Consider the following 469435-nt stretch of genomic DNA (forward strand, 5'->3'; position numbering starts at 1 on the left):
AATTAAAGTAAATCTAAACCTAAAATGAATATTACACTTCCTAATGTTTTGCAAAATGGGCAGTGGATATTCCGAGGGATGTGTTCACTGAGTAGCCTGTAGTTTTTGTAAAAAAAAAATTTTTTTTTGTAACTTTATGTGATATTTTAGAATTTATGCGGAATAATCAAAACTTCATACCATTTACATTATTTGATGGTACTAGTAAAGTTGGCCCATGCCTCTCAAGAAATCAGTGAAAGTTATTAGAACATCAAGGAAATGCAACCTGTGCAATATTTCCATTAGAAAACCTATATGTTTTTTTCTCTTACCATTTTCTGTATACTTCCTTACCAGTTTTTCAAAATATTTTGAAAACATCTTTGCTTTCAAATTAAAAAAATCAAATTGTAATATGCTTTATTGAGAGTTGGAAACTCCTGTGTTATAACACACTTAGACGAAATGGCAGCACACAAAGACCAGACCTGAATGAGCAATTGGTGGTGAACACAAACTAGTAAGAATTCATGGCTGATGGCTGGAATACTAGCACCACCCAAAAAAGAATAGTTTGTTTCATACTCCCACTACCTTTTGTGTAAGGAAATGCCTCCTCATCACAGTTTTAAATGCACTTCCATATAGTTTCCACTTGTGCTCTCTTTTTGTTTCACTGCCTCTGGGATGGCCTTGTCTGTGCCTTTGATGACTTTGAATATTTGGATGAGGTCCCCTCTGTTCAAGACAAAAAGGTTCAGTTCTCAAGTTGAAGTTCCCTCATGTCACTCAATGTAGGATGTTGAGTAAGGTAAATTCACAGAATATATCTAAGTGCTGTTCTGTAGTAATTCCAGAGCTGTTATATCTTTTTAATATAATAAATTAAGGACAACATGATAGCGTAGGGTTTAGCAATATTGCCTCACTCTGCTGGGGCTCTGGGTTCAATTCCAGACCTGGAGTGCTGTCTGTGTGGAGTTTGTATGTTCTCCCCATATTTGCATGGGTTTTATCCAGGTGCTTTTGGTTTCTTTCCATAGTCTGAAGATCTGCTGGTAGGTTAATTAGCTTCAGGGAAAATTGACCATGGTGCAAGTGCATGTACGTGTGTGTGTGTGTGTGTGTGTGTGTGTGTGTGTGTGTGTGTGTGTCTGCACCGCCATGGACTTGTGTCCCATCCAGGGTTATCCTGCCTTGCGCCTTTGCTTCCTGGGATAGTCTCCGTCTCCAATGCAACCCTTAATTGGAAGAAGTGATCAGAAAATGGGTAGATGTTAAAAATCGAGTGCACATTATTGGTACTTTTTTACAGTTAAATACCGAAACAAATTAACAAATTGTGCACCATTTTCTGACACACCAGACCCTCTGTTAGGGTTCTTGAATTTATCTTTTATTTTTTGTTAAATCAGAGTGATTAAACATAAGGAGATATGGATATAAGGCATTTGAAATCTATTAATAAAAGGCCCTGACTCAGCAATTTTAGAACTTATTTGAAAAGCAAGTCTAAAAAAATGACATTTTAAAATAACTCACTGCATAATTTGCATGGCATTAACAGTTTTATTATAAAACTATTTGGATTATTTGAAGTGTCTGACTGTAATCATGATATTTAAAAGCTAACTATAACATTGTGTTGAAATTATTATCATAAATATCTGTCATTTTGTGTTTCATGGCTGAATTTCTTTAATGCCCTTGAGTTACACCTTAACAATATTTCATGTCACCATTATTATATTACTACCTTGTTTAACCAGACTGGATGGGGACTCGGATAAAACTTCACTGTACTTGCAAGGGTGGATTTTTAATCATTTGCCTTTGGCTGTCCCCTTGTGCCTGCGATTTGAAACCAGGAGCAGGTGTCCCCTTGGCTGGAGAGACCATCTGCTGAGCCAACACTCTGGACAGGAGGCCTCTGCACGAGAAGTGTCTGCAGAGGAATCTGCCAGGCCGTGGGCAGAGAGGTGCAAAATGGAGTCCAAAGCTAAACCCATATACAGTTAAACAATAACCGGGTTGCCACTAGCAATACAATTAATTACCTGGCTCTATTATATCTGGAAATATTTTAAAAATTAAAGCCAAACATAGCAGCAATCTAAAGATGCATTTTTTCCAGATACAGGCAATGCCTCCACTACATAACCAATCTTTAAACCAGTACTTAAAATACACCTGAAGAAGGCTCCACAGCTGAAATGTTGTGTTTTCTTTCTTCTCTTTTCAGCATGGAATAAACCTATTACTTGTTCCTTAAAATGTTCTACTTAGCTTTGCTGAGGTTGTCCCCTGTGTAGTAGTGTGTCTTGGCTAGTCAGAGTGAAGTTTGTTCATGCCTAATGTGTAGACTCCACACCTCTGACAAGGCACACCACTCGATACGACCTACTCTGTAGATAGACTTGAGCTGTAGACTACCCCTGGGTTTTAAGTATACTGGGTGGACAGGACCTCAGACCTGTTATGTGTTTGTCAGGTTTACTTGAAGAATTCACGCTTCATTTTGTACTGTACAGTTCTGCAATTTCCCTCACGGGATCAATAAAGTATCTATCCATCTATCTATCTTAAAATGAAACTATCATAAATAGAAGGTAATAGCAGGCCCTTTACCATCAAGACTTTCAGTTTCTTTTCCAGTAAGCAAGCAGGAAATCTCCTGAATTTTTAAAAAAGCTTCCTATCCAACTGCTCTTCATTCCTTTTTACTTACACATATTTAATTCATTTCAATTAAGGATTTGCATCAGTGTAGGCTGGCTGCAAAGCTGAATGTCTTCTTTCCAATGGTACCAAACTACTTGTTCCTTCACAGGATTAATTTGTCCACCAATTTTGGATGCATTTGTCCTGGAACCGACTGTTACTGATAAGAAAAAAATCACATTATTATTAGAAATACCTTCTATTAATGAGAAATGTAAACAGTTTTCTAGTCTTGGTTTTGGCTGTGAAATGTTTGTTTTTCAGGTTAAAACCTTTAATTGTTAGAACAATGAGAACAGATAAATAAGAATCCGTTATTATAATGATAATAATATTATTTGTGACAGGAAGCTTATTTTAAGAAACCGGACACGTTAAACCTTGAGTCCAGAAAGATGACCGACAATAGACAAAATCTCATTGGGAATACCATTTCGAGTTTTCTTAGTGCATTGAATGTTTTTTTCCCTGATATACATTTGGCACGTGTGCCGTTAGAACAAATCAATAACCAAATAAACATTTGAATCGCTGCTTTTAAAATATTGGGATGTGTTGTATTTCTTGTTTTTTAATGTTCAGGACTGAGTTGTGGACTCCTACCCCAGTCGCGGTGTCGCTTTTTGGCCAGGCGCGGCCAGGACAGCCCTGCCCTGCTCTATATTGCGGGTCCTCACGCTCCTGCCTGCTTTCTCCTGCACAGACTGCAATGGCGGATTACGATAACTACGATGACCGGGATCGGGCTTACGGCAGCTTCGGAGGTGGAAGGGGGTAAGAAAACAGCCATGGGAACAGGATGTTTATTTAGTGCCAGCGCCAGCACCAGGAAAGTGGTGCTGTGTGGGGGCGAGATGCCCCGATGGGTTTCGGGGTCCAACTTGAGTAGGCCTGTCAGGGGGAGACGGGGGACGGTGTGGGAGACGTGCTGGGATGAATGGGGAGCCGGTGTGGTGGATTAGGAAATCGCTGGGATTTGTGATGCATCCGAGACCCCCAACTGTAAATTATGGAAGCGCGATAATGTGCTCCTGACTTTTAACTTCGGAGTAGTAGCGATTTTACAGCTGGATCGGCGGCGTGCAGCTGTGCGGCTGGTGAGCCGGGCTGTAGCGTGGTGCCAGCGGGGCAGTTGGCGCCAGGGAGCCCGGGAGAGCAGCGCCACATGTGGGTGCCGGGGCTGGGGGGCGCGGTGCACCCCGGAGTGAAGGAGACTCGCCCTTGCGCGCAGCCCGCTGCTCTCTCCGGAGCTATACAAACTCGGCTAGATGTCCCGTTTCTCCACCCAAAAATCAGTATCCGTTACATTCTGTGCTGTCCATGTTGCTAGACGGATACGTTTTAACAAATATGAAATGATTCTTCTGCAATATGAGGTGTCTGAACACTAAATATCCCCCCCCTTTTTCGTCCGATGCTAAATAAATCAGATTTTTTTTTACTTTAAATCTAGAAAACTGCCCTTTCACAAAGGGGGTTCCTGTTCCGTGGGCGGCCCTGTTTCCACAATACCTAAACAAATATTACCATGCGATTATTCATTTTGTTATATAAACCAGTAGTGTCCCTCAGGAAATACTAACATAAAGTAGCTGGTAAAAGTAATTTCGCAGAAACGAGGCTGGTTAGCAATAGAGTGGTTTGTGGAAGTCCTGAGTTTCCATTAGTAGAACGAGGTTGTAACTGAGATGGAATTTAAATTAACTCGTTGTCATTCGTATTGTGTGTGAAAAGTGTTTTTATACTCTTCTTGCAAGCATATTGCAGTACACTTTTGTAAATTTACATTTTTTAACCAGATCTTAGAATTCTTAGTTATGATCAGAAATATTAAGTGAAATTGCATTAGGAGTTTTGGTGGTAACTTCATAGGAATATCTTTTGTGAAAGAAATTGCTTAAGTACTCATAAATAATTATTTATAATTGTTCATTGACACAATGTTTCTTGCTTTTTACAAGCTGTTTGGTGGGGTTTGCTAAATGTACTAAAATGTGGTGGGTAGCTTCATTTGTAGATGAGCAGTCTTTCACCTGAAATCTGACTTTCTTTGGACGAGGGGTTTTATTAGCTGCTGATGACTCAGGGGCGCAGGAATGATGCCAGAGACCAGGAGGCTTGCACTCGTCATTGCCATTCGGATGGTTCGGGCCTGAGCTTGGCACATTTACTAACCACCTCTTCACTTTCAGTTAGACTTGCAAGTGGAGGGTGGGAATCGGATCACAATGGTTTCACACTGGGAATCTCCGATTCAGCCCAGGATTTAAATCAGGTAGAGTGGGATGGAGCAGGAGAGAGGCAAGGTGAGATTTGAAATCTCTGGTCACAGTTCTTTCTGATCTTGGCACACTGTCTGATCTTCAGCCATCCGTCTGCACTACACTGCGTCAATGTCACATGGCTTGGCCAGCACAATGGTGTGTAGGCTGCCATGCTTTCCCATTATTGGCACTTTTACTGCAGTTTTCTTTTCAAGACTTAAGATCCCTTCGGTTTTATTCAGCCCATCTTTACCTGAGACTTCTTTATTTTCTGGGAAGGTTTGTGCAGGAAGCTGCGTCAGTAAGCAAGTTGCAAAGGAACAAGTAGAAGTTAATCCTGAAAAGTTTATTTTACTTCTGCACATGTTTAGCAAGGCTATTGAAAATCTCTATTTTAAATTTCACTGGGAATAACAACAGTCAGGAATTAGACATATTAAAAGATTTGATTGTTTAAGGTTACAGTAATTTGTCTTAACCCACTGTGTGGAGGGCTGGCCACAGGACGAGGAGGCCGGGACCCCCTGCGGAGTGAGGAGTGACCAAGGGGCAGAGGTGGAGATGAGGGATACAGGAGACGGATGCAAGGGAGAGAAGGAGTATGAATACATACAGTATTTATAATGCTTAAGGGAAGAAATGATGTCATGATTGATTACAAATTACCGTAAGATGAGGCTCGGTGAACTTGGCTGTTTTCATCCTTTCCAAATGTTCTTTTAAACCCAGTTCAAAGTCAGTATATCGCATTGAGATGGTTTCTTTGTAGGGCTAACAGGGGCTGTACCAGAGACCAGTGAAGAGACTTAATTGTGGAAGAATTGATAAATAAGGGGTCTGGAGCTCACAATAGGCTTTTGATACCCCTCACAGACTGACTAGCTCCATGCAGGGCAGCTGCAAACACTAGTTAGCTTGTTTGAGTGTTGTGTAGACTATGTGGTGTGCAGTGGTTCTGAAGTACTGTTAGGGTGGTTTCCTCAGTGCATCTCTGCTGTGCAAGATGTGTCCCCTTGAGAAAAGCACAAAGGAGACAGTGGGTAGTGTGTTTTAAATCTCTAGCTCTGGAAGATGAGCTGTCTTTTCTTGCTGTGATCATGCTGTGCAGATTTAAGTACACCTTCCTTTGAGCTGCATGAGTTGAATAATGTAGTTGTTAAAGATTTCTACTTCTGTTTGAAGGTGTTACTATTGTATATTTGAGTGGCTGGCTGGTAAGGTATGATAGAACACATGGGATTGGAACTGATCTTTTTTTGATAAATATCACAGTTGAATATGTAGATCATTGACAAAATAGTGGAAGCATGTAAGTAAATAAGATATAATATTATGGCATTATATTAAGATTATAATAATATAATGCCAATTATACTGAAAGCATTGGCTTCCACACAGGTGTCGATCATGTGTTAATAAGCACATAAACCCTACTATGTTTAAGGTCATAAAAATACTGGAATTCAGAGTTTCACAGGCTGATGAATACTGGAATTCATCAGCACAGGCAACAGTAGGCGGAAGTGCACAGATCCACAGAGCCCAGTGGATTGATGAGCAGGACACTGATGTAATCCTTATGTCACGGCCTTCTCGCTCACCAGGTTTGAACCTGGTATAGCATTTATGGGATATTGTGGTGTGATGCCCGAGACAGCATTTTCCACCTCCGTCAAACAGGTGTGAGTTGACTGACTTTCTTGTGGAAGAGTGGTGCCGCCGCCTCCCACTGTGTTTATGGGCTGTATGTGGTGACCCAACACTGTTAAGTAGTTTTACATTGCAGTTTCGACTGTTTTGTCCCCTGCCTGCAGGTGCACAATGCAAGTCTTGTAAAGGCAGAATTTTTTAAGGCTGAAAAGCAGTTAAAGTGGATCAATTAAGCTACTAATTAGTAAAATTAGTTTACTAAGTGCAGAGTTGGATTGAAAATTCAGGGGGCTCTGTAGGCCTTTAAGAAATTCATTGTAAGGGATTCCAGTCTGTTTTAGATGTCTTAGAGGCCATCCGGATGTATATACTGCATGAGTTAATGCTTAATGGTTTTGGACTTGTAAATGTTTTCTGTGCAAACATTGATGCAATTTGTTTTGTCATTAATTTGGCAGGTGGTGTACCTTAATCTGAGGTACAAGGTGTACAGTTTATACTATAAACACTAATTATATGCACTTTATTGATTGCTATATATGTACCAATAGAAGTAGCAAGTTATATATTGGTACCACAATATTCAGTTGAGTTTAAATTCTATAGTTTCTACTCTGTGCAGAACATTTTAGGGTATAGTCTTTAGTTCTCACAACTGGTGCTTAATTAAAATAATTAAGCATCCAATTAATGGCAGTTAATTTATTGAACTTGAGTTTATACAAACTGTCACCTTCTTTCTCACTACACTGGCTGAGGTATTGAGCTGGTGACTCGCACGCACCTGAGAGCTTGCCAGTTGATCAAGATGTGAACTGTCGATCTCTTATACAGAGGTGGATGCAACCTTTTCTAATTGTTGAACAGTATTCATAATGCATTTGCAATATTTATGAAGTTGATTTTAAAAGCAAGTGCTTGAAGTTCACTTATAAAATAAAATGTAATTGGCTGCAGTTTGTTTTTAAATGCAAGTACATTTAACTTCAGCACTGGCTGCCGTTTAGTCAGAAACAAGGGTCAGCAAGTTTTATTTACAGCAAGCATTATGTTTGAAGTTGAATAATTATGAAACAGAAAGCGAGTAAACCAGAAATCTAAACAAATAAGCAAAGCAAATTAAAGGCATCAGCTAGGACTGAGAAGGTGGAGCTCTGTTGAAATTAAAACCTGCAGACTCAGTAGACACTGGCATAGCATGCTGAAGAAAAGGTCAACTCTGCTACTGCTTTTCAGTTCTGGGAGGACCCATGTACTCGCTTATTCCCATGGAATATTCCACTCTCTTATTGTGAGGGCAGTGTGGACACAATATACACAACATATGCAATATATACACTGTAAGGTGGGAAGTTGTGACCTTGTGTTATCATATGACTTTTAACTCTCTGAAGCTGAGCTCTACAATTAGCTTTTATAAATTTAGAAAAGTAGACTAAGAATGAGACAGAGCTCACAAGCTTTGAACTGGGAATGGATGAATATTAATTTAAAGTCTATTGAAAGTGAATGATTGTACTTTAAATAAGTGAAGAGATTTCTCTCTAGACAGCAGAAAAAGAGCCCAGGATTCAAAGATGGTGAAGTGTACAGAGTTGCAGGCACAGCTAAAAATGTTAGAATTGCTAAAAGGAAGATGGGAAAAGGACATTGCAACAGAGGCAAGATGTAATGCAAACTATTATTTATTATTTATTATCAGCTTCTTCCTGCACCTACTACCTAACCTGAATTTGACAAATGTCAGATTTTTGCAGTGCATTATACATACGGGATTTTCAATGCATAGTGAGCCTAGCTTCTATGGTAAACCTAGGTATTGGAGAAATGATTGTGTGTTTATACTGTACTCAAAGTTACAGTATTATTCAATAAAAATATCTACAACAAAATAAACGTATAATTAAATGTTGCATTTTATAGGTAGTTGATACTGTGTAACACCACAATAAAGGTTCAGTCTATATTTTGTTTCTCCATTGTTCAGCGGAAATAACATTGTGTAGGCATTTTACCTGTTGTCTACTAGTTGTACTGAAGGCTCAGTTCAAGTAAAGTTAACTTTATTACTGTACATTGTATATACTACTTTATTTTTGTATTATTGTATTGTACTTACTATGTATTATAATACATATTATATATAATAGAGTATGATATTATTGTGCATTATTAAAAACCTTTAACTGAAAAATAAAAATTATTAAGCAATAATAGAATACTTGTATTATTTAATAGCACATACATAGATGAGTGGCAGTGCTTTGAGGCATGTGTCTTGGCATCCGATCTTCTGTCCACAAAATTAAGCCTTTTCATTTCCTTGAAACAAAGGGTAAACAAATGTCTGCTCTTCCTTTTTAAAGCAGTTTCCACAGATTGCCCATGTGGCTTGAAGTTTCTTATTTTCCCCACATGAGCTCTGGCCTTGCTGTGTCTGCACCAGTGTGTGAGTGTAGAGGGACCCGGGGCCGCAGGTCCTGGTGTAGAAGGGCCGCCGCTGTTCACCCTTTCATCTGTTGCTAACGGGGTTTTTCTGAACAGAAGATCCCGAGGAGGTAGCGGCTCAGGAGGACCCCGCAAACAGAAGGAGCTGCCCGCAGAGCCTCCCTACACAGCCTATGTAGGAAATCTGCCCTTCAACACGGTGCAAGGAGACATAGACGCCATTTTCAAGGATCTCAGTGTCCGGAGCGTCCGACTAGTCAGAGACAAAGAAACAGACAAGTTCAAAGGTGAGGACCTCCATTCCTGGGCTGGGTTTGTTTTTCTGATAACGGAGTAGCCAGGGCTGGGCTGCTGGAGCTGGCTCTGCTTATTCTGAAGTGTGGCATCCAAGCGCAGACCAGTCCTACAGCTCTAGTTTTGATTGCATTCTAATGCTGTTGTAGATTGAACATAATTATGGTTTAAAGTAATTTAAGCCTCTGTGAAATGAAGTAGGCTTCGATAATAAGGGTCTGTTATCAATTCTTAATTTTGAAGGAGAGGGCTCATGGCAGAAAGGTTAGATAAAAGCAGACCACACACACCCCAATCACAAGCTCCTTTCTATACGCAGTCTTCTGTGCTTTTAGAGGAAATTGCTTGAACTCCCCACCCATTTTGTGCCCCTGTGGGTTGTCCATGGATGTGTACTTTGTCACGTTGGATACAGCTGGCTTTGCTTCTCTTATTTGTAGAAAATGTGGAAAAAGAATGTTTCCCCATGTCATAGCCACTCATGATCTCCAAATATAAAGTGACACCCCAAACTCTGCACAAGGAGCCCCCCCCCCAGCTTTGCACAAGCTTTATGTGTAGGCAGCAACGTTTAAATTTCATTCATACTCAGGATTAGATTCATCTTGATGGCATGCTGAAGTTATTAAAAGGTTTTTAAACAAAAATAGGGAATTCGGGGTCTGGTTGACTTCCCAGGTTGGTGTTGTCAGGTGTTTACAGGTCGGCACACGGGCAGAAGAAGAGCACAACTGCTGGTGTCCCGATGTTGCACCGTGTTAAAAGCGGAGAGAAGCTTTGCTGGCTGAAGCCCCCTGACCCTTGAACATGCAGGGCTGCTGGGAAATCTTTCCTTCCAAACGGTCGAGGTGGTTTTGCACCCCTTCCTGTGAGCTGCATGTGGCTTACAGGTCCTGTTTGACAGGGGTGGGGCAGGGACCCGTGGAGCACTCAGCACAGTAACCTTTCTACCCCTTTCTTCCAGGGTTTTGTTACGTAGAGTTTGATGACTTGGAATCCCTAAAGGAAGCCTTGACATACGACGGGGCTGTAAGTAGTTCGCTTGCTTGCTGTAATTGGACCTGGGCAGCAACGCTGACCAAGCAAAGCTTGCAGAGCTGTTTTGATTGTAGCAGGTGTTGACTTATTGCTCACATGCATTGACTAAATTCTCCAAAATCCTAGTTAGATGGTAGTTGATTTCTGGACCTTGAATGGGAAAGCATTTAAATGTAAAGATACATTTTGATTGGTCATTTGCTGTCATTAGGACTTTAACATTTATTTCTAATTAATCCCTTACCTATCAGTGTTTTTAGTTTGAAACTCTGCAAGACCCAAGTGAACTTCTTCACACGGGATGAGCAGTTTGGTTCATTCTACTTGAACCATTAAAATCTAATTTGATTTTTTTAACAGTAGACCAGCTGTCAACCAGACAGAATGTAGGTATTGTGTGAAATATTAACTCACCCTTTACAGGGGTTAAGTTCCTAAAACCTCCATGTTTTGCGAAGCAGCCAGTGGGAAATAAGGGGTTAGCTTCTTGCTGCCACATTAATGGCTGTAATTTATTAATTTAACAAATTAAATTAAGATATTGTAATTAAATTCTTACAACTCAGTTGATTTAAAAAGTGCATTCTTGAAAACAGTGTGGTCCTGTGAGCTTGCTCCTGTGACGAACGCGTGCGTCTGGACGCCCAGCTGGGCGCAGAGCCGCTGGCATGTGAGGGAGGTGTGCGGTCCGGAGCTGGAGGAGGAGCCGGGCACGTCCGCTTGCAGAACCGCGCAGGTTCCAGGGTTGCGACACCCTCCACCATGAGTGGAAAGGCAATCTCTTTCAGAGGCCGATGTAGTGTAACTGCAATGCTTTCAGCATTTATTTCAAGTAGGAAAGACAAAATAAGTCATCTTGAAGCTTTGCATTATTTTCAGTATTGGCTGTTCCTAACAGAGCATCTGGCGTAGTGGTTCAGAAGCCATGTCTGTGTGAATACACCAGTGAGCACGGCAACAAGTCCGCGGTGTTGAGGTTTTCACAAGGTCGTGTCCCCTGCACGGTTCCTGTTCGTGATTGTTGTAACTTGAAGTGCCGGTTTTGACTTTTCTTTGAAGAAGGTAAACCCACATTCTTGCAACAACCAAAAAATGTGGTTTCCTGGATTACTAATCCCCCTGGGTTAGTGAATGAGCCACAATAAATGCCAAGTGCAGCCGGCTCTGTAAGTCCCACACAAGCCAAGGCCTGAAGTTAGCCAGTCAGATGTGATCTGAAGTGCCTCACTTCTTCTCCCACTGTCCTCAGCTCCTTGGAGATCGGTCACTGCGAGTGGACATAGCAGAGGGCCGCCGGCAAGAAAAAGGTGGAGGAGGGTTCGGTTTCCGAAAAACGGATGAGAGAGGTACCCGCTTGCTTTTCCTTGGCACTGTCAGAACTGCTGGGGCAGCTTGAGGGTACAAGTAGCTGCTTGTACCCCAGTCAGTAGCTCCAGAGCGGTAATTGTGGTTTGTTTTTACTTCATATACTTCTTTTATAATCTGGTCTCATATAGAACACAGGCTAGAACCCATGCCATTTGAACTTCTAAAAAAGGTTTATACCAGAGAGCATTAAATTAATTGTCATTTTTAATTTTTCAAAGTACAGTAATTGGAATGTTTAATTTCTTAGAAATCAATTAAGAAATTAATAATGGGTTTACAGTGTAGAGAAAACCGGTTCAGGGACGCCAAATAACGTAGATTATAGTGGCTCTCTGAAGGCACCAGTTCTGTAGGGTTTGGGCATTTACTGAGACAATTATTAATTGTAGCAGTAAATCACAAAGTTGATTCTTTTGGTGGCTTTAGAATCCAACCATGCGATATAACTCAAACAACGCACACACACAGGTACTAATACACGAGGATACATTTATTAATACATAGAATATGCATATAAACCTAACAGATCTTATCGAGAGGGTTATCAGAATACAAAAGATATATATTCAATCAGTTACAAAGAGTTATACATATCAAGAGGACATACGTTCAGTATATCATTCATTAAGACCGTTTCGTAAAGTGGACTTGGTTACAACTTCTACATTAGATACTCAAACAAGTACATAACTCTTAGGAATTAAATTGATATCAACTGGTTGGGATAACAATTGAATTCTCGAGCTGTAATGCATTGAAGTTGAATACTCATCCAATCTTTGGGGATTCAGATCTCCTGCGGGCACAAAGAAACAGTTGCAGGCTGTTGCTGTCCAATCCGCGCTCTCTGGCTCCGTGCCAGGCTGTGATGTGCGGCTTGCGACGGTGCGCTGCTGATGCTCACTGTTGGCATTAACTAGCAAAGTTTGTGCACAGGAGAAAAGATGACTGTGGGTCCCAGCAAGTCAGGAAGAGGACCAGTTCGTTTATGATGAAGAGCTAGTTCTGAATAGTGATTCAGCTGTCCACAGTTCCGACCAGTTCACGAGGCCTGCTGCTGGTTACTCTCTGGCAACCTCCACTCTAGACTCTTAGAACAAAGGAAAGTTCTGGCACTCGGACACACTGGCCGTTCCGTGGTTGTCCGGGCTGAGTCTCAGGATGGTCAGGAGGCGCGCTGCGAGAATGTCCTGCCCTTGGGAGCCTTCTGCTCCTGGGCCGTCCTGCCCTGGAATTCTCCTTTGAATTCTGTTGAATCTGAATCTGAATCTTGTTGAATCTCTCAGGCTCTCTGTGTTGCCTGTTTTTACCTGGAGGAACTTTAGCTCATTGATTGGCTGAAAGTTCCATGGGCATCAGAGTCCCACGTGGGTTACTCGGCCCTACCGGTCCCTGATTGGTTGATCAAGGTGAGATATGAGTCACTTAGTCCTGACACTTAGTAATGCAGTCCAGATGTCCAACTCGCACTCCCTAGACAGATAGGCACCAATGGATGACCATTGATCATGATAGCCAGGCTTAGCTAAATGCATCCCCCTTTGGGAGCTGTCCTTGGACCTTAAATCACCTTGCATGAATGGTTTCTCTGTGGCGGCACCACAGAGATGAACAGAGAAATGAGGCCTCATTTGGGAAGCTCAGAAACACTTAATTCTGCCTTATTATTAAGCCTCGCCGCTACATATCCCCCCTTTTTGAAGGTCACGAGGTCCTGAGGCGTTGTTGCCTTCAAAACAAAACAGAGTTAAGTGATGTCCCTTGCCATTAGAACATTAATCTTAAATGTCTACATTACTCCTCGAGAATTCATACCGGAACCAGCATTGGATACAAACAGGATGAATAACATCTGGAGTATGTATAAACACGGTAGGAGACATTATCTCAGTCTAGGAATTACACATCAGGAAGTTCACTGTCAATATCTGATACCTCTGTGGTAGATATTTGGGGAGAAGTCACTTCCTTTCTTTTGACATGCTACCTTTGACTCATTCATGCTACCCAGAGTACATCTTGATGTGAGAGTACATCATTCAGAGTACACTGTCAGTCATGATCCAGCTACCCGGCAGCAGTGTTACAATAACACCAGTTCCTGTTCCCAGCCCCCCCATAAACCACAACACCTGTGTTGGGTATCTGCTAGGGTGGTTTGGAGGTTTGTTCCATTAAAGCAAACTAACTACCTGTACCTCTTCAGGGCTTACTGTTTCTTGGATTTCTATCTAATTGAATAGTGTGGCACCTGAAGGCATCTTAGACCTCAAGTTTGGTCTTATATTGTCTGGTTCCAGACCGTACAGTGTTAAGTTACCATGCTGTACTATGGCCTCCTCGGGAACTTACAGGAAAACTATTGGTTAGATAGCTGCATTGTGGTAGCTGTATCATACTTGTCACAAGTCACAGTGTCAGTTAAATGTGGTGTGCTGACCAGCCATTTACTTCCCACCTGCTCTTCATGGGGTTCATTAACCTCCCTCTGCTCATTAGTAGCTTTACACCCTTCATGGGTGAATCGTTTAGACACAGCCAATGGATAGCTTTGGTAGCCATACCCATCTCAAGATTTGGAACCGAATTCAATCTTGGATTGCCTTCTGGGTGACCTATGAGCGATGGGGTTAATGTCACATGCTCCTCTACTGAGAAGAGTGGAATCAAGTGGGTTGGGATTTGTGCCGTGGTTAGACTGGCTACAGTGGCACTAAACTCCCTTAACAGGTCTTGTGTCAACATTCTGGCCTGTTGCACACAAGCATAAACCCACTGTATAACACCAACAATCATGTCCACTGTTTGGGGAATAAGGTTTAACCCTGTTGCATAGGAAGTTGCCTGTAGGGTTTTCCCTAAGCTTTCCAACTTTTGCTGCTGTTGATACAGTCTGTCACTACCCTCTGGCATCTCTGACACCTGCCTTCTTGGGGCAGTCAGGGTGAGAGTGCCAGTAGCACACAAACCTACCAGAAAAAGCAAACGTGCAACAGTGGCGGCAGCAATCAGTCCTCCCAAAAGTCTTTTCGGGTGGCTGATCCCAGTCATCTCCTTCTGAGTGACTGTTGCCTTTCTAAGCTGGCGCGGCGTGTACATGGTGTCTTTCTCAGTATGCCCTGTGGCATCTTGGGCACCAACATCCTGGAAATCTGGGGAGATCTGACGCAGCGGTTGATGCTGCTCCTCCGTTTCCAGGGCATCTGCTTTTTCGATTTGTTCATGCCTGTGCTCTAGTAACCCTGCAGGGGGCGGTGCAGCGGTGGAGCATGCCTGACCCTCGGCTGAGTGGTCATCTGGAGCACCTGAGTGATCTGGGATTGTTATCCTATTCTCACTGTTCAGGTCCACCCTGCACACTTCCTGATTGAGGAATCCCTCTATCGGCATGTTTACAATCGTTCGCTGGGCGTGGGTGTAGGACACCTGCTCACTCCCCCCTTCCCTCGCTAGGGGTTCAGGGAGCTGCCCCAGCACTGGGATAGCTAGTTCACTGTCTTTGAACTCACTATCACTCACCAGGCCCATGTCAGTGCAGGCGGGGATTCTGACACCTCTCTTTGCGATGTCCTGCACTGGCAGGCGGGTGACTTTACCATCCAGCTCCAGTCTGGCTGAACCACTGTTGGTCAGACTCAGACTGACAAACTGAGCTGGTGGCTGTAAGAAAACCGGCTCGGCTTTCATTCCCTGTCCCTTCTGGGGGACTGGGTGTGTTGGCAACCCTGCCGTTGAGGCAGGAACAATCAGGTCAGTCTCACTCACTACCTGGTAGTTGTGAGAAATAATGTTACCTGACTGCAGGTTCCCTGGGTCAAAGCAGAGGGAATCGGCATCTGGGATCAGGTGTGTCCACAGCGCAGTAGTCTCAGCGTCGAGCTGGACCTCCTGTCTAACCTGTGAATGTTGCACCAGGGGCACCTGGCGGTGGCCCTGCGACAGCTGCTCAAGCAGATCCTCACTAATAGAGGACCTCTCAGGGCTAAGGGTGAGGGCTTCATCACCAACCTGCTCTCCTGCCATCTGGATCCCTTCCACCACTGCAGGGTGGTGGTCCTGACCCCTCTTAGGTGCCAGGGTGCACAGGGAAAGCTCCTTTTCATCGCCAGGTGGGGAGATCTGCTCCTCTTTAGGGACGTAAAAGGTGTGTGCTTTACCTGGTGGATCAGGCGGCTGCTTGGAGCACCGCTCCTGTGGCATGGAGGCTGTTGTGACCTCAGCCGGGACACGACTTCCCTGTATATCTGGGGAACAAGGAAATATTTTTATTTCTTGTCCAGAGGGAACAGAAGGAATCTCCGCATGGGCTTCTGTGTTCGGTGGGCACTGTGTGAGCACAGTCTGCCTCTTGGCCCCCCTTTCCTTCTGTACAGAAGGCTTAGGAGCCTTGACCTGTTTCCACACCTTGCCTTTCTGGTGATCCACCAAAGGTTCCTCTCTGAGTCGCATGCCCTTTTCTTTTTCTACCCGTTTGAGCTTGCCGTGTGACATCAAACACCTTTCAACCTCAGTGTCAATCAGTGTCTCACTGGGTAAGACATCTCCCATGGCAGCCTTGAGGTAAAAGCTTCTTGCTTTTCCTCTGCGTTTTACTGCCTGCTCTGTGACTTCAGGGGTGGAGTCAGCACTCACTTGGGAGTGGCTGACCTTATCCAGGCAGGAACCATTCCGCTCAATCAGATAGACTGAGGAAGGGAGAGGGGGCGGGTCTCCGCCTCCTCCAGTGGAGAGTATCAGCTCATTCACGCTTCCGGCAGCCTTCGGGAGCGGTTGTCCCTGTCCTAATAAAGCTTGTTCAAGCCTGGCCAGGCGGGCGGCTACTGAATCCTTTTGTTCAGTTTTTTCTAGCCCTTTCCCTCCCCTGGTGTTCTCATGGCACTTAGGACGCTGGGTGCGGTCCAGTGTGCCTGCTTTGGAACGGGGCTTAGCCAGCTCAGGAGCCTGTGCTCCTTCGAGCAGGGGGGAATTAACCCTGCTGGCTCTGACGGCGAACGCAGTCGCTTTAACAGCTTTTTGCTCAGAGCGACTTTGGACATCATACTCCCAGGCTTTCGGCACGAATCTCTTGATATCAGTCATTTTCATGGTCTGTGCATCTGTATGCATTAAGATCATCTTTCTGACTGACGGGTGGAGATTCGCAATGAATAAACCCTTGAAATGTGTGTTCTCTTCGCAACCCTCATCATTTCGCCCTCCAAAATAAGTTCGTCTAAGTCTCTCGTAATATTCGCGAGGGGACTCTGCTCTCTCGTGCTTAATGTTAAGAGCGGCGGCTATCGCAGCAGTCGGGTCAATACGCACTGTATTCTTCGATAAGTGCTTGACAAAGCTGCTCAAAGTCATTACAGACTTCTTTCATCTGCCTAGCCATCCACTCATGTACAGCTCTGCTGGTAGTTTTTCTAACCAGAAACACTTTCTCCTGTTCTGTGGCGTTTGGCAGGTACTGCAGGTTATACCTGAGGTCTTGAATATAACTCTCGATATTATTCTCTGACACTGCGGGGTCAAATCTCTCTATGTCCTTCGCTAGCTCTCTCAGAGAATGGAGATTTATCCTTCTAGCTTCTCCGCTGACGGAGATATGGAAGAGATCGTGGTCAGACCTGTCGCTGCTAGAGAGAGTGCTTAATAGCGACTCGAATTCAGACCTTTTAGCAACCATCGTAAAACTTAAAGAGTATTACTTTTAAGTACGAAATTACAGTTTTACCACAGAAAACCACAAGATCAAGTATGCAATCAACCCGGTAGATCGCAAAAGATCACAAAACAATCAAGCACTGCTTAAAGAGCAAGGGGAACTTTTTCTTTCGGCTTTCAGCACACTGTATTGTCGTGTATGAAACCCGCGGCGTTTTATATTGAATTATTCCGCTTGGTTGACTCATTTCAGTCTTGCCACGCCCACCCAGGGACGCCAAATAAATGTAGAGAAAACCGGTTCAGGGACGCCAAATAACGTAGATTATAGTGGCTCTCTGAAGGCACCAGTTCTGTAGGGTTTGGGCATTTACTGAGACAATTATTAATTGTAGCAGTAAATCACAAAGTTGATTCTTTTGGTGGCTTTAGAATCCAACCATGCGATATAACTCAAACAACGCACACACACAGGTACTAATACACGAGGATACATTTATTAATACATAGAATATGCATATAAACCTAACAGATCTTATCGAGAGGGTTATCAGAATACAAAAGATATATATTCAATCAGTTACAAAGAGTTATACATATCAAGAGGACATACGTTCAGTATATCATTCATTAAGACCGTTTCGTAAAGTGGACTTGGTTACAACTTCTACATTAGATACTCAAACAAGTACATAACTCTTAGGAATTAAATTGATATCAACTGGTTGGGATAACAATTGAATTCTCGAGCTGTAATGCATTGAAGTTGAATACTCATCCAATCTTTGGGGATTCAGATCTCCTGCGGGCACAAAGAAACAGTTGCAGGCTGTTGCTGTCCAATCCGCGCTCTCTGGCTCCGTGCCAGGCTGTGATGTGCGGCTTGCGACGGTGCGCTGCTGATGCTCACTGTTGGCATTAACTAGCAAAGTTTGTGCACAGGAGAAAAGATGACTGTGGGTCCCAGCAAGTCAGGAAGAGGACCAGTTCGTTTATGATGAAGAGCTAGTTCTGAATAGTGATTCAGCTGTCCACAGTTCCGACCAGTTCACGAGGCCTGCTGCTGGTTACTCTCTGGCAACCTCCACTCTAGACTCTTAGAACAAAGGAAAGTTCTGGCACTCGGACACACTGGCCGTTCCGTGGTTGTCCGGGCTGAGTCTCAGGATGGTCAGGAGGCGCGCTGCGAGAATGTCCTGCCCTTGGGAGCCTTCTGCTCCTGGGCCGTCCTGCCCTGGAATTCTCCTTTGAATTCTGTTGAATCTGAATCTGAATCTTGTTGAATCTCTCAGGCTCTCTGTGTTGCCTGTTTTTACCTGGAGGAACTTTAGCTCATTGATTGGCTGAAAGTTCCATGGGCATCAGAGTCCCACGTGGGTTACTCGGCCCTACCGGTCCCTGATTGGTTGATCAAGGTGAGATATGAGTCACTTAGTCCTGACACTTAGTAATGCAGTCCAGATGTCCAACTCGCACTCCCTAGACAGATAGGCACCAATGGATGACCATTGATCATGATAGCCAGGCTTAGCTAAATGCATCCCCCTTTGGGAGCTGTCCTTGGACCTTAAATCACCTTGCATGAATGGTTTCTCTGTGGCGGCACCACAGAGATGAACAGAGAAATGAGGCCTCATTTGGGAAGCTCAGAAACACTTAATTCTGCCTTATTATTAAGCCTCGCCGCTACAACAGCATTGATGCAGTTTTAAGTATTGTGTTCTGAACTTAAATCTGCGCCTGAGTGACACTTTTAATATTTTGATTTGGCATAATAAAAGGATGTTGGCTTTCACCAATATGCATCTGTCTGTTTTAACAAACATTTTTGTAGTGTGTCTGATACTTAGTTAACGGAGATAACAATACAACAAGGTTTTTTTATGGACTTTTCATCATGCTTTCATTCTTCATTCCTCATCCATCTGCACCTCCATCCTTCAGTTTTCCTTTCTTAGTCACTATACAGTTTTCCCAGTCAGTAAGCCAGCAGTGCTAACACTGCTGTGAACTGTCACTTTCTACTCTCCAGTAATCCGGCTGTCCACCTCACACACTTCTTACTGATGCCAGTGTAATTGAAGTGCCACAGTCAATCTGTGATGAGCTCCACAGCATATTTCAGACTATCCTGCTCTTTCCCAGCTTTGCCTAAAATAGGGATTTAGGGACTTCTCTCTCCACCCTACTAACCCACAATGAGCAATCAGTGGCTGGCGAGCTCTTCGTCACAGTGTGCCTGGAGCAGAGGCCTGCTGCCCCTTCTGCAGGCTGTACCCCATCTTTAACAAGGGCCCCTGTCCATTGCAGGGAGGGGTGCCCCCAGAGGTCCCAGAGGAGGGGGAAGGGACCCCAGAGATTCCAGAGAGGACTTCAGCCAATCTGGAGGAGGTGCGCAATGTTTCACCCTTCGTTTACTTCCAAATCCCCAATTTTCCGTGCATTGGACTGAACACCTACAGTCCCGCTGTTGCTGTTTGGGCACGTGTAGGACCTCAATGCGTCACTAAAGCACAACGGTCATCCTGTTCAGCACTGCAGCCAGTATGTTGCTGAAAGTGCATTCAAGTCCCTGACAACTTTTATAGCAACTTGTCTGTGCTTCAGGGTAGTGAATTCAAAATTCACAGATTTTGATCTTTCCAAGTGAAAATACAGAGCCTTTTCTTTCATTTTTGAAACATGTATTCCAGATTTGATTTAAAATTCCATTAATCTACAGTGCCTGCATTTCATGCACATTATCATTTTTCTCCATGTTTGACGTTCCAGCTGAAAATGGATGGAAGCTGTCAACTTTTTTTCTCCTTCCTGTTCATCTCTTAACAGGCTTTAGAGATGATGACTTCCTGGGTGGGAGGAGTCGAGGGGGTGGGCGCCCAGGCGACAGGAGGGGGGCGAGTGCTGGTGGGATTGGTCGTTACAGGGAGGGACCCCCTCGTGGCGGCTCCATGGACTTCAGAGAGCCCTCCGAAGGTACGGCCCACCTCTGTCTCTCTGCTCCACCACAGAGCACAAACCACACTCCTTCTTCTGCTGGCATAAGGCGCGGCACAAGTACATTTTGTGTCTGAGAGCAGGGGAAGGGGGTGTTTGAGGTCCTCGGCCTTCAGCATTTGTCCGTAGGGTGTTTGTATGGGATTTCAACAGGTGCTGTGGTTTCCTCGTGTGTGCTGAAGACCAGTAAGGTCCAGGTTTGCTTGGCTATTTGAAATTGGCCCCAAGGTGGACTGGCATACCGTGCCCATGCCAGGAACATGGTGAGGGTTATGGCAATCCCAGGTGGGTTCGCTGGGAGGCAGGGAGAGAGAAGGCAGGTCTTTCATGGGTAGTGATATGTTCTTTAGTCTGTCATACATTCAGGATCATGGAGTAAAATGCAGATGTTCTTTTGTGTCTGATGTCGCTCGTGTGCTTTTTCCAGAGGAAAGAGCACAGAGACCAAGACTACAGCTGAAGCCTCGCACAGTCGACGCTCCTCTTAACCAAGTCGCCAACCCCAACTCGGCCATATTCGGCGGGGCCAAGCCCAGGGAGGAGGTAATTCCCAAAGAGAAAGACTAAGACACGGCGGACAGCCGCAGCTCGCCAGAACACGGAGGAGGGCACGGAACTGTAGAAACAGATCGCGCCAGTGGGCAACTTTGACACTGCGTTTATCATTCCTACCGTTAGATGAGCTTTGACCCTCCTCCTCTTCTGAGCTCAGTTTGAGAAAACAAACAATATTATTAAAACACACAATACACAAAAAAGCAGCTCGTGAATGCATGTCAGCTGTTAACAAGTGGTTTTTACGTACACCTCTGCTTCCCTGTATTTAGCGCCTGCTTTGTACTGTAGTTACTTTGGTGGGGGTGGGGGGGTGGATGTTTGGTTCATGTTGACTTGAAAAAGGCAAAAGAAGTTAGCTGCTCTCAATAGAAAAAAAATCTCATCCTATTCTCACGGGACTAAAGAAAAACGAATGACCGCTGTATGTTTAGAGCCTGTGTTTTAATGCAGAGGTGGCTACAGGTGAGCTTTGCTTTCTTTGGCTTCCTCTGTCAAGGACCCATTCTGAACAGGAGTGATGCTTTCTGTTCGTCAGAAGTGTACAGCTGACCTGGATTTGTTTTGGGTAGAAAGGGGATTTGAGCAAGGGTCTGCCAATTTTCCTGACTAGAATTTGGCACGCCTGTAGATGCAGGGCCTGACCTTGAGTGATGCCCTCGGAAGGCAGATGAAGAAAGAGCTGGAGGTATTGTGACCCCACTCAGCCGATTATCAAAGCTTTCTAGGCGTCTTTGATGCACAGGATCGGCCAAAAATAAGATGATTTTTAGTCCCGGGGGAAACAGTATACATTAAAAAAAAAAATTATCTTACAGTTCGCAAGGTGTATAGTTTTAAATTCACAAATCTTCATCTTCATATTTGGAACTTATAGCAGGCACAGACTAGTGTGTATCTGTTGGATCTCTGGGTTATAGCTATATATTTTCTTTTTGTTGTTTTTTGCCACTTTGCATCTAATTTTGTTTTCTTTTGTTTTTAAAGAATTAATAAATCCATGTGGCTGCATTATTCCGGAAGGCTAAACTGGATCGCGACTGGCTTTGTTGACCAAAAATCTTTCAAAGACTTCTCCCAAAGAAAGCCCAGTGTGTTTAAGGCACTGGGTTCTCATCCCTTCTGCAGGTGCACAGGGTGTGCCCTCGTCCAGCTGGTACAGTGCCAGTGGAGTCTTGGGCGGTGGGTACGACCCTGGCATGTGTCAACTCTTTGGTGTACCGACACCAAAGGCAAGCAGCTCAGACAGTGGCTTCAGTTTGATTCTGTTGCCTTTGGGTAAGGACGTCATGACATTTACCTTTTCTTTTCCCCTTCCAAAGGCATCTTTTATGTTGCATACTGATGAAATAGACACAACAGACAAGGCTGATATGCGTTGTCTTTTTTTGAGTTTCTAAAATACTTAATTCAGTGAATCAAAGTTCCACTGTCCTATACATTAAATGATGATACCACAACAGAACCACACTCACCTTTTTTGTCTTAATGTTTTACTTTTGCATTCTGTTATTCTTTGTATTTGAAAGATTTTTGATCGCAGTGCAGCGCAGAGTAGTAGAGTTGCTTTCGGCAGTAATGAAGCAATACAGAAACCCAACTGCTGTAGAAGAGCAGCATGAACACACAGTAGTTAGAAATGGAAAATGGTGAAAAACGCTACAGTCCTAGTCGCGCCGATATGTATTTATCTTCCACAGCTAGCAATAGCACCAATAAGAAATTCTCTTGATTCAAAAGCAAACCACAGGGTGCTTATTGAAGAAAAGCAAACCATTTCCTTGTATCTCCATTCCAGATAGCGCCAAAATTAAAAAAAAAACTGATCAAACATGCAAAGCTTGGGAATCTGTGTTGTGGCCAGTTTTGTTCACATCTCTTTTAAGCCCTAGATAAGACGTGATATAGTGATGAATATTCTTACTGTAGAAAAGTCAGTAGTCTAACTTTTTTTCCTCACTGTTTATGGCAATAAAACATATCTCATCTTACAGACACTCTTAATGTGTTGAAGTATCGGATAAGAATCTGTTCCTAGGCGGTTTGCTGGAAGTCCCAGCGGCTGGGTGTTCCGGAGCTGATGCTGCTGATGTGTCCAGGAGAGCTGTTTCCCTCTCTGGCTCACAGGTCTCCTTTGTCCTCAGCAATGTTAGCTGCCAGTAAACCTGCTGGTGCTGCTAGAGGACAGTTGGAATCTGAAGGCTTCTTGGTATAGTCCTCCCTTCACATGCTGGTCTTGAAGCCTCTTTACTCACCGGTGATGGGGGAGGGGGGATCTTTGATTTCACTTGTAAGGGGAATCCAAGTTTGCTTCCATTGCCCTCAGTGCAGAGTGCTTCCTTAAGGGGGGGTGTTGCAGCTTTCACAATATTCAGTAAACAGTAAGAAGTCAGAACAGGCACTTGCCTTTTTTTTAAAGAATTTCTCTCCAGAGCTTTGAAGTGTTTCTCTTGTCAGGAAATATGTTTTTTTTTTATTGGCTGTGCTTTGCTAACAATTTAAAGTGTAGCACACCCAGAATTGTTTAGGAATTGTTACCAGATTAATGACAGAATTTAGGAGAACTTCTAAAATTGACAGTCCTATATCACACTAGGTAATGGTAACATCAAGAGGCCCTGAGGTAATGTGAAAATCTGAAATTTCTCTCATGCAGTTTCAGCCAATAACTGGCAGGTTTCCCAAGTGATTTATATATATATTTATTTTTCCTCAAATACTTGGAGTATTATGTGGGCCCTCTGTTTGAGCAAATGGGTAACCTTGAAAGGGGTCTGAAGTTTCAGGCAAGAGTTCTCTTGGTTTTAAAAGCCATCATTCTGACTGAATTGAGTTGAGTAGGTTAAAACGTGCAGGTTAATGAATGCCAAGAATCTCAAGTCTCAATGGATTTTAGTTTCTATTCAAAATGGTTCTAGATAATCTTGAAGTACCCCTGAGCACATTATATTTTAAAATTAATATTCTGTTCTGCTTGTTTGCCTCGTCAAATTTTGGCTAGTCTTTTTTTTTTAAAGAAAATTTTAGTGAAATTAAAATTAAATTGTTTGCTTAGGGCCGTAGAAAAGAAAGCAACACAGAATATTAATACAACTATGGAAATGAAGTGGTTATGATACAATGTAGGAGTCCTTAAACTGAGCTAGTGTAAGCTTGTGTACTCAAGATCAGTGGCTGGAAACGTCTGGGCTGTAGACGGCTGTGTTGTCCCTTGTTCAGTTTGAACTGGCGCTGGCCCTCACTGGTCTTTTCCCAGACAGCTGGGTCTACAGATCTGGTTAGTTCACACATTACTGGTCTGGACTTGTCCTGGCATCAGCCTGCACATTGGACATTCACTGCAACCCTGATGAGAGAGACGCACTTCAGTCTCGGGAAAGAAATCTCAAAAGTAAAGGCTCTTGTGCTCAGCGTAAGTGAGGCGCTGTCATGAAGGTGTGGGTGTTTGACTCCCTCGGCACGTTGGAGGCAGGCTTGGTTTCCGTGACTTCTTGGATTTGGCATCTGCTGTAAACTTGCCACCTCCCTGTAGTAACCCTAGCAACCAACAGAGCTTCGCTTTCATGCAACTTGTGCATTTTAAGCTGTCATTTCAAAAATAAGAACCATTTGTGTAACACTTCTTCAAACTGGCAAGACATGCATTGTTTGGTTTATCTTCAGTGTGGATTATTCTGATGTCAGACTGAAACTAAGTCTTGAATGTGTGGGGAGGGGGGAGGGGAGGCAGATTTATATTTTTATTTTTTTTAATTAAACCATCCCATGTTAATGATTGTTTCACTCTTCAGTCAACTGAGTTGACTTTTAAATGTAACAAAGTAAACTCCCAACACTTCACACATTCTGCTTCGTAAGGAAAAAATAAATATGAAAAAGACAAAAAACAGTGAATTTAAGGATTTGGTATTTTGTGAATGATCTTTTAAATAAAAGAAAAGTTAAGTAACCTTCCTGTGTGATTGTGTTGCTGTTGTTCCAAGCAAAAGTGCTTGTTGTATGTCTTACTTAGTCTCTTGATCACCTAGAAACAAAAGGTTAAATATGATAGTTTATACACCGGTGTTCGAGTATTTAAATGAAGTAATATTAATAAAAGAACATAGTTGCAAATGACAGACCATCATGCCCACTATGGAAAAGCTAGTCAGCTTGTTTTATACTCCCAGAACTCTTTGTGAAGACACACACATGTATGATCTGCACAAGATTGCAAAACTGCCCCACACATTATCTGGACCCCTACTCTTTCTTACATTCATCTTCTTCAATCTTAAAAGAATATGCTGCATTGGTGAGACCTCTGTGCATTCACTGACTGGCCACCTGGAACAAGTTTCAGCAAACAATGACCAGACTATTTCCTGGTCTGAGATGCATGTCTGACAGGTTAAAGAATGTGGATCTACGTTTTTTAAAACTTTGTAATCTTCAGTGGTATCAACAAAGTCAATCTGAAGAGTTGTGAAAACAAGGCTTACAGTGAAAATGAAGCACAGGTACTGTTAAGACTGAAAATTGGAGGCACTTCCTTTGTGTTTTTTGGTATCTGGACCAGACTTTCCAGTCAAGCTGTTAATGTCTCTGGAGTCTTGGAAGATGTCATTTTCCACACATGTCCTCCACCCATAAGTGTGTTTGTAGGCTGTCAAACAGCTTCTCATGTTTGTTATCTTTCTTTAAAACTGTCCCTGATGTTCCATTAAAAGACACAGGGGGGCGACTGTAAACCACTTTTCTTCTTCCAGATATCAATATTGCTGTCCTAATATCATTTCCTGGCAGCCCTGGTGAAGAGAAGGTTTATCTCTGTTCTCGCATCTGACATTCTGCATGACCCATTCAAAGAGAACATTTTGAGGTACAGACCACTTCCTCACTCATGGGAAACCTATATGGCCCCACGCAGGGGCTGTTGTTCTCGGCCGTGTTTCCCTGCAGTCAGTCTTGCTGAGCAGCTGTGGGGTATCTTCCCCACCATTAAAGAACCAAGACCTACATTAATGTAAATGAAGGTGCACTGCCTGCTGATATGGGTAACCACCAGTCTTCTTAAACTAGTGCTCTGTGATCATCTGTGCTGTGCATCTGTGCGACCACTTCCTGTTGTACTTTTGAGTATCATGGAATGTCGAGTCTTTGTATTTTTTTAATCTGGGGGCTACTTTTTTCAGTCTTGTCAACTCCTAACCTGATCTACAGCCTGATGAGCTACTGTGGGCGGAATTTAGCATTGCCCATGTAGGTTTCTCAAAAGCGGTCTCTAAAATGAGCATCTCTAAAAAAGACCTTATTGCTTGCCAGCTTTACAGTTTGAGGAGCTCACTGGTGCTTAACGCTTTAATGCTTTAATGCAAATGTGAATGTGGGGTCTGTGTGTGAGTGTGGAAAAGGGGGTGGTGCCTATGTGTGAGTGTAGAGCAGGGGGTGGGGTTTGTGTGAGTGTGAAGCAGGGAGCAGAGTCTGAGCGTACATGTGTGGGGGCAGGGGGCGGGGTCTGTGTGTGCATGTGTAGGGCAGGGGGCAGGGGAGCTGCAAGGCTGCAGAGCATCGTTCAGGGACCAAGAACAGTGCTGCTGCCCTCAGGAGTGAGAGTGATGTGCACAGATGAAATGTGGGGCAGTGCACTTGCGATGGTCCTCCCTGATGTCCAGCTAAAACACGGATGTGGTGGGGCTGAGCGGTTTGAAACAGGAAATCTTCACATGCAGAACAGATGCTTTTATTAAGCTTATCTAATACATCTCCCTGGGACTGATGAGTAGCCGTAGTAATGGTTCTGTTAGCTTTGACTGTTTCTACCCGTAACTAGTTTAGTAGATGGGGTTCAGTTTCTCGTGGAAATCGCGTCTGGAGGATCTTGGACCACGGCGTGCTGGTCACTCACTCAAGGTGAGCTTTTCATCAGTTTTCTGTTTTTGTTAATGGATTTTGTGTTATCTGCTCTATTGAAAGGAAGTTTTTAAAGGACTTTTCAAAATGAATAAATCCGAAGGACCTTACGTTCTGATGATCCCTTCATACAGCTTTAATATTACAGAAAGAAACTGCTTGACCAGGTTTCTAGATGACTAGGATGAATCTTGGGGTGGATTGGGCTTCATCTATTATTTTCTTGGCTTCCAACTATCTTTTCATTAAAAATATTTGTTAACACTTGCTGTATGACCTTTAGTATCATTTTACTTTGAACTTTGAAATCTTTTTTAAAGTACAAGTGAGAAAACATTTAAAGCTGTGTGCAGATGAGGAAGTTTTGGAAACATATTTTAGAGAAGTTGCCACACAGCTCACCACCTGATATGTGTGTAGTGAACCTGAAACCTGTCTTTGAAGTCGAGTCTTAGAAGCACCAGCGTCTCCACCATTACTTTCTTACCCAAAAAATTAGCTATTTAGAAGCTGTGAAAGTTTACTGTCTGGTTTGTTTTTTCTCAAACAACCACATTTTCTCAAATGTTAAGACTTAAGAATTACCTTTTCCATTGCATTATACATTCAAATGAACAATTCGAATTTTGTAATTGTTTTATTGATGGCGGCCCAGTAACGAAGTTGAAAGTTGGGAAGACCACCACGCAGCCTCAGTCTGTGACGATAATCTGCAGATTCGAGAACTTGTTGCATTCCAAATAAATGATGCCATAATACAATCTAAAGAAAATAAAAATGCTTTGTGGATGAAGACTGGGATACAGTGAAAAGGGTAAATTAATTTAAGGTGCACTTTCGCCTTGAATAAACATAAATGAAACCCATCAGTGAGAACGTTCACCTATAGCATGTTGATTGTGTTTGAATAATTTTGAATGAAGAGATGTTTTGGCTTGTCAAAACTAAGTTTACATATAAATGTATCTAAAAAGATGAGCACTTACAGTCCTTATGCATGGCTAATCTGAAACATAGTCCAGCCTCACCCAATTTATTCACTTTGAAATGGTTAAATTATACTGTATTGTTGCAACATGTACATACACCATGACAGGCGCTGTGAGTTAGTTACACTGGCCACTTATATAGTCTTTAGTTCCCTACAGATGCCATCCAATGCATATCTCCATTGAGTAGGAACTTACCTGTTCTCTGTAAATAAATCAGCTATTAACTCAGCTTCCGCCCTGTTACCTTTTACCCAGGGTATTGGAGACACAGATATAGCCCGCACTTGACGTACGTCATTAAAAAAGTAATTTTCTCTCCTCCAACTTTACCTCATTGTATTGAAGCTGAGTGGGAACAACTGACGACTCTCAATTTGGTGACCATTTCTTCTGTTGGAAAGAAGCTATGTCATAATTTCAAGGAAAACAAAAATAATCTGGACAGCCGCAAACTTAATTTTTAAAACCTTAGAAACTCCCCAATGTTTTTTACATCTTATTGTCTAAATTGTTTTCTCCAGTTAGGAAAGAACAAACGTTCCCAGCTGTAGTGATGAGTCCAATGATGAAAGCACCGACCTCCGTTGTGCCGCCTTTGAGCCTTTTTAAAAGAAGCTTTTTTTAAGAATGTGTTCAGCACACCTGTTGCTGTCTTTAACGTATCGTGGAGTAAAGGTACTTGAAAAATAATCTGAAAGTCCTCATGGAGTCTGACAGAGATGAACTTCTCTCCATCTTGAGGACGTGATGCTGTTTCCTCTCTACATGCGCTGCAGCTGTCAGACATTTTGCTTTGTTTGGCTCTTTTCGCTCCATAGTTTTTATTTATTCAATGTTCTGAAATTTTAGCTGTTTTCTAAACAGTTTCTCCCAAAAGATCTGTAGTTTACAGTAAAAAAGTGACATTTTAGTTGTATGGCTGTGTAGAGTGGAAGGGATTATTCTTGTGTTGAAGATTGCCGGGGCGTGAGTCAGTGAGGTTGGAGTGGTGAAAGTGCAGGACTGATGGTGGCTGTCCATGCACAGTTGACGTGAATTGTGTTCAGGTTTTTGAAGGTCCTGATCATCAGTCCACTTGCCCTAGTCAGGGTCGTGGTCAATTCCGATCAATGAGAATTAAGGATTGATAAATGACAAGTTTGGTCTGCTTCCCCATACTATTATTATACTTAATTTCCTTATTTTATATACTGTCTGTAAAAGCAGCATTTTAAAGTGCTTTGCAGTACATAAAAAGCATATTGTGCACTAAAAAAATGAAATAAAATGAAAAAGTAAAAAAGAAACAAAGTAGATACAGAAAGTTAAATCTTGCGGAAAATAACCAGATATCCCCGATTTGATTTAATGTCTGATTTCTTTTGGGATGGCAACCAGAGCTCAGGACCCTGAGGTCCTGTCACCTCTACAGGGGGACACAGTAAACCAGAATCAGACGCAAGAGTCAGGCCGGTGCTCTTGTCAGCTTCAATCGCAGTGGTTTAGCCTATTGAGCTACAGCATACTCAAGCGCTGCAGGAAAAAATACTTTTATACTGAATGGAGGCCACACTTTAGAGAGGTCACAAAGAGGGGAGTGAACATATAACATACAAGCTAGATACGGGGGAGATGGGTGACGAGATCACCTGTATGTACCTGTTCAGGATTCCAGCTGACACATTCTGAGCTTATTCATTATTCATTAAGTTTAGCTTAATACGCCTGCAAGTAGAGCCTTACAACAATTAATCCTTGAAAAAACAAATGCATTAGTCAGTTTTCCAGCTACAGAAACAGATGGCACAGGACAGTGGCTGGCAATATTTCTCCAATTCAGACCTCAGGACTAAAGATCACCACTAGATTCTTCATTACAAAGGACACTGTTGAATTATTACAATTAAATAACAAAACGTTGTGTAATCCTAGCTTTTTTATCAGAAATACAATCAGACAGCAGTGAAACAACTAATTCAGTATAAGGTTTAGAGAAGAGAGATTTGAGTATTATCTGTGAAAAAGCTAATTCAGATCATGTATTTGTAATATCTGACTGAGAGTAAGTTTAAATATGGAATAGTAGCATTGATCCCTGTTGAATTTTATATGTAAGCAGTCTTAAGACAGACCTTAAACCACCAAAAAAATCAAACTTGATTCTTATCAAGGTTACATTTAAACCGGAGAAGAGCAGTACAAGAGATGCCAAACTACTCAGTGTCTCATGATCACAGCACTGAGATTTAAGAGAACTGAAGATTAGTACTACACCCAAATCAGCTGCCGTAAGGAGAATTATCATCAGCAACTTTGACAAGAGCAACTTCACTGCTCTGTAATTATCTAAAGCCAGATTGAAAGGGTTTGAGAAATATCTTTTCGACATTGAGGAGTTGAACTTCAACAGCACATTTGAATATCTTTGCAATAAAGATCAAGTCAGAAAAATAAAAATATCCAGGTAATCGAAAAACATTATTTTTCAGGCAAGGAAATAACTGAAGCTGTTTCAAAAGCCTCTGGCACCTCGTCAGAATTCAGGGAATAATTGAATTCAATTAACATTTCATAATTACTAACAGTGAAATTAGCAGAATCCTCTAGAGGAGGTTTGAGAGACAATTACTTAAGCTCATAACATATATTGTAACTGTCTCTGAATTTACACAGTAAAATACAACATATCTGATGGAAAGCTACAGGTATTCGGGGAAGTGTTACAAAGGTATGGTACTGTATAATAAAGAGGACCACACTCGCTGGCTGATGAGTGATTAGTTTTGTAGTATGCCAGTAGTACTTGCTCTGTCAAGACACCTGAAGTGTCTTACGTCCCTGAATCCCTTGTTCTCTGTCCCTTGTTCTCTGTCACAAATCTCAGGGACGTCTTCTCTGCAAGTGGTGTTTATTGTGTCAGTTTGTTACTGCACTGGCTCTACTTGTTTTAGGCAGATGATTATTTCCACCTGGTTTTGTTAAACAGTGAGCTGAATAGCTAGATTACTATACCCAGAGCTATTGTTTGCTTAAATAGGAGTATCCTATGCTTGTAAAATATTTTTAAATATATCTTGAAATTAGCATCAAACCATAATAAGAAAAATCTGCAGAGAAATATTTATTACAGTTGAGTCAGGGTGCATAGGGCAAATATATCAGATTTTTAAGCAAATAATTCACAGTTTCTTGTTGTCTACAATGTTTGGGAAATTGATTATTTTAGTAAATGAACACTTTACGGCCATGGGTTTGGTTTATTTATTTCTGGCCAGGCACTCAATATACCTAATATATAAAATATACCTATGCTTTTATTGATTCCCTTGACTAAAATGAAAAAAAATAATTATTTTAGGACATTTTCTGAACTTCTCTTGATATAGTCTACATGTATTCTTATTACCTGCTTTCTTAAAGGTTTTTGGCTGTTCTTTTACGCTCTTTTTATTGAATTGTTATTTCAGAGTATAACAGATTATACAAAGTATTCTCATTAACCACTCCAAAAGACGCACAGATTCCTCATGGGAGTGGGGGGACCAAGCAGGTGAGGGTGTCAGTGTTAGTCTCTCTTCAATACACCAGCACTCTACCACGATTGCTCTGAACAATTGCATACAAATAGATTTGGCTGACTCAGTCAAAGAGCTGTGCAGGTAACCTTGTCACAAATAATAATAGGAGAGCACAACAGCACCCACAAATCACTCTGCATGCAGAGAAAGGTGAGACATAAGTAAGCTCTTCTTCACTACATTAAATCACTGCATTTTAAAAATGTAAGAATGGTTACGAAGTTAGTAGTTAATGACTCCCTGGATTCTATGCAGCTGTATCTTCAAAAAAGCAAGGATAATGGCTTCAACAACATGGCCTGTTCCACTCTCACACAACCCTTTTGGTAAAGCAATGTCTCCTATTCTACAGCACATAACTTCCTTTTCATGATTAGGAGTGGGATAAACTATACAAACCCAGACAGAAGGGAGGTAATGATGAGGTGATGCAAAGGGATGGGGAGAAAAGGAGTTTGGAAAAGCAGAAGGCACTTCTCCAAATTGAAACTCTTGAGTCATTGAGAGACTGTTAAATAAAAGGAAACTGTGCTTCACATTGTTCAGGAAGTTGTGAGCGCTGATGCACACAGCGTGGTCTGGGTGTTCCACAGTGGTGACAAGAAGAGAGACTGAATAAATCGATTTTTAACAGGCTCACGTGTTTCCCTGAAGCCTAGTCTGTATCACCTGGTTTCATTTGTAAATAGGCAAAAGTCAGACTAGCATAATGCTGAGGGGAATGATAGAAAACCAGATGACTGAGCAGCTCCTTGGGAATTAGATTTGAAAGTGAAGAGTCAGTGTTCTGTATTTGTAATGCTCCACTAGCAACATCAAGAACACGGGTTTTAAAGTGAGTGGCCAGTTTAATAAAATTTAATAAAAAGGTTTAGGTCATACATGAACCCTGCAGGTTGTTGGTGTCTTGTGAAAGGAATGTTTTGCACTTACGAGTTGCAAAATATTTTTGTAAGAGGCAGAGAGTTACCCTGTATCTACAAAAAACACAACGTGCAACATACTTTGATAGATAAAAGAAAGTGATTAATTAACTAACATCTACTTTCAAGAAGTTATTCGTTTTGGGAAGAAATACAGCATATTGTAAAATCTAAAATATGAATACAGAAAACAGACAAATTAACTGTTCTGAAAGTTCAGGAGAGAGAGGCTGTTAATATATAGCAGAGTGGATAGCCGGACCAAACTGAATTTCTGTACTGACCCTTTTAAACTGTGCAACTAGTAAAGTCTACTTAACCTTTTGAAATCACAGCTGTGGTATGACTTCCTTGACCTGTTACTGGGGAGATAATAGGGCTACAGGTTTCCCATTAAATTGGATAATGAGCTAACCAAGAAAAAGTGTGATTGCCTGCTTCTCAGTGGCTCCATCAGGAACTATACAAAACAGAGCGGCGAAGGGATTTCAAAAAGACATCTACTTAAGATGCTCGAGGTAACGGAGTAACTGTAGCTGTTAGAGGGCTCAGAATCAAAAGAGTGAATGTTGAATGTGAATAAGTCAAGTTACAGAAATCATCAGTTACTATATGCACAGAGTTTCTGGAGAGTTTCCTCTAAGACATTGAAGAATAGGTAAATGAAGTATATATCTAAAGAAATAATGGAGTGACAGACATTTTTATCATAGAGTAATTAGATGCTAGTAAAAAAAAACTCAATCCGCAGCACAGCCTGAAGAATCTTAACCCTAAGATAAGTTTTAGAATGTTTCTATTATTAACAGCATGTTAAAATAACGTTTTGAGACAGGTATAACAGAGACAGACTTTTCCACCTCTTGTTACTACTGCAGAGCTTGTGCGATGCTGTTGATTAACGAAACAAAGTGCTACCTGGTAAAGACATTTATGTTTGGGTTATAAGAAAGAGACACAAATTTGCATGTTGAATAATTCATATCCATTATTAAATAAGTAAAGACTAAAAACTAAAATTGTCAAAAATGTTTTGTTGCCAACTTGGATTTCTTTAAAAAGTCGTATTAAACAAAACAGACAACAGACAAGTGAGCGAATTGGTGGTACATTATCACATTCATGGAAATACGTGCGCTTGGAAAAAATAATGTGAAAATGTCAGATGCTTCTGTGCTGGACAGCCAGTCTTAGTCATAGCAGATGAGTGGAATTTTTTCTGAAACACTTGTGTCTCCTTTTCTGTCTTATGCTACACATAAGACAAGTAGCTATGACTCATAGCGTCATTCTAAACATAATGTTTGGCTGGTAACAATTGTTTTGCTGTTTGTTTTGTGTTGAAGGTTGTGTTATAGAAGTAGTAAAGGGTTTTGAATTGAATTGAAATGAAACAGGTCCACTCAATGTGTACCAGTAAAAGCATCACTGAAGGGAGTGAAAGAACATTCCTTAATGGAGTTTTACGGACACATTAACAGCCGTTTCTAAAAGTACTGTACTGAAATTAAATTGCAGTTAAAAATGCTCTAGTGATTCCATGACGGAATACCCTGTTACTTTTATTGGAATAAAACAGAGACTTCATGAAGTAAAATATGAAGAAATCAGTGAAATATGAGTTTCAACAGTGAATATAGGTCAAATAGCACCACGCTGGCAGAACAGCCAGTATTTCTTGTGATTCCTTCATCTAACAAATCACCCCTGAGTCATGAGCCCAGCCATGTGTGTACAAGTCATTTTCCACCAACTGAGATGATTCTGTCTCATTAACACAGAGAGAACTCAAGTACTGTAGTGAGTTCACTTACTGTAAGTGTTCATTGTGTTGCCTGTCAGCAGCTCTCTTTCCAGAACAACACAGCTGCCCACCTCCGTTCTCCATTTTCTTCTTGCAGCCAGAAGAAGCGCACAGTTGCAATTATATACCAAACTGAAATAATAAAACTAAATGTAGAAAGACATATGATGATCATGAGATCAAAGCAATAGTTTTTTTGAGAAGGAAAAGTTCTGAAATTCACATTGATTAAGAACTTCTAGAAAAGCAGAACAAAGTTGATTTTAATTAACAAGCAAATTTGTTCTGTAATAACTGTACAAAAATCAAAAAGGCATTTAAAGCAGACAATGTAGTCTGAATCAAGTAGCATTTCAACAAGAAAACAGATTTTAAAAAATGTTTCCATCTATTTCTCCATTGGCAAGTTTCAGTTCTGCAATGACTAACTTGCCTGTAATTATTGGTACTGTGAATATGGACTGGAACCTCACCAGGGGTCAGAGTGTGCTTGATAACCCAGAGATCACCTGTAGATAGGACAGATGAAAGCTTCCGTACAAAAAGTTGAAGCACTAAGTATGAAATAAACAACATGGTTGGTTAAAACTGAGTAGAAAACTGACCTTTTAAACTTCCCTGTTAGATTCATTGTCAGATGATAAATAACTATATGTTTTACCTCCCCTGGACATGTTGTTATTAAGGTGCTCATTATTAAGATGTGTTATATTATTAAGACAATGATAATGATTGTGATTGTGCTGCTTTCACAGATATTCATTGATAGTGTTGGACTTCCATCCATTCATTATCAGGCAGCAGAGTCTCCGTGGTAAGAGAACAGAGATCCTACTATATATATAAATATCCTTCACTGTCCTCCATCAGCGTGGATTGTGTGGCAAAATATATTTATAATATTCCACATTGAGTCACAAATGCATTCAGACTACTAGTACTCCAGACTGAGACTTTTTTGTAATCAGTATATATTATGTTGGTGAAATAAATCAGAAAATTACTGCTAACTACTGTACTTGAAATCTGACACTCATGCCAAGAAAAAGATCTTCAAATAGCAGCTCTGCCTGCAGTCCACACGAGAGAAAGATTTACAGTAATCAATAACCTGTCAAGACTGAAAACCACAGTGCACACTTTGGTTGTACAACATATAATGTGACCTGCTAGTCCTGTGAACTGGCCAGCAGATCTGCAACAATCTTTTAAAGCCTTTCCTGAACCACAAACACCCCTGGGTGTCATGAACAGTAAACTACTTCCCCCGTGACAGTACTGTACCCATAAGGAATAGAACAGAAAGTAAACAGCATGTCGCAATCACAACGAATTCCCAGCAATGGCATGGGTGACACTCAGCAGTTTCATGGCAAATTGTAACAGTGTTTTCAAGATTCCCCTGATCACATGACCAAGGCTCGAACCCGTGATCATAGAACCCAACCTGCACTCAAACGAGCATCTTTGTCAGGTGATCCTTCCCAATTCAATGCCCTTACTGCGAACACTGAATTCTTATGGACATTTCTTTTCCTAATAAAATGTAACGGAAAACATTATCAAAACTTTGCTACAAAATTGTCTTGAGTTTCACATTGTTTGTGTTTAGACTAGTCTGGCTGCTGAGCTGCTATGAGTCATTCTGTTGAAAAAGAAACCTTTCAACCACAGGTTTCCTCCTTGAGAGTGTGCCGAGACTCTGAAGAATGAAATGATGTTGTATCTTTGAAAGTACCCCTCCCTCACCAAACCTGGTAAAAGTGTAACACCAGCACTAATCTGCACTATGCAGATTGGAAAGGAGTTTCCATGGAGATTTAATGAAGTGGTGAAATAAGCATAATCACCATTTGTAAAGTGCTGGTGTGTTTAGATATCTCAGGCACAAGTGAGCTGAGCCGTTCATGTCTGACTGCTAAAGCTCTGTGCACTGACCACACACATCCTGTGGCTTGCTGGTCGATTGCAGGAAAGCTTGAAGCCTCATAGAGTCCAGCCAGGGTCTCTGATGTCTTACTGTTTTACCTCTTTCTCATAGAGAACTCAGCCACCAGCCCTTCACCTTAGTCATCACGGCCACTGCTTTTCGTTATGAGGGGTACTGTATCTTTTTTCATAGCTGAATACTCTCTTACAGTAAAAGGCTCCTTGAGGATTGCTGGGGAAAACTCATGGCCAGCTGCAGTAACACAAAAGGTCAGAACAGGATCTCTTTAGATAGTTTGCCTGTTTTCATTTTTAGGAAAGAATATGGATTTGTGATCCTCTTAAAGCACTCGGCCATTCTTTTTGTCTTACAGGGATGAGTGCAGAATTTAACCCCCACGGGGCACTGCTGGCCCTTCTGTCTGCCGCCCCACTCCTGGTCATCCTGCTGATGTGTCTGCGCTGTCACAGGAGATCCAGTATGTAGCCCAGCACCCACTCTCCAGAGCCTGTAGGCAAAGAGGTGCCACAGGCTACATCTCTAAGCACCACTTTGGCCAACATTGAAAACGTCTGATGGTCCACATCTCTTCTAAAATTGAGCATCTAAAATCCTGGTTCTGAAGTTTGTTAATGTTTCGGAGGTATCAGAACCCCCAAAAGTCTTAATTGCACTTTTCTAGACTATGTTGGGGTGGGGTGTTGGTAATAACCTGCCACTGGATTCTTCACAACCGACAGTTAATTCAGCTGAATTCCCTCAGAGTAACACTCACCCTGTGGAGCTGCAGTCTGAAATTTGTAAACTAGTCACCGCTGGAGATGATAAAACATCAGGAGTTTAATCAAATTCTCTAGAAGTAGCAAATAAAATTCAGACATATGTAGATGCAATTCAAGACTGAGCAGACACACAGCAGATGATACTTGAAGTAGACAAGTTTTTTGTAGTGTAGTAAAAACATATGCTGCAATGTAGTAAAACATGTTTTAAAACATCTAAATACAAAATGGGAAACACTGAGATGGGAGGGAGTATTTGGGGAAAAGGTTCAAGTGTTTATACTTACATTTGTACACCTTGTAGAGAATGTGGGGAAAGCAATAGAAAGGCAAACAAAATGCTAAGGTGTACAGTTAAAAGCTTAGAGTTTAAATCAAGGGATCTAATGTTTAGATTGAGTAACGCCCTTGGTCACAATAACAACAGTTATTCTTGTTAGGGAATCCATCAAGAAGAGCAACCAGATGCATTGACAAGCTGAAGAAACTGAACCATGTTAGTTTAGAACATAGACGACTGCGAGTCTAAATACAAGTATTATAAAATCCTTTAAAAATCCTTTTTCTGATGACACAATCTGTCCTCATCAGCAGCTGACTACGTCAGAAAGCAGCAGGTTGCAGGAGTTCATGCTACTGTTTTGCTCAGTTAGCATATTTTAATCTCTATGTAAAATCTTGCTCAGGTGCCCTAATTCTGAATTTGTATTCTCAGCTTCGAACCTCTGTAACAGATTTTACTCTGAAGGAGTGTGTGTTGGACTGGCGTCTGATTCAGGGTCAATCTGCCTTGTGCCTGTTGCTTGCTAGGATGAACTCCAGCTCCCAGAGCTGCTCGATGAAGCAGTTAAAAAATAGATGGATGTCTGTTTAATGTGAATGAGGCCACACATTAAAGTGGGAATTATGTGTTCTATGGCATACTGAATCTGATGAGCAGACATGTTATCCAAAACCTCCACTAAATCAAATGCATTTTTATGTTCTTTTGTTTCGCAGTGAAAATACGAGAAGAAAACCAAATTTACGACCCACAGCTATTGTAAGTAAAGCAGAATTTAAAATAAAGCTAACAGGTTCGTGTGTGGGACAAACTCTGGAAACAGCAAAGGCACACAGGCACAATGAAAGCTCCAGTTTATTTCCACAGTCCAAAGACATAATGATAGATTAATTGGCTTTTGGGAAAATTGGCCCTGGTGCAAGTGTGTGAGTGTGTGTGTCTGTGTGTGCCCTGTGATGGACTGGCATCCTGTCCAGGGTACATCCCACTTTGAGCATATTGCTGGCCAGGAAAGGCTCTGGCTCCCTGTGACCCTATGCTGGATAAGCAGTTGAAAATGGGTGGATGTATGTCTTTACTAAGATGATCCTGTTTCCACATCAGGTCAGGAAGATGTGATTGCTGTAACCCTTTCTTTACACAGCATGGGACAGAGATTAAACTCTTGGATTGCAACACCTCCGGTTGAGCAGTCACCTCACTTGACCACAATGATGATCTTATCTCTTGTGCAACATGTTATTTAATAAATACCCTAATATTCCAACTTCTTAATTTTACTTTCTCTTCTAACTACAGTGAAGATAGGGGATTCACTGTCATTCGATCTAAAACAGGTGAGTGGTTTTATTTTGGCCCACTTTAATTTGTACTGTGATGACAAATAACTGAGCTAACACCAACAGCAGCTGAGCATAGCCTGATATTTCATTGTTTCATATAAAATGCGCAAGAAGGATTTAACAGTCATGATTCTTTTTTTCTTATTTTTCAACTCAGTTCTCCTATTTCTTTGTAATACTGGGCCAAACCCTTACAATGATGCTAAAGGTATTTGAGATGCAGTAGCAGCTTTTCAAACAGGAGCAGCCTTGTACTGATGAGGTTTCCTTACTTGTTTGTTCTCTCTCCAGTGACACGGCCCAATCAGATTGTCAGAGCGCCGCCCCCTTTACCCCCAGAGTAAGTACAGATCTGTGTCCAAAAGTGAGTTTTGGAGTTTGTTCTTGCTGACTCACAGTATAGTAAACTGTATAGCATTCTGTACCATTTAAAAACGATTTAAAATGCTAAAACAATATCTGCTTACTGAATAAACCACCTGATACTTTTAGGTGGCAACAGTACTTGTGTCCTTTCCTTATTGCCCATAGTTGAGATCCAGACCTACAGAACAGCTGATTTTATTCTGAAACATCAGAATCACTACAGGGTGGACACAGGTGGAGGCTAATAAGCTTGATGTCTGATTTGTCTGTTACACCAGAGCTAATTTACAATTGCTGTTACAGTACATGTATCTAACCCATTTTTCTAGGTTTTCCAATGTAATTACTTTTCAGAATGTTTGAGCTTTTATTTTCCACTTGGAGGAGGTGTGTTACAATATGTAAATAAAGGTGAAATACATTCTGATGTAATGTGTCTTGATTTCAGGATGTTAGGCCACAAAATGTGTTTCTTTACAACAAGGGTGTGTAGACTTTGTATAGGTATAGTATATATGCTTTGTGTGTAAAACATGATATTTGTTTTTGTAGGGAATCTCAACTGGAGATTGAGCAGGATGCCCAAGGTAAGCACTGCTGACCTGTCTAAAACATTCACTGTGAAATGACATGCTTGAAATCTGCCTTATTTAAAACTGCCATTAAACAATTGCAGATGTTTTATACATTTTCTCAAATAAAGTTTTTTCAGATTCTCAAATTAGGGGCCAAAGATGCATCTCTGCTGTTCCAGTAAAGTATACTGTATGTACAAACATATATTTAGAAAATGTAAATGGAACCTATTATTAATAAGAAAAACTGTTTTTCTCTTTATGAATAAATGCACATTCTGTCTGATTGATAACATCAATAGAGCATAACAAAATCTGGATTATGCACTACTTATTACACGCTTAAGTAGGCTTATTACGCAAGGTTTGTATTCACGTCTGTTCAAGTGTCTAATGGGTTATTTAATATTTAGACTGGGGATCTATTATGCATTTTGCATTATATACTGTATATATGTCTTGTTTTCTTTTTATGCATAAACCATCATTAAAAAGGCTTTCATAAAACTGTTGACAATCCCTGTTGTAATATTCATTAAGCCTTTCAATAGAAGGCCAAATGTTTCTTAACGAGTTCATTCTGAAACGAGCACAAGCAATTTAAATAGAAACTTTGCCGTTTCGATCTACGACTGAACTCAGTGCTTCAGGAAGTTTGAGACTCCTGCCCATGAGACTTGTTCAGCCCTTTCAGTTTTAATGTAATTTCCTTTCTTACTTATGTAATTTTGATCTTCTTTATTTCAGCAGTAGTCAATGGAGAACACTCAAAATATCAAAATGTCCCCATCTGTAAGTCAAATTTTCTTATGTTGGCAAACATAAGACAGGTTGAAAATAAGCATAGGACACAAACATGTAGCTTCTTTGAGCTTATGTTTGTTTTTTAAGAATTCTGATTGTTTCAGTGCTCCTTTTTCATTTTGGGAGCAAACGAACTTTGCTTCTGTACAAGATCCTCTTGTGCAAAGTATCTGATGTCCACACCAAACAGGAACAGCAGTCACTCCACAATCATGTCTTTGTTACAGCTTGCGTTGTCACCGTGTGAGTTTGGGAATGGAGAATCTCCTGGGGACTCACATGTGACAAGGCATAGCCTAAACCTAGATCAAACACTAAAAAACTCTGTTTTTACTTTACTTTCAGTGGCAAAAGAGGGCTGTGAACCAATGTATGTGTAAGTATTTCAGGTTTTCTTGATAAAACCCCTTTCACCTTGCCAACAGCTTGCAGAGTCCTGCCCTGAGGACCCGAGCTGGTTTAGTGTGCTGTACAGAAGTGCCCCGGGACACTGGACTTCAGCTCACTCTGACGCTGGCTCCAATGCCTGATTTTCAGAATTGCAATAAGAGAGCTGAAGTCCAAAATGTTTGACAAGACGGAGACCTGTTGAAGGGGCGGAAATGTGTAGGCTGAGCTATTTGCCCTTTAGAGAGAAAGCAGATCGAGATGACATTTAGGGCGTAGTCACGCCTCATGCTCTGCTCGCGTTTGCAATACCTGCTATTGAGTCATGTTCAGATTTACCTTATCTCCGCTCCATGCATGGCTGTTGTAGAGGCTAATGCACTGCACCGTGAATGGCTATGCATGATATTTCCATTGTCACATAAGAATATGCCTCAACTGATTAAAGCAAAAACCTAACTGACCCTTTGTGCACCTAAAGTCTGGAATTCGCAAGGATAAATGCAGGGTGGAAGTTACACCCTGCAACATTTTGCTATGGAGATTTTTGCAGTTATTACACCATCTTAAATATACTCTGTAATCTCTTAATGCTAACTGACAGTGAGGTATTTTATAAAGGTACTTCAGGAACATGCATTATGATTTCTATGAAGATTTCATTGAAACACCCATATTATAAGACAGGTTGATTAAAAGGTGTTAATTTAAAAGTTCAAAGGGAGGTCAAATTCTGATTTCACTCTTCAATGTATAAATGGTCCCTGGCTGCACAGAACTATGTGCACATCTCTTCTAGAAATCCACCTTCCACCCCAACTTCATCCCTGCAGCTGCCTCCCTAGTTCATTCCTCAGGGGTGAGGGGAGGTTGTGGCAGCACTGGTCTTTGGCCAGAGCTGTCACTTCCTCAGCCAGGCGAGTTAAAGTTAAAGTAGTTAGATATGCACTACTTTTATATTTATCTTCTCATTTCATCGTTACTAGAATATGACCAAACAACTGAATTTGATGTTGTATCAAAGCCAAGAGCATTGACCACAATCTGGTGTATAAACTATTGTTCAGCCACCAGAAGGCAGGACTGCACCCTAAGTGGGACACCAGCCACTCAGAGGACACACAAAAACAATTTAGAGACACCAGTCAGGCTGCCAGCATGTCTTTGGGAGGAGGGAGAAAGCCTGGGGAGAACAAGCAAACACCAAACAGACAGAGGCACAGTCTAGACTCAAACCCTGGACCCAAGAAAGGCAGGGCAGCAGAATTAATCACCTCACCACTATGTGACTCTTGCTACTTAGTTAAGTGTAATACTTCAATGCTGTTTTACAGGGATCCAATTGCAGGATCACCATATCAAAACTGCATACTAAAGACCTCGGAGAAAGGTAAGTAACACTTGGATGAGAGAAACTGAACTTCCCCAGAATTCTGTGATTCTTCTGAGAATGAAACATTCAGAGTGATGCGATATCATTCAGCATAACAAATGTATGGCTTCATCGATACATCCACTGTACCACTAACCGATGAATGTTCTTGTATAACTGACTGGATGGATGCCTTCGGTCTAATGGATTCAGAGCTGTATCAAAGTCATTTTTCTTATAAACAGTCTAAAAGTAAAATAGATCTGATATAAATAAAAAAAGACAGAAAATGTATCCAGAGATATTTCACAAAGACAAAAAAATATTCCATTAAAACACTCCAATGCCTAAGTCCAAATCAAATCACTGGCACTTTTCCAAAGCCAAATTCAGCTAAACTGACAGCTGTAATGTTCTTTGCTTCTATGACATTCTGAAATATTCTGAGTATTGCTTAGTAACTAATAATGGTGTACATACACAAACACAGCAGGGAGGGTATGAAAAGGACACTGGATAGGATAAGACATTTGTCCTGTCATCAAGAGTCATCTGTGTACTTACTGATTTGCTTGAAATACTTCCAGAATCATTTTCTTGGGGCCTCTCCAGTGGCTCAGCTGGTAAAGGTGATCTGTGGCCGTGTGTTGTGAGTTCAAGTCTGGGTCATGTGATTCCCCCAGCGGGAGCCCGCGGTTGGCGGAGTGCCGCCGAGGGGAGGGGTGAGATTAAGTGGGTCAGGGCTCTCTTGGCTCTCAGACACAGCGCCCCCTGCAGGGTGCTGGCACGCAGTGTCTGAGCGGCCTGTGACGTGTTAATAGACGATAGGCAGGTCAGGGGAGCCGCCTGCATTGCCTCTTTCTCACCTGTGTGAGTATGTATCTGAGCCAACTCAAGAGAACCAGCCCTGGGGACTCCACACTGGCTGGTGGGAGGCAGTGAACCACCTGCTAATGGAAATGGATCTGTATGAGACACTCCTGCTCTGACTGAGTCATTACCACTCAGAGGGAGAGGAGGGAAAGGGGCATCGGGATAGGCTCCACATGGAATTTCATTCTCTGAGTGCTAATTACTCAGACCAGTGCCTTCTTCTACAGGGTTTTCCATATGACTATCTCAAAGGAGAGCAGAACAAGAAATAATTAGTGATTCCACGTTTTCTGAAAGGGGGCTTTCCTGCACCTTCCAGAGGGAACCCTGTGACCCAGGGCTCTGAAGAGCCCTCAGAACTCAGCATGCCCTACCACCCAGCTGCAACAAAGAAAACATCTGGAGAAATGCAATAGGGTGCACGCCGTTCTGGACTGTTGCACAAGTCAAATTAATTTTGAATAAAAAGTTTAATTTACAACAAATTCTTTAAGATTCCTGTTTGCAGAGGCTGATTTGTATAATTCTGCTTGCCTATACTGAGTATAAGCCTCCCTACCTCCTCATCTTGTCTAACATTGCAACCTAATGCTCAAGAAAACAATTAGGACAGATCAGATGACATCCTTTTGGTTTCTTCAGTCCAGGCAAAGGTGAGAAATATCACTCCCCCAGACCAGAGCTCTAACTCTCCAAAAGCCACAGGTGATAATGAAAGTGGCAGAAAGGCTATGAGCCTGAGCTGCAGCTCAGCACTGAAAACCCACATGAAAGCTACACACACTGCACATCGCTAAACAGCAGTTTGGTCTTTCTGATTTTTTTGACATTACAAAAAAAAGAGATCGGACTGGTAGGGTGTGAAACTCTTAACGTATTTAATGGTACAGTTTTGCTTAATGTCATTTCTCTTTAATATGCACATACAGTACACAGCGTGCACACGGACGCGTGTCCACAGACAAGCAGCGTTGATCAGCTCCTTTGTCACTGAATTCAACTGAAGCCAAAAGAATATGTGAAGATTTGGTCAAATTGACCCAGTGTTTAGGATCCATATGAAAAGCACAGAACATGACAAGGAAAAATATTTTATCAGCAGCAGCAGCTATGTCTTAAAACAAGACTGTATATAGCTGTGGGTAGTGTGGTAGCACAATATTCAGCAAAGCTGCCTCACAGCGCTCAGTCCTGGGTTCAGTTCTGGACCTGGGGTGCTGTCTGTGTGGAGCCTGTATGTTCTACCCATGATCACATGGGTCTCCTCCCACAGTCCAAAGACATGCTGGTAAGTTAACTGGCTTCTGGGAAAACTGGCCCTGGTGTGAGTGTGTGTCTATGTGTTCCCTGTGAGAGAAAGAGTGTTGAAAGACAGTTTGGCCAACTTGATATGGGATTACAATTCTTGATATCTGCCAGTGTTCTGCCTTGACATCAAGCTATACATGAAAATATTTTTCTAATATTGCTAAAAATGCCAACTCAAATCCAACAGGGTTGTTTTACAGCTTGGGATCTTAAAGTCCACCTTCGTCTCCGGTTTATTTTTGGTTATTTTCCTTGCAGATGCTGATAGCAATTCATATGAAAACGTGTTTCCCACCACAGAGAAAACCACCAGTCAGGACTCAGGTGAGTTACTTCCATTAAAGTTTCCTTCTCTGGGGCTGGGGTTATACACACAGAGAAGACAGCAGCAGGGAGAACCGGCCTGTTCTTGAACCTGTCTGAATTGCACCTAACCTTGGAGAAGCACCAATAAGTACTGGAAAACATAGACATATTCACATATAAACATATTCTGCCCTGGCAGAATAAAATAAACACCAGTGTCCTTGCCAGTGCTGAAGAATGTTCCTTTGAGTAACTTCAAGTGATCTATTGCAGTTACAAGTTACGTGTGTAAGGGAATATTCGTTTAAAAAAATAGTTTTAACAAACATCAGCTGTGATATACAGTATATCCATGTTACTCTATAGTTACTCTGTTAGCTACTTATTAAAAGCATTTTCCTTAAATTTGTATTAATCGGCAAATGTTATCCTCTTGGAGGTTAGAAGATGGATGGATGAATGTTTTTACAACCACAGACCACCTAACTAACAGGAAAAAAACAGCAAATACTTGCGGAGGAAAACTGTACAGCAAGACTATCTTTCACACTTACATTTAAGAAAACCACAAACATATTGATTTCATACAGAAGGCAAAGAACCTAAAGAATCCTGCCGCTGCAGTGAGATTTGTCCCTCTCTGAAACTATTAAAAGGCTCTTTCTCATGCATTGATACAAGATGTAACAGCTGAACATACATCAGACCCTGCAGGGATCAGATTATTCTAAATCAGTAGTTGCAGTTCACCAGACATGCATGTCTATAGTAGCAGTTCACTATGTTACCTGTAAAAAATGAAACCAAATGAAGTTTATAACAAAAGTTCAGGGGGATGACAACAGGCAAGTTCAATCAGACTCTCCTGTCAGTAATTGGCAGTGACTGTAATTCGCAGTCACTGTTGACGTCACTTTCTCACCTACAACATTAGTAATAATGTACATGATCACCTAGTCTTCCTCACAAACATCTCCTGTATCCTACAGTACCTCCACCCCTGCAGTAACCATCACAATGCAAACCAACTCATTTTACACTTCAGCTGAACTCTTTTTCAAATCGTGTCTTCTTGTGTCTCTGGTGCTCACAATGAATCAGAAACATTTGTAACTTTGCACATACTTGTCTTGAAATTGCAAAGGCTGTTTTTAAGGATTTCTGCATGTTTAAGGGTTCTTAAAATTAAAACGTTTGTGTTTTTTTTAAGCTGATTTAGCAATTTCTGGAAAAAAGGTGGCGGGACAATAATGTATTTTTAGTTGCACGTATAGTATGTTACGTGCTGAGTCTTGTTTCAAGGACAAGCGAAACAGGGAGTTACTAAGATCGAGCCTTCTTACAAATACACATCTGCAGTTACTCACAAAGTGTCAGCTTTGGGGATTTCAAACATGGCATTCTTTTCAATCTCAGATGGCTCAGACTACGAAAACAGCACATTCCTGCAAACTGTAAAAAGGAGAGGGTGTTCAGCAGCACCCAGCGCTGATGAAGAAGGAGGTAGGCTGTTTTCCTTATAGCTTTGCCCAGCTCTTTCACTGAATGTTTTACAGAGCTAGTACCATATATATTATATACAATCTATATATCATTGATCTTTCATCATTTACTGTGGACTAATAGACACAAACTCCTATGGCACCACAAGGTGTTTAAGAACCATGTGCAAAAACTGATTTGCCGTTCTGTGTACCTCTTCGTGCACCACAGATGAACCCGACTATGTCAATGCCCTAGTAGTAAAACCCTGAAGGACAAGCAGCCCGAGTTCTGACACCACGGAAGCCGCACAGGGATCCTAAGTTCATGGAAACAGGGAAGGACTCGGAGAACGGACAAGCACCGGTCCACACGGAGCTCACCATGTAACTAAACTGAAATGTGAAGGGGATGGGGATTGTGTTACTTATAGACTTGCATAGTAACATACAAGGAGATATGGAGGCCCTAAATTAAAAACCAATAACTATCCAGCTAAGGAGCTATAACTTGCTAGTGAAAACAGGCAGCTTGTCTTTATGCCATGTGTAGACCCCCTAGTGGCATAGACCTGTAAATACAAGGGCCTCCCTGAAGCACTCAGTTCTCTATTGATCAACCAATACTTGTCCTGTTATTTAGTGCTTTTGAATTAATCTTATTTTCCATGCTGCTTAATTTATATTTTTGCTTGGATTTTTTTTAAATAGACAAAACTGAGAATCACTGCAAACCTGTTAATCATTCAAGCCCTTTTCAGTACCAGTGAGAGGAATAGCCCTAATATATTAATATATTGAGAAGAGTGAGCCACAGCCCATCCTCGTAAAAAAAAATCCCTTGATTCCTAACTTACCTACTGCACTGTACTCATGCTGTACCAATCAGTGTGTTGCACATCTCTGTGTTGAATACGCAAGGGAGTGACTTCAGTGCTGCTCTGTAAAACTCAAGACAGCATCTACTGTATACTGAAGACTAAGAAGATCCACCCTTGGCCTGAGCTGCTTATTCTGGTGTCGGCCACAGCAAGTGGCTACTGAACAGCAGGGGGCGCAAGGGAGGACCAAGAGCACATAGCTGCTCTCCCACTAGACAGCATGGGCCATGGGGAACAGAACAGCCAATCCATCCTCCCCAGGATGCCCTTGCAAGAGGAGAGGTAACTGGAACGCACAGAAATTGGGGAGGCAATGCAAACGTCACAGACACCAGTGACCAGAATCACATGCAGGACGAGGAAACGGAACTAAGTTACCACACCACTGGGCTTCCAGTGCAGTATGAGAACATTTTTTTAACAAAATCTGGGACAGGCTTGTGCATGAACTTTTTTTAAAGCCTTGTCTTAACCTAGAAAAATAATTAAACATCTGTTCCTCATATTTCTCTTCAATTCTTTTTACTTGCTGAACATTTTTAAAGTAATTCACTGGGATCTATAGAAATGAGTGTGTGGATGTGGGTGAAGAGCACCGACAGGGACCAGGAGCTCGTTCTTACTGAAATATACAGCTACTGCCATGTGAACATCTGAAGCCGCCAGTGTGATGTAATCAGTACCACTAGCAACAATTATAATTCTTACAATTTAATAGTCAATATATACATAATATTTAATAAATGATAGTTAAAAAAACACCACCTAAACCAAGCCATTCCATTCCATTAAAAAGGCTGAAATTTACAAAATGTAAATAAAATGTGTTTACTCTGGGAAGTATCAATCAGCATTAAGAACATTGAATTTTACTTTCTTAAAAGTAAATTACAAAGGATAGATACCCTCTAGATCACTTGGTTGCTAGCAGCAAAGATCTTATAGTCTCATCTGGCCTTGTCTTAAATCTGCTCCCGTTATCAGCTTTGACAACATGCTTGTGCAGCTTTTTTCAGACTCCCACAAGCCTCATACCAGCAGGCTGAAGGAACATTTTCAGTTTTCAATAGAGAAGAGTATGGTGGGACCCGAGATCTAAAAACCTCAAAGGTCCTATAAAGGCAACCTTGTGGCTGTTTTAAGTATGAACAGTGAAACACAAACCAGTGGACATAAGTGGAAACTATGAGGAAGTGCATTTAAAACCAGGAACAGCAGGTACTTCTTTGTGCAAAAGGCTGTAGGAGTCTGGAACTCCCAGCCATGTGGTTGAAGCCAATGCTCTTGACTTCTTTCAAGAAACAAGGGGATGAGATCCTAAGATCAATTAGCCACTCTCAACCAAACAGGCTAGATGGACTGGATAACCTCCTGCCTGTAACCTAAAGAAGTGCCTCCTGTTCAAAGTTTTAGATGCACTTCCACAATCTCCTCTTGTCCATTTGGTTTGCACTTGACTGTTGATTCTGAAGAAATCCACTGGCCTGACTGTCCGTGCCTTTGAGGATTTGGGATATTTGAATCTGGCTCTCCTGTATCCTCTGTTCAAAATGAGAAAGGCCTGCATCTTTTGGCCTGTAAGAACAGGGTATTCCTTAAAGTTAAAAAATGTCTGTATACTTCCAACTCCATTATTACGTTTCCATGCTATATTGCTCACTCACATTGAAACTGAAGTATCAATATCAACACCAAACTGACTCTATGTAGCTTTTTTAAGCTCATTGTTTCCCATGTAATAACGTTTTACTAACATGCATGCATTGTATGAACGATGTAAATGTTATTTAAAATTAAAGAGTTTTTTTATGTTTAAAAAAACATTACATGCTCTTTCAGCAAATACTGTGTGATAAACTTTCAACTAGCAGACATAGTATATTTTTATATCATAGCAGCTCGGAATCACTTATCTGATTAAGGCTTAATTTTTTATCTCAACAGTATCTTACAGTTGCTCCATTCTGTTCCCCAGCAATTTTCACAATGGGGTATCAGGCTACATAAAACTTCTCATATAACAGGGATTTATGTCTTTTAAAACAATAAGCTCTGAAATGGGTCAGAGCGACCTGTTTTTTTAAAGAATACATTGCACACATTTTAATTGAGCCCGCCCTTTGTAGTCATTTCCTTTTTAGTCACAGGGAAAAGGTCCAGCAGATGCAGACTGCACTCCCCCATGATGTCAGATGCTCAGTCTTCATACAAACTCACTTTAACACTGCTCTGGAACAGGTGGTCAATTTCCAACTGCTTTCATATGGCTTTTTTTAATGTAACAAAATGCATTAATAAGACATTTATTACAATACAAGGATGATGGAAAAACAATGGAATATATACAAAATCTCAAGTCCTAAAAAAATGTATCCAGAAATATTTATAGCTTCAAAAAGAGCTAAGGGAGTTAACTACATATGGCCATTGCTATGACGGTCTTTTTCTGCAGGCAGAGTGTATGAGAAGCAGTCTGATTATCACGGTCAATGTGTCTGGTCAAGAGCAAAGGGAGAGCCCAGCGAGAGACACCAGGTCTTGCTGGTGACCTGTTAGTGACCTGGGAAACCATTCCTGTTCCAGGAAGGGCAGGGGTGGGCTCAGCTGACATCGGGGGCAGCAGTCTTGGCACACAGTCGGCCCAAGAGCCCAGCCAGCTGAAGCAGAGAGTTGACTCCTTCGGCCACCTTCATGTGGGTGTAGCCGATCTCCTGGAAGAGAAGATGGGACATTGTAGTTTCCTACATACACCTGCGTCATTTCCATCTGCCTTTTCCAAATTAACTCCAAAAACAGAGGAGCTGGTGATTTCGGTCTCTGCTAACAAAAGGGTGGTAATAACAAGCAGTACTGTTCTGAGATGCTTTATCCTAAACTGTTCAGAAGCACTGACCGCCTGTGACAAGTTATATTTACTAGTATCTTTTTTACCCGTTTCTTTTAATTAAACTGTCTCTTTAAAACAAATGTATAGTTAGGTCCGTCAGTTCATACTTTGTTCTCTTCTTATGCCTGAATACAGAGGAACCTATAACTTCTGTGAGCAGTGGACGTGAGCATTGGTTTGAATAAATGTACACATTGAGGTCTTTTTGTTATTCACTTATAAGCTGTGTGAATAAAGGAAAGAAAGAGTTGGTTAGCACTTATTATTGTCACTTCAAAGGCATCTCTTCCAGGCTTGAGCAGGATTTTGAAGAATTCTGCAGCTCAAGCTGGGCCTGTTATCTCTTACAGCTGCACTAGAACCCACAGACTCCACGGTCAGGCTTTGACAGGTCTTGACTAGCCCTCACCTACGTGAGCCAAGTTCTAATGTAGAACGAAGTCCTAGAAGAACATGACAGCTGGTCACACGGTGGCCATTGCAACTGCTCACCTTGATGAACTCCAGCTTGAGATACTCTGGCATCTGGAAGGTTTTACAGACTCGGAATATGTTTCCAATGATGTCTTCAGGGGAGTAGCCCAGCGCCCACAGCTGCTCAACAATCTATTGGCGGAACACACGACTTTTCAAAGTCACAACAAAAGCATGACTTTTCTGAATACAGCTGATATTTTTTAATAAGCAGTGGACATTCTTGAGACAGCTTTCAGGTAGCAATATCCACCCAGTCTGTTATCTGCAATTACAAAACTGGTACACAGGTCCTCATTCTCGCCGTGTGGTACAAGTGCCTCTGACATGCCCGCCCGCCAGAGCCATGCATCAGTCAACATGCTGCTTGTCCCACAGCACCGAGTGGAAGACCAGCGTCTCTCATGGACATCAGGTCCCAGGCATGCCCGCCGCAGCAAAGACCTGTCTGACTGGCTGGGTGGCACACCCACTTCCAGCTGCCACAGTGGGTAATGCACAGACTATGCTCAACCCAGAAACACCTGGGCCACAGATCAGCACGTGCCCTGAGCTAAACCCATTACTACCTAAGTTGTACAGGAGCCCGTATAGCTAAGTTTTAAGGAGAAACAAGATGAGTTAAACCACTCCTCACAATTCCACACATACGGCCACCTCATGCTAAAAAGCAGCAGGGAAAGTGTGAGAACAACTACTCTGATGTACCTTGTAGGCTTCATCAATTTTGGCATTAACACAGTGCTCAAGCATGGCTTTCACCAGGAGAGGGTGGGGCTCATCACACACCTTCAAGAAGCAGAAACAGAACAGCAGTAAATTTAAGACAAAGGGTTACTGCATGCACAGCATCGATCCCTGCACATCTCACTTCACACACGGTTCTCTGACACAGCTACAGCCCTGCAATACTGAAAAAGATCCTGAGGAGTTATAAAATAAAGAGGGTGAAAGACATTCTACAGGTATCTTGGTTTATGCTGTATGCGAAAGGAAGAGGAGCATAAAACAGCATAAAAAAACTGAGGCCAAAACAAATTAAATTACCTTAAAAACATTTTCGCTGTTGACAAACCCAAACCCTGAATTTGTAGACTGCAAGTTGTTCAGCGCCTGTTAAGAAAATAAAGAAGGGCAACAGTGTTTATAACACCATGTACTCACAGACATTTTTGATGCTGCTGCAACACGGCAAACAAACAAGATTAGGGAACAAGACAGAGTTCATCTTCAAGGTGAAGCGTCTTTAAAAAAGTGCTGGAGAATCTCTTAACTCGTGTCAATTGGAATTTAGGTGTTCATGAGAAAATATTTTAATTTGAACCCAACATTTATTTAAATTTATGATGTAACATCACCCAGAATGAGACTCATTTTCTTTGTCCATTGATAAATATAAAAAAACAATGTGACAATATGAGGTCAGGCCTGAAATGGCAGGAACTCAAGCCCCCTGCATCAATCAATCACAATCAATCAATCAAATGCAACAATACAGCATGCAGCAGTAGTTGCTGGCAATGAAATTCGGGGGGGGGGGGGGGGAATTAAAATCACAAAATTAAGGTTACAAAATAATAGATAATAATGTAATAGAAATTGAATAAAATAAACTCAGACAAAACTCAAAAACGCAACTGCATTGTGTTTGGCTGGGAGCACAGAACGGCACCTGTCTCATGTCGCCCTGCGCGGTGAAGATAATGGCCTCCAGGCCGTCGTTAGTGGTCTGGACCCCCTCCTGCTCCACCACCTCCATCAGCCGCATCATGATCTGCTCGTCCCTCAGCTTGGTGTAGCGCAGCACAGCGCAGCGGGACTGGATGGGCTCTGGGGCGCACAGGAACAGGAAACACATCTCCCTCAGCCCATCACACATGGGACTAACAGTGCAGAGGAATTAGGGGCGGGCAGGAGAGCTCAGTGCAGGCTGGCGAACCCCAGATCAATCAGATAATTCCATCCTCAGCCAATTCCCCAAATCCTCAGCCTTTGATTTTGATTGATTTTGCATCTGTATTTGCATTGGGAGAAGCTGTCCCAGTGTACGCATTGGGCACCTTTCACGCGCTGCTGACTGTCAAAGTCTGAACCACTTTGGCCCCCAGTGAGTCTATATGGGAGGTCAGAAGTGCCTGCACAGCTGACACTGAAACAGGGCTTTGGAGCCGACTCATATCACCCCAAAGAGACTATGTTGTAAATTATATGCCATAGTCACTGAAATGTAAAACACAAAAGCTGACTAATTATATCACATTTAAGCTCACCTTTCTCATTCAGCTGATCACTCACACCTGTTATTTACAGTAACCACTTCTCCCAATGTCAACTGTACTTGATAAAATAGAAAAACTGCACCGTCACCAAACTGAACCTGCACTCCTAGAAAGTGTTTTTACTGGCGATTACTCGGCCCTTAGAAGTGTCCCATGTTCAGCAGGGTGAGTCTTCTTTTAGTTTTTTCTGCAGAGGCCAGGTGCTGCTCTCAGGTTCTCACCGATGATCTTGTCAGACGCGTTACAGGCTAAAGCGAAACGTGTGGTTTTGGAGTAGATCTCCATGGTCCTCCTCAAGGCCTGCTGGGCTCCGTCTGTCATGCTGGGAGACACACAAAGTCTTCTCTCACTCTTGTCATGTGAAAATGAAAAACATTAAGTGCAACTGCAACTGATTTTTTTCAAATTAAAAGGATAAAAATTAATCTGAAGTCCTAGTACAAGGCTTGAAGATCTAGTAGCTTCTGTGGGATTCCTCCTTTTTCTGTATGTGGACAGGCTGCCCATACACAGCAAACAAACACAAACCTTCTTCTTTCTCTTCTGGAGACACTCAGGCCATCTCACGATGACTAACATGAGCCAAAAAGGATTACAGCTGAAAAAGTACCTCCCATTAGACTACACAGCCCACCAGGGGTTTGGGCTCTGAGCTCCTCATCAAAAAGTTGCAGGTTCAAATCCAGGTGCGACAGTGCTGCTCCATTACCTGTCAGCTTCATCCAAGATGATGATCTTGTGTCGCCCTTTTGGGAGAGTCACCTTCTGCTGGGCAAACAACTTGATCTTATTCCGTACGACATCAATGCCTCTGTGGATAAACATTTAGCCAACAATGTTTTCATTTACTCAGTTCTAAGGAGGAAAACAAGTATAATATTGTTTTATATCTACAGAATAAGTCTACCACCTTAGTGATTTATACATTTGTCCCTTTACTGGTGCTTGGAAATTTATCAGTTTTTAAACTGTACCAAATCTGTTGAAAGTACAGAATGCTTGACAGCTGTTGCATTTACCTTTTCACACTTCTGTGCTTTATTTACTGTTAACAAAATTGTCAATGAACCACGAACCGAACCATGAACCTCAGGACATAAGTGGAAACTGCGAGGAGGAGCATTTGTAAATATGACCAGGAGGCTCACGATTACACAAAGGGTTGTAGCAGTCTGGAATAAGATGCCCAGGTATGTTACTGAAGCCAATACCTTGGCTTCTTTAAAAAAGAGCTGGATGAGATCTTGGATCAATCAACTACTGTACTAATTTGGCTAAATAGGCCAAATGGCCTCTTCTTATTTTGACTATCAACCTAAGTTAAAATGCAAATTCGAGACTCCAGTAACTGCAATTATGAAGTACATATGAGAACTGTGATTGCTCTTTATTTCTTAGGTGAGTGTATTACAACAAATCCTTTGCTCTGCTATGTTTCTCTACAAATTGCTTAGTTTCAGACATATTTGAAATCAAGTCATAAACCGATCTGTTTAAGGAGTTGCCAAAGGTTAATATATTTGTTGAATAAATCTCAATAATTATAACCTCGCCCCGGTCTGGATGACTCTGCAGCTGTGTCTCTTCACCTGTCGTTGGAAGCGTTGAGCTCCAGCACTGCGTCCTTCATGGCCGGCCCCAGCAGCGCTCGCGCCAGGCACAGGATACTGGTGGTCTTCCCGGTTCCCGGGGGACCCTGAGAGCAGACAGGGGCGTCACCCTCCCTGATTCCCGGGAAGAGCCTGTCCTGGAAACGTGGGGGACTGCTTCCAGGACAGGATCCCAGCCCATCACAGGTGTGACTGTTGGACACTGTACCAACCTGGGGTTGCTTCACTCAGGTCTAAATGATCACTTATTTGATTAATTAGAAATGTTTATACTATTATAACTATATTATAAAGCAAAGCTAACTTTTTTAGTTTTCCTTTATAGGAAAACAGCACAAGTCATGTGGGTTAAAGAAGCTGTTGCACTTATTTAAAAGTTACACTTATAAAAGTGTTAGACTGCTTAAATGGAATTCCTGCTCAAATACAGGCTGATGGAAACCCATGATTGCATTATTCACCACATATAAACAGAGCTACAGCCTGCACACTCTGTCTGGCCTTTCAAGCCACTTGTCCTGAAAAATTCTGTTGTTTTCCAGGGCTTTGCAAAATGGACACCGAGGTCTCATATAAAACTGTCTCAAGTAAACTTTACTATGCAAATTTAATTTCAATATCTTTAAAAAACATCAAGTCTAATCCATGAGCTGCTGAAATTGTCTGACTGTCCAGCACATGCTTACTGCAATGATGATGTTGGGCACATTCCCTTCTCTCGCGAATACCTAGAAAATAAAAGATTCAGTTTTGGGTCAGTTTCTGAAATCGTCAACAACATCTCAGCATGCAAATGCAGGTGTATTGAAATTATTTATCCTTCCTTGCATGCATCTCTTGCACTATTAATGGCTAGACACTGATTCTTCTGGACTAAGCTTAAGTGCTATTTTCAAAATTGTGCATTCCAAAAGATCACGCATTCAAACAAAACATCATCTGGCACCTCTAACTGTAATTTATTTACTTGTGAAGATAACTAAGCTTTGAAACTGTGACAGCAGCACTAAAAGCTTGCAGCCAGATCTCAGAAGCTAAGCAAGACTTTAGACTAGGTTTTTGGACCAGTGGGTGCTATTCTGGACTAGAATTTGCAAATCAACAGTATGGTGACCAGGGATAATATGCTGTGGGAGGTCAGCCATCAGATACGAGACGGTACGCTGAGGTCCTGACTCCTTGGTCATTACAGATCTCACAGCTCTGTTTGTAAGATCACAGCTTAAGACCGAAAGTGAAGTGAATTTGAAACTGAGAACAGGATGGACTTCTTTACTCAAAGGCTTTTGGGAGTGTGGATCAAACTTCCCAGCAATGCTATTAAGCTCCACTACTTCCAAAAATGTCCAAATTAGATCCCTAGATCAACTAGCTATTATGACCAAAGAGATCAGAAAGGTCAAACGAAGGTCCACTCTGGGCTCACACAGCCTCCTTAACGCCCCCCTTCTCCCCTGATCTGCTGTGCAGTGGGGCTGCACCTGGGGGTCATGCACTTTCGGTCTGGGGTGAGACTGTAGACCCTAGAGGCCACGAGCGCTGCTCCACACGCACCTCCAGTCGGCTCACAGTCTCTTCATTCCCCACTATTTCATTCAGTTTCAGAGGCCGGTACTTCTCCACCCTGTGGAAACACAATCACATTTTTAAAATTCACTGCAGTTCAGGTCACAGCAAGCAGTCTGCACGATTCACCCTGGACAGGCACACAAAGTAACAGACATCACAGCCCCCACACCCCATTACACAGCCGGCTTTGTCATTCTGTTGTGCTCAGAGAACTGTGTGACTCGACTTCCCTCAGCTCCCACTACAGGGTGACCAGTTCATGAGCAGCAGCCGACATCCCCAGAGCCTGTCTGCAGCACAACAGCGCCACCGGCCCACACGCTCCCACCTGCCTGTATCCCTTTTGACGACAAGCTGCTCAAAAACCTCCACACAAAAAACGAATCTGGAGAGGTTTGGGAATCACAGGTCTGAAACGACTCCGGGAGAAAACGTGCTTCTCTAAAATAACGGATCTGTGCTACAGGCTGAGGGACAGGTCCGCAGAGCCCTGCTCTGTAGCCTACACTAACCCCCACCCAGGGCACAGGACCCGACATCACCGCTCGGCTGTCCTACCACGGCAGCTCGTACGCGATGCCCGACCCTCTCCCCGCAGCCGGGTCCCTCTTCGACTGCGTATCCTCCGTGCCGATCCGCTCGGCTCCAGTCATATCCACCTCCATTGCAGCAAACCGACGCCAACCCGGACCCGGACCTTCCCGCCACTGACAGGAGCCAAGCAGCGCGCGGCGGCGGTGACGTCACGGGGCGCGGGGGGGGGGCGGGGACGAGCGTGGCGCGCGCGCTGTTTGAAAACTGCGGCGCTTCGCTTCCGGTCATTTAAACAGATCGTAACAGACGTAAGAAACGCGCTGTACGATTCTACGGTTGTTTCAATAAATGGGTGCAAAGCAAATTAGATTCGCCCGGGTAATACAAGTGATATCCTGCCAAAAATAATTCCAAAATCGAGAAAATTCCAAGCGTTAAACCGACAGATACCAACTGCAAATTCGTTCAGAAACCCAAGACAAAGTAAGATAATTAGAAGAAAATGTTTTTATTATTAAAAAGACAATGACTCTTTCAAGCATTTATTTTTTATGAGGTGTTTTACAGTGTTTCTGGAAGTCCGAAGCAGGGCTGGAGCCGTGCCCTCGGTCAGCTCCAACACAGACCCGCCTGTCTCCTTCCACAGGGGCACCCGCTACGCTTCTCTTCGTGTTTTTACAGTATTTCCACTTTTTTTCGACCAGGGTACGAAACATTAAAGAAATACTGAATAAAACGTAGTTTTCCCTTTGTTTCCGTGGTAACCGAAACTGCACGAAAACAACTGCCAAAGCCGGTCAGGATCCAGGCACGTATGCAATCCCCACAGCACAGATCGTCGGCGAGTTTACTTCTGGGCCCTACAATTAATCGTATCAAGCGTTCAGGATGGTACATATTCATGTAGCAGTGAGGGATGATGAGAGTTGCCGGTGAACAGTAAATGCAGTCGGTCGTAGCGCGTGCGCGCCCCCGCCTCCTGTGGATCGGCCGTGCGTGCGCGCTCCCGTGCCCAGCGGGGGGAGGCGGCGGTGCCGGGGGAGAGTGTCGCTGTCATTTTCTTCCTGGGTTTCGGTTTAACTTCAGCAGAGCTCCGGGTTCTCGTATGACTCCGTCTCAGCCCCTCTGATACCCCGTTCGGACCCCAGATCGTGCGTGTGGGGAGCCAGTCTGCGGAGCCGAAGGTACGAGTTGTACGGGCGACTGTCAAACTTGTGTTGTTGTTCAAGTGGGTTTGTTGGTATCAACTGTTGGCTGTTGCTGGGAGTTTCCGTTAAGGTGATTAATAAAGCCTGGCTGCAGTTAAAGTATCTGAACTTTGGCCGGGCTGGGAGACCAACTTGGAATGGTCATGCTTCTGTGAAGTTTGTAACTTTTATTTTACTTATTTTTACCAACAACGAACTTGTTATATCCTGAAGTATTCGCCTTGTACAACAAAGGAGAAGTCGTTCCCCCTTCCCCGCGGTCGGTGTGCAGCTGGGTTATCCGCTCCAAGCGTGAAACGGCCCCACGGGATGTTGCGAGATATTTGCGGGTGTTGCCTGTGTTTCGAAGTTGCCTGTTGGTGCGTGACGTGACGCGCCGCCGCGCAGGTGGGCCAGGTGAGTGGGAGCGTCGTGCGTGATGAATCCAGCTGGGCTCCGGGAGCTCATCTTCAGCGGGTGTCCTGCTTCAGCCTGCCCGCTGTGCGTGGTCACGGACGCCAGTGCGGGAGAGCAGCCGCTGGTCGCGCTGGTCCACCGGCTCCCTGTTAGTTTCAGGTGTTTCCACACCCGCGCTGTCTCTCTCTCCCTCTCGTGTAGCTGACCCGCACACGAACCGGCGAGAAAGACCTGCCAGGCAGCGAGAGAGGTGCTCTGGGTACGTAGGCTTGTAATTGTCTCCCACAAACTGTAGCCCGAGCGGGGGGTGTGTGATTTTGTTTGGGCTGTCGGTTTCTCAACCATGGCTATTCTATTTGCACTCTGAGTATTTCGATGTAATCCGCGTGTCATTGCTGGACTTCTTTTCTACTTAACTATTTAATACCGATTTGGGGGGGCATCGTTTTTATTATTGCTATGATATGCACCTAGTGTTTTTTCACTTGCAGTCGGCAGCAGAAAAAGGTTTTGTATTAATCAAAGCAGAGGCCCGCAGCTAGGCAGAAAAAGTGCAAGACTAATTCAAGAGGACACTTAATTGTTTCAACAAACTATTTGTCTTTGACTGTCAGCTTTTACAAGGAGTGGTTTTGTGAGTTTTGTTACTCTTGTTGAGGTTTGGTGTCTTGGCGTTCAGTCTGGGAAGGCCTGAGTTGAGCTACCCTGCGGTCTGATCCTGTCAGGTCCCAGAGGCCCAGCCAGCAGAGCCAGCTGCTGAGACTGGCACTGGTGGACCAGCAGGTGGTGCTCTTCCCTCTGGGTGGAGTTTCTGAGCCAGTGGCCCTAGTTTGCTGACAGGAAACAGTGTTGAAGTGCTGTCCTTCATGCGCAACATTAACTGTGTTGTCTCGACTGTTTGCTTGATTTTTAAAGATAATGTGATGGTATTCGTAAAAGTAAGTAAAACTAAATTCTACATCAGATTTGCTTAATCTGTTTTAAATTCCCTTTTAATTCACTTGATGGAGCAAATTCTTGCTCTTCTGCCCTGACTTGCAGTGTCGCAGGACTCTTCAGTTCTGAATGAAATGGGTTCCCTACTATTAGTTAAAAGTTTAGTAAGGGCTGAAAAGCTTCTGCATGATTCTTATATACAGGCACCCTCATGAGAGAACAGGCTGACCTCTCCTCATGGGCCAGGCCCTGCCTGCAGGTACAGGATCAACAACTCCAGCTTTCAATTTATTCTTAACAAATTTGTACAATATTGACAGGATACAATTGGTTTTTGTAGGAAGAAAGTGGCTTTCATTTCTGTTTTCTCTAGCTGTTTTGGGCATTTTGGCACTGACATCCTAAAAGTAAAAATTATTTCTTGTGGTGAGCTGAGTGGAGTGACTGGCAGTATTGCTCACTTGCACATGTTCAGTATTGCAATGGAGTGTCCTGCCTTTGCATTGCTAAAGACTCAAGCGTGTGAGTCAGTTAGAAGGGACAGGGCATGCTGAAATGGACTGCACAGCACCATTCAGCTATTTTTGTTCATTTTAAAAATGCATTCTTTAATATTTTTAGGGCACACTTTCCAAAGAGCATTTTGGTACGTGGGTGACTCATAAGCAGAAGCATTCACCCCTGTTAGCCTCTGTTAGACCAGTAAGGCCCCTTTTGCATTTAAAGTTCTTTTGTTCTTTTGATTTGTGTTCTTATTTGCTCATAGTGGTGCTTCAGAAGATGTGATATATTAATGGTTTAACATCTTTTGATAACGAGGCTGGATTTTTTCACTCCTCTTCTTGACCCGTTTTTCTCTTTGCAGCTGAGCGTCTTGATGAGTGCATGTTTCACATAGTTTTGGTCTCCGCCAGGCAAACTACATTCTTTCCGTACACTCTGCAAAAAAAGTGAGCGCACACAGTCTTCATTTATATCCTGCTCCTGTCGTTTATACTAGAAATTAGTTTTCTCTGAATTTCCTTTAATGGAGTCCTGAGAACATTTGGCCTGTTTTGTTAATGACGCTGCAAGCTGTCTGTGTTCACCAAGTTGCTCTGAAAGGGCACAAAATCAAGTTTTGTATTTTGGCAAAAAAAAAATTCTGGAAAATTTGCCATTCAAAAGTGAGAGGAGAATCCTTCATCGAAGCCCCTGGTTTCTGGAGTCTACATTTTAAGTTTACAAGGCGGTCCAAGATGAACAATACATTGTAACAGCTCGGTTAGTTTCTAGAACAGGCCACGAAATGCAGCATTGAAGCGCCTCTTTCTCCGTGGTTGTTGCTCTGATTCACATTAATGATGCCATTGTTTTACAAACTGAACATTCAGGCTGTAACACAAACCTGGCCTGTTCACAGTTACTAGATGAGACTGAAGCTGAGCAGCCCAGTCTCCCTTGGTCACAAATGTTTAAGCCATTCTTATAACTGAGTTGAAAGACATAAGTAATAGTATTCACCTTTGCCACATTTTAGTTGTAGAGTCCCTTCTTTGCTTTGCACTTATTGCGTTTCCCATTTGGGATATATTCAAATATAGTTCGATCACAGTCTTTCTGGGGTAGCTGTCTTTAGTAGTCCTTGGGCCTCTGTACATGTAGCTGATAAAGGTTGTGGGCTCAAATCCTCAATGAGGTGCTGCTCTTCTACTTTTAAGTGCGCTGTTTGCTCTGGGAAACTGCCCAGCAGTATAAAAGGGCAGTGTGTGTAAGTCACGTTGAATAAAGGTGTCAGCAGACGTCATGTGTGTGTATCGAACCTTAAATGAATTGAGGTGCCTTAAGATTTGATAGATTTCCTTTGACTGAATGTCTGTGGATTGTCCAAGGTGTAAATCTGTGTCTTTTTGGTTGGTGTCTGTCCTTCCCTTCATTATCTGGAGTTTGTTTATCCCTGTCCATATTTGTTTCTGAATGTAATTTACTCTGTAAAGTTTTTTTTTAAAGAATAATTATGATGTTTGGAAAAGCACTGTATTTATGGTTAATGTGTGGGGGTGACACAGTTGTTGATAATGATAAGAGTACCACTGAGAAGAATTTGGTAGTAGTTGGCAATTTGCCTTTCAAGATTTTAAATATCTGTACTAAGTTCTTATATAACCCTCTCAGTGTCCTTAACCTCCCTGACATTTCCTTCAAACCAGGAATTTAATCAACTAACTTTTTTTTTACTACCTGAAGAGCTGCATCTGTTTTGTATCATAGTGCTTATTCCAAAAGGTTTAATTAAAAAAACAGCTTATAATACGCTGGAGGTGCACAGCAATGTATTATTGTGCCTTTGTTCACAAGCATCTTCTCGAAATATCTGGCGCTCATTCATACCTATTATTAATCACTCTTGTAAAGCTGTTTTGTGAGCAGACGGAAGCTCTTTGAACAGCAGGCCTCCCTAGCAAAAACAGGCTTTGTATCGCGGGGCAGTGTGACGATTCGCAGTGCCAGTTACTCACCGCGGGCGCCAGGTCAGTGTTGGGCGTGAAAGTCCAGTCAGCTGACGGGCTCCTGTCTGCGGTGATTCGTGCTGACGTGACGCTGCTGAATTTTGGTGCTAAATTTATCAGCTTCAGAATGAGTAAAAGTAGTAGGTTGGAATGGCAGTCCAGTGGGGTTTAGCCATCCCATGTCAGAGTGGGTGGTAGTGAGTGTCCAGGTCCTGGAATGTTAATTTCAAAAGGCCCCCTGCTCTCTGTTTGCCACCTCCACGTTACAGTGACCCGTTCTATTAATTTTAATTTTCACAAATCTTATACAGTATGTGTTTCATAGACTGGCTTCATAAGACAATTAAACCTGATTAATTGAGTTTAAACTCATTGTCTCCTTTGAGAGCATGGTTTAATCCATGACCAAAATTCTAGTCCACTTTAATATACTGTACCATTGACCCCAAAACATTGAAAACGTTCTGAAACGGTGTGTGTGGCTCCTCAGTAAATGTCAAGGAATGTTATATGCAGCAATTGCAATTAGCTTCAATTTCTCTTTTTTTCATGAAGACTTGTGCATGGTGTATATTGTACTAATTTAAACAAGTGTTGGTGCCAAGTTTATAGAAGTCTTATAAAAAATAAAACGACTCAAAAGATCCAGGATTTATCTTAGTGGGTAACTGAAGAGCTGGAAACTAATGCAATAAAACCTGGAAAAACTGTTTGAAGGTTAGAAAGAGATTAAATATTGTTTAAAAGAGCACTGTAGGAATTGGATATTCAATATGTGCTATCATTTAATACTTTGAATCTAATCAGGATGAAGATAAAGCAGTAAAATGAAGCACTTACTGTTATCCCTGTAGAGAACGCAAACCAGTTTGTGTAAAGTCCTGGCGGAGTCTCTTGGAGCTGGGCCCCAGAGTTACTGCTCCTGCAGTTTTCCCCATTGTTTCCAGTCCTGCTTTTCACAGCACAGCAGTGCAGTGACCTCAGGGGTCAGGCACACACCGTAATGCTTCTGGAAGGTCTTTTCAATCTACCAATGAAGGCAAGAGCTCCTGCAAACATTGATCACTGTTGTAGAATGCTTGGCCATCGCACATCTTCATTTCCAGTTTTTCCTTGTGGATCATTAATGGATCCAAACCTCCTCTGGTGGCCGCAGAGTCTGCAAGGTTGCACTCAACCTCTTCTCTTAATGACCCAGTGGGCCCAGGACACAGCCCAGAACAGGCTGGTCATCCGATAACTGCACCAGTTTTCCACTTTTCTAAGGTCTCCAGCTTTTAACTTGAATGAAGAGAACCTGCTGAATTCTGGTTCTTGAGCACTGGATTTGTGGACTGTCTAATTATGATGGTTTCAAACACTTACATATTTCCAAAATGATTTGAATGTCATTTCACCTTTCAATTATTTTAACGTAATGAATTAATAGTAAATTTACTCTTTAGTTGACTTATGATTTGTTAGTCGCAATTATCTGGAGTAACAATTAACTTTTATACCTTAAGGTTCTCTTCAGAATCATCAGGATGTGCAGTACTCAACCAGACCCTTCAGGGTCTCTGAAGAAATAAACATCTTCGTATTGTACTACTGCTAATCTATCCGAAACTGTTGCTGATGTTTTTTCTTCTATGTACATCTGCTGAATTGGTAATTTAGCCAAACTTGAAATTATAATGTCTTGATCATATTTTGACTTGTGTACTTTTTTTCTTAAGTAATCACACAATGCTTTGAAAAATCATTTTATATCCAGTATAGTATTGTTTTCTAAACCACTTTCACCTAAACGGATGAAAAGCCCTGAACACTGTGCTGGTGGAAGTAGCTACTGCTTCAGTGTGGCCTCTTGTACATAATTATTAGGAGGGACTTTAAACAGAATCTGGACATTTTGCCTCTCAGGTGGTACTGGTCTTGTGTGGCTCCCAGTGCGAGTCTCTCCTGTCTCTGGGGACAGGAAGCGGTCGATGGCACCCAGCTGTGTGATTTCTCCTGATCTGCATGAGTTACAATGGGGGCCTGACTCTGAGCTCTGACTTAAGAGCCAGCCTCACTGTTGTTGTGGACTTTGCACAGAGGATTATGCACAGACGCCACTAAGATTCAGTCAACATGCGTGTTTTTTCCCGTGGCCTGGTTCAGCAGATTCCTTTTGAACTGGTTTTTCCTGTGCTGCAAGTATTATGTAGTCCATGTCCTAGTGTATTTTGACATTTTTAAAAAGAGTCCATTGCTCTTCATTGGGGCCTCACTTTTAAAAGTATGAATGTAAACCCCTCATTCTATTTCTAAATAGCCCCATTTTCCGTTTGTATAGTTAGTACTCTCACCTGACATGGGGTAGACATGATTCTCGCAAATGGGACCTACTTTCTGCACAGGGTGTCACCTCATTGTCTCGCAGAGAGTGCATAGATTCTGCATCTTGTGTTCAGTGGCATACTGTAGGATTGTGATGAGTTGTCTAGGTTTATTAACTTGACACCTAAATGGGATTGTAGCATGTAATCCCCTGGAGGGCATAGATGTCAACTGTGTATTAGTCTTATCTTTGTAGTGCAGTATTATGTACGCCATACATGGGGTCCTGCGGTGTAAAAGGCCTTTATTATTCTGTTAACCCAACAGCAGATGGGCTGTATTCAAGAATGAAAGTTAATATTTAAACATTAAGAAATTAGTTTAAATGCTTAATATTAAATGACTAAGTGCTACTTGTACAAGAAAATAAGGAAGGTTCCTGATCCCAGACAAGGCAGTTTCATCCCAATTAAAATAAATTAATGTTGTAGAATGAATTGGTTGAAAATAACTGCTTTATTCCGAGTCCCTTTTGGAAGGAAGTGCATATTCATCCGTCTTCTAATAATCCTGTACAGCAGGGTCTTGACAGTTGTGAGAGTTTAAATTAAATTTGATCTCTTCCTGTTTTAAAAGACTGCACTACCTCAAGTAGCAGTACACAAACATCACAGAAAAGTTTCTGCTTCCTACTCTCTAGCTGCTCTGCTGTCCTGGTAGTGTTTCTTCTAGCATCAGGTGTAATAAAGATGAATCCTGGAATACTCCTGTCTGTACACCCAGTGTCCCAGTGGTGAAAGTGTTTGGAAGTTGTATTCAAGATGAGATGCATTGAGGCATCTTTAAGCAGCTTACAGTGCTGGTCATTATTAAGAGATGTACAGTCCAGGTCAGACATTGTACCGGGTGGCAGTATAATCTGGTCGCAAGGTCGTTTTCCTTTTAGAAACATACTTGTGTATTAAAGATCTGACTGTGCCTGTGCCACATTCACTGCTAAGCTTAATTGGCTGATGGTAGCTCCATGTAAATTCTTATATAATAATAGCCGCAGCAATGATGTAAAATGCTAGCTTTTGTCTGCCAAACATCCTTAAGATTCCTTACCAGTCGTGCTTAGCTTCCGTTTAGCATATATTTCTTTTTTAAATAAAGCTGACTGCTTCAGGACAAAATAGCTGTGGTTACCTGTCTTGAACGCCTGAACTATCCCTCTGGTGTGGAAGTTCATGAACTTGTTGTCTTTCCTGTCTTGAGGTGATTCAGGACTGCCATTGTCACGAGGGAATTCCCTTTTGTGTTTTGTAGACAATGCACTTGAGTTGCTGTGTTTCGTTCAAATAATAATTTGATACTCCTGATTATTCTCTGCAATGAGGAAAAAAAATCAGTTTTTCTTTTGAGCAGGTGAGGAAAAATTAAGATCAATGCGAGTGTAAATCTGAATGATGAGTCCTAGTATTATCATAGAGGATAAATGCTTTTCATGCTTGTGTATTTAGTCCTGTGTCAATCTGCTGTGTGCCACAGATTATTTCAACTTCTCTAAAGCTAATCTCATCATCCTGAGGTAGAGACTGTTTTTATAAGAATGCTACTAAATATGTCAAGAAATGTGTTGGCTTCCAACCTGTTCTCTCCTGTCCATGGAGATCCTCTGTTGAAGTAGCTTTTTAGCTTGTTTACATGTTCATCTGGAAAAGACTAGTGTTTACTGGGACTGAGCTGGCTGTAGTGCCCTGCTCTTTGAGCACGGGCTGGTAGAAGGTGAATGGGTACCGTTAATCAGGCATTGGAGCATACAGTAGGCTGCTCCCTGTCAGAGGTGGAACTTGATGGTCGCGGAGCCCTGGCATTTTCAAAGGCCTCTTCTCTGACATCAGCGCCATCATGAAATATCCATCTCCCTTATTTGAAATTCATCCTCTGACCTTTACACTGCTCAAAGTCTCCTATCACTTTAGAGAGCCGTTTGATAGGGGTATGCCACTCAACTTGTCTATCTGTTATACTTCATGTAAAATGTCTTCTGTCGGCTGGATGATCATCACCTGATTTTGTTACGCTGCTTCACGTTCGTATTAAAATATTTTATGCATCTTGTGTGAATGAAAAGCAGGTGTTCAGGGTGAAAATGGGAGACCTTCTTAAACACAGGGTCATTCTGCCGAGCCACGGTGTTGAAACCAGTGCTCTTTCCTTTAGGAGGCTGCTTCAGCTCTGAAGTTGCCCCCTGAAAGCAAGGTGGGGTGCAAGGTCTCCCCTTGTCTGAAGCCGTTGTGCTGCTCTCGTGTGTCTTCTGACAGCCCCTCTGTGTTGACAGGCTGGAGCATGTGGGCCTCCTGCTGTAACTGGATGTGTCTGGATACTACTACAGTGGAGGAAACCAGCAGCACGAGGCGCCAGGCCTACACTAACTCGGGGTACAGCAGTTACCCCTCCCCACCCGCCCCGGAGCAAACCTGCAAGGCCTGCGGGGGGCGCTTCGACACCTCATCCAGGAAGGTAAGGAGGGGGAACCCCAGCACTCCAGTGTGCTCAGTAACACATTGCAAAATAAAAACATGAGGCCAGTGCTTATCATTAACCCGCAGTATGTAATTGATTCCCATTTTTAAGTCTGCATTTTGAGAGGCTTAATTATGAAGAATATGCATGTCTTAAAATACACTTAACTGGCTTACTGAAAGTGTCTGAGGGATATTCGATCCCCTATTAATTGTCCCCTGGAAAAAATACACACAACTCCAGGGAGCTGGGATCAGTTTACAGCATGCTCATCCATATTGTTTCTCAGATGAAGCACAGGAGCTCAGGATAGCGGATACCTGAAACGACTTTAAGGGAAAGACCGAATCATTTTTTTAATGTCTTTCATTAACTTGAGTCACTCTTTATTTTGATGTTGTATTTATGACAGTTCATTCTTGAATTTCCGGTCTGACCAGGTTCCTAATGAAATGGCTTACTGCTCTGGCTCTGGAGGAGAAGGGTGTATCTTTCAGCTCGTGTGTCAGTACAGCATCTTGTTTCAATGTCCCTTCTAAACGCGTTACATCACCAATGGGTTGTGCTGTCATGAGAGCTCAGTAGCCTGTGTTTAAAAAAATCTGAAATAATACCTTTGATAAAGATACAATGGTACGTACATACATACAGTATATTACCACAGTTACACTGAGCTGTTCCCCTGCTAGCACATTTCACGAGGAAGGAAGCAGATTTTTCTTGAGAATAATGTACTTCTACGTAATGTTCAACCCAACAAGTGAAGGGATCTTAAGACGGTTTAGTTATATTAGTTATGTTTCCTGTGTACCGCTTCAGTTTTTCAAATTAATGTTCTTGCAAGAGAAGTGGATGGTTCTGCAGCCAGGTGGAATAGGAGCTTGTGTCGCTGCCTCACTGCTCTTCAGCCCAGGGCTGGGCTCTGGAATGGAGAGCTTTCTGCCGAGTTTGTGTGGGTTTTCTCTAGCCTGCTGAAGATGCGCTGTTTCGAAATCCTCTGTTTCTATGTATGTCCTCCAGTGGACTGGTGGTCGTGTCCCAGGCCTAGTCCCACCTTTCACCCTGTGCTTCCAGGCTTGGCTCTGTGTTGCAGTGACTCTTAACAGGAATAAGCAGTTTTGATGATGACAGATTATATTGATAATGGAACTATCCCTTTCCTCAAAAACAGCCTTATGAATCTTTGGGTCTTAGTGTATTAACTAATCTAATCTTTCATAAAGAACTGCAAAATAGCTAATTACATGGTGTCAAAAAGCATTCTGTCTCTGCAAAATTCACAGATCAGCTTTAGTGCTCTGAATGACACAGTTTAAGTCACTCTGATTCAGCTGATCTTAATGCTAATTAAGTAACATCTCATCAGATACTGGTTAGTTATAAACTTCTAAAAGATAAAAACATCTTCACTTATGCAATATTACATTTATATGATTATAGAAACTTATTTTCATGGCGCAGTTTGGAAGTATTCAAGCCCTTCCTTTGGCGTCTTATTTTGTAAGATTACAAAATGATATATACACATTTATTAAACTTTTATGAAGATTTGGTGGGAGCATCTTTAGCAGTGATTATAGCAGGAAAAGTCCTTTTGGTAAATTGCTTATGCACAGTCATTTTCAAGTCTTTCCATGGATTCTCAGTAAGATTCGAGTTAGAACTGTGACTGGCACACTCAAGGACATTCACTTCCTTATTCTTAAGACACTCCAGTGTAGGCTTGGGTCAATGTCCTGCCAGAGATTAGTGTTTGTCCCAGTCTTAGGTGTGAAGTGGGCCTTCCTCTAAGATTTGCCTTTTCTTTGCTTCATCTGTGTTTTCCATCAGTCTTGACAAGTTTTCCAGCCCTCGCTTGTGAGAAGTAGAAATATAACATTGGGGTCAGCACCATGCTGAACAGCAGAGCAGAGCAATGCACTATGTGTTTTTTGTTGATATAACACTTTACGTTATGAAGCGACCCAAACATTATTGACCTATGAGCATTTTCTCCCATCTCAGGAGAAACTAAAAAAATATATAATTTCCCATTAGCACATAAGCTTCAAACAAGTAAACGTTTGAAATAGAAACTTGTTGGTGGTTATGAATACATACACACAATTTTTCTCCCCTGACGGTCGTGTTTCTGCTCTGTGTGCAGCATGTGTGCACGGACTGCAAGAAGAGCTTCTGCAGCAGGTGCTCGGAGCAGCCGGAGTTCGGCCTGCGGGTGTGTCACACGTGCCGCCGCTTCCACGGCATTCTCTCGGAGAGGGCGGAGCTGATGAAGCTGAAGGTGAAGGACCTGCGGGACTACCTGCACCTGCACGAGGTCTCCACACAGATGTGCCGAGAGAAGGAGGAGCTGGTGGAGCTGGTCATGGGCCGGCAGACTCCCAGCAGCAGCAGCAGCCATGGAGACGCCCAATCCCACACACCCCAGCCCGGCCCCACTCCCGGTCCAGCCTCCCCCTCCACATCCCAAGGTCCAGCTCCTGGCTGCCTCCCGCGCGGCGACCAGCAGGTAGGCCCAGTGTTCTCGTGTACCGTCGCAGAAACGCTCATGCGCAGGAGCACAGGAGCAGCTCAGCTACGCGTGGATATCTTTATATCCGACCTGGAGAAGTGAGCACGTGGACGTTCTCGCTATTATCAGGTGGTTTTGCTTCAGGCTGTGAACTCCTGCATGAGCTTCCTGGGTAGCTAGGTGCTTTTCCTTTCCTTTCTGAGACGGAAAGCAAGGCCAGTTAACTAAATGCAGATGTTGAATTTTGCTGCAGATCCCGGTGCCTTCCTGTCCAGGCGAGACACCAGCCAGTGAGACCGAGCCGGCACCCCAGGAGGAGCAGGAGTCACAGGTATGGCAGGGCCAGAGTGAGCGCTGGGTACCTGGCGCGCTGCCTGCGAGTTCGCACCTCGGCAGCACAAGTGCCCCTAAAATCTGAGACACCCCCTCTCACCCTTCTTTGACATTTAAGTTTGACATTTAATATTCTGACATTACTGGATATTATCTGTGAGTCCAATTGGATTTTCCAGCAGGAAAGTGGAACAGGTTTGTTTTAAGATCTTCATGCCCTGTGCAGCAGAAGCTTCTGTTGTGAGGGAGAAAAGGCTGTATCAGTTTGCGTTCCTTCAACCTGTACTGTGCTTAGGTGGAAGTCACTAATCCATGTAAACTACTCAGTTCTTTCAGGGGACGTCTGGCAATTGAAACAGTTTATAACTAGATGCTTTGTTGCAGAGCCTAACTGAGCTATGTGCCGAAAAACATTATCGGGCAAGTATAGTTGAATGATTCAGTGCTTTAAATAAAAACCAGATAAGACTGAGGATCTGTAAGGCTAGCATTGACGGACCCTGGTCTAAGGTCAGAGTTAGGCGGGGCTTCCTTGGCCGGTATAAAAATGTCTCCGGTCTTCTGAGCGGCTCGAGCAGTAAAGGCACTTGCCCTGACTGCAGGGGGAGCTCTAGGGCTGGACATTCCGGGTCGTGTCGCTTGCCGGCAGAGGCCACCTGGTGCTGTGACATCCCTTCCGCTTGGACTGCGTTTGGCCAGTCGCTCACCCCTTGAAGGTCAGGAGCTGTTGCCTTAAGCCTAGATATAAAAAAGCACAATTTACATTTTTAATTTGCTTGGGTATAACATGAAAAATGCAAACCGTTTTAAACTGACAAGTGTTTCTGATTCCTCCTGTCTTTCTGTTAAGTAAATTAACTGTGGATGGGAAAGTCTGCTCCTGTTTTGTTGTAATCCTGCTTCTTGAAAGCTGAATAGGCTTCATTTGGCATGTGAGTTCCCCTCTGGGAGATCCAAGCCAAGTTCCACATCGCTCGTCAGCGTCTGATAATGGGGCTCCTCTTGTACATGTGGGAGTTTGAAAAAAGTCCACAGCCCTATGGACAAAAGATCTGTGTAAATAGAATTTAGACCCACATTCTACCCACCCATTGCAAACAAATATTTTGTAATGCTGAATAAAAACTTTTAGAAAGGCTTATTTTGCTTTGTAGTTGAAGTCTGAAGTAAGGCTTTTAAATTGGCCATGTCAGTGGTATGTAACCCGTCTGGTACAGAACATTCACAACATCACAGCATCAGCATGGAGCCCTTGCAGAGGGTTCATGTGGCTCCTGATTGCAGCCAATGTTCATGTCTGGGTGTCGAGCATAATGACCGCTTTAGCATGTTGTGTTCTTGGTGCTGAGCAGCCCCCTTTCCTCAGTCCTCAGACGCGGAAGAGACTCCGGCCCCAGGCCGCAGGGCCTCCCTGTCCGACTTGACCAACGCTGAAGACATCGAGGCCTTGAGTGTCCGGCAGCTGAAGGAGATCCTGGCCCGCAACTTTGTTGACTACAAAGGCTGTTGTGAGAAGTGGGAGCTGATGGAGAGAGTCACCCGACTCTACCATGATCAGCAAGAGCTGCAGAATCTGGGTAAGCTGAGAAATCAGTCTTCTCTTATTTAATACTTTCCTCTATATCCTTTTATTCTAAATTTGCAGTTGCCGTTTCTTTAAGACTGAGCTTGACTCATGACTACGTATTTGGGTGGCGATAAGATGGGTGGCCATGCCCACCTGCAGAACCAGTTGTCATGGGACAGGTTGTGAATTCTGCAGCACCTCAACAAGACAGTTAGATTAGTGGAGAGCTGTGACTGCTGGCACGCAGGAAGTCACAGGAAGTGCAGTTTTACAGCTTGCCCTCCGCAGTGAGGGGTGCAGTGGTTGAACTACCCTTATTTAAATTCCTCACAATTATCGAGATCTGTTTTACTGAATTTTATTTTTGGGCAACTGTGATTTTTTTTTTGTGCACATCAGTTTCACAAATGGAGAACTCCAAGAGATCTTATAAAGCAAAATATAGAAGCAAGAGGGAGCAACTATCTGTTTTCTCTGACTGTTGGTTCCCTGAAGAGCCCCAGTGTCAGTGTAATCAGTCAGTGTCCAGTAAGTCTGGGTAGGCCCAAATTATTTTGTACTTAATTTGCCCTTTGAGTCCAGTTCTTTGTGTTGTGGCAAGGAGATACAGATGATTGAGTCTGTTTTGTCTAGCATCCAGGATAAAGTCAGAGCTGTTGTCAGATTTCCCTAAATCAGAAATAAATTGATACCCCATAGGCTTACTTACACAGGTAGTAGAGATCATGATACTATTTTCTTTCTTGCTTTTTACAGTTTCAAACAATGGAAACTCTACTGGTAAGTTGAGGTTACTGTTGTTAAATTGGCCAAACAGGTATTATACAAATGGAAACATTTTATACTTAGAAATAGTCCCACAGCATCAGCAACCCCGAACCATCTTTTTTTCTCAAAAATACTGTGTTTTTTAAACACTGAAAAAACAGTAATAGAGATGTAGATTGCCAGATGACTAAAACTTTGTGTTCATGTTCCTGCATCATAAATTAATTAGATAGGTCAATCAGATTGTGGATACTGTCCACAGACAGGACAAAGGGAAAGTAGTTCTATAAAACATCACAAATGTGCTTAAACTACTTATAAACCATTTTCACAACATGTTGCATTATCACACTGGAGAATAATTCAATTTGTTTTTTAAAAATGTTTCATGTGTACTCAAGTTAGCAGACAAACTTTAGTTGATTTTTTCTGCAGATTCGAATACAAGCCCATGAGACTGTACAGTGCCGATGTAATACCTGTGATTCCCTTGTTCTTCTCCCAGATCCTTCTGGCCCACCGGGCATGGAGGAGAACCTGTGTAAGATCTGCATGGACTCCCCCATTGACTGCGTGCTGCTGGAGTGCGGCCACATGGTCACCTGTACCAAGTGTGGCAAGCTCATGAGCGAGTGTCCCATCTGCAGGCAGTACGTGGTGAGAGCCGTGCATGTGTTCAGATCCTGAGGAGGAACTGCACGGCTGCAGACGTGTGGCCTTCTGGGAACCTCAGGCTTCCAGACCAAAGAGTGCATCTGCAGGTTCTCTCTGGATGTTGGATCAGTACAGGTGGGCTGTGTTGAAGAGTCCTTCTCTGATTGGGTGACACAAGGGGGCCCTTGCTCCATTCAGAAGGTGGTGTCTCCCGGTGTGTTGAAACAGCAGGGCTTTAAGGTACTTAAAGGTATTCTGCCAGGCAAACATCCTCTTGCATCCTGGATTCTGTCATTTTTCTTTGGCTCCAGCAGTTCAGATCTTCCTATTTGTAGCATCTAGCAACATAAAGGGTTTTATTTTCCCCACAAAGGAATAAAGCAAAGGCTGGGCAATTAAGTTGGAATAATATTGACAAATAGTTACATTTCTAAGCAATTATGAAATCATTGATTTCTTAAATACAATTCAACTTCAAAATTTGCTGGGAAATACCATATGCAAGGAATTTTCAGAGTTGGTGATTGTTCCGGGAGTATTGTTGATGTTGAACACCGATGGAATTAAATGGAAGTTAAATTCTCTGAAGGGACACCCGTGTGGTTTTACCCAGCAATACTGAGCATTGTATCAACAACAGTCAAGACTGAGATCTGCTGCTGCTGGTCACTTCACTGCACAATATACAGCCTCCTTGTTGGTTTTGTGCTGTGGTATTGCCAAGGTCCAGAGATAGTGACAGTCTGACCTGTGGTGTCTGGTATTAATAAAGATCCAGAATCTGACTGTTGTCCTCTTTCTGTACATATCAGCTGAGTTGACTTAACCTATAGAGGTCCTGTGCCTGGCAGCAGGAAGTACCTTAGGTTTTGGTATGGAGACACAATACTTGACCTTTAATGCACTCTATGGATTTGTGCTGCACTTTAGGAGACAATTAGGGAATGAGTCAGTTTAGGTGTTCGGTGTAACTGGCCTTCTGGGCCTTTCACTTGCTCTGGTGAAGTGATCTGCACCTGTTGACCCTGCCTGTCCTTCAGAGCTGCATTGCAGGTCCACTGAGTGGCTTATTTTCTATGAGTAAAAGGCAGCACGTGTTTGTGCCTCTAGTTGACTTTGAGACTGGACTGTCCAGGCCTACTGTGATGCCTGAATGCCTAGCTGTCCTTTAGAGACGTTGTATTTTTCAAATGTAACAACAAAACTGGTGAAGGAACAGTAATTTTCCAAAATTCTTTGTAAAACTTCAGCATTTTGTAATTTTTTCTTACTCGGAAACTAGACATTTTACATCCTTAATTTCAAGATATGTTGGAATCACCATCCCAGCCAGCAGATGCTCTCCCCTTTAAACTGGCTGTCTGATGTTACATAAAAACAGGAAGGTGTGAAAAATTAATTGTAAGATAAGATTAACTTTATTTCTACTTGATAGGAGTTGACAGTAAACACAGTCTAGAAAGAAATGGACTATAGAAATTCTCATCATTGTTAATAGTAACTGCTGCTAGACTTCTTTAGAATCTTAGCAAGAGCAAACGACAGCGCTGCCCCCTTGCATTTGAAGGTTTTTATTAAGTCAGGATGATAGCCCACCTAAGCTACAATTATCAATAACGTTGTTAAACAGATTTCCCTCTTGGCAGTTGTAAAGACATTAACAAGCTTCTCATTGTTTAAAACAATGTAGGAATATTCTATGATATGACAGACTGCTGTTCTTCTCCTCTTGCCACGCTGTGCCCAGGTCAGACTCTGCTCTAGCTGCTTGCAATCAACCATCTTAATGAAGAATGTATTGAAGTCAGTGAAGTGCACCAAGGCCTTTATTTTCACTGAGCTGGTTTCTCCATCAAGATCTTTTTTCTTTTCTCACAACCTTTTGCCTTTTCAGCAAGTGACCTGAAACTCTATACCAGGAGCTCCCTACTCCTGTGTCCCCAGGGGCCTGAATCCAGCAGGTGTCCCACCTTTTCCCATGTTACAACCTGCTCAATTTGCGATTGATTGGGCTAATTAATCCCTTCTTCACAGCCTTCAGTTATTGAGGATCCTAACCTCGTTAGGAGGGACAGGAGAATCCTTAGGAATCCTCAGGATTGAGACTCCAGGCGACTGGTTTGGAGCTCTTGGAATACAACATGCAAACAGAGCATGTAAGACGACATGGCAACATGATCCAGTTCATGACCGAAGTGCAGGCTCTTACACCACAAAATACTCGCATACACCCTAATATTGGGCCTGTATGACGGCAGCTTCACTAACAACTTCAACACTACAGCATCGATTCCATCGATTCTCAGACTCCCACAGAAATATGTCTGCCCCATGACATTCAGATGAATGGGATGGTGCTGATGTGCTGTTTTCACTGCTCAGTTCCAAAGAGTGTGTCTACACTCGTAAAGGGAACGGCATCACAGGTTTTCCATTTATAGAGTTTATTTGTGCTGGATACAGAAATGTGTCCGTCTCGTTCCCCCGATGGATCTTTTGCTCAGACCTGTTTGTTCAGAAGTAACTGTGAAACATTAGGGGCCACGCTGGACTCTTGGTAGCAATGCTGTAATTCTTGAGCTGCTCTCCAAAAATCAAGTTTGTTTCAAACCTGATGAGATTGTTTTTTATTCTGGAAAGTGTGTTCAAAATCCTGATGTCATAAGGCTGTATCTGCAAATGTAATTGAAGTTTTCTCCTTTAAAGCTATCAGCAAAGTTAAGATTAATATGCATCCAGTAAAGAAATTGCATATCAATATTCTATAGTGAGGTACTGTATGTAATAAATCATATAAAAAGGCAATAAAGTACTTCTACGTGTGTTTTGCTAAAGGCAGGGTTGAGGTTATTGAATAGCCCCCAGTGTGTCTGAATGAGAATAATAACCAAGAACACATCACATTTCCTGTGTTGTAAAAGCCTTAGACTGCCCAACTGTGCTGCACGATGGGTTTATCACCCTTTAGTTTACAGGAAACTGACTGCTCAACATATGACTTTGAAGGCTCAGAACATGTATAGTAATGGACACAGTTTTTAAATCCACTTCTGTTCCGAAGTGCTTGGCATAGGTGAAGAAAGACGTGATGAGCTACATTGCCATCCCAGCCCTCAGCAATGTCTCACGCGTGTTTATGTAAGGTTACCCAGGCTGCCCTTGTTCTCCGAGTGAAGAATCTGCAGTGTCCCTGATCACTTGGTCCATGTGAACTTCACATGAGGGCAGATTCGGAGTGTCCCATCTTTTTTTTTTCAGTGCCCCTTTAAATAATGTGGCCATATGATCCTGAAGCGCTGCGTTATCAGCCTTGTCCTTCAGGAGGTTATTAGCTTTGATAGCCTTCTCTTCAGCAGGTTTATTAAAAGTTTATTAAAGCACATAACAGCTGGCTGTGGGTCAGACTGTCGTCTGTGTCCAGCTCATAAGGGTTCATGACTGTCAGTTGTATTGGAAAATTAGGTCTTTTGGTTTTCAGGTACTTAATACGTGAAGAAAGTAAACATCTTTAAATGTGGTTTTCATGTATTTCTCAGAATTTCTCACAGCCTTCAGATGAGTTTAATTGTTACCTTAATAACCTCTGGATAGGAAGGGAGCTGGGAGCAATAACATTTTTTTTTCAGGTTTACTGTAGGGAAATTCCTAAGAAAAGCACAACAAAATCAAAATGCTTTAAACTATTCTACACATTTATTTTAGACTGTAGGTATAATGTTTTTTATTTAGTGTTTTGTGTGTACATTCTGATTTTTTTTTCTTCTGGGAATTCACTTGATCCATCACTGCCAGAGTCTGATTCTGTCATAGAGATACAATTATTTAAATGACTGTTGCGCCAGGTGTGCCTAATACTGTTTAGTGGATTACACAATCTCCAAAACGTCTTTGTGAACTTAATTCCATGGGCAAAGTCTTTGTAATTAAAGGACAGGTTAAAATAATAAAAATATTTTATTTTGTATTTCCTGTACAGGCCTTTTCATTGTACAAATATTTTAGTTGACTTTTTTATAATAAAAAATTCCATTAAACAGTCTTTTTTTATTTATCCTGTGGCCAAGCAGTGGTATTAAAGATGTATATTCAGTATGAAATGGAAATATATAAGACTTGTACCTTTGACCCTTCATTACTTCATTGTTTGCTGTAAGTCTAAAAATAGATCTTGAATCAGGCTGTATGCTTGAACTCACAACTGGGGCAAAATTCTGACTGTGTCTTGTTAAAAGAAACTGTCATAAAAATGGTAGTAATCGGGTTTATAAATTCTTCTGGTGTTTTTGAATTGTCATGCAGTGGGATGATGGGCATCAGATGGGCACCGATATATGAAAATAAAACTGATAAAAGAAATCCTAGCTCTTAGTTTGAGCTCCAGATTAACCAATATTAACCTGTCTAAATGCCATAGGCTGCTAACCTGCCACCAGTGTATTTCATTTAAAAAAACATTTGTCCAAATTGGTGGGGGGAGAAGACTCTCATTCCATATGTCCTTGTCAGGTTTGAGTTCTGGTCGCTGTTCTCCTCCGGTCCTTGAGGTCTTTTCTTACACCTCTTTTCTCTTCCCTCGAGTCCTCCGGTTACATTGCTCTTTCCAGCCTCAGGTCTTGCCATGATGTTTCTTTCGATTTGATCCACGACAATATAATTACACAGCCGCTTTCTCACTGCATGCGGCTTTTCAAAATTGCAACTGTGGCTAATGCTGGATTCTTGAAATAATCTTTTAAGTGCTTCAGAAACATTGCAGACACCCTTATAACCACCTGATACACAAAGAAAATCAATAGCAGAAAGATCAACTTTTGCCTCCAGGCTAGGATGTTCTGAGTGAAATAAACAAGACAGTTCATGTACCCTCAAGATGCCAGCCTTGGACCCTGGCCACTCGCCAGCCACTGTGCGCTGCCCAAGCACGGGCGGAACGAGAGGATCAGTCTCGGTGACGACTCCTGTCAGCAGGGTGTGAATAGAGCTGTGTGATGAGGCACGTGACGAAGGAAGCCCACACACAAGCCTCTGTGTGCTTTTGAGGGCCAGCCAAGGAGGGTTTTGACAGAATCTATTCACAGATTCTGCTATTGCTTTGCTGTTCTTTTCAGGATGATCTTGCCATCTTACTAGTGATATTAGTGGTGTTCACTCCATCTAAAGTGGAGGTTTTGACCTAATTTCCTGGCTTTCATGCAGAGTCTTGCCAGAGTTATGTGAATGTAGGGAGCATCCTAAAAATGGTAGGCAGGCAATCAACACAGTCATTCAGATTTGAAAGAAAGCAATATTCAGCCTGAAGGAGAGATCTTTTCACACTGGGCACAAGATTAATCTAAATATAAGCCAAAGGTTCAGTTAGGGAGCCATGGCAGATGTGGATTTGTCTTTGTGTTCAGTTGTTGCAGTTGTTCAGTCCTTATGAATTAGGGCTAACTACTTTCACAGCTGGGGAACATGAGTCAATCCTTTTTCCTCCTCTGTATTTATGGAAATGTATTGAAACTGAATGTATTGTATTGAGACTGAATGTATTGAGTCCTCAGTACATGCTGCATGAATTGGAGCAGCTGCTCCTGACTGAAGATAAGAAGCACCTCATACAAAATAATTCCTGCACTTAGCATCTTAAACACAATACAGTTCCTTTTTCACCCATAATGTATAGACTACTTCATTCTGCACAGCTAGCAAGAAAATAAAGGTTTGTTGAGATTAATCAAAACAGCCAAATACACTAATTCTGGCAAGAAGTGAAATAAAGTCCAGCTTTTACAGATAAACATTTACAGATAAAACCTCTCCTGTTTTCCACATTTACAGAGTATGTTTGGAAAGTCCTACACTGCCCGAGAAAGCAGTTTACCTGATACAGACCATTTGAGATGATTTTGGGATTAAGAAAGTATGAAGAAAATTCAAGCAAACATTTAGTGGTGTTTATGACTAGCAACTACGCCCTTTTAGACTCCATTTTGCACTCCATTTTGAAGAAACATGGTTGAGGAGTTTGATATTGATAATGGAACCTGATATTTATTGGAATAGACCTTTTCATTACGTTTTTATAATACAGTATAAACATGACCTCAAAAGTTTTTGGTTCTAATTTTATTTTTACAGCACAGAAAAACAAGCAAAGCTTTCATTGAGTAAAAAGGTACATTGTTATATAAAAACATTTTCATTTACAGCAAGATACATTTATGGAAGTACACACAGTACAAAACATTTACAACCCTTAATATTTAGAGATTCACCACTGGTTTTTTCCTTAAATTGTACTGGCCTTTTGCAGGTGGGAAACCTGTAACAATGAAAGATAGATGTGTTCTCTCAAGTGCTAAACCCACTTCAATCATTCACGTCACAGGCTGCTGCGCAAATATTAACAGAAGCCATAGTCTATGTACTGGTGTAGAATGCATATAAGTGGAAAATACAGAGATATTTAAATCCAGGGGTTCCAGTTCTACTTATAGTTCTTCTCGGGTGCTTCTGCACATAATATACAGTATATACAAGGACTGATATGAAACCGAGAGCACAAGAGACGTTTGGAAGAGAGAGACACTGCAGCTTTCTGGTTAGCCTTGTTTAGCTGTTGAAGAATCTGCTCAAACTGTGTCGTGGACTTCCCAAGCACCAAGTTTTCAACCTCATGTTAAAAATTGGCCATGATGGAAACCATTTCAATCAACAGTGGTGGTGCCTTTCAGGATTTCTGATGCTCAGATCCAGTCTCCATGCAGTCCTTTAAGGATTAGAAAACTCAGTCTATTCCTGGATGACCAGATTGATGTTTTTAAGACAATTGTTTTAAAGATCAATCAGTCTGACTTCTGCAACAGGTGAATTATGGGAAATGATCTTTGGTGCTAGAGCAGGAGACTACTTAGAAAACAACTGCATCAAGACAATATTGTAAAACAACAAATAAGCAAAATGCTTGGGTATAGAGCAAGAAGAGTGGAATTAAAATTCAGAAAGTTATGCTTAAGCTTTACAAAGATCTAGTAAAACCTCACTTATGCGTGTTCAGTTTTTGTCACGACACCATCAAAATATTGAACCGTTATATTCAAAATGAATGAAAAGAATGATCTTGGTATCACACAGACAAGTTAAAGTATTTTAAGCTTCAGTAGATAAGATGGATATTTCTAGCTGGTTATACATTAGTTATACTAGGGGTGTAGATGAAGACAGGTCTGCCCTGGGGGCTTTTCACATGTCATGAAATCAGGACAGGTCACAACTGCAAACTGAAACAGAATTCAAACAGGATGGAGAGCAGGAAAGGTCTTCACACAAAGAGGTGTATATCTGGAACAGGCTTCCCAATCAGGTGGTTGAAACACAAACTTTGGGCACTTTTACAAAACAACTAGACAAATATGATGAACTAAGTGTGACTTCCAAATGAACAAGATGGGCAGAATGACTGACTCCCTGTTGTTTGAATCCTTGTCCACGATCTGGAAGAGGAACAGGAGCCTGTGTTGCTTCCAGCAGGACCACACACACCGCCTGAGACTGTCCCTAGACTCCACATTGACCAGTCCTGCCTAACCATGATCCAAAAACTAAGAATCGGTGCCTTTGTCTTGAAATGTTTCTTCTTGCAACCAGTTACATTTAATAAAATCTATAATACAATTCATACAACCATCTTCATTAATCTTAGTGATTAAGCTAATGATCCAGATTAAAGCGTGAGGTCAAGCTTTTTTAGTGCACTAGTAAGGTGTTATTACCAATTAAACCACTAGTTGCGTAACTGAAGACAATGCCGCCACCTAGCGGATATCCATGGTAGTTTAATTGGCTTCTGGGAAAACTGGCCCTGGTGTGTTTGTCTGTGTGATTGCTGGGGTGGACTGGTGTCCCGTCTAGAGTGAACCCCTCCTTGCTGGGATGAGCTCCAGCTCTGCTTCTCCAGGCCCCTTGTGCTGGCTAAAGCGGTGAGGAAATGGAAGGATGGATGATCCTCTTAAACTGTTCATTTTATACACCTCAGATCTTATAGAGAAACAGGATTCTTCTTTAAAAGCCGTCATAGTGGAAAATAAAACTAATCTACACTTATATAACCTTGAGGTTAAACCAAAAAAAATGCAGGTGATCTTCCAGGAATCCTGAGCCTCTTTCAATCAATTTCTTAGTCTGTGAGTCTTGGCCTAGACCCTCCAGCCACACAAAAACAGAGCAGCTCAGCCCGGAATCCAGTCCCTTTCCCCCACAGAGCTGCAGGCTTTCAATTCCACCCCCAGCTCTAAATTACTGTAATTACTAATGAGCTATTATTGGCTTAATAGGTCGAAATTACCCTCTTGGAATTTAGCTGGTAATTAAAAACTGCAGAATCCAGCATTCGGAGACAGGAGGGTGGCCAGTTCCCAAGCTCCAGGGACGGGCACCAGGCTACTTCCCCGCAGGGGGCTGAGGAAGGATGAGGGGGTGCTTGTTGGCACCCCTCTCGTGCCAGCACACGTCAAACAGCGGGTACACCTTCCCCTGCAGCTCGGCCTGGAAGCTGTAGATGAAGCCCAGCTCCTGGTTGCTGTCCGCATTGTAGAAGGTCAGCTCTCCCTTCTCGTAGTCCAGGAAGATGCCAATCCTGGCGGGCCGGGCGGACAGGGGCAGGGGCACGCGGGGGTTGGCGAAGGCCTCGTACAGACGCCCCTCCCGCAGGCCGATGAGCCAGACGCCGCTCTCCGGGCTCTTGACCAGCTTGCCCCTGCGGCTGGTGGTGCCCTTGATGAGCCCCAGGCGCCACCTGGGCTTGTCCTCCACCACCACCTCCCAGTAGTGCTTCCCCGAGGAGAAGCCCCGGCTGGCCAGCACGCAGTGGCTGTAGCAGAAGCGCTCGGGGTTGGGGGGCAGGCGGCAGGGCTCCGTGCCGCACTCCACCACTGTCTCCCCACAGCGCAGCTGCAGCATGGGGTGGGCGGTCAGGGGGTCCAGCTTCAGACACTCCGGGGCTGAGGGAACCGGTCACACACACTGCAGTGAGGCACCTTGTCATGGAAAGACACACACACACACACACACACACACACACACACACACACACACACAGTTACCTGGCAGGACTCTCCTGTGCAGCCTCTTCCACACTGAGATCTTGATGTCGTTGTGATGAAAGCCGGGTGTGAAGGTGATGGCGCTGTACGTCCGCTCACCTCTCTGCTGCTTCTGCTGTGACTCTCTGAGCCTGGGACACACATGGGCTATCAAACACACAGCTTCTCTCCAACACACCCCTCCCCACCCAGTGCGAGGGGAAATACACTGGCAGCAGGCCCTCACTCCTGGGCCTCGGCAGACAGCTCCACCAGGTTTTAAAGTAGAAATGGGACTAACAAGCAAAATCTAATGAAACAAAAACATTTCACTAAACATACTACACACATAGTGTAACACACAAAATACCATAAAATCTCTACATTTTTTAATTTGATTGCTTGATTTAAAAGAAATTAAATGCCTTTTTATTGCTGTATGTGTTGGACCAGAGTTCGGGGACATTCCCTACCTAAAGTGGAAACTGCCTATTAATCCATTAGCTGTTTGTTGTTCTCTGAATGAATCCTAAACTGAAAGCCACATCACATCACTCAGTGTAATCACATTAGTGGGGAGTTCACTGGTCTAAAGACAGAGGGGGTGTGAACTGACCACGTACATATTCTGAAATGACTGAATCTGCAAGTTAACACAAACCCTATTAGATGAAAAAAGGGCAAGACCAGTTCTAACACCACAAATAATATATCACCTGGTCACAGATAAGCCAGTTAGGAGGATCAGGGGTGAAGCCTGATACTTACCTAGGGGCAATAGATCCATATTTCTGCAAGATAAATAGAAACCCCATCAATTCACATCATTAAGTGAGAAATTCCTTTAAACTTAAACAGTCTAACTTAAAATCCTAGCTCTCCTCAATTAATTTAGTGGAGCCCAGCTCTGGTGATCACCTAGACAGGCCTTAATCATTCCAGAGCAACACCCAGAGGTGATTCCCTGCTGCTTCAGTTCTGAACGTCACCTTACACTCTCTTCATACAGGCTGGGTGAGCATGTCGGCTCCGGCAGCAATCAATCCCAAACTTGTAGGTGAAACCAAAGCAACACTCTTTCATTCCTCTGTGGTCTCACTGGCCGGGTCTCTGGCCCTTCCTTCAGAAGGTGCTCTATTGGAAACATCCCCGTTTTCCATGGCTACCCGCTGCCAAGCTGGACTGACCGTGATGAAGCCCAGGTGGCTCTCGTTGTTCAGCCTCTCCAGGGTGCCCTCTGCCTCCTGGAGCCCAGCCAGGACCTGGGTCATGTCGTCCACCTGGCTCTGGATGGAGGCGATGAGGCTGGCCGCCTTGCTCTCCACCGCCTGCATGAAGTCGGCTTCCTCCAGCTCAATGTAGCGCCGCAGCTCCCCGAACTCCTTCCGGATCACCCACTTGAACACATCCGACTCGTTCTGCCAGGGAGACAGCACCCTCAGTCAGCACGCCCTGTAACGTGGGCACTCGCCAAACACAATTAACCTCATGCCCTCTTCTGACACCCCACAAGCTACCCAGTCATGCTTGCCACGCTGACACCCTGGAGGCCTGGATGAGATCCTTGGTTTAGTCTTGGAAGCAGCCAAAGAGATAAAAGGCCCCTTACTGGTGGAGGTGTCCGAGAGGAGGCAGCAGCTGCTCCTTACGATCCTGATACCTGAGAGCTGCACTCCCCTGTTTGAGGTGTGCTCCTGCTGCCCCCTGGGAGAGGCAGAAAGCCCCAGCAGCTGAGAGGGAGCCACTGTCAGTGAACCTTTAAAGCAAGTGCACCCTCTGCCTTACTACAGAACAGTAACAGCTCTAACAGCTGCCATAAATCTTCCCAGGGTGTCAGGGAGTCAGTGATGGGTTATTAGCACACAGTGTTTCCAGAGTCCGGAGGCATCAAAGAAAGAACAAGACAGCAGAATGGCCCATCTGGGCAGTGGGACTCACAGTGATGCGAGACTTGTTGTAAGCCATTTTACAGATCTGCTCCTCCAGCTTCCTCCGCTGTGTCTGCAGCTCCGTCATCAGGCAGGAGACGTCCTCCTGCGGGGAAAGGACAGGCCTTCAGCTTCGCTCCCGTTTGTTGACTACCTCTTGTGGAGCCTCAGCCAGGACCTGACTGGGAAAGATGAGCTTGCTGTGGAGCTCATCCAGGAGGGCAGAGACCTTCAGAGTGAATCCATTACAGCTGTGCTCATCAAAAGCTTGCAAGGGCCACCATGAGGGGAAAAAAATCATTTCAAAGGCTGCCCTGTGAGTCACAGTGTCTACTGTTTCAAAAGCGCTGGGCACACATTAACATTTAATAGCACAGCTTATCAGGGCCACAGCAAACAGAACAGCCCATAAAAAATCAACAGCATTACAGCCTGTAAAAACCAGGTGATGATCTGTATCTGTAACATGGAAGTTTCCACACTCATTCAGAGAAGGACATTTGAAAGCTTGCAATTCACCTCTGGACAGACTTGGCGATGTTTAAAAAATTAAGAAGGCTAGTCCCAATTTACTGGATTACTCCACTGCCTTTGCTTCGTGTTTCAGATTATCTGGGATTTCTTACGAACTGGCTGGATGAGATTGAGTTATAAAAAAGACATTGTTGCTCTGGAACCCATGCAGAGAAGAGCTATCAGATATATCCCAGGGTTTATAGGAAGGTCCTACACAGACAGGCTGCCTTTTGCACGGCAAGAAACGGGCACAAGGCGGGATTCTCCACAGGCACACGCACACGCACACGCACACGCACACTCACGCCAGTTAACCTACTGTACCACTGCACCACTCTGCCTCCCTCATGTCATTTATAATGGATTTTTCCACACTGCCATTGCTTGTTGCTCGGTTTGCAATCCACTTTCCTGACAACGTACATTCCTCTCTGGAGCTAAAACTTTCGCTAAATGTTTCTGCTGGGAGTCTTCCCTCTCCTGATGAGCGGTACCTTCATGCGGCTGTAGACGCTGCCCAGTGGGGTGATCCTGTGGCCCCGGTGGGCCCCGATGCTGCCGCACAGCCCACAGATGACGGTCTGGTCCTCCTCGCAGTACAGGCTCAGGGGGTTGTGGTGCTGCGGGCAGACCTCGGCCTCGGGCTGTGAGCCGCTCAGCTCCCGCAGCGCGTCCACGATCTTCGCCAGCGTGACATTGGGCGGGGGGCTGTCTCCGTCCACCTCGCAGCGGCACACTGGGCACTGCAGCTGGCCGAACTGGTCAATGGCCATGGAGCGCACGCAGCACTTGCAGTACGAGTGGCCGCACTGCAGCATCAGGGGCTCGGCGAACAACTCCAGGCACACCGGGCACAGGAGCTGGTCCTCCAGGGACTCCAGGCTGGGCCGCCGGGCCATCGCAGGCTCCCGCTGCTGGCGACTTGAGTCCAGGGAACCCAGCCCTGCTGGACCGAGCTGAGGAGAGCTCTGCGCCGGCCCGAGAGCACGCACTAAACACTGGAGTGGGGGGCGGGGAAAGAAGAGAGGAGGCCTGCAGTCAATTCGTCCCTAAAAGCCTCCCTGAAATGACCACTTTTTCGGGGTCTCTCTTCTTCGGGCTGGCCAGGCAGTTGGCGTTGGTTCCAGAAGACAGCGGCGTGGTGGAATGAGCCTGGATCTCTCCTCTGTCCGGGAGAGAAGGGTATCTGAGGCCCAGGTGTCGAGGGTGACCTTCAGAGGAGAAGTTTTTATCAGGTTTCTTGCTCAAGTGGTGCCAGGAACTGGCACCTTGTGATCGTTTGTAAACGCCCTTATTTTTATAGTAAGCTCTGCACACAGGGGCTCGTTCGAGAAGAAAAATAAAAAGGTTGTGAAAAAGCAGACGATGCCACATCAACACTGAGGTCTTGATTAAACCTGTTTTTACAATAATGTCTGAAGGACAGAAAGAGTCTGTCTGTGGGGGTCCATTGACAGGGAGGCCATACTTCCACTACACAACAGGTGGCGGGAGTGTGGAACAAGCTACCTGTCATGTTCCTGAAACTGATTTCCTGGCTTCATTCAAGAAATAGCTGGGAGAGATCCTCAGATCTAGTAGCTTCTAGAAACAAAACAAGCTCTCTCACAGATGTATGAAGCAAAACACAGACAATACAGGTGGAATCAAATAAGCTCTAAACCTAAAACAGAAAACAATTACAGCACATACAGGTCCTAAGACACAGAACTGAAAGGGCTTTGCTTACTAAACATTGAACATTGTCAAGTACCCATCTACATCAGCGAATAATAAGTCAAGCGATTTTCAAAGGAAGAGGCAGATTGGTGTACAAAGGTCAGCAGCCCTGGTCAGGCAGGTAGGGGCAGCTACAGGTGACCAGCAGACTACACCACTCACGTGTGTCCTGCCCGCATTTCTGTGAATTTCTTATTTTTTATTTTTGGTATTACATAACCAAAACGAGACTTAAGGCAATTTCGCAAATTACTTATCTAAAGTACTCAAGTGCAATGTTGCTTTTTTTCTAGCTTCAAGTGAAATAAAATACTACAGTACGTTTTGAAAGGGAACAACGGACATATTTGCAATAAGACTAAGGAGTTTCTTGCCGTTCGCCCACCACAACACCAAACGTAAATATACTGGCGACGCTCTGCGTTTGTAAAGGTCACAGAGTAATTTATTGGTATAGGACACATTACTCCGGTAATATGCAGCATTGGAAGTTCGATTATCTGGCAAGTTGTGTTCTCAAATAATTGACAAAAAAAAACACTAACGTAAAATTTTAAAGATTGGTATTAAATACTTTATTGTAACTAGATATCTTGAAAGAAGTTGCGTTTTGGGATTTGCATTTGTTTCGAGATTTCCTATTGGACACAAATCCGGACGGAAGGCCACACTCCTGCCTGCCCCCAGGCTAAGGTTTCAAAGCGTCTGTTCGTACCGTGTTCCTGGACAGGCACAGTCCAGCAGCTCTCCCTTAAATCAGCAATTTGCAAAGTCTTGAACACATCGTGGTGTCGTGGTCAGTCAGGTAGGACTGTCCAGCTGTGTCCTGCGAGCTCCAGACAGGTGTTGGTGTTTTCATTTCAAATGATCCATCAGCTCCCTAATTGAACAAATCACGTACTTCAGTGGCCAAAACAATTTTTTTCAAAGTCTTCAGAAATCCGATGACTGAGGGTGACCGATAATTTAAGTCGCAGGTTGTACATACTTGTTTTACACCGAGTCGCACATTTAATTTAGGACTGAGGGTATCACCAAAGCACTCATCTAACAAGCGTGATTAATGATATGATATTGATGTTCTGAATCTGAATTCTGACAGTCTTTGGGATTGTTGTTGTGGTCATTATTGAGGCCGGCCCTCTCTCCTCTCGGCTCGGCTCAGCCTCAGGCCTGTGGGCGGGAAGCTGCGGAGCGGACCGGCGGTTTTTAGTGCCCAAGAAGATAAAATATTAGAATCGCATTTTTAACGGTGGGGTGATTAATTTGATGGATATGTCGACCAACGGGCTGTCAGCCAGGGTCCAGCAGTTTTTAAACCCGGAGGAGCAGCAAAGAAATTCGGAGTCGCAGGTGAGTCTTTTATTGACTTTCCTGCAAACCCCGCTTTCTGTTAGTATTTACGTATATTGGTAACGCTTTTTAATTTCGAAATGCTGTCTTGTCCCAGTCTGCCTTTAACCTGCCCGTGACTGAGTCTGTTGTGCTCGATGTGTTCAGTTTGTAGTATTATTATTTTTTTATTATTATCGCAATTTAATGTACCTTGGCTAAACTGACAAGAGGTTTTTGTTTCGCTAAACTTTGAGGCCAGGCGCTTTTCTTGATTCAATCCCTAGATCATACTTTATTTCATTTCTTCGGAGGGCAGTATACTACAGTATTCACGCCACTGCGGTGTTGCCATCGCCGTCCAGACGTCTTATCCCAACCGCTTACATAATCATGCAGATTAAAACCGATGGATGTGGATACTGACCATTGAAGAGTATCCTGGCCGAGGGGGTACTAATAAGTAGAGGTCCCGTGTGCATGGGCTGGGCTGGGCAGCAGGCTGTTTGCGCTTGACCAGGTGTGGCAGAGACCTGTCGCTTCCTGTCTGTGCTCCTGTTCAGCAGTCCCACATTTGACCACTGGTGTACCTTGGCTTCAGAACGTCCACAAGTGGTTTTTAAGGTCTCCACTGGGATAGCAGCCAGAAGACCCCCTGACCCCTGCTCTAACCCCCCCCCCGGGTCCGATTAAGCACTGGGAGGGGTTTGCTGGTGTATCTGGTGACCGTACACCTGGCTGGGCTCCTGTGTGCCCTGCTGATGACATGCAGCCTGTCTGTGTGTGCAGAGCCCGTATCGGCGCCTGGCGCGGCGCATGCAGGCCCTGGTGGGTGATGGAGGGATCCTGAAGGAAGTGATCCACCCTGGAGTTGGCCAGCTGGTCCCAGAGAACGCGTCCGTCTCGTGTAAGTGAAGAGAGCAAAGAGTGGGCAAGAGTGCACCAGTCTTGATGCTTTTAAATGGAGCTCTGGCTGGACTGTGGGGATCCCTGACGCTGGGGTGTTGCTAGCGATGCGGGCTTGATTCCCCGGCGCTCCAGTGTGGGCGTCGGACTGTATTTGGGAGTCGTGAGGATCAGACGCTTGATGGGAATACTGCTGCGCTCGGGTCCGGTTCATGTGAGGAAAGGTTGTGTCCCATTAGGATTGGATAGTGGGGTGGGGAATAAAAATCCAGTGTAGAAGCATCCTGAACAGCACTTCCTCAGTTGTTTTGATAAAGAACAGATTGCTTCTTAGGGTGGGTATTCTTAATACTGATTTCTTGATTGCCTTTAACAAAGGAGAAATCACAGATCAGATTGGAGAAAGCTGCATGAAGGCTACAGCCCAGTGCTGGTGGTTAGAAACGGCAGCATGGAAATCCTCACGTGGAATATCAGCAACAGACTCCCAGCTTGCAGAGCCAGTCGCGTTCTCCTTGGTCTCACTAGCAAACATCTTTATCTTAACGGTCTGGGATGACTTTTTATTTACCTCAGGCTTTTTTAGTGTATTTCCAAGAAATGTCAGTCTGCCAGTCCCCTTTTTTAAAGTAGTGAGCTTGTGGTTCCGCTGCCTTCTAAGGAATTCAGAGCTGATTAGCTGTGGCGAGCTTAGCTTGGTACTCCTCCAAGATAAAATAGAAGTTTTATTTGCCTATTTATGACGGCCCGGTCTAGAACAGCCGGCCGTTTCTTTGCATCTCGGCTCAGTGCCACGTCCTGTGCTGTGCAGGGAAGGTGGGCCCTGTGAAATGGCAAGCGGATGCTTTTCTGCTTTACAGAACCAAGAAATAATTAGCGTGTTTTTGCAGTTGGACAAAGTAAAAAAAAGTCTGTTTTTAGTGTCCAATTTTACATCATACCTTACGTTAATCTGTAAAGAAAAAAAACATGTATTGCTTCCATTACAATATATTGAAGACATTTTATAATTTTTATATTTTCATAACAATGTTTCACACACAAGTGTGGTGGTCAGTGCCACTGAGCTTTGACTGGACACTGAAGCCAGGCGGGGGTTCTGGTGATCTCCCCCTGAATGACACACTCTCTATGTAGCTTTGTTTTATTCTTTTTTTGAGAATAAACACTTAATTCAGCGGCTTGATTTTGCACAGCAGATAACTGTATGCACTTCTGAGACGATGTATTTTTCCAGTTCGTTACGCAGGCTTTCTGGAATACTCCGACTCTCCGTTTGAAAGCAACTCCTATTTGAAGCACCCTCGCCTGATGAGGCTGGGAAGAGGTGGGTTCTGCGCCAGGTGTCGGGAATACAGCGTCATGAAGGCCTTACAGGCTTGTGCGACTATTGATAAAGGAGAATGGGGTTACGGGGTGCAGTAGATCTTTTTGCACAGTACTGGCTCTGGGAGGAGCTTGGAGTCCAGTTGTTACCAGGTTGAGGTGGTTCAGGCACCTGGTGAGGTGCCCCCTGCTGGAGGTGTATGGGGTGTACTGGGCACGGCCCACTGGAGGAGACCTGGGGCAGAACCAGGGCATGCTGGGGGATTATACCTCCACGCTGGCCTGGGGGAGCTGGAGACTGTTGCAGAGATTAGGGTTCGAAAGGGAAGTGTGGTCTGTCCTGCTCAGCCTGTTACCACTCCCCAGGAGTAAGTAGTTAGTAAAGGGCACACCCCTTCGGTCATTCATCATCATCATCACTCTCTGTCTAGTTCCACAGCAAGTTGAGGTTGCACATGATTTTAAGTTATTTAGTTGGCAATGCAATAACAAGCCCTCTGAATACATTTTGGTAAAAGCAACTGCACCACTGCCTCCCTCTCCCCCTGCCTTACTCTTTAAGGCTTCTTCTCCCTGTTCCCCAGAGGTGACGCTGGTGGGCCTGGAGGTGGGCTTGCTGACCATGCGCAAGGGCGAGTTTGCGCGTTTCCTGTTCCTGCCCGACTACGCGTACGGGGCGATGGGCTGCCCTCCGCTCATCCCTCCCGCTGCCACCGTCCTGTTCGAGGTGCACCTCCTCGACTTCCTGGACACGGCTGAAGTCGACAGCTTTTTCGACCTGACTCTGGTAACGGCCTGTGAGAAGGGCTGTGCGTTTTCCCGCTGCCTTGGGTGTGGCCTGGGGGCACCGTGGTCATGTTTGTACTGGGTGAAAACATAACGCACTTGGGTCAGATCCTGTATGTCTGAAGTGAAAGGTCTTGTTAAGAGGAGATGCTGCCTTTTGAAAAGCGCTATGAAAAATAGTTTATTATTATTACCAGAGGCAGCAGAGCTGTTGACGGGGAGTGAGATTTGGCTGCAAAGCAGTTTTCCTCTTTTCCCCATCATGCTGTTCTGCTTGTCTTCCCAGGAGCAGCAGCGCACAGTCCCGCTGTCCACGGCGCTCGGCGTGGTTGACACGGAGCGCACCTTCGGCAACCGCTGCTTCGGGCAAGGCCGCTACGAGGAGGCCAAGGAGCACTACAAAAAGGCAAGGAGCGTCTCGGCGGCCGTCTGCAAGCTCTCGAGATCTTTGTGGCAGGCCAGCTTTCTGATAAACTCTTATTAGTGATTCTTTATATTAATTGCATCGCAGCTGCCTTTATCCAGGGCGAGTTGCATTGCGGTGCAAGTATGAAGGAAACCCTCGATAAGATTAAATGAAAGTCGCATTCACAAAAGTACAGTGAGACCAGCATGATGGTGATGCAGAGGGAGAGGCTCTCAAAGCCTAATTGAAGAAGGGAGTAGTAGTTACTGGGTGTTAATCAAGAGCTTCACACAATACTTTATACACATGCCCGTGTGCGCAGTTGATTACTTCAGAAGAAAAGATAAAAAATGCATGCATTATGTGAGCTAAATAGCCAATTGGTTTTTCAATTAGTGACCAATGTATTGTGGAATGATTGCAATTAGGATATATGATTTTTAATGCTATCTGGGGAAACTCCCACCCTCGGCGATCGTTTTGGTAACTGTTTCTCATTCAGCTACACAGGACTTTTTCTACAAGGTTTCGTTTCCAATTTCAGAAGCTCCTTAAAATAAAAATGTCATTTTGGAAAAACTGACCCCATCCCATAAGTGTCTACAGGTCTGTTGAAGGCAGACCAGACACATTTGTGAAACCGAGCACAGGCTTCAGTCAGTGTCCAACAATCTCAGTCTGCTCCTCTGGAGTGGGCAGTGCTGTTGAGCATATACAGTGAAAGGCAGAGAGCTTTGTGATAATTTAGTTTTTTTAAACATTTAGCATTTTGATATGGAACCCCCCTAAAACACAGGTTGATGTGTGTGATAAATGTCTTATAGTTGCTGTTCTTCTGCTTTAATTTCCAACTCCCAGAAATCCAGTGTAAATCAGGCCACGCAGCTCTAGCTGATTGCATGAGATTGTGTGGCTGCCCATTGATCTTATTCTCTGGCCCTGCCTGTGCCCTCCAGGGGATCGCTGTGCTGGGGGACCGCCAGCCAATGGGCGATGAAGAGAAGCGCAGCATGGAAGCCCTGCAGCTGCCCATCCTCCTCAACCTGTCCCTCACGCAGCTGCGCCTGGAGCGCCCAGCCAAGGCCCTGGATTACGGGCAGAAGGCCTTGGAGATCAGCCCCCACAACGCCAAGGCTCTCTTCCGCTGCGGGCAGGTGAGGGTCCCTCCCGACCCCCCTCTGCCTGAGCAGTGCTGCCACCCCAGGGGGGTGCTGGTACTGCGCCCACACAAGCCCCTTTCCTCCCCTCCCTCCGGATACATCTTTCGTCACTAAGAGTACCAGAATCCTTTGCACAGTTGACCCATTGTGCAAAGTGCAATAGTCTTTTTTGCACCAGCAACCTTGCTCCCCAGCCAGTTGGTGTCGGTGGTGGGGGGGGCAAATACATCTGGCCAAATGTAAAATCAGGCCGAATATCGCAAGCAATGCCGTCAAAACAGAAAACAGAACATCTGTCAGAATTATGTTCACCATAAGTGGGCTATTGGTTTAAAAACTCTGGTCCAGAGGGAAGAGCACCATCTATTAGGTTACCAGTAATTCTTACACCAGCAGCCTGGTTTTCCCTATATGTCTCCCATCCGGGCGGTGCGGTGGCTCCGGTGATATTTGATGATAATGCCACAACCATCGGAATTATGCTGTGGTAGATTGAGATAGTTGTGGCTTGTGTGGCAAATCTTTTTTTTGTGTGTGTGTGTTTATCTAGGCCTACATGGAGATGGGAGAATACAGAAAGGCCAGAAACTGCCTCATGATGGCACAGGAGAAAAAACCCTTGGACACAGACATCAAAGACCTCTTGAAGAAGCTGGAAAGGTTGGCTTTTGCTTTTTCTATCTCAGGGTTTGTTTGTATGGACACGCATCAAGAAGAGATTGATGTTCATATATCTGTAAACTCTTTTGTAGTTGCCACAAGGGTTATGTGGCAGAGTGCAAGGAGATGTGTGCCAGGATGTTTGCAAGCTTAAATGCTGCATCAAAGAAATAAAGGTGAGTTTTTTTTCTTATTGCTAAATCTTATTGGTAATCTAGAACATTCACATTTCAGTTTTTAATGTGTACTTGTGACGTGTTGTTCTGCAAGGTGTATTGATCTGTAGGATGTCCTTCCAGAAGAGCCCACAGGAGGGCAGTGCGTAACTAAATATCGGGCTGGAGATCAGGACAATGTGTAATTCTTTTAGCGTTAGTATTATTAATCCTTGAACATTTCATTAATCAAAACCTCTGAAATCTTACTGAGTGCTGTGGTTGTAAGTTGCAGAATAACACAATGGTATTTGGTCAGTACTTTAGTTCCTTGATCTGTCTGCAGTGGTAGCCTGCTGTTCCTTTCAGTACAGCTCCCAGTGCCATGACGGATACTCTAATGACCTTTTTCTTCAGTTGGTAATTTTTAAATATTTAATCTATGCACAGTTCTCTGTAATTTACATTTTAAGCTTAAAGGCCATGTCAGTGAAACTATCTGTGCAGAAGAGAAAAATAATTTTCATTTCTCTGCATACTCTTTTCTATGTGAAAATTAAGACTTAAAAAGACTGTAAAAGCATTACACGCACCATAATTTGTGCATCATGGTAACTGAAAGCAGTACAAGGCCCAGCTTCCAACACCTTGCCAAGACATGTGCAGCGATTTCCAAATGAGATCGTGTGGAATTTAACATGATGTACTCAGAAGATCAAAGGGTTCGTTCTGAATGTGCCGTTGACTGACATACACTGAAGTTCTGATCGGAAATTCAATGGGCTGCTATTTTTAAAAGAGGTAAAATTTTCAAACAAAAACATGAAAGACATTAATTTTCTTTTATTCACAGTATTAAGAAAATCTGAAAGGCAAGCTTGATGAGCTAAGAACACCTCCTCCTGCACAAGGTGCTAGTTAGGGGGCGGTTGTAGCTCTTGTAAGCAGAGGCTGTAGTGTGTCAGAGAGCCGGGGTGACGTGCTGGCGCAGTTACAGGCAGCATTTTGAAACTTCCTTCACCCCCTAGTGCAGGTGGGTATGCAGAGGTCTGTCTCTCTTGCTCTCAGGTGAAACTGAGCCCGTTCCCGGTGATTAAACTGCTGTGAAAGAGCTTAATGCGGCTTAAGACTTAATGTTCGCAATAATTTGTTATGAGCCGGGAGGGTGCTCGTGTGTAAATGTAAGACGCAACATGATAGTCATCGTGCAGCCAGTGTAGCGCGATAAGGGAGTCGCCAATAACGGACGCGATGACAGAAGGGGTCGAGTGCGATTTGCTGCAACATGTCTCCCCTGCGGTTTGTGAATGCAGTTCCTTGTTGATCATCCCAGGGGCTGCTCTGCAGAGCCCCTGCCGCTGCCACATGCCCCCTGCACTCTGGTACCTTTAAGTGACAGCGGTTTGCAGATCAAAGCCTGCAGAAAGTAATTTAGGAATCGTATTAATGACACGCTCTGGCTGCACTTCAAAGGGCTCTGGCACACTCCAGCACAGCAGAAGCATCTTCTTTTTTTCCCTTTTCAGAATCAACGGGAGTTTATTTTATGTAGGAGGTTTGAAAACCATAAGAGTGACAAACGATGTAGGCAGAGACTATCTGTGAAAGTATGGAGATGGCTACAGGGTTGCAGGGGAGTGTGGTGTTGAAAGAAGCTTTTTTTTATTAAACACCAGCTTCTGTTGACTGTGGCACTGGATTAGTGTTAGGGCTTTTTAGCTTATTGCTTTAATCTCCTTTGTCAGCAGGGCCAAAATGTGTGATTTAAAGGGATCTACTGGTAGTTAAACAGCCCTTAAACCCAAACCACCCTGCTTCTCAGTTCAGTAAACTAAGTCCCTCTGCTTCTCAGACTGTCTCCAAGCCAGACTGCCTGTTAGTTCCTCAGCTCCGCATGCCTCTTCCCAGCTCCCTGCGGCCTTCCAACCCTTGTGCTCAAAGGCCACACGGCCTTCGGGACCTGATCGCGAAGGAGAAGCATCTTAAAATATCCCGTTCGTTTTTTAGGGATTTCAAGGCTGCGCAAATGTTAAATGTCAGCTCTTCTCATCATTGTGAAGTAGAATTCACCAAGAGATGGATTGTTCACCGACTCGCAGGGAATGCGAGCTGGGCTTAGACCGTCGTGACACGGGCTAGTTTCCCTCCTGCTGGCGTGTTGTTGTTGTAGTAGAACCCCAGCTCGGTTCAAGAGGAAAGGTTCTGACACTTGGCGTCTGTGCTTGGCTGGGGAGCCAATGGTGCGAAGCTGCCATCTTTGGGAATCGGAACACCTCTCAGTGAGAACCCTCTGAGAGGCTGAACACGCTTGATAATGAGGGAGTTTTTATACAACCAGTCCTCTGGTGATGTTTAACACTTCTCTGACTCTGTTGCTCAACCAGCACATCCCCGCTCTGAGTTTCTTTTGGCACAGAGGCTCCAGGATTTGTTTTTGCTTTAGCCAGATTATTGTTTTCATTTTAAATTTGGCTGCATTTTTATGGCTGGTTCTAAAATGATATCCAGTGCTATTAGCAGTTATTCCGTCAGACTGAAGGACTACAATAGCGAAGTTGTAGAGCTGGATCCGCAAGCTGCTCTGAACTGTGCAGTTTCCCAGTTCCTCCACTCTGTCCGGGCTGCTTGTGTGGGAGTCTGGAACAAGCTGTTACACCATGTTGTCAAAGCTGATACCCTGGAGCCTTTCAAGGAACGTCTTCGCTATTCACGAACAAGCTAGTGAGCCGAATGGCCGCCTCTTGTTTTTTTTTTTTTTACAGCTTCAGCGGCGTGTGGAGTCTGTGGCCTCTGAGCAAGGGACTTGGAAAGTTACGGAAAAGAGACAACACCTCCAGTCGACTCTTTGATTTGGACTCTTTTTGAAAATACAGATGTTAACATAGCTGACTAGATTCGGTAAGATGTTATTGATAAACAGGTCTGCTTGTTAACCAAGTATTTTTAGACAGGATATATGTTGTTTAAATTGAAATGTTCCGTTTTTTCTCTTAGTCGTTAGAATGCTTCTGTTGAGAATGAAGGTGTTCTCCCAGCTCTGGGGTAAACCGCCAGGATAGTTTTGCTGGATGAGCACAGGGGTTTGGCCTGCAGTGGAAAACCAAGTGTGCGGAGCCCATGGGCGTGTCCAGGCCATTGGGATGGGCCTCCTCTTGCAGATCTACAAGCGGAGGGATGGAAATTGGATCTATCTGTGTCTCTGCAAATTGCTGTGTTTTAGCAATTAGTGCTAACAAAACACCAGCCACATTGATCTCAATGTGTTTTTTGACCTCTTCCACAAAAACCTATTCATCCCTACCAGAAGCACGGAGTCAAAGAAAAAATCTCTAGGCAGCAAGTTAGAATTTATTTGTAAAAAGAGAGATGTCTTTAATAGAAGCTGCAAAACCTGGGTTTTTCCAGGGCCCCAGGAATGACATGGTTTTCCATGAGTGAGTTATTGATTTACGGTTTAGTTTTGATTATGTTTGCTCCATTAGGTTTTGAATCTGTTCTAGCACCAAGTGAGGTCTTTTGGAACAGCAGTTCCAAAACTATCCCAGAGCTTGAGCTGGTGGGTTAGTTCATTTTTTTTCTAGATTTTTCGGTTGCTGCCAATAAACTGCTCTTCAGATTGATTGATTGTATTTTGTATTCTGTAGAACTAGTATCCAACAGTACAGAGGTATTCTAGAATCTGCTAGCTGGGGAGCGTCTCTGGAAATGGTTAACATTTTTGGAGTCGGAGCATAAGGGGGTTTGAACTGGGACTTGCTCCCTAGTGGAGTGTTTGTTTTTTCTAGTTGGAAAATATTGGGCTACCCCAGTCTACTCGGAATAAACCTTAAATCTGTTTGGATATGAAATGTTTTTGGTTGCAATGCGTCTTTGCTAGTCATCAATAAGGTACTTTATATCTGAGAATTCAAGTGATGTTATGTTCCTCTGAAAACAGACTGCTCTTGCTTCTGTACAGATAATTTAAAAAAGCTTTTCTCTTTTTTTTGGTGTCATTTCAGGCTTCTCTTGTGAGGCTAGTTAAAATTCTTATCGGGACTAGTAAAGAATATTGATAATAGGGTTTTTGTTCAAAGTAATATTAGGCAGATTTTTAAATAACAGAATTTCTTATATGCCTCTGCAAAATGTTCCTCCGAGCCTATATTGCTATAGTCCATGATGTGTGGTTCTTGACATAAACGATCCTGAATGTCTAGTGTAACTGCTGCCTTGTAGTAGGTGTAAAGGCTGCTGGAACTGCAAACAAAGAGTTTCAGGGGCACCCAGAGCTGCAGCACACTGCCCAGCTGTGCATCTGTTTATCGGTAAACCATGATGGCATTATCTGAAGCCAGAGCTTAATAGCACAGGGTACAAGGCAGAGCGGAGATGTGTATACAGTACTGCTGTGCAATAAAATATGGAGCAGGAACAATGCAAAATATGCAGCTTTCCCTCTGTGAGAATTATTGGGAAGATGCTGTGGAGTAACTGTTACAGTGATTCCCTTTGTCTTTTCATCTGTATTTTACTTTCAGGAGCTCTGATTAAAAAGAATGTGAAGTTTCAAATGAATATTAATTCTGTATTGATATATTTTAAGTTTGGTTTCTTTTCGTGCAATCTAAGTTGTATGAGTAGTAAAAGTTCAAGTTATAATAGAAAACATTAGTGGAGGCTTTGAGTAAATGATGTTCATAACATACATATTTGACAACTCCTGACTGGCTCCAGTCTGATTTTTGCACAGCAGCGTATATAATTTAAACATTTACTTCATGAGTGCCTGTAATGTGTAGTCAGAAACACAGTATAAACTGTTGATAAAGTTGTAGAGCTCGCCATAACCAAACTCGGATGATAAGACTGTACGACAGAGGTCTCAGCTGTTCACTGTTGGGTTCACGAGTGTTGGGTGCATTAAGAAATTTAGATTTCATTTACAGATTTTAGCTTTTCACACCTCTCCACTAATCCCCCCCTCCTGTGGACACTTTCTCACCTGTGTGCCCATTCTCTGCCTCGTTCTCTTGTGCTTTATATTCTGGTCAACTTCCCTCTCCCTCAGACATGAAGAAGACATTCATTCTGTTTTTCAGTGTGGAATTAATCTTGGCTTGTTCATCTGCGGTTTTTCAGTATGTGTGGATCTAAGCAAGATGTACACAAGTTTTGCTGAGGCTTCTGAGAGCAACAATAGACAACGCATCACAGTGTGCCGGCGCTGTGCCTGCAGGCTGCTCCAGCCTTTTTGGGCTTAATCGCTTTGAGATGCAGAGATGTTTTGAGGTCTGCTGAGCACAGTGCAGCAGTCTGCCGCTCCCCAGCGCAGAGACGAACCCCAGTCTGGGGAGAAAGGGGGAGGCACTGCTTATGGGGGAAGCAGCCAGAACCGGTGGCGAGTACCTCAGCAGGTCCTGACCGTTTGCTTTCAGCAGCTTTTTAATGATCGTTTGGAGACTCCGGCTAAAACCCCAGACGGATTTTCACAATAGAGAGAAGGAGCCTGCCTGCCACAGGGCCTGGCTGAGCCACTCCGAGGCAGGCGGGGAGTGAAATGTGAGGAAGGGAAGGTGGTTAAGATTTGCAGTGGTGCCCCCTGTTCCATCCCGCAGCCCCCAGATCTGACACCTCTACAAGAAGCCCTTTGACTGCAGTCTCTTCCTCCCCTAGCAGTTTGCGTTGGCAGTGCCTTCCCTCTCCCAGCCAGTTCCAGGCCCCTGGTGCCCAGCACTGAAAGATTAATGGAGCCTCACAGAGTCAAACTGCTTTCACCTGTTGTGTCTGGCAGCCAGCGGGCAGATAATTAGCTCCCTGCAGACAAGGTGGCTTTGTCTTTGACCGGCATCCACGTGCTTTTTTTGGTTATGCATTTCAGAGCGTAGCAGTTTGACAATCTTAATAACAGCCTGAGTTAGTCCCCAGGACTGGTAAACGACTCATTTGATTCTTATTCTGTGATTGGCAGAGAGTAAGCCAGAAGCACTCAGCCATTCCTTTTTCCTCTTTTTTTGCTCTGGATTCTTCTTCTGGTCCTGCAGTGTCTGATGTAGGAATTATTTCAAGATCTTTAGTTATGGTTCCCAGCTTGCTAGGGGAAACTCAAAATGTGATCTATTTTCAAAACTGTGTGCAGCTGAGTGTGATAAGAACATAAGTTACAAATGTGAGCAGACTGGCCCATCTGTCCAATTATTTCTATTAATGGCGGAATCTAGAAAAGTATAAGGCTTTTTCATGAGGACGAGATTCTTTCGTTTTAAAGAAGTTTTTGTGCCTGTGTAACAAACCCGTTGTCTCTGTTTTGAGCCTAAAGTAACTGTTTTGGTTGACTTAGTCATTATGCATTTTCTAAACTTTGATCAAGTCTTTACAGAGTGTTTGCTTAAGAGTAGGAGATGTAAACAATTCTCTTAAAATGAATGGGAAAATTATGAGTCCTGAGTCTATTCTCGTAAATGTTTCTCATGTTCTTTTCATGCCAAGTAACTTTGTACTTGGTTAGTGGCCTCCAGTGATCCATAGCTGTGTGGTTACGAGGAGTTCTCTTCTGGTTTGGCACGAGCAGCCCTTTCCTGCTGGTGTACAGGCTGAGAGCACCCATGTGCAGTCTGTCACTGGCACCGCTGGCACTCCAGAGGGATATTTAAACTGACTGCACAGTCGTGTGGTGAAGGTTAGCGGAGGGAAAATGAATCATGTTCTGCACAATAGTAAGCTACCACCAGTATGGCTGTTTCTTTGAAACTTAAAAGTCAAAGGATTTGATGTGCGGTGCTGTGAATGAACTGAAGCAGAAGTCTGAGAAGCAGTAAGCTTGAAAGTGGAAACAAACTGATAACTGAAAAAGTTCTTGTGGAAATGTGCGTTTAAAGAAATAGCAATACTGCTTCACTCTTCCTAACCCTTTTCAGGAACCTTTTTTTTGTCAAATTGGAAACCAGTATGTACTTTTCCTTGTTGAGCAACTTGAACCTTTTTCCATTCATAAATAGCATTCTAATTGAATATCATTTAATGTTTATCAGTTAAATGAATGTTTATAGTAGTATATGCATTTTTCTCCATTGCCATTTCAGGTCAGGCTGTCTGTTGTGTCATGAACATTTACAGGTGTAAAATGTCACATGAAAATATACAGGTGTATTTAGCCCCATAGATTGATTAATACAACAGCATCACAGTAATGTGACGTATTTGTTTCAATATTATTTTTCTGCATTTCCTAATATAGCCTTTGTCTCTTTCATCAGTATTATTATTTAAGAGTTTTAAATTGTAAACGTGACACCCAGATAAAATGTTTCTTTTTATAGAAACAAAAGTAGAAATAAATTGAATGAAATTATCCAAGCGGAGAAAGTAAGTGATATGAAAAATTAAAGACTGGTAGCCTACTTTTATACAGCACACGGGTATCTGAACATGTTCTTTTCATGTTTGGGGTTCCTGTGGTTATAACCGTGTGGTAAATACAGTGACTAATAAGCACTCTAGATCTCTGAGGTGTTTTACAGTGGAATTGAGCTGAGCATCTCATTGTGTTTTTGAACTACGTTCTTGAAACTTCACTTCATGCCCAGTTTTTCAGGAGAGCTTTTGGAGTCGGCGTGGGGGTTCACAGCTCCTGTGAAGGAGGCCCCTTAACGCATTAAAGCCTGAGATGCTGCAATCTAAAATCTGTCATCCTTAAAGATCTCAACACATTTATCAAGTAGCAGCTTTTGAGCTTCACCCTGAAGTTTGCAGGTCAGGGTCTTGTTTTCCGCGGGTCAGAGAAAGCCAGTGCAGGATTTGTCCTGAAGCATGTCCGATTTGCATTTCATTCCTCGCCGCACAGACAGCATGGAGCTGCTCCTGGCCGGGTGCTGGAGAAACGAGCATGGTGCACAACCACACGCTAGCAGCACTGGGCTGCATGCAGGCTCCCCTGAGCTCTTGGAAGAGGTTTATTTTCAAGCCTTCTGCACTCACAGGGAGGAGCCTGCAAGCTGGAGACGGGTCCAGATGGACTGAAGCTTGCAGAGCTGTGAGCTCGGCTTCTCCTTGGGACTGGGGGTGGGATGTGGCAAGTTCCCATGCTTCACTCTGTTCCATTTCAGTACGGTCTACCTGCCTTGCTACACGTTTAACATTGTTGATGAAGTTATCATCAAAACATGGGATACAGCTAGTAATTGCTCTTAATACATTGGTAAAATGAGATCAAAGATGAACAGGAAAAAGCATTGCGTTCAGGGTATGAGAAGTGTGAAGCCACAGGTGAGGCTTCCTCCCTTGTTGTAATTTTTGGAACCGCCATCTGGGATCTCCACATCATTTTTCGCAATGTAGCAAATAGGCTTCAGACAGAGTCAAGTATTTCACATTCTGTGGTACAATAATGCTGATCCATTCCCGGTGAATAGCTCTCTGAAATCCATGATGGCTGATTACACTTTCACAGCCCATTGACAGGCAAAAGATGCACACTGAAACTGAAAAACTCCCTGTTTGTTTTTTTGGCTGCCCTCCTAAGACGCGTTTTGGCTTATCGGATTTTTAATGTTTGATAGCAAAATTCTAATCATTTTAGCCCTTGAGCTTTTCAACATTTTGAGCAACAAGTTCTTGCAATGCTTGGCAGACTCATGGCCTTTGTATAAGCCTGTCAGAGGGGGCTGTTGCAGTCTGAAATAGTTACAGAAAAGGGTGGGTTTTGTCCTTGAAACTTGGGCGATTATAAGGGATTTGGCCTAGGTTTTGACTGCTGAGCAAGTTCTCCTTCTGGCAAAATATTTGCATCTGTTTGTCGAACTGGGAATTTACAAATTATTTGAAATCAGAGTAGGTGTTTTCAAGCGTTTGTGTGTATAGAATACTTGGATTGTTTGCAGGCGCCTGAGTAGGCGTTCTCACTGAAAGGCCACGGCCCTGTGCTGTATAATGTTGGCTTTATTAGCTGTGTGTAGCACCCCTAAAACATGGAGAAACTGAAACAAGGTTTTCTTTAACTTTTCCAACTGCTGAGAGTTTTTCTGTGGCTACATGAAGGAAGGGCTTGTCTAGTTTCAGTCTGGAAATTAGTTTTAGCAAATGTCTTTCGCAATAATTACATCTGATAAAATGCTGACTGTGTTTGCATTTTTATTACTGTTGTAATTTTCTTTCCAGCAAACCGGTAAAAGCTTTCATTTTCCAGAGGGTATTTTTGCGTGCAACCTGGAGCTCTTGTGTTGTTTGGGCTTCTGATGAGCTCAGATGATAAAGGCCTTTTGTTGGAGGAAGAAATTGGCAGCTCAGATCAGAGCCTTGATTTTAGCTGAAGGTGTTGGAGAAGGTTGAGTTATGTTTTGATGTAGTGATTAGGGCTCCCATTCCACGTTTGGGATAACAACATCACAATCTTACAATACACTCGCTGTGTAGTGAACTGTACTGAGTATCGTAAAGTAGTCCTACTTACAACAGCATCACATTTCCAAAGTTATCATTTGGGCATGAGATCTTGGTTTGTTCTACAGCAACTAGACATGCTGCTCAGGCCATCACATGTGGCTCTTCCTGGAGATGCTGCATCCATATGCAGTAATGGATGGCACTCTTCACTCCACAGTACTGTATTGATGCTTTCCTTGTAACTCCCAATTCTTCCTGATGTGACAAAAGTGCATGTCTCCATGTAGCTCGTGCAACAACTGCTTTCTCAGGAGATTAACATAACTGTTGCGTTCTATTGACAATTAAAGCATCAAATGGCATGTCTGTACCACATTCTTTTACATCCACCAGTTTATTTGCAGTAGGTCTACAAAACCTTTCATTGCTAAAGACCACTTGGCTCCTCTAGTACTTTTAACAGTCATGGCCTTACTACATAGTGAGTCTGCTGTAGCTGTCAGACAGGAGCACCACTGAAGATGGGGGGGGGTGACAGTGTTATCTACCTTTTTTCTGATTTTGTGTTCCCTAAGTTAACATTTAAAAGACCTTGGTCACAAAACTTAAAGCTACAGTAAAACAGGCCAAACCCCATGGTGCTGAGGCTGTGTGGTTGTTGGCCTGCATCATGGCGCAGAGAGGTCTGGGTCTCGCAGTAATGCCATGTGACCCAGGAGGATGACGTCGCATGCCCAGTTTGCCCCCTGTGGATACCAGGTTGTCTTGTCTTGAAACTAGGTGATTTTCAGGAGAGCTTTGTTTCAGAATGGCCTGTTTCAGGGACCCCAATCGAAACTGGCTTGTCCACAGTGGGTAAAAAAACCAGGGCAGAAACTACAGCACAGTCAGACTTGACTGGTGAAGCCTCAGCAGGCTGCTCTGTGATCCTACCTCCTTCCCACTGTCAGGTCTGCAGCCTTCACTGGAAGCTAAATCTTCACAAATTCATGTGAAATGAGGCTGTGTAATTCTGGCTGTTTAGCACATGCTCATATCCACAATTGCGGAGTACAGATTGAGGCTTGCAGTGGATACACTTTCCAGCCACAAAGCCCCTATAAACCCAATTTGTGTGCTTCCGGATATTAAGCAACAGACCTTTTTTACAGCGGTGTGGATGAGCCACGACAGATTTAAAGTCCCTTTCAGGAACTTGATTTCAGGCTTTTCACATGTGGCAGACATTTATTGGGATCAGGGTCTCCCCCACAGGACCTGTGTTTCCCAGAGAGTTTGGTCCAGACTGATCTCTTATTGGCTGCAACTACTAGTCTGTGGCCTAAAGAAATCCTATAGCTGGTGAAACGGATATTGTGCTGTAAATCAGCTTTCTCTACACTTCCTTGTGCCTTTGATTGCCTGCTGAGTGCTAAATACCCATACTAAGAGGATGTACATCAGAGAAATTTCAGGCTTTTTAACCTGAACTTAACTTATTAGCCTATTAAACCACATCTACATCAGGTTTATTTTCATTCCAGATATCTGATGTCAGATATTGCATGTACAAAAGATTTAATCAGAAAGACAGTGTGGACTGGTTTAAATGCATTTTGTAACTTCTTATTAATTGTAGATTGGGGAAAAAATAAGGTTACAAGCACTAAAAGGCCAGTCTGTCCGTCTAGGTCATTTGGGACTAATAATAAAGCTTTGATCAGAGGACTTCATCCAGCCTTTGAAAGATCATCACTGAAAGCTGCACAAGGCAGTCCTTTTAAAAATAAACCCCAGAGTTCAAAGCTTAAGCTGACACAGAGTTTCATTACTGCTCCATGCAGTGATTGCTGCTGATGTGCAGCACAGGCTGTCTGAGCCGTCAGTAGTGAAGAGCACAGGGCCGCCCCAACAGGACAGATGAGATGGCTCAGTAGCAGTACTACATAACCCAGTGTAATTGACCTTTACTGGAAAATTACATTTGACACCCATCCAGGACCTGGCTGGGAGACCTCTGCCCTAGTTTAGAGGCGATGAGTGAGTCACGCTGGGTTGGCTGGTTCTGCTCTCCCTCTAGACCCTGCTGTACCTTCAGAACAAACATGGGTGTTTCTGTAAGTAAACAAAAGTTTTCAATACAATTTCTAATTACATGGTCATGTCCTGAAGCTTATTTTTCATGTTCCTGCAGAGAAGTCCTTAGTGTGATACTGAAGGAACTGTGGAGTAAAAACTGTCAAAACCAGAGTGTCATCTTCGTGACTTTAGGCTGTAAAACAATCAGGTTTGAACTAATTTGTCTCAGTTGAATTTAGAGGTTTTAATTTCATGTTTTAGTTATTTGCTGCCTGACGTATAGCCCCAAACTTAATCACTATAAAAAGCCACAACCCTTATATTGAAATGATTGGACACATCAACACAGGCTGTACAAAGTGGAACAGAGATCTTTTAACTTCATCAGGGTTTAAAACACCCAAGTAACAAGCTAACTGCATGTAAAAAAAATATAAAATTAAGTTAGACATTCTGTTCACATTGGCTCTTAGATTTTTTTTAAACTGGAAAAGTTTGACAGGAAAAGCTCATGGCAAACAACAAGTGCTGACGTCACTCACTCATGTCCACACAGTGAAGGTGGCAGCATGGGTGATTGTATATCAACACGTTCATGTGAGGCAGAACTAAATAGCAGTTGTAGCACTTTCAATGTGAAAATAGCAATTTCAATGGGTCTCCTCTGCTGGGTGAACAGAGACCGCTGTTTTCCCGCACGTGAAGCCAGCCCTAAAGAAAAACACAATGGTGTCTGATGGAGACTCTAGGGGGGCAGGTTCATTAGATCAGTGATGGAACCTACAGATAGGCAATGCAAAGGTGAGCTTTGGATTCACACACCTTAGCATTTCTGATCATATCACAACCTACATTCCTTTGCTATATGAAAAAACACTTTAGCCGAGTTGATACATAGATCTGAGTACCTTCTGTACATATCACATGGTTTGCAGAGGAGTGGGCAGAACTAGAGACGCATCTGTCACAGGAAGACAATGCCATCCAGAAGATTGCCTTCAGCTGCTTTGACCAAATTTCTCTTCTTGCCATTGATGACAATGAAAGAGACTTTCACAGTCATTTTTGCAACAGTTTGGTGCTTCGTTAAGCATGAAAACTATAGAAAAAATAGGCTTTGGTCAAGAGAAAGAAGAAAAAAATGCTTAGGTAGCAGACTCACCTGATACTGCTGATTGATGTGTGTGCACACAGTTGCTCCAAGGTTGTGATCAAATTATTTAGGCTCTAATGCATGAAGAGAGATGCAAGTCTGCCTCCTCTCCAAGCCAATGTGATCAGTTTGGCAGAAAGCTTGAGAAACAACACTTTACAAATTGAAACTTTTTGGTATTTAAGATGGATCATAAATCTCAGAGGAGAGAAGGAAAAAATTAGGCCTTGTTTATAAAAAAAATCTGCTGTATGGCATCTGCTGTGATTCAGTAGAACAGTCCTGAAAATAAGAGCCCCCCCCCATTTCTGGTTGTGGCAAATATCCTATATTGATCGATATCCTGTTCACGGCGGTTCAGCAGGGTCTGGGTTCTTTGGGATTCCAATTAGATTTCCTGTTTTGAGAGGTTTTTCATGTTTCTCTCTTGTTATTTCTGTTGTCACAACCTGGTTAAAATGCACTTATTCAAACAGTCATCTAAATATAGAGCAGAGACTGTAAAAAAGTGAAGCACTAGATGGACATTTATGCCCAAATACAACCGCTGCTTTGTCAGGGTTGATTGCTTATCACCTTATCTGGGAGATCCAGTTCCTCGCGCTCCTGAGAGTGGATGGGGTCTCTTTCGTCTGGGGGAAGGAGGCGTGGAGGGGGGGGTGAAACAGGCATGTTTTTGTTTCTTTTTTTTCCTCTGCATATAAAGCATAAAGCCCGTTCTTTGAGCCACTGTATAATTGCTAACAGATTTAACAGCACGGGCTTTCCAAGGTTCTTTTTAAAATATTTCTAGGCAGTTTTGCCCAAAACAAGACACTTCTTAATTTTTTGGACTGTTAATTTTTCAGGTTTCTGAACAGAGCAGTTCGGAGGGGGTACCTCACAGGGCACAGAGCTTTCTTTGTTGACAGAAGTGATGCCGCCCCTTCTCTTGCGATTTGTTAACACTGGCATTTTGGAAGGAGGTGGTTGGGTGCTCAGTGCCAGGCGACTGATGTCCTGGCACCCGAGGTTGTTGTGGAAAGGAGCGAGGGAAGGTGAAGGAGAAGGGGGGGAGAAGCAGGAAATGCCACGCAAGAGCAAGCGGCTCGATCTCGAAACCATCTTTCCCATCCCGTGTCTTCCTGCCGTCTTCCTGGTCTGTTTCCATTGTCGTTTTGTTTCAAATTTGACATCCTACGTTTCGACCTGTTTTCTGTTGCAAAGAAAACAGTGCTGATTTTGTCTCTTCTTTATTTACTCTAGTTTTGGGATCTCTGGTTTGTTATCTTGCCTCCTTGCAAAACAACCCTCACTTGACCAGATTCGTGCCCCCGCCCATGAGGTCCCAGTGATGATTGACCAACGCCGTCACCCCAGTTTGAATCGGCCGAACCCAGTGTGCTCTTCGTCGATGGGGCCGCTGGAGAGCCACGCTGCCATCGATGACTTCTGAAAACACTGAGCAAATTATTCACACTAGAGCAGTTCATTAGATTATTCGCTGATCATTAGCTGAAGCAGTAGTTTCACACTCGGTACTTTAAAGGTTCAGTGGGATTCTGGTTGTATGTCCCAGTTTACGCTCACTGTTCAATTGAACATACTATTGTTTTGTTTACAAATGTTGGGTTAAAATATGGCTGCACAGTGGTTTCAACTCCAGACCTGCAGTGCTACATGCACGGAGTTTGTGTGGGTTTCCTCTGGGGCGTCCGGTTTCCTCTCAGTGTCCAAAGACACGGTTGGAGGAAAATTGGCCCTGGTCTGCGTGTGTGTCTATCTGCGTGCCCTGCGATGGCATCCTGTCCAGGATGTAGCCCACCTTGTGACAGGTTAGGCTCCAGCTCCCCTGCAACCCTGTGCTTTATAAGCAGATTACAAAATGGATGGATGGTTTAGAACCTTATCTTTATTCAAATCAAGGGCCTGAGTGTTTAAAAAATCATTATAGTCTAGTCAGTTATGCCTGTTTAGGAATTCAGTGCTTGATGTCAACAAAATCAAATGTTCTCAATGGTTGGCCAGGACGGTAGTCTGACTCAAGTGTAGGTTGTCTAGATGTTTTTTAATCAATGGCTGAATGGCAGTGGAGAATGTTACATCAGTCCAGTGCTGCCTTAATTGAACTGTTCAACAGGTTTTCTTTAGTCTTGTGGTTTGGAAATTGTAGTCTTAATTTATTTACCTTTTTCATGAATGTGCTTGTGTAGGAAACTGCATTAATTCCTGCAGCATTAGACACCTAGTTTTCAGATATACAAGGAGGTGGGTGAAAGAAAATGAACCATTTATTTTAAATTGAAGCGGACTGACATTTTAAATGTTCGTTTCAGTTTAGAGCTTGGAAAATGCAAAGGTCTGTCCTGTGTCAAAGGCTCAGGAAGAGCTGGGAGCAGCTCACAGGTACACTTCCTGGGAGATGCCGTTTTGTCAGGTATAGTTTCCTAGAATTGTTAGGAACATCCTAATGCACACCCCTTGTGCCATCTGCATTTTTCAACCATATAATTTAGTTAAAAGTTAACATGTAACCTCTAGTTTTGTTAAGAACAGAAAACTATTTACAGCTCCAGTCTAAAAGATTCTTAGCTGAGTTAATCAAAGCTGCAATGAAAATGATCTCTCTTGTCAGCCTTCCACATGGCAGTGCTGTGTTCAGTCTGAAGTCTGGGACAGCGAAAACAAGAAAAGGCACGCACCAGTTTTACACATTTCAACTAACATTGCAGGAGCGCTGTCTGAGTTAGCTGCCTATGAATGCGTCCTTTGTCTTCTGGCATATATAATGAATGGCTCTGTTAATTAACTTGGGCATCTGTGCCAAGTGGAAGGGTCCTAGCATTGTAATGAAACACAAGAGTGTAAGTGATGCACAGCTATTTTACATTTCTAAGCATCAGTGCTAATTTGAGCCCAGGAAATCAAACTATATTAAGATATGAATAAAACAGAAGAACTTGTTCAAGCATCAAGTGGAAACCTGTTCACTGATTTCATTTGGCTCAACAAGATGCCTGGAATCCCCTTAATTAAAACATCCACCCATTTCATGCCTGTGTAGAGCCTGCCTGTCTACCCTGTGTGCCGTATTACTGCTCCTACCTGCAGGGCTTTGGACAAGACTGCTGCTTCTCACTTTCTAAGCTCTCCAGAGGTTTTACTGGCACTGCGATGCTGGCGCCAACCAGGCAGTAAGGCGATCTGTGTGACAGCAGCTCCCTCCTTTGCAATCAGATAGCAAGGAGCTATCGGTGACATCTTGGGCATGTACTGACAGAGCAGTCTGCTCTGCCTGCTCACCATCTGAGCTGTCCAAAGTGAGGAAGCAGGAGACTCGCGTTCGTTAGCCAGTGCTATCCGAGGCCAAACTGAAAGTCTCCTTCATTCTGAGAGATCTCCCATATTCTGAAGTGTCTTTTATATATTTCTCTGGAAAAAAAGTATTCTTTGGTAGAATGAAAAATACAGTAAGAAAACATAGTAATGGTTGTCTCCCCACAGCTGCGTGCATCCTGCAGTTTAAAAGATATTCCATATGAAGTGGTTGGTGGGATTCATCAGCAGAATTTGTCCTACGGTGCATTAGTTTTAATCCTGAACTAATTGGGAAAGAGGTGTGCCTTGGTAGTTTATCTGCTACATTTATACAAAAGAAAGGTAATTATCTAGCACTTTGATCATCTTAATATATTTATTTTAGATGGATCTTAATCAATGTGTCCTACTAGCATTCAACAAGTGGAAAAAGGTTTATAAATTGGCAAGCATTCAAATGTAATGATAGTTTTAAATAAACAACAGAAGCTCTTTGGTGTAAAAGGCAGTTACCTTATTATGTTACTTAAATGTATAGGGCTGAGAAGTTCACTTTTTTTTTGCTAGTTGAATGCTGACAGATGTGATTGTACTGTGTAATAAACACTAGCATGAGCTTCTTGAGCTGATGCATGCAATCGAGAGGCTGTTCTCCCACCCTCTCTGTAGATAAGACTGTCGACACGTCCTATCCACTCATCCGTGATGTATTATGATGACAAATCAATCAATTAATCAGTTTAGGTTAGGCTTAGAGTTACAGTTAGACGGAAGAACACAATCACAAGCCTTATCCGCGCAGACACTGGGCAGACAGCCCTCATGAGAGGGATCACAGTGTTCAACATCTGTGTTCAAGCTTTTCACTCCGGACTCTTCCCTGACTCCAAGACCTCCCTGTTGGCAGATATGATAAGAACGTAACTGATCTTCAATCCATTAAGTCAGTTGTTAATTTTTTTTCACTGAGTCTCAGTTTAAGTTGCCCTCCCATCTTTAGTTAACAAAGAACCAAATTTGACTGACTCGCATCACCGACTTGAGATAACTGGGGCCAGTTGGTAGCTTTGGTGAAGACTCTCCCCCTTCTGCCTTCACTTCCACAGGATTTCCCAGGAGTCTGAGCTGAGAACAAGTAGAGCACTACGTCACTCTTCTATTGAACGCCCTGTAAGCTGGCAGTTCACAACAGCATAACATTAGAACGTGGTAGAAGAAAGGCTGGAAACAAGATGGAATCATTTTGCTCATCTGGCTCATATTGTTGCTAGTGACTAATTAATCCAATGATCTCATTTCTTGAAAGAACCCTCGACAACATGACTGGATAGCTAGTTTCATGCTCCCACTATTTTTCATGTAAAGAAGTGTCTCCTGTTCTTAGTTTTCAGTGCACCCCCACCCCCCTTAGATTCAGCCCTCTAGTTCATGTCATTATGGATTCTGAAGTGGATTGTGTTGACTTAGAGCCGTCTTGCAGGGTGTGTCTGTGACATTTGGTAGATCTATTTGTTTCTGCAGAAAATATAAACAAAATGCTTATATTCTTTTATAACCGTGTTTCCATGATTTATTTTATAACCTCTGTCCATGCTGACATTTGGAATTAATTGGCTGGTGCTACAGCTTCATTTCTAGACTGCCCTTTATAAGCTGCTTGTGCTGTTTTACTCTAGTGTCTTAAGAGCACCTGTCCAGCAAGTGTTCAGTAAGTGTTCTGTCTCATGGCGCCAAAGCAGAGCGCTTCACTCGCTGAACTCTGATCTCCAGCGTCATCCTGCATGTGTCTGGCCCACAGTCCTACCTGTTCCAGCCACAGTGAGATTTCATTCTTTTGCTGGGTGGCGGCAGCTGAACATATGTTTCCAGGCAAAGCTACCGTCATTATAGCTGGAAGATCGAGCATTTGAAATGACATACAGTATAAAGGCTGGCGCCGATTCCCACTTCACCGAGTGACTGTGTAGGAAATGCCTTGCTGAAAGACCTCTCTGCATGGGTTAGCTGCCATGCAAAGGTGGCAGTACAAGGGCAGAACAGGCTTGAAGATCCATTCTGCTATTCTGCCCACAAAAAGTGGGGAGTATCTGATTTCAAGATGAAACAGCCAGATGACAGCTTAGTGAAAGTAGGAAGCAATTGTGTGTTGAAAGAAGTCATGGTGATTTGTGTCTTTCCTTCATGCTGGGTGACAAATATTACAGATGCCAAAACGTGATCAGAGTAGCTCTTGCATTGTCACATGGCCGTGAAGTATAGCAGGCTATACAGCCCCAGGACACAGGCTACAAAAGAATGAGTGCAAGGTAAGCTCATTATGTATGGGGAAATGATCATCTTGAACATAAATAACTGTGCAAATCAACATCTTCTGCCCTGGTAACTGGTGATTGAACACAAATATGACAGCTGGGAAAACTGCAAAATCAGGCCCCTCCAGGGGCTCATAATACAGAAGAATGGGCTCTTTGCTGCAAATCTGGTAGCTCGATGACAGTAGATTGCTTTATCCATGACAGCCAGACCCATGCAACTTTAGACTGGTGTAGATAGCATCATGAGAGACTTCAGTCCAGTGGACACGTATCTTTTTCTGCTGGATCAAGATTCCTGGTGGGTTTCCAAGGTGGTCCTGCGGGAGTGTGGGCTCCTGTGCTGTTATTTAGCTGCTCCTCCCAGATCTTCAGGTGCTGCAGCTTTGAAAGACCTTGAAACCCCTGGTCTACTGTAAATGGTACAACACGTTTTTCTGAGTTCTTTCAAGATCTAAGTATGTGTTCAGAGACTTGTTAGTTTTCAGGGAGGAATCAAAGCAGGTCGATTTTGGGAATCTGTGGCTGCAGAACTCTTGTTCACAGTAGCTGTGAGAGGAGGGTCATCGTTTCTTTGCTTGCGTCACACATCGCTTCCCACCTTTCGTCCGCATTAGCTGCAAACAAACCTCTTCCACTGAGTGGCATGGTGCTGTGGTCTGGTGCAACACTGCTTATTGTACCAAGCTTTTCTCATTTGTAGCAAAACTAATTTTTATATTTGAACGCAATGTAACTGGCAGTATGGTTGCATCACAATAACATCCTTCAGTACTCAGCATCCACATCGTACTGTGACAACATCCCGTCAAGTCCTTAGCTCGCTGGCGTGGTTGTGAGTTAATCTTCCGTGCGAGCAGTGTCCACGGTGGCCCGTATGTACAGGTGAGTGGCCACACTAACCCTCAGTGCAGCTGGGTCAACTCCTTTTCTGCTCTCTATGGACATAACCCGTCACTTCTGTCTTGCTGAACCTAGGTCTGTCCCCGATGTCACTCCAGGATGCTCCAAAATGAAACCTAATCCCACTGCCGGAATTAACTAAATTCATTCAAGCGAATGCTCCTGGGTTCCTGGGCTTCGCAGTATTGTACCTTGTGAGCATTTTCTCACCCTCGCAGCTGCCTCCACCTTGAAACTGAGCAGCGTGCCCCCAGCGTGAACTCGTCTGCAGGAGCACAAGGTGGCCTGAAGGTGGGCTCTCAGCCCTGGCCTTCCGCGCAGAGCGCCACATGATGGATGGGCTTTTTTCAAAAGGCGCGCAATTTGGTGAACAAAAGAGGAGCTGTAACATAATATTCCGCTCCAGCTCATAAGGAAACAGCGGGCAATGTGGGCCTTATTTCACACAAAAAAATATTCTCAGAAAGGCAAACTAGCAATTTCAAGGAACAAGGGACAACATTGTCTGCCCCTGACATTCTTTGCCAAAAATTACCATATATGTTTTTCTTTTCCTTTTTTTTTTAACACGGAGAAGAAGAATTGCTGCTTTATCCGAGGGGAAGGCCCCTGTGTTTGTGTTACGGCACCGGCGGAGGAGAGGCGCGGGGCAGTGTTGAGCCGGAGAAGGGGAAGAAGTGGTGGAGGGGGCAGAGAAAGGGCTCTTTGAGTGACAGTCCGTCCAGAACCTGGAGCTGCTTATGCACTTCCTGCTCCAAGGAAAACACATGGAGAGCAGGAGAGCGGCGCCGGGGAGAAATCAAAAGGGTCTTTCAGCAGGGCCTGTGGGGTGGGAAGTGGAGCTGGCCCGTCTCTCGCCTCCCGGGAAAGGATGCTGGGTACAGCAGCGCTATGGGCTTGGAGTTCGCTGTTCATCTGCACTCCGATAGTCCGATATCCAGGTCTGACCTTGTGAAAAGTATTTCTGCTCGTGCGTATATGTATGAGAGGCTACACACGAGTGTCGAGTTACTGGGGAGCTTCACCTAGATGTTTCTTGCAAGACGCCGGAGTATCGGCTGCAGCAGCATGGTTTGTTCCATCTCATTTTCAGTTAGAAATGCACTTCCTTGTAGTTCCCAATTGTGTCCTCTATATATAGTAAAACACTGTAGAAATGTATTTTTCCATCCTAATAATAAAAACTATAATGTTAGGCAGTTGAACTGATGTAATTGGGGTTGCAATTGTGGCGTGTGTATGAGGATGATGGAACTCGCATCTCCTTTTCTCACCCCCTGTCAAAGTGTGACACTAGCAGTGTGCGCTGGCGTCATGAGTTTGCAGTCACCTGTGATGTGTGCACACAGCAGTTACACTGGATTGCTAGGAGCACTTGTACTGCCCACAGAGCCACGTGCTGTGGCTACTGCTGGCAGGAATATCTCCACCTACCGTTGCTAGTGCGTCGTGGTCCATCTGTCCTCCAGGGCAGAGGAGTGGTCAAGGCTTTGGGCTTCTAACCAGAGGATCCCCAGATACTGCTGCTGTTCCCTGAATGCTCCTGTCCGCCCAGCACATTAATAGGTAACTCTGTAATGGGTTGGTACCCTCCCACTAGAGGAGTCAAGTCTTCTCAGTCTGTATAACTACAGAAACGAGATCTGTCGTGAGTATGGACTCTAGTTGTACCCCCTGTCCACCAGCTGCCTGGAAACACCTGTGTTTGTCACTGGTCCCTGACTGTGCTTGGCGGGCTCTCCGAGGGCGTTAGGCACGGCTGTGCTCCAGGAAGACGGCCCAGAGAGCTGCGCTTCTAGTAGTTGTGTGTCTAGGGGCTTCCTCGTGCGTGTTTGTGTCCTCCTGAGCCTGCCTGCACCAGGGCTGCCGACGCGGTGTGCTCAAAGCTGCTCCATTAATCCTGCCGTCGCCTCAGATCCCTCAGATCCCTCCATATGGTCCTGGTAAAGTGGAGGTTTAGCGGCACACTGGCCCCTTTCTTCTCTACAGAAAGGGTTCTTGTGAAAGGAGACACTAAATAAATTCTCTGCCGTCCTGACGGCTGCCTTTCTCTGGTTCCTAGAATTAATAATGAAAATAAAACAAACGCTTTCAAGCAAATGTTTCGCTGGAGCTGCAGCTCAGGTAGGCCAGCTAAAGCCAGCCAGGAAAGCTTGGCCGCGCGGCCTGAGCTGATGGGGAATGGTGTGGACAAGGGCTCAGAGGGAAGGAGGCTGGGTGACGAGACAGACTCGGGAGCACAGCTGGAGAAGTGGCCTGTTGATTAGCGCTAACCGTTCCAAGCCGCATAACTCCTTAACAAGACTGTGACGGAGCAGAGTTTTAAAGGTATAGTAATCTAAATTTTGTATTGCTTTATAATGAAACTTTTATGCTTTACAGTGTCATGAATGTTTAAGGTTGGTTTCAAGTTTGTTTTCTAAATTGCAAACAGACATCATCATAACCTGTTAATTTTCAATATCTACTTTTTCTAATACACGCTCATGGTGAGGTACAACCTACTCCAACAGAAAATACTTACAGGACAGGATACAGAATGGTTGAGATGCCATATGGGGAACAATTTAAAGATGCCAATAAACCTAATTACTGTAAACCAGAGCACCCAGAGAAAGCCCACATGACCACAGGTAGAAAATGCAAATTCCCCCCCAAAAGGAACCAAAAGCTGTAAAACAGTTACTCTAATCTCCAACCACCACGTTACCTAGAATATTGAACAGATGAGGACATTTAAATTCCTTTCAAGTATTTTATTTATTAGAAGGTTAATTACTGTATTAGCCTGATCGGCATAGGTCCTCCTAGGTCAGAGAATCGCCCTTTTTGCAGGAGCAATGATAAGTAGTGCTTACATGACTTGGGTACCAAGTTAGCCGATTTTGTGCAAATTACAGCAGAGTACTCTATTTTAATGGCCAGAGAGTGAATTAAACACAAAATACATATGTGCAACTATGAAAAGCAATTGTCATTCTGAACTGCGGCAGTGAATTTAACAGTTTACATGCTACTTTCTTGTAGTTCAGTACCATATCTTATGTGTACATTTTCTAATCCAAGTCCTGAGTGCTGGAGTGTCTCCACGTCTCTGTGAAGAATCTGCACATGAAGAGGTTTCAGTTTGGTCCACCTGAACCAGTAATGAGCTGATTTAGGATTCTTGTCTGGTTAGGAAAATGAGTCGGGACATCCCTGTGTTCAGCTCTGTTCTCAGTTTTGTAATCACCATCCATTCCATGCTTAATGCACGTTAAGCAATAATTGTCTAAATTATTCTTTCCAATATTGTTTTAGCTTCTAAACATATGGTGATTTCAATTAACATATACAACTTAGAAAATACACAATTTATCTTGAAATCATCATCTTTTGAGTAAGCTAAAAGATCACGTTAATCAGATTATCTGCTCAGTTGCTCTGGAAAACCCAACAGACTCATTTCTATAGCTCAGTTTCTTGAAGGAGAGGAACTGAGGCAGTGAGGGCTTGAAATAGGAGAGAAGCAGCGACTTGATAGGTGGATAGTTAGGGCTTGAATCTGGGACTTCATTTGACACAATGGGAAACCTGCCTCCCAGATTCCTGTGATGTACCTGTAGATCCAAACAGATGCAAGCTTCAGGCTAAGAGTGTGAGATAAGGCTCCCCTTCGCACCACGTCAGCGAAACGCACCTGCCTGCTTCCCGCCACTCGCTCGCTGCGAACACGTTGTGAACGCGGGCCAGAAACATACCACCCGAGTCTTCCATCCATCCGCACTTTATTAATAGGACTTGTTTGGCTCTCTGGAAGTGCTAGGAACTCAAGCCAGGGAACAATTTATTTTAATCTTGCAGTAAAAGATAGCTCCTGTCAGGCCGGCCTCCTCACTCGGCAGCTCCGTGTGCTCCTGTTGTCTCTGCGGCTCCGAGCCCACTGTTCCTGGCCCCGAGTCAGACAGCTCTGTTGTACACTGCCCAGCCATTCCAGACAACAGCACACCACTCACCCATAAAGCCCTGTCTAATAGTACTGTACACCTGGGGCATTAACAGTCACAGTATCTTAAAGGTAACTTACAGCATTATTGATTTATTTCACACATTTTACCACGGTAATTTGCAAAGTTTGCAGTTATCATAACCATGATCATGCTGTGATCTGCATTGAAATACATTTTAAAACTGTTTACTAACAGAGTCCAAAGCAAGCAGTGGTGCAGTCAAATTCAGAGATTATACCAAAATTATAAAGATTATCAAACTGTAGACAAAGCTACATTCAACAAGACAGACAAAGCTCACAACTCACAAACACCTGGCTGATGTAAACAAGTGCAGGGTTGCAAGAACAAAAAACTATAAATATGGGTACCTCTTGAGATGCATTCACACTTACAGCTGATACCGTTCTCATTGCTCCTACATTGCTGTAATAATACACGATTACACTATCTGGATATTGGTCTTTGAGTATACTGTACAGTACTGTAGCGTTCTGCCCTTCTCTCTGAAATACTTTTCACTTGGTCTTTTCTCTGTGGATGTTCAGCAGTGTTGGGCTCAGGCTGCAGCCCGGTCTCGCCCCGCGACCCCGAGTCAAGAATTCTCTTCCGTTGTTTCTCATTTTCACCGTGCACCTGCTCCCCGAGTACACTGATTGAATTGCGTCCTAAAAGTTTAGCCCCTACACCACTCTGAAGAAGTCTGTAAAGCAGTCGTTCGTGCCGAGCTGAATCTCATTCTGTGTTAAAATCGACACAGCAGGCGAGTCGTGTTCCCTCGCTCTCCCGGTGGACCTGTTTCGAGGTGTCGCAGGGTGTGAACGCGAGCCGACGTGCTTGAGGTCGGTAGGAAGCCGGTCTGCCCGTTACTGGGGACACAGCTCCGTACAGAACACCAGTTAGTGTCTTTCTCGTAGGAGGACCTTGCAGATGCTTTGCGTTCTTTCAGTAATTAGCTTGCACCTGTTCATTATTGAGGACATAAAACCCTGTGAACTTGCAGTTCCACTTTCCTGCTTCTGCTTCTCCATTCACCGATACAGTTCTGAAGGAAAGCAGGGACGACCTCTACAGTACTTTAACAATAAGTCTGTAATTCAAGCAAAGAGAACTGCAAAAAATTCTGTAACGCAGAACTTCACATACCTTAATTCCCAGTGTTGGCTTGCTTCTCAGTCATGACTTAAGGGTAACAGTGCTAACACACATAGGAAATTATTCCTAACAACGCACATGAACGGGCCGCTACGCCAACGAGACCCCACAGAACAAGACTGGGATCTCCCACAACTTTTTATGGGGCTGAATTTTCGCATTACAAGTCGGGGAGTCTCTGTGTAAAATGACCAGCACTGAACTTGAAGAAGCTACATATGAGAAAACTTCTCCTGTTTGAGTTGACACCAGATTTTATTTTCATTTATTAATGTAGGGAAAATAAAATTCAGTAACTGGTAGGTTCCTGTTGATTAGCAATGACTATACACTTTTCCTGCAACCACTGATCACTCTTTCACATTGAAGTTCAGGAATTTTGACTGATTCCTCCTTACAGAACTGTTTCACCTCTGTGACATTTGAAGGCTGTGTTGTGTGGACAGCTTCCTCCAGGTTCCGTTATGACATTTTGAAGGAAGTCATCTCTGGACATTGACTAGGCCAGTGGAAATATGCAGATACTCTTTTGTAGTTCTGCTTATATGTTTAGGATCATTTTCTTGCTGCATGTGTGGTTCAGCTTCAGGTGTCAGACAGGTGGCCTGAAATTCTCCTCAAGAAGCTCATGGTATAAAGCAGGATTCATGTTTGTGACGATGGCGGGCTGCCCAGGTCCTGAGGCAGCAAAGCAGCCCCAAACCATCTCTCTCCCACCAGAGTTTGACAGCTGAGATTAGGTTCTTGTGTTTGACAGAAGTGTTTGGTTTTTCCAAAAAGTTCTGCCTTTGACTCATTAGTCCAGAGAACATTGTTCCAGAAGTGTGGATCATCTGCGTGAACGTCAGAGGGCAGGGAATGTCTTCTTGCTGTCCTTCTGTGAACACTGTTCTTCAGTCATGTTGTGACGGCTGGGTCATGAACAGTCACATTAGCCAGGGCGAGAGTGGTCTGCAGCTCCTTGGATGTTTCTCTGGGGTTTTTTGAAACCTCATTCATGGTTTTCCAGTTTGTTCTTGGAGAGATTTTGGTTCTATAAAGATTCTCCATTTATAGACTGTCTCTCTGACAGTGGATTGGTGGAGCCCCAGATCCTTAGAAATGGTTTTGTAACCTTTTCTAGATTGATGAACATCATAACTCTTTTTCTGAGTTCCTCAGCCACTTCCTAGATTGTGGCATGAGATGTTTACACACACTAGTATGGTGAACCAAACATACTGTGTTTATATAGGGTGTGGCCTTCCAAATTCCCCCCCAGGTCTACTTAGTTATTTAAACACCCAATAATTATACCCTTAATTGATCAAATGAAACTAGGGGTTTCATTTACTTTTTCACATCCCTTGCACCTTAATAACTAATTGTGTTTAATTCATACATTAAATTCATTTATTTTATTTCAAGAGACAGGGAATGGGTTACTGTAAATCCTATTGTATATTTACAAGAAGGCTGGTTTTGATTCAAGAAGGCTATCAGGGTGAGATCTTCTCTGTCACTGCTAGAGGCCTAGAGGTGCCTTAGAGACAACCAGGTGCAAATATTCAAACTCTTCATAGGTACAGACACAGAGTGGAAATCTTGAGAGAATCCACAGTTAAAGATGGAGAGAGGACACAAGTGGGAACTAAACAGCAGTGTATGTAAACCTTTTACTCAAAGGGTTGTGGGAGTCTGGAATTAGCTATCCAGCCATGTCAGTCAGATCAGATCAATTTACTCTTAACAGCCAAACAAGTTACATATGCCAAATGGACCCCTGTCATCTGTAACATTTCTTACAAAATATGGACTCTTGCTGCTCGGGTGAATATTCCTGTGTGGCGTAGTCCAAAGCCCATTAGCTGGGTTTCCTACTCAATGAAAAGAAGACCTTTGTTTAAATGCACTTGCCAGAGCTATGGCCAGCAGCTGGGAGTGATTAAGAAGTGTCACAAAAAACATGGCTGGGCCCTATGACTGTGTGCAGTTTTCCTCACGGACACAAAGTGGATTCATCCTTTATTTTCTAACTGCTTTCTGCAGTGCAGAGTTGCAGGGGAGCTGGAGCCTGTGATCACATACTTTATCATACAGTAGCAGTGTGTTTGTGTTTGTTTCCAATTATCTGCAGTTTGTTCAATTTAATGTATCACCAGTTTAAGCTGTTTACAATTTAGATAGATAAGACTTTATTGATCCCGTAGGGAAATTGATGATTTAGTGGTCAACTAGAAATCCTGTCGACTGGGGCTTTCCAGAAGTAAATATGGGTTTCATCATATAGAAAGATTACATGAAATGTATTGATTCTTCACAGGGATTCTGTGTTGGTTGTATGTTAGCTCTTGGTATAAGATCTTCTGGTTGTGTGTGAGCTCTGTCAGAACATGGCATAGTGCCCAAATCAAGTCTTCTCTCCCTTCACTGTCGAAGGTCACACAAGATCAAATAGGCATGGGAATATCCTTGCCCTTTCTGCATTCTTCAAGGTCATGTCTAGTCTGGTGCACTGGTATCACTTAATAAAAAGATAAAATAATTAAAGGAAACGTTTAAACATTTGAGGTAGAAAAAAAACACATTCCTGGTCTTTAAAAACAAGATTCAAATCTCCTTCCTTTCCTGGCTCAGTATTACTATACAAACACAGAGCACATTTATTAAATAACATTTTTCAGAAATTCACTGAAAAAGTACAAATATACCCAGAGAAATTCAAAGATCAAAGACATACAACAGGCTTAAAGAAAAAAATGTCATGTCCAGTATTGAAATAAAAGGAAATTCAGTAAAAGTGTCACATAGTGCAAGATAACAGTAGACACATTCATAACCACATCACAGAGCAAAGCTTGCCCAGGGAGCTGGGCATGGGTTGTTAGTTAAAAAGAAAGGTGGTGCCGTGCTGCTGGTAACCGTTCACAGCACAGTGTCTCCAGCCCTGCTCCTGCAGGGTTTGCAGGCAGCCTTGAAACCCCCTGGTACAATTTAACTACAATCAATTAAACAGGTAGGTGCTTTGATTAATTAAGTCATTTGGAGATGATTTGAAACAAAATGAGAATATCCTTCAAGCCTCTAGGACCAGTGTTCCCTACTTTGAAACACAGAAATTTATTGCATAACATGTCAATAAATGTGACGAGTTTCCTTGTATTAATAATAACAGTGTCCTACAAGCATACCTGGATTGCGGCTCTCCAAGACCAGGGCTAGAAGTAGCCTTAAAATAATTAATGAACAGATATCTAAAAGGTATGTTCTATCTTCTTAATTAAGCAACTTATTGATCTAATTAAGTTATTCACAGCCCAGACCATCTCCAGGACCATAGCTGAGCCCCTTCACACCACACGAAATGTACAGCCCATTGTGTTTCTTCTGTTGCTCTTTGTCTGGTTGAAGACCTGCCTCCTGTCCTCTGTTCTAAATATACTTCTTCATAATTTGACTTGTGCTCTTGGGTTCCTGTTTCATTGCCAAGCATAAAGTAATCCATTGGGTTGACACTGCCAGTATCTTTCACATGTATCAACGTTTGTGTCACATTCTTCTGTAATCTGCTCTGTTTGTGACTGCAGAGCTTCAGGTCCTTTATGCTATTACTGGATGAGAGTCCTCGTACGACTCGTTGCTCTTTTTTTATTTTTTTCTTGGTCAACAATGTTTTTAATTTGTAAATTAGTACAAAATGCCACTGATGACAAACTGATGACAACCTGGTATCTATGTGAGATGTGACAGGTGCAGTCTTTATTTAGCCCTACTGTCGACAAAAAGGGAGTTCTTAATTCAGCGCCATGTTTCCCATGGCTTCTTCTCTGTCGCTCCACACGAGAGACACGCAGAGCCTTTTGGTTGCTTTCTGTTTGACCTCTAGCTGCCAAAATCCAAGATTTATTGCTCAAACGTATCTCACAGATTGTTGTCACAGAAGTCCTCTAATATCTTTTATTTTCCCTGTGGAGGAATCTCTGCACAGATCTACCACATGGAATTCCTGACCAAAAAAACTCCAGGATATTTGCAGGAATCCACAGTTCTGCAGGACTCTTTTTGAAAAAATCCTCGGGGATCGTTTTCGTGTGGGAGTGCAGTGCAACGGTAGGCCTGATGTCGGCTAACACAGGATCCCTACCAAGAATATACAATCTGGGAATTTCTCTTCTCAAGTTCAAAGGGTGCTGTAAGTGGGAGCCCTCTTTTCTATAAAAATGGATCAGAATACGAGGTCTCCAAAGACTGGAAAGCATCTTGGCTATGTGGTGTGTACTCCACATTCATTCAAACCCCTCCCCCTGCTCACACACTGCTGCCATTGAGTACAGTAGTATTGCTTTCCATCACTTAGGTCCCATAGGAGATGAACGTGAGTGCACGTTGGCCCAGAAGGTTCACTTTTCATAAACAGGAGGAAAGCTAACTCGCTGCAAATTGAGCTGTAATAACACTGTCAGCTTATTACTGCTATGGGAGGGGAGCGGGGGGGCAGGAAGGAGGATGGGGGATTAATTGTACTGTTTGTACAGAACTCAGAAACTGCAGCATCGTTCAGATTTTTTTCTCGGTCTTAAGTCTGATACCTTAACAGAAGGGGAATTCAGAAGAACCTGCGCTCAGAACTGAAACCATTTTCCATTTATTTTTCAAATTCCTAAAATAAAAAGAGAGTTTGCTTTCCTTGGCCTCTCACATTTGGTGCATATTTCAGAAGAGCTGCCAGGATTGTTCTCCCTGGCCAGGCGGCTGCAGTGCGTCTCTGTGCTGGCCCTGGAGTGCCCCAGTGTCTGCTGGGTTTTCCTCTGGCTGCGCCCTCCATCGCCAGCGCTCGCTGCTGTCAGGAGCTTGGTCCTGCTGCTTGCTTGTTTAGGCTTTTTGTCAGACCTTGGATTCAAAATTACCCTAGTACAGTGGTACTCAGTCTTGGGTAACCCTATATCTTCCAGTTTTTACTCCAGTTTAGTTCTTAATCTCAGGAGAATTTCTTTCAGTTTTCTAATTAACGCTTTTTAATTTACTCTCCACTCTGAAAAAACTGAATGAGATTTGTAATGTGTGTGAATCTTGCAGGGTGACATGGTGGCGCAGTGCTGGAGACCTGGGTTGGATCCCACACCTGGGGTGCTGTCTGAGTGGAGTCTGCATGTTCCCCCCAAGTCTGTGCGGGTTTCCTCTGGATTTCCTCCCACAGTCCAAAGATGTACAGGTAGGTGAAAAGGCTTCTGGGAAAGTGCAAGTAAATGGGCTGTGCTTGTATCCGTCTGCTCTGCGATGGGCTGGCGTCCCATTTGTAGTCTTGTGCCCATTGCTTGCTGGGATAGGCTCCAGCTCCCCCCCACCACGTACTGGGAGAAGTGGTTAGAAAATGGATGGATGACCCCGTACTAATTAGTGAATTTCATGTGTGAGTTGAAATAATACCAACTGGACTTTAACAGAAGGACAAACACTGACTGCAGGAATTTTCTGATACAGTGTAATTACCACATGTGACCAATCTTGGTCACTAGATCAACTGTTAAGAGCTGTTTACCCAGAAATAGGGCAGCGTATTCTTAATTAGCATAATGTTCTATGTGTTCTATGTTGTTTGAAATAATGCACTTTAGCTGGGGTATTTCTGAAGCAAAGGACTGAGTGCAGAGACAGTCCAAACCAGCAAGCAGAGCATTCTCAGTCAGGTACCAATTAGCCTGGGTGATTAAGTGCCCAGCTGGAATGAGCCCAGCAGACAAAGTGTACTCATCTATGTGCCTCATGTGTGGGTTTGATCAGACTACCTGCCTCACAGCCCAAACAGGCACTTTCAATTTCACTTTTAAACTTTGATAAAATCTTTCACCAATGGACCCTTCAGCCACACTACTTAAAGTACAACTGATCCAGTAGGCACAACTTTCCTCTGGCAGAACCTACCTCTCACAATTTACAAGCATCCTGAGATATAGCTGCTGCCAGATACAGTTCAAATGGAGCATTTCCAAAGAGAAAATTAAAGACTCCAGAGCTTTGATAGGTATAGGAATAGGTACAGTTTGCACAGATTACAGTCGAAGAGCAATGAACAATATGTATATGGATTGTGAAAATGATTGTAAAAGGATCATCGCCATAATCTGTTGTGACTGCCCTTAAAACACACCATAACTCTGAAAAAGATATTAATTGTGAGCAATCTGTCTGTGTGAACAGGGTCCAGGGTCCAGGAGGCAGTGTACAAGTTTCTTCTGTTTTGTTTCAAATCCTATTTTAAGAAATCGATCAGTCTACACGCCTGAGCTGCCTTCCACACCCACATTCCAAAGACCCACTGCGAGAGGCACGGTATGAAAATGGAAGGCGATAGACTTCAAACCTCTACTGGTAAATCACTGTCTGCATGCCAACTATGAAAGTAAAAATCACCAGTATGTTATTTTAGCAGCTGTAGCAGCACACATGGAAGTACAGTGCCAGGGTTTTCACAGTTCTGCTACTTGTTCTTTGCTTTCTTAGAGACATGAGAAAGTCTGCAAACGAGAGGAGCCTATCCAGCTTATTTGGCTGCTAGAAAACAATTGATCTGAGAATCTCACCAGCCGTTTCTGAATGAAGTGAGAGCATTAGTTTCGACAGCATGGCTGGGCTGACTCTCCTGCTCTAACCGTTTTGCCATGGAAATGACTGTGGTTGTGTTGGGGGGGGAATTTCCCTAGAGATTAGCAGCTTCTTAAATAGCTTAGTGGTGTGTCTGCTACCCAGGGCTGAGCCTCAACACATTTCACAAATGAAACTCTTATTCATTGAGTCCACTTCCCCCCGGCCTGCAAAAGCAGGAGCTCTGCAGCCAGTGTGTCAGAGGGTGTCTGTGTGTGTAGAGTCGTTCTGTGTCACTGTGTGTCCTCCAGGAGACTGCTGTTATGTCAGCACAACCTCAAAAGCCTGCAGCAAAGAGAAGTTAGCGAGCTACAGTACATCTCCTCTCTGAAGTTAACAGTACATGTTAACTTCAGGCAGGGTTTGGTGTATTTTTCTGTACCAGCCACTTCTACACCCCTGTATCTTCCTCACCATGGCTTTCACAGAGTAGATTTCCTCCTGCCCAAAGAGCCAGGAGGACAGGACTGGGTTTTGAAAAGTTAATGAATTGCTGAAGTCTAGAAAAACAATTAACTTTCTAAAATTTGTTTATTCACTGAAGCTGACCTGATGAAATAATTTGGATTCCTGGCTTTCCTGTTTTCAGACAGTCAGAGCCAGTGAACTGTTTAGTTTGACTGGCTCAGTAATTCCTCTGTTTGCTGTGTGACCAGCTCCAATGATGGCTTCAATTTAGTATGGAATGAAGTGAGTCCCCTTTTATCTGCACTGTGGTTCTTGGCAATATAAACTATAAAAATACTAGGTAATAAACTCTATAAACATCCAAGGTACTGTTAGTGCTATTCTTATTTTCAGTACTTCGGTTAGGTCCGAATGAGTGCGACAGAGGGATGATGCACGTGAAGAGTATCTGGCGTGACTCCCCTGGCTGAGGGAACAGCAGCCCAGCTGTGAGGTTGGAGCTGCTGAAACCCCCCTCACTGCTGTGAGGAATGAGCTAGGGAGCTGCTGCAAGGGTAGGAGGGATCTGCACAGGGACGTCCTCCTGGACGGCACGGGGAGAGAGAACCAGTAAGTGCAGACAGGTTTGTCCAGGCCGTCCTCTCCTCCAGTCACCTGGCCTTTCACACACTGCAAGCGCTGACCAGAGGAGTGGCGCATCTGCTGCTGATTCTCACCGCCTTCGCTGAAAGTACTGAAGATGCTTAAGACATTGATGTAGCTGACGTCACTGAAGTCCCTGATATCACTGAAAACACCGATGGCACTGAAGACACTGATGGAACTGCAAGGCTACTGGTGCACATGAAGTCTCAGAGGTCACTGTTTTGCTAAGACCAAAAAGAAGCACTAATCTCTGCCTCACCATTGACAGGGCTCAGAGCCTTGGGAATCCAGGTCACAGTCAGCCTGGCTAACAAAGCATTTCAAACTGCAATTACAGGAGATTCTCGAAATGTAAAGAAAATACAGCGATGGCTGTGCTGGAGCTTCTCAAGAAAGGGGGACTGTGACAAAGACGAAACATTCTGGTGGTTGATTTTGAAAGAGATAACAAGACACTGTTGCATGGCAGAGTGCAGTGTACTAATTCAAACACAAAGCCACAGAAATGTGAACCTTCTCTAACCCTTTTCAGTGCTATCAGCGAAACCGCACATGGTTTCAGCACAACTTTGGAGTGCTTTCAGAAATTAGTGTTTTTGTAGGTCACCCCCCCCCCACCAAAAGCATACCCCTTTCATTCACAAAGAAAAAAACAGCCTTCTCCTCTGTTAATTATACCTTTAAGCTTTTTATAAGAGAACAGCCTTTGTTGCATGAAATGTTCTCATGCACAAGGGTCTGGCAGTGGAGGCTATACCTGATGGGGCAGGGGGTTAGTTGCCAGAAATCAGGCTGTGATATAGTGGCACCAACGTCTGTCAACAATGTGTATAACTCCTCCTGTCAGGCATGGGAAGACACATGGTTTCCATGCATCATTCTCTGCTTCCTGTTCACACTGCAAGCCCACAGGGCAGAAGACAGAGCTCAAGGAGCAGGACAGAGGACTGGTGCAGTTCTCTCTAATAACACTGTGAGCTAACAGCTACCCAAACAGCCACTGAGGGGCGCTGTTGTATGGCAGAGCAATGAGACCTGGACTGGAAAAAGCAATCTCTGGCCTACAGGCCCTCATCTGTGCTCAGAGTGTAGACCGGCTCACCTGCTCAGGAATCCATTTCTGATTTTGTGGTATTTGGTACAAAAGAACAGGTCTGGATTTCTGTCCTGATCCCATATTCCTGAAACTGCAAGAGGAGTGTATTAGTAAATGTTCCCTTTTAGGCATGATGACAAAAGGCGTGGAATCAGTTAAACAGCCCTGGAAGACTGTTTGTATTTTTGTGCGCTCTTGACAATTAAAAGCTCGGGTTACCTGGGCAGATCTGCAGTCGCCAGCCCTCTCCCTGCTCCAGTTAACAACATTTCAATGGGGCTGGAGAGGCAGAGCCAGGCCGTTGAAAACACAAAGGGTGCAAAGAGCGCTGAAGTGGTCCTGGATGACGTAACCGGAGGCCCCACAATGCGCTGCTCTCTTCCCCTCCACCGCACAGCTAAGCCCGAGTGAACACCAGCTGGGCCGAGCCTGCAGAGGCAGGGGAGTCGGCGGCTCGGCTCTGCCGGTCTCCCCCTGCAGCACGTGTAACCTCCCAGTGCGAGTGGCGACTCGGCTCCAGCTCTGCGCAAATTAGATGTAAGTTCTGCATGGTGACGTCATCCCACACTGCACCAAGCTGAAGTCATTGTCTTTTCTACTGTAAAAAAATAGTTATTTCCCTCCGAGTTTGAAAGGTCCCTTATATCATCATAACTATTAATAGTTACTTTAGTGCATTTCACATGGGTTTTCCTAACTTTGCATGACTACATGATTATTCCTGATTCATTACAAATCAGTTTATATTGCTGTATTATATAATATTGATTCAACATGATGGAAGAAAAATTACACATTCATAATTTCTTAAGTATCCAAATCATTTGCCGCAAAAACATAATTAGGTGCACAAAATTACCGAAAAGAGCCACACGATTAGTTGAGTGGCCCCCTATCTGTGTGCAATAATAGTGGTCTATCACTGTGCCTCCTGCTGCAATAGTAACATAAAGATCTAAATAATGATGTAAGTAAAAACACACTGGGGACTGGCCTCCTGGGACTCAGCTGTCGAGTTTTTAACTGCTCATATTTTAGCATTTGTGCATAGTTCGTCAGCTACACTGGTCTGAACGCTTCCTGCAGGCCGCCGCCAAGATCCTAGATCCCCAAGCAGCAGGTCCAGGTGGATCAATCCAGCAGGCAAACGTTGAAGTGCTGTCAGGCGGAGGGGCCACAGTCCTGCCTCTCACACACAGTGACAAACCACCGTGTCTCTCAGGCTCTAGTGCTGTATTGTGGAGCGCAGGATCATTGACAAGCGGGATAAGAGGATTAGGAGCTGGAGTGAGAGTGGATTAAAGATTCAAAGCCATTCAAACGCCAAGCCAGCTCTGCCTACTGACAAACCCCACAGCCCCAACATCAGAGCACAGATTAGGGGGCCTGACATGAGGCCGCTGAGGGTCTCCCAGACAATATTCCGGCAGGCCCCAGGGGAAGCGGCTCTGAAAGGTGCTTGGGAAAGGGCTGGTGCTGGAGGGGGGGTTCGCATACAGAGGAATGGAAGACACAGCTTTGCCTGTCTTGCTTGTCCTGTTGGTAATTTATCTGTCCAAGGATTTTGAAAGTGCTTTTGTAAGGAGCAGTGCAATGTCTCACATAGATATTATTTGACTGTTCCAAACTACCAGTTCTTTATATAAATTAACAAAAATATTCATTGTCGTATGCATATTTTCCTCTGAAAGTTTCCCAAAGAACTTCACATGTACTGCAGGAGGGGGACTCCCTTCATCACCACTGAAGCACCCAAGCACACCTGAAATTGTGCCTTTTAATGACAAGGTGGTGAGGACCTACATTTAATGTGTGATCTGAGAGATGGCATCTTCAGGAACTGAGGGATGGAAGTAAGAGCGCCACCTACTGCTCCACCAGCCACTCACAGCAAACCGGTCTCTTCCTCAGAGGTCAACTAGAGGCCCAGTTTTTCTGTTAAAGTTCTGAACTAAAAACATCTACACTTAATTTTTCTGTCATCCTACTTTTCTTTTCAAATTTGAAGACTCTTCAGAATTCTTCTGGGGTAACTGGCCCTGTTATGAGTGAGTGTGTCTGTGTTTGTGCCCTGTGGTCGACTGGCGTCCTGCTCAAGGAGCATCCCATCCCACAACCCCATCGCTTGCTGGGACAGGCTGTGGGCCACTGTGACTTTGAACTGGGAGAAGTTGTTGGAAGATGGATGGATAGTATTGGCCAGTTATTGGCTGATAACTGATGTGTGGTGAGCATTCTGGCGCACTATGGCCGCTGTCACATCATCCAGGTAGGCTGCATATTGGTGGTGGTGGTGAAGGGGAGTCCCCATTACTTGTACGCTTTGAGTGGAGTGTCCAGCGAAGTGCTATATAAGTGTAAGGAATTATTATTATTAGTATAGTATTGGTGCAGGACACAGCTTTCCACCTGGACAGTGTCAGCTCTTTGTAGATGCTCATGGTTAACAGAGATCTGTCCACGTGTAGCTTTACCATTCCCAGGCTCTGTGATGGCAGCTTGATTCGTTGTCATCGCAGCTGTGCTCTGCACTAGCTGACTGCCAGGGTTGGGCACAAAACATGCCAGAAAGACTCCTGTTGCTTCTTTAACCAGGAAATTGACTCTTTGGCTTCTTTTTAGGGGGAGCAGGTCAAGGCCCTCAACAGCAGGACTCCGGGCAGGAGCCTGGAGCGTTTTCCCCTGAGTGGAGCGTTTCCTTGGCAACGCAGTGCGAGGTGCGAGCAGCGAAGGGCAGGCGTGACCGCGCTTCCACGCCAATCACGCCAGACCGCCCGGACACGGGGGCTCAGCCCGAGGGGTGGGGGGCACGCAGAAGAGCTCTTGCAGGGGTTTGTTTTCTTTCTCGCCGGTCTCCGTTTCAGATGGGAAGCACGGGGCCGGAGGAGAGGAGCGCTGTTCTGAAAGGAGAAGGCACTGCGGGCGAGGGGTGTGACGAAAACAAAAGGCAGAACGATCTCATGTCTGTGGCCCCCCCGAGGGGTCCAGTCTCTCTCTCGCACAGGAGAGGAGGGGGCTTAATCCCTCCACCCCCTTACTGGCTTTGTTCCGGGTTTGTTTTGGACTGAGTGTACAGGGGGTTCTTGTGTTCCTGCTATTGGAATGTGGGGCGAGTGGTTCACTCAAAGCTCCGCTCTTTACAATTCTGTTTTTTGCCGAGACCTGGAGCTGGAGAGCCTCAATTCCACCACCCCCCTCCAAAACTCTCTAATCCCTGCTCCACAGAGTGGGGGATTGGCTCTCTGTTTGAGGATCCTCAAGAAAAAGCCAGCTGCCAGACTCCCGTCCTGTGAGCCCCCACCTGGTGAGGCAAGAGTGAGAGAGAACTATCTGTGAGGACGTGAATAAAACACGTCTCTCTTAATCTCCGGCTTCTCGCTAATTTTTTCATCAGCTTGTACTTGGCGCTGTGATACTGGAGTGACTTCGCAGAGTGCGAGTGTTATCTGTTCAGTGAGCAGTGACCTTTCCATGTATCTGCCAGTCCAGCTCAAAGCAGCCGGAGTGTGTGAGAGGAGCAGGGTGGAGGACTAGTCTCGGACACCTGTTGGTCTTCCATACCTTGTCCAGTCACACAAGGCAACACATTTAATCCCAGGTTTGATATTAAGTCAAAAACAAGTGAGTGACCTCTTGGTCTGTAGTACTATAGTGTAAAAGTATTCAAAATTACTTTCCTAAAAAGTACAAATTAATTCTTGTTTTAAGATGGTGACTCCATCCTTACCTGACTCTTGGCTATATCTCACCTTCTTATCTGCCACACTGGTTGGAAGCATTTTACTATACAACATCTTTCTTGCTCTTCCTGAGCTGCTCAGCCAGCAAAGAAGCCAATTAACAGCCCAATTATTTGCAGTTCAATCAAGATTGAACCAGTTAACAGCCCAATTACTGCTGGTTCAAGGCTGAGCTGTGTCATAATCTGTGTATGAAGTTCTCCAGGTGTTGATGCACAATTTGCTTGCAAGACAAGCTCTTCTTTACTCAAAGAGCTGTGGGTGTCTCTTGCAGCAGAGTGTCTGGACCACATAGCCAGAACATACAAAAGAGTAGTGAGTTATCCCGGTGTACTGGCCAAATTTCCCCACTCAGCCTTTATTGTAGCCTCCAAATTGTCCCCCTGTATGATGGGCTTGCACTTGCCCTGCGCTGGACTGGCGTCCTGTCCAGGGTGTACCCTGCCTTGCGCTCGCTGCTTGGCGGGGAGGCTCCGGCTTCCCACGACACCGTATGGTAAAAAACGGTTTGGCAAATGACATGACAATCTACTGGCACACTGTAGGAACTATACACTGCTGTACACAGTACCACATATGAGCGAGGAGCTTCTCCATGACCCTGTATTGGATAAAGTGGTTTGAAAATGAATGAATGAATGGATGGAGAAATTGCCAAAATGATGGTGGAAGCTCTTCTCTGCTCATGTGAAATACCAACTCAAGGTCACATCCTCCTTCTGAAGAGTCTGGATAATCCCTAGAAATGAGAGAATTCCTCATTCTTACACTTGGAGCAAATCATTAAACTGTGCCGTGGAGTTTAAATTTGAAAGGCAAATCCACTGATTCTAGGTGTTGGGTAGAAGAGACCGGAGAGATTCCTAATGTTTATTTGAACAGCAATAATGCAGCGAGACTAATTCTCTGCATGGGGAGGTAAATACAAGCCAATGGTCTGAGGAACTTGGCTGCTAACACGTCTAAGAGCTGACAGCATGTCTTAGAAATTGCTCTGTTTCAAAACACTGGAAAATAGTATAAATAACACAGTTCCACATAATGCTACTTCAGAACTTGGCTGTAATTTTCCCCAGCACCACTAACAAATGCATCCAACGACACTGCCTGATAACATCGCGTTGCTGGAACGCATTTCCTCCTCCTAGCAGATCTGTATCAGACCTTTTGATTAGTATGGAGCTGTGTTTATGCATGTGCATATATAACAGTTCGTTTCATCCATCACTTCCATTCAAACAAATTGAAATGTATTTATGGTTTGTTTCCAAGAACTGCCTAGAGGCCGATCGCATTGAGCGCGCCTGTTCAAAGGGCCTGTGCGCTGTGAAAGCGAGGCACCGTCTCAGTCCGACTCCTAGCGCCCCCTGCTTTTTCAAGACGCCACGGATTGCGCTGCCGCTGGAGGGAAGAAAGTGTCTCCACAAGGGAAAGAACACGAGACCCTCCTGCCTTTCACGGGGAAAAAGTCACGACAGCAGCCTAACTGATCGGTGTCGAGTGGCCACCTAGCGCTCCTGATCAGTTACCTGAGGAGTAGCTGACAGGTTCAACGGGAGCTTGAAAAGATAGGAAGCTACACTAAAGACTGAATAATAAAACCGGCGATCACAACGCTGGCCCACCTGTCAGCTCCGGTGTGCGGAGGAGACGGACAGTTTCACGCACATGGTTTGACGAGCGGGGGGGCTTGACGTTGTCGTGTCTAATGAGCGACAGCCTAGTTTTCCTCCTCTAGACTTTACAGAGACTTTTTACTTACAAAAGCCTCTAGCTTTTACACCACACTGCTTTTCGACTCGCTTTGCTGTTGAATGTGACCGCTTTAAAACTCTTCGAAAACTAGAAAGTCCGTTTGGTTTCAAAGTAATGGGCTGTTTTGGCGAAGTGTGACTGTTGTACTTGCTGCGTGGCTGAGCGGAGTGAACCCGCAGGGTGATTTGCTCTGGTGCTTCTGCAGGACCTGTCTCTTGAGACACCCGGAGCCGATTACCTCACCCTTCAGCAAAAAAACAGCATCAAAGAGCTGACGGGCGGACTTGTGTTGCTGTAAAACAGCAAGCAAGAGTCACAGCTTTCTAGAAATCTGCTAAATCTGCTTGTCAGGTGCCTGCCTTGCCCGAGTCATAGAGCACTCGAGGGGTTCGGAACGCCAGTGTGCTCGTGCACTGTCGGGGGGCTCCCCAGTTCATCACGTGCAGCAGGAGCGTCATGAACCTGGGCTTCTGGTCAACCCTGGAGATTCCTCCCAGACCAGCCTTTTCTTGCGAGAATCAGAGCAGCACGGGAGCAATGTGCCCAAATAAAGCACATTCTCAACACTGTTAGAAAATGTGTTCAGAATATATGTTTGTGACTGTTTTATTTTGGGTTTAGAGTTACCAGATATAAAGTTTATATTAAGGGATGAGTTGCATAGTTTAATTTGCTCTTAAAGAATAATTACAAATTCGAGTAAATATGATCATACTAGTAGGAATAATAAAATAAAAGCCAGACTACTTGACTACCTTAAGATGAAGAATACATTGTTCTTTTTTCCAGTGTGTTTACCGCAGAAACGTTTCAAATGTTGTACTTCGGGATGCAAAGGCAATTTTAAGTTCAACTACATTAGGGGCACTTGTCAGCGGCTGTGATTTGCCCGCCGGAGTAACTTCTATAAATTTTTTACCGTTCTGCTCCGGCGCCAGGTGAGCGACACTGGGCTCGATGATCCCTCACGTTCGCTGACCGACCACGCTGGACAAATGCAGACGGTCCCCCGGCGTGGCCCCGCCCATGCGCGCTCGTCAGGGGGGCGGGGCAGAGACATGTCGGGGGGACCGCCCAGGCCGAGGAGCAGGCCCCGCCCCCGCCCGGGAAGAGCTGCAGAGCGGAGCTCAGTCCGCACAGGCTGCCGCGCCGAGCTGGGCTCCGGTCACGCCTGCACCCGAGCGGGACACCTCCACGGCACGCAGGACCGCGCTCACAGCCGCAGCACCGCGCCGGGGCTCCCACCGACCGCACTCGCTCACGGACAGGACCACGACGCGCTTCACTCGACAACTAACGGGTTTTTTGCGGTGCTGTTGGTTCGTTTGTTTTTTTTAAGTACCGCTGCCCGGACTTTATTTTAAAATCAACCTTGTTTTTCTTGTTCTTTTTTTAAAAGAGGAAAATATAAATATTTTGTTCCGTGCTTCAGATTATTTCGGGCTGCTCTGCTGTAACAACGTGGAAGGTTTTTTGTTTTTCCTTTTTTTAGCTGTCATTTGGGATTTGCTGTCCAAGAAAAATAACCTTTTTTCATACTTTTCTGTTTTTTTTTCTTTGCGGAGGAGTTTAAAAGACTTACTCCAGGGGAGGATTATTTAAGGAGCTCCTGGTGAACGTTTATGTTTTATTTTTTAAAAATGGTTTCTGGACTAACGGATGTATCGCTTTGTATATTTTGAAGGGACACACTTGTGTGCACAGTTCCAGCACATCACTGTGGAATAAGTATTATTGCCATTTTTGCTTTCAGATAAATACTAACTTAAACAGAAATTTAATTTAAACTGTCTGATGTTCTGTTGTCCATTTCTCATGGGATACTCAGTTCCAAACGGCCCCTTTTGAAACAACGATTCGCAGTTTTGACTTCAGGTCAGGATGGAAGCCCACCATGTGAAGATCGCGCTCTGTCTGTGGTGTCAGCTCATGGTCGCTGGCTCCAGCTTGGAGATTGGCGCCTATGACATCGAGCGCGGCCGCCAGGCAAAATGCGAGCCCATCGAAATACCCATGTGTCAGGGCATCGGCTACAACATGACCCGGATGCCCAACTACATGAACCACGAGTCGCAGAGCGAGGCAGCCCTCAAGCTGCAAGAGTTCGCCCCGCTAGTGGAGTACGGCTGCCACGTGCACCTGCGCTTCTTCCTCTGCTCCCTCTACACCCCCATGTGCACCGACAAGGTGTCCAGCTCCATCCCAGCCTGCCGGCCCATGTGTGAGCAGGCCAGGCAGAAATGTTCCCCCATCATGGAGAAGTTCAGCTACAAGTGGCCCGACTCCCTGGACTGCTCCAAGCTGCCGACCAAGAACGACCCCCACGCGCTCTGCATGGAGGCGCCCGAGAACGACACCAGGACGGAGCCCAAGAAGGGAGAGGGCATGTTGCCTGTGCCTCCGCGGCCGAGGCAGCCCGGCTCCGGGAACGGGCGCTCGCAGGGCAGCCTGGGGTCCTGCGAGAACCCCGACAAGTTCCAGTACGTGGAGAAGAGCCAGTCCTGCGCTCCCAGGTGCTCCTCCGCGGTGGACGTCTTCTGGTCCCGAGAGGACAAGGACTTCGCCTTCATCTGGATGGCCGTGTGGTCCACCCTGTGCTTCGTCTCCACAGCCTTCACCGTCCTGACCTTCCTCCTGGACCCCCACCGCTTCCAGTACCCCGAGAGGCCCATCATCTTCCTCTCCATGTGCTACAACGTCTACTCCGTGGCCTTCATCATCCGCTCGGTGGCGGGAGCCGAAAACATCGCCTGCGACCGGGAGAACGGAGAGCTGTACATCATCCAGGAGGGGCTGGAGAGCACGGGCTGCACCATCGTCTTCCTCATCCTCTACTACTTCGGCATGGCCAGCTCCATCTGGTGGGTCATTCTCACGCTCACCTGGTTCCTGGCGGCCGGCAAGAAGTGGGGTCACGAGGCCATCGAGGCGCACAGCAGCTACTTCCACATGGCAGCGTGGGGCATCCCCGCCATGAAGACCATCGTCATCCTCACCATGAGGAAGGTGGCGGGCGACGAGCTGACAGGGCTGTGCTACGTGGGCAGCATGGACGTCAACGCCCTCACTGGCTTCGTCCTGGTGCCACTCTCCTGCTACCTGGTCATCGGCACCTCCTTCATTCTCACGGGCTTCGTGGCGCTCTTCCACATCCGCAAGATCATGAAGACGGGCGGCACCAACACGGAGAAGCTGGAGAAGCTCATGGTCAAGATCGGGGTCTTTTCCATCCTCTACACCGTCCCGGCCACCTGCGTCATCATCTGCTACTTTTACGAGCGGCTCAACATGGAGTACTGGAAGTTCCGGGCCCTGGAGAGCAAGTGCACGGGCTTCCCCGGGCGCAGGAGCGAGGACTGCTCCCTGGAGGCCTCTGTGCCCACTGTGGCCGTCTTCATGCTCAAGATCTTCATGTCCCTGGTGGTGGGCATCACCAGCGGCGTGTGGGTGTGGAGCTCCAAGACGCTGCAGACCTGGCAGGGCCTGTGCCACAGGAAGCTGGCGGTCAGGACTAGCAGGAAGCCCTGCAGTGGGGTGAGCTGCAGCAGCACGCACTGCCACTACAAGGCCCCCGCCATGGTGCTGCACATGACCAAGACCGACCCCTACCTAGACAGCCCCACGCACGTCTGAATCTCCTCACGGGCGCTGCTGGCGGGGGCAGTCAGGAAGGGTGCCTTTGATTCGCGTGGAGGGGAGCAGGAGACTGAGAGCCCTGCTGGCGGGACAGAGCGCTCGTGAGGGGCTCTTTCAAGAACGCTTGCCGACTGTACGCCAGCTTTCCACAAGCCAGAAGCAGACACTTTCCAGACCAGCTGAGATGTTTTTAACACGGGGTCTAACACCGCAGGGAAAGGAAGGGATACCTGGGCTGCCTCAGACAGGGACTGGACTTGCACAGAGGTGTAAATAAGATGCTTTTCCACTTTTCCCCCAGTATTTGCATAGAAAATGTAAAATATATATATTAATTAATTGTCGATCTATTTATTGTACGGATATTTAATTGGAATCTGCTTTGGTGATTACTATCTGTATGTATTGCATTATAAACTGTGTGTGTGTGTCCACACACAGGCCTTGGCTGAAGGTTGTAGAGGCAGATGAGATAAGTGCCTTCATCAAACCCGTATTCTTTTTAAAATAAAAACGAGTTTTTTTATATATTTTAACCACTTGTACTATATTCTAAGTTTATTTCCTCCCACTTAAATCCGCCTCGCGTGTGTCCTTGCTATAATAGGAATGATAAATTCAGGGTGTAATTCCTGTATTTGTCATGTAGCTGCGCGATGGGCCAGCTTGGCTCGTCGGCGGTGCCGGTTTTGCACGTTAAAAGTTTCGAAGCGATTCACCCCCCCAGTCAAAGCAACTGGGTTGTAACTATTTTTACGGCGCTGAAGGTTACGACTTTCAGAATTTTGTACGTGTATATAGGGTTTGCTTGTAATAACGTGTTGACTTCATGTTTCTCCTACAAAAAAATCATTTTCTTTGGTGAATATTGCCGGCAAAAATAAGCCATGCGACTCTTGTGTAGACGAGAGACTGCCCCGGCCAGAACTGCCTGGTTGTGTTATTTATTTTTACTCCAGGCACGTCCACTCTATCTGTGCCCCCGCACTGCCTGTTCTGAGGGAGGGCACGGTAGACCAGTGAACTGTATATAGTTACAACTGGCCACTTTCCCTTTTTAACTCGTCACTGTAATTTCAGACCGGGTCTGGGTGACGTGCCGGCTCCGCAGCTCGGTTTCCCTCGGGGGGTCTGGATCTCCGTGGTTACCGTGGTTACCAGATCCCAGAGCGCCGCTTCTCCCGAGACCCCGCCGTGGGCGCAAGCCGGGGTCACCGGGAAGATCCGTGACTTCATTTGGTTATATTTCTATATTCCATCACAGCGACAAACCTTTAAAAGCAGGTCTCTTACTTCCGGACACCAGCATTTAAAGATAACTAAGGCGGTTTTTTTTTCATTCTGAAATTAGAGCACAAATTGAGCAATGTCTTCCGATTCACTCAAGGCAGAACACATTTATTGAGACGGAGTTTGTTTTACTATGTTAAGTTCGATCCAAGTCCTCTGTTAAATAATGTTACATTTTAACGCGTTACACACCCAAACGCCAAACACAAGCAGGGGCCCCTCTGCTGACTCCGGCACCCGGACACCCCAGAAGAGGCGAGGCGTCCTCGAGAGACACGGGGACCCCGACTCCCGCACCCGCCGGCCGTGCTGCAGGCGCGTGCCGTGGGTGTGCGCTCGGGAGCGGCGGGGAGACACGCGCTGCTTATTCCCGTCCACCCGGGGCAACAGCAGCTCCAGCAGCAGCAAGTGCACAACAGCTCTCTGGCCTCGTCACCCGCAAAAACATGTGCATCCCATAACACATGTCGGAAAACGGCTTGGGGTTATACGGTGTACCCTGGCGTTCAATGAATAAAACGTGTAGTGACAAGACGCGACGCCTTTGCACAGTGCACGGGGCAGCCCGCTCAGGCCGGTGGGGTACAGTCTCAGTCTGCCCCGAGACTGGTGAATGTGTGTGTTTAATAGTCCTGCTGAACTTCACCCCCTTCTCAGCGCCACTGCACGCCAACTGTTGAATAAGTACAAAGCCGGGCGACAAACGCAGTCTGTGGTGCCGGAGCGGTACAGACTCCTCTCTCCCAGCTGCGCGCTAGCTGCGTCGCGATCGGAGAGCTTTCTCTTGCGACATCTATTATCAATGTTTCCTAATCCCCACTGATCTGCTTTTGTTCTCCCCCATCAAGCGCCCCCTCCAGCCCTTTGAAGTGCTGATGCCGAGAAAGATGCATGAAAAGGGTGAATATTCCCCGCAGCTCGTTAACTTACCTCCGCTGATCCAACCCAAGCGCCTCTCAGCGCGCTGGCCGTGACTGCTCGCCTCCGACATCGCTCGTTCCACTTTAAAGACTCTTCTGTCTTACAGTTTCATTTATTTGATATAGCCGTGGAGTTTAAAGTCCTTCGTTTGCAGATACTCCTAACTACAACTTTACCTTCAAACGTGAAGTATGCTTGATTTGCGTAAAATAAATAAGCAATTTAGAAAAGAGGACCGTGATCAAAACAGAGATCAATCCATGAAGCAAACAATTAAATAATTTATCGGGCGATATTTTACTTTATTCCCCACCTTTTCAGTAACCCTAAACAGACTGTATATACAGTTTAGGTATAGTCTTAGCCAGAAACGAAATAAATAAACGACACTTCCGCTTTTACCCTCCTGCCCCCGTGACCTCCACTGCTCGTGCCGCATTTCAGTAGGCCAGCTCAACATCAGGGCCGAATTTGAAAATGCGAACTTTATTTGTTTACTCCACAATATGTTAAAATGTTCTCCAAGCTTGATCAAGGCAGTAAATGCAGAAATGTTTGATCACGGTATCAATCTAATCAATAAAATTTATCAATCATCTCCGCCCAGACGAGGGAAACGCCAGCAGCTCGTCAATCAGTACTGTCATCTTTACTGGTGTTCTAGGTCCTTTTCAAATTCTCAAACTAATTTGACTTGCAAAATGTAAAGACAAAGAAAAAAAAATGAGCTCCGGCCTGAGACCCCGGGGGGCAATTCTCTGTCCGTCTGTCTGTCCGCACGCTGCACCGGCGGCTGAACCCGGAATTTCAGATGGCGACTTTATTCCGAGTCGTTTTTCTCAAGCCGCAGCTGTCTATACAGCTGTCTATCACACGACACCGTGAAAATGCTTTTCAAAAAGTAAAATACATTTATATTTTAGGTGTTTTTTTTTGTTCATTTTTATGTTAAGCCATTTTGCATTTACCCGCATTTTCAGGTCGCTGCTCATTATTTTAATTAATATATTACTCGAGGTGTGTGGGAGTCTCTCTCTGATCAAAGCGGTAAAGCTCTCTGGCAGCAGGAACAGAGCAAGCTATTTCTTTCCTGGTGGGACGTTCTAGCCCAAACCGGAGTAAAGCTTCTTTATCTTGGATTTCAGAAATGTATTTTGAATGATCAGGATGCTTCCTGGTTGTTTAGCGGAGACAGAAATCTTGCAGAGGTTTCAGATGAATGTTTTAGCAAACCTGTGTTGTCTGGGTGTGTGGTGGGGCAGTAGCCCAGGCAGAAACCTGGGTACAAATATTTCACTAAAACGCCAGCAAGGCATGTCACTGCTGTGTGCTCCAAGTGATGGCAAGCTGAAGCTGTTATTGATTAATTTAATGGTGGGCAGCGCAGTAGTTTACAGTGCTTGGATCCTGGGTTAAATTCTGGACTGAGTCACCCTCCGTGTGGAGTGTGCACGTTCTTCTTATGCTTGTGTGTATTTTCACTGTGTGCTCTGGTCTCCTCCTACCTTCTTAAAGGATGCCCTCTGGGTTAATGGGTGTCTTTGTGTGTGAACTGTGCTAAACTGATGTCCTGGTTAGAGTGTGGTCTCACCTTGCACTCTGATTTGCACTGAGAGACTCCAGGCCACTGTGACCTCTGAGGCTCACCTGGAAGAAGAATGTAAGAGGTTACAAGTGCCCATCCTGCCCATTGCTCAGTTAATTCAAGGATCTCACCTGGTCGATTCTTGTGAGAAGCCAAGGTATTACCTGCATCAACGTGGCTGGGCAACTTGTTCCATTCTCTTACAACCCTTTGTGTAAAGAAGCACCTCCTGTTCTCAGATTTAAATACACATCCATTTAGTTTCTACATGTGGCCTCTTAATAAAAATATAAATAATCAGATATATGGGTGAATAATGGAAAAATGGAAAAGTATAATAAGTCAGTAAATTGCTGCGTATTGAAAATGGCCTGCTTTCCTTTAGGGCAGTGTCACACGAGCAGCGGTCAGTGGCTGTGGGTTCAAAGCCCAGGTGGGCACTGCAGTTTCACCCTTGAGCAAGGTGATCCACACAGGCTGCTGCAGTATGGGCCCAGCTGGGTCAAGTGAACAAAGTCTGGGGTTTTGTGAAAACATCTGCAGTTTTTTGGAAAGTAAAGGTTCAATATTTTGAGTTCTCTGTGTGTCAGCATGTTTGGCCTCTATTTTCCAGCAGTGACATTTAGTTCCCTGCAGTGACAATGGATTGGATATCTCCACAGTCAACAGGGACAAAATCAAATTAGCTCAATTCCTAGGATGAAACCCTATAACTGCGAAACATATCCAGCTAATTTGTTGAATTTGTCTTTATTTCTGGCCTTTGTGACTTTTTTTAACTTCACTACAATTGCCATAATTCTGCTGCATTTGAGTCTGGTCTTCAGATAAGTCAGCCAGAAGTTTTCCCCAAATGTCACATTTAATGTCTGCTAAGACAAAGAAAAGAATACTTCATCCAAAAATTTGCCTGCTGAAATCCATTCCTTTAGTATTCCACTCTCAAACACACACATACTTTCTGCCTGTGCAGACATTGTCCATGGCTTGGCAGAGACACTGTTCCTGCATTGGAAAGTAACACTACATTTAACTAGAAAAAAAATGAACTGTTTGTTTTGGAGCCTGCAGCTGGGACACTGTGGTTCGCAGTCCACATGTACCAGTCACAATAAAGTTTAATTAATACAAGCTTATGCACCAGTGACTTGCCTTGCAGGACTTGAAACCAAACCCCAGAAACCAAAAGAGTGCCTGTTTTCTATCAGCGAGTTAATTGATAATGTCTTCATTGAACTGTAAACGACTACCCAGTCTAAACAGCTTCCATGAGAAAACCGCAGCAATGATGTCAGAGAAGAACTGCAAGCTGCAGTAATTCTGTTACCTGGCTCACTGCTTTGTAGTTTACTGTGCTGCGCTGCTTTGGTTATTGAGGAGCCAGGGTGCTGTAGTGCGAGCACAGTTATCCATCCAGCCAGCGTCTCACCACTGCATCCAATACAGGGCCCATGTGGAGCTGGAGCCCACCCTGGCAAGCAACAGGTGCAAAGCAGGACACAACCTGCATGGAAAGCCAAAACACTGCAGGACAGATAGCGAGACAAACATGCTCACACTCATACTGTACCAGAGCCAATTAACCTGCCAGCATGTTAGCACCCAGAAGAAACCTACTCACACTCTGTGAGAACATGCAAACTCCACACAGACTGCGGCATCCCAGGAATTGAACCCGGGGCCCTAGAGTTGTGAGGCAGCAATGCTACCCTCTGCATTTCCTCTACATATTTGGTGGCTTTTCTTTGAATTGCTGAGACTATCTAAACATTTATTGCAGTTAATAAGTGTGAGGAGCTGGATGCGCAGCTGCTGTTTAGAAAGTAAAACTAGACCCTGTGTTGCTGTTCATTTGTGAAGGGTGGCGGATGGATTTTGGACCCACGGCAGAGCCTTGGTACGGTGTGTTTTTCTGTCCAGCTGCAGTGATTATTCGAGTATTTGTTCTCACTTCTGGATGCAGAGCTTCTTTACTTGCCTCTTCGCTCACTGTTCATTGATCCTCAGCAAAGGGTCTTAAAAAATAACATACATGTTTGGAGAAATTTAAATCATCAATAACTTTTGAAAACATTTAAACAGAACTAAATTTACGTGTTTCTGGAATTTCTGAAAGTTATTCTCTGCACAAAAATTACCTAAAAAAACACTATTCATGCAGCTCAGATCCAGAGTCATTCAATCACACAGAAATTCTTGAATTTATTATACTTCTTGAATGTTCAACATAAAACAAAGACTTTTTATTTCTACATTTTTTATGTTAACAAAAAATATTCATCTGTGTTATTATTAGGCTGTTCTTCCAAATCGGGTAGGAACGTGGCGGAAGATCACTGAGAGAAAATAATAATTCTGTAAAACAAAGACTGTAAAGTTCTGAGAGAGGTTCCAAAATCCATTCACCATCCTTCACAGACTCAAGAAGGAATTAGCAGTGACACAGGTTTTAGTCTGACTGGCAGCTGTACAACCAACTCCTCACACTCATTTACTGCAACAATGTTTATACAGTCTCAGGAATTCAAAGAAAAACCACAAAATATGTTGCGGAAATGTTCTTTCTAGGACTCATCAGGATATTGAGGTCCTTATTTCAAATACCTGTCAGTCGTCTCCATAATGATAATTGTGAAGAAAACGGTACGGCTTACGAAATTGAGTTTGTAAAAACATTTCTGAGTGAAAATTGTAATTTTTCCAAATCTTATTTCATGTTTTATTTCACTTGTCGTCTGCTCTTGCAGCACAGCTATTTGTCGTGCTTTCAATGCGCACTGCCTCGTTCTCAGCTGACTCGACACAGGGCCACACGCGGGCCGAGACTCCCCCAAAGCGAGGATCTGGGGGAGCCTCCCCGTCTGTGCCTGCAAGACGCTCAAAGACACTTTCCTTCAGGCTGCTTCCAAACTTTTGAAATGCAATTAAGCTAGCACCTCCACTGTAAAGTGCCTTGAAGTGTCTTGGCAGGAAAGGCACTATATAGTATATATAGTATACTTGTCCTATTAGCTGGTTCAATCCCATCATGATTAGAGCTCTGCTCATGAATGGAAACCCTTCACCTGAGACCAGACTGTTATCAAAGCACAGCCCCCATCCCTGGGAGAGAGGCTCTGACAGTGAGGCCGAGAGCAGACAAGATACAGTATCTGTGTAATTGTCAGCTGAGCTGAAAGAAGGGCCTGTGTCTGCCAGGCCTCTGATTAAAGGAGATCATTACAGCGTCGGGGCTCTTTTTGCTCCCTTTTTTAAAAAGCTAAAAAAAAAGAGGGGGGGGGGCTCATTACTATCCATCCCTGGGCGCTTTTCCTTTTCCCGGGGTTTTTTGATGTGGAAATGAGCGCTTTGAAAACACCCATTGAAAAACCTGCAGGCTCAAAGAGGGGCTTTTCCATTAAACACACTCACACACACACACCCACCCCCTCCTGCTGGGTTCCAGTCTGCCGTTCTCACACACTCAGCCCTGCGTCTCTCAGTGACACACACACACACACACACACACACACACACAGCAAGGCGCAATACGCGCTCCAGGTCTCAAGCATCGCCCCACGCAAACACACAGCTGCCCCCAGCACACACACACTCCCAGAATCGCAGAATCGCTGCAGCCTGTGAAAACAGTGGCAGACCAGGAGCTTCCCTGTGAAAATTGTTCCTTCGTGGAACACAGTGTCCTGAAATAACAGCCTTAAACCTCAGATTCCACTGCCATTTAATACAGTTCTGCATTAGCCTGAACATACAGACACTTCCAGACATAGTTTCTTCCCAGACAGATCACTGCTCTTTCTGTTCCCACTCTCAGAGCTGAGAACGGGTCAACAAACACTCCTGCTGCTCTCGGCCGCCTCCTGAGCGACAGTTTCACTCAGGCCTGACAGTGAGGGGTCCTGGGCCGTCTGGGTGGCCAACCAGTCTCGCACCCGTGCTGATATGCTCCCTCCAAAGGCCCGTATCAGGGCCCAGGCGCTCACAGACCTTCACTGCTGTGTGTGTCACGTGCTGGACTGTCTCTGCCAGCCTGTGCCAACCTCGCCAGTCCTGTGCTGCCTGGAGTTCTGCCTGTGTCCTGTTTCTCCAGCCAATCTCCCAGTTACTGAATTGAACTCCCAGTTGAGCTCATAACCCAATAAGATAAATAGCTGCACGGTTATCTCAGCCCTTTGGCTGGGTAAGGTTACACACACACAGGTTTTTAACCTGAACTTGAAAAGGTGATTTCAAATACTTCGAGGGCTTGAAAACAATTTCCAAAATACTTCTGGGGTGACAGCAACTAGGTTTGCTATAAATACATATGAGAGCTATAAACATCGTAGTGAAGCCCCCTCTCTTTCTTGCAGACATCTTTCTGAATCCCTCCTCCATCGCTCTGAATGATGCCTGACTGACCCTGTGCCAAGTGGGCAGTCCCCAGACTTCCACAGCAAACATTCCTCAACACGTTGTCTTATCCAGTGATGCTACTCCCTCTGACATAAACACTGGACATTTCTAAATGAACTTCCATCACATTGCCGTTCTGTGAGAAAGTTCAGCGCAAGATTCTGTTGTCCTCTGGCATGCTGGGACTGTGTATACATCACACAGCAGCCATCTAATCAGCACTCCCAACACTGCGGGACTTTGGCTGGGAAGATTTTCCTTGGGAAGTTAAAAACCATTGAACTAAAGGCTGTTTTACTCAAGAACAGTGACTACAGAGAGATCAGTCACAGCTAGCAACAAACCTGCCCCCCACCTCCGGAAACTCCCGCTGCCTGAGCTGTCAAAGTCTCCGACTATGTAGGTCAGGTACATGGCAGCCCCCCCCACTCTTTAAGTGACAGCTGACATTTTTGATTCTGTCGCTAAGCAGCTCCGCTCCTGCTCAGATAACAGAGCCCTCAGGGGAAAAATAATGATCGACACAAGAAAGAAAGCAGAACGCTGAGTTTTCATGGCCTCAGCTTTTCAAAGCATTCAAGAGGCAGATCAGGACATCGCAGCTATTAAAGTCATGCCCCCGCCCCAGTCTCCCCAGCCAGACACCCCGTCCTGTAGGAGCCCCCACAGCCCGCTGGTGTCCCCGCCTAGCTCTCTCTCGAGTCCAGGTGACACTTCCCCCCACACCCCACTTTCCTCAGCTCTGTCTCCCAATCTGGGGCAAACCCCCTTTCTAAAGAAAAGCCTCACTGTGCTCTGCTTTCTTTTTTTCCACTGCGCTGTTTGAAGTCGGCATCTTTGCAAGACTGATTTTTGTTGCTTTTATTAGTATAGCCTCTTCATGAAACTTCTGGAGTCTGCACCCTGCCTGTGTTTATCCAATTCAGAGTCACAGGCAAGCAGCAGACACAAGGCGGGGTACACCCTGGACAGGATGCCAGTCCATCACAGGGCAGAAACACACACACCAGGGCCAGTTTTCCCACAAGCAAGTTATCCTGTAGTATGCCTTTGCACTGTGGGAGTAAATCCACAAAAACACAGGAAGAACATACAGACTCCACACAGACAGCTACCCCAGGAATTGAACCTGGGGCCCCAGCACTGTGAGGCTACAATGCTGAGCACAGCATCGCCGTGCCACCCCAACACACCTGTGGATTGGGCAGCTTGATTGGGTTTCGGATCTACACTCTATAATACACATGCAGTGCAATGACTGTGAGTGTAACATGCCTGTAGCATGTCTTTCCTGACACCTGGATTTTCACATGTGTACATGTTTTCATAAAAGGAGCACACAGAGTGAAGGGCTGGTAACAGCGAAGTCAGAGTTCAGTTAGAACAAAAAACAAAAGTGGCTTCAGAATGCACTGTTGCACTGTTTTCTGTCAAAGGACAAGTGATATGTTTAGAGGAACCTCTGCTTTACTGTGTCATCTCAAGCTTTAATTTGAGTGCACACTGGTTAAAAAGTAATGTTGTACACTGAGAACATGAATCAGTTTGAATCCCTTAGGTTTGGAGCACAGAGCACATTGTGGTGGTTTGAGTCATGCATTCAAATACCCTGTAAGCAAATGGCAAAGGTAACCCACAGAACATAATCAAGCTCAGGGAAAACACTGGGATCGGAAGACAAAGAAGCAAAGATTAGGACATGAAAGTGCTTCTTTAAACAAAAGAGCTGTAGGTGTTTGGAACTAGCTATCTAACCCTGAATCTGGAATCTGATTAAACAGAATTCTTCAACACACACCCTGACAGGGTAAGAAACTCTTAGCAAAAGAAGCTACATTATCACCTATTGCTGTGTTCCTCTGTCTCGCCACTGCTGTTTTGATCATTAAAATATCCTGTTTCCTTGAACCCCCGGTGCGAGACAGTGTGTAAGTATGTGGGGGGTGATTTGTTTGTGCTCAATATTTGGCAATGCTTTGAAGACAAAAAGGCATCTCTGCTATGTCCCAACCTACTGCTATTCAATTCTAAAAGTACTCAAAGGTTTTTAACATGTTTTTTTTTATTTCTGTATATGTTAATAAAACACATAAATGTTCTAATCTAGAGTATCTTAGCAGGAGCTCGTGTAATTTCTCCAGTCAGGCGGTAGTTTGTTTTAGTGCCGAGAGGAGGATGTAAGCTGCTGTCTCTGATTGTTGCGATAAAGATGTACAGGAGGTGATTCTGTTACCAGTAAACCTTCCTCATCAATGATTTATGGGCTCGAGAGAGAACAAAGAACAACAGCCTTGCCAGGGATGGCAGCCCTTTAATTTTTAACCCTTCTCTTATGTTGTTGAGGTCCGCCCTTTGTGACTTTCGCAGCTCCTTCTCCCTCTCTCTGTTTTCCGTCACTCATCCTCTCTCTTCCTCTCCCTCGGGGGCTGCTGTGCGTCTCTGAAACATCGAGCTGCCAGAAGCAGCTGTCAAAACCTTGCAGAGAACATGATCCTAGGGGAGGATCCACGCCAGCTGGGACTGAGGCTGTGAAGCGGAGAGCAGGCAGGAGCACTGTTCGACTCCTCACTGGCTGATCTAAGGGCCTTGCTGCGAACCTTTTAGTTCTGGGTCCTTGTGTAAACACCCACAGTTCTCTGCTCTAAAAACGTGCTGCCACTTCTCTTTCCGGAGCTGCTCCTGGGACCCGCCGGCTGTGTCCTGAGCCTGGCCGCTGGCCTCTCCGGGGAGCTGGCTCGCGATCAGAGCTCCGACCGGCGCAGAGGATGACACATCCTGTTTGCCTCCAATGACTGCCTTTTGCAGGATGGGAGTCTTGGCACTGCGGCTCTCTAGGAGTCCAGACAAAGAGGCTTTCCTTGGCCTGTGTCTGGGGCGGCGGGGGAGGGGGGACAGAGGGCACTTTGTACTGCAGGACAGCCTCCAGGTGGAGGTGGGGAGGGGTGTGTGTAAGGGGGGCTAACATCACTGGCCACAGAGCTGCACTGTAACAGCCAACAAGCCGTCATGTCTCTCCCTGTCCACTCCTCTTCTCCCTTAGCCGAGTCTTTAATTACTGAACACAGGGCCCTTGTTAGCAGCCCAGGCCAAATGGTTAGGAAAGCAATACCCTCCTGCTCACATGTTGACCCCTGGCCCCCTCCCCCATCGCCCTCGCACCACGCAGGACCCTCACTCCACTCGTCAATGGACTGGCTTTGTCTACATCTGGGACGCCACCTGTAGCTTTCTGACAAGCCCTCTTCACAGCATGAGCTTGGTCCGACTAAATGCATCCTGCATTGCATCTGTCGAGCCCCACTCTCAAGTCAAAAAGTCAAGGACAATAGTGCGAGGGAACGTTTCATTAGAAAGGGATGAAATTCTTTCTGTTGTTTACACCATCCGTTAAAATCCAAATCTTCCCCCTTTATCCACCAAAGACGTTGATGTTGCTCATCAGAAAGGAATCAACCACATACTGGGTGTAGCAGTGTTCTAGTTTGCGAGAAAGCAAAGCTAGAACACGGTCCCTAAGACCCCAGGAATGAAGCACAGCTCGGTGTGCTGCAGGATAGGGGTGGCTGTGAAATCCCTGTGATTTTGCAGAAGAGAACATCTCTGCAGCCACCTTGTGCTTCTCTGTGGGTGAGAAGGCAGGAGCCTGAGCTGTCCGGACAGGGGCAGGGAAGTAAGGGGCTCTCGGTGTGTTACGAGACTGGAACTGCGGTCCTTTCACAAACATTTGCCAAGTTATTTTAGACTTCCGAAGGCAAAAAAAAAGTGTGCTGGAGGGAACTATTTCACAATAACAGCATGAGACACACAGATTTGCTGCTTCACAAGAGAAAGCCTCATTATTTTTTCCAGCGTGTTTACAGCAACACAGGCCCCATAAACAAGACACCCTGCAGAGGGTGTGTCAGTCCACTCCACATAAATGAGACAAAGCACACAGGCCCCTGTGTGCCCAGCCTGGAACGGCCCAGGTGCAACTCATTAGTGCCCCTTCACTAATGGACTTGTTCTGCAAAAACAGAACCAGACAGCACAGCATCTCAGCCTGGGACTGCTGTGCCCAGCTGGTGGCTACCCTCTGAGTGAGGCGGCACAAAAGCCAGATATGATGCCCGCAGGGTACACTGGGGCAAAATCCTGATCTGGCCAAATGGCTGCTTCTTATTTATTTGTTGCTTAGTTTAAATTTTTTGTTCAGTAAAAATCCTACTGGGGAAGAAGTGTCAGGGATCTGGAAAATGACAGGCTTGGACAAGCCTCTGCCTGAATGGCTTGTTCCCATCATGTGACTGACTTTCATTTTTCGATGCCAGTCTGCCACATCGCATCCTCTTAGCACAGTGCTCACCGGGTCCGATCGCATGAGTGTCAGAAAGACAGAGTTTGAGTTTGGGGCTCAGTATCAGTTTGACAAACATGGTCTTGAGCTTTCAATTAGGGAAAATTGCACAAATAAAAAAAGTAAGCAATTTAGGTAAGAAAATGACATGCTGTACAGCAACGAGTGCTTTAATATCTGTCATTTCTATCCAGATTTCAGGTCCTTTTTTAAAACACGTGAAGCACTGCAGCCTCCTGACAGAGCTGAGGTCCTGGGGGTCAGTGGGCTGGAGCCTGAGTCTGGGGTCCTGGGGGTCAGTGGGCTGGAGCCTGAGTCTGGGGTCCTGGGGGTCAGTGGGCTGGAGCCTGAGTCTGGGGTCCTGGGGGTCAGTGGGCTAGAGCCCGAGTCTGGGGTCCTGGGGGTCAGTGGGCTGGAGCCTGAGTCTGGGGTCCTGGGGGTCAGTGGGCTGGAGCCTGAGTCTGGGGTCCTGGGGGTCAGTGGGCTGGAGCTTGAGTCTGGGGTCCTGGGGGTCAGTGGGCTGGAGCCTGAGTCTGGGGTCCTGGGGGTCAGTGGGCTGGAGTCTGAGTCTGTCCCTATTCTAGCCACAGCTCTGCTCAGGCACAGAGAGGCTTCTCAGGGACAAGAAAGCCAGCAGAGAGCTCTGGCTGAGGGAATCAAGAGAGCGAAGGGAGCAGCAGCATGGCAAGAAGAAAGCTGAGCGTGACCCGCGTGTTTGTGTTCCCCTGCTAATCCGCCACACATCTGAGAGAGCAGATCCTCTTACAGAGAAACCCCTGGAATATTTATCTTGTAAAAGGAAACATCTGGCTGAGCAGCACTTGTGAGGGGGGTTTGCTTTGTGCCAGATTAGTTTTTGATCTGATGTTTTAATGAAATGTGAAATGAGTGTGGGACAGCGCGGTGCCTCTGGGTGTGTGGCTGTCCGCTGGCGGAGGAGGAGGGGCGGACGGCGAGGGCTGTGACACCGATGGTGTGAAGCTCTGTTTATTTGCAGGGAGGGTGTCTGGAATGCCTCAGGATATGAACAGCCTTTTTTATTGTTTCTTTTGTGCCTTCTTTCAGTGTCTATGCCACCCCTCCGCCACACACAGTAGAAAGGCTGACACAACTCATATTAGAAGCTACAGCACTCTTTTCTCACAAGAGCCGAGCGGTTTCTCGTGGGCTGAGTTAAAAGCAGCCATGCAGCGTGCCGGTGTGTTCCTGCCATGCCTCCTTTGAAGGTCACACTCGGCTTTCCTCTCCCTCACGGAGCTGTCACTTTTACATGACGCTGTGCAGCACAGCACAAAGGCCAACGCCTTCACAGAGCAGAGAGCCAAGCGGATAGCACTTGGAAATGGATCTGGTGAATGCACAATCTACATGCACTGTGACCCTGAAATGCCCTTTGAAATTAAAGACATTTAGAACCGAGAATACGTCTTTACACAAAGGGTTGTGGGAGTATGGAACAAGCTATTTATTCCTGGTGAGTAACTGGAGTGTCTGGTTTAGCCGGTGTTATGGTACACTGGGACCACTGTAAAATTCAATGAGACCTAAAAATTAGGCACTAATGTATTAAATTACTTTTATTTGTTTTGGAAAACAAAATTATAAAAATGTTTCGCACCAAAAAAAATAGTCTTCAGTATGTGCTATATGGGCACCTCATCCTGAAGCGGGATTCACTCACAGCCTCATGGGAACAAAAGCTAGAGAGGGCTGTTGCCCACCTCTCGCCCATTCGACTGACCAGCCACTGCCTGTGGGAGAGCTGCAGCGTCAGGTTCAATGTGGCTGGGCAGCCTGTTCCACACTCCCACAACCCTGTGTGTAAAGATGTTTCCTGCTCTTAGTTTTAAACATATTTCCACACAGTTTCCACTCGTGTCCTTTGTTTTGCATTTCACTGTTGCTTCTGGAGAAGTGCGCAGGGTCAGTGTAGGGCGTTCCTCTGAGCTCCAGAATGATTCTAGTTGCTCTTTTCTTGATAGATTTGAGAGCAGCAATATCTTTGTTATCACATGGCAGCCAAAACTGTGCACAATTTTCCAAACGTGGCCAGCCAGAAGGGAAGGAGGGTGTCCTGTCAGCGCCATACCTGCTCCCGGGATGCAGCCCAGCTCCTGCAGGCCTGCAGGGAAACCCCCAGAGCAGCAGTGGGGCCAAGCAGCACCGCCGGAACACTATCCAGACCCCGGAGATGAGCGCCACCAGGCTGCCCGCGTCTGCCCTTCCTCCCCAGGCTGGCGGCCGCGGGGCCCGGGAGGGGCTTGCCTGCACATCTGCAGCTCATTATGGCCCTGCCGCCGTTCAAAGGGCACTTTGTGCTGCCGCCAGCAGCGGCCCGACTGCTACCTATTGGAATCCACAGGCCGAGAGGGGCTCCGGTGACGGGCTGGCACCTCCGAGACCCCGCCTGCCGCCCCACTGAGAGGATGCTGCTGCCCTTTCTTCTGGATCTGGCGCCTGTGGAGGGTGAAGGCAGCTTGTGTTGTGAGTGTTGTGCAGTGTGAGTGTGTAGTGAGTGTGAGTGTGCTTGTGGGCAGTGTGTAGCGAGTGTGAGTGCGTGTGTGGGCAGTGGTGTAGTGAGTGTGAGTGTGGGTGTGGGCAGGGGTGTGGGTGTGGGTGTGGGTGTGGGTGTGGGTGTGGGTGTGGGCAGGGGTGTAGGTGTGGGTGTGGGTGTGGGTGTGGGTGTGGGTGTCAGTGTGGGCAGGGGTGTGGCCAGGGGTGTGGGTGTGCGTGTGGGTGTGGGTGTGGGCAGTGGTGTGGGCGTGGGTGTGGGTGTGGGTGTGCGTGTGGGTGTGGGCAGGGGTGTGGGTGTGGGTGTGGGTGTGGGTGTGGGCAGGGGTGTAGGTGTGGGTGTGGGTATGGGTGTAGGTGTGGGTGTGGGTGTGGGTGTCAGTGTGGGCAGGGGTGTGGCCAGGGGTGTGGGTGTGCGTGTGGGTGTGGGTGTGGGCAGTGGTGTGGGCGTGGGTGTGGGTGTGGGTGTGCGTGTGGGTGTGGGCAGGGGTGTGGGTGTGGGTGTGAGTGTGAGTGTGGGTGTGGGTGTGGGCAGGGGTGTGGGTGTGGGCAGGGGTGTGGGTGTGGGCAGGGGTGTGGGTGTGGGTGTGGGTGTGCACGCAGTCCTTGCTCCCAGGTGGCTGACCCCAGGCTCCTGGGCCAGCACGATGTGGTTTCCCCTCTCGCTCCACCTGCCTCAGAGAAACTGCTGAGTTACTGGGAAACAGAAAGAATTTTCATATTGAAGGTAAAGGAACACGAGGCTGGGACCCAGGTCTGTCTTCTCCGTGGGCAGGATCTCAGTGCTGGTCCAGCTCTCTCTCCCACCTGCTCGGCATGTCCTGCTGCTGGAGAGCCAGGGACGTCTAGTCTTTCAGGAATCGTTTTTTGGAATATTATGGATGGGCTCAAAACACCCAGAGGCCTACAGCTCTTCAGTCTCCTCGTTTGTTTTGGAAAAACGGTGACGTAGCCCCTGAGAAAATGTGCATGTTTGTACTTTTGACATCCATGTGTTTTTTCTCCTGGAGCTGCTGTGCTGTCAGAGAGCTGGAGCTCCTTCAGGGCAGGCTCCAGGCTGCCTTACAGAGCGATGCTAACGAGCTCGCTCCTTTATTTCCTGCGTTCAAACCATTGTTCTTCCTCAAAGGGAGGAGGAGTGTCAACCCAAATCCGGTGTGAATTTGCATCCCACATGATATCGCTTACAAGGGCTTAAGCACAAAGCCCCTCCTCATGTCAGTCTCCCAGGTCTGCCCAGGACTCCTCTGGAAGGGCAGCAGTCACCAGCAAGCGTGTCGGCTCGGTGTGCAGGCTGCAGCCCCAGAGCTGTGGAGAGACAGACGACGCCCCTCTCTGCACAGGGGCCTTGGCGCTGGTCAGTAAAAGGAGAGGTGCCTAGTGGCGGCGGGGGGCAGGGGCTAGGCTGTGGCTCGTGTGTGACCAGGGTTTGTAAATATAATCCACAGATAGCAACGACCCCCCTCACCCAGAACTGCAGAGCTGGGCTGTGCAAGAGCAGGAGCAAAGACCATAGAAACTGTCCATGACTACAAGCACTTGGGATTGGTCGCAGACAGAAACCGGAGCTGGGACAAACGCTGCGATACCATTCATAAAAAAGGACAACTTTCATAAAAAAGGACAACAGCGGCTCCCGCTTCCTATAGCTCGGACCCCGCATGCTGGCGGGAAATAGGTGAACAGAGGAGACTCTTTTTTTCTTAGGAAACCAAGCTATTTCAAGCTTGACAGAACCATCCCATACTTTTCTACAAGTCTTTATCGAAAGCGTTTTAACACACTGTCTCACTTTCTGATTTGGTAACATTAGTAACATTGATTGTAATAGGCTGGGATATAAATAACAAACAAATTAATTGGGGCAAATCAAATTGCTTTAAATATCCTCTACAAACAGTCGGAGCAAAAGAAAGCGAAGTGAATGATGATTCGTGTCTCCACTGCGAGTTCACACTTCTCACGTCTGGGAGACGCCTCTGTCTGCCCAGGTGTGATACTAATAGACACAGGAAATCCTTCATCCCCAACTGCAATATCTCTTTCAAACAGTGTTTTGGAACTATTGTCTCCCTTATCTTGCTGTGACACTTGCACTGGTGAAATCGGTCTGTCCTTGTGTCGGTATGTCGGGAGTGTGCTGTCAAGTGAATTTCCCCAGATGGGACAATAAAGCTTGAATTGAGTAGAAGGACACTGAGCAGGTGCGTCAGTGGGCTGGAGTCAGAGAGAATCCTCACCAAGCTGCAAGATAGAGAGAAGTGGACCAGATGTTTAATGTGAGATGAATAGTGTGGTAGAAAGAAAGGGCAGAACATTTCCAGAAAAAATCTAAAAAATATTTTAAATCAAACATGAGTTAGGAGCATTTTGACATAGTTCATATGCATAGAAGGCTTATATGTGTATGGTAAGGCTCTCCTGAAATATTTCCTTATATTAGAGGAAGATCTGGTTGGATGGGCAAGATCCAAATAAATAAATTGTCTCTTGGAACAGTCTCGTGTTCTTGTGCCTGAAGGACCAAGGGCAGCCGTGTCGTGGACAGGAGTGGAGGACATGGACCAAACCAGTTAGGCTCTGCTGTCTGTAGGCAGGCCAGCAGCAGTGAGGAGACCGTGGGGATGGAGAAACAGGTGCCAGCCCGGACTGAGAACCAACAGGAAGTGAGAGCGGCGCTACTGGTGCTGTGGGTAGTGAAAGCGGACACACACCCCCCAGATCCCCTCCCTGCACTGCCATCTGCAGAAGTGCCAGATTAGCAGAATACCGCAGGGCAAATTCGCCTCTCTGTTCCAGTGCCAGGATGTGCCATTTGCTCTTTATTGGAAATGCAGAAGTGTGTGTGTGGAGGGGTCTCCTGCAGGCAGGGAGGAGAAGGCACTAGGGACTGACTGGGGCTCAGGGAGCAGGCTCCTCTGTGTCTTTGAAATACCTTTCGTCTGCCTCATGGGAGTCGGAGCCTGTGGGTTTGGGGCTGTCTGGGCTGGCATCCCACCCACAGCCTGTGTGGCACAGTAACTAGAGCTGGAGAGCTGAGAGCCAACCTGGCTAACAGAGGAGACTGGAGCTAGTCCCAGAATTTGGGTTTAAGGTCAAATGCCAGTGAAGAAGGACAAGTACACTCATAATCAGAGGCTGTTGTCCTGCGTCACTCAGCCTGCACTATATATCCAAGTTCTCAGTTTGTATAACCTCGGGCGTTATCTGAAGGACACTGCGCATCTCTGTCCATATCTCTGTGTCTATAACAGCAGCCAGCTGCTTTGCTCCTACACTATTAATCTTCCAGTACACGTCCAGGACACATCTCTCTAGACCAGTGGTTCTTAACCTTTTCTGCAGCCTCCAGTTCATCTGTCTTTAGTGATTATGCATTTCTAATGGCACACTGACTCAGACAGTTTCACACAAATGGAAGAACAAATTAAAAACAAAGTACATTTTGTCTTAAATTTGCCATGCCACAAAAACATCTTTTTCATTTGCTTGGACAAAGGAGGTCTCCTTGACAAGTCAAAACAGTTGAACAAGCAGGACCTTCGTACCTCAAGTCAATAACAGAACATCCACCTTTTAGACCCTATCCTGATTTTAGTGCACAGCTGCCAAACAACAGCTATTAATGTGGAAATATCATGATAAAACCCCAGGATTTCATGTTCACATATTAATAAATAAAAACATAATCAACCTTAAAAACTATAATAAAAACTCTCTCTCACCTGCAAGGTGCAATGATGAGGCACAGCATGGTGTTTTCAATCCCGATGCAGAAATAGGGAAGGAGGTACAGTACCTCCGAGACAGGAGCAGCTCATTCCACACCACTGCAGCCGCTGGGGTCTGGTCTGCATGGGTCCCCTCCTCAGGACCGGCCGAGACGTTCTCTCCCTTGGTTCAAACCTTCAGTCCTGCATCTTGGTTGACCTCATTCTTGCGTCTCTGATGTACAAAATCAAAGAGAGGGCCTGTCGCTCAAGGCTCATTGAAGTTATTTATTAATAGAAACATCACGCAGCCCAAGAGGGGGGAGAACTCTCGCTTTGCAAATGGAATCGGCACATTTCTCTTAACAAGCTTCCGTTGCGTCTGACAGGGAAACAGGAGGAGTGCTGCCTGTCTTCACAGGTCTATGCAAGCCAACAGACAAGGCAGCTGTGATGGCGGCACCATCCGTCTTTCTCTGTGCAGTCCGTGCAACATGAAACAGAAGCCTCTCCCAGTGAATACTCCAAGAGGGAAGTAGACAAGGCCTGTACTCCCTCCCTGGGCATCAGCAGGAACGGATTAACGAACAGGCTGGCATAGGCTGTAGCCTAGGGGCCCCAGATTGGCCGGGGGTATTTTTTTAAACAGACCTGTGGGGCCCCCATTGGTCCATTAAAACGTTGAATAAGGTGTGAGCCAATTATTTTGGCGGATGCATTGGGTGATCTCCGGTGTGAGTTTAAGGTAGCCAGCCTCACAATGTGTGATAGAAAATGTGATAGTGGGGCGCAAAAACGAAAAACACAGCATTTAAAAGAGCAGTGTGCGCAAGATCTGCTTAAAAAGATCCCCAGATTGGCTGATTATTTCAAGTTTGCTGAGCCGGCCCCTAATCCTGAGTTTATGGCTAACGGTGCAGCCAGTGCTACAACAACCGCGGTTGAAAAGTCAGCTGCAGCTCCAGTAGCTCCGGCCTGGGCGCGGTCTGCAGCCACGCCGCTCATGAGGACGAGCAGCTCCCGCGACGGGGTCACAGCAACACGAGTCCGAGGCAGAGCCGTCCGAAACGCCACCAGTGTCCGCCGCCGTGCTGGTGCACCTGCTGCCGTGGAGCCAACTGAGGCCGCAACAGCGGCTCCCGCTTCCTATAGCTCGGACCCCGCATGCTGGCGGGAAATAGGTGAACAGAGGCGGCCATGCTGGGCTAAACTGGGCCCGAAATCGTGTCAAAACCAAGACGCGGATGTTGCCAACATCGGAAAGACAACTTAAGCGCCAAAAGGGGTATTTCTCTAAAACCCTCTTCAAAAGAAAACTCGGAAACGGCGAGTGTGCGTCAAGAGAACGGCGGCCGTATTCCCCTTCGAGAGGTGCAGTGTTTTGTTTCGCATGTGAATTATTTGGGGGCGGTGATGATCAGTCCGGACTGACCGCGGGCGACTGGGTAAACACGCCTAGCTGAACACGGAGTGTCGGAGAGCCGTGGAAAGGCTGTGGTCGCATACGTTGTGCACTGTGGTGATAATGGTCTTATGTATTCAGAACTAAAAAGACAGTTTGACAATGAATATGAGTATTGGACTAACGTCCTGAAAAGGGTGGTTGCGGGGGTGACGTTTGTAGCAGAGCGAGGGCTGCCTTTTAGGGGCGCAGCGACACGTTCGGGCGCCCCCGACAACGGGAACTTCACGGGTGTCCTCGAAGTTAGCAGCGAGTTTGATCCCTTCTTGAAAGCCCATATAGAAAAACATCTAATGGACTTGACGAGTGGGGAGTGTCCTGCTGCTCTTGAAATAATGCGCTCTAACAGGGAGCTCACTGGTCTCTGCTGCGCTGATCTTGTTGTGTTTGGTCGGTTTCAAAGCAAGCGTGCGCATGGCTTCTGTTGTCAGCTCGCAGATGGGCCGTGAATCTGATTGATTGGTTGCATTGCTGTACTTGCATTAGAGGCTGTTGTAGTGTACGTGCGTGTTCCCTGCGAGTGCCGCGTTACATTCTGTTTGAACCGGCGGTAGCAGCTCTTACCCGAACGCGTCTCTGAATTATTACAGTATTTTCTCTCGCTTTTTTTCTGGTAATGCGATGGGGGGGCTCTGATCACCTTAATCCACCACTGGGTATTAGATATGGAGGACAGCTTTAGCAAATACATTCCGCAGTACAGTGAAGTGCATTGTACAGGGACAACACCTGACTGCAGCAGCTGGGATAGAGGCCGATGTACACTGCCCTACCAAAATATCAGAGAATGCTTAACCAGTCTGCTCAACATAGTGGGTCCGACCCATCATGTGGTGCCCTTGATTTTTGTGGACTGTGAAGTAGTAGCAGACCAGACCTTCAGCTGACGTAATCGACCTCACAAAGACAAGATGACAGATGGGATGATGCACGTGGATCTCGGGGGCATCACTGAAAGCAACAGAAGACCTGGCTAATGTCAGTTCGGACAGCCTCCAGCACTGGCAGGAGATGGCTGGGGGGCTGGGAAGACCACCGGACAATCGCACGTCTCTGCAGATTGTTCTGAAGAACACCTTTGCACGTCCCGAGGGGAGACTGGGGACGTGTTGCTGAGCTGGAGCGGCGAGAGTGCTGGTGCACACGCGACCCGCGACCCGAGTCCTTCCGCGGTGCGGATGGAGGCCTAGTGTGACCGAGCAGAGCGGAGGGGACGAGGGCAGAGTGTGGCCTGAGTGGAGATTAAATACGTGCCCGGTGGGTAATAAAAGTTCTTGGCGCCAGGGCCGGCTTGCAGTGTCACGTTATCGCATCTGTCAGCAGGAAATGGGCTTGGATTAAGAGGATAGTGGGAATGTCTTGTTCATTTCCCTGTCAGAGCCCCTCAGCTGTCACAGGACTGGCCTTGGCCAAGCCCTTGGAGGAGGAGGAGGAGAGAGCTGGAGTGCGGGGTCAATAAATCAATGTGTGTGTAGCAGACCACCATCTTCACACAGATCTTGTTCTGTTGTTCCCCCTGTAGGCACTCAAGGGCATTACACCTCTGTGGCAGGGCCCCTTCAGAGCAGCGTGTGCAGACAGGCACCGCATCACTGCCGCCAGACGGGCTAGCAGAGCACCCTCTTAGCCTCAATCAGCAGGAAATGGGGAGTAATAATACACGTGTGAGAAGAAGAGCCTTCAGGAAGTGCCACAGCTTAGAGAGCAGGTCCTGCTCTTCTAAAATGCCTGAGCCTTTATGTTGACCGCTTGTGCAAAGTTAATTTTCTCTAACACGGTCCCTTTTTTCACACTCAGTTAGGTCTGTCAGTTGTTTTTTATAGTGTTTTACTCTTTTTATCTGGTAATGTGAGTGAATCTCCTGTTTGAATAATGCAAGTGAGCATTTGTTCATTGTGCTGTTTTTTTTCCCGCTGGTGAAAAAAGTGAACATGGGTATGTTTAGGAGGCAGCTGTAGAGGCGGAGGTGTTGTAGGAGGGGACAGAAAGGAATGTTACCCAGGTTTTCATCTGACTGATGGAACAACCAACTGTTTAACTGCAGGGTGCGGAATTGAGGAGGAGGTCTGTGGCTGTGAGATCTTAGATGGTCATTAATAGTTGATCCAAACTCTTCAAAAGCAGCCTGATGAGGCCCCTGGATCAATAAACCACTTACAACCAACAAGGAAGACTGAGCTGTCTGTTCTCAGACTTCAGGCAGAAAGTCAGAAGGACATGCAACAGTGATGTGAAATGCTTCTTTAAGAAGTAATCTTTTCTGGAATCTATGTGACCCTCCCACCCCTCAGCAGAGTTTCTTGCTGGAGAAGCAGACGGTGAGATAGTCTTTGCTGAGGTCGTGTCACATCCACACCAGTCAGAGTCCCCTGTGCTCAGCTCAGCGGAGTCGCAGACCCCCCAGCTCAACGGTCTGCTGATGGAAGCCTTGTGTTGCGCATACAGAGGCCTGATCACACTGGGGCTGCAATTCTAATCAGCTCTTTTCACAGAGATTAGCTTTCCTGTTCAAATGAGTCCCCCCAGGAGCTCCCCCTCCCTCCCTGACACACACGGCCACATCCCCCAGCTCTCATTCCAAGCGCTGTCACAGGGAGAGACGTCACCTCCTACAGAGCTCAGCTCCTCTGGGCTTCCTCTCTGCAGGCACCAAACCCTGATCTTTGTCCACACTGGTAAAATATCAAATTGGGTCAAATAGTGAACTTCTGGACACTGACAGCAGCTCTCCCTTCTCAACACCTCTTTAGATTTTATCTCAAAATTAAGAATTCAGAATGTAAAAAAAGACGGTTCTCTGGTTTAACCTTAGTTTGGGCTCTTTCAGGCTTCTTCGTGATCTTGTTTTAAAACCACACCCTGAGGCACATTCATTGATTCCCTGAAGCTTCGGAAAACCTTGACTTCCTCACAGCTGCTGCACATCGAGAACCTGTTTCTCCTGGCTGCCTGCTGCAGCCGCCGGGAGAGTCCGGAGTGAAGCTTCTCAATGGAGGGAAAAGCATGGATCAAACAGATTCATACCTGAATGCGGTTTTAAACATAATGCTTTTTTAAAAGATATTTTCAGCGTAGGGAGGCATGACAGCAGAAGGGTTACCATTACTGCCTGGCAAGGCCCCGGGTTCGGTTGCAGGCCTGGGTGCTGTCTGTATGTCTGTGAGGGACGGGCGTTGTGTCCAGCGTGTCCCCGCCGCGCGCCTGCACTGGCTGGAGCAGACTCCACCTCCCTCAGCGCCATGCTTGGAGGGAGCAGGTAGAGAACGGATGGAGCTCGAGCTTGGTTTGCAAATACAGCACAATTATAAGATTTAGAAAAAATCTGTGATAGAGAAGCGGCTTTGTTTCTCTTTGTGTTAAAAAGAGTTTCTCACTGTCACCCATAACCACAGCAACACTGCTTTTGTTACTGAACGGATGTTTCTCAGCCATTTTCAAAACCTGCAGCACAGCTGGGAAGATCCTTTGTTGGCCGTTTATTCTAAAAGCACTGCAGTAAACATTCCCTGTCTGAGTTATGAGAAAGAATTCTGAACTGCGAGCAGCATTTTTAAGACATGAGTTATCAGTGTTTCTGACAACCATAATAATTCCTTACATCGGACACTCCACTCAAAGCACTTTACAGGTAATGGGGATCCCCTCCAGCACCACCAGTGTGCAGCCCCACCTGGATGATGCGACGGCAGCCATAGTGCACCAGAACACTCCCCACACACCAGCTATCAGTGGGGAGGAGAGCAGAGTGATGAAGCCAGTTCAGAGATGGGGGTTATTAGGAGGCCATGATTGATGAAGGCCAGGGAGGAATTTGGCCAGGCTGCCAAAGTAACACTGCTACTCTTTTTGAGAAACACCCTGGGATTTTTAATGACCACACAGAGTAAGGAGCTCGGTTTTACCTCTCATCCCAAAAACAGTGCCTTTATACAGTATTGTGTCCCCCGTCACTCTAAAGGAGCATTAGGACCCACATAGACTGCAGGGTGAGCACTCCTGCTGACTCCACTAACACCTCTTCTAGCACCAACCATAGGATTCCCAGGGTCTCCCATCCAGGTACTGGCCAGGCTCACACCTGCTGAGCTCTAGCAGGCTGCCAGCTGTGAGTCGCAGGGTGAGATAGCTGCTGGCATAACAAGTTTTAACTGAGCATAATTAAACTGTTTGCTTTGCATTTCAGCTGAGGAGTATGACTGACCTGTAGAAAAGCATCTGCGAGTAGCAATGGGATAAAACAGTAATGCAAAAAAGTCCCTGAAATGAAGCTGAAAATGAATTGCTTGCTGTGATGTTTGTGGAGTTTCTCCTCCTGGTAGTTTGCAGTTATGGCTGAGGTTCTGCACTTGAAACTGAAGGGCTGTGGGTTCAACCCCCAGTGTAATACTGTTGTACCCTTGAGGAAGAGATATGAGACAGTACATGGGTAATTCTCTGGGATTAAATTATAAATAATTATAATAATTATAAATAAGCCATGATTCTGTTTAGAGGTGACTTTTATAATCACTTCTATCTTAACATTTCAGACAATCTAGGACCAGGAATTCCATAAGCATTTTTCTCCAGAGCAACATGCAGAGGAAGTTTAAAGCTTTACAGCTCCCTGCCTGCTGTTACTTTTTTAGAACCTCTTCCTGCCCCGTCTTCGGCGTGATGCTGCGAAGAGATTCAGCAAGCAGAGGCCCCTGCACGGTGGCTGTTGTATTCCTGTCTAGAGCAGCTCCGCAGTGAGGGACCCGTTCATGGTGTCCCAGCCCAGCTGTCGCGTGCAAGTGGCCCGCATGTCGTGGACACAAAGGCCAGAGACGCCAACTGTAACGAGCACTTGCTGATGGGTGGCAGGATGATGACCCAGGCTGTTTACTGCATGCGATAAAGGGGCTTTGAAAAGTTTTGAAACTCCAGTGGCAGCAGGTCTCGGTCAATATTTGCTGGGTAGCCCCACTGGTGAAGACTGTTGACAGGATTCCAGCACACTGAGTTCATTGGCTGGAGATTGAGGGGTCAGAGGTCACTCAGCACGTGGCAGGCGCCCTGTCTGGCCTTGTTCCCACAGTGCTCTCACTCTGTTTACAAAGTGCTGGCAGTCGGTGTGCTAAGCCTTAGAGTCCAGCAAGGTGAAAGATCATTACCATCTGGGGCTGTGCTGGCTGTATGATACCTGACAAAAAATCATCCCAGGTTGACATGGCTAGAGAAAATATTTAGGTTAACTGTTTATGCTTCACAGCAGGGCTCCCTCCTTACAGCCTGATCTTTTCAGGTCTCAAAAGACTGGTCATTAGTGGGGATAAGAGACCTGTTAGCAAAAGAAGTTACTGATGAAGGTGATGGTGGTGGACCAGTAGGAGTTGTTCGTCTAAGCCAGTGCCCAGCTGTGCTGTAGGAGGTACAATCCTTCAGATGTGTCTTTAAAACAAGGCCCTGATTACTTGATCATTAAAGATCCCAGAGTACGAGTGCTATCCCAGTATTCTGGCTATATTCCAATCTTGGCTTGTACAATTCAAGCCTAAATTTCCTTCCACCTTAATTCATTCAGTGAAGCAGATTCTCTCTCCCAGCCCTGAGGGGCTGCTGTCATCACACATCACTGGCGAATGAAATTAGCTCCCTACTATACTCGAAGGACTCAAGGATGCTGTGGGATGAAAAGCGCTACATAAATGCAAGGAATTATTCATCATTAGTATATCAATCTGTGGATTGTGACTCTACTTCACTGTCAAGTACAATCACACTGCCCTAACGGTCTGGTTTCAGTCCCATTGATTTACCGAGCTGCTGGGTCAGGGTCAGGCTGTCCTGGGGTCTTGCAGTGCCGTCAGCGAGAGCCACACCCCTCCAGCAGCTCTGGCAGGTGCGGTGGCGATCCCAGTGCGGCGACCGAGTGGCTCCGGCGAGGGCCATGGTGGAGGAGCAGGTCTGCTGCTTCCTGAGCCGATACAGGCACCGCTGCCATGAAACTCCAAGTAACTGGCGACCTCAAATCGCGTGGGCGTGTGATAAAAATAATAACTGACGATTCCAAAAACGGAGACAAGGAAAACAATTGCGCAAACCTTGCACTTTGCTGCTAGCTAGTTTTTATACCCCCGGCTCAGAAAGAGAGAGCTGAGAGAGAGAGAACGGGGGAATGAGAGAGTGAGCTGACATCCCTGGGGAGGAATGGGGGAGATGGCTGGGAGGTTTTACATTCCTCTCAAGTGCCATCTCTCACAGGCTGGGCCTTGTTCAGAGTTCGCAGTTGTTGTGCAGGAGGGATCGTGCCATTTCCTTACCTCTCCACCAAATGGTGCCCAACAGCTGCTCTGCAATTCCTCAGTCCTCCAGGAGGGGCGTCAGTGAGCGCAACATCCACCAGGCTTAGAAAAGCAGTACTGTGCTCCATGTACATTTGAAAGAAACAAACCTGTTCGATTTTTAGATTTATAACCTGTAGCGTGGCAGATCCCTTTGACTATGGTATCTTAGATCTGTGAGGTACCTGCTGTGGAGCAGTGCTGGTGCTTCTGGAGAAGGCCGCTGGGGTATCTAACGCAGGGGGCAAGAGATAAGGGTCCAGCAGGCCATCTCACTGACAGAGACACAGAGCAGAAGCCCGCCGGACACAGTGGAGGGGGGGCTGTTCTGGCCGTGAGCCAGAACAACTTTCAATCCACTTTCCTGAGAACGTGCCGAGCCTGCTAGTGTCCCGCGTGCTGCCTCTCACTGGGGCTGGCTCAGCTGCCGGGGGCTCTCGCTGGCTCTGTGGCTGTGTGAGAGAGGGATGATGGCAGCCGTGGTCAGGCGGTGTACAGCACGCAGCAGAGACACCGCTGACACTGAAGCACAGGGCTTGTGCGATACAAGCTATTGCAGAGGACCCGGGTCTGACTGGACTGGCCAGAGAGCCGCCTGCCCCCTGTTTTCCCCAGGAGCTTTCAGATCTCCCCTTGTGACACTTTGAAAACCCGGAAAGTGAAACAACAGGAGTTTGAACAAGAGCATAAACTGGTATTGCTGCTGTATTTCCAGGTGGTTTTCCAACAATATTTTAAAGCAACTCAGACAAATTGTATGCATTTAGATTCAAGTTTGTCTGAATCAGACATCACCTCTCCGGTGTCCCTGAACCAGGAGGCAACACACATCATTGGTTCCAATCAGTTGCAGGGCTTTAATTCTGCCTTATTACTTTAAATAGGGCCGATCATCTAGCCATCTGGCAACCAAGTCAGTTTCACTTCATTTACATTCAAAAACCTAAAAGATTTGAAAAAAGTAAACCTAATTAATCGTTACCAAAAACAGGAGGGACATCTTTACTCATGTTGTTGAAGCTGATATCCTATGGTCTTTCAGGGAACTGCAGGCTGGATCCATAAATGACTAGCTAGGACATTGGAATTCTCTGTTGCACCTTCTTACATTCCCTTGTATAGAGTGCACTGAGCTCAGAGGCACCTTTAAGCCCTGCACTGCCTCACAGTGTGTTAGGATGGGATGTTGTTTGTGTCAGCGAAGTCAGAGGACAGGAATGATAGGTCAGGACAGTCCGTCAGCCCTTCAGGCAGAAAAGACTGTGTTCCCACAAACACTCCGACAGGACTGCAGGGAAGCAGGTCTCCACTCCAGGCATTTTGCGCCTCTGGAGCTCCCAGTGCCTGATAACACAGGGAATGTTTAGAATGCCGACACCTTCCAGGGCCTGGGTGAGCAGAACAGAGTCTGGGAGGAGTCAGCTGAGGACAGAAGAAAGACTTGGGTTTATTGAGGGTGTTAAAGGTAAAGCAGTTTTGGCTGCATGTTAAACTTTACAACTGCATAACAAAAAAAACACACCAGTTCAGAGTGGCGGGAGAACCAGACACTGTCCCAGCAAGCGATGGATGGTAGGTGGGACACACCCTGGACGGGACGCCTGTCCATTGCAGGGCACATCCAGACACACACTCACAACAGGGCCAGTTTTACTAGAAGACTGTTAACCTACCAGCATATCTCTGGACTGGGGGAGGAAACTGGAGCACCCAGAAGAAACCTAGACGCACACAGATAGCACCCCAGGAATTGAACCCAACGCCCCAGCGTTGCGAGTGTGTGCCAACTACTGCGCTGCCTTGCACATGATTAGTTCATGCACATTATTAATACTTTTAATGTATTGCAGAACATGTTTAAACTGAATTTGTCATCTGTAAAATGTTGCATACATCTAAAGTATGCAACATTTGGGGTGAGGGGTGTAACCCCGGCGTCCTGGCCACATTTCCCATTGACCCTTATCAATCAGGGCCTCCTAATAATCCCCGTCTATGAATTGGCTTCATTACTCTGCTCTCCTCCCCACTGAGAGCTGGTGTGTGGGGAGCGTTCTGGCGCACTATGGCTGTCGTCACATCATCCAGGTGGGGCTGCACACTGGTGGTGTTGGAGGGGATCCCCATTACCTGTAAAGCGCTTTGAGTGGAGTGTCCAGAAAAGCACTATATAAGTGTAAGCAATTATTATTATTATAAAGTAAAAAGAGCTTGATCTTAAAATACATGAACTGCTTAAAGGGAGTCTTAAACTAGAAGGTGTAAAGGAGTATAAAGGATTAATGATGGAGTTATGCATTGTGAGTTTTGCGCGGTAATGCAAACATTCGGTCGTTTACTTTCATAGTCTAATTTCGCACCTACGGGAAAAAAACATGAGCTGTTTATCTAAAGATAATGTGAAAAACAATCATATACTGATTCATATGCTCTAGCTGGGGGACAGTGACCAACGCACAGCCAAACAGCAAGGCAACTGAATTAGTCAGTATAGTCTTGGATAAAGCAAACAACTTGGAAAACTGCAGTTGAAACAAGGGTGAAGAAGTGATCAGGTAATGGTCAAAAAAATGGCAGAGTGACTGGACTACTGTTGCATAGCCATTCAAACAGGATGCAGAAGAACCCGAATGTTAACCCACTCGCTCAGTTCAAATTGCAAACATGCTCTTCGTGTGAAGCAAGTGGGCGGGTGGCTTGGATTGAAGCAGGGCTGAGAGCTGCATTTGGCTGCATGGCGATCACAGCGGAGAGCTCATCTGAGCGCTTCACACTGCAGGAACAGCGCCCGCAAAGTGAGAGGGCTCTGGCACAGCTCCCACTCAAACCCCTTGAGGCGAAACTGAACAGAAACACAGGTGCTTCTCCTGGGAAAATTAAACTGCACATGAAAGAGAACTGCCTTCACAGCAGCCAGAGCTGCAGTTAAAAATGGGGCATAAAGGCAATTTTGTGTGCAAGTCCCAGGTAATAAAACAAGGACAACAGTGATGCCTCAGGGACTCGCCAGCTGCTGTCTGTCTGAGCCGCTGCCAGGTGGAAACAGATCAATGCCAGGGGCTGCAATAAAGGTGAGAGCTCACCTGGTGACGGCCATGACCTCCTGCCTGTCGAACAGCAGACAGGTGCCCTGAGCACATGGGGGGGCGGGGGGTGGGGAAGGGTCCAAAAGGGCAGCAACGGCCACTTCAGGTGCGTTTTTTCCCAGAAATCCCTCCCCTGTACTTTAGCCTGCTGGGGGAGGACATACACACCTGCAAAACTCACACGGATCTTTTTCAGCTTTTACTAATTACAGACAGGAAAAAAAATGCTGTAACAGTTCATTTCTTTGAAAGGAAAAAACTGAAAAGCTTGTTTTGCAATTCTATCAGTGCCTCATTGTAGCGCACTACAGGGCTCCGATATATTTTGTGTCAACAGGAACTGGCACCGGGGGCTGCGTCTATAATGAAGAGCACATCGCATCGGCGTCATTAAGAAATACCACCGGCTTTGCTCTGCACAGATGCTTGAAGTCTGCATGCAGTGTGGTTACACTAAGAGTCCTCTGGGGAAAGGTAGTTCCTGCGTCCAGCTGCTGTACGGTCATGCTGACTGCTATATTTGTGGTCATTCCTTTTCATTCATTTTAATGAAAGAGAAGATGAGATTACAGAATCCAATAAAAAAATGACAGCTCCTGGAAAACCAGGAACACAAACTACCCATAGTTAGCAATGGGGAAACATCTTTAAAGTAACTGCAGCAGGGTAGGGTGGCTGGGTTGGCTATGGGTTCAAGGAAAGGCAACTGGTCAGCTCTGTAGGCTAATATGCATACTTGCAAACTGAAACCAGTGTTCCCAGTTCTCCCACCATGGGGCTGAGAGCCTGGGGGATTAGCCCTTGCAGGTGGGCCCATGCCTGATCAAAATTGGCTCCACTAAATCAACAGAGCTAATGAGGTGAAAGGAATTAAATGGTAACGTGGTTTGGACAACTTGGACAGTAGTTTAGCTTACAGTGCAATTCAAAGACTATCAGGAGGTCCTATCCTCAAATCGCGAGAGTGATTCGTCACACAGGAAGCCGGTGGCCGCGGGCTTGTCAGAGCGCCACCACCTTGCGGAGGACGCTGAGAAAGGAGCCACAACAGAACAGAACACAACAACAATCTACACTTCAAATGCATAATCTTTATTAGGAATTTATTACAAGAAAGCCCCTCGCCCCACCCCCTCGCCTCCTTAAACCCATAAAAAAAATCACACCACCACAAGACTGCCGCATCCTGAGGACAAGAACAGAAACGAGGGCAGACAACAGCTGACACCCAGGTGGTAAAACTAAAGTCTGATCATCTTTTTTTTGCCTTTTAGATATTTTTTTACAAAATAAAAAAACCCATCTGGATCTGGCTTTAGGTAGCGAACAATCACAGACTTGTCAGGACAAGGCTCTGACAGGATCTCAGAAAAGCACAATTGTTTAAAAAAAAAAGGCTTTCGGATACAGAATCCAAGGGGTGCTGGTGTGTGGAGGGGGGGAGGCGGGACAGGAGCCCGACAGGAAGGTAGGATAAAAACTCAAGAGACGGTTTGGTTTTGGGGGGGGATGCTGACCGCTGGAAAAGAGGCAAATGAGGGAGCGAGGGTCGTGGATCGGCCTGAAATAGCACATTAGAGCAGCCTCTTCAGGTGAGGTTCTGTACAACACTGGAAAAGAGACCAACTGCTTTGATTTAAAACAAAAACACGTTCTCTGTACACCACTGTCCACTTCATTTGAAAAATAACCCAACACAGGAAGATATTTGCATACCTTAAAGCAGAGTATGCCACAAGAAATCCTTTTCTGGGGGGGGGGAATATATATATTTTAAAAACACATACCGAGTTGCAATACGTAAAAAAACAGCGGCCAGTGCGTATCTTTCTCCTGTCTCGGTGTGCTGGTGTCAGGCCTGGGCTGGTGATTCTGCAGACTCGAGCAAGGACAGGAGGAGGACCGATTCCAGAATGAGACCAGAGTCCCTTTGCAGATGACAGCACTCCAAGGTGAAGCACAGTAGACCACCAGCGACACCCACTGGTTACATAAAGACTTGCAAGAACCTCACACTGGGCAATCACACTAGAAGGGTAAACAGAACCTGGGCAAGGTAGAAATCAGTGAATAGCAAACGGCTCTGATCTTGGACAAGTCTTTATGACGCTGTTGGGACTGAACTAAAGGAATATCCAGTGTGCCCAACCTGCAGACCTGAACAGCAAGTCACTGCATTTTCCATTGCAAGAACACTAAGAAAACTACAGTCTGAATCCAGTATATGTGTAAAATCAGTTTGGATTCATTTTTGCGTAATACAGTTGGATAAATCAGAGTAGGTTTATTTATAGACATGAAAAAAATTGTCTGGTACTTTCATTTGTGAACAAAACTGGCAAAATGCACCATGGTCCCTGTGCCAACTTCTACAGCCAAGGGTTGAGAAGGAAGACTGCCAACTGTGCAGGAATTAACCCTGCTGATCTTCAGATTGGAACACTTATAGGTCAATTTCCACAGGTCGACTCCTGCTGCCCAGGTCTGAAAGAGTTTGCTGGTTTCACATAGCTTGAGAGGATAGCCAAAGGCAAAAACATCCAAGTTTCACCATGTTGTTCTGAAAGGTACTTGGCATGAATATACAACCCCAAAGTAAGAGATGCTGCCAATACACCGGTATGGCTTTCTCTTATTAACCAGTTTACCAAACTTGAATCATTGCTGGAATATGAAATAAAATCAACCCCCCAGGGAACACTGTTAACAATCTTTCTTCAAAAAGGTCATGATTGCACTACTTATCAACAAGTGTTCAATTTCAGCAATATCGCAGCCCTTTAAAAAAACCTGATCTCCGGTTTCTAGACTATACCTCGGCACTGTTAACACACCACAGTGCGGGAAAAGGCTGTGGGCAATTAAGAGGTTGGCTAGGTTTACAAACATCACTGGGTGTTGAAGTAGCTACATTCCTTCTACCCATCTAGACGACACCATCTGCACATCAAACATATCTGCAGTTAGAGATCAGGGCCCAGCCAAAAAGAAAACGGGACCTGTCTGCCTTCTGCAAAGTCCAAACATCATGTTTCTACTCCGATGGGGCAGATCACTGTTTTGTTTGAATACTGGGCCAGAGATCAAAATTGCAAGTTTCGCAAACAAGCACAGCTTTGCAAGGCCCAGACTTCAGGGGAGGTTCAGCAAGCATTTTTCAGAGAAATAAGCGACTTATTTCAATAGGGGAAAAATGTTTATTTCAACAGTTTGGCTTGACTGCATAAACTAAGTTTTCAACATAATAATAAAAAAACTTGTGCTTTTCACACCTCTTAGTAAATTCAAGTGCTGCTCTCTCCAGATAAGTAGCTCAAAAGATCCTTTCAGGGCAGTCTGGAAACTTGCTGGGGGACAATGAATAGAAATCTACATATGAAAGAATAAAATAGCAATACACATATACACAGATCATTCAACCTTAAGAAAGACTTGCCAAAGAGCGTATATAGAAGACCCTATTAGACATTGCACTCCAAAACTATACTCCTCCCCACCTTTTTAAACAAATGCATATTTTTCTACCGGTGCTGCTGTTAACACTGAGTAGCTAGTGGAGTCCAGAGGGTGGTGTTTTCTCCTTGCAGCAGGGCAGCTCCAGCAGCAAATTAACCTCGACTCTCCTGTTTCAGAGCTCCATGCTCATGTCTCGCCACATTCCTGTAGCCGCTGTGACAGCTCAGAAACTCTGCACCTCACGCATGATAGGAGGAGGAAGGCTGTTCTTAATTCTGCGTGGCATCCCTGGATAAACGGAGGACAGTCGTTTCTTCTGTCGAATCCTGCTCTGTTGCTTTCAGCACAGCATCTGTGTTCAGAAGATCTGCGGTCCAGAAGCAGTCACCTGTCATCCTTTTTTTTTGCTTCGGTTGTACCTCTTGCTAAATACGGCTTCATTTACAAAACTGAAGTTAAAACGCCTGCCTCCATCACGCTGCACGGAAAGATGATGAAGCATCACATGAAGAGACTGGGGCTGTGCTGGAACTCTCATCCCCGCGGGCGGCACTTTCTTTTAGGGTGGCACCCTTCAATCATCGGGGTTCAGCACGAGATAATCCAAAGATTATCCCCCCCCCCCGACATGAAGGGAGAGCTTTAGGAGTAGAGGGGTAAAACCTCAATAAGGGAAAATAAAATCTACATTTATCACCCCACCTGCTCCTGTACTGCACTTGAGCCCAGAAGAGCAATCACAGCTGGAGCCAGGAGACTGGCCGCCGACGCTGGGAGTCTCGCGTGGCAAATAAAAATAAAGAGTACCATAGTTCCTCACAGCTGCTAATATCACTCTTTCCTCGCAGCTGTTTAACCCGGCACCCCCTCCAGCAGCTCCCTCCCACCCCTCTCCGTGCTCCGCAACAAAGACATCAACCCCAGGAACCGGCCGACCGACACAGAGAAGCCAAATCACAAGCAGTTCAGCTTTAATCTTTATGTCACTGAATCTCAGGTGGGGGAAAGACCTGTACGAGTCCTTTTACGAGACCTTAGGTGTCCTTTTTGAAGAGTTCTCTTTTCCTTCTGGTCGAAAAACAAGTCACCCATAAACAGGCTATGAATATAAATCTTTTCCAAAATATGAACATAAGAAAACGAAAAAACAACTGACAATCCAGTCAGGTAGCCATGGGTGTAAATTCTGAATCAATAAGGGAAGAATTTGGAAAAACAAAATGTAAATATAAGATGTCAAAATAACGAGAACAGACCCTCCCCTCCCCCTGGGCACTGACTTTCACACAGTGCGTTTCTGCCGTTTGGAATGTCGCTGACTGCCTCTGTCCTCATCGCTGCTGTCTCCCTGAGCGCCCCGTTTGCCATACCGAGTTCTCCGGCTCTCCTGCTCCTCCTCCTCCTCCCCGCTGCCCTCCTCCTCCTCCTCCTCGTCGTCCTGCTCCAGCTTGCTGCTCCTCCTGGCCGCCGCCCTGCGCCACCTGCTGCCCTCCTGTTCGCTGTCACTATCCTGCTCCCTGTAATCCTTCCTGCCGGAGGTGGCGGCTGCACGCTGGCTCTTCCTCCTCCCCACACAGGCCTCCTCCTCCTCCTCGCTCTCCTCCTCGCTGGCCTTGCGCCTGCTCTGCCTCGCCTTCCTCCCGCTCTCCTCGCCTTCCCCTCTGTCGGCTCTGCTGTGCTTGCTGTGGCGCGCCCGGCGCCCGAGCTCCGCCTCGGCCTCCGCCTCGCTCTCCTGCTCCTCGCCCTGGGCGGGGTCGCGGCCGCCCCTCTTGCGCGGCCGGCGGCGCAGGTAGCTGAGCCCCGGGAGGAGCTTGTGCAGCAGGTCTGTGAAGCACTGCTCCGTCTTGGCCAGGCAGGACAGGACCGTGCTGCCAGGCTGGTTGTACTCCTCGGCGTTCGAGAAGACCAGCTTCATGTCCTCCAGGAAGTCGCTGCCATTGCGGTACTGCCCAGCGGCACACTTGCGCAGCATGGTCTGGAAGTCCATGGGCTGAGAGATCACATCCAGATAGTCCTCCGCCTCCTCGGGAGACACTGGCTCTCTGGGGGCGCAAGGAGAGAAGGACAGCACCCATCACTCTCACTGCCACACCTGGCCAACCGGCTTTTGGAACATGAGTGGAAACCACACCTCTCAGAAATTGGCCCATCTGGGATGCTTACTACAAATCATTTTTTAAATGCTATTTCTATAAATAAAATGCAAAAACAAACCAGCAAACGTGCTGGAGGCTTGATTAGGTTATTGGGGTGAAGGAATGCCAGTCAGATGGGTTGATCAATACTGTGCGTGTAAAGCAAAGCATTAAGTTCAATCAAAACAAAATTAAGAGCAACTAACCTAGTGAGGCATCACCTGGTCAAAAATAAAAATCAGAAGTCCTAAAAATAACACACCTGAAGGGCCAGCTGTAGCGAAACTTGACCAGTTTACAGAGGATCTCCTCACACTTCTCCAGCTCCAGGGCCTGTCTGCTGATGCCCTGCCTGGAGCTCTGGCGCACCTGGAGGGGGAGAGAGGGGACACACATCAGCAGGGACCAGCTATCAGCATGGAGCAGCTGCTATAAGAGTGCTGTAGCAACTCGCCATCAAGAAACTGACACGCCCTCTGTAACGGAGAATCATTCATACTGATACACATGAAGAACAGCAGGCACTATTGTTTTATCCAGAAATGTCTCCATCATTTCTATTCCTATCCTCCTATTTCAAAGTCATGCTGTAACAAGCCGCACATCATACACATCCAGGAAAACCACCTTTTCTCAGCCTTTTCCAGGCTGTGTCCCGTTACTTTGTGCAGACTCCATTTTTTGTAGAATTTGGAATTTGTTATTCCAGTTGGAGCATTCAGAAATATTCCAACCATGTTCACCAGTGCATTAAGGTCAGAAGTCATTAACGAAACGATTTTAAAATCAGTGTACCAGTGTGTTGGCTCATCTTAATTGACCATTTCTGCAAATTGTGCTGGCTCCTTTAAACCTGGCTTTATAAATGGACAAGAGAAACCGCCAAGAACACATCAGCTAAGATTCCTACACATAAAGAGCCTCTCGTCTCCTGTTCGCTCTGGGTCTCGGTCCCAGGGAGAAGGTCACTGCACAGAGACTCTCCGATACACCCCGTCCCTGCTCTCTCTCCCCGGCGGACTGCAAGGGGTGTCGGATGCCAGCTCAGCCCAGGAGGCAGCAGGCAGGCACATAGCTGGCATTCTGACGCTTAATGAGACCAGAGCTGTGCCAGCGCCACACCGACTCCACTCCACACGCGCCCGCTCCGAACAAGCCCTGGGTCATCTGGTAATCAGGAGACAAAGTGCGCGGGGCCTCTAATGAAGATGCCGCAGATACTTGGCAAGCGGCTGCACCCTGGGCCTGCGGGAGAGAAGGGGGAGCCAGCGGGCACCGCCAGCAGGACCTCCGCCTGGCGACGCGTGTGCAGCAGGCGAGCCGCTCTGATGAAAGCAGGACAGGCGCCACCTGCTCGCGGACGAGGGAGGGAGGGAGGGGGGGCCGCTAAGCCAGGCCCTTTCCCCCGTGAAGCTCAGCGCTGACTCGTCTGGGCAGTGGCAGCGTGCCTGGCGTGAGGTTCGAGGGGGGGAAGAGTGAAAAACAAGCCATGCCGGCCCCAGGAGGCAGGTGCTCACCAGCTCGTCGATGTCGGCCGGGCTGCTGAGCCCCTTCTGCCGGCCGCTGCGGGGGGACGGCTTCTTCGTGGCCGCGGCCTTGCCGCCCTGCTTCAGGCGCGGACACTGCTTGCCCTTGGCGGCCTTCCGAGACCTCACTGCAAAACACACAGGCAGGCGTCAGGCCAGCACGCACCTGCGCACACACGGCCCGTCTTCACTTCCTTGAAAACACAAACTGCTATTTGCCTCCGCCTTTTCTCCTTCTTTTTCTTCCAGCTGTTCAGAAGTTCAGGGTTAGAAATAATGGTCAATTTAAAAAAAAGCTAGAACGCACGGAGGTTAAGTGTTCGGTTGAGGTCCTAACACACTGAAATTCCCAAGGCACTCTTCAGAAGAGCAGGGATTCGAAAACCGGTACCCTGGCAAGCTCAGCTACTGTTTCTAAATGTCATCCCTCTATTTCAAGCGGCTCAGTAATTTCTAAATTCTTAACTTCATGTGTACACATAGGGTGGAATAACAGAGCTTGATCCTACCTCTAAATCACAAGAGAGTAAACCCCCAGGGTATCACCCATCTGACACTTTCTTTCAAAAGCCTTTCATGTCTGCAAGTCCCAGGTCTCCAGTCAGGCAAGCCCAAGGCTGTGGCACCAAACATGCATCAACACTTCTTATAGCTCGTCAAGTAAAAATGCCAATTTAGGATATGGTGTGGGCCAGTGGATAAAGAACAGAGCAGATGGGTAGAAGGCTCATTAATCTGAGGGGTAGGCAGCAGAACACAGTCTATCACAGTGGGATGAGCAGTAGTGTGAAAAAAGAGGGCAGCATGACTCAGTGTTCCTGGAAAACGCCCACGTTTGGCAACAAGAACTTCACTTGACCGCGTGGTAAAGCTTGGGCATTCAGAGATCCGAGAAGCGGTGTGACGCACACTCATCTGATGAGAAAAGACATGGTTTGAATTTGACGATGTAAGATGGAAAAAAGGGGCGAACTTCCGAACACACACTGCAACCATTCCCTATCCCCCTGCACAAGACATTTGCAGTCAACTGTTTCAGTCTTCATGGCTCGCACCTCTGCACGCTTTTAAGGCCACTCCCCTTACATGACATCATCCCCCTCCTGTATCAGGCCCCTCCCCCTGAAGCACCACTGACCTAGTGAGGGGCGGGGCCTGTCACAGATCAGTCCCAGCGCGACAGCAGACTTTTGTCCACATGTCAAGACTGCTCGTCATTGCTTTACGAGGAGCTCAGCCTGCTCGGCAGTCATGGAGGCCTCTTTTGTTTCATTAGCGCCCCAGATCTTCTGGCGAGCTGAGAGGGGGGCTGGGGGAAAACTGCTCTCCCCCAGCAGCAGTCCGTTTATCAGCCTCCTAATTCGGCTGTCACTCCAGTGACACCAGAGAGGCCGCAGAACTGAAAATAACCCTCAAAAAGCTTGTGGGGGAGGGGAGGAGAACTGAATTTTCACAAAGCATGGACAAAAACCTCTCTCTGTTGAACTTGTATGAAACTATTAGGCTAAGTGCTCAATTCTGAGGAAAAACGGAGGGGTTGCACTCTGGCTAAGGATCTGCGCCTGTGGCTAGAAGGTTGCCGGTTCAAATCCCACAGCCGGCAGAGGAATCCTACTCCGTTGGGCTCCTGAGCAAGGCCCTTAACCCCAACTGCTCCAGGGGCGCCGTACAATGGCTGACCCTGCGCTCTGACCCCAAGCTTCTCTCCCCGTCTGTGTGTCTGTTGGGGTATGCGAAAAGACAAACTCCTAATGCAAGAAATTGTATATGGCTAATAAAGTGATCTTATCTTATCTAAACTGTTTGAAAAGAAAGAGTACGTACAGCTCAGTCCAATGGGCCGGTCTTCATCATCTGACACCTCCTCTTCCTCGTCCTCTTCCTCCTCATTATCCTCCTCCTCCTCTTCATCTTCCTCCTCGGTCTCTTCATTGTAATTTCTAACACATGGCAGAAGCAAGAAAGAAAGAAAACAGGAAGGAAAAGCATCAGTGGCCTGAAAACAAGGTGGCGACCAGCAGAGCAGGAGCCTGCGGAGGCGGCAGCAGAGCCAGTGCCGTAGCCTCCCAAGGAAAACACTCCGTCAATCTCAACAACACGCAGAGCCCTGCAGCTCCTCAGAACGTCACGGGCTCTGATCGAATAAGGATGAGGAAAACTAATCTGTACATCTGGTCCTGAAATGAGGGGTCTGAGACACACATTCTGCCTGTCAGTAAACAGATCACCAGTGTCCTGCAGGTTAACAGAGGGAAGTCGGTGTCTTTCTCGATTCCTTACTAGTGAGACTACGCTGCCTGGTGCTCAGCCAGCACTGCCCTGAAGCCCAAGATCAACAGTGCAGTGCAGAGGTGCCTACCTGCCCCGGGAGCAGCGCCGCGCCATGGCGGGCTGGCAGGCTGGGCACAGCCACTCTCCATCGGGGATGGAGTACAGGGCGGGCCGGAGGCAGAACAGGTGGAAGGCCTTGTTGCACTCGTCACACAGGATCAGCTTATCATCCTCACCTGGGGGAGAGAACAGGCTGGGTGAGCTCTTGTCACAGCAGTTAGAGCAAGCACTCCCTGGCACCCAAAGTTCCCCCTCTCCCAGCCTCCACCGTGCCCAGCAGCCCAGTGCTGCCAGCAGGGGGAACATGGCGATGGCCGACACAGCGGCCACAGGAACACAGTCAAACAGACCCTCCCTGGCGCTGGATCGTTTAGTGAGAGCAAATTTCCTGGTTCTGAGAACATCTAATAACGAATGTAAATACCATCATACAAACGATAAATGATGGAATTACAAGTGGCGCTGAATAAGAAAACTCCAACGGACTGAATAACCTGACACATGGTAATAAGGTTTGCTCCCAGACGCAACGAGTATTCCTTTTTAAGAACAATTCCACCGATGGGGCAGTATTCCAGGGATGGATCCTCTGCTTTCCCTGCAGGCTCCTCAGAGTGGAGTTAAGTGGTCTCGAGATCTGCAGTCCCTGGCTTGCTGTCTAAAATACCTTGTTTCTTTGCTCCTTTCTCAGGACGCCCTCTTCCTCCTACTCTAACTGCAGCGGGCCGGTCTAGTACACAGGGCTCCAGGTGCACTACAGCCTCCCTGACACTAAACCTCAGTCTATGGATACTGCGCGGCGCTGAGCTCCTGGCGAGCGAGGGCTGGGCTGGAGACTTCCGACACCCTGAAGAAAAGGCACTGAAAGGGGTAAAGGCAGCAAAACCTCTGGAAGCATCACAGATCAAACACCTACAGCAGCACATACAAGTTACTGGGAAACACTGGTCATACAGGACAGCAAGACTTTACAACTGAGCCCATGGAGGCTGATGCACTGTTTTAATAAGATAGAAGTCAACTGAAAAAGCACCCGCTGTTCTCTGTGCTCCATTACACAAGGAACTGCCATTCCTTTGCCAATTTAGAAATACTGCACTCTCACAGCTTCAAAGGCCTTGTGGTTTCTCTCCATCAATACTGTTGAGTCGTAGTGTATTGCTCAAGTGACCAGGTTACTAACGAGGCTGGGTAAAGTCCAGCACACGGGAGACATGCCGGTAGGGCTATCACAACAAGCATACAAAGAGAGCGTCTCGATATGAATCTGGCACACAGGACAGAATCAATCACTGGGATTCAGACAACTTTCACCTGGCAGAAAGCAATCCCCTTCTCTGGGTGTGCGAAACAGAGAAACGAGCTCCTCAGACAACCCTCTTACCTTTCCGGCGGCAGACCTTGCAGCGAGCGTTCTCCGCCGACATGTCCCACTTGATGCAGGCGTCCAGCATGCCCAGGAGCACGTGCACCCGAGAGAAGGTCTGGGCCTCGCGGATCATGGTCTTCCACTTCTCCACAGCGGTGGCCACCTGCAGCGCGGACAGAGACAGGAGCGCACTCGCTTAGAGACACAGCACTGCTCCGGCCAGCAGGAGGCGCTCCGCACTGGAGCAAGCTTGTTCAAGGTGGCAGAACAGAAACAGCCCCACAGAATTCAAGACTATTTCAAATGCGAAAACACAAGTCTGAAATGAAGCATGCAAAATGATTGACATTTTGCTCTATGTAGTCTCTAAGAACGCAACCACATTAAATTACATACAACTGAAACTTTTAAAGAATGTACTTGCTTTGGATTCCCCGTTGTCTGACGTGCAAGATCTGTACACTATTCTTGGGCTCAACACTGGCTCTCCTGCTCTGGAGCGGGACCGTGCTGCTGAAGCTGAAGCCCTCGGGCCAGCTGGGCGGGCACCCCTGTGCCTGCTGTGCGCTGAGCCGCGAGGCGACGGGTCACTCACCCTGGCCTCCTCGGCCAGCCTCTTCTCCTCGTCCACCTCCTCCGCCTTGCTGCTCTCCTCCCCGCCCTGCTTCCTCTTCTTCTTCTGCTTGGGGGCCATGAAGCCCTGCAGGAACTTCTTGATGACACTCGCCTGCAGGGTGATGATGCACTCCCCGAAGTCCTTGAGGTTTTCCAAGGAACGCACCTGGAGTTGGGGGGTCGAGGGAATGTCAGCGACACACGGCAGTCAGACCTCAGTCCACCCCAGGACCGCCTGAACATTCAATCCATGCAATCTGTAAGACGGCATCTGGATGGCATATCTTAGCAGAAATATGTAAAAGTTTATTCCACACCGAAAAGAGAAGAAAGGAAACAACGTTTCGGCTGTGGAGACTTCTTCGGGAGTGAACCACTCTCAGGCTGTTTCTAACGAAACTGTCCCCCCAGGGGGAGTATCCCCGAATACTCCCGGGCAGCCCCCCACCGCCCCCGGCTCACCCTCTCCTCGAACTCGCTGGTGTCGTCCATGTACCCCAGGCCGCCCTTCTGCAGTCGCGAGGCCACCTCGATGATGTCGCTGCGCAGGAACTTGAGCAGCTCGTGGTGCCCGTCGCACGTCTTCAGGCCCAGGTTGGGCCGGCGCGCCAGGTAGATGGAGTGCACGACCTCCTGGTACCTGGCGGACGGGAGGCGCGGGCAGAGACGGGTATTCGGTCAGTCGCACACCCCTGTGCCCTGACCACTCCCCCGGCGGCAGCACCTCAACAGAGATGTGCTGTTCAACTGCCCGACAGCTTGAAATCAAATCAAACCGGACTCGAACACACGCGGGGTTTCAGTTTTTATCATTTGCTTTATAATTCACAAAGAAGCCCACCACACATGCCAACCACAATGCTTGTGAACACAACCGATACATAACAATTAAATTCTCTTTATCCCCATAATCAAAATGTTTACTGTTAATTTCAAACTCGGCATTTATTAATACTTTCTTTGCAGCAAGTTATGGTCTTTGAAAACATCATATTATATCCATCGCTAAAGAAAAACCAGAAAAAATTGCATTTTTTTAAAATAAAACTGACCAGAAAGTGAACCGACCTAAATTATAAAGAACTGCACATCCCTAGCGAGCCAGCCCAGAACCGGCAGCACGACACGCTATCCTGTCGGGGAAAGAGACCGCCGCCCGGGCACACCTGCGGGACTCACCTGGCCTGCAGCTGGCTCTTGAGCTCACTCTCCCTCACGCCCTGAGGATGCAGGCTGTCGATTAACTCGTCCAGCTCCCGCTGCGTGTCGCACAGGAACCTGGGAGAGAGGGAGACCATCTCAACACTGACCACACGAGCACAACGCCCACCGGCACTCAGGCAGTACAGAACAGGGACATGGCTTGAGGACATTCTAGCACATTCCTGGTTTGACCACATCTGGAATCTAGGAAATTCATTGCCAGTCATGCTTCTCTCCTGCATGGTCCCTGGCCTAGCCAAATGCTGAAAACAACAGGAAAATCTTGACTTCCAAACAAATTAACGAGTACCGAGGCATGGCATTTATTTTCATCACGCCCAGCATGCCAGCTGTCACAGAGGAGATGGACTCCTCTTATGGCACCTCGTCACCTAGCAACCTCAAGCAGACCGTCAAGGAAATTCGTTCTCAACTAGCACCTCCCCGAAGCGCTAAGTGCTCTTAAAGGAGCAACGTTAACCATATCCTTAACAGTTACGCATGAGATCGGACTTTCTGAATGTGTCACATTTCTTTATACTTAATTTTTTCTGTTTTTTCATTACAGGTATAAAAATAAGAATCTCTAGAGAGCTGAAAATGGATAATAGTTTTTACATTTTTAGCATTTCATATATTTAAAGGCATTTATAATATTGCCCTGATAATGCCTTCAACTACAGCAGGAGAACTTTGTAACACATCAAGTAGGTGGTAAATCTGGTAAACTCAAGAAGGTGTAAACTGTAAGAGGATCCTCCCTGTATGTTCCTTTCCCAGTGTGTGCTTTCCTTCAACACTAGCTGAAACCAGGAAAGGAAAGCTAGGCCATCTTGTTGTCTGAGCAACTCAAATGGTAAGCGCCGTACCAGAGGTTCTGCCCCTGCTTGGGAACGGTCGTCTCTATGCAGGTTTCAGGATTCGCCAGCGCCCCCTGCTGGCCAGCTTCGCTCAAGGTGCTCTCCGTGCCGTCTTCCTCCTCTTTTTCAACTGCAACGATTAACAAAGCAGGTTAAACTCACATGGCGGTCCAGAGGCTGAAATCAAGTTCCGTTTTGAGCTGTTCCTCTGAGTAGGTCTGACAGCATCTTGAAAGCTCAGAATTCAAAACTGCATGAAACAAAAGAATACTGGCCTGCAAGGTGAGCTGGGGTTTAATGTGAAGACCACAGCAGGAGCCAGACACAGAACTCATTTAGAGGAAGATTGGCCCTTCTATATAAGTGGCAGTTAGAACGCTGCGCATGAGGATCACCGCTCACCCTCGCCCTCGGTGTCCAGCTCCTCCTTCTTCACCTCCTCGGGGGGAAGTGTGAAGCTGTACTCGATGCTGTCGTGCACCCAGCCCTTCTCGATGTACAGACCTGGCACCACATCGGAGAACAGCCAATACCTGCCGCACAGCAGAACACAAGCATTGTGTACACCGCAGCGCTCGAGAGACGGGGTCCAACACACCTGACATCCTCGCTCCCTGCCAGGCGCACTAAGGCCACAGCTGAGCACTCGCTCCTGATCTCAGCGCTACCTGCTGCATTTGAAAACTTTCAAATTCGGGAAAGCAGACTTTGAATGAGTTTAAAAAATACAAAGGCCTTAACAGTAGCTTAATTTAGCTTAAGACAGATGTTTAATTTCAGAAATTGCAAATGTAGCGCACTGATCCCAGGTGTTTTATTTCCCCATTTAAAAACAATTACCAGAGCTTTTTCAATTTGACAAGCTCTGATGAGCAGAACTCCCTGTTGTCATCATGATACGTTTTAACAACATTCAGAGCTGAAACTGGACAGGTATTAGTTGTAAAAGTACTGCGCACACTTGGCAATAGTGAACAGCACTCCAGCTTCAAGCAGAGATGAGCAGTGACAGAAGCACAAGACGGAAGGTGGAGGGGCCCACTGACCTGTTGTGGTTGCGGTCAGTGCCCAGCGGGAGGCGCCGCATCACAAGCTTGGCTTTGGTGATGCCCTCCTGGAAGGCTCTCTCCGCTGCGGCCTTCTGCTTTCGGATCCTCTCCTCCTCGGCCTCCTTCTCCATTCTCTCTGTGTAGACAAGGCAGTCAGCCGAGCGCCTGCTCGCTCTCATGAACCCCTAGAGCCCAGACATCCTCCTGTCAGCCTGGAACAGGGACTGCAGAGCCCTGCGTGTCCACAGCCTGCTCTTGATCTCAAACAAGTGGACTACAAAACACAAACTAGCCAGTGCCGGCTCAGGCTCTTTGTTAACTGCTGGACACCACACAGGTCAGATCCCCCTGTACACAAGCCAGCGAAGCTCAGCAGGACTCCCCATCCAGCCCTGCACCCCTCCCCCCAGAGCCCGTCTCCTTACCCCGGTTCTGCCTCTCCTGCTCCTCCTTCTCCTTTTTAGCCTGGATGGCCATCAGCCGCCGGCTCTTCACCGTGCTGATCATGTCCTCCGGCTCGGGCTCGGCAGGCGGAGGCTCGGCTTTCCCTTTGCCAGCCTCTTTCTTTTCGGAGGTCTGGCTTTTCTTCTTCTCCGGCTTCGCCGCGGAGGAGACCGGGGTGGCGCTGCCTCCGCCCTCGACCTTCACCCAGCCCTCGGCCGCCCCCTTGGCCTCCATCTGTTCCTTGCGCCGCTGCTTCTCGGCCCTCTTGCGGTCGTTCACCTCCTTGAGCGTCGCCAGCCGCTCCTTCCACAGCTCCGCCGAGTGCTGCTGCATGGCCTCCATGTGGTCCTCCACCGAGTAGGTCATGAGGATGCGGTGGCACAGCGCCACCAGCAGGCTGACCTTCTCCTGGGACGTCAGCTCGAAGACCTCCGCCGTCTCCAGCTTCTCCAGGAACTCGTTGCTCACCACGTCGTCGAAGCCCCCCAGGGCCCACTCCTCCGAGCCCTGAGCGCTTTCTTCTTGGGCGTCCCAGGGGCGCAGGCAGAGGCGGACCAGCTCGGACACGGAGTGCAGGGTGAGGGGGATCTCTGAGAGGACCATGTCCAGCTCGCTGTAGCCCTCAGCCAGCTCGTCCTGCAGCAGCGTCTGCAGCAGGATCACCAGCACGCGGTTCAGGTATAGGAAGCCTCCTTTGTCTGCTACCAGGGCCTCCATGAGGGCCATGGCGGTAATGGGGTACTGATCGTCGGGCATCAGCAGGCCGGAGTAGCAGCTGAGGAAGTCGGCCACCATGGCCACGTCTCCGAAGAGGGCGTTGGGCAGGCCCTCAGGCATGTCCACCAGCTTGAAGTTGGGGAGGCTTTTCCCGGTGAGCTCCTGGTCCTCGTAGCGCCGCAGCTTCTCCCTCCGCTCCAGCATCTCCTTCTCGCGCCGCTCCTTGGCCCTTTCCCGCAGCTTCTCCTTGATCTCCTCCCGCTTCTTGCGCAGCACGTCCTGCTTCTCCTCCTCGCTCATGGCGGCCCAGCGCCTCTTGTGCTCCAGGAGCTCCCAGCGCTTCTGGACGAGGTCCCTCAGCTCCTCGGGCAGCCGGCCGCGGTCCTCGGGGGACAGGACTTTGGCTGCCTTGGAGATGAGGCTGGACAGCGCGCTCTTCTTGTCCTCCTTGCCCTTGTTTTCCTTGTAGTACCGCAGGAGGTGGAGGGCCATAGGCGGCAGGGGCTTCCCCAGCTTGGGCGTCCCCCCTGCAGAGCTTTTGGGCCTTTTCTGCGGGCTGCGTGACGGACTGCTCTTTGTCATGTCCAGAAGGGTCATCTGCTTCATCTTGGGCTTCTTGGCTCCCTTCCCTTCTTTCTTGGATGCCTTCTGGCCATTAAGGACCTTGGCTCCACTCTTCTTGCTCTTCGCCTGCTTGCCATCCTTCGGCTTCTTCTCTCGGGGCTTCTTGTTCGTCTTGGAGCCTTTCTTGCCACCCATGCTCAAGCTGGAGCCCAACTTGTTCACGATGATCACCTCGTCCAGGTTCTCCTCCTCCCCATCCGAGCTCGGTTTCTTGGGGGTCCCTGAGTTCTTCACCTTCAGAGGAGAGCCATTCACCTTCTTCATCTGGAGGCAGGGGAGAAAGAGCAAGAAACAAACACAAGCTCTTGTAATTCAGTCTCAAGGTGAAGTCTATTCTGTCTATATTCTGTAGAGGAATGGCTATATGGCCATGGACTCGTGTTACTTGTAACAAGAACTACATTTTAGTTTTCAATAAAATTAATTCCACACCTGGACTTACTTAAACAGTAGTTCTTAATCAGCTGAAGAGGTGACCTACAAAACCACTGCAGAGTGGCCATTAAACAAGGGCATTAAAATTTAAGTAATTGTTTGTTGATGTTTTCACACTCCGCCTCTCAACAGAAGCCGGAGGAACAGTCAGCCTCACCTGCACATGACTCCACAGTGTGGGGCTTAGGGGGGGAGCGAGTGGGTTTTTTTTCCTCTTCTTCTTCTCTTTGTCTCCTTTCTCCTTCAGCACGTCCGAGTCTCCTCCTGACTCGGCTGTTTTGAGCTTCTTGGAGGGCTTCCTGTCTGGGGAGCTCAAACTCTTACGCTTGGTTGAGGGATTGTGGGTCATATACTGCCAGGGGAAAAAGGAAGACAAAGTCAAGGACGTTGCAGAACAGACAAGGGTCAATGAATCTGGCATTTTCCAAAACACAAACACTGCTTGTGACCGACGGTACTGTGCTCCGTAAACCTGCGGTACAGTCATTTAGCGTGGGTAAACACCTTGTATGGATCCAGCAGGAAGTCGCTGAACTTGCTGGGCAGAGAGTATTTCTTCACCAGCTCGTCCTCCACCACCCAGGGGGCGCTCTCCCCTGTGCCCAGGCGCAGGGCGTTGTGTCGGATGAAGTATCGCATGATCTCCTTGTTGGGGGGTCGCTCCGTGCGGAAAAGGCTGTCAGCAGGGACATTGCTGATGACCTGCAGAACGACAAGGATCTCAAGATCACGGGTCTCCAGAAGAGCCTTGAAAGGTCTTCACATGCAGGGGCGAAAGTATCACGGAGCGTCACAGGGACGGGACAGCTTTGGCACTTCTTACATCCTTTGTTTTTTGTAGGAAATCAGCCTGCAAAACTACTGCAACTGAATTTGATACCTCTGATTTGTTTACTTTCATCTACTTACCAGATATTGTTATAAAAACAGCTAAGCACCAGGTGGATCAGAGACTCACAAAACAACACGTCCACAAATGAGAATCTGTAAAAATGGAGCTGCACTGGTAAAGAGTGGTAAAATGTATTGCACTGACAAGCACAATAATTAAACCTGTCTTACAGTTTAGTTTCAATTCTACAGGCGAAGACTATCATGACTATGGTGGTCCGCCCCAGCCAGCCAGCCTCATCCCTCACCTTGTCTTCAGTGATCAGCCTGACATCGTACTTGTGTGGCAGGAACTTTGGCATGACCCACTTCTTCTTCTCCTCCTTCAGGCTGGTGGGAAGCTTTCTGGGGGAGCGACGGGCCCGGTCACCTAACGGGGACAGAGGACACACAACACTCGAGCTGACACGATATCCTGCTTCTTTCAAGAAATGCTTGGATGAAAACCTTAGATCAACAAGCGACTAATCACAAAATGGTCCGGAAGACCTCTTTTGAAACTTATGTTCCTTTGGAACACGTACAGAGGCTCTCTCTCCTGTTCTCCTCCTCCTTGCCCGGCGGCTCCTTCGTCTGGTTCTCCTGGCTGGAGTTCTCCTTGTCACTAGAGGGCGAGTCGCAGGCACCCTCCAGCTTCTTCTCCGCGGAGTCCTCCTCCGGCTTCTCCAGAGGGTGCACCTTCACCACCTTCACCCGCAGGCTCCTGTCCTTCCCCACCTGGGGGCACAGAGACCGCGAGGCATCAAACACCCAGCCGGCTGAGCGTTACAGGGACACATGTGGCAAAAGGGGTGGATCTTCTCGCTTCACTAAGGACTTTGCCTCCCAGAACGAGAGGGGATCACTGGGACACCTGCTGCCAGCTTGGTGGTCAGACTCAAGCTTACCAGGAAGTCGCACTCCTCGTCCACTGCGTACTTGGTGAGGATTTCCACCCAGGCCTGGTCAACCAGCTTGTCCAGAGAGATGGTGTTGTGATGGACCATCTCCAGAACCGGTTTCTCGAACCAGGGGGGGTACTCCTCCTTGAGCCTGCCGAGCACAGACAGCAAAGCAAGAGATGAGCGTCGGAGCCTCTCGGACCTGAAGGCAGCTGACTGCCCTCGGAAATGTTTAAAAACACAACAGTCAACATGGCTAGTCGGTGACGAAGAAACATTTAAAATAGGAAATGGCTCGGGTGTGACAAATCCCTGCCCTTAATCCCGGTCCCACTGGGCAAGACGCTGAGTCAACGTCTGGCTGGAACACGCTTTGGACACACAGACACACCCCGGCTGGGACCTGAGCTCCCGACAGGTGTGTCACCCCCTGCCCCCGCCCAAGGGCCAGCGGTGTCAGCACAGAGCCACGCTCTCCCTGCCAGCCAGAGGATCTCGCAAAGTCACCCGGCTGCAGACTCCAGCCCAACAAGGAGCAGAGCAACACAAGAGTCAGGCCTGCCTGGAAACCAGCCATCAAGGGGACTTGATAAAGGTAATGTTTTATTTCAGATTCACTTCTCTACTTGAGTTGCCTTATTTTGGGGCTGTCATTACATAATGGCTGCTGCACATTACCCAGGTAGGAGCTGACAATCTGGATAATTTTGGTCCCCCACCTAAAAATGAAGCGCACTGGGATTCTTTAGAAAGAAAATATAGAAGCAATTGTTTAATTATTCTTTTAGAACTAAACTTTACCAGGCCATATGTGTACGAGTGCCTCTGGCCCTGTTAAGTCTCTACCACGTTAGACTGTCAGATATGGTGCTCTTGATATAAAACATGTAAAGAAACAAGACTGGATTTGATACTTGTATAAAAAGGATGCTGTTTAAGTTGAAGTTACTGGAGAATAACCACTAATATAGCCAAGACACTAGGTAAAGCAAATTAATCTTTAGAAACCCCACGAGGTTCCCCTACATATGATCCAGTAACCCCACTTTCTTACTATAACCACCCATTCTGTTTCCAGTTTAACAGATTTAATACACAAGATCCCAGGCTATAGCCAGACTGCACAGCTCTGCCCGCAGTGCTCTTCTTTGTGCTGAGGGACAGTGACCTGAGAGCACAGCTCCGTGCAGCGGAGGCTGAAGGAAAGGTTACTCACAGCTCGGTCACCTCCTGCTCCTCCTCCCAGGCCTCCTTGTGAGTGAGCTGGTTGCTGCCAGTGCTCTTGCACGTCCAGATGCGCTCGCTGTACCTCTGCAGGCGCGCCTCGTACTCCCTGTGCGCACAAGAGCTCAGGAAAACAGCTGGAGAGCACGACACCTTCAGATCAGACCCACTGCACTCCAGAGTCCGTCCTCATGGCAGCGATTGTGTGGGTCACATTCGACCGCAGAAATGTCCGCAGCAGAACGGATTTCAAGCCTCAAGTTTACACAAACCCCGAGCTCAGTTTCTAACTGCTTTATCCAATTCAGGTCACGGCGAGCCAGAGCCTAACCCGGCAAGCAACAGGTGCAAGGCAGGTCACACCTCGGACTGGACGCCAGTCCATCACAGCCGGTGCTTAGATGCTCCCCAGAAACGTATACTGTACAATATAAAACAGAACTGCTACCACTATGCATTTCTAACTATAAAACATAACCCCATGGATAACATTTGCAAAAGATAGAAATCTCGAGTAATCCTACACCCTCCTCCCCCATACTGGAGGAAGTGCACGGTTTCAGAGGGACGGGTGACAACACAGGCCAAGCAGCGTGGGGGAGTGGACTCCAGACCAGGAGGTTGCGGGTTCAAATCCCAGGAGAGGTGTCACTCTTTCTCTAGTTAAAACCCTGCTGCTTAGAAAGGTAACTGCCCAGGCCATCTAGGAAAATGAGAATTAACGTATCTGGCTCAATGATTTAGAAAAGAGGAACAAAAAGGACAGACGTCAAAGATTTTTTCCCCTGTTTGAAAATGAGTACTTTTAAGTACTGGAACAATACATGGGTGTGGACGCAACTCAGGACAACAGCGCAGCGTGACTTCACAGCGGCAGGCGCTACATGAGCAGGAGAGAATGCTGCATTTAAAGCTTATTCCAGATATTCAATAGTGAAAGATTAATGAATTCAAAACAATAAGCGTACATTAATTTTTATATCTGATAGGTAGAACTTCTACCATAAGAACCTAGAGCTCATGAAATCAAACACTGGTGTCAGCTATGAATAATGAAACTATTACAAGGTGTCAGATTCAGTTCCTGAGTTTACAGCGAGTTTACCCGAAATCACAATTCCACAGTCCAGAGCGTTATTTTGCAGCATTAGTGCAACACATATAACCAAGCCTGAGGTGTTTTACTGGTGACTGTACTAGTAGGTCAATTTTCTGAGTAATCAGGCTTAAAAGCCTAAAAAAGAAACATTCTATGTCTAAGAAAATAAGATTTTTCCGCCGGCCGCGATCACCCTCCAGAGAGCAGATCCCACCGACGAGCCGCTTCGCACAAGGTCACGGGGCCAGGCCCAGCACAGCAATGACACCCGGGCCTGGGGCCAGCGGAGCTCTGCACCCCTCCATCACCCACACAATCGCCACACAGCGCAGCTTTCCACCCGGCAAGAGACACAGGGTGCAGCACCCCCCCAGCCGGCGGGGCACCAGGCTGAGGCGCAACAGGGGGCACAGCTCCAGCCCGGGAGAACAACTGCCCACCCAGGCTCTGGAGTCGCCACCCTGCCCACGGTCACCCCTCTCTCCCCCAGCGCCAGCGGGCAGGGTCAGCACAGCCACTGAGCAGCTGGCGTGCCAGTCAGTGCCCCCGGTGACACCACGCCGCTCACCCCGGGACTGGGGCACATGCACACCGACACGAAAGGGAAACCAGCCGGTGGCTCCTGATCGCTGGAGCTGCGAGACATGATCAATGACTCCCGGGGGTCGGGATTTTGTGAAACACTCCAAACACCGTGTCACGGAGTGGGGCTGAGGATAGGCTGGCTGCTGTCCGCCCCCGCCTGTGAACACCATCACGGATGTGATCGGAGGAGTCTGCGAGCCGGACTCCCCCACCTGCCCGGACAGCCGACCGTGTGAAACCTCTTCCGACTCCAGCAGCGAGGCGCACACGTCAGTGCCAAGAGGAGACTGCAATCGCCGGACGCATCAGAGCGACTCTGCCACCGCCTGCGATCCCAGAATAAAACGCCGCCAATCTGCCAATAACGCCCGCAGCCGAGCTTCACGCCTCAGCTGTGCGCCGAGGAAACGGCCGGGCGGCCCCGCCGCGGCGCCTGTCAGCGCTGTCAGCCCGCCGCCCTGCGCGCCTCACCGGGCAACTTCCTTTGTCTCAGCCGAGACGCGCACATGTGCAACCCCGCCGCAAACGAGCACATGTTGAGCCACACAGTCAAAACCCGGACCCCCCCCCACCCCCGGCCAGCCAGCGAGACCCCGATCGGAACAAAAGCCGGCGCGAAGAGCGGAGGCGGCGGGGGAGCCCTGTTGTTGTCGGCGGACAAAGAGGCTCAGCGGCCGGGGAGGAGCTCCCGGACCCCGGGCACGGATCAAGCACACCCGGCGCCGGCCGCTGCGGACAGGCCCGGGGCGGGCAAGGGAAGGATACTCTTTGTTCCTGAAGGCCTCCTTCGTGTGCTCGATGGTGTAGACCAGCTCCTCGGGGCCTGGCGGCTCCGCCAGCGGCTTCACCAGCGGGTAGGGCTTCCGGCCCAGCAGCGGTGCCATCGGGCCGGCGACAGGAGCGCGGACGGGCGACGAAAGAAGCTCCTCGGCTCAGGCAGCTGTCCGAAATCCCGCACAGAGAGCGGGGAGGCCCTTCGCATGAAGTCCAGACTGCAGGATCACACAGCGGCTCCGGGGACCCCGCGCGTAGGGCATGCAGGAGGCTCGGCTCGCCCGGCGCCACGGTCACACACCGGCTCCCCCGCCGGCTCGCCGGCCCGTCTGCGGCTGGCTGGCTGGCTCAGGCAGCCGGCGCCGGCATCCTCCTGGTCTGCGCGGGGATGGGGAGCGGCGATGGAGCCCGGGCCGGGAAATGTGATTGGCCTCCTGGCCGCGGAGATCCCGCTGTGTGCGGCTGAGGATGGAGACGGGCTCTCCCGGAGACAGGGACGCAGACGGGGGTCTGTCGCGCCTTCTCCCGGCTCGCTTCTCGCCGCAGGACAACACCGCTCTCTGGCGCTCCCGGCTCGCCGTTCACCTGACGTGCAGGGGGAAGGTGAGCGACAATAAAGCAGGTGCGAAAACAAACAACAGGGTGAAATCCTTATTGAAAAATGGCGGGAGATCCGACTCCGCCGGCAACCCCAAAAAAACTCCGTTACCCCGGCAGCAGGCTCGGCTTGATCCCGCCCCCGTGTCCCTTCCTGCTCATTGGCTGCCCACGCCGTCTCGAGCACGGCCGCGCCGGCCCATTGGCGCTCCTGCTGTCCATTAAGTGCAGCCACGCCCCCCCGCAGCCCTCCCCCGTCCCCGAGGAGGATGTGGTGTTAGGTTGAAGCGCAGGGTTAAAGGTCAAGCGGTGGCATAAAATAAATAAATCAATAAATTGCCTCGCTCTGTTTTGTTTAATTGTGCCGAGCGGCAATTCTATTCGCTCCCCTCCGTTATGAGTGATTTTTGGTGGTTGTTTTCGTGAATATTCCGCGACGGTGTCCGGGCGGTTTCGAAAGTAGGTCTGGCTGCGCCATTATGCGCGGATCCGCAGGCTGGCGCTCGGTAACAAAGCGCAGCGCTGCGAGCGCTTAGAGACGGACGGGGGCAGAGAAATGGTCACATCCCAGCCTGCAGCTGCAGCGTATTTGGACTAAGGGAGAGAAAACGATTATTATCATCCATTGTTGTTTATTAAACACCGCTGTTAGATACTTTTGTGTATTCGAGACACTTCTATTTAACAGTAGTTTCTGCGTATGTAACAGCTTTGCTGGATCTTCGGTTACTTACTTTCAGTTTATTTTTTGACGATAGGCCTGCATTTTATTATTGTAAAGTGGAAAGATAGAATTAAGTCCAAGTTTAATGCATCGTCCCGCGCCATGCAGACGGCTATTAAAAGTAATTATTTGACTGACACTAGTCTAATCCAAAGCAAATGGCGTGTGTAACATCTTTTACGCAGCCTGAGAGCCGAGCCTACAGCCTTGCCGTTTCCAGTCCAGACCCCTGACTTCCCAGTGCTATCTCAGTGCCGAGGGTGTGGTGATTTGGATGGATAGCCCTGGAATGAGATTCCCCTAGTCCTAGGAGTCTAAGAAAACCCCATCCAAGCGTCAGATAAGTGTTCAGCATCTGATGTGGCTGAAACCTGGACCCTGAGAGTAAAACGCTCACAAATAATTCCCCTCGAGCACCGGGTTCTACAGGTCGTCATATTGCCTCTCTGCAAGGACCTTGCTTTTGTTGAACCTTGTCCCAGTGAAAGTAGTGTTCTTGGAATAGGTGTCATTGTGATGTTTCACTCACAGTACATTCACACATTTTTATATAATAATTGCTTACACTTATATACCGCTTTTCTGGACACTCCACTCAAAGCGCTTTACAGGTAATGTGGATCCCCTCCACCACCACCAGTGTGCAGCCCCACCTGGATGATGTGATGGCAGCCATGGTGCACCAGAACGCTCACCACACATAAGCAATCAGCAGGGAAGAGAGCAGAGTAATGAAGTCAATTCATAGATGGGGATTATTAGGAGGCCATGATTTGCACAGGCCAATAGGAAAAAGTCCTACCAGTTAAAAAGTCATTGAGACTCAATGCCTCAACACGGACCCAGATCCTCAAGATATCCCTGAGGATATCATGTGACCAGTTGTAACACTGATGCTGTGATGAGCATTTCAGAAAAATAGTGCAATAAAATATAAAAAAGAGAAAGTGAACTCTGGTTTCAATCTTATAAAATATGGCTTAAATAAAACAGCAAATAAACTTTATTTACAATTTTCCATATAAAACAATTACAATACAAACAGTATAAAAATACTCTCCAATCCAAATTCATTTAATACCAGTACATAATACCATACACAGATTAATTACAGAGTAGATATCAATTACTATAAAATATTTCAAATTCAATATCAAAGTGTCTCGTAAAAATAATTTCATGGCATTTCAATGCTCTCTTTGCCTTTTTCTGTAGATTTACTAATTGAGCATATCTCTCAAGGTGATCTGTAGGAGGACTGAAAGCATGTTTCCCGGGCCTTCTGTGAGAGCTGCATACATGTTCCCCGTGCTGATTCTATGCAGTGGACTCAGAGGCAGGGGGCGCTGTGGTGTTAATGAGGTCACTGGGAAGGCTCTCCCTAGCCTCCTGCATTCGTCTCCGGGCCCTCTGAAACGCCTCTGGGAAGAGCAGAGAAAGTGATTAAGATTGTACTCTTAATTACACCGGTCACTTTTATTGCTCAGGAGCACACCAAGGTTTTTCTGACAGAAATCACAGTAGCTGAAATGGTCATTAATGAAACTAGCACCCAGGTCGAAGAGTCCAGGCCCCACCCCAAAGAAAGGGCGTGTCTGAAGTCTAGTACTTTGCAGGCCGGTATCCAAGGAATCTGGAATTCAACCTCTCGTTTCTCCCTCTGAGCATAATGGACTATGGACGTGTTATGGTTAGGAAAGATCATTCACCCTATCAGCTTGCATTTTCACAAAGAAACCCAGGTAGATTGCTCAAAAAACAGCAGACTGTACCTGCCTGTAAAGCAAAAAATCTGTCATCATAAGGAAGGGGTGTCATACTCAGTTCCTGGTGGGCTATCAGTATTATTGCTTTGTATTCCACTTCAAGGTCATGATTGACTGAATAGATCTAATTATGGACAGCAGGGTGAAGTGGTTAGCCTTGCTGCCTCGCAGTGCTAGGGCCCTGGGTTTAATTATTGAACGGGTGCGGTCTGTGTGGAGTTTGCATGTTCTCCCCAATGTTCATGTGGGTTTCCTTCCATAGTCTGAAGACATAAGAGAGAAAAGATCACTTTATTGTCCATAAACAATTTCTTGCATTAGGAATTTGTCTTTTCGCATACCCCAGCTTGCTCTCCATGAGACACACACAGAAAGGGAGAGAAGCTTGGGGTCAGAGCGCAGCCATTGTACAGCACCCCTGGAGCTCCAACAGCATGGCTGGGTAACTTGTTACCTATTCCCACAAGCCTTAGGGTAAAGAAGCGCCTTCTGTTTTAGCTTTTGAATGCACTTCCACATCTCTTTAGTGCATTTTAAAATTTTACTTCCCTTGATTTTAATTCTTTTGTTGAACACTTTTGTTCTCGGAGTGAAATTCTCTCACCAGGTGTGGGCAAGGAGGGTACAGAGAACTGCAGGGGTGTGTAAGTCTGAGCCAGTGTCTTACCCAGCACATTGTAGATGGAGCCCTGCTGGCTGAACCCTCCCAGCTGGTCCAGGACACTCTGCCTCCTCTTCCTCAGAGCACTGGCATCAATAAAAGCCCTGTGATGTGGAGAGACAACAACAGGAAGAATGCTTCTATACTTTGATTTCTGATTAAGAAAGCCCTGCTGCAACACATTTTCCTTTTTATTTTAAAAATGTTTTTTTCTAGCTCGAGAGTCATCATTGATCAGAATTCAGCAGGGTTTTCAGTTCTCCTTAAATCATCTTGTAAGATAAAGACCAACAATAATTATGTGATACCTTTGCTTTATATTTATGACACATTAGATAGATAGATAGATAGATACTTTATTGATCCCGTGAGGGAAATTGCAGTGCAACAGCAGCTTAACACACACAACACAGCCACAGTGTAACGAATTATATACTAATAGTACAATACATACAATACAATACAAGAGTTACTCACAGTCCGGACACACAAGAGGAAACTAGAACAGAACAGTACACAGAAAATCGTATCACACGTATGAATATAAATATAGATGTAACCATAGATATAAATATAAATATAAATGTATTGCACAGGTCCCTGGCATATATTGCACAAAAGTGGTTGTAAACGGGAAAAAGAAAAAGAAAAAGAAAGAGAACAGATGTAGCAGTATATGTGTATATGCGTTTAGTCCAGAAACAGGTCACTGTCGCTGTTGCCTCTGCCAAGACGCAAGGTGGATGCGTTGTACAGTCTTATGGCAGACGGCAAGAATGACCTCCTGTAGCGCTCCCTGTCGCACCGTGGATGAATCAGTCTATTGCTGAACGTGCTCTTCATTCCTGCAAGCCTGTCATAGAGGGGATGGGAGAAGTTGTCCATGATGGCCTCCAGTTTGGACATCATTCTCCTCTCAGCCACTACCTCCAAGGGGTCCAGGTCAGACCCAATGACAGAGCTCGCTCTCCTGATGAGCTTGTTCAGCCTTTTGGAATCTATTCCATAATCTATACTGCACATTCTTACTTGTGCAGTTCTCCTTAAGTCATTTATAATGTGCAGAGTTGGACATCAACATCTTCCTTTACAGTAAATATTTGCATATGTTTTGCATAATCTGGGGATGAACAGCCCGATTCCCAGAGGGGTTCATGCAGTCACTCATCAGATGGGGGTGCGTGGGGACTGGATGTCAGGTCACGACCTTGGGGTCAACTCATTTATTTGATTCCCCCACTTTACACAAATCAGACAACCCTGAATTTCAAAGTTCTGCTCCCCTCCCAAACGATTTGTTTTGGATTTAAATGAGTGCATCCTCTTCATAAACACCAGACGCTCCGGTGTCGTGAGTGACACAGGAGCCGGTGCCCACAGCGGACCCTCACCCCTCACCTTGAGTGCTGAATGCAGTGCAGGGCAAAGGTCACACGGCCAGTGGTCTCACTGCGGAAGCCGAAGCGGCTCAGACGCTCCCCCTGGGGAAGGAAGAGTCATGGGTGAGAGCGGTGAGGCAGAGGAGGGAATTCAGCTTCTCATGCCCGTCCTGTTGCTAACAGGAACATACCTGCGTCTCTACAATCACAACTATCGTATCAAATGCATATTGAGGCACTTTTTAGAAAACACCGAGCTGCAGGAGGTGCCTTAAGGCCGACAGGAAGTCCTAGAAGATGCGTGTGATGTTTGTGGCCGAGGGCATGACAGCAGCAGTTCTAGCTCCGGCGCCCTACCTACATTCCAGCTCTCTCTCTCCATCTTAATTCAACCCCAACCCCGTTTTAACTGGCTAACTAGTGAATTCCTCCTTCTTTACACTATCGGCTATACAGCAATGCTGACGTGGCTCCCCACTCTAACCTATAATTGCTATAATAGGTTTAACATAAAACTCTGATGCCTTTCACATGCCTCTTCCACAAGCTGATAATGAAGGATCAGTGTGATTCGATCTCCTGCAGGGTGATCACGGTCGTACCTCCTTGCAGTGGAAGTGCCAACTGCTCACATGACCCACCTTAAAGGTCCCAGGCACCCGGACATAGCTGACGTCCTCCAGCTCAGGGGCTCCCCCAATAAAGAACCGCCGCAGCTCCGCCACTGTTCCCATCCTCACAGGCCGCCATGTGGTACAAGTCACCGTGTGGTGCCCTGTGGGTAACAAGGGATCACGTCCAAATCTGACACCACTCATGTTGAATAACTTGATTCTTTCCTTTCAATGCTTCAGAAATTCACCGTCTCAGGAGCAAACAGTGACATGGCCGATGCAATGGCGTCTTCTCATCGTTTCTATGTCAATGTGAACCAACAGGAACAGAGAGATTATGAACCCCGAGTGTCTACACAATATAGAAACCTGCCATATAAAAAGACCTGCCTGTGCCACAACACAAAGGAGAAAATGCAGAAGCCAGCACCATCTAAACCTGGTCATCCCCGGCAAAGTGAGTCAGGCAGAGCCTATTCACAGCTGTTCTACAGGTGTACACATGCTGTGCTTCTAAAAAGGTTTTCTGAAATTCCCTCTGAAAGCCTACCTGGAGTCGCCGGCATGACCACGTAGCCGTAACCCTCATTTCTGTAGCGCTGCCAGAAGTCCAGGGAAAGAACCTCAAAGTACAGCACTGGCCACTGGGGCACGGAGTCTGCAGGAGCCGACAGTCATCCGCACAGAGCGAAGCACGCGGGAGTAGAGCAGAATCAATCAGAACAGCATGACCAGTTAGAAACATGGACAAAATACTCTGACAATGTGGCTTTAGAGTAGATTTAGTCTTCATTAAAGTCAATCACGTGATGTTTTAAAAACTATATTGAGTAAAAGATATACTAGGGAGGACCAAGTAAGCTGCTAATTCACTATTCACTAATTCAAATTCACTAAGACCTGGGGATCCCACTGGAACTGTACAGAAAGATTAAGAACTGTCCTGCAGCCTGACCTTCTGTCTCATCTTCTTTCCTGAAGAAAGCCTCAAAGTTGAAGGGGTAAGAGAAGAAGGCAGCATTCTCCTGGAAACACAAGTTCACATTGACACTTTTTAAACAAGGCACTTTGATGTTTCCCCACAGAGGGCAATAAGTCTAGCTTGATGTGACAGCCCGCTGATCAATACTTGAGCAGAGCAGGAGCTGCAAGCTGGAAGGTGATTTTGTGGGGTACGTTTCCAGTCGCTGTACAACAGAGGTCTCTCGGCTACTTGAGGTGCTCTTGTGTGTCGAGCACACAGCCAGTCAGGCAGAGGGTGGAGGAGGGGAATGCAAGTTTAAGGACAGCAGCCAGGGACACAGCAGAGTCGAACCTGTTGTGGACATCGGGCATCCAGCAATGGAGATCGTTGTGAAAACAACAGGCTCTGCGTCTGACACAAAGCTTTGAGGGGCGCACTGTGTACACTGCAGTGGAAGTCACAACGACTCCAGGTTGATCCACTGATCCACACTTGCTACACCTGCCTGAAGATCGACTATAACAGAGTAGAAACATAAACAAGACCCCCCCCCCCCCATCTTACCCGGCCCACCGTGCGCGTGCGGCAGGTCTGAGTGACTCCAGACAGAGACTGGGACGGCAGGCTGGACCAGTCTGGAATTGGAAACACCAGACCAGCTCACTGTTAAACTGCTCTGGCTCTTGAGGCAGGATGGAATTCACAGTATTAGAACTGTTAATTTTTTTAGAAAAATTACACACAAATGGATCTTTGCTAAGCTGCAAATTAACATATGGCTCTGAATTGGACTAAGAAAGCCTCATATAGTAAACTGAAAATGGAGCTTAAGGGATTACTAAAATAAAAATAAAACCTCAGATTTGGTGGCTCAGCACTAAGGACATGAAATTACACAGGCATGGTGTATATGCAATATTATTTCTGTCTCTTGGGTATTTTAACTTCAATGCCACCCTTCACTGTATTCTTCCAGAGTGGCAGGGGGACTCGTGTGAAAGAATCCGTCCAGACCCAGGGAAGAGCTACAGAACCCCACAGCTGTGCTCTCTGGGCCCACTGCGGAGTGCGACCCCACTGGCGAGAAAGTGCTCCATCGGATGGCGACTTACCGTTGGGGAGCTCAAAGAAGAAGTGGACATACAGGTTGTCGTACTCATAGCCTTTCGCAGAGACTGCAAACAAATCAAACAGAACCTTCAGTAGAGAAGCAAATCTGACCCTTCCAGACTATTACAGAATCTAGGACAGCAGAACAAGATGTAAGGTTTCGGACAAGAACGTTCCCTTCTTAATGCCAAACTTTGGGAGGAACACTACATCAAGAATCTGCCTGCATTATAGAGACAGAAGATCCCAAAGGCCCTGCCAAAATATTATATAGTACAGAGGACAGTACAACGGGACTGGACTCAAGGATTCAAACCCCTTACAAATACAAACAAGCTCAACCTAATAGACCTCTTTAGTTGAAAGCAAAATATAAACCAGAAAACACATTTGATACCGAGAACAGGGTGTAAATCTTTACACAAAAGGATGCAGGAGTGTGGAACAAGCCACCCTGTCAGTCACTATGTTGAAAATGATACCATGGATTCCTCCAAGAAGCTGCACTAGATGAGGGGTTCACAAGCCGGACTTGGAGGTCCAAACAATTTCAGTTACACAATTGTGAAAAAACAGCTGTAAGTTACACAATCAACCCTTAATAAGAGGGTTAATTTGAACTGGTTGATTGTTTTCAGCTCTTAAATATATTGGTGGTTGTCTTTTAACTATTGCATTTCGTAAGTAAAAAAAAAATCAATAATTTGAGTTGAATAATTCCAATTAAATATTCCAATCCAGCAGCTTGCTATTTCAGTCTCAGTTGTGTAAGGGAGCTCAGCAGGAGTGGAAGCCAGCAGCTGTGTGGGGCTCCAGCCCCAGGACTGTGCATTCCTGCACTGGGTGGGTTGGACGGCATCTTCTAGCTCTTAACCTTCTTTCTGTTCTTATCAATGAGATCTGGTCAAAACGATGGCTCTCTGAATTAACACACGGCAGTGTCAGCTACCTCTTTCAGTTCTCGCCCATGGCTGCAGCCATTGTACTGCTGTGTTGTGATGCTGTGCACTGAGGCAGAGGGATCTAACATGCTGAACTGCTTATTAAGCCGGAGAAACAGTATATATGTTAATATGTTAAATTGTTTTCTGTATCAAAGGAGGTTTCAAAAACGGTTTGATGGGCTGAGACTGAAAGTGAGCATCAGGCAGACTGGCACTGGAACAGAAGGCTTTGAAGAACATGAGTACGCTACAAAAAAACAGGAACTGAGATGATGATGATGATGAGATAACAATAGGTTGTGCTGTTCCTGGTTTAGCCCCTGCTTGTTTCAAAATCAGGTCAGTCTCCTGTTGTTTTAGCTGTCAAAAAAAACTGTCTCACAACTGTTTTTCCCCAAGAATGCAGGGCCACGTGCTGTCGGCATGTGGTCACTCTGGCACGAGCGCGGCACAAGCCCGCAGGCCGGTCTGAGCCGGAGCCAGGCTCACCGATCTCTCCGTTCACCAGCAGGCGCAGAATGCCAGGGGGAGGCTAGAAAGGGGACACAGAACTGATTAGAGCCCTGTCAATCTTCTTCAGGGAAAAACCTTCATGTATTAACTAACCAACTTAAAATGGAGAAAGTGTCCAATGTGTTATCTTGGAAAGGCGTTCCAGGTGTTATTTCTGGAAGTAATTTATCCCAAAGTAGCTCAACTAGCTTTTAAACTACAGATTTAAGGGAGGATTGTTTACATCCAGTACAATATATTCAATGCTTATATACTGTATGTCAAATAAGAAACCAAGGACTAAGACATAATAAAAGCTGCTTCGCAGCAGCACACTGACGTGCAACGCACCATTTCAAAGTCCTGGCCGACCAGGCTGTTCAGATACTCTCTGTGGCGTGTGTAGAGCTAGGAAGAGAGGGGTTCACTGTGAGCCAACAAGGCAGCGCATTCAGTTCAAAGCCTTCGTATAAATCGTAGACAGGAGAGTGTATGGAAGGAAAAACAAGACAGAAAGCAAAGCAGGCATACAAAGGGAAATGACATTTCAGAGGGTGTGTCTCTCCCTCTTCACCGGGGGGCCAGGAGCCCCTCACTCACATCTCTGAACACGCGCTGCTCACGCTCCCTCTCCTCCGGGCCGATGGTCCGAGACGCGTCCTCCAGGGAGTACTGCCACCGCTCCCGCCGCTGGCCCTCCATCTCCAGCCTGGCAGAGCACACAGACCCCTTGAGCTGACAGCACTGGCCTCGCATTGGCCCCTGCACCGGCCTCGCATTGGCCTCGCATTGGCCCTGCACTGACCCCACACCGGCCCCGCACCGGCCCCGCAGCGCCAACCCGAGCAGGGCTGCTGGGGCTGAAGAGGGCAGAGTGGCCTCCTCTCACAGGGCACAGCAGGGGCTGCGGCTTGTCTTTCTGCGGGGTAGCCATCAGGCCACTCGGTGAAAGAAAGCACAGCGAGAGACAGGTGAAGAGCGGAGGCTGACGGAGCCACGTGCCTGTAAGGTCCTCTGCTGTTGTTGAAGTCGGGCTTGACAGTGACGACTCCACTGGCGTCCACTCGCACAGTGCACAGCACTCGCTCGTTCGCCCTCCTGCCCAGCCTGCAACACACACACACACGACAGCCTGACGCCATTCAGCGCTCACTCCCATCACAACCAGGTATGATCATTTACTTCTGAACGCAGATTCAATTAACTTAGTGCTCCTAACCAATTAAAAAACACACATTGAATTGAGTAACGGGTTTGAATATCTGCATTCGGCAGATTAATTGCGCCCTGAAGCAAGTGGTTAGGGTTAGGGTTATCAACTTCAACAACATTCCATCTTATTAAGCCCTCATGGTTACATAAAAGCCTGTGCCCTTTATGGCTTCCAATTCCTAGAAGTAAAAAACAACTGACTAAGTGAGGGACGCTCATTATTTTTAAATCATTTGACTCCCAGACACTAGCTCCCCACCCACTGTGGGGTTAATTCCACATATCGGGGTATTTTAAGGCTCAGCAAGCAGAGTTTTAAAATACTCCTAGCCAGCATTCATCTGTATTGCTTAATGTTAGTACTCTAATGCTAGAACAAATTTGTGAAAATCAGAAGCTTCAGAATTAATGTAGAGCAGCAGGGCTTCAGAAGGTGAGGTGGAAACTAACTGGACACCTGGACACAGGGGGTAAGAGACTGAGCATCACTCACGCCCCAGAAGGTCCCAGGTCGGCCATGATGTGCATGGTCTGCACCGGTGTGTTGATCACATGGTTGTTCTTCACAAAGTCCTCTGTGGGCTCCCAGGTGACAGTCCGGGACTTGGGCACACTGCCTTCCCTGGAGGGCAGAAGCCAGGTGTGGGAAAGTCAAAGTCAGACAGAGATCCAGGCTCATACGGTACAAGTAGAACTGCACCCAGCCAGCACCATGCTGGTCTTAAACATCACATTGTGATGTGGCTGAAGATTTTACCATTTTCTTTTCTGTTGTGAACAGTAGCTTGACATCATACAGGTCACAACGTATTGAGAAGCAGAGTGGGCCCTGGATAGAAGGTGAAGGTGGCAAAGTGATATTTGGAGGTTACAGTTCCTTACACCATGCAACACCATTTGAGGCGTTTTCCTTCAGCTTAGGACACCAAATCATTCTGTGAGCCCTCAAGAACGGCAGAGAGTAACTAAAAGGTCCCTAAAAAAGGTAACACTCAGCTTGTCTCAGGCCATGAAATGGGCACAGTACAATCCAAAATGATAATACTTCGGCAGATTTCTTACGAATTTGTTTTGTATCCAAGAGCCATGTTTCACAAAAACTTGCAAAAAACATATAAATGTACAAATAAATATTACATCTTTTACATAATGCTGTATTTATTTGCAAAGTAATGTTTATCAGCGCTGTGTGTATGTGTACAGCCAGAGCGGGAAGAAGAGACTGCTGCTCACACTGGGCGCCTCTCCTGTCTCCTGTGCCTCACATGCGCCATTCTCTCCGCCAGCAAGGTGGGGGCAGCCCAGTCCGGGTTCAGCACTGGGAGACTGTGCTGCAGAGACACACAAATGCGACTAAGTGCTCTCATCTTCATATGCACTCTGCCTTGCATCCTACAGGCAACAACAGACAGCCATTCAAGGAAAGAGCAGCAGCCACACAATAAACATGAAAGCATCTCTGGCCCTTTAAAGCCCGAGCCAGTTGCAGAGCGGACCCACCTCCATCTCCCCGGACAGCAGGTCGCAGTCGGTGTAGGTGAAGATCCTGCGGCTGGCCCGCCCCCCTGCCCTCTCCAGAGCAGCGATCTCAGCATGGTACTGCCTCTCCAGGGGGCTTCGACATGCCGCCTCGGTCTGCAGCAGGGCCACCTCACTCTGCACACACCCCACAGGTCAGGAGAAACATCTCAGGGAAAAGACAAAGCCCAGCTCCCACTACACTCCTACTGCAGACGCTAGCGCTTGGCATGAAAAAATAGGTTCCCTATTAAAAACACGGACATGGTTCTTCAGGAACAAAATCATTGTAGAGCAAAATAATCCCAATAATAATGCAGCTTTAGGTGACTTCCTGGATTCATTTCACACTTTTCAGAAACATCCATCTCTCCTTTCCCTGGATTTCCTAAGACTGGACAGTGCTGTGTGCAGCCTCACTCGGTTGGACTCGTGAAGAGAAGGGAGTGTGGGAACTCTCTCCGAGGACGTCCAGCGCAGAGCGCGAGGAACACAGTCCCCACCACAGCACCAGGGCCCTGTCACACTCTTCAGGTGTGGCAGCCTGAGCACATTACAGTACCTCCTGCTTTTTCACTGAAGACTGAGTAACCCCTACTGCCATCAGGACAGGGAAGCGCCCAGCCGATGTTATTACTGCATCTGTAATTACTGAACAGGCCCCCACCTGACCAATTACCGGGCCCCCACCTGACTGAAGAGCTTCTCCTGCCAGCCCACCGTCACGTCCTCCTTGTCGTCCTGCTGACCGCCTGCTGGAACACAAGACAGGCCCGTTACTGAGCGGCCCCCAGCAGACACTGGCCGCCACTTGCACTGCGCTCCTCCACAGTCCTCACTGCCAACAAACAAACCAGAACCCGTGTTCCTACAGTGTGTGCGAGCGTGTGGCGGGACACCCTTACCCTGGCAGCGGAAATGCATCTCTTTAAAGAACTGCCAGCACTCAAGAAACGGTATCAGCACCAGCTGACGTCAGTAGGAAATATATACTCTCTGGTTGTACTTTTCTCTGGTTTGCTCCATATCAGCGACTGCCATGCTGGAAGCTCTGTGCTGGCGCTAACTCCCTGACCTGAGATCCAGACACGAAGGCGTTCAGACGTCCTACTAACACCCTTTGGATATGGATCTCCTCAGGAAACTGGTCCCAGTTAAAGAGGGCCTGGGCCCTGCACACATACTCACCTGAGCTGGCTTGAGCACTGAAGGTGAGGAGCTCAATGAGGCCCTTCTCCTGCAGGGCAGAGGCCTGCTGCTGGAGCTGTTGGGAGAACACCGTGGGGGACGTGATGCGCTGGAGCCGCACCCTGCAACACAGAGACACAACATGCTGACACAGTACTCTGCTCCACTCCAGCACTGCCACACTGAGACAGCGCTGCACCACACTGACAGGTTACTCTGCTACACTCCAGCACCGAGACAGCACTGAATTGTGTTCAGAATTGCGATACGACAGTAAAGGGAGCTGTACGAGCATAATCCTCCTTTACAAACTGTAAACAACTCTAACGTTACATTTGGATGTAACAACCCCTTACGTTTATATAAAATATAAAGTAGCGAATGTCGGGAATACCTCCAAAAGCAAACGTCGAAATACATGCTGTACTTCTTTTTAAAAACGCTACTGGATTAGATGCTGTCTGAACGTGCACTTTACACGCGTTATCGTTATGTTCAACCGGCGAGCTGAACTCGCAACGTTGAATATACCACGTTACTCCCGGCAAGAAGAACCAGCACGAATCTGTGAAGTGCTCTGTTTGTACGTTCAAATCTTTCTTGTTTTCGGGTCTTTCCTGGTTACCTTATTTTCAGGTTTTCGACTGGATCCCTGGAGCGATAAACCCCTTCCCCCGTATCCACACTCCAGCCCTCCGCCATCTTTGCGGACGTGTGTGTTGTCACGGTAACGGCAGGGCTCGTTTCCTGCGGTTTACCGACACAGGGCGGTGGAGGCAGGGGCTGTAGCCAGGACTTGATTTTGGGGTGGACCGGGCTCTAACTGACCGTCCTGCCAGCATAGGGGCACCCCTTCAATTTACAATGTCATCCTCGAGCGGTATAATCAAACAGCAGAATTAGCGGAACCTCATACTGTATATATACACGGTCTCTCTCTCTCTCACACACAATTACCTAGGCTGCTGCACGCTACTGAGCCACGACGGACACATGCAAAAAAAAAAAACAATCAGTGCCTACCTCTGGTGAGGTTTTGGCCTTCTAGACCAGACGCAGGCGTCGGGGCTTGGAATTCAATATGGCGATAATCTCGTCACGGTCTAGAGAGTCGGCAAAATCCCGTTCAAATGACAGCTAGTTTGCTAAGGTCTCTCGTATGAGGACTCTGTCTTTAGCTAAAGAAAAGCTGCAAGAGCTCATTTTTACTTATTGCTTGTAACGGTTCTAAGTATTTCGTATGCCTGCTTTTAGATTGTTCAGTAGTTTTACAAGTTACTCTGAAGTCAATATTTTATTGCAAAACACAATGAACACAAGGCAAAAATGCAAGGTTCAAAATACGTACAAAATATTGTATTTATAATACCATGCAGGGCTTACCTTGAGCTCCATGAAGTTGGCCCCCCTACAGCCAGCACAAACTCATGACTTTGGTGTTTTATGCGTCACAGAGAAAAGAAGGCGCTATATTGAAATATATTGAAACATCCTAAGATCATCCCCCCAGTGGCCCTGGCGACGAGCGGAAGGCCGCCAGTCCTGGCCAGAGCCGGAGCAGGACAGCCCATCCCGAGAGGACAAGGCTGGGCCGCAGGGCTACGACTACAGTGTGCTAGCAGGGGCTCCTCATCAGCTCCTGGGAGGAAACCACAGCTAAAACCACACGCGCACCAGGAGAGAACACGCAAACTCCACACAGACAGGCCCCACAACCACCAATCAAACCCAGAGGTACAAGAATGCAAACCCTCTTCTTAATCAGGACATCCTTTCAGATGCTCAATGGAGATGACGAGTTACACATCAAGATTTTTATTGTTCCATGTGGGCCTTTTACAGATATTCCTGTAAGCTTGAATTCACAGATATTACATGTATAATCAATCATCTTGTTTTGGAAGATACTCCTTGAACCCCGAATTGTTAAACAAGGTAATGTGGTAAGAAAGTATCTGAAAAAAAACACACAGTTCATCCAAATCCACAGCTCCTTTATAAAAAGTTGTTGTCCAGTACTTTAAAAATACATTTTCAGCTTCCATTAAAATACAATTTGTATACAAATTCTTTTTTCTCCCTCCAACTCCTTCTTTTTGAAAAAAATAAAACGTAGTAATACACAATTATGAATCAGAAACCTCAAGCAGACTTTGCAGAACCAACAGGAGGTTTTGCCTTTGTTTCATGATAGGGGACTGACAGCCTTCTCTCTCTGTGGATGTGTTTGTTACAGGACCAGCACACCAGCAATCTGGTGAGAACATGATCTGGCAGAGCCAGGCTCAGGGCTCTAAGTCTCTTCTTCTGCTGCTTCAGCCGTCTCACTCACAGACCTATCGCTTCTACAGCGCTAATGTGTAACATCTTGACAGGTTGGGAAAAACTAAAAAGGCTGAACTCTAAGCACACTCACGACTCTCTGCTGTGCACTTTGAGTCGTTCCACAATAATTGTACATCTTAATTGATTTGCTTTCAGTTCAGGAAAAGTGGGCTTTAATAACTATCTTCATTCTCAACACGTTAGTTTTATTTGTACTGGGGAGAGGGTCAAAGGTCATACCAACAGGGCACTAACATGACCCTGAACTCTCCACCCTCTTCCCCCAACCAACAGGCACAGGGCAAGACCCAGCCTGGATGGGACCCCAGTTTATCACAGGGCACAGACAATCTTCCCAGAAGCCAATTACCCCACCAGCATGTCTTTATAGAGTGTGGGAGGAAGTTTGATCTTGACATCTCTAAAATACGCAGGTGTGTCACTGAAACAGCTGTAGCAGCAGTACAGAAGCACTGTAGAACACACCACTACAGCCTCTTCAAAAAATTGGAGGATGGAGGTAAGCTGTGATTTGCTTAATTAAAAAAAAAAGTTAAATAAACACATTTTCAAAGTTCTGTACAAAAAACAAAAACATACATCCCAGCACTACTTATTTTAAGTCTCTGGAAACCGGTTATTGTAGGAATTTGATTTGACGTGATTTTTAACAATTTACGCTTGAACATCACAAAGCTGAAGCATGAGCAACAGTAGCCAAGACTTGCTTCCGCCACTCACACAGTGTCAAGCCCAGACAATGAACATGCTCAGCACAATAAAAACACTTCCAGCAAAGGCATCCAATTTAAAAGCAAATGAGCAGTCATTTAACAAAATATTGACGTACTATGTGACAAAACCTTTTTCTGCTTGCAAAAGTCTCTGGGGGGAAAAAAAAAATAAAGAACTCACCTCCCACAACAGAGCATTTTGATCCACTCCAGGAATTACCAGCTGCAGTGTTGGTAAGAGCTGTAGCATAAAAAGCACTAATTGCATTTTAACTAAATGGATATATGCAAATACACTGAATAATCCATAAACATCCATATATAAGAGATTGCAGACTTAAATAACTGAAATGAATCAAAATACTATGCAATAGGACACTTATTTCTAATCGAAAGCAGGGATATCGACTCCTGCTCCTGAAGAGCCATGTTTTGGTTTTCATTCCACCCTGGACTCTTAAATTAACTGTTCACTTTACTAATCTATATTACTACTGTTTCATAAGTCTTCCACCACTGAGGATTTGTAAGTTACCAATGTAGCTACCAGGACCAGGAGTAAATATCAGCGTCTTATAACAAATCTCTTGTTCGCTGTTCACTCAGTGGACAAAACAAAATGTGTAGCTGTTGTTCCTCTTCATTAAAAACATGAAGCGTCGACCCCCCCCACCACACACACAAGGGTAAAAAAGCCTTCCCTTTCTAAAATTTTCACATCTGGTCCCCCATTGCTACAAGGAAACCCAACTTTTTGTATTTTAAATATATGGGTATGTGGAAAGATACAGATATATGTACCGACATGCTTTCTCTGCACAAAGTCCCCAAATTTTGATCATAATGGAATTTATTTTCCCTTTAGGCAAATGGTGTGCAAACAGCCCATTCCACAATAAACAAATCAGATTGCCAACCCCTTGCTCACAGGCAAAAATAATCAGGCCCAGATACTTAAGGACACCCTCTTCAAGTGCACATTCATTTGTCACAGCAAGCAGTAGTTGGGACACTCCAGGACGTTACCTCATTGTTGTTGCAGACTGCCAATGTTACAAGACTGGACTGAATCACACTGCTCCACAGCTGCTGGAGTTAACAGGACTGTGTACAGTCAAGGGCCACACGATTGCGCCAAACAGGTATTCAATCGAGCTGGTGTGTATATGAAAGACTTTCATCAAAGTTTTTAAAGAGATCAGAATCTATGCAGACTCTTTGCTTTAAAATAGTGATTGAGCATCCCTTGAAAATGTGGACAATGCACCTCAGTCTCACACATTACAGGCAGCAGCAGGTCTGGCCTGGGGGCATGTTTTCTGTTCAACCTGACTCACGGCTGCTGGAGAAAAAGATCTGAAAGGGAGCAGCCACAGGTACCGGAAGAAATCCAATGCCTGCAGCAGCACGTGGGGCTTTTCTAGAGACAGATTACTTTCAGGCCCACTTACACTTCCCAATCTTGTCTTCTACTCCATGCTTGGATGCTTCCTGCTCATGATCTTTGCCTCGAGATAACGGACACGAACGTCCCACAACGGTTCAGGAATATTCTGTCCCAGCAGAGGCTCCAGGGGAGGCAGTCTGCACCCCAGAGGGTCTTCACCGACCCTGTCCAGGCTCCCCATGGGAGCAGCACAGTCCTGGCACAGCAGCGTCAGAGCAGGAGAGTTCCTAGATTCAGGGTGCAGACAGCGCCCCCACATGGCCGGTACACCACCGCGGGTCTGGCGCCCATGAGCGCTGCTGTGGGTGCTGAAACACAAGCAGGCGGGTCAGTGCTCTGGGGCTTCTTCACATCTCCCACATCAGCCTTGGCTTCCTTCACTCCAAAACTGGCATGTGGAAGAATCTGAATTCCCACTCTTCCTCTCACACCTGGGATCTGGGACAGAGCAAGAAAGCAGCGGTGGCGCAGAAGGGAATGATCGCCAACTATTCCGGATTCCTCTACGTTCCCCTTCGGGGAAAGATGAAGCACAGAGTCCCCATTTCTGGTCTCTCTCTGCGGGGATACCGCGGACAGCGCTGGTCCGAGGAAGAGTCAGGCTCCCTGTGCACACGTTCCCAGCTCAAGCCAGAGCAGGGCTTCAAACACACAGCCGGCGTCTCCAGAGCACGAGAGACTGCCGGGCCATCGACACGAACGCCTCAGGATCTGTATTCACCTCAGAACCGAGCCAGAACCAAACAAGCCCAGCCTCTGGGTCTCTCATTGGGCCCCTTAGAGGAGCACAAGAGATCTAGCGAAATGATGAAATCATATTTTAGGCAATGCGGTTATTTTTGACCAGTTGATATCATCTGTTCCATTTCCTTCTGGCATCTTACAAATACTAGAGTTTCTACAACTGTTACTCCTTATGACACCTAGAGAGGGTGCAGGACCAAGGACACAAGGGGTCGCTGCCCCCACTGCGCCCCCCAGTGGCTGGGGGAGCCCCTGGGATCACACAGGACACATTTAACAGCAACTCCAAAAGACACTGAAAGGAAAGCAAAGAGGATACAAACTGCTCATTCGAGGTGAATACAGCCGTAAGCGCTGTTCTGAAGATCGAGATAAACGTGCTCTTGGCACGTCTGCGGTCATTCCCAGCTGGACGGACAGCAGTGCGTCCCCCCCACCCCACACACACACACCACCACCATCCCGCCAACCTAGCCAGGTGCATCGTGGGCTAGCTGAGAGTCGAGGGCTGGAGGACTGAGCTTTGCTCCGTGCAGACTCTCTTCAGCGGGGGGGCTCCTGCCTCAGGGCTCTCCTCATCCACCTGCGTGCAGACACACACCTTTACTGCACTGCACACACACACAAAGCAATTAGCAATAAACTCACTTAAGAAAAACATCAAATCAGCAGAAGTTAAATACATTACTTTCTCTCAATTTAAAGCTGCGCCGGGGGGCAGTGAGGGCTGGCGCTGAGAGCCAGGCGAGAGGGAGACCGTCGGAGATCAGAGAGCAGCACCATTTACCTGGGCGTTCAGAGGCAGCAGATCCTCCTTCGTCAGAGTGGGCGGCTCATCGGCAACTTCGCAAGTCTGCAGCGACGACTCTGGAAGTTGTTTTTCAAAAACAGACTTCCGTTATTTTAAAATCAAAATTCAAAGGGAACCTTACCTTCTTATCACCCAGTCTTTGTGCTTATTCTCCACAGTCTCCATCTCACTCTGATCAAAACACCTCAAACAAATTTCTTGTCTGCACAGGAGTGAAAACAGGACAAGGAAGCAGAAGCATCATGTCACGCAGAGAGCCCATTATGGGTAAATTAGCTGCTTTTACTTCACACACAATCTGCTCGCCAGTGCTGTAAAACTGGTCAACACAATGAATCCTTCATGTTCAGATGGAGCCTCTCATCCCTCCCAGACCCCCTTCACCCTGCGCCAGAAGCCCCTTCTCTCCGCCTGCAAATCCACGCCCATCCTGCTGAAAGGGGCGCAGATCCCCCCGGTCCGGAGCCGTACCTTCCAGCGTCTCCTGCCCCAGGGTGGGCGGCTGGGAGTCGTCGGTGCGGAAGTCGGAGGTGGGGGCCGGGCTGACCGGCTCGCTGGGCTGGGGGCTGGAGTTGCTGCTGCTGTCCACCTTGGGCTGGTACATGTCCGACAGCGAGCTCTGGTTACTGTTGTCATCTGCAAGGCACCGCAAACAGCGGCAATGAGGAGGAGACTGAGGCCTGAAGCAACACGGGCAAGACTCAGGCTGCTCAGGAACTCCAGGGCTTATAAGCTACTGGATCTCCTGCAACATCCATCCCTTTCCTACCCACTTCGTCCCATCCAGGATAACGGGGGGGCTGGAGCCTATCCAGGCAAGCAACTGGCACAAAGCAGGGTGCACCCTGGACAGGACTCCAGTCCATCACAGGACACACACACACACTCACACCAGGGCCAGGCTTCCCAGAAGCAAATTAAGCTACCAGTATGTTTTTGGACAGTGGGAGGGACCTGAGGGCCCAGAGGAAACCCACACAAATATGGGGGGGAACATATAAACTCCACATAGACAGCATCCCAGGAATGAAGAGGGGGTCCAAGCTCCGAGAGGCAGCACCGATAACCACTGCGCCAAAGTGCCCCAGCAAAGTGCCCCAGCCTCTGTCTATTTGAATATTATGTCTTCACTGTCATGGGGTAAATATGCAGGGACAGATGAGTAATATTGGTAAGTTATTTTAAGAGCTTTGGGCAGTTTAGAGCAGGAGAAAGACCCTGATCCTGATTGATCGCTTGACTTGGGGAACAACAGCCTGGCCATAAGGACACAGATTCTGAACACCCACTTTCCCACACACGCCCCCCAGGAGGAAAAAACTGGGGAGCTAATGCCAGGAAAAAGACAGGGTACAGGGGGTCTTCGTCACCCAGATTTCTACTATATTGGGCGTGGCAGAGGGTTAACCTCTCGACTATGGTGTACTCTATCAGCTCAACAAGACCCGCAGCTCATAAAATGTGCACTCGAGAAAACAAAGCTCAGGCTGTGGCATGTGGACTCCAACTACATAATTATCCAAACAAAACACAGAACATAATTACGATCTTAAAAGCAACAATCTATTTCTGCGGAAGTGCAGGCTTTTTTAGATCTTGTGATTTTAGGTACACCCACAGATGAGGCAAACAAGAATTTGGAAGTCAGCATTTTGAAAATGACTGCAGGGCACTTGAACAGCACACGTTTGATAACTGGTGAGGGCGTGAACTATGGATCAGGAATTAGAGATCCCGATCTAGCGCAGTGAACTTCGACACCACATGTCTTTGGGATGAACAAGGAGAGGTACAGTCCTACAGACGAGAGGCCCCTGGGCCAGTAAACACAGAGGAACCTCTGAGCTCCTAGATCTGTGCAGCTGAGGAGCTGTACAGGCAGTCGCTGCGCATGTGCGAAGGGCAGTGTCGCACCCTGGAAGTCCAGCAGGACAGAGCGGTTGTTCTCTGAAGCCGTATCCCCGGTGTCCACAGGGTAGCCCTTCAGCTCCCTCCCTGCGCTGCCATTGGTTTTGCACTTTTCTTTCTACAAGAGAGGAAGAAGATTATTTTGCATTGAAGTACAGCGACCTGCCGCAGACGCTCACAGAGAGCAGTGGCCGTGCTTGAAGTGGAGCAGGATCTCTAGATAAGGCCTGAGCACTAGGGTGGGCTGGGGGCAATGTGCTAACAGTACAATCCAATACAACAAGACCACGAGGGAGACAGACATTTCCAGAGAGAAGACGGTATTGTGAAATGTTTTAGCTTTTATTTTTTTTCATTTTAAAGCTACTGCTCAAAACGAACAGTGAAATTAAAACAGAAGGCACAAGCAGAGACTATGTGGAAGGGCATATAAAACTGGCAGCAGGAGGCAACATGCAGGAGGCTTTTCTTTACAAAAAAGGGTTGTGGGTGTAGGGAACAAGCTGCCCCAGCCTTTGTAGAAGCACAGTCTTCACAGTGAGACGAGACTGGACAAGATCTTCAGATTGACTATCTGCTAGCAATCAAACAAGGACACCCTTTGCTCTTGACCTTAATGTTCTAAGTAACAGAGCTCCTAAAACACCTCTATTTTACTCTCTTCCACATTCCTCCTGTTCCACAGCAGCAGCCCTGTGGCATCTTGTACTCGAGTTGTCTAGTTTATCACAAACAGGGACAGGCTGGCGTCAGCAGCAAACTCCATTCATAACCTTCCATGGACATTATTCTGTGCAAATTTCACCTGAAGACATTTTTAAAGCATAAAAATAGAAAGAGATAAACACTGTAGCAGGAAGAGCCCTACCTCCTTGGTATCCACGACAGGCACCCACTTAAATATCCTCAGAGAGGTGTCGCCTACAGTCACCCACTTCTTCTCCCTGTAGGGGCGACAGAGCTGTTACCAGCCGCGAACTGGACAGCCCCCAAAGGAGCACCATATCGCTGCCGGGCGGTTTTCTCACCCGTGGAGACACCACCTCTCCTTTCAGTAAGGAGGCTGGAAGAGGAACTCGAATCCCTCCTCTGCAACAGAGCCAGCGCTCCCCGCATCAGGGGGAAAGACACTGTGACAGGAGGAGCAGGCAGCACTCAAGACTCCTCAAACCCACACCAGCACCTCAGCTCTTCCAAGGGATACTTCTCAAGGTTCGTTTTTGATTCTACTTAAAACACAAATACAGCAGGTCTCCGCAGTTTTCCTAGACGGCCAGCTTCATCTTTTTAAAAAAAACCCTGGCGTCATAGCCGCAGGAGCAGCAAGTTCACACGAGAGACTGGAGAGCCGGACTTCTGTCCGATCACCTTTAATAACCCCTGGGCATGGCCCCGCCGAGACCTCTAGAGGGGGGAGCCCAGAAACTGCAGTGGGGTGTCACGGTGTCCACGCTCTCCTGCGGTGCTACCGTGAGCTGCGGCTTTGTTTGCAGTCTCTGTGGACATCGGGGTCCTGACTGCTGGCCTGCAGCGCACAGTGAACCCCCCGCAGGACCGGACACGCAGCCCGAGGAAGGGAGCTCAAGCCTCGCGCCCCGTGCCAGCTCCACGCACGGGGGAAGCGGAAGTCGCTCCTCAGGCTGCACGAATCCACCCGTGTCCGTGTCACACGGTACCCCTGCTCATGCCTCCGGAGCACCGCATTGTGGGATATACACCACACCGCCCAGACTGACCACACTCATATCTTTCAAGGAATCAATCACTGCGTGTGGGGGAGGAGGAAATATCTGACGAACTTTCAGTTCATTTATTTCGTTACTCGGTCTGTAACAGAACAGCACCAGTTTCCTGCGCCCTGCAGTTGGCGCCGTTCTTGCCCCTTTCGCAAACTCGGCATTATTTTCAGGCAAACCCCTGTTCCATCCCCAGCTTTAACGTCTGAAAGAATTCACCCTCAAACTTCTGGTTCCCTGGGGTATTAACTAACAGCCAACTCCGCACACATTCCCCCTCCTTCTCCCTGTGCACTCGACTGAAGGCACGGCTCCCGGCGGCGCGGCCTGTCGCAGACCTGTTCGAGCTAGGATAGGGGAAAATACATTATTTCCTCGTTTCGGCTGAATTGCCGATACCCTTCGGTAATTTCGGCACACGCCGCTGTCAGTCACCGCAGCGGCGCCCGCCCACCCGTCCGCGCCTGCCAATCAGCTCTCGGCTACTCATCCCACCTCCGCCACCGCCCCGCCCCCGTCTCCAAGGAGACCGGCTCTCCCGGCCAGCGATAGGCCAGCAGCCCCGTCACTCTCCCGCCAGTCACCGCCGCCGCCCCGCCTGCTCCTCGTCCCCGAAGTTTCTCTTACAGGATTGTTTGCTCGATCTTTTCTTCCTGCGCTCTTCCCTCACACTCACCATCGCCGGACCCTCTCTATGGCCGCCATCACCTTCTTAATGTCATCCTTGGCGCGGCTCCGGGTCTCGGCCCGAACCGAGCGGCCTGACATCTTATTTCGGGGCTCAGGTTTTTATATTTTTCCTCTTGTCGCCAATCCGACCGAATGGGTCTCGCCGTCCGGTTTTTTAACCTCGCGAGACTTCTCTCCCCCCCTCCCCGCCCCCCCGCACGCGCGCGCGCGCGCCACTCCGCACCCGCCCGGCTCCCCACGTGGTCCGCCTGACGCGTGCGCGCGAGGAGCAGCGCTGTGTTTCTCTCTTCTGAGCACGGAATAAACCTTCACTCGTTCCTTACTATCAGTGTTAGTGTTATTGTTGTTGTCATCATAGTGCATGTGGAAGGACAGGAGTATGGTGGCACAGTTGTTAGAATTGCTGCCTCGCACTGCTGGGGCCCTGGGGTGCTGTCTGTGTTGTGTTTGCACGTTCTCCCTGGGTTTGTGTGGGTTTCCTCTGGGTGCTCCAGTTTCCCTCCAATATCTAAATACAAACAGGTAGGTTAATTGGCTTCTGGGAATACTGCCCCTGGTGTGTGTGTGTCCTGTCCAGGGTGGACCCTGCCTTGGGCCCGTTGCTTGCTGGGACAGACTCTTGACTCCCCTGTGACCCTGCTGTGAAAATAATGCAGGCAGAAAAGGGTGAAGGATTGGCTCGCGTGCTCTGGAGACCCAGCTGGCCTGGCCTCATCGCCTCTCCCCCCACACGAAGAGGGCCCAGTTCCCCCCATTTAAATTTGACTAAAACTGAGGAGATGTGTGTGCATAAATTCCAGGGAAGATACATGGTATTTTATGAAATTCTAATGAAATGTTTTGGATGCTCATTTAAAGGCACCTGTGAAGTCTTGTACTTTCTGCTCAGAAACAGTGTCTGCACTCGGTCTTCCTTGATCACGCAGCTGCAGAAACCCTGATCAGAGACTTCTTCACAGCTCAGCTGGACAGATGAATGTCAACAGTCTTTCCAGAGTCTCCCCACCAGCTCCTAAACAAGCTCGGCCGCTCGCTCTCTAGCCTGTTGGAGCCTACGTGATCACACCGCCCCAATTCTGACACGTCCTCACTGGCTCCCCATTACCAGCACCCCAACACCCCCCATCCCCCCAGCACAGCGCACCTCTCCCTACTCCCTTGGCACACGCAGGCCTTTACTCCGAGAAGCATCTTCAGGCCCTTCTTCCAGGTACAAGTGTCTCAGCCGCCCTGCTCCACAGCTCTGGGCCTCACTCCCCATCAACAGGAGAGCTGCGAACTATTTTACAGTTTTGAAATCTAAATAGTTACCTGTTCAGTCAGGCTTTTAATCACTGCATGCCTTTTCCATGTGTTATTTATTTTTTATCTTTATTTCTGTTTAGTGAGACACTGATCACATCTTTTCCGTGTTCATTTCACGTTGTGAGATATGAGCTCGTATCCCTGTCTGTATCTGAACAGCTTTTCCCTCCCGAAACCACTGTGGCCGTTGCTACAGCCTCAGAAATGTCAAAGAAGTAAGATCAATATGGTGCCTTTACAAGCACTTGTAAACAGACTCATTGTCATGAGCCAACTTTACAAAGGGCAATAGCTCTTTAATGTGTAAAATCAGTCTTCATATCATTCTAGACCTAATCTAGACCTAGACCTATGATCGCTAATCGCTTGACACCAAAGAGCCCAAATCCATGATTTCAATCAATATACTCTGGCACTAGGGGGCGCACAATGCTCCCTTGGGCCCAGAAACTGACTGGTTCAGCAAACAACTACTGACCCCAGACGTGCCTTTGATTTTTAAATAATTTCCATGTTGATGTGGAGAAGCAGTCACTTATAAACAATGTTAAATCTAGCAGCAGACATCACTGCTTTTTACAACAGACTTGAAATTCTTCTTCTGACTGGTGGCTCCCTGCGAGTTGAACTGCGGTGCAAAAAAACCTACAGGCATCATCGAACACGCCTGCCGTCAGGCCGCCCGCTACAAGCTCAAGGCGCCGGAGCGGAGGCTGTGGGTCGGGACACAGGGGTCAGACCCCACCACCTGCGTCCTGCAGGGCTCATGAGGAGGAGCAGTGACCATTACCAGCCAGCAGGTCTGTTGGAGCAGCAGCACTGAGCTCCATGCACATTTTATTACAAACCTTTTTTTTTAAAACCAGGATGCACACAACCCCAAGCCCAAACGCAAGGCAAAGACACTGCAGTTCCTTTCTTGAGGGGGGGGGAGGGGGGACAGCCAGGCTGGGGCCGGACCCCTCGGACCCCTCAGTCCTTGGGGGTGCACACACTGTCCAGCGCGGCCTGGGCCTCCTGGATCTGCAGCTGCAGTCTCTGGCGCATGGCCTCGTTGGAGGCGTTCTTCAGCATGGCCTGCATCTCGCGCACGGCGGCCTGGTGGCCCGGCGCGTTGTGGAAGACGCGGATGGCCCGGTCGCCGCAGGTGAGCAGGAAGCGGCTGTTGATGTCGAAGCGCATGTCTGCGATCTCCTCGCTGTGCACGCCCTGCAGCTCCTCCTCCAGCTCGCCCGCGGCCGCGCTGTACAGCGCCACGTTGCAGCCGCTGGAGATGGCGGCCACGCGGGCGTCGGGGGACAGGGCGATCCGGCAGGGCTCGGCCACCTGGCACTGGCCGGTCCGCAGAAGGTAGGGGTCCTGCTGCTTCTTGTACTCCACGTCCGTGTCCCACAGCTTCCACGTCCCGTCTTTGGACACCGTGGCCATCCTGCAGGTGGGGCCAACAACAGAAGCTCCAGTCGAGTCCAGACGAACCACCGCAAGGCACTAACAGTCCCTGCTGTGCCTGGTTAAACCCAGAGCAGACCCGGTGCCCGAGGGAAGTGCTCTTTAGGCAGACGCCCAATCAGGAGATGACAAGTGACGTCCTCTCCTTGGCAGCCAAGTCTTGCAAGGGGCTGTCATAGCAGCTGGCCTCCACTAGAGGCCGCCATTATTTGTAAATAGTCTTATCAGGTTATTGGTGGTGGTGAATTCAACATTCTCACATGGGGTAATAAGTAATATGTTTGGGGATATAAAGGACCTTTAGAAAAAAAGAAAAGCCGTAAGGCCGTGGCTCACCATGACTAAGGAGTATTAATAAGCTAGGAGATATACTGCGCTTCTCCCAAAGGCCCTCTGAGGGGCAGGACAGGATACCTGAACCTCACACAATACCCACCTCTTATACATCACTGAAGAATATTTAAACATCAAATTACAACAAATTGTACAACATACCATCCACTTAAGATCGAGAGCTTTTTACTGTCTTTTTAAGTTCCTACTCGCTCAGTAATACAGGAGCAGCAGGAATCGGTGTTCTCATCTTGCCCCCGGGCAGCTCTGCCAGCTGTGTGCCCCACTGGGGGATCCCCCAGTCACAACCCGCTGATGGGGTGACGCAGCTCAGACTCCCCACGAGAGAATCAGGGAGCCCAGCCTGCACCACCTGGGGGCTCCAGCTCAAGACCTTTAGAGTCAGGCCAGTCATGCAGGAAAACATTTCAGTCCCTGACAGAAGTGCTCTCAGCTGCTCTCCGACTCCCTACCTGCGCGAGTCGTTGGAGAAGGCGAAGGAATAGACTCCAGCCGAGTGGCCCTTCAGGTCGAAGGCTCGGACCACTTCCCTGAAGTCGCCCATCTTTCCGAAGCACACCTCCCACACCTTCACGTCCGGGGTGAAGCCGCAGGACGCCACGAACCTGCCGCACAACCGTGAGCGAGAGCACAGGTTCACACTCGCTGGGCCAACACGAGGTCCCCGCAGCACAGCAGCACCGGGGCGGTACCGTGTGGGCTGAACCGCACGGGCCCGGTTCTACCAGGTGTCAGCAGGAGCTCTGAGACGGCCACGGAGACCTGTCTCAGCCCATCTGCCACCCAGAGTCTTCTCCTCATTACAGCCTTCCTCAGACAAACCAACGAGTGTCCTTACCACTTTGAAACCTTTAGTTCTGGACTCAGAACTTCAATGGTCACGCGAGACTGACGGAGCTGTTTACAGAAAGAGGCACAGCTGGGGTTACTCGGGGTGGGTGTGTTGGGGTGCTGGGGGTGGGGCAGCGGGGTACTGACCTGCCACAGGGAGAGATGGTGGCATAAGAGTTGGTCATCTGGTTGGTGTTGATAGTGGCCAGGACCTCCCCCTTCAGGTCCCAGATCAGGATGGTGGTGTCACTGGAGGCTGTCATGATGAACTTGCCTGGAGCAGGAAAACACACGATGGGACAGAAGGGATGTCAGGCCCTCATGGGGGCAGTCCTGCAGACAGCACGTGCCTGGTTCATGTCAAACGTCAGTGTTAAATTCTCTCACAATGTCAGGGCTGTGTTCTGGAGAAGCAGACCGCTCACAGAGGTTATTTTAACAAGGGGTTGCCAACAGCACCACTGTTTTATGTGTGACTGATGTCACTGGGTTCTCAGTAAAAGCTCTAATACAGATGCTCCACACACCATAACCATTAAATAGCATTTTGTAAAGTAAGAAAAATACTCAATACAACACCCACTCTGAGTTCTGCTCTTCCATGATTTCTACTTTTTAATTGCATCTCTCTTTCCAGACCTTAAGGGTCAAAAGTGTTTAAGAGAAGTGAAAATAAAGTGTAAACAAACTGTTGAGGCAAACAAAACCAGCTCAGCAACTTCACAGTCCCTGCCCTCACTCTCGTCAGCCGAGTGGATAAAGCAGAAATCACAGCCATGATGAGTTTTACTCCTGGATATTTCACCCAGTTTGGACTCTCAATTTGTATTACAGTATTTTCTTTTCTTTAAAACAGAACACTAATGAAAAAGTTTCCCCTGTCAATGTCACCCACTCACATTGTAATTATTTACACAACCAAGCCAAAATATTAACTAAAAAATAAAAATATTTATCTTATTCAGGTTTGGTTTCATGCTCATAGACCAACAAAGAGGCTGTAACTAAGAACAGACAATCAAGGACAATGATTCATCAATCGCTCTGAATCCCATTAGGACACCCGGTCCTCTGGGCCACTGTGAGAAAGCTGAGGGACAGAGAGGGACAGAGAGGGACAAGTCTGCCGTATGGATCCGGGGCAGAGCTGTGCACAGGAGAGCCCAGGACTTCGTACCCGTCTCTGCGATGCCGATGTTGATGACGGGCGCCTTGTGCTTCTGAGGGAAGTCCTCAGGAGCTGCGCTGAAACTGATAGAGCCGTCCTCCTTTTTCAGCATCTTGAAGACGCGGATGGTTTCTGCGCTCGCCAGCCAGGTGATGAAGGCCCTGCACAAACACAAGTCTTCCCATCAGGCTGAGCGGCAGGCGTATTGACTGTTGGACTGAATATCCAGGCCTTTGTGGCCAGACCGGAGCACGTGATGGAGTCCCCATGTGAGTCACTATATATATGAAAATCTGCATCTGCTGCGTGAGCATGAGTGTACATTCCTGCGTCTGTGTGCTCCTGCCTGCACCTCCTTATCTGCCTGCGCTTGGGCTATTGGAAACACTGGTCTAGCAAGAAGGACTGGCAAACACTGCAGAAGAGGGAGATGAAAATCAAACATGAAGCAGATAAAACTCACGGCTGGGCAAAAACCTGGCAGATAACTTTTAACGTACTTACGGAGGTATTCTCGCTGAATGGAGTAAAACGTTAGGTCATACAGCTAAAAGCATAAATTTAATTTAAGGGATGTTATGCTAAAACTGTCTAATACACTAGTACAGCTTCATCTATTATACTGTGTACAATTTCAATCACCATTTATAGAAAAGATATTGCTGCTCTGGAATCCATCCTGAACAGAGCTATCAGATATATTCCAGGGTTTAGTAACGTCCTACATTACTGAAGAAACTAAACCTTTTCAATCTTGAACAGACACTCAAGGCACCTGACACAAGTATTCAGTAAACGCCCTGACAAACGCAGCACAGAGGATTTCTGCAGACTGAACTGTGAAACACGGCACACAGGGCACCACAGGAAACTATGTGAAGTCAAAACTGAAAACAGGAGGCACTTCTTTACACCAAGGATTGTGGGAGTATGGAACAAGTTCTCCAGCCATGTGTTTGAAGCCGGCTCCCAGGCTTCTTTCCAGACAGGGCTGGATGAGCAGCTATCAGACAGGCCTGACAGAGTCCTCTCGTCAGTGTGCTGGACTCCCATAGCCCCGCGTGGCCTACCGGGAGTCCGGGCTGAAGCTGACCAGCGTGGCGTGGTCCAGCTCCACGTTGGCCCGCAGGCAGCGGTGGTCCCGGTCCGCGAAGTCCTTGGTGCTCCAGATGCGGACTGTGCGGTCGTCGGCGCAGGAGGCCAGGTACTTCCCGTTGCTGCTGAAGTCCAGGCAGGTCACGTTCCCACTGTGCCCCTGGGCAGGAGGAGAAAGACAGAGGTAGCCAGCTCGGCCCGGCTCGGCCCGGCTCGGCCCCAACAGCACCGCCCGGGCTCACTGCTGCTCTGCTCCAGCCCGTGACACACAACCCCATCACCAAGCCCTGCAGCGCGACGACGGGTCGAGCACAAAACGGAGAAGACCGCTGCGCAAATGTATGGCCTGACACAGATGCTCGGCCGGCAGGCTGCTGTTACAGCAGGGGTGCGTGGGAAATCTTTGTGTGCTCGGGAGGTGCTTATCTACTGGTGCGATAGCATTCCTCCTCCTTTCACTGGAACAGATGGCTCTGCCCGTCGGAGCGGCCCAGGCGCCACACAGGAGAGCCCGTCTGTGATCAAGCAGTGGCCCTGACCCGGTTCCCGTCTGCTCCAGTGCCGGCACAGGTACCTTCAGCGAGGACGCCAGGAGCGGGTGCGAGAAACTGTGCTGCTGCGGCCTCTCCTTGCGGGGGCGCGGTTGCTGCTTCAGCCTTTTCGAGGCGCAGTGCTTCTCTCCCTCCGCTTTCTCTGCTGGAAGGTTCAGCACCAGGGGCGAGAGAGAGAGGAAAGATGTCAGCCCTGCGGAGCGATCAGAACCAGCGAAACAACAACGCAACGAGATCACGTCCAGCTCTCCAGAGCTGCAGGCTCCTAAAACAGCACAGCATCAGGCTGGGGTCATTCTGGCTTTACAGTGAAGTTCCCACGATCAGTTATCTTCTCTGTCTGGAATTTGCAGCAGGACCTGAACAGCTTTACAGCAACGGTTGCTCTGCAGTGTCTCTGCATCGAGTCCGTACATGAGCCAGCTGCAGCTCGAGAAATCTGAGAAGGACCCCATGGGTCAACGGCCCGAGCCGTGATGTCATCATCACCTGCATCACCAGGCCGTGAGCTACGGGCACATTACTGAACAAGATCCAGGTAAACGGAATTCAAAAGGCGATGTGTGCCTAAACACTTTCACCTGGAAGAATGAGGTGTTATGAAAATCCCCCACACAGGTAGACACTAAATCACCACTATTTCTACATTGATTAGAACATATTTCTGTCAGTCACCTCAGCAGGACTGGGAGAGGAAGACAACCTCTGACCTTCAGCTCAGATATAAAACCAAAGAGTTTTTGATCGTTTTCTAACTAAAATAACTCCCTTCTTATTTCTTATGAACTCGTATTGTCTAACATCGATTTGTATTACGCCTTTTAAGATTGCATTAGGACACTAAGTTTAAGCAAATGTCAGAGACTGGGGTCAGAGAGAGGCGTCTCTGTGCTCAGCCTTGAAGCCCTGCTTTTTCCCATGAGAGTTAATGTGACGGAAAAAATATCTATTTTTGCATCTTGTTCCATTTGTCCTTTTAAATCCTTGTTTTAGCAAAGCAGTAAACTATTTCTAGTTATCGCAGCGAGTACCGGACACCCTGAGAGACAGCGAGAGCAGATGAAACACGGCAGGTGTTGTTAGATTAATAAAAGGGGAAAAAAGAAACCAAAAAGAAAAGCTGCGCATCTTTGTGCCAGACAGACTCTCTTGCACGCCCGCTTTCCGAAACGCACATTGACCCCTCTGTTACTGCAAGTGCGCCCGGTATCTCCGTCCTCCTCCCCGACAGAGGGCGCTACACGTGTGGCGCACAGCGGTCCCAGCTCGCCGCGCCTCCGAGGCGCCTCTGGCGTCCAGCGCGGCGCTGCCGCCCGTAGGAAACAGCGCCGCCTAGCGAGCAGCGTGCGGCAACGCCGCTCCACCGACAACTTTCAAACTACAGACACCCCCCCTGGCCGCCCCGGCGCCTCACCGGCCGCGTCCTCCCTCGGCTCGGCCTCCTCCTTCGGGCCGCCTCGCTGCTTGCCCAGGGCCACGGCGACCAGCAGCACCAGGGCTCCGATCAGCACGGAGACGGCGACCAGCGCAGCCAGCTCCATCTTCAATCACCCGGGTTCTGCCACGTTAGCGTAACTCCGGAAGGAACGAGCACGTAAAGGCACGTCCACGCTATAAGCCAAGGTCCTGCGCGGGCACGTCCACAAGTAGGGTGGGCATGCACGCGCACGTGTCTCCATGGTAATGGCTAACATGAACTGCTGTAAAGTGAGCTGAGGCGTCGCACGTTAGTTTACGTTTTACAGCCCTCCGTCAACGAGTTTAGGTCGGGGGAGCAACGTGGTGGCGTCGCTGAAGGCAACACGTTTTGGGATCTGGGAGGGTATTGATGTGTGTGTTCGACAGCTATGAAGCTCTTTTCGAGTATAAAATAAAACATTTAGAATTATAGGTAGGTTTGTCGTGAAGCCGACGGCGATGGCCCTGTACGTGAAAGCCGCCGAGGTTCTTGAGAAAGCGGAGCGGAAGGAGAGCTCTGTGAAGACCCTGGTGTACAACAGCCAGTTCCAGGTACCGTCGCTCGAACTGTTCCGCCGATGAGGTTCACATTCGTGGGGCGAATAAGATACTATTTTCTACCTCTGTTAACGCTTCGGAGCTGATGCCCACAGCAGACAGCTGCTCTCCCTTATAAACTAGAATAAGCCTTCTTGCAGTGACGAGAGCAGGACTCCGGCTGTCCAGCATTGCGACCCTTTTCGGATTCCAGGCGCTGTTTCAGTATTTTAGCCAGCAGCCATGTCACCCTGCAGCTCACTGCTGGCAGCCCACTGGAGCTCAGCGGGTGTGAGCCTGGTCAGTACCTGGAGGGGAGACCTCCTGGGAAAAACTAAGGCTGCTGCTGGAAGAGGTGTTAGTGGGGCCAGCAGGGGGCGCTCACCCTGCGGTCTCTGTGGGTCCTAATGCCCCAGTATAGTGACGGGGACACTATACTGGAAAAAGGCGCTGCCCCTTCGGATGAGACGTAAAACCGAGGTCCTGACTCTCTGTGGTCATTAAAAATCCCAGGGCGTTTCTAATAATCCCCGTCTGTGATCTGGCTTCATCACGCTGCTCTCCTCCCCACTGAGAGCTGCTGTGTGTGGGGAGCGGACTGGAGCATCATCCAGGTGGGGCTGCACAATGGTGGTGGTGGAGGGGATCTCCATGACCTGTAAAGTGGAGTGTCCAGAAAAGAGCTATAGAAGTGTAAGCAATTAATTTAGTATGAAGTAGTACTGGGTAGACCTTTCCAGAAAGCAAAGTGCTGTTTAGTCACACCTTGTTTTTTTTTTTATTGTCTCCCAGAACATCAAGCAGCTCTTCGCGCTGGTCAGCGAGACGCTGAAGTACTCCGCTGTGCTCGAGGAGATCATCAGCAGCACAGGCCTGCTCAAGGAGAAGAAGCTGAAGATGCACGTTGCCAAGGTAACAGCCTCTCAGCCCTGCTGGCTTCTGTAGCTTCTCCCTGGCGTAGCGGCTTCCTTCTCCAGGCCCAGGCGTCTCGCAGCGCTGGGCCTGAGTGAGCCTGTCTCTCTGCTCTAGGTGCTGGTGTACGACCTGCTGTTCGGCCGCGGGCTCAAGTGTGGAGGCAGCTGGAAGGTCCTGCTCCTACGCCAGCAGCCTCGGCTGCAGGCTGCGCTGGCCAGGCTGAAGGTCAGGAGGAAGGTCTGCCGCAACGAGGACCTGCTCTGCGCCGCCGGCCGGGACGCGGCGGGTAGGTGGTGTGGCGGGCACGCTCCCGGGCTGGGGGGAGCGGAGAAGACTGGGAGAAGGTCGGCTTAGTGTTCACGAGCAGTCACAAGCCTCCAAGCCTTTCTGCCAAGACGCGTTTCCTGGTTTCCGTCCTAACTGCACATAACCACGTTTCACTCTGGGGAGTGACGCAGTCCTGCTGGCTGATTACTTCCAGGCTCTTTCAGAATTTGAACTGCTCTTCCCCTCGGTCTTCTGGCTCCAAGATCGAAGAAATAACGTCGATCGAGAACGTGGCTGTGTTTCATTAGTTAAAGTGTTCAGGTGATGCTGAATTGTGAAAATGAGTTTGCTTTCTCTGCAGAGGATGTGGTGCCGCGCTACGTGCGTGTGAACACACTGAAGACCAATGTGGAGGATGTGATTGACTACTTGAAGAGAGATGGTTTCTCGTACTTGGGTCAGGCCAGCAGGTGGGAGGTTGTGCATTAAGAGCCCCAGCGCCCGCGAAGCCGCCTTCCTGTTTTCAGTGCAGTTTGGTGCTTATGTCTTCTTCAGCATGATGCATGAAGAGTAATCATACTTCTGATGAGCAAGGGAAAATAATGGCTGTCAGAGTTTGAAGAGGAAGTGATTTTTGGGAGTTACTAGTCACGGGGAACAATTCAAAAAGTCGGTGGGGGGGGCTTGCTTACCAGTAGATCAGTTTACCAGTTCATTCAACCAGTTCATTCAACACTTGTGCAACTTGTGTTGCAGACTAGAGGATTTGCGCAGGCTCTCCGGGAAGAATTTCATCGGTGACCTTCACCTCCCAGAGCTGCTCGTCTTTCCTCCCAGAACCGACTTCCACTCCCACTTCCTGTACCAGGCAGGACACATCATCCTGCAGGACAAGGTGAGAGGCATCCGGAAGAAGAGTAGACCTGTTTTGACTAGTTTGTCTCCAACATGTGTGCTTTTGGTCCAGTTCAGCAAAGGAAAGTAATAAGCAAGTGAGATGACCTTTTCTCTGTCTTATACATGGACCTGAAAAAAATGTATTTAATACAGAATATTGTTTCTTGTTCAAGTAGTTCTGTCTGTTAAATGGACAGACTTATAGCCACCCACCTAAATGCAGCATGAGGACAAACCGCAGTATATAGGCAGTCATGTAAAAATAAAAAGTATTTTACACCGTAAGAGTTGGAAGTTTCCTGCGGTCAACTGGATCGTTTCGCTGTGTGTAGTGCAGGGGGGTTAACGAGCCAATTTGCTCTGATCATGAGCAAGACTATGAATTGGCTACATTACTCTGCTCTCCTCCCCACTGATAGCTGATGTGTGGTGAGCGTTCTGGCGCACTATGGCTGCCGTCGCATCATCCAGGTGGATGCTGCACATTGGTGGTGGTGGAGGGGATCCCCATTACCTGTAAAGCGCTTTGAGTGGAGTGTCCAGAAAAGCGCTATATAAGTGTAAGCAATTATTATTATTATTATTAAGACACCCAGCCTGCACCTCCCAGAGCTGCTAGTGTTCACCTGTGCCCTCGGCTCTGGAAGAAGGCAGGCTGCTCGGAGGCGGAGGAGGCTGATCTCGCCCGTCTGTGTCTTGTCCCCGCAGGCCAGCTGCCTCCCCGCCTGCCTCCTGCAGCCCCCTCCTGGGGCGCACGTCCTGGACGCCTGCGCCGCCCCTGGGAACAAGACCAGCCACCTGGCGGCGCTGCTGGGAAACAAGGGGTGCGGAAAGGGGCTTTCCTCTGCCGCAGTCCGAGTGCAGATCGTGTTTTACCATGGGAGTTTATGTGTAGCATGTACAGTAATGAAGGACGTGGTACCTGAACAAACTGTAAATCCCACAGTAAGATAAAGTTGTGGGAGTTTTTACTGCAGCTGTTGACTGTTTTCTCTGCCTTTCTGGGAAAGGAAGCTGTTCGCTTTCGACCTGGACCCCAAGCGCCTGGCCACCATGAGCACCCTGCTGCTGCGGGCGGGGGTCACGTGTCAGGAGCTGGCCGCTCAGGACTTCCTGAAGGTGGACCCCGATGACCCCAAGTACGGCCGGGTGGAGTACCTCCTGCTGGACCCGTCCTGCAGCGGGTCAGGTGAGGAGAGCCCGTCCTGCTGACCGCGGGCGCGCTGGCGAGACTCCCCTGGCCCGCGGCTGACCGTCTCCGTGTGCGCAGGGATGGCCGGTCGGCGGGGCGAGCGCGTGGCCCCGGAGGAGGAGGAGCGCCGACTGCAGGCCCTGGCGGGCTTCCAGCTGCGCTGCCTGCGCCACGCCCTCCGCTTCCCCAGCCTGCGGCGCCTCGTCTACTCCACCTGCTCCACGCACGCCCAGGAGAACGAGGAGGTCGTCCAGGCCTGCCTGCAGGAGCACGGCGCCAGCTACAGGCGAGTCGGGGTCCCCTCTCCTTCCTGGGGCTCTCGCCGAGCAAGACGGGGACAGAACGTGACCCTCGGATGTTTTCTGCCCCGAGGAAAAATAACTGATCACACATTTGGAGCATCAAATATTTAATTTATATGCAATATCAGCACAAAATTGTTAATTTTCTCTTTGATGTAACACAGTTCTCGTCTAGCATCTCCAGTAAACAGTATCAGTGGCAGGGAGACGCTTGCCTGTTTGAGGAGGTTTAGGGCTGCTGTCTGAATCGCCTCTGTGCCCGCAGGCTGGTGCCGCTGCTGCCCAGCTGGCAGGAGCGTGGCCACGCCCCCCTGAGCCAGTGCCTGCGCGCCAGCCCCAGCGAGACGCTCACCCACGGCTTCTTCGTGGCTATGCTGGAGCGCCGGGGCCCCGGGGAGGAGCAGGAGGAGCAGGGCCGCTGCTCTCTGTGAGTACCCCCTGGACCCCCACCTGTTTCCTGCTGGCTGTGACTCCAGCCACTGCAAACAGTGGTGAACTGGTTGAATTATCCTCCACAAATTGTGTTCCAGGTATCAGTAAGATATTGCAGTTAATTGAGGAGGGTAATCGGGTCATTCGAGTTGCACCTGAAGTGCATTAATAATTATTGGGCCCAGCCTAGACCTTTAAAGAGCAGGCTGGAGCCTGGAGGGGGGAGGGGGAGAAGAAAGCAGGAAAGAGCCCCAGAGCCAGGCCAGTTCCTGTGCTGGTAGAAAGGCAAGACTACACTGAGGGAACCTTCGATTCCATGGACTTTGAACCCAAAACATATAGTGTTTAAAACACTTATGGGAATATTCAACTTTGAACATGAAGGAAGACGGGGTTTCTATTAACTGGCTACAGAGGTTATGCAGTTAGGAACGAGACGACCAGGACTGGGATCTCGGATTGATAGCTCGGCTCGTGCAGTAATCTGTAACTAGTCCAGGGCTTCGTACATGCAGAACAGAACCAAGTCCACTATGAATTCTCAGGCGGTAGTAGAAACCACCTTAGCACTGGTATTGTGACTGCCAGTAGGAAAGACAGTAAGACATAATGAGCCTGAACACAGTGGGGGTTCAGATTCCTGGGACAAAGAGCTTCTGCACATTTTTGTCTTCCAGCCCTGCTGCCTCTGTGACGTCGTCAGCAGCGCCCCCAGACAGCGAGGCCGGAGAGGAGCCCCAGCAGCGTGCCGCCGCCGCCGAGACACAGACAGTGGGCGCGAAGACCAGGAGGAAGAGGAAGAAGAAGAGGAGACCTGCAGCACAGGGTGACTGAGCCCTTGGCTGAGAGAGGTGTCCAGTCTGTGATGACGTTGGCGCTCAAGGAAGCAGCTCCTCAGCATCGGGGCTGGAGGCCCAGTGAGACAGACTGACCAGCCCAGGTCCTGGAGGAACAATCTCCCGACTTTCTCCTGCTAGGATCTTAAATCACAGCCTAATCACTTTCCATGTGTAAACTTGCTTTCGGCTCTTAAAAGGTCAATGGGGATTTGAAATTGGCATCAACCCTGTACTGATTTCTGGGCTTCAGAACTGCCCTTATTGGGACGAGTTGCCTGAAGTGTCACAGCAGGAAAATTACCCGGTGGACGTGTCTGACCCACTGTCCCTCATCAGCTGATCAATACATGTTTTGTCTGAAATAACAGCAAGGAACTTTAGCAGAGACTGTGTATGGTTTTGTGTGCTGAAACTGTTGGTAGTTCAAACATGAACTAGTCCATCTTTAACACGCTAGTCTGACTGAAAGAGGTTAATTTTAAGTCTAAACAAGCAGGCAAATCAATTGTCTCGGGAGATTCAGAGCTCAGCTGGAATGAAAACAAGCCAACAGCAGTGCTCCAGGACCAGGAACCACCATTTTTTGCAGCTCTAAGTACTTTACAGCACATGGGTCTCACTGAATAGCAAAGGGTTTGGTCTGGGCTCAGGGGTCGGGAAAAACAGAGATGCCATCTATCCTCCTGTCGAACACTGTGACAATTAAAAAGGTAAATGACTGATTTTTGAGCAATTTAATACTAGAAAAAAAGGCATATTATTTCTGTGTAGAAGAAAGATTTTGACTAATCAATACCCAGCACAGGAATGTACAGAGCAGCGCTGGCCACTGGACCGGGGTTGAGGAAGGATCATATTCCATCCCAAGTGGGTTTCTATGTGTTAGTTATGACTGCCAGAGTTACTTCCCCTAGCGCTCTTAAACTACAGTGAAATCGCCCTGCCATGATACACTGGTCTATAACCTGTACTGTATTGCAAGTGTCTCCCTGTATGCATCAATGACTGCAATACAGTGAACTGAAGCCTGCTGGAAAAATAATCACCTTTGTGAACATATGAACCCCTCCACTGTTAATCCAACCACACACACCAGCACACCAGTTTTATTTAAAACCATTTAATTTTTAATGACATTATAATGAGCAGAGAGAAAATATATTACACTGCCCAGGTCTGCACATTCATTCTCCTTTTCCACAATCCCAAGAGGAATGATAGAAAAACGAATTCCAAGGAAAACCGCACAGAGCCACACAAACATACGTACATCTGCGCAGACAGGAAGAAAAGGCTCATGCTCGCGTCCCAAGGAAATCCAGCTTTCAAACCTTGTGAGAAGTGCCATTTAAATGGGTAAGACCAAGGACTGGCATCGGATGTAGAAGTGTTTTGCATCTTGTTTTATAGGAACTGTGCTGCACCGCTCGCCGCATGATTGAGAGGAAGGAAAGCTTCCCTCTATGACATTTGAATCAGTCCTATTTGTCCTATTCTACAATTAAGCAAATAAAAAATAGACCACTGGAACACGTGGGATAAAAATGAAAGCCTTTCAACTTTGGCTACCTCGATTAAAAGCAAGACTCCCTTGGGCAGACAGACATCAGTCATCGGCACCACACTTCTACTTATTTACAAAGCTAATCTTAACCACAGGGGAGGGCTGGTTTTTTGGATCAGGATGGGGAGAGGTCAAACAGGTCTAGGGAAAATCATATATGCAGTGAACTAGCACAGCCTACCATGTGGAAATCAACTGTTTGTGCTCACATTTTGAAAACTACCAGCACACATAGCTACGCTAATAAAATGATCTCCGGGAATGGAAGCTTAAACTAAAAATGGTATTTATTCTTCTGAAGAATCAAACTGACATTTTCCCCGTCTAGTTCCACTCCAGGAGTCCAGTGTAGGAATGCCTTATGTACGAAGTTAAAACCCAAACCGCTAAACCAGGGATCTCAAACTCAATTGCTGCAGAGCTCGTCATCTTCAACGTTTCGTTTTTTATTCACATTCTCAGATCTATTGTTGATCTACTTCGCTGCATAACTTGGCCCTAGAGGGCTTCATAATGTACCTGAACTGAAATAAACGTCCTGTGTAAAACTCTAGGAGAATTCCTGTTTATGAAAGAATTAGGTTTCATTGACTACAGAGGTTGTAAAAAAACACAGAATGGACAAGTCCCTGCAGGAATTGAGTTGGAGAGCCCTGACTCAGCCCGTGTTACAAAGAGGGGTGACTAACCAGATCTGATACCAGCCCCAGATGGTGAACCTCCAGGGTCAATCCTAACTTACAATAAGAGGTGGGCAGGATGGGTTGACAGATCCCGGTCCCACTGTATTATTCACTCAAAGGGTGTGAAAAAAAAGAGACTCTTCAGAAGCAGCAGCAGCAGAGCCCATTTGGTCACCTGCCCACATTTCTGACTGGGACAAACCAGGAGCACCTGCCCTTCTGAGCTGGTAGTAGCCCAACTCCTTCACTGCACCACAATCCACTGCAGCAGCTCAAACATGCATATTTCTCTGCGTGTTGTTTACATATTACGGTAGAGCAAGTTCTAAAACTTGTACCCCTAACATGTCAGCTGCTTCTCACAATTGGTGTTTTAGCCCCAGACCTGCGGCATGCGGGGCTGTGCAGTGGCAGGAGCCTCTTGGATTGAAGCAGCAGCTGCTCTCCTGTGCCCTCGCAGCCGAGCCCTCACCCTTTCAGACAACACACAGACACCAGTAGTTCACAACTGCAGACCAGAGCTCATTCACATTTGAAAGTAGAACATCTACAGACGCACACCTTTTAAGAAAAAAAAAGTTTTCTCCTCCCAACTACTGAAGGAAAAAAAATAACCAGAAAAAAAAAATCCTACCCCCTTGTAAACATCTTGCCTCAGTGAGCCAAGCTTGAAGGAACTCTAGAGAAGGCAATCTGCTTTAATACAAAAATAGAGCTTTTATTGTTTTTATCATTTTGTACCTTTCATTGCCTGAATTTAGCTTTGCCAATCACCCCTCGCACACATTCATACCCCTCTGTCACAAACCCAGCAGCCTGCTCGTCCTCCAGCCGGGCCAGTCTCAGGCTCCTGGGGGGCGTTTGAGCCCCACTGTCCGCGCGGGTCAGCAGGAGGCCTGTGGACACCACTAGCGAGCCTCTCCCACGACCGGCTTGATCCCCAGGCCGGCCTCACGCGTGTCTTCAGTGTTTCAGCCCAACGCACAGGGGGCTTCAGCTCTGCATGGCTCTCTGGGCTGTTACCGCCAGCCGAAGAGGACCCCAGAAATATCCCCACTGACTGAAGGCACACAGGCCTTGTAAGGTCTGCATCCCCTCTGCCGAAGAATCATATCACAACAGTGTCTTCTGGGCAGCCCACAGTGGGTAACAAGGCCTTCTCGCACAAACGCCAGCACAAAGCGCCAAACCCCGCTGAGGCGGCGCATTCAGAAACGAGAGATAGCAGATTTCCCGTCTGAGCGATTAAAAAATAGCCGAAAACAAAATTTCTTAGCAATAGGTTACTGTAACAGATCACTCAAGTTTTCCACACCATTATGGAAAAAACTTGCCGAGAACAGTCCCGTTCCAGTGGTGCGATGCCCTTGATGAAGGCCGAGTCACAGTATGAACCAGCAGCAGCGCTGTTGGCAGGACAAGCACATAGCAGCGGTATTGGAGACTGACATCCCCCTGGCTTGGGCTGCTGACCCCTGACCCCTGGTGCAGCCCGGCACCGCCCACAAGCCCGGCCTCCGGCACAGACGAGACAGCTGCCGAGATCAAGCATTCCGTTTAAATACCTTACGCACGCAAAACAGACACTTGAGGTTTTTTTAAAAAAGGAAAAAAAATGAAGTAGCCTCTGAGCTACAATGAATACAAAATAAAAACACTTCAGTACACCCAATTTTCTCCCGATTCATGCCCCCTGCCCCCACCCCTGTGTCCGGCACTACCAATGTGCCGCCACTCACTGCACCTTCCTCCAAACTCGACTCACCGAGAGCAAACCGCCGGCGTCCGAGGACACTTCACCAGCGGTGACCAGTCATTAAAAAAATACAAAACCACTGAGTGTTACGAGGAGAAAGTGTTTTTAAAGGCAGATGACCAACTCCAGGTACCTGTACGCTTCACGATGCTGCTTCAGCTCGACCTAACGGACAGCTGGGCCAATCGGCGTTTCAAAGAACCCAAGAGATCCACTCTGTGGTCCAGGGCCGTGTCCCGCCTTGCCTCCCGCAGGTCCACCACGCGCCGTGTGGAGTCTCGCTGGCGTCTGTGCTCCAGCTGGGGAGCCCATGTGACATGCGAGTGCCTCACGCAGGGGGCAGGCCAGCCAGCGACCGCAGGAACAAGGCGCTGCAGGGAGTTTGTACGAACAGCGGTGATGCCAAAGAAGAAACACCCGAATAAAATCACTGTGCCGTTAAATCACACACACACACGCCAGCACAAGGGGATGGCAAGGAACTGTCCAAAAGTACAAGAGGTAGTCTAGACAGCGAAGCAGTGCAGGGGCGGGTGAAGAAGAAAGTCGGGCTCCTCTAAAGCATCATGGCCACGTCCGTCATCATCGCGGACGAGCCTGGACCAGCAGGGGCTATAGCAGGAGCACTCCCGCAGACTGCCTGCGCCTCGGCCCCACGCCCGCTTAAAAGACATCCAGTCCTTTTATTTCCCCCCAGCAGAGGAAAATTCGGATTGGGCTTTTTTTTTTTTGCATTGAACATTGTAGAAAAGAATCAACGCCTGGTGTGCAGTCTTACCAAAGCTGTATCACCCTTCCCGAAAGACACCACAATACGGAAGAGGACCTATTCTCCCAGGGGCCCGCCTGCATCTGTGACAAACTGCTACGCAATACCTCCTCAACACCCAGCAGCAAAAGCTCAAAAACTCAACTTTTTAAGACTGATTAACCTAAAGTCACTAGGTGGGTAAATGTGTGGATCAAGTATGTTCACCTGCACCCTGAAATAAAACTGACCACTGTACGAGCGCAGGCTCACTGCTGTCCTGCCTGCCTGTCCTCGTCCCAGAGCACTCCTCGCCTGGGGACCCTGCTGAACAAATAACGGGTAGTTTTGGACCACGGTCCTGTAACAATTGGCAGCACTCAATGTTCCTGCAATCTTTCACCAGAATCGCCCACCTTAGGAATCGGGCATGATCTCGAATGCCCTGTACACCTCAGAAAGAAATCATCTGCCCAGCTGTGACACGCCACTCTAATCTCATCACAAAACAATTCACAGGTCCCAAGGATCTGATCCATCCAATTGAAAAACAATCTTTCTCAGCACTGAAGATCAGTTATTCAGGGATTTGCTTTTCAACACAAACTAACACTCCAGCTGAGCAGATGGGATGAACCGTGGTTGAGCCCCACCCCTGCGGTAAGGCCTTCGCCAAGCAGGGGAGAGACGAGGACAGGGACTGGCCTCTCACTGCACCTCCGGAAGAAAAAAACAGCACAGTTCTGAAAGAACCAAGGTGGAGGGTGAGAGAGGCAGGGCAGACATGTACAGAGTCCAGTCCGGGTTCGAAACGCTTTGTTCAAGTAAACTGTGTGTCATCGTTTGCGGTGCCAAATCCCCAACCCCTTGGCCCCTTTCCAAAGACCCCAGACGCCGAGACAGACGGTGCAGAAACTCCCGCCCGCTCCTCTGTGAAACCTCTGCAAGGCCCAAGAGGCAGCGCAGGGCGTGTGGGGGCGTCGGGGTCGAGTTGGAAATCCAACATTGGTAGCAGCTCAGTTCTGCCAAGTAGCCATCCTGTGGGTCTGTGCCTGGGACGTCCTGATGCCAGGGCCCGGAAAAGATCGCTGGCAGCTCTCCTTCCTCACTTCTTCCTCGGGTGCTGGCGCCGAGCCTGCAGTCGCTGCCGGGCAGAGGACTTGGAGCCAGAGCCGATGGAGAAGGAGGCTCCTGGCGTGGCGCCTGCCGTAGAGAGAGGTGACAGGACGTCAAACACTAGAAATGCTCATCTTTTAACACCAGGGCTCACTAGAGCCCTCCCGGCTGCTGCAATACTATGAAGCACCGGAATGCAACAAAAGCGCACATTAAAGACTCAATTCTAGCACCAGAAAACACGGTTCATCTGGTTAGGGACGTCTACTGATTGTGAACTTGCATAATGCCTGATGCTCTGCAGATCCACAGGCAGAGCTCACAGGACGCAGTGTGCTGGAGAGAGGCAACGGGAACTGCAGGAAGACGCACTAGGGCTGCACTTACCAAAAGGTGTGGATGTTAGGCCGCCGAAGCCTGGGGCTGGAGTGCCAGGGCTCCCAAAGGGGAGGGGTCCTCCAGAGGAGCTCTGCCCAAAAGCCGGAGTCGGAGTCCCTGGGGGAAGACAGCACATCTTCCATCAATCTGGAACACGGCTCCCCGTGGCCTCTCCGCCTCCTGAGCTACCACACACAGCAGCAGCAGAGGCAGGGGGCTTGCTCTAGACCCTTACCAGTGGCCCCCCAGCACTTTCCGTTTCCAAGAGCGCAGCGAAACGGGATGGCCGAATGTGCAGAACGAAGATCGAGCTTTTTCAAACTAGCAAAAAAAATATATGTTTCGGGTACCAACAGCATCTCCCGTGTCAGTTTTGAAGGAATGTGCCAGTGCCCCTCCGTTCCGACGCCCTTCACGGAGACTCTACAGGCCAGGTCAGCCATGCTTACCGTCAGCTCTCGGTAGGAAGTTCTCTCCTCCCAACACCCTAAGAGCCGCGCAGAACGCGGAAACTAAAACGCACGGAAACGAAGTATCGCGTTTCCTCTGCGCAGACAGGTGACCTGGGCCGGGTCGGTCTGCAGCAGCAGCGTGGCGGGTGAAGCCAGCTAGCGGTTCATGCCAGCCGGTGCAACGAGTGGACGCAGCCCTGCAGCCAGCCGGCCCACGGGGCCCCCGCAGGCTGACCGCCGCCAAAATTAGAGCCCGCTTTCCCAAGGCTGATCCCTGGGGAAAACCGGAGGCCTTTTAAACAAACGCTCAGAGCTTGGCTTTTATAAAGAAATCCCATGCCTCCCATGCCAAATATTAGCACGAATACACCTGACCTGGATGTGCTCGACACAGGGCTGGAGAGCTACACACAGCGCTGCCTGAAATCAGGTTATACTGCTGCCCTTAAACACAGCAGGACCATCGTAACCCTGAAAACCTACAACAATCCCTTAAGCGTCCTCTGGAGTAACAGACTGCACACTTCACAAGCTTCATAAAAAAAACGACGCCCCCAAGATCTGACTGAATGAAAACCGTTACCCCAGGCAGGATCACCTCAGTCTGGACCTGCGGCCGAGAGGCTCTCCGCTCGGTGTACTCACCGAAGGCAGGCTTGCTGTCCTTGGCGTTGCTGGCCCCAAAACTGAAGGCCGGCGACGGGGCAGCGGGGGCGGCGAACTGCGCGCTGGACAGGCCCGCCCCGAAGCTGAAGCCCGCAGTGGGCTGGGGGGCGCCCTGGCTGGCGGGGGGCGCGCTGGCCTGAGCGCCGGCTGCAGCTCCGAAGGAGAAGCTGGGGGTGGGGACGGGCAGGGGGGCGGAGGTCTGCGTGGTGGAGCCGAAGGCCGGCGCAGCAGCGGCAGCGGTCGTGGTGCCGAAGGAGAAGCCGGCGGAGCCGCTGCCGAAAGCCGGCTGGCTGGGAGTCCCGAAGGAGGGGGCAGCCGTGGTGGTGGTGGCCCCCCCAAAACTGAAGGGGGTGGCCCCTGCTGCCCCACTGGCCCCGAAAGTGAAGGGCTTGGCTGCCGCCGCTGGCGCCGCGCTGCCGAACGTGGCCGGCCCGTCGAAGGAGGGCTTCCCGAAGGCGAAGGTGGCCTGGCTCGCCGCGGGGCCCGGGGCGGTGCTGGCGGGCGGCGCCCCGAAGCTGCCGAAGGCGCCGGCCGCGGGGGTCTGGCCGCTGGAACCCTGGCCGAAGGTGAAGGCGGCCTGCGGTGCGCTCTGAGCCGGGGCCGTGCTGGCCGCCGGCTTGCCGAACGGGAACGCCGAGCCGGAGGAGTTGAAGGTGGGGGCTGCGCTGACGGCGGTCGCGGCGGCGGCGGCGGAGAACTGGAACGCGCCGCCGGCGGTGCTGGCCGGGGCAGCTGTGCTGACGCTGGCTCCTGCGCCCCAGCTCCCGAAAGCAGGCTTAGCCGGCGTCTGGGTGCCAGACGCAGGGGCGGACGTGCTGGCGGAAAGCCCAGTGAAAATGGAGGCTGCGCTGGTCGCCGCGGTCGCCGAGGAGGTCGTCGCTGCACCGCCGGTCGTCCCGACTGGCTGCCCGAAAGCACTGCTCGCCGTGCTGCCCCCGAACACCGGCTTGAACGTGGTCGCCGCCGAGCTGCTGGTGACAGCTGGTGCCGGTGCCCCAAAAACAGGCTTGAAGGCGGAAAGTAGGGGCTTGGCGTTGGGTGCGGAGGTGGTGGTGGTGGTGGCGAAGGAGAGGGCCGCCATGGGCTGCGCCGTACTCGCCAGCCCGAAGCTCAGCGCGCCCGTCTGGCTGCCGGAGCTCGCCGCGGGCGGCGCCGCCGGGGTAGCCGAGGGCTGGCTGGCAGAGGCAGCAGGCTGGGGCAGCTGGGCCGGGGCCGGGCCAGGCTCCGTCTTCACCGGGGCAGCGCCTAGGATCGAAGAAGCCAGGACTGGAGGGCTGCTCATGCTGAACGTCACCACGGGGGTCTTTGGCGTCTCTGCACCAGCTGCAGGAGAGCCTGTGGAAAAAGAGAATACGGGAAAAATCAGCAAGAAAGGATTCTCGGCTCTTTGAGAATCTGAAGAGCGAGTCGCCCGTCACTGCTTTGCACTTGCTCTTGTATTCGCTAAGTGGAACCCCGACAGCAGGGGGCGCTGACCTGTGTTGGGGGCAGTGCTCAGTGCAGGGCTGTTCTGCATCTTCCGCAGGGACTCCAGCAGGGGGCTGGCAGCTGTGCTGGAGGCTGGAGCGACACCACTGGAGGAGGAGGAGGAGGAAGAGGGGGGTATGCCGGCCATGCCTGGGTTGCTGGCTGGAGCCGCGATGCTGACTGAAGGGGGTGTTGGGGCGCCGGCGGTGCTCGTGTAGAGCAACAGGCTGGCAGTGCCCAAGGGGGAAGAAGCAGACACTGCCGCCTGCGAGAACAGGGGTACAGCAGGGGCTGGCGTGGGTTTGGCTGGCTCTGAAATGAGACAATCAGCGCACTCTTACTTGACAGTTTTAACTAGCCAGGTTAGTAGAGACTTCTGCCTTCACTTTTTTGCTTTCCACATAAGTAATCTGAGTTTTCTTTTGTCGTAGTTGGCTGAGCATACACAGGTATGTAGGACCGGAGTTTAAACAGGCTTGAGCAGAGAAACACCTGGCAGGAGGTATTTAATGTTGACAAGTACAGAGTGTAACACGCAGTTTACAGAAATAAGCTACAGATGCAAAGTGGGGAACAGTGGACTTAAAGATAATACCTGTGAGAGACTTACAAGTGTGTCTTTTAGACAATTTGGGGAAGCTGAAAACGGGCATAGTTAGAAAGCATTGTTAAAAGTGTTAAATTTCAAGAGGGATGATATTACATTTGTGTAATACAATAGTATGTCTACATTTTGTCTAAAAATACTGAGTATAGTCTTAGCTGCAATGTTACAAAAAAAATATTGCCACCCTGGACTGTTCTAGAGAAGAGGAAGGCTTAAAGAAATGTCCTACTCTTCTTAGTTTAAAGGAACCTTTTTAGTCTTTTAGATTGAAGTACTTGAAATACCCAAATATAAGACAAGTCAATGAACTTCATAACCAGCAGCAAATCATGAACTAGACACAGTTGAGAACTGTGAGTAAGTGCATTTGAAAATGAAAATGGGAGGCATTTCTTTGCAGAAGAGGTTGTTGGAGTATGGGACAATCTACCCAGCCATCCTGTTGAAGAAATGCGACTGGATGAGATTTATTGGGCTAGATTACCTTGTCACGTTTGTAACCTTATGTGCTCATGAACTGCCAAAAACAGAGCAGTATTGATCAGCTTGTCAATTTGTTGTACAGACAAGCTAGTAGTTAATGATTCTTCAATATTCAGTGTCATACTGAGTGGCCAAAAAAAAAGCGAGCAACATCGCAAATCGTCTCTTGCGCATTTTCGGTAAAACGCGAACATGTGTAAAGACTGGGCCGGTGATGTATGGAAAGAGGATCAGCTCCAGTGTCCCAGACTCACCAGGTTCCTCCAGGACTTTTCTGATCCTGTGAAGAGCTGCTTTCTTCTCCGAATCCAGGTCACTCACAGTGATCGAGTATCCCAGCTCAGGGGGCGGCGGCTGCCAAGAACACAGGCCGGACAACGTGACCGGTGTTCGTGTGAGGGCTTAGTGTTTCAACATATTTCAATCACAGCAGACCTAAGCCGCAGTTACTTTAGAGTGTGCACAGTGTAAAAAGCATAACCGTCAAATCAGTACCTAGAAAGAGGTACAGCTAATCGACTGGGGCAACGTATCAAGATGCATCAGTGTGCAAGAAGTAAAGGAACAAGAAGAGGTTAATTGCAAACTGAAACGTAGAAAGACAAGAACGGCATTTTGGCTATGGAACATCTTCAGGCATGTGAGGCTTTCTTCCAAACAATCCGACGAGGTGGGAGTTGAGAAAAGATTAAAGTTTCTTTGCAGCAGTGACACTTGTCACCCTTACTGACCTCTCTGCTGCAACTAGCTGGATACAGTTCTACAGCCCACCACTGGAACCGGGAAGACTAACTTTATCTTCCACCGGACAGCTGCACAACACCGAAAAGGTCTACACTGCTCTTCGATCTCTGCTTCAGGGGTTCGGTGCCACACAGATGCAGCTGGGGCGCGCTGGCGACACCTTACCAGGGTAATGCTGTCTCCCCTGCGGCTGGACACCAGCTGGATCTTGCGCTTGCGCTTGCCTTCCGTGCCCCGCGAGGCCGGTGAGGAGGGCGCCACGGGCACCGTGGGCGCCGGTGAGGGTTTCTCTGCAGCAGACGGCACAGGAACAGGGGGTGAGCGTGTCTGTTCTGCTGCACGCTCTGGGTCTCCTGGTCCTGCTGACCTGACCCGTACTGTCATCTTGCAGCTTCTTTTCTGTGGCTGTCCACACTGCCTCACAAAGTACAGACTGTTCTTGCATTGTGCGACTCACAAGTTCGATTCATTCTACCGTCAGAACGCTTAGCACTGCAGTGTCAGAACTTTAGCTACAATTTCAATACGTTTCAAACACACCATTAACTTTCAAGTTGCCTTTGGAATCTTAAAAATACGGAAAACAACTGGTTATCAGCGAGAACGTGCTGAAAACCTGCCAGTGTCTACATGGGGCTGACCTGTCTCTCTGGCCTGGCTCTTCGGGGTCGAGTCCGACTTGGCTGCGGACAAGAAGGTGGACGAGAATGCCTCCTCTTCCCTGCGCAAGACAGAAATGCCACACACAAGACCAAATGTTCAACTGACAGCATGAAACACAGGCAGCTCTCCTTTAACAGTAAAGCACAATTCTAAACCTGCTCGGTCATTCAGCTCTACCCTTCATAGCACAAGTTCTTCAGCGAATGATGTGGAACAGAGACCTGTGAGGTCGTTGTCAACTGCTGTCCACAAACAGGCCTCACAAACACCTCATCAAAGAGCTACAGACCCATTTCTTGGGCCTTTGTTTGCTTTGAGCTGCATTCAATGTCAGCAAAAGCAGCAGAAAGATGGAGCTGTGCTCAGGGTCCTGGACAAATGACTAGACTAAGGTTGAGAATTCAAACACTGCTGAGACGCTGCTGCTGTACCCTTGAACAGAGTACAAACAGCCCAGATTGCGCAAGTAAGTGTCGGACAAATATTAGTGATTAAGAAATTAAGCCGCTGTTGCACATAACGTGTCCTGAGCTCCTACAGGTTAGGTTTTGGATCCCTCCTTAGCTAGGCATGAGATGGTCAAAAAGTGGTTTTTATTACCTGAGCTTTTTGGTTGGTCTCTCTGGGGTCTGGGAGCGTGAGGAGCCAGGACTGGACAAGGGGGATAGGCTGAGAGCTGGGGTCTTCTTTTGCTGAAAATACACACACAAGTCACTGAGATCCTCCTCCTTTTGTGAAACCCCATGACTTGAGGGCCTCTATGACCTCATGAGGTCCACGGCCAAGGCAGTGGAGAATCCCAGCCACAGCTGAAACGTCACGAGACTCAGGGCTCAGCCAGCGATGTCTGGGTACCGGAGCAAGAAAAGCTTCTCTGAAAAAGCACATCTTTACTGCTTAAGACCCTCAGGAGCCCCAGCGGCTCCTCGTGTTGACGAGCTTTCCAAACAAGTAAAGATAGCAAAGGAACTGGACTCGGGTCCAGCTGATTTCAGTTGCTATGAGTTGTCCAAGTTTGGCAGTCAAAGATATTCGGTTAATTACGTGGGCGCGGACTGCTAAGGTTTGTATTTCTGTAACATGAAAATGACATTCAAATTAATTGCAAGCAAAATAATTATTGGGAACGCCTGGAACAAGTCCTTGCGCTCTATGAAGCTCCTCTCTTATAAAAGACGCACACAAAGCAGCAGCCCCCAAGACAAACTAGTGGGCAGTATTACTTTCTTGCAGATGCTCGTGGTATTCTGGACTCTATAGGAGCCACTCTTTAGATGAGTGGTTCCTCTGCACTCGAAACTCTCATCCGAAAGCGCCGGGCAGGGCGCCTCACCTGCAGGCAGCCCCGCGACGAGCTGTAGGAGCTGAGGATGGGGTTGCGGGCCGAGCCCAGCACGCCGCTGGGGGCCAGGCCGGAGCTGAGGGAGCTGACCGAGGACGTGCGAGATCTCTTCATGAGGGTCTCCTCCGTGAGCAAGGCGTTCGCCCCGCGCTTCAGGGTCCCCGGCCTGCGGGGGGACGGACAGGGAGGGAAAGAGGAAGTCAGGCGCGTGGCGGCGACCAGCCGGGGCCGGCGGATCATGGCAAGGCGGGCGGGCGGCGCGAGAGGGCCTACAGTGCAGACGCTTACTTGGGCACCAGCTGGGAGGGAACCCCGTTGGCCAGCAGTGGTTCAAAAGCCGAGTGGGCGCTCCCACTGCTGTCGTGCCTCCTGAAACACAGGGCAGAGCGCCATTACTGCGCAGGACAGGCAACAATAACGCCAAACACAACACCTCCCGGGCACTCCACACAAGGGCATCACGACTTGAAGACAACTGTTTACTGGTGGAGAAAATGGCCGAGACTGTTAACAATGGAATGAAAGAATGAGAGACAGCAACATGAAGAGCTGCAGTCCTGTCAGACAGTCACGGGTGTGGACGAAAACCGCACACACCTTCTCTTGCTCTCTTGTCCCTCACTGCAGCTCCTTCCCTCCTCCTCCTCCACCTCTCTCTTGCGCCCCTCCTTCAGCGCGGTCAGGACGGCTTCTTTCGAGCAGGGGTCCACCGAGGCCCCCAGCCCAGGAGCCAGCGCGGTCAGCGGAGAGGACAGCCGGTCAAACCTGCAGCCAGTCCAGAAACAGTGTGAGAAGGGGAGACCCTTCTGGACCTGGTTTGTGCGAGTTTGTGTGTTTCATGTGGGTTTCCTGCTGGTGGTAAACTGGCTTCTGGGAAAAATGGCCCTGGCGTGCGTGCGAGGGGGGCAGAGCGAGCGAGCGTGTGTGCGAGCGTGCGAGGGGGGCAGAGCGAGCGAGCGTGTGTGCGAGCGTGCGAGGGGGGCAGAGCGAGCGTGCGTGCGTGCGTGCGAGGGGGGCAGAGCGAGCGTGCGTGCGTGCGTGCGAGGGGGGCAGAGCGAGCGTGCGTGCGTGCGTGCGAGGGGGGCAGAGCGAGCGTGCGTGCGTGCGTGCGAGGGGGGCAGAGCGAGCGTGCGTGCGAGGGGGGCAGAGCGAGCGTGCGTGCGTGCGTGCGAGGGGGGCAGAGCGAGCGTGCGTGCGTGCGTGCGAGGGGGGCAGAGCGAGCGTGCGTGCGTGCGTGCGAGGGGGGCAGAGCGAGCGTGCGTGCGTGCGTGCGAGGGGGGCAGAGCGAGCGTGCGTGCGAGGGGGGCAGAGCGAGCGTGCGTGCGAGGGGGGCAGAGCGAGCGTGCGTGCGAGGGGGGCAGAGCGTGCGTGCGTGCGAGGGGGGCAGAGCGAGCGTGCGTGCGAGGGGGGCAGAGCGAGCGTGCGTGCGAGGGGGGCAGAGCGAGCGTGTCCTGTGGCGAAGGGGAGTATAGACAGGGAGGGACAGACCCCAGCTCCCCCGCAACTCTGAACTGTATGGGATGACAATGGACAGAGGGCCACGATCAGGACAGCACGTGGCAGCAGTGGCTCTGGCGCCGGAGAGGCCCATACTCACAGAGGGGAGCGGGTCCGGCTGGGTTCCGGCCGGGCGATCTTCACCGTCACGGGGCTGCGCGCCGCCGGGGAGTTGCGTGGCGTCAGGACGTTCTTCCTGCGGCAGCCGTCCCACTGCACGGGGGGCAGCGGCCCCAGCGAGGGGCAGCCCGGCTGCTGAAGGGGGTAGTGCCGCTGGGGGGTGATGCTGAAGCGGCCCGCCGCGCCCAGGCTGTCCCTGCAGCACACAGAGCGACAGACCGTCACCGGACCGCACGCAGCTCGCACCTCCCGCCAGCGTCTGCGTCCGGCCCGTCCGGGTCAGCCCACTTCCTATCCGGTCGCGGAGCCCCCCCCCTAGGGCTCCAGCTGCCCAAACATCTCGGGGCACTTCATCTCCAGCCCTGCTGCACCAAGCCGGCCCGGTCCGACAGCCGAGCCCCCCCGGAGAGGCCGGACCGCGGCGAAGCAGCAACTCCCACATTTTCAAATCTTGGAGGGAAACCCCGCCGCTGGCTTTAAACAGAGGCGAGCAGACCGGCGCTGTAGCACTTAGGAACAAACCCGATTTATTTTAATCACAGCGCCGTCTCACTCTCCGCAGTAGCAAAGCACAGAGGTTGAGCCGCTTCGCCCGGCTGGGTCTTACCCGAATGACAGTCTCCTGTTGGGGGTGTGCACGGCATGGTTGGGCCGAGCCAGCCTCTCCCGGAGCTCCCTGCTCGCCCCGCCGGCTCCGGGGCTGTCCGCCTTACTGAGGTAGCTCCCCATCAGCAGGTCCCGGGGGCTGAACACAAACGAGCCGTTGCCGCCGCCTTCTGCCTCCTTCTGAAAAGCGCCCCGGACCTCCCAGCGCCGCTCGCCTCTGGGCGCCGCCGAATCCCCAAGCTCGCCTTTGCCGGGGCGGCCCTGGTGGCCCCGGGAGCTGACCCGGCCCGCCGAGGGCACGCCGTTCGCGGTCTTGCCCGGCAACCAGCGTCTGAGCGCCGGCGGGATGGCCAGGGCAGGCCGAGGCTGAGGGCCGAGCCTGGTGTGTTGGGACGGGCCGCCGGCGTGGCAGAAGCAGGCGACAGTGCACACTCCAAGGATGAACAAGACGTAAAGGAAAGTCGGTATGTAATAAAGAGCGAAACAGAAAATCGCGACAGCCAGGAGCGCCACAGAGATCAGCGCGATCCGCCGCTTCTCTCTGGGAGACATGGCGGCAGCGCGCCGCCGGAGGACTTTAATATCCCATAATCCTGCCGGGCGCGGGGCGCGCGGGGGGGCCGGTCTCGCTCGGCGGGCAGGAGAGGCGCCGGGAGCCGGCCTGTGCCCGGTCAGGGGCTGACCTCTGTCCACAGTCACCTAAACCGACGAAGCGGGTTTGCACGTCGGCCGATTCACCGTCAAGTCGGTTATTTATATTGGGATTCCTCTTGAACTTTTACCGCAGCACCATAGAAAGTGTTTTCATGTGTTCTCACTGCGTGGTGCAGCAGTACTACCACGCATGACAGATGCACTACAAAGCATTGTGGCAACAGCACGATTGTAGGATGCAATTTCCCTGATTAGAATTATAACTTTCAAGAGAATCAGGTGTGATCAGGGTGAAACTCATATTTTATGCCAGCAGTGACGAGGACACTCGAGTGTAAAAAGACCCCGACCATCGGATGAGACGTAAAACCGAGGTCCTGACTGTGGTCATTAAAAATCCCAGGGCGTTTCTCGAAAAGATTACGGGTGTTACCCCAGTGTCCTGGCCAAATTTCCCATTGGCCCTTACCAATCCTCCTAATTATCCCCATCTCTGAACTGGCTCCATCACTCTGCTCTCCTCCTCACCGAGAGCTGCTGTGTGTGAGAGTACTGGCGCATCATCCAGGTGGGGCTGCACACTGGTGGTGGAGGGGATCCCCATTACCTGTAAAGTGGAGTGTCAGGAAAAGCGTTTACAAACACAAAAAAAAACATGTAACCTTACTTCCAAAGGGAAACTTTTTGCCCCGGGAATTACCAGGATACTGCTTAACTTTATCATGCATATCCCACATTTCTGTCAGTCGATTGAGATAAGTTAAATTTACAGCCTCAGAAAATGTGAATTTCATTTCTTCTCATTGAGAGAGATCTGGGTCCAGATAATACACTGGTTTGATGCAGAACTATTCTGTTTGCTGGACCACAGCAAACCTGAGAACTGTTATGTGGACTTTAGTCTGCCTTTATACTGTAAGGAGCAGTGAGTTGCAGTTTCACAGACCAGGATTTAGCACTAATCTGGGATGATTACATGTTAATTGAAGTAAGCAGGCCCCCTACTAGTGCTCATGGGGCCAAAGCATGGCCTGAGAGCTATGTTAAAGGAGCTTAACACATTGAAATACTGCAGTACGGTGCTCTCTCACTGGGCTGTGATCTAACAAAGACACTGATTTATTATGGCTGGAGGGGAGGCAGCAGATAGCACTGTCTCACTTTCTCTCCTTCGGGCCCTGGGACGCAGCCAGGAGTATGACTGGAAATGGGAGATTAATTACTGGCAGAAGTGTTTTTGAGCAAAAAGGATCAAATTCACTAGCAGCACATTCACATCCACAGGACTCCAAATTAAACGTTTGCTGTAGAAATCCTAAGCAGTTCAACTCGCCTTAATTGCAATGCTCTTACGTTTTCTTAATTCAGAAGGAGAATTTGCGTTCCAGACAAAAACAAACTTTAACAGTATCCATGTTTCCTTACGCTGCACTGTATTTTGACAAATCATTCTCATTGAACTGGGTTGTATAGTGGCTCAGTGACATGGACAGCTGTCCTCTAATGGGACAATAAAACGTTCCCTTCTTCCTTCAACGTGCTAGAGAGAAGTGCGAGTGTGGGCACTGGGAACTCCCATAACTTCACCTACAAGACAGTCCTGAAAAATGAAACTCTTAGGACTTGGGGAGCCATATCCTCTGGGACTCCTGTACATACCCTGAATGCTTGTAATGGGCAAACAATCCTTCTGGGTTCAGTGTTTGAAGGTTTTTGTTCTGTAATCCCGCAGGATTTCCAGAGCTCTCGTGCGGGACCTTTCACAGGCCTGCTGCAGAACGACGGTGCTGAAATGATTGTTCTGTCCCGAGGGGAGGAAAAGGTTCCAGCTACTGAAGAGCCCTAGATGTGCTTTTGTGAGGACAAAAAGGTTTTGTTTGTCAAAAGGCTTTTTTTGCGCTGGAGGCTGGAGTGGGCAGTTGAACGTGTAGAAGATGACTCCACTCTGGAAAAGTGAAAGACGGATAAACAGAACGTTTCCTCTGCTTTATTGTGCAAGGAGACGCAATTTGGTTCACCTGTAAGAAGTAAAGCCGTACAGTAGTACAGCCCGGTGAAGCACGGTGTGAACAGTGCGAGGCACAGAGGTACGGTCAAGCACAATGCAGGCTGGGGGGCCACCACAGGGCTACACTAAAGCCCAGTGTGAAGGGGGCTGAAGGACCAGGAGAACAGTGGACACTCACAGGGTGGGATGGGGGTGGAGTCGGAGCAGGTGCTGGGATTCCGGGATTCCTGGGTGGGGGGGCGTGTGGACGGCTGTGGGCCCGTGGCCAGCCGCCAGGAGGGAGGGAGGGAGGATGTGAGAGGCTCTCTGTCAGCCAGCTGTGAAATTCTGAGGGGACACCTCACTTCCTCAGCCGGCCGCTTCCCCTGAGCGCGCCCTGTCTCTGCCCCGCGACCTCGCACTGCCCACCCCTCCTTCGTCCTCTCGCCATCTCCCCGAAGGCCAACGGACACACCTCCCGCGCTCCCCGCTAGGACTCCGGGGTGAGTTCAGTCCAGGACCCGGCCGGCTCAGGCGCCGTCCAGGACCAGTCCAGGACCCGCCAGGTTCAGTCCCAGAAAGCAGCGCCTTCCTGGGCCACTCTAGACAAATACAGGAGGAAACTTTTACAGACCATAGAAAAGGGGGAAAAAACTGAAAAGAAAGGAAAAAAAAAACTTGGAACGGAAATGAAAGTTTCACAACTGATGCAAAACTGTTTGACAGCGACCTGATTCATAAAACATGGTTATATACACAGTACAGAATCCTGCAAAAAAGTCTCAAGTGGATTCTGGAATGAGTTCCGGAGCATACCGTGCGACTATTTTTAACTGTCTCCATCAGTGTCCTTCCCTCGCCCGACCAGGAAACGCAATCAGGACGGATAGCATTTCAATTTAAAGATCACCCTCACCGTTGCGGGATCAGCGATGCTTAAGATGACGCAGCGAACAGGAATATGCTCGGTACAATAAAGACTGGGTCGTGTTTGGGTGACTCCGCCGAGAGCCGTGTTGGGTATTGAACTGAGTGATGTGCTGGTGCCGCCAGGGGGTGTGTCGGGACACAGGCCCGTGTCCAGCGTGTCAGACTGACAGTGCCTCCGGTCTCGGTAACGGACCCGCATCTACAGCCGGTACACAAACTCTGGCAATGTAAACAAAGTCATGGATAAGGGCGTGACAACAACGCGCCACGCCATTAGGGAGCAGTTTTCCCCTACTGGAAACCTACCGAAACGTACAGAGAATCCCACATTTTATCTAAAATACTTATAGAACATTCTGCACAATTTGGGGATGTTATTGAGTAGAGCTCTTACTAACCTAAGACTGCAATGAGACATGGTTCCCCAATGTTTTTTTTTCCCCCAGACGCAAGTGACTAACTGGGTCAACAACCAATCAGGTAAAAGATTTGAGCTCTGGAAGGCGGGGTAGCTGGGTGATTGATGTGGAAATTGACCAATTGGACGTCAGGAAGAACGGGTGTCGTAAAAGGGGGAGGGGGGTTCTGGGCGGGACTATAGCGATGGACATTCCGATCATCCCAGAGGCGGGGCTAAACTAAGATTGACGCCGAGACCGCCCAAGAAGAAGCCGGAAATACGAGCAATGGGTGGGCCACTGTATTAAACTAGCCAATCACATCGCCAGGTTTTCAGTGTGGGCGGGGCCTGCGCCGGGTGCGCCTCGGCGAGCTGGGGGTGTTCGGCAGGCAGGCTGGAAGGCAGCTCCCGGGGCGGAGAGTTGTGAACTACAGAGTGGCGAAGAAACTTCGTCGGGGCGCTTGGACGTTTCCCTCACTGCCTGGTCGTGCTATTCTAAAACAGCACTCCGTCCTCGCCGCCCGCCGCGATGGACCGGGTGAAGAGCTCCATACAGCAGGTCCCCAACCCCATCCCCAAGGTGCTGAGCCGCCGGGCGGGCGCCAGCAGCCTGGACGCGGAGCGGGAGAGCTTCGAGCGCAGCCAGGTAGGAGCGGCGCCCGGGGGGCTTGCGGTCCTCCGTGTAACGGGTCCTGAGGAAAAGGCAGGGCAGCCTCCTGCGAGGGCCGGCAGGTTCCCAGCGCGATTTCCCAGCCGTCCCAGTCCCAACCGGGGAAAGGCGGCGCGGCGGGCGTCCGCGAGCGGGTCTCGAGCCGGTCTCGAGCGGCTCTCGCGGGGCACGAGCCGGGGAGTGACGTAGCGGGGCCCCCCCGCCCCCCCCGGCTCTGCCCCTCCGGCCCTGCCCCTCCGGCCCGGCGTCGTGCTCTGTCGCGCCTCGGACCGGCGTGGAAATTCAGGTGACCCCGCCTGCCACTCGCGAAAGCGGTCCTGGGGGAGCGGGCGCGTCCGGGCAGAGCCCTCGGTTCGGACCAATACGGCTTGATTTTGTCGAAACTCGCCTCAAGTGACCGTGTGAGAACGGGCCGTCGCCTTTCCTCGGCTGCTGTCAGTTCCGATATCTGTTCCTGACGACTTCTAACCTGTTCTTGTGAGATCCGTCAGCTGGCCGTAGCGATTAGCTGTCAGAGCGGCTTGAAGGGCTGATTTACAAGTAAGCGCACGGACCGGGATGTTGGCGAGTTAGTTATTCACGATCCCTGGGCTTTATAACTGAGCTGCTGGCTTTAGAAGCCACAGTGTGCACAGTGCAGGTGATTGAATGGTTGTGTTTGGGTTTAATAGGAGAAAAGGGAACCGTTTATCTGGCATCCCTGATATGAAGGGATTGCAGAAGGGTGTTGCCTGACTGGTGCTGAGAGTCTGTGGGCGCTTGTCTGGGGGCGAGGGGGTGATCAGGGGTTGGGCCAGCTGTGTGTGTGAGAGGGTGAAGGGGCACTGTGGCCCAGACGGGTCCCTGGAGCTGCGCACGTAAATTTGAGCCGAGAGCAGAAGGGCTGGAATATCACCAGGTGTGTCCTCACGAGCTTTGCGCCTCGTTTTTCTGGCGAGCCGCGGCCTGCTGGAGGGGCTGTTTCGGAGCTCTAGCCCTCTGACCCCCCCCTCCTGCCCCTCGGACAGCAGGCGCTCGTCCTGAAGAGGGCGCTGCTGAGGCCTGGGGCACGTGGAGTGCAATCCCAGGAGGGCCAGGGCGTGAGAGTCTGGCCTTGCAGCCGGGAGCGCACTCGCATTAATCTGTTTAATCTCGCGCATTTGTCAGAGCTTAAAGGCAGCAGAGGGCTGTGGAAGAGTGCTGGTCTGGACTCGGAGCTCCCCTCAGGACCCAGGCCCGCCGAGGCTGAGGGAGGGCGAGAAGCAGGAGGTCAGAGGTCAGGGCTGTCGGCTCGAAGGACGAGGTGGTCCTCGACTTCTCTGGCGCTGGGAAGAGAAGTCGGGCGAGTGGCTCTGCCCGGGCCGCCCCAGTGATGAGCCTGGGTGAGAGATATTTAGCGGTACCTCATGGCCTTACGTCATGGGAAAATAATCAGTGATTCATTTCTAAACTGCCAGTGACAGCAGACACAACCACACTGGCCTCAGTCCTGTCCACTCCTGGGAGTGTCCCAGTGGGAGCAGCAGGACCTGTTTCATTCCCTCCTGCTCTGAACACTGGTGCGGACGGAGGATTTCCAGTGCGGTACCGTGGCTCGGTTTCCGCAGTCCTGGTGCACTCGATCTCGGAGTTTCCTGGCTGTTGCACTATTATTAAATTTATCCTAGAAGTAAAGTAAGAATCTGTTTGATTGAACCTTTGGACTCGTAGCAGGAAAGGAAGCAGAGGTCTGGCAGTGCAAACAACACAGAGAGTGTTAAAATTTAAGGAGGTGTGTTATAAATGAGTATTGGAGAGAAATAAAAATGCTCAAACTGGCTCTACTTTTTGCATCGCTCCTGTGCTTGCAGCTACCCGTTGGGTAGTCCTGGGGCAGCTCAGGAGCCGGCCGGGGTCTGACAGACAGGGGGCGGGCCCAGGGCTGCTGTCGCAGGCATGTGAATGAGGGGGTGAAGCAGGTCTGTCTGCTCTGGCTGCTGGCTGAGGGAGAGCACCGGATCCTGCCCGTTCCAGGCCGGGGTCTGGGGGGGCAGAGACTCCATGGAGCCTGTGCAGATGAAACTAGGTCAGATTAGTGAGGCCTCTGTGCCTCCCCTGCTCCTGTGTGGGAGAGGCGACGGCTCTGGAGGGGCTGTGGGGGCCCTGAGCCTCGTTGACAGCGGGCATTTTCAACGGTGCTCTTTAGTGGGTTCCCATGACAAGCCCATACAAGGCTCAGGGACACCCCAGGAGCTCCTTTAAGTAGCAGCTTCTCTTGGAGTGTTTGCCTCCTCTCAAGGAGAGCGGAAAAATGAAGTGTGGGCCGCTGATGAGACGCTTCCCCAGATCAGCCAGACGTTGCTCATACTGTGCACAATTTGTAAGCAATATGTGCCACCAAACCCATAGCAGCCTTGTGGAGAGGAGACGGTGAGACTGGAAAGCTTGTACATTCTGGGCAGGAGACCAGCTCATCCTACTTGTTTCCAAGCGTCCTGCTGAAATGTGTTTTCTGTGCTTCAGGGGTGCAGTTGGAGTTTTGAAAGGGGCGTCGGGGGTTGTTGCTGCTCCTGCCCTGAGCCATGGCCTTCGGGGCACTGGGTTCGACTTTGGAAAGGCTGGTGTGCAGAAGCAGTGTTTTCAGCCTTGAGCCTCTGACCTTCTGTGCAAAATTATAAAAATAGCTTGGCAGGGGCCTGGATAATTGTTGTGTGGGAGTGTAAATAACACAGTCTTATTGACCAGAGCGGAGCCTGGCTTCCTGTCTCGGATCTGCAGGGGGGAGGGGAGGGGAGGGGAAGCTCAGTGAAGGCAAATTACTAGTTTCTCAGGCACTTAGGTGGGTCATCGTCTTGCCATTAAAAGTGAGGTCGCTTCACAAGCTGCGGAAAGGTCCCAGCTGTTAGTGACTGCCTGCTTTTTTTATTTATAACGTTTCATGCTATTTCAGTCACTTCTGCTTTTGTTGAAGGCGTGATGCCTCTCCCAGAGTGCCAGCAGGGACTGGCTAGCCTCCTGTGGGTCCTGTTTGAGTCGCAAGTTGCCCGCAGTGCTGTTCCCTCCCTCAGCATGAAGCAGGCGCCCAGAGCCTCGTTCGCACCTCTCCTCTCAGGAAGGGCTGGGGTCTGGCCTCTGGCTCGGGGACGCTGAGCTGTGTGGGGTTGCTACAGGCACTTCACGTTTTCGGGCAAGGTTAGGAGGAAGCTCAAATGTCAGCTGGAGCTGTTAGTATTACTAAAGCCTGTGGACGGTTCTGTGAAAGGGAGGCTGCTGGTTGTACCTGGGGAACAAAGTTGCACTGACAGTAAAGCTAGTTTCGTTCTAAACAAGGAGCACTCATCTCTGAGCACAACCCCCCACCCCCTGGCCGCTCTCCCAGCCTTCCCAAGTCCAAATCAACAAGCTGTACTGGCAGGACTGATGAGTTAGTGCTGCCAATGCAGATATGCTCAACACAACATTTACGGACATTTTAAGCACCAAAACGTTATTGGACATTTACATACATCACATAAAACCTTATAATGAGACAGACTCACTGTCTGTCCCTCAGGCTGTGATCTCAGGTGATCTCATACTGGGCTGCAGCTCTATTGAGTTTCCTTCCCCAGTAGAACTGGGAGCTGTTCTGATTCTGGCAGGTGTGGGAAATCTGGAATTAAACATTATTCCTTGTAGAAAATCTGTGATCCCAGAGTATTTCTCACAGTGCAGCAGAAAGTGCATTTCTGTCTCTGTTTCTCCCTGCTGGCAGTGGGAGCACAGTCTTTCCTCTCTGGGCAGACAGTTCTGTCTGTGTCCAGTTTCCATGGCCAGGCTGTGGTCACTGAGTCTGTACTTCATGAGGGTCGCCATGATCAGATGTTCAGATAGCGTTGCTCGTCTTTTCAGGGTCCTTTTGCATTCAAGTGTTTGTTGTTTGTGTGGGTGAGGTGGTGTTGGTTGACTGCGATTGGTGTTGTTTTGGCTGTGCTGTCTGGAGGCTGGCTGGTATCAGTGAGCTTCAGGACAGGCTGGCTGAGAGGGCTCTTCTCTGGGCTCAGTTCTTGGCTCAGTTTTTCAGCTGTAACCAATATTTTATTGCCGTCCCCTAATTGAGCCCTGTGGACATTAAGGTGTTTTTCTCTCTCTCCTCTCTCTGTCGGCTGTTTTCAGAGAACTCCATGTGCAGGCTGTCAGTCCTCCAAGTCTCTCGGTGCTGCCCAGGGCCGTCCCTGGCCTCTCTGAGCTCTAGCCCTGAGCCCACGCAGTGCAGTTTCCCGGTCTGTCTGTGCCGGCAGTGCAGGCAGCTGTGGAATGCAGCTGGAGAGGGAGGGGGGGTCTGTGTTCCCCTGGGAGCAGGCGGAGCAGCACAGGCCCAGGCAGGCTGGCTGTAATCCTGCCTGCTCGTTTCTCACCCCTAGAGAAAGTATGTGCGGAAAACACTGAGACAGCAAAAGCCCCTTGCCTCGGTGCCCTCAGTGCAGTTCTGGGGATTAAAGCTATTCAAGTGCTGGACATCAGTGCGACCCAGGACAGTCCGGGTGAAAGTGCAGCGATAATCCCTGCGTACAGAGGGACACTGTCCGGTAATCACCGCTTCCCTTAACCTCAAAGGCAGGAACACTCAGCAGCATAAAGTGCAACTCCAGACGGTCTTCAGCCAGGCAGGGTAAATATTTTAGTGCGGTGAACCTCACAAAGTCGACGCTGCAGGAGGATTCCCCACTGTCGACGGGGAGTCATGCAGGAGCAAGAGAGCATCTGCCTACTTTCTGCTCTCCAAGAGAACTAAGGGGACAGCGATTTCTTTAAAAAAATAATCTAATCGATTTGTAACATCAGTGTGCAGATGCACGTCAAAGGCATTGATACAGAAGGCAAAATTATCTCCCACTTGAAATGCCAGGTTTGTGAATTGTCCAGTGTTCACGCTTCAGGTGAAGTGGAAGTAGCCAGTTCTGTGTCCTGGCAGTCCCCTCGCACGCCCTCACGCTGCCCTGGGCCTTCGACCAGCGGCCATCCTGCACCTCTGCCGGCCAGACGTCTGCCCACCGAAGAAGACTTTGTGCTCCCCAGCGGCCCGCAGGCCTGCAGGGAAGACCGCATGGCAGCCTGCTCTCTCGTGCTGAACGAAGCGGATTATCTGGCACTGGCGAGATGCCGGGACCAGTCGCCGGTCAGGGAATGGCCTCCTCCCATCCGCAGCCTGGCTCGTCTCCGGACGCCGGGGTCCAGCAGGCATGGGAGCAGCTGCCTTGTGGGACCAGGGCCTGACTGGAGGCAGAAGCGGCCGGCTGTGCAAGACCTCTGTTTATTTGTGCCTGCGCGCTTTCATCTGGAAGTAACGCCTGCTTTCGCCAGTGTGCTGAAACTCCTCCACTGACGCCTCGGTGCGCCCACAGACCGGGGTTTGAGCTGACTCCCCAACACGCGCGTCCCGACGGGGGGCGCAGACGGCGGGGAGACGGAGAGCGGACGTTGTTGAGGGGATGGGATCGTATTCACCGGGGCACGAATTCCTCTGTAATGGCAGTGTGTATCATGATCCTCGCTAATGTCTCGGAACAGGCCTGATTATTGAGCATTAGCGGGCACGCTATTGATCCTTGGAGGCAGGGTTACACATAATTCAATCCTGGATGAATCTAAATGGAAAACATTAGCTGACGCACAATGAATCTTTTCAGATGACGGGCTTGCTTCTGAAGATGGGAACAGCACTCTCTCCATGTGATTTAATTCAGAGTGAATGTGGGGGCCCTTAAATTGAAAATACATGCTTATTTTTAACTTTTGTCAAATTTAGCCTTAATTTAGCCTTGCACTTCTGTGGTTTGACCACTAGGTTGCACTGTGTTCTGATGCTTGTCCTGGTCTATGCTAATAGTTTGATTAGTATTCCTCACAGCTAAGACTTGAAGCCAAGGTCCTGGTTGCCTGTGCTGATTGGAGATATTTCTCAAACTCTGGGCTTGATAACTCTTCTTCACCTGATCTTGGTGCACACACGTGTGTACACAAATCTGCTGTGGTTCAAGACGGACTGGTAAACAAGCAGTTATTTGGGATGAAAAGCATCGCATGAAATTAGCTTCTTCCTCTTGAACAGTTTTCTCATGGTGTGGATTGCGTTTTTAATATGGTCTACTTACAAGACTCTTGGAGGACGTTGCTGTCCCGTGTCTGGTGGTGAAGATTTGGGGCAGTTTCGTTTTTACTAGTTAAATTGTAAATGTTTTAATAAACTATATAGTAATATAGTAAGAGACAGGTTTTGGAATGAAAAATGCTTAGTTCGGGGAGAATATCTGCCTTTTTCTTGCTTCCACAACTTTACAAGTCTGCAGTTTTCCAATACTCAAAGTTTTGGGGTGACCTGCACTGGGAGTTGCCAGGAGTGGGGCTGGACCACTGTTCCCAGCTCTGCAAACCCAGGTTGTGTGCTTTCATATGGGTGTTGTCTTGCAGTATACGTGTGGGCCACCAGAGGGTGCCCTAATCGAAGCATTATGCTTCAGTTCTGTGACTAAAGGGCTGCTTATCCCTGGGCCTGGAGAGCCACAATCCAGCAGGTCCTCAGGGTCTCCTTCACATCAGTTTAATCCATTTAGTAAGTACTTTCAGTTAAACTGGGGCTGGCCACATAGTTAGAGAACTACAGCGGACTGGGATTTGCAATGCAAATAATTTCTAAACCACTCAATCGATCAAATAACATGCTTAGTCAGTTGTAATGGAATTGGTATTCAGGTATTTAGAAATCCCCAAAATCCAAGAGCGCAGGTCTAAGTGACTGCTTGTGATCCAGGGCAGCGTAGGGGTTCTTTATAGTTGGTTAATGATTTCAGCAACAGTTAGAGGAAGTGGCCATATTCTATTGTCTTCGCTTCGAGTCTTTTAAAGAAATAGGTCCAGCTGTATATCCCGGTGGAGGGATGATGGAGTAGGGCAGACTGGAGGAAGAGCTTGAGAAAACCGGAGTGACCTCGGAATGAGCACCCTCAGGGCGGGACTCCAGGTGACCAGCAGCAGCCATATGCCGCCTGGAGGGCAGCAGGGAGGCTGTGGTACGGGTCAGGGCCCGGGACAGGCCTGCCGGGCTCAGGGGAACCGCACAAGCAGGGTGTAGCCTGTGCCCCAGAGCCCAGGGGCAGCCGCTGCACACGGAGGTTCGCTGAGGCTTCAGGCTGTATTTCACTGCCACTGTGCCGCTGCCCCATGTGGTATAAAGTACCAGCTTCCTGTGTGAGCATCTCTGCCAGGCCCTACACCTCGCACGGATCTGATACTGTGCCATGAGCTGCTGGGTTTGTGCTCTACTGCACACTGTCTGTCTCTGAAAGGTGATCCTTTACGTTTAAAATTTCCCATCTCGCAGTGCCTCTCCTGTCGTCCAGGTAGGGGTTGCATGGCTGCCGGTAAGATGCTCTCCTGACGCTCGGGCCCTGTGCCGTCAGGCCTCTCTGATTAGGCCGCCGTCCGGTAAGTCCGCTGTCCGGGGACACCGGCGGTGAATAATGAACCGATCCCTGATTAAACGGTGCGTCTGAAGGGCGCATGTGGGCTGATTAGCAGACGGTGGTTCGGTTGCTGAGGAGTGTGTGGCTTCTGCTGCTGCTGCCTGCCTCTGGCCCTGCCGTGTGAGCAGCCCTGGGGTTTGTTGTAGATGGAAACAAGCAGCGTCTGTGTTGGTAAAAACAATTCAGGGAAGTGGCAAGCGAAGGGGCCGTCCTGTTGCAGGAGGGGCACTGTAAGAGCCCTCCAGCCCAGCCGCTGCGAAACCCTGCGACGATCCTGACAGGCCTGTGCTCGCTGCTTCAGGCGCCGGGCTGTAGTCCCCTGGGGTTTCATCTTCGTTTAGCTGCCACTGGGAAAGTTTTTTGGCCCCTCTTCATGAAGGGGATCACAGCTTATCGTGCCCCGAGCTGGAACTCGGGCAAGCTGTGTCCGTCCATTCAGGCTTGCCCGAGCTCCAGCAGTGGCAGAGGGCATGAGCGGCTGAGACTGGCTGCTGGGTCTCGTATTGAAGCGCACGCTGTGTCAGACCTCACATTCCTAGAGCAGTGTTGCCCGTGCGTTCGAACCCAAGTCCGGCTGGGACACTGGGGTTCCCCCAGGAGGGGTGTCTCGCAGTTAGGAAAGCTCTGCTGGGATTGGGTCATCACTGGGACCTGTGAGCCCCCCCCCGTCCCAGCTCCCCCACTCCATGTCCCAGCCATCGTCTGCCCTGTGCGTGAGGCACTCTGGAGCCCTGAGCGAGTGTGTCTGTGCAGCTGCAGCTGGCCACACTGATGTTCCGTGGTTGGTGCGGGGAGGCGGATCTCCATGAGCGAATGCGTTTGGTTTCTTGGAAGAACCTCCAGGTTGCCGAGCGAGAGAGGAGCCGGACGTCTGCTCTTCGTTCGAGCGACAGCCGGCAGAAGGAAAGATGGTGGCAGTTCTTGCGTTTTACGCTTTTGGGGTTTTATCTGGCAGAGTCTGCAATAAGGAGGGATGGTTTTCCGACATGTCACATCGGTTTGCAGCCTGATCTCTCCCCATGAAGTGCCACCGCTGTCTAATAGAACGCCAGGGGTGTCTTTCAGAGTTAACATCCGAACAGAGCTGTGATCTCTTCCACAGTGTGGTTTCATTACAGGAAGGGGGTGGTGCCCCCCCGCCCCCCCGGCCTGACCATAAACCGCTTCCAGAAAAACACTTGAAAATAGCCACAGGGAGCTTCGGACGGTTCTCGGTGATGTCATGGGCTGCAATGGCCGGTCGCGGGTCCAGGGGTTGGGGCTACAGTAGTCGCCCTCTGCAGGAGCCCTGAAAGGGGTCAAAGAGCACCTCCTTTGGGCAGCGGAATGCCCCCCTTCCCACACCCTGTGGAACACTGTCCAGTGTGTGGGACCCACAGGAAGACAGACGCCAGCCTTCTCCTGGAAAAGAATGGAACGAGCAGTCAGGGTGCTGGCAGAGAACTTCATTCCCAGAGTTCTGAAGCCGCAGGGGGACCCGGAGGCCCCCGATGGCCCCACGGGCAGGTTACCTGGCACTCTGGGTGCTGTCTGCCCTCAGCCTCTGCCCCGCTGCTGCTGGCAGGGGGTGGCTTGGGGGCGGGTGGGATCAGGCGTGACCCCCACAGGTCAAAGGGCATGCGGAGGGGGCCGGCGGGGGGCTCTGCAGCTGGCCTTGCTCAGCCCCTGGTGGGGGAGGAGGAGGAAGAGGGGCGGCCCTGCTCAATACCTCTCCTGTTGTGCCCCCTTTTTCCCCCCCTGTTGTTATTCAGATTTCCAGGCCTCTTCTTTTTGAACTCCACGTGGACGGGGGGGTGGGGAGGGGGAGGAGCTGCGGCTCGCGAGTAGCCGGAGGCTTGGATTTCTTTTTTGTGTGTTGCTCTCCCCCACCTTCAGAAATCCGGCTGGAGGCTGTCCTACAGCAGCACGCGAGCGAGCGCGCGAGAGGCTCCCGCGGATTAGATCGTCTGCAGCCTCTGCTCTGCTAGCGCTCCGGCACAGACGCGCTCTCCCGCGCACACGGGGCTCTATGGGATTTCCCCTGCTCCCTCGGCTGGCCGACCACTTCCAGACGGGTCTCGTCTCCGCTGGTCCTGGTTCCGGAGGCTGCTGAGCTGGGAGAGAGGGGGCAGGAAGGGAGAGGACCGATGGCAGTTGGGGACACATGTTGAGCTGAAGGATTCCCCCCGGAGGCAGATTGATTCCTTTTCTTTTTGTTTTCTAAGGAAGCACAACCCTCACTGTCGCCTCTGTTTTTTGTTTTATTTTGCTTGGCTTGCTTTCCGTCCCTGCTGGTCGACCTATTGTTCCCTGTGAAACAATGGACCTGAGCAAGATGGTAAGCGCTTGTTTGTTTGTGTCTCGGCGCTCGCTTCAAGGGCGCAACAGATCGGTGCGTGGAGGGGAGGGTGGGGGGATACAGTTGCTAATTTATTTGCAGACCGCAGCCGTTCGCTTTTCCTGCTGCTGCCACTTCCCAGTTCTCCTCTCCGCAGCGGCAGCGGGGCGAGCTGGATTATGGCAGACTAATTCCGCGCAGGTCCTGTCTGTCGGCGGGCAGCTGTTCCCTAGCCTCTGCCTTCCCGCTCGGGGTTTCTCTAGCGTGAGATGAACATGCTCACCTTTCGGCTCGGCTCTGCCGGTGCTCGGTTATTGCAGGAGGCAGACAGCCGGTGAGCGAGCAAGCAGGTTGTCCCCGGCGGTCCTGTCCTTAAGGGGGTCCCTGGGAGTCCGGTGGTTTCTGTGCCTCTGGGTGGGAGGCTGGGATACACTGGGACGTTTCCTGGGCTCTGGTTTTAAATGTTCTCGCCAGCTGAAGCATTGCCCTTCCCAAGCAGGTGCTGCAGATCGAGTCCTTTCGGGCAACATGATGATATAAAACATCTAATTGAATTTTAAAGTGTTTAATACTTATCAGTAGTTTTGCTGTTTAACTCCTGATGTACGTTAATGATGTAATTTGTACTGAACGTCCCCAAATGTAGGGAGTAGCATTGATCAGTCAGCCTAATTGATGGTGAGATGGCTGAACAGCTGGTAAGTGTTGCTGATTGATCAGGAACCGCGTGCAATATTAATCTGGTAACTTTTTCGAACTCCCAGAAACACGGCCCTCACGTGGACACCGGGTAATATAGCTCCACCCTCGAGTTTGGTGAAGGTCCATCCAGTTGAATATTTTCCACAGTTGCAGTTAAGGGCAGCTTTGTGCCTCTGCCCTGTTGGGTTCCTCGTGTGGCAGCCCTGCCTGCCCACAGCTCTGTCCTCTGCGCTGTACAGTGCAGCAGTGCTGTGGGCTCCCAGGCCTGTAGACAGTGCGAACAGGTCAGAGGGCGCGTGTTCTGATTTCCGCTCGGAGCGCCTCGCCTCGCGTTGCCCTTGCCCCAGCCCCTGAGCCGTCTGTGCTTGGCGTCCCCTCCCTGCCTCGGACGCAGCCCTGGCGTACCGAGAGCCAGCCTGCCGCTCAACCGCGAGGGCGCCAGGCGCACATCTCGTCGGGGCGCTAAGCGAATGCGAGCTCCAGCCACCAGGCCCAAACCAAGATGGCGGCGTGTAGCGGTTCACCGTTTAGGGGTGCCATGTGGGGCAAGACCACTCTTTCGGAGCCTTGCAACGTGCTTTTTAGGGCCCAGGGGCCTCCTCTGTGCTCTGCTGTTACGGGCCTGTTGCAGCAGGGCGCTGTGCACTGAGCAGTGAGGCTGGTATAGCGGCTGTAGCCCGGTCTAGATCCCCTGTGCTTCAGGCTATATTATTCAGCCTTCAGAGGCTCAAGATTCAAGCCACCAGATTCTGCATTTTTTCCAGGAAAAAACAGGACAACGCCTCGTGTTCAGACTGATGCTCTGAAACGAGAGAGCCCTTTATCTCCCTGCATCCCTTATCTAGCAAGAGGGGCTGTCTGCTGTGTAGCAGAATGGGCCTCCGTGTGGTCCAGCTCATCAGGCCAAGTGCCACTTCCTGGTTCTCTTTTATCTGCTTGCTTCCTTGTTGTTAAAATAACCTTTTTTACACTAAGCTGAGCAGTTGAAGACCATCCTCTACATCCTGTCTTCTACTCTTTTCCAGGAAGATCACTGCCAGTGCAGTCATTTTACTAAACATTGGGACACCTGAAGCATTTAAAACCACATTTTCTGCTTGTGGTTGGAGAAGCTATGTAGTTTAAGATGGTAGGTGAGTGACACTCCACAAACAGGACTATGATCCCAAAATGCTTTTCAAACAGGAGACCCACTTCTCGCCCACTGAAGTATAGTCTCAGTGCACAGCAGATCAGGGGGAGAAGAGAGAAACTGCCTCATGGTTGAGTTAAGGGGATTCAGGGAGGCCAGACTGTGCAGAACCAGAGTGGGATTTAGCCAGAGCATCAGGGTCAGCGCCCCAGTTTTTACAAACTGTGAGATGAGCTCTTTAGTGACCAAGGAGTTGATGCCTTGGCTTAACATCTCATTCGAAAGGCAGAACAGGCCTCATTAAGGACAGCCGCTGCTCTGCTGTTCAGCCGTATCAACAGGGTTGAGTTCCTGGATAACGTCTTAGTGTGTTTCCTCTACCTGTTTGACTGCCACCCCCCCCAGTCCTGCTGATTGCTGATTGATCCCTGATTTTTGCTGTTGGGGAGAATAAAGGGATCGCAGGGAGGGGACCTTTGAAACTACATGCGTTATAAATGAGTAAAAAAAGTCCTTCGGGAAAATCTCAGAGCAGCTTCTTCTTTACTTGCTTTACCTGCGAGACGTTTCAGTCAGGGTGGAGGAGAGGCTGAGGACAATGAGTCAGCGGGGCCCTTGGCTGGTCATCCTGGGCCGTGCAGTTGAAGTTCTGATTTGAAAGCGCACTGGTCCGCTTTCGTGCTCAGTGTTGGTGACGGCCTGGCCTTGCTGCTGGGTTCCAGGCAGCTCAAGAGGCCCCGGCTGTCAGTTTTGCACCTTTCACCTTTGTTTCCGTGCGTCTGTGTGCAAGCGCTTCGGGCGGTGCTGTGAAGAGCTCGGCAGGAAGTGGCCAGATATTTTTAGTTATGTCAGAACCTGGCCAGGGGAGTGGAGTGAGGCAGGGGGCGTGTGGTGTCATGCAGACACCATGTTTACATTTTCACAGCTTTTGCACAAGAGTTGGCCGCAGTTTGCTAAAGCTCCCTGGAGCAGAAGCATCCTGAATGAATCCCTTGTCTGCATGGTGGGAGTGGTGCAGCACACTTAACACCCTTGTCCTCTCCAGACTGTGCACCAGAGTAGCTGATATCTGCCTTTTTCTCAAGTAAATGTTTTTGTCTGTAAAAGATAATATAATCAAGGAAGTCCGGTACTTCATCTAGCCCAAAGCATTGGAGGAAAGTCCTTTTTTTTTTAAACTACCAACAAAAAAACTCAATGTTTTAAAGCACAGTGTTCACGTTATTAGGCAGTTCCCTGCAGTGCAGTGGATGTTCATCCTGATCCAGTGCAGCTGAAGGACGGTGATGTGAAGTCACCAGAGACAATCAACTCTGCCAGTGGTTGCCAGTAGTTTAATAATCTGACAGTCTCATCCAGAAGTTCCATGAAGGAAGTCAGGATGACAACAAGGCTGGGCAGCTTGTTCCAGACCCTCCCTCACAGGTTACAGTATAGACATTTACAAAGCAAAGGTTTTATACTTTCACCCAGGTGGTACCGTAACTGAGCACTGTGGGGCCCGATCAGCACTGATCTTGGGCTACCGAGGTTTGGGGTTAGGGCTGAAAGGGTTTAATGAAACCATCCGTGGAATTTCATCAAATGAAAATAAATTTCGTGATGTGGGTGGTTCTTGTCATTAGCTTGACTTTCTTTAGAAGTTAATTAAAATGGAACTGTGTCTCCCCAGTGTTTTTGTGTTTATAGTTGTACTTATAAACACCAGTGGAGCTCTGCAGAGGAAGCCGTGGGGGGTGCCCTGGGCCCTGGGCCCTGCAGGGGGTCAGTCAGTGCTGGCCCTGATGCCCCCTGCCTGGCTCCAGCCCAGAGAGGAAGTGGCCTGGGTGGGGTTCTCAGCACTGCGCAAGAGCAGGAAGTGGAGCAGAGCGGTCTGCTCGCTCACCCTCTGAGCACGTCTTCCCCCGCTGCTCGACTCCCCTTCTAATCATCCCATCTTTCCTGTTGTTTTCATGCCTTTCCCATTCTCTGTTCCTGCTTGCTCACAGGAATTCTGCATGCCTTTTTCCGCTTTGCTTTCCCGCTGGCTGCTTTGTGCTCAGCCCTCCCTGAGCAAGGAGATGCGATTGAGCCAGCTGGTGACAGAGGGAGTGGAGAGAGAGACTTGGTTAGGATCGCCAGTACTGGCACAAAGCAGTTTCAGCACACCCCCCCCCCTGCTACTACTACTATTAATTGCTTACTATTGGACACTCCACTCAAAGCACTTTACAGGTAATGGGGATCCCCTTCACCCCCACCGACGTGCGGCCCCGATGATGTGACAGCAGCCATAGTGCGCTGGAACGCTCACCACACAAATCAGCTATTATCACTACTGACACACACATCCCCCCTACAGCTACCACTGAAACACACATCCCCCCTATAGTTACCACTGACGCACACACACACACTCCTACTGCTACTATGTACATTTGTGTCTGTATTTACATTCCTGCTGTTAAGCACCAGGCTGAATGCCATTCAGTTCTTTTCATCTTGGTTCCAGATGGCATTTTCACACCTGCCCACATCTACCTTCGTGAGCCGCCTGTGTGCTCGTGAGGTGTGCGTGTTGTGTTGTTGGTAGCTCTGGGTTTCATTACTACTTCATCAAACTCTTGCGTCAGCTATACGTTTAAGAAGCTGAGAGGCATTAAAAGATAACATGCTACTGGACAGTAATCATTTCTTGCAATTTAAATGCCTCTCATTATGTTTTGCTGTTCATAAATGTCATGTATGCTTTACTAGAAATGTACTATGATAGTTTTTTGGTTAACATTGCAGTACGTAGTTCACTGCTTGATTTAAAACTTTTAAAAAAAATGAGATATTTGGACATCAAAACATTCAGTGGAAATTTTAAATGGAACAGCTTGACCTCATCCCCACCCAGTGCTTGCTCAGAGTGAAACAGGATCTGTTCCTGAACTCCTCGACCCGCGGCTCGTGCCCAGCTGTTCCTCAGGAAGTCCGAGGAAGAGGCGGTCTGAGAGTCCGTTGGCTGTGCGGTGGACGTGTGCTCGGCACGCAGGAAGTGTGTTGCGACACGCCGAGGGCCTGTGAGCACTGCTGCTTGTCCACTTTCACCACCACTGACTTGTATATCTGCACAACCTTTTCTGTTTGCTGAGCACTCATGCATTCTAGCAGGAAACGCATCCTTACACAAAGGGTAGCGTGTCTCCAGGACAAGCTGTTAAAATCGGGTGGGGTTTACGAGGAGCAGCAGGGGTTGTTGAAAAAAGCAAGCAAGATGTTCTTAATGAGCTCCTCTCAATTGTGACCTTTTCTTTGTTGTGAGGCGGCAGTTAAGTGTACAAATGGATGAGCTCAACAGTATATAGCAGTGCCTCCGCAGACTCCTGTTGCTTTCTCTTTAATCGGTATCTTATAGAGTAGAGGCGCTGGTGTTTTGTCGGCGCTCAGTGCAGCTTTGCCACCGTGTGGGTGTGTGAAAGACTGTAGGGCTGCTGACTGCTGTGCCTGGGTGTCTGGCGGCTTGCATGTCGTCACTAAGCAGGCTTTTTGCTTTCCTATTCATCAGAAGCTCACTTCACACCACCCACCCCCACTAGAAACAGCGTAACTTGCCATTAATAATGCCAGCAGTAGAGATTGCCCGGAATATTGGACTCCCGGCTACGGTATTCATTTCCATCACAGCACGTATGTCGGATTTGCTGATGCTTCATGGTGGCCCACGCAGGGAATCCAGCGTCTCCCAGTGCTTAGCATACTAATCTACTCCGTGTTTTACAGACTACAGAGCTTCATGCATGATTGTATTGGTGAAGCAGTGTGGAGCACAAGCAGGCCCAATAGACTTGAAATATTTTTAACGGTTTTGAAAAGTCACTGTAACAGGAGTAATTAAACCCTATTATCCTGAATTCTGAGGAAACACTTTGAATAATCTGGCCCCGCTATTATGTTTTAAGAGTGAATTTCTAAACTGGTTTTACCTGTATTTTTAATATATACATAAACGGTTTGAAAATTTTTCCAGGATCATTAGCTTCAGGAAATATTGTTTGGTGAGTTTCTGATCATGGTAGCTTTGTGGAAACGGACCGAACAGCTGCTGAGCTGCGCAAGCGGTGAGGAGCAGGACCACGTTGCGTTCGGGAGTGGTGGAGCGGAAGACCCCCGTCTTCCCGATGCCCTTCATGACCAGGGGTGGAGGGGGCAGCAGCAGGGACACGAGCTGCCTTCCTCACAGGGAAAGGAGGTCCCTCCAGCAGACCCCTGCTGCCGCACCAGTGCGCTGAGCTCCCCCTGCGAGACCAGCAGTCCGCAAGCAGGGGTCTTGGGACAGATTGCATCCCAGCCCACTGCTCCTCACCGCTGCCAGTGGAGGTTAGGAGCAGGTGCAGGCTGTTGCGCGTGAGCATCGTGGCACGGAGCGCGTCTGCTGGGCTTGTGCGGCGTGTTCGTGTCTGTGGACGTCTGCCGGTGAGGGAGCTGGAGTCTTTCACCCAGGAAGGCTGGTTTTCCATTTCAATCCCACCAGGCCCGATCCCTGTCAGTAACGGCAGCTGGGATGCCGGCAGCATTAGGTTTCTCGGCAACCTCCTCCTTCCTCTCCCCCTCCCTGGGCTGTCAATGTTTAATGAGAGGAATCCTGCAGGCTGAATTTTTAATATGCTCAGCCCTTGACGGCGTGAGCCGTGTTTTAGCAGCAGCGGGCCTCCTGTGGACACGCAGACGGAGCCACACAGGGATGGGGCTGGGTGTGGAATCTGACCTGGCCTGGCCGGAGAGCATGTTAAACTGACTCCTGTTGTATGTGACCTTTCAGAAATAGGTGGGGATAGCGTTCTCAGAAATAGCCATTGTGCCATGTGTACAAGTATTTTCAGTAGTTCTAATGCATTTGCAACGGTCATAACTAAACACCCTTTCATTGTAACAGCAGAGGGTGGCCAGACCTGTACTCAGGCTATCAAACTGCTTGAATGAAGAGTACTGTGTGTGTGTTGGGGTCATGTGGGGGCTGGGCTGAGCCTGCATGCACTGCTACGACCCCCCTCTGTAGCGCTTTCTTGGCCTGTAGGTCATCCTCCCCCGCCCCCCACCTTGTGCTGTAGGGGGCTACCTTGCCTGCTGGAGCCATTTCCATCCGTGACCAGCATTGCCAGTCTGGCCCAGGGTTCGAATCCATACGCCACAACAGCACTCAACAAAAGTTTTTAAGAAACCTGCAATTTTGAAATTAAAAAAATGCACAGTCAAGCGTTTCTTCATCATGAATTGATTGCGATCTTGCCTCTGATGTCGATGGTCATGGAGAAGGTTAGGAATTGAAGGGGGTGTGTGGTGAATTCTTGTTCTTTGATAGGGCCCAGAGTAGTAGTTGATTCTATTTTGATAGGTTTGTATATCTTATGCCATGATCATGGTATTATAAAGCGGGATAGGGAACCTTTCCAAATATCCTTACTGCATACTATTGCTGTTTAGCCTTGGGCCGCCTGCGTATGGAAGAACACAGTATCTCTGATTATCCTCTGGGCTATCTGTCTCCTTTATAGGCTGTGAGCATCAACAAGGCCATCAACACTCAAGAGGTTGCAGTCAAGGAGAAGCATGCGAGAAATATCCTTTCCTGGAGCCGGTGTGTGGGGGAGAGAGAGGCGCTGTGCAAGGAACTTGAGATCCTGAAATTTTCGATTGTGTTGCCGTTTGTGTGTTCATGCTGTTGCCTTTCGCGTGTGTCTGCTCCTATGTGAAAAAGTGGAACACCATAGTGAGCTGTATGGGTGTATGAAAGAAGAAATAATTGGTTGATTTTGTCAGACTCGGAGGTTTGGGAGCGAAAGGGGTGACGCAGTGGTGGCTGTGCTGTGCGTGGTGGCTGTCCGGCTTGTCTGCTCCTCCCTTTCCTTGACCGCAGCTCCTCACCCTGCATCCTGGGAACCCACCACGAGAAGGGAGCCCACACCTTCTGGGCGGCCATTAACCGCCTTCCGCTGTCCAGCAACGCCGTGCTGTGCTGGAAGTTCTGCCACGTGTTCCACAAGCTCCTGCGCGACGGGCATCCCAACGTGAGTCGCTCGTCCCTGCGCCCCCCTCTAGGGGGCATCTCCGCGCATCTCCTGCCCCCTCACCCTCTTCCGAATTCCCAGCGCTTAACTCGGGGTTCACCAGCGGTGCCTGAGCGAGGTCCGTCAGTTGGCACCGGTTCTCCCGTCAGGCTGCGAGGGCCCAGCGCGTGGCGCAGGAGTCTCGCGACAACCAGCTGTTGCAAACTGGGTGGCACGTAACAAAAACCTTCAAAATTAAAAAAAACAGTTAGTCTACACACATTAAAAGACTGCAACGGACAAAAAAGTAAAAATGTCATACCTGCATCAGCTTCGATTTTATTTCCCAGTCCCAGTTTTGGCAGAAGTTCATTTTCCCATCCACATTGTGATTTTTAACAGTCACCAATGTGCTACCACCTCTGTGGAGAACTGCTGGCGGGTGTCAGGAGAGCCGGAGGGGCTCGTGTGCCCTGGCTCGCTTGCTCTGTGAGCAGGAGCCGTGTGGAAGTTACGGCTGACACCCGCCGGCAGCGTGGGAGCAGAACTGCCACCATCTGAGGGAGCTGATGTCTCTCCGGCAGGGATCATAGTTCTCGCCATGGAAGCGATGAGGTTGTTCATCAGTATTAAAGCTGTTGAAGTACTGTTCGTCGTAGGTTGATAGGCAAGTCAGTAAGGTCAGAGCTGGACCCAGAAAATGGGATAGCCTAACAGATTGTAGTGCCACCAGACCAGGTCCACGTGGACCTGCGCTGTTTACTAAAACAGGTATTAATGTGCACAGCTCATTCACAGTTTGCCACAGAAATATGTTCTGTTTTTTCATTGTGTCCTTTGTGTTCATTTGTTGGGGATGTTTGTCCCAGTGGTGGTATATGTTGTCCGGGTGTGAGCATGTTGTAATCCAGCTGTCCCGTCTCTCTCGCCCAGGTCCTGAAGGACTCCATGAGGAACAAGGCTGACCTCAGCGATATGAGCCGAATGTGGGTAAGGACCATGAGCTTTTCCTGTGGCCTTGCGCCCTCTACACTGGGTCACGTCCGTTGAGCACGTGGTCATGTGTCGGAGAGTGATTGCTGTTCTGTGCAGCTGTAATCTGATATGCCCACCTGATCCTGGAATCACCAGCTGTGCGTTTTCAACACCGTTCTCGGCTACACACCCTGTGTCCACACACGGTGAAGAGTGAGGAAGTGTCAGCAGACTCTCCTCGCCTGCCCGTCTTCCAGCTGCATCGCTGGCCACACTGCAATTCAGAGGAGAGGAGTGTCTCTCACCTTCAGCGCTGTTTGCCTACCCTCCCTGCAACAGTGCTCAGCACACTGAGACCTAACTGGAGAATCCTGGGTCGACTAGACTCGAACCCGTGATCGTAGAGCTCAGCCTGTGCTTGGGCGAGCCCCCCGGCTGGTTAAGCAGTCTTCTGGGAGGACCGCTGGAACATTTTAGAAACTTACACTTTGCCGTCTTATATTGGACTTTGCTGGGTGCAGCCACGTTCCTACTATCGCAAGGCCTGACTTCACAGAAATCCCCGTGGAAACGTGTGGGTCGGCTGTTGTATGCGTAGGGGTGATCACTCCTGTTTTTAGACACGGTAGAGTTCTCAGACGCTCAGAGCATGCGGACGAGTGAGGCAGCAGCCTTAACACTTCGCGGCACAGGAAGGTGTGTTGCCAAGGCCTTGGAGTTGTTATGGCGAGAAGGTAGCAGTCTGGATGTGATTAAGTCTTCGCATGATCTTACCCCTCCACCCTTAAGGGAATGTAAACACCTCTGCTCAGATTACTGTAATAGTAGTTCCTGAGCAACACTTAGAAGCAACTGCATGCTGGCAAGATCAAGCGCAAAACTGCCTTTTAACTTAACGACGGATCTTTCTGGAATTCTTTACTGTAGGGTGTTAAAGGCACTTATAAATTCAAAGGTCTCGCATGCAAACTAGAACCATGGTTGAAACAAAGAATTGTGTGAATGCAAATTAATAAATTCAAGGATTTTGCTTGTAGTGGCATTTTCATTTATTATTCTATTTTCAATTTTGTATGTATGTTTTAGAGTATGTGCCAGTATGATCATGGCAGATTAATTTACAAAATAATTTGCAGTAGTTATACAGGAAATGTATAACATATTGTAAAATCTAGATTTTAAAATCTAAGCTGTTGCTTATCTAAGCCCTCGGAGGACAATGCAGCTGTACTGTTTTATTCATGGCTGGTGCTCTTACTCACAAGGAGGTACATTACAGAGGTCTGGCTGCCTTCCGCACAGATTCTCGTGTTGTTTTTTCCTCTGCTTATGTCCCCCCTGCACAAGGGCTGCATTCAGAAACAAGCATTTTTGTTGCTAAATCTGAGAGCAGTGGATCCCGTGGCATGTCGCTTGTGTTAACGGTGACGCTGTCTCTATGTCAAAGAAGTCAAAATAAAGGCAATAGGCAGGGATGCACATGCAGCTCTGCCAGGCCTGAGAGCTGACTGCTACACGGCAACAGCCCCCTTCCTGAAGGAGGACTTGGAGACGGGCCGCTGTGCACGTCAGCCCTGGGGGTTTCAAACCTGATGTGCTCAGTGACCAGAAACCATCTCAGCCACGTTGCTCTCAACAGCTACGGCATCACGTGGGGAAGCTGTGAACAGCGGTGGGTTTTTTGTAAGGGTGCTGGTTGCCATGGAGACAATTCCCTGTGCCACCCAGCTGCTGCAGCCGCAGAGCTCCCAGTGAAGGCGAGAGCGGAGCCTTCCCGGCTCCCATCTCACCGGAGCGTCTTGCAGGACCTGACCTGGGTTCATCCTTAAATTCCCTCTTGTCGTAGAGACACGCCTATTATATGTGATGAAGCAGGAATAACTAAAAGGCAGGGATAAACTTATCAAAGATAGCCATGTGTTGAAATATATGTATAGGTTTTCATGCATATGCAATGATCACTTCTGTTGGTAGCAGCATCAGAGAGTGGTTCAGAGCACCATAGGATAATGCAATCTGTGTGCATCTTCTTGGGTGTTCTCTAGAAAAAGGCTTGTTTATAACAAATTAAAACTCACTACAAACCTTCACTGGACTGCACTGTGACTTATTGCATCCTCTACAGTTTCAGCCAGTTCCAAAAGCTTACATCTACCACGATCATTTCCTGATTCCGTTTTGATTGCGTGAACTAGTAAAAAGAGTCAAGTGACTGCCGGGAACAGCTCCATAATCGCAAGCTAGCCTGCAGCAGCCAGGACTCAGTGTGCGTGACTAGCTCACCAAACCTGTGTCCGTACATAGAATGTCTTAACATCGTCTAGTTCTGGTGAGTCATAGCTGGAGCGATTGATAGCTAGGGTGCTGGCAAGCCTAGAAAGGGTATCCCCATTTTTGAGGGATGGAGAGTTCTTGAATACTCATTCCACCTGTGGACCTCATTATTTAATTGAGCAAGAGGTTAGAGCATGTATTTTTTAGGTTACTGATGGAATGGTACCTGTACATCCTCCAGGACTCCAGCCCTTGAAAGTTCTGGTTAGTGTCCGAAGCAGTTGTCTGCAATTTAAGTTTGGTTTTAAAACATTCTAGATTTAGCTGCTTTTTCTTACATAGTGGACAGCCAGTGTGCGTTTTATTAGAGGTGAAAAAGTCCTTAAATTCTGCGGAACCCCATGAGAAGGTGATCGGGCCTGCGCCGTTCCTGAGGTCCGGATTGCCGGATCAGGCGTGCCGGAGCGCAGGGGTGGCCACTGTGGCCCAGAGCGGCGGGGGGCTGCAGGACGAGGCGGCAGCAGAGGAAGGAAGGGGAGGAAGAAAGGGCTCTCTGTGGCCCTGCTGGCTGGCGAGATAATAACCTGTCTGTCCCCGTGTTGTCAGGCGCGGGAAGGGGCTCCCGGTTGCCTGTGGGAATTCTGGGAGCGGAATAAAAGGATTAGAAAGTGCAGAATTGAATGTGCTGTACTGCGTGGGCCCTGTGCCGTCCATACAGATGGCTGCTTAAGTATTTCTGTTAGGACGCCCTGCTGCCCTCCCAGCTGTTTGCCTCTTGGGTTTTTTTTCTTGACTATATCTTTCCTCGATTAGTTTTTTTTCCCCTCTATTCAGCCTCGTCCTCGGTTATGTTTTTAAATGCTACAGCGGATCACGGCTTTTCAGCCGCAGCAGCTCTTGTGCGCGAGAAGCGCAAACAAGCGCAGCTTTGTCTCCGATGTGGCTCGTGTTCAGCTGGGAGCAGGCTGACCCCCCCCTCCCCACACCGGCTGGGCCTGAGCTCCAGCCAAAGAAAAGCCGCCTGTCCGTCCCGACGTGCTGCCCGGGGCTGGGGTGTTTAGGGTGGAGAGTTTCCACCCGTTCTGGGAAGTGCAGTACAGGTGGCGGAAACTATTAGCAAAGCCCCTCTTCTTTGGTCTCCCATCAGCAGGTTTGTGTTAATTTGCTGTCATAGTTTCTGTCATAGAAAGCAAGAAACTTGACATTACAAACGTCACAAAAGAGGTTGGATCATGTGCTTGCTGGTAGCTAATTGACCTGCAGATCAAATGCCTCCTGTTCTTAGTGCCCCTGAGTTTCCAGCTGTGTCCTCTGGCTCTTCAGTACCTGCAGACCACATCTGTGACTTTTTCAGGATCACCTAACACGTTGTGAACAAGTAGGCATGAAGCTGGTAGCATCTGATCAGCTGTATATTGTTAACCACACAATCCCGTCCGCAGCAAGCTCATTCCAGCGCTCATCGCTCTGCCCGTCTGTTTCCCCAGGGTCACCTCAGCGAGGGGTACGGCAGACTGTGCAGCATCTACCTCAAACTGCTCATCACCAAGATGGAGTTCCACATCAAGGTCAGCCACCCCTGCATGAGGAAGACTGTTTCACCCTTTTCCATTGTAATCTCTTTTTAAATAAAACATAATCAGTCGTGAAGGGTTGAATTCCGGTCTCAGGATTTATCTGTGAATATTTGATTTCCTTGTGACTGTTGTAAGATTGTGACTTTTAACACTTGGAGTGCAACTGTATTTCTGCTCTAGGCTGTTCTTAACCATGATGTGAAATAGTCCACAGCGTATCGCAGGTACTGTAATGCTTTCCTGTTTTTAATATTCTGGGGGAAGCATTAAAATTGTCAGCATTTATGGAAAGAAAAATCTCTCGTGGTGAGCAGAAATGATTAATTATAAGACTAAACCATGATTCCTGAGATAGCAGAATAGTATCTGTACGTTTTGCTGGACGTTAAAAATGAAGGGCTCAGAAAATGAAGGTTTTCATCAGATGAAAACTCTGTACAGTCACTAGAATATTGTCTTGCGATTCGTGAATGTGAGTGTCTAGGGTCTTCAGAGATCACGTCTGAATCAGCAGCGCGCTAGGGGTTCCTCTCCAGCGTTCGCATTGAGAGCTGCTAGGGAATTGAGAGAGTGAAAAAGAGCTGCCTGGCGTGTCTGTGCATGTTTCCATACCCTCATCTCTCCTGCTCCGGTAGATTTGTAGCTTCAAATGGTACCCCAGTATACAAACTGAATCACAGAGCCTGTGCCCCTGCTGACAGACCCCCACTGGTTGGCTTGTGCTGCTGATCTGGGGAGAACCTGCAGAACCCCTATGGGGGTGAAGGAATGTGGTTAATGCCATCACAGCAAGCCAAGCTCTGCGCTAGCGTTCCCTGAGCCTGCAGCAATGTGTGCAAGCTGTGCTGCTAGCCAGCGGACTGCAGGAACTGTGACGTGAATGCTCCCCATGCACAGTTTCATCACAGACCGCCTAGAAGGGTTCTGTGAGCTGTGTGTTTACTGTCCACGGAGGCCTGGATGGTTCACCACTTCCCCCTCTGAGATCTCAGTGCAAACCGGCTGTAGCTGTTCAGAGCTCATCCTGTCATTCGCATTTTTCTGATGTTTTAAAACATGAAATTCATTCGTTGGTTAATCTGACTTATGACTTACTTTTGAGGGGCAGAAAAGCAGATTTGGAACGCAGTATTTAGTGTTTTAGGAACTGCAAATGACCCCTACTGAACCCCTTCATTAACTAGTCTGGCTATAGGACAGACTTCCCAGCATCACTGAGCCTGGTCGCCAAAACTTCTCTCTCCCTCTTTCAGAATCCCCATTTCCCTGGCAATCTCCAGATGACGGACAGACAGCTGGACGAGGCAGGAGAGAATGACGTCAATAACTTGTGAGTCTCCCTCCCTGTTGACGGAAAGACAAGGTGGATGTAGAGGTCCGGTCCCTGCTTACCCCCTGCCCCCCGGCTGCAGCGTCCACTCCTTCGCAAGACAGCACAGCTAAATCATGTGAGACCGCATGAGCCCCTGCTATGAGCCTGCTGGCGGGATAGTGCTAGATGAGATTAGCAGATGAGATGATTACCGTCCTCTGTCCAAAGTGCCGAATGCTCTCAGTGACTGCTCTCTCCTCCCCAGCTTCCAGATGACTGTAGAGATGTTTGACTACCTGGAGTGCGAGCTGAATCTCTTCCTCGCCGGTGAGTTGTGTTACCCCAGGACTTTTGATATCGCCTATTTCTTATCGGCTCGGCTCTCAGCTCTTGGCTCCAGCCGCTGGAGAGACACGTGAAGACTGCGTGTCCTCTGAGAACTGCGTGATGTGCCCACCTTCTTCACATTGTCAGGCCCACAGCAAAGCTCACATGTTGGTCATCATCCTATGTTGCGAATCCTCACAAGCGCCCCTGCCAGCTGTTGAAAACAAAGCGGGCAAAGTCAGCTAATTCTGAGCTGCTCTCAGGCAGCTGTCCTGGTTAGCGCCAATGTCCAATGTTTTCTGGACTTGTAGGTGCTCAAAATCTTCTGCATTGAAACCTCTGCTGCATGAGCTGCTGAAGAGCCACTTATCATAGACTGCTCTTTAACTGTGCTGTAATCGGCAGCTCCTTCCAGTAGCTATTTCATTAGGATTATGTGAGGGAGTGATTTTGCAGACCTTGCTTGTCTTTCGTGTCTGTTAAACATTGTTGGATTAAAAGCGGACTCGGAGAGAGCGGTCCTGGATCAGGGGACCCAGGTGTCCGCTGTGAGTGAAGCCAGCCTGGTCAGAGCAGTCTGCTGCCTCCCTGCCTGTCTGTGCTTCGCTGATGCTGGGATGCTGGCCGCATGTGAAGCCGCCGCCCATCTGATTCCGCCCGCGAATGAGAAACAGATGATGTCAGGCGCTGAAGAGAGGCGCCTGTGTGAGGATGGAGGAGGTGGGGGCAGCCTGGGGCTGTGGAGGCCACACCTCTGTTTGGAGAGAAAAATAACTCTCCCTGGGGAGCCAGCAACAGACAGAGCGCTCAGTGTCCCAGCCTCTCCGCCTCGCTTCCTGTGGCAGAGCACGCCCTGGTCCCTCTCGCTGTGGACTGGCTGTGCGAAGACCTTTAGCGCAGTTTTGACACAGCATATTCTTTTTTTGTAAAAAGGAAGCAAGCTGCTTTTGCCCTGCCAATGACTGATGATTCATGCATATTGACTCTTCTGATTATTTTAAGATCAGCAAACATAGCAAAAGAAATAGACAGACTAGTGCTGTTCTGTGTGGTTGGTGCCCTCTACTCTGGGCGATATTGTCTCTCCCTGTTTCTCTCTCTCTGTACTTTCCTATCTCTTTCTGCTAATCTCTTCCTCTGCCCAATTTTCTCTCTCACTCTCTGACTTAAACAGATTTCATCCAAGATAATTAGCTTTAGTGGAATGAAAGAAGAGTTCTGCCACTTCCACACACACAAATCGGCATTAACAAGCGCTAATTGATCAGTTTTGTCCAAGACGGCTGATGTCATGGCTGTGCGTGGTCGTCTGTGAGCTCTCTCTTACGGCAGTGGTGTGTGTGCGTCTGCTCCACAGTTTTCAGCTCCCTGGACATGTCGCGCTCCGTGTCGGTGACCGCAGCCGGACAGTGCCGACTGGCCCCCCTCATTCAGGTCATCCTGGACTGCAGCCACCTGTACGACTACACCGTCAAACTGCTCTTCAAGCTGCACTCTTGTGAGTCCCCAGCCTCACGAGCAGCCCTCCTGCTGGGAGATGTGCTGCGGTTTATTCTGCTCTGCGCCCTTTCGCCGTCCTGGAGCTGAAGGGTGTCACGCACAGCAGCTTGACACTCTTTGGTCAATTACCTACTTAAGAGATCCTTATTTAGTTCTGGTTGTTTTGTACATAAGCTGCTTTCATGTAGCCTTGAAGGTCTGGCCCCTTGTGTCTGCATTGCCAGCCAGAGGATTCCCGCTATTTCCTGCAAGTCCTCTGGTCAAACTAGCGCAGAGCGATGAACAACAATGTACACTTTGCACTTGTCGATAAATCATTATTCAATTATTTTAAAGTTATTTTATTGATTGAGCAGTCATTATGGGATAAAGAAATGCCTCATTTGGTTAAGTCTACATTGATGCTAACACATGTTGGAAGGCATCGGTTGGTGTTTTTCATGCAGAGCATGTGGGAACATCAGAGGAGATGCACAGTCTTAATGTAAGCAGTTTGAAAGCTCTGCTCAAGTGGCTGCCCAACTATCAATGAACACATCCTTAAGTGTCTGGACATCTTAGCTTTTTGTTGGACAGAAAGCCTATTTTACCAGACGGTTATTACATACTGCATAACAGTTTGTACCACAGAACTGGAAAACCTGGAAAGAGCCTGACTGGTGGCACCAAGAACCCATAACCTGCAAAGAAAATAGATTAGCTGTTGTACTTTATTACAAATGGTCTACATGTGCCTTCCAATACAGAGTAACATTCATGTATATTTACATGAATTTATGCTTAATGGGTGCGTGATGAATTACTGGAGAAGGATATTCATCGTATTCAAGATCCTCATGTTTTGTTTTTCTTCCTGTGTCCTAAACTCTGCATGCTGGCTGACCCACAGGCCTCCCTGCGGACACTCTCCAGGGCCACCGAGACCGATTCCAGGAGCAGTTCAAGAAGTAGGTACCAGGTTGACTTTTAAACAAGACTTTGCTCTGCAGTGGGCTGTGTGGTTGTGAGGCGACCTCATGGTGTGGTGGGAGCCCTGGGGGACTCGGTCACCTGAGCAGGCCGTGGCAGATTGGACGTTAGATATGGAAAGTGTTTTGAACATCTGCAACAACAAGTGGAAGTGCAACAAATTTTTATTTTAATCTGCCTAAAATAAAGGTAGGCTGAGGTGAAACAAAGGGTGAATAGTGGTTGTTGTTCTAAAATGGTTGCCTCAGCATTTGAACACAAGGATGCCAGCATTGTACTTACAGAAACGCACAGCTGATCTTTAATGTTTCGAGTAAATACCAAGGCTGAATCCTGAAGCCCAGTGTCCAGTGTGTTTGTGCTGTTTCCCTGCATCAGGCTGAAGAGTCTGTTCTACCGCTCCAGTAACCTGCAGTACTTCAAGAGGCTCATCCAGATCCCACAGCTGCCAGAGGTGAGTCTGCGGGAGGACCCACACTGGGTTCGCACTCCACGGCATGAGCTCCTGGGAGCTGGAGGGTCTCGGTGCGTCTGGGCGTTTGCGCTGAGCGCAGGTTGAGGTCTGTGATCGGAGGTCTCGAGCTCTGATACGATATGAAAAGGTTGAGCCTAAAATGACAAAAAATTAATCTTTAATATTTAAACTTTGCCTTAATGTACAAGTGCACCTGCTCCTTTTTGACAGTATTTTTGATAAACAGGAAACTACTACAACATGGCTCACACTCATGCTTTAAAACAAATTATTGTTGAATCCATCTTTGACACCTGCTGATTGTTTTCCTGGGCTAAGCAGGAGATTCTCGTTTTAAAGTGACAAGGTGATTCATTCACGGTTCAGTCTCTGTACGTGTGAATTAGTCTGCTCCACATGATTTATTTTAGTCACATTGGGAATTGAGAGAGGTTATTGCATTTTTTGAAAAGAATTCCTTTGTAACTATTAATGCATTGTGGAATGTGTTTGTTTTAATAAGTTAATAAGGAGTGCACAGCCTGTCTCCATCTCTTCATTCTACCCCAGTGCTTAACTAACAGTTCATTTTAATATTGGCCTGAGCTGGGTGAGTGTAGCTCCTTTTGCCTCCTTCTTCAAGTGGAAAGGTAAAGAGACCTGTCGGACCGAGGTCCTCCACCACTGGAGTTACCTTAACATCACAAGGATCCATTTAGGCCACTGCTCTTCATTACTGAAGGATGATAGGAGATGTGTTTACAGAGAGTTGTGGGTGTCTCCTACGTAAGAGCAGCTGAGGCAAAGACAGTGAGAATGGGTAAGGGAGTTGGAGCAGAGGGACCAAAGAGACGGAAGTACAGGAGGCTGAAATTGAGGACTGTTGAGGAATGCTCATACATCGCTTGGAAAAATAAAATGGGCCATTGGGTGGGGGGTCACGCTGGGCTTTGTCTAGGGGTGGGAGGTGTTTGTCTGAGCTCTGACCGCCCTCCCCACTCCTCTCCCTCCAAGAACCCCCCCAACTTCCTGCGGGCGTCGGCGCTGTCGGAGCACATCAGCCCCGTGGTGGTGATCCCCGCAGAGGCCTCGTCCCCCGAAAGCGAGCCCGTGGTGGAGACGGAGGAGCTGGTGGACACCGACGCCCTGGCCCAGCCGGTACCTCTGCCCGCCGGCACACCAGGGAGAGCGCTGGTGCAGCGCCTGCAGCTCAGTAGAAGCAGCACGTGGAGATGTGTGATGCTGTGTTTGACACTCTGCTCTTTTCCCGCCGAGTGCTGATCAACCTGCAGCTAATATCTCCTACTTTAAGTAGCGTTCTGTGGTTTGTGTTTGGGCTGTGGTAGAAAAGCTACCTTGAAACTGTGACCTGCTTCCTTGCCTGTACTCTGCTCGTGGCCTGTCTGAATGACAGGTTTGTCGATGCTGGGCTTGGGGTGGGGGGTGGAGCAGCTGCCCCTGGGAGCTTTTCCTAACTGCTTATTCTCCCTCTTTTGAGCAGAGTTCAGAGAACAGGTTTGATGACATCTTCGGCACATCCTCGGCCTCCGACCCCTTCAACTTCAACAGCCAGAACGGCGCGCACAAGGACGAGAAGTAAGACTCTCGCTCGCCACATCCCTGACAGCCGCTCACAACCTTTCCTGCTCTTTTTTCTGGTCGAGGAGCTAATCAAGCCCTGCAAACGAGAGGGCGGCACTTGGGTGCTGTCGCCGAGTTGAGCTGGTCACGCATGTCTGTCTTAGATGGTCTGTTAATTACGTCAGATCCCTTGAATTTCTGTTTCCCACTTCAGTTCATCTAGATTCTCTACAGGCTGGACACTCGTGCCGCAGTTCTAGCTTAAAGGTTCCTTTGCTCTGCCCTGAGCCACGTTTCAGTTACTCCTGCGATATCCTAGTTCCCTGTAAATGCCGGTTCCTGCGTTACATTCCTTACACTTCTAGCCCTGAGGTGTGAGCGTTTCAGAGGCATCAACCCGCAGTTTCTGTAAGGAACAGGCCAGGGCTGAGGTGGCCGTGTCTAAAACTCTGGCCCTTGAAGGGTGAAGACAGAGCAGTTCCCCTGGGCATGAAGGACAGGACGAAAGGCTGCTGGCAGGGGCCAAGCTGAAAGTCAGAGATGGCAGTGTGATTACCTGGGCTGCAAAGCCTCAAGTATTTTATACCCCTTAAATTCCTAGTAGCGAAAGGAATAGTGTTTATTTTTCCTTCAGTCATGAAGTATACCTTAATATCTTATTTGCATGTACAGTATAGATGTTATTTCATTTACAGCTTTACTTTTAGTTACCCCGGCAGCCGTGACAAGCTTTTGAATTTGCACCTGAAAAGGAGGATGAATTTGTCGATTAGCGAAACGTGCTTGCTCTGCCTCTCTCTCCCCAGAGACCGGCTCATCGCGAAGCTGTCCCGGGAAGTCAGAGCTCTGAAAGAGGAGCTGGAGTCCTTCCGGCTGGAGGTGAGGATTCAGCTGGCGTAGGAGGCAGGAGAACCCAGCAGCAGCAAGAGCTGTTGTCTCAGGCAGCCTAGCCCCCAAGTTCAGTGAGGCAGGAATTTCAGACATTTTAGGCTGAAACATTTTAGCTGTTCAGAGTTTGACCATCAGCACAGATCATTGTGGCGCAGTGCTCACCATTGCTGTCTTGCAGCACTGGAGTCCTGCATTCAATTCCTGGGGTGCTGTCTGTGTGGAATTTGCATGGTCTCCCAGTGTTCACGTGGGTTTCCTCTAGCTGCTCCGGTTTCCATCCACAGTCCAAAGACGTGCTGGCAGGTTAATTGGCTTCTGGGAAAAGTAGCCCTGGCACGAGTGTGTGTGTCTCTGTGATTCCTGCGTCCACCACCCTTTCCAGGGTATATCCTGCCTTGTGCGCAGTGCTTCCCAGGATTGTCTCTTTGACCCTGAACTGGATTTGATATGATGATGTGAATTAAGAGTTCGAGCCTCATAGAGCTGAAGGTTTGAAAAAGTTAGATCAATTATAATGTTTTGAATTGAGAATGTGATTTTGTTCTTTCTAGGTTCATATTCAGTAAATTGTGCAGAAAGGTACTTGATTAATTAGTCAACTAATTGATTAATGGTCAATTTTACTGAATAATTGATTAATGTAAATGGCTTTGTGTTTAAGAAGGGTGGCTATACTCTTCTCCTGGGCTGGACTGCACTACCTCCTGAAAATAAAGAGAGCGAATGGGGGGCAGTTGATGTTTTGCTAACAAGGCAGCGCTCCGGGAGGTGTGTGTGCGGAGAGTGACCCGCCTGACCCTGTGTCCTCCAGAGTGCCCGGCTCTGCCAGGCCCTGCGCGGGCGGGTGAGCGAGCTGGAGGCAGAGCTGGCAGAGCAGACGCACCTGAAGCAGCAGGCCCTGGGCGAGAGCGAGTTCCTCCGCGCAGAGCTGGAGGACCTGCGCAGAGTAAAGGAAGACACCGAGAAGGAGCAGCGCAGCCTGACGGAGATCGAGAGTAAGAGAGCCCCCCTCCTTGGTTCCCCACGTCCCACAGGCACACACCACCCCCAGGCAAGGCTAGCTCTCCGCTGGCTGCTGTTGTGCCTGCAGTCTGAGTTTCTCCTGACTCCCCCTGCTAGTCCCCTTCTGGGGAAGGCCGAACTGGTTCCGTTCTTCTCCAGATGTTTCTCTCCCTGTTTTCTCCTCTCCAGCTCTCGCAACTTTTCGCAGTTCGCTCTTTCATGGTGTTCTCTCCTGTAGGGACTGTTTTCTGCCAATCTCCAGAAGCCGTTCACTTCTCTTTTGACTCTCTCTTTCCTGTTAATCCATGCACAGAGTGCTCTTAGAAATCACTCCACAGGGCTTACACTTTAACTCTTTTTCACATGACTGGTCTGGCTCTCTCTCTCTCTTAACTCTCTCTCAACTCTTGCTCCTCAGAGTCATCCACTGCGTCACTTGGGCTGCACGTCTGTCAGCAGCTGTTGTGCTGCAGAGTGTTAATGGCCGTTGACTCTGTGTGTCTAGATTCTGTTTCTTGTACTTACTTCTGGTAAGAAGATGCTTTAGTCCAGCTTTCACTTCAGCCTGTCTTGTCTGTAGCTGCACATGGTGTACCAGCGTGCCACTGACATCATTCTGCCCACAGCAGATCGCTGAGCCGCGCACGGGTATTAAATGGAAATGGAGAGTCATTATTACAAACTCTTGAGCTCCCGCCTGAGCCCCCGGCAGCTCATACAAGCACATTATCCTGTTATCAAGAGGCGATGAAGAGAATTGCCATGAATCTAATTTGCTAAATTGAGTCTCGGTGCCCCATCGGCTGAATCCAGTCAGTTTCCTCTTCCGTCACCCAGGCCTCAAGGATCGTGGGATGCAATTCAAGGGATTTAAGAGAGTATCTTTCCAACTGCCTCCCAGAAAAACACATTCATTCTAACAACCAGAGATAAATACATTTCTTTTTTTAAAACATGAAAATGCCTGTATCTCTAGTTGTTAGTTGTTGTGCTCACTGGTGTAGTAGCAGGTATAGTGGTAGTGGGGGACTCGGTCATTAGAGGGCATGACTGAAGGCTGATGGGGAGTCTCGTGGGTGAGCTGCCGGCCTGGCGCCCAGGTTGCAGAGCTCCCTGAGCGAGTGGGCTGGATTTAAATGTTCCACACAAGCAGGGAGACTGTACCTAGAATGCAACAGCTGAAACTGAGGTGGTTGAAATGGTTAATGATTTCTTATTTGTAGAAGTGGTTTAGGCCAGATGCTCTTATTGACTTTTCAAACAACCAGGATATAGTTCTGGGAATAGATGTGATGGAATATGACAGAGCTAAGTTAGTACAGTGTGTAGAAAACATGGACATTTTTAGCCAAGATGGATTTAGAAGGTGAAAGTCTGATTAACTTGCAAGGATTCTTGCAAGAAACAAGGTCATTAGATACTAAAGCATATAACAAGAAAGTTCAGTTTTCCTGAAAGAGTTTGATAAGGACCCTCATAAAACATTGAGTCACCGATTTAAAAACCAGGATTCCCCGGTAACGTCAGTACATGCAGCGAGAGCTGAGAAACAGACAGGAAACAGCATTAAATAACACTGCAGATGTGAGTGGTCATGTTCCACAGGGATTTGTTTTAGGCCTGTAGCTCTTCCTGATCCGATTCAACAACTAGATCCTATTACAGTTATCAACACAGTCCAAGTCTCTGAAGTGGCAAACACAGAGCCAGTGGCAAGGGAATAACCAAAACAAGATTGTGGGTTAGGCTGAGCCTTGGTAAATGACATTCAGCACCAATAAGTGCAAAGTGATCCACACTGGTAGGACTACACGTTTGTGTAGAGTCTTCTAGTTAATAGAAAATGACAAAATACTATACAATAAAGGTATATTTAAAAAACAGGCAAAAGAAGGGATCTATAATGGTATGGGTTAATTCATCTATAGTACGGCTCTGTGTTAGAGGAACCCTCCGGAATATAATGTGTCCAAGTATGAGCTCACTAAACTGCCGTTTATCACAGATTTGCATGTAGAGGGGGTAACACTGCATCCTTGTGTTCCAGGGAAAGCTCAGGCCAACGAGCAGAGGTACACCAAGCTGAAGGAGAAGTACACAGAGCTGGTGCAGAGCCACGCGGACCTCCTGAGGAAGGTACAGTGTAAACAAAACATTCCTGTCCAGTAGAGATGGGTGGATTCTTTTCTTCCCTATGATTCTGTTCCGTTCACATTCATTAAGCGTGTAGTTTTTTAAATGGATTATTTTAAATGAAATCTCGCAATTAAGTGTGCAAATGACACCAAATTGCAAATGAAAAGAGGCATTAGGCACACTTGGACACTGCCTCTAAACGGAACGAACTCATCATCTGGGAAGGGAAGGCACTTCTTTACTCGCAGAGTTGTGGGAGAAGGGAACAGGCCAACCAGCCATGTTGTTGAAGCCGAGAGCCTGGATCCTTGTATCAGTCAGCTCCCATGTGCACTGTAGTGGCCCCGCTCAGTTTCCCAGTAGCTCCCTGGGGTTAGTGGCAGCGCGCCTGTGGAGTTGCTCAGAAGAGCTGTGTGTCCGTTTCAGAACGCGGAGGTGACCAAGCAGATGACGGTGGCGCGGGCCGCGCAGGATGAGGTGGAGAGCGTGCGCCGGGAGATGCAGGAGAAAGTGCGGGCAGCCAGGGAGGAGGCCGAGCACCAGGTGAGGGGCTGGTTCATCTCGCCTCTTTTCCCTGCTGCGTTTCCGTCTCCTTCAGACTTCGTATCGCACAGTGTCTCCCAACCCTTCCTCCTGTACTGTTTGTGATGACATCAGTTCTCCAGCAGCCCATAAAATGAGTCAATCCAAGCTGGTTTTTCCTATTTTTATTTGTGTGGTGGAGAAAATGGGCTTACAATCAGTTGAGTCACTGTTGAAACACTTCCGATAGCCTGGAGTTGAGATTTATTCCTCTTTTTGTGTCATTACAGTCACAGTTTCAAACTAGACTTGAACACATTTCCCCAATTCCTTTCAAGCTGGCTTCACCATTGGCATGACTGGTGTTCTTCCTTGTACGATTCCACCTTCTCCTTTCGGCAAGGGGCAGATTGCGTGTTTGAAGTTCCAGGTTTTTAAGGAAAGGGGTGCAAGTGTCCTTTAAATTCTCTACCGTACAGTGCATGTGAAAGCTACCTCTGTGCTGGCAGTGCAAATAGGTTGTTTGTAGTCTCAACCTCCAGCTGCGCACGGATTCCTAACAGTGCAGGTATTTAGGGGCGCATGCTATGTGCGCCAGGGACACATGGAGAAGCTCATGTGTGTGTTGTACTGGGATCACTGGTGCTGCAAGTGGTGTCGTAGGGGCAGCGGGTCTGATCAGGTCTGGGATGTGTCCACAGGAGAAAGAGCAGGCAGAGCAGCTGCAGGCCTTCCAGACAGAGCTGTGCACCAGCAGAGCAGAGCTGGAGCGACTGAGAGGGACCATGGCCTCCTCACAGCAGGTCAGCCGTTCTCATTGTCTGAGCTCAGGTACCGACACGGGCCCTTTTCACAAGTCCAAAGACACAGAAACCGTGACATTTCTAGCCAAGCCAAGTTCCTAAATATAAGAAGTCAGTATGCATGGTCCATTAACTGCGGTTTCTGAGTTCTTTACTTCTGTCTGGGGTCCCCCGGCTCCTCTTGCCCCTCGCAGTCGAGTGCAGAGCTGAGCTCCCGGCTGGCGGCCCTGGAGGCGGAGAAGGCGGCCCTGGCGGAGGGCGTGGCCCAGAAGGAGGCGGAGCTGGCGGGCCTGGGGGCGGAGCTGGAGCGCGTGCAGAAGAGCCTGGCCAGCGAGCGGGAGAGCGGGGTGAAGGCGTCCGAGGCGCTGCAGAACCAGCTCAACGAGAAGGTGAGCACGGCCAGCAGGCCGGGAGGCTGAGAGCCGCAGCTTCCAGGCCCCCAGTCTGTACATTTCTGCTGTGACCAAGCGTGCATTTTCATACTGCTGGTTTGCAGTTTTGAAAACATTTTCTCCACAAGAAAGGCGTGTCCTTCGTAAGCAAACAGGAAATGCCACCTTGATGTCCCATAACACAGTCCATCGACGCCTCTGCGTTCGAATAATTTTTACCCGTTTTGCTGCTGGCTGTACTGTGTAAATAGGGTGATCTTCATGAGTAGGCAGCAGCGTTCTTGCTGTGACAATTCAGGGCCTGTTAGGGTAAAAAGTAATACTGGCTGATTTTTGGTAATCCAGGAACAAATCAGAAGGCTTAATATGTAAATGAATGCGAATTTCATTTTCCAAATATTCACCTTACGAACAGTTACTAACCTAAGCTGTTCCTCAAAAAGTCACGGAATGGGAGTGTTCAGTTTGTGTTTGGTGGGAGTTTAAAAAAAGGCCCATAAAAAATGATTTTTTATGAATTTATTTTCAGTCACAAAATCTAGATCAGTTAGGTTTTTCATTTTTTCGGTGCTGGTTTAATTGTCTCAATATTCCATTCCCCAGCAACCAGAGCTCTTCCTAGAAAATACGATCCCAATAATCAGTTTTCGTGATGTAATCGATCAAATGGTTTTGTGCAGGAGACCCGGGAACAGGCGCTAGAGAGCCAGCTGGTGGGCTCCCGCTGGGCCGCCCTGCAGGGAGCGCTCGACGAGGCTCATAGGATCATACAGGACTCAATGGCGCGGATTGAAGACCCCGCGCACATCAGCTGCACCAGCTCCGCCGGTGAGTCCCTTTCCCCACCTTCTTGTTTCCACGAGATCAAGAGAAAGACACAGATTGATTTTTTTTAAATTGGATCTAATTCAGTTAACCCAGTCAATACTGTGTGATCACCACACTGCTCAGGATAGCTCAGCCAGCACACTGTTCTTCAGCGCAGGGTCTGACCTCTGTACTGTTACTCGGCAGACTACCTGGTGTCGCGGAGCCAGGCTGCGCTGGACAGTGTGGACAGACTGCAGGCCGCCAGGGACAAGTATCTGACTGACGACACAGGTGAGTCTGACACCACGTAACAGTCGAGTCCTGAGCCCAGGACGGAAAACAAAAAGAAACATAGTGACTCGTGTGCTCAGCAGCTCTTCTCCCTCCTCCAGATGTGTCGGAGCTGCTGCGGTCGGTGGCCCAGTTTGCCCACCTGGTTGGCGATACGATAGTGCAGGGCAGCGCGACGTCCCACATGGTTCCCCTGGAGCAGGCGGACTGTGAGTACCGACATTCAGCGCCACTCGTGTTCAGGAAAAGCCCATTGAGCAGCACGTGGCTTGTCACCGCTGTGCCGCACTGCAGGAGATGAGGTCATTACCAGCCCCCGCTGTGTTGTCCTGCAGGCTTGTGCTATTGCCATCCTGACCCTCATCTGCTGTGGTTGCCCGTGCTGTATCTACACCATTGTTGCTTTATGATGTACTAGATGTTGCATCAGTGATTATGCCACATTAAAAAGGTTGAACGCTCTGTTCAAGAGAACACCACAAGCGTGTGATCTTGGTCGTGGCTCAGGGAGGCCCTAGTGCAGCCCCAGGGCTCCTGCAGGCTGGTTGTCTGATGGTGCCCTGCCTCTCGTGTGCTTGGCAGCGCTCGCGGAGGCCGTGAAGGCGTGTGGCGCGGAAGCCTTGGCGTTGCTGTGCCAGCTGAAGGAGCAGGGGACGCTGGGCAGCGCGGACAGCGCCCAGCTGAGGGCCGGCCTGGCCCGGGTGCAGGCCCTCGCCGAGGTGAGCGCGCCGCTGCGTGTTGCTCTCGAGCTCCCGGGGCGAGTGAGCTCCTGCCCGAGCGCTGCCGCTGTGGAGGCCCCGGAGGTCACGCCGTCTCTCCCCTCTCTGCAGAGTCTGCGTCCTCGGGGGCTGGAGCTGCAGCAGGGGGAGCTGGGAGACTTGGTGGAGCAGGAGATGGCAGCCACCTCCATCGCCGTAGAAACAGCCGCCGCCAGAATCGAGGTACCCCCCTGAACCCCCCGGGCCCCCTCGCTGGGGTCAGACAGCAGCCCTCTGTTATCGCCTCGGGAATGACGAAAGCCTGTTGCACTGCAGTTAGACAGATTACAGGCTCCAGTCTCCCTTGCGGTTTGTGCTCATGAAGCTGGATTTGCCTACTCCTGCCTGCCTGTGCTGTCCTGAGTCCGCCTGGTTCTGCAGGGTCTCCCGTCCAGCACTCTGTAAAGGCAGCCATGGCATCACCCAGATCTAAAGCCACTCTGTTAAGGAGGTGATTCATTAAGGAAGTGCAGGAGTCACCTGGAGCAAAAAATCTGAACGTGCTTTGGCATGCGACAACCCGAGTTTCCTTAGTTAAATAAATGACTTGCTTAATTGATCAATGACTTACAGATGTCAACAGTTTAGAAACAGGCAGTTTAGGCCGATCTATAATAAGTCCAGGCTAGGGGCTCCCCCGAACCAGAGATGGGGAGTACGGTATAAGTTGCCCTCTCAGGGTCAGAAGTGAGCCCCCTTTTCATACAGCTCTGGAGCAGAGCCCCTCTTTCTCCTTCAGGACCGACATTCCTTCCTCTTTCTCTCTCCAGGAAATGTTGAACAAGTCCAGAGCTGCTGATTCAGGAGTTAAAATGGAGGTCAACGAAAGGTCAGTCAGCTCTTGGGTTTTCCTCTCCCGGGTTTTGACTTTTTTTATTTCATAACAGGATAGTTAACCCCTTCCCCCAGATCACAGACCCTAACATTTCTATTTATTTGGCTGCATCATGTCAATTTCATACTCAATCATTCAGTGTAGTTCTGCTGATCCGTCTTCTCCCCCCAGTGAAATTCATTGATCGTTATTAGTGGAATAGTTTGTTAAAATGAACTTGATAATGAAGTTATTTCAGCACTCTATCCCACTGAGTGGTAGTGAAGATTCCTTACCTAATGCTTCTAAAGTAAAGTGTAGCATTCTTCCTGTCCACTGCGGTCACTATATCTGGTCACTTTGTTTTTAATTTTGCAAGTAGAATATCGCCAAGTTGTCACACTGGAAAACCCTTTCAATAAGCATTTTTTCCCCAATGTTATTTATCTCACTGAATTTTTTTTAGAATCAGATTACCCAGTTTATTTTCTGCATCTGTGAATTAGAAGGGAACTAGAATATCGGAACATAAGGGATACAGGAGAAGGTCATCAGGCCCATCTAGCCCATTGGACAGTCACTGACTACTTGATTTGCGGCTCAGGAAGCGCCTTCTGTGATTTAGGTGCTTCTCCCCGTGTGAAACTGTCCCATGTTTCACTGCCAGCGCTTGGTCTTTAGAACACCTGTCCGGTTCCACTGTGCTTCACGTGGATTCCAGAGCCGCAGCAGTGGCCTCTGCTGGATTATTCTCCTGTGGTCAACTTAGTCATAGATGTGTGAAAACACTGGAGTGCACTGGCCATGTGCGAACAACTTCAGTGGACATGACTGTGACCTCGTTGTAGCGGCAGGGGGTGCATCTCCTGCTCGGACTCACTCCTCTTCCCCTTCCCATGGGGCTCTTGCAGGATCCTGGCCTCCTGCACAGAGCTGATGCAGGCCATCAAGGTGCTGGTGCTGTCCTCCAAAGACCTGCAGCGCGACATCGTGGAGAGTGGGAGGGTGAGTGTCCCGGGCGAGCCGGGAGCTTGGGGCATTTACATCGGGAAAGGGAGGGTCTGGGAGTAGAAAAAAATTGTAGAAGAAATCTTACAACAAGCCAGCGACACTCCTGGAGATAACATGCTGATCAGCTGTTGCACTTGCAGAGAGCAGAAAGTGTTTGCTTGCGCCTATCGGAGAAGTGGTCTCGGCTTCGCTCGCCTAATGTCAAGCAGAGCACGAGAGAAGCTGAGAGCGCTGCTGGTATATCAAGTTGATCTCTGTGTTCGGTGTTTCCCGGACTGCTGGAAGCATTTGTTAATGTTAGATCTTTAACACCTGCAAGGCTTCCCTGTTACTGAGAAACAGGCATGAAGATCCCTGCGCTCTCTGTTGTACCGATCACTCTGAGGTGCGGAGTCCATGCCGTGAGGGGTCGCATGAGCGCCATGTCTCTAAGGAACGACTGCCTCTCTCTCCTTTGCCTGCAGGGGGCAGCGTCAACCAAGGAGTTCTATGCCAAGAATTCCCGCTGGACGGAGGGACTGATCTCCGCCTCCAAGGCAGTGGGCTGGGGGGCGACAGTGATGGTGTAAGTCCTCTGCTCCTGTACAGCTGTGCCTGTCTTCCCCCAGAGCTGCAGTATCGTTACAGTATCTTCCAGTAACCACAGCAAGTCTCCCTCCTCCCACATTTACAACTGAGAGGAAGCCACATGGTCCATCTTCATCTGGTTGCTTGTTGCTCTGTAATCCAAGAGCACCATCAACCCGATCCTTCAGGTGTCCAGCAGCTTGGTTAAAGAGCAGGCTTCAAACTCCTACGGCCCCAGGAGGCTCCTGCTCTCTGCCCTGCGTGTTCGGCATGTCCTCAGATCCTTACTTGAAGTTATTGTTACTTCTAAAATCTCCTACTGTAGTAAACCAAAGGCAAGTGCGTGGGAGGTCATCCTGAGGCACAGAAACGTGGTGATGGAGCCTGTGTGTGTGTGTGTGCCGGCAGGGATGCGGCTGACCTGGTGGTGCAGGGCCAGGGGAAGTTCGAAGAGCTGATGGTGTGCTCCCACGAGATCGCAGCCAGCACCGCGCAGCTGGTGGCCGCCTCAAAGGTAACCCGCCCATGACCGCACCTTTGGTACCCCAGCACCGTGGACAGGGGTCACCTCTGGCATAGGGCCGAGTGGGAGTGGGCTCTGTGGCTGCACCCTTATAAGTACCCTGAGAGTCATGGGGGTCTGGTCATGTTGCTGCTTGCTCTCGGAGATCCTTCTGGAAAAACTGTACTGTAAGAGATTCTGAGCTGTAAGAAACCAGACGTTTCCAGCAAACGAGAGATTTCTCTTCAAGAAAACTTAAATTACAAGACCTCCAAGGTGCATCAGTGTCATTTCCTGGAAGAAGCCAGAGTGTCGGTTTCAGCAGCGTGGCTGTGCACCTTCTTCTAGACTCCTGCAGTCTCTTGGTGTAAAATAGTACCTCTTCCTCTTCCCAATTGTAAATGCACACAGTGTTCAATTATTTCACGCTTTGTTCTGAAGTCCAGTGGTTGACTGTCAATGCCTTTGAGGAATTTGAATACTTGAATCAGCTGGCCTTGTACTCTTCTCCGTTCTAGGGTAGAACATTTTTAATGCTCTCTCACCAATAAAGGTGCTCACCTGAGCACAGGCTTAGCTCTTCGATCACAGGTTCGAGTTTTCTTTGTCACTAGCCTGTAAGTTGTGATTCCCCAGGTAGCCAGTTGTGATTAAGAGATTGCGGGTTTGATGCCTTGTGTTAATCTCAACCAGTAAAAGTCTCGGCACAGTCAGAGATCTACTGTTGCAGGTCGAAGCCTGAATCATGCCTCTAGCCCACTGTGACCGAGATTCTTCAGGTGGGGGCGCACAATGGGCTGAGTACCACTGTGGGAGAGGTGGGTTAGGTTTCAGCAACAGTGACCCCATGTGGCCTCCTGGGCGATTGTCGCCATGCGGTGCTGTCTGTGACGAGCCCCTGCTCCAGTGGGCTGTGGTGCCTTTGACCCGTTAGAGACGATTGACTTGAAGAGTCCGCCTGCACTTCCTCATTCTCCGGCTGCCGGGGGCGGGTTTGAGCTGAGCCATCGTTTACACGAACACAGACCCGGTAATTCTAGATCCGTTAACGAGCAAATGCGCCCTGTCTGCTGTGGCCCGCAGGTGAAGGCTGATAAGGACAGTACCAACCTGGGCAGACTGCAGCAGGCGTCCCGCAGAGTCACCCAGGCCACCGCTGGCCTCGTGGCCTCCACCAAGTCGGGCAAGTCGCAGATCGAAGAGACAGGTGAGTCCTTGCCCAGCCCCAGCACAGCTGCTCTCTCCTCTGGCGGGTTCATTCCCAGGATGTTCCTGTGTGCGTTGTGCGTTAAGGTCATCCGAAAAAGTGTGTGTCTCAAAAGACACAACAGCATTGGCTCAGCTAAGGGTTGTGAAAACCTGAGCTGTCCTGTTTGGAGAGAATTATGTCCCTCTCGTGGAGTTTTTCATTACTTGCGAGTTCAGAGCTGTCACTGCTGCTGGTGACACAGTAGGGCTGCTTGTTCGCTTGGGAACAGCTACCCCAAACAGAGAGGAGGCTGAGTGTCCAATCATTTCTGTCCAGACTCATGTAGGGGAAACAGCTCAGAGGAGCTCAGCCAGACTGTCCCAAATGATACACAGTAATTGTTTAATCCACCAAAAGTAGGCACTGCTCTGGAATGTCGGTGCAGGAACACAATGTGAAAGTCAGGAATGGCCTCATAATGCAGGAATCCTGAGCAGTGGTGTGGCATTTCCTTTTTAGAGCTGAACCACAAGGCAGCCACTTTGCATTTCGTGCGTTGCAGGCTTCATGCTCGCCACCAGCTGATGCCAAATGCGAGGTGACGGTTTAGATTTCTTAATTGAAAATCTTGGCAGTGAGCAGTGAAGAGATAAGTTACATGTTTGTTATCTGAACAGCTGTAGCAGCACATGGCAGTGTGCAACCCTTTCTCATGACCTCACTGCTGTGGTTTTAAATGCACTTTTATACACCCGGTGCGTTTGCCAGCACTGCAGACAGCGGATCAGAGGCTCCTCTCAGAGGCTGTGCGGAAGCGCTTGTAAGTGGAGTCTTTCTTGTCCTGACTCGCCCTGTGCTGTTTCAGACACCATGGATTTCTCCAGCATGACGCTCACCCAGATCAAGAGGCAGGAGATGGACTCACAGGTAAGAAAACCAAGAGCCCTTTCTGAGGGGCTTCAATATCAGTGTCCAGCACCATGCTCCTCATTGATTCTGTAAAGCATTCGATAGAGTACCTGTGACTCGAGTGACTTGAGAAGCATCCACTTACTGTAACATCTCACCGCCTAAAAGTGAGCTGCAGTGAGTGTAGTCCTGTTCTTGCCCTGGAGCACAGTAACTTTGGCCCGTTCCAGTAGCCGTGTGTGACCTGCGAGATGCAGGAGAATGTGATCGTTTGGGGGTGTGGCAGGGCCATGGTAGGGCGGGGCGTGGCAGGGGATGGGCGTGGCCAGCGCTGACCCGTCCCTCTCGCCAGGTGCGGGTGCTGTAGGGGAGGTACAGATGCTTTGGGGAGTGTGGTTGTCAGGGGGCGTGGCCAGCGCTGACCCGTCCCTCTCGCCAGGTGCGGGTGCTGGAGCTGGAGATGCACCTACAGAAGGAGCGGGAGCGGCTGGGCGAGCTGCGGAAGAAGCACTACATGCTGGCGGGCGTGGCGGAGGGCTGGGGCGAGGAGGAGGGTGAGGACACCGACTCGAACCCGGCCGTGTTCAGGGTCCCCCCGCCGCCCTACTGAGGAGTCTGCTGTTTTTTCTGCCCCAGAGCAAGGAATTGCAGCTCCTAGTCTACCAACTCGGCAACTAGCAGGGCAGAGTTTTTGTTTCACTGAGTCGGAGTGTTTCTGTACAAGCCTAACTCCAGAACACCCAGAGTCGAGTTTCCCCCAAGTTGAAAGCAGTTCATGTGGGAATCAAGAAGGAAATTGATACTGTTGTTTAATATGTGTGACCAGGCATCATTAGAAGGTTAGTTAGGTAATAGTTGGGCGTGCTGTGCAGATGCGCTGTGTGTTGCATGCTGGCCCGTGGCTCCAGTGTAAGTGCTGCTGTTTTCATTGCAGGGACTGGCTGAGGCCCAGGCCCCGCCCCCGTTTCCACGGCGCAGACTGGGCTGCTCCCTCCTGCCCCTCCCTCTCATCGAACCTTTTCTACTCTTCCATTCTCTCCCTTTTTAGTTTGATTTTTATTCCAAGCCAAAATAAAAGGTGCTTTTCCTCAGCCATCTATTCCTCCCGCAGCCCGAAGACTGTGAAACTTCCCTGATCTAGAGCGAGACACCCTGAACAGGGGCAAGAGGCGAGACTTGTGCACGCTTGGGACAGAAGGTCTGTGGGGGGGATACTGGCCGCCTGCCTGGTCCTGGTGCCACCCCCTGGAGTGCTGGAGAACTACAAGCCTGCAGCTGTTGGACGGATACCTTTTCTGTCTTCAGACTCTCAAGTTGACAAGAGGACACTTTTACACTCTGCAGCCAATGAGAACTCTTTTATAAAAACAGTTTTAAAATTAAGGACCCTTTTGCGAGAAAACGCCTCTCCGACAGCTGAGGGTCAGAATTTGAGTGCTGGACGTCCTCAGCAGCCGGAGGGCGATGCCCATGCTGCAGGGGCGTCCTCGCGGGCCAGGACGCGTCACAGAGCTCAGGGATGAGGGTCTCCACACAGGTTTGAAGTAGGCTGGAGCTGAATGGGTCAGCCCACGGGGTGTCCTGGCCCTCTCACTGTTGACACCGGTCCCGCAGAAAGAGATTTTAAACTTCCCACTGGTGGTGGGGGGCAATGGGAGGTGGCAGCACACGTCTGTGTTGCTCTTATTTTAAATTCCCAGGTGCTCGATGAATAACTTCCAGACGGCTGCTGCAGAGTTCTCCACGTGTCTGTGGGGGGCTTGTAAAGAGAGGAGAAGCTGGCCAGACTGGGTCGTCCCGGGTCCCAGAGTTGGGATCTCGCATCGCTGCTCTGGTGGCCTTGGTCCAGACCCTGGTCAGACAGCCTGGCACACTCGTGCAGAAGAGGACATCTTTCTTGGACAGTATTGTTCAGACTATTCCACTGTGCTACTGGGACCCCTCTTCCACTAAGGTGCATGCAGGAAGGCAAAAAAAGCACTCCATGCTTATTTTTGAAGTGTTTCCCATTTTTTTTCCTTCTCTGTCTCCTGTCTGTCTGGCATTGGCCATTTTGCACACTAACTCAGGCTTGCGTTCATGCACAGTTCTCTATTTAATCTATTTAATGACTCGGGTGCAGGAGGTTCTTGCAGGGGCCTGAGCAGTGGCAGGGGCTGGTGTAGCCGAGAAGATGACTGTTCTCTCTTCCTAGAGTTTTCCGTGATCAATGAGAAACCTCACACTTGGGTTGTAGATTGTAGCTCTCTGTGCTTGACAGTGATTAGACTGTTCTTGACTCCATTAGTGATTTTACAGCAGTAATAAGGGATTGATCTCGGAAGGGGGGCTTGTACTTCATGGTTTGTGCTCAGTGGCATTCTGTGGCAGAATCAGCTGGGGTAGCAGTGTTTTGTACCCCGTGCACATACTGTGCCTTGCAGAAGTATTCGCTTCCTGTATGTTGAAGAATTCTAAGAAATCTACAGCATTTTTTATCAAACTGTACACTGATATGAGGAGGTTGAATGCAAACAAAATCTCCAAACATACAAAGTCTGTTTGTTGCATAAGTATTCAGCTGTCTAAGTCGGTGCTTGGTGGCAGTACCTTTGACAACAGTTACTGCTGTCAGTATCTTTGTATCAGTCTCTACCAGCTGTGCACAGTGAGGTGGTGTAATTTCACCTATTCCTCCCAGCGAACTCCAGAACTCCAGCTCTGACAAGTTGGTGATGGATTATTCTGTTGTGATTTGTAAGTTTCCTCTGTTTCAATCACTGGGTCACTCAAAGACCATCGCTCTGGCTGTGCTTCAAGCCATTGTCCGGCTGAAATGTGAGTTTTCAGCCCAGTTTTCAATTCTGGGGTGACGAGGACTTTTTCCTCTAGGATTTGCCTGAACTTGGGCACCATTGATTTTTCCTCAGTTCGTGTTCCCTCATTTTTCATTTTTTGCCAGAATGCAATTAGACCAAAAGATTACATTTTTGTTACATCTAACAGTAGATTTCTGTCTCACATTTTCGTTATTTCTCAACTACAATATGAGTCTTTTTCAGTTAAGAAGTTTTCTTGCCCGTTGCCCATACTGGCCAGCTTTGTGTAGGGACCACAGCATTGTCAGTGTATTAATAGTGACTCCTTTCTTAAACAGAGCTCTGCAGATATTCACAAGTCACTGCTGGCCTCAGCGTCATGCAAAATAATTTCCTCTGCCTGGTTGTTGTTTGGAAGGGCTGCCTGGTCTAGATAGCATCTGGGTGGTATGATGTACATTCCACTTAATGATGCACTTCACTGTTCTCAGAGGAACCTTCTCCTGATCTGTGCCTCACTACTACTTTATTCTTGACCTGTACCAAAACTTCCTTGGTCTACAAGGTCGATTTCTTGTATCACTGTGAAAGATGTTTGAAATCTAATTTCAATCTGAGGGAACCTTTAGCATATGCCGGTGTATTTACTTTGATGCCACGTTAGTCCACTTAGATTACACACAGACTGTGCCTATAACACTGGGATCTTTCAAACAATTTTTTGCATCTTAACCGATTTCAGGTTACCTTAAAAAAGAGGTTGAATACTTATGCACCCGATAATCTACTAAATTTCTTTGAAAATCTAATATCTGCTGCCTGTCTGCATTTTTAACTATTAGTTTGGAGTAAATATATGAAACATGAAGTCCTGTCTGAAAGTGTTGTGACTGCAGGCTCAGACAGCAATAAAATGTGCAGACATTTGCAGCAAGTGAATGCTCTTGCAAGACATTAGATAATATTGACTTAGAAAATGTGGACGATGGGGGAAAAACATTGAATAGTTTTTCCTTGAAACATTGTTCTTTAATTCAGTTTTTGAAATCAAACTAAATGTTTCATCTGCTGTGTTCTGCAGCAGCTTTAACTGAATCTCAGTGTTCTGTAAGCAGAGGCCTCAGGCGCAGCCTGACCTGTTCATTAATGGTTTCACTGGCTCTATAGAAGCAGCAGGGACCGAGTCCTGTTTGGACAGCAGTGGAGAAATGCTGCCTCCTATAGTCTACATTTCAGTTAGGTGACAGTAAATAGCCTTAAGTCAAAGACATCTCTTTTGATTAACAAAGTCTTGTGTTAACCAATCGCAGGCTGCTTTGCAAACAAGATGAGCGATTGTAAAGACAGCCTTGGTGCCCTTGACAGCACGTATCCGAGATCTCTTCCCATGCTGCGCTGGTCACATTGTCCCTCCGCTGGCGATCGGGTTCCCATCGCAGCAGTCTGCCCAGCCCGGCGAGCCCTGCGACTCCAGGGCGCTTTGAAACCACAGCTGCGGTCAGGTGTGTCGTCGGGGTGATTGTTGACTACGAGGTCACTTGTGAAGTTTGTGTACATATGTATATTTAAAAATCAGGTGAAAAGGATGTCAGTGCCTTTGGAGGGAGGGGAGACGGTGTGCTTCCACTCTGAAATGTGGAACGTTTTTGAGAAGTGGAAGGAAGAGGACTTTAAAATGGAGTTTCCATTTTGGTGCATTTTGCTTTAAAGGGGGTGTTGTGTCAGGTGAGGCGCACAGCCTGCCAGCGTAAAAGCTGAGCGTTTGTAAAAGAGCCTGTTGAGGCCCTGCGATCCGGAGGCAAGCACCATGCGCTTCCTGCTGCACTCGTCCCTCTCGGGCCTGAAGTGGCTGCAGCAGAGCGGCGAGGAGAGGCCCAGGGAGGTGCTTCCAGTGCGGCTTGGACTGGGTGAGAGCGAGAGACCGTCGATTCTGTTTTCAAGGTGCTGTTCTTTTTTTTTTTTATTTTGTAATCTGTAGCAGTTACCGTAACTACATGTCGCAACTTCCCAGTACCATGTAAATGGTCACTGTTGTGTGTTCGAGTGCTCCGCAGGGTGAGGAGAGGGGGCGGAGTGGTCCTGCGGGTTTGCTGGTGTGGCGGTCCGGCCAGTGCTGCACCCTGGGGCCTGTAGTCCAGAGACCCCTGCCTGGCACCCCCACACGGGCGGCGGTCAGGCTCCCAGGAGCCTGGAGCAGTATTATCCGCATGAGCTGCGCAGCTTCCAAGGGCTCCGTGGTGCGAGAGGAGCTGGGTGACCCTCCTGCACAGCCCAGAAGGCGCAGGCACGCCCCTCCCCACCCCAGCCCTGCAGTGAGCTGAGCGAGGTAACAGTTGTGTTTCCAGGTGGGGTTAATAAAGGGAAATACAGGTGTGTAACAGATCTGTGATTGCAGTTTTTCTTAGGTGTGAGAAATGTAGAATAACCCAAACCGGTAGATCATCACAGCCTTAGCCATGAAGTGTTTGTCCTGGCAGACCAGCGCTGATTTAATGAATTGGAGCACAGTGTGGAGCGAGTGAGTGGGTCAGTCTGCGTGCCGTGGGCACCTGTGTGTGCGGGTCTATTTATGTGGTGTGTGTGGGTGTGATCCAGCTTCTCCAAGTTCATCCTGTACTTACAGCACTGCTTTAGTTTGTCTTGGAAAAGTGATAACACTGGGTATTTTATTATTTTTCAGATTTTATTATTCAGATGATATGTTAGATTAATAGAGTTTCTGGTTTCTATCGTTGGTCCTACCAAGCCCAGCCAGCCTTTCAACTGCCTCTCTTTTGCTTCACGATGGAAAAATACAACTTTATTAAATTCAACAACAGAAAATATATATAAAAACTGCTTCTTTGTACAATATACTAGAAGTGTGTTTTTTGTTTTTAATTAAATATATAAAACATGCACAAGAGTGAAGCTGTTTTTGTTATTCTCTAAATGTGGTCTGGTGATTAAATCTGCAATAAATGACAGAAATTTACCTGCAACTGAAGGGTGCTTTGTTTTTGACCCAGAATAGCTGGAGTTTGAGCTGTAAAGTGAGCCGGAGAACTTGTGGGGTTCCAGTGTCTGTGGACCGGCTGGGAGCAGTGCTGGTAGTGGTGTCAGTGCAGTGTAAATCTGGTGCAGTGAGCGAACTGGGCAGGTTTGCAGATGACAGAAAAATGAGAACAATTGCTGATGCGGCCAGTGAAGTTCAGAAAGAGGCCCTTTCCCATCATGGCCTCCTAATAATCCCCAATCTCTGAACTGGCTTCATCGCTCTTTTCTTCTCCCCACTGAGAGCTGGTGTGTGTGAGCGTACTGGCGCATCATCCAGGTGGGGCTGCACACTGGTGGTGGTGGAGGGGATCCCCATTACCTGTAAAGTGGAGTGTCCAGAAAAGAGCTATAGAAGTGTAGGGAATTATTATTTTTACATGGACCTACAGTACCGGCCTCATCTGGTGTGTAACTGTTCCAGTGAGGCTGCACCAACCACTAGGTGTCACTCTTGCATCACATCAGAAGTCCCAGGGATTCTTACAGAGGGCAAAACATCCCCAATAAGGGAAGATTTATTCCCCTTTTTGAGCTAAAGGAGACTGGAGTTTTCTGCTCTCATCCTACAGAGCTCTTGGATAATGTTTTATTTATAATACTTTTAACTGAATTATTTTCCAATTTAAAGCTTTTTTTCTTCTTTATTCAGCAATTGGACATGTAAGTAGGATTGGCAGAATCTTGTGGGCGATGAAAATGACTCGTATGGTTTTAATTTAGCAGACGTTGTTAATTAAGTTCAGAAGGAAGTGACTGAGAGTGGAGGTGCATTGCCAGCACCAGTGCTCCTCTCTGTGTCAATGCAGTTGTCAGATACAGGGGTTATTTGAATTCTGTGTACATTAGGACTGGCTGTTGGCAGTTCTAGAGACGATAGCTGTTACTTTTCCCCTGTGTGGCTTTTCCCCATTTTGATTTTACGAGAGACCCCCTTGTTTCTACCAGTCCTGTGTTCTTAAAGAGCTGCAGACAGGAGAGGCCAGACCGAGAGCTGAAGGGTGGAAGAAGTGATTCACAGGCAGAACTCTGAGGTTGCGGGTTCGAGGCTGGGTCATGCCACGAGTCAACGGGCGCAGCAGGCTGAGGATGGGAATAGTGGGCCAAGGCGCGCTCAGCTCTCGCCGACACGGTGCCCCCTGTGGGCCTTCCAGGCCCTTGCAGGCTTGTTGCCCAGGAGGGCGTCCTCACCCAGCCAGCGTGGTAAAAGCCGAGCATCTCCAAGGGCGGGGGGGAGAGTCTGCCCTCGCTGCCTCACTCTCCCCTGTGAGCGGCAGCAGGGTTCGCAGCCATGAGCCGAGGCGTGAAACACACAACTGGCCATTCCAGCGGGCGTGGGTTAACACGCGTAACTGAACCAGCTAAATCTTAAAAAGAGAAAAAAGATGTGATGCTTCCTCCTTGTCACTGGAACAAGAACAGCGCGCAGTCTGTGAGCGAGGGCCGAGTGCCGAGTCAGGCCTCCCCCGTCGCCAGCCTAGTGAGACTCCCAAAGCAATCGGCAGAAGTGGCCACTTCAATCACCCAGCGGCTGCCCACCAGAGCCCTTGGAGGTCATTATAGCCGCACGAAGCAGGCCGCCCTGTGTTTTTAATGACCCCTCTCCAGCATGATGGGTCTGGAGTTGGCAGGAAGGAAACCTCAGCCCACACAGGCTGTCTGCGTGGCTCTCCTGGGGAGATGGCAGCCTGTGCTGCAGAGAGGCTCATGTCTCACATCCACCCTCCCCTCCTTCCACAAACGGGACCTGGGGTCCCCAGGCCTGAGAGCCTTAGGGTGGGGGGGGAGGGTCTACCCTTCCGGGGGCATATGGGTATGTAAATTGACTCTCAGTTGGAAAGAAAAATGAATTCAAAGATATTTAAAAGCTTGTGAGCTGAGACTGTCAGTGTGTAACTACGAGAGAGGCATCAAACTGCAAGTTCCTACGAATCGCAACAAAGGGGGACTCAGACAGCAGGCCTTGTTCGAATCAGCCCTCGAGGAGGCAGGTGGATGGAGAGAATTCGCCTGCATTGTTGCGCCGCAGAGCAACACACACACACACACACACACACACACACACACTGCAGGAGCTGAAATTATACACTCGCCTGCAGGGGCACGCCGCAGAGCTAAAGATAGACCCCCAGCTCCTCGTCAGCTCTCGCCTGCAGGCTCAGCGCAGCTCTCTGCTGCCCTCGGCCCCTGCCGCAGAGTCCTCACCAGACACCCAGCGTCTTCATTAAAACTTACCCCTAGCTCGCTGTGGATGTGTGTTTGAAATCAGGTCAAGATCAGTAAGTTGTAATGTCATAAAGGTATTACTAAAAAAGATCTAAAACACTGATTTAGATTTGAGGACTGTAATCATCTTGGATTTCAGTCAACAGTTTTTGCCCTGATACTGATCATCTTTCCCTCTTTCCATTTTTTTTTTCATTTTAGTGTTTGCATGTGAATGCTACTTTTATAACTTCCTGTTAAATTTGGAATTTGTCACCTCCTCATCCACCTACTGGCACCTTGTAGTCCAATCAGTGCTGCTTCACCACCTGCTCTAATGCGTTCTGCCCAAATAACAAGTGTTCGGCAGACTGATGTTCAAGAGGCATTTCATTGCGTCGTAAAGGTCTGTTAGAAACGCAAAAGATTGCGGAGGCCCTGGATGAACAGCTGGAGAATGGAGGGGCAATATAATGGGACGAATGGGGCTGTAGGTGCGAATCCCCTCGCAGGAGCCCTTCATACCTACAGGCCCTCTGCAGATTCTCTGCCCCCCAGAGCAGGGATGGGCTCTAGGGTCAGGTGTGCACAGAGAGAGGGATCCTGGGGGATCCAGGACGAGTCTGATTACCATGCAGACAGTTCCCTGAACACAGACACCCCTTGTGCCCAGTGCACAGCGCCCCCCCCGGCCCAGGGTCCCCCCAAGGGGGGGGTCACACCATCTTCAGTGCCTGGAGCTGAGCGTCTGGCAGTGCCGACAGCAGGACACAAGCCTGCGGGCCATCAGAGGCACCGACTGCAGGCTGTTACTGGATTTGCAGCTACTCATGCAGATACAGCCCAGTGCTCAACTCAGAAGTGGCAGCCCCAGCATGGGCAGAGAGACAGCGGAGGGCCAGCAGGTCCGCGTACAGCACCTCATCAGTTTAACCGCAGGAGAGTCACCAAAGCCATTCTGCTTGGTGACCCTTGACCCCTGCATGTACATCACCACACAAAGGAACAACTATCATCTGGCCTGCAGCATCCTCCTCCTGTTGCTGCTTTTCCTTCTCTTGGGGATGGATCTCAACGATCCTAATGTTTCTCTCGTGAGGCACCAGAACTTCTTAAGTTCTTTCATGCTTTTCCCCAGATTTCCTGTTGCTTTCCTACACGTTACTGTGCTGTTACCATGAACAACCTTTCAGAGGGCTGTACTGAAAATGGGATCCCAGCCTGGTCTGGTTTCGCTCGGGTGCCTTTGTGAAATGGGAAGGCCGGGCTCAGGGCCCGTCTCTGGACCACACGCAAGACTGGAGTCTCGCTCTCCTGCTCTCTATTTGGGAAGATCAGCGTTCTGCCTCCCTACGATGACTCAGAACCCTGTTGCTAGGAGACGTGTCCCTTGCAAACACACGACCATCTGGTCTTCTAATAAGGAGCCTTTCCCGAGGAGCAGCTCCTCCGTGCTAATCCGCTCCGGAAACAGGGAGCAGGGCGCCGGGACTCGGGCTTGAAACCCTTAAGGACAGCGAGACTGCTCAGCCGATACCCCCCAGCTCGTGCATTCAGAGAAGGAGAAGCAGCGTCAGTCTAATCCTGCCACTGATTATACCTGCAGTCATGATGAAGAGTTTGAGAAGAGCCACTGGACTACAGGACACCTGCAGAGCACGACGTTAGTGCTTCTTCTGGAAAAGAAAACTAGACCAAAGCAGTCCGTAACGCAGGAGAGACAGCCGGACAGCGCCGGTCCCCACTCCTGCCGCCCACAACAGGCCACACCCCAGCACACCGGGCTGAGACCAGAGCAACATGCAAACTCCACCCCGACAGTTTCCAGACCGGAATAAAAACCCAGGACCCACCCTCTGTGAGGTCCCACCACCTTCCTCCTGCCCCTAAACGCCATCTTTTCAAACAGTAACTGGACAAGCTGAAGAATCACACTGGTGCCTCATGCCTGTCTGTCAGAGCTGCCACGAGCTCTGCTGACAGAAGACCAGCACACAGGGGTCACCTGGGGCTTTGATATGATGAGAGTCTTTATTGATGAGGTTCCAATAACACTGTCATCACCTCTGCGTCTTTTACAAAAGACACAAAATTAAAACATTTCCGATTTGTAAAAAAGTAGCAAATACACAGTTCACCCCCTGAGGGGCTCAAGACAGAAAGCACAGCGTATACTACAGAATAACTAAAAAAAACACATTAAATATGACTATTTACATTGTGTAATATATTATAATGTTCACATTCAGAGTGAATATATATATATATTAACATCTGTAGTTTACAATAGCGGACAATGCATTATCTCACAGAGAAAGGGCTATCCACTAAGAGCGGCTTTCAGCCAATCACAGAGAAGGGGCTATCCACCAAAAGCAGCTTTCAGCCAATCATAGTCCTTAATATGCACAAGCAGAATCAGTTGTATTTTTTCTGGTCAGCCAATCAAAGATGTGTAGGCAGGATCTTTGGTTCTGCTGGGTTTTTCAACTGGTTAATTCCCCTGTCAGTCAGTTGTCTTGGTTTCCAGGGGTTCCAATCACAAATGAGAAGGATTAGGAATTAATTCCCTTTAGAGCCACTGGAGTTTACAGACTGCAAGGAGGCAGTGTAACAACACAAGAGAGGCAAAACACTGCAGTCACTTACCAGCCAAGTGTTTACACTATGAACTACTACTCTTTATCAAAGAAATTCTCATGTTTGTACTTGCTCTTGGAATAACACAGGTAACTCAGCTTGGGGAATCCGACTCCAGTCATCAAAGGCCACAGTGTTTTCTGCCCAAGTTAAATTTTCTGAGCTGAAAAAAAAAACCTTTAAAGTCCTTCAGCGGTTTCATGATTAAAATGAAATAAACCAAGAACATTAAAGACTGCTGCCCTGGCACCAGCAATGTTTAAAGATGCTGAACCACACTGAGGCAGCAGGAGCACAAGAGTGTGTTCGGACAGGGGACCAGAACTTTTATATTTGATTGTAACTGATCTGTGGGCCCAAACTCACCCATGCGGGGGTGGAACAGAGGGACTTGGCTCTCCCCAGCGGAAGCAGCCAACACAAACGGTGGACACACACCGGCAGAACTGCCCGGCTGGGAGTACAGACCTGGCCTGGAATCTTCTCCGCATGCAGGGACTCTCTGAAAACACCTACCTGGCAAATCCGACACATCGTCCTAAAGAGAGCTGAAGACACACTGCTCATGGACAGTCAGTGGGAAAGACAAACAGCAAACAGCAGACCAAACCGGTCTTCTGTCCATGAGAGATCAGTGACAACTGACTGCAGGCTTTGCTTTAGCTGCTGCACAGTGAATCTGCTTTAGATAATAACACCATTGAACTGGCAGTGGATACATCTCATCACTGAAATGGTAAAGAAAGGGGAAAGGGTCCACGAGGGTCCAAGTAAGTGCTGAAAAATCAGCAATTCAGGGAAAAGAGGTCAGAAGGGTGAAGATCTGAAGACACTTGACTCAGAACAACGTTTACACACATTCCTAAAACTCACCGACAACAATATCCTGCTTTATCCTGGATGCTTCAATCTTAACCTTCCCAGCAGGCACCTGTCTGGAGCTCTGAATCGTCTGCCTCCATGTTGGGGACGTGAGTGTTATTAAAGAGAGGAGAGACCAGGCCTGGTTCTGCAGAGAGACAACTGATCAGTTCCTACAGGTCACCCTCAGATCATCAGTTTTTACACAGCTGAGTACAGACCCCAGTGTCAATCAGTAAGTACCATGTTAACTCGGCCAGCTTTGGGTCAGGCTGAAACGGAGAGTGAAATTTAGAAAAGGCTGAACTGAAATGGCTCCATGTCTACTTTTCCAAACGGACGACTGGAGGGTGACCTGTAACGCCCACTTACAGCTGCCCCTGTGCCCCCCCTCTCTCCGCCCCCCCCCCTGTGGAGGCGCACGCCTTGACCCTTGACCCCTGTGGTGCGGCGAGGAGGAGAGAGAAGGGGGTGCTTGCACCCGCGGCAGAGGGCCACAGGAGACGGGTGCAGCAGGGGCTCCCTGGGGCTCCAGCCGGTGCTCTTCTCCTCCCGTGAGCAGGGCAGGGCCCCGAAACCAGACGCTTCAGCCCTCCCTGCCGCCGGAGCGCGGCGCTCAGTCCCAGCCGTTGTCCTTGATCATGTGCGCCAGCTCGATGATGAACTTGCCCTCCTTGTACTTCTGGCTGCTCTCGAAGGCATGCTCCTGCAGGGGGCGACAGGAGACCGGGGGTTAATCCGAAGGGCCAGGTGCCCTGTCCACGGCTCTCGGCCTCCCCGTGCTGACAGATTCAGGGGGACACGTCCTGCTCAAGCACACAGACGCTGCTGGGCTACAGAGCTTCGTCGGCACAGCTTGCAGCTCTAATCCCACAGGACACTGGCTGCTTCTTGCGAGAGGCTGGTGTTGTACACTACGGTAAAGCCACAGTAAAGCACAGAGAAACTGTGGTAAAGGCAAGGGAAAGCATGAAGAGACAGGCTTTTAAAAGTACATGTGTGGTAACCAAGACACAAAACTTCTAATCAAGAGGGCTTTCATTAAGGCTGCAACACAGAAACGTCTTTGACATGTGACTCTGAACTCTGGTCTGATGCCACTGACAGTTTCTCCTCCCCCTGGGTATCAGCAGACATGAGAGGACACGGCGTCCGACTCGCCAAGAAGCACAAACTGAGAAATGCAAGTCAGCACCGCTGGCAGTGTGTCAGCGACACAGAAAACATCCTGCCAGGATTATTAATATCTCCGCAGCACAGAGCCTACATCCACAACGCCAGACGAGAGCCCATGACACCTCCTGCCGCCGCTTACTAGAAAGTGTCCTGCAGCGCTCTTGTAAAATATTCCCAAGTAACACTGAAAATTAACAAGTGCTCAAGCCCTGCGTGCTTGCAGGGGCCGGTGGGGCTCACACAGTAACAGGTCTGCTTGATTTCCAGCACTCAGCTGCCTCAATTCACTCAGACCGCTGGATTCAAACCGGTAAATGTTTTCAACTACTCAAGAGTTGGTCATTCAGATAGAAAACTGAATAGTTAAAAGGACATTTCCAGTGTCTGTGAGATGAATCATGTTATTAGTTTTCCGATGGTACTGCATCTGAAAGTGGGGACTGGGATGGAAGAGACTCACGTATTTCCAGCCCAGTGTGGTCTTGCAGTTCTCGCAGTAGATGTCAGCCACAGCGTGCAGGCCTGTCAGCAGCACCCTCTCCTCCGCCGGCCCACAGCCCACGTTCACCCTGCAGGGAGAGCCACCGAGCATGAGCACCCACACCCTGCACCCACTCCCACACCACACACAGCACCTCACCCTGCGCCCACTCCCACACCTCACCCTGCGCCCACTCCCACACCTCACCCTGCACCCACACCCACACCTCACCCTGCACCCACACCCTGCACCCACTCCCACACCTCACCCTGTACCTCACCCTGCACCCACTCCCACACCTCACCCTGCACCCACTCCCACACCTCACCCTGCACCTCACCCTGCACCCACTCCCACACCTCACCCTGCACCCACACCCTGCACCCACTCCCACACCAGACCCTTTACCCACCCTACTCTTTTGTATGGGGTGTTTATATCAGCCTTTTTTTCCATATTCTCTGTCATTTACATTCATACACATTTCAACACAAACCCAGGATAAGCGCTCCCTAACATCGCAAGCCTCTGATGTGTGCCATTGTGTTACCCAGCCTCAGGGGTGCGAACGAAGACACTCACACAGAGTTGAAGAGATAGGCCCGGCCCTGGCTTCCTTGAAAAGACTGCAAGACAGAAAGAAAAGACTCACTGTGAACTGGAGCTGATGTCTCTGGGAGGACAGCTGGACTCAGTGAAGAGCCAGAACTAATAATACTGTCAAAGAGAAATATTCCTGCAGTATTACTGGAGACACTACACTTTCTAACGGAAACATGAGCTCTGTTCCTCTCGCCCTTGCCTTATCAGTGTGCCAGATGAGGCCTAAATGCATGCTCCAATAGACTTTCAGACAAGCTAATGGGAAATTAAAACATGAATTTGCATTTCTAGTTTATTACTGTGAACACAGATGATGTCATTCTTCTACAAATTAAAAAAAACTATTGTCATTATGTACTTATAAAGTTATTGTTCTGCACTGCCCCAGCACAATCTTAGATGGTATTTTCTACAACAGTTATCCTTTCTGTCCAAAGTATTAAACACAGCCCAGCAGGTAGAGTGTCCCCTGGTTCCTGAGGATTATAAAGTAATAGCATACCAGACCTTTTGCATCAATGCACTGTTTAATGGGAAAAATAAAGGCCTCAGAAATTCCCATATCCTCACGAGAGGCATGATTCTCAGTGCACATGCCTGTGCAGCATGACCAAAGGCAACGACAGGCCTGAACCTGATGACACTGAGTCACAGGTTTACAGTACATCCCATCGAACATGGGGGGATTCCCTGGAATTCCTCATCGGACGCAGTTCAGTGCTGCCCAGATCTCAAGCAGAGCTGTATCACCTGTCGTTGGCTACGTGGTCCCATATCTCCTCGGACATCTGCGAACATCTTCCAAGGACGATACAGCTGTACTTGCTGCAGAGATGGACTAAGCTTTAAACGTGGTTATTATCTATTTTATTCTAATGCAGGTATTATCTGTTTTTTTGTTAGAGCTGTATATTACAATTCTCTTTTGTATGGTGAAAAAAGAAGAGTGATCAGCTATTGGTCAGTGTTCCTGCCGCCTGTGAGACAGAGAGTGTCTGTTCAACGTTACTGTCTGGGATCCACTGAAAGCTTTGTATTAATCCAAGCATTGAATTATTAAAAGATAGTGAACCAAATAATCAAAACACAGATAACATCAATGGCATTTAAAATTAATCATATTCAAAAGTATTCAATAATTCTTTGGCAGAAAGTTTAAACCTGGGACTGAAGCAGTTTAGAACTGAAAGTCTGGTGATGCTGCAGGATGCTGCAGGAACAGTTGGCCTCTCCTTGATTTCAGTTCAAACCAGCCCCCTGCTGGCACTCCCCTAGATTCCAACCCCAGCTTCAGTTCATGCCCACTATTTGACCCCGCCCCTGCCCCACCCACTCCGTCCTGCCACGCCCACTATTTGACCCTGCCTCTGCCCCACCCACTCCGTCCTGCCACGCCCACTATTTGACCCTGCCTCTGCCCCACCCACTCCGTCCTGCCACGCCCACTATCTGACCCCGCCCCTGTCCCCACCCACTCCGTCCTGCCACGCCCACTATTTGACCCCACCTCTGCCCCACCCACTCCGCCCTGCCACGCCCACTCATCGACCCAACCTCTGCCCCCACCCACTCCCATGATCCGCCTCTGCCCCCTGCACCTTGGAGATGAGCTCGTCGTGGTTGGCCAGGTGGGCGCGGCAGTGGACACAGCTGTAGGTCCGGTGGCAGCTGGGCAGGTAGGCCTGGAAGGTCTTGGAGCGCGTCATCCTGACCATGGGCGGGGTGGGGGGGCGGTGCGGGAAGGGGCTGCCGGCCCAGGACGGCTCGCAGGGGAAGCACCGCAGCACGCAGGTGAGGGCCGTGGTGGGGCGCGGGGGGGCGGCACACACCTGAGAGCAGGACACAGCACAGATCAACAGACCACGCGGTCAGTCCTAACCTTCCCCACACATCAGGCGACTCCCATACCGAAGAGCTCAGGCAGAGACGACTGGAGCCGTCTCGGGCCGGTCTACAAATTACACTTCCACCGTTTTGCAAAAACAGGAGGGGGGGGAAAAACGTTGATGCCAAAACCCTGCAACTCCTCCGGCTGCTGTGCAACTCCCGAGCTCTTACCAGCAGGACTGCACCGCCTGAGGCCCTGCTCCCTAGGCATCACATCAAAAGCACCTGTTGTTGAGCTCTGCTCGGCTGCAAGCCGTCTGAACTCACCGGTAGTCTTTTGCCTTATTTACAACGGTCACCTGTAACAAATTCTGCACCTAATTTGTGCTTCATTGATCTGCTCAACTGCTCCACTTACTGCAGCGCCGTTTAACAGCCTCCTGTGAGGTAATAAGATTTGACTGAATAATATCTCATTGTGACTTATGCCAATGTGCTATTACATTTTAATGAAACAGGCTACATCCACATGACTATTCACCCGTCTGGCCAATCTGTATCCAGCTACTCCAGCTGCCAGCGACGGGAAAGGTGCTGCTTGTACTGTCAAGCCCTGCAGGATGCAGACGGATGATGCCTGAACTTTCACCCGAGATGCAAACCATATATTGATATCATGCTGTGAAAACAAAAAAAAAAAGGTTATCTTGGAAATTTGGTCAAAAGAGGCACAGCTGCTGGAATCCTCTCCTGGCAGCACAACTGTGTGTAAAAATGTCTCGATGGCGAAGAAACACAGAGCAGCTCGGTGGCGTTTGTCCTGACTAGCAGCGCAGCTCAAGAGAAGCCGAGGGCTGTGCTGAGGGAACGAGGGGCTGGCGCAGTTCCTTGGAACTAATGTCTAACCCTTCAGCTGTCATTCACTTCTAAATAAAAGCCAACAGAAATAAAGCAGAGAACCCAAAGCCTGTGTAATAAACGGGACTGGTAAGTAGACTCTGCAATGTTTATATTTTCAGAGCACAAAAAATACTGCAAAATGCCAACCTTTTGATTTGCAACAGCTGTGTTAACTTAGTTTAACACATCTATCCAGAACACTTGCTGCTTAGCAACTTAAAACACGTTCCCTCATATTTTAAATATGTTTAACCTTTGAAAACTAATACCACAGCCATGGTACATTGACACCTGCAAATTAAGATCTCTTCATAAAATGCAAGAGCTTCACCAGCTTGTCCTCCATTTTGTCAAAGTCAAGAAAGACACACCATTCCCAAAATGACTTTCAATACAAGATTATACCACATACATGGATACAAACAAAATAAACATATAATTAATCAGCCTCTATCACTTTGTACGCTTAGATCAGACAGAGAAAGCAACTAGCAGTGAATCGGTATCACTGTGCATGTGATAACATGTAAGAATCTCATACACACAAGAGCTGGCTGTTGGTCCATCTGGCCTGTTTTATAGCTGCTAACTAATCCAAAGATCTAATCCAGACATTTCCTGGAAGAAGCCGGGGGTTTTATCGTCAATGACATGGCTGGGATGTTTCAAGAGCTAAACTAAATGCACTTGTATTTAGTTTCCACTGGTGTCCTCTGGTCTGTGTTTCACAGTTCGCTCTGAAGAGACCAGCTGGGCTGGCTCTGCCAGGGTCATCGAGCATTCTGAGCTCTTGGATCAGACCCAAAGGTGGCAAGACAGCACAGCACTGGGGCCACAGGACCCTGGGGTGCTGCCTGTGTGGAGTTCGCATGTTCTCTCTGTGGTCATGTGGGTTTTCTCCAGGTGCTCTGATTTCCTCCCACAGTCCAAAGACTTACTGGTAGTTTAAGTGGCTTCTGAGAACACTGGATGGATCAGATCCCCTCAGTCTTCTCTGTTCACTTCCTACAGCCTGTCAGCGTAACACACAGCAAAACTATAAATGTCAGATAAGACAAATAAACAACTGACAGGGACTGCAACACTCTGAGCTCTTGGCGGCCATCACAGCACATCCAGCAGGATGACAAGATTTGCGATAATATGCCTGGAGGCAGAGCTCACTGAGGGACTGGGGGCGCAGAGCTCACTGAGGCACTGGGGGGGCAGAGCTCACTGAGGGACTGGGGGGGCAGAGCTCACTGAGGGACTGGGGGCGCAGAGCTCACTGAGGCACTGGGGGGCAGAGCTCACTGAGACACTGGGGGCCAGAGCTCACTGAGGGACTGGGGGGGCAGAGCTCACTGAGGGACTGGGGGGGCAGAGCTCACTGAGGCACTGGGGCGCAGAGCTCACTGAGGCACTGGGGGGCAGAGCTCACTGAGGGACTGGGGGCGCAGAGCTCACTGAGGCACTGGGGGGGCAGAGCTCACTGAGGGACTGGGGGCGCAGAGCTCACTGAGGGACTGGGGGCGCAGAGCTCACTGAGGCACTGGGGGGCAGAGCTCACTGAGACACTGGGGGCCAGAGCTCACTGAGGGACTGGGGGGGCAGAGCTCACTGAGGGACTGGGGGGGCAGAGCTCACTGAGGCACTGGGGCGCAGAGCTCACTGAGGCACTGGGGGGCAGAGCTCACTGAGGGACTGGGGGCGCAGAGCTCACTGAGGCACTGGGGGGGCAGAGCTCACTGAGGGACTGGGGGCGCAGAGCTCACTGAGGCACTGGGGGGGCAGAGCTCACTGAGGCACTGGGGCGCAGAGCTCACTGAGGGACAGAAATCTCTCTCCTGGGTCTCAGAACCGTAGTTAATATGATTACTGCTCTTGCTTAATATGGAAAATGTCATTCAGTCAGTCACAGTCCAGATTTATCACAGCATCTCTGCACTGTCCACCTTCTGTCCACTAAAGCAGGGCTTCTCCACTGCGATCCTTTCAGACCTGCTCAGGCCAGTATCTCATACTTCCTGCTCTGACTGCCACTCTGCTCCTGCTGATCAGCAGCTAATTAACGAGTTGGCTGCAGCGAACTTCTCGAAGGGAGCACGCAGCAGTGAGCTGAGCAGTCCAACGCTAAAATTTAGATCAGAGCTCAAATTTGAACTGGACAAGCAGTTGTTTTTGCTGCAAACGAGTGTTGTCTAGACTGCATCCTTTCTTGTTGCTGTTTTCTCCCAGCATAGGTTTAATCATTTCCTTTCTCTGTCAGAGCAACAAAATGTGAAAACTGCTCAAGGGTCTGAATACTTCTTCTAGGTACGGCATTTCTTTTTTATAGCTTTTCCCATTTGTAACTCCTGTAAGAAAGAGGACAGGGAATTCCCTCAGCTGTTACACTGCGAGAAATAACTTTTAATCAAGACAACCTTTTGAAGACTTTATTTTATTGACACAAACAAGATTACTTTCCACTTTTGCATGCTAATGCCTGGTCATTTCCATTGCTCACGTGAGCATGACGCCGGCCAGCTGCGACCAGGATTCTCCAAACCTGACGGCGCGCCAGACGAGAGGTAGGCTTGATATTATTAACAGTGCTTCCTGAGACTTGCTGGGCGCTCACAGAAGCTAGCAGTGACATCAGCGAGAGATGCCGCTCTCCACCAATCGGCACAAACTCTCCCGTCAGGCTCTGCGGAGCTGGAATCGTGTCAGAAGCTGAACAGGTCCGCAGGAGGGCGTTTTGAAGTAGCATGCCCACGATTCCTTCCCTCCAGACAGGGAGCCCGGAGCTGCTACTGTGAGCCGAGAATTAAAGAGACAAGGAGTTAATCAGCCAGGTTCCTCTTGCTGTGGTTACGACTCCTGTGGGTTTCTGCACACCGACGTCAGGGAGAAACGCGCTGCTCCTCCAACGGGCTCGAACTCTCCTGTCGGGCTCTGTGAAGCTTGAAAAGCGTCCGCTGGCCAACACCTCTGCAGGCTGGCCGAGCCGAGAAGCAGGTCTGTGTGCCCCAGTCGCTCCTGTGCGAATACAAGCACCGGAAACAGCCGGCAAGTCCATACTGGTGAAAAATGCTCATCAAACAAAAACCTGTTGAGATCAACTTTTTTTAAAGAAAACTGGAATTTTCCGTGAACTTCACGTTATTTCAGATGAGATGCAATATGGAGAGGGGCGGAATGAGCAATTCACGGTGAAGACATCTACGCACACCAACAGGGGGATGGCCAAGATGACCAGTGAGGTCATATGCAAGACGTCCAGTGTCAGCGCAGCGCCGGCGCTGCTGAGGCCGAGCCCTGCGATTCACACCTCCCGTCCTGGATCGCCGAAATACCCAGCACCAGCGTCGCGTCCGTCCTCCGGCGTGTCTGATCCGTTCTTCCTCTGCTCCAGCTGTGTGAACAGCTGCTCGCGGGCGACCAATCAGAGCGCACGAAGGGCCACCAGGAGGTCAGAGGTCAGCGGCACGCAGTCCAGCGGGGAGACGAGCGTCCTGTGGGCTGCGGTGGGGTGCGGTGACAGCGATCAGGTGTGAGGAGAGCTTTCTCATTGATCTCTGAATCACCTACCCAAGCTGGGGGGAGGGAGCCAGAGACTATCCCAGCAGGCAATGGGAGCAAAGCAGGACACACCTGGACGGGACGCCAGTCCATCGCAGGGCAGACGGATTCTGCAGAGCTCTGACCGCCACACAGTGAGCATCTCGGGGAACCACACTCTGCTGACCCCTGCAGTGTCTGGAGTCGCAACACCAGGGTCTTTGCTCCTTACGTCTGTCCAGGCTGCTGGCCGCCCCAGACCGGCTTGCCTTTATCGCCCTCTCTGCCTCCACACAGCGGGGGGCTGGAAGGCTGTGGGGCTGCTCAGACCTCGAGGTCTCTCTGCCCCCCGAGTGTTCGGACACGTCTGAGTCCCGGGGTCTTCCGCAGAGCCACATGTTCCGAGCCCTTGCCGTGACTCCGACCGCGACTGCAGGAGTCCGCAGGCCCCCAGGGGTCAGCCGCCCTCAGACTGGGAAACACGGCGGTCAGGCGGTCCTCGGCCCCGGGTTCCCCCCTGGGGTCACTCTATCAGCTGGCCAGCTGCAGCAGGTGCCCAGGCCGGAGGTCAGAGGTCTTCCAGCTGACCACACGTCTGCAGTTCATCAGCAGCAGCCGCGTTCAGGCCCCAGCGAGCCCCGGGACTGCTCCTCCGGCCGGGCCGGGTAAGGGCTGCGGCCCCGGTCCACCACCCTGCTGGACTGTGAGGAACCAGACAAGCCGCAGGACCACGCGAGACCCCTCCCCCGCGTGAGCGGGCGTCGCGCGAGGAGCCCAAGCGGTGCCGCATCGCCAGGACAGCGCGTGCAAGCCGACGGCGCGTGCGGCAATCCGGGGCCACCTGCAGTGCCGAGACCGCCCTCCCCCCCCCCAAAAAAAAAAAGTATAGCGCGAAGGAGGAAAATTAACAACAAGCTCTTAAGACAACACAAAGCACGTCTTTAATAAAGCGTAGTCTCTGGTTCCGCAGCAGCACCGCGCTGTAACACATGACGACTAACTGCGCGTCCGCAGCACGGGGCAGCCCGCGAGACACGCACGCCCCGTGCCAGCTCTCGTGCCACCCCGCGCTGCGGCTGCCCCAGCCCTCGCGCACCCCCCCCCCCGACTCCTCATCCTCCCGACGTCGCACCGCGGCAGAGTCTCCCCGAGCGGAGCGCGGCTCGCTGTTTACCTCTGAATGAAAAGCTGTGTTTATACAGGCTGCGTGCGCTCTCCCCCTGGCTTCTGGGAAACGCCAACTTTATGGAAAGCGAGTCCTTCGAATCCGTCCTGCCCGTGTCTCCGTGTCTCCCTGTGTCCGTCTCCGTGTCTCCGTGTCTCCTGTCAGCCGCGCTGCTCCCGGGATGCGGCGCTCAGACTGAGCTCGTCCGCGAGCCAGCGGCGCACTGGAGCGCGGCGCGCGCCTGACTGACAGCCGCGCCGGCCAACGGCGGCCGCCCGCCGGCATAGCAACACTGCGCTCATTGGCCGGCGGCCGACACACCCGGCCAATCGCAGGCCATATTCTAATCTACCTGCAGAGGGCTGGGAAGCGCAGCAGCGTGCGGGCGAGCCGAGCCGAACCGAACCGCGCAGTCCTCCCAGCGCGAAGGGAAAGCGTAATAAGTATTCCAAATGCATCCGCTTCCACCCCATAAAATTAAACTCCGGCATGGCCGCACGCAGGGAAACAACACCAAACCATTTAAACTCAAGCTGTCGGGAAAGGTTTGCATCTGAATCGTCACTGCGTCCAGAGCCCCTGGAGAGGTCCAACATCCCTGCGACAGCTTCATGTGAAAAGTACCTACAAGTACAAAATATTAGGGATGATCTTTTAATATTTTGCTTATTGAAGTAGTGCAGAACGCAAGCTCACAAGAGTGTTATTGATAAGGAAACGGGAAGAAAAGCACGAATCCGGCGCGACTTCATACTGTTTCTGCGTATTTCTCATTTGAGAGCGACTGTGCACCGCTCAGCGCCCGCAGATCTCGAGTCTGCGCAGCTACCATTCGGAGTTGCGTTTACCACAAATCTTAAACATTTCACAAGATTACTTATGAGAAAAATGAGTGATTCTTGAACGACCAAGAAAAAAAATACTCTTTTGTTTGATAATAGAAGCCACCTTTGCAAACCACGCTAGGAATAATTCAATAGACTGCAATAAATCAGCGCGATATTTCTGCGGATTTTCCTGTGAATTCTGCGAACTGCATCATGTTTTACTCCATGAATAAAACAGTGTCAGGTTCTGTAATAAAACCCTACAATCTGCGGTCCCAGGCGTCATCACCCCGCCTGCAGGACCCGGACAGACCCCGCAGCTCGTCCACGCTCCGTGTCCGCTGCTGCGAGCGAGGCTAGTCCTGTCCTCCACTGAGCGCAGCGGCGTGACCCGTCCACGCAAAACACGAGGGTGGTAGCCGGTCTGTGCTGAAAACAGGGCCGAGGGCGCCCCCTAGCGCTCGTTACAAACAAGGACAAAACGCCGCTGGCGAAGGTGGGAGACATTTAAAGCAAAAATGAGGAGAATCATAACTCAAACTGTACGTTTTTCACATTTTAAAAAACGTTATGCATATGTGGTCAATACAAGTCTTTGGTCCGGCTGCTCCGGATTTATCCACGATATTGACTGCTACCCGCCGCACAGGGCGCCTCGAGCACTGTAATGAGAGCATAAGAAAGTTATAAAACAACAGGAGGAAACTCAGATCTTCCAGCCCATTTGATCTCAGGATCTCATCCAAGTGCTTTCTAAAAGAAGCCAGGGCACTGGCTTCAGCAACAAAGCTGGGTGGCTTGTTCCAGGCTCCCACTATCCTTTGTGTAAAGACATCTCTGAGGCCCTTCAGCTTGTTGTCTGGGTCCTTCCCCAGACTCGCCCGGGACCAGCTGCCCCTCACCTGCCTGCACGGGGCCCTGTGGTGGGTATCCACTGTCCACTTGACAGCAGGGGTGTGGGGCTCCGGTCGCTCTTCTGCGCTTGTCCAGTGTAGGATGTTTGATGGAACCGAAAGCTGCTTGGGTAGTATGGTGGCACTGCTACCTCGCGGTGTTCAGGCCCTGGGTTCGATTCCAGACCTGAGGTGCTGTGTGTGTGGAGCCTGTATGTTCTCTTTGCATGTTCTGCTGGTCCCACAGTCCAGAGACATACTAGTCTCTGTGTGTGTGTGTGAGAGACTCCTGCCTTCATGCCAAGATGGACTCCAGCTCCCCCACGACCCCGAACTGTAAGAAGGGGTGAGAAAATGGATGGATGGGTGGAAGCACTAACCACGGAGTGCGTATGACAGAGTAACCAATAATTAATCACAGTGAGAGCAAGTAATACAATTTGTCTGCAATTTACTGAACCAGTAAAGGAAAACAGAAATCACAACACTCATCAAAACTCTTTCACAATATTTATTTACAGTGTTGTACGAATGGAGCCTCAGTGGTACAGTGTGGAAAAGGCTCGTTCCTACACGAGGCGTGAGGGAGGGATGAGAAGGGCAGGAGTGCATCACCACTGTAGGGGCCTGTGGTCACTGCTGGCAGGTTTCTCTGCGATCCTGCACAGCCCCGCTACACCGGAGCAGACACGCTTGCCCCCGAGCACCTGGAGGAAGGGCAGATATCTTCTCGACAGCCACGCCAGAGCGCGGCCCACTTGCTCGCACCCTCAACAACCTGCACTGCCAACACACAGCTGAAGCACATTAACGACTAACCCAGCTAGGACACCTTCACTTGGCCTAAACCGAAACACAAATACATACAGGTAACACTAACTCCTGTACGTTGTGCTGGATAAAAGCCTCAGCTACAGAATTAATCATAAAGTAATTACTAAAATCATTTCAAACAAAGAGGCGTCGATATGTTAGTCCATATCGCACCAGCCAAGCTGTTTCGGTGTTGCGTTCTCCAGTCAGTAAAGAGCACTCGTTTCCCTCCTGCAGGAGAGATCCAGCCCTGGGGCTCGTGCTCAAGGTTTGATTTCTCCTGGGATAAGAAAAACAGCACCTTAATCCAGGCCTGAGTGTTTTACAGCAGCTCAACCCATCAATCAAGCAAACGTATTAAATCATCTCGGACAAATCCTATCTTGTCCAATTGATTGGACTTGACTTGGCCAAATACTAAGAAGTTGAATCACCTGTTTTTTTTAGGCTCATCAAAACCGTTAAACAGTGGTCCATCCAGGACACAGATGGACTTACAAGGGCCTGCAGTTTGGAAAACCTGGAATGGCTCATCATGCTCTATCGGGATCCCTGGGATCGACGTTAGTGTAGGTGCCTGCGCTCGTGTTCCCAGCAGAACAGTTGAAATGAAATGACACAGCATAGCTTCTCGCTCATGGGGAGACCTCTCCTGAGGCTTGTTGTGAAACACAACCCCCAGGACCCCAGTAGCCAACCCAACAGGACCTGCATGAGCTTGAGAGAGTCCTGCTCGAAGTGTCCAAAATCACACCGCAGCACCTTTGAACCCGTAACAAAATACACTCTGAGAAAAGTTTTAAAAATAGAAGAATACTTGTACAAATACAAGAACCACAAAAATCTCCTTGAAATTAGATCGATTTACTCTGCTTCAGTCACATGTAGGCGGAATTACCCGATTCATTCTGGACACTAGAAATTCATCTTTCTCTGCAGTTACATTTTAGAAGAAAGATTTTAATTTAATGTAATTAAACCCCTCCTCTAATCTAATAGATTACAAGTGATTTTAAAGCTTCATTTATATTGTCAGAACAATGAAGTGACCGCCCTCTAAAAGTGTTAAACTCTTTCCAAGACAAAGACGTACTTGCTTTTATGTACTTGTTTGTGAATATTTCAGAACACTGAAAAATTCACAAACAGGATCGGAAACCAATCATCTTGATAAACATTTTGATTTGTGCAAATTATTGCTTCTTAAAATATTCCCAACAAGGAATATTCTCTTCAGTCAAACTCTCCATTATACAGATCCATTGTAAAGAGACACAGGGCTCCAGCAATAAGTTGTGCTCTTCTAAAACAATTAAAATAACCTTTTTTTGGTCGTTCTGTAAATTAGGATACTTTTACCACACAGGATCGCCTCTGTGCCAACCACGGTACTGGAAACGACTGACTGTATCAGACAGAAAACAATCGCCTGGTTCTTCTAAAAACTATTAAAGTCCTGTTCAGTCCATCTCACCTAGTGAGGGTCCTGTCTGCAGGGGGTCTTCAGTTCAACATCAGTGTGGTTCCAGCATGACTGCAATGGGCTCAGAAAGACACAGCTACTACATGAGCTTGTAAACAGCAGCCTAGAGCTGTACACCCAAACATTTACACCTATATACAGTGCCTTGCAAAAGTATTCAAATACTTTGCTGTGCAAACCTAAATTAATTTAGGCACACAGAGTTACCTTAATGACCAATAGAATTAGCTGAGTGAGCTCTGTCTGTGAGCAATAATCCGAACACACCTGTCTGCTAGGCGCCTCTGTCGGGGGCCCAGCCACTGAAGGGATCCAACCATGAAGACTCCTAGTAAGTCTTTGAGCATGGTGAGGCTGACCTTTAACAAGTGAAAGGTGCTCAGACAAAATTGGTCTAAATGCAAAGTACAAAATCTGATTTAAACTCGACAGAGTGCATCACTTAGTCAGTCAACAGCCCTATTGACAAGCATGGTGGAGGCAACATTATTTTATGTTAAAAGCTGCTTCAGACCTAAAATCAGGACACAAATTCATCTTACAGCTGGACAATGACCCAAAGCACAAGACCAGAGCTACACTAGGCTGGCTTAAGACTAAGAAAGTAAAGAAGTGCTCGAGTGGCCCAGTCCTGATCTACAGAGCATCTGTGGAAAGATCTGAAAACTCCTGTCCAGAAGTGACCCCCAAGCAACGTGAGAAAGTTTGTGCAAGTCTGCCCAGGAGAATGGGCTGGGACTGCACCAAGCCAGGGTGCAAAGCTGTCTGAGATTGACCAACAAAGACTGCTGCTTAAATTACTGCCAAATATCGAGTTCACAGGGCTGAGTACTTATGCAATCAACATCTTTCAATTTGGACTCTTTAGTTTTTACAGACATCTACTCTAACTTTGAAGTCTGCAGTTTGTGTTGCCAGATTTTGAATAAAACATTACGTTTAACAGCACATTATGAATACAGTCTGAATCATTTTGCAATTTCACAGAATGGGGCACCAAGGTCAGGTCTGAGGAACGGCCGGGACAGCTGGGTGGGCTTCAGGGTGGACGCACAGACTCTGACCAGCAGGGGCAGAGCAGGTCCCCAGAGTTTCCATTTCAGTCTAATCGTTTCATTTACCAGAAAAATCCTTGCCTACCCAGGTGCCGATGAATGCAGTTGTCATGTGACCTGGAATCAAGACTAATAATGATATCAATCAAATCACAATGCAGACTGAAACAACAGCTCCAAGTGCCAGCGAAGCCTGCAAGGACAGGCGCTGACCTCCCCCCCGCCGTGCTCCCCGCAGGAATGAGCGGACAGACGTGGACGCTGGCTCCCCACGGCTCGACAAACTGCCTCATCCGAGGGCCAGGAGGGAGCAGGAGCGAGGCTCTAGCTGGGGCTGTTCCTCTCCATGAACTCCTTCAGCTTGGTGGGGTAGTCTGTCATCACGCCCGTGGCGCCCAGGTCAAAGGCCCGCTTGAAGTCCTCCTCGTCGTTCAGAACCCAGACGTACACCTGGGAGAAGGGACACGCAGAGCTGGCTCAAGCGACTGTCTGCCCGGCCTGCGCACCTGCGCACACTGCAGTGATCTGCTACACACCACCTACCTGTATTCCTCTGGCAGTTAGATGCTGGAACAGGGCCTTTCTCATGAGCAGCCTGCGAAGAGAAGGACACCAGAAAGAAGAGCTGCCTTTCAACTCCTCACATAAAGGCCCTCCTTGACAGAGGATGCTTTTTAGAGGGAAGATCAGCTTTAAGTGAGCTTGCTAGGGCTGAATGATTAACCTGACTCAGACTGATGATCTACAATGGCCGGGCAAAACATTGCTGTTGTTTAAATGTATTAATGTGGCTTAAAATGTTCTGAAAATCTAGTGTTATACAGTACATCCTTATCTGCTCAAAGAGTTGTTTTGAGTAATGAACGTGTACCTGTGTTTAAGCCTTTAAACTTTTTAGTGCAAACAATCAGCATCCTCCATTCTCCAGCTCAGTCTGCACGGGGCTGCCGTGTGGCTCAGGGACGGTCCAGACTGCTGTCTGCCTGACTCCCGTGAAACAGAGCTGCTGGTCCGTGGAGTGCAGCTGTCTGCGGGCTGCCATTGACGTCACAAGACAGACAGCAGCCTGGAGCACAGAGCCCCACTCCTGGGCAGCCCCTTGTGAGCACGCCACACTGTACTTTAACAAATGGACAAAACTCAGGTCCTGAAAGCTAAAACAGGCAAGGACCGGGGAAAAGTGCAGCTGAATATGGGGTGTCTTTTTGATGTGGCCGTGATGAAGATGTGATCCTGGCTGAAGCTGGGGTTGGAATCTAGGGGAGTGCCAGCAGGGGGCGACGTAGAACTCACGCGTCAGCGAGCCAGGCGATGAAGCGTTGGCTCCTGGTCATAGTCTGGGGGTCCTTCAGCCTGGAAGGAAGGATTCAGTCAGCAGAGATTCTCCACACTGGGGCTTCAAAAGATGCAGCACATCAAACCCCACTACTGCTGCAACAGCCTAGCAGTCTGCACTCACACGGCCTAGTCAGCGTGTCCTGGATGGGTCTGGTCCTCGCGGGAGAGATAAGAACCAGCGAGATTCTGTAACTGAACGGGAACTTTCTTCCTGACAATGGAGAATTGCTCCAATGTATGGACAGCACAGCCCCTCAAAACTGTCCACCATCAGGGGGTAAAGGCTTCCTGCTTGGCAACCTGTACTCTCAGCATTTACAGATTTTGACACATTTAATTTGCTACAACCCCTGAGACGTTACTCGTCACTGTTCAGTATCTCTCTCAGCTCTTGTTCCCCAGCAATGAACCAATTTTACATGCAGTTTCCCATCAAAACACACAAGTTAAAGAAACTGACATTAAAAACCAAAAAAATTCTCATTCACTTGCATTTTGTAAGAAAAGAGTCCAAGGTTTATTTTAGCTTATGGTCTGCTTAAAAAAAATGTACTTCACTTTCTGCTGAACAGCACAGGAACAAAAATCGGCCTTATTTCACAACTGGTCCATGCTCATTAACTGATTACCTGCTGGGTGTGCTCAAAGCAGATTAGGAAACAAAGTGTATTTACGTAAGAGTTCAGAGACCATTTCACAAAGCACTAGTTATTCACTCAGTTAAATTATTCTCTCAAATAACTTTCAGAAACAAATTCAGGAAACCCTATCAGCTCCAGTACACCTAACGATGTGACAGCACTCGGATTTTGGCTACATAATATTCGGACAAACCACATCTCTGCAAGCATGTGGAAATACACACCAGACACCAGGGTCAATAGAACATAGGAAAGGTTTCACATGAGAGGAGGCCATTTCGATTATGTAGTTTGTATTGCAGTTACTAGCTAATTGATCGGACTCAGCTATGTTTTGGCTTAACTACATGGCAGGATAGCTTGCTCCAGACTCCCACAGCTCTTTGGGTAACAAAGTGCCTGCTGTTGTCAATTTTAAATGCAATTTCACAAAGTTTCCACTTGTGCCTTCTGGACTGTGTTTCAATGTTGAAGCTGAAGTTCACTGGGTTTTCTTTGTTAATGCCTTTGAAGATTTTTAATACAAAAATCCACTTGCGGGACTAAAAAGCATCATCCTGAGAGGGCTGGAGCGAGGGGAGCCTAACCCTGGCAGGCACAGGGCTCAAAGCAGAACTACAGGATGCCAGTTCATCACAGTGCTGCTACTGCTGCTAAAAACACAGGGTCACTCAGGCTACAGGGAGGAAACAGGCCAACCTGATTGTCATTACCAGCTGTGTCCTGCATGAGTGGAGACACATCACTTGCTCCACATCAGTTAACAAACACAGAACTGTAGATCCTCAAAGAGTTAAAAACAAAAAAGATACAGAGCAGAGAAAAAGTAATAGGTAAATGAAACTAAGGGAATTGAATGATTAAACGGAAACATTCTCATGCACAAGAAAAACTTTCAGGCACAATTCTAAATAAAGTTAGATATGGCTACTTAATGCAAATTCAATGATGCACAAACGCAGGCTTGTCTGCTCTCCCCTCCAGCGCCTGTGTGCTGCTGTCCAGGTCAGCAGGGACACATTAAGCTCCAGTGCCAGGCTGAATGCATGCAAATACTCTCACATGGTTCAGCTTAGCACTGCCCTGAGCCAGCTGTCTGCGAGAAGCACACATTACTACACGATAATCCCCACACGGCGTCCTGCTCCACTGCCAGTACCCTGCCCTTGGCTGTGTGAGTCTAGCAGTACAGGCGGGAGCAGAAAGCTGACTTTCAGAATTCATTTCTTATAATTACTCAGGAACAGGTAGGTCCGTCTAATACTCTAACGTGCTGGTATGAAAGGGGTAAAACCACAGTAAACTCTTATCATTGGACATCACAATGTAGATCAGAACACACTGCTATATTAAAAATAAGTGCCCCCTCAACTGTGAGGAATGACGCCATTTGCTCGGGTAGAATGTTTCTCCCCGTGTAAGACAGTATCAGCTTCATGAAGGCCATGTGCTGCAGGCCCTGCTGGACTCAAGGAAGCACGTCTGGGGACAATGGACACACAACTCCAGCCCACTCAGCCGTGGCAGCGTTCGGCCTGCTGGGCCCCAGCGGTGAGGCCATCGCCACAGGCCGGAGACGGACTCTGAATTACAGGAGCCGCAGGCCTTCGCACCAGCAGAGACCTTGCAAAGCTGTTTCTGCTCTCTTGAGCCAAGTGCTGGTAATGAACTGAAATCAAGGAGAGGCCAACTGTTCCTGCAGCATCACCAGACTTTCAGTTCTAAACTGCTTCACTGGACTAAGCTGCTAAAGCAATCAACAGAGGTTCCATTTGTTGTGAAATGAATGGCTTGAGCTTGACCAGTCTCCAGCACTGGTCCCAGAGTCACCCTATGTCACCGACTGGGTAACCTGTAAGAGACTGATCAAGTAAGGGAGCTCTGGTCCTCGAGAGCCGAAGGGCTTTACATACGGTCTGTTCCAAATGACCTCTGAATTGTTCAACACCAGTCAGAAGCGCTTCCGTGTGGAGTCTGCATGTTCCCCCCTTGTCCATATGGGTGCTGAGGTTTCCTTCCACCTCCCACAGACACGCTGGCAGGATTGATGCAGCTTGTGTGGGTGTGTCCTGCAGCAGACTGGCAGCACCCTGCCCAGGGTCCAGTCTCCGTGGTTCCAGGACAGACACAGGGCAGAAGACCAGGGAGAAGACTCCTTCACATACGGGACAGGTGGAAGATCTGTTTAACCTGCTTAATTTGAAAATTCACCTGCTTGACTGATTGTCAGGGTTGAGAAACTAGCATGTTAACACTTCTGTACAAACCCCTGCTGATCTGGGGCTCTTAAGAAGCAGGGTAGGGGTTCAACACCCCTTGACCTTCAATCCTGCTGGAATGGGACCTATCAGAGCAAGAGCACCCCCCTACCCCCCTCCCAATAAGTGCAGGGTCCCAGCAACTCCCTTTCACTCACTTGGTGATGATGGAGGGCATGGGGATCTCCAGGAACTGCTCCCGCAGGGGTACGAAGGGCAGCAGCCCAGTGTAGAACAGCCCCACCAGCAACAGCACCCTCTGCAGGCTGAACAGGATCGGGATGCGAGGGTTCTGTCAGGGAAAACGAAAGTCCAGCATCACAGCGTGAACACTGCAGGTACACACTGCACCCAGCTCTGTGACGTATTCCTGAGGATGTGCATCCTGCACTGCTCAGCCCAGAGAGGCCCTCTCACTCTTCACCGAGAAATGTGCCGTCCGAATTGTGTCAGATCTGCGTGAGAAAGGAGTCTGTCAGAGTGGGGGGTGAGGCAAGTTTCCTCTCATTGACGAACAATGAGATTTTAACACACACCCATCCTTCCCTGACTGACTGCAATGCCATGAACTGTAGATATTATTATCAGTTATTTGAAAAGAATGCCTTAGTTCATTGAAAGACATTTAGGATTAGGCCTGAAAGAAACCACGTTTTTAATTAATTGAAAAGCAGAAGGTCCTAGGGCTTGATTTTTGAGAGATGGGCAGTAGGAGTGAGATGTGTAAATTAAAGTATTTCTAAAACGACGCACTTCCTGCCATGGCTGAAGAGACTGGAGCACGATGGGACTGCCTGTAGAAGTGATCATAATTCTGGAGTGGGAACACGAGGGGAGGGATTGCTGCAGTCTGGGATCTGGAGACCGCGGCGGTCCCGCCCCGGCTGTCCCTCCCATAAGGCCACGCAGCTGATCCAGCACAGGCCCAGGCAGGACTCTGCAGGATCTCTGGCGTTCTTCTCATTAACAGATACGCCAGGCGGCTTCCAGGCCTGGATTTAGCCCTGGCAGGACTTCAGAGGAGAAACACAATCTCTCATGGCGGGCGTGATCACTGCGGCGGCTGGCATTGCAGACCAGAGCACCGGGCTTCAGGGCAGAAGGGCTCAGTCTCTGCTGAGTGCCTGCGCCCAGCTCCAGTACGAGCTCGAGCAGGACCTGCACTTCACAGGCATCAGTCTCCATCTGTGCAAATCTGAATCTGTAGTTTCCACTGCACTGAAATCAAGACACCAAGCTGTTTAACTAAGAGACAGCTATCCTTTGCCATTTGGGCCTATGTAACGTTTTAAAGCTGTACTGGGAATCTATGTACGCAGATCATGGCTTTTATGCATTGAAATAGGTATATGTCAGCACATACCTCAAGAAACACCTGAAAATAGCAAATGAACAACAATTAAAATACTAGAAACAAGCTTCCTGGCTAGCTGTTGAAGTGGATTCTCACGGTTTCTGGCAACAGCTGGATGCGATCCTGGGGTAAGTTGTTCTTACGGGCTTCTATTGATGTAATCAGGCAGGTTCAGGGGTCGCCTGTTCACTCTGAGTAAGTGTTGTAAATACCTCTAACCAGACCAATACTGAAAGGGGTTCAGTCTTGACAAACAAGGCCTGCTACAGCAGGAAGAGCCATAATCGTGATCTCCTGTATAAGACTCCTGCACCATGCAATTACGCCCATGTTGCTAAACCGCCTTTAATTCTTCACATAATGCACAGCAAATCCCATGGTCTTGGTTGAGGCAATTTCCCCGACACATTAAAATGAGCACCAGCACACTGGGGCAGAAGAGTGCTGTTTCCATCCAAGGCATCCAGGTGCGAGCCCGTAGAGGCTGGGCTGCAGGAGCTCGCCGCCCTTCAGCCAGCTGTGTCTGTGGCTGCGGTACTGCAAGGTGCCAGCATGGTGCCAGCGTGCGTGTGCACGGCGTGGCGGTGCTGCGCGGCTGGTGTCCTACCTCCCTGTAGCACTTCTGCACGACCTCGTTGCTGGCGTTGCCCCACACTGTCAGGTGCTCCCGGTTGAACTCCGTCACCAGCTCCGACACCTGCAGGAAGCGCGGGCGTTATTAGGGCAGGTACTGTAGGAGAGGGGTGACCCCAGGAAAGGGGAACGGCGGCGCGGCGCCCACGGACCTTCCTGATGAGTGTGTCGTTGTTGGCCTTGATGTCGATGTTGACGGGAGTGCTGGGAAAAGCCTCGAAGACGTCTCTGAGCAGGGGGATGCGCTTGTCCTTGCCGCCCTCGCAGCAGCCCTCTGTACAGACAGCACCCCAGCAGGGGCGTTACGCACCGGCCACAGCACCCACACCCGCTTTCCAGATCCCCCTGACACCCCCCCCCGCCCACGCCGAGCACCGGAGGAGCTCGATGGCCCCGTGATCATGGCGCTGGTCCACTGCGGCCAGGAATCGCCAGGCGGCGGCGCTGTGGTGGCAGCGGTGGGATCAGCAGTGACCCCCTGGACCTGCTGCAGCAGCAGTGAGAGACAGGTGCTGACTCTCCCTTGGGACAGCGTGTGAGTGAGCCTGGCTCCTTTTCAATTCATTACACCAGCTGTAAGTAGCACAGTCTGAATGGTCTCCCCTCATCCTCACCTTCTTCATCATAATCTTTGCCCTGAGGGGACCTGACCTCGGACCACAGCCCTGCGGTAAGTCAAGCTCGCACATCCCACCCCTTGTGGTTGTGGATTTCTGTCACCAACCCCGTTGCTGTCGGCTGCCAGACCCAGCAGCACTCACCTCTCTGGAAGGTCACCTGCAGCTTGCACAGGTAAGGGGGCAGCTCCTAGACAGAACACAGAAAGCCAGTCAGACCCTCCTGCACAGTCAGCAACAATGACCGAGCTTTGTCCAGCATCTGCCCACAGCGGGGAGCACTGAGGGACGACCTCAGATTTACAGCAAGATTTGAGGCAAGACAGAAGGCAAAAGCAAAAAGACAGAAGGCAAAAGCAGTCTATCATCAAGCCAGTCCATAATGGTGCGCTTTCTCCTCAGGGGTAAACTGCTTAAGACAGGGGCAGTTGATGGGAGTTGGGAAGAAACCACAGCTCCTGACGAGAACCTACGCCCACACCTAGGAAACTTACAAACTTCAGAAAAGGCTAGAATTGAAACCCAGGATCCCCAAATTCTGAGGCAGCAGAGCTAACTGTCACAACACTGCGGCAAACTCACATCTTAACACAAAAGGAAAAACAGCTCTGGTAACAATGACACTGGTGAAATGGAGTTTATCTCACACAATGTCCTGATAGGTGCACTGTTTTTACTCTCAAGACTTTGCCCTCCTCTGTAAATACGGTTAACAGCTTGAACCTCCAGGTTCACTTACCTCAATGCCTATTGAAAGGACTGTGGACAATGTACAAGCAATTTCATGTGAAAGGTTCACCAGAAAACTGCTGAAAGTCTGGAGCGTAGCTTTCCTAGGGAGCTAGTGAAGATAATACAGCAAAGACAGTGGAGGCCACTGTACTGTCCTTGCATGGGTCCACCAATCAGATACTCACTGCATACGACAGGTCGCGGATGAGAGCGCTGACCCCCGTCGACCTCTTCAAGTTGGAGTCATGCGACACCACCACCTGCTCGTCCTTGGTCAGGTGACAGTCCAGCTCCAGCATGTCTGTACCCAGCTTCACCGCGCTGCCAGCGAGAGCGGAGGGTTAGCGTGACGCCAGGACAGAGCCGCCGTGACTCTGGGGCAGCCGAGGCCGGATTCAGGCTCGGTCACGGGCTCAACTTTCGGAACAGACAGCGCTCTTCCCCCTGGTTCCCAGATCAGCTCAGCTCATCACAGCCGGACTCGCAGAACCTGCCAGCGTGCACAAGGCTCCTGACCCACTCACAATCCCCTGCACAGCACACAACACACTTTCTAAAAAGTGGAACCTGACTGGAAAATAACGAGTTTAATTTAGTGTGTGAATATTTCTGCAGGGAATAAAAGTAGAAAACACTTCCAGGACCTCAGCTTGAGACCCCTGCTCTGTGTGATTCAGTGTCTGTCAACAGCAAGGAAACAAGAAAAACACAAATCCAAACGCCCAGGACTGGCCAGCCCGTACGGCATCCCTGAGCGTCTGAGGACAGGGGCAGTGGCTGCTCTACTCACTGTCTGAAGGCTGCCATGGTGTTCTCCAGGTTTTCCCCTGCGCCTGAGGAGAGAGCACAAAGAGGAGGCGTCACAAACCCTGCAGCAGCACCAGTGGTGACCGCGGCTCTCTCCTCACGCTCCGCGCCCTACAGGTGTCACTGCTGTCACTACAGTCAATATAAACTCCACCACACCAGTATAATGAAGAACTCCTTCTGGTTTCAGTGCAGAAACACTGATTGGACTCAAATGACCGGATCTAGGTCACCTTAATGCATTGCAAGGACGTAGTTCCAAAGCTGGTTAGAGAGAATTAGCAGAAACCTGATACCGTCAGATGTGACAGAGGGGTGAGGAAGTGTGGTATAACCTGATACTGGTTCTATTCACCCGCTGGGTATCAAAGATGAGGTCACTTGCTTTTTGCTGTGGTGAGAGTCTTGATTCCTGAATGCAGAAGCACAAGGTGCCTTTTCTATTTTAGATATAAATGAATTATTCAGCCCGCTGTAAGGCCCCTGTGCTACAACTCTGAATCCTATGTGTACGATGCCAGCTAGGCTGCTTGGTATAAGGGCAGACTTTACACAAAAAGAAACAGGTTTCAGTCTATATGACACTGAGACGAACAATTGACACACAGGTGGTGGGTTTCTGGAACAAGCTGCCAGGCCATGTTTTGAAACCGATTCCACAGGATCTTTCTGAAGCAGGTGATGAGATCAATAAGCTTCTAGCAGCCCCAAAAGCAGGAGAGTACGTGGTCTCCTCTCATTTCTGACTCCAGAGTCCTTGTGACACAGTGCACTCTCTCAGCACTGGCTGACACACACAGAGGAGGTCTTTTCTGGGTTCTGGAGCTCCTTGTTAGATTTTCATCAGATCAGCTCTCCCTCACCATATGAAAATTCTGCCTCTGTTGAGGCCTTTAAGTCTTGCCTCAAAACATACTTGTTTAAAATAGCCTTCAAATCCTAATCACTTTTTTTCTTCTAAATTCACATTTATACATGTTTCATTGTAAGTTTACTGTGTTTTATATGTATAAAAATCTACAGTGCAGAATTGGTCTGGATTAAAAGTTGCTACAGAATTGATTGGTTGGTTAATTGAACCTGTGGCCCGAGGGAAGAACTGTGCTGCTTCAGTCGACCCTTTGCCTTGGAGACTCACATGTTTTGCAAGTGTGACACATTAAGGGCACAGAGGAAAGAGGAACTTAATTCCTGCTGACATGACACAGTTACATCAGCAGCTCTGACAACACACTGTTCCTCCAAAAAACTGCTTTAGAGAAGCAGGCAAGTCTTTCAGAAACAGACAAGGAACCTCGCCTGCAATCCAAGCAAGCAATCCTGCAGATTGGCTGTTTTCCTTCTCGACCTCAGCACATAATGAAAGCACATTACAGGGCATCTAATCCTGGACAACATAATGATATTTTAGGTAAATAGGTGTAGGCCTATAGCTAATCCTAGTTTGTGAAACGAGTCCTGCCAGTACAAAATTAAAATCAATGTTTCTTACTGGCTTGTTAAACCATTTAAACCATCATTAACCTTAATGTTTCTGTAAAAAACTCCTGCCTCGGCAGCGAAGTGTGTTTCTCCCTAATGAAATAAACCTGGTGCTGTTCAGGGCTCCCGAAGAAAAAGAAAACGAGGTGCCCAGGACCTGCAGAGAGTGACCCCACCCCAGGAGCCACCCGCTGGGTGAATTCAGTCAGCAGCGAGACCGCAGGGGCCCTGCGTTTGACTGCACTGCGGGAGAGCCCTGCGCCCGAGCCAGAGGGGCTTCACCGCCACTCGCGCTGGTAGGACTGATCTCCACCCTGACAGCCCAAGCAGGTTCGATTTCTCAGGTGCGTCCAATCCATGGATAGTGATCATCTGTGTTGACCATAGCTGTTGGGACTGAAATTGAAGCAGGAACTGTTTTATCTACAGTAATAAAGTTATATTACTGGTAAAGTATATTCTATAATAAATGTTGTGCTGTTAGCCCATCTATTTTCGAACAGATGTTTCCAATTCAGGGATGTGGGGGAGCCAGAGTCTATCCCAGCAAGCAATGGGCACAAGGCATGTAAACGCTGGACTGGAGGCCAGTCCATAGCAGGGCACCAACACACAGACACAGACACAGACACACTCACACCTGGGTCAATTTGCCCAGACGCCAATTAACCTGCCACTGTGCCTGTGGACTGCGAGAGGCAAAAGGAGCACCTGGAGGAAACCCACATGAACCGGGGAGAACATGCAGACTCCACACAGACAGCACCGCAGGGCTGGAACTGAACCCAGAGCAGTGTTAACCACTGCGCCCCCCTGTTATCTAGTGTGAATCCTTAGCTTTAAAAAATAAAATGCACTTCCAGTTGTGCTGTAATTTTCAGTCTTTTTGCCTTCAAAGCGTTTTTCAATTGGTGGCTGAGATGAAGATACTACAAGCACTCACAGCTCATGAAACGAAGGCACCTGCCTGGCTCCTCCTGACCCTGAACCCAGTGCTCTCTGACACGCAGTGTCCTTGCTGCTATCAGAGAAGCTCAGTCAACAACCTCCCCAGGCCGAAGAGTTCAGGACACTCCCTCACTCTGTGCAAACAGCAGCCAACACAGCCTTTACTGCACTGCTTCCCACAGAGATAACAGACCCAGACAACAGCCTGCTCCTTGCAGAACTATAAAGTCAGAAAATTAGAAGAGGCTTCTAGTATAAAAACACTACAGGAGTGAACACCCACATGTCATAGGTCATGTACATTCAGCTTGAACAGTGGATTACACAATTCTAACATCACACAACACCCCTTCACTTAAACTTTTGACTTATATTCTCTCATTTTTTCTTTTTTATTCTTTCCCCACATTGTCTAGAACACAGAAATAAAGTGTCAGCATAAACACCTAATTTATGAGCATTTTGCTTTCAAAGTCCTGCAGTTGTCTACATTAAATACCACTCACTATATTCACTCTTAACCTAAAATCTGTTTCCTTTTAACAAATTCTCAAGCCAAAAGCACACATTTCCCAGAATACCTTCTGCCTGCAATGTGAGAATTAATCTTTTATGTAAAACTTTATTGAAAGTCTTCTCAACACCTAAACACTACATGTCATATGCTCTGTGTGTGTCCATTAGTGCTGTTGCTGTCTCAATGAGAGCTACGAATGTGTGAACTGTGAACTCTTCTCCAGGATATTACTAGTCCGGAATTACTTGGGTCAGATTTGAAGGGTGCTACAGGAGGGGTTCTCCAGTCCCGGGGTGCCGCCCCTGTCCTGCCACAGCCAGAGGGCGTGTGTCCACAGCTGACATGAACAAGCCAGTCGCGCTGTGTCCTTCAGTCCAGCTGGTAGATCACCATCAGCACCTGGGACTGAGGTGCTTGAGAAGCACTCACGTTTAACATGTATGTGCTGTACAGAAATGACATGGATACATATCGATATCCTTCTCCGGCTCCTAGCCCCACGACATCCAACCATTTGAGCTGCTCTGGGATGTGCCCCCCAGCCTTGGTATTGGGAATGACAGCTCGCCAGCTGCGGCTCGCGCTGTCCAAGGCGGAAACTCCTGACTCCCAGGTGTGTCCCGGGAGGACCAGCTGCGGCGATCTCTGTAGCCCCCCACCCAGGAGCGACCCCGGACAGCCGAGTGTCACGACTCACCGCCCCGGTGTGAGATGTGTCTGCTCCGGAAAGTCTCCCTTTTCCTGCGGTGCAGCAGCGACGGGCATTTCAGCAGCAAAGCGGAGGTGAGCAGGTAGCCGCCGAGAGTGGACAGCACGTAAATAGCAGCACACATCTCTCTCCCTCCGTCCGTCCGTCCGTCCCCGGCTCCGTCTGCGACAGCGTCTTCGCTACCGGTTTCGCTCCTGGACGGGCTGAGGTGGACTCCGGACTCCGGGAAGCCGGCAGAGATGCTGTCTGTTTACAGCGCTTCCCTCACGCCCCAGCGAGTGCGCAGCTCAGCAGTGCGCGCCGGTCTGTCTGCTGGTCTCTCTGGACTCCTGTTCCCGCTGCGCCTCCGTGCGCTGACCGCTGCCCTGGCCGGACTGTCCACCCCCGGCTCGTGTCGGCCGGACTGCTGCTCCGGCGCTCGGCGGCTCTGCGGAGCGCAACGCAACACGGGCATGCGCACTGGCTGCCGGCCGGCTGAGCGCTGCTCTGTGCATTGCGGGCGGCAGCTGCGCGCCCTGCGCTCCCAGCGGACGGCAGTGTGGATTGTAGGCCTTTCAAACAATACCAGAGGCACGAAACAGCCGAAATCCGCTTCCCTGCAGGACTGTGCGTGCTAAGAGGCCATTTTGCCTTTAATCCCGGCCTTCAACACAATCACCGCTGGGAAACGCCAAACAGACATGGATAATTTATTTTCTCTTCATACCGTGACACCTCTTGCACAGATGAACTCAATTTGGCACATGTTTACAGGTTGGGTTCATGAAGATGCACGAATACGAGCGTCTCTATATAAAAGGATACATAACTTCCCAGGAATGAAAAGCTTCCGCGAGGCTGCACTCTCCTGCTTGGGTCATGTTTCTCTGAAGATCAAACGCCAAACACACAGGCTTGTCAGATTCTATTAATACATCCGCACTCAAATACCCGGGAACCACTGCTAGTGTCTTAACAAGGAGAGACCTGAGAGACCAGCGACACCGTGGCAGCTGAATTAACTAAAAATGAAAGTATTTAATAAATTGAAAGAACTATGTGTCAAATAGTCAGATATCACCAAACATAAGGAAAATTCAAAGGATTGCCATGCCAGCTCTTGTCTAATTACCGCTGGTGTGTTTCGCATTTCTCTTTAAAGAATCTCAGCGATATAATGTCTCAACTCCCCCCCAAAAAAACAGAAGCTTCTTGTCAGAAGCCTCTTTTCTAGCATTAGGCTGAAAGGAGCAGCTGTGGACCCACTGCTACCAACTGACAGGAAAATCCCCAGCTGCCCCCAGCTCAAGTCGTCTTCCTGTCAGACGTCTCCTCGGCCACTGCTCCTCGTGAAACATCAGCAATGTCAGTGAAGCTCCTGCCAGACGAGCCCCAACAACCACCCCTCATCTCTTCCACACGCCCTCGTGGCCAATAAAACGGGCAGCTGGGCCTCCCCAGCGTTTTTATACGGGACCCTGAGCACGCTGGGGTGTAAGTTGCTTAATTAACTCAGGAACCACACCTGTGTGGAAGCACCTGTTTTCAATGTACTTTGTATCCCTCTTTTATCAAGCGTTTCCTTAATTTTGACATCCATTCAATTCATTTATCACTCTTCTTATGCTGTTGTAATACAGAAAAAAAATATTTTGGTTTATTTGATATTGACTGAGTGAGCCCCACACAGAAAAAGGCAAAGTTGATGTGATCAGAAACAAGAGTTCGCCAACTCATGACTTCAGCTAATCAAAGCAGACACACTGTCCTCACTTGACAAACACAGTACTGTTCTTCAGGGGTATCGGTCAGTAGGGTCACCCACTGTATGTACACAATCAATGCTCCTGTCTGACTGCATCAACCTTTCCTCCCATGATCTGCGTCACTGTCACTGAGCCATGCAACCTGGACAAGATAGCTGGGTCTGCTGCCTCTAAAGGTGGAGAAACTAAATTTCTCACTAATCACTGATGCACTAGTATCACTCCCTGTGATAATATCACTCACTGTTGCACATTTCAGTTGAAGAAAATATACAACAAAGTTGTAAGCCATTGGAATTTCCTATTGAATGTCTATGGTATTATTGCATTAATATGTTGAAAACACAAATGTCCTTTAAATTAATTTTTTAGAAGGAAAAGTTGTCCCAAAACAACAAACTGTAGGAGGGAAGAGCTGAAGTTCATTTATCAGGTTAAAAACCCAAATCACCTCGCTGTTTCCACATCTTTCACAGGAAAAATAAGTCGATTCTTTGGTTAGCCAACAACTTCTGAAAGAACTTTCTGATCAATTCCATAAACACAAATGGCAGAGAACAGGTTATTAATCAAGCAAACAAATGAGATACATCGTCATTATCATTCAGTGCCATTATCCCAGCCACCTCACAGCTAATAATACAACTACCGTACACAATGAATCAACAGAGGTTCATTCGGCACTGACAAGCATTAAACTACGTTTCTGTCCTGGAGCTTCTTCAGGTGAGCAAGGAATTATTCTTCTGCCCTGGATCCACTACAGGGTCACTGGGATAGATGAGTCTGTCACTGTTGCAACAAACCTCAGCAGACTGCGAGCTGTCTTTTGCTGAACTCTGTTTTTATACCATTCATTGTCAATAATTCAAACTGCTGATAACTGGGATTATCATCATCATTGTAAGATCACAAGTGAACTGTAAATAACTTACATTGTCGTCATAAAAAATTGAATGACTCGAAGGATATGCCCTAAACCAATGGCAGTGCTCTACAGAGTCGTATTTACCAAACTGTAATTGGAGCAACACATACTAGCAAACAGTTTCTGCAGTACGTTAACATGAACCTCACCCATGAGCAATCCTCCATCTGGTCATTCTGTCAAAACCATCCTTATCTTATGCAGAACCTTATCAGCTCCTTGGACAGGCCCACATGACTTAGTTCAACTGAACCTGAAACTCTGACAGGATGTCGAAACACCCTTTCCAGTTGCTGAGCTGGGTCCTTCCACACGAACAGCAGACTGTGGCCGAGTTCACACAAGTGAAACATTCAGACACAGAAGCCAGACCGCTTGTCAGAACGACAAATCACAGAGATAAGAACAAAAAAATCTGACAAACGTTTATTACATTTATTAAATCGGTGAATAGCGTGGTGTCAGAAAGGAACGCAAACACTCCAGGTACTCTCTTTTTTTAGAGAACGTTGCAGGTCATGATCGTTGAGTTTACAGTCAAGTAATCATCTGCAAGCTTGTCTCTACTAGCTGGTTGAGCACCGTAGCTCCTACTGGAGACAGCTGGGCGTCGACAGGCCTCCGCAGGACAAGACCCAGCCTGTGTGTGAAGCACAGGCTTTTACCTGTTAAGACACTCAGATGCTCCTCAGAGCAGATCTGAACTTGCTCAACAGCGATTTCACTTTGTTTGTAGGAAGCAAGGAAGTAGAACACAACGCAGATTCTCCTCAGAAACTGTTATATTTCTGATTACCCGAAAAGAGAGGAGAAAATGAAGTAAATAATGAAATCCCAACAAAGCCCTCACAGGTCTCTCAGACTTCTGCGGGCTTTGATTTCCAGTGAGCCGTGTCTCGGGAGTCTGGTGTCTGTCCTGGCTGCCTTGCGTCCTGCCCAGCCTGCGCCCCGCCAGCGCGGGGGGTCCTGCTGCGGGGCCGCGGGGTCGTCCGAGCGATCAGGGGCATCGTCCCTGGAGGCGCAGGGGGTTCACTGCGGGGGTGGGCTGGTGGTGTTGGCACGCAGGGCGCCCCTCAGGACCCGGAAGCTGGGCAGCTGCTGGCTGTCCTTGGGCGGGTAGCAGGGCCCGCGCTCCGTGGCGTAGGCGTAGGGGAAGCGCAGCACCCAGAACCCGTCCGGGGGCAGCAGCACCTCCCTCTGCTCGGGGTGGAAGATGGGGCAGGGGGGCGGGCCTGGCTGGACCTGGGGGGGCAAGGACAGGGGGGTCAGGACGCAGACAGAGTCACCGCAAGCCTTTCATTGGGACAGGGAGGGTGTCTGCGCAGAGCAGTCCATCGCTCTCTCTGTCTGCTGTGACCAAAGGCTGTTTGCTCTCCTGTTACACCCAGAACACAAATACAGACTGAAGAAAGTTCCCCGCTGTACTGCTGTCAGATCCGTTAGCTGTAGGTCTTACACACTACAGGGTCTAAGTATATGAAGTCCTGACTTGAGTCTGATAGAAAATCAGTGGCAAGACACTGCTGCCCAGCTCCTGTCCCCAGCCAGCATGACCCAGCTCGAGCGCGTTTGCAGAGAAGAACGGATGAGACTGGCACAATCCCGGTGAGCAAAGACTTACTCAAGAAGACTCACGGCTGTTACTGCTGCCAACCTGCTGACTCAAGGGGGTGAATACTGAAGCAATCAGCAAATTAGTTTTGAATTCATCTTTGCAGTTGTTTTTTTACTGACATTTGTCATCTTCACCTATCAAACTGGTCCACTTGAGCACTCTGTACTTAAACAAAGTGGAACACCACTGGAAGGGGTGGATACTTTTAGAAGGCACTGATGAAGTGTAAACCCGCACCGGGCTGGCCTGATGCTTGGAAAGAATTTACTGTTTTCCGATAAAAGATCTATGGAATTGCAAAGTTACCCCTGACCGGAGGACTGGAATGACTCTGGCTGATGTCACTGCAAGCAGGCAGGTGCCCAGCTCCTCGCAGGACTGGCTGTTTGCTGAAAAGGCCGAAGAGACACCCTGCCAACCTGCCCCTGTCATTGCTGAGTCACACAGCAGTCAGTCTTTAACGCTCCAGCTGGTGGAAACTCCCAGCCACATGACTGTGACTCAACCCAGCAACCGGCTGCAACCTGTCCTCTAAGACAGTGTCTTTAACTGAGGGCCACTCAGGAGCCCCAGCACTGAGAGACCCGGACACACTGGAAAAACGAAACGAAAGCCAGCCAAGAGCATTTACTCTCCTGAAGCGAGGAACAGAAAGAGGCAAAGACACAGGCGAAAGGTGAGGAGGGAGAGACAGAGGGACAGATCAGCACCCCCTACCTGTGGGGCGAGGACGATCTCCAGGGGGGCATCAGGCACGACGATGAAGAGGCGGGCGAGCTGGGCGTAGTGTGGCTTGAGGCCGCGCCCCTGGGTGGGCGAGTGGAAGTAGAGGGGCATGTCGGAGTTGAGGGCACGCGTGGCGGACTCCTTGGGGCCCCCAGGGCCCAGCACCTTCACCACCTTGTCGGGACCCGAGCTGATGAAGCGCCGGCCCCTGCCGTCCTCGTACTCGAAGCCCACAAAGGCCCTGGCCACGTCGTCTCGCCCGCGCCGGCCCCGGCCCAGGCCCAGGCCCGCCGTCGGGGCCCGCTTCCCAGCCAGCGCCTTGTTGGGCGCGGGCCAGGACGAGGGCGCGGCGTCCAGCGGCTCCGCCAGCCCCATCTCCTCCTCGGGCCGGCAGCGAATCACGATGTCCCAGGGCAGCAGGAAGGTGGAGCCCGGGAGGAAGCCGGGCTGGTCGAGTCCGGAGTGGCAGCTGTAGGCCTTGGCCGGGCCCAGCTTGACCAGGGACCAGCTGGAGAACCTGGGCAGCAGCCCCTCGGGGCAGCCGGAGTGCAGCATGCCCGGCAGGTACTCCACCGTGGAGGGCTGCCGCTCGGCCAGGCTGGGCCGCTTCTCCTGGCCCTCGGCGCCGTCGCCGTAGGGCCCCAGGCTGTCCGCGGACTGGCCCAGGCTGAGGGCCAGGCTCAGGCTGGTGCTGTCTCCCGGCGTGTGGCCGGTAGCCTCCTCCTCCTTCAGCTGCTCGCCGTCCCCACTGCCCTCGGCCGGGGCCTCGGGGGGCCCCGCAGCCTCTTCGCCCTCCGGCTCCGGGTCGGGGTCGGGGGTGCTGGGCTGGAACACGGGGAAGTGGATCCTCTCCAGCTTCCCGCAGCACTTCTCCTCCAGCATCTGCAAGAGCAGGACCGACATCAGCGTCAGCCAGAGGCTGGCACAGCGGAAAGCCAGTCTCGCCCCGCCCTCAGGGCAGAGCACGAGCACGGCCTGCAGGTCACTGGGCTGTCACAGCAGACGCCTGGCTTGGCAGCTCTGCCCTTTGCTTCAGCCACGAGGCCACTCTGTTCCGTCCGTCTTCTGAGCGCTGCTTCCAATTCAGGTCCCAGGGAGCTCATCCCAGCAAGCAACGGGCACAAAGCATCACAGGACACACCCAGACACACACACCCACACCAGGGCCAGTTTTCCCAGAAGCCAATAAACCTACCAGTATGGCTTTGAACTGTGAGAGGAATATGCGAAGGACATACAAACTCCACACAGACAGTAGGCCAGGGCCCAAGCACTGCGCCACCAGGCCATTCCCCCACTCTGTTCCAGTGTATTAAATATTCCCAGAATGGCCTCAAGTCACCTCACCACCATCAATGGAGTCAAAGGTGCATGATGGGCAGTTCTACATTACGCTTTCTGTCTTATTATCAGGCACTCTGTTCTAGTTACACGAAAAAATGTAAAACTGGAAAACTGTTTTCCTGTCAACTGAAAACAGTTTTTCCTGAAAACAGGCAGTTAATTTTCTTCCTTCCCAGAGTGCTGGTTTACAAATACAACATTTTGCAGTTGGTCCTTCAATACCGGCACAGTTATCCCCCGAGTCAGTGACATTTACCTCCCCCCAGCTAAAATAAATCAGTGATCGTTTCACACAGCTTCACCTTTGTTTGCTACTTTACAATCACATCACAGAACAGAGAGTTAACTCCACGTCCTGCCTCTTATTTGTGAGGCTAGACTGATGATACTTTAAATGTCTATGTTTACAAGCTGGCGATTACACGAGAAGAGAGAAGGATAAGTTACAAGTCCATTAATTCAATATTTGTGGCCACCCATGCAAGCCCAGAGTCTGCAGGCCAGAACCCGTCCCTGCGCCCAGCCCCTCTCTGCCCTCTGACCTGGTAGAAGTCGTAGTTGGCAGCTTTGATGTCAAAGGGGTCCTCTCGTGGCACCTGCTTGCGGCCACAGTTGCAGGAACTGGTGGAGCGCCCTCTGCTGTTGTGGTAGAGGATGGGCGGATTGCGGTCCATCTCGGGTTTCTCGCCTGCAGTGGAAACAGGAAGGAGCAGAGATCAGGGACAAAATCGCACCGCCAAACCCACACCTGAACCCCTGCCCTGCGCAACAGTAGGGTTAGGGTTCCATGTGTAGATTTATTCCTGTCATCTTGTGCTGGCTTGTAGAACACACTGCAGTAGGAGTCTCAGGGTCCTCTCTGCACCCTGCCTCTCCTGCAGAGCTGGCTGAGGGCTCCCTGCGATAGTGCTCTATCAGGTGAAGGAAAAAGAGTGCCAGGGAGCTTCGGCACTCTCATTAACAGCCGACAAACACCGGGCTTGAAGAACTCCAGCCCTGTGCTCTGGGGAGGGACGGCCAGCACGGCGCAGTACCTGTCTTGGGCAGCAGGTGGAACTTGTGCACGCAGTGCTGGTCCGTGAGGCTGCGCTCCTCGCACAGCTGGTGCCCGTTGCTCCAGAACTTGTAGCAGTCGTCGTGCAGCTGCAGGGCGTAGCGCTGGAAGGCGACGCCGCGGGCATGCTGGCTGTAGACGCGCAGTGCCTGGGCCAGCTGGTTCTTGTGCACGGTGGTGGTGTAGTTGTGGGGCAGGTTCGACTGGTAGGCACTGTGGGCGAGCGGCAACGCCTTCTGGCACCTGCTCTCCGAGAACTTGGCATCGGAGTCCAGAAAGCCCTCCAGCACCTTCAGCTGCCCTTGCACCTTGAGCGCCAGCTCGGCCGAACCCTCGTCCTGGCTGTCCAGCATCACCTGGTGCAGCCGGCCGGCCACCTGTGCCCACTTGCTGTAGGTGGGCAGCTCGAAGTGCGAGGGCTGGGGGTTGCGGCCCACGCTGTCATCGAAGCCCTTCTTGGCGAGGACGAGCTCCACGTGCTGCCACAGGAACTCCTTCAGCGTGCAGTCCACCAGCTGCCCGCCAGCGCCCGCCAGGCTGCTGCCCTCCACGGTGAAGGAAGGCTGCCTGGCGGACTGGCGCAGCTGCGTGTAGCGCCGGGGGCCCGTCAGCACGGCGCCGGGCTCACTGTCCCGCAGGGTGCAGTGCCCTCGCAGCTGCCCCAGCAGGGCGCCCACGGGGTCCTCCTCGGGCCCGGGCACCACGTACACGAACGCCTGGTTGGCGGGCACGGTGAAGAGGCAGTTGATGCTCTGGTTGGTGAGGACGCGGCTCTTGCGGAAGATGCGATAAATCTGGTCCTCCAGCGTGTGCTGCAGACGGCGCCGGGGAGAGTGCTTCTTGGGCTTCTCCGGGTTCCCTCCCGGGGCGTCTCCGCCCGCCGCGGCCCCTGCACCGGCCCCGCCACTGACCTTCAGAGCCCCGTTCATCTGGAAGACGAAGAGCAGGCGCGGCGGGCAAGGTCTGCAGTTCAGCTTCCACTCCTTGGAGACCGGGCAGTCCTTGATGGCCGCCCGCAGCAGGGGCAGAGCCTTCTGCCGGAGCGCGTCCAGGGCGCGGAAGAGCCGGTCGTAGGTGACATCGAAGGAGCAGGTCGGGTGCACCAGCAGCAGGATGTGGCACAGCGAGAAGAGATACAGCAGGTGCAGGCAGCGCTGCTTCTCCGCCGCCTTCCAGAAGTCGTGAGCCTCGGCGTGGCCGAGCCCGGAGCTCAGCGCCTCGCAGGCCCGGAGCAGCTGCCGGTTGTCACACACGGTGGTGAGGACCAGATACAGAACCCGACTCTCCTGGTTATAATAAGCGCGAATCAAGCTGCCTCCTCCGGGAATATCCGCATCCCCCTCCGGCCCAAACAGAGGAAAGACGTGCTTGTCTGCCAGCGTGTTGATGAGCGATTCCTTACCGGAGCTGGGCTGCAGGGCGCTTTTACCGAAAATCCCGAGCACACACAGCCCCTCGTCTTTGTACAGCGGGTCCTCCAGCTGCTCCGAGCGCAGCAGCTCTCCCATTGACACGGGCGCCGCCATCTTCACGGGCTGGGAAAACAAAGCTTACACGGAAGGAGACCCGGAACACTTCCGGGAGCCGCGGGCCGCGGTAAAACCTGTCCGGGTGGAAACAAGCAACCGTGCTGATCGTCAGGACGATGTAAGCTTCAGTCGAACCTTCTGCTTAGTATTGTGACGTTTCATACGTGATCTTCCAAATCAGGATATAGCCTATCTATTTAATGCTGTAAACAATTTTACATTTTAAGTACAACATTTAAATCAAATGCACTTTCTTGTATCTAACCAACAATGTACGTAATGTCAGAATCTCCTTTTTTTCTGAATTTTGCAATGTTAGAAACTATTTCCCCACGAACTGAATTTGCCCCAGCTGCGATGTTGCAGTAACAGAGTTTGCCGTTAAAAGATTACTGTAATTACAGTACATAGTTCCCTAGGTATATTGATTTATAGCCATTTGAAATATTCTACAGTACATAGTTCCCTAGGTACATTGATTTATAGCCGTTTGTAAACAGTCTACAGTACAACAGCGTTGCTGACGTGGGTAGCCAATGGAATACGCCTCTCAGAACCCGCAGGTTTCTCGCTTTGTACTTTTTATCTATAAATTAGTAGTAGAGAATTGAATTGGTCTTTCCAATAAAGACCATCAAAGGCAAATTTTCAGATTGCACTTGGTCTTGATTGTTTGAAAAGACTGGATCAACAGAGATCTCTCTAGTAGGTGTTCTAACAGAGAAAGAAATCAGTTTTTCCACCACGTCAACCATTTCACGTTCAGATCCTGAAATTTGTAGTTTTATTTAAGGAAAGCTAAAATCCATAAACCCACTTCTTCCTTTATTCATAAATCCCAGATGCCTTTATATAGTTATTGTTCCTATCATACTGGCCCCACGATGCCCTTTGAATGTTTTATAAATGTATAGATCTTGAGACACTTTATTCAGGGCAGCATTCTGCAACCCTGCTGTTGGTGATCCCCAATCCACTTCTTCTCACTCTAAATCATCAGTTAATTAAAGGTTAGGAACACTTGTTTAAAATATTGGTCAATTCAGCAAGATTTTTTTAAAAAAAAGGATATTTGGATTTTTGCTCTAAATGATTGCCAATTGATGTTTATATGCTCACACTTGTATTGTATTGCTGCAGGTCTCCAGAAATCCATGACTCACAGGCCTGCCATGAAGCCTGCAGGCTGGGTGGGGACTAGCGCCTGTGTCCGGATCTTTCCGATGGACAGAGCCGCTCCTCCTCTCCTGGCAGCTCGGGACGCAGTGCGTCCACCAACGTCCAGCACGGACTCCTGCGTCGTGGACTGACGCTGCTCGCCGGTGCCCGATCCAAGGTGATCCCAGCTTGTGGGGGGTGGGGGAGAAGTGCTCAGGAAAGGGCTTGTTGGGATGAGACTGGCTGAGGTCCTGACTGCTCTGTCATTAAAGCCCCTGCAGCCCTGTGTTCCTGCTACATTTCTCACTTCCACTGCTGGAGCTGCCTGATCCGCTCTTCGGAGTAACAAGTTTGGGGATTCTAGTTACTGGACTCGATAAAGAAAATCTAACTTGCTATTAGCTGGATTTGGAAAAGGAATAAAACATACTTCAAATGCAATTCTTCAAAGCTTTTCAGGGTAGCGTGGGGCAATACTGTTAGTAACAAGACCAGTGAAGAAGGAGGGACTGGACTGCTGCCAGAGAGGCAGGTTGGGTGTTTCTGTCCATACAGGGACCATCCAGCTTCTCTCCTCTTTTTAATTGAGACCAAGACTAAAAATAACCGGCAGGCCTGTACATTAACACGCTGAGAAGTCTGGTGAAATAATTGCAAATCAGACAAAAATGTTCTCAGGTGAGCTCTAGCAGCACTTTATACAAGAATTGCATGCCCTTGTTGTTGCTAAAAAAGGCAATTAATAAAAAACAAACTTTGCCAGAAAACAGTCATTCTGGGAATAAATAGTAATCAATTTCCTAAGATAATATGGAACTCATAGGGGTGATATCACTAACTCCAGGTGGCCAAACTGAATTACTCAGGAAAAGCCACAGCTAGGAAATACTAATATGGTCACTACAGTCAGTACCGGCATCACATGAAATGATCAGAAAGGCAAGTGATACAAGTTTGCTTATCAGTGTTCAATGTAACAGTAAATGTCTCACATGCATTCTTAACATAGTTAAGTAGTTAACCTTAATTCTGGTAAATTCACAAAGACAGCCATGTAAAAATCTTACACACACCAAATAAACCCTTAACAAAAGTATAAAATTAGAAAAACATTTCCGATACACGCCAATACTCTGCAAAGCTGCGTAAAGTAACAGCTGGAAAGTTTCCTTTAAGTCAAGTAACCGTTGTGCACGTTTTACTCACTTACACAGAAATATATATAAAAGACATACAGGTCCCTGCTCAGATTGTAAAATAACACAGGGTGTGCAAATAAAGCCCTTTAAAATCTTAGTTCTATAGGTTAAGTAAACTCTTCACGTTGAGAACTTGGTAAACAGCACAATTAGCCAAGAACTGACTCCCCTATACACTAGGCAGCCATTGATTGGACAGATGCTGGTTAATCCCTCCCTGACCCTAATCCTCCTCTGAACCCTGAACCCTAAAAAGAATACAGCTGGCGCCCGTCCAGACCGCAAAGGTCAAGGATCTTCTGCGAGTATGTAGTGGACAGATGTACAATATTTGGACTGTTTGGAAAGCGTTCCCGCTTCAGTTCCCAACCGCGGAGCCCCATACAGAGACTCCAGCGCCTACAGAGTTCTCCTTTGTAAAAGCAGGAATTAAAAACACTTTGCATCGGGATGGCACAGGTCCAGTCCTGGAGAACCATTGTCTGCAGGTCTTCACTCCTCCTGAACTCGCTGTAAAAGACAGTGACTGGCTTGTTTGGGCTCAGTCAAGACCTCCTGCCAGCTCCTGAGGTGAGTCAGCTGTACAGGCACCTGTAAGACCTGCCCGACTGTCACTCCAGGACTGTAGCGCCGCACCTCCAGGTTACATTAAAAGCAGATAAGAGAAACATCATATAAAACACAAAGTGCACAGATGGCATCCCACCTCTTTTGTCAGCAGCAGTCAAAAAGCTCTTACAAGCCATGGCTGCTAGCAAAACGTACAAAACTCCCATGGCATAGCAGTTTGATCCGTTCCAGGTTTTGCAGTCCATTGCCGTCTCTAGTTAACATGCACTGTTGAACCAGAAAACGTAAGGTCACTCAGTGCAACAGTCTGGCAAGGTTGAGCACATGTTCTTGAAAAACCTGGAACGGACCAAACTGCTATATAACAGGATTGCGTCTGTTTAACTGGCTTAGCATTTTCTAGCAAACCACAGATCTCCTTAAAAGAAAGGAACCACAAATAAAAGGAAACGTTCAGCTTTGATCATCAAAGCTTTTGTTTAAAGGAGCCCTGAATTTTGGCGATGGGCTTCTTGGGTGAGCAATCTGTGGGAGGAAAGACGAGAATTAATTTCTGGAAATTAAAAAAAAAGTTAAAGATTCTAAAAAAATAATCTAGTTCCCTGGCTGCTGTTACAGGCGTGAAATAAGCAGCACTTTTTGGAAGCCCTACCAAAAGCCCATCCTTAGCTGAAAGGAATTTGAGAAACAATTTAATCTCTGAACTACTGCTTCCCAAGAAAAGCTGCAGAAACTTGAATCTCCTTCCTGGAAGCTCCCACACCATGCACAGCGTACCTGAAACTTGCGGCGCAGCGCCTGCGTCATGATGGGGGTGAGGCCAGTGCCCGTCTCCCGGTTTTCCTTGTCGTACAGCGGAGTGCCCCCAGGACTCCTGCAACACAGACCGACCAATCAGGTCCTTCTGGCATTATTCAGCTCTAACTTCAGAAACTCAGCTCTGAGAAACGACGGGAGGTGCATCTCCCGACAGAGGCCAGCACACCGAGTTCAGTAGTGTAAACACTACTAGTATAAACACCACAGAACTAGAACCTCTTGACCTCCTTCTTTCCCACTTATAGAACCTTCACAGGAAGTGCAGGGAGGAAGTCTCACCTCTCGATGTCGACCTTCTTCAGCTGTCGGCGCAGATTGAGGGGGCTTTTGGTGGGGCTCCTGTCCAGAGAAAAACCAACATTTGAAAAGGTAGAAAAAAAACAAAACCACAAGAAAATGTAAACGAAAGGAGGCCATTCAGCCTATTTCACCTGTTTTCTAGTGTAGAAGCCAGCTGAACAAAACTTCACCCAGTTGTTTCTTAAAAGATCACAGAGTTTGACCTAAACCACCTGGGTCTGAAACTTTTTCCAAACGCCACCATTTTGTTTCCAGCTATGACCCGAAGTCACTACTTCTGCCAGACACTGGAGGTCTGGGAAAGGGAAGAGTGGTTTTTACACAGAGAACGGGGAGCTGGACGAAGCTGCCAGGCTGTTGACTCACAGCTGGATGAAAGCCTCAAATCCACATACTGCCAGCAACCGAACGGACACGAGGGGCTGAAAGACGCCCTCTCGTTTGTAGACTTGTGTTGGAACCACCAAGGAAAATCCGGAAGATTATCTAGATTACTCTGAATTAAGAGTGCGTTTCAGAAGTGTGAACTTACTTCAACACTCATGGTTTTGAAACAGATTTTTCAGGCCCCCACACTGTCTGAAACGGGCTGTGGCTTGCCTCGATCTCTGGGAGCAGGCCGGCGCGGGGATGGCGGCTTCACTTGCCTGGTCAGAGAGATGCGGAGCTTGAGCGGCTGGTCGGAGTGAGAGCGCCTCAGGCTGACCTTCTGCAGGTCGGCCACTGTGACCAGAGGGACACGCTGGCGCCCAGGAGAGACAACCTGCATCCAAGACAAATCAACACACAACCGAGTCTGCACAAACAATCCGAAAGACTCCAACAGTCCACAGTCACGCTGGAACTGGTGCCAGGGCACAATATTCTGAGCACAGAACGCAGGCAGCCGTGATCTGTGCAAGCACAGGACAGCAGCACACGCTGCCAGGGAACCAGTCCTACCGAAACAAGGGGCAGCAGAGAGGACGTCACTGTCCTCACACTTCAGTGGAAGGTGTTTGATTGAACCTGGATGACTGCCATTTTGAAACGTACACTAGTCTGAGTGGCATTTTAAAAAACACCCAGATGTCCTAGAGACATCACTGACACCCTCAACAGTATGAATGACATAACAGTAAGATTCACTGCAGCGCTTCAGAGAGCTAAGAAAACCACACAAGCAGCACTACGTTTTCTGGAGAGGCTGTCGGTGTGGGAGAGTGAAGGCCGCTCTTGTCCTACCTTCTTCGCATCCACCGGGAGGCTCACTTTCCTGAGCTTCACGGCCCGCAGGTCCCTCAGGGTCACGGCCGCGGGCACCTCCTGCTTCACCACGGGCAGCTGCTGGATAACACAGGTCTCATTCCTCACGGCACACTGCAGGACCGCGGTTTCTCTCCACACGAGTGCCCCCACATGCCCATCACTCATCAACGAGTGAAACAGACGCGCTCCCTGCTCTCTGGGACTTATGGGTGTGAAAAGACGACTGTCACAAGCCTGGGGAGGTACAGTTTGTAAACGTACAGAGCCCGTCCCCAAACCTGCAACGCTCAGTGACTTGTGAAAACTCGATTTGTGGGAGAACGTGTCCAGAGTCACCAGGCTCCCGCTGCAGAGCGATATGAGCGTCTTCTGGACATACAGCAGCAGCCAATAAGACTAGATTGCACTGAAAATAAAACTACTCCGCAGCAGAGAGTTCCATATATTTCATGGTGTTTGACTTAATGCGTCTTACTTGTGTGATGCTGCCAGAAACCCCGGACGGGTTGTGCAGTGGGACTGTTTCTTCTGAACACGTGAGCGCAGTTACCTGGGGAGGCTTGGGCGGCACATCCTTCCTGAGGATGTGGAGGGGTTTCTGGGGGGGCGCAGCTGGGGGCAGAGGGGGGGGCGGTGGGGGTGGAGGAGGCGCAGGCAGGGCGGGGGGCAGCAGGGCAGGAGGGCAGCAGGCAGGCCGCTGACAGGAGCACACGTCCGCCTTCTCACCAGCCTGCTGAAGCACAGAGAGCAAGATCAGACCCTGCAGGGAAACCAGGAGAACAGGAAACGCTTCCCAGTGACTCCGCAGCGACGGAAAGCCACTGGTAACATCAATGCTCCTACCTGGTATATTAATAAAAACAGTGAAACATTTAAATATGGATACTTGTGAGCCCTGTGTATACAGCATTTTGTGAAAGTATTCACCCATTTCCAGTGATGCCCCATTTTATAACAAATGTCACCACATTTTTGTCTGATTAAACCTTGAAAGCTCAAACTGAACACTTATGGGTGATATTAAATGTCAACAAAAACTGCAAAGCATAATCCAAACACTGGGTCAATACTTGGTGACGACAACTTTGGACGCAATTATAGCTGAGAGTAAATTGTGATACATGTTTGGATGAGGTCATGAGACAGAAGGGCTCATTTTCAAACCAGCTGCATAAATTAGCAGTTTTAGGGTGTAAATTCCTAATTGGAAATATTTAAGACAGAAGCACTGACTAATTCAAGCCAGACTTCTTCAAAACGCTCAGTGAAACATGCACTGGCAGACAAGTAGAAACTATGTGAAAATGCTTTTAAAACTGGGAACAGGAAGCACATCTGTACACTAAGGGTTGCGGGAGCCTGGAACAGGCTAGCTTGGCTTCCTTCAAGAAGCTACTGGCAGAGATCCTTGGATCACCGATCTACCAACGACCACGCGTGCCGGATCGGCCGAACGCCCGCCGGCGACATGTCCCCCGTTCTCCAGCCCGACGCGGCGGCAGCGCCCATGTCTGACCTGTGGGGTGCTGCCCCAGTGGCTCATCTCCTCCCGCAGCCCCTCCACCTGCAGACGCAGGGCGTGCAGCTCCCGCGCATACCGTCGCCAGGGGAACAGGGTGTCCTGCAGCAGGGCGCAGGCCTGGCACGCCCACACAGACAGGAAGACAGGGTGAAACACTCGATAACCCTCCCCTGGACTGCTCACAGCTAATTAGCAGATAGCAGCCAGCAGCCATATCACCCTGCAACTCACAGCTGGCAGCCCACTGAAGCCCAGCAGGTCTGAGCCTGGTCAGTACCTGGATGGGAGACTCCTGGGAAAACTAAGGTTACTGCTGGAAGAGGTGTCAGTGGGGCCAGCAGGGGGCGCTCACCCTGTGGTCCATGTGGGTCCTAATGCCCCAGTATAGTGATGGGGACACTATACTGTAAACAGGTGACGTCCTTTGGATGAGACTTGAAACTGAGGTCCTGACTCTCTGTGGTCATTAAAAATCCCAGGTCGTTTCTCGAAAAGAGTAGGGGTGTAACCCCGGTGTCCTGGCCAAATTTCCCATTGGCCCTTACCAATCATGGCCTCCGTATAATCCCCATCTATGAATTGGCTTCATCGCTCTGCTCTCCTCCCCACTGAGAGCTGGTGTGTGGGGAGCGTTCTGGCGCACTATGGCTGCTGTCGCATCATCCAGGTGGGGCTGCACACTGGTGGTGGTGGTGGAGGGGAGTCCCCATTACCTGTAAAGGTCTTTGAGTGGAGCATCCAGAAAAGCGCTATATAACTGTGAGCAATTATTACTATCATATTTATTACTGAGTGCTGGTGGGAGCAGTAAGGGGGCAGGGTGGCACAGTGGTTATTATTGCTGCCACACAGGGGCCCTGGGTTCAGTTCCAGGCATGGGGTGCTGTCTGTGTGGAGCCTGTATGTTCTCATGATCACATGGGTCTCCTCCCACAGTCCAAAGACATGCTGGCAGGGTAAATCTCTTCAAGGAAAGTTAGCCCTGGTGTGCATGTCTGTGTGCCCTGTCCAGGGTGTACCCTGCCCTGCAGCCACTGTTTGCCAGGAGAGACTCCAGCTCCCCCACAATCCTGTACTGGTTAAAGGGGCTAGAGAAGACGCAGATGGGTACTGTTACTGCTGGAGCAGTGAGCCCCGAGCCCCCACCTCCCGCCGGAGACGCACCTGCGCCAGCCTGCTCCTCCACCTGTGGCACACGGCGCCCACGGCCAGCAGCACCGCTCCCAGGCCCCTGCCCAGGCCCAGCCGCCTCACCGGGCACTCGCTGGTCCTCGGCTCCGCCGGGCTGCGGCAGAGACAGACACACCGGTTAGCGGACAGGACACGGCCGCAGCGAGGCCCGCCCGCCCTGCTCCTCGCCCCTCTCCACCCTACCATGGGCCGGACGGGGCGGCGGGCGGCGGCGGCGGCGGCTCCTGCTGTTTGGGGTGCTTCAGCGCCCAGGACTGCCTGCAGAACCTCCTCTTCCTGCGCCGCTGCGCCGAGCGGGTCAGAGTCTGCGGGAGGCAGAGCAGAGGAAAACAAACGGTCGCACCCGCACTCCCAGCCGGGGTCCCGGACAGCAGGCCTGGGGCCCAGCGTGGCCCCGTTGTCGCGCTGCCGGATTTTCGCCCCTTTTAGCTTTTCACATCGGAACCGCAGCTGCTCTGGTTTTCTCATCTCCGCTCATCTTGTGAAATAAACGTATTCATACCGCCGACTCGATATCGCCAGACTGCTCTTCTTGAAGCATGCAGCCAAAGCACACATCTATGTGAAAGCCACGCTTTTAAAACACCGTTACCCATATTTAAACAGCTGCAGTACTCGGGGAAAAACACATCCTTACCCTCGCCATGATAGTCCCGAAGGCAGGAAGTGAAAGCGGGTAAATTTCAAAGTTAAAGCACGGGCGTCTCCAACCAATCGGGTAACAGCTGCCCTGGCGGCACTGGAAATTCCCGTCTGCGATTGGCTACGGCTACGGCGCGCACTAGCGCACGCAGCCAATCACAGCCCGAGAATCCCCTTGAAACTCCGGTCGGGGCAGGGCGAGCCCAAACCTGAGGGGCGGGCAGGGGGAAGGAGCCAATCGCAGAGCGAGCTGAGTCGGCCAGTCCACGCCGACATTCTTCATCCCTCAGCCAATCACCGAGGAGCAATCGCTCAGCCAATTGGTGGACGCTTTTCTTCATGTACAGCTTTGATCTTTATCAGCCAATCAGCGGCAGTCTAGTGCACCTGGGCGAGTCTGATCGACCAATCACAAGCTCACGCTTTGTAAACGGCGCCCAATCGCAGCCGGGGGATGTCGCTGGCCAATCCCGGTGTAGAGAGCTATTGGATGACCGCCCCTCTCTGATCGTCCATTCCGTAACCAGCGTCTCTCTCCACCGGCCAATCCAGGACTAGTATTTCTGACAGGTGACCAATCGGCTTCGCGGTTACATGAAGCCCAGGCTTTGTATTTACGGGGCTGCCTGAGGAATGTAAACTATTCAACATGGAGACACCAGTCAATAAGCTGGAGGCGATGGTAAGCTGCCGTTTTATCTAAAGAATTGATAGGAAAAAATGGGACAAACGGGGTCTGGCAGGTACGCGCAGTGCGTTGGGAGCCTCCCCCGTCTGTGGCAAATACTCGCCGCCCTCAGACGGCGGACAGGAAAGAGGCGAAAATAGCGAACGAAAAAGGGGGGAGGGGGGGTAAAATCACTCCCGTTTCTGTGTTGAGCGATGGCGGGGGAGGAAGGGCCGAGGCGCCGGGAGAGTGTCCGCAGGGAGACGGGCGGGCAGGCGGGCGAGTAGTGGGGCAGGAGCTGCGCGCGGGAGACGAGGCCGTCTCCGCGAGGCCGCGCGCGCGCGCTCCCGGCGAGTGACCGTTAACGTTCGGGGGAAAAAAAAAAATAGTTTCAAACTGGGTCTCGCGCTCCCCGTTGGTGTCCATACGGGTACCTGGAGCCGGGGCGGGGCGGAGCCGGAGCGCTCTGATTGGCGCAGAGCGAGGAGGGGGAGAGCCGCGCTCGCCCCTGATGGCGCCCAGCGGCCAGTCCTGGATATTACGAGCCCGACGGCGGCCTCGCCTCAGCGAGCCCTGATCCCGGGCCGTCCTGGGACGGGTGAAATCTGAGGCAGACGCGGGTTTGCTGTAAGTGGGGCTGGTGGAGCAGTAGGTGGCGCTCTTACCTCCGTCCTGAATTTCTGCACCAGTGGCTTAGTCTGACCGGCACATGTGCCAGCAGGAGGCGCTGTACTGCTGTCCCAGCTCCTTGGCTGTTACAGACCCACAGCAGTGTGTGCTGGGGGTCCCCCAGTGTGCAGAGTGGTGGGTGGAGGGTGCTGGGGGTCCCCCAGTGTGCAGAGTGGTGGGTGGAGGGTGCTGGGGGTCCCCCAGTGTGCAGAGCGGTGGGTGGAGGGTGCTGGGGGTCCCCCAGTGTGCAGAGCGGTGGGTGGAGGGTGCTGGGGGTCCCCCAGTGTGCAGAGCGGTGGGTGGAGGGTGCTGCAGCAGCTGGGACCCCGGTCTTGTCATTTCTGGAACAGCTTTCAATCGCACCAATCTCAAAAAGTTACTCTTCAGTTTTGTAAGTTAACATTCAGGTCTCGAGTACTTGGCCAGTTCTCCACCCAGATACAACAGTATCTCCATTAATGGTCAAGTTGACATAAATAAGGAGCGTGAATAAAGAACGATTCCCTTTACCTGACGCTTCTCTCCATTGAAGAGACTGTGCGTGTTCAGCCTGTACCTTCTTAATGGATTTCAGGGTTTTAAACAAATCCTGAGTTTTTTGTTTTCAAAGTTAATTTTAGTAGCGGTGACAAAAACTTGTAATTCGATATTAATTTGTCCGAAGCTCCTGTGATCTGTGCTCATTGCGCAGGCTGGAGTGATCCTGGAGCAACACAACAGCTACACCTGCCCTGGGACAGAGCCCTGACCAGTACCACCCCACTCTGTCCCTTTCCAAAACCTTTCAGTTCACACTCAAGGACGCAGGAACAGGGCCGTGCTGCCCTGCGCTGTGACGAGAGAGAGAGGCCTCCTCCCCGCTGCCGGCCAGACCGGGTGCTGTGTCCACTCTGGGGCGTCGGGGACCCCCTGCGTCCAGACTGTCTTTTCTGTCCAGTGCCCCTTTTATGTTGTACTACTGGTGACCCTGTAAAGAAAGCAGTGCAATGTTAAAAGGGCATTGGCCAGGGATTGTGCCCGAGCTGGTCCCTGGGGGGAGGTGCAGCAGGAGGGAGAGGCAGGCGAGCTGCTGGCAGCTGCTCTGACTTTATTGCACTACTGTAGTTGACAGCTAGCAGTGCAATAGTATTGTCAAAGCGTCTGAGGGCAGCCGAGCACCGGTCATCGCAGAGGCGGGGGGCGGGACGGGGCCTGGCGCAGCAGGAGGGGGGCGTTCCCAGACCGGCCCTTGACCTCCGGCACCTAGCTGTCCGCCAGCCCGGCGCTCAGGCCTACAGAGGTGTGCAGGACAGGTCTGGAGTTCCTGAACCCTGTCTTGCAGATTGTGTTGAGTGAGGACCTTGAACCGGAGAACACCAATCTCTCTCGCTCCCTGGGCAGTACTCTGGGGGACGAGAGCTCCTTCCATCTCATAATGCACCTCCAAAAACACCTGAGGGGCAGCATATTCATACACTGGAGCCACACTCCCAACGAAGTCTATATTACTGTATTACTATCTGACTTTCAACATGTCTGCTGACGTTCAGGAAAGGCTTAAGGTACGATGGCCACTGAGGATCTGAATTAACCTGTTCAAACTGGGGAGAAAAAGGAGAAATCAGAATTACACAGTAAGGCCTAGATGCACTGCTCTGACTGTAATGCAATATCACCGTCCTTAAATTTAAATTTAATCTTGTGTCACTAAGTAGTCAGGGATTACAGTGACGTAAAGATTTAAGAATACAGATTAGTGAGTACAGTTTAATGTGTGAAACATTTAGGAAAACATGCAGGGGACATAATCTTTTATTGTGATTTGAGGGATTTTTCAGCTTCAGCACAATTATCAGTTCTTTTCAATCAAAACTCAGTGTAGTATGTCATCAGTCAAGAAGAGTGTGCAAAGAGTTAGAAGTGTGTTTTTGTGGGGATGATTTTCAGTTCTCTATGAGCAGCGAGAACATAGTGTGGCTCTCCTCTAAAATAAAAATATACATTTTGTCAGCCCCTGTATTTTGTTTGCTATTTTGTTGGAGCTCTTCCAGCTGCTGTGTGAATGTGGCCATGGGATGTGTACCATGCATATTTTTTTTTTTGCTGATTTGACACCAGCTTCACCAATTTTTGTTTTTGTAACTCCCATAATTTAACGTTGGCAGTTTTGGGGTGTGAAAACGGTGATCACAAGAGTAATTAAAAACATGAATCCAGAATCCATCGCCTCCCCTCCCCTCTGTCGATTTCACACTCCAGTCATTTCTCTGCATAAGCTTGCACAGCGACACGGTCTGAAAGCACACCTGGTCAGTCCTGAGTCCTGGAGGCTTGTCGGTACTGTGATCAGGGTGCAGTGCCCAAGTGCTGCCCTGCTCTCCCAGTGGCCGTGTGTCTGCAGCCTCTGTGAAAGCTGGAGCTGGGGAGAACATTTAATAAACCAGTTAGTTGGGTTGTGTTCTTTACTAAGGAAGCCTGCCTGCCTTGGCCACAGGTGAAGAGTGTGTTCTGCTTCATGCATAAAACTGTCCATGGTCACATACAGCCCTACGTGTGCATCAGAGGTAGAGGGGTTGAATTGGATTAGGTTGTGTGAAGAAATGGAAATCTTAATGCAATATATTTAAGCCTGTTTAAACAATAGCTCCTCATACTCTGAATTTGAAGACTGGGCGTATTTATCAAACCCTGGGTTTGTGTGAATAACTTCTGCTAATTATCATGTCCTTTCTGTTAGGTTCCTTAATCAAAAGGTCACACTGCCAACTTCTCATTTTGGAGTTCACAAAAGTACAAGTAGTTTCATACTTGGTCATGAACTGGTATTTGTAAGAGGGCTGGTCAAATGTGCTTTTTATGTTGAAGGCAGCTTTAATCGATTATTAAATCTGTAAGGGGTAAAATTGCATTTTTTTACATAAAAAGAATGCAGATGTTTCGTAGTTGTATTTAAAGGGGCTCTTTGACTTGACTATTACACTAACTTCTGTTTTTATACAATTTGCAATAAAGGCCAATTGACACCCGCAGGTTCCCCAGCACTAGAATTCAGATGAAATGGGATAAAATGCAGTGAGGCTGAGGGATCTGTTTTATCTTCAGTAGTGTTGTACCGTGCTTGAGTGAACATTTTTTCCTCCTTTTCAGTTCCAGAAGGCAGAGTCTGACCTGGGATACCTGGAGAAACAGCTGAAGTTTGAGTTCATGACTAAAATGGCAGAAAGTGGAGCCGCTGAGGTACATGATGGGAGAAATAGAGGAGTCTGTCAGTCTCAGTCAACTGCAACACATGGGCTCCATTCATATTCTTTAAATAGCAGCTAACACAGGCAAATCATGTGCACCACTGAACCACATCCACTGTCTTTACTTAAAGAGCAAGTGATTGGACTGTGAAAACCAAATCTTTTTTTTACTCTTAGAAATGTAGAAAAATAACCTTTGAAAAGCCTTTTCCAGATGGTACATATTTACTACAACACATACAGTAGAAATGCATTCTTGAGCTGCTGCTTCTTTGCCCTGTGTACTGTAGGTGTGTGGCGTTTCACTGTTCTTTGGTCTGACCCTGTCTAAAGGGGCTTGGGGCTCACGTAGTTGTCATTACACAGCAGAGTGTAACAAGCATGACTGGCCGCACAGACCTGAAGGTGCCTCACCGGCCGCTCGAGACGCAGGGGTGGGCGAGTTCGTGGCTGAGCCAGGCTGTGGATGTTTGCAGGACAACCCTGTGAAGCTGCTGGAGAAGCTGTCTGCAGTCAAGGCCCGGCACAAAGCCCTCTGCGGGCAGATGGAGGAGATCGCCAAACAGCAGCAGCAGTCAATGGAGGCCATCAGAGCTCACCTCAGCACCACAGTGCAGCTGGTGGAGCAGCTGCAGAAGAGCGCCGACGTGGAGGTGCAGCCCCTGCGCGAGGCAGAGCGGGCCGCCGCCCAGGCCCTCCTGGGGGACGCTGTGGAGGTAAGAGATGCGCTCACACCCCTCCAGACTCCTCGCCTCCTCCCTTCTGTGCCCTGCTTCTACTACGATGTTTGCCACATGAAAAAAATACACAAAATAAGATTTTTTTTTTCGGTTGGCTTCATGCATCTGTGAACCAGGGATCAGTGTTCAGGTTACCATTAAGGTACATTTGGACAAACTCTTGTTTTTCTCTCTTCCCTGATGTTAATCAGTTCAAAGTATTTTTCATCTTAGGTTGGAGAATGTTTCTGAAACCCTGTTGCAGTGCAAAGCCATTTTATCCTCCCTTCACCACATTACAATTTGAGCACAAACCCAATGAAATCTTTGGTGGCAGAGTTTATACAGAAAGTAGACTCGTAATAAGAACATTGTGAGTTCTCAGGAGAATTCCCCCCATGTCTTATACAACATCTTTCTGTTAACAGATCCCAGCTGCCTCTGGGGCCGCAGCCACAGTGTGAGTACGGCCAGACATTCCCCTGAATCACAGAAACCTTGCAAGAGCGACTCATCAGACATCTTTCAGCTTGTGTTAGCGTAGTGACCACTAGGTGGTGCTGTTGTTCCAAAATAATCTGACTCTCCTCTCGGAAGGAGACTAGTGTGATAGAAACTACCATTCTAATTGAAAAATTCAAAACCTAAGGATTAAATTCCAGACACCAAAGAGTAGAGTCTTCCAGTATTTAGTCCTGAAGTCCAAGGAACATTATTGTACATTGAGAACACGACAAAGTTCTGGAAGAAAAACCCAGTTAGGAAGTAGATGCTGTCCGGCTACAGTGTACCTGTACCTTTTCACTTTTCACATTCTTCAGCTTTTCATTTGGCAGTTTTGGCCTCCGGGGGCAGCTGTTTCTGATGTTAATGGCAGCAGCTGGGAAAACGCAACTCTGGAAACCCTGCTGCACTGGAATCATGAGAATGAGGTGTTTCTCTCATGTCAGACTGACAGGAGCCCCCAGGACACACCCTTGCTGTTCTGAATGTAAACTGACAACCTGAGTGTGACTTATTTGTTAAATTATATAAAATATATTTTAAGACTTTACACCTGTGGCTTGTCGGGATAGGCTCCAGCTTCACTGTGTGCCTGAATGGGATGAAGAGGTTAAAAAATGGATCTTTTAAGAAACAGGGCAAAGGAACATTAGACACCTGAACAAATGCCGCAAATGGCAACAATGTATAATGCTGTTTTAAAGACCTCAGTGATCAGGCTGTACGTGTAGAGTCTGCGGTGTGCTGGGCTGTGAACGAAGTGCTGAGAAGGAGCTGCTGGCCCTTACGCACCACACAGCAACCTCTACAGCCAGAGGAACTGGCTCGCAGCAGCACCCCTCTCCTATTGAGTAGTGGACCTAGACTGCACACAGCAAGCTAAACAAATATTCTCTTACATAGAAAAGGTACGCTATACATTTCCATGAATATATCTAGGTCACTCGCCATTAGTGAAAAGTAGGACTGGTTTCAGTTCAGAGCTCGTCACAGTTCTGTAGAGCTGTGCTGCGTCTATATCTTGGGCAAAGGAAATGGAGTGGGCCCCTCGGCATGCCACAGACCATACACATTTCCAGGCTGAAAATACTGTTCCATGACAAGCAGAACAATAGAGGAGAGGACAGCCTTACCTGCCAGTCATAACATCAGCATATATTAGAAACTAGAGGTCAAAACTGAAATGTGACCTGTTGTCTGGTGCTCCGATCATCAGCCTTGCAATGCACATCACTTCAAAGTCTAAGCACAGATGAAACGAGCTCACTCGTAGAGTTTAGTAGTGCTTGTCATTTGAGCTCTAGCCTCATTTCATCATGTTTTGACAGGGACACATTTTATAACTCTTAAACTCAAAGCAACCTTCTGTATTTGTCACTACCATATCCATTTGTACAAACTGCAGTTACAGCTGGGATCATTTGAATCAATTTTCATTCTATTTTAAGGCAGTAACATTTTAGTGGCTATTAACATGAGAATAAGCTGAAATAATGAGTATTGTGATTTACTGTCAAAAGCTGCTTTTGAAGCATGTTGGCATGTTCAGACCTGGTCATGAGCAGTCTTGATCTTCAGGCCATGCTGGGCAGTATGGGCACATTACACTGGTTCCATCACAGCAGGACCTGAACAGAACAGTGCAAGGAGACGCCCTGGACCCATGACTGGGACCAGACCCTGCTAGACAGAAGGAGTGGGATTGGTACAGGAGCTCAACACACTGCAGAAAGTGCTTTTCCAGCTCACTGCTTCTGAAAGCTCCTCTGCCAGTTGTAAGAGTCCTGTAGTCTTTCTGCACACAGGATGCAGTTTTCACCTTAGATGACTGGAAATTTGCAGAAATGTTATTTTTGTACAGATGTTTTAAATGTATGAATGTTTGATGTGTATGATGAGATTGTAAATGTATGGATGTTTTAATAAAGATATAAATATTTTTTTCTGATAGTGGTTTAAGACAGAAATAAGTCCTAAAAGAATATTTTTTCAGAATCTGGTGCAAGCATCTATTTTTTGTGTTTTAATGGCAATTCAAACAAGAACTCAGGTTAACAACACATTTGTTGCAATAGCTATGGAGTATAATATCAAATTCATGCCTATTTGTTTTTTTTTATCTTTTAAAATATTTAAAAAACAGTTGATGTATAATATTAAGATTAAAAGTCTCTTCAGACCTCTTTGGCTTGTACAGTACTAACAGGAAGGTCTAAAGCTGACAGTTTCAAGCAGGGACCTTGGCTGCCCACTGCTTGGCCTCGTCAGCTCCAGCTCTGAACAGCTTGAAACAACAAAAAGGTGAACAGAGAAAAACTTATCTCCCATCAGAACAAATCTACTACAGGAAGCTTAAACAGTTCCAAGGCTCCTATCATATAAAAACCAGAACCTTCTCCACTGAAAACTGAAGCTTACCAAGAGCATTGTACTGCACCTTAATGAAAAAGTATAGCCTTACTCATTAATGTGTCCTGACTTTGGTGTTAAAATATTACAATTTCATTTTTTTAAATAGCCATGGCCCAAATTCAAATAAAACAGCAGCCCCAGCTGCCAAGGGCAGGCTGGAGAGCGAGGAAGAAGCCCGGGTCCGGCTCTCTGTGTGTGCGTCTCCCCCTGCAGCTTCAGTCTCGATCTCTGCGTGCTGCTGGCTGTGTGGTCATCGCTGGCCCCGGGTCACTCTGGCTTTTGGTGGGAGTCTGTTCCAAGATAATCAACCTAGGAAAAACAGCACAACCGTACCAGCAGACAGGTTTAAACTTTTGGTTTCTAGATGCTCAGCTTTATCACTTTTAAGACGTGAAATGGACTAAGATTTCACCCCTATTTCTCATTTCTGCTGGTCAGGTCCATATGGGTGAGCAGTCTCGGCTGTGTTCTTGGATTACCAGAAACGCTCAAACAGCTTCCTAACATTGTTGAAAGTTGTCGTAAACACATTTTAACCAAGTCCAAAATAAAAATGCACTGGAATTACACCTTTAGTAAAAAACAGTGCAAGTTAATGCTGTTTTTTCAGATTCTGCTCGATGTTCAAACTCAGGAGCCAGGGTGTCGAGCTGGTGTTTATCTTCCCGTTGTTCTGGAGTCACTGCATTAACTTCCTGTTGAAATCTAATACGGGCTTCTAAATTGTATTGTGCCTTTCATGTGAGGCTGGTGTTGGGGACCTTGTGTCAGACTATGACACTTGACAATCTTCAGTCCACTGTCGCTATGCTCCCAGGCGGTGAACTGCCCTTCCCAAAGAGTCAGGGACTTGTACTCCCTGGATGCTTTTAAGTGTTGCTCTAAAACTCGCTTGTTATTAGTGAGGATTTCTCACTAATCAGTGACTTTCAGTAACCGTTGATGTATGTAACTTGCGAACTCCACACAGAAGCCTAAGGGTGGAATCGGATGCAGTGCCCAGGAGCTGTGAGGTTGTGGAGTTAAATACTTCATTTCCCTGCTGCTATAATTAAGCAAGAGCTAATGTTAATGTAGATAAACAGTTCTTTTTTTCTAGTGTTTATGTATTAATTCAGGGCTTGATTAAATGCGTTACTTGTCATGAAATGCGCTGCAGTACCTGTGGGGCTGGGCCCAGTGCACTCGGAGGCCGGGTTCGAACTTCTCCCCCTGCTCATCCACGCTGTCTGCAGGCACAGGAAGAGGCAAACTGTCAGTAAGCTGCGACAAGTGAAACCTCTGACTTGACTTGCTGAGCACAGTGGAGCAGCTCTCAAACCAAAGGCCATTGGCAGAGCTGGCTGGAGTCCCAGAAGACACTGCTCTCGGGCTGTTAGTGGGCCGGCACGTGCCGGGCGGTACCTGCGGGGCCGAGCGCTGTCCTGCTGTCGGGCTCCTCTGGCTTTCCTGCTCTCTCCCCGCCGGCTGCAGCGGGGCAGCAAGTGTCCTCGCTGTACAGGCTCTCCCTGGGGGGGTAACACACTCACTGAGCCACACGGCCGCAACGGACACTGTTCAGCTGTATCCTGCTGCATCAGCTCCACAACGGACTCTGTCTCTGGACTGGTTAGTGATGTGACAAGGGTTTGAACTGTCAGCCTGAACTCTGTTCAGCAGTGGGAAGACACGGGGAGAGAGGGTAAACTGTCAGGACGGGCTGGGGAGACACGGGGAGAGGGAGTGATGTCAGGACGGGCTGGGGAGGCACTGCGAGAGGGAGTGATGTCAGGACGGGCTGTACTCACTGAATCCTTGGCAGTTGCTCAGGCCTTGGACTTCTCAGGGACTTCTGGGTGCTGCCTTTCTCTCCCATCATGCCCTGCAGCACCTCATCCAGAGTGGAGTGAGCTCTGTGAAGTCAGTCGGGTAATGAACTCAAAAGCAACACGTCTCATCAAAATATATTAAACGGAAGTATCTATTATATTATACCTGTATATCTCCACTGCATGGATACAATTAATAATAAAATCTTAACAGATGTTAATAGTAATGTATACTTACCTTTATTAATAAGAAGGATGGTACATTGAACCTAGAACCTACCTCATGTAAGAATGAACCTAGACACCTGTCTATAAGAGCTACCACTGTTTTGATTAGTCCTCACAGACTATATCAGTGCCTTTGTCAATCTGTATGAATTGCATCAGTGATCCAATGAGTTGTGGCCTTGTTGGTGTGTACCTGTATGGCCGTACCAGCTGCCCAATCTGCCCGTCTCTACAGGAGCCACATGAGGCTGCAGTGTGGAGCGGCAGTTAGGGTTAGTGGCACAGTACAGTCCTGCAGCTGCACCCTTGAACAAGCTACTTCAATCCAGACCGCTTCAGTCAAACACACAACTGTGTAGATGTCAACCACGTACGTTACTCTGGATCAACGCTTCCTTTAGTATTTACATGTGTAATATCCCTCAGCAGTACCTGTCCGTCTCCTCCAGCAGACTGCGCCCCTCTCTCAGCGTCTCGTCTGAGGGCGCCTCGATCCTCACCCCATGCCCAGCGCTGCCAGCTTCAGCGGAAGGGGGTTGTCCTCCTTCTGCACACAGGGAAACAGGCGTGAGGGACACAGGACACTGCAGATCTCCCGTGGGCACAGACTCCCACTCTTTACAAGGACATTTTCTGGGCTTCTTTTTACAAATCTTCTAGCCATTGTATACACAACACAACCTGAAGTGTGTTTAAGCACTCAGATATAGCTATTTGTTTGTGTAGGTCCTTTCAGCGTGGACACACACTCAGTCACAGCAGTTAGTCAATAACCTCATTAGTACTCATTAATAACCATATCAAATTATTACTTGTTAACAAATACCTTTTAGAATACAAGAATATAGTGTTTACATATTTGGAGCATAAAACATAGCTCTTTACCTTTTTTTATTGGTCTTTTTACTCATTTTTATCAAGGGTACCAATAATAATAATTATGTATTACAATAATATATTAAACTCTAGTATAAACAGAATTCTTTTTACTCTCTTTGCAACCTCTCTCACATTAATAAAAGCTGAGCCCATGAGGGGGACTTTACAAGCCAGCAGTGTTACCAGTGTACCTGCACCTGTGAGCTCAGTTCATTCACAACTGGGGACTGCAAAAGTGAGGCTTATATTGACAGAAAACTGAGATTCCAGGTGGTTCCAGGAAGCCATGAGGCGGTCTGGGCTGCACTCACTGTGAAGAGGTACGCCGGATCTTACCCAGGTCTCGAGCGTCAGCTGCCGGCAAGCCGTCCAGTGCTCTGCTGTACGCTAGCAGGCCTGTGCCAGAGAGGACACTGGGTCCTGGCAGGTCTTTCTCACTTAGGGGGGACACAGCCTCTATCCCTGTGGGCCCTGTGAAAGAAGAGACATACTTCTTCAGTTTCCCTCCTGGACCAGTCTCCTCCGCTCCCCGTACAGGGAAGAACAATCTAACCTAGGAGGTGCTGCCCAGCCCGTCACCTTTCGGAGGGGGATGGTCGTCTGGGCCAGGAGCGCACAGAGGCCCAGCAGGCGCCTCTGCTGCTGCGGCAGGGCTGTGGGAGTGTGGACTCTGTGTCCCAGGGGCCCCTGCACCCATGCCACTGCCCGGCTCGTCATGGCTACGGGTGACCTGCCCGTCAACCGCCGGAGAGAGAGCCTCGCCTGGGACATCCCGGCACTCTGCCGCCGCTCTGCCGGGGCCCCCAGGGCCCCCAGGGCCCCCTTCTCTGGCACAACTGCCACCATCCTGACCCGCGGACGTTCCTGCACTTGGGGTGTCCCAGCAGCAGCCAGCAGGTGTGTCCGTCTCTCTATGGACAGGACTGTGGTCCAGTCTGGGGGGGAGCAGTGCACTGGACACAGAGAGGTCACTCTGCAGGGAAGGGGAGAGCAGTGTAAGAGTCAGGACTCACAGACTTCCTCATGACCACAGACCTCAGGGCCACAGAGCTCAAGGTGCACTCCAAGCACGTGTCTTTACTGGATGTGCCACTTGGGAGCCTTAGAATCTACATTTTTGTGTTAGATTTACCTACTGAACCTAGTCAAGACACATATGCAGCAGTTCATCTTCAACTTCAGGAAGCTTTGCAATCTGCAAGGGACACAAATCAATCCCAGTCCCAGTGTAGCCACATAAAGCAGTTTTCTTTGGTCTCAGGAGCAGAAGCACTGCTGCCTGAGATGTTCCTGTCTATGGGTGCTCACTCCTGCTGTGCAGTCTTACTGGGCTGGCCATGCCGGCGCTGGCTGTAGTGAAGGTGTCAGCTGTGTGGAGCTGGGTGGGCGAGCTGCCCCAGGGAAAGGTGTCCAGCAGACTGTGGAGAGGCGGCAGCAGCTCTGCAGGTTCCCCACCGAGTCTGGGGTGATGTCTACTCACTGCACCTGCAACGTCAGCAAGCACACTCAGCAAAGCCAGTAAACCCCCATGAGCTGGAGCTCCTCTAAAAGGCTAGATGTCAGCAAATTCAGGCACTGAGATGCTTAGCAATCCCAGGTTATTGCATGTTTTAAGGTTCAGATTAAACCTAACTTTGATCAGATTCCATGTGGTAAAAGAAAGATGCATCCCCGTGAGACTGCGGCTCCCTGCTGTAGCTGTACCTGGGTGAAGGGGGGTGCTGTTACAGGTGGGGGCGTTTCTCTTCACTGGGCTGGGCTGCTGTCCCTCCCTGCTGGGCCACTCCTCCTCACACACGATGCTGGACAGATCGGCGATGTCCGGCAGGCAGCTGCAGCATGACATAGAGAGCAAGACGGCACAAGCCGCACAGAACACTACATCAGCCAGCTGAAAGGGTTAACAGAAATATTAGACTTCATCAGGAGCTGTCATCCTGAAATGAACAAAGGTAGCTTGTTTGAAGCACCACCATCCTCAGTAAAGCGAAGTCAGTTAGAAATTCCAAGACAAGCTAAACAGGGCAGAAACCACAGAAATGTAGAACCAACTATAAAGACCTGTGTAATGCTTTTACTCAAGGCTAAAGGAATAACCACTAAGCTCACAGTCATGCAGACATGAAGTTAACTGTTAGACTGATCACACGTTGCCTATATGATCTTCAGTCTATATAATAGTAAAATATCCCGTGCTGCAGTCCCTGTTGTGCAGCAAAGCCCTAAAACAAGCTGCTGTTATGGACTGGTCCTACTCTGTCAACAGGTCAAAGACTGTGTGCTGCTGTTGTGAGCTCAAGAAAGTAATCGTTTTACACATCCCAGTGTAAGTTGTCATTTCTCAAAGGATATAGCTGCTCCTGATCTGGATGGATCTCAGCTGACTGCCTGGGCCTGGCCAGGATTAGGATGGGAGCCCCCTGCTGGGTGTGTTCTAACCAGTGGCCTGCACTGCCTTTTCTCTTACCTTGCTGTGGGGTAGGAGACTCTCTGGAGGGCAGCAGGGTCAGTTCTCTCTGCTGGGTCTGATACGACAGCTGAGCTTTCTAGACAATCAGAGTATAAAGCAGGATTCCTGAGAGAGAGGATGAGCTCACAGGCTCACTGGGGGCAGACAAGCTGCCATTCCTGTGTGGTTTCAGCAGGGAGAGACCCTGAGGCTCAGGAATCCTTCAGACAGTACTTCCATTATAATATCCCCCAAAAAACAAAGCACCTAAATCCTAAATTTAGAAAAATGTCATTTATTAAGATAATATACATCTCATATATTATTATACAATCATCTTTTGAAAAACATTTCTTTCTATAATTTACCAATCCTCTTGGTGTCATTTTATCAATCTAGTATCAACACATAGTATTTATACAAAGAGACGAGAAGCCACAAAAACCACGCTGCAAGATCTACACGTATTGTAAGGCCATAATCATTCCTGATAAACCTTCTGAAATATGAATGTATTCTGCTACCACTCATTCATGGCGTGACTCTTCATACTTCTACAAAGAGGCGAGACCCTTGTCACACCTGAGGCTCTGTGAGCAGTTCTGGGTGAACGGTCCGAATGCCTTGTGACTCTAGTGTCCCTAGCGCATTAACACCTTCAACGCCCCACCTGTTGGCGTGGTTCCGGTCCTTAGGTCACAGGCGGCCATGGCTGGGACTGCTCGGCCCGAGGGCCGACACACCTCCTCCGTCACCTCCAGGTCCTCCTCGGAGCTGGGCGTCTGCGTCTGAAACGGCAGAGCAGTCAGGCTCATAGTATCAGTATCTGTGCACCACATATCCCAGGACACACAAGCAGTATAATTATTCTTAATTAGGCGAGGAGTTGACTTACTGCTTCATTCTACTACAGGTGAAAGCACAATTTATGTAATCAAATTGGCACCCAAAGGTCATAAAAAGCCCTCTGGCCAAAAAACCAGTGACCAAGACACCTGTTATAACACAACACAACGTTTTACTGATAGCAATACCCTTACTGGAACACCAGCAGAAACGAGCCTGAGCCCCGCCTGCGCTGCCCACCTGAGCCTGTCGCCCTGCCTTGTGAAGTTCTGAACCAGGGATGGGCGTGACAAACTCATCAGATTCCTCCGCAGGAGACTCTGCACCCTCAGACTCAGAGCTGACGTCTTCCTGTCAAAGCAACAGCACTCGTTCAGCAAGAGGACCAGTGTCAGTCACCCTTACAGACATTTTTGACAACAGATACCAATTATGCATCAGAGTGGGAAATGCATTTAAAATGGAGTGGTTCCAATAAGGCCTGCTCTTCCAACAGGCCCATCTGCAGAGCTCTGAGCTCCACAATGCCTGACAGGCGAGTCCAAGTTGACTGGAGGAGCATCTTTTCTCTCACTGCAAAGTCCCCAGGTACTCGGCAAATCACAGGATAAAATACATAATACATAAAATTTAAAAAACCCTCACCTGTCTGAGGACCCGAGGGAGTAATAGACACCCCTCTCCTGTCTGAGGACCTGAGGGAGTGATAAGACACCCCTCACCTGTCTGAGGACCTGAGAGAGTGACAGACACCCCTCACCTGTCTGGAGCCTGTGTCCTCCAAGAGTCTGGCAGAAAGACTAAAGGTCCTGTTGATGGTGTGAAACTCAGCATCACTCTCACTCTCACTCTGAACACCTAAGGAGGGACACAGGAAGGACACTAAGACAAAGCAGGAGACTGTAGAATCAGATCAACTGCCTCTGTAGATGCATATTTTCAGAGTGAACTTTATAGTTGTGAGCTGCAGAGCCAAGCTTGTGCTCACTCTTTCCTGAAGAGAAGCTACATAAGTTTAAGAACTTACAGAGCTCAGAACAGTAAGAAAGTTTCTGAATGAAAGAGTGCACATGTAAAAACGTATAAGTCAGGAAATAAATGCCTTTCTGTGAATACATGTTACAATTCCAAAATTTAAAAAAAGATTGAAGGAGAATTTCCTTTTCTTTTCTATCCCTTGGCTTGATGTCACCTTCAAGCCTCCTCTTTAAGAAAGTGGGGATCACACTGGCTATCTCCTAACATCCCACCTGCAAAGCTCTTGAAGAGACGCTCCAGCTTGGTGCTGCCCTGGCTGCTTCCTGACCCCTGGCTCTCGTGCCCAGGTCTTTCGGAGCCCTTATGTCCACTGCCCTGTGGCCTGCAGAGATGTGAGAATTGGGATGTCCTGTCCTCAGTGTCCTCACTCTCGCTGCTAGGCGTCCAGGCTGCGCTCCCCAGCCGGCCGCGGGTCATCTTCTCCACCACCTGCGTCACCTCGCCTGCATCACACACACAGCAAGCAGTCGAGCTTTCAGCTTTCAAATCTATCCTTCAGTGCCCTGTACAGGTGCATAATAATGGATAATGCACGTTGTGTTTTACTGTGGTGGGGCTGCACTTCTGCTGTGTTTTTATCAAGAGTCCTTTCCTATATAAAGGCAAACAATTATTATCATCACATGAGCTCAGTCTGAAAGGTTCACTCAAGACTGATACACACTGAATCTACATGGATGAAAGATGGATTCTCACTTGTCCACTTAGCAGCAGCAGATCTGTGACACCCGGACAGGCCAGAAGCAGAAACTCGATGCTGTGTCGGTCCTGTGGGTCTCGAAAATCCTGTGAACCTGTAATGTTGCATCCAAGTTTAATTAAAGTCAGGACAACGCGTAAACACTCTCTTTTCAGCACATGGCTCATATTACTGCAAAGCGCTGTAGCCACTTATTTCGTAACTTACAAATCATTTCTTGCTACAAAAAACCTTCACTGCAACATTGCCATTTATTTCATTTATTTATAGTTAATTTGCCCGTCACTTCCGTTTTAGTCACTCACTTTGCTATGCTGCAGTAAACTGTGCTCAACCCAGCTGTGCTGAGATTCTGCCGTTTCATACGGGTATCGTCCTGGATTGTTCCCAATTTCTTACCCAGTCAAATTTAGAACCGTGAATTTCCACACCTGCTCAAAAGAGTAGGAGACCTGCACAGCTATTCGTGTCCTGACAGGAGAGTTAGTGCATCTCTCTGCGACTTCACTGCAAGCACCTGGCAGATCGCAGGAGCCTCGGGTTCATCCCAGCGCTACCCTACCAGAACCCTGTAAGCTGTGTGGGGAATCCCAGTCTGTCAGCTAGTAACACCACTGAGAATTAGTTCTGACATTCCGAAATGCTACGAGATATCTGGTACTTGCACGGCCTTCTATGAAATGACCATGACGATTCATAACGTTCATTATTTTAGGGGCTCATGTTTGTCAGTGCCCTCCCCTCTGTGGCTAGAATTCAGACTCACTGGTTGCAAAGCGTGCCACCATCTTGACTGTCTCATACAGAGTCATGAACAAAACAAGCCAGAGTTTTTAAAGCCTGGATAATAAGCACTTCCTGAGAGCCGAGTATGTTATAGCACAACATGTAGCAGGGCCATACGAGTGCTAAGTCAGTGCTGTAAGGATCAGCTGCAGGGCCATGAGAGGGCGCTGAGTCAGTTTACCTGTCCTGGGGGCCCTGCCTGTGGACGGTACACTGCTCTCTGCACGAGTGCTGGCCTCCTGTCTCTGCCACTGCAGCAGCTATGCTCCCTCTGCCTGCCTGAGGGGGACAAGCAAGAGCTCTTGCCAATTAGCAGTGTCCCCTCTTCTTTACACACTGCGCTGCAGCTGATCTCCTTCTTCTTCAAACTGCTGAAAGACCACTTTATCTTTCTTTGAGAGCAGATGTATTTAGGGAAACAAAGGTAGAGGGGACATCTTGTACAAACTGCCCTCTATACTACTAAGTATAGACTCCTTCTCACCTTAAAACAATGGCTGGGTGTGAGTTTGGGATCAATAAGCTATTAGCATCTAAACAAGCAAGAAAAGACAAATAGAATCAAAGTTTCTAACCCAACACACCATTAGAAATCAGAAACAGAAGTCAGAAATACCTGTTAGTTGCAGGACATGTGTTAAGGAGGCATATCTTTATATGAGGGGTTGTGGAAGTCTGGGACAAGCCGTCCCAACTCTGATAACTAACCTCTGTTCTGTATTCATGACTCTCACACTCTTCCTTCCCATACCATGCTATCTCAGGCACTGAACGTGGAGAACACTACACTTCCGTCTGGTAGCACCGATGTGCAGCGAGTTACCTGAGCACGTCCAGGACGCACAGTTACGAAGCTATCATCCAGGGCGGAGCTGTAGTCGCTGATGCCCTCCCCCTCACTCAGGTCCTCGTGTTCTGCCGGCCAGTCCGGGGGCTCGTCTGCAGCAGCGGACTGCGCAGCCCTGCGCAGCCCTGAGGGCCAGCCCCTGGCCGGGACGCCGTAGCCAGGATGGGCGAAACGGTAGTGAGATGGAGGACCCACGGCTCTGGAAAACCCCCACTCAGAGCCGGAGTCCAAGGAGTCCTCCGTCTTCTCACTTTGTCGGCCATCGACCTCATCGGCGAGTCCACCCCCACCACACACATGCTCACGGCCGACCGCCAGCTGCCTCTCTCCCTGCCCCCAGGGGACAGCAGAGGGCACCTCCCGCCGGCCCAGTGCGGCCCTGGCCCTCTGCACGTTGAGCAGGCTGCTCTCCGACTGCTGCAGCAGCACCTGCGACACCTTCAGGTTGAGCACGCTGGCGCTGATCGCCTGAGAGATCTCGCAGGGCTTCTGCGCTGGGTCCTCACCCTCCTCTTCCAGCTCGTCCTGGGTGGGGGTGCCATCGGAGCCCGTTTCCCTGCTGCTGTCAGAGTCCAGGCTGTGGTGCAAGGAAAGCCTGTGGGCATCTAAGGGCAGGATCTCACGAATGGAGACCTCACTTGCACGGAAGGCATGCGGTGGATCAGACAAAGCCTGTCCCAGTCCCGGACCGCCCCCCTCGTGGCCCTCCAGGGCCCCATCGCCCGTGCCCGCGCGCAGCTCGTGCTCCCCCTCCAGCAGCCGGTCCAGCTGGCCCAGCTGGTCCAGGATCTCCCGGTGCACAGCGCTGTCAGTCAGCACACGCTGCGGCTGCCCCTCTTGCACAGGAAGCGCGCGATGGTCTGAAAATCAGCATCGACACAGGGAGTCATCTGGGTTTCATCATGTTTTTCACTTCAAAATACATTCGACCAGGAGAGGCCTCATGAAGACCTCAAGATACAAACAGCACTACCCTCTCCACAGAACAGAGAAAAATTCACTTTAAAACATCAAAGATTACTTCTATCATCTGAAACAAATGAAATTATTCTTGACACATTCAGATTTCCAATTTCATGGAAAAGCTTTTAAAAAAACAACACTTAATCTGTGGAGATCTGATCTCCATAGTGACCAGCTGTCCACCAGTCACTCAGAACTGTGAAAAATCAACAACACTGTGGTGACAAAAAGTGCAGCAGAGTGAGACAGGTAAGTATAAATTTGGATATTTTTCTCTTGATACTAAAATTGATCTGCTCTGAGAAACCGATACTAGCAGGCTTTACTGCATCAGTGTTTTAATAACAGGTTTTACATCACTTTATTCAATCTCTTCTTTCTTGTTCCATTTGCAATAGGAGTTTCGGGCTCACCCTTGGGGTCCTGCACAGTCTCCAGCACCCAGCCCCCAGCCCCCACAATCGCCGGGGCCGAACAGCTCCCCCACCTCTGCCGGCTGCTCTGGGACAGCTCCTGGGAAACACAGAGAAACCAGTCAGCATCGGCCAGCCCTCCCAGGGCAGTCAGAGAGATATGAAGTCAGGTATATAGAGGGAAACCGCAAAGATTACCGCTGTGGTCGAAAATCCCATTTCATTGATTGTGAAGATCTTCTTTGCCTTGTGAACAATAAAACCATAGCATTGCATTGCTGATTATAATGTTCACGATCTCTAACAAGTTTGTGTTTTCACAAATGCTATAAACTCAAAAATAAAAATAACCATTCCTTATCCCCACACAAAGAATATTCTCTTTTGAAAAGGTAGGGAGGTCCTGTGTTAAAACTAAAAATACACTGGTGAGCTGGTTACACAAGCACAGGGCTGCCCAACCCCAGTCCAGGTCTTATACAGCACATATCAGTTTTTAAAGACCTGCAACATGTGGGCTCATAAAAACACCTGTAGTTCTTGAGAATCATAGAGTGTATTTTCATGTCAAATGACCTTTACAGAAATGAATACATCACCTGTTTCAGATTCATCCATGTTTCAAGTGTACAGAAGTTGACGATTTAAATGTGGGCTATAAGACCCACTGGACTGAGAGCTGGCCATCATCATGTCTATTTCTGAACTTTACTAACTCGTCTTATATTCTACGTTACCTCAAGTTAATATTTTTTCTCGAATTGTATATAATATATAAATGCATAAATAAATGTTTGATTCTTAATTATACGAGTTGTTAAACATCTGTCTTACAACTCACAAAACAGAAAGGCAATTCTGTTTCTTGCAATTCCCCAGAAATAAAACACACATTTCCAATCTTTCCATCTGTTGTAACACATACTTTAAAGGGGAACTGCAATGTTACTAGCAGCTGCGCAGGTGCGGATCGCAGTGTGCTCGTGCTGGACCGGCCCCACTGCGTTACCTTGACGAGGCTGCGCAGGTGCGGATCGCAGTGTGCTCGTGCCGGACCGGCCCCACTGCGTTACCTTGACGACGCTGCGCAGGTGCGGATCGCAGTGTGCTCGTGCTGGACCGGCCCCACTGCGTTACCTTGACGTCGCTGCGCAGCTGCAGGCGCAGGTCCTGCAGGCTGGGGCTGCGGTCCTGGGGGCGAGGCTGCAGGCCGCTCCTCACCAGCGCGTAGTAGGGCGGGGGAATGCGCTCGTCAGCGGCCAGGGCCTGCCCGCCTTCCACAGCCTGCCTGATGCCCCGCGGCCCCACCGCCCCCCACGGCACCGCGTCTGCATGGAGAAACACCATCTCATCCACCGCTACAGCAAGACTACACCATCAAGCACAGTGCTCATGACCACAGGGTACAGTCCTACATTTTCACGAGGATCTCCTGGACAACTAGCTACTTGCAAAAGCACCTGAGACAGCAGCCTTTGAAATGAGATGGCATTCACACAGGCGCAAACACAGGGCTTGAACCTGGAGGCTAAGAGCGGAGTGCTTTATTCCGATACCTGTATGAAGCTCCTGGAGGAGGGCACACAGGCTGTAGAGATCAGCCTTGCCAGTACAGGGCCGCCCCCTGATCACCTCCGGGGCAGCCCAGTTGTACAGCTCCGGGGGCAGAGGCAGGCAGGCGTTGACTCTGAGGGGGTTCCCATCACTGTCGCTCAGCACGCGGGCACAAGGGCAACATCAGCATCAAGAAGAAACCTCAGATTGTTTTCATCCCTATGTATATTCACTTCATACAAACTCTCTACCTACACTTGGATCACTGCAATGACACACTGAGTCTCAAGGGTTGCTGGATAGGAGTGAGCCCTGCACAATAATAACAAGCATTCTGCCAACAGTGCACTGCTGCTCGGCAATCCCAGTAATCTGGGTCACAGATGTCAGCCTGCAGACTCTTACAGTTCATCTCCCTGCACCCAAAGTTGTCCCTGTGTCCTTTAAAATTGAATTGCATCTACATATTGTTCACTGATGCTGTACCTACACAACATGATTGATTGTAGCTCTCTCATAACAAGTATTTTCATATTCATGAAAATTGCTTCAAGCACAACCTTTTGCAAAAGTAATATGGCATACAGAAAACACATACAGACTCTTAATTTTGTCATTTCAGTTTCTATATGGTAGTTACCTGACACTTTTATAATCTACAAGGGTCTCTTAACCTCCAGTAAGTCTGATCCAATAGGTTTAATAGGTGTGCATAAGCTAATTAAACCCCCGCATGTTACTGGTCATTTACATAACTTGTTATGATTTTTGCTTACAAAAGTTATGCAGCAATTGAGCACAATTTAACTGTTCCAAGACCTCTAGAACCTGCTGAACTGTGGCTGTACAGGACACCTGTGCCCTTACCTGAGCTCCATGAAATGCAGGCCAGTAATCTTGGCCACCCCGGGGTGAACAAGCAGCACAGCATGAGAGGACAGGCTGCGGAGGACCAGGCTGCGGCAGTGCAGGTACACCAGGGCGTCACACACCTGCAGCACCACGGGCAGCAAGGCATCCATCCGCAGCACAGGGAACTGGGCCCTCTGCAGAGCAGGGGATCAACACAGACACAGCTCAGGCAGGACACCTAGGGCCTGAGACACATGGTTTTCTGAGAGATATTAAGCTCTGCGATATTAGGCTGCAGCAGACAGGCACAGACCTCCCACTCACCATTCTCCAGTCATTCAGCAAGGAGTTTTAGCTAAAGGTAACATGTCATTATCAAGTCTGACTGTATAACAATTTTTCCCCATGTACAGGTCCGCAGTTAAAACAGGTCAAAACTACTGGTTTAGTTTATGACATCGGAATAAACTTATCTAGGGTAAGGACGAGACCAAACCAGAGGTGTGGGGTAGTCTTCTCAGTCCTCAGACAGTGCACAGGCAGTCACTATAGTGACTCAGCCTCATCACGCAGAAAGGTCTGTCATGGAAACAGGGCATAAACCACCCATCCAATGCATCCATGCAAAACCGTGCCGGAGCTCCACGCGAACGGTGTAGCAATTCTCCACCACAGGGCTGCACAAAAGGCCCTTAGGATTATTCATATCAGGAATGACGGTCGGAATGACACTGTCTGAGGAGCCAAGCATTTCAAACTGCAGAAGAGCTGTGAGAGTTTGTCTCTGTGGCTGGTGGCACGAGGTCTTGCCTTTTCATTACACTTCACACTTGACTGCAAAAGTGGAATAAGCCGACAGCCAATCCACATGAAAATCACTGCGCACATTCTCCCCCAAACTGCCACCTCCTCGCCTCCCACTACTCCACCTGCTTAACCCAGGCTAAATTAGCGTTTTCCACGGAGATATGTCAACAGGCTTTACTGATTTTCTGTTACCCTGTGGTGCAGGAGGTCATAGAGGGATCCGATGTGCACTCTCTCAAACACCAAGCGGGGTCTCAGGGAGTCAGCAGACACACTCACTGCCAGCAGCTGCAGCAGGTGGGGGTGGAACAGCTGACTGCAAGAGACGAAAACATCAGTCACAAAACATCGGAACTTCTCCACAGACGCAAAAGAAACTACACAGAACCAAAAGTCCATCACGACGGTCTCCGGCATGAGTTGTGAACACCGAGGCGTAGCTTGATCTCGCTGTTGGACCAAAGTCTTCTAGCAATCACACAATCCAGACAGACTGAAAGCCCTCCCCTTGTTCCTTGTGTTTAAAGACCAGTTTGTCTGATATGCCAAATGTTTTATGCTAAAGTCTACAGTCAGTCTCCAGTCCCTCTCAGGTGCAGTGACTGAGGTCAATGCTGATGCCCTCCTCCTCTCTCACCTGCAGTACTCTTGCTCGATGATCAACAGGTCCAGGTAGCAATCCCTACTGCCTCGGTGCACTGCGTTATGAGCCTGCAGCTCCTTCACTGTGACCCGGCACCCATTCCAGCTGTAACTGAGACAGACAGACTCAAGAGTGCAAAGGATATGAATCAGGGCTCCCCTGGTACAGATCATCATGTGACATGCTCCAAGCTCCTCTGTCCTGTGGGGAATCTCGCTCAGAGGCAGACAGGGACACAACCCAAGCATGAGCACACAGTGCGTCAATCAACAAGCTCAACCTGTGACTGAAACAAGCACATTTACTGGCTGAGCCCCTTGGGAACCCTAGTCTCCTGGTCCATTGTAATAAACACAGATTTTTGCAAAATTGCACAGTAGACGTGACACTGCAAAATTATTTACATAATCATAATCACGTTGTGGATCTGTTGAAATCCCAGGTTTACTCAGGATTCTTTGATAAACCTCAAGTCTCGAGTGCCTGTCTCCTGAGGTCTAGTTAAGAACTTCATTGGTACAACAATGATTCATTATTCTTGCTATATGTAGGCCATTGGCATTTTACATTCAAAGCTCTTTTGACGTGTTTTAATGCAATACTTAATGAAAGATTACTACAGAAGTCATGCGTCTCAACTGCTGCTCCATGCAAACAGACAACACCGAACTGTTGACGTCCCTGATCTCAGCACTGACTCAGCAATTCATATGCCCAAAATACAGAGCACTCACAAAACCACTCACCAAACTGTTCAAAGATCATCGATTTTTTAAGACTTGAAACAATTTGTGATTAAACACATTTCAAACACAAATTAAAGGCCATAAGCCTTAACCAGAGGAACCATCATTCCTTTGCCTGAACAAATGTTGTGGGTTCAAATCTTAAACATGAGGCAGTGCTGTTGTACTCTTGAGCGGAGCATTTAACTCGATTCAGTAAAATGTCCATAAGAAAAAAATGTCTACACATGTAAGTTGTTCTAGATAAAAACATCAGTCAAATAACTTAATAATAATTTGTAAATTGTCCTTACAAACAGGTGATTTCATGTGACCAATAGTGGATTTTGACTCTGCGAGGACAGGGCTGGAGACTCCTGTTCCCAGCAGAAATCCTATGTAATTCAGTCCCTTACTTGGTCATACTCATGAAGGCTCCACAGGAAAAGGACAGCAGGGGCTCGTCTTCTGCCTGCGCCAGCTCCCTGTCCTCGATCATGGGCGTGCAGGCCAGGAAACCTGTGGCATGGCTCGGCCCACCAGCGCACAGCTACAACAACAAGCCCAGGTAAGACGTCCACTTTCATACCCACTGTGCCTTCAGTTCTTCAGACGATGCCTTAACTTGTTAAACCACATTCGTTTGTGATTATTTTTAAAAAATGGCTTTACAAATGCCCATTATTAAAGTGTGAACCGGGCAACTGCGAGTTCTGTTGGGAGGCAAAGCAAGAGCAGAGTTAATAACTCCTGCTGCAGGACAAGCACAGGTCAGACACCACAGCAGCTCATCCGAGCACAGCCTGTCCCCGAGCCTGAGCCTGTGACACAGTACCTTCCCGAACCCGTAGCACTGGACTGTGGAAGGCAGCTTGGAGTTCGGCTTTCTGTTCACATGCAGGTCAGAGCCACTGGAACAAAAAGGACAGCTGAGTCAGGAACTCCCAGGCTCGGTCTTACAAGAACACTGCTCTACACTTTAATATATAAGACACAGACAGCTCCTGCTCTGAGAAGGAACAGATAAACTGCTTTTAGCACCAATGTGCATTTCTGTTTGCATGTATCTCATGCACACAAATAAATATTCAATAATCAGATAAAAATGTAAGTACAATTTTAAATAAAAATATTTATTTAATTCTATTTTAATCTGAAATCTGAAATTTTAATAGATTAAATACCCATTACATACATTTCAAATATATTCAACAATAAAAAAATAATAGCTTTTGTCTGGCATTTCATTTCTCATTTGCGTGACTATCATAACTAATTAAAACACCCAGGACTACCTAAAACAACTCTCGCGTCATAGTAGGAGGGTTCAGACAAGATGGTGGCACTTGTTAGGACAGACAAAAAGCCAAAAGGTGAGAGAATGAAAATTAAAGGGATATATTTATCACCAGCCTCATCTTTGGACATGCCTCAAGTCCTGCTGCGGCTAACAGGAGGTTCAGAGCCGACAGGACGAGTAGCATGCAAGCGCTTGGGAAATTGAAGGGAACTTTTTTTTTTGCTTTTTCAATTTAGAATCAATAATGATATTTAATTTCCCACATCTCAGCCACAGCTGAGGGATATTTAATTTCCCTCCTCTCAGCTGTGCACAGATCTGGGGAATCCCAGTCACAGGTGGCTCGAACTCGTGAGCACAGAGTTGCACCAGGTGACCCCAGGGATCACTGTTTGCCATGAGACAAGCATGTTTTAAGCAATTAGACCCAACCCTTCTCTCAGCAGCACTGAGCTAATCGAACACTGCCGTTTGAAGAATCCGATAGTGACACATCACAGGTCTGAGCTCCCGATTTCCAGATCGTGCAGCTCTCCCTGCAATCGGAGTGCAACACACTTTCAAAAGGCCCTCGTTCCTCACCCCTGTCTGAACCTCTCCAGCAGGGAGGGCGAAGGGACGAGGGTTTTGCAGGAGCGTCTTGACATCCAGGAGTCTCTGGCCTGGCTCGGCTGGGTGAAGGACTGCATGCAAGCCACACAGCGCTGCAGGAAATCCAGCATCTGGGAAGACAACCCTCAGATGAGGAGGCACATACAGGAACAAGAAACATTCACCACAATAAATACTGGGAGATCATTTAACCAAATGCCAGAGCATATTACTATAATCCCAGAGTAGGCTCCTTATCAAGTCAGGTCCAGGTGAACAAAGCATCATGGCCACCCTACCTATATCTGAGCACGGCATTCTGTGATATTTTAGAGAAAAGGCTTTCTGACCTTGCTTCAGGAGCAGATCCCCCATTTATAACACCGTTCCTTTGAGAAAACCAGTTCAGAGGTACAATATTGCAACTTACGACGGCTTTCAGAAACCAACTGTGCTGTCAATCGGAGGACTGTCTGTATTTGCCAAATCATAACACAGCTGTAAAAGATTTAACTGTGCTCAAGCCACTCAGTCATGAATATTAAACCTCAGCTTTCGCTGCTGCTGAAGGTTATTCCAAGACCAGAGAGTGAAGGAAACTGAGCATTCCAGCCTGTGCACTTGAAACGACCGCCAGTGTGTATCGAGCCCACTGGGCCAGTCTGCAGTGTTTTACCGCTGTGGGGGGGTGGGGGGGGTTACCCGTGAGCTGTGCTCCTGCGGCCCCTCCCTGGCCCAGGCTTCGGGGGTGCGCCCCTCCTGGTCGTGCAGCCGCAGGTCCCCCCCAGCCTCCAGCAGCCCGCTCACCAGCCAGGGGTTGCAGGAAAAGGCCGCAGCATGGACCGGCGTGCTCCTGTCCTCACAGCGGCTGCAGACACACACAGACACACGCACAGGGGATTCCAGAAAGCCAAGAGCCCTCTCCGATTAGTCCTCCAGTGGACTCAACCTGTTGACATCAGGGCCACAGGGCTCAATGGCTTTAGTGACGGGGCCACTTGAGGCCCCAAACTGCAAGTTTTTAATTAGTCTGCCTGACCGCTACATAAGACACAGGCAACAGGCCACCAAAACCTGCAACTGTCTTCGTGTCACGGCTCAGCGCTGGGCGCAAGACCGGCGTGGCTCTTCCTGACCACACTGCGACCCACAGGCCTGTGCGCTAAAGGTCGTTTGGTTTGTGATTAGCGGTACGTGTGCAGGGCCCCAGAAGTGAGGTGCGAGGCGTGACTCTGGGTCTTACTGGTTGGGGTTGGCTCCGTACTGCAGTAACAGCTCCACAGCGCTGGTCAGGCCCAGCAGAGCAGCGCAGAACAGGGGCGTCTGGCCCAGGTTATTGGCAGTGTCCACGTCCACTCCTGGCACACAGCAATCATGGCTCAAAGACAGCAGTGACTCTCCCGTCTGTGTCGGAGCATCACATCACACACACAGACACCCATCTCCACTGCGGAGGGTCACAGGGGGCTGTCCTCACACATTTACATACCCAGATGAATTATATCATTTCTATAAAAATCACAACACTGGGGGGAAACACTTATTTTTATTTTCTGTTCTTTCTAACCTGTTTAATAGGTTAATAGGACTAGGTAGGTCCCCCCACCTCTGTAAGGAGGCTCAGAAAACTGTAAATGGACACCTGCATTGCAAAATGTGTCTTTTGTTTCCATAAAATAAACTGAAATTATGAATAAATATGTTTTCAGAATTGCCACGTGCAGTTAAAGACAGTACGCACACTGCCCTATCTAGATGAAAAACTCACACTGCTCCCAGGGTGAGAGCAGGAGAGCAGTAACTTGAACGCTTTGTTTGTCAGGTGTGGAAAGTTCTTTGCAATGTGGGTCTGATGACGGCGCCGAGCTCCTGGTGTGGAAACCCTTCCCAGCCAGGGATCTTCCTCACCTTGCCTGAGCAGCTTCTCCATCTTCGGCAGGTTCCTGTCCAGGGTGTGCCTGTGCAGCTCGGCCCCGCGGCCTGGGGCCTTCACCTGGCCCAGGGGCACCGGGCAGGGCACGGGCGGGGCCCCCGCGTGCGACATTGCGCGGCCCCCCCAGCCCCCAGAGGTGGGGGCACCCTGTGGGAGCAGTGGAGACCAGCAGCGCCTTTACAACAGCCCTGCGCTCGGAGATACAGGTCCGAGCCTGGGAGGTCACAGCTGGTCAGAGCGAAGTCCTGGACAGCAGCCCCCCTTCAGGACCCAGTCACCCGAGACACCCACAGCAGGCCCAGGGCTGAACACGAGGAAGGGGAATGAAGAGACTGGAGCTGCGGTAGTTTTCATGGACATTATTATAATACGTGTTTTTTAAGCAGCACCTTTAAAAGCAGCATCTCAGAGTGATTTTCATTAATTGCAAAAAAAAAGTTCTAAAACAAACGAAAACGTGTAATGGAAAATGGAGCCGACACATGCACTAACGGTATAAAACTCTCCCTTAAAAAAGTTTATTACTGAGGAACCAGGAGTTATGGTTTAAAAGAAGTTGATTAACAGCACGTAAATACGGTTCAGTAGTTCATCAGCAAAGAAATGAGAGCGATCCGGAGCTGTCGCACCGCTCGAGTCTCTGCTCCGCACAGTCCAGCACTGCCAGACACCCTGCAGCTGTGCGCGGCGCCATCTTGGCTCCCTCCCCAGGCACGCACGCACGCCACGAGGGCCTACCTGCTCATCTCGCGCCCGCCGCGCGAGGGGCTCGGGCCGCTGTCCGCGGTCCGTCTGTCCCTTGTTTTCCCTGCGGGAAAAGGAAATTTCAAAGGGAAAATCGAGCAATAACCACGATTCAAAAAGACGGCTCCCGGACGCGAACACAGACAAGACATGGGGGGCTGAGAGAGGAGCCATCGCCCTAGCCCCTAACCGTCAGAATGAGGTTTTTCAGCCCGCCGAGACTAGTTTTATCCTCACCGCGACCCTGATCGGGACTGGGGGTTAGACGTGCGGGCCTGAGACGGGCTGAGCCGGGCAGAGCCGGGTATCACGGCGCTCCTCTGCGGCCGCGCTCTCCCATCGTGCCGGCGGACAGTCCCCGCAGCTCTCGCCTGGTCCCGCCTCGCCGGTCCGGACCCGCTTCCCGCCTCCGCCGACCGTTACAGGCCCGGCGCGCGCCGCTCGGGAGGGGCCCGCTTCCGCTTCCGCTCGGGCACGAGCCCCATATTTTCCCGGGCATTTTCTGACCGCTCCTTCCACTTTGGGGTGTCAGGAGGGGGTAAACACGTTCGTATTTTGCAAACGTTGTGTGAAAGACGCTGAACAGCCCCACTTGTGACCACGGCCGACCGCCGGAATACAGTGGGGTTCATATACAACAGCTCGCCCCATTTACCCTGTCAAGACCCTTGTGCAGAGATTTACATTAATACAGATGAGAACTGTCTTCCGAAAGGAGCCCTGGATCTTTACAACATTTATTTGGGTTAATCTCTGTTGTAAAAAAGCATTCTGGTTTGATTAGACAGAAAGTCTAATATTGATATTACATATTAAAGAAACAGTCGTTATTAATATTGAATTTTAATCCCATTGAAAAGAATATGAGCATATCTTTTGGAATTGACTTGGTTATTATACTTGCGCGTTATCATATATATAAAGTGAAATGGTCCGGGAAGAGATCTGTTTGAAGACTTCACAATAGATGTAAAGGCGTTTACATTTACAGACTACATCGAAATGTAAGAACATGACAGCTCTGCCGACCTTGTGTTTATTTACCTTGTTTAATGTTTTATCATAAAGTGTAATTGTGTTAAATTGTGTACCCCTGACGATGCTGTCGATATGTTCTCGTCGAAGAAACAGTCCTTTGTTCATGCGCACGGAGAGAACAGTCCTGAGAGCAGCAGGGTCAGGGTAGCGCAGCTCATTTCCATATTAGCAGTTGTTTTTCTCTACAAATACTTCTCTGTAACTGACCACTTCACTACTAAGAAATGAGATTGCACCTTTTACTCGGCCTGAAGAAATGACACGAATGGAGCAGGCGAAGTTCAGCTAAAACATTCTGTTTATAGCATCAGCACCGGCAGATCAAACGATGTCCCTGCAGTTTATTCTTTCTTACTGTCGTTAGGCAGAAAGGAAAATTAGCAAGAACAAATAGTTACTATCTTGTACACTTGAAAAGGTAAATGCTAAAATTCTCTCTCTTTACTCGTGTGTATACAGTATGTGTTATAATATAAAGTTGGACATGAAAAGGGAGGCCGGGAGCTGCGCAGCCGGGCCACACGGGGGCGCCAGCGGGCCGCGCAGCCGCAGCCCCGCCGCTTCCTGTGGAGGGAGAGTCAAACATGGCTGAGGCCGGCAGCACAGCCAGTGAGCTCGCCGGAGCACCACAGCAGCCCCTCGACAAGTAAAGACGTACGGAGAAAGTCCCTTGTTTGAAATTGCAGAATTCGCTGGAGTGAGAAATAGTCAGCGAGGTGTCGAAGTGAACTCCAGCGCCGCTCAGGGTCTCTGTTCTCCTCCGCGGTCGGCTGTGCGGACAGGTGGGCAGCCGAGAGAGGGGGGCCGGCATGCAGAGGGATGTGTCCAGCCTCGCCCTCGCCCCCGGGGTCAAGGTGAAGCTGATCGGCGCCGGGTTCCTGTCGGCCGGGGACCTCGGGGAGCTGAGGCCGCTGGAGCTCAGCAGAGGTACAGCGCCGCTCCAGACCGCTTCCTGCCCAGTCAGACACTTTGGGGGGATACAGTGGGGTACAGTACAGGCCTGTCCCACCTGCGCGCAGTCTGGACCAGCTCTCCGCCCCCCGCAGTGTGGAAGAGCCGGTTGTGTCTCCTGTCTGGGGGGTGCAGCTGTGACCCCGAGACCGCGCTCAGGGGGGCACAACCCCCTCTCATGAACACCTCCCAGTCAGCAGCGCAGGAGAGAGCCCAGTGAAGCATGAGCTTCCCCCAGGTGCAGCAGTGTTAAGAAACCTGTATCTAACCTGACAAGGCGGTTGAGAACAGTTCTCATTCACAGCGATGACCCGCAGCAGGGCAGCTGCTGAACCTGTGTGAGCTGCCACCAGGGCCACAGACCCGCAGAGGAAGCCATGTGGCCATGTGTCTTGCTCGTGTGCTAGAGAGCAGGGGGTTTGGCCTGCTGTTTCCTGCACGAAGCTGGGGTAGGGGCTTCAGCAGCGTGGCCGGGCAGCTCCAGGGCACGACAGCAGCCGTTTCTCTCAGCAGGTTGTCAAATAAGTCTTTCTTTCTAGAAATCGGTACGGATCTTCTACACTCAGGCTTTCTCAGGGGATGGCAGTTGTTGTAGCAAACGATTGACCTATATCCGCCCCTAAAGGGGAATAAACCGCCTCTTGTTGGCGTGTCTGATGCCCGTTGGAGTAGTGAGCTGTGAGCTCCAGGCTGTGCTGATGGGGTGGCGTGTCCTGACCCCCAGTGTGCAGCAGCAGCCTCTCCCCTTAGAGAGCCAGGCGCTGAGCTGGGGCAGTTTCTGTCCAGGACAGGTGTTTGAGCCAGGCGGCGGGAGGCCGGGCCGCGGGCGGGACTGACCTGGGCCTGTTTGCTGCAGAGGCGGGCATCACGCAGCAGGAGGCGCTGGAGGCGCTGCGGGCCGCGCGGGGCGAGGCTGAGCCGGGCCGCGGGGGCCGGCTGACCGCGCTGGAGCTGCTGCAGAGGGAGCGGGCTCTGGGGGCGGTCGTCACCTTCTGCTCCGCGCTGGACCGGGCCCTGGGGGGAGGCCTGCCCCTGGGCAAGACCACGGAGATCTGCGGGGCGCCCGGCGTGGGCAAGACCCAGCTCTGGTAGGGCCCAGACCCCCACTGTCCGGCCCTGCAGAGGATTCAGCCCCTTCCTGTGTCCCAGTGCCCACAACCTCAATATTCCCTGAACCGCAGCAAAGGGCTTGAATACTGAAGCAGTCGTGGATTCTCCCTGTCTATAATTCATGACTTCATTCTGTATTTACTTCTCTTTGAATTTGTGGAATAGGTAGTGTACCTAACAGATATCAATCGGTACTTTAAAAGCAACAAGATGTGAAAACTGGAAGGGTCTGAATACTTCTGCAAGGTGCAATATCTGTACCGATGCGCATAGGTTACACAGGCATGCTGAACAGCTGCTGGCCTGTAGCTTGACAGTGGTGGATGCATGTGTTCCATACTAAGCCCGATACCAGCATGTTCATCACCTAGAGTCCTAATGCGATCCTACCTCAGGCTGGGTCTGTTCAGCACTGCGTTTGGACCAGTAGATGGCGCCCTTCCCCTGCAGACAGTTGTATTGCAGGAGCTGCTGCTCTGGTTAAACAATCGTCCTTGACGGTTTCATTCCAAGTAGTCTATCAATCTGCCTTTTGCTACCTTTGTGATAAATGCTTTGTGAATTTTGCTTTATTACCCAATTCATTCATTCATTTTTTAGAATAACAAATATCAGAATAAAGGCAGTTACATTGTTTTAGAAAGAAGAGGCATCTGACCGTAACGCCACACTAGTCTGCACAAGCAAAGTAAAACCTAATCGTGTGTCTTTCCCCCACAACCTGAGAGCGTCTCACTGCTCCACCCTTGTGAAGAGAGCCGTGTCGCCCAGTTCTAACCCCCGGGTTTCTCTGGACTTTGCCTCCTGCCTCAGTGTCCAGCTGGCGGTGGACGTGCAGATCCCCCCGTGTTTCGGGGGCCTGGGGGGCCAGGCGGTGTACGTGGACACCGAGGGCAGCTTCCTGGTGCAGCGCGCGGTGGACCTGGCAGAGGCGGCGGTGCAGCACTGCGGGGCCGTGGCTGGAGACGCAGGTCAGAGGTCAGAGGCCAGAGGCCAAGCCCCCATCGCCCTGCTTGGGCCAAGAGACTCGGTCGGCCTGCCGAAGGGTCTGAAGGGTCTGGGGGTCTAGAGAGACCAGAGATGGAAACCCCCCTGGTGTGCAGGAAGTGCCTCTTTTTTTCCTCATCTTAAATGCACTTTGTCTTAATTTCAGCTTGTGCCCTGAAGTGCCCTTGGTAGCACTCTGGGACATTGGAGCGCTGCAGGCTGGAGGTGGCTGATGGGAAGCCTGACTGTTTGCCTGTGCTCTGGTTGTGTCTTCCAGAACAGCAGGAAGCCATGAAGGAGTTCACCGTGGAAACCATCCTCTCGCAGCTCTTCCTCTTCCGCTGTCATGACTACGTGGAGCTGCTGGCCCAGACCTACCTCCTGCCTGATTTCCTCAGCCAGCACCCCAAGGTAGGGGACGCAGGCCTGGGAGAGTCGAGCCACAGCACTGGGGTGGCGAGGGAAGGGGTGTTAAATCTGCCTGCTTGTTCCACGGACAATCTGTACTGGTGTCAGACTGTCAGCCTAAAGTCTTGATGCTCTGAACGGATTCCTGAGCTACGTGTTGTGGATCTGCAGTGTTTCCTGGTGTAGGCATGAAGCCTTAAAGCAGTGAACCAGACTGAATAACAGTTGATCACTAAACTCAGTCAGGGAGCCCAGGGTTATAAGTTGGAAGATAACAGGTGATTCCGTGCTGAGAGGACAGAATCCCAGTCTCGCTGCTCTGCTCTGCTCTGACGGTCTGCCCTCTCCTCGACAGGTGCGCTTGGTGGTGATCGACAGCATCGCCTTCCCGTTCCGCAGCAACTTCGAGGACCTGTCTCTCCGGACCCGGCTCCTCAACGGCCTGGCGCAGCAGCTGATCCAGCTGGCCACCCAGCACGGCGTCGCGGTGAGGCCCCCCGGTGAAAGCCTGTTTCACGAAACACCCGGATGAGGTCCTCGGTCAGGTCCTTAATAACTACGACATGGCTGGATGGGCTGAAGGATCTCCTTGTTTGAAACCAGTATTCTGTTCGTAGGACGGCGATGGTTCTCATCCCTGTCATTTCGCACCTCCTTCTGTATCCTAGGAGGAGACCCTTTTGACACAGAGGGCTGAGTGAATATATTCTTGCCCTTATCGATCATCTGCTCTCTCCTCTCGAGTATAAATGAAGAACTGCTGGAAGTGGGGAAAAAAGATCTTGTTGACATTCTACTGCTGCTATGCTGATAATCTGCCCTCTTGTGGACAGCTGTGTCCTTGAGACTTTTTCCCAGTGATTAACTCTAATAATATCCTCTTTGTCTACCCAGGTTGCACTGACCAATCAGATGACGACAAAACTGGGGAAAAGCCAATCAATGCTTGTGCCTGCTTTAGGTGAGTGAGACAGCTGGTTGAAGAGGCGCTGAGTGACTGACCTAACAGCTGGACCTCCCAGGTGTGATCCCCCAAGTCCAGCAGCCCAGCCGTTCTCAAATCGGCAGCTTCAAACCTCCGCAAATTAAAACAGGAATCGATCCTCTTCCAGAGGCTGCAGAAGACCTGGCAAAGCCAGCAGGACTGTCACCCTTAACAGCCGGTCTTAAGGGCCTGGCTCCTGGCCCTGGAGGCCCTGTGTGGCTGCAGTTCTTCAGAACCTGCAGCTTTAAGGTGATCCTGACAGTCTGGGGAAGCCGTTAAATTGGTCCATTCAAACCAGTAACCAACTGGGGCAACGCGTTATAGAGCTGAGTGGGAGTGAAAACCCAAAGGCGCACCATCCCTGCAGGACCTGGGTTGAACACGAATAGTGTAAAGTAAATGCTGTGAGCCCACTGCGTTTCTTTCATCTACTTCACTCGTTTCAAAGAATTGACATAGTGTTAAAAAAAACTGTTTTGCTTCGCCTGTTGGAAAGCTTTTAATTATGAGTGTGATTATGATTAGGGGAGAAGCCCCCAAAAGGTGAGTTGTTCGGAAGAGGCGATCACAGCTCCACACGCGCACGTGCGCAGACGGCACCCTGGGGCTGCTGCCGTGGAAACGGTCTGGGCCGGAGCCAGCCTGACTGCCGCGCTCCCTCTTCCCAGGTGAGAGCTGGGGCCACGCCGCCACACAGAGGCTCCTGCTGCACTGGGAGGGGCCGAGCAGGTGAGCGTGCACGCCTTGCTGGGGGGACCCCGATGTGGGAGAACCTCCTCCCTGTCCCTGCCGACAGGAGTCCGCGCACAGCCGAGGGGCGGTTCGCTGCTCACCTGTCCCCCGTGTCCTGCATCAGCCGCCGCTTAGCACAGGTCCGCCCCTCTCTGCCGGGTGAGCCGCAGCATTCTGGAAGAGGGTGCGTGGGAAAACTGACCGGCGGAGTGGTCCACTGGTCCTGTGGACTGCATACACGCGGCTCAGAGGTCACGTTCTGGGAGTCACGTGGGGCGAGGGTTAAGTTTCTCAAGTTTGATGGACGTTAACAACGAAAACAGAGAACGGCTGATTCACGTCTGTGTGTTTCGCTTTCATCAACCCCTGCCAGGATAAGATGACTCTGCACTTTGGGGCAAACATGCATTAAACATTGAAGTAAGCTTGATTCATAATTTTAATTATGTTTTCGGGCAAGTGACGTGTCCGTGTGTGCAGAGGGAAGGGGCTGGAGGGCGCCTGGACTGGTATATTTACGTAGGTGTACTGTGGGATGGATACACTGACATACTGTAGATAAATCCCATAGGTACCCACAATCACTTTGGCTGAGCCTTATGTTTGGTACTTTACCACTCATAATCGTATGTCACTGATTGCTTGTGTTCATTTAAATCCTAGAAACAAACATGATGGATATTTAGTTTGAGTACATTAATGCTGTTTAATGTGTAATGTTTTAGACCACCCTTTCCACCCAGTGCAGTTACAAGGGGCGCATTCAGTTGTCTCCTTCACTATTGAATACTGTAATTTCCTGCTTTACCAGGGTTTCCAAGCCAGAGCCTACATCTACATCTCAGTCTGACGTCTGTGTTACTTCTGTTCTTGAACTGCTCTATTGGCTTACATTTTTTTGTATTTATTTAAATATTTAAGGCCAGGAATGGCCTGTTACAGCATGCTGTTAGACTCAGAAGGCACAGCCTAATGATACCTTCTGCGGCTCCTAGGCCAGAGGTATTCGATTCCAGCCCTGGTGAGCCACCACATCTGCAGGTTTCGTCCTCTTAAAAGCACCAGCACCTGCAAAAATAGGGGGAATCTGTTAAATTGGTACAGAATTTGCCCATTAAGTCAGTAAAGAGCTGCTCTGGAGTTAAGAGTTGATTCAGAAAGAAACTGCGCACATCAGCTGCCCTCCAGCACATTAAGCGGAGAGCACTATGCTAGGCTGCGGGGTGCTCTTGCCGTGACGGTGAGGAGTGTATCTTCTGAGACTTGCTGGAGCCCTAACAGCTGGGCCTTCAGGGGAGGCCTCTGATACAGGCCTGCAGCCTCATCGTGTGTTTCTTGCCAGGTTCGCGTCGCTGTACAAGTCTCCCAGCCAGAGAGAGGCCACCGTGCCCTTCCAGATCACAGTGAGTGCAGCCGACTCCCCCAGCTGGGCTTCCTGCTCGTGGGCACAGTCCCGGGTGCTGCCTGGCAGCCCTCTGTAACGCTCTCTCCACTGGGAGAATGACAGGACTGCAGGCTCACCGCTGTCCCGATGCACTTTCATGTGCAACGCTGTTGTTTTCAGAAACCCTCTGCACGCTTATGACACAAAGTCTTCATAAGAGGTGTTTAAAGACAGAACACTCAGAAATGCCTTCCCTGGAGCCTGTGCGTGCCCTGTCAAAGGTGAATTATTACCTGTTTTATCATCTTCTACCCTCCCAATCTGGAACTGCCGGTGGAATTCAAGTTTCACCCCCCTGGAAGCAACTTCCAGGCCCCTCAGGGAAACTGCCCCTATCGGAGTAAGCAGAGGGAAGGGGCTGGGGGCATCTACATGGTGTCGACTGCACTGCTGGCTCAGTGGCCTGACAGGAGAGGTGGTGCCCTGTCCACCTATTCCAGCTCTACCCTGGCAGCCAGCCTGCTTGAGAGATCGGTCAAGTTCGAGTGACGTGACCCGAGCTCGAGCCAGCAGCAGCCGAGACACTGAGCCCAACCTGTGTCATGTGATGCTCGTTACGCTCATTCGGTTCTCCTCCCCTTTTAGCAGGTGGAAATGCTGGTACTACGTACGTATCTGCAATTCTCCAATCTGTGGGACTGTTCGCTTTCTGAGTGAGAGCTGTGGTGCCCTGTGTGTAGGAGTCAATGATGAACATTCCTCTTTTCCTTAAGTATGACGGTGAAAATACCCTCCGGAGGCTTCAGCTGCTCTTGCGCCTGTAGAGAATCTCAGTGTCCGAAGTAGTAAACTTATGAAACTGCTGGAGCTTGTTGAACTCCATGGGCGTGTGATTGACAGCTCGTGCTGGGGAAGAGTCCGTGTGGACTGTCTGTCATGTGTGCTATGACTTTATCACTTTATCACCTTCTGTTAATAATCCCCTGTTATCTCAAACTGTTTGCTCCTGCGTTTCCAGTTCTTCACTGCTGCAGTGGTGGAAGTGAGTGAGGTGGATCTGAGCTGTGGTGGCTTGGCTGAAAAGCACCGCGGTGAACAGGGGGAAGAGTGTTTCGGATGTTTGTGATCGGAGAGTTTGACAGTGCAGCTCCCACCTGTGTCAACAGAGCATGAATGGGTTTGACGAGCAGCGTAGACTGCTGTGGCGAGAGAGCCATTGGTTCGTCTGTTCAAGGACAAGCTGACGAGAGATCTGTGCCAGATGTCTACCGCATCTTTGCACCTGTAACAGGATATTCATCTGAAGGCTCACAAAATAAAATGAATGGATGTTTACGTGATGCTGCCTGTTATAAGCAAACAGTTAGTGTCAGTAGTACATACACTTAATACATAAACTGTTTGCTTTTAATACATAATGTGGAGTGGCATAAGCAAAAAGGAAAATGAACAGTTAAATCATTCATGATGATTGTGATGAATACTTTGTTTATATACGTATATATTCACTAGAAGAAGAATATTTGGTCTGGTACAGAGGGATCAAACTCAAGGGAGGACATGCTTTTATATCAACTGTAAAGATCTTAAAATACTATGTGCCCTGTTGAGCTGTAAGTTAAGAGAAGGAAAAACCACAGTTTGATGCCGCAGTCTTGAGCCTGTTGCTGTTAATTGTCGTTCCCCTGGTCAGCCTTGTCTTGGCGAGAGTTTGACGTGACGGCTGCATCGTTTCGTTCTGGTTGATCACGGTGCTGCTCCCTCTCTCGTGTGCAGGCTCAGGGCTTCAGGGACGTCCCACCTGCTGACCTGCAGCTGCCCTCGGCTGACCCCTCTGCAGCCCCCTCTGGAGACCCCCCGACGTCCCGCAAGAGACCCCGTGCAGACGAGGGAGAGCTTTCGGGGTCCAGTCGCCGGCCCCCCGCACACGAAGGGCAGTCGTTGTCCTGACGCTGGGCTTGGTTCCCCGTGTCCTTAACTCCCCAGGCCTGCTGATCCCTTCAGTGTCTGTGTGTCCAGCAGTACCCCTGCCCCCGGATTGGCGGGTTATTGAAAGAGTCTTCTGCCGAGCCAGGCAATGTCATCACTTGTAACTGGAGTTAGCCGTTGTCTGTTTTTATGGGTTTTTTGTCTTCATTTAAAAATCAAGCAGTTGTCCAGTGGACAGGGTTATAATAGATGTAGATGTCTGTTTCCATATGTGATGTTCTTGTTTGCATATAGTGTGTAATACACAGATATAAGTGTATTTCTTTGTTCTACGAAAAAGTAAATGAAATCCTTTATATATGGTTCTCCTTAAGTTTTAATCACCCCTGATCTCACTTGGCCATCTGTGTTTCCAATAATGGAGCAATATGTTAATGCATCCATCCACACTGCTGACATGAAGGTGGGGTTACACTTGACTGATTAATCTCTCCCTCTTACATTTAGTTCTGATAGCTGCAGAGCTCAGGGCCCTGTGAAAGAGGCAGTTGGGTATACACAAGGTAAAAACAAGGCCCTGTACTCGGATAGCTCCCCCTCAGGCTTGGCCCAGTCTTCACTGACTTTGGTAGCACTTTCATTAGTCCTTGAAGAGCCTCTTTCAGGCGAGTCCATCAGTGGGCTGCACAGGCAGTATTTCACCCGCCCATCACTGGCTGAGAGCGCTTGCGGTGCATCTCGTAATTAAATTATACACTTAATAGCTGGCTTCAGGAGGGGCATTCGGCAGTCAGGTGAAATATGAGTGCTTGGCCTTATCTGTCCTGGTTTCGGAGGGAGAGCAATATAGATATTGAAAGGGGTTTCGCTTTTAAATTGCTGGCTCTTTGTCTTTTGCAAGATATGAATCTGGCTTATCATGCGAGCACAGTGGATTTGCTTTGGGGTTTTTTTTCGTTTTAGAATCCCCCTCTAGCTCCTGCAGTGCAGGGTTGCGACGCGAGCCCAGTAAGGCGCAGGCCCTGTCCACACAATCCCAGTTCTGGTCACCTGCTCCAGGAGTGAAGAGAAAGTCTCCTCCAGGAAAGTGAGGCAGTGGCAAGCCCAGGGCTGGGATCAACGATTGTCTTGTCACGGGACAGAAAACGCAGTTAAGACGCCTCCAGGCTCTAAAGCAATCTTTCTTAAAGAGGCATGGTGGAGATGGCCTGGTGTGAACCCCATTCTCCATTGATCAGGGGCTCGCCTTGCTTATTAGATCAATTATATGTTCTAAATTATATTTATAGAATCATTGCATTTTATTTTACAGTTTAGATTGACTAGGTATTTTTACTCATCCATTTTGCAATAGCTGTTTTTTTGCATAGGCAAAGGAAGGCTCCTCTGGCCCTCTCACCTCTGCGCCGCTCAGGTCTGAAAACATCACAGATACCGCAGACCTGCACCGTGTGCCTGCAGGCGTCCGTGTGGCCACAGGGGTCTCTGTGTTTCCCGTGAGCCATGAGAGTCCAGGACGACGAATCCCAGAATCTCCAGGGCTCTAGCCAGGCTCATGATCACAATTGTGAGACTGCTCCAAGGAGCCACTCGGAGGCCCCTGTTTTGAGTGAGGGTGACGTGGAAGTGGGAGTAATATCCACAGAAAAACATCTGTGCATGTTAATGAGCCTGCCCTTCGCCAGGGAGCGACAAAATGGTTTACAAAAACTTCATCATGTTTGTTCAGTTGTGTACACATTAAAATTCTAACATGACAGATAAAATTGAACATAGTACTGTCTAACACACTTTATTTTTCTAGCTCGATGCACATTTTTCAATCTTGGAAACACAGGTGCTGGTGCTGTACCCGTACTCAGGATGTTCTGGTCAGCATGAAGGGTTCGTGGCGATGTGTATCAGTTACATGCTGATTTTGACATTTGATTGCTACTGGTCTTTTCTCTCCACCTTTGAGGGCCTTGCAGAGTTTGTGTAACTGTGTGGATGCACAACTCACATGACGCATTGATGAAGCCCAGGCTCTTGGAGGGAATGTGACGGAGGGCAGCGAGATCTGAAATCCCTTTTGGTTGAGTGTGGGACTCAGTGACTGGGCACCACGTGCATCAGGTGCTCCCAAAAAAGGCAGAGAACCAAACGGCACAGAGAGAGGATTCTATAAATTCCTTTTTAGCAGAGAGGCCGCTGTGATGGGATCCTCACAGCACCACCCACATAGAAGCTGTGGCAAGATTCATCAGCTTTTTGGTGGAAATAGTTTTTTTTCACATAATGGGTAAGGAATGGTTAAAAGGCTCAAAGAAGTGAAAACTGTTTGTTTTTAAGGTGCCTCATTTTTAATAATCAATGTGTATTAACACTCTACTATGAAGGTCTGTTTTTATTGTCTAGAAAAAGGTCAAAGAGGAATAAATACATCCTTTCCTGGTTAAAGCATGCTGATTCAATTCTGCCACACTGGTTTAAAGCAACACAACCTTTTAAACTGAAAACAATGTGATTTCTGAATCTACAGATTATTAATGAAGATAGGCCTTTGGGGATTTCTTCAACGGGGTAAGAGAAGGATGCCCAGGGCATTCTGTTCAATTGCAGCCTTTTCGTAGTGTTGAGGGTGTTGCCTAGAGGGAAAGGTGTGTAGCTCCCTCTGGTGGAGGGTGGGTGTTTGTATCAACTACCTCAACAGGAAAGGGCAGACCAGTGGTGGAGGTACTGAAACAATCTTGAGACTGTTGGTTGGAATCGGTTGTGCCAGTAGAGATCACTGTATTTGATTCAGGACTGGTGTTGTCCTCTCCCCTTCTCCCTCTTCATGGATGCTCACCATCTTTCAAACTCAAAGAGCTTTATTGGCACTGACATTTACGGACGTCACAAAACCCTGCGAGACAGACTCTTTGCTCCAGCCTTTGGAATTGGCTTTTTACATCTGCCTCTGGAGTTAGATGCCATAAATGGAGATGAAGACTGGAGGGCTTTCTGTGATTAAGAAGAGAGCAAGAGACAATTCCGATTCGAAACATTGTGGAGAGAATGTGTGTCCCACTGCATCCACACTCAGTAACGTGGGCTGTCTTGAAAAAGAAGGAAACCACTGCAGGAGTAAACAATAGGCAGAAACCAGCTCATTCAAGGAGGATGAAAGCAACTGATGGCAGAAAAATCATCAGAGTGAACAGTCCTAAAGAGCCAAAGAGTGCAGACAGGTGAGAGTATCTTGATTCACTGTGAGCTACACTGCAAGATACAACCCCCTCTTCAGCACTGAAAACTGAAAGGTCAGATTAGAATTTGCAGAGAAGTACAAAGATGATCCACAGCTCTTATAGAACAAAGTGTTCCGGACAGACGAGACGAGGATAATCCTTGAGGAAAGTGACAGAAAGACAGACGTGTGGGACAGAGGAACTGCGAGCGATCCTCAGTGCCGTGCCCGTGAGCGAGGTGGGGCGTGACTCTGCTGCCCCTGGCCAGGCTCCCTGGTCTTGACTGAAGATGTGACGTCTCTAGAAACATCATGTCTGCCCCGTCCAAAAGAATGCCCCCAACTCATTGGGCTGCAATCCTCCCGGCAGCAGGACAACGGTCCAGAGAACAGTGCCCGCTTGACCACATTGAAGGGGCTGCAGTTCAGGCTCGGCAAAGCATCTTGAAGGAACATATCAAGAGTCCGGTGATGTCGATGGGTCACAGACCTGGAGCAGTTATTGCAGGGAAGGGGTATGTGACCAAACTCCAATTGTACACTAGTTTCATTTACTTACTTGTATTTATATTCGATGAATTTGTCCCAGTAGAGAGGCACAGTGGTGCAGTGGTCAGCACAGGAGCCCTGAGTTCAGTTCCTGGGGTGCTGTCTGTGTGGAGTCTGTGTGTTCTCACTGTGTTCACATTTGCTATCACAGTTCATATTTCTACTGGAAGGTTAACAGGCTTCTGAGAAACTGGGCCCTGGTGTGAGTGTGTGTTTGTGTATGTCCCGTAATGGACCAGTGTCCTGGCCAGGGTGTGTGTTTGTGTGTGTCCTGTGATGGACAGGTGTCCTGTCCAGCGTGTACCCTGCCCTGCACACTCTGCTGGTGGGGTAGGCTCTGGGCTGCCGTGACCTTGAATTGAATAAGCAGTTATTGAAAGTGCTGGGAATTTACCTCCATACTTACGCTCACCTGACTAAACACAACAAATACTATACAGTATGCACAATAATATCCAGAGAACAAAGATTAAATGAGATACTTTTGCCTCATATTATTTGATCTTTAAATGCAGCTTCCATGAATACACAGCCAAAAAGAATCACTTGGTCTTTTCTCTGTGGATGTTCAGCAGTGTTGGGCTCAGGCTGCAGCCCGGTCTCGCCCCGCGACCCCGAGTCAAGAATTCTCTTCCGTTGTTTCTCATTTTCACCGCGCACCTGCTCCCAGAGTACACTGATTGAATTGCGTCCTAAAAGTTTAGCCCCTACACCACTCTGAAGAAGTCTGTAAAGCAGTCGTTCGTGCCGAGCTGAATCTCATTCTGTGTAAAAATCGACACAGCAGGCGAGTCGTGTTCCCTCGCTCTCCCGGGGGACCTGTTTCGAGGTGTCGCAGGGTGTGAACGCGAGCCGACGCGCTTGAGGTCGGTAGGAAGCCGGTCTGCCCGTTACTGGGGACACAGCTCCGTACGGAAGGCCGGTCCGTGTCTTCCTCTGTCCGATATAAACCGCGGAGGGCACCTCTACCTTCAGGGCGGCTCGCCGACGCGTGGCGCGCTCTCTCTCTGATGAGCACGAACCTGTTAATTATTTAGCGCGAGTCTGCACGCGCGGACACTGACCGCTGCAGCGCCGCTGCCTGACCGATCGGCCGGAGAGCCAAGGCTGCCCTGGTCCGTGCTGTCGGTGGGGTTTTTTTGCGAGAATTGCTCTGAGCCGGTTACGCAGTCTCTCCAAGCCGGAAAGGAATCGCACCCGGGTTCAGAAGAGCCCCGGCTCTTGACCGTATCGCAGGAGGGCCGAAGTGGCTCAGCCCGCAGGCACGAAGGAGTTAACGAGGCCGTGAATCTACTCCAGCTGGTATTTTTAGCACAGTGGCGGTTCATGTCCTATATACTGTATTAGACAGTGGAGCATCACCGACTGTGACGTCGGGCAAGTCCGGTGCTAACGAACAGAAATGTGTTTATTTAAAAAAAAACTGATTAAAAAGCTTTTTTTCATAATAAAAATTCAACAAAAAAGACAAAACAACACCGGCATTAGAGACGGTTGTTTTCGTCAGTAAGACGGGAGGAATTTTCAAAACCTTTCATGAAAATGTCAGTCTTTCAAACGCACATTAGAGTCCTTCATCAAAGACGGGGGAGAGAGACACGGACGTGGAGACTTTCTAATAAACCCTGACAATGTCACAGTCCGGACCCCCACACGCTGTTGTGTTTGAGTATTCTGGAGGAACCTGTGTGACAGATGCCTGATGCTACTTGTCTTTTCCTACGTGCTTATTCTGTGTCACTGTTCACCTAGACTAGCACTGAGTGTACAATAGCCGTATACAAGGTGTACAATGTAGCCGAATAAACGGATAGGTATTTTATCTCATTTTATTCATTTTCCTTTTCACGGCCGGCCGGGGGAGAATGGACACTCGCACCTCGGCAGATGTCACCTTCCACCGCCAGTGTCCCCCCCCCGTCCACAGGCTGCGAGCAGACCGGGGTCTAGGGGCGCAGAAACTCTCTTTGTGGCGACCAGCGCGGCGCGCACGCTCTTCCAAGGTGATGCTCGGCCCCGCCGCCCCCCCCCCCGCCGGGAGCGCGCACCCCCTCCCCTCCGCGGCCATTGTGCGGGCGCTGATCACGCGCGCGCGCCCCCGCCGCGCACTGGGAGCTCTCCAGCAGCGCCCCGGAGCAGTTCCCTTGCCCGGCTCGATCTGTCTCTGTCTCTCCAGGAATGAGCAGCGATGGCCGGCTCCGCCAGCGAGGAGAAAACCTTCCGCAGGTTCCTGGAGCTGTTCCTCCGCGAGATGAGGGGAGCGCTGGGGGACGAGGAGCCGCTGCCCCTGCGCCCTTTGCCGGACCTGGTCTCGGAGGACGAGGTGGAAGGCGAGTGCCTGGACCTGAGTCTCCAGCACCTCTGCAAATAGTTGAGTACCGGCGCCGTCTCTCTCGCTCTGCGCGTCTCGGCGCTGCTGTTCCGGCTCCGGGCAGGCTGGCGGGTCCCGAGCCGAGCCGGGCAGCAAACTCGCGCAAAGTAGCGGAGGAAGTGCCGGCGCGAGGCGGGTGGACCGGGGCGCCCGAGCCTGCCGTCCGTGCTCGTGGTCAGCGCGAGCGGACTTGGGCGCTCAGGGACAGCGGCACTGAGCGCGCCGACAGAACCCGGCACTTGAAAAATGTTGGAAGGTTAATGCATGTAATGTCGATCCAGTGTGTGGGACCGTTGTGTTAAACATCCCCTGCTTATAATTTAGCCTGTATGTGTATCGGGGGCGAAGGGAGGTGAGATTCAAATACCATTCTTGCAATTATACAAGCATGCAGAGAAGGGTTTAAACAGAGGACTTGAAGTAGTATTTAAGGCTCTTTTGCATGTAAACCTCCACGCTGGAATTCGGTTTTCACATCTGACGTTTTAATGAACGGCGGGTGTCCCAACACCCGGTCATTTAATCGTGTCTGCCCCTGCTCTGTGTGTAAAAGTGCACTGCGCGTCGGGTCGTCACAGCGCGCGGCGGGAGCACGAGAGGAAACGGGGAATCACCCTCTCCGGCGGCTCGCGCCGTGCATGAATGAGAGGCGTGAGCGCGAGGAGCCAAGGGGGACACGGGCATCGCCACGAGCTCGACAACGAGACAGCGAAGGGACGGGCGCCGTGGTGTGGCGGACAGGTGCACCCGAGCTCGTCTTCCCCGCCTGTCTCGGCTGGGAGCCGATCGCGAAGGCATCCGAGCGGCGCCCCGATACGTCCCGGCGCTGAAGACCGAGCCCGGCCGGCGAGCTGTGTGGGAAGGCTAGTGCGTCTGAGAAATGACGTCATGTGCGCTTCCACAAATAGTCTCCTCATAACGGCAATCAGAGACAGCCGTCAGGGCTGGGTAACGCAGGGGGTTATAAAAATAGAGAGCTCTGTAGGAGAGAGACCTGTGCACCGTGCAATTTAAAGGTGAATAACTCTATTACCAATGAAAACAGTACAAGTACAGTTCACTCTTGAAAAAGACTTCACAACCAGTGCCGCTCAGAGCATGAAGCAGCTACACGTTTACAGCTGGTTTCTGAACCTCCAGCTGAGCGGACCCGTTGCATGTCGTCATGAAGCCGGCAGCCGTGGTGTTGAACCGCTTTGCGTGGTTTTGTCCCTCGCGTGTGCGTGCCGTGGAGCCGATGAATCCCGCTCCTTTCCCGAGCAGTGCGGGTTATAGAATACCAGCTGTGGAATCGACGCGGTTCCCGCTGGTATTCCTGCTGGTATTCCCGGGATATCTCGCCCGTGCTGCCTGGCGGACCGGAGCAATAGGAAAGCACAGGGGAGCGGTGTACAGACAGGGGTGTGAGAGGGACAGAGCCCACAGCGCCACCGTGGGGCGGAGCCGGAGCCTGAGGGGGCATCAGGAGTTGAGATCTCCTCCCCAACAAAGAGCTGCTGTTTGCTCTCGCCTCGCATCTGCCATGCAAATCGACAGGGCACCCCCCTGTCGCCCCTCCCACACCCAGGGCTGCCCAGACCCAGCTGCTCTGAGCTCAGCAGTGCCTGTGGAAGCCATGTGATCTCTGCTTGCGGACAGGGGATCCTGTGATCAGAGGATGCTGTGATCAGGGGATCCTGTGATCAGGGCTGTGTGTGCTGTGATGGACTGGCGTCCTGTCCAGGGTGTATCCTGCCTTGTGGCCAGTGCTCCCCAGACCCAGCTGCCCCAGCGACCCTGTACTGGAGAAAGGAGTTAGACAAGGGGCAGAGGAGTTTTGCTGGGCGCTGGGGGGAGATCAGGGAGCTCTCTTCACTGTGTAGAGCTGTGTGTGGGCTGAGCAGGAAGCAGCTCAGCAAAGTGTCTTCAGGCTGGATATGGCCACCCTTTCCTATTATCTTTGCAGTTACTTTCAAAACAATAAAACCAATTTAGTGATAAGATAAGAACAACGTAAGACAGCAAATTAACACTAGATTACTGTTATGTTCAAGGACCACGATTTCCCAGTTAGGTGTTGCACCAGTGCAGGAGTGTGAGATATCCCTCTGACTCCAGTTTGAGTCCCTGGGGCGGGACCGAGACCCGGGTGTCGTGGGTGCTGTGGTCTCGGCACAGGGGCCATGTGTGAGCAGGGAGGGGGTGGGAGGAGAGGCCCTGGTCGATCTGAGAGCCCCCCGAGGGCTCCAGCCTCTTCTCCAGCCCGGCCCCTGGGGCCCCTGGGGCCCCAGTGTGTTCTCCGAAGGCCTCGGGGTGTGCCTGCGCTCCTGCGGCAGAATCGACTCCAGTGCGTCTCATGAAAGATGGACAAGGCAGCGGATTTCCGTTTCATGCTTTTCCGGTCAGATTCCCGTACCGTTCTGACCCGCTCCGGCGGGGGGGCGCGTCGTGTCCGCGGTGTGCTGAGCTTGAGGGTCTGTCTGCAGGTTCGCTGAGCTCTGGGCAGAGCTCTGGGCTACACTGTAAATACGCTTCCGCCACGGGCTGTTACTGCTCCTGTCGTCATCCTCAGAGCCGTGCCTCTCTGCGGGGCTGGAGTGGGCTCTGCAAGATGAGCAGTTTCCCAACAGTGGACGGATATATATTTCAAAATATCTGTGTACATCCACACATGCAAGTATGTCTAAACTTCAATTAGTACAATGCTTTAAGTGGTAAATGGTCTGCTGGTTGCGAAGTAGCTTTCCTCGCATGTTTTATATTCCGTGATCAATGTGTAAGTGCAGTGCTGATCTCCCACATCGGACCCCTGTCAGGCCACACACACCCTGGGGGATGATGGGATGGCTGTCTCATTGCGGACCGGTGGGGGCTCGTAGCTCTCTGTTCGGCTGCATAGGGGCCGGTGTGGCACTCTCTCTGTGTGCCAAGGAGCCTCGTGCCCCTCAGTCGAGTCCTGGATTCAGTCAGAACATCGGCTCACACACCGATGGAAGTTCTAGCTCTTGATTTCAACAATGGGGGTTCTCGTGTTTTTGGATAAGGTGACCCTGTTGGTCCCCAGATCCCTGAGAGTAGTGTGCTGAAGGTACACCCTCGCCTCAGGTCTCCTTTAATTCCAGTTCACAGCCCAGAGCTGCCGATACGCTCGTGTGCAGAATTGTGCCTTTGTACTGTGAGGCCCCGTTGATGACCGCGGCCCTCTGTGCTTTGAAGTGGCTGTGATCACATGAAGAAGAGAAGAATCAGTACCTGCTCTGGGCTCTGGTCTTGGAGTTGCCTTTTTATTTGTCATCAAGGACAGGCAGAAATGATGATAGCAGATAAAACCTCCAGCCTTCAAAGACTAGCAATCAGTAGGCTGCAGTGTTAGGAGCCACCTTCAGTGCAGCTAGTACTGCCTGTCTGAGATCCACACAACCTAGATCTGTCCACATGTAACCCAGTATCCAAGCTGAGAACACTAAGTGACCTTGAAGACGTGAGCTGCATTTTGGTCTCTGAGTCACATCAGGTAAATGTATCTATTGTCAAGCTTTGTATTAAGTGGGGAAAGGAAGCACTTTAAGAGCATTAGCAGTGTTCTGTAACCGAGCTGTATCTCATTAAAGCCCACCAGAGCACCTGGGTGAGCTGCCCTCCTCGCATCTTGTCTTTAAGAGAAGTGCAGACTTCTTTGATTTACTTTCTCCCCCAGAAATGTTTTTCTTGTCATAAAATGATGTCTGTTCAGGTCGTGCCTGAGTGCTGTGTATATTTAGCCATGGAATAAGCTTCCACAAGCGAAGGAAAGACTTTTGTGGGTCAAACATGCGGTTTCCTTCAGCTCTGCTCCGGCCCCCCTCCCCCCGTGTGTCTGACACTGATGGAGTGCAGGCTTCAGGCTCTCGGCTGCTGCAGCTGCCCGGGGGACTGGCTTCCAAATGTCACCTGCACCTGCGTGGCTCATGTACCTCAGAGACTCCCTCGCAATGTGAGGAAGACTCACAAAGCTCCCATTCCAGCACGTCGCCTGCGCAGAGGGTCCTGCGTACAAACAGCTGCAGGAACCTCTACCGACAGCTGCGCAGCTGTATGCAGAGGTTCCTGCGCAGACTGACTTCCCAAAGGTACCCACTCCCAGTACAGGCTGGCTGGATGGATGGCTTCCTTATCGGAATCTTTCCTATTTTCCTTCGTTGTGTGTCCATAATTCATGTCCATCATTTTGTCCCATGAGCTGAGGCTGCAGTAGCTTCTCCAACATTTCTGATTGCGGTTTGCAGAGACGCCCAGTAACGAAGGGGAGAAACACGTCTCAAGGATATGCAGGGCTGTCTTTTTTATGAGCCGTTCTTTTCTTTCTCATTTGCTTAAAAGAGCCCTGTCCCGTCCTCTCAACAGCAGGAGAGGGCTTTCTGGTTAATTGAAGGGAAAATGATCGATCGACCTGCTCCTGCCAGCCACTGCTCAATTACCCTGAGTGCTTTTATTGTCAGAGGCTGTTTGTTTTTTCAATCAAATTCTGCTATGGTAGCATCAACACAATCCTGTAATATTAAAACAGACACAGAGAGAGGGGAGCTGTGACAAGACACATCGCTTCGAAAGGCAGCCTAACAAAAAGCACATTTCCATCCAGACGTTTGACCTGAAGTTTCACATACGGCCTCTTGTAGGAGCTGGATAGTTCTAACACTGATGTTGAAGTAATGAAGAGGGAGTGAATGCTTTAACGTAAGGAGTGTGTATATTTCAAGACGGCCACAAGCCAGGCACAGAGGGCAGACGTACCAGCGCCAGGCCCTGGCTTGACTTAAGTGACAGGGCTTGAGTGATGGAGCGGTTTCCGTGACAACAAGCATCTTGAGAGTCTGGGCTCGTGGAGTCCTGGGCAGACCAGCCACAGGCTCCGTTTGTCTCGCGGTGCTGTGGAGTTAGCAGGTTAAAGGTCACCTCCAAAATAAACCTGACAACGCCTTTGTTTTCTGAAAGCCATTGTAAAAGTGTACAAGGCATGGATACAACAAGAGCACACACATCTAGAAAACATCTTAAATAGGATTTGGGGGAAATCCTGGGAATATACTAACATTTTCAAACAAGAGGAAGGCCAGCATGATCGTTTGCTTTTAAGTAGCAAAGTGATCCAGGGAGCTTATCAAGCTGTTGCTTGGAAGAAGCCAGAATATTGGCTTCAAGGAGGCTGGGCAGCTTGTTCCATACTCCCACAACCCTTGGGGTAAAGCAATGCCACCTGTTCAGAACTTGAAATATTACCAGAGCAGAAAGGAGATAAAGCCATCCTATCAGGCATGACGGAGGTTAGTGCTTATATTTGCCTTTTCTGTTCTATCGGTTAAGAAATTCTCCGGAACGAACAACATTAATGGAAAAACAAAACACAGAGGTCAGGCTGGGTGTAGCCTTGAGTTCTGAATGCAGATCAGACAGACCCCTGATTTCTGCAGTAGCAGCATAATAAAAGCAGACAGCGGAGTCTTGTAGATCACAATGAATTGTGCTGTAATGTTAAGGAGAGAATATGGGCACAAATAAAGACCGACAGCTGGAATTTTGGCTCCCTGGCGCCTGCAGGAGGGAATAGAAAGCTGTGTTGCAGCACTCAGGCCTGGGTGAGCTCCTGGGGCTGACGGCTGACCAGCAGGGGAGCCCACTGGCCCGTCTCGCTGGGCTGGTTGGGGAGGTAACTGATCTGACGATGAGTGGCTGGTGTATCGGCTTTAGCAACGTCGTGTTTCACTTCATCAGGGGATGTCTGCTGAGATGACTTTGTTCAGTCAAGAAATTAAATCCTAAGGCAGACAGGAAGCCTTCCATTGTCTCTCTGGGACAGAACCCCTAAACCTCTCCTGACCGGCGCAGAGGCAGAAAAGCGCTGTAGCCAGAAGCTCAGCGTTGGAACCTCTCTCCTGTGTGTCGAGTTCATATTCTCCCTGAATCTTCCTTTGTGATACTGAAGGTTCTTTTAACATTGTATCCTGACATCTCAGTCCTGGCTGAGAGAGGAGAGAACAGGAGAGGGGTAGCTACACACCGGGAGCTGCTTATAAAGCATTGTGTGCCTGTCTTTCTTCTAAACACACATCAAAGGATTTGAAAGACACACAATCACAAAGCAGTTAATGAGGAGATGCAGTGTAAGCACGTCATCAGTGACACCCTGGTTACAAATGTACCAGGTTCGAGCACTGCTGCATTAGCAGGCCTGGGAGATCCGCCGCAGGGAGAAAGTGCCCTAGCCTGCCCCAGGCCCCTGCCCCCCTCCAGCTGGGCTACCCCTGTCAGGGAAATGACTTCTCAGAGCAATCCCTTAATCCCCTGCAGCTCAGGGATTATCTCCTGGGGCCGTCTCTGCCAGCGCTCGGCTCTCGGCCCCGGGCTAGGATCCCAACCCCCTCTGCTCCAGCACGGTGGCACAGACGCTGCTGATGCCACCTGGCTCTGGGTTCAATACGGTGACACGACTTGGATATTCAACGATTCCATTGGAGGACTTTCCCGATGCCCCTGAAGTGATTGTTCCTGACTCGTGGCTCATTGGCAGCAGGCCTGATGAAGGCAGGCTCATTGTACAGCTGGGCTCCCAGAGGCGTGTTTCTGTGGGCGTCTGGGAGAAGCAGACCAACCCCACACATCTAGAGAGCAGTTCAAGGCTGAAATCAGAATGTCTTTACTCAGGCTTGGGACTGTTTTGGAACAAACTGACCCGTCCCACATTCTCTGGGAGAATTCCAAAAGTGCCTGGATGAGATTCTAGGATTGATTATTGCCAGGAACCAGGTGGACAGGCAGAGCAAAACAGCCTTCTCTCATTTTTCACCGTGCAGGGCCTGAGCTGGACACAAACACCCCTCAGCAGTCAAGCTAGCAGAGAGAGAAGTCAAAGCCCTCTCTGTTACAGTCCATCACGGCAGTTGTTGTTGCTTCTTTTTGTTTATTGAAAGTAGATATTTTTGTAAACTTTGTAAACTCTAAAAATAAATCAGTTATAGAGGCCACGGTCTGGGACACATTTCATCCTTTCTGGAAGAGCAAGAGTGGTCGTGTCCCCCGAAATCACGGGCACATGTGTGAATTCATACATCGCCAGAATGCTTATATTTAGGAAAATGACCAGGTCAGATGAAATCATTTGGGGCTCCTGGCACGGAAGTAAAGGTATTTAATCTGATAGTCAGAGGTTTATATGAGCCCTGTCAGGCGCAGTGAGAGAGCAGGCTCTTCCCTCAGGTGACGTCACAGTGGCTGCCCGACGCCCAGGTGTGTGTGGGCACTCCGCAGTGCCAGCTGTCCTGCCCTCAGGCTGCCGTGCCCACTCACACGGCGCTTCGGAAGGGGCAGAGTAACCTGTGGGCAGTCCGTCCGCTCTCCTGGGGTCAACTGATCCACCGGAGCCTCCGACTCCGAGCGGCAGGGAGTTCCCGGGCCAGCCAGAAAGGTCCCGACAGGATCCGATCTCCTTGCATGCGGATTCAGCCAAGCAGTCTGGGTTGGGAAAAAAAAAACACATCTAAAACAAAACTTGGGCAAGTAAATTTCAGATAAACACTTTCACTTAAAATGGCTCTCTGGGCGTTCACATACATTGTGAAAATGTATGGAATGCATTTTAAGATGATTTACCATGCGCTCAGTGTGAAGCAGTGGGTGAGCCTTTGGGCTTGTAGCTCCCAGGTTGAGGGTTCGAGTCCCGGTTCCTCCAGCCCTCCAGTGGTGTCAGGGGGATACAGTGGGGACAAGCAGTGCTGGGGGTAATCGCTGAGGTCTCGGCTACGGGACTGATCTCAGCGACCTACATCTGTGTTTTATTTTTATTGCTTCTCCACATTGTTTAGTAGATCTAAATGATCGGTTCTAAATGATCGGTAGATCTAAATGAACTTCAGTTCCCAGCAGAATGAAAATGGCATCATGTCAGCCTCTCAGACAGCCTGTTCAGGCTGCTCTCACTCCTCTCACTCCTCGCAGCTGCTCTCCTGAGCTCCTCTCCTCGGTCGGCTGTGGCTCAGCTGCGGTGGGAGCCTGTTTGTTTATCGTCGGCTCTTAGGCAAATGTGCAGTCGCATTTTTTTAAAGATGCAAAGCAGCCTCTGTGACTGACAGGTCCCAGTGCATCTTCCTGCCCAGCTTGTGCACTGGAAGCCAGTAAGGCTGGCTGTGCCCGCAAGGGAAGGCCAGCTGGACTGTGGATATTCAGCAGAAAAAGGCTGCCGGCTCCGCGGTGCTGCTGTGTGCTTTATAGTCTGGTGCAATAGTCTTGTCTCGGAGGTAACACTTACTGTTCCCTTCAACTCCTCTGCATACAGGTGTCCAGGAGACTGCGAGTGTCATTGTTAATATTGTCTTCATACTGACCTGATGGACTTTTCTATTTTCTTTTTTTTGAAATGGGGAATTACCACTTGTCTTTCTTTATATATTCAACAAAGCCTGGAAATGCCATGTGTTTAAGACTTGGCTTTATAGGTAACCCTTCTTCTAACACTAACACTAACCCAGTCCCTAGCTGCAGCCCATAACTCTAACCCTAAAATGAGCCCTAGCCCAGCCTCAGCCCCAACCAATCTGGGCTGCAGTGTGTTTCATTGGCTCTCCAGTTCCTCAAGAGACGTTTGATTTCTTCAATATTGCATTTTTGGGAAATAAAAATGAGACATAACTTTAAACCTCATGTTATTATTTGTTATTCCTATTTTTTAAGGAGATTTTTTTAACAGTAACCAGTGCAGCAAAGTCTTTTTAACTTGTGAGATTTCTTGTGAGATTTCAGTGCAAGACAGTGTGGGATAGAGCCTTGAAGAGTCTCAGAGGCCCCAGGGTCTCTCTCCTCAGATATCGGCGCTCAGTTATTCATTACCAGTCCTATGGGATTCCCTGCAAGAATAGTAAAGCTCCCAGCAAAACAGAGAAAACTAGACATACTGCAGTAAGAACACAGATAATCCACTCCTTTCCTGTCCTCCCCCGTCTGGCTTAGATGAACATTAAATGGATTTGTTGCAGGTGGAGGGGTTTTCTGTAATAATTTTCCAGGCACCATTGAATCCCAAGGCCAGCTCAAGCTGAGTTTCCCATTATACCCAAAAGCAGCAAAACATCAATTAAAGAACATTAAAAGCGCTTTGACGTTTCAGTCAAGAGTCTGACCATGTAGGTTAGGACTCAGAGAAGCGGGAAGGCGATTTCAGAGTTTTCTTTGGGAAGCAGCTCCGTATGGGAACCCGTGCAGGTTCTGCAGACACTAGCTCCGGGGTTTATTTCCTGCGCTGATGAACAGGACACCCCCATGAGTGGTGCGCCTGGCCTTACATTGCCGAAGTGTTGGAGTGTTTCTGGCAGGAGAGGAGGGAAAGGAAATGGTCTTCGGATGTTCAGGTGTTCCTGTGTCCGAGGCACGGACCCAGGTCAGGGCCTGCTGTTCCAGGAAGCAGGAGTCTGGTCGTGAGGGAGGGATGAGGAGGAGGGAGACGCAGGGCACAGTGTGTCTGCTGAGCAAGCGCAGGACTCCAGGGGAACCACCTCAGTCCATGCCGCAGTCTGACTTGGCCCTATTAGAACCTTCTACCTTCTACCTTAATTGCGGCAGAATATCCCGTCACCAAACAATTAGCAGTGGACAGAAGTTCAGTGTTATTGTGAGATTCTAACAACCAAGTAGAAACCTTACTCTCGCTGTGGTTGACAAAGGCTTAAGGAATGTCTGAGATGTGAAAGAGATTTGTTAGGTTCATTAAAACCCAGTATAAAACAACCAATGTGATTTACCAGTCGTGGTAAATAAATCCCAAATCACTGGATAACAGGCAATCCCACCCAATCCTCTTGTGTATGGCTGTATGGCAGTATTAGGATTAGTTTAGAAATCGCACTGTAAAAATCCCTTTCAGGCTCCCCTCCACGACTTTCATGATGTCTGCTTTCTGATCTCCTGGGTGATTAGTGCTTTGAATCGGCTGCTTATAGGAACCTGAGCCAAAGAGTCAGTCACAAATCCTCCGACCCGAGTCCTGGTGCCTGTCAGTACCTCCCCTTGCACGGCCCGTCCTCTCAGAGGCGTGTGGGTTACTGCCCAGCGCTATCAGGACTGGACAGGAACAGAAGGCGTGCTTGGTATGAGAGCCCACCTTTGTTAAAGTGAGCAGCCACCCCAGGTGCAGATCTTTTCCAGTTGTCCTCAACATCAGTCTTCTGCACAAGGAGCTGCACCCACAAGGCTGAGATCATGGACTTGGTGTTTGAGTCTGCTCCATTTTGTGGCTTTGCTATGTGTCTGTTGCATATCATGTCTTAGTATCTTGAAATTGGTCTGGCTTTGGCTGTGCCGGTGAGAGAAGATGTGCTGGGAGAGGCCAGCCTCAGTGGGCCGTGTAGCGCCCTGCAGAGCCGGCGCTGGGCGATAATGAGATGTGTGCTCATGGGCTGCTCTGAGCACGGAAAGGGTTCGGTCTGGGCTGCTGCTGCTAATTCAGAGTTCTGATGCCTCGCTGGTGAATACGGACAGACGACTTCCTTAGGCTCATCACCGCAAGTGACAAGACGTGCTCGGCGCTGTGTCACCTTAATCTCCCCGAGGTTTAAGTGCAAGAACCAGGGCTTTTAAAACTGATACCAGCATAATTCCTAATGTAGTGCTACAGCTTTTTCAAGAACTTAGCTGCAGCTTTTTTTGTTTCCTAGTGAAAACCTTAATGAGGAAGAATTCCGATAGTCAAGGCTGGAATTCAGCTTGTTTCCGGATTATTCCGGTGCTGCCCCTCCAGGATCAAGACCTGGGGCCCTCTTATAGAGCCGTCTCAAGAAGGGGCCAAAGTGTCACACGAAAGGTGTGCCCAAAATTCCATATTCACCTGGATGTGTTATGATAGGAAGGAAGTTTCATGTTGCTCTTCAAATGGAATGACTTTACCTTTTCAATCAGGCACACCTTTGCCAGATTGAAGACTTAGCTCACTTACCTGGCAGAGGAATCACAGTAATGAAATCAATTGTTCATAAATAATGTAGTATTAGCATTTCATTGCGGTTAGTAATGTAGTTAAGTGGCTTTTAAGCTTTTGTTAATGATAAATAGTATATAAAACCTAATTCACAATGACTCTCCTAAACACTTATCGGTGATTCACTACGTCAGATCGATGGCAGGAATATCGAAAAGCTTACCGGTGTGTCAGTAAACACCAAGGTCCGTTTTTAAAAAGCCAGCCTGGGGCGTACCGTTCAAAAGCAGCCCCTCAGCGTGTCCCTCATGCTGAGAGAAGACATTGTAAACAGTTTGAGAGGGGCCTTTTTTCCAGCAAAAAGAAAAGATGTTTTGTGATGTTAATTTATGGAAATAATGATTAGAGACAGGCTACAGATGTGGGGTTCATTGCTTTACTTTTGGAGACTCCTTTGGGTATCCATCTGGGGCAGCATGTTGGCACCGCCTTGTCACCACTTGGGCTCCTGGGTTCAGTTCCCTGGGTGCTGTCTGTGTGGAGTTTGCATGTTCTCCCTGTGTTTGCATGGGTTTCCTCCCACAGTCGAAAGACATGTTGGCAGGTTAATGTTAGTTGGCTACTGTGAAAATTGACCCTGGTGTGTGAGTCTGTTTCTGTGTGCCCTGTGGTGGACTGCAGACCCTTTCAGGGTGTGTCCTGCCTTCCAGCCCTCGTCCGCCAGGATAGACTCTGGCTCCCTCGGGGCCCTGTACTGGAAGAAGCAGTTAGCTGAATGGATTGTATCCGTCTGACCTTCAGTCATGAAGACCTGTGAATCGTGAAGGGACAGCAGTTTTCTGAAAGCTCTGCCAGGTCAGGAGCAAGAGGGCATGGCCATGAAGGCAGGCGAGCTGGGCACTTGGAAGGCATGAGGATCAGAGACGAGCCAGCTGGTGAATTACTGTACATAATACTGGCTGAGTAGAGTTGCGCATGAATGGCTCAGGCAGTTGTGCTTTGGACAGATGTTGGCATCGAAAAGCTAGTCACCCCTGTCGCCAAGCTCTGCGGACAGGAGCGGGTTAAGGCTGCTCGTTCTTGTGAGGGGGAGCTGTGCTGTGTGTCACTCAGCCCACACAAGTCAGTGGGGCTCCAGGCACGATTCTCCCTGTAATCGCACTGCGCTGGAGCGGTTGTTGCCAGTGCTGTGTCATTAGGAAATGAAAGGAATCGTGAGAGGATGATGAAGGGAGTTCGTCGGGGAGAGGGGTGGCAGCAGGATCACTCTCCTCGGTCATGTCTGTCAACCCCCCCTCCTCCTCGCTGAGAGCCAGCTGGGCTCCAGCCCGGCAGAACCAGAGCTCACTGGTCCAAGTGCTCTGCATTGCTGAGAGACCGGTGTAGTTTGGGGTGCAGATAAACCCCCCAGCCCTGCCAACACCCTAGACCAGGTCTCCTGTGTGGTCTTCACACGTAGACAGATAGCTTCCATCGCACAGCACGGCTGAGTCGGGACAGCTTCAAGCGCAACCCAGAACCCGAACGACTGTCTCGCCATCAGTGAGTCCTGTGAAGTGTAGGTTGGGGGGAGGAAGTTCTGAAGCCCTTCCTGGCATGGCTCTGTGTTTCTGTTGTGTTTCTGGAAGCCTGTATTGTCACCTTGCTCTTCTAGACAATGTGAGGAAGAATAGTGCAAAAACCGGTACAGGAAAACAAAGGAAAACAGAATTCAATTGGGGAAATTAAAGTAGTTCCACTCAGCAGAGAAACCTGATTTAGATCGTGTCCAGTTTATACAGAGGGTTGTCACCTTCCGGGGGATGAAGGGAACTGCTCTTCTTCAGTTTTGAACTAGAAGATCGCAGACGTTGTAAATATCCGGAATGGCCAAAGCAAAGGATGACATCAGGCTCCGGGAGCAGAAAAGTATTAAACTGGACCAGCTGAGTCATAAGTGAACCAATTTAGCTCTTCTCCGCAGGTCATGCGCTGTTGGTTTTGGAAGAAATTGAAAATGTCTCATATTCTGGGGATGCTCGTTTTAACACTGGAGGAATCTGCTCAGCACCGCCAGCAGCCATCAGGCTTGTGAGCTTTACTTTGCCTCTAGCTGGAAAGCGCAGCCAATTCATTCCAGCACTGTGCTTCGCAGGCCTTTTTCCTGCCAGCAGGGAGACCGAGCGGCCGAAGTCAGCAGAGCGCCCCGCCCCCCCAGGGCTGGCCGGGGGACCTCTGTGGGTCTCTGTGGTGCAGCGTGTGTGTGTGCAGAACAGTGTGCAGAAAAACACAGCTGCACCACGGCAGCAGCACGGAATAATACATCAGAACACGAGGACGGTTACAGAGAGGAGAAGGTCATCCAGCCCGTTTGAGAGCAGGGTCTCCGCCTGCCGATTCTCAGAAGAAACCAGGGTATCACATTAACTTGTTACAGACATCCACAGCCCTTCGTGTAAAGAAGTGTTCCTGGTTTTAAATACACTACCACACAGTTTCCACTTGCGTCCTCTGGGTTGGGTTTCTCTGTTCGTTTCGAAATACAAATATGCTTTTTGCAAACATCACTGAAATAATGTCTCGGCCTTGTTTTGGTAAAGACCCTGCTCATGGGGACTGTTTCCTGTGAGCAGCAGTGAGCTCAGCCTGTCGCTGTGCTGTCTCGAGGGCTCCTCTTGCTCTGTTTCACCCTGAGTGAGTCACCAGGCTCCACGAGCGCCTGTCGTAACAGTAGCTCTTATTCCTCATGCCTGCTTCATCTCCTATTCTTTGTCAGACACTTCAGATAAAACAGACTAATTACGACTAATTACAAGGCTTACAGTGCAGCAAGCCTCTAAGCCAGCACCTGCAGAAGAAAGCAGTCAGTTCATGAGTCCGTCTTTTTTCGAGAATGGCTTTTGCAATGTCAGGAAATTGCACCTGGGGATCGCTGTGATCAACATGACATGCAGCATGACTGGCCCAGCGATTGCGCTCCTCGAGAGGAAGGGCGAGGTGGCCGAACCCGAAGACGGGCTGAGTGGAAGACATGAAGCAGGCCTGGCAGTTCACGACAACCCCTGTGCATGATGACGAAGGGGGGCGCTGGGCGGAGGGGCAGGGGGACCTGGAGCTGTGTGCTTGTGCTGCTGGGCTCAGGGTTTCTAACAGGCAGGAGCAGCAGCAGCATGGCAGCTGTGGAGCAGAGTTAACCCCTTCACACCTGGGCTTGGCAGTGAGACGTGGGGCACTGTTAGTCATCTCCTCTGACTTATTTACTATGATATTCTCTTCATTGAAAATCATGGAACACAGGTCAGGTTATCAGCTTCAGAAATGTGGCTGGCAAGCTTGTTCCTGACTCCCACAAAACTGTTGTGTAGAGAAAAGTGCCTCATTTCTAATTTGTCAAGGTGTTTTCCATCTGCAGCCTCTGGATAATTCAGTTCTTTTTCTTTATTTGGGAAAAGAGATGCAGGGCTCCGTAGTGCCGTGGGAGGTGTCCGGGGTCTAGTGTGGCCCAGCTATGATGGGGTGTTCGGACAGGAGTAGGAACACTGGGGTGAGAGAGCAGCCTGTCGGCGGAGTGGTGCAGTTTGATAATCCCGCAGATTACAGTTCGCAATCCCAGACGCGCAGAAATCAGAAGATGCTTTTTTTTCCATTTAAATAGATCTCTGTGAAGCCCCGAGCCCGAGGAGGAGGACTTCACTGACACGCCCGCTGTAAAAGCAGTTTAAGATCATACTAATTGCATTGCCTCTGTTGCTCTAAAGCTGTAATCCTTCTTCTAGAGACACTCCAGTATGTAGTGACCTAGTTTGACCTGATAGGACTTGCTGTATTATTGTCAGAACCACTGTTTCCAGTGTTTAGATGGTTGAAGAATATAAGATTAAAGGCTGTAAAGGAGAGGTCATTTATGACCGTTTTGCTCAGATGTTATTAGTTTATTACCTGTGTGAATTTAAATTTACCCCTGAATGTTTCTACCGTCTAGGGAGAAGGATTGTTCCAGACCCCACAGCTCTTTGTGTATTGAAGCGTTTCCTATTCTCCCTAAAAATGTATCCCTTTCCTTTCCTGTCCTTGTTTCACAGCCGAGTCAGAGGTAGGGCTCAGTACAGGGGGAACCCGTTTTATAAATCGACTCGAAATTCGTCGTTTCGCATTTCTGTCCTCAGTTCACTAAGACAGCTAAATCTATTGCGCGGCGCACAGACCCGCGGTGACGTAGGGCGGCCGGCGCCCCCGTGTCCAGCTTGCGGGCTGTGAGTGGTGCGCGCCCACATCGCGAGTGCGCGCTTCATGCTCGTGTACTTGTCCAACCCTTTACCCGGGGCTGGGAGATCACGTGCTGGTGTGAAGTTAATTGCTATTAAGAGTCTCTGTGAAAACAGACGTGAGAAAACACTTCAGAAATTGTGAAGGGCCGCTGTCGGGCACATTGAATCCATTAGCAAGGTAAGAAAGAGGACATACTTGTCGCATCTCTTTCTGTTTATTGTTTGTTAAGAGCTCTGTTGTATGCGTATACACGTGTCTGAACTGGAGGTGTTGAGGACACATCTCAAGCTTATTACTTTATTTCTTATGGATATTCATTCCCCTTTCTAAGTCGTTTCACTATTGCCATGTTTTAGGACTTGTAAGGAAGAGACCCCCTGTATACATAGATAAAAAACTTTCAGGGAAGTGATTACTACGTTTTACATTTTATTCAAATTATATATATGTAAAGTAAGTGTAAACAATTTATCAAATTATATTTTACTTTCTAAATTTAACTTAAATTACTACTAAACTACAAAATTAAATTTGACACCCTGTCTCAAGAGAGCCTTCACAGTCCTACAAGTGTCAACATTGTTACAGGTACTAGAAACGCATCAGACGAACACCCACCCAGGGCCTCCTGCTGCTGCACTGAACATATGAAGAGATGTCATGCTTGTTACACCAGCCCCAGTCCAGAGAGTCACCTGTTTTCAAAGATTAGCAGCTCCTGTATGTTACTGATTTTCAAGCAAGTCAATTGCTCAATTAAGAAAACCCTGGTCTTTGAGGGCTGAAAAAAATGATCTCTAAATTGTTTACTTTAGCAAATCTCCTGTTTAATCTACATTGACTTCTTAAGAAACTGTTGGATTGAAGGTGATTTAAAGATGATCTACAAAACCTTCTGTATTGCAGGTCTCCAGGGTTGGAGATCCAAGTTTTTGGTCCTTAACAAATGTCTCCATCACAAAATAATTAATTAAAGACCAATAAGTCCTTCTTTTAGTCATGTTACTAAAGTAGGAGCATCATGAAACACTGTGCAAGTTGCAAAACAATTCAATAGACTTGGACCACATTCAGGTCTGGGCAAACTGGTGACAGTGTAGGCAAATGCAAAGTGTTACCTTCAGTTAGAAAAAATATAAATTATAAGTGTAAAATAATAAGAATGAGTAATAAAAGTCAAACAGAATGGTTAATATATAGAGTTAAAAGTGTAGATTGGTGAGCATGTTTGAATGAAAAGGTATTGCTACTCTGGAATCAGTCCAGAAAAGAGGAACCAACCACTGGTGTGAATGTACTGTATAATGCATTTAAACTGAGAACAATTTACAAAAAGGGTGGTAGGAGAATGGAACAAGCTGCATGGTAATGTTGTTGAATCTGGCAAACTGACTTCTTTAAAAGATCTTTGAATTACTATGCTTCTGAAACATCAGATGGGTCTTGAGACTGAATGGGATGGGTCTTGTTGGTAACCCTTTCTAATGTATTATAACCATTTATGTAATTAGGTGAAATCGGCTCACAATATTCTTGGTTCTGGCCTGCAGATGTTTAGTTCCTTTAGCGTGGGTGTATGTCCGTCCCCTGAGACCGGGAATCACTCCTGTCTCTCCTCCTTGACCTCTTGACCTCTCTCAGACCTTGTCTGTACTGTGTGACCCATACCCAACACAGCACTGTGAGTGAGGGTCTGCTAGGGTTTGGAATGCTCCAGCTTCCTGGTAGTAATACATTCCACTCTTCTAGCTTCTTTTAGACAAGTGTACATGGAAATATACAGCAGAGAAATCTCCAGAATCACACTGCCGATTCGTGTGCGGGTTCCTGCGGCTGCTTGCGATATTTACATTGCCACTTTGCTCTTTCCCTTGTTTCCTTTCCAAGCGTCTGCCAGATTCGTGATTTTTCTAAGTCAGTAATTTCCTTGCTGCTCTTTCTGCATCATCTGCAAATGTACCTAGTGAGCTATGCCAGAGCCCAAACTGTTGCTATGGGTGAGGAAGCGAAAAAACACATTGTGGACACTGAAGTGTGCAATGGTTTGAGTCGGGGATGCGTGCTGGACTCCCGGAGGGAACTGGGAGCAGGGTTAGCAGCAGATCTCTTCAGAGAACCCTGCTCACAATCAGCAGCGGCCGTGACCCCTGACCTGCAGGTCACATCCAGAGCTCCGATTGGTGACCTGTACCCAGTAAAATCAAGCTCTACTCCCGCAAGTGTCTTCTAGTTTTTATGCTGCACCTTTTGCTCTGTTTCAACTAAACCGATCTCTTTCAAGGCTCAGAGGGTCTTTTAAAGTTGCTGGTTCAAAGGAGTCGAAATGCCTGCAGATGGTGGGGCCTGGGTACAGGTGCTCAGGTCCGTTTCCAGTCACTGCACTCCTGCTGCATATTAATATAGAACACGATGCTCTCAGATCATAATATGCTTTGAGAAATTGCATATTTTTCTTTATTCAAAACCCTGCTTTACTCAGAGGATTTTTTAAAGATGCGTGTTCATCTGGAGACCCTGAATCACCACAAGCAGTTCCTTGTAGACAGCTTCTCGTCAGTGGTGATGGTAGGGCTGGACAGGAACAGTTCAGTGAGTTGCTTACTGATGCATGCTAACTGGCCTTTTCTGCGCCGTACAAATTAGCAGCTTGTTTTTGCTTTCAACAAGTATAAAAATAGCACACATGTACTTTACCCTGTCTTTCAAATTGTACCCTTATTTTTCAAAATGCATTTTCCTCTGCAGCAGGTGCAGTTTTCCAAAGTGACTTACAGAGACTAATGAACTATGGCATCAACAACTGCTGTTGTTGCAGCACTTAGTCACTTACAATAAGACTTTAAATTTCCATCTTTACCAAAGGACGGAGCTCAAGGAGGTTTGATAAGCTGCTAACAATGACACATGGCATAGTGGCACAGCTAGGGAATGAACTGGGAATCACCCGAGATTAATGCCCTTTACCCCCAGCCTTGGAGCAGCTCAGCCTGGTGAGGGGGGAGCAGTCTGATCTGTGTGAGTTTGACACTGCCGCCAGTGAAGCACAGCAGAAACAACACGGACTTTTGCGAATCTCTGGTGCCTGTGGGAGAATTTGTGTGAGAGTGAGAGTGTATGTGTGTGAGAGTGCATGTGTCTGTGTGTGAGTGCGTGACTCTGAGTGTGTGTGTGAGAGTGCATGTGTCTGTGTGTGAGTGCGTGCGTGACTCTGAGTGTGTGTGTGTATGTGAGTGCATCTGAGAGTGCTGGGCTGTGCATGTGTGCGTGAGTGCACGCATGTATATAGTGGTTTTACAATAAAAATAGCTCACATGCTTCGCTGTTGCTTTGGTAACAACTTTGGGACCGTACGTACCCAGCCTGATAGCTGTGTTCTGCTGGAGAAAAGACAGAAACAACCCTTTCTATTTTAATCAATAACTGAATTCTTAAAATGACCTGTGGATGTGTTGAGTACGTGTTGGCTTCTTTTAGATATTTAGCTCATAGTTTGAGAACAGAGAACCAACCCATTAAAATGGGAAGGACGCCCCTCTGGCTGGCTCCTGGCGCTTGATCCTGCTGCAGCAGGCAGGGCACATTCCCAGCTCCAACCAGCCTTGTGAGGATCAGAAATACACGCATGTAGCAAGCAGGGCTCATACAGTCGGTAGCTTCCCCCAGGAATTTCAAGTGATAAACTGGAACATGTAATCTCACTTAACTCACTTGTGGGAAAACCTGTAAGTCTCGGTGCCAATGTCCCTTAAGAGCTGGAATCATGAGTGATATGTTTATCGAAGAGGTTTGATAAAGAAAGTAGTGTTGATAATGGGACGGACGCTTTTATGAGGTTGAGCCCACCTCTTCATCAGGCCTATGGACCTTTTTGTGAGCATTTAGAATCTCAGCCTGTTAATTGAATTACAGCTGCGAGTCACTGTGTGCTTACAGCACCCTGTTCCTGTCCCCAGCTCGCTAAGTATCACTGCCTGAATGTTGCTGGAGCCCAGACAGACACGGCCCAGCTCAAGTAGGTCACCCTTCCCAGCAGCCCCTGCAGCCCCCCTCACTGGGCGCCATTAATCACGCCCATGTGGCATCGTCCTGCGCCCTGCGCCCCGCCGCATCGCCGCTCACCTTCACCTTCTCTCCTGGTACGCAGCCTCGCTCGCTCTGTGTGTTCACCTCATCTGTCCCACTTTCCCAGTTTCCCAGTTTCCCACATTCCCTTCCTGGTCCCCTGTGCGCCAGCACACGCAGAACATTTGGCTTATCCACCTCAAACACTGTGAAGGCTGGTCACAGCCTCAGGACAATCCGCAAAAATCAAGAAATCAGAATGACTTTTGTATCTGAATGTGTCAGGTCTTGAATGCACCTTGAATACATGCCTAGTTGCACTTCTTAAGATTTAACCTGGTATAGAGAACTGCAGATCTAAGTCTGGGGAAATTAGTCCTGTCACAAGAACATCTGAACTGCTGCCAGCTGTATCATCCACGGTTTATTGCAGTGCTTCAGCGTGAAACACTGCTCCACTTCTTGCTCTCCCAAATTTGAGTGCTGTCCCAGATGTTCCAGTGAATTAAGAAGACGAGTTCTGGAGTGGAACGTTTTGCGCCCCAGCCAGCCGGGGAGTACACTATGGAGAGCAGCAGAGAAAGAGGAAGTAGCCGTCTTTCTGCAGGCACCCAGCTTCCTGTTCCTCCTCTCGGCTGAGCGTCGGCCTGATGTCGGCCCGGGCGCTCTGTGCGCTGGCTCTTAATCATCCCAGCAGGATTTGTTTGGCAAATGCATTCCTGGGCCAGGCAAATCGCTGTGGAAACCTGGGGATGTAAATCAGTCAGCTGACTCCTGACACACCTGCCCTTCCTGAACCCCAGCACGATTCTTCTTCCTCGACCGCAGGCTGGCCGCGGGGAGCTCTGCCTCCTCCCTGCGCTGGACTGGTGCTCCCTCCCTATGAAGGGGCCCGGGGCCCCTGAGGGCTCCCATCCTTCCTTCTTCTAACTGCTTCTACAGTTTAGGGTTGCGGGGGAGCTAGAGCCTATCCCAGCAAGCAACAAGTGCAATGAGGGTTACGCCCTCATCATCCTTAGGCACAATTTCAGACATTGTGTCACCCTGATGGCTCACAAAAAACATCTCGCAGTGAGTACACACTCTAACAAAATACTACACTTTCATCAATTAAAAGGCTTCTCAATCGGGTGATTGTCCATTGTCAGTCAGTGCAAGTGGACGCTGGGTCCCTCCACGCCCCACCACATGCTGTTGTCCATTTCCTCATCCCGCTCGTCCAGTCCTCCGCAGGAGCTTGGGGAGCAGGGAGTTCTGCTTTAGCCCCTGGACAGGGCCCACAGTCCCTCATGTGGCCGCGCCATGCTTCTCCCTCTCTCCGGCTCCCGCCCGCTCTGCGCTCACCTGCAGAGGCGTCGGAGCAGCTGTCCCTGCCGCGTGAGTTCATCCAGGGCTCTGCCAGGCTCCTGGAAGTGGTTTCCAAGGGCTGGGCAAGACTGGCATCGGAAAGGGCCTGTTGCACCAGCCCTGAGGAAAACCCTCAGCTATATATCACCAGGCGTGGCCAGGATTTGAGCTGGGTACTTTACCCCCAGTCCAGTCAAGCTCCTTTTTTACACTTCTGTGCTGCTGCAGTACAAGGACCTGTGTGACAGAGAAAGACCCTCACAGCCCACCTAGCAGTTACTGTAATGGAGGTCATGTGACCTCAGCTGGTTATGTGAGACTCATACAGGAATGGCATATTTCTCAGTGAGAGAGATGGAGAGATGATTTCTCTCTGACGATTCTCCAGGCTCCTGCCTGCCTGCTTGCTCCTTTCAGACAGTCTGAACAGTAGACAGGCTATAAGGATCCAATTTGTTTAATGTGAAAACTTTCGCTTAATTAGCTATTCATAGATTTGTGTCTTAAATAGTTTTATTCCTAAAACTTCACCAACCTCACATCACTTTAATGAGACGTATCTGCTTAGTGCTCCTGACACGCTCTGCTACTTTGGAACAAAAGAGAGATGATTATTAAATCGAGCGCCTGTGTTTTCCGAATGCGTTTAATTTGCACAAGTCTTAATTTATCGCTATTAGCTTTTAGGAAGTGGATAATAGATTGTGATCTGTGATGCTCTCACATACATTGCGCTCATTTAAGAGTTTTAACTGAATAATCTGATACAGACTCTTCGGTTAAAAGGGCCTGTATTTTGCACCACATCTCCTGTGTTTTACATCTAGAATGAAGTAAAACTAAAGAGAAGCAATACTTTGCAAATGCATGAGTGATAAAAGTGAAGGACCTGTATGAGGCCTGTCCACATTCCTAGCGTGAATCTTCCTCTTAATTCAGCTGGTGAAGTATTTTCTACTGCAGTTTAGTGCTGGAGGAGGTGATTCTCCTCTGATAAATCTAGTGTTATTCAGGATCTTTTGGGGCAAAAGGCGCTATATAAATACAATTTATTGGCATTGGCAGTGGAGGGTGGCTGAGGGGTGTGGTGATTAGCCCTGCTTGCTCACAGCTCTGGAGCCCTGGTTCGATTCTGGCCAGTCTACCTTGGGGCTCCCGCAGAGCCTGACAGGGATGATCAGGCAAAGGGATTTCCAGGGGCAGGCTGGGCAGACCGGGGGCAGACCGGGGGGCAGGCTGGGCAGCTTGGGGCAGACCGGGGGCAGGCTGGGCAGCTGTCCTGGCCTCTTCGATGTCGGCAGTAAGATAACAGAAACCTCCTGATTGACATAAGAGTTCTGTTCTGCTAACCCTTGCGGGACGTTCCTGTGGACCTGGTAATGTTTCTGCTGCTCTGCTCTGGGCTGGTTTTTGAACAGCAGTATCTAATGTTGTTGACACTGTTCTAATTGAAATCTTACTAATGCATTACAGAATCTTGATGTTACTTCTCTTGATTTAAATTCCGCTATAAATCCCTCCATTTTGTTTGCCTTTCGTATTACTTCTCCACCTTCTCTAGAATGTGTCATGATGTCTCGGCGTGAGTCGCTCAGTGCTTCCCATCTTGTTTCTGGTAGTCTGGGCTGCCTGCCTGTGACACTCTCACTTGTCATCTGAGTTTGTACCGCGTACTCTTTTCCCTAGTAGTTTCTAGATCAGGCTCTGACATTTTCACAATGCCTGGCATGTCTCCCTGCTTCTTACGCCACCCAGGAGGTTCTGGTGGTTCTGTTCTGGCAGTCCCAGTCCGTGTGGGAGGGATGCTTCCTCGGTTGTGTCTGGACCTGGCAGTACTCCAGGTGCCGGCTGTGTAGGAAAGCTCTGCCGAATTGACTCCTCTCCAAATTCACTTAAGCACACTTCTTTTGCTTTCTGGGCATCGACAGCCTTGTATTTTATTACCCTGAAGGTACTATACTTACACTGGGGCTGTGGAAATCGGGATCTCCGTGCAGAGGCTGCAGAAAGACCGATTCTGCTCACGCTGGGATGGAGAGACTTCTGTGGTTTTCAAATGCTTTCTGCATTGGATTGATAAAGCTATCAATATCAATAGAGATTGATCATAATTTCTCCCATCCTCCTGATGTGTGAGATGTGTCACAGACGTCCCAGGACCAGATCACACATGTACATGAAATTCAATCTACAGTTATGGACTGAAGTGCTGTCAATATGTCAATATCTTAAATAGAAGAAACTACTGAATGGGAGAAATAAGAAAGAATATTTCATCTGCTTTAGGGCTGTTCATATCTCTATACAAACACATGATAAAATAACCTGATGTTAAATGTGCACAGAGAATTCTTGTTCTTTGTTGCAGGAATGGTGCTTATAGCCATGTGCTAGAGTTAGCATCCCAAGAGTGCTTTTGTTAATCTAAATCTGTGGCACAGAGCAGATTACACTCAAGATGGGATGGCCTGTGTTTTTGCACATAATAGAAAGCCTGCCTTGCACAGGAGGTGTAAATAGAGCTGTATATAGGTGTACATAGAGCTGGAGATTGAAAGTAGTTCATCTATTAAATTACAGCATCCTACATAGCTTGGATCCTGTTTCGTATGGAGACCACAATGCGCGCACGGTGGAGCCACGTTTTGAAATTTCCAGCATTTGTTGTGGTTTGCCTGCAAAGGAGAAAAGCACTCAGGGATACAAGCATTTGGGTGAAGACAGCAACGGCAGGTGCAATATTTCCCTCTTATTGAGTATTGAGGCTGGTTCATATTGCTCTCTGGAATTTCAGTGCCAGCACACTGTATGTCAGGCACTGGAAAAACAGACCCTCTTCTTGTCCAGCACCCGAACTGTGGAATGACCATCCAGCAGTCATCAGGGACAATGAAAGTTTTTTTAATTCTAAATTGAAGAGTTATAGGTCTTTGATGTGTTATGCATGAAACCTATTTGTGATGGTACAGCAGGTTCAGACAAGATGGAGGCCCTTGTCTGGACCACATTTCCCAGAATGCTGTGGTGAATGAGCTGCAAATTGCAATAGCATCCAGGGTTGGTTTGTTTCTTTTTTGTCTTGTTCTGTCTTGTCTGAGGGATACAGATCAGAACCTGTGTGTTGCACATTCACCAGAGGGGAGAAGGATGTGACTGACTGAGGGACAAAAGAACATGTGAGTCTTGTGAAAGTCCCAGTGAGACTAACCACTGTGCCACCATGTTGCCTCTTCTGTAACATGCCAGAGAGTGTGTTGGTTTGTTTGTAGGGGTAGGTGCTGATGCACACTGTAGCACAGAGTCAGTTCCAGTAGCAGCCACACATGACAGCAAACCCCTATAGGTGTCTGAAATTATACAAGACCCAAGTCTGCAGATGCACTAGGAGCTTCTGTTACTACAGTCATGTTTTTTCCGCATGTATGGAAGAGGCCTGGTCTGCTACTACTTTACAGTCCTCAGGAGTAATGAGAATCCTACATATTCGGCTATTCCACTTTGCACAGAGCGCCTCACTCTGAAATATTGTCTACTTACTGGGCAGTGTAGCGTAGCGTTGGAAGGCACAATCCTATAATGGGGGCAGCTATGTTGGAGTTTTGCCCCTCTGGTCTCTGATTCTAAGGAGGATGCTTTTGCGCTGGTGTTGTGGCACTGAAGGAGATACGCAACTGCTGTGCTGGACGTGAGCTCCGGTTGCCCTTGTCATTTATTTGCTCCTTTCATTGTGCTTGTGGTGGCCGACTCGTGATCTTTCTGCATTTTTGAGTCACAAATTAACAAGGCAACAGAGATTCATACACCAAACAGGAACAGCTGGCTGTGACTTTTCAAAAGCATTTTTTTATTTAAGGAACCGAAAAGCTTTTAAATCCCTGCGACGTAGAAGAATGAAATTAAATGGAGACAGGGGTTAGTGATTCAAGAGGCGTGGGAGTTTTGACAGCGCTGTTCTTAAACACATGGTGTCATCTGAGGAGTCTAATGTCCCCCGGATTTTAGAGAGAGAAAATTAGCCTTGATCAAACTCTTCAATGTGTGGGGAAGATGTGATTGTGATGTATAAATAGGGAGAGAGAGGAGCGATGAAATATCCAATTTTCAGTGCACTCCTACTGATTAGGGACAGTGGGTGAGGCAGAAAGAAAGATTGAAGCAGAAGGAGGTTTAGATCCACTGCCATGCTGTTTCCCCAGGATTTCTAAGCAACACTGCCTGTGAGTCATCTAGCTATGAGCTCACCTGCGTAGATGAGGGCTCAGTGCTGTTGGATGCGCAGTCCTGGTGCACACACAGGGCAGAACTGCTACCTCCTGTGACGTTGCAGGGCATTGAACTTTATCCCCATCGCCTTCTAAAAATGCTGAGGGTTAATGAGCTGCATCGGGAAACAGCTCTCAGCGCACTGTTAAAAAACGGGCTGGTGGTTTCAGGGCCACGTGACCGCGGGACTAGCCCACTGCTGCAATGTCTTACAGTGGCCATACCATCCAAGCACAGGGTGGAAGCAGATCATTGAAGATTTCAGGCAGTCAGCTGAATCATTAGTGAATTAGTTAGCTGTTCAGATAACAAATGTAAATGCAATTACATAAATGGAAGGGCAGAGGAAGATTTCTGCAATGACACTCTCTGTGGTCTACAGTCCCCTTGGAAACGGGGAATCGTCACTCTGGGGGTTTGTGTGTGTCAGAGTGACCGGACAGCGGGCACGTCGGGGTACACTAAGCCACTGTGACTTCAAGTCCCCTCAGAGATGATCAAATTGAGGCAGATCTATTTCAGGCCACTCCGGGGGAAAAAAGCCACTCTTTTTTGGGAAAGAATTGAAATGACAAACGTCTGAGGGTCTTTGTTGAATGAGGGTGCTGTTTAAATTTCTGTCTAGCGGCAGAAAAGCATCAGAAACATTTCAAATCTGATCAAGTCTGATGCCAGGGGAGGTTTGATTAATGTGCTGAGCATTGGCTTATTTTCATCATGAATGTTTCTTGTGTAAGAGAAAAGGAATAAACTCAAATACCCTAGTAATATTCTAATCAGCTTCGATCCTTGTACAGAAAAGGTCTTTTCTTGAATGTAGGCTATATTGAAGGATGATGATAAAAAAAGGACCATTATCAAACTTGTGCTACAGAAGCACTTTTTCAATATGGTTTGATATTGTCTGATGCCTTATTTCCCAGTCTTTCCTCTGGGACGCACCTGTGTTGTACAGTTTTCAGCCCAGTTAAAGCTGTTTCACTCATCAAGATCTTACTGAGCAGTATTCAAATTATTTTAGTTCTTAAACTGGACAACAAGAGATGAGCAGAGTTCTGCTTTCCTTGAAAATGATGCCAATACAGGTTATTTGTAAGGCTACATCTTGAGCATAGAAAACTATTCAAATCAATAGGATCGATGAGCTTCATTGATGAAGAGGATCCCTGGGTGCCTCAGGATCAGAACTGAGGTACACTTTGAATGTAACATTTGAAATGCCAGCACGGTGCATTTTCTGTTGTGAGGTTCCTGCAAAAAGATGAACCGGAGTGAAGAGCGGAGCGGTTTGGGATGAGGCTGCTCTAGTGCACCAGGCTCGGAACACTGGAGAGGGAAAAGGGTCTCGCTGCACAGCTGCTCCACAGGGGCCACAGCTGGCAGCGCAGACGGCCTCTCTCCTCGTGGAGACCGGGGAGACTAGCCAGACACTCAGACCTGTCCTGCACGCCTTGGGGGAGCTTGGAGTAGCTGGAGAAAGCCGTGCAAACCTGGAGAGAACATGCAAACTCCACACAGATGGGTGATGAAGGTGGGAATCAAGCCCTGGGATGCAGAACCCACCCGGTGAGGTCGTAGTACAGCCTAGAGCAAAGAATACAATACATCATGAAACGTGAGAGACGAGTGGTGTAACGAACTGCTGGATAGAGTTTTAATGCAGCAAGACATTGATTCTAGTTCTGTAATTCATTATCGCAGGAGAATTGGGTGCTTATATATCAGTGGAGAAAGAGAGAGCTGCATTTCCTCCTACTTTCGACAGGCCCTCAGGCCATCCTCCTCAGAACTGCTTCAGGGGCCCAATTAACTAATTACTGTAGGTTTTTAAGCAGTTAAGAGCTCAGTTAGTGTGTGGGGCCTTGTGGAGATAGAAAGTCTCTACCTTGTCCTACACATCCCCATGTGACTATGAGAAGCTATTCTTAGCTGTTTCTTTAAGCCAAAAGAGTAAGTGATTTTTTTTTTTTAGAAAAGAGATGGAAGACCCTCTAAATCCTCTTTTTCTGTCGTAATACTAACGCAGCTCCTCTGGCTGTTGTCGCACAAGCGACGGGGGGCTCTGGTTGGCTGCGGAAGAGTGTGCCGAAGCAGGCCAGCCAATGAGGACACGTGCACGGCCCCTCCCCCCGCCCCCCCGGCCGTGCGAGAGTGAGTGAGAGAGCGTGTCGGATTTCTATGAATGGAAATGCGGGGGAGGCTCTCAGACAGTGGCAGCCATTGTGGTGTCAGCTGGGGATTGATGAGGCCGTTATCAGCTCCCTCTGAGTCAGTCTCTCTCTCCGAGCCGCCGATGCTTTCGCAGCTCCTGACAGAGCCAGAGCCAGCCTGACAGCACGCCCAGGCCGCCAGAGCTCCCCTTCTGTCACGCCAATCGGGCAGGGCCTTCTTGCAGGAGCCCCACTGCCTCTGCCCCCTGTAACACCCCGACCCCCAGTAGCAAATCATCACACTCGTTGCGATTTTTAGATGCTGTGAACAATAGGAATGCAGATTGTGCCACCGTGATCCCAGGGAAATGGGATCTTATAGTGTTTCCCCTTCATTAACCAGGCTTATTAAATAGATGAGGCTGATTTATCCGAGGTTCACTTGTTCCACACCCCCCCCTACCCTTTGTGTAAAAGAATGTAATTTCCCTTTCCTTGCCTAGACCGCTAACTCGGCAGGGTGTGGCGCAGACTGGCCACCCCTCTTATTCTGCTATATCTGCAAGCTCTGCATTGCCTTACAGGCAGGTTAGAGGGGCAGTGCTTCTGTCCCCGAAGCCTCTGCAAGCTTGCTGGCACCTGGCACCTCACACGAGTGGCTCCTTGGCCAGGAAGCCAGGGGCTGTGCGCTGATCCCTGGGGAGTCCTGGTCTTCCGAATGAATAATCGCACATGGACTGCAGACCAGGCTGCACGATGTCATCAAGAAAGGGCTGCATAGCTTTAAAACGAAAGCTATAACCCCTGTTATGAGTTATGAAAGCTTATTAGTGGTGTGATGTACTCCCTTGCACTCGTTTGTGTGTAGAACAGGTAATGGCTCCTGTTAATATATTTATAGAAAAGCACTACTAATGTCATGCTAATCAGGTATACCAGAAACTAATGGCATTTTGGACAGCTTTCTCTTCAAGACTCGGTAAAATCAGTTCAGTAAAAAGAAAGGATTTGTTCATGTACATTCAAATTCTAATTATGTAAAGATCATGTACCAAACAAAAATTGCAATAGATTACAATGAAATTGCTCAAACTACATCATATCATAGCATAGCTTCACTTATACCCTCTAAAAACAATATTATAGCAGTCAGGGAATATATCCTGCTGGAAAATCACTTCATATGATGATCGTGTTGGAAACTCAGCAGTCTGACTCTTATAGTGTAAAGTCAAGTTTGAGGAGTGTAACAGATTATAGTGCTGTGTTTCAAAATAAGCTAATGAGAAAGTCTTCGGGCTTTAATTATATTTGCTGTCTGTAATAAAGATGAGGATTTTTTGACACTAAGTGTGTTCTCTATTAGGAGTGTTGTTAGACTTGTATTTTTCTTTAATCACTAATTGGTTTCTTTTTAATAATTGCTACCAGGTGTTCTAGAGAAAACCAAACACGAATCAAAAAGGCCAAAATAATAGTCACTGTTCACTCGGTTAGTTTTTTTCTCCTTTGTATTGTATTCAATTCCATAACAGGTCTATGACCGTTGTCTATTGTGCTAAAGACAATAAATTAATATAGCAGTATTATAATAATTTTATCATTTAATTTGTATCAAAATTCTTAATTGTTTGTAATTTGTATAGCACTTCTCAGAAGTGAGAAATGACTAAATCAAATTAAAAGTAAGGTGGAACTGGAAGTGGACCAGATTGTGGAAACAAGTCCAGAGTGGGGTTTAGCTATACTGGTATACTGTCACCCACTGGTCCACCAGTCTCCAGTCCCAGTGCTGACTGGGCCCGGCCCTGCTGAGATCGTGAGGCCTAAGATCAGGGTACGAGGCGGTGACACTGCTGTCGCCCTAGTCTGAGGAAGCATGCTGGAGGAAAGCGGGTTTCTGCCTCGCTTCTCCTCACCAGCCGTCAGAAGACCCTGCAGAGAGGGGAGATCTCAGCCATCCAGTCGATCTGACCAGAGGTCAGCGCTGGTCCTGTGTGTCCCAGCAGCTGCTGCCCAAAAGCTGTAGAGAAGAACATGCACCGGGTACCCCAGGAACTCTGGGACATTTTCAATCTGACTGCAGCCTGGTCCAGATATGGTGCTCAAGGTCACCCCCGTTTCAGGATTAAAATAGATCATTGGTGACAACACTTTCTTTCTCTGACTGACACGGATTACACCTCGGTAACGTCAGGCATACACTGTAGAGACTCTCCTTTTTGTTGCAAATGCGCACTTTCATTTGTGGTAAGAATGATGTGCTCGTTACTAAGTAACGTGCACAGCGTGAAGAAAGAAACCGCTGACAGACTGAACTAGGTGTTTGGATTAAAGGAGTCCTGTTTAATTAAAATAGGCAGAACAGCGAACCGATAGAAATATTAACTTGTCACAGGTGCTCAATTAGTGGGAATACGTAGACTGAGGCATTGTGGGAACAGCAGTAGGCGCTCTGCCAGTCGTGACGATTAAACAAGGATGTTGGCTTCTCTGGCTTGTTCGTACCACTTGTTTCTTACTGGTTCAACTGCCACCTCAGACATGAGCTCTTTCCAGGGGGAGCTGTGCTGGAGGAGGTGGCTGAATTTTGTTGGGAGAAACTGTTCTACTTCAGGAGCTTAAAAATGACTGAAGAACAAGATGCAGAATAACCAGAATAGTGCCGCATGTAGAATGTGAATGAGGTATTTGTGGACTGACTTATTAAACTGTAGTAGTGAGTGTCAAAGCCCCGAGTGCCCGGCCCGCAGATGTAGACCGTGCCGTCATTGGGCTGCCCTTGACGGAGCCTGCTCCACTTCTCCTGCTGGCTGCGCGCCGCTCCAGCTCCTGAAAAACCAGAGCAGCAGGAAAACAAGGAAGGGCAGCGGAAAATCCGCCCTACTTTTTGCTGCAACTTACTTTTTTACTGCTGCTTTTCTAGCACGATAACTCCAGGACGCTGGATCTCAAATTCCTACACAGTGATAATATCACACATCCCAAACAGCTGCAACATGAAGGATTGGTAACAATTTGACACCCCAGAAAATAAAAACTGACGTCACAGGGTCCGCTGTCATGCCAGGCAGGTGCGGGCTGACACAGGCGCTGTAAGCATTGGCAGAGTGGCCCACCGGCAACACTACCATATTCATCAATGGCAGGCTGAGCGCGTTACCGTAGCAACAGCGCCAGATGTCAGTGCTGGTCTGTGTGTTGTCATGGTTACACCATCAGCTGTCAAGCTCTTGATTCATGTTGGATTCTCATGGTTACAACACCAGACAGAGACTGATGCCAATCCCGACTAAGTCACGATAGGAACAGCACCCGCAGGGCAAGGTCATGCTCTAGAACAAACCCCAGATCTTGGTGTTTCTCCCGACTAACCAGATAACCCCTGCGGAAAACCTTAGCACTGAAACACTGTAGGAGGACACGGCTGTAGCACATGCAGTCAAAACACTATAATGGTGCAACAGCCAAACTAGAGCCTTGACAAAACTGCCCCGGTGTTTATTTGAGGGGGTTTTGTCAGTTGTTGTAAGTGATGCTGGGTGGGCCAGAAAGTTGCACTCTCTTTTGAAATAAAAGTATATTTTGCTGCATAACCAGTTTTCCAGTTTGTCACTAGAAAAGAGAACTTCCTCTCAACCGAGGAAGCAAAGGAACTCTTCTGGGGATGGGATGTTCCTATACAAGCTGGCGCAGTGGTCAGCATTGCTGCGGCCCTGGGTTCGATTCCAGATCTGGGCTGCTGTCTGTGTGGAGTCTGCATGTTTGTGTCCATCAGGTGCTCCGGTTTCCTCCCGCAATACAAAATATATTGGTAGATTAATTCACTTCTGGTGAAATTGACCTTGGTGTGAGTGTGCGCGGCCTGTGATGGACTGGCGTCTCATCCAGGGTGTAGCCCACCTTGTGCCTTGTGCTTGCTGCGATAGGCTCTACCTCTTCAATGACCCTGAATTGGATGAAGTGGTTAGAAAATGGATGTTATTATGTACACTCTCTAAAGTATGCAATTCTATCTTCACATTTCTAGATTTCTAACCAATCTCTGACTATAGTGTGAGATGATCCAAGAGCAGGACGCTGAGGTGTCCCCAATGTGTCCCTGGCTGGACACTGTCCAGAACAGGAGAACCAGCTGGCCCGAGACAGCCCTGCATTACAGCATTGTCACGACTAAATTATAATGAGCAGCTGAGAAAACCATCTTCATTTCCAAAGGGACGTCTTTCTTTTTCAGTCATTAGGCTTCCACTGCTGCCGAAACACCACATCGGCGTAACAGAGCTAATGAATGTGTGATTACAGTGTGGCTAATTGGTGTGCGTTAGGAGAGCTCCGGCTCCACTCGTCTCATTCATTCACACCAGGCAGCGTTCTGGCACTCGAGTCTTCTCTCCTGGGGTCTCCTGCTTCTCATTCTGAAGGCCTTGCAGAGCTTTCACTGATATCCAGGGTGGTTAAGGCCTGCAGTCTGACTTACACTTGATCACAGATTTTCTGTGTTTCAGTTTTACATCGATTTCAGTTTTTTGAACAGTTCGCTCCAAATGGTTTGTTTTAGCCAACATGTGGGAGGAGGTCAAATTCCAGTCCTGTCCTGCACTTCTACTCTTGGCTCGCAAGGAGAGATCAGTCTCCAGTCTTCCCGTGAACGAGTGAATAACAGGATTCTGAGTGGTAAAGCATTGCAGTCACCCTGTTTTGCTGCAGCTGGTCACTGTGATCTTGTGTGATCTTACTCTTGTATCTTGCCAAGTGTGCAGCCCTGGACACTGCTATCTGGGAGGTGACTCTTCGCCTGTGAGAGATCAGTCCTGATTAACCCCCCCTCCCCTCTCTGCAGTAACTGCCCCTTCTCCCTGGCGGCGGGCCTGGCGCGGGCCACAGCCGACGAGATCCTGCAGAGCGACCTGTCCGTGCACTACGTCAACAAGCCAGCGGACGCCGCCGACCCCTACCCCCGTGAGTGACCCCTGGCAAACACACACACAGTTGCTCTGAGACATGGGTGCAAGAGAGGGGGGCGGTTGTCATGCTGATGGCACAGAATTCCTGGGAATTTTACAGCTTTTCCAAGGGGAGTTGGATCCCTATGCACTAGCTGCAGAGGTGTACCCCATAGTGTGGTAGGAAAGGAGGCATCTTTTAGGCTTGGTTCTGGGCTCTGCATGCGAACTGGAAGGTGACTGAGATACCAGAGGAGCCCAGGCAGACAGAGCTTGCAGCACAGGCCTCTCGGGCAGCTGGACAGATCGATTGTGTCCTTTTACAGCCCCGAAGACCCCGAGCATGGACAGAGGTCCCAACCACGAACACGGCAGCCATATTTAGATAGGAGGTGGAGGCTGGAGTGTTAAAGTAGTTCCTATTCAGTGTGAGGACTGGAAACTCGATCTCCTGATTGTTAGCCGGGGCTCAGTGCTTCTGCTTGAGAGATACTCTCCTGTCAGCAGGGTTTGTATATTGGCAGGGGGCGCTATTACAAGGGCTCTCAATTAAAGATTTACTTTGAATGGAAAATGAAATGCACACAATGCCACATTTGACATCGGATGGTGCAACACTTCTTATTTTGTAAAGAAAAAAGGTTCTATAAAAGATGCAGGGAGAACAATACAAATTTTAATCTAAATGTAGGTACTATTTATCAGCATGTCCAGCATGAAACGTGTGCTTCTGCAGGCCTGGCTGGTGTCAGTGCTTTAGGCTGTGCTCGTGAGTGCGCTGCGGTCTGTCTGCCTGCACAGAGCTGGAGTCCGTGAAGCTGGCTCGCCTGGTCTTCAACAAGCTGCACGAGATGTGCTGCCTGTGGCTGAAGGACATGCCTCGCCGCCGGCGCCCCCAGCGCTTCTACGAGACCTCCATCCACGCCATCAAGAACATGCGCCGCAAGATGGAGGACAAGCACATCGTCATCCCCGACTTCAACATGCTCTTCAACCTGCAGGTATGCAGCTGCGCTGCACCCACGCTGACACACCCACACCCCCACACCCCCACACCCCCACGCTGACACACCCACACCCCCACACTGACACACCCACACCCCCACACCCCCACACTGACACACCCACACCCCCACACCCCCACACTGACACACCCACGCTGACACCCACACGTTGACACTATCACACACTGGAAAAACATATACACACACTCTCGCTCACATACACATATACACCCACACTGACACACTCTCACTAACAAACACATTTACACAAAAGTATGCACACACTCACATTGTCACACACTCTCACACACCTGCCTTTGGAGCTGAAGTATGTCACGATCTGACCCCTCACCAATTTCTCAGAAACACGAGAACCAGCCTCCCTGTGCAAAATCACTGGGACTCTACGGGCTGTTGGGGAAAAAAGTCTGGGAAATCTTATTCACATTCAACCAAACCTGAAGGGGACAACATCAGTGACTCACCTAACTGAGCTCTCGATGCTGTTGAAGATGGAGTAGAATGCTCAAACAGTTTTTTCTATGCTTTTTTTTAACTCTGAATATTGGTTTTAAGTCAGGTACTTGAGTCTGGAGTCTGTCTGCCACCTTGTCAAGCACTGCACAGAGCACAGAAGCTGCAGCACAATATAAAGCTCTTTTTACTTCTATTCAAAATATTCAGGATGACAGGCTGGCAGAGAAGCAGCTGAACAACAACAAAAAAATTGACAGGAATGTTCAGTACACAGAGGTGGCAAAAAACATCATGTTCCAGAATCACTTTGTTTTTTTTGTTAAAGCTTTTGCTTTCACAAACGGCTGCTTGATGGAGATTTTTCAGTGTGGAATATTTACTGATTTCCATTCAAAACTCCTCCAGGATGGAGCCATTGGGTTAACAGAACTCTACACCACTCTGATAAATGCTATCTGGTTACCTGTTTATTGACTGAATAGAGCTGAATGATCACAATAACAGAGGACAGATTACAAACGAGACCATTTGCCTGGGTCCCAGGGAATAAGTACATTCTGTGTAGCTTGTTCCATGCTCCCTCCACTCTTTGTGTAAGGACAGTGGAGTTATGCATGGGTCTGTGAGGGGTGCAGTAGCCCTCCTGCACAGTTAAGGTACATCATTCATTTTAACTGGCTGGTTAATTAATTTCCCTCTCTTTGGGGCTGTTTTCTCATGCAGCACCTCAGTGCAGGAGAGTTAGTGCTTCATTTAAATGGAAGATCAAGGTGACTGATGCTTCTTTTCCTTTGATTGTTTGCGTTCAAGACACCAGTGTGTATCATTTAAAAACTACACTCTCGCTTGTCTACTCTTGGACGGTTAAATAATCTAATTCCATTTGTCTCGGCTAATTCCTCTTTCTCTGCTCCTCAAGCAGAAGGGAATATTTCAGCTAAGCGCTGGGGCTGAGCAGTTAAGAACACATGCTTGTCCATTCTGTCCTCTCAGTTCTAGTCTGCTCCCAGAGAAATCCCGATATACCTGCCTTTATCCAATTCAGGGTCCAGTGGGAGCCAGGCAGGGTCAGACAGACACACCCACTCCCACCAGGGCCAATTTTCTCACGAGGCAAGTAGCTGTGGGCTGTGGGAAGAAACACCTGGGAAAAACCCACACAAATGCAGGGAGACCATACAAACTCCACACAGACAGCACCCCACTAGAATTGAACCCAGAGCCCCAGAGCTGTGAGGGCGGCAACGCAGACCACTCCGTCACCATGCTGCCCCTGCAGAAAAACCAAAATGTCAGATAAAACGTGGAGACGTGATCTCACTGTCTGTGTGCCCCCTGCTGGCAGGACCAGGAGGAGCAGGCGTATTTCGCGGTGTTCGATGGGCACGGTGGGGTGGACGCCGCCATCTACGCCTCCAACCACCTCCACGTCAACCTGGTGCGGCAGGAGATGTTCAGCCAGGACCCCAGCGAGGCGCTGTGCCGCGCGTTCAAGCTCACGGACGAGCGCTTCGTGCAGAAGGCGAGCCGCGAGGTGAGGGCACCGGGGGGTCTGTGTGCAGACTGCTGGAGAATCCTGTCCGCCGAGCGTTAGGAAACAGAAGGCAGATTTAAGAGCCGGCGTCACGATTGTTGCTGCACGTCTGGTATTGAAGGCAATAGCAGACCTGGCCATAGCTGAGTAAAAGGCGCTGTGTGTGTTGCAGAACCTGCGCTGTGGCACAACGGGGGTGGTGACCTTCCTGCGGGGCAGGACACTGCACGTGGCCTGGCTGGGAGACTCGCAGGTCATGCTGGTGCGCAGAGGGCAGCCTGTGGAGCTGATGAAACCCCACAAGCCCGACCGCGAGGTGAGCCCTGGACGAGCAGGAGCTTATTCCATGTGTACATGCAAAAGCTCAGCCTTCACGTGACGGCTTCGGCCTCCCAGATGACCAATTAAGTGGGAGTAAAACCCAGTCATCTTAACTCAACATGCAGTGAAGAGTAGAGCTCATTGCTGGCTGTAGAAAAGGTGCAGCCTGTGGTCATGTCCAGGGGATATTCAGTGACCCCCTACACAATTCCGTTGTAGCTCAGATGACAAACATGCTTCCCTGAATGCAAGCTGAGTGTGCCCTTTCCAGGACCTGAAGGCTCTCTGTAGGGCAGATTTTAGTAACAGAAAAGTATACACATCTTTGCTGGATCATGCTTGCTGTTCTTATAACTTACACCCCACAGGACAGGAGTGTTAGATCACAGTTAAGGTTTATTCCCTTCTGCAAAAAAGAAGAAAAGAAACGCAACGTTTCAGCTGTGGAGCCTTCTTTGAGTGTGTTAGAACATAGTCCACACCATCAGCTTGAAGGGAGACTAGACTAGATTGAGACTGAACACTTCCAACAGCTGCTGCACTAGGGAGATGAACACACAGCCCAGGGGGAACCCTGTCTCTAGCTCAATCGACAGCTACAGTTTTCCCCTCCGCTGACCAGAGAGATGGACTGGGAGAGGAGCCAGGCGGAAATGGCGCGCTGCGGCCCTGACCTGCCCTCTGTCTCCCCCTGCAGGACGAGAAGCAGCGGATCGAGGCGCTGGGGGGCTGTGTGATCTGGTTCGGGGCCTGGAGGGTGAACGGCAGCCTGTCGGTGTCCAGGGCCATCGGTACGCAGGGGCTCGTCCGCACTGAGAAAGGAGTTATTCATTCTCACGCAGAGCCTAGTAAAAGCTCGTTTTTTGTGGGACCTGTCTGGGGGGAGTAATCAGCCTCTAACGGCCCTGCCCCCCTGTCCTCTCCCAGGTGACTCGGAGCACAAGCCCTACATCTGCGGCGACGCTGACCACAGCTCCTTGCCGCTGGACGGCTCGGAGGACTACCTGATCCTGGCCTGCGACGGCTTCTACGACACGGTGAGCCCGGATGAGGCGGTGCGGGTCGTGTCGGACCACCTGCAGGAGAACAACGGCGACAGCAGCATGGTGGCCCACAAGCTGGTGGCCTCGGCCCGGGACGCCGGCTCCAGCGACAACATCACCGTCATCGTGGTGTTCCTGCGCGACCCCCGCGCCCCGCCGCCCCCCGAGGGCCTGGAGGAGGAGGAGGAGGAGGAGGAGGAGGAGGAGGAAGGCCTGCAGCAGGGCGAGCTGGCGGGCCAGGACGGCGGGACCGAGGGCGGGGGGGGCAAGGGCCGGGGGAGCTGGCCCCTGCAGCAGTGCTCGGCCCCAGCGGACCTTGGGTACGAGGACCGGATGGACTCCTTCACTGACAGAACTAGCCTGAGCCTCGGGCCCGAGCTGGCGCTGGGCGGAGGGTGGCTCCGTCTCCCGGCCCCGGATCGCCCTGCTGTCAGAACCCTGGCCCCGCTGGCGGCTGCGTGGCGCCCCCCCGGAGAAGAGGGTCCCTGCGCCTACAGACACGCCCCCTGGGGGCCCCCGCCCAGCGTTCCCTCCTGTCAGAGCCCCGGCCCGCTGGGACACTGGCTCGAAGCAGCTGCGCTCTTCTCCCGGGATCGGAGACCCCCCAGGCACCTGGAATCCGCCCTCCCACGAGTGGGGGGCCGGCGGGGCCACAGGGGTGCCAGGGAGCCCTGCCTGCCCCGCTCCCTGCGAGGGGGGGCCCCCTATCCGCGGCGCTGTCCCGAGCGCAGGCCAGGGGTGGCCCTCCCACGCGTGCCCCAAGGCTGCAGCGTCTGAGAGAGGCGTCCCTCTGTCCCCCTGCTCTGCCCCCCCCCCAGCATAGACGAAGCATCTCACCTCCCTCAGGCCCTGCGCCTGGGACACTGTGGTCACGCCAAGGCCAAGCAGCACACGCCACCGCCTGCGCCACTCCCAATCCCCCTTCCCCATCACGGTGTCCAGCTGGCCCGATTCTGGCCCCCCCAGCACACTTTGACACAGGATCACATAGATCCACATAGAGCCCAAAAAATCTAGACGCGCATTAGGACTCGGATCAGAAACCAGGTTTCAGTGAAAGAAAGGACTATGTTTGCCGTTCTGCTATGACACACTAGAATGCCACAGAATGAAGGAAAGAATGGTGCCCAACTCAACACCTTTGAAATCAATCCTGCTGTGTCTTCTAACCCCATGCAAGACACTCATTAAACTCCTGGACATAGATGAGGAGAAGCCATCCCCAACCAGAACTATGCATTAGAAGTGTCCGGATAGCCATGCCATTGTGTTTTGTCACAGCCAATGCAGTAGAAACCAAGCAGGAGTTAAGCAAATGTGTGCCTTTATATCTCCCCAGAGGAGACTGAAGACTGTGTATTTGTGACAGGGGCTCCTGAATGGCTTCGCCAGAAAAACACTCACCTTGAGGTCTAAAATCCAGATGTTGCAGGTTCGAACCCACAGATACTGCGATTCCTCAAGCAACGGCTCACAGATGGCCGAGTGGTGCAGGGATCAGGTCATGTCAACCAGGGTCTCTCGGGTCAAGTGGAGACAGGCTCATGGTGATGTCAGTATGGGCCGTATCTGTCCTCCAATCAGCACTGTGGAGCTTGTCATGTCACAGGGCAAAGGTCACAGTGAGGGGGCAGAGCCTGTCGACACTTCCTCTTTCTCGTCATGGGGGCAGAGGGGTACCTGGACAGCCTAATTGGTTAAGAACAGAAAGGGGGTGAGTGAGCTGGGGGATAAACCTCTCATTATGCCAGAGTGATAGGGTGGATAGAAATTCCTGAGTGGATCAGGGAGTCTCCGAGCTCACTGGAGGTGCTCTACCGATTCCAGTTATCCAGGTGCTTCTGTGGTATTAGCATAGATGTAAAACTACAAGACATACCAGACCGCTTAAGTAGTAAAAGCATTTTTTCTTTTCGCGTTTCGAATAGAGCAGGAGGCATCTTTCAGGCTTCATCGTACTCGCCCATGATGCGATACAGCAGCCCCTTCGTTCTAGCGCGATGTTTAAATTGTCTTCAGCGCAGCTTTAATCCGCAATCTGTTCACGATACCCACTTTCACGAGGAGCAACAGCTCCTGTCAGTTCAATGCAGTGAAAGAGGATTATTGAGTGTTTAGTCAGTGGGCCAGAAGACCCCCGTACCTGAGGAGGCGAATGTGAGGGAGAACAGGCTGTCGTGGGGCATTTCTACTTTCTTTTTATCGCGGAAACGTTGTCTGGAAAGATTAAGAGCAGCTGAGGTGAAAGTGAAGTTGTCTGCTGCCATCGCTGCTGAACGTGTGCTGCAAACTCCATCGTTCCAGACATGCCACTGGTAAAAAGCATAGTTTTCCTCAAAAGTAAAGCAAAACCTGGGGATTGGTTGACATTTCCCAGACAAAGCCATTCCAGCAGCAGTTTCAGAAATGAAGCTGTGCAGTGAGGGCGAAGCTTGTTAAGCACTGGAGTGAATCGTCTGGTTTTTGGGGGCCGAGCTCTGCGCGGATGCCCCCAGCTGTGAGCCAGGTTTTCTTCACTGCACTGGATGTGCTAGGTCTCCGCTGCCTCTCCTCGCGTCTGTGGTCCAACTGCAGCTCTGGCCTGGCGGTCTCTCGGCGCGTCGGCGAGTGTGTGCGGTGCTGGTTCCTTCTCTGCGTGGACATCCGGGGGGGGGGCCCAGGGAGGGGCTCCACAGACTGCAAAGGCTCAAGGTCATTCCCCAACCCCCCCTCCCGGTCACTGTGGAGACGGTCCTTCTCCCTCCCTCAAGACTTCAACGCTCCTCTCACCGCCTCCCCCCAGCCCTCCTGACCTAATCCGTGCAGGAATTCTTGAAATATATTTGTGTGTGGGTGTGGGTGTGTGGGCGTGTGTGCGTGTCTGTGTCTACTATTTAAACCAACACTGTAAATTAGCAAGATCTCACTCTCCATCGTCCGTGTACTGCAGTCCTAACCTTGTGTCTCCGCGGCAGGAGAGCGGTGGGCCTGTTGCGCCAAACGGGAGCACAGGAAACGCATGATGGAGGCCTTCCTGCCAGGCCTGGGGAGAGTCAAGAGAGCACGTGGAAAGAGCACAATAGCGGAGTTCACATTGATCAAGGCAGTCTTTAATTATGGTCCGCACATCCAAAGTGCTCATTGACTGCCTCATGTGAGCTGATCGCTCTTTGCTGGCTGTAGCCTTGAGGCCCTGCGAGGGCAGTAGTGTCCAAAGAGCCCTGGTCTTTCTGGGGTGGCAGCTTGGTCTTGCTCTTTCAATCGAGAGCCTCTTCCCAGTGCTGTCCGAACCCGAGCTCGTCCGTGTGCGCTCAGGCCCAGCGCTCGGCTTGGGCTGGGGGAGAGACTGGGGCCGGGTGCCCCCCCACCCTGCCGCGGGCAAGAAGGAGCATTGCTCTCCAGGTTCGTCCCGCAGTCTCTGCCCTCTTCTCCACTGCTTGCTCCTGTAAGCAATAACTCATCGTTCTGGGCCGCCAGCAGGGAGAGGAAGTCAGCTCCAGGGTCTAGTCTGTGACAACAGGCTGCCCCTCCCAAAAAGACAGACAAACATTTTCCCCTCCTCTTGATCCTGCCCTTCAGACCCTCGGTTCTGCATTTCCTCAGATATCCGAAGTCTGCAGGAAACACGCTGGTGACTGAACACAGGCACAGTAACACAGAATAAACCTACCGAAAACAAACTGAAACTGAAAAAGAGACTGGCCTGAAATAAACATTGGACCATCACCTGCCCCTCTCTCACAGCTGATGCAAAATTATTTTCAGGATTCCTGCTCAAATGGCACAATCCCACAATCCTCTGCAGCTGCCCCCCTCCGCGCTGAGACGGAGACCTCCCACTCATGAGTCACACGCTGTCGTGTGCAGATACAGATGCCCAAAACGTGACAAACTGGCTGTCAACTTTCATTCAAAGGGAAAGGAAAGTTTTATCTCTTGCTTTCCACCAGCACTCTCAGCACTGTCCACAGTGCTTAATAAACGACAGACCCTGTCTGGCTCCTCTCCTGCTGCAGGCTAGATTAACAGTAATCGTTCTGTATCCTCAGTGTTCTGATGGCTATATTTCTGGTGACTAGTATATTGTGTATAAAAATAAGATCAAGTATATGTCTGATGTCATTTTATTCCCATGTTGTGACCTGGGGTTTGGTCTGTGACTGTGTTCCTGTCTGTTTTCTGAAGAGTCCTCCCTGCGCGCTCAGAGCCGAGCGTACCTGCCTTCCTGCGCCGCTGACAGCACGGGGCCCCTGCTGCTCTGCCTTGAATCAGCAACGTCTCTGACCCCGACCTGTCCAGCACTGCAATAATTAAACTTACCAAGGCGTTTCTTAACCAAGCTTACCAAACCTCCTGCTGTGGTGTGTGAGCTGTCCCTGCTCCATGGGAAAGCTGGAAAGCAGAACTCCTGACTGGGGGTATGGAATTAGGTGTCAGAGCACTAGCCTCCATCTGCAGCTGGATGCGTAAGCAAAGTGCTTGATCTTATTATATTGCAGCTTAGGGTAACGTGCAACGGACTACAAGCCCAACTGCACTCCCGGTTTGCTTGAATCAACAGAATCTGGGATAGATCAGGAGGCAGGGCTGGAATTCACTTAGTGCAAAGCCTGCAGGGGAGCAGCTGTGCTCAACTGCAGCTGGAGTTTAAACTGAGATGTGCAGGCTATCTAAAATGATGGCATCTCTTCTATTTGAGAGCGAGCATCGAGTTGCATGAAATGAGCAACAATTTTAAAAAAAGGTATTTGGCTGCAGTCTTGTCTAACAGTGTGGACTGTTGAAATGCTGTTCCCTCGCTTGGCAGAGTTAACAAATCACTTCATTCGAAGCAGGGGTGTAGCGCACTGTACACAGTTTTAAGAAACGTACCGAACTGGTATTCTTACTAGTGGGCACACATTTCGAGAGCACTCAGAATCATCGGCGACAAGCCTCTGAAGTTGCTGCAAGAAACATTTGGCATTTGTGCGAGAGGTTGTTGGCAGGCCAGGAATTAGTTTGGTCAGTGTGGTTCAGCAGATACCTCGGCCGCATTCGTGGGTGTGGGCAGGGGCAGAGGTCAGGGGTCAGCCACACAGATCAGGCTGCTTCACCAACAAGACAGTCCCAAAATCCCAATATTTCGATATTTTACTCAGAGAAGACTTGGATGGGGGGGGGGGGTTCTATAGGTAAGGTTCAGTTCTGGGCAGGAAGTATTCATTCAATCAAATTACAATTACACATGCATGGCAAATAATTTCTGTTTGAGCAGCTAACAGAGCAAGTAGAGTATTTTACCAGCTCCTGCAGGAAACCTGCTCGGCACTGGCAGCCCTCCAGTCCAGCCCCGTTCCTGAGAGGACACGGGGATCAAACACAGCGGCCGTCCTGCACGCAGTCACAGTACAAGCCGGGCTGCTGGCGGACAGCTGGGCCTGTGGAACGGATTGGGGCACAGGAATTTGTACACAGCCAAAAAAATTGGAATAACATTGCCTGCCATTTATCACTTATCCATGAATAAAAGCTGAGAAATGCCAGTAATCGGTTCTGACTGAACAGTGCTTTATAGCCGTTTCCATGGAGATTTATTTCACAAAAAGAACAAATCGCAGGCTGACAAGAGCTCTAAATTAAGCTTGGGCAGATGCAGTACAAGGTCATAACATACGTGTTCAAACAGTGACGATCGCCGCGTCTGCTGGACTCTCGCCAAGGCCAGTCAGTCCAGAGATCCCTGGTTCGAACCCGGGCTGCGGGAAGAGTTCGAAGCTGACAACTGGGCAGCAGTGGCCCCTGCGCCTGGACAGATTCCCAGAGGAGTAGAATATTCCAGGTCATAAAAGAAGAAAGCTTGTCTGCTGAATGTTTCATGTGCCACCTCCCGCCTGCCAAAGAATCTGAGGGGGTTTGGTACCAGTATAACTGACCAAGGTGGACAAAGAGGATCAAATGAGATCGATGGGCCGGAGCCTCCTCTCACTTTCAGCATTCCTGATGCTGTGATCCCTGAGCACACATCCATAAAAAGACACCCCCCCACCCCCAACTTAAGGTGAGGCTGCTCTAGGAAGGTTTGTGTAGGAGTTAAAGAACAGGGAGGTGCGTGCCAAATCATACCCACTCACGGCCTTTAGAGTGGCGACAGGAGCAGGTGTCTGGGTTGTCTTGCTAGGACAGTCACGCCTATATCACCGCTGGGCCTTCACGGTGGACACGCGGCCACATTCCAGGAGTTTGCGCGCCTTTTATTTGACATCGCCTTCCTTGCGCCAGTAGGCAGGGCACAAGGACCAACACCTGGCAGAGTCACAGTCACATGAGGCATATTTCAAAGACAGACGAAGGGAACTTGCAAAAAAAAATTCAATGCGTTAAAAAATCCCCATTGGATTAGAGCATTAATCTGCTCATCAGGAAATGAGATTTGGTAGCCGACGTGCTCTACATCCCGACTCTGTCTTTAGGAGATGGGAAGACTGCGGAGCCCATCCCATGCTTTCCGCAGACTGTCCTGGTGCAGCCTGCTGAAGCACCTCGTGCAGTTCAGGAACCCCAACTTCGCAAGGCGCAGACCCCCAGCTCTGTCTCTTTCTCCCACTCTTTAATGGTCTGTATGTCTTTTGAGTCTGGAGATGTTAAGAAATATTTGCCTGTTCTGGTGTGAAAGAAATGAATAAATTGTCCTCCAGACCCCCTCTCCTGTGTCTCACCTGTGTGTGTTACAGAATCTCACCTATAAAATCAGAATGAGCTAAATGTCCTCATGTTCACTCCACCCATCTTCTTAATGAAGTGTCATGAAGTCTTTAACAGAATTTAAAGAACAGTAAAATTAAAGTTATGCACTAAAGTCCCTGAGGAATTGACAATTTCCTCTCCTCAGCCAGGACAAATCCTTTATGTTTTAATTTAACAAATAGCATGTGAGGGGAAAGATGTTACAACCCATGTTGTTTATAACAAGACATAAGACATGCTGTACCTTTAAGAGATACCTTCTCTAGCTGTGGGGAAGTCAAGTGGTGTCCCATAGAGAACAACTGACAATTTTGACTATTTGGAACCTGTAAAAAGCAGTGAAGTGCATTACTGCTAAATGTGCAAATTCATTCATTCACTTCAAGAGCCAAAACAAATCTGCTAACAATTAAAAATAATGAATATAAAAATATACATAATAGTTAACCTATTCCCATGTCATCAGGAGAGAAAATGTTTTTCTCCTGCAGAACCTAGTTGGTCCTTGCAATGAACTACTTTTAAAACATATCTGCAAAGTCAGAACTGAAAAATGTTTCTTTACTTTCCCCACATAGGGCACACATCCTAGCTGATTAAGTAAGGACATAAATAAAATCATGCCAGGGATGTTCGTAAATCACAGTGGCTCACATTTACAAATCAGGGCACCTGGATTATGAAATATCAGCCTAGAATGGGTTCATCTCTCCAGCTCTGACTTCTAAAAACTAGTACAAGGATGGAGGATTACTAAAGGGAATCCAAACTTGGTGGTGAAGGCCCTGCATCAACCGACAGACCACAGCATCGCTTGGGAACATCAGGGCAACAAACATGGTTTCCTAGGTGGATTTAAACAGAAATGGAGAACAGCCCATCACTTCAGCTTTTTTGAAAAGATGACTTTGATTTTGATTTGTTCTCAACAGTGATAAAAATGTAATCATGTGGAAAACTTGCTATATAAATTGACATGCAGGTTTGTGCATGTAGTGTGGATATCGCCACCAATCAGAGAAATCAATGAAGGTGCTCAGAGGGTTAACTGGCCTCAATCAGCACCAATCTGACCCCTAAGCAGAGATCGCCAACCAATCATTTCCTCATATGGAAGTGCTGCCCAGATCTTCAACCTCTACAGCTTCTCCCCTTGCGAGAAACATGATTCCAGGCCCCAGGACCAGACCAGGCGCACACGCCGCATGGCGCCGACAGTGCTGAGACAGGAGGCAGGACATGAGCGGGATGGGGCGAGAGCTAGCACTTACTCGCACACAGGATCATGCTGCTGCGCGCTCAGATCGCCTGCCCAGCAGAGCTGCCTGCACACCACACACTCGCTAGCCCCTCTCCTGCGGAGAGATGGACCCTGGATCCAGATCTCAGTGCAGCCAGACAACGTTCAGGAACCTAGTCTTGTGCAGAGTCCAAGGGAACTTGACACCTTACAGAGTCTTTTTAGCTTGGTCTAATATCGTTAACTTTTGCATTTGCCCTCAGATGACTCGACAGAGCAGTTTGGGTCAACACTGCGGCAAGTTGACCCAGGCAGTTTGGAAGAGCTCATTAGTGCTCAGCCCTACTTGCTGCTCCAACCTCTCTCTCCCTCATGCAGTTCTCAGTGAGTATGACACTGAGGCATCAGCTGCTCTGGCAGGACAGGAGCACCACACCCAGGGCTTGGCCTTGCACACACTGGGCAGCTCTGCTGGGGACGAGCAAGAGGACAGTTTCACCACGTTATTCCTTGTCCCACTAGTGTCTGCAATACTTGCACTCAGCTCTTCTGGGACAAGGTTATAATCTTGCACCTTTACAAAATGGGAAAAAAACTACCACTAGTACAGTAAATGTATATAACCCTTGCTTCTCTGGTCTTCAATATGTGCCATTAAAGTTGTAACTGTAATTAAGCCAATTTGATTCCCTATCACAAATCTATTATTAGCCAAAGGAGTTTTGCACCACAGCTTAAGCACGATCATTTTTATTCTGTGAACAGCCAGCCTAATAAACATTATGTAGAGGTTAATTGAAACTGGAGGACCTAGTTAAAGCTAGTCAGTTGAACAAGTAGCTAACACTCTAACCTGATGCCTCTCTCGGTGTACCATTCCTGCTAAAAAGGTTTGCCGTCAGTATGGAGAAAAATCTCAACTCTGCAGGTATCGACAGCAAAAGCATACAAGAAAACCAACACAAATAAGCAAAAAAATCCAAGAAAAATTAAACATTTTATTTGTTCATTACTTTGTTAAATTTAACAAACAATTGCACAGTTCCAACAAAACGCTATCAGAATAAAAACACTGACACTTATATTTGCTTACAGATTACACACGCACACAAACACAGGGGTGAGCCTGTTCGTTCAGTGTCTGGTGCAGTGAAGCTGTAAACAGCAGCACACCTGGCTCTGCACAGGCTCCAGCTCCCACGTCTGCACCTCACACGGGGCTCTCAGACTCAGGTCCTGGGGGGCTGCCGCCTTTCCAACATGAGCAATGAACTAAACAATTAACTTCATTAGTTTCTAAATTAGACAACTGGGGGGATTTTCTTAAGGTCTTTTACAGTTGATCACAGACTGGCACTTCATTAAGAAAGCCGATCCCCATAAACCGCCCCAGAGCCTGGTTAGAAGTATTATATTGATGAAGATAATTACACAATCAGGCCAACTGTGTAACACTCGGACCTCCAGAACCTAAGTTTCAGACCCCTGATCTAACAGCAGCTTGACAACCCCGAAGTCCAAAACATTGAACTCAGGCTACCTTGTAAGAACATCAGACTGCAAACCTCTGCATAATGTTAAAGGAATATTTACAAAAGGGCTGATCAATATCTTAAGACTATACAGCAAGGCATGCCGTTCAATAGACCAGCCTTTCAATACAGTGTGAACTCTTTTGGGAACTCTGTGGTCCCCACAGCTCATACAGCAGGCATGCAGTTTCCGGCACAACCAGGCACAGCAGGAAAGAGGGCGAAGGGATATCATGCAATGTGGTGCATCATCAGACCAGAGGAAAGTGGATCCACAGTATTCCTTATAACTGCAATGCAAATTCTTTCCACTGTTTTCAGAGCAGAGCTGGTAGTTGTTTTTAATACATGCTTATACAGTATATATTAATTTCCCCATGATTTCATGTGCTGCATTCCTGAAGTACTGTTCACTATTTATAACCTGACATACTTCTGACATCCCACTACTGCTTATTAATGTGGGATGAGACAGTTTTGTCAGACATTATGCTGTAAGGCTCTAATAGCTTTTCAATTACAGTAAGAGCACCTGCAAGTGTCTGCTTAAACGTTGTGCATTGGAATCACATGCTGGAAGCGCAAAAACTGGCTCCCACAAATGTTCTGCATCATCAGATTCACAGATAAAAAAAGATGCAACACTAGGGGTAGGGAAAAAAAGGTCCAAACCTGTTTGTAGTGTGAAAGTGGGGAAAAAAAAGCAGGATTACACATTTACAGAAAAACTACCTAATCACGGCCTGTCCATGAGGTCCTTCAGAAACTTTACTGCAGTGCTTCATACAGGAATGTAAAACAAATAGAAGATATCATATGGTTCCATCCAAAAACAGATTTGCAAGTTCTCTTTAAAGGTGGCTGCAGGTGCTGACATGGGGGGAGTGAAGAATTACTCCAGACATCAAAGCAGCTGTGGGAAAGCTCTGGGCCCGGGAACATGTTAAACGCGTTAAACGTGCTCCAACAAAGGCTGCCAACAGGAGATCACGTGCCCTGCCGTGCCCAGCAGTGCCCCTTGAAAGGACGTTATTTCACAAGTGCCTCGCGATCAAGAGGCTCGATTCCTATGCAGTACTCACACGAAGGATTAGTGCCAATATTTAAGGAAAATAGTCATTGCAACTGCTCCAGTAGAAAATACAGGTGCTCGGGCATCACTGCAACATGTGGAAAAAGCCACACCACCAACCACACCACTGAGAATGAAAACCTCAACACACTACAGGACCAAACACAACTGCAACAGTTAGAAGGTAAAATAAAGTTCTTTCTTCAATAAATTAATTTATAAATAAACTTTCATGTTCAAATATATTTCAAAAAGTAAATGGATTTCTCATTTGGGGCTGATGAGTCTCAGTTCTTTCCCAATCTTTGTTCTTTATAATTCAGTTGATCTAATAATACAGGGTCCAAGTCTTTTGAAAAAACGGCCTTACTGGAATAGGTTTGAAGTGTGGGTTTGCAACATTAAAATGACTAAAAACTGCTTTATTTTGTACAAAAATGGCAATGAAAGCACACGATTGATAACATCACTAATCCTCATCATTAATGTGAGTACAACTGGACAACGCCACTATAAAAAGCCAAGGCCAGCAGACTATTATACTAAAAATAATGTGCTTCCATTTGCATTCAGTTACAAGGTTCTTGTCAGTTAAAGAGTAGACCTTGACCAGATATAAAAGAAAATTTAGCTTTGCAGAAAAACATGCCAACTGAACCAGTTTCGGTTTATTTAGCGTATTGCTCCATTGCAGCTGAGCTTTGCTAAATGTCTTCCAGAGATTTCAGCTGACGTCTAAGCAAACGTAAAGGACAGGCAAAAACCTCAAACATACATCATCCAGATGGTATAAACATGACATTAACAAGAGATTGTTAATCATGTCTGCAGCCCATGTGGTTCTATGACCATGTGTTTTTCAGAGCCAATAAAGGAAGAAATGCACAAGCAGGGAGTTTAGTGTTCTACTTTAACGTGGGCAAATACCAATGCTGACCACTTCCACAGAGATAATTTTCCCTTATAGTCGGCCTTCTCATAAGAAAAAGGACACTTTCAATTCAACAGGCGAAGAATACCTTTACACAAAAAAAAGCACAGAGTGCTGCCAAATTTATATTGTCATCATCCTACATCAGAGATAATATACTTTCTCTTATGACTGAAGAACAATCACCAGTAACACAAGGCCTAAGTGTATTATAATTAAGAACTGGTTTTCAAACGGATGTCTATGAAGTCAATGCAATGGACATACAAGTCTGTCTCTCGCAGGTGGTCCTCTTCAGAGAAGATGAGGAAAGTTCAGGTGATGGCATCACCTCCCCCGTTTCCCTTTTCAGTATTTAACGCAGAGTCCTGAATGCCAATTCAGTGGCCAACTGACTTGGGGTCTGCAATGTGCGTGACTTTCCCCACAGAACGTACCATACCTTTACTGCTGAGAGGGTGAGTGGAAACAAGAGCATGGCCTGAGCAGAGGAAAGACGAAGCCTCCCCATGCGGTGTGTGTACAATGGAGTGAGCAGCCATCGCAAGACGATGCAGTCGGCGCCTCAGGAGAGGAATCACCTCTCTGTCGCTTCCCCTATGACAAAGCCTAGGTCTTCAGAGCTCAGCTGCTCCCCTGAAAAGGGAAAGAGGAATTTTAATGTGCAGATTCACTCACTGAGCACGAGAGCATTGCAGTCTGCCTTTGGACTTGGCAAAACGTCAGCGGTACCTTTCTCATCCTCGCAGTCAGGGCGGCCTAGCCATCACTCTCTTGCCAAAGAGAAAAGGAGAGGGAGCTCGCAAGCCACCATCTCACCTGTGACAGGCAGCGGCCTGGTGTCGTATCTGCAGTCCCCTGCCTCCAGGGCCACAGTCTCCTCTTCATTCTCGGTGTCGCAGTCAATCTCGCTGTCGCTGCTCATCCCCGGGAGGAGGTGGATCACCTGCTTCTGGCACAGCGAGCCTGCAGAGAGACAGCCATGCAAACGCATCTTGCAGAAGTCTGCCCACCCGAACATCAGCACACAGTCTGTACCTACATCAGCTGCAGGAACAGGGAACTCAAACTGCCCAAGGAGACTGCAGAAAAAAAATCAGAAGAGCATAGCCTACTTTCTGTGAACTGCACAGGGCTTCACCACTTTTTTTTCTTAAAATAGCTTTAGAGATCTTTCACAAAATCTCCCAAGACATTCACCTCCTCCCTAGACCTTGCAGCTTGGCATTAAATCACATTGAAACTGTTCAACTCCAAATAATAAAACTACAAAATGGCCCATTTCTCTTCTGGTGCCAAACCATTAAAACATTTTTTCAGTACATTTGTGCAAAAACAATGACACAAATGGAAACTTTTATAAGGCATAAACTAAAGTTGAGGTTAATGTTTTCTGTAAAAATATAAATGTGTGGACCCAAAAGTAAGCAGAAACATTTCGTGAATACTGAAACACTGAACACTGGATATGTTTAACTATTATAAGATAAATCACTAACTTGTCAGTAGTCATGAAGTTAGCTGGGTGAAGACCTACAGTAGCCAGACATGATACTGAGGACATTCTGTGCTCAGTTTAACTCAGTCCTACAGGGCATGTGTGCCAGTATCCCATCAGCTAGCATATATCCCATCTAGAGATAAATGAAACAACTGAAGATTGAAATTAACATTTGTATATTTACTTTCTTCCAGTCTTGAGGAGCTTCCTTCAGAAAGAGCGAGCAGAGACTCTCGGATCTCACTGGTCCCCTCTGAGTCACCGTCCAGAGTACCATCTGTCAGAAGGCCGGCCCTGAGGCGACAGCAGGAAAGTCATGTCAACTCACATCCCTGAATCCTCCTCTCTGGGAAAGAGCTGCACTGGAGGAGCACTTCCTGTCAGCTGACAGCTGTCAAACGGGGTGCTGCCAGCTACTGTTAATTCGTGAAGAGCATGTGAAAGGGTTCTGAGAGACAGAGCCTCAGACGTCAACCCCCCCCACATATTGTACAGCTGTTCAAGTATCATGCCTGTAATTTCCACAGCCTGGCAGGCTTTCAAAACGTTGGTTGCAAAAAACTGCAATTTGAATGAGCTCGCGTGGAGCTAGAAAACGAGTGCAGAAGAAATTAAGTTTGAAATCCCGACCGGACTGCTACAGAGTGGCTGCATCTGTGAAAGCAGCATCTCAACTGGCAGAGCATTACTTGGGCAGAGTGCAAAGGTCCTTTTGTCTTTCTGGAGAACTGCAAGCACTATGACAGGCTGGGTGCATGCATACCTGCAGTGATTTCAGCAGGAGATGCACTGTAGCTCCTACATGTCAGAAGACAAATGGCTCTGCAGTAAAGCACATCTGCACACCTCATTCACTACCAAGCAGGACAGATGCTAAATCCATAAAGCAGTCAAACATACCGATTCCAAATTTCACAATACATTTTTTGGTGTGTGAATAACAGTTCTATAATTTTGTTGGTCATGGCAACTGGAGAAAAAGACTTGAATATAAAAGACTGTAGCTTTTGAAGCTGTGATATCTGAAAAAGTTTAATGTGCCAAGAAGCAAAGACTAAACCAATCTCAAAAGGAGAAATTCTGCAGGTGTAGGATGCCAGAGGTACTTTAGGCTGGAAGAGCATATTTTCTTACCCCATTGTGGGGACTCTGCGCATCTTGTTCATCTGAACAATCCCATTGAGGCCCGAGATCTCAAAGAAGTCTGTGCCAGTGGCTCCAAAGGCCTGGTCCTCATTTTTAGAGCTGGATGGTTTGTCAGAAGAGCAGGCGCTGCCCATCGAAGGCGGGGAGCTGTGCACAGTCCGCTGCTTCGAGGCGCCTGTAAAGCCAGAGAGTCGAAAGCCAAAATCCTGTAATGCACAATCCCAGCTAACCTCAATCCTGCATAATTCTGTGCATATAAATAAATCTGAAGTGCTTAATACATCTTTGAAAAAAACATGTCAATACTAGTTTTACAAAAGACCAGATAAGAGTTTCAAAACTGCCTGATTTCGACAGCCTGTGTATTAGATGCACTGTGCTTAGCACTATCTGAAAATGTATCGCACAAAGGAACTAAAATTAAATCAGAAATTGGCAGCTAAGGCAGTGCTCCCGGAAAAGTGGAATTCGATGGGGCGGTTGAGAGAGACCTTCGCTGCTGGTGTCCCCAGGAGCTGCCCGTGCTTCGCTGGGCGAGTCGCAATCCAACTGTCCCCGCAGCTCCTTGTCCACGCTGTCCGCTGCCCGCCGCAGAAGCAGGCCGCTCGCCCCACCACCGAGCTCCTGCTTCGGGGACGCAGTCTTCTTCCCTGCCCAACCAACATGCATTTTTATACCGCAATGCATAGATATAAGACCTTTATGTTTTGTTGACAGACAGACAACAAAATATTCAACATTGCAAGTGTGGAAGAGATTCAAGTACTGAATGGGCCTCTGTCTAGGATTAACAGAACTCTGAAGACCACATTCTTTAAGGTCAAGTACAACTAAACCAGTTAACGACAGTCACACTCACCACTCCGACAGTGGCGGCCGGCTACAGCGCTCTTGCTCAGGAGGTCCAGCTCACTCGGTTTCCTGCCTGGGGCATCAGGGTCTGCTCGAGCTGCGTGCTCTGCTAGACTCCCCGACAGCCCTGCCCTGGGCTCCCCCGCAACGGGCACCGCAGCCCCTCGCGCCTCCAGCTGGCACTTCACATCTGACATCTTACTGCGCACCTCGGCCATCTGAGCCTTCAGCCGGATAAGGACCCCAGAGTCCGGGGCTGACCGGCGCACTGCCTGCGGTCGCCGGTCCCGTTCCTTCCGAGAATGGGCTGGAACTGGACACACCAAACACAAACGGCACCGCAGTACCAGCAGAGCTGTGAACACCCTGCAGATATTCTGCTTGGAAGACGGATCAAAGATAATGACACTGATCAAATAGTCAGTTATGCCTTAGAAAGGGAGGATACAGAAAAACAGCTAGCATGCCATGCACACTGTGAAAACTCCCTAACCACTGCTCCTTTAAACACTTATTTAGTAAAACTACAGTAAATCGTGCATGAGCTCATTTTCAAGTTTGTATACCAAGAAGCACTAAAAACTCAACAAATGAGTTTTCGAACCAATTGGGTTTCTTGTGTATTTAATACTCTTTTGTACAGAATTACAGCAGATGGCTCAAAATCTTTTATTTTTAAGCCCCGCTTTTCTTCCCAGGTTAACTCTTTAACAAAAGAACAGTGAAACGAGTCACAAACGGGCTTAAGCTACAAGGCAGCCATGACTGATATTGGACCCTTTAGCAAAGCTTTATTGCCCCCAGCTCCCTCGGCGCAAGCGGTCCCTAACGGAGGTCGGCCTGCTGCGGACAGGGGAAAGCTCATGGGAAGAGGGTGCGGCGGCGAGCACCTGCGCTGTGCAGCACGGAGGCAGGGGGCCGAGGCTGCAGCCCCCACAGGGACTCCACACTGCTCCGGTCCTTCAGGTCCAGCAGCTGAATGAGGATGACGGGGTCGATCTCCAGCAGGCTGCTGCTGGTGGCGGCTGCCAGGCCGGCAGGTCCTCGCCGCTGGGAGCGCGCGGATGGGTTCGAGCCCCCTGCAGAGAACAGAAGGGCTGTCCATGAAACACGACTTCTATAACCCCTCCCCTCTAGCCAGTGGGACTGGAATATTTCAACACTCTTACAGAGACTGAGCTACTGTCAAGGTCTCACAACTGAGGAGAAAAAGATATTGATGAGAAAACTTAACCCCACCCTCGGAATTTTTACAAAGTTAAATCACCAGGCACACTCCTGCTTTAGTTTCAGGTCACAACATCCCCATTAGAGCTCCGTGTCCTTGCCAAGATCCAATCTTGTACAAAAGGACGGCTCTTTCACCGTCACTACCGAAAGATTTATGGAACAAAAATCCTACATGAATATCTTCCTCATTAGATTGCTTTTGACAATCCCTAAATGGATCAGAATGAAAAAAAGAAGAATGATCCAAGTATAAAAAAAATGAAAAATGAACATATCCAAAAAGACTAGGAATACAGCAGACTGCACTATGCTTTCTTTCGTAGTAAAGCAAATCTCAAAAACAGGAAAGGTGCCTAAAAAATAGACTTCTCATCTACATGTGTGGATGCACCTGTGCTCCCATGGTCAGGAGAAGAGCAGGGAGATGGAGATGGGACAGCGATATTACCCCACTGCACGTGGGGAGAGAGCTCCTCAATACCTGCTGCCCCAGCCACGTCCTCGGGCAGCTCCCCCTCTTCCATCTCCAGGTTCCCGCTGTACTCCACGTCATTCTCCCCAGACCTGGGAACAGCCCCGACACTGCATGTCAGACACTACAGCAATGTAACGCTTCAACACTTCTGTTTATGAAGCCCCAGCTGGCGAGCAGTGGTTTGTAACAAACCCACAATGCACTTCTCTAATGTGTCCATTTGGATGAAAATTCTTCAAACCTGTTACGTGCCTGAAACGCGGTCACAAAACATTGCAAATAAGAGTTTGTCCATTCAACCCATCGTGCTTGTTTGATAGTTCAGTAGACAACCAAAATTAAATTTCACTCAGCCACCTCTTATGAAAGACCAGAGATTCAACTGTGATCCTGTGGCAGAACAATATGCTAATTGCTGTTAACAACCAATCAGCTGGGAGCTCTAAGCTCTAAGTGTGATGGCTGCTCACCACTGAACTACACCTGATGACAACCTGACTGCATGGTGCTGCATTGATCAAATCATAAAGACTTCATTAGCGGTCTCTCCTGCAGACTCATCCTGACGTGACATTTCAACAGGACAATGCACAGGACTCCGAGGGGAGAGCCGTGTCAGCATGTGGTGATTACAAAGGAATAAGTGAAGGTTCCTAATTCCCTGCTAACAAGTAGAAAGAAATATTTCCACTGTAAAGTCATTCTTCAAAAGCAGAAGACATGTTGCATTTCTTCTTTCTAGCTTTCAGTATGCAGTTAACATTTACTTGTTTCAATGTACAGCATTGGTCAACAGGAAAAGAAAAGACAGCTTTCTTGCAGAATAAGAATGGGACAGTTTAGCATCATCAAAACCTGTATAATGGCCTTCAGTATCCTAGTAGAAGTCAGATTGGCTTTTTACCAAGCAATCACACGTGTGATCACATTACACCATACACACACTTATAAACAAAAATTCCTGCCAACAAAATAAAGGACAAATATTGGCCTGTTTTATTGATTTTAGAAAAGCACTTGACTCAGTTTAGCAAGATAGACTAGTTTACAAATGTCTAGAAAGTGGTGTAGGAGTTAAAGTCTACGATGTAAAATCAACATACTCGAAGAGCAAGTGCACAGTAGAAATTAACAACAAAAGGACAGAGTTGGTCATGGGAATGGGGTGAGAGAGCACTGCAGCCTGAGCCCAACACAGTCCAATAGTGACAGTTCATGGAAACTGTTTACAGCTCCTGGCCTCATGCTGCCCAGTACAGAAATCATGTTCCTGCTCCACGCTGTTGATCTGGCCCTTCTGCTGTCCACAAAGCAGAGGCTGCAGCAGAGCTTGGCACTACTGGAGCAGTACTGTCAGACCCGGGCACTGACAGCCCATCTGGGCAAGACCAGAAGAGTTAGTTTTCCTGAAGAAAACCTGATCTCTGTGGGGGTTCCACTTCACACTTAACGCATTGGAACGCAGAACCAGCTAAACATACACTGGTCCAAAGATCAGCTCATCAGGGAGCCTGGCAATGAGAGCAACAAAGCACACATACCTGAAGAAAGAGGTTCTTCTATATCAAACCCTCGCAAATCCCTGGTGCTGAATAGTTTAAGGTTATAAGTTAAATATTTAGCATTTAAATGTGGGGTTCAATCACAAACTTGGATTACATAACATGGGACAAACACTCCATTGAATCGATGTACTCCTTTTGGTAAAAACATTAATCTGCTGAGAAAAACGCCAAATACTGCATGTGGGGTTGAACGAAACAGATATCCATTGCTAATTCATACACAGAAGAGAAGGGATGAAGACAATGGATAGTAAAAAATTACGGCACAGTACAAAATGTGAGATTTGTCAGTTCCTCTTTTAGGAACTGCTCTCTTCATAGTACGCAGAGAATACAAGGCAGCTGAAACCTGGAAATATAGTTCTTACCCTAAGAGACACCATGATGTGCCTCTCAAAACGTCCCGTGGGACACTCATTCATTCAAACATCCTGTGCTTCGATCCCTCCATAGTTTATTTTAAAACAGCCTTACTAAGAACAGCGAACAGGTTTAGAAAAAATATTCTCAATGGGACTATAAGGAGGTTGCATGCCAGTTTTTAAAAAGTATGAAATTAATTTGACTTAAATGGGCCAAAAGCAAATTAAAGATCTCTCACTCAAGGTTTAGGATGTTATGATGCTTTTTGAGACTATTTTATGTCTAGAGCACAGATATGCGAGTTGCAAGAGGATTTTTGGTACTTCCTCATCTGACGTACAATGCACATGGGATACTGGCTTCACATGAAATTAGAATCTTATGCAAGAAGTCTAAGAAAAAACATTAGACACTGTACTTAGTCACTATTACTATCTTTTAGAAAGAAGCGCTCTTCTCTAGAAGAGTCACAACATCCTTGATACTCCAGGGTGACAGATAAGCTGCATGATTATCACAGTGCCTGCTGAGAGATGAGTCAGTAAACTCCCTGCAGTACCACACACTGAGTGCAGCATTTATTAATAGAAGACAACAGTTAAAGGCATCTGACTTGCAACACATCTGGAAGGATATATTGAGAACTAAAATCACCAATAGCACTGAAAACCTGTCAAAATCAGTTGCCACTCTCTGGAGTCTTTCGGGCATCTCTGACAGATGTTTCTCTGTTCAAGACCGGCCTTATTAAAGAAAGAAGTCTTTAATAAGCTTTATGCCAAGAAAGAAGGTAAAAGTAAGATAGATCTGAAAGAAGTACAGAAACCGAAGACGAAGTGGATAGCACAATCTGCCATGTGTGAACGATGAATCCAGGCAAGGGGTGAGACTGTTATTCAGGAAATAAAGAGGTGAAGCAGAGAGTGACTCAGGTCACTCCCAGCAGCCATATCACTCTGCAACTCACAGCTGGCAGCCCACTGGAGATCAGCAGGTGTGAGCCTGGTCAGTACCTGGATAAAGACCTCCTGGGCTGCTGCTGGAAGAGGTGTCAGTGGGGCCAGCAGGGGGCGCTCACCCTGCAGACCTTGTGGGTCCTAATGCCCCAGTATAGTGACGGGGACACTACTGTAAACAGGCGCCACCACTCACATGGTCTCCTCGTCGATGTCGTTTTCTTCAGTGTTGCTGGTGGCGGTGGAGCTGCCCGAGGTGCTGCTGCCATCCAGGGGGTTGAGCTCCTCGTCGCCGGTCAGGCAGTCCACCTCCAGGTCTCCGTCCGACAGCTCCTGCACAGACAGCGCAGCTCGCGTGAGAGAGCACCACACCCTGCTCCAGCCCCTGACCGGCAGGGGCCTTCGTTTTCAAACCCACTTGCATTTTCATTGATGCCACTTTAGAATTAAAATGGAAGAGAAGGATATTCATCACAAGTGAGGTCCCCATTTGTAGCCTGAATGAGCCTTTGGAGATGATGCATGGCGAGAAAATCTTTTCCTTTAATTTTATAATTTTCACATTTTATTACTCAGGCACTAGATGAAAAACTGTTCTTATTGAAGCTACGCTGCAATAAATTTCAATTTTTATTAATACAAATTACTGCATTAGGAAGGGAATGTGGAAGATTTAATGACACGATTACAGCTTTGAAGAAAATGAAAGACAAAACTGAAAATAAAGGCCTTGGATGATACAAGCACTGTTTCTAATATATTTTCAGCAGACTTAGGACAATTAAACCGTGGGGTTACAAGAACTATATTTCATTATTGTAAATTATTCTTGGTGGCAAAATGGAACGTCTCTTCTCATCTCCCACTGAGCAAATACACATGGATAACGTTAAGAGCCCATTAATCTAGAATAACATTAAATCTGGAAAAAAATAATGCTTTAATATTTTGGGAGCAGAAACAGATAGAGCTGAACTAGAATTTAAAACGCGTGTTTTCATTAAAAGTCCATGTAAACGTCTGCTGTAACCAGAGGAATTCGCACTCACATTCGAGTCGTCCTGCTGGGTCTTCTCCTCTTCCTCCTCCTCCTCTTTCTCCTCTCCAGCCCCAGCCTGCGTGCACTCCTCCGTCACAGCCCCCTTTCCGGCTCGGGGGTCCCTCTCGGAGGCAGAGGGACACAGGCGGCGGTCAGGCGGGGAGGAGCTACGGGACTTCTGCCTCCGAAACAGCTCGATGGCAAGCCTCTGCAAACACAGCAAGGTTCCCAGTAATAGGAGCTTTACCCACAGGTACATTCGGACTTCATAACAAAACCAGATGTTGCACTATGAGCTGAAACAAGCCATAACTCAGTTCTTCATACCAGACGTTTCAGGCCACATACAGCACAACACCTTCCTAATTAATTCCCTGTGTGGAGTTACTCGCTTCACCCACCTCCTTCAGATTGTTTATCTGCTGAATATAGCTGGTCTGCGCGGCCTCCAGCTGGCTGATGTACCAGTACTGGTCTCGGCACTTCTGGAAGAATGTGGGAGAGCGCACCTGGTACCTGCCCAATTCAGAAGCATTCAGTTTTGCAAAAAAGTGCACCAGCCAGAGAATTTTTCAAGGTCTTTCTCTCCTAGCTTTACTCTCAAGGCTCAGGCTAACAGCTTTGAATCGTTACTGTGCTACTTGCATTTAAGTAGCAAAAAAGTGTTAGGGCTTATTCACACAAAAGTGATCCAATGGCGTTGGGTGAAATACATTTGCAGTAATATCAGGCATTCACACCAGAGGTGACACAGTAACTATGTGAAAAGGCTAGTAGCAGGTCCTTGTTGAAGCCTACATTGTTAGCAGTGAAAAAACATGTAAGAAGTCTGACACAACTATAAGTTAATTTGTATTTCACACCAGATATTCCAGAAAAACAGAGCCATTATTGCAATAGTGCATTTTTATATTTCACATTTTTAACTTCATGCTCTCACGGGTAGGAAAAATTAATACTCTCCATATCAAACCAAGTGTTCTCTTAATACCCAGACTTACATTTCAGTTGCTGTTGGTCACTACTCATCCTTATATCCTAACCAAAGGCTTTGCAACAGCACTAGAACTGCTGCAGACCGGAAAGGTTCAAACAGCAAACAGCAGAGTGACTCGGAGCTCCTGCAAGGCTGGGCTCAGAGTGGTATAAAAAGGGCAGTGTGCCCACAAACCTCAGGACGAGCGTGTCTGTCTGCATGTTGAGGTATCCCTCGCTGGCCAGCAGGTCCAGCCTGAAAAAGCGGTTGTAGCCCCAGCACTCTCCCACCTCGAAATCTGAGGCGAACTCCCGAATGATGTTTTTAGTGGGGTCACTGGAGGCCTGGTGCACCATCTCCACCCGATACTCATACCTTCAAACACAGGAAAGTGCTGCTCGGATCTCACCACAACAGATCATTCAGTCCAAGCTATTTCAATACATGCTCTACCACTAAACTACTCAGTTAGTACAGGGTTAGCAACACCAAACCGTTTTAAAAAATGACCTCAAACCAGAACTACAAGGAGGAATGAATGAAGTTTAGTATGATATACAGATGGTTCTCATTTGATCTACGAACAGGACAGCAATAGCTGAACTATTGTCAAACGTCTAGCATTTGCTGCTCAATATTTGTGTATTGGTGAGTTTTCCTGGAAAGAAAAGGCAGTTGTTCCTTTTGGAAGTGCGATGGAGGGAAAGGGGAGTGCGTACTTGGATGTCTCGGGGAGCCCTGCTGACAGCTCCAGGAAGACTGACAGGTAGTTCCCACGCACCACTCCATTGCCATCCTGCAGAAAGAAGGAGAGGAGCTGGGAAACGCCTACAGATTCGTGGCTTGTGCCGAACAGTAAGCTGTCATTCCCACGTTACTGGCTGTGAGCTGTGTGAAGTGGAGAACAAAGTTTACAAACAGGAGGTCGTTCGGCGTTTTTCTCAACGATCCCATGCTACCACTTCAACAACACTTGTTCCGCAATTCCACGACCCTCTCTGTAAAAAGAATATCTCTTGTTGTCAGTGTAAAATTGCTATGGGAATATTTGTGTACAGAAAAGATTCTATTCTTAATTGAAAGAAGATTTTTCAGAATATACAGTAGGGTCTCGACAATTGTGAATTTAATCAGCCTGCTGACGGGGTCTTGTATGGAGAAAAGTATGCAATTAAATCCAGTTAACCTCAAATTTCAGTGTTAGCAGTGCAACAGACAAGGATCGTGAGCCTCTTCCTACCCCGTGCCCAAGACCCACAACCCAGCACCCGCAAATCAGAGTGGCCTTATTTTTATCTTGTAGAAAACTCTCCCGGTTCTGTGTCCATGTGGGGGGTGACAGGCTGGTAATGATTTTACAGGCTACCCGACAGTCTTATTGTCCCTTTCATTACAGTATGTCGTGATGATCACGGAGGCAGAGGAAGACAGTGCCGGCTGGACGCAACAGATTACTGTTGATCAGTGCTTTCTAACTTACTTAGTCAACATTTAAGAACAATTCCATCATGTTCTTTACAATAATCACAGCAGTTATAAAGCACTTTATAAATACACTGTTTTGAGGAGAATAAAATAGGACAATTGCTCATTGAAAATACTTTACAGAAAATAAAACACTGCAAATGTTTAGTTCATATAAAAGAACAAAGGCCGCCCCTTACTGGATAGACCTTGAGTCTCCAACACAGCCCGGATATCTGCAGAGGCGGACTGTACACAGGGTCTGCTCTCTGCCTCAGAGTGCTGCTCCAGAACAAGAAAAACATCCATGTAAAGCAGACAAGCCATACTTTCGGAGAATACTGACATACATTCATTAGCTAATAAGTCCCTTGTTTGCCACTCTGCTTAATTGCATATGTTTCCCATGTGCCAGTTTAACCACAGCTCACATTCCCAAAAGGATATTTCAGTCCTCTCTACTCCCACAGCTGATAGACTGCAGGGCTCTGACGCCGACATCACTGTCTACCCTGTTCCTTATAATACATTTAAAGGGAGATAAAGGAAAATTTAACACCTTGGTACTATTATGTTAAATAAGGCCATTGTCAATGTGTAATGATTTATCATAAGGTAAACAAACCAGGAATTTATAATGCACCCCAATTCATTAACATAGTGACATGGGTGCCACCATCCTATAATCGCCATTTATATACAAAAACTCAAAAATGAAGTGGGCCCAGTAATGACATTAGTTCAGTCTTCCCAAGCCATGCGGCTGCTGCCCATATTGCTTGTCCAACCACATTTCCACAACGGCTTATAAGACAATCCTTTGTGATCTGACCATGAAGAGCTTCTATCAATACACAGCATATTGGCTCCTAGCCATCAATGGACTGTGCTGTATACTGTGTATTTCTGTTACAATAGCATCGCAGTTGCATCCATAGGGACGTGATACTCCTACCTCCTAAGCTCTCCAATTTTAAGAACAGCTGAACCAACACTTACATTAGGAAGGCAATGTTTTAATGCAATGATTTGAACAGGCAGGACTAAAACACTGAAAGAAATCCATATGTATACCTAATAGCTGATTAATGTGGGTCAAGGCTTAGCCTCTCTTTTTCCCGTTAACAAAATAATTTATTCTGCTCGGCTCCTATACTGGCAACTGCGTAGTCTACAAGCCTGCTTTCTCAGAAGCGCTAAAAACAGGAATGAAACATGCCACCTCCAAAAAAAAACTCACCTAAAGTTTGCCAGAACAAAAGTGCTAGAATCATACGCAGGAACCAGCTCACTGAAAAGAAAAAGAAAAAGAAATTGCAAATAAAACCCATATCCATATGCTTAAGGCATTTGTCATCACTAACATTCTGCAGAAGCTGCAAATTAGTAATAAAAGCACCTGCTCTCCAGGATTGCTTTTATGTTACAGCACAAAGACAAGCTTTCCAACCCTGCGATTGTCTCACAGCACAAGATTTTATATTTCACAGCTGAGCCATTTATCCTGCCTTTCAGGTCATCAACATCTTTCCCTGATTTATTCAAACCGTCTCAAATATCCCCTCCCTCCTCCCACAGTGCTTATGTCCAGCAATAATTTGCGATTTTGGTACAGACAATTTCCAAAAGAAATCCCTTAACCTAAAAGGGAAACAATAGCAAGCTGTCTATTACCTGCAAAAAAAGAAGAGCATAAGTTTTTACAACCAGAAAAGGTCAAAGATTTATTCTGATGCAAACACATTTGCGTAGAAGGAACAAGGAAACCGTTTAGTTAAATTCTAGTCCAAACTCAAAAAATGTATCCACTAAAAAAAGTGGACACTTGGCTCCAGTATCCTAGGACCCTCGTGAGAATTAAATGCTCTTTAACTCAGACAGCAAAAGACTTGGAGCACAGAATGAGCCCCTATATGCTGTACGTTCAGTTAGTTTTTTCTTTCACTGTATATATTACCTTTAACTTGCATTACAACTCAACTGATGGATTCCCGAAAACTTGAATTTAAAATTCTATTTGTTTAAATGTATCATTAGAATTCACGTTAAACAGTTGATTATGCACCAGAAATTTCGATCAAGAAATTCCAGGAATGAAAATGGATGAAGCCTTTCCCACTCATATTAATAATACATCAGTCTTATTTATGGAAGCAGTTCTAAAGGAGTGAGTTTATAACAAAAGCAACTGTCAACAAGGAGCGAAAATAAGAATTTTGGAATCGACCTTCTCATTTTTCCCCCCAATTAACGTTTAACATGTGGGAGCTTAGACATGCTGTAAACATACAGGTTCAACAGATAAAGACAATATAACAAAGCACAGCAACAGCACTGTCAGGTAGGTTAGCCTCAAGCACTAAAATATAACTAAAATTATATGTGGTTAGATACGTATTTCCATGTCTTATACAGATCCCTCAGATTGTTCTGTTTTTTTATAGTGTCTATAGAAAGTCTACACACCTAACCTCTAGAAATCAAGGCACATTTAACCAGAACTAATTTTATTTACACATTGTAATACACAACCTCCAAGTGAAAAATGAACAAAACGTTCTGTTAGGAGAAAAGGGCAAACCTTGGCAAATGTAGGTGAGCTATGGATGGTACAGAATCATTGGTGTAATTCAACCAAACGGCACTCTGACCACATTCGAGCTCAGGGGTGTGTTCACTTATTCAAACCACTGTTCAAGGTTCTCATTTTAATTACCTTTGAGAATGTTTCAGCACTTCTTTTTTAGTTGGAGGTTGTGCATTACACTGTAAATAAAAGGTAAAATAAATTTCATCTGTTTTGATTTGAGGCAACAAAATGTGAGTATGTTGACTTTCTAAATATACTGTATACTGTATTTTTAAAAATACACTATGTCCAAGTCTATGTCTGCTTAGCATAGACTTATCCATCTTAACTTTTAGCTTAATGACTTATCTGTCATTAACATTAGTTTCCCAAACATCTGACTGCCTGCCATACTGTAATGAAATATAATGGGCTGAATCGATTGTCTTAACAAAGGCATGAAGAAGCTGGAGTAGCGGGCATTTGTATACCACTTAATTAATTCCCAAAAAATTCACACTGGATCAATGCTACGTGCAGTGGACGTGGATATCTAGATTTTTTCTGTACACGGGTAAAAGTAGCTCACAAGATGAAGAACCTATGAAGCCCACATGCATGATTAACCTCTGTGAGGTTGCACATTTTGCAAACTAGCTGCCTGGCTACAATCTGTAGACCAGGGTGCCAGCCTGGCTTCGAGCCAGAGCTGGTGTTTCCTCTCTCTGAAATGCATTCCTTCCAGATGACAGTGGAACGATAGTAGCAGGTTTTCTACTGTTCTAATTATTCCCTGTCTAGCTCATTATGGGCTGATTGTCTCTCTGTTCCTGTCACTGTTGGTGGGGCTTCTCTAGCTATAAATTAAAAGCTTAGTCATTTGCATCACACTGATGTTTCTTTTTAATATGTTGCTGCACTAAAAAAAAATCCAATTTTAGTAATGTGTTGCTATACGATTAACAGGCAAACTGACCTACACGTTGTGAACTTCAACAAAGGTTTTTAACTCCAGACGCTTAACTGCCACCTTTGGTAAAGTCTACAAAGATGTAAAAAACTTCTAATTTTAAATTACAAATTAAAATGAATAAAAAGCACATATTCAATTCATGAAAAACATATCACTGCTTTTGAAAACAACTCATTATTGATAAATGAGATGCACAAATTAACAAACGATCCAAATATGAACTAAGTCATTCTGAGAAAGCAAAAGTCAACAATTCATTTACTGAAATTCACCTTCCTCTGAAGGTGACCTGTGGTAGACAGGCCATGCTGGAGAGGCAGTGTCGTAACAGGTTTGTCAACCTTATAAAACCCCACCTCCAGAGAAAAGGCAGGGACTTGAAAAAAAACTATACAAAGTACTGCTGGTTTGTCTTTTTCTCTGACATATAAAAATGACTAAGTCTGTAGGGGTGGAGATAATTCTGTTGTGTGAAGACTAGATTTCCCAAAGCAAGCAGTTCACAGGCACTATTTGGAAAGCTGCATCTGTAAAGCAATCTGCAGACTCTCTGGGAGAATTGAACCACCCACACAATACAATTACCTCCACCTGCTTCTCTTTAATCAACACAGTCACTAGGTCATTGCACAAGACATCAGAAAACTGGCTGTCAGATCTTCACTTCAATGATTTAAAGAGCTGTGAAAAAATACTCAGCATTACAGATTTACCACTGGCATAAGAGACACAAAGCCGTCGAGCTCCAGCAAAAACAGGGTTTTATACTCCCTCTTGAGTAAAAGGGACAAATTAAAAGCAGCTTCATATTATAGCAATTCTTTTCTAATACCTGGCAATAGGCTAGAGTCTATCTTCAGTGTTGTGAACAAAATGTGAATTAATTTACCCTGCAGCAATTGAAAAGCTCAGAAAGCTCTTCTCCACTTGTCACCTGAGAATCCCCAACAGGGGTGTAGGAGGCTGGTGCTGGGGTCAGTGCTGTCTGAACCCCGGACTGTGTGAACGCTGACCTCCAGGCCACATCATGCAACACGGACACAACACATCACCAGATTTGGTGGGTGCGTTTCAGTGGTCCGTCACTGCTCTTGGCTTGCAGAACCCCTCCGGGATCCTACGACGTGTTAGGAAGTCATCTCATTAATGGACTGCAGCCAGGATTTGACTAGCAGCTAGACCAGGGCAGGACTGGGATTAGTCTCCAGGATTTCAGCAAGAGTGAGCCTGTCTTGCCAAGTGCCTGCAAGCCGGCAGCGACAAAACACTTGGCAACTCCTGTTCGGGTGGGTTAAAAATATTTTAAAAAAAAACTCAATTTAAAAGAATCTTGCATGAAGCCTTCACTTCCACTGAAGCAAAATGGAAAAGTGAGCAAAACGATTCCCTGTTCTCCCCCCCATGATTGCCATCGGGTGCTGGCAGGGAGCGGAGCTGGTGTACCTGGTGAAGTCTGGGGGAACGGGAGTCGTGACGAAGGAGGCCATGGGCTTGCGGTGCACCTGCTGGAACATGAGCAGGATCTCGGGGCTCTTGGAGATGAGCTCACTCTTACTGCAGGAGCGCAGCTGTGGGAGAGACGACCCCGTCACACACACAAACCCTCGCAACGTTTCTCAATCCTGTCTGCAAACTGCAGCGTTATAGACAGCAGCGCACATCTTTAGGCTGAAGTATGTCTTGTGAAATGATTTTGAAAAAAAAATTAAATCCCGTTTTGCACTGCCAAATATTATGCAAGACCATAATTTTATTGGATGTGCTAATAAGTAGGTGCATCCGTCTTCAGAAGCACACAAGCTTCACTTGAGAGAAGTTAGTAGACATCACTTCTATTTTGCTGTTCTTTATTGCTCACGGACCGTGCCAACCAGTACACAAGCAAGTCTCTCTCTCAGTATCACCTTACTTAATCCTAATTCTACATATATTTATGTTAATACCTTCAAAACTGAGTTCTGAAACTACTTTGCTTCAATCACAAGGGGTTAAAACGTTAAAATTATGAGTTTGTGAAATTTGTCTTTTTAGCACAGTATTGAATCTTAATTCTAATAATTAAAAATCTTCATAACCTATCACACTTCTTTTCATTGGACTATGGTTTATTATAAAATCATGAATTTCATGCTCTTGGCCTATTTTACAAATCACAAACTTCATGCTTCTTTAAGGAAGTGAGTGTTCAGTTCCACAGTGAGTGTTAAAGCCTAACCAAACTATGACACTGTAAAGTGCACTTCTGCAAGGCGGTTTACACGCAATCCCTGGCGTTCCTCACAATTTAGGTGGTTTGAGAAGTTACTTTTAAACATACCATACAAAATAAAGTTTTTTGTAATAAGGTGCATTTAAAAAAAACCAGTCAGAAAGGCTGGGCTAGAGATTTGTAACTATAGAACATTAAACACACATCTGTATGCTTTAAGGAGGATGAACCGAAAATATATAAATCACACTTGTTTGGTTAGGCTCTGTTGTACTCTCAATAAGTGTCACCAACCTCACTGACATATAAAAATCCCAGCATGGGTGATTCAACTGATTCCCCCACAAGTGCAGCTGAACAGTCTGGTGCACACTCCTGTCATTTTGAACACTCACTTCACATTCTCCACCTAAACTGCGCATACAGTTCCCTCCACAAACCAAAGGACAACGCAGAATACCCTGCAAGAAAAGCAAAAACTTTAAAAGAACAGTCTCGGAGCTCTCCATTTCGCACATGCTGCATGGATGAGGTTACTTCTCAATATTACTGGACTGTGGAAATACTAAATTATAGCGTTTGTGGGCAAAGTAATGTTGGTTCTCTGAATGAAGCATTTAACACTAAATGGATCGCAGAAATAATGCTAACTGAAATCAGTTAGAAAATCACGGGCTTATGTGATTATGTCTCAAACTAGGTAAGTTTGAGCAAAACATTGATCATAGATGGGGAGATTAAAGACAAGGGAAGTATATACATTTTCAAACTTCTATAAATTTGAGTTTGCACAAGCACAGTCTAAGGTGCTCTTTAATAAAATTAATATAAATTACCAATAACAACCTCAGAGTTTAGAACCTTGAATGAACCAGAATTAACTATTGGAGAAGTTGATGTGGCTTTTAGGAAGTTAGCAAAGGGAAAGGCTCCAGTCAAAAATGGATGAACTGTAGAATTGTATGGATTTTTTGGAAGGATTTAAGAGGTTTTTCCCCATACATTTTATGGAAAGCATATCCAATACCCTGTGGACTGCAATAGAACAAGGTGCCATTACATTCATTCCTAAAAATGTTCATATGATAAATATGTATAACTGGAGGCCAATTTCTTTATTAAACAGAGAATACAATATTCTCCCAATTATTCAAACTGATTTAAAAAAGGGCTTGACGTAGGAAATTAGTGATACACCATTAGGATTTATAAAGTGAAGGAATGCTCAAAATCATATTTGATTTGTTAGATCATGAAAAATTAATTTTAAAACTTCAACAAGGCCTTTAAAAGATTGTAACTGCTTTATTTTTCAAAGCTTGGAAAATGTACAGCCAGACCCAAATTTATTACAGTATTAAATTGTTATAACTTTAACAGCTGTGCATCTCTGACTAATGTAACATCACCATGGTTTCTCAACAATCTGGGAGTTACAGAAATTGTCTCTACTATTTACACTGGCTGTAGATATATAAACAATCCTAACCAAAAATCATAATTAAACTGTTAAAATGTCATGGACACCTCTATTATTAGCCAAATGGCAGATGATATAATATTATTTCTAAAAGATAAAGATCAAGTATCATTGGCAACTGAAACTATAGAAGTATTTTAAAATGCTTTGGGTTTATCTTTAAAATTAAATAAATGTCAATTAATGTCAATTCAGCATAGTCTGTTTAAAGAAATTCAAAATATACCAATTAATTCAGAAGTCATGTATACAGGAATTAGCATAAAAATGTGGAAAATGTACTTTAGCTAACAGCCTCTCTAAAACTAGGCTTCAAGCTCATTAGAAAGTGAACTCATCTGGTAGAATTCCTTTGATTAAAATGTACAGATTTATTTCTATCTCCACTGTGATCATTACAAATATAAATAAACTGTTCATACAGCAAGAAAAACAAAACATAAGAAAAAGTCAAATGTTCAAATCTTATGAAGAGGGTGGTGCCAATATGAATATATACTTTAAAGATAAAACAGTTACAAAATGTGCCCGATAGACAAACTGTTATCAATATCTCTGCTTTTCATCAAGAGAAAATGTAAGGAAATCAAAAGTACTATTCCAACTGCATTACTGGCTTGGAATGTTCCATATATTATAGTAACATTAGTCCATTACCACCAGAGGTCAAGGGAATTATAGCAAATTATAATATTTTAGATACGAAATGCAATAATACAGACAGAAAAGTATAGATGAAAGTATCTTCCCTTTTACCAGGAGAAAAGAGAATTCTGAAGATACAGATGAATCTCGCTAGAGCAAGAACCAAATACATTACTCTTCCCACGTTCATTGTAAAATACTTAAATCTAAGGAAAGCTTGAGAAAAAGGTTTCACGTTGACTGTAACCTTACAAGTTTTTGCAAGTCTGATATTGACACAACCGAACATTAAATGTTCTCATGCAACAATTTTCAGTCATTGTTTGTTTTTGGTAAAATATTTGTATAATTTTAGGATATTGCTCTAGGTGTTCCAAGTTGTAAAAAAGCTTATATAACATTAAATGTTATTCTCATATTAATTTTACATATATAAATGTAGAGTGCTTTAATCTTCTGCATGCTTTAAAGAAATTCTAAGTTAACTTGGAGTCAAATTCTTTAAAAGAATGGTCTGCACAAATCATGTTACCTATAAGCTTTTTATGTGACCCCTAAGGAGCTGCCTTTGTTGTTCTGTTGATACATTTTATATTATTTCTATAGACACTGCAAAATAATATAAAAACACGTTCTTAACAGATGTATTTTCTTCTTTGTTTGATAATAAAAAGCACGTAAAGCTTTGTTTAACCCAATAATCAGCAGGTACCTGATGCTCCACTTCCTGTAGTAGAGACTCTAGCAGCTCTGTCTCCTGTGTCAGAGAGGTCTTCTGTCCTGAAGAGACAAAGACCAACACCAAAGAGGTGAAGAGATCATTCACCTCACCTATTGTATGAGGTATACGTGGCAGGGCACCGATTAGTACCACAAAACCTTCTGAAAAAGCAACTGAATAAATTAGAGTAAAAATCAAATCAAAGCCTCCCAGCAATACTAGCGTGCTGTCAGAGTTTGAACACATTGTGATTAATTTATCTGGCACAAGTCAGCTTACATTTGTACCCAATAGTAAAGCTGGGCCTTTCAGCAGAGCAATCCGAGTGCCCTGAGCAAGGTTCTGACCACAGCTCCCCAGGTCTGATCCCTTGAGCTTCAGGCCCCTAGTCCAGATCCCTCACCACTCCTCCACACTGCTGCCCAGGCACAGGCTTTTTACAAGCAAAAATCAGATCAAAACAACTGAACAATCAATGATGTGACTGATGTCAGGATTAGAGGACACGGGAATGGCTCGGGAAGAGCCTGTGCTAGGGAGGCCCCGTCTGTACCCATAAGCGTGATGAGTTTGTTCTTGAGCTGATTATCCAGCCGGGCGATCATCATCTCTACAGCGTTGCGGATCTCCCTCACGCGCTCGTCCTTCGCCCCGCGCACTGCCTCTACATTCCTCTCCTAGAAGCACAAGAACACCACATGGGAAGGCCGCGCGTACAAGGGGAAAGGGCCCTGCCCTGCCAGCACCTGCAGCGGATCTGTTCTCCTACATCTCTAATATTCCGTAAGCAATATTAGTTACTTAATAAATAATTGCATTATTTATAATAGAGTTTGGTTTGATTTTGTCAGATGTGGTTCTTATGGAGGAGAATGTCTTGGAAAAACAAAAGGTATAAACAGGTTAGAAATCAGAGGAGGCTAACTGACCCTTAATAAGTCCTTACAAAACGACGCCCCCAGACTACAAGAGCTTGAAAGCCCCAGGTCTACTGCAGCAAGAGGTCTGAGTTAATTCAAGGGAGGAGAACAAATTCACTCTAAAGTTTCTCATTTGGAAATGCTAATAACAGCCATAAAACATCATTGACTGGACAATTTAAAAAAATTAACAGTGGAAATAAGGAATCCAATTAAAGATTAAAAATTAACCTGATTTCCCAGAAGATAGATGTGGGTGCTAATCAGTCTGCAAGGAACAAGGACCTATGACAAATTCAATATTAAACTAAATTTAAGTGAAGGGGTGCCATCTACTGGACAGATTGGCAATTGCTAATTGAAAGTAAAACTGTACATTTCTTTTACAGTAGAGGAACTGCTTGAAATGCATGCGGCAGTGCGGGACTCCAACACAACCCGCGGGACGTCCTCAGAAGCTCACCACTTCCTGCACCAGGCTGATCAGCTCCATGAGCCGGCGCCGCAGCTTGGCCACCTCCTCGTTCACTTTGGTCACGTGCTGCTCGTAGATCTCCGCCAGGGGCTTGAACGTGTGGCCACCGTGCTGGAAAAACCAAGCCAGACCGGGGCCGATTAGACAGAGCAGCAGCCGCTCACAACGCCAAATACCGGGCCTCCTGAACACACAAGCTGCGCCAGCTCGGCGAGCACCACTAATATCAACCAGGAGTGGCAAACCCACCCTGGAAGGCCTCAACACTAAAGGTCATATAGGCAGCCCTTAAACTGCAAAAATGTAAACACGTGGAACACAGGTTTCGATCATTTGCATCAACTTAGTGGGTTCAGTCACATCACAGTGGTCCTTAAGATCTAAAGAGAAAATAAGATTTTCATTTCAAATGCCTCCAAACTACTTAAATGAACAAAATGCCTACTTCACAGGTCAAAATGATGAAGCCCTAAGGTTTAAGGAACTGATTAATTTAGGGGATCTCCAGGGCCAGTTAGTCATTATTCACACTAGGTCCTCCTCAGAGCAGCTCTTTCCTTGGACTCTGGTTCACAACAGATTTCACGAAACACTATCCACTTCTACATCTAGTGGTTTTGCATTACAGAAAATAAAGCCAGAAACTTCAATATCTAAACCACTTTAATCAAGTACTACTTTTTCCACTGTAATCTAGGTTCTAGAACAATAAGGACAGATTCCTGGATCTCTTGAGAAGTGGACTAATGGGTGAGAAACTGGTCAAACTTAATATGAAGCTGCATTAAAGACAAACTGGATCATTCAGGTCAGCAGTTCTCAGCCTTAGGGTCACAATGACAAAAAGAAGGATCATATACAGTATATTGGTAGGCTCAGTAACTGCAAACATGCTCATCATACAAGGCATTGGTTCTCACTCATGGATTACACCTTATCTGCTGATCTTTGGGGCTGCCAGTTTTCCTGCTGGTCATGGGTCCACCAGGTAATCACCAGTGCAAACCACTGTCAGTAATGATCTGCTTGCTTGTTCACGACGTTCCTTCCTGAGCTCAGTAGGAACCAAACCAACAGACAGGTACGCCAGGAGCAAAACAGAGAATCGCTCCGAAGGTCTCAAACCAACAGTTTCATTGAATCTGTTCGGCACACATTCCTGGTAGGTAAAACCAGGCTATAGGGATCCAAACCCAGTGATGGAGAATTACTGGATGCTGACTAATGATGCAGATGACAACACACAATTCCCTGTTGGTGGAGAGGGAATGTAGAGGCACTTGCACAACAAAGCAGTTAGTCAGCAACGTTCTCTTTCAGGTAAAAGAAAAAAATGACAAGCAAATAAAGCAGATTCTACAACTATTGCAACATGGGTAGTTTCTCCTCACTCTTAAAACATTTTACACTTATTTTTAGCTATTTCTTCTAAAATAGAGAACGGCTCATGACCTGAGCTGAAAAACTATTATGACAAACACTGACAAGTTATTTTCTTTTCGATTGAAAAGCTAGCGAGGGATCGTACACTTGTGCCTGTGTTGTGTATAAAGTTTAGACAGAATAGGACGCTGACAGCAGCAGAGAAATAGCACCCTGCTTTTTGGCATGTTACTGAAGCGAAAAGACACCTTTTACCTGCTACCTTACGTGGTTAGCAAATTGAAAAAGTTGTGTTCTTAATCCGTGGGTGTAAACCAGCACTATATAAACATGAAAAAGGTGTGTGTCTAATTTTAAACTTATGTATAAAGTTCAGAAGAACAAGACACCACAAAAAATGAATACCTATTAAATTAATACCATTACGAATGTGATTAAATGTATACTTTTTGCACTTCAGTAATAATTAAGACAACAGGAACCTTATTTCTAGCAGTAAAACTTTTAAAATCATTACAGCAGCTGAGTTGGTGACATTGTAGTTTCCCGTTATTGCTGTGCAGCGAAAACGATTATCAATTGTTTCCACATGGTTGGCAGCCTGCATGCTGCTGCTCTGTTCTGGAACTGGTGCTCTCATGAGCACCTCAACAGAGAGGACCCCAGGAAATGGCTGTCCGTCAAGCTGCCAGCAGCCCAACGTGCCCATGTGACCACAGCCAAGACCAACATACGTAAATGAGCCAAATGCACTCTGGGCTCACTCTCTGGCTCTGACAGCACAGCAAACTCTCATCTTGAACCTATAACCCAGTTTAAGTGGATGTGTGTTTGTGATGAATACGTATTTGTTTGTGACGAATGTGTATTTGTTATGAATACTGAAGAGAGCTCATAGCCACAACACGCATATTAATTTTAATTTGATTTAGATATTAAAACTACAAATATCAAAGACATCAGTAAAATAAACATGTATTATAATGCAAATATTTGACTGGCAAATGCATAAGATGTTCTGGTCTGTGCAACATTTTGGGGTCACAACAATTAAAGGTGTCTAAATAGGGTGCTAATGAGAAAATAGTTGGGAAATTCTTGATCTACTTGATGCTGAAATGCACCTTGTCATTCTGAGTCACAGACACTGAAGGATACAGTGGAGGACAGTTCTGGTTTCCTAAATAAAGCATAAGTGTTTAAAAGTAACAAGTAAAGGCTTATTCCATGCTGAAAAGAGAAGAAGCAACGTTTCGGGTATAAAGCCTTCTTCGGGTGTGAGGAGCAGAAACTGTGTGTTTTTCTTCTCTTTCCAGCAGGGAATAAACCTTTACTTGTTCCTTGACAGCCTACGCATGCTGACGCAGCTGCCTTCTTGAAGTACTATAAGTGCTTACAGCAGAAATGGTAAATTTTAGACCTAAAGAGTTATAAACCTTCAGGTTTTACAGACTGTCTATGAATTAAGACAGTCAGCCAAATAACTGTGGTAACAGCTTAGTGTTTTGATAAAACACACCCCAACCTGACAGCCCCTCAACCAGCAAGGTCAGCTACCCCTTGCTTACAGCATGACAGCACATCAGAAACTTACCATCCCACCCCACAGAGCACACTGGTGGCAGATGCACTTCTTGCAGGTCCAGCAAAAGACACTGAGCTTCTCGTGGTGATTCTCACACCTGCAGCACACATTGCGTTCGGGAAACCAGCAGGAGCCACAGATCGCAGTGCAGGCGGGGGAAATAAAAACATGGTGTCTGAGCCTGGTTCATGTGCAAACGTGCATCTGTTACTGAACCTGGTTTTCCATAGAGACAACACTGCTCTTTACGGTTGAGAAAACTTGTGAAATACCACCAAAGTTAAATGGCCTGAGAGGGAAAGCCAAAAGTAATTAATAAATAATTTTCCCCTTTTCTATTATTTCTAACATTTGAATGTTAAGATAAATTCAAGGTAATGCATGTTCCTGGACTGAGAACTGGTTAGAAATATAGATAGAAACGTGCAGTAAAAACGCTGAAATTGGGGTAATTAGAGAAATGCCCCAGGGATCTGTATTGGGACTATTGGTCTAATTTATATCAATGGTCTAGATTTTGGTATAGTTAGCAAAGTAATCAGGATTATATAGCCCACCAAAATATGAGCAACTGCAGGAAATGAAGAGCAGCAAAATAAATTCAAAATGACTTAAATAAAACTCCAAAACACCTGGTAGGTGCCATTTAAATAAGAAAACTTCAGTGTGTTACATGCAGGTGACAGGATCTAATTTTTAATGTAGTGAGGAAAAACGAGTTTAAAGAAGCTACATATCAAAAAAGACTTAGGTGTTTAAGATATTTGTGTTTTCTAGACAATGTGTGGTAAGCTATAAGAAAGCATACCATTTGGACATACTGCATATTTAATGGTGGAGAACATATCAAGAATTTATATAAATTTTATATTTTTTTATATCATGCGATGTTGTATAAGAATTGCACAATGTCCTACTAAGATCTTAATAGATCTTGTGTACAAATATGGTCACCATGTTACATATAAGATAGGATGGATTCCAGAACAACAATAATTGGAAAACGAGTCTCCTCCTTGCAATACATTCCTGGGCTCATAGGAATGTCAATCCATGCATTTCTTCAACATCATCAATGAAACAACTCACGGGAGACCGGTGGAAACTACTGGGAAATGCATTTAAAACGGAGAACAGGAGGCAAACTGTTTACACAAAGGCTTGCCGGAGTGTGGAATATAATACCCAGCCATTCTGTCGAGGCTGCTACCTTGGCATTATACAAGAAGCCTTTGGATAAGACCCTTGGCAGAATACATTACTAGCAACAAAACAAGTTAGTTGTGCTGGATGGACTCCCCTATATGCACCCTTTCGTACGTTCTTAAGAAAGCAAGACTGCTGAAGCAGCACTGCTATATAAGGGTCCAGCGAGAGGCGACGGGGCTCACTTGTCTTTGTCATTCTCCTCGTGCTTGGAGAGGTTGCAGAGCTGCAGGGTGTCGAGCTGCTGGGTCACCTCCTCGGCCCAGCGGCAGTTCACCAGCTCCCGCAGCTGCAGCGGCGCCCTACACACACGCACACACGGGGTCCGGGGGTCAGGCAGCACAGTGAACAACACGGCAGAACTGGAGGAACTGGTCTGCACCGATCAATGGCACTGGTGAAGTGCCGTGTCACATCAGAATGAACATTCCTGAACTGCTATATGGCAGCTTTCACCACAACTTCCATGTGCCTGTGACATATATTCCAGGCCTTTGCATATACCAAATGATGCACAAGGCCAGTCCCAGATACTGTGGTGTTTATGCTTGCTCAGTATTGATTTTCACATACAAGGCGCAGTGCTTTAAAAACTATCTGCATTCAACTTTATTATGAGTGCTTTATTTTAATCTTTTTTTTTTTTACTATAGAAACACTGCAAATTGCTGCTGACCTTACAAGTGACAAAGCACAGATTCTTGGCCTTGAGTCATTTCTTCTAATGGAATTTGGTGTTTATCACACAGATGTTTCATTAAGTTTAATGAACCATCAAAACTTAAGCCTGGCTTCAAATTTGTCTCTTCATTGAACTGCAATTTATTCAACAAATCACAGTGCTGATTAAGACTCTAGAATCTCTATTCCAAGGCACTCAAACTCGGGATCATAAACGCTAAAAAATGACAAGACTAAACATTGCATTTCAGTCTGATGCCCAGTAAAAAGGACCACACTGTTGAATTCTTACCGGCAATGAGGGCACTGGGCTCTCTGCTCTGTCAGCCAGCGCTGGGAAATGGGTGAAGGAAATAAAATGGAATAAGGTTAGCACCACTGACACAAAAAGGAACTACAAATCTCTTTATGCATATGAATTAAGCATTAAATTATGTAAAAACGTATAAACCCACTAGTATTCAGCAACCTCAAAAGTGCATTAAACAAACGTGGTTTCTGGGATCTTACCATTAAGATATGTCCTGCTCCTAATCTTTGTCAGCTAAAGACTAACAGTACATGTATGGAGCTCCTGATGGATTGCAGGAGGAGGTGCACATCGGACAGCAGCACTTACTCGAATGCAGCTGAAGCAGCAGAGCTTGGAGCAGTGCGGACAAAGCCGCGCGTCCCGCAGTTTCTCCATGCAGATGAAGCAGCGAAACACTTCCGCAATACTCTGGGAACAAAAGGAAACCGTCAGACCACCTGGACATCAAGCAGCTACAGAACCTCTCTATTTTGTAATTGCTACATATTGCCTTAATGAACAATCAATCTGCTATATTGACCTCTATGAAGTAGATTTCCCTGCAATTTCCCTCACGGGATCAATAAAGTATCTATTTAGAATTATTAGTACTAAAAAACTGCTACTAAATGCATTTATTTGTGGGAGCATGCTATGCTGCTGAATGACTATGCTTTTTCTTCTTTTCCACACTTCCAGGAGGGCTCCACCAGACAGGCAGCACCTAGGAGGACAGATCGAGCTCCATGCTCCGCTCTGCCACTAGTCTCTGTGTGAGCGCTGACACTGCAGGGTTAGTATTGGTGAGCTGGGCTCTCCCAGCACCAAGGGCCACACCTGCAACCTGCTGGGAGCCTGCAGGCTGGCAGTGATATGGGCTGGAGGCTGACTGTTCCTCTGAGAGGCTCAAACCTCCTGCAAGGGTCTGTGGAGCCAAAGGACAGCTGGCTCAGCTGGTGGGCTCGACGGAGGAGCAAACCCATGCATCTCATTCATTCTCCCGAGGGGGTACAGGAGTCATGGCTGGAGAGTCCCGTCTTAAACACAACACACCATTCCAAATGGGGTGGATATACATTATATGAAATGCTGGGAAATTCCCTCAATCTGATATAGCCACCACCTGGAGTGCAGGCTGGGCTCCACTGTCCCAAGGTTGTTGGCGCACATTTTACACTAACATGAACCCATAGCAAAGTAAAGATAACTGGACAAGAGGTGTTAGGTTACAAATGCACAAACTTGCACATGGTTTTGAGCTTTCTGCCATGGCAATTAACCAGCATTTCCATTAGCTTTAAGAGTTGACAGTCTGAGAAGAGCAGGTCTTCTGTGTGTAGATTTCAGAGAAGCTGTGCATGCTGTCCTGGTGTTCAGACTGGGACTGCAGCAGAGCTCTTCTGATAACAGCAAATCCAACTTTAAAATGAACAACACTATCTAACCAAGGTAAAATACTAACAAAAGGATTCTTATCATCATCTGCAAAAGGGAATGACTGACACTTAAAACAAACCCTGGCGGTACTTGTTAAGACCTTCAAATAACTCATACTAGCACAGCAAATGAAATCAATTCTCATTAAGGTCAGACCCCAATCCAGTTAAAGAGCTGGCTGAGCTCACTGTATTCAGAAGAGTGAAATGCTAGTTTGAAATAAAGCTGTCATGGGAGTGGGCAGGTTTAAAATCACAGAACCACCAGGCTGCATACAGTCAGAAAGGGGAGTGTGGGGAGTCCATCACCTGCTTCTTCAATAACCAAGATATCCACCTAATAAGTCTACTGCAGACATGCCCTGGGGTTTGTACCTGCACCCAAACTCAGTTTAGGTTCAAACTCAGGTTTAAAGAAAATGAGAAACCCTTAAGGTAAAGGCAAGAGCTCTTCATTTTAACTCACAAAGCAGGCAGACCCAGGACTTCCTGCTACACGGACGCCCACGTTCTGACCCACCTCCACACTTTGCTCGTCCATTTCAGACGGTTTTCAACCTGCTTGGTATCCTCAGGTGGAAAACAAAAAGCCGCTCAACCCAACACCTGTGAAAAGAGCATTACTGAATAAGACTTAGAAGTCTGCCTTTAACAAACGTTAAGACAAAATAGGCTCTTTAAACTTTCCAAGCACTGGCATGCTATCCAAGCCACCATCCAAACCTCATATTGCAAAGGATTTTAAATTAGAATGAACACAAGCTATTTGATCCTTTAAACCACATTCTGAGTGTACAGTATATCTAGAAGAGTAAATACGTGACGGAAAACATTTTCAAGCTTAGTGCACTTACAAGATACACAGTGTCAGAGAGAAACGGTGAAAATGGCATCGCCTTCTGCACTTCTTTAGGGCCTTACCATAATACCTCTAGAGATTAATACCTCTGGGATACTGACAGTATACCAACCTGTTCACATTATATAATTTATTTCTTGTCTCTAAATTACTTAGTCTCTTTTCAAAATGGTATAGTCCTTCCATGTGACTGCTTAAAAAGGCAGAGATTCTCCAGCTCCTCGATTCGCCCCTATTTTTATTTATGAGGGTTGCTTGTTGGCTCTGAGGGTTGTAATCACTCGAAAGCGCTATGGCTACAAACTGTGGTCAGAGCCCTCCGAAAGCCCAGACGTCCATTCTTCTGGGAAATGGGCAGGAGCTCAAACACCTGCCGCCAGATTTCTGGGGGTCTGCAGGGTTTCAGACGAGATTTAGCACGTAAAGCGCATTCGGACTCAGGCACAAGGCTATTTGTAACGACAATGCGGGCAGGTCTCAGGCACCACTGAGACTGCAACCTGCCAGCTCTGCGTTAGATCACACTCATCCCTCCACAAAAATGTATTTTACCCACGGCAGCCTGAAAACGTGGCTTCAAAACACGAAGCGTGCGGATGCCTTTCGCCATTTTGGGGATTCTAATTGTGGGGGGTAAATCGGGAAATATCTAACCTGAGCGGCTTGTGTTTGGCAAACCATGAAACAGGCTTAGCAATCCTTCTCCACGCCTATGCAGAGACCCAAAATGAAGAAGACAGGGCCGTCTGCGAGCGGCCCTGAACGCTGCAGGTATGGAGTCTCGCAGGGGGTCTGTCCTGAGGTGCATCCCAGGCAGCTCCCAGACACAGCGCTCCTCCGAAACCTGCTGCGTCTGGCTTTAGCTATCCAGCAAATTACAGCCCGCCTGCCCTTCAGGGGAGACCTGCTCTCTGCAAGTTGTGCCTAACTCGTTGCTACTGAAGAAAGGACCCAAAACAAACTTCATTGAGATGTTAAACGAAGCGCAGCCCCCTCCCCTCCCGGGGGTGCCGAGAGGCTGGGCACTCGCTGGAGGACTGGCGGTGGGTTGGACGCGGGCAGGGGTGTTGGAAAACCCGGACCCCCACACTGCCCAGGACGCTGGCCGGGTCCAGAGGCGGGCTGGGCAGCATGCAGGGAGCCGGGAGAGCGGTACTTACGTCGCCGGGGCTCGGAGGTGCCCAGCCGGGCGGTCAGCCGCGGCTCTGCAGAGGTGAGGGCGGAGCGCTGAGCACCCACCCCGCCGCCTGTCTCTCACACACACACACACAACGGGCTGGTGGGAAAATAACAACGCCTAAGCGCTCGTTTTGCCGTTATTTCCTATCTTTTAAACGTTAGCTCCTGCACCCCACCTCCATTCTCCTTCCCCCTCGCCAGTCACAGCTACTGGTCACCATTGGAGACCGTTTCGCCCCCCCCACCTCTCTCTCGCGAGGCCGCCGGAAGCCGCTGAAATCCTCGCTCGCCAATGGCAGAGAGAAGAGGGGGCGGGATCTCGCGTCGCAGAAGGGCCGCGTCGCTTTTCCCCTCCCCCTGAACTCGGGGGACACGCCCCCTGGTCTGGTGGGCGTGAAGGGGGTGTGGCTTTCGTGACACATCTCCGCTGCGATTGGTCAGGTGCCGAGAGGCTTTCAGAGTGGAGCGCAAGCCAGTCACCGACGCCTTGGTACTTTTTCCATCTGTATCCAATCACAGCGGCTTCCGCTGAAGCCACACCCCCGCGGCCTGCCCAGACAGTAATGAGGAGGCTCTCCTCAGGAATTGGGGTAGGGAAAAGAAAGACGTCAGACAGCCAAAGGGATTAGAGGCGCTTCCGTTAGCAGGAGAGGCGGGTTCGAAGCGTCCTCAAATCTTGCGCGTCACCCCAGCTGCACAGGTGGGGGTCCTGGGGTCTCCGTGTGAGCGCGCTTCATTGCATAACCACAGACAGTGCGGAGAGAGATAAACAACATGAACGGTGCTCGCATGCGAACGTCGGTTCACCTTAAATCCCTTTAGATCGGCACAACATTGCAAAAATATCAATGTCTTTATCATTTAATCTTACATGCCAACACGTGAAATTGAAGACAAGCTACGTATATTATTATAGCTGCGCCTAACTGAAGGAAGTATGCAGCAAACTGAAACGCAGTTCCATAATGGAAAATTATAGGCACCCTTAATCTTCAATATATTAATAAAATTACTAGGTGTATTCATTAAATACAGCTGAGACATATATGAGTGTCATAATTGCAATAGTTAGCAAAGCTGTCTCACAGGTCTTGGGTCTTGGCTTTGATTTGTGACCTGGTGCGCCTTCCGTGTGGAGTTTGCATGTTCTCCTGGGTTTCCTCCCGGGTACAACAGCAGGCGGATTCTCCCTGTGTGTGTCCTGGGGGTGTCCAGCCTCGAGCCTGGTGCCTGCTGGGCTCAACGTTAAGCGTTCCTTGCGAAGGGGTTGGCGGAGGTGAGATGCTCCAGGCTCGGCTCTGCCGTGACGCCCCCGCGGAGGAGCCTCGCTCTGCAACGCAGGAGGTCTCCCCTGCTCTCCAGGGGGAAGTGACCCACATGCTAAATGCGGGATGCCCGGGGGGGGCGCGCAGCCGGATCATCCTCTCTGGCTGCGGGGAGCCTTGATCAACGAGCCGGTTCTGACGTCTCAGGTGACCGCGGGCTAATTGAAGCGTTTCGTGAGGTGAGCTCCATCGGGACCTCGGCTCTCACTCGCAGGGAGGATCCCTGTAGGCTTTCTTGGGAATGACAACTGGAATCCACCCTCCGTGCTCAACCCAATAATCACTGCTCTGCTCGCAGCTCAGTCTCTGCTCTTGGCCCTGGACTTGTCATTACTGTTTTAAAACCCACGTTTGATCAACAGCCCTCCCGCCAATAAACGCTTCTGTTGGGATACAAAAGTAACAACACCGAAAGCATATATCATATCGTATCATATCAAGCATAAAGCAAATCGGGCGGAGCAGTGGCTCTGTGACTACTCCGTTGGGCCCCGGAGCAAGGCCCTTAACCCTAACTGCTCCAGGGGCGCCGTACAATGGCAGACCCTGCGCTCTGACCCCAAGCTTCTCTCCCTGTCTGTGTCTCCTTGGAGAAAAGCTGGGGTATGTGAAAAGACGAATTCCTAATGCAAGAAATTGTATAGGGCTAATAAAGAAACATTATTATTATTATTACATTATTATTAACAACATATATAGTTCCCAGGGATTCATTTTGGCTCATCTTCTGATCCGGAAAACTCAATTTTCCCTCCTCTTTAGGTCAGATTTCCCTTCAGTTAGGCACAGGATATCCCCATGAACACATGGGCATGTGTTTTGGCTTCATCTAAAATATCCTCACAGTCACTATGCCTCTGAGCAAAGCCAGCAGCAGGCCTTCTATTAAACAGAGCCGGGACACGTAAACCAGCAGAGCAACAGAGAGAGCAGAAGGCCAGTGGCCTGTGCATCAGAGACACACGGAGTTCAGAGTTTCCGACACCCATCTCCAGCCCCTGACTGGCACCAGCAGAGCCAGGCTCATCCTCAGGGCTACACCACACAGTACCAAGAGCTGGACAGTTGAAGAGAAATCCAAAACAAACATTAGATTAGAATCAAAGCAAGATTTTCGTTTATTGTTGTTAATGCTGTAATTCAATTTCTTTTCCTGGTTTGCCAAACACAGAGGAATGCAGAAAGGTATTTCTATTATTTTCTAATATGCGGAAATAATAATCAAAGTCTCTGACTTACTTTAAAAGGACAGACTGGCTGGTTAACAGATCTTTCCAGGTCCACTGCCTCTAGGCCTCTATGCATTGATGTTGGTTAATTGCTTCCAATTATCTTGCAAAAAAGTATGAATCACTGAAGTTGTCTGATGTACTATGTCAGTGATTGCATATTATCACTGTGCTGGTGCTGAACTCCCTCTGCAGAGTCCCTGCTGAAATAAGGGAATCTTTACAGAGTTGTATTTCCTGGGGTCATGGCCTCCCATGCTGAGGACTCTGTGAGGTTCCAGAAGCTGGACGGCGAGGTCTCTGGCGACGGGCTCTGGCTGCTGCCGGGAGAGTTCTGGGCCTGTGTGGGGTCCGTGGGATGCTCTGGTCTGCTGGGCCCTGTGGACTCCAGCTCGGCCTCCTCGTCTGTGAATGAAGCACAGGTGAGCAGGAGGAGGCCGAGCGTGTCAGGCAGACCAGTACATTTTAATTTCTCATTCTCTCTGGAAATGAATTCATATTCCTGTGGGGCCACGCCTGGTGATTCGGCACCCAATCAGGCTGAGAAGTGACCTTACTGGGCCAGACTGCAGAACCCCAGCCCGGCCTCCAGGGTTAACACTCCTACTCTTCTGAAAAGGGCCGGGGGATAGTCAGGGCCCAGGCCTAGCTTCTCAACCGAGTGGGGGCACAGTGTCCTCGGACAGCACACTGGAGCGCCACCTCCTGGTCCACTGGTGCCGAGCTGCCCTGGGGACTCACCCTCGATCACCCGCACCAGCACCGGCTCGCTGCTCTTCCCCAGGCCCAGCCCGTCCACCGTCGCCCGGCACCAGTAGCGCCCCGAGTGGCGGGCGGCGGCGCTCCGCACCACGTGGCGGTCCTGGGACGAGGCCACGCCCAGCCGCTGGCCGCCCCTCAGGAAGCTGTAGCGCAGCCTCAGGCCCGGCCTGCGGGGGGTCAGCTGGGCCCGGCAGCGCAGCACCAGGTCCTGCCCCCGCCGGACAGGGGTCTCCGTCAGCACCTCCATCACCGGCTCGCTCAGCAGGTCTGGTCAGCAGACGGACAGGGTCAGAGAGGGCAGCTGGGGCGGCATGAGAATGAGCCGCTGCTCTTTTCTGGAGAGCATCTGAGATCGGCCACGCGCTCACCTCTGACGGACACGCCGACCTCGGGGGACTCCGCAGTCTTCCAGCCCCACCTCTTCCCCCAGGTGGCCCGGCACCCGTAGAGCCCCTCGTCCCGGGGCGAGAGGCTGGCCAGGTGCAGCTGGGGGCCGCTCTGCCTCGCCAGCACCCGGCCGTCCTTGTGGAAGACCACCTGCTGCAGCCTGGGGTTGCCGCGGACACGGCAGGTCAGGGTGGCTCCGGCGCCGCGGAGCAGCGGCTGTGGAGGAGTCTGCAGGATCACCCAGCCGCCTGCGGGCAGGAGGCACAAGCTCAGGGCAGGCCTGACCGCTGGGCCAGCCCCACCAGCCACCACCCTGCAGCCCTGAGACGCCAACCCCCTCTCAGCGCTTCCCAGTTCTCTAATTCATCAGCTACTGCGCCACCAGCGAGCTCCTGTGGCAGGTCTGACGCCACTGTCCTCACTCATCCCGCAATCGCGCTGTGTCACGGGGTCACCCGCGCTGGGCCTGCAGCACCACACAGCGCACGCGGCACGAGACCGGGAGACAGTGCTCACAGCTGGGAGTCTGGGGAACAGGAGCCAGCCTCCTGGCAGGAAGTACAGCTGCCAGGATGGGTACCGAGGAGAGGAAAGGGAGGAATCGTGGCCCTGCTGGTTCTTACCGGTCACGCGGATGCTGATGGGCTCGCTCGGCAGGCTGCGCTGCGGCCAGGCCCGTGCCCGCAGGCCCTGGCAGGAGTACTGCCCACCGTGGTGAGGCAGGGCGGGCCTCAGTGTGTACCTCCCCTCCCCCACGGTGCCGAGCTGCTGCACTGGCGCCCCGTCTTTGTACCACACGAACGTCCAGCCGGAGGGCTCCCCCGGAACGTGGCACGTCAGGGTGACGGTCTCCCCGATGAAGACCTCTGGCGCCCCAGCGGACAAGTGCAGGACAGCGCTCCTGGGCCGGTCTAGAGGGAAGCAGGAAGGGGGAGTGGGCCAGGCTGGGCTGGGGGAGGCCCAGGGGAACCGGCCCATCTCTGAGAATCCAGTCCTGTACTGCAGCACCCGGCCATGTGGTGGAAGTCAATACTCTGGGTTCTTTCTAGAAGCATCTGGATGAGATCCTGGGATCAATTAACTACTCTCAGCCTGGCCCAATGGGCTGAGTGGCTCCTCTCCTGTGTTATGATGTTCAAACCAAACCCTCCAGCCTAATTCTGACTTCAGGTATGAATTTTATGGACATGCTCTAAAGTGAAGGAGCCACAGATGAGCACTCCAGGGCCCGCTGGGATGAGGCGGCCCTGTGGACATTGGCCCTTCGCAGGATGAAGGAGGTGGGAATCCCTCTCGTCCCTGCTGAGCGCCCCCTGGCGGATCTCTTTTTCATTGACATCTACATCTGTCGCTTTCCTTCTCTTACACAACGCAGAGCCAAGATAACCGCCGCCGTCCAGTTGTCACACTTGATAAAATTACACGACGAAGAACTACTGATGATCTGCACTGATATCTCGAAAAAATACATTTACCTTGAAGGACCACCGATGGAGTCACTGCAGAAACCACTGGAAAAGAAAATAATAAAAAAAACAATAAAGTTGATTTTTTCATCTTAAAATATTTGCAGAAATTAATCTGAACGTTTTCTTCGTGTATCAGCTGGATAACCGCACACCTCCTCACCACCCACATCCACCTCACAATCCCTCCAAACTACTCTGCTGTGAAGCTGGAAACATCCCAGTGTCACTAGAGGCGATTCTTTTCAAAAAGCAAAATTGTCTTCTAGATTCTCACGGTAGGTTAGTGTTGCGGTTTCTGAGTTACAAAAACAAGCCGACTACAACAGTAACAACAGACATTAAGAGCCGAACCGAGCCGAACCCGCAGCTGCGCGCTGTGTGCGAAAGCGGGGCAGTCCGGCTCATACGCACCGAGGAGAGACAGCAGCAGGTCCATCACCGGACCGGACCGAGCTGCGCCTGGGAGACGGGTTCCACTGGGTCTGTGGGGTCTGTGGGGGCAGTGGGACCACGCTCCGATCTTCGCTCTTTCACTTTCGATTACCAGAAATCTGTTCCTGCGCTGAAAACAGGTCCCATCCTGGGCAGATCAAGCAGTTTTCTCGGAATCGAGACTCGGATGGGGGTACGCCCCCATCTCAGAGCGCGCGTCAAGAAAATACAACAGCGCAACTCCAAAACATGCGACCCGACCGCAGGTCAGCAGGTTTTATTCCCTCTTTCCCAGCAAGAAGACTAACTGCATTCCCCGCGCACGCGTGGGCAGGAGACAACAGCTTGTTTTTTCCCCCAATTATTGTGATTTTACTGTCAAGTTCTACCAATTGAACGACCGTACAGCACACAGTCCGTGGCGTCGTTCGAAAAGAAGCATCTGCCGTGTTCGCAGCCCGCTGCCCCAGTCCAGCTCACAGCAGCTACTTACTCATGGTAAAGAAGAGGATCTGAAAGTGCATCTAACGCATTTAATTAAAAACCACAAAAAAAAGCTCAAGTCTAAAAAAAGGTGTCCCCAGATGGTGATTCTTGAAGGCCTAACAGCAGCTTAAGAGCACCAGGCGCCTTGCAAAACATGCCCCCATCCACACTCTTTAAAATGAATATATTTACAAATTATTGTATTGTTTTATTGTATTATATACAAATATAAAATTATATAAATCCTCAATGCTCGAATTGAAGAATTTTATGGGTAAAACTTAAAGATCAGAAAAAATGCAAAACCTGCAAAGGATAATCCACTTGTAACCTGTTGTGGCAAGACAGGGTCGCGGGGGGGCCAGAGCCTATCCCAGCAAGCAGCAGGCACAAGGCGGGCCTGAATGGGACCCCAGCCCGTCACAGGGCACACAGACACCAAGGCCAATTTTCCCACAAGCCACCTAACTTATCGCTACAGTTTGGGACTGTGGGGGAAAAAACAAAGCACCCGAAAGACACCAACACAACCACAGGGAGAACATGCAAACTCCACACAGACATGTCCAAAACTGAACCCTGGGCTCTCATGAGGTGGCAATGCTGACCACTGTGCTGCTCTACAGAGGATAATCCAATAATAAATAACTGGATTGCTTAATTATTCACCTCATTGGGTGAACATTTGGTGGAAACACCTTTGGCAGCAATTACACCTACATGTCTTTTTACCGACTTCGTACACATCTGTAATTAAAACAGGACATCATTGTTGGGGGTAAATACATTTGGAAGGCACAATATCTTTCAGGGCTCGGAGACTGAAACCCCACAGACATGCTTGGCTCCATTCTTTTGCAGAACATCATCTTAAGGAGGTGTTCTGCTGCTGGAATATCGTTTGCTGGTCCAAAAACATGTTAATAGACAACGCTTTCATGTCTTTTTTGGAAAAACATTGGAAGTCTGAACAAAACAGGAAAAGAATTACAGAAGCTGCCCAAGTAAACACCCGAGATGATTTTATGTTGGAAAATCATGATAAAAAACGTGTAATGCAATTCAGACAAGCAAACACTCTCTTGGAGAAACGTTGATTGTGCCAAATAACTGTTTTTCTGCAGAATATCAGGTGGCTGTGCAAGTCCATGTGAAACTGGGAAAAGGTAACACCCGCCTGCACAGAGAACAGTGAACGTATTAGAAAAAGAGTAATTCTAACAAGTGACTCCCACACACTTTTATCAAGGCATTGATAACTTATTGAGACAAAGGATAACAAAGGATAACATTCTCCACTAGAGGGCACCACTACAGTATATATCGGGAATCTGCAGTCCTGCTCCTGGAGGGCCTCAATCCAGCAGGCTCTCTATATCGTGTTTTAGGGACCAATTTATTTGTAATAATGGATTTCAAAAGACCTGTTACAACTTAACTGTGATCAGTTAATCAGGTGATTTGTTAAAGGTAATTAGAGATTACTTGAATGAAAATGCAGAACACCCTCAGCCCTTAATGATAAGACCTTCCTTCCTTGGAAGAAAATTACTGGCTCAATTAATCAATGACTGACAGGTGCTCCTTATGTTTAAAAACAAGGGGTGTAGGATGACCTATAACACTAACTGGGACCAGGCCTCGCAGGAAACCTTCAAGGTGCTGTATATCCTTACAACTGCTTTATTCTAGGGTCTGCCGATGAGTGCAAGGGTGGCCAATAATCTGGACAGAACACAACCTTATTGCAGGGCAAAAACCCAATTAAGAATCACCAATGAACCCACATCTGGACAATGGCGGTAACCTGGAGAGAACATGCAAGCTCCCCACGCAGGGTGCTCCAGGCTTGTACTGAACCAAGGAACCGGGAGC

The 469435-nt window shown here is 48.3% G+C and overlaps 24 protein-coding genes and 1 long non-coding RNA gene across 54 annotated transcripts; 10 read left to right on the forward strand and 15 right to left on the reverse strand.

The window, feature by feature from the left end:
* The first annotated feature begins 3356 nt into the window (after positions 1-3356).
* Positions 3357-24912, forward strand: eif4h (eukaryotic translation initiation factor 4h). Of its 5 annotated transcripts, XM_015367520.2 has the most exons (8): positions 3361-3477; positions 9162-9352; positions 10324-10388; positions 11647-11743; positions 19722-19802; positions 20241-20387; positions 20836-20951; positions 21951-24912. In XM_015367520.2, the coding sequence occupies exons 1-8, from the start codon at positions 3413-3415 to the stop codon at positions 21954-21956; spliced, it is 768 nt and encodes a 255-aa protein (XP_015223006.1). In that variant the 5' UTR covers positions 3361-3412; the 3' UTR covers positions 21957-24912. The 5 variants fall into 5 exon arrangements, with proteins under 5 accessions (XP_015223007.1, XP_015223005.1, XP_006640858.1 ...); XM_015367519.2 differs by lacking the exon at positions 21951-24912 and having other exon boundaries at positions 3358-3477; positions 20836-21941; XM_006640793.3 differs by lacking the exon at positions 21951-24912 and having other exon boundaries at positions 3360-3477; positions 9165-9352; positions 20836-21939.
* Positions 24913-26464: 1552 nt separating this feature from the next.
* On the forward strand, positions 26465-48643 carry si:dkey-183i3.6 (linker for activation of T cells family member 2). 4 transcript variants are annotated; one of them, XM_069184483.1, is made up of 14 exons: positions 26465-26855; positions 34887-34945; positions 36272-36330; positions 36435-36539; positions 37843-37885; positions 38426-38463; positions 38761-38809; positions 39388-39422; positions 40158-40202; positions 40560-40590; positions 41936-41991; positions 44413-44478; positions 45877-45963; positions 46174-48643. In XM_069184483.1, the coding sequence occupies exons 1-14, from the start codon at positions 26784-26786 to the stop codon at positions 46212-46214; spliced, it is 786 nt and encodes a 261-aa protein (XP_069040584.1). In that variant the 5' UTR covers positions 26465-26783; the 3' UTR covers positions 46215-48643. The 4 variants fall into 4 exon arrangements, with proteins under 4 accessions (XP_069040584.1, XP_069040585.1, XP_069040586.1 ...); XM_069184484.1 differs by having other exon boundaries at positions 40161-40202; XM_069184485.1 differs by lacking the exon at positions 40158-40202.
* A 466-nt stretch (positions 48644-49109) lies between these two features.
* rfc2 (replication factor C (activator 1) 2) lies at positions 49110-56373 on the reverse strand. Its single transcript, XM_006640932.3, has 11 exons — positions 56200-56373; positions 55627-55696; positions 54759-54800; positions 54052-54158; positions 53172-53273; positions 52684-52784; positions 51856-52013; positions 51231-51296; positions 50892-50972; positions 50202-50315; positions 49110-49533 (listed from the first exon to the last, which is right to left on the reverse strand). Exons 1-11 carry the CDS (start codon positions 56304-56306, stop codon positions 49423-49425), a joined length of 1059 nt encoding a protein of 352 aa, XP_006640995.2. The 5' UTR covers positions 56307-56373; the 3' UTR covers positions 49110-49422.
* An 821-nt stretch (positions 56374-57194) lies between these two features.
* Positions 57195-75884, forward strand: LOC102685629 (E3 ubiquitin-protein ligase rififylin). Of its 4 annotated transcripts, none has more exons than XM_015367515.2 (7): positions 57195-57359; positions 65832-66013; positions 68163-68525; positions 68782-68859; positions 70228-70438; positions 71185-71208; positions 71702-75884. In XM_015367515.2, the coding sequence occupies exons 2-7, from the start codon at positions 65840-65842 to the stop codon at positions 71881-71883; spliced, it is 1032 nt and encodes a 343-aa protein (XP_015223001.2). In that variant the 5' UTR covers positions 57195-57359; positions 65832-65839; the 3' UTR covers positions 71884-75884. The 4 variants fall into 4 exon arrangements, with proteins under 4 accessions (XP_015223001.2, XP_015223004.2, XP_015223003.2 ...); XM_015367517.2 differs by lacking the exon at positions 57195-57359 and adding an exon at positions 57446-57779; XM_015367516.2 differs by lacking the exon at positions 57195-57359 and adding an exon at positions 57823-58038.
* Positions 75885-77979: 2095 nt separating this feature from the next.
* LOC102694253 (E3 ubiquitin-protein ligase TRIM50) lies at positions 77980-84554 on the reverse strand. The gene is made up of 6 exons (XM_015367787.2): positions 83851-84554; positions 82851-82946; positions 82100-82330; positions 81681-81703; positions 80934-81064; positions 77980-80831 (listed from the first exon to the last, which is right to left on the reverse strand). The coding sequence occupies exons 1-6, from the start codon at positions 84253-84255 to the stop codon at positions 80272-80274; spliced, it is 1446 nt and encodes a 481-aa protein (XP_015223273.2). The 5' UTR covers positions 84256-84554; the 3' UTR covers positions 77980-80271.
* A 1102-nt stretch (positions 84555-85656) lies between these two features.
* fkbp6 (FKBP prolyl isomerase 6) lies at positions 85657-95426 on the forward strand. The gene is made up of 9 exons (XM_006640934.3): positions 85657-86428; positions 87197-87314; positions 88551-88640; positions 89224-89426; positions 89712-89831; positions 90788-90985; positions 91542-91651; positions 91744-91827; positions 94569-95426. Exons 1-8 carry the CDS (start codon positions 86345-86347, stop codon positions 91823-91825), a joined length of 1005 nt encoding a protein of 334 aa, XP_006640997.2. The 5' UTR covers positions 85657-86344; the 3' UTR covers positions 91826-91827; positions 94569-95426.
* A 32011-nt stretch (positions 95427-127437) lies between these two features.
* fzd9a (frizzled class receptor 9a) lies at positions 127438-134458 on the forward strand. Its single transcript, XM_069184143.1, has 2 exons — positions 127438-127520; positions 131237-134458. Exon 2 carries the CDS (start codon positions 132180-132182, stop codon positions 133929-133931), a length of 1752 nt encoding a protein of 583 aa, XP_069040244.1. The 5' UTR covers positions 127438-127520; positions 131237-132179; the 3' UTR covers positions 133932-134458.
* A 30464-nt stretch (positions 134459-164922) lies between these two features.
* Positions 164923-186814, reverse strand: baz1b (bromodomain adjacent to zinc finger domain, 1B). 2 transcript variants are annotated; one of them, XM_015367760.2, is made up of 21 exons: positions 185745-186814; positions 183288-183404; positions 182078-182222; positions 181715-181907; positions 181439-181560; positions 180804-181001; positions 180457-180651; positions 178505-180128; positions 178077-178215; positions 177433-177563; positions 177040-177160; positions 176147-176245; positions 175430-175607; positions 174948-175133; positions 174368-174515; positions 173651-173830; positions 173012-173159; positions 172477-172592; positions 170644-170780; positions 169389-169495; positions 164923-169033 (listed from the first exon to the last, which is right to left on the reverse strand). In XM_015367760.2, exons 1-21 carry the CDS (start codon positions 185861-185863, stop codon positions 168274-168276), a joined length of 5163 nt encoding a protein of 1720 aa, XP_015223246.2. In that variant the 5' UTR covers positions 185864-186814; the 3' UTR covers positions 164923-168273. The 2 variants fall into 2 exon arrangements, with proteins under 2 accessions (XP_015223246.2, XP_015223247.2); XM_015367761.2 differs by lacking the exon at positions 173651-173830 and having other exon boundaries at positions 185745-186813.
* Positions 186815-188059: 1245 nt separating this feature from the next.
* On the reverse strand, positions 188060-199838 carry mks1 (MKS transition zone complex subunit 1). 3 transcript variants are annotated; one of them, XM_015367872.2, is made up of 18 exons: positions 199548-199838; positions 198923-199044; positions 198425-198486; positions 197717-197872; positions 197450-197547; positions 196710-196838; positions 196007-196111; positions 195605-195713; positions 195356-195412; positions 195002-195044; positions 193571-193633; positions 193023-193093; positions 192450-192519; positions 192045-192152; positions 191522-191655; positions 190900-190982; positions 189508-189605; positions 188060-188495 (listed from the first exon to the last, which is right to left on the reverse strand). In XM_015367872.2, exons 1-18 carry the CDS (start codon positions 199622-199624, stop codon positions 188392-188394), a joined length of 1689 nt encoding a protein of 562 aa, XP_015223358.1. In that variant the 5' UTR covers positions 199625-199838; the 3' UTR covers positions 188060-188391. The 3 variants fall into 3 exon arrangements, with proteins under 3 accessions (XP_015223358.1, XP_015223357.1, XP_015223359.1); XM_015367871.2 differs by having other exon boundaries at positions 198425-198489; XM_015367873.2 differs by lacking the exons at positions 198923-199044; positions 199548-199838 and having other exon boundaries at positions 197450-197542.
* Positions 199839-200721: 883 nt separating this feature from the next.
* Positions 200722-209487, reverse strand: bcl7ba (BAF chromatin remodeling complex subunit BCL7B a). Its single transcript, XM_006640936.3, has 6 exons — positions 209304-209487; positions 207760-207835; positions 206898-207009; positions 205455-205619; positions 204960-205039; positions 200722-204755 (listed from the first exon to the last, which is right to left on the reverse strand). Exons 1-6 carry the CDS (start codon positions 209393-209395, stop codon positions 204663-204665), a joined length of 618 nt encoding a protein of 205 aa, XP_006640999.1. The 5' UTR covers positions 209396-209487; the 3' UTR covers positions 200722-204662.
* A 1936-nt stretch (positions 209488-211423) lies between these two features.
* On the reverse strand, positions 211424-217669 carry tbl2 (transducin beta like 2). The gene is made up of 7 exons (XM_006640799.3): positions 217485-217669; positions 216094-216215; positions 215495-215679; positions 214434-214585; positions 213404-213530; positions 212878-213030; positions 211424-212051 (listed from the first exon to the last, which is right to left on the reverse strand). Exons 1-7 carry the CDS (start codon positions 217609-217611, stop codon positions 211595-211597), a joined length of 1323 nt encoding a protein of 440 aa, XP_006640862.2. The 5' UTR covers positions 217612-217669; the 3' UTR covers positions 211424-211594.
* An 86-nt stretch (positions 217670-217755) lies between these two features.
* Positions 217756-223632, forward strand: nsun5 (NOP2/Sun RNA methyltransferase 5). Its single transcript, XM_006640937.3, has 10 exons — positions 217756-218080; positions 218858-218977; positions 219095-219266; positions 219609-219717; positions 220004-220142; positions 220853-220968; positions 221155-221333; positions 221415-221622; positions 221904-222065; positions 222748-223632. Exons 1-10 carry the CDS (start codon positions 217988-217990, stop codon positions 222902-222904), a joined length of 1455 nt encoding a protein of 484 aa, XP_006641000.1. The 5' UTR covers positions 217756-217987; the 3' UTR covers positions 222905-223632.
* Positions 223633-224013: 381 nt separating this feature from the next.
* pom121 (POM121 transmembrane nucleoporin) lies at positions 224014-239019 on the reverse strand. The gene is made up of 13 exons (XM_069184488.1): positions 237803-239019; positions 237176-237391; positions 236176-236343; positions 235867-235947; positions 235570-235744; positions 234837-234928; positions 234215-234294; positions 233739-233863; positions 233084-233183; positions 231749-232051; positions 230252-231607; positions 229164-229271; positions 224014-228863 (listed from the first exon to the last, which is right to left on the reverse strand). The coding sequence occupies exons 1-13, from the start codon at positions 238351-238353 to the stop codon at positions 228766-228768; spliced, it is 3453 nt and encodes a 1150-aa protein (XP_069040589.1). The 5' UTR covers positions 238354-239019; the 3' UTR covers positions 224014-228765.
* Positions 239020-240422: 1403 nt separating this feature from the next.
* On the reverse strand, positions 240423-241757 carry LOC138225157 (uncharacterized). Its single transcript, XR_011183737.1, has 2 exons — positions 241359-241757; positions 240423-241044 (listed from the first exon to the last, which is right to left on the reverse strand). It is a non-coding gene; the product is annotated as an uncharacterized lncRNA (long non-coding RNA).
* A 368-nt stretch (positions 241758-242125) lies between these two features.
* On the forward strand, positions 242126-289331 carry hip1 (huntingtin interacting protein 1). 2 transcript variants are annotated; one of them, XM_015367688.2, is made up of 31 exons: positions 242126-242418; positions 259573-259636; positions 259943-260085; positions 260998-261054; positions 264801-264881; positions 266144-266220; positions 266468-266529; positions 267887-268027; positions 268919-268976; positions 269377-269452; positions 270467-270610; positions 270954-271048; positions 271840-271912; positions 272736-272919; positions 274974-275062; positions 275489-275605; positions 276286-276387; positions 276582-276776; positions 277460-277607; positions 277794-277880; positions 277982-278089; positions 278463-278599; positions 278711-278821; positions 279409-279467; positions 280364-280457; positions 280928-281028; positions 281439-281544; positions 282616-282739; positions 283587-283648; positions 284070-284184; positions 284565-289331. In XM_015367688.2, the coding sequence occupies exons 1-31, from the start codon at positions 242302-242304 to the stop codon at positions 284573-284575; spliced, it is 3138 nt and encodes a 1045-aa protein (XP_015223174.2). In that variant the 5' UTR covers positions 242126-242301; the 3' UTR covers positions 284576-289331. The 2 variants fall into 2 exon arrangements, with proteins under 2 accessions (XP_015223174.2, XP_015223175.2); XM_015367689.2 differs by lacking the exon at positions 242126-242418 and adding an exon at positions 251754-252219.
* A 4347-nt stretch (positions 289332-293678) lies between these two features.
* On the reverse strand, positions 293679-305082 carry ypel2a (yippee-like 2a). 3 transcript variants are annotated; one of them, XM_069184417.1, is made up of 6 exons: positions 304854-305082; positions 299026-299256; positions 298178-298252; positions 297407-297450; positions 296804-296912; positions 293679-295873 (listed from the first exon to the last, which is right to left on the reverse strand). In XM_069184417.1, exons 2-6 carry the CDS (start codon positions 299140-299142, stop codon positions 295784-295786), a joined length of 435 nt encoding a protein of 144 aa, XP_069040518.1. In that variant the 5' UTR covers positions 299143-299256; positions 304854-305082; the 3' UTR covers positions 293679-295783. The 3 variants fall into 3 exon arrangements, with proteins under 3 accessions (XP_069040518.1, XP_069040519.1, XP_006640863.1); XM_069184418.1 differs by lacking the exon at positions 298178-298252 and having other exon boundaries at positions 304854-305076; XM_006640800.3 differs by lacking the exons at positions 298178-298252; positions 304854-305082 and adding an exon at positions 299796-299933.
* A 1978-nt stretch (positions 305083-307060) lies between these two features.
* Positions 307061-323952, reverse strand: gdpd1 (glycerophosphodiester phosphodiesterase domain containing 1). Its single transcript, XM_015367587.2, has 10 exons — positions 321940-323952; positions 318279-318321; positions 317674-317809; positions 316901-316946; positions 316292-316413; positions 316114-316203; positions 314311-314444; positions 311209-311268; positions 310459-310510; positions 307061-310365 (listed from the first exon to the last, which is right to left on the reverse strand). The coding sequence occupies exons 1-10, from the start codon at positions 322073-322075 to the stop codon at positions 310240-310242; spliced, it is 945 nt and encodes a 314-aa protein (XP_015223073.1). The 5' UTR covers positions 322076-323952; the 3' UTR covers positions 307061-310239.
* Positions 323953-325045: 1093 nt separating this feature from the next.
* Positions 325046-330997, reverse strand: smg8 (SMG8 nonsense mediated mRNA decay factor). Its single transcript, XM_006640801.3, has 4 exons — positions 329344-330997; positions 328852-328997; positions 326957-327847; positions 325046-325866 (listed from the first exon to the last, which is right to left on the reverse strand). The coding sequence occupies exons 1-4, from the start codon at positions 330887-330889 to the stop codon at positions 325654-325656; spliced, it is 2796 nt and encodes a 931-aa protein (XP_006640864.2). The 5' UTR covers positions 330890-330997; the 3' UTR covers positions 325046-325653.
* A 1722-nt stretch (positions 330998-332719) lies between these two features.
* Positions 332720-339979, reverse strand: prr11 (proline rich 11). 4 transcript variants are annotated; one of them, XM_015367584.2, is made up of 10 exons: positions 339537-339979; positions 339083-339204; positions 338873-338993; positions 337703-337825; positions 336737-336916; positions 336163-336264; positions 335586-335701; positions 334918-334977; positions 334597-334693; positions 332720-334344 (listed from the first exon to the last, which is right to left on the reverse strand). In XM_015367584.2, the coding sequence occupies exons 1-10, from the start codon at positions 339543-339545 to the stop codon at positions 334273-334275; spliced, it is 1002 nt and encodes a 333-aa protein (XP_015223070.2). In that variant the 5' UTR covers positions 339546-339979; the 3' UTR covers positions 332720-334272. The 4 variants fall into 4 exon arrangements, with proteins under 4 accessions (XP_015223070.2, XP_015223071.2, XP_015223069.2 ...); XM_015367585.2 differs by having other exon boundaries at positions 336163-336261; positions 336737-336919; XM_015367583.2 differs by having other exon boundaries at positions 336737-336919.
* Positions 339980-340086: 107 nt separating this feature from the next.
* Positions 340087-347272, forward strand: ska2 (spindle and kinetochore associated complex subunit 2). Its single transcript, XM_015367589.2, has 4 exons — positions 340087-340223; positions 344004-344093; positions 344578-344817; positions 345249-347272. Exons 1-4 carry the CDS (start codon positions 340191-340193, stop codon positions 345282-345284), a joined length of 399 nt encoding a protein of 132 aa, XP_015223075.2. The 5' UTR covers positions 340087-340190; the 3' UTR covers positions 345285-347272.
* Positions 347273-347319: 47 nt separating this feature from the next.
* Positions 347320-368251, reverse strand: tex14 (testis expressed 14, intercellular bridge forming factor). Of its 3 annotated transcripts, none has more exons than XM_069184214.1 (31): positions 368080-368251; positions 367837-367906; positions 367074-367245; positions 366409-366523; positions 365868-366033; positions 365157-365296; positions 364110-364185; positions 363691-363824; positions 362544-362660; positions 362099-362222; positions 361115-361293; positions 360250-360398; positions 359831-360021; positions 358694-358793; positions 357294-358177; positions 356652-356749; positions 355681-355778; positions 355197-355427; positions 354707-354804; positions 354187-354297; positions 353771-353888; positions 353119-353197; positions 352356-352483; positions 351979-352136; positions 351231-351624; positions 350988-351122; positions 350205-350319; positions 349524-349628; positions 349141-349244; positions 348899-348965; positions 347320-348045 (listed from the first exon to the last, which is right to left on the reverse strand). In XM_069184214.1, the coding sequence occupies exons 3-31, from the start codon at positions 367207-367209 to the stop codon at positions 347952-347954; spliced, it is 4644 nt and encodes a 1547-aa protein (XP_069040315.1). In that variant the 5' UTR covers positions 367210-367245; positions 367837-367906; positions 368080-368251; the 3' UTR covers positions 347320-347951. The 3 variants fall into 3 exon arrangements, with proteins under 3 accessions (XP_069040315.1, XP_069040314.1, XP_069040316.1); XM_069184213.1 differs by having other exon boundaries at positions 367074-367402; positions 368080-368138; XM_069184215.1 differs by lacking the exons at positions 347320-348045; positions 348899-348965; positions 349141-349244; positions 349524-349628; positions 350205-350319 and having other exon boundaries at positions 351034-351122; positions 351205-351624; positions 367074-367402; positions 368080-368138.
* Positions 368251-379137, forward strand: rad51c (RAD51 paralog C). Of its 2 annotated transcripts, none has more exons than XM_015367824.2 (9): positions 368251-369807; positions 370688-370919; positions 371755-371912; positions 372206-372339; positions 372692-372823; positions 373231-373297; positions 373990-374050; positions 375396-375456; positions 377214-379137. In XM_015367824.2, the coding sequence occupies exons 1-9, from the start codon at positions 369690-369692 to the stop codon at positions 377385-377387; spliced, it is 1137 nt and encodes a 378-aa protein (XP_015223310.2). In that variant the 5' UTR covers positions 368251-369689; the 3' UTR covers positions 377388-379137. The 2 variants fall into 2 exon arrangements, with proteins under 2 accessions (XP_015223310.2, XP_015223311.2); XM_015367825.2 differs by lacking the exon at positions 373990-374050 and adding an exon at positions 373847-373989 and having other exon boundaries at positions 377214-377332.
* Positions 379138-381041: 1904 nt separating this feature from the next.
* Positions 381042-426474, forward strand: ppm1e (protein phosphatase, Mg2+/Mn2+ dependent, 1E). 4 transcript variants are annotated; one of them, XM_015367642.2, is made up of 8 exons: positions 381042-383129; positions 383303-383496; positions 415329-415447; positions 416233-416432; positions 418258-418446; positions 418619-418762; positions 419465-419558; positions 419695-426474. In XM_015367642.2, the coding sequence occupies exons 2-8, from the start codon at positions 383315-383317 to the stop codon at positions 420585-420587; spliced, it is 1821 nt and encodes a 606-aa protein (XP_015223128.1). In that variant the 5' UTR covers positions 381042-383129; positions 383303-383314; the 3' UTR covers positions 420588-426474. The 4 variants fall into 4 exon arrangements, with proteins under 4 accessions (XP_015223128.1, XP_006641007.1, XP_015223130.1 ...); XM_015367644.2 differs by lacking the exon at positions 381042-383129 and adding an exon at positions 409583-409901 and having other exon boundaries at positions 383431-383496; positions 419695-423895; XM_006640944.3 differs by lacking the exon at positions 381042-383129 and having other exon boundaries at positions 383210-383496.
* Positions 426475-428733: 2259 nt separating this feature from the next.
* trim37 (tripartite motif containing 37) lies at positions 428734-461755 on the reverse strand. Of its 5 annotated transcripts, none has more exons than XM_015367639.2 (26): positions 461452-461755; positions 459953-460038; positions 458324-458425; positions 457997-458037; positions 457209-457325; positions 455827-455914; positions 452838-452960; positions 452008-452131; positions 451446-451513; positions 449004-449069; positions 447843-447967; positions 444098-444148; positions 443058-443139; positions 442113-442189; positions 441589-441768; positions 440819-440933; positions 440428-440625; positions 439575-439711; positions 436501-436583; positions 435680-435868; positions 434797-435102; positions 434429-434587; positions 433926-434112; positions 432976-433085; positions 432110-432256; positions 428734-431926 (listed from the first exon to the last, which is right to left on the reverse strand). In XM_015367639.2, the coding sequence occupies exons 2-26, from the start codon at positions 459971-459973 to the stop codon at positions 431868-431870; spliced, it is 2955 nt and encodes a 984-aa protein (XP_015223125.2). In that variant the 5' UTR covers positions 459974-460038; positions 461452-461755; the 3' UTR covers positions 428734-431867. The 5 variants fall into 5 exon arrangements, with proteins under 5 accessions (XP_015223125.2, XP_015223123.2, XP_015223124.2 ...); XM_015367637.2 differs by having other exon boundaries at positions 459899-460038; XM_015367638.2 differs by having other exon boundaries at positions 459899-460038; positions 461647-461754.
* Positions 461756-463889: 2134 nt separating this feature from the next.
* On the reverse strand, positions 463890-467512 carry LOC102696605 (high affinity immunoglobulin gamma Fc receptor I-like). The gene is made up of 6 exons (XM_006640945.3): positions 467054-467512; positions 466649-466684; positions 465797-466084; positions 465155-465421; positions 464766-465053; positions 463890-464429 (listed from the first exon to the last, which is right to left on the reverse strand). Exons 1-6 carry the CDS (start codon positions 467076-467078, stop codon positions 464245-464247), a joined length of 1089 nt encoding a protein of 362 aa, XP_006641008.3. The 5' UTR covers positions 467079-467512; the 3' UTR covers positions 463890-464244.
* Between the last annotated feature and the right edge of the window lie 1923 nt (positions 467513-469435).

Source organism: Lepisosteus oculatus, chromosome 26, assembly GCF_040954835.1.
Source record: "Lepisosteus oculatus isolate fLepOcu1 chromosome 26, fLepOcu1.hap2, whole genome shotgun sequence".
NCBI classification, from domain to species: domain Eukaryota; kingdom Metazoa; phylum Chordata; class Actinopteri; order Semionotiformes; family Lepisosteidae; genus Lepisosteus; species Lepisosteus oculatus.

Excerpts from the sequence above, each read along its gene's own strand:
- eif4h (XM_015367519.2), top strand. The coding sequence starts at position 3,413 with ATGGCGGATTACGATAACTACGATGACCGGGATCGGGCTTACGGCAGC. Across the intron at positions 10,389-11,646 it reads CCTTGACATACGACGGGGCT|CTCCTTGGAGATCGGTCACT; the intron begins GTAAGTAGTTCG and ends CACTGTCCTCAG. Across the intron at positions 19,803-20,240 it reads CTTCAGCCAATCTGGAGGAG|GCTTTAGAGATGATGACTTC; the intron begins GTGCGCAATGTT and ends ATCTCTTAACAG.
- si:dkey-183i3.6 (XM_069184483.1), top strand. The coding sequence starts at position 26,784 with ATGGGGTTCAGTTTCTCGTGGAAATCGCGTCTGGAGGATCTTGGACCA. Across the intron at positions 37,886-38,425 it reads ATTTACGACCCACAGCTATT|TGAAGATAGGGGATTCACTG; the intron begins GTAAGTAAAGCA and ends TTCTAACTACAG. Across the intron at positions 39,423-40,157 it reads GATTGAGCAGGATGCCCAAG|CAGTAGTCAATGGAGAACAC; the intron begins GTAAGCACTGCT and ends TCTTTATTTCAG.
- rfc2 (XM_006640932.3), bottom strand. The coding sequence starts at position 56,306 with ATGGAGGTGGATATGACTGGAGCCGAGCGGATCGGCACGGAGGATACG. Across the intron at positions 54,801-55,626 it reads AGACTGTGAGCCGACTGGAG|GTATTCGCGAGAGAAGGGAA; the intron begins GTGCGTGTGGAG and ends TTTATTTTCTAG. Across the intron at positions 53,274-54,051 it reads CTCAACGCTTCCAACGACAG|AGGCATTGATGTCGTACGGA; the intron begins GTGAAGAGACAC and ends GTTTATCCACAG.
- LOC102685629 (XM_015367515.2), top strand. The coding sequence starts at position 65,840 with ATGTGGGCCTCCTGCTGTAACTGGATGTGTCTGGATACTACTACAGTG. Across the intron at positions 66,014-68,162 it reads TCGACACCTCATCCAGGAAG|CATGTGTGCACGGACTGCAA; the intron begins GTAAGGAGGGGG and ends CTCTGTGTGCAG. Across the intron at positions 70,439-71,184 it reads GCAAGAGCTGCAGAATCTGG|TTTCAAACAATGGAAACTCT; the intron begins GTAAGCTGAGAA and ends TGCTTTTTACAG.
- LOC102694253 (XM_015367787.2), bottom strand. The coding sequence starts at position 84,255 with ATGGCCCGGCGGCCCAGCCTGGAGTCCCTGGAGGACCAGCTCCTGTGC. Across the intron at positions 81,704-82,099 it reads GCCACCTGGGCTTCATCACG|AAATATGGATCTATTGCCCC; the intron begins GTCAGTCCAGCT and ends TTTATCTTGCAG. Across the intron at positions 81,065-81,680 it reads TATGGATCTATTGCCCCTAG|GCTCAGAGAGTCACAGCAGA; the intron begins GTAAGTATCAGG and ends TGTGTGTCCCAG.
- fkbp6 (XM_006640934.3), top strand. The coding sequence starts at position 86,345 with ATGGATATGTCGACCAACGGGCTGTCAGCCAGGGTCCAGCAGTTTTTA. Across the intron at positions 89,427-89,711 it reads GCTTTTTCGACCTGACTCTG|GAGCAGCAGCGCACAGTCCC; the intron begins GTAACGGCCTGT and ends TTGTCTTCCCAG. Across the intron at positions 91,652-91,743 it reads CTCTTGAAGAAGCTGGAAAG|TTGCCACAAGGGTTATGTGG; the intron begins GTTGGCTTTTGC and ends ACTCTTTTGTAG.
- fzd9a (XM_069184143.1), top strand. The coding sequence starts at position 132,180 with ATGGAAGCCCACCATGTGAAGATCGCGCTCTGTCTGTGGTGTCAGCTC.
- baz1b (XM_015367760.2), bottom strand. The coding sequence starts at position 185,863 with ATGGCACCGCTGCTGGGCCGGAAGCCCTACCCGCTGGTGAAGCCGCTG. Across the intron at positions 181,561-181,714 it reads GAACAGGAGAGAGAGCCTCT|GTGACCGGGCCCGTCGCTCC; the intron begins GTACGTGTTCCA and ends TGTCCCCGTTAG. Across the intron at positions 173,160-173,650 it reads GAAAGGAGCAAAGAAACAAG|GTGAGGATGATAAGCTGATC; the intron begins GTATTTTAGACA and ends TCTCTCCCCCAG.
- mks1 (XM_015367871.2), bottom strand. The coding sequence starts at position 199,624 with ATGGCGGAGGGCTGGAGTGTGGATACGGGGGAAGGGGTTTATCGCTCC. Across the intron at positions 197,873-198,424 it reads AGGAGAAGCTCTTCAGTCAG|AGTGAGGTGGCCCTGCTGCA; the intron begins GTGGGGGCCCGG and ends GGGTGTGTGCAG. Across the intron at positions 192,520-193,022 it reads GCACGCGCACGGTGGGCCGG|GAGAATGCTGCCTTCTTCTC; the intron begins GTAAGATGGGGG and ends TTGTGTTTCCAG.
- bcl7ba (XM_006640936.3), bottom strand. The coding sequence starts at position 209,395 with ATGTCAGGCCGCTCGGTTCGGGCCGAGACCCGGAGCCGCGCCAAGGAT. Across the intron at positions 207,010-207,759 it reads CTGTCGTGGATACCAAGGAG|AAAGAAAAGTGCAAAACCAA; the intron begins GTAGGGCTCTTC and ends CCTCTCTTGTAG. Across the intron at positions 205,040-205,454 it reads GGGGCAGGAGACGCTGGAAG|AGTCGTCGCTGCAGACTTGC; the intron begins GTACGGCTCCGG and ends AACAACTTCCAG.
- tbl2 (XM_006640799.3), bottom strand. The coding sequence starts at position 217,611 with ATGGAGCTGGCTGCGCTGGTCGCCGTCTCCGTGCTGATCGGAGCCCTG. Across the intron at positions 215,680-216,093 it reads TCCTGGCGTCCTCGCTGAAG|GGGCACAGTGGGAACGTGAC; the intron begins GTACCTGTGCCG and ends CCTCCTGCCCAG. Across the intron at positions 214,586-215,494 it reads AGCTTCAGCCCGGACTCCCG|GGCCTTCATCACCTGGCTGG; the intron begins GTAGGCCACGCG and ends GTGTTTGTGCAG.
- nsun5 (XM_006640937.3), top strand. The coding sequence starts at position 217,988 with ATGGCCCTGTACGTGAAAGCCGCCGAGGTTCTTGAGAAAGCGGAGCGG. Across the intron at positions 220,143-220,852 it reads ACATCATCCTGCAGGACAAG|GCCAGCTGCCTCCCCGCCTG; the intron begins GTGAGAGGCATC and ends TTGTCCCCGCAG. Across the intron at positions 222,066-222,747 it reads GAGCAGGGCCGCTGCTCTCT|CCCTGCTGCCTCTGTGACGT; the intron begins GTGAGTACCCCC and ends TTTGTCTTCCAG.
- pom121 (XM_069184488.1), bottom strand. The coding sequence starts at position 238,353 with ATGTCTCCCAGAGAGAAGCGGCGGATCGCGCTGATCTCTGTGGCGCTC. Across the intron at positions 233,184-233,738 it reads GGGGAGACAGCATTACCCTG|CCGCCGCCCCCTGAGCTGGG; the intron begins GTAAGGTGTCGC and ends TGTTCTTGGCAG. Across the intron at positions 229,272-230,251 it reads GGACAGCAAGCCTGCCTTCG|GGACTCCGACTCCGGCTTTT; the intron begins GTGAGTACACCG and ends GTCTTCCCCCAG.
- hip1 (XM_015367688.2), top strand. The coding sequence starts at position 242,302 with ATGGACCGGGTGAAGAGCTCCATACAGCAGGTCCCCAACCCCATCCCC. Across the intron at positions 242,419-259,572 it reads AGAGCTTCGAGCGCAGCCAG|GCTGTGAGCATCAACAAGGC; the intron begins GTAGGAGCGGCG and ends TCTCCTTTATAG. Across the intron at positions 283,649-284,069 it reads GGCAGGAGATGGACTCACAG|GTGCGGGTGCTGGAGCTGGA; the intron begins GTAAGAAAACCA and ends CCCTCTCGCCAG.
- ypel2a (XM_069184417.1), bottom strand. The coding sequence starts at position 299,142 with ATGGTCAGGATGACGCGCTCCAAGACCTTCCAGGCCTACCTGCCCAGC. Across the intron at positions 298,253-299,025 it reads ACGACGAGCTCATCTCCAAG|CAAGTACAGCTGTATCGTCC; the intron begins GTGCAGGGGGCA and ends CCATCTCTGCAG. Across the intron at positions 295,874-296,803 it reads CCACACTGGGCTGGAAATAC|GAGCATGCCTTCGAGAGCAG; the intron begins GTGAGTCTCTTC and ends CGCCCCCTGCAG.
- gdpd1 (XM_015367587.2), bottom strand. The coding sequence starts at position 322,075 with ATGTGTGCTGCTATTTACGTGCTGTCCACTCTCGGCGGCTACCTGCTC. Across the intron at positions 316,414-316,900 it reads GCAGGTGACCTTCCAGAGAG|AGGGCTGCTGCGAGGGCGGC; the intron begins GTGAGTGCTGCT and ends CTGTCTGTACAG. Across the intron at positions 310,511-311,208 it reads ATCGCCTGGCTCGCTGACGC|GCTGCTCATGAGAAAGGCCC; the intron begins GTGAGTTCTACG and ends TTCTCTTCGCAG.
- smg8 (XM_006640801.3), bottom strand. The coding sequence starts at position 330,889 with ATGGCGGCGCCCGTGTCAATGGGAGAGCTGCTGCGCTCGGAGCAGCTG. Across the intron at positions 327,848-328,851 it reads CCAACTACGACTTCTACCAG|ATGCTGGAGGAGAAGTGCTG; the intron begins GTCAGAGGGCAG and ends CTGCTCTTGCAG. Across the intron at positions 325,867-326,956 it reads AGATCGTCCTCGCCCCACAG|GTCCAGCCAGGCCCGCCCCC; the intron begins GTAGGGGGTGCT and ends TTGCCCCCCCAG.
- prr11 (XM_015367583.2), bottom strand. Across the intron at positions 336,920-337,702 it reads ACTGGGGCAGCACCCCACAG|CAGGCTGGTGAGAAGGCGGA; the intron begins GTCAGACATGGG and ends TCTGTGCTTCAG. Across the intron at positions 334,345-334,596 it reads CGCTGCGCCGCAAGTTTCAG|ATTGCTCACCCAAGAAGCCC; the intron begins GTACGCTGTGCA and ends TTCCTCCCACAG.
- ska2 (XM_015367589.2), top strand. The coding sequence starts at position 340,191 with ATGGAGACACCAGTCAATAAGCTGGAGGCGATG. Across the intron at positions 340,224-344,003 it reads TCAATAAGCTGGAGGCGATG|TTCCAGAAGGCAGAGTCTGA; the intron begins GTAAGCTGCCGT and ends CCTCCTTTTCAG. Across the intron at positions 344,818-345,248 it reads TCCTGGGGGACGCTGTGGAG|ATCCCAGCTGCCTCTGGGGC; the intron begins GTAAGAGATGCG and ends TTCTGTTAACAG.
- tex14 (XM_069184214.1), bottom strand. The coding sequence starts at position 367,209 with ATGTCGCACGCGGGGGCCCCGCCCGTGCCCTGCCCGGTGCCCCTGGGC. Across the intron at positions 358,794-359,830 it reads AGCTGCGCAGCGACGTCAAG|GAGCTGTCCCAGAGCAGCCG; the intron begins GTAACGCAGTGG and ends TGTGTTTCCCAG. Across the intron at positions 353,198-353,770 it reads GACCGGAACCACGCCAACAG|AAAGCTCAGCTGTCGTATCA; the intron begins GTGGGGCGTTGA and ends CTGATTGTCTAG.
- rad51c (XM_015367824.2), top strand. The coding sequence starts at position 369,690 with ATGCAGAGGGATGTGTCCAGCCTCGCCCTCGCCCCCGGGGTCAAGGTG. Across the intron at positions 372,824-373,230 it reads CCACCCAGCACGGCGTCGCG|GTTGCACTGACCAATCAGAT; the intron begins GTGAGGCCCCCC and ends TTGTCTACCCAG. Across the intron at positions 375,457-377,213 it reads CCGTGCCCTTCCAGATCACA|GCTCAGGGCTTCAGGGACGT; the intron begins GTGAGTGCAGCC and ends TCTCGTGTGCAG.
- ppm1e (XM_015367642.2), top strand. The coding sequence starts at position 383,315 with ATGGCCGGCTCCGCCAGCGAGGAGAAAACCTTCCGCAGGTTCCTGGAG. Across the intron at positions 415,448-416,232 it reads CGCCGCCGACCCCTACCCCC|AGCTGGAGTCCGTGAAGCTG; the intron begins GTGAGTGACCCC and ends CTGCCTGCACAG. Across the intron at positions 418,447-418,618 it reads TGCAGAAGGCGAGCCGCGAG|AACCTGCGCTGTGGCACAAC; the intron begins GTGAGGGCACCG and ends TGTGTGTTGCAG.
- trim37 (XM_015367637.2), bottom strand. The coding sequence starts at position 459,973 with ATGGACGAGCAAAGTGTGGAGGTGGGTCAGAACGTGGGCGTCCGTGTA. Across the intron at positions 436,584-439,574 it reads GACATCGACGAGGAGACCAT|GTCTGGGGAGAATGACGTGG; the intron begins GTGAGTGGTGGC and ends GGCTGTTCCCAG. Across the intron at positions 435,103-435,679 it reads CTCCGTGCTGCACAGCGCAG|TTCCAGCCCATTCTCGGAAG; the intron begins GTGCTCGCCGCC and ends TGGTGTGTCCAG.
- LOC102696605 (XM_006640945.3), bottom strand. The coding sequence starts at position 467,078 with ATGGACCTGCTGCTGTCTCTCCTCG. Across the intron at positions 466,685-467,053 it reads CCTGCTGCTGTCTCTCCTCG|TGGTTTCTGCAGTGACTCCA; the intron begins GTGCGTATGAGC and ends TTTCTTTTCCAG. Across the intron at positions 464,430-464,765 it reads GCTGGTGCGGGTGATCGAGG|ACGAGGAGGCCGAGCTGGAG; the intron begins GTGAGTCCCCAG and ends CTTCATTCACAG.